The sequence below is a fragment of the Camelina sativa genome, chromosome 18 (assembly GCF_030686135.1).
Source record: "Camelina sativa cultivar CO46 ecotype springtype chromosome 18, ASM3068613v1".
NCBI lineage: Eukaryota > Viridiplantae > Streptophyta > Magnoliopsida > Brassicales > Brassicaceae > Camelina > Camelina sativa.
The window spans coordinates 20,270,530-20,748,701 of NC_141897.1; the positions used below are offsets into that span (position 1 = coordinate 20,270,530).

Below are 478,172 nucleotides of genomic sequence, written 5' to 3' on the forward strand. Positions count from 1 at the left end.
CCCTTTACGCGCAAGAAATCCTCGAACGTGCGGGTATGTCTGATTGCAAGCCCATAGCTACACCCGTTGATCTAAAGTCCAAGTTATCCTCTTCCATCGGTGAACCGGTCAAAGATCCAACCTTCTATCGAAGCCTCGCTGGAGCACTTCAATACCTTACATTCACCCGTCCCGACATCTCTTACGCGGTTCATCAAATTTGTCTGTACATGCATGACCCACGACAGCCTCATCTCCAAGCTCTCCGTCGCATCATTCGCTATATTAAGGGTACATTCACACATGGAATCCAAATGGTTAAAGGAACTGTGGATGCTCTCACGGCCTACACCGACGCCGATTGGGCTGGCTGCCCTGACACACGTCGCTCCACCTCCGGATTCTGTGTCTACCTCGGACCCAATATCGTCTCATGGTCCGCAAAACGTCAACCGACCGTCTCACGCTCCAGCTCAGAGGCGGAATACAAAGGCGTCGCCAATGCCATTGCAGAATTAACGTGGCTTCGCAACCTCATGACCGAGCTTCATCGTCCACTTCACAAGGCCTCCATTGTCTACTGTGACAATATCAGCTCAGTCTACCTCTCCACCAATCCGGTTAAGCACCAGCGGACCAAACACATTGAGCTCGATATCCACTTCGTTCGCGAAAAGGTTGCTATTGGTCAAGTTCGGGTCATTCATGTACCGTCTTCTCTTCAATATGCCGATATATTCACAAAGGGTCTTCCCTCTTCACTTCACAACGAATTCAGGACCAGTCTCACCGTTCGAACACCCCACGCTTCGACTGAGGGAGGGTGATAGAATATTGTCAAATATTCTCCGTTATTCACTTTACATGTCTGTTAATATCCTAATTATAGGATCCCTGATTTTGTGTAATTTATTACCTTATCTCTGTAACGATTCTGGCTATATATCGCCATGTATATTCTTCAATAGAGGGAGGTGAATTGACCAACTTTCAGGCTCTGGTCTCCGTGATTAGAAAATGAAGTTTTTCTCTTTATAACATTTTTTGCCATAAGATTTGATACACCTATTAAAAAAAAAAACAAATACAACAATTTAGTCAATATACTATTAGAAACATATGCAATACGTATTCTTTTTATCTCACTTGATAGATGATATATATAAGCTTACATGATGAAATAAGAATTAGAAGAGTGAAAAACAAGAAAAGTGTTTTCATTTTTTATTTTTGTAAAAACGTTGAGAAAATTCGTTTGAAAGTTTGAAGTTACTGAAGTCAAACTATATTATATTTATATTGTTGTTATTTATGTTACAAACAGAAGTTAATGCTATTACTAACGTATAACGTTTTTCTAAGAAATGATAGTTAGAAACAATTAATTAGTTTAAAACAATTAATTAGTGATCAATTCACAGTTGTTACTAATCAATTCTGTCAAAAATAATCAATTAGTTATAAAAACACGCATGTAGTACGTAATAATAGATTTGGAATACAACATGAATATTGGACTTTTTGATTCCATATTTAAAAGCTTTTGTTTAAGTCCAACAACTTCGGATTGATTTGTGTTGCTCCTCTCCGATCCTCAACGTCCACCGCCAGATTTATTCTATTTTCTTAGGAAATACATAGTATCCATTAAAGAAGAATTACATATCATTGTGTAATCTTATATAAATAAGTTCCACCTCAAAGTCAAAACCATGAGAGATCGAGAGAGAATTACAAATTTGACGAAAATGATAATTCCTAAGTTAAAGTGATCATTATAAAAAGAGTGATTATATACAGTACTAGCCAAATTTTACGAGACCTAACCGGAAGATGAAACTAAAATAAAATAACAATGATAATCTCTAATACTGTATACTGCATTAAGTGATCACAATATCACTGATTCAATGATATTTGTTTGTTCCTGTGTTTTTTTTTTTTCTCTTAATAACCGAGAGAGAAAAACATCTATATATTACATACTTATATTGATAACCAAAAAACGTCTCTCTTGAATACATACAAATGTATAACTCAAAAGACCATATTCCGCGTACCATGATCAGTAGATACATGTAAACAATATGTGTTTAAACTTTAAAGTATAGTTGCTGATGATGCACCAAAATTGAAGCCTCTTTATGAAAGATAGGCTCTTCTTTCATGTAAGAAAAGTGTATATATAAATAATCCTTTTAATTATGCCTAGGAGGATGATGACCAGGGTTGCTATAATCGGCCGTTAAACTCGCCGTTTTGGTGAGAGTCTTCTTGCTTTTTCTTTTCCTCACCGTTTCTTTACTCTCTATCTCTAAACCATTCTTCTCATTTGCCTCTACCTTCACATTTACATGCTTCAACGTTTTTCGGTTTTCAACTTCATCTTCAGCAAGCTAAGAATACAAATGATTGATCGAGTTAATTAAAGTTAATTGATCCAAAAACCAATCTGTCTAATTTCTACTTCTTCGCAAAGAATATATATACTAATATATATACATGAATTAATTGAGAATTGAATACTAAAGTATGTACCTTGTTGGCAATTTGAATACTAGTGCTTTCCGTTTGTAGAGCTATATATAGAGAAATTTTGATAAGCATACGTTTATACACTAACGCCGCCGAAACATACATAGAAATAAAGTAATGTATATAGACGCGTATGTAGATATATACCTTGGCGATTAATGTATGCATTGGAGACCTTAGCGTGTAGTTGCAAAACGAAAAATATTAAAAGATAGCAAAAAAACCTTATGGACACCATTTTTGTCTTCCTTTTTCCTTTCCTTGGCTTGATGTACGTATAAATTTGTGTGTGGGTATGAACTGGAAAAGACTGAACTTGCGTGTTCTTTGAGGGAGAAGAGAATATGGGATGTTATAAAGAGCGACAAAAAGTCCAAGAACAAAGAAAAAGAGCGCAAGGTCAAAGCTAAGCTAGCTAGTATTCCAATAACCTTTATAATCTTTCTTGTTTTCTTTTAAAAACTTACATGATTAGTTTATACTGTAGTAGTAATATTAATGAAATAAATCAAGATGGGAAATGCGATAAACCGTTTTGAAAGTTAATTGTGCTTGGGGATTGTCTAAATAAAGACAAAAATAACAGGTGCCAAGTCCAATGTTGTTCAAAGCCTTGGTTTTGGGAATTCTTCTTGTATTGTGTTTTGAATTATATGGAGTATATTATTCATTAATTTTTCCATGTGATAGTAGTACATTAGTACTTAATTAATTACTTCTATTATGTTTTGATGAATGGTGTCTAAATTTTCATTTAATAATAAGTCAAGATTTATTTTTTTCTGTGTTTAAATTACATGTATTTTTAGAATGCTTCCTCCGTTTTCTGATATTAAAATATATTATGGAAAAAATACGATTTACATGTATCACACATGCAAACATATCGTATCTCTATTCTAACTCTAATTAGAAGAAAAGAACTAAAGAAGGCTGTTACTAAACCCTAGAAGGTGGTCTTACAAGTTGATTAGTCAAAGTGTCGACGTAGTTTTCAACTACAAGTAGACGGCCGGATTGGTTTTTGTACCAAACCGAAGACATAATTAAGAGATGTTTTGGTGTAGAATATTAATCCTACAAACCAAATGTAAAAACATAACTATTGATAAAAAAAATATATGATATAACATATATAAAAGGATTATTGATAAAAAAATAGGTTGGATTGTGAAATAAATAATAGAATTGGAAACTACATAATTGTATTTTATCATGCAATTGCAATATTTGCAATTTCGGTATGGGTTAAAAGACCAAAAAAAAGAAAATTAAACCAGCACCTGCCAAGAAATGTAGAAGACCGACGACCAGAGCCTCTTGTTTTTAACACACTCGTTTTGGGATACTAAAAAAACTCATGTGGATATGAAGAATGAGATTATAATTACTAAAAAAAACTCATGTGGATATGAAGAATGAGATTATAATAATTTACATATAAAGTGATGTAAATTTCAAAATTGGGTTTTACTTTCCGAGGACATAGTCACGTGATTGCTTTTCTACTCAACTTTATAATCAGATAAACTATTCTCACTTTTTTAACCTTAAAAATCTAACCTCGAATTATACATACAAAAATATAAATACACTTGATTAATAATTTACATTTTTATGTACCACATAATAATTCTCAATATTTTGTATGCAATATTAGTATTTTTTTAAATTTGTAATTTGTGTTTCTCTTTAATTAGTTTGATTTTCTGCCTGTGCGATGATACTTGGAAAATGAACAATTTTTCAGAGGCTATGTTCCGGATTAAAGTAATCTTTCCCATCAAAAATATGTTATATATATATATATATATATATTCAATCATTGATAATATTTTGGAATATTGTAGCTCATATTTGCCAAATTAGTTTTTATTTGATTATTGATGAAAGATATTTTATGGTTATTATTTATTAGGACACTGTTATTTTTTATATTCTAAAAAATATTACAGTGATTTCTAAGAAAATACAAGTTTTTTGAGTCTCATAATAGATAGATTAAACTTACACTATTGTAGGATATAAATAAGTCTATATATTATCGTTACATATATATATGTACCATTATCGTCAGTGATGATATTTTCAATCTTCTTAATCAAAAAGCTATCAATTTCAAATTTACATAATCATTAAAACAAACATGTAAAAATCAAACAAAATAGTATCTTCTTTATGAAGCTTGATATATATAGACCATTCTTTTTATGGTTTTGTAAATAAAACATCTGCATTTTAAGTAAATGAAAGTATTAGTTACTTAAATCATATGAGAAAACATGTAATGCAGAAAACAATAAACAATAAAAAAGCTCTCACCATACTATTTTATCCAAAATGACTTGGCCATACCCATTTATTCATGATACATGTTAATTATGGTCGTATGATAACATGTTTTTTTAACCAAATATCACGTTATTTCTTTAGTATAATCACACAATTCCACTAAAACAAAACTAATTTGTTTTTGGCCAACCTGCACAAAAAGTACTCCTCCCCCAATTTTTACCATTTTTACCACAGTCGTTATTCCCCAGTAAAAAAAAAACTCGAATCAGTTCCAAGAAGCCCATTTAATTTTGGCCCAATATCGCATGAATCAGTGGCACTTTTATAAATTTTCGTCCATTAAATATATTTTTAAAAACAATTAAAAGCGAGAGAGAGAGAGATCCAACTCAAGGCCGGAAAATATGGCGGAGATGTCTTACCTTCAGATCCACGATGCTAACGATGCCGTTTTCAACCATTACCACCACCACCACCAACGGAGTCTACATGATCACCTGAGAGATCAATCCCTTTCTCAGATCCTCGATTCGCTTCCTCACTGGGTCCAAGCCGACAACGTCGATCTCTACGTCTCTGAATCCGATTTTTCTTCCGGCGACGTTACGGTGCCTGATTTAGTAGTTTTCACGGCCGCCGAAGCTATTGATCTGCTCGATAGGAGTAGCTTTGTCATGGATCTGTTTCACCAGCGTGTCGAGCAATCTCTTGTAAGTCCCCTTATTGATGACGGAATCGATTGTTTCGAAAACTACGAGATACGTGGGGATAGTTCGGAACTTGATTTTGGATTGGAGTTAGAATCTAGTAGCGGTTTCGTTGATAATAGTGATCTTGTTGTTAACCTTAATGAACACGGTTTCGTTGATGGGATGAGGCTATTAGGGTTTGAGTCAGGCGATGTTATAGTTACGGTGGAATCTGGTTTTGATTCTGATGATGAAGATGAGCCAGAGGATAGTGAGATTTGGGGAATAGATTTGAATGAAGATGATGAGTATGTGAATGATGATGCTAGTGTGACATTACCTCTTTGTTGGGATTCACTTCAATTGGAAGAGTTAGGAATAAACAACGAGGAGTTCGAGTGGGAAGAAGTTGATGGTGATGATGAAGAAAGGGAGGTTTTAAGTGTTTTAGCAGAAGAAGCTGATGATAACAATTCGGTATCAGTCTCTGTTACAGCCACAATCTCTTTAGAAGATCTAGCGATAAGTGAGAGAAGGGGAAGTAGTAGTCTAGGGTGGGAAGTTTTGTTGAATTCTACTAGTCTCGAGTTTAACCTAGATGATGCAGAAAGCAACATGGAGTTATACATTGGGGATATTGATCGTGAGGAAGAAGATGAAGATGAAGATTATGATCTTCATACAACAGAGTATGATATGTTGTTTGAGGCTGAGATTTCATCTGGTCTTGGTAAGCCTCCAGCATCTAAATCATTCGTAAAGAATCTGAAAGTGTCTCCTTTGACGAGTGAGGATGTGATGGAGAACGGTGACGGGATGTGCTGTTGTGCGGTTTGCAAAGAAGAGATGAGTATGGGAGAGGAGGTTGCAGAGTTGCCTTGTAGACATAAGTACCATAGTGAATGTATTGTTCCATGGCTTGGGATTAGGAACACATGTCCTGTTTGTCGTTTTGAGGTTCCTTCAGATTAAAGACTGAGCAGGACCAAGGTTTTTGAAGACCATATGTGTTAACAAGAGAAGAGATGAGGACATACTTGTGTAATTAATATGATAACTTGACTTTGTAGGTCTAAACTCTTAAGAGCCTGTAGATTGTAGAAGATAATCACATGTCTTATATGAAAAAAGTGATGTATTTTTTATTCTCTCTTACAAGATTATTATTCTTACATTCAACAATCCATACTTGAATTGAGATAGTGGCTACATTTACTGAGCTATGCACATTTTGATGATATTGGCTACGTTTCAGCATGTAAAATTAGACTGTGTGATCTTTCAGTAATAACTTTAATGCAAATTTTCAGTAGATCATAATTTTTTAAAAAGAATATTATTTATCTGTGACAATTAACCATCTAGAGATTCTTTTTCTGTAAGTGTAATATGAGTATTGAAGACATGAGCTGGATAGAGGAACCTCTCAGTCGGTTCAAGTTGGCTGAGACGAAACTTGCATAAAAAGAGAGTCATTGTCTGTTTCTGGATACAAGACATTGCCTCTACGCAACGTTAATCACATTTTCAAAGCTGTTAAGCATCATTATCTCTCTTTAATTAATGTGTGAATTTAGCCTTGAAATTCAAAGTTTATTCCTTAATCTCTGTCTGGAAACAACGCATTAATGTTTTTTTTTTCTTTTGACTTTATATGCAGTAGGTTGTATTTTACTATCGGGCAATATTTTCTTCTAATATGATTATGATACAACTACATAAAAAGGAATTAAGACAAACAACCTTACAAAGTTACCATTATCTTTGTACAAGTAGGTAGACTTTGTAAGGTTGTTTGTCTTACTTCGTTTTGGTAAAGGTAATATCAATTTGGAACTGCATTTTCTTTTTCTTTTTGGTAACTTTTAAAAGAAATGATCCTAATCTTAGGATTTTCTAAATTGACGAATAGACTTGGAACAGTAACATTGTGAGTGAAAATAGCTAAAAACGTGCAAGTTAGCATCCACTGACCTCTTTCGTTACGCAGACATGATGATGACACAAACATTATTGTATTTCACACGAATTAGCATACGTTGGATCCGCACATAATGAAAACTTAAAAAGATTATGAAAATGAGGTGAGTCGAATAGATTATATATGTATATCTATCTCTAATATAGTAATATTCATCTCTCTTTTTTTTTACATTTTCAAAAACAATTTTATATGGATTGCGTTGATACTTGATAGATTAAGTTTAATGTGACTAAACGGCTCATCACATATAAAATTGTTGTGAAATAAATAAGAGGACAATGAAAAAAGAGGCTACCTTGAGTTGAGAAACAAAATGTCGAAAAAAAAAAGATACACTAACCTTGACAAAGATGTAAATAAGTGAAATTTTGTCAAAAAGTGTCACTACGATAGTTTTGTTAGTGGAAAGTTTCAAATGCTACGCAACAAATTGTAATTACAGTTGTCTTCATGCAAGTAAATTTATTTGTCATTATATAGCCTCCACCAATCTTATGTTAAGAGCCTACACATATCTTATGTCTCTTCTATAACGCAGCCAATCTCTCTCTCATTCTATCTTCTCCATCTGTCACTTTTGGTGTTTCTGATTCCTGCATCACAGAGTATATTCAGTTTGATGAGTAGACATCTAAAACCCTTCATGGATTCTGGTGTCCATCGTTCTCATTGTTTCGATATTTTTGAAGGAGTCCCATTACAAGACGACCATTTCAACTCGGCATTCCTACCAAACACCGACTTCAATGTCCAATTGCAGTCAGCCTCGACCCGCAGCAACAACAATCAGTCTCAGTCAGACCCAAATGCATTAAACATTTTCCATAACGAAGGGCTTGCTCCAGAAGAAAGAAGGGCGAGAAGAATGGTCTCTAACCGGGAATCTGCCAGAAGGTCACGTATACGCAAGAAGAAGCAGATTGAAGAGCTTCAGCAACAAGTTGAACAGCTCATGATGCTGAATCATCACTTATCTGAGAAAGTCATCAACTTGTTGGAAAGCAACCACCAGGTCCTGCAAGAGAACTCACAGCTGAAAGAGAAAGTCTCTTCCTTTCAATTGCTCATGGCTGATGTGCTAATACCCATGAGAAATGCTGAGAGCAACATCAATGACCGCAATGTGAATCATCATCTAAGAGGAGAAACGTCAAACCGTCCCACCAACAACAGCCCCTTTGGTAAATAAAATAAAAGTTTCATATCCCACTCTTCTCGTTCTTGGTGTGTTTAAGTTTAAGCCAGTAGTACTGTGATTGACCCATATATTTGTGACTTCTATACGACTATTCTGCAACTACTTACTGTCATTTGTGTATAGATTATAGACAACAACACTGCAAATAGCTATTATATACTGGTTTCACAGTTACCTTACCTCAATCGAAATTGTAAATCACATTACTGGTCTATGAAGCAAATCAATTTGAGCAAAAGGTTCATTCAAACAATGTCAACACCGAAAACGAACTAGAAGGTACATTTTTTTGGTTTCTTGCCCTACATCAACAATTGTCCTTCTTCTCTAAGACAGTACCTCCATTGGAGATTTGACCATTGGGTATCTCTGCAGAAGCTGAATCTATGCTCTCTTCTTCTAGCTCTCCTAGTTCTTCTACTTCTCCTACTTCCTCTACCTCTTCTACCTCTTCAACTTCTTCTTCTGCTTCTGCTTCTACTTCTACTTCTGCTTGTACTACTTCTTCTTCATCTTCGATAATGCATTGCACAGGGTCTACAAAGGAAGCAACCGGGTCTGCAAACGAAGCCAAGGAAGGCCACCTGAAAGCATTAACCAAAAAACCAAGATGATAAAAGAGTATTATCCCAAAATGACAACACCTTCTTAAAACTCATATGACAAGATCTCTGTTTCGAAAACACCAATCTAAATTGCTTACTTGCTTGAATAAATGGTTGCACCATCATCAACTGTTGTTATCTCCTCATACATATCATCTGAAACAACAACAAAACCCAAAAAAGATCAAATCTTTATGAACTTTCCAACTCCAAAGAACAATGGAGACAATACAAAAAAACAAACTAACCTCCAGAGAAGTACTTCTCCACAAGAAACTGCTTAAACCCATCTTCGTACTTTCGATACTTGTCAGAATACTCTTCGCTTTCGAGATATCTTAAAAAATACGAAATTTAGGTTCTTTATAGTCCCGACGAAGAACACAATGCACGAAAGAAAAGACAAAAAAAAAAAGTTTGGAATTTTTAGAAATTACTTGTGAAAAGATGGTTCTTCATCAATCAATTGATCTGTTAGTATTCCGTTGCTGTTCACCATATCCTCCGTCTGCAACACAATCGGAGTTATTATACAGATCCTAGTGTAAATTATCACTCTTTAGGGAGAGCAGAGAGAGGAGCAGAGTACCGTGATTTGGGGCGGCGGCGGAGAGGGAGGTGCGATAGAATTCTGCGGCAGTGGCTGATGTTCCGGCGGAGGCGGTATCGCCGGAGATGTGGCACTCTCGTTCGTCATACGTTTCAACTCTGGGGTTTTTTTTGAAAACCTTTTGACTGATGACTTTAAGAAGAATTTGTCTAGTATCCTTTAATTTAGTGAAAAAGCTAGGTTTTTATTGTCTTTCTATAATAATAAAAAAAAAACTTATACTTAAATTTGATTTTGTATTTTTACAAAAATGATTCGAAATTAATACTAAATATTTAGTTCTTTTCCCGCTTAATTAACTAATTTTTATGTTGGATTTTTCTGTACTTGGTAAATTCGATCAATTTTGTAGAATTAAATAAGGAACCATTTTGATGTGTGTTTACGTATATAACAATTTTATATTGAAATGATTATACCAGCATACGCACAGATTTTAAAATACTATAGTATATATTTATATGTATATGAAATATTTCTAACAGTTAAAATTGAATTTTTGTATTGTACTAATTGTAGTTTAGGGTAGAATAGTTAAAATTGAAAATTTAGTATTGCATTTTAGGTTAAAATAGTTTAAATGGAAAGAAATCTTAGGACAATATGTATAGACGAAATAGAAAAACTTGATTTTTTTATTGTGTTGATACCGGATCCCACACTTTCGGCTCAAATCACTAGCTGCCATTCGGTCCACTAAGGGGTGAAGCCCACACTGATGTCTGAGGCCTAGTAGTGAAGTTGTTATTTCGGCGTCGTGAAGTCCGAAAGTGGGAAAATGAGTAAATGCTAGCGAGCTAATCAGAAAGCGTAACGCATGGAATTTCGGTTAAAGATCAAGTAAAAAAGTTCCGAATAAATGATGGACCGAAGATCACGCTAAATTAAATGTAATAGCAAGTAAAAAAAGAAATGAGTTGTAATGCAAAAAGAGAGATAGGCACAAAAAAAAAAAAAATACAATAAACATTAATTTGGCAATATTCACTCTAATTAGCACGCACTACTTAAGACCAATTTGGAGCTCGTTACGGCGAATAAGACATCCACACAAACCTTCAGTAACCTGGAGAGTGCGGATTCCAACTCTCACATATAGTTTAATGAAATAGTTAAAATTGAATTAGTAGTGTATGTTCAGGTTAAATAGTTAAAATGGAAAAGAAATTTTTGTAATATGAATAGATAAAGTAGTTAAACTTGAGATTGACAGATTGTATTGTAGTCTAGGTTGACTAGTTAGAATGGAAATAATTTTTAGTAAATTTAGGTTGAAAAGTCCAAATTCAGTAAAATTAAAAAAGCAAAGGAAGAAGGATCTTTGTTTGCATGGTAAAATAAATCTTAGTTTGTAGAGATCATACGTTTGGGGAGCCAAAATACATCAGGATAGCTTTTTCCCATTCATATAGAATTTTGAGCAATGTCAGTAATCAGTATGATCATGATGCAATCGTCTGTCGAACCAATTGATTCTCCAACACTAAAGTTGTTGTTTAATATAAAGTGATAGATAACATTTTTTTCTTACTGAATTAGGTGAACCAGTAGTGAAATGTATCTTTTTTTTTTTCCTTTTAACCCACTATGTCTTCGAGTGGGTTGGACCTAATTACGAGGCTTTTTAAGTTCAGCCTTTGTAATTTCACGTGAAAACAAAAGTTGTAGCTCTCATCTCATCCATCTCTCATTATCGTCAAAGTAAAATAAACATGGTTCTCTTATAAATAACATAAAACCTACCCAAAATACGGCTCTTTTAAGACCATGATGATGATTGGTGTTTGTTGTTGTTTGCATAGATATTAGGACATTCTGAATGGTTAGGTTTAAAGATCATTGTGTTTCCAAAGCCTTTGAACACGACAAAAGAGAGATTGATATATCAAATAAAAACATTCAATACGGCAAATGATTTGGAACACTCAGAACAGATCTTTTAGATGATGAAATTGATGCTCTCAACTATCCGCAATATGTCAATAAAAATTACATTTCGACATTCACAACAAACAAATTGAAAACAAAAGACATCGACCTTTCATATTGAAAACAATCCTAAAAAATCAATCCAAATCAAAATATATCACAATCTGTTTGTTATCTAGCCGTATGTGTGTGTGTATTTGTACGTATGCGAGTATGTGTATAAATTGGAAGTATGATAGACGAGAGAGCTGTGTGAGATGTGATGGGAGATGGGCCTGATGGGTGGCCCCAATGATCACGTGACAGTTGTGCTGATGGTATAAACGAGCTAGGACCCATGGGCCTGTTGAAGACTTTGCTATCTCAACCGACCACCGACGACTGAACCTTGAGCATTGATGGTGACTTTTCCACTCAACTCACTGACACACCTCACCTCGTCGTTTTAGCAAACACTCTCTCATACGTATTAGGATACACAGTATCTCTGCCCTAAAATAGTATATTATTGATCATACCATTTCTATAATTAATTTATAAATATCTTTTTTTTCATAGCCCTCAATGCTAAACAAATTTCTCAAATATTCTAGATGGTCGTATCAAATTTCGGAATTTATTGTATAGATATTAGATAGGATGAAAAAGCAGGTCTGTGACTGTACCAATGTACTGTATGTATATGTATTTTGTAGGCATAGCCGTATTTGTATGGTCCGTCTGGATTTTGAATTTGATAGTTCTCTTGGCTAGCCAAGGACACCTGTGTGTGTACCACCAATTAGTGTGCAGTTCACCTCCTCTGTCTCAGTGGGGTCAACGTTTCCCCCCCCTTCATTTCCATTTCTTTCTATTTATTATATTTGATGTTTAATTTACTGATTTTTTTTTTCTTGGTATGAATGATACTCTGATTTTTGTTTGATAAACGGATATATACTCTCAATTTTTTTATTTGAGCAATACTATACTACTAGTAGTTTTACAAAAAAAACAAAGCATTACTATAAGTCTATATGGTAAACCCTATTATTTGCAAAAACTGACGAGTCGATTAATTATTATTGCATGTGTTTTTTTAAAATAAAATAAATCTCAACTGTTCATAATTTTAACAGATATCATATTTGATATTTGATTCTGTTATATGATTTTATCTTATTTTAAAAATCACGCAGAAAAATCTCTTACCGCCGCTTTTTGTTTGCCAATATTAGTTCCCTTACTTAATAACAAAATAATATTCGTTGCATATGATTTCTAAGCGAAGCTAAATCTGTCAAGTTGAAGGCCAAACATAGAACGGACTCGTGAAATGTAAAACATAATTTCATTAGATTCTTCAAACAGTCGACATTAGAAAAATTCTTTGATGCGTGCAGTGTGGACACTGGACCGTGCACATGCATGTGAGGCATAGGTGTGTAATTAATGTTTTTGACGTCCACGAACAGGTACAGAAGAATCCGTGTGAATGTTACAAATTACAATAAGATTTTGTGATAAGTATAGCCACGTCGTATCGAAGCGCATGTGTGATGAACAAGGTTCTTCTTGCATGAACACTATAAATAAAGGATATACAAGACGTTTCTATATATTTATGTAAATTCGATCACTTCTTTTTCCAAAATGAAATCATTTTGTTCAGTCGCAGAATTTAGACAATGTTAAAATATGAGTATAGTTCAATTAGACATCTAAGCTAAGCATTTTACGGTAATTAATTGATAGTCATATGCTATTTTCAAACATTTGTATAATTGCATTAACCATATATCTGGTTCAGTTGCTCAAACTAGAACGAAGATTTTACATAGCAAAAATCACTACAACGATCTCTATCTAATAATTCGAGTCAAACAATCGACTTTAAAATTTTAAAAAAGCCTGGAATAAAGAAAAATAATGTAATACAGTATAACAAAAGTTTTTTTTTTGTCTTTATAAAAAAAAACGTTTTTGTGGCGACATTTTCCCGGAAAGCACACAAATATTGACGTTAAATTCATCATCTTTTAGCAATATGTACTGAAAGCTATGAGAGGTTCTTCAATATCGATTGTGTTAGTTCTGAGGACAATGAACGATTTTCATTATGGTGCATTTTTTTGTGGTCATTTCGATCTTAATCAGTACTATCAATTATTTCATTATGGTACGTACAAAATTACGCTTAATAAGTCGTCGTCTTATTAGTAATAAGATGATGAAGAAATGTTTGATCTAAGTGCTTTGAAATTCTCTATGAGTGACGGCACAGTTTCTTCGGGTTGCCTTTGAAAGGCTTCCAATACATTATACATGGACTGAATAATGTGAATATAATATATTCAATATATACATTCTTAACCAAAAACAGAAAGAAAAAAATATATATAGTATTAGTACCCGATTAGTTCAATAAGTTATTGTTTTTTTAGTGTGAAATTAAGTTAGTTAATTAGACACAAGTCACATACAGCCAGCTTAAGGACCAAACTCACCAAACCAAACCCAAGGTTAAAGCCATTAAAAGTTTATAATCTTTGGAGGTCTATCTATATTTCCAGTCTATTATTTTCGTCAGTTGGTATAATTTAAGTGACTTGATATTCTAGTAATTACCATGTCTCTAATTCCAGATCTCATAACCTTCTGTATTAATTAAAAGATTTGTGTGTCTTGTCTTTTTCAGCAAAACAAATTTGTTTTATTTTTTTGGGCAAAAATTTTGTTAAGAAATATTAATATCGTCGTTATCATTGGAGTAGTTACGAAATTATGATTTTGTTATTACCATTGTATAATCTATTACTAAAACAACACGAGCAGTATACATAATACTTCATTGCTTTCAATCATCATACATCACTGTCTTTGATTATAAAAACAGAAACTATAGATATGTCATTCACTGCTAATTGTTATCACTGTCATGCATCTATGAGATATGGAGCGATGAGCATTGTATTACTATATGTTTCCATGTCACTATTGTTGTGTTTGCAGTTTGCACTTTCCACCCGACATTTGCTTACCCACTTTAGTGGTCCTATTTGCTCTTTCCATTAAAATACTGGTCGATTTCATAATTTCTGAAATTATACGGACATCATCCAATATGAAATATGAAAACCATGGATATTTCAAGGGATATATGTACGTTCAAATTAATGCTAACGCTGATCCCTTCACATTTTATACAAAATGTTAAAAATTATCTTTGAGAAATAATTAATCTTACATAGTTTAATTACTGCAGTTCAAAAAATACAGATATGGTAACTGAACACTAAACGTGAGACTATTTGGTTCTACCAAATATGAATTATAACAAGGTACGGCATTTTGGTTTAGACTAAGGGTTTATCTATCATATATAAATATTTTGAAAGGCCTATTAAACATTCCTAAAACCATGGACTATAGATCTAAATTTGGTTAGGATGTACAAAAATAGTTGCGATTACTTAATATGACAACCGGACAAATAATTCCGATTACAAGTACCACATTTGTACACATACGCTACATTCTCATACCAAATAGTTTTATCATTCTTAAGAGATATACGGTGACGTGGTACAAAAGTAACCACTGGAACAGGCCACAGAGCTCCTTGAATCAGCAGATAAAGCGGGGTGGCCGACAAGTCGACAATCCAATTTATGTGGATATGAAACTCTTACGTTTATTCACCCTCCACGTGCCCTCTTATCCATCCATATCAACCGCTTAGATCATTCCTTCCCAATTCAACAAAAATCTTGTCCCACTATTATTATGATTAGGGTTAAATTTGTTATGCGTTCCAAATCCATCTTTTCAAGAAATTTCTTTGTAAAATTGACGTGTTAATTAAAAGATTAGACTATGATGAATCAGTTATAACTCAAACGGAAGATATCTATTTTGGAAAGAAAAAAAGATTAATATAGTAAGGTTTTGAACGAAGGAAAGCATTTTACGAAGGACTGTTGTACCACTATGACAATTGTTAAAATCGCTATTCAAGTTTGATGTAATATTCGTGCATCTGAAAGCGATATACGCTAAAACTAATACTATAATAAATAATTATTGAAAGATTGGCTTTGTAATTAAAATGTGGCAAGTGGCAACTATATTTCACTGTTCAAACCTTAAACTTACAACAAATGTTAGACGATATATACTAGATGTTAGTTTCCTTGTAGTTGAAGCAAGGGATTGGACCTTTTGACATTGCCTCCATTATATTTCCAATACAAAAAGTTTCTGAAAACAATGCGCAATCAAAAGCTCTACGCTTAACTTCAAATTCCAAAAGAAGCCTCTCGCGAAAATACCTATTTATGTTTTTGTTTCAATTTCACACGCAAAGTAAAATTCCATACTTATATATTTAATTACAAAAATATAAGTACATAAGAAATGATTCCTTTTTCAAGCAACGTAGTTCAGTGAGATATTATATTATCTTGTGGACTATGTATGTGATATGTACTCAGTACGAGAATAATATCTACAGATTCAATACAATTTATACAGCATATATACGTAAACACTAGTCAACTCATTTCAATCATTTTTCATATAGTACGGGATTAGAAATTAGTAGGTTATTCAGACTTCTAATTCAGTATTGTTTTGCAGAAAAAAATCATTTTAAAAAGTTTCTTGGAAAATATTGATTTTAAATTCATATTTTATTAATTACGTGATCTCATGTATATTCGTTAGAAGATATTAACCTCTCACAGGAAGTAATTTGCATTACTTGTTTTAAGAAACAATGTACTAATAACATTTTTTTTTTAAATGTTTACTTAAAAAAATCATCGCATTAATATTTTTAAGCTTTTGGGATTCAATATAATTCGATGTGAAACTAAAAGATGTAAAAATCATATAAATATTTTTATCAATCATTGGATATTTTGATGCGACTCTTTGGCATACAAATAAATATATACAACCGAAATATAAAAAATCGTTTAAATGCGAAGATATTAATATTTAATACATACATAATTTGATGGGGCCAAATTTTTGGACTCGAAGCTAACTTCTGAATACAGCCATGCGAAGGGATTGTAAAATACAAAATATCGCATGGGCAGAACCGTCATTTGAAGATAAACTGCCTGTTCGGACATATGAAAGATATGCTTTGTCAGAGAGTTGCAGAAGAAGTCTTTCCCATGCTTACCACTTCACCTCTCTCTCTCTCTCTTCTCTTTCTATTTCTCGTACCTTCTCCACTGTAATAACCTCCCCAATTCGAAAAACCCAAACTTGCTTAGATTGTATATTTTTCTTTATCATCTCTCTACGAAATGCAAGATATTCATGATTACTCGATGACCGGAGGTGGCGGTGGTGGAGGAGGAGGGAGGTTTTTCGGTGGAGGAATCGGCGGCGGAGGAGGTGGAGATCGGAGGATGAGAGCTCATCAGAACAGTATACTTAACCATCACCAATCTCTCAAGTGTCCTCGTTGTAACTCTCTTAACACAAAGTTCTGTTACTATAACAATTACAATCTTTCTCAGCCTAGACACTTTTGCAAGAACTGTCGTCGTTACTGGACTAAAGGTGGTGTTCTACGTAACGTCCCCGTCGGAGGTGGTTGCCGGAAAGCTAAAAGATCGAAAACAAAGCAGCCTACGTCTTCCTCCTCTGCCGACAAATTACCAACCACGACGCAGCAAGAACATAACGTGGAGGACAAATCAAGTACGGGATCTCACTCTAGCAGCGAGAGCTCTTCTCTCACCGCTTCTAACTCTACCACCGTCGCCGCCGTGTCCGTCACCGCGGCGGCGGAGGTTGCTTCGTCGGTTGTTCCCGGTTTTGACATGCCTAATCTTAAACTGTATGGTAACGGGATCGAGTGGTCGACGTTGCTTGGACAAGGCTCATCGGACGGTGGAGTTTTCTCTGAGATCGGAGGCTTTACTGCGGCGTCGGCGATCGAAACGGCTCCGTTTGGATTCGGGGGAAAGTTCGTAAACCAAGATGATCATCTGAAGTTGGAGAGTGAAACTGTACAGCAGCAACAGTTTGGGGATCGAACGGCTCAGGTTGAGTTTCAAGGAAGATCTTCTGATCCAAATATGGGATTTGAACCGTTGGATTGGGGAAGTAGCGGAGGAGATCAAACACTGTTTGATCTAACTAGCACCGTTGATCATGCATACTGGAGTCAAAGTCAATGGACGTCTTCTGACCAAGATCAGAATGGTCTCTACCTGCCTTGAGTCTCTTCATAGCTTCTTCTTCTTCTTCTTAACCCAAAAAAAAAATATAGTATATTCTATACACATAAGGTAAAAAAGTTCGATGAAGTGGTTTTTATTTTATTTTATCATAATGGGTTTAAAACGGGATTTATTATATAATTATATGACTGCTTGTAAAAAATTTTCCCACATATAAAATTTTACCTCTTTTTTTTTTTTGGAATAGTCCAAGAGTGCAAATTTATATGGCTTAGGTTCAGTTTTCGAACTAGCCGTTTTTACTTATCGTTGTATATTTGATAAGGTTTTAATTTTTCTGGGATTTTTTTTTATTTCTTTTGTTTGTTTTCATTGATGTATCTAATAAATTTATATATTTGATTGGGCATACAAAATCTTCGCTTCTGCTTCTTTGTTTATGTGTTTTTCTTTTACGTTTGATTCTTTTGTTTATTGTTCTTCTTAGTATGACTCAGTAATCATTAGTCATTAAGACTGTGCAGGTTCAATGTAGCTAAGTTCCGTCTAATTACTAATTAAGCCGTGTTAGACTTATAACTTACATAAATAATATGCAAAATTCTTATCTTATCTTATAAAATCTTCGGAAACATATGATGGAATTTTATAATCGAATAAACAAACTATATATTCAAAATCACAGCTTCCACTAGGTGATAAAAAAATTAAAAATGATCTTAATTCCATTTCTATCAACTATATATATAAGTATATAACTAATAATTAACTCGAAAGAGTAATCTCTTAGGTTTGTTGTTGACAGAAAAAAAAAAAAAAAAAAAAAAAAAAAAAAAAAAGAGACGATTATTTTTTTTTGTAATATGAATATTTTGAGATTTCTGAGTGGACGAATTATAGAAAAAGTTTTCTGAAGGGAATTGTACGGAAAGAAAAGAAACGAGAGAGCCGTGCCGTCGCGTAGGAATAGCGCAAAGCAACGGACGAGCGACTTTGCGCATGGGACCCACGTGTTAGTGACGAGCCTCATGGGCGGCATTGTGATCCACGTGGCTTTAAACTGGAACCCACTTCACGTGTCGTAACGTCGATGGCTGACGTACTTATATGGAGGTCGGTTCGTCGTTTTCTCTAACACCAATCTATGTCGCTCGCTCGTAGAAGAAGACTTCAAACTTCAAAGATCTAATTAAACCGAGAGAGAGATAAAAGAGTACGGATCGTCCGATTGTGGGCCGTTAGATCAGTGAAAACGCAGAGCTCGTAAATACGTCGTTGGATTGGATTGGATTGGGTGACACACCCTCCGAATCAATGGTGATGATGTTGAGGGGTCCATATTAGGTAGGTGGTGGTCATTGTAGGGAAACACTTGAGAGGAGAGTAGGTCCATTAGGACATGTGCATAAGTTATAAAATCTCATACAAATCACACACGGGAAAGTTTGGTTGGGCGGTTGGGAGAGTTTGGGATTGTCTGTGGGTTGGTCTATGACTCCACCATGTTCGCCTTAATCATCATTTTCGTTTTATTATTGTTTCATGATTTCTACTTATATTTTTCTGTATTTTGTTTCGTCGATGGACTCGATCGTTTGACAAATCAGAGGACATTTCATAGCTATTCTATAAGTCCACTCCTATATATCTATGATGGTTACACTTAACACAAACCACAAGTTTTGGTGGATGGTTATTACTTAACAATACTGTCTAGAAGTTGGTGTCCTTCTTACAGATAATGAATGATAAACATTGCTTGATCACGGCCTAAGTGTATTCGAGCTGAACGCTTTAGTAGATCATATTGGTCCTATTGGCGAGGTTTGCGTATCAACGCTTAGCCATTTTCAGTCATCTCTTTAAAGCCGCAAAATATATTAGAGAGTTGTAGAGATGGTTGAGAAGTGTGGAAGGATTCCCAGATCATAACTAAAGTGTACACAATCACATACACTGATACACATACGTACACACATATCCTTATTAAATTTGGAAAGAAATCAATTAACATGTAAAAAACTCTACAAATTAAAGGCGGATTATGAAGGTAACATTATAATTGATTAGCTCAAACTAATTTAAGTATAGTTATAGGTTGCTGAGCTGGGATCAAAACTGAAACAGCTGGAGTTATATTGGAAAATGTGGTCCATTCTTAGTCTTTGTATCAAAGGCATGGTTCGATGACCGCTCGTCCCTAACGGGATCTTACATGACTGTTTTGTATGTAAGAAGAGTCTAACAGAGTCTAATCACTCGGAACACTTTTTATTTCTTTGCTTTATAACAAACACAAATCACATTAAAATGGATCGCTGTTAGAGTTATATTAAAAAAAAAGGTTTTCGATTAAGGTTATGATTGAACTTACGATTTTAATAATCCATAAAATCGTTTTCAGATAAAATCTAAGAGATAATGATTAAAAGCTCTATGTTATTATTGTGTCTCCAATATCTAAAACTTTTATAAAACATTTTTTAGTTTTTTTCTTTTCGAATTCATGATCAGACTATTCAATTTATTATATGTTATTGTAATTAATAAAATCAAAAATCTAAATGAAGGACAACTCATATATACTTGAATTATTTTTTAAAGAAAGGTCTATACGTTCAACATAAATTAGTAATAACTCCAACCAACAAAATTTAAGCTAATTTTCTTTTTTTTTTCGTAATGAATTAAATACAATAAACAAGCGTGTAATGAAAATTGATTCATAATCTCAACTAACATATCTCAAATATGTATTATCGTTTGTATGTTTTTTTAAAGTTTTGAACTATTATAAAACCAAAACAAAAAAGTCGGTGAAATTTGAATAGAAATAACTAGATTAACATGAAAAACGCAGGACGTTAAAAAATAAGAGAAAAAAAAAATCAATTTCAGGTAAAAAATCAATTTCAGGTAAAACAAATTTACTGGACTCAAATAAAGGGTCTTGACTCTGGATAACGACCCACACCCAGACCCAAGTCAGATCCGGATCTCCGCGATTTATTTTTTTTCCTTCCACATTTTTTTTTTGTAAGTTTCTTGAAAATTTGAAACTCTTTTTTTTTATTTTGTTATTCTTCTTTTCCTTTGGTTCGATACGCGCTAAAATCTCAGATCTCATAAGCTTTTCGAAGGAGATCCATAACCACACAATGGCTTCATATAGAGCCGACGACGACTACGATTACCTCTTCAAGGTTGTGTTAATCGGAGATTCCGGCGTCGGGAAATCTAACCTCCTTTCTCGATTCACGCGCAATGAGTTCAGTCTCGAATCTAAATCCACCATCGGTGTCGAATTCGCCACACGTAGCATCCAGGTCGATGATAAGATCGTCAAAGCCCAGATTTGGGATACCGCCGGCCAAGAAAGGTACATTCATATCATTCATCACGCTTCTTGATCCATGGATCCATTTTGATTTGATTTGATTTTCTTGATTTGGTTTTTGAAGATATCGAGCAATCACAAGTGCATACTACAGAGGAGCTGTAGGAGCGTTGCTTGTGTACGACGTTACAAGACATGTGACCTTTGAGAACGTTGAAAGATGGTTAAAAGAGCTTAGAGATCACACAGATTCAAATATCGTTATCATGTTCGTTGGTAACAAAGCGGATCTTCGTCACCTGCGAGCTGTTTCAACGGAAGACGCCAAGGCTTTTGCGGAGAGGGAGAACACTTTCTTCATGGAGACATCGGCTCTCGAATCGTTGAACGTTGAGAATGCTTTCACCGAAGTGCTTTCTCAGATTTACCGTGTTGTTAGCCGGAAAGCGTTGGATATAGGAGATGATCCTGCTGCTCTTCCCAAAGGACAGACCATCAATGTTGGTTCCAAAGACGATGTCTCTGCGGTTAAAAAGGTTGGTTGCTGCTCCAATTGATGGTTCACCACTACAGTCAAGAATCGAATCGCTCTGTTCGATCTTGTTTCTTTCTTTTTGTTGTTAATATATATGAAGATCTTGTTCATTTATTTGTAAAATCATACACACGTATATTGAAAACCACTGCGTTGCCATTTCAAATGTATATCACAAACAACATTTGAGTCGAGTTGAACCTCAATGTACTCTGTTTCTGTAAGTGAGACGCTTATTGTTGTCTACCGTCTACCAAAGTGTTTATTAATGTGATCTTGAGACTAAACACAGAGCATGTGAAGCACCAATGGAAACTGAGATAACCTTGTGAGGTTGACCCTCATCTTCTTCAGTTAAGAAATTAACTTCAACAGGAGTAGTTTGGATCTCCGGGAGTCCTGGAACGCCTAACTGGAAGTCTTTAGCGTTTCCCCACATCCAGAGTTCGCCTCCATCTGTGAAAAAACCAATCCCATGTTTTAGTTTTTTTTTGAGTTATTTATCATGTCAGATAAGCATAACTATAGCTTTATATATATACCTGTTATCGCTGCAGAAGAGGAACCTCCACAAGCGAGGAAAACAATCTTTTTGTCTGCTAACGCTTCGATTTCTGTAGGAGTTCTCTGGTTTCGCAGCGAGGAATTACCCAATTGGCCGTGTCCACCATGTCCCCACGAGAGTACTTTACCTTCCTCTGTTGTCGCACCAAGCAAATTTCAAATCAACCTTGTAAAAACCAACCAGAGATATTGCTCCGTTTGAAGAAGATTGTTTACCGGTTAAGGCAAGAGAGTGATATCCACCGCATGCAACCTGGGTGATACGAACGCCTTCTAAACTGGGTACCGGCATTGGTTTCCAACCTCCCAAGTTATCACCGCGTCCGAGCTCATAATTGGAATTTGCTGATACAGAAAGATCCAGTGAATTCCTTTTTACACTAACAAGTAACAATGGTAGAAAGTAATGCATTAGATTGGTTTTTACCTCCCCAGTTCCAGAGTTGTCCCTCTTGTGTAAGAGCCATTGTGAAGAAACCACCACAGGAGACAGAGGCTACGGGAACTGTTAAAGCTTTGACCTTTGAAGGAACACTAAGCCCACCAGCTTCGTTTGGTCCTCTGCCTGGCCCGAGTCCTAGTCTGCCGTCTCCTTCTTCTCTTCCCCACATATATAGCTCTCCTAAAACCAAAACATGCTCCATTAAGAGTTATACAGAGATACTACTACTAATATATCAACAAGAACAAGAACAACAACAACAACACTAGGAGGAAAAGAGGATAAATTTCGTGACAGCATAGAGAAGAAGATGAAACCATGTCTATAGTTGCAGAAGATGTAGCAAGAAGAGAAAGCATGTGGAAACCTGATTCGGTAATAGCAGCAGTATGAGTTCCACTGGTTGCAATGGCAGAGATTTTGCAGTCCCAAGAGCCATCAACACGTCGAGGAACGAGTTCTCTAGTGTAAACCTTATGTCCAAGCGCACCAAAGCCACCATAACCCCTAACAACTTCATTTTTAATATATGGAACCCAATCACATTATGCAGAAGCAAAAATATCAAACAACAAACACAAATCTAGCTTGATATATCCATTGGCATTGCATCAACTTGCACAAAACAGTATTGAATCCAAAAAACTCAAATTAAGATCAAAGCTAGAGCTTACCAAGTGAATACATCTCCCTGATGTGTTAAAGCCACTGAATGCAAACCACCAAGTGCGATGGATCGAATCGAGCGTTCCTCGAAAAGCGGGTTCAAATTAGGGACGAACACCGAGTTCTCTTGGCCAAACCCTAGCCTACCTCCGTCACCTTTTCCCCAAATCCATAGATCTCCGTCGATGGTTAAACCCGAGTGGAACAATCCGCAAGAGATTCCAACTCGAAAACTCGATGGATCGGCGGCGTCGATTCTTCCAGGAGTTTGGGCGAGAGAGAAGGATTGATCAGAGCGGAGGAGAAGATTTGCGACGGGAGACGGATACATTCGAATCTCTTCGATTCCGCCGCCGAGCTGACCTGACGCGCCTCGTCCCCATGAGAGGAGCTGGAGGGTGACGGGACTAGAATCGATCTCTGGGCTTGTGTAGAGTATTGGTACCTTGGTGGTGGCTCCTCCGCCGCTTCTTTGAGTGCTCCGAGTGGAGGAGTTGCGGCGCGTGAAGCTACGTAACCGGTGGCTTAACGGTGCCATCGTTTCATCGGGGTTTCATCTCTACCGGTGGGATTTTAAGATGCGACTGTGTATGAGGCTTATTGAAACGACGGCGTTTTCGTGAGTGAGATAGAATAATTAATTGTTCGTAAGGACCTTGTATAATTGTTATTATTGTCAATAAGACCCTATACTTTAGATTTAGAATGTTGAAATTATGATAACTTGTACAGTTGTACTCTCTCTCTTTTTTTTTTTTTACATCAGATTGTAAATATATTTACTCATTGAAATAAGACAAATATTTTCTTCTTTCAGTATCCGCTATTTTTCTAAAAATAGGTCTAGTAAATAGAGAGTATAATTTGGTGAGTTAATGTGTTTGTTAAATTATAATGCCCGTTTTAGTGCTAATAAATGTGTAACTTTTAAAAATAATTTAGCAAATTATTACAAGAATTCATAATCTAACGGAAAGATCAAAATCTAACGGGTAACACTAGAGAAGTGTTTTACATCTTTCTTGACCGTTGAAAGATTGAACAATTTTTAAAACAGATGTACACGAGGAAGAGCTTAGCTATGAACGTTATAAGGAAGTGCTTCAGTTGCAGTTAATTGAAGTTTTGGCACTATCAAAATTAAGAATATTGTAATGTTGTAACCTTCAAGACATATCATGATAATTTCATTTCATCTTTCAGCTTCTTGTCTTATCAAAGATTGTAAATTAGAGTAATTCTGTACTCAGAAACAGAGTAGAAACAAAAAGAATAGCAGAAACTTTTTTGGAATATGTCTTATACTATTTCAGAATCTACAGCATTGGAAACCTAAAGCAACTGGCTTTTGTTTCTTGGGAGACAAGTCATCTGATTCAGGCATCTTAACAGGGCTTCCCATCCACTCTACTCCTAATCTGCATCCATTTTCAATCCCAAATAACAATTAATTAAAACCTTGATCTCCAAACAACGTAAACAAAAATTGTTATAAACCAAGTTCTTGTTGTTTGAAAACTCACATGGGAAACGCAAAAGAACCCCTTCCTTCGTCTGAGTTATTAGACCCGCTCGATTTATCAGATGCATCAATCTCCTCTTCTTCTTCTTCTTCTTCTTCTTCTTTAGTTTTCTGAAACGGCAGCACAAAACAAAACAAATATATACATAAAAATGGTAAATTCTCATGTACTATGAAGTTGAAACATCTTAAGAAAAACATTACATCTGTAACATCACAAGAGACATCTTCAGTCTCTTGACTTGAAGCGTTATCGCGCTGCTCTTGTTCTGTTCCTTTAATCTCCGGAGAGTTATTATTCTTCTCTGTTCCTCCTACTCCTTGATCTTTATAAATTAGCTGTTCTTAAAAAAGCAGTTAAAAGTTAAAAGCTTAGATTCACTTAGTAATTTACTTAGTATTGTATTTGTAGGCTATGTAGGCTATGTTTCGAAACTTTACGGTAAGTTTTTAAACATTATAAAACAATGTTGATTTTTTTTTTGGACAACGAACCTTACGATTCACCGTCCTCGGTGACTTTCCCGGCGTTGATTCGTTCTCTTTCTTCTCTTGTTTACCCTCTTTAACCACATCGAAACCTCCATCTTCACGGTCGAAGCAGAACACAATGAATCCGGATTCGTCAGAAACTGGTTGCTGCGGCCAGCTCAACCGCCGGTGCTGAGACGCCGACGTCGTAGGAGAAACACTGCTGCTTCTTAGATGAAGATGATGATGACGTGTCCCCGGTGGGCTTAGACTGAGTTTCCTCTCTGATCTCTTCTTCTTAGTACTCTTCATCTTCCTCTTTATCCTCTTGAACGTTAGATTACTGTTGTTGCTCGTAGTGTTTCCGTTACTATTAACTCCATCTTCATCTGCATCTATAAATAAAAATTCGATAATATATAACTTTTGAACAATAGTTAAAAATAATGAAATTAGAAACAAGATAATAGAAGAAGAAGAAGAAGAAGAAGACCTAGAGGAATCTTGCAAGCCAAGAAACAGGAAGCCCAATCTTTGACTCTCCAAGTCACAAGTTTTGGTATTGTCCACTGTGATGAAGCCATGTCTAGCTGTTATGGTTCACGAGAAATAGTGTTTTTGTGTGTGTTTGAGGCTTTTTTAAGAAAAAGTTTTCAGAAGGGAGAGAAAGAATTTATTATGAGGGAGAAGAAGAATGATTTGAAATTTGAAAAAAAAAAAATAGAGACAAGACAATGGATTGCCATGAATTGGGGAAGGGGGTTACAATGTGCAACACATGAATGCATTTAATATTATTGGAATAAAAGGAAATAACAATTGTTTTCTGGAATTGTAATAATTGGGCAGTAAATGCTATCATAGTTAAGAAACACTGCTATTAGAAATTTCAATTGAAATTTTTCTTTTTCCATTTTCAGCTGTCAAATTATTTAATTAAAGAAGACGGCATAACCATTTGAATGGTGGCTAGAGAGACATGGATGTCATTTATGGTGGCACATGAGTTTTTATTTAGTTATTTATACAATCTATATAGATAACCTAGGAACATGGGCCTGTATATGTAGCCCATTATCTGATATGTATAATATCTTCGTATCGTCGAGGGTCCAATAATTCTCGCTTCGGTCTTTTTCATGGTGAGATAGATTCGTCGTTAGAAAGGCGAGCCGAATGAGACTCTGCGAAGGGTTGCTGCAGCACAGCTGATCATGAGCGCTACATGTCTATCAGTCTAGTGTCAATGTGGTCTGGTCACCAAAGTAAGTTGCGGGCCGGGCAATTAAGTCAAAAACTGTATAACTACATTGACATGTGAATAAAAGGTTATCCCTGACTTCCATTTGTCTGGTTAAAGATTTATGATTGGGGACATTTTAGAATTCACGCTTACATGTCTGTGTAAAAGATTTTGATTTGTTATCCGCCAGTTTGATGTGCAAAAGATTTTGATTTGTTATCCGCCAGTTTGATGTGTAAAACATACTTCTGATATACTGATATTAGAGACCACCCCTTGAAACTAATGTGAAAGACTTCTATGTGCGGGAGATGGGGATATCTGCATGGTTTGCAATGTTAAAGATGGATCGCAACTGTTATATTTTCTATGTCAAATAAAAGTAGAATAAAAAAAAAAAAAAAAAACGATGGATTGCAAATTATTGGAGTTTCATAAAAAATGGAGGATAAAAAAGAAAATCAACTAGTATTGAATTCGAAGACGGTAAAAGATATAACAACATGTTTTTGTCAAAAGAATAATAGATTTGTTAGTATGTTAGCGTCTTTGTTCAAAAAAAAAAAAAAAAAAAAAAAAAAAAGTTAGTATGTTAGCGTGTAGATCTATACAAACGAAAACAAGTAGCGTCTAATTTCACATTTTTCAATTAATTTATTTTAGCTAAATGTAATTTATATACTATGTAATTCCTAAGTCAAGTCAATAAAGAGAGCTAAGCTTCATAATCATCTGCTAAATTACCATGTTTTTTCTTTATTTTATTTATTTTTATCAACCTTTCTTCTCTCCGTTGTCGATATCCACATGAGATCAACCATCATGTTGAACCAATCTATAACATTGGCCATATACATATATTCCTATATAATCGAAAGTCGCCTTCATGTACTCGCATTATACACACACAAAAACTGAGTGTGTGTGTATATAATAAAGGTTTAATGTTGATTGATTAGTGTACTAATGAACGTATCAATGGGGTTGTCGGCCGGGTTGAGAACGAATTTAGACATTTTTCAAAAACTGAACCAGATTTTGAAAAGTCAATTTAAAGTCGTAGACAGGTGTTTTAAAGTCTTTTTAAGGGTATGAACGAATGTAGTACAGTGTGGTTGTGATTACATAGTCCTTGTAGAAAGAAACAAAATACTTTTTTTTTTTTTTTTTTTTTTACAAATACTAAATTTTTTATTCATTCCTTAATGGGCCGGACTGGAAACAATACATTGAAGATCCAATTACAAAACAAAGAGACCGGAAAACATGCCGGAAAAGTGAAAAAAGCTCGGAACCTGCTGAATTAAACTATGAAGCTCAAAATCTAAAGATGTGACCGGGAAGCAAAGAGCCAGAGCACTAGTTCCGGCGGAATCAAGGTTCACGGTTTTGCGGCGACTTTGAGGGATCAGAAACCAAAGACAGAAGATTCCGGTTTCCGTCAAAAGTCCCTCTCCGACAAGCCCCCAACCCACTACAAACCTCCCGGAATGCCCAACTCTCTGATAGTCCGGCTCTGCGTTGACAGATCCTAACTTAGCAATCTGAAAACATCGGATCTATCCCCTTTCTCTCAGATCTGGCGCCTCCAAACTCCCGTGAGCAGGATCTGTTCAGACCGGTCCGACGGACACAAATCACGGCAGTTACCGAGGCCGACGGCTCACTTCAACCCTCTGCAACCAGAACCCGCAACAGCCATCTAAGATCCAAAAGAACCTACCGTTAACCGTCGAGACTAACAACACTACCACCACCTCTCCTTCACCGACTTCCGCCATAGCCACAGAGTCCTTCTTGACGAGTGAACCACGAGAAACTCTGATGCTACTCTCTGGCGTCTTCAAACCAGATCTCGACTACGGAACTTCTCTTCCGTCAGATCCGGATCCACGACTATGTCCAATGAGGGAGAACCCACCACCGCTGACGGCAAAACAAATTCTGCTCACTCCTGAAACTCCGATGAATCTATCTCGGCCGCTTGACGTGAAGACCAAAGGAACTAAACTGCTTGGGGGGAGGGAGAAGAACAATCACGTCGCCATACGGCAAACGGAGAGTTCAACCCCCTCAGATCTACTCAGGCGGCTAGGGTTTTCTGTTTTAGGAGAGAGGTGAGAGCGTTTTATTTGTTACCATTCCCTTTTCTTTCCCCTACTAATTTGTTACCATTCCCTTTTCTTTTTCGCAATAGCAATAATTATTATCGTAAATTTATGAGCACTTCCAGTTTCCACTACGTCAAATATTTTAGACCAATACTTGGGGTTCGTTCACCCCCTTCTAAAAAAATAAAATTTGTATACGTTATTATAAAATTAAAAACCTAAACCATTTTTTTATAAACTCAAACCGATATATAATTTTATTCTAATTATAAAATCTAAACTCTAACCATCTCATTTGTAAAACAAAACCGACATATAATTTTGTTCTAATTGTAAAATCTAAACTTTAACCATCTTATTTGTAAACCCAAACAGACATATAGTTTTGTTCTAATTGTAAAATCTAAACCCTAACTATCTCCTTTGTAAATTCAAACCGACATATAATTTTGTTTTAATTGTAAAATCTAAACCCTAACCACCTCATTTGTAAACCCAAACCGACATATAATTTTGTTCTAATTGTAAAATCTAAACCCCACCTCATTTGTAAACTCAAACCGACATATAGTTTCGTTTTAATTGTAAAATCTAAACCCTAATTCTCATTTATAAACCCAAACCGATATATAACCTCGTTTAATTGTAAAATATAAACCAGACAAATATTTAAGTTTCCTTAAATAAAAGTATACATAATTTGTTTCCTTAATTTGTTTTGCTTTTTAATTCAATTTTGATTTATTTTTAAATGAAACTAGATTTTAACCCGCGGTATACCGCAGGACAATTTTTTTAAAAATAATAACATTTTAATTTTTATTTGTTTTTTATATTTAGTTTGTTTTGTTTAGTTAAATAATAATTTTGGATTGTCAATTATTAAAACAATAATTGAGGAAATAAATACATAAATATGTAATTTATAAGCTATTGTCGGATTAAGTCACAATTTTACCAATGATTTAATTGTTTTACAAAATTTTAGTTAAATTACCCTGATTTAATATGTCTAATTAATATTCTAATATTAGTGGTATTGACCAAATAATTAAATGAAGATTTAACCCGTGTTTCAAAACCAAATTAATAATATTTTATATTTATACTAATGTTAATTCAAATCGTCATGTTAATAACATGTCCCGCCATATAACAACAAACCATCATATTAGTGGTTTAACCCGTGTTTCAAAACCGTCATATTAGTGGTTTTGGTTGTAGGTGTTGTGTTTCGTTTGTGAAGTTGATATTTATACATGGAAAATGCTTGATGAGCAAGGAGTTTACGATCCGTAGCAATAAAAGAGAGATTTTAATGTTTTCCTATTTGAGTTGATAACATTATGTCATTATCGCAGAATAATATTCAGTTTTTTTAACGCGATATATACTATATTAAATGTATTTCTTGATGCTAAAGTTAAATATTTCCTATTATTGAGTTTTTTTAATTTGGGTTTCCATTTTTATGAACTTTATTAACGTTATAATAATTATTGCGATTGTAATCATTTGTTACTCAAATACGGCTGTGTCATTTAAATTTAAGAGATCATACAGTCTCTAAAGATCTTTTAAAATAGTTTTGAAGATTTTTATGGGATTAAAAATTTAATGCGTAGAGTTGTTTTGGGAAAAAATCGAAATGTATAAATGTTGTCAATCTATTTATGGCAATAAACGTATCAAATTAGGTTGATTTAAATAGTTCCATTAATTGAGTTTCTACAATATGTTATTTTAAGAAAATCGTTAGGGATTAATGTTGTAAATAAAACAAATTAAATAACCATAACTTAAAGGGTATAAACCAAAATGTACTTCAAAAATGTTAATATAGATATTAGATAGAACATTATGATTGGTTGATAGGAGAGGGAGTGAATGAACCTAAGTATTTTTCAATATTCTACTATAATATAATTTCACCTAATTAATTTATTAGTTGTGTGTAATATGAGCACCTATTGGAACTACAGTTTCGTTAGTTTATATTTATACAATTACAATCTATTCAATTTCTTTAAAGAAATTATAATCTTAGCAACTTATTCTTTCAAGCGTACTGTCAAGTATCTAACTTATTAAAACATATTATTATTTGATTCAGAAGTATCAACTTATCAAAAAAGTGACACAGAACCACCAGACAGAGACTCATCAGTACAAGTGAAAGTGCTATAAGGAGACGGATTTGGAGGATCATGAACTTCAGTCACACCTTCAAGCATTTGTGTAACATTTCTCATGTTTGGTCTCATCTGTGAATCTTCTTGTATACACCATATTGCTATTCTCACATATCTCTCCACCGTTCCCATGTCATCCATCGCCTCTAAATCTTCCTCAATCAGATCTTCCAACCTTCCATGCCGAAAGCAATCGTAAGCCCAATGGATGAGAATTATGTTATCTTCAAGATCGACAGCTTTCTTGCAGCACACGATTTCTAAAAGCATCACTCCGTAGCTATAAACATCTACTTTGGATGTAATGGGACCCTTCTTGAACCATTCGGCTGCAACATAACCTTTTGTTCCACGGATGTTCGTAAGCGTATGCGTTTGGTTTAACATCAAAAGCTTCGCTAGACCAAAGTCTGAGATCCGAGGAATGTAATACTCATCTAGAAGTATATTTTGCGGTTTTATGTCGCAGTGTATTATCTGCTCGCTGCACTCTTCGTGTAGATATAAGATTCCACGGGCAATGTCCGCCGCGATTCTCTTTCTAGCTTCCCATCTTGGTCTCGAACGCTTGAAGAGAAAACTGGCTAATGTTCCGTGCGGCAAGAACTCGTAAATGATCATCCGTGTCTGTCCTTCGTTACAGAAGCCAATGAGCCTTACTAGGTTCTTGTGGTGAATCTGACCGATCACTTTAAGCTCATTATTGAACTCTTTCTCGTTATCTTGAGCAAGACGATCTAGTTTCTTGACTGCCACGAGAACTTCAGAATCACCGTTAACTTTTAAAAATCCTTTGTAAACGATCCCAAAGCCTCCTCTTCCAAGCTCTTGTGTGAAATTTCTTGTAACTTCCACGAGCTCTACATATGTAAAAACCCTTAGATTCAACTCATTTGCAGTACTGATATCTCTTGATTCATTCTTCTTCAACGTCTTACTCTTCTTCTTCTTCTTTTTGTACAAAGCAAGAAATATGAAGTTCACAAAAGCTGATGTTCCAAGTAGAACCAAACAAGCAATGATAAACCAGTCATGATTTTCCGCTCTCTTTCTGGTGGCTGGACCATCCGAGATGGCACGGTTTAGAACCTTAATGAATGTATTGCTATCACCACGGGGAGATCTTTCACCGTGAGACAATGGAAACTTCTTCTTCCAACATTTTAGATCCCGAATGTTTCCAAAAACAACCGCAGCACATAGACAGTCGTCAAGACAAGCTTTTTTACATCTTTCTTCATCATAGTTGGCGTAACTCTCGTAACCCCCCCGCAGCCAATCCGTCCTTTCTAAAGTAATAAACCCGTAACGATTCACATCTGAGTTGGCGGTTTGGTTATTTTTTGATCCACAAGGCTGCATCTCGAAATCTGGCACGCAATCACCATACTCATTGCTAGGATCCTTGAACACAAACCTCTCAGGGCATTCACATTTCGGCCTCTTGTTGATACTTAAACTGCATATACTATTATACCCACAAGCCGTATTCCCAAGTGCATTAGGGTGGTTACATATATTCTCTGGCTCAGCCCAATCAAGCACCCATTCACCATTCTCCTGCCCCCCTTTGGGATGATAGTACTCAGCAAAAATCCCGTCGAAATGTAGAACGGCACGACGATAGAAGTCTTTAGAAGATTCCTCATCTTTATCTTTGAGAACGACTTTTGAATTGTCTTTTTGAAGAACATACATGTACCCTGATTGGTTATAGATGAGTTGAACCCCTGGGTTGTTCGGATCATTCGTTTTACTTTCGTAGTACTGATAGTATGCGTCTGATTCTGAGACAGTCTCAGCGTTGAGAATGAGAAGCTCAAGATTTCCATCTTCACCTAGACGTAGCCTGAATTTTCCTTTCTTGAAGCTTGTCTCCGTCCTACGAGATGACAGATTCTTTCCAACTTCTATATTCTGCATCATAATTATTTAATTCCCATCCGTAACATTAATTACGAGTACACAAATTAATTAAGCCGATTCTAAAATCAAACCAAAAAAAAGTCAACTGAAAAGTCTGATTTACAATAGGATTAGGATCATAGAAGTACTAGCCTTAATACTGTATATATATATTTTTTTCAGATTGCGTTTCTAACTTAATAATATTTGCCAAAGAAATAGAAATTTATTTTGATTTATTTTAGTAAATAGAATATATATTATCTTCGTGCGTAGCATGATTATATAAATTGTTAATTAATAAGCTAAAGCCAAAAGGAATCTGTCCATCTTAGGTCGTGTCATTCGGTATAAAAAGAAGTAAAGAACTACGTACCTGATTAGGTAACAAAGTGTCGGTGGGGTTGTCGAAACTCGACCACACAACCTCGTCAGAATCCCTGAACAGAACGAAGTTTCCGTCGTCAGTTATTCGCCCTCGAGAAACAGAGCCATCACTCAACGATCTCCACAGCTGCTGACCTCGAGGGTCAGTGATAACCAGACCCTCATCTGCGGTTAATGTAACCCTCGAACCAACAGGGACGAGACCAGTGGCTGTGTCGACAGCTTGAGCGTGCCACACGATGGTCTTATCAGAAATTTTGTCGAACCAAATGGATAGAGTGAAACCATCGTTTGGTTGGATCTTGCGGAACCCGAAAGCAAAGTCACCCGAAGGGGAACGCCATGAGCTGGAGAATTGTTGGGAATCTGAAGCGGTGAGAGATCCTCCGACAGGAACAGAGCCGTTTATGAAGTTCTGAGACAAAACGACAAGTGTTTCTAGTTTCAGGACAAGAACAAGTTGTAGTATCAAACAAGAGATGAACCGCATTGTTCTTGAGCCAAGATGTACGTCGATCGCTGTTAAATTGTTGTTTGCGAGTGTGTGTATATATAAAAGTTTAATGTTGAATTGTTTACTGAACGTCGAAGAAGGGTTAAGAAGACTTTAAAGTCTGAGTTTTTGTTCTTTCACTAAGTCAACAAAACAATCTTCTTCTCCATACATTAAGTCCTGAACATGTGTTCTAAAGTCTTTAAAGCTAACACATTTCTATTCGTTGCGTTGGGCTTTTTAATGGTAATTAAAATGAAAATTTGACCATTGATTTGTCGTTCGTTTAAGATTTTTAAAATAATTCTTGTAAACATATCGCTTCTATCGATAGTTAAAGTCTTTCTCCAAACCTACTTTTTTTTTAAATAGCGCAAGTATATTTTAAAAGATGACAAATTATGATGTTTAAAAACCATTGTATCTACATATGCAAATATAATTTTTTTGTCGGTAAAAAATATATTTTTTCATATGTAAAATGAAAACCAAAAATAACAATCAATTCAATCACTTTCAGTAATAAAAAAAGGAAAATATAGTTGATTAATCACCCCATTTCGTTTATAACCGTACAAACCATCAAAATTTAAATTTTCAAAAGATACATAGATTTATTTAGGGTTTATTAAGGTTTAAGAATATCTACATGATTTAATTAGGGGCATTGAATTATTTTATTCTAGACCTAGTATTAATTTTTTTTTGTCCCTCAACGTACTAACTATAGCTAGTCTATATAGTCTATAGCATCTGTTGATCAGACGTACCGATGAAAGATTGTAGAGGAAAAAAAGACGTTTTCGTTATGGATTCACAAAAATGAAATTCAGACGTTTCGTCCATCCACACTACACTCACACCATTTAATACGTCAGTACATAATTTTCTAAAAGATGCATGCTATTCAAGTTCAACCAGTTTTCCTCAAAAAAAATATTTTTTGACTAATTGACATGATCAATAACGTAACCTAGGAGTTAGGACTTCACAAATATTTATTTTGTTGTTATATATTTAATAAGTATATTTTTGAACATATATAATATATATACCACCATAGAATCTCTTTCGTTGTCTGCACTTAATAATCGATACATAGAACACATGCATATATGTATGTATATATAATATACTATATAGGATTGTTTTGCAAATTTTGAATAATAACTGTCATATTTGCACAAACTTTTTCTATCTTTTTTTTTTCTCAAAAATCATAATAATCATTTGTGCCATGCGGTACCTTGCTGCTACAACTTTAAAGCGCAACATAATGAGCACATTTACAATAAGAGTAAAATTTTAAAAATCCGAATATGAGATTTTCATAATAGCGTAAAAAACAGAGTACTGAGCAAATGTACAAATGATAGAATATTGATAAATTGGGTTCACCACAGTAAATAAAAAAAGGTTACATCATTCATGAGAAATCATTACCAAGATATACATGAATTTTTTATCTTAAGAAGAGGCAGTGAATCTAATGATCATAGCTTACGTACGTAAGTCTCTTGACATTGGAATTCCATCAAACATATCAGTATTAATAATGAGTAATATAATTAAGTCACCAAAAAAATGCTGATATATGTTATGATAATATTAAACATTAATTATTGTATTATCATGTATATAATTATATAGAGAGATTCTACTCATTCGTGGTGGTAGGGCGCAACATCCAAGCCGGTAGAAGAGAGTTTGGTTCTGTCAACGACGGTGCACTACCGTTCTCTCCCCCAACTCTCTCCACAAAGCCATCTCTGCCCATTTAATAATACATTCATCAGATTTATTCATTGATAAGAAGTTCATACAAATTAACATATATATATTTAAATTATATGTACACTGGGAATCTAGTTTGGGATACTACTGAGAGAGAGAGAGACGAGACAAGACCTGGAGGAGGTTACGCAGTATTGCGGCAGAAGAACTGAAGAAGAGTTGGAGAATTGGTTTAGTTGTCCTTCTTGCTGACCCGTTTTCTTCTCCCTCTCTTTAATCTACATATACTCATCATTTTGCCATAAGTTAGTCATACTACATTACTCCTAAATCTACATTAATGTATGTTTTGTAATAGATTTTACTATAGAAAATAACAACTGATTGAAGATTAAAAACCAAATAATCATTTGTTTATCGTACATCAATTTAAAAATGTCCACTCCGATAATATGTCGTCTATGATTATGTAATAAAAAAGTACTAATATAAATATATATAGACATTGGTTTATTTTATTTATATAATAGTGCTCTAAAATTGTATACAGAAATCTCTTTGTAGTAAAGAAAGACATATATTCTTATACTTTTATGGTATAGTTATAAGATATTGTTGAACATAATCTTTTAATAAAAAAATGGTGAGATGACATACTGAAGTAAGTTATTTTATTTCGCAACTTTTAACTCATCATGTATAACCACCACTTAATTCAAAATTAGAGTTGTACCAACCTTTTTGAGAAGCGAATTGTTGTGATCTTGCAAAGCCTTATCCTGATTAATTTAAATAAAACAAGTAAAGGTAACTAATAAAAAAATGAATTGTTTTTGCGACGATGAACAGTGGAACAATAGTATTTGCAACCATACTAAATACTAGTATAAATAGGCTTCATATATGTGAAAAAATAGTTGACATTACCTTCTTCTGAAGCGCAGATATGGATTCGAACATAGCTTGGTTCTGCAATAAATAAAACAACACAAATTTCAGACTTCAATTGATCATTGCAAAACTCAAAATTTATATCTACAGCTTATGTAGATTATATATATCAACGTTCCCCTTTTACCTTTCTTGACCTAATGCTCTTGATAGCAGCGTCAAGCTGGTGCTCTAAGCTTTGGAGCTCCTTTAAGCTCAATGAATCGAGATCTTCCCCCATGAAATTCCTGCACATTTACATTTTGTGACTACTGATTATACAAGTAAATTGTGCTTGTTTTGCTAAGGACATGCTACCTGTACAACGATATACCTCCCCTACCTTGAGATACCATGCCTTTTTTTTTTGTGCAAACACTTGAGATATCATGCCTTAACTAGTATTTATGATAAAGTTGCCTTACAGGAAATAAACTTTTTGAGGATTCAAGACACAAATCGCAATTTTCTCGATTATCATATACTATCATAACATACGAGAAAATACGCATGCATTTCCTGTTAGTTTTATGTCTTATGTTACTTATGTATTAGAATATTTTAACAGTAAGGACTACGGTAAGCAGTTGAATTACATCAGAAGTTTATGTTCAATCCCAAACTCTAGTTGAACTTGGACAACTATTGTAAATATACGTTTTACTTTCAATTTGATAATTAAGCACACATATATTTGACATTATGCACTAGCTAGAAGTTAATATGGTGCGACACATGTGTCTTAATATATATATATATATATATATATATATATATATATATACATACCTTTTGTTCTTCTCGAGTACCTCAACTCTTGCCTTGAGCTTAGCATGTTCTAGAACCCAGTTTTCCTACAACATTGGTATATGATAGGCACTAGTTACTACAACAAAGATAACATAATTAAGTAGGATTCATGAACATAAACAGCTAAAAGAGACCTATGGTTAAAACTTACACTCTGGGAAACCTCTCGGCCAACAAGTTGTTTGTCTGAGTATAAATAGCGATCATAGCGTTCAAGTATCCTCTCCATGCTATAATTCAGAAAAAGAAAAAAGTCAAACGTTTTATTAGTGTGATCCATATATATATCATTATAATTTCACATGTTACAATGTGTAATATTTGTTGCAAAGTGGCCAGCCAAAATTTACCTTGTTTGGTATACCGACAAAGGATAGCTAAAAATAAGCATATAACACAAAAATGTATATAAAACCTGGTTTTTGGTGAGTCCGCAAACATCATAGAAAACATACGTACAAATTCAATTTAAAGATTCGATTTTCCCTCCTGACTCGGTTATCAAAGCAAATGGTTTGATGATCATTATATATTTTTATCTCTATATATGATATCGTACAAACAAATATGTATACACTTACACAAAACGCATTTATATCAGTACGAACTTACACATATGTGTAAACGTTATGTTATTATCCACTGGATTATAGCACACATCCTCGTAAGTGCTTTATTTCATCGTTTCAAATCAACCTTTCTTTCAAATCTATGCTATACTTAAGTATAATTTATACATATTATATGCATACATCTGCGTACGTGTCTGTGTGCACGTGCTTCCATACATCAAAAGAGGCAATCAAATCGTGAGTCGGTGTACCAAGTTTCATAATTTTATGCTATTTTCAATTGGATAGATAAAAAGGAGAACATAAACAGCTTTTTCATGCGTCCGTACGTAAAATCCCAAACAAACAAAAAAACCCTAATTTCTCGAGCCACTTCTTAGGGAACAACCAAATCCACAGTAGATATGAAAGACCAAGACACAAGATTTGGATTTAGTTCCAAGGCTGACGACGATCGAGATCGAGACGTACGAATAGATAAATAAATAAAATTCTGGCTAAAAATCGTAAAAACAGATATATAGGATATGATCGATGTGATATATAATATTAAAAGAAATATAAAAAATTACCAAGAGTCGGTGGAATATTCGAAGAGTTTGCCTTTGGAAGAGAAGACGATGAGAGCAACCTCAGCATCGCAGAGAACAGAGATCTCATGAGCTTTCTTGAGCAAACCAGACCTTCTCTTCGAGAAAGTAACTTGCCTATTAATCTTGTTCTCTATCCTCTTCAGCTGAACCCTACCCCTTCCCATCTTTCTTTCTTTCTCTCTCTCCTCAAACCCTCAAGAACAAGAGAGAGAAACGACAACCCTGAAATGACCAAAATATCTCTCTCTCTCTTTCTTTCTTATGTCTCTCTGGGTATCTTTTGTGTTGAATGTGATAATAGCTAATTTTCTTTTTTTTTTCTTTCTTTTCTCGTGTGGACTTTTGTTGGGTTTCGCGTGAGTCCACAGTGACGTAAGTGATGTCTCGTGGTATATAAATACGCTATGTGACGTGAATACATTAGACGATGGTATTTGTAGAAAAAAAAAAAGAGAGTAATAGAAAGCCAACATAGAGTGGAAAAGACCAGAGTGGGGAGATAAAGTTTAAGGGCTGTTTGGGAAATAAACCATTAGATGTGTTGTCGACTTCTCATTGGTTATTTTTTTTACTGTGATAATAACTCGTTCGTTAGTTTTGGGCCTCCCTTTAAGCTTACATATATTTTGTGTCCGTACCGTACGGACTTTCCCATTGTTTTTAAGGTTTAAGAAAACAGACCAAAGAACTCAATGTGGTATTTAAGGAGAATAAATATTTAATTCCTACTACTCTATTATGTAGTTTCTACAGAAAAAAACATATAAATATTCAAAATGCAAATTGTATTTGGTAACTGATTCTTTCTTTCTTTTTTTTGCATGCAAGAAAAACAAATTGAATTTTTTTAAAGATGATTTTCTGTTTTCTTAAACGCAATCACGGAGTAACATTGTTAGGACTTTGAAAAATATGTTTGGTAAAATTAAAATATGTTATGAAACTAGAGAGTTTAGGATGAAATCTCTTAGTCTTATTAATGATAATGAATAGAGGTTACATATATATAGAGAGTACAAAGGCCAAAGCCCAAACCGACATAGCCTAAGTCTCATGGACGAATGGGCCTAAATCCTAGAGATACATAACATGGACCGTAAGGCCAAGAACCAATGGACTGTATATGGGCCGTATGGCCATGTCCTAATGGACTGTGAACGGGCCGGTCTATGGAGTCCACTAAGTGTTTTACAACACTCCCCCTTGGACGAGATGACCGTGCCTATGTTGGATGGGATCGCTGCAATATGCTTAGGGGATGCTGCCTCATTAAAACCTTACCAGGAAAACCCAATGGGACAAAACCTTGGTGAAGGAAAAAGAGTACAGCACACATTGCTCCCCCTGATCCAAACATCACTCCAAGTCCTGAAGCCTCCGCATCCCAATCTTGTGCGTGAGCTTCTTGAACGTTGATGTCGGCAATGCTTTGGTGAAGAGATCGGCTGAGTTGTCGCATGATTGAATTTGCACCACTTGAACTTCAGTAAGATGTGCTTCGTCCGATCTCCCTTGATGTAACCTTCCTTGAGTTGTGCGATACAAGCCGAATTGTCCTCATATATGACCGTTGCTTCTTTGTTGTCGTCCATGCCGCTATCCGTCCATATATGTTGAGTCATCGAACAAAACGCACTAAACCTTCTTTGCTATAACCTGCATCAACAATACCAACTAAAACCTTCTTTGTTATAGTTAGTAAAATATAAACCCAAATCTTACCTTCCTTGTAGGTAACATAATAAATACTTAATTTTACTCTAGTGCCTTTGGGTTAGTCAAGAACTAATTCTTGCTAGGAGGTTCACGGCAAAACTTATCTCTGGTCTAGTGTGGCTAGCCAAGATTAATTCTCCTATAGCACTGAGGTATGGCATTTCAGGACCGCGAACTTTCTCATTGTCCTTCTTTGGACCAATGGATCTTTATCCAAATCAATGCTCCTTACAACCATTGGGCTAGTCAATGGGTGAGCTTAGTCCTTATTAAAACTCTTGAGTACTTTTCTGTATATGCCATTTGATGCACAAGGATTCTATCATTTATGTACTCAAGTTGTAACCCCAAACATAATTTTTCTTTTTTGCCTAGGTCTTTCATTTCAAATTCTTTCTTGTTTGGGCGATTTAACCAGGGGTTCCAAGGATGTTTGAATCATCCATATAGACTGCTATTATCACAAATTCTTTGTTTGCAAACTTCTTTATAAATACATGGACTGATGGGATCATTTTATAGCCTTCTTTGGCTAGGTACTTGCTTAATCTATTGTACCATATACACCCACTTTGTTTCAGTCCATAAAGGTATTTGTCTAGCCTTATGCAGTATTTTCTCGAGAACCACTCTTATAATCGAGCTCTATACCCTCTGGTAATCTCATTTCATTTTCCAGTGGACCATGTAAGTATACGGTTTTAACATCCATTAACCGTAAATCCAGTTTTCCTTTTATAGCCAGACTTATTAAAGTCGTTGCATCCATCACAGGGAGTAAGTCTCCTCATAATCTATTCCTGGTCTTTGAGAGAATCCTTGTGCTATAAGCCGTGCTTTATCTCACGCTTTCATTATTCTAATTTCTCTTTCTTACAAAGACCAACTTATGTCCAACTGGTTTATATCAAGTGTTGTCCTTAAGGTCGGACCAAACACATTTCTCTTCTTTAAAGAGTTTAACTCCACGTCAATGGCTTCTTTCTATTTTAGCCAATCTTTACTTTGAGTGCACTCTCATATAGACGTGAGTTTCTGATCCTCATTTACTTCAAGTGCTACCTTGCATGCAATTATTTCATTAATGTCGACATCTTTGCAGTTCCATTTTATTCTAGACATGATATAGTATATCGAGCTCTTATTATTATTAATACCTTAAGGACCTTGAGGTTTAGCGTCCCAAACCTCATTGTTGGTACCTTAGAATTTGCCGCGGCCATGTCTATACTTTTTCCTTAACCTCGGTTTTATTTGCACCTTTATTAGATTTCCGAAGGTTCTTTTCTATGGAACATATTGGTCTATTTAGACTCTGTAGCAACTTGATTATTGTGTTCCTTTTGAACATCAATACGTACTGGTGCATTACAAGCTGGTATGTACGATTTCATAATTCTCTTTTGGGTCATTAAAGGAATCTTGGCAATTGAATAGCTAGCTTTTGCAAATGTACAATCTCGAGGATCTTGCCAATTTAAGGATGTTTGATTCCATAATATTTCTTTGACCAGCTTGTCTTTCTCTCCACCCAATGTAGGGAATTCGGATTCAGCAAACTGACAATCCGTGTATCTGGCCACATATAAATCACCCATAGTTGGCTCAAGATACTTAACAATGGTGGGAGAATCATATCAATATATATTCCCATCCTCCTTTGAGGTCCCATCTTTGTTCTCTGTGATGATGCAATATAGACGGCACACCCGTATATTATTTTAGATGGGATATGTCTGGCTTATGACCCGTTATGCATTTGGGAATATTTATACTCACTAGATGGCCTGATGCGTATAAGTTCTGTTGCATGTAGTACTGTGTGTCCCCAAGCCGACACAAGAAGCTTCGACCTCATGAGTAATGGTCGAGCAATTTATTAAGTGCGTTTAATGAAGGATTCATCTAATCCATTCTCTGTATGTTCATGTGCCACAGGGTGGTCCACACTCCCCCCCATGGACGTACCATTATTATTAAACGCTTGGGATATAAATTCACCAGCACTATCTAGACTTATAGTCTTAAGTGGAAAATTTCTTTAGTTACATTTGCTGGTGATGGCCTTATAAATGAGTTTCCCTTGTGTACATGCTACACACGTGAAATTGTAGGGATAACTCTTCTCTCTCTTAGGAGTGTGCCAATTTTATTTAATATCAACATACGCATCATGTTAGAAACACGGATGGCCAATCCGGTCATGCCATAAAGTGAATTATTGAACATTTCGTTCATTGCCATATTAGCCTCTATTATATTAATCTTAGCATGGTAAAAACCAGTGGCTAGCGCAAGGTATAGACTTCTAGGATTCTCTTTAGATCCTTGGGTGATTTTAGTAATATATATAGGAACTCTTGGTTTCCTTCACCCTTTATTTCAATATGGAAACCATTCAAATGAATGTCCTTAAGGCTCAATAAGCTTCTCTTAGAGCTGGGTGATTATAATGCAACACTTAGTTCAAAATGTGTGCCATAAAATATATGTCTGGCCGTAGCCTTTACTTAGGCTTGCTATACTCGCTTATCTTTGCTAATATTGGTTTTGTGTGGCTTAATCCACTATCCACCACACTTATTTTCTTGTCTTTAACCATTTCCAATAATGGACAAGGATTTATGTTTTAATATATATTAAAGGAAATAAAATAATTGGATTTAAATCAAAATAATAATTCAATCAAATTCAAAAGCATAGAAATTAAAATAATACACCACATGAGTTTAAATATTTTTCTTTAGGCAACCAAAATCTCATAATCCAATTTAGGAGTTCTGCATGTCTTTATCTTATGGTTTTCTATACCATAATTATTATTACAAGTGGACTTGGTCTTATGTTGCGGGTTTAGATAACCCGCGGCCTTTACCCCGACCGCGGCCGAAGCCTAATCGGTTTCTATAGCCTTGACCATCATAATTATGTCTTTGGTAAGTCCCACGACCAGGACCACCATGTCCACTTCTTCCTCGGCCACGGCCATACTTGTCTCTATGGACATAGATAGACTCATTAGTCTCTTTGGCTCTTTAGGCTCTTTAGAATTTTTCTTTGTCATGTCAACCTTGTGAGCTTCATTGCACTTTTCATTTACACATCGGTGACAAACCGATTTAGCCTTGATTTGCGGTTTAAAGGACCCACAGCCCCTACCACCGCGGCCACGGCTTGCCTGGCCCCAACGACCACCACGTCCTCTGCCACCACGGCCATGGCCATAGTGTCTTTTTCTGTGGACGTAGTTGGTCTACGGCCGTAACCATCAAAACGGCTTGCCTGGCCCCAACGACCACCACGTCTTCTGCCACCACGGCCATGGCCATAGTGTCTTTTTCTGTGGACGTAGTTGGTCTCCTTGGGCTCTTTTTCCGGTAATGGGGCTGTACCGGGAGGTCTCATAGCACTATTCATCAACAGCTCATTTTCATGGTACTGTTGCTGAAGTACTATATTGTGAGTACTAAAAGTAGACAAAGTCTTCTCTAGTAACTCTCTCTCCGTGACTTCAGTACCACACAACCTTAGGATTGAGACAATCTTAAAAGCTCTGAGTTATACTCATCCATGGATTGGAATTCCTGGATCCTTAGGTTTTTCGAATTGAGCCTTTGGTAGGAGCACCATCTATTGGTGTCCATATTGTTTTTCAACTCTGTCCAAAGGTCAATAAGATTCTCAATGGTATGGTACTTGGTCCTTGAGACTCTCAGCAAGGTGATGGTGTGTATGCAAAATTGCCTTACATTTATTCTTTTAGTGCAACCATTATCGTCCTTAATACACTCACATAGGTACTTTGATTTTACAAGACATGCACCCGATTATATCATGCGGTTTTTAAGACCGAACCATGTAATTCATTTGGATCATGCCATGCGGTGTTTAAGACCGAACCATGGAATCATTTTAGTCTTAGGTCACGCGGTATTTGAGACCGAAACATGCCTTGCCTTTACTTATAATTTCGAACTTAGGTCATGCGGTATTTGAGACCGAAACATGCCTTTATTCTACTCAATTTCGTGGCTTAATATGCATGAACAACAAATCTAGATAGGAACTAGCATGCATGCAACAATTTCCTTTTTCTAGATAAGATTTCCTTTTCTTAAGTTTTCCTTTTCAATTTTGGATTAAGACAAGTTTTAGGAAATATTTTATTTATATTTTAGGATAATTACCAAATTAAATTTGGAAGTTATCCTGATAGTTCTAGCAACCTAGAACAGTTCTATAATTTTCGAATTTCATAGTTTTAGGATCCGAATTTTTTTTTTCTTAATTTACTAGAACAGTTTTAAGTTTATAATTGATCCTATATTGTTTCTATGGAAATTCCGAATTCAACAGTCCTAAACAAGTCTATCCAATTTGATATTAATGTTCATGCAACTCTAACAATTTATGAAATTATTGGTTCTTTAATACCCTATGCATAATCCGATTTCATTATGATGCATGAACAACCAAGTTTTAAATATCCTAGAACAATTAGATCAATATTTATCTTATGAGTCTAACAATTTAGTTCTAGGTTCTTATGCAACAATCAATCAAGCAAGCATAGACAATTAATCAATCAATCGGATTTTAAGCTTGATATATCTTGGTGCAATTCACAAACAATCTAACAGCCCTATGCATCCGATTTTATAGTTTTACAGGAATAGGACTCTTAAGATTTGTTTGTTGTGTACTTGGATGTTTTAGGGTTCCATAGGTTTTATGTATTGAATTCGATTCATAGGTTCTAAGAGAGTTTTAGATCTTAATTACCTTTCACCAATTAGGGTCTGACTGGTTTTGATCTGGGAGCTAAAGACCTCAGATTTCACTCACGAACCTCGATCAGAACCACTATCAACCCAATCCTCGTACCACTCTCGAACTGCTCTCGGACTGCTCTCGGACAGATCCTCGTACCGCCTACGTACCGCTCTCGGCCGGAACCGCGAACTGCTATCGCCAGGAACCGCGAACTGCGAACATCAGGAACCGCGAACTGCGAACGTCAGGAACCGCGAACTGCGAACGTCAAGAACCGCGAACTGCGAACGTCAGGAACCGCGAACTGCGAACGTCAGGAACCGCGAACTGCGAACGTCAAGAACCGCGAACTGCGAACGTCAGGAACACGCCTTGGTTTCGAACTCGAACATAACTCGGATAAAACTCGATCTTCGAACAGGAACAGGACCGCGGACGATGGTGGATTCCGAACAAGAAGTAATCGCCGAGAGTTTTGGATTATCACCGAGAGATCTCCGGACTTTGCCCTGGAACTTGCCGCGTACTGGATCCAAAACGGACGGAAGCTGATCGCCGAAGCTGATCGCCGGAACTTGCCGCGTACTGGATCTTCGAACATGAACTTACCCCGGACTGGCCGCGTACACGGACGGAAGATGATCGCCGAATTTGGGCGGCGGTTTTTAAGGTTTTAGGGTACGAGATAGAGGCGGCGGCCGATTAGGGTTTTAGGGTTTTAGGGAGGAGAGAAACGGCGGCTGCCTTCAGGGTTTTAGGGTTAGGGTTTTCTCAGCTGGCCTTAGAGGCTATCGTGCTGATAACGTGTTATGAAACTAGAGAGTTTAGGATGAAATCTCTTAGTCTTATTAATGATAATGAATAGAGGTTACATATATATATAGAGTACAAAGGCCAAAGCCCAAACGGACATAGCCTAAGTCTCATGGACAAATGGGCCTAAATCCTAGAGATATATAACATGGGCCGTAAGGCCAAGAACCAATGGACTGTATATGGGCCGTATGGCCATGTCCTAATAGACTGTGAACGGGCCGGTCTATGGAGTCCACTAAGTGTTTTACAACAAAATATCGTTTGTTATAAAGGTAGACAAAGTATTTTTCAAAATATACACGCTAGAAAGACAAAAAAAATATAATTGTAATAAACCGACCCCTTGGAAAAATACAGTAACTTTATATAGGTAAATCTGTACAATTAATTAATCAGGCGGAACTTTTTAAAGTTTGCAATCAAGTGATGAACCTACGAAACTTGAAGAAAGCTAGGCAATTCTGCTGCTGATGAACCAACAAAACTTACAGATAATAAATGGAGCTCAATCAGCTTGCGTTGATCTTTTGGACCAACCAATATGCATACACTGTCGATAAAAGGAAAAACAAAAAGTATATAAAACCAATTCATGATTTCATAAATTATTATAATTTCTCTTTTGACCAATAAAAAGTGGCCTATTTATGGGAAGAGAATCTCAAACGTATGATACTCTCAATGTAGGAAAAGTCTCTTAAGACTATTTACCATTTTCTTATACTCTAAATAACTAGCTAGGTTAGGTCTGATATAAATAAATTAGACCCATTGCAATTGGGTGGATGGATTTTTTAGAATACAATGCAAGGATTTTCTTAAATAAACTTAGAAGATCCTTTAATGCTTAACTGGTACTGTACTAGACTACTATTGTAGTCAATACAGTGTAAGAAAACACAGTACTATTATCTTAAGACAATTAATACGTTTCTGACAGTTAAGAACTCACTGTTGCTACAATTTGTGTAGGATTAACACTTAACACTAAAGCTTTATGACCAAATAATTCCGTCTGAAGGTTCAACTTTTTGAGTGGTTATTGAATATGGAACGTGTTCCCATAAGAAATTAACAAAACAACATTCATGTCGGGTCCCATGACTATTATATGTCTGACCTGAGACCTCTGTGTGATATCGATATACACACATACACAACAAATATTGGTCTGAAAAGTGAAATCTATTTTAATATTTGGTAACTAATCCAATGAATTGATAACTGATGATAGCCACCCAAGATAAACTTCGTTTTGTACATATATCAACAACAACAAAAAAAAAAGAATCTTATGTAAGAATTGGTAACTGATTGAATGAATCACCGCCGTAATTAATTATTGTTACGTTACTTTCAGATGTAATCTTATTTTATGTTGCTCTTACGTTCTCCTGCTTTTGTTGATCACAAACCATCAAAGTTCATGTCGAGCGCCGTTGGAACAAGAACACAAAAATATTCTTAATATGTACTGGAAGATTTGTAATTCCTAATATTATCGAAATTTCGTCTCTTTAAACATCTCCAATTCTGAAAAGAATCGAAGAAGTACTTGGCGATCAACTACTCTTTGCAATCGATTTTTTTTTGTTAGAATAACAACTTCTCCCAACTACAATCACTTTCTTTTTATTGTTGTTACTGTTTTTATCAGAACTGTGTGACTGTGGCTGAAGTCTTGTCTTTCCTCCTCCCAGAGGTTTTCTTCTTCTCTTTCTTTTGTACTTCAATTAGTTTAGTAAAAAAAGTTTCTACTTCAGAAAAAAAAATTACAGAAACTATGACAAGCTTTAATAAAGAAAATTATTGTATTTTCAAAAGTTTGAAAAAATTGTGGTATGCAATCCTGAATCTAGATTTTGTTTATTCAACATCTCTAATGGTTTGCCTTTCCCTTTCTTCTTCCTCTCTAGCTCATTTGTTTGGTTCTCATGCTCAGCTGCTTTCATGTACTTAATATAATTATATAAAGGTTCTGTAAAGAAAGGTCATTGTTTCTAAAGAAAGCATTTTAACAACAAACAAAAAAAATATGTTGTCAATGGGACGTCTTAAGAAGCAAAATTATTGTACTTTTAAAATTCTGAAGTGAAGTCTGTGATAAATTGTAATAAGCAATCCAAAATCTAAAATTCAAATTAATCTAAATTTTGTATTATAAAAAGAAAAGTAATTTTCAATCTAAACTTTTGTTTCTTGAAAATATCTAAAAATAGTGTTGAAAAAATAGTTACGGGACCTCTAGCACTTGGATTATTTTCCAACCTAATTTTTTTTGTTAGGCAGAACTAACTAACCATTCTAAAATGACACGATAAATGTAATAACTCAAAAATATTTATTAATACGAAGATTTATGCATTAGAACTTTGGGTGAGATATTGTATAAATTACTTATACTTTGATGAAAGTTATTCTTTTTTTCATTTTTCTTTTTTGGCTCAAGAACAACTTTTATAAGTAAAGAAAATAAAAAAATATGATATACAGCAATTTTTCAAATAGTATTTATTACTAGTTCATAATTCAATACGATCATATATGTATATATTAGGGTGTTGGGTAAGCAATATTTTGGCATAGACAAATACTCGTCCGAATAAAATGTATTATAGACTATATAGTATATACCAAAATTGGACCACATGAACAAAAAGAAATGGACCACATTTGGGTGTTGATGAGCCCTAAACATCTAAATGGATGGATAGTACCTAAACGTATTTAATTTCTCTGAATCGTTATTAACATAAATTTGGCTCTCTCTTTAGTACGATATATGTTTGCCCTCTTAGATCAAAACTTTGGATCTTTTTTTTCTGCTCATACCTCATGTTAAGTCCACATCTCAAGACCGCATATAATATATCGCACGTTGTCTTGTCAAACTTATATACCAATATATAGTGGACATAAACCTCATTTTTCCTTATTAATATTTATAGCGAATCATCCTTTTGTGAAATTTGAATTTTTAGATATGAATCGTTTAAAGCTTTTCATTTACGAACATATATATATGTCAACTTAGGACCATTTTAACATCACGCCTTGTCTTTTTGTTCTGTGCGTGACCACACTCGTACATGATAATTCGTACGCATATGGTATGGTGAAAAATGAAAAGTGAATATCTCTAGGCCAATATATTGATAAGAAAACAAATATTAAGAGAAGTTTATTTCATCATAAGGGCCAATAAAAAAAGTGAAGGGAGATAGAAAAAGCACATACGTTGGAATTACTGAAGTATCATCATCAGCTAAGAAATACCATGTTAAGACGTAAATCTTCTCTTTGCTTGCAATTATTCGAACCTTGGCATATAAGAATTGACTGTCTTTCACAAAGTATATATTGCTAATCAAGTGAGCTATCAGCGGTTGGTACTTCTGAAAATCTCACCGTATAATAGAGTATATATATTCTGAATAGGTGTGAAAGAAAAAAACCCTCTACCACCACCAAGTAAGTAATGTTTTAGAAAAGCTAAGTAATAGCCATTATTTTCTAATTTTGCCAAAAAGGCCAGTTTCCTTTTATCGAAGTTCATTTGGGAGGAATCAAAACCTGACACGTAGTTGAGAACCCAGTCGAGATTTAAAACCATTCGACAGGGAAGATTATGAATAAATAATCTACAGTGTTACATCTTTTGATAAGAAAACGACAAAAAGTACTTTAATTGGTCACCCTAGAAAATCAAATCAAAGGAGAAATCCGTGTGAAGTTTTAATATGACAACGACATAAATTTGAAGTTGTTAATTTATCTTGGAATCCTTGGCAGAAAAAATGCTATAAACTAGGATTTAATTCGCGGTACACCGCGAAATTATAATTTTAAAATTTTAAATATTTAAAATACGTATATTATATTTGTTTATTATTTTGCGGTTGTTTTATTAATTTTTAAATTATATACCTATAACTATTTATTGAATTTACTGGACAATTTTAATGTTTATATATGATTTTAAATAAAATGGTTAAGTTTTTTTTGTTTCTTAATATAAATGTTACTATGTTATCTAAGTTTTGACCCGCGGTACACCGCTTGATTGTGTTTTTTATGTAGAATAATATAGAGATATGTGAGAAATAATAGGTATTTTATGTGTTTAGTGTATATAAAAATTAATTATTTTCATTTTTAATTTATCAATTACTTGTTTTATTGTTAGCATTTAACCGTTCTCTTTGTTATCCCTGTTTAGGAAATTGGAGATATTGTTTGTTTATATTCTCGATTTTAAGCTAATATTATGTACTCCCTCTGTATCACAATAGATGATTTTTTAGGAGTTTTAAACAAATTAAGAAAAACATTTAGTGTTAAGCTATAAATGCATTTTTTATTTATAAAAATATATTTTCATAACTATCAACCCATAGTAATTCATCAAAATTTAAATTCTCAATTAATGATTCTTGAATATTACAATTTCTTAGCATTAATTAGTAAAAATTTAAAGAAAATTAATCTTTGTGATACAAAAAAAATTTCTAGAAAATCATCTAATATAATATAGAGAATAGAGGGAGTATATTTCTTCCATAAATGTAGAAAATATTAAATGGAAACTATTAAATTAAGCCGAGATAATTTAGGGAAACTAATAGATTTTTTCTCTAAAGATCTATTAAAATATGGTTGAAGATTTTTATGGGATTACAATTTAATGTGTAGAGTTGTTTGTGGAAAAATCAAAATGTAGAAATGTTATCCAGCTGTTTATGGCAATAAACGTATCACATTATTTAAATAGTTCCATTAATTGAGTTTTTACGAAATGTTATTTTAGGAAAATTGTTAGGGGTTAATGTTGTAAATAAAATATATTAAATAAGCAAAATTTGAAAGATATAAAAAAAATGTACTTCAAAAATAATAATATAGATAATAATATAGATGAATATAATCAAGCTTGATATGTGTTTCTTGGCAAAATGGTAATTACATATATAGTGAACTTCTCGAGTGATATGATCAACATTATTTGTTAACCAAGAAAAGAATAAAGTTATACTATAAAATATATATAAACATGATATTGCAAACTATGCAAAGTGAGCTAGGAATAATCAAACTTCACATCACATGCTTTGAGATTTTCTTGCTTTGTTTACTTTTATGGATGGGTTTGTGATTTTAGGGTTTAGATGCAAATATGGAATCGACAACGCACACAAACTTTTCTAAAGCAACTTCTCGCTTTGTCTCATTTTGGATGAGATTCTCTCTGCCACACAACTAATCAAAGTTCCATTTTTCGAGTCCCATTATCTCTTCCTATTTTTTTTTCCTTTCTTTAATGATACTGATACCTACAGATTCCTAATAATTATATTTTGAAAAAGTCACAGCTCATTATTTATTTTATTTTAAAACTGAAATATTTATTTTACAAATATTTATTGCAAAACATTTAATAGAAAGAAGAATAGGTCAAACAGACAAACAAGCTAAGGAAAATATAAAAAATGTAAAAATAATGAGTATTTTCGGTTGTTGTATGCGGATTCTTCTTAAGAGGAAACTGGGCCTAGTTGAAGTCCATCAACTGTTGGTTACATAAGATGTCCCCAAAATGCTCAGCAGCCCTATTCAGTTTTCAACCTTTTTTAGTTTTTACTTTTTAGTAGAAGATTGAACTTTTTTTTTTAACGGTAAAATGTAGTTTAAAAGATTGAAAATTTTCACCCAATGCTTTTCTAAAATAACGAAATCATTCTGGAGTGTTTTTCGATTCACTTTATAAGTTATATCATTCTTTTTTTCTTTCCATTAGTATAGATTTAGATCACACTATCTAACATAAGTCAATAACATAAAGTAAAATATAACATTAGGGAAAAAGAAGTTTACAATATATATGATATTTTCTCCGATATTTCTACAAGGACGAACCGACAATATTACTGAACACAAAAGATATAAAAATGGAAAAAGGAAAAAAAAAAAACGAAGTTGAAAACTATATATATTAAAAAAAAAATGTATCAAAAGATTTATAGTTTGTAGGACAGGAAAGAATCATAAATAACGTTTGTACCACTACACCGTAGAAACCCTAACCGTAATACCCCAGTGGCAAAACCGTAAATCTGAGATTAAGCGGAGAAGAGGAAGAAGACAAGAACAGGGAGAAGCACGGCGGCGAAGAATGAGTATTTTGGCCGGAAACCACCGTTGGGAAGAAAAGGGTAAGAGTCAGGAGGAGGCATGACGCAGTTGTCTCCATTGAAGTAAATCCTGCGTGGAAAAGCCCAACCTTTTTCGAATGTGAAGGTTGATAGATCTTTACGGAACAATATCTCTGATTGAACATTCCCAAGTGGACCTGCTTCTGATAAGAAATCATTGTAGAACTTGACTCCCCATAACATTGCTGTATCGTCTGCAAAAAAATACCAAAACCATCAAAAAGGTCAAGTCTTTGAGAGATAAGCATAGAGGGAGAGAGAACAGAGGAGCTCTTTTTTTTATGTTCCTCTGTACTTACTTAATCCAGCGTAAGGAGTGAGAGATTTGTAATTGAAGCTGAAGATCTGAGTGATGTTGTCCAGATTTGGGTGTTGAGCTACGAGGTTCCATTGTGTGTAGTTCAATCTATAGTTGAAGTTTGTGATTGTGATCTTCACTCGCCAATACTCTTTGTAGTTCTGCTTCACGTGCCAATGCACTCTGATCGGGCACATGTGTCTTGTGCATTGCACTAGTGGCGGTAATATCACTCCTTTCTTTGTCGGCGGTGACACAACTGAGGCCAAGTGTGGTGTATCCGGGCTGCCATTACATTAAAGTATGAGCCTTTATGATTCAAAATTGAACAGAGAACAAAAGAGTGGGAGTTGAAAATTTCATTCAAATAACTTACTCGAGACAGGCACCGGATTCGGTTCTGTTGTTTTGGCATCCGCAAGCACAAGTTGGACATCCAACAATGGTTTCATTATAGAAAGAAGATAAAGAAACGCAGCAAGTTGGAGTTCTTTGAGCAAGGAACTGCGAGTATGTGCACGTAATGTTCCATGTCACTGCAGTAATTTCAAATATGACCAGTCTGTTAGATTAGAAACAATGTTAAACATTAACGTTTTCTAAAAAAGTAGTCTTAGTTCTCTTACTCATAGCTTGAGTGGTTCTGCGTGTGTCCGTTGTGACAAATTTTGTTGGCCTCACAATCTTTGCTGGACCACAAGTGTAACCTGGACCAGGTCCAAGGAGAGTGAAGTTTCTTGGCACCCGAACGGTTTTGTTTGTGGTTCCAGCCGCGCCAACACTGATCTGGAACGAGCTAGCTGCAGTGGCAGGATCTTGAACCCATGAGTTCATGACACCGCCTTTACAGCAATTAGCAATCTGCTGGTTATAAGGAGTCCCCGGGAGCAAATCTACAACCGTTGGATCTTTCTTACAACAATGAGGAATGTTTCCTTTGTACTTTGAACAATCACCTGTTTTAAACATTATATCATTTCCCCAGATAATTCACCACAGTCAAAAGTTAAAGTGACTGGAACCTGAAACATTCAGTTGTTACCTTGTTCGGTTGTTTGTGCTCCAACCATACTCCAAATAACTTCCTTCTTAGCCCATTTCCAACCTAATGTCCATCCTGGAGTTTGAATGTGTCTGTATTTCTGGAAGTTGAACATGGTAACCACAGCCTGGATCGAACACATAAACATTTTAGATGAATCGAAAACGATTAAGTAAGGTTAAATCTTTTTGTTCCAGTTGCTAAACTTACAACATAGCCATCAGGAGTCCAACTCATGACATCCCATTTCATTGTAATGTTACCTTCTGGATCAAGCGCATCATATGCTTCTGCAAGAAAAAAAAAAAAAAAAAAAAAAAGGATTCAACGAAAGTCAGAATCTTGTTCATTCTGATCCAGCTTAGCTCACCGACATTGTAATTGTTTCAATCTCAAGATTATTATTACAAATTGGTTTGTAGAAATAGACCAAAAGATTTCTTCTGCATGATTAAGTTTTAAAATACTTTTCAGAAAGTTTCTATTTTTGGATCAGCAAACTTGAATCTCTGTTTTTTCCTCTTATACAAGCAGAACTGACTGATCTAGTAAAAACATAGGAAAGCACAAATATGGGAATTGAAAGTGTTGATTTTTAGGATCTGAACACAATGCAAATAATTGAGTAAAGATCTATGTTAATCTCAATCAGTTCAAAGTAAAGGATTAATCGGATCTCTTTTATCAATTCAAACAAACAAATCAGTTAAATTTGAAGATACCAAGATGCAACGAATATAGTATCAGTTGAAGAAAGTGATCTTTAATAAACCCAGAAACAGTGAAATCTCAATCAAGAAGCAATATGGGGAAGCTGAAAAAAGCTTTAAGAAGACGAGTAAACAGAACAATTGGTGGTGGTAATGAAGATAAGAAGTAACCTGTAGAAGTAAAAGAAGATGAAGAAATCAAGAAGACGATCCATAACGCCAAGAAACTGAATTTGGCGACGACGGAAGTGGATCTGGAGAGGAAAGACTCCATTTTTTTTTTTTTTTTTTTAATTCTCTCTTGATCAGAGCAGAACCAAGAGACGAAGCTTTTTTTTTTTTAATTCTCTGGCTAAATCTTAAAAACCAATCTCAAAGTAAGAAGAAATAGAGGAAGGTGGCTTTGCTAGGAGGAGGAGTGGACTTATAGAGAGAGAGACAGATAGCAGCAAGATTTTGTTTTTTTTCTTTTTCTTTTCTTTGTGTAGCTTTGGTGAGAATACGAACGAGCGAGAAGCAATGAGAAAAAATTGGGATCTGGCTGGCTAGTGGGCTGTTTTAGTAGAACTTGAGTTTGACCATTATACCCTTATATCATTATGGGGGACTGATTATTTTGATTTCCGATTAAAGAAACATAACCATCGTGTTAATAAGAGCATTAATTCTTGTCTTGCTTATATGATAACCCAACTTTATAATAAACTTATTTCTTTGCTTCTTCGTATTTTATTTTCATCCAAAAAGGTTTTACTTAAATTGGTACTACAGTACTTGATAACATAATTTGAGATAATTCAAAGTTGAATTTTTCAAGAATCAGAGACCCTTGCGATGATACCGAAAATTATTTCAAAAAATAAATTAATGACATCTATTTTTAAAATAGATGTCATTGATTAGAATAGTTTTGTTCTCTCATGATTCCTTAGATTAGAATAGATGTCATTGAGTCGATATACAATGCGAATAAATATTTAATAAATTAGATTTAATATTTTATATATTTAAAATATAAGCAATGTTGTATCTTAGTTTTAAAATATATATGTCATTATTAAATAATTTAAAGATGTAAATATTTATACTTAGTTTTATAAATAAAATTAAGTTATACAATTGTTATAAATAGTTTGTTATTGTTTCCAAAGATTTCTGAAATAATAAATGGTATATATTAAATACTTTCATTAAATAATTTTGATAATATTTTTTTTCTTATTTAATTAATTAATATAAGTTTTTTTGTTATTTACTAAATTAATTAAAATGTAATGGCATTTTTTTGTAACATGCTACATGATAATAGTGTTAAATTTCGAATAACATTTCTTAAATAAGTATATAGAGATTTAATTTAATTTACAATTTAAAATTTAAAATTATATGTTATAAAATTATTTTAAAATTATAGTATAGTTAAGAGTATGTGATACTAATAAAAAAATTTAAAAAGGAGAAAATAATAAGTAGGGTTAAAACTACATAAGTATTAAATAAAAATAGTAGTAAAAACTCAACTATCAAAATATTATTTATGATAAAAAGTATTATGGCAAAGAGACATAAATCTAAAAGAAAAATATAGAGTGAAAAGTCATACTAAATTGAGGCAATCTTGCCAAAATTAGTGTTTAATATATTATAAATATAAGATGTTTTATGAAAAATTATGATAAATGTTTGCAACCATTATAAAAATCAATTATGAAAAAGTGATATTTTTTTTTTTGCTCAATAATGAAAAAGTGATCTTAAGTGAGAATAGCGAACGAATAGTTGTGATGAGTTAATATAATTTTCAAGTAAAATAATTATAATTATATTCTGAGTGAAAATGTATCAAGAAAATTTATAGTAAAAATACACAACTTCTAAAAAATAATATAAATATTAAATATTGAAAATACATATTTTACAAAAAGTTAAGATAAATAGTCGCAACTCTAAATTATATATTTATAATTGTATTAAAATTTCTATATTGCTATAATCATTTCTAAAATCTTTGGTTAGATTCTATAATAATATTGAATATTGGATATTAATATATTAATATTTAAATAGTTTTTATTCAACATAAAACAGAAAATATGTTACAACGAACAATGATTTGTTAGTTATTGAAGAAGAGACAAATATATATAGAGTTCAAAAGACATGAATATTAAATAGACATAAATATTAAAACGAAAAAATAGTAGTAGAAAAATATGAATAAAATGGTGAAAAAATATATTCATTAATCTTGGAAGTAATTGTTAAATCTCCTATATAATAAAACGGAAGTATACAACATTTTTGTGTAGACTATATAATATGGGTTATAAGATTAGTTATTTGATTATTTGATAGGTTATAGGTTATATGGGTTGTAACCATTGGTTAAATCTCGATTTGAGGTCCTTTTTCGATATTCCAAAAAAAAAAAAAAAAATCTCCGCTGAATATTTAAGTAACCATATATAATCAACAAAATAAAATTAATATTATTGACAACAACTTTTTAAAATAATCACTTTTAACTCAAATTCTAAATTTTCACCCAGTTCTTAACTTTTATTCACACCTAGTTCTAAAACAATCACAAAATTTCAACTCAAGCACGAGTCATAATCTATAATCTAGTACATGAATATTAAGGAATCTTATATTTTAATTTATGTTTTATGCATGAGAGAGGGGCATTTATGTAATTGAGGTTAGAAGTTGGTTTAATACCGGAAGATATTACCGAAGACGACAGCTTTAAGAGGAACGTGGGTCATTGACTGTGTTTTCTGCTGTCGGTGGAGAGATATTATGTCAATTATTATTCTTTTTCTTTTTTTTTTGGTTTTTTCTCACTACAAAAAAAAAGGCTTGTGTTTTTATTAAATTATAATGAGTGTTGTGACAATTAAGTTTTTACCACATATGATATAGTTTACTTCGAAACATGGAATCCAAATTTTTGCACAAACGACTTTTTTTTTTTGCATGAATATAAAGTTATAAACATAAGTGATATTATTATTCAATTATTCAATTATTCAACGTCAATTACGAAATATAATGTGTCTGTGGATCTCCCATCTTGTTTAGTTTATACTATTTGACAAATATTAGAATTTGGTATGGTATTGGGATATAGTCGTAACAACCATACTACTACGCATTATAGCAATTTACAAAACAAGTGGTTCTTTCAACATTATAAATAATGAATAACAAAACAATAAAAAATAACATAGATTATTTAACATTTAGTCGGATATAAATTGTATTTATCGTTGTATATAAATTTTTATATTAAGTAAGCACACAAAACTTTGAAAGAAGAATGAACTTAAAAAGAAAAAATTTCAATACATGGTGTTTATATAGTTTTACATGTTTTATTTTAAAGATTTTAATGAATGTAGTAATATGAGAAACCTGCAAGAAAAAACTAGGAAAATAAGTTTGTAAGAATGAATATTTAATTATCTCATCATCATATGATGCTCATAATTTTTTTAATTAAAATTTTAACTCTAATTCATGAAGAAGTGAATTATGGTTTTATGATGAAATAGATAGTTAAATGTGATTACTAAATTAAATGTCTAACGATAAAATTTATTTTAGATTAAAAAAATTTCAAATATTAATAATTTATTATGTATCATTTTTAAAAACTCAACAATGTGCTTAGGTTGCTGATTCACAAGCCCTACACGATACTACTGAGGTGTGTTCTTTTGGCTTTTATAGGATTTAAAGTTTCTTCAAACTGAACCTCCTATTAAGATTTAAAAGTGTGAATCTGTTATGCTTAGATTGCTCGTGATTCACCTAGAGCCCTAGAACATACTACTGAGGTGAGTTTCTTCAAACTGAACCTCCTATTAAGATTCAAAAGTGTGAATCTTTTGAGATTTAACTGTCGTTTTATTAAATTGGGTTAATTTGAACAATGTGCTTAGGTTGCTGGTGATGGTTCACAAGGAACGGTTCCAGATGCTACTCATCAACCAGATCAGGTCTTTCAACAATGTGCTCATGTTGCACAAGCCCTACACGTGTGTTCTTTTGGCTTATATGGGATTTAAAGTTTCTTCAAACTGAACCTCTTATTAAGATTTAAAAGTGTGAATCTTTTGAGATGTAACTGTCGTTTTATTAAATTGGGTTAATTTGAACAATGTGCTTAGGTTGCTGGTGATGGTGGTTCACAAGGAACTGTTCCGGTTGCTACTCATCAACCAGATCAGGTCTTTCAACAATGTGCTCAAGTTGCTCATGATTCACAAGCCCTACACGATACTTCTGAGGTGTGTTCTTTTGGCTTTTATGGGATTTAAAGTTTCTTCAAACTGAACCTCCTATTAAGATTTAAAAGTGTATGTAACTGTCGTTTTATTAAAAAATCAGTGTTGGTTTTGAGCCGTGTTGTTATATTTGTTGGTTGTTTCTTGCATTTGGTTGTTGTTCGTTTATACGTTTTGACATTTTGAATGATTTTAATGGACAACCAAAAAAAAAGAACTCTGCCTTTGTTCGTGTATCTCTGCTGATTAGCATGCATTTTCACAACAGAATCTGAATTCACAACCCTAAAAAAATACGTTTGTTATGTTCTCTTCATCACCCAAAAAACAAAAGAAACAGACAAACCCTTGAAAAGATTTCAAACCCGTCTTTCTTGCACCTCAAGCGACGTCTCTGTTTCCTCTTTAGATCCGACGAGTGTGGTTCTCCTTTTCATCTGAAGTTCTACTTCCACTTGCCCTACCCGAATTGTTCTGCACAAAACCACCATTACCCACTGATTCTCCGCCGTTTTGATCTGCGTTTCTTTCTCTCAGCAAGTTGCTGCCATTAGAACTCATCGCTCTCGGTCGCTTCTGTTTCATTGACTCTCCAGTGCCGCTGTTTTCCGGCTTTGTTGCTGCTTCCATGTCTAAACTCACCGGATTAGCTTGTTCCTGAGATGAAGTTGGTGTTGTTGGTGGTGCTGGTGGACCAACAGGGACAAGCTGAAGCACCGTCTTCTTCCACTTCTTTCTTTGGCCTGGCCTTGGCACATTCGATTTACCCTGAAACCAAATTTTATAAAATCAGAAAGCTGTTGTTTCCAAGCTACATCAAACAGATAAAATGGAATTAATCATCAATATAATTTTTACCGTCGTGTTTCCTATGTCTGATAGAGGTTTTCTTCTTCTTCTTCTTGTTCCTCCATCATCATTTCTCTCCTCCCCTGGCTTGTCAGCAAGAGCGTTCTGTAGCAGCATAGCTCCGCGTGAAGCAAGCACTTGTTGTTGTTGGTCTTTATCCTTCTCATCAGATTCTTGTGAGCTCTCCAAGGCTTCTGATTCCGAGATGGAATTGCCCTGCATCCCATCTGCGTTTCTGTTGGAGCATTTCACTGCAGAACATCCACATGACGGACCACAAGATCCCTTTGTAGCTCGGCACTGACACTTCATAGTCTTGCACGAGGAGCTCCTACTGCAAGTGCAACAACATACGTCAGATGATGATGTGGATTTCACTGCATCATCTGAAGGAGCTTCCAGGTTCTCTTCATATGAACGCCTCATGACCACACTCGAGCGCCGTCTTCCCACTTTGAAGTTTCGTTTCCTATTCAGCTTTATAGCCGATTCCAGCTCTGAATCACGCTCTGATTCAAGTTCAGGTTTCCATTCGTCATCAAGATCTGGATCTTCCCGTTCATCATGGTCTGACGTTTCAGAATCAGATGTATCCATGTCCTCAAGAACTATAGTCGAGTTTCGGGTTTCCGGCTTTTTCAAACTATGCTCATTGTTTTGGTTAATTTCTGCGTACAATTTCTTCAACTCCGAGGCCTGTAATATGGAACGCCGATGGTTTTATATGCTATAGTCAGCTACAAGGATAAGATACAGATCGTTTTTCCAAGATGTTTTCTACTAACCTGTGCTTTCCCTTGATGCACGAGGTCTGCTCTTTGGATCTCCAAGTATCTAACATAACTGCTAAACTTTACTATTTTTTCTTTCAGGTCTCTTATAAGGACATCTTTTTCTCTGCAGTCTGCCTCTTTATCTCGAGCTAGACACCTTCAAAGTTAAATAATGGACAGAAAGAAGAATGTAGGATGAGTTATGCATCATATTTTGAAGATGATCCTCAGCAAGCAACTTATTATCAAAATCATCAGTCACTAATTGAGATTTTACCTCGCAGTTGATGCCAAATTGAACAGATAGTTCATAATACTCTTTGCGTCACCTAGCGTTCTAACTTGGTTCCACCTCCCTCTTCCACCGAACACACGTTCGCGCTCTTCTGCTTCAGATAACTGTGATGCCATGGAGACGAGAGTGTTGGATGAGGTGGCAAGCATATTCTCCAGAGCAAAAATCCTTGAGTTTCTTGCACCAGGAGACATGGTGTCACCATGAACGCTGCTAAGCCAGAGAAGACACATTGTTTACTATATTTCTTTCATCATGAATATATTTTTATGCAAAATCTTTTTCTTGCCCAGATCACTCACCTTATTTGGGCATTCTTGAGCAGATCCCTTTCTTCTCTTAGCCGTGCAGCTTCCTTAGCCATTCTTGCTCTCCTGAATTATAGTCAGTGTTATTTGAGACAGTTTAGTAGGAAATCACAAAAAAAAAAAACTTTTTGTCAGGCGATGAATCATGAAACAAGCATTAATGAAAGACATACTCTTCCATTTGCCTCTCGTATTCAGAACGCACTTCATGAACATGAACTGTGACTTCAATCTCATGCTCAATTGCTTGCATCAATGCCTGCAAATGGAGTAAATTTTAAGTTAACAATTACAAACTAACCAGAACAATCACCGTTGACCAAACTCTCTAATTTTAGTCAGTAACTAGAAAAACAAAGCATCGGTTTCAAAGAATTTGGCAGGTGTTACCTGAGTTCCAGGACCATTAACACTTGCCCCACCTGTATATATAGTAGGATACGCAGTTAGTTGCTTTTATCAGACATACAAACAAAGGTGATCATAGTAATTCAGGTTATACGAAAAATCCTCACTTAAAGCTTCACGTGAAGACCCCTTTCGAGTTTCTAAAAGCTCTTTAAGTCTTTTTGTCGCCTGAGATGCCTCTTCTGTCTTTCTTTGCAAAACCTGATAAAACCAGACTTTGAGCAGCCATGATAATAGAAAAGATCAATATTATTGGTCTGGAAGTTTATAAATGTTCTCACCAACTTCTGTTTTTGATTCAAAGCCATGAGTTTGTGCATCTCATACTCATTTCTCCTTCCCTCTTTTTTGAGCTGGTTAAATTCAAAAAAATGATATAAATGAATGTTCCAATACACAATAAATTTCTGAATAACTAAGTCAAAATTTCCTTTGAACTAGAATCAAGTCCGAGATCTTCAAGTCAAATATTTACAAGCACTGGCACTGGTCATATTTGACTAATGACAGAATGACATTTGACTAGCTAGTTCAGTAGTGGAACAAGAGTCAGACATACTCATCAATCAATCAAATCAACTAAGCCTCGAGTCATCAAGAAAAAAACTCTTAATTAGCTAAACTGTTAGTCAAATATACCTGCATTACTTCCTTCTCTCTCGAAGCCTTCCAAGTCCTGAACTGTTCTGACTCCTGCTTAATCTTTTGCTGTAATTGCACCTGAAAAGTAGAACAAAATCAGATTAGCATACTTAAGACATACAGGCATAAACATATATACAGTGAGGCTCGAATAGAGATCACTACAAAAAATAGAACACCTTACCTTCTGGGACTTAATTCTTTGTATTTCATCCTGCAATTTTCCTGCCACATCATCACTTTTCTGTCTTTGTCTCAAAAGCTGTGACTGTGCTTCTTGTTTCTTTTTCAGAACAGAAAACTAAAGACACAAAAGACAATGCATTATGAAAAAATATATGTGAACACGATATAGCTAATAAATAGAACGGAAGTTACCTGTGTTTCAAGCGTGTGCAGTTTCTGAGAATAATCTTCCTTCTGTTTCTGGGCACCATCTCCTGATGGTATGCTAGCAAGGTTCTGTTTCAAACCTTCAATTTCTCTCTGCATTCATGTGTGATTTAGTCAGTTCTGGTTCATAAATTTCACTACAATACAATATAAACCACATAATACCAACCTGCAGTGCTCTTTTTTCCTGTTCTAGCTCATGAACTTTTTTCTCATAATGTTTGAGAACAGATGTACCACCACTTGAAAACCGCTTCATTTCAGCCTTCATGAAAATCAAAGTTTACACATACTTCCGTAAGGAAACAGATGAAAGACTAAAAAGGAGCACACTCCAAAAATGAGAATAGTACCTCCTTTTCTTCAAGTCTCTTATCTAATTCCTTAAGCTCCATATCCAACTTCTCTTGCAGTGAGCAATGCTCAATCTCCTTTTCTTGAAGTTCAAGTTCAACTGCATACAAGGTAAAGCTACTCAAACGGAGATTATAGAGATGACTTTCTCATATATTAAACCAGGGAAAACAGTTTAGGCTAACAATCTAAAAGTAGATAAACAAGTTGTGGTTTGTAGGGATAAGCTTCTCACACAAGGCACGAAAAAAAAAATGCTAAAACATTAGTTGAGGAACCAACCCGTGACATCAATCACTTTGTCTTCACAATCCGACGACTCATTAGACGAGGGAAACAAGACATTGTTCGAACGAGGCCCATCATCATCACAGGAATCATCTGAATATTGGCAGTTACTCGATTTTTTCAAGCTTTTGATATGCAACAGCTCTCCTTCTAGCTCTTGAATTTTTGAAACGTACTTCTTCACCAAACCAACGTCCTGGAAAATTAGACACTTCAGCGAAAAAATCCACTTGGTCATTCATTTCGACAAAATAATCTTAAAGGACATCTCACCTCATTTTGGCACGATTCAATCTCATCCAAGGATTTACCATTGCGAACAGATTCGATAATCATTATGAGTTTGTCCTTTTCAACCTAAATGGATGAATATAAAATATAAAATGCTAGATGTCATATGTGCTTAGATCCATTAAAAAAACAAAGAATGAGTAGAAGAAAAACCTGAGCATCGTAAGCACGCTTTGAGAAATGCTCAGAAGCGACTCTCCGTTCTTGAAGTTCGTTTTGTAGCTCACGATTGCTTGCCTCAAGGAGTGATATCTTATGCTTGAGAATCTAAGGAAGGTTATTTATATTGTCAAGTATTAGAAAATGTGACAAGCATAAACTGTTACTGTTCGTCTTAGATCAGATGGAATACCTGGAGCTCATCAAAAGCACCGCTATCACCCCGATAGAACAAGAGTTCTGTCTGCAGCTGCTCAATTTGACTCCGCATTCTTTGCATTTGTGCTGTTGCTGGGTCTCGATTGATCTAAGTATCGCAAGAAATTAAAGGTAGGTTAGGCCAGAACTGAAATATATTACTGAGCATTCATAATTAAAAGCAAGAACTAGTATATACGTACCACTGCTTTGTTTTGAATATTGCGAGCACGATTTGCGTATTTGAGCGTATTTAAAGTTTCCTCAGCATTTGTATCAGCTGGACTTACACAAGCTGCAACATTTAGAGATCATAAGTTACGTTATCTAATAGAAGGATGAAAACAGTTTTGTCTAATGCTTGGATCATAAAATGAAATGTTTGAAAAACCCATACCAATCATCACAGTTTTGCTATTGCCACCTAGAGAATCCTGAATAACAGATTATTAGCGTTAGCATTTCTTCTTCAAAACCATATATACACAAGAACATATAGTTCAATTGACAGAAACATAAGAAACCTTGATACCTGAAGCAAACGAGTTAACTTGCTGTCACGGTAAGGAACATGACCTCCTTCCTTTCTCTTTTTCTCATCTCCAAGTGCACTAATAACATTTCCAAGTGCTAGTAGACCTTTGTTAATGTGAATACCTGTGTAAATATACAGAAAATGAATCTTCTAGATTAGCCACAGTCTCTTTTAAGAAACCAGAAAGAATAATATAGAGCTCAAAGATAGACATAAGGTAACCTTCTTTCAAACGCATCCCATCAGCTCCTGTTCGTTTTGCACGTTCTGACCCCGCTAAATCAACCAAATGAAGCTTTGCACATAGGATATCTTCACCTCCGTTTTCAGTTGTTGTGAAAGAACCGCTGGAAATCTTCTTTTGTTCCAAAGTGATTGTGAAGATTGCATGGGACCGACTAAAAAGGCAAGAACCAAACATTACATTAGCATACTTATAGATCTGATCTAACAACGAAATTTTATCTTTATCTGAGTGAATTATAGTGCAATTTCAGATAATAGATTCACCTTGATTGGCTATTCATGTTTGTGCTGCCAGTAGCTCGAGACAAAGAGCCGCGTGCTAGATACGAGCCCATCTCTTCTTTCGTCTTGACTTCTGCCTCGGTAACGCCAGCCAATGTTATTCCTCCACTGGCAGTTTCCCTGATTTGAATTGGAGCTCTCGAGAGGGCAGTGTGCTTTGCTTGAACCCCACTGTCATTTTTTAGGAGGGCCGAAGAATTTGAGTCAAGCAAATCGAAAACTTCTTCCTTAAAAATCTGCGCATTTAGAGGCAAGTGTATCAGAACAGAAAATTTTACAAAATTAGATCTCGGAGAACAACAAAGCTCAGCAGATGTTTTTACCTCAATAAAAGACACACGTATCAATAGTTCAGAGTCATTGGTGGTGGTCTCCACTCTTTTAAATATATCTTCCATAACGTTTGGTATAACTCCACCATTTGTGCCATCTCCACTATAATTAGTACCCATGGTGTAGGTTTTTCCTGAACCAGTCTTCAATAAACAAACAAACAAACAATTTGATAAGTCAAACAATCATTTAGCTTCAAAAAAAAAACGCAGAGTTTAGAGAATTTTTTCAAAACAAACCTGGCCGTAAGCGAGAACAGTTGCATTGTATCCTTTGAACAGCGCATCCACAAGTGGAGCAACGCAATGATCATATATCTTTGAGCAAGGGTAGCCAGCATTTCCATAGACGAAATCATAAGTAAACGTATGTGAGCCAATATGAACCTGTTCAATATCACAAAGACAAAAAAAAAAAAAAAACCCAATAAATATGAGTTCTTTCAACTACAATTATAATAAACTTACAAAGAATCATCAATTCTACATATTCACAGCTCTTTTATAAATTCAAATCTCATCACAACCCTTTAAAGAAAAACCTAATAATTTCTCATTCACGCATAAAATTAGGTTTGTCAAATTGAAACAATAATCAAATCCCAAAGGTTACAACCTATTCTAAATTCGGATCTTATCAGAAACGAAGAAACGCAGAAGAATGAAATGAAATTAAAATTAAAAAAAAAAAAAAAAACAAAAACCCTTCAAATTCAAATTACTTGAGGCTCTTTTGGGGCTACGGTAATGCAATCTGAGCAACCGTTTAAAAGCTCAGGCGTAATTAACGGCCGGATATTTACGGCAACCCTAACGCACTCTGTGCTCTCCATCTCCTTTTCCGCCGCCGGTTCAATCGCAGAAACCCAGATTCCTTGGGTACGGACGTATTCAATCCAGAAACAAATCCCACCTCCGACGAATGCCAATACAGATCCAAATACAGAAACGTAGGAGAGAGCTGGGTTAAAATTCTCAGGAAATGAGAAACATGGATGGAGGAGGCTCTGAGAGATTTCAAATTTTGAAGATGGAGAGAGAAAGAGACGAGAAGGGGGCTTTTTGTTTTTTGTTTTTTTTTTGAGAGAGAGGTTGATAATGATAATTAAAAAGGCAACAAATTAATTACTCTAATTGTAAGCGCCGCTCAGATACGAATTCAAAATTTTTTGCTCTCTTTGCGACCGTTACGCACGTGTCATGCACATGATCGAATTGCTTAAAGGCCCATTATGTTTAGAATTTCAGCCCAGGTTTTATTTTTGAGCCCATTTTGGTTCTTGATCCTTCTTCGAAGACAATGGTTTGGTTATAGAAGCTTCAGAAGAAATGGCGACTCTGGTTTCTAATTGAACTTGTGTTGGGAAGGTTTTATTTGAAGTGATAAAGAAATGGTGAATAGTGGAGATTTGGATCAGGCTCTGCAAGATGGGAATATCTTTAGACAGCTCAATGCTCTCATCGTAGCTCATCTCCGTCTTCACAATCTCTCCCAGGTGTTTCCTTCATCTTACTCTGATTCTAATTTTTATATGTTTACATATACATCAATTTTGTGTTTAAAAAGCTATTCAAATTGGGATTTTCTGAGCATATCTATTTTTGAATTCTTTTTATTTTTTATGTGTTAAAGTGTGAAACTTTGAAATTTCAATCAGATATATTTGTTTTGGAAGAGTAGTAGTTAAGTGCTCAAGTTTGGATTTTTCAGTACTGTCAAAAGGTTTAAAGTTTTGATTTTGGGATCAATTTTTTAGGTGGCAAGTGCGGTTGCATCAGCGACAATGACACCATTGGATATTGAGGTTCCTCCAAACCGTCTTCTAGAGCTTGTTGCAAAGGTTATTGTTTTTTTCTCTTTCTTCCACTTTCTGAAGTATCTCTGAGCCAAAATCAGAAAAAAAGTTTTGGTTCTGAGATGAGAACAGGGTCTTGCAGCGGAGAACAACGGGGCATTGAGAGGTCTTTCTTCATCAGTCTTGTTACCCTGTTCTTATGGATCAACCACTACTCCTAGAACAGCTTCTATCGACTTCAGGTGATAGCTCTTTTTTTGAAATGAGTTATGTTTCTTAATAGATGAAATCAAAACTGCTTATCATCTAAAAGAATGTTTGGAATTTGTCCAACTAGTGTTACTCATGTGAAAGGCTCATCAAAGACTATCCCAAAGCATGAATCCAAGACACTATCAGAGCACAAGGTATACATTTATGTCTCAGTTGACACAACTCACACAACTTTTGGTAATCTTCGAGCTCTTTTAGTTTGGCTGATAAGCTTTTGAATTTTATAGAGTGTTGTTAGGTGTGCAAGATTTAGTCCTGATGGAATGTTTTTTGCAACTGGCGGTGCAGACACATCAATTAAGCTCTTTGAGGTACTTGATTTTTTTTTTCTTTTTCGTTGTACCTACCTTGTATTACTAAGCATCATCAAAGAGTTGATAGTTCTGTGGCTGTTCCATGTTGTTTTCTTTGAGGTGCCAAAAGTAAAACAGATGATTTCAGGAGATACTCAAGCTCGACCGTTAATACGGACTTTTTATGATCATGCTGAAGTAAGCCTTTCCTTTTTCCATTATTCTGCCTCTTTCTTTTTGATTTTTTTTAGTATCTCTTATTCTTATGACTATCATTTGTAGCCATTAAACGATCTTGATTTCCACCCTCGGAGCACGATCCTAATATCCAGTGCCAAAGACAACTGTATAAAGTATCTATATTTCATTTCCGTTTCTGTACCTAAATAGACTCTTGCAGTGATTACAAGAAAATTTAGTGTGCACCTCTTTTTTTGTGTCTTTTGTAATGACTTTGATAGGTTCTTCGACTTCTCGAAAACCTCAGCTAAACGAGCATTCAAAGTTTTTCAGGTAGAGTTCATGGTTGTTGTAGTTTCTGCTTAGCTACATGGTGCAAAAAACACCGCATGTCATCAGATCATTAACTCTTAATTCTGCAGGATACACATAACGTGCGCTCTGTATCTTTTCATCCGTCAGGAGAGTTTCTTCTTGCAGGTGATTGTATACAGTAGATACCATCTTGTGAAACCTTTTTCTCTTTGAAACTCAAACAATGATCCAGATGAGGGTCTATTCAGTATATTGTAAATAAGAAGAAAACTTGGCCTTTACAGGAACCGATCATCCAATTCCACATCTGTACGACGTAAACACATATCAGTGCTTTCTTCCGTCAAATGTCCCAGATAGCGGTGTAAATGGAGCCATTAACCAGGTACTTATCTGATCAATCTTCATTTTGCATTCTATATCCATCTCCTGTGATGAACATGGATTCATGGCTGTGAGATTCTTGGTTTTTTTTTCAGGTGCGATATTCTTCCACGGGATCCATCTATGTTACAGCCTCAAAGGATGGAGCTATTCGACTCTATGACGGGGTCAGCGCAAAGTGTATACGTTCCATTAGTGGTGCACATGGAAAATCAGAGGTCACAAGCGCAGTGTTCACTAAAGATCAAAGGTAGGAAGAAGATTCAATAGATTTTCTGGCAGAACAATGTCAGAACTTGGCAGAACAATTGATTAATCATATGGCTTTTGTTAGGTTTGTTCTCTCATCCGGTAAGGATTTTACGGTTAAGTTATGGGAAATAGGTTCAGGTCGAATGGTAAAGGAATATCTCGGAGCAAAGCGAATAAAACTGCGGTCTCAGGTAACCAATTTTCCAAACCTTTGAGACGAAAATATTCACCTGGTCCGAGTAATTCTAAAGGATCTTCACTGTTGTGTTATGTAGGCAATCTTTAACGAAACTGAAGAGTTTGTAATCTCCATAGATGAAGCAAGCAATGAGGTTGTTACATGGGATGCCAGAACTGCAGAAAAGGTGGCAAGATGGCCTTCAAACCATAACGGTACACCGCGGTGGATCGAGCACTCGCCGGTTGAGTCAGTCTTTGTTACTTGTGGAACAGATAGATCCGTTCGGTTCTGGAAGGAATCCGTGTAGAAGAGAATCCAATGAATCAAAGTAGTGTTTTTATTTTCATAAACATGAATCATACATGATATTACAAAACTTTAGAAACTCTGGAGATAGATTTGCTTATATAAGATATTTAATTTGGAGAGTTCTGTTGTTTCATGTTGCCTTGTGAAAAACGCAAGTAATGTTCCAGGTCACTGCATAAGAACAAAAAACAAAGCAGGTGAGTTTCAAAATCAGAATTACAGATTTGTCGAGGTTTTGTTTCTGGTTGGAAACTTACTCAGGGCTCTAGTGATTCTCCTTTTGTCTGCAGTTATAAACCTGGTTGGTCTAACGTTCTTAGTCGGTCCACAGATGTACTGTTGTTTAGGTGCCGTGAACGTGAAGTTTACAGGCATCCGAGCAGTCTTACTCGAGGTACCAGCATTGCCAACGGCTAGCTGGAATGAACTTTCTAAACCGGGTTTCAAGATACCGTTTTTGCAGCAATTAGCGATCTGCTGATTGTAAGGAGTTCCGGGAAGCAAATCGACGACAATTGGCTTACGAATGCAGGAATGCGGGATGTTGAATTTGAACTTGGAACAGTCTCCTTGCTCTGTGGTTTGTGCACCAACCGTGCTCCAGATCACTTCTTTCTTGGTCCATCTCCAGCTCATTGTCCATCCTGGAACCGAACGTTGTTTCTGGTAATTGTAGGCTGTAACCACTGCCTGATATGGATTCAATCTTGAAGTTAAAAGCAGAATCTAAGATTTTGTGAGACAAGAAGAAGAAGAACTTACTACGTAGCCGTCAGGCGTCCAGTTCATGAGATCCCATTTGACTGTGATGTTTCCGTTGTTGCTGTAGCGAGCTTCTGCAGATCAGAGAACACAAATGACTTTATAAGTTTTTGGAAGAGACAAATGAAGGTGAATGTGTAGATGGAGAAAGATTTTCATCTTCTTCTTCACATTCAGTGATTTACCTGAAGAAGTGAAACAAGAAAGGGAAACCAATAGCAGGACAATCATAGCTGAGAAGAGAGACTCCATTGTTGCGGTTCAGAAGTGAAGAAGAGAGAGAGGGAGAGACTTTGTAAGAAGATAGATCAAGGCGACGACTTTGACTACATCAAGAGGGTACAAAATTACACATCATTACAGTTGTCGTACCATTTAAATATATGCCTTTATCCCCGGGATTTTGTATTAACTTCAATAAATCATAATTAACAATGATTACTTGATCCTAAACTCAACTTGGGTGTACGAGAAAAGCATAAAGTTAACCAAAAACTTAATTTTATCTCCGATTCGTGACCAAGCAAAAAAGACGAATTATCTTGACAAAATCATAAAAAGAGGAAAGAACAAAGACCATAATAATCTTTAGAACAGATGTTGAAAGATCATCAGCATCACATTCTTCGTCTCATCTTGTTGTGCGGTTTTTTAACAAAACTCATATTGATCTGCTTGAGCCGTTTCTTCTTCCTCGCAGTTTTCTCAGGCAAGGTCTCCCTCTTCTTCAAATTGCTATCCACTTCCTTGGTCTTCTTTTTCAAAAACCGCGGATCAACTCTGTACTCCTTAGGGCTGACAGCGATACCTTTCTTAGCAGCTTCTTTGTACAAACCATTAGCTCTAGTTAGCTGGTTATTAGCACACATTTTCCCCATCAACAAATCATAAGTTTTGATCCCAGGTTTGATTCCATTCGCTTTCATGCTCTTAAACACACTCATGGCATGCTCAAGCCTCTCAATCCCACACAATATCTTCAAAAACCCGTAATACTCTTTCTTAGTCAAAGACTCACCGTACCCTGCTGACTTCATCTTATCGATCATTTCATCTCCTTCACCGATCCTAGCTGCTTGATATAAACTCTTGATCAGAACAAGGTACGTCTCAGCATCAGGTTGACAACCCCATTCACCCATCCTACCAAACAATGTCATTGCTTCTTCAGTTCTCCTGATTTTACAAAGATTGTTAATCAACACATTGAACGTCTCAGTATCTCTAGGCACACCACGGAACTCCATTTCTAGTAAAACCTTCTCTACTTCAGGTTGAAGCTTAAACGGATCTTTCTTCCTACAAAGCTTACAAACACAATCAAGCCTCATGTTATAAGCTTTGGTACCTATCTCAAATCCTCCTCTAGACATCTCACCAGCTAACCTAGTTGCTTCATCAAGCTTCTCAGCAGTACACCAACCACTAATCAACAAATCACAAATGTTCTCATCAGGGAATATATCGTTAGCAGTGTTCTTCACCATCTTCTCTGCGATACTCGCGTGCCCTTTCTCACAAAGCTTCTTCACCACCAGAGTAAGTGACTCTTTGTCACGTTTCAAACCGTAATCGTTCTCCATCTTCTCGAAGAAATCAGCCACCTGCTTAGGTCTACCAGCTCGAACCAACCTCTCAATCGCAGATTCTAATGTTTTAGCTCCGGCTACACCTTTGTATTTCGATATGATCTCTAGCATCCCTTTGAAATCTTTCCGACGACCGAAGTAATCGACGAAAAACGAAACTGTTTCATCGGTATGAGAGAAGGCATTGATCGTATCCAACCACTCGTTGAAGCCTAAAGCAGCGCGACCAGCTTCAGGGGAGAGATTGAGTGTTTGAAGAATCGAATCTGGACACGGCGTGACGTGGGAGAAGCTGAGATTGAGTCTCTTTGAAAGGGAGTGAGAATCGGCGTCTGGGTTCCCGGTGAGCTCCTTGGAGAAAGAGAGAGCGATCTGATTCGGATCTGAAGTCTCTGAGTCCGCATTTGTTTCAGATGAGAAGAATCTAGAAGGAAACGTTGAGTATATTGAGGAACGGGAAGGCGGTAGAGGAGGATACGATGGTTTGGAAGAAATGAGACGAGACTGAGATTGAAGAGTATTGGCGGAGGAGGAAGAGGTGCCGATGCTACGGAGGAGTAGTCGCCGGAGTTGCAGAGACGGTAACGACGGCGGCATTTTCTGATTTTTAGTGAGAGAAATTAGTCACCCAGAGAGAGAGTGAGAGAAAAGGAACCCTAATTCAAGATTTAGGAACATCACGAGTTATTGGGCTTCACTTTGGGGCTGGCTTTGAGCCCATTTGCAAGTTTGAATGTTACCAAATTAATAAAGTTAATTATCATCAAGTTATCGATTGGGGGTTCGATTCCCCGCACCTCCATTTTTTTTGCAGTGTCCATATTAAATGAGGGCTGTCGTATGTACAGCGATGACGAAATACATCCAAGTTTTAATTTTAACAGCTAAAGCTAATCCTCATGGAAACGAGACCAGAATAAGTCCGATTCACATTAATTAAAGGTTTGTTAGTTTATGTTGTTCGTTTCACACTTGGGGGGTTTCAACTCTACTAAAACTTATAAATAGCTAATTAAGTACCTAATAAAGAGAATTCAAAGACGTTTTATCAAAGATAGTTAATGCCATAGTTTCGTTTCATTCCATATAAATAAGCAAGGATCTTATTCATGTTGTTCATCAATCAAAACAAAACCGAGCAATAAACATCTCAATTAGGTTTTATTCTTCTAAGGCTTTTTATTCTCATAATGTCTATCAAAAGTGTGATTTCACTCCTAGTGGTTGTATGCATCATAGCCTCCGTAAATGCTCAGCTACCACAGCTTCCGATTCCCTTTCCTTTTCCATTTCAACCAAATCCTGGTATGCCAAGATTACTACCAGACATAACAAAATGTTGGTCATCAATCATGAATATTCCAGGATGTGTCGCAGAAATATCTCAATCTATATTGATTGGACAACTCGGCAATATAGGTCCTGCTTGTTGCAAGGCATTTTTAGTAGCTGAAGCCAACTGCCTGCCAAAGTTTCCATTCAATCCATTTTTTCCTCATATCATTAAGGACCATTGTTCAAGAATTGTTGGAGCAGTTCCTCCTACAACAAAATAGAATTTTATTATGTTAGTCTTTTTAACAAAAGACCTTCTTATTGGTTTTTTAAATTTAGGGTTAATTCAACAATGTTGTACTCACAAATTACCATGATCCAATAAAAGCATACTACAACATTCGTTAAGTCATCTCATCAATATTATATAGTTTATCAATATGATACTTTAGTGAAAGTATCTCACGCGTGAACATAAACATAAAAAAATAAGTAGTTATGTGACAAACCTTTTAACACAAAAATTATGAATTGACAATTTAAGAAAATTAGAAATTCCAATCAACAAATATGGTGAATGAAATATCATATAATATATATCGTAATCTAGAACACACCATTCAATATGAGAGAAAGCAAAAGAAATGTTAATAAAAAATTCTTTCTGAGTCATTTCCTTCAACAGATCACCCGATATTGAAAAGAAAACCACACAAAATGCTATTAGAGCAGTTGTATCCGTAAACAACTACGATTTTGGACAACCATGATCAGATCAGTAATTCCAATCCAAACTCCCATAACAAGAGTACAAATTCTTGTAGCTCTTTTTTGTGACTTCATCGTTTTTTTTCTTTTTGGTTGTGACTTTTACAATGATGAAGTCGCTAGCTAATACGTCTGTAGATGAAGAATCCATCAATTACGGTTTGAAAAAAAAGGGGAGCATATTACTACTAGAGAATAATCACAGATTTCGAAGGTCGTAATGCCTCTGTAGCATAGTGGTATTGCGTTCGCTTCGTAAGCGAAAGGCCGCGAGTTCGATCCTCGCCGGGGGCTTCTATTTGTTTTACCCTTCCCTTTATTTTTTCTGAAGGCCCAATAAGTGCGTTTTGTTTAGCGCTAAGCTGCTTATGGCGTAGTCATCTTCTCTGTCTTTAACAACATTGAATCTTTTGCTCAAAAAAACAAAAAAAACATTGAATTTAAATCAAATATCATGAATTCATTTTACTTTTACAAGATGTAATTTAGTACTATTAAATATCATAAACTAATAAATATCTTTATATGTGAGCTAAGATTGTCGGAGTCACTCGGAGACAGCAATATTTCATATACATATGTGATCTGTATGTACCAATATGATTCTCAGTTTCCTAATCTACAAAATTAGTGTTTTGTTTAATTCCTTTTTTTGGCGGGGGAGGCAAACAGTGTTTTGATTCCTATGAACGTAAAAAACAACACTAACCCAAAAATTCCTATGATCAACATATGATACAATAATATACCATTAAAAACGTCGGTTCTTTACAAATTATACCATAAAGAATGTCGGATCCTTACAAGCTTGAAAATTACCAAACAGCAGACATATATATATATTGTCAGTTGATGATGATAGTAGGACGACGCTCGCTTCCGACCTGTACTTTATTCTATCAAAGATTTGAATTACTTGTGAGTTAGTAAAATAATATATCTGTTTTTTTTAAGGGCTTAAATAATACTCCGTAAATATGTTTATAACCTAACTCAAGAAATGACGGAAGCACTCATGTTTATAGACTATATCGACATCAAACTATGCAACATATATACATGGAGATCACATAAGTTCAGTTATTTTAGCCATAACTAGAAAACACAAATAATTAGAATCGTAAAATTTGAAGTCTAATAAAACTGTTTATTATAAAGTCAATTGAGTAATGAGGTTCACATAGATCTCCATGTCCAGTTGTCATTGCATTTCTTCCGAGGAGACCAAATTAAAAGTAAAAACTACAGATCGGTAAAAGTTTTCTCAGAAAATATATAGTACTACATATTTTAATTTCTTATCGTCGCCTGTCTACAGAAAACAGGATAAGAAAAAATGTACCATAAATAATAACATCTGCGAAAAAAGAAAGAGAAAAAGAATTGATAAAGAAAAAGGAGAAAACAAAAAGAATTGCATGCCTAAGTGAGTGAATTATTTGAAAATGAAATAAAGTGGACCTGTTTTTTTTCTTCCTCTCTTAACTTTGAAGCATGCCGGTGATGAAAAAGAAGTTTATAATCATATGGACCATATATATATATAATTCCATTTAAGATAAATTATCTCTTGCCAATTCAAGATTCTAAAAACGTATATATTCTCTTGAGCAACTACAATTCCCATATCACTACGATATATATAGACACTAATTTTTATGTTAGATAAGATAATCGCCGACCATTATACCTTATTCCATGCCCCTTATTCATAAAATTATAATATCTGGGCATTACATCCACTCGTTACATTTTACGGAAGCTTTCAATTGGTCTCAAGGATATGTCTTCCCCTCGAAATCATCAGTTGTCTTATTCCCTTTAAATTTAACACCCAAAAAAAAAAAGAATTCACTAGTCTCAGTATATCTCTGAGGAAATGTTATTTATATATATGATCATAAGTTTTGATATTTTAATGCGCATCCTCACTTTGACACATATAAATGTTAGTATTTTGTCGTATATACCTCAGAGAACGTCTAAAGGAAGATAGATATATCATATATGGGTCAATGAATTAATACTACACAACAAAGAACAGGTGCAATAATACCCTTTTTTGAAGTATCAGAATATAAATTTCAATCCATATGGGATATGGCCATATGTATAAGCAGAGATGTGGTGTAAGTATTTAGTAGAATCTTGGTTGAAAAGATATATAGATATATAAATGAATAAACTCTGTAATGGAAAATCTTTGAATTTTCTTGACAAGTGTGTGCCCATCTATATATATCGAAACACATGATTTATAAAAGATCAAAAGGACCACCCAAAAGGAAAATAAGTTGTGTTTTCAAAACCAATAATTTAAAAATGGAAGGTTATGATGGCCCCCACAAATTGGAGAAGAGAGAGTACTGAGAGAGAGAGAGAGAGAGAGAGAGAGAGAGAGAGAGAGAGAGAGAGAGAGAGAGAGTTATTGACAAAGAAAGAGAGAGGGATGACTGATAATGGAAGATACGGATCAGTGCTTGACTGAAATTCAGTTGCTGTCTTAACTGCTCCTCTTCTTTCCCTTTCCTTCTCTGACCCTCCAATCCCAATACTCACCATCATCCACTTCTCTTTTTCTTTACGTATTCATTATTATTTATTTCACTTTGGTGGTATTATACATGAACTTAAGGTTGGCTCGACTCATATATATATCATGTGTCAAGATTATCAACCATATATAGATTGTTCAGTAAAATAAAGTCATACAAGAACGTTCGTATAGCTAGTAAGTAGTACCCATTTATGTAAGGAAAGTTTTATTTGGAAAATAATAAAGGTTATAATAGACATTAATTCGTAATAATTTTTTTACTATGAATGAAAACAAATACATAAAACTTAATTCGAAACAAAGTTAGGAGGTATGAATTTATATTAAGTATATAAAGAAAACGTAAAGCACAAATTCTTTTTTACATGCATCTCTGCATTCCTTTGACCTAAATATAATCCATCTCCCTCACAGTACTCTCACACACGTGAAATTTGAATGTACGTATGAAGATGAATCCATCACATTTATTAGCTCTCTTATTGAAATCATTCGTGTGTCGACTAAAGGCTACCAGCGATTAATTTGAATGTTGGTCGTTTAGAACTTGATAAAAAGTCAGCAAATACGGAGATGTGGAAAACGCTAGCTAACTCAACTAATTAATTTGGCATACACAAAAGAAAAAAAAAATTGCCTTATTTATTCTAATCTATATAGACATGCTCACTTCTTTTAGTTTTGGTAACCGTCACTTTCTTATTAAGTAATTCAGTGTACATATGAAGGCATATGATATATGTACATGATTGTAGATTTATAGGTGTGACGACGCATACATACACACGAGGCTAGGGTTTGGCATGCATAATTTATTGCCGTGCATCTAGGCATTGTGAACAGAAACCTATATCTGTACTTCTAATGTTCTATCTATATATAGATGTTATACAATATAGTTCGTATGAATACATTCGTAAAAAGAATTACTGTGGACATAAAATTATTTGAAACTTATTGGCGTTTTTATGACACATTATTACAAGCAACGACCCCTTCTGTTTCTTTCATTTGAATTGTGCACCAAATGGCTTTCTTTAATATATTGATATAAATATATTAATTAAACTTCATAGTTATGATTATATTTAAGTACTGAATATTTATTAGTGATTGCAAACTGATAATGGAGTCATACGATAATACAATTATAGTACTTGAAATATATGTTAAGTAGATCAAATTATAAGATGAGGAAGGCGCCAAATCGATCCTACAACTGTGGCAATAGAGAATTAGCGGATTCCAAAGCAATGGCGCGACAAACATGCTGCATACATTTGCATCAATCATGTCCCATATGACAACTAACGTGTCTCACAGCTGACGGTAGCTAGGGGCGCGGGCTGATATGTTTTGAAACGAATCACATTGTTTGCATTGCATATGGATTAGTAGTGTTTAACTCTAATTTATTGAAACCAATTTAACCGCAAACCTAGGTCCATTGAAATCCATATATATATGATATTCAAGCTATATATATGTACCTAGGTCCATTAATTAAGAAGATTTACTAATCTAAATTTTACACAAGAAGATCGATGAAAGTACTAGACAGCTTTTATGAGATACCTACATATATTGTACAATTCATTAATTTAATCTATTCGAATAACTATATAAAGTACTGTATATCAAATTATCACTATTCATAAATGAATACAAAAATATATTCAAAAATAATTCATCCAATTTCAAAAACAAGCAATCTAAATAAACATATATCAAAACTCAAAAATATATAAATATAACAATCATCCTCGCATTATGAATGTCTTTGTTCCAATCCACATTGGAGATTATTAAAATTTCTATACATACACGAGGAAGATATATAAACCAACCCAACAATACGCATATGTATAAAAATATAGAAGAATGCGTATACATATAAGATATTTATGTATAGTGTAGCTACAATATAGAAAACCTTTCATGAATCGGAATCATTATCGCTACTATGACGATCCGTATCATGATTCGAGCTCATCAAATGATGAAATGGTCTAATCAAACTCGTATTACCCGTCATCATCTGCTGCTGCGTCGCCGTATTTGAATTCGAGCTAAAGAGCTGAAGATGACCAGCTCCATCTACGACTTGATGATGATGATGATTATGATGATGAGAAGCTCCGAGAAACGAAGGGTATGTCGGAAATAGAGAGCTCATAGCCGGAGGAGTAGGACCGAAAAAAAGCTGAGATCCGTCTCTTGGAGCAGAAGAGGAAGGAGGAGGCAAGTTGAGATTATTGTTGTTATTAGCAGCAACATTAGATATTGCGACAGTAACGTTATTACCGGATTGTTCTAACGATTGTTGAAGATGTCCGAGGTTGTAATAAGAAGAAGTGTTGTTGTAAGGATTGGTCAGTGGGAAATGCTGATGATTGAACCCTTGGTGATCTTGATTACTATTCTCGTCGTGTTTGATCCATTTCCCTTTATCTAGATCGAAACTTTCTCTATGGGTCGCAGTAGTATCCGTGATTCTTGATCTTGTTCTTGAAGAACCACCAAGATCCCAGTTTTCCAAGAACCCAAGATTGCTTCCTGGAAACGTTGTTGATGAAGTTGACGATGGCGATTCTCCGAACCCGGAGTTACCAAACATGAGATTTGGATACATTTGGTTAAAACCATGTGGGAATTGTAGAGGAGGGAGCTTGTCGACGTCATCTTTTGCTTCTTCGAGTAACCAATCTATGACTTTGCTTGGCTGACTCAACCCTAATCGATCTTGAAGGTCGTAGAGTTGAATCGCTGTAGGTACTGACAACCTTATCCTCCGGTCTCGAAGACCACGGACTGTACATACTTTGCTGTGTCTGTCTTTGCCACCGAATGTTCTCGATACTCGAACGATTCTTGGATTCCTAAAAGCTGAAGTCCATTGCCTTGAAGATGACACTGTACTCGGCTGTTGCTGTTGCAACATGTGGTTTAAGTTTACTTGGTGATTTTGATTACTATCTCCTTCTTGCTTTGCATGAATCTCCTCTTCGTCGCATTCTCTTGATCTCATCCCTCTTTTTAATTCAACTCAATAAGATCTTCTTCACTCAATTAATTAAGCTGGTGTGAAGAACAGATCTGAAAGAAGAGAAGAGACGAAATTGGCCAATTTAATAGGAAAAAAAATCAAAAAGAGAATAATTAGTTGTTGTTAGCTTCTTATGGAATGGAATTGAAGTGGAGTGATTAAATTGTTGCTTTAAAAAAAATGTTTTGGAGGAAAATTCACATGAATAACAAGTTAAAGCAAAATAGATATGATTGAACTCTCTTTCTTGAGTTAGCATCTAACTAAGAAAAGAAAGCTCGTAAGAATTTGAAATTCAAACATGTTAAAGATTATCTATATGTTCTTACATCGGTATTGAAGACTAGTAAGCTTGAAGTCCTAGTTCAAGATCTAGCTTCACAGAGAAGAAGGGAAGAAGAATGGAGAGAATAAGAAAGAGATAAGGAGGCAGAGGAATGTGAAGTATTTCTTTTTCTTTTTTTGGAAACTCGAATTATATATGTATTATAATGATTGGGGAAGTTAAATAACAAATGAATTAAATCTACTTTTAAATTGTATTCCAATCCCTAGGGCTTTTTTTTTTTTGGTATGAAAGGAATTTGTGCAGAAGGACAAAAAGAGGTGCAATTTATGTAGTGTACTGATACTGTGATGAAATGTGCATGTTTCGTTTACACTCACATAAATCAATCTTTTTTTATAAAATACTTTAAATAGTTGACAAAAGAAAAAACCTTTACAATAAAATTTAATACTTTGTAGTATTCAAGTTTTGGTTCCCTTTAATTTTATGGGCTTTAGACATTTATTTTTCTTAACTTTTATATAATTTATTAAATATAAATTTATCAAATTTGAATACTAAAATATCTTAGCTTGTTAATTAGAGAGAGAAAATATATTAGTGTACTAACAAGTAAAATAAAAATTTATCTATTTTAATTAATTTGTGTGAAAATAATAAAATGACTTGAGTAGTTCTACAACAAGAGCTTTAAACAGAGGTTGTACTGTAAAACATAAAAAGAATTTGAAGCTTTTTATAAATTTTCAAAATAATAAAATAAAAATGGAAGGACCAATTTATATTTTGTGACATTTTCTTGCAATTTATTTGACTGTTAAAGAATCTGTTGAATATTAACGAAGCAACTTGTTGAAACCCTAATTTGAGTGATAATGAAATCTAGACTGGTTAAAATCAAACTGTTGGGGAGTATTGCTTTTATTTCTAATTAATTACTTGTGGGTTATGTTTTATATATGTAGTTTTTTTTTCTTTAATAACAACATATATATGTCTAAATATATATAATAGATTGACAGCTAGAGGAGGTAAGGGTCTGTCTCTGAGATAGAGAATGGACCAACGAGTATAGGTTTTTCTTTAAAGCATCTAATGCTTAAATACTCACAAAGAGATTTGTGGACCACTTTCTCTTGTAAGTGTCTTTGCCACTGAGATTTTTGCTCACAAATCACACCATTTTCTTTCCTCTTCGTATCCAACTTGATCACTAGTATAAAGTCTTCTATAATTGACCGCTCCTTTAAGCCACTGGTTGTTCCGTAGAATATTGTGAATTCATATATATATATATGGTTTCAAATTCAAAACTCCGGTTAATCCAGATTCGTTGCAACAATAAATATATAATATATTAATAATCTTGAGATGATATTCATTGTAACAAAATTTGCGAATGAATTTGAAAATAAAACTTGTATAGTTTAGTAGAAAACAAAACCATTGAAAACGTTCTCCACTAACGTTAACATATCATCTAATTTTTAGCGAACAGATAAGTTTTGGTCATTGTTCATCATATCGTTCATTTGTATGTAAGAATATTCTAAGAAATACTACATTTTAGTTATGTTTTTAAAATTTCACAAATCATTTTAAGAAAGTGCTTAATTTGAATCCTTAATAAGAAAGGCATCTTTTTGGATATGGTGGTATTTTCTAATAAACAAATATATATTTCTGTAGTGATAAGATTATATGTTTATTGTTTTTTGGTAATGTACTTACCAACTTTTGTATAGATTGTCAGCGGAATATTGGTTTAAATTCGGATATGTGGCAAAAAATTCATAAAACTTATGGTGAAATTTGTTGCAACAAAATTTTCGTTTGAACAACGACTTGCTTGCCAAACCCACCCGTCGTCTAAAGCAGCTAGCCCACTACAAAGCCTCCTTTATTAGCCATTGCCGATGGAATTACTTGGTTGTTAACGCCTGTGAAAGCCAAAAATATAATCTTCTTAAATTAGTTAACGTAATTTTTTTTAATGAATTAACGAAAGTTTGTTATAATTAATTATTTTCATAATTCATCTAATTTACTACAAAATTTACTAAACGCCCCTATGTTATGGGGTTCAAGGGATTTTACGATTTATATCAAACAAAACTATATATATTATGATCAATAAAGTAAGGAAATTTATATCATAATGTTTTTCTCTTTGATCACCAAGGAATTTTTTGTCATATTACATCGAATTATGTGTATATGATTTTATAAGTTCCGTAAGAGCATATACAAGGGGAGAACCTCTCAGTCTCTCAAATATATTATTTTAATAAATTTAGTGTAATTTTAATTTTTGTTTTAAATTTATATTATAAATAAAATTCAAAATCAATTAGGGTAGAACATGTGTCAAGTGAGTCTCTCACAAAGTTCTCAAAATCTCTTCCACAGACCCACTTAATTTTCTTTCTTATTTTTTTAATATTATATATTTTTGGTGGGTGAAAGATCTATTGAGAGACTACCGCTGCACATGCTCTAACATAATTTATAATATTTTTATTTTTTATTTTTTTTAGTGAAAGATTTGCAAATTTTAATTTTAATATTTTGTACTTTGTACCATTAATTGTAATAGTTCGTACCAGGCGTCTCCCTACCTCAACTTAGGACCCGATTAGTGAAGACTTTTAAGATTTTAAAATCATTGAAAAGTTTTAAAAGCCTTTTATTTGCCAATCAAGCTTTAACGACTTTTATTTTTAATTTGTTTTTTCTTTATTTTCCTTTCTTTTTAAAAGTTTCAAAATGACGCTCTAAAACCAACAAGTTTAAAATAACTTTTTTTTCTTCCTCCATCATAATTAAAAACTATATAAAATTTTATATATATTTTTACACAAACCTTTTTTTATAAATTAATTATCAGTATTTTTTTTCCTTCTTTTGACATCCACTGCTCTTCACAAATTCATTATTTTTATCGTCACTTTGTATATTTTTACAATTTTGTTATTAATAAAATTATAGTCAGAGCTTTTAAAATTTTCTTTTAACAATCAGATTTTAACAGTTAAATATCTACAACCAAAATCTCTGCAGCCAAATTCTATACGACCAAATCTTTACAGTCAAAGTCTCTACAACCACAAATAACAGTCATTACCAATTGGTCCTAAATCTACTAAGTTGACAAATTTAACAAAGCAACCGGATCATATATAGGTCAGTACTAATATATACGTATGGTTATCAAAAGTCTGTGGACTGCACAAACGAAGAAGAACTAGAGAAATGATGATTGATGATGACGGAACTTGAGCTTCTGGGTTTGATTTCCCCCTACTTTTCGAGCATGCATATAGGATCTTGTGATCCTTATACAGACAATACCATATACGCTACAGTTGCATCTTTGTATATGTATATATTAATGTTGTGTGCCTATATATATTAATATATACATATAGATTTTCGACACTTCTGACTTTAGGCTAGCTGAGTTATGCCAAAGTGCTGCCAAATTTTTTTAAATTTCAGCCTGTTCAATTATTAAATTCTCCATGTGCTTCGTTTTTGAATTACCAGGTTTGTTTTTCATTGCCATATCATATCTCAAACTAAATATAGTTAGGCACTAGAAACCCTAACTCACTCTATATGTATATATATATATATATACGTATATTAATTACACCCTACTTTTAAGAATATTTACATGCCTGCCTATACTTTTCTTTTCTTCAACATATAGGAATTTCTCTTACAGTAAGTATATAAATAAACTCATTGCATGTTTTGTAGATTGGACAGTTTTGTCTTTTGACGTGGGAATACCGATTCTCTTGCATCCAAAATTCACAACATGTTATTGCCTTTAAATTGTGACAAAAAAAAAAAGTTATTGCCTTTAAATCTTTAACCATCAAGACATTTTAGGTCAATAATAGCATAATTATTTTCAAACTTATATAAATTCATTATACTATTACTCAAAAGAATTAGCATACTCCCCTCCTCCTAAACTTTTTTTTTTTTCTTCTTTTTTTCTGTCAAGTTACTGAATTATGATCTAATATGAAATACTGTCAGAGTCTCAAATTTCAACCCAATAATATTGACAGAGTCTTTGTATATATTAATGTTACGAAAATGGAAAATTTTGTAATTTTACACAAAAAGAAGGAAAAAAAAAACAAATGTTGGACAAGTTGGTCTTAAGCTATCGCCATCAGACCGTGTAGAGTCACAAATCGGACTAAAAACCCAGAATTCTAACAAAATTGTGAAAATATCCAAATTTGCATACTTGCGTTATTATGTGATATCAACGAATCATAACATCTCCACATCTCTCTTCTATTACTATACTATACTAGAAGAGAGAATCAAAACAAAATAATGAAAACGGTGTCGTCCTTCATTATCAAACAGTACAGTACACAATAGCCTAAGAACCTCTTCTTCTTTTTGTCTTTTGGTACTGAGCCGTCGTTTTCGGGTCTGAACGTCAGTAAATGCAGAAGGCTCATGCTGAGACAGACACGGACATGTCCTTGCAAGAGACAACACCAAAAGGAGTAAAACCCACCAAAAAGTAAACTTATTTAACCACATATATACATACCCCCATATATATATACATGCTGATGCTGACATTATGACAGACATACATACATAGATAACTGCTTCTCCTTTTTGTATTATTGATGCAGTAAAGGTATCTTCAGAGTTTGCTGCACTCAAACTACTCGTTTCTCTCTGTGTTTTTTTAGAATTTTAATTACTATTATCAATAGCAAACCAACTATCTCTTCATATTTGGAAAAAGAATATATAAAAAATCACGGGTTCGTATAAGACAAAATACACAAGGTCTTATATGCCAAGACAAGTATTGGCTTTTATATGTGGGTAAAAATGGATATGGTACTTATAAGGTGTAGAACGAATTGATTATGTTTGTTGAATTTCGTTTGTAATATATCCGTTTGGATTCCTCTGTTGTCGGTAAGTCAAATAGGCTCGAGGGGTTGAGAGGAGACAAAGCGGAAGATATGAACCTGCCAAAAGGAAGAGATAATGCAGTAAGAAAGTTACTGTGATGGAGTACTGAAGTAGTGCCTTTAATGTCTGGGGGGAGCAATAAGCGTAGGAGACAATTGTAAAATTAATTATTGCAGATAAATGCTTTTCGAGCTTGGATCTAGATAAAGATAATGCAATCCCATGACTCAAAACTGTACCTCCCATGCATTGAACTTTGTATATAACATTTATGCACTAGTATCAGAAAAAAAAAAAAACATTTATACAGAAAATGTGAGTTCATAAAATCCTCTTTAATGGATTAATTCTGAGTTACTCCGGTTTGATGAAAGGCCATCGGTTATATTTCCTCTCCTTAATCAAATCACATATGGCTGATACCCAAAAAAAAAAAAAAAAAAAACGAAACTGCCAATTAAATACGGGAAAAATGTCAAAAAAAATTCCCAACTTTCAAATTTGAGACGAAAAAAGCATGAATTTTCGAAATGTCATTTTAATCACAAAATTTGGTTTGATTTTTTGATAAAATAGTAAAGTTTCGTTGACTCGGCCTTTTCAAGCACGCCGTTAAGTTTTCCTTAACGGATTTAATTTTATGTTAACCATCTCCGTTTAGTCAAAAACAAGATATATAGTTTGTTTACATATATAAATTGAAAGTATTACGTGGTCCAGTGGCATCTGCGGGAGTTTGCTTTCCATCTGCTCCCGGGTTCAACTCTATCTGGGCCAATTTTTTAAAAAATAAAATATAACTCAAGGATTCGAACCCGAGACCACAGAGACGCAAACGACTAAGTATAACCAACTACTCTAGGAACATTCCTTGCAAGTTAATGAAACACACACTATTATATCGTGTTTGATATGTATTTTTTAACTTCTTCCCCGCCCAACCATATCCGCCGCATCAGAACCCTTCTTCGCCGCAAGGATCCGTCAATAACGACCCACAACTTGCTCCTCGAGAGAACATAAGACGTTGCTTCCTCCGTTGGATAAAGCTTCAGTGGGAATTAGATTTTTCGGTGAATATATTCGCTGCCGCAGCTTGATCCGCCGGTTGCGTTTTTGGGTCGTTGTTCTCTTAAATAAACTTGATTTTCAGATCCATAGCTTTATTTTCGCGTATATATTTATATATGTTTCAGTAAATTTTACCAAACTAGTTTGGCGTAGTTGGTTACTTTTTTATCTTTATGTCTCTAGGGTCTCGAGTTCGAATCCCAGGTAATGTGTTTTTCAAAAAAATCAAAATATTTGGGTTTGGTTAATGTCGAACTCGCGTGCAAAAAGTTATTTAACTCCCAGTTTTACATACAGACGACACTAACATATTCGTGTAAACATGGTTAACAGAAAATCAAATTCGTTAACAGAAATGCTTGAAATGACCGAGTCAATAAAACTTTACTATTTTATCAAAAAGTCAAACCAAACTTTGTGATTAAAATAACATTTCGAAAGTTCATGCTTTTTTCGTCTCAAATTTGAACGTCGGGAATTTTGTAAACATTTTCCCAATTAAATACCTAATAAAAGTCTGAAAACGTTTCAAAACGGCAACTAATACCAATGTTCATTTCTTCCCGTATAAATTACTAATTAAGGATGTTAGTATTCTTCACCATTTAGAAACATAATCGAGAAAAGAATCATTTGTACCACTATATTTGAAACTTCCAATTTTTTTCATCATGGCTATTAAAAACGTGATTTTTCTTGTAGCGGTTATATGCATTTTGGTTTCGGTAAATGCTCAAATACTACTACCACACTATCGTTTCCCATTCCCACTTCCATTCTTACCAAACCTGGTATGCCAGGATTACCTGATATAACAAAATGTTGGCCAACATTGAGGGACATTAATTCCTGGATGCATTGCGCTGAGATTTCTCAATCCATAATCATTAGAAAGTTTGGTAACATAGGTCCAGTGAGTTGTAAAGCATTTTTGGAAATCGAAGCCAATTGCATCTCGAAAGTTCCGACTAATCCGTTTTTTCCTCCTATGTTGAAGGAACAATGCTCAAGAATTGCTGGAGCAATTCCTCCTACCACAAATTAGATTTCTTAAGTAGTTATATGTCAAATCATTGTTGTTTTAATTTTAACTAAACAATAAAGTTGATTTTATGATATTGTATGCAATGATATATTTTTTGAGAAGATGCAATGATATATTTAGTCACTTTCAAGACTACAAAATCATATTCTACGATGTAGCAAGTGACACCTCATTAACTAAGTTGCATGAAAGTTTTTTTGAAAGTAAACAAGAAACAAAACCATAAAGCGCAATTTCAAAGAAAAAAAAAGTAAATGAAAATACTCAAGAGTCACAGTGATTCTGGTCTCTTGTCATATAGTCTATAGAACAGAAAACTAGAAAGAAAATTTAAAGTCGATATATTTCCAAGTGTACTTGACCAAGAACCAGATATGGCTTTATGATTGTTTACAGTTCAGCTTCTGATTCTCATGATACTAATGCTAAACTATAGCTAATCCTCACATAATTTTGAGAACATATGGGCACGATTGAAAATCTCACCCCTAAACCAAACTTCATTAAGTGTATGGAACTTTTGAAAACTGAACTTATTATACATTCAAAATAAAAAATAAAAAAAATATAATAACAAAACCAATTTACCGACTAAAATTTTGAAATATACCGATAATTAAAGGGAGTAAAATATTTGCTTTAGTTTTTTCGCTAATGTCGCTCGTTTCACGCTCGACTGGAGACTCTGCTTAAATTTATAAAACGGCTACACAAGATCTAATACCACAGTTTCGTTTCACTCCATATAATAAAGCAAATATCTTATTGTTGTTCATCAATCAATAACAAATCGAGCATTAAACATCTGACTAGCTATGTAGGTTAAACATAAAATGAACGGCTGAATTAAATCTAATATCAACTAATTAAAATCCAAAAACGTTTCTTCAACGTAATTGATAGGTAGCTTTTATTGCTTTCCATATAAATAAACAACAATTGTACTAGTCGTACATCCATCAAAACCAACCTTGATAAAGAAACATATTTGTGAAGGGCTTTCTTTCCCAGTGTGCAATATCCCATTATGTCTATCAAAAATGTGTTTTTTCTTCTGGCAGCCCTATGTGTTGTGGTCTCGGTAAACGCTCAACTACCGCAGTTTCCGGCTCTTCCTTTTCCTTTTCCATTTCAACTAATTTCGGGTGTACCAGGGTTACCTGGTATAACAAAATATTGGTTAGTGGTGATGGATATTCCTGGATGTGTTACAGAGGTTTCTCAATCCATATTTACGAGAAAGTTTGGTAACATAGGTCTTGTTTGTTGCAAAACATTTTTGGATGTCGAAGCCAATTGCATACCAAAAATTTCATTTAATCCATTTTTCCCTCCTATGCTAAAAGAACAATGTTTAAGAATTGTCGGTTCAGCTCCTCCTACCAAAAAATAGAGTTTAAATTATAATATACAGATATGTCTTTTTATTTTTCAAAAAGATTAAATAACTTTAGCTAACTCAACATGTTATATACCCCCCCCCCCCCCCCCCCAAAAAAAATACGATATATAATAATAGTATTTCAGAAGTCTTTTTTTTTTTTTTTCCATTCAGGTGATTGATTAGTCATTCTTCAGTTGACATTAGTAGTACCTCCCATTTCAAGTTATCCATATCTCATCAAACATCGAGTCAGGGGCGGACCGAATATATTTTTGCTGCCTAAAGCAAAAACGCCCATTAACAAATCGAATAAAATTAAAATTGGCAAACTACACATTTCAATACTCGAACCCGACACCCATGAGGTACTAAGCATAGACTTCACCACTGTACTAAAGAATTTTTTTGCCAAATGATGCCCTTAAATTGTTCATATATTTTTGATGCCTAAAGCATCTGCTTGTCTGGCTTTAGCCCCGAGGCGGCCCTGCATCGAGTTATGAATTTAATCTTGCAATGACTCGGAATTTGGAATTGTTTTCATAAATTTTTTAGGATATGTCGTAAGTTACGAAATATGTGAACGGTTTATAAACTTTATCCTGCAACCCAAACACATTCGCAAGATAACACTGCATAAAAATTTTAGCAAGTTTCTAAAAATGAACAAGAAAGACCAAATACTTTTCTAAAAACAGAAACAAGACAGAACTAGAATAAGAAGCCCAAAAGTTTAAAGTCTTCGTGGGCCGAACCGAACCGAACTGAACTGAACTAAACTAAACTAAAACTAAAGTCCGTACTTTTGTTCCTCCTCTCACTCCTTTTTTTACTTTCTCTCTCTTTCTCCGTCTGTCGCTGTCTCGCTCGTCCTCTCCTCTGTTTCGTAGCATCTGCAGCAGATCTCTCTTTGTCCTTCTCCCCCCCCCCTCAGATCACTGTAAGTACACAACTACACTAATTTCCTCATTCGATCTGTTTCTTTTACTCTTTCTTGATTTGCTCCAATCTTAATCTCTTTTTGGGTTTTCTTTCTATATCGAGCTTGATCTGACTCGTTCTTTAAATATATACTTTTTTCTCCTCGATTCACTTTTGTCATAAAACATCATCTGTTTTCATTAGTTACTGCTGCTTCGTCTCTGAATTCGTGTTCTTCTTGTTAATAAGTGTTATGATCTTTATTAATATTAGGGTTTTTGTGTGTGTTTCAGCTTTAATTTCATCTTGAACAGTGAAATCATTAGACTTTCTTATTAGATCGTTGACTTTTAATTCTGAGTTGTACGAAATCGAATCAGCCTTTTAGGTTTATTGATCAAAACGATTTAGTTCAGAGAAGATTGTCTCCAAAAATTACTAAAAAAACGCTTGATTAATCGTTAATGTTCATCTTTTAAGTTATGTAAAATTTGATTCTCACTGTGTGTATATATATATTATTGAGTGTAGATGGCACAGCAGGAAGCTAACCCTTCCCCTGGTGCTGAGGTTGTTGGTCGTGCCTTTGTGGAGCAATACTATCATATTCTTCACCAATCTCCTGGTCTAGTCCATCGGTTTTATCAGGATTCGAGCTTGTTAACCCGACCTGATGTCAATGGTGCTGTGACAACTGTCACAACTATGCAAGTGAGATTATTAATAAGTCAATTACTATATAACATTTGCCATATTGCTCTCTTCTCTAAGGTACATATTAATATTGGTTCCACTTTGGATTTCAGGCGATCAATGATAAGATTCTTTCATTGAAATATGAAGACTACACGGCCGAGATAGAAACTGCGGATGCTCAGGAGTCTCATGAGAGGGGTGTTATCGTCCTGGTTACAGGACGCTTGACTGGAAATGATAATGTGAGGAAGAAGTTTAGTCAAACTTTTTTCTTGGCTCCACAGGACAAGGGATACTTTGTCTTGAATGACGTGTTTCGATTCCTCGAGGAGAAAGAGGTAACCACACAAGCCCGTTCTGTCGCCATCAATGGAACCACCAGGGATGTTCAGGCTCCTGTGGAACCAGGTACGATCAATGTTTTTATGTTTTCTTGACTACATAGCACTCTGTTATTTAGTTCAGGATATTAACATTACCGTACTTCTTGTCAGAACGTCTTAACGTTAGTCACGAGACCGAGGTAGAATCTGAGCCAGTTGCTTCAATTGAGGAGGAAGATCTTGACAATGTCGCAGAGGTGTATGATCCTTCTGATAAAGATGAAGGAGTTGTTGTTGACGTTGAACATATCGAACCTCCAACTCAATTAAGCCATAATGAAGTTTTATCAGTGCCTCAAGGAGATGCTCCTAAGCATTCTTATGCTTCAATCGTGAGTCACAACCGCCTACTAACTAACTGTTTCTTTCTAGTTCTTTTTTGTTGTTTCCTTAAGATTTTTTATCGTTTTTAGTAAACCTTACGAAGTCTTTATGTGTTTCAACAGCTCAAACTGATGAAAAGTGGTCCAGCACCAACACACGTTGCTCGGAACAAGCCAAGAGCAGCTTCAGTCAATACCAACCAGAAGACGACCGCTCGTCCTGCGGAGCATGTAGCAGCACCCGAGGCTTCAGCTCTTGAGAATGTTCAAAATAGTAGCCATGTTGATGTGGATGGTCCGTAAATTCTTTTCATTTGGGCTGTTTGAATATGCGTTATTCCCTTGGTTATTGATTTTTGTTACTTTTATTTTTTTGTCTACTTGTTATTACAGATGATGGTCATTCGATTTATGTCCGAAATTTACCTTTTGACTCCACACCAACACAACTTGAAGAGGTGTTCAAAAACTTTGGTGCAATCAAGGTTGAGGGGATTCAAGTCAGAAGCAATAAGGTTTGATATATAAATTCTACATTCTCTTCCTAAACACCTCGCCTTTTTGGTTCCTTACACGTTTTTGTGACTCTCAGCAGCAAGGTTTCTGTTTTGGTTTTGTGGAATTTGAAACAGCTAGCGGAAAGCAGAGTGCGCTTGATGTAAGCCCATAGCCTTGATTTTTATCTCTTTTTTTTACCACGTTTATTCCTAAGTCTTTCCGAGCTCGTGGTTTATTCAAAAAGTCTTGACTCTTTGGGTTGGTTAATGTAGGCCTCACCGGTTACAATTGGGGATCGTCAAGCTGTTGTAGAGGAGAAGAAAACAAACAGTCGAGGTATGAAACATGAGAGACCTCATTAAGGAAAAAAATTGGTTTTATGAAGATTTTATAGTGTATTTAAAAGATGTGTTATCTTTTTTTATATGCAGGAGGAGGCAACAATGGAGGTAGTAGGGGAAGATACTTTTCCGGGAGAGGAAGCTTCCGAAACGAAAGTTTCAAAGGAGGACGTGGTGGTGGAGGCAGAGGAGGAGGCTATGGACGAGGAGGGGGTGAGTTTTCGGGCAGACCAAAGAGCTCAAACCCACGAAATGGAGGAGAAGGTTATCAAAGGGTTCCCCAAAACGGAGGGGGTGGAAGAGGAGGCCGTGGAGAAGGAGGTCGTGGTGCGCCTCGAGGTGGTGCTTCATCTTGACTTTGCTATTATTGGTTCCCCCAATCTACAAGAGAGTAGTTTTAATTTTTTGTTTTGCATCTTTTCTTGCCTACTACTTGAGTTGAGTTTGATGTGGTAAGTCCTTTTTGGCTTCTTCTTTTTTTTTTTTTTTTTCTTAATCGAGTTTAGTTTTTCATTATTCTTGCATTTTTTTTTCCCTCGTTTTTGTTTTTCATCCTCAAATCTTTCTTTGGGTATTGTACCTCTTCATAAACATTCAATTTCATAAGAAATCCATTATAAAGTTGTGTTCTTAGTTTTTTGTTCTCAAAAGTTAGAGCAGACGAAGTGAACAAGACCGGCTTATCTGATTCATAAATTGCATTAGGCAACTGGAACACGTAAAATCGGGAACCAATTAAACCAGACTTCTGCTGATAATATTTTAAACAAAGTGCTGCAGAGCAACAAGAACAGACACCAGAGCTTTTTAAACCTCTTTTAATATTGATAGCATAAATTCAGTCTTTAAGAAACAAAGCAAAAAAAGAAAAGAAAATACAAATTACGAGTACAAAAATTGATTAAATTACCCAAGTTCATATGCAAAACTTGAATTCAAAACTTAGGTGAGTGGAGTTGCCGGGAAACAATAGAAACAGAGCCATTTTATCGTTTGAACTTCTTAGAAGATTTCTTGTCTTTGCCATCACCTCTGTCCTTGTTACCTCCCAAGAACCTCTCACTCTCTTCATCATCTTCTCCCCTTCTCTTCTTCCTACCTCCTGATTCTTTCATATTCTATAACATAAATTGCCAAACACAAAACAGACATATTTCAATTATTAATTGCAGTTAAAAGCAAAAAACATCTAAACCTTCTTACATGTAGTAGAAAAAGTGAAGAGTAAATATACCATTGCGGATAACTTTTTCGCTTCTTGGACTCTCTCCAACAATGATAAGACTTCGTCTTCCTCAGCAGGATATTCTGGTAGTTTTTTGCCTGAGCGTCCAAGCATAGTCAAATGTCTGTATCCCGTGAGAAACCAAAATAATAAAAAGTTCTCGCAGGTTTATTTACTTACCAATGAGTTTTTCTATTTGTATATACCATTCAAGCTCATACTGGTTTACAAGTGATATCCCGACACCAGAACGTCCAGCACGAGCGGTTCTTCCTACTCTGTGGATGTAATCCTATGAACCAAATTTGCAAGATCAATGTGTGTTCTGAAGATCATGGATTCATGAGAAACAAGAATGAAGATATCCTATTCATCTGAATAAGAAAAGGGCTAACCTTTGAATTTGTGGGAATGTCATAGTTGATTACCACATCAACTGATGGGATATCGAGCCCTCTACTAGCCACATCGGTACAAACCAAGATATTACATTCCGCTGCTTTAAACTTAGTCAAAGCTCCCAGTCTCTTCGACTGTGAATATTTCGAAAAGAATGAGAAAATCTTGAGAGAAAAAGTCCAGAAATGTTTAGAAACAGGAGTGCATCATTTACCTGAGTCATTTGACCACTGATAGGAATGGCTCTAAAACCAAGGCTCCGAAGCACCAAAGCCAGAAAACGAGTACCATCACATGTTCGGGTGAAAATCATTGATGTTGAGTCAGGCATTTCACTCAGAATGTATACAAGATAGCAATCCTGTTACAGTGGATATATACGCTAATTATAGTTAAAGAAAATAAAAACCTCTTATGTGCTAGCTATTATCTATTTACTACGCTTTGTTATGTAGATAAGGTACCTTGTATTTAGCAGCAACAAATCGATACTGCTGCTTCAGAGTATCAACTGTGGAATATTTGGAGGCAGCTTCAATCTGAAAGAAAGCAAATAACATACAACTGTTATACCTCAAACTATGATAGCTGTGACAAAATAAATCAAGTCATTTCGTGTTTCCATACCTTCACAGGATTCCTCAAACATGCCCTTTGAAGTTTTCGAACCTATAAGGACAAAACAAATTCAGAGAGTTTAATAAATTGTTCCTTTAGATCTTCCGCTCCAAAAGGTCATAGAGAGACAGTATGATCGATTAAAACCACAACACTGTCAAGAAAGGTTTCTACCTTTTTAGTCATAGTCGCTGAGAAAAGAAATGTTCTACGTTCACGAGGGATCTCTTCTAAAATCTGGTTAAGAGATTTCTCAAAATCTTCATTTAGCAGCCTATCTGCTTCATCAAGAACCTGTTGAAAAATGTGAAGTAAATAACAAATTGACACGATCCAAGAACAGACTAAACCAAAACGAAAAAGACCAACAAAGATACGCGTTAGTATACCAGATATTTCAATGACTTCAGAGAGAAGCCTTTTGTGTCAGACATATGATCCCAAAGACGACCAGGTGTTGCAACCTATGAAACAAAATACCATTGTTAGCTACTAAATTCACTTATGATAACTGCAGTGACTCAAAGAAATGACCATAAGATTAGAACAAAAAAACGTACAATAACATGAGGCCGTTTCCCAAGAGCAATAGTTTGTTGCATCCTGTCTATACCTCCAACAAGCTGAAAAATCAGGAAACATATCAAGTTTAAAACCTATTCAACTATTGTTATAACAGGAATATCTGAAATATGGTAAACATAGTTAAAAGCACGAGCTTACCACAGCACACCTAAGACTTATATCAGCTCCTAGAGCTTCAAACTGCTCAGCAATTTGGATAGCAAGCTCTCTGGAGAGAAGGATCACAGAAGAATCAAAATCCAATTAAAATAAGCAAACAAAGTAGACACTAGAAGAAACTGGGGAAGCAAATCATACCGAGTTGGAGATAAAACACAAGCGAAGAAGGCAGGATCAGGTCTACGTCCTTTCTTAGGCTCAGAATCATAAACATACTCGAGAAGTGCTTGCAATATAGGAATCGCAAAGGCTCCAGTTTTACCAGAACCAGTTTGCGCAAGTCCAATAACATCTTTCCCTGAACGGAGACATTAAAACATCAGATTCCGATTACAGTAGTTGCAATGATATAAACCCAAAAAGTTTTAAGCTTTTCAATCTCGGAATGATATAAACACAAAACTAGGAGCCTCAAAATCGTACGGAAACATCAATGAGAATCATTCACAAAGTATTAAACAAACAAAGAGAGTGTAACAGCACAAAAGGCGTTACCTTCAAGAGCATAAGGAAGGGCTTCGGCTTGAATTTTGGAAGGGTTGTTCCATCCCAATCTCTCACAAGCTTTCACAAGCTCCTCACGCACACCAAGTTCTGCAAACGTCTTCACCACTTCGTTCTCTTCCTCCATTTTCAATACCCACCAAGAAATTCACTATCTCCTGGATCTCAAAGACTGTAAGTGTATCAAACGGCGTTAAGAAAAATCGCGTCTATAAGATTTCCGGCGAGACTCAGGGCTTTAGATAAATCGAGCTGCGTTTAGGGTACAAAATCAGAAGGGACTCTAGTGAACGTATGAGACAACACAAAAAAAAAAAAAAGAGAGAGCGAGTTTTGTCTATCAAGGGTTTTAGTTATATTGTTATTCTAATAGTCTGATTGGGCCAAGTCTGGGCCTTGTTTATATAACTTTGGTCTTAACAAAAGCCCATCTAATTGGTAAAGAACAAGTTTTAAGTTACGAACTGCAGAATAATTTTTATGTTACAAGCGAAGTTTTGAGACGTTTTTATGGAAAAAATGCGAAAACTTAAAACAAGTAAACAACTACTGAGAAGCTTGGTTGTTGTTTTTGTTGGAGATGTCTTGGAGCAATAATCTTGTTTCAGCAGCAAAATCAACAGGAGCTACTCCTTTCACAGTTACCCTCTGCCTCTTCTCTCCGTTATACTCATTCTGCGTGACACTAACTCGGAAGGCATGACATGACCAGGTTGCTTCTTTCAGTTTTGTTTGATATTCATTCACTTCACCTTCCTGCAAACAAATTAGATTTGAATCAAACATGATGACATGCGGAATGCTTATATAGCTCTAGCTTTTTATATGGTTTAGTTTCCTTACCTCTGATCTTAGTTTGTTGAGCTCATCAGCTGAACATCCAAGAATCTTCTCTGCTTCATCGTTGAATGAGGAAATCCAAGTTTCTCCAGATGAGTCGGTGACTTTCACAGCCATTATGTACCTAGCAACAACCAAAGTTGACAGATTTTTAAGATGTCTAACAAATGAAGTTTAAATTCTACCCAAGTTTTGTTTGTTCTATGAATTGAGTATCGTACCTTAAGCTGCATTCTTCATATTTTTTCTGGCATCCTTCACACCAGTAACCAGAGTCAAGTGCTTCCGTCACTTTCTTGTTACAAGTCTTACAAGCTTGGTACCACATTGTCTGGTCTGGTTTGATGAAGCTTATGTAAGCCCTAGTGCTGAGAAATACAGGCTACAACAGAAATCCAAGTTTCATAATAAGTTCATAACTCTATAATTCAGACCTTTGGTCCAAAACTTGAATTTCAGTGTTTAGTACCTTTTCTTCGCCTAAAGAGGGGTTGCTTGTGATTTGAGAAAGAAGGACTCGGTCAGTATACATAGACCGAGATCCATTCTTGGCTAATGGGCTCATCCCTGATCCAATGGAAGACATGGATACTTCTTTGCCTTCAGAATCGAACCTGAAAATGTCAAAGAGAACGATAATTAAATATAGACAGACAAGTTTCACCTTTTTATTACTTTATCAGCTGACTCAATCCAAAAGGCATACCAAGATTTCAACTTTTTAGCTTCTGGCGATTCTGGGTTTATAACCACATTGCTTCTGCTGATGGTGGACAACGAAACACCTGGGGAGATTGGATTCTATCAGCAACAGGTTCAAACAGAGAGTGAATTCAACATACTGTTCAATGATCAAATCCAACATTACCTTGAAAATCTCCAACTTTGAGAGACTTGATTGCAATCACAGGTGACTTATCAGCCATGTCTAGTAGTTCTTGACCTATGCCAGTTGCAAGGTCGTTCCACAGGGACACCACGACAGTTTTCTTTGACTCATCAGCCAAGGTTATATCCCTCTTAGGGATCATCTCATTGTCAGTTCTCCTTCTAATACTCATGGTAGGAGATACACTTTGAACAACTCCGATAAGATCTAGAAATAGCAAAACATGCAAGTTTTATTATCAGAACCAATGTATAATTTACACCAGAAAGAAAGAAGAATGTTCAATGAAAAAACAGCTCTTACCAATAAGCTCCTTCTGATTGACATACATCCCCAACTCTTCAATGGGAATAAAGTTGAATTTTGTCTCAGGGATGAACATTTCTTCGCTACTAGCTTCCTCAACCTCTGAATTATCATTGAGTGTCATCTCATAATCATTCTGAATAGTCTTGAACTGCTTGTTAGCAAGTTTAAGTGATCCCCTTGATATATAATAGACCTTTCCTAACTGGAATCTGTCATAGAACTTCCTTGCAGCATCATTAAACATTGTTGCTTGAATTTGTGTTCCCTATATATCAACAGTCAAAAATTAGTAAACGGCAGGAAAGGTGTATACCAAGTTTGAGATGTAATAGTAAATTGGGTGGGAGGAGCAGTTCTTACTTCTTCATCTGTAAGTTCCACGTTGAAGACACATCCTTCTCCTCTAGCGTTTTTGTAGTTTCTCATGACTCCCTTGTTTGTAACTCTGACTTTGATGGTCCAATTTCCTTGATAGGGATTCAAGGACACAAGTGGATGAACCCTTCTAGTCATAGACATTCTTGCAGCTGGTGCAGCACTGCAAAAACCCAAACAAGTTTAAGCAAACACTCATACATACAATATAAAAACAAAAACAAAAAAAGAAAGAGAAGTTGCTTACTTTCCCCTTTGTTCACTCATGATCTGAGAAGCTGATTTGGATACAAAGTCCTGCTTAGGTTTCAAAGTGATACCAGTAGAAACATCCATTTTAACATCACTCACAGGAGTGACAGGAGCAGGAGAATGGTCTAGTTTCTGCCTCTTGGGCTCAGTAGTAGCTTCCTCCTCCTCTTGGCTGTTACTCTCCAAGTTAATCTCAGAATCAAGCACAGAACCAACAGCCTCACATTTTGTGACAAGGAAATATCTGACACACAGAAAATAGAGATACACACATATGCATATTAGTAACTGTTGATTTCAAAGAATTCGAAACAACAAAGTGATGCTCTAATCAAGGTAAAGAAGAAGAAGTGCTTACTTAGTTGATTTGCTTGAAATGTCGTTAACAGTGAAATCAATGAGACGAATGAGACACAGATTTTGAATCTTGCCAGATATAATCTCAGGTGTCAGTGAAGCTGTAAAGATTGCTTTGACTTTCGTCTTTCCGTCATTTGCACTAAATCTGTCTCAAACCCAGAATCAAAACGAACACAATCAGACCCAATTCCACCAAAACCCTAATATTATATCAGATCCGTAACTAAAACCCCAAAATTAGTGGTTACAATAAATAAAAAAAAACTAATCTTTACAAAAAAACCAGATCTCTTAACTAAATTTTAGAGCTATAAACACTGATCTAAAGACTCCAGAGCCGGAACAAGCGAGATAAAAGGGAAATTAAATCTAACCCACATAAATGAAACTTACGTATATCTATTGCCGATAGGTTTAAGATCCACAACTTGAACAACGATCTCAGGACGATCAGAGGAAGAATCAAAGGAAGGGTTCGACAAAACGGAGGAAATAGCATCAGGGGTCACTGAAGCTGTCTGCATTTTTTCTCTCTTGATTGAAACGTTAGATTATCTCGACTTAAGTCAAAGTTGGTGGTAAACGAAAAGGCGTGAGTTTTTGTGTGGTGAGTGAGGGACTCAAAGAGAGAGGTGGAAGGGTTTTTGTAAAAGGGGAGAGGGTGTTTTTGAGCGGGAGCTATTCAATTCCAACCCCGCGGCTTCTCTTTGTTTTGGCAAAAACTTCTACCGCTTCTTTTTTCAGTATATGTTTCCATTTTTTATTAATGGGCCGCATTTTTTTGTTTTTAGTGTTTTTCTGTTAATGGGCTTTTCTTAAATAGTTTTAAGAGAAGCGAATGTGTTACAAAGCCTCCCCCTAAATACAGGCAACCCTACGAGAGCAGAACAGTTGCATCCAATCTCTTGTTCTCCAAGATCCTCTCTGCTTTGCTAGCTTTACTGCGAGATTCTTGCTTGATTCGATCAACGTGTCTGAGCGTTGATCCAAGCTTTGGATTTAAGTGGGTTTTGGAGGTATTTGATTGAGCGTCAAATCTTCAAGTTTCAGTTCTGGGTTTAATTAGGTTTCTCTTATAGTGGGTTGAATATAAAATTTATAAATCCAACCACTTTGGTTTTGTTTTCCTACAGATACCGCCATCGCCATGGATAATGACTTGGAATTAGCGATAAAGAATGCGGGTGATCTTAAACGTGTGGATCAAGGAATTAAAGACCCTTTGTTAGCTCAGGACGAGACCAAGCTTGATCTTGATAAAGAATCCTCCTCAACCATAACTCATACCTATCGGTTAAACTCCAAGGGTTTGGTGAGTGAAGAGCTTATTAAGGATGATAATATGATGGTCGTTGGTCTAGGTTTGTCCCTCTGTGCCTCGCACGATGACACGAAACTGGAGACTAATAAAGCTCTAAGAAACCAAAAGCTGGCACACCCGGAAGCTGCGGAACTGGCTGCCATCATTCGCGGTTTTAAATGGGCCTTGGAACTTGGTGTGCGAAGTATCCAATTCTTCTGTGACGACTCCAATATCTTGGCCTACGTAAGTTTTTCTCTCTTCTTTTACCCTGAAATCCCAATATCTTGTACGTATGTGTGTTATTCACGCCTAGCTCTCATGTTTTTTTTTTTACAGGTTACTCGTAAAGCTACACCGAACGAGTCCATTGTAGCAAAACTTTTGGAGCAAGTGTTTCTTCTTCAGACAAGATTCACGTCTTGTCAGGCACTTGCTGCTGAAAGCAGAGACATCAATTCTGTCATTAAGCTAGCAAAAGATGCTATAGCTTCCCAAACTAGATGGTGTGAAGGCGACACCGAGTATGAGAGTTGTCCAGTTTGCTATGCTTACGTTTCACCTAATGATAAGTTTGAGGTGAGCGGCTGCTTCCACCGCATCTGCGTTACGTGCATGAGGAAGCCCTTCTCGTCCGAACAAATTCTACGAGGGAACACAGCAATCTGCCCTTACCCGGATTGCGAGAATGATCTTGTGCCAGAGGATTGTAGAGGTTTTGCTGATGATGATGCCATTACTCTTATGATCCAACGCAAGAAGGAGAAGGCGATCCCGGTTAAAGACAGAGTTTATTGTCCCAACCCTTCTTGTTCCTTTTTGATGTCGGACCTCGATCTCGTACGCAATAATCCTCAGCAGACAGAAGCACGGAAGTGCATGGAGTGCGGCTTGTCTTTCTGCAAAAAATGCCATGTTCCATGGCACTACAAGAAGACCTGCGATGAGTTCAAGAAGTCGGAGTCTTACCTGAAATCTGACGCGGCGCTTTTGGAGTCTTTTGTGAAGACTCAGGGATGGAAAAAGTGTTCCCAATGTCAGAGCATCGTTCAACATGGTGGCGGGTGCAAACAAATACCTTGCAGGTATTATTAGCTGGACAGTTCTTATTGAGCCTGGTTTTATATTATCTGTGTTGAAATTTGACTTTAATATCTGTTTTCTTTGTTCTTGGCAGAAATTGCAAACACGAGTTCTGTTACACATGTGGTGCTGCGTGTAAAAAGAAGAAACTGACATGTAAATGCTCGCGTTCAGGGAAATAAACTTCCAAGGTTTGACTATATAGATCATTCCAAATAGTTTCTTATATATATAGCTTATAAGACAAAGATGACTTATTTTATTAGTGATATGCTACTGTGTGTCTGAGAGCCCACTGTGAGTTTTGTGTGAAACACTTGTTTAGAGGAAATGAAAGATAACAGTGTGAGCTTATGTAGTCTCTAGACGCTAAATGCAAAACCGAACAACTATGTGATGCATATTCATGAACTTTGTGATGAATGCTCGAATATGCATCTCATGGATGTCAGACTCGCTCGAAAGAGGCTCATCAATCTAGCCCTGTTTCTGTTCTGGAGCATATGCAGACTGAAACAAGAACTCTGGAAAAATACTTTTGTTAAGATTTTCTAGTTGTTGTGTTTAATGTTTGTGATGTTTTTATTTAATGGATGTACTGATGAGTTTATGGAGAATTTCGTTAATGTGCTTTTAAGTTTGAATTGAATTAGTTTATGGTTTGCTTACTACTTCTTGATTATTAGTGTCTTCTTAGTTGATTACATTAGTTCGCTGTTGCTAACATCACGAAAGTAATTAGAAGAGAGTAGAGACTCAGAAGCAGTATTCCACTTTACCATCGTTTAAGAACAATATCTATTACGAAAGTTATGAATACGAATTATAGATATAAAATTGAAGATTACCATCACACAGTTCAGTCTAGAAGCCAGGATAAACACATCATTAAAAAGATTGAAAATAAGTTTTAGTTTTTTTATCCATCCTATTAAATTCACACACAGGGCCGATTCAAGTGATTTATAAATCTAGTACAAATTTTATCAAAATGTTATTTTGTTAACATATTCAACCAAGTGGTAACTGCTAATTAATCCGATTGAATTTTAACCATTAAACTAATGTGAAAATACTTTACCACCACCAAAAAAATACTTGACCAACTTAGAGGAGCTTTTTAGCAACGTTGCACTGTAATCTCCGTAGAAAACGAATATATCAAGTATGATTTGTATCGTAAGTATCACCTCATCAGAGTGTCCTCTTGTAATGTTGTGGCAATGGTATATATCTTGGAGATCGTCTACCACGTAAGATTATAAAATATGTATTATATATATGCATTAGTTTAACTTAATTTGAGATTATCAATTTGTAAGCGGGACTGTAAAAGCTCGATGTAACATACAATTTTCTAAGATTTTTATTATTATCCATGTCATCGACATCGAAATCTTTAGATATGGAGTAAATGAAGGTTTTGTCGTTAAACGTACGTACGTGATGCATCCTAATTAATCACAGAACATCACTGTCCCAAAGTGTATTAGTAGCTGTTTCCACGTCTGATGGAGTTTCAAAATTAAGTTCGCATGTTAAATTGATAAACCGCATATCACACGTTACAATGAATAAAATAACTAAGCAACTAGAAAAAGTGTTTCCAACAATTACCATTTACATATGTTATTTCCAACAAATACTATTATTCATAGTTTCTAAATCAACCCAAATCCATATTAAATATTAATATGTTTTAATTTATTGGTATTGCATGCGTGAGCCAAACATTCTAATTTAATTTATACAGTATGAAGAGAAAAAATAAACCAAAAATGTTGTCACCTATGAGCTGTTGTCAACTACTCGTTTTGAGCCGTCCATTAATAATCAGACGGTTCAGATCAATACATGTACCCGCCATTTCTTCCACGTCCACGAGCTAGTCAAACCTCAAGTATTGACTATTTACTAATCAACTTTATTATAGCAATTTCTAGTTCTACCCCCTATTTTCCTAAAACTTATATAAGTTATCCCTAATTGTTTCAATGACTATAATAAACCCAAACGAAACAATTACAAAATTATGGGTAATGAAAATTTATATTTTACGTCTAATGATTAAATTGGCATAATCAAGCCAGTAGAATGAATATTCGTAAAATCAATTCGAAAAAGCCGAAGTTTCAATTAGCTATTGTAGTAATTATGGGTGATATTGTAACTAACGTGAAGTAGTAGGGTTATTTCAAAGTTTTCTTAATTACATATCAACCCCAAATTTCAGTTAAATGTTCGTCCCTCAATATGTGGAAGTCAATGGCAGAATCATCCCACACCTCTCAGTTAGATCCGGGGGAGGCCTCAAAGACTAATAAATAAACAAACTGTGAGATTTATCATATTTTTTTCTTCTTCGACGTTTCGCTATCTAACGAAATTACGGGTTCGTCTTCGTTCGAAATACAAATTCCAACTTACAACTTTGTTTTGTTTTTTATATTTATAGAGTTGCTTCCACCACATATTTTTCTCTTTTCCTTCTTCTTCTTCTTCTTCTTCTTCTTCTTCTTCTTCTTCTTCTTCCCCAAGAATCTCGCCTAAATTCTCTTTCTTTTTCTACAGAAAACATCTTCTTCGCTGATATATATTAATAAAGTTTTCTTTTTCTTTTGCTTCTTCCCGAAAAGGTTGGATCTTTTCGGATCGAGCTCGTTTTACGGTACGTTACTCTGTTCGATCAACAAAGTGTATGCTAATGTTTCTGTGAAATCAAAGTTTCTAAAAATTTGTCCTTTTTTGTTTTGTTTGCAGAAGCAAGCAAGAGAGGTGGTTATCGGAAAGCCGTTGACTTGACTTTTTCTTTGGGGTGTTGTTGTGTGGGTTTCTTATAGTAGTATAGCATGGTCTTGTGAGGAGGAAGAGATGTTGGATTTGAAGAGGGCATCTTCACTCATCTTTTACCACCAAGTATGTCAATTGGATTATTAAGCTTAAGTAGTTATGGTTTTTACCATGTTCATGTGGGGATTCCTCTTCCTCTCTGTTTACTTCATTCCCAGATGACTTAAAAAAGAGCTTTTTCTTTCAAGTCTAGTTATTGGGATTAAGCTTATCTAGTCATTATTTTTATACAAAAACACCCCTTAGTTTAATCAGAACAACATTCTCCAGTTATACGATCTTTGTGGATTGATCAAACAGTTTCCATTAGTATAGATAGATCTTTACTGCCTCCCTCATTTCTGCTTTTCACCTTAGTTTAGGCTCTAGTCTTTGGCTTGGGTATGGCTGAGTTTGTTCCTGTTTCCGGAGTGAAAAATCATGTCTTTGAGGCATGTCACCATGTTGTAAAGGCACTGAGGGCGTCTGATAACAACCTTGATGCCAACTTGAGAAAGCTCCTAAGTGACCTAGAGTCGCACTTGTCAACATTTGGGATTGCTGATACCAAAGTTGAAGATACAGGATTCTCTGAGATCGAGGAGAGATTCAAAGAAGCTGTGAAGACAATCCTCAGTTGGGAGACAACCCACTCAACGATATTGGAAGCTGGACCCTCTGAAGCTGATCACTTCTTTCAAGCCCTGTATGATGTTCAAACCGTTGTTATGGGTTTTAAAGCTCTGCCCATCAAAACTAATCAGAAGGAGAAAGATATTTACAACCAAGCTACGGTTGCTCTTGACATCGCGATGTTGAGGCTTGAGAAAGAGCTCTGTGATGTTCTGCATCAGCACAAACAGTATGTACAGCCTGAATACTTGGCTGTTAGCTCCCGGGGAAAGGATATTGTGTACGACGAGTCCTTTGTCTCCCTAGATGATGAAGTTGTTGTCGAAGCTTCTTCCCACGAAGATGACGAACAGATATCAGAATGCTATAATTCTGATTTGGTTGATCCCAGCGTCCTTCCTCACATCAAAGCTATTACAAACGCCATGTTTGCTTGTGAGTATCATCAAGCATTCTGTGAAGCTTTCATCAGCATTCAAAGAGAAGCTCTGGATGAGTATATGGTCACTCTCGAAATGGAAAGATTCAGCTGTGTCGATGTTCTTAAAATGGGATGGGAGGATTTGAATGGTGCAATGAGAAAATGGACAAGGGTTGTTAAGATCATTTCTCAGGTCTATCTCCGCAGTGAAAAACAGCTCTGTGAACAGATCTTGGGAGACTTTGAGTCAATTTCTTCCGCCTGCTTCATAGAAATCTCAAAAGATACAGTTCTTTCTCTCCTTAACTTTGGTGAAGCTGTAGTGCTGAGATCTTGCCAGCCAGAAATGCTTGAGCGCTTCCTTAGTATGTATGAGGTTTCAGCAGAGATTCTCTTGGATGTTGATAACCTCTTCCCGGATGAGACAGGCTCGTTTCTAAGAATGGCATTCCACGAGCTATCAAAAAAGCTAGCTGACCATACAACCGCAACCTTTTTAAAGTTCAAAGATGCAATAGCCTCAAATGAATCCGCACGCCCCTTTCCTGGAGGAGGTATTCATCACCTGACCAGGTATGTAATGAACTACCTGAAGCTCCTCCCGGAGTACACTGATACCTTAAACACACTTCTTCAGAACATAAATGTTGACGACTCAATCCCTGAGAAAACAGGACAAGACGTCCTCCCTTCGACATTCTCTCCAATGGCCAGACACCTCCGGTCCATCGTCACAACTCTGGAATCCAGCCTCGAGCAAAAAGCTCAGCTTTACGCAGACGAATCACTCAAATCTATTTTTCTGATGAACAACTTCCGTTACATGGTCCAGAAGGTAAAAGGATCAGAGCTGAGACACTTGTTTGGAGACGAATGGATCAGGAAGCACATCGCAAGGTATCAACGTGATGTCACAAACTACGAGAGATCCACATGGAGCTCTGTACTCGCTTTGCTCACAGACAACAACAACTCTGAAAGAAGAACACTGAGAGAAAGATGCAGACTTTTCAGTCTTGCCTTTGATGATGTTTACAAGAATCAAACCCGTTGGTCAGTCCCTGATCCAGAGCTCCGCGATGATCTTCATATCTCGACCTCTGTCAAGGTTGTTCAGTCTTACAGGGGATTTCTTGGAAGAAATGCAACTCGTATTGGCGAAAAACATATCCGATACACTTGTGAAGACATTGAGAATATGCTCCTTGATCTCTTTGAGTGTTTGCCATCTCCGAGATCATTGCGCAGCTCTCGTAGGAAATGATGATGAAGATGACTCAAGCCTAATGGACTCTATCTTTGTTCTTTTGATCTTTTGCTATTTACTTACTTATGCAGTGATGTGATTGATTACATGTAAATAAGGGTGTATAATTGTTATACTCCATTGGGGATGTAATTTGATTTGCATGATTTAATTAATCGGGGGTGATATGGTCCTCTTCGGTAGAAAACTGTTGAAACCACCAGATTTAGGTATGTCCTGCTCCTGCTGCTTTTGCCAGCATTAAAGCTGCACTAGAGCTTTGATAAAATGATAGAATGGAGAACAACAGTTTCTGATGATATTATGTGGTGAGAGAATGGAGAACAACAAATTCTGAATCTCTGATTATGGAACTCTTCAGTCTTCACTGCTTGGCATTCATCGTACTACTCAACTCGATTTTAACACAAGCAACAGCCAAAGTGTTGTTGATACGACATATTCCTTATGGAATGCTTGTGTTTTCGTTGCTGGAAATGTTTAATACTTTTTTGTTTTGCTATTTGCTAGGGAGAACGTGAAGTTAGTGAGCCTGCAGTGGAAGATGACTAATAATGACTCTTCGAAAGTTTTGATGTGAGACCTTGCTAATGTCCATCTTTTCTTCTAGCGAGAAGTGTCTGAATTACAGGAATTTATGTGTGTGTCAAAGTTTGATATATACGACTTTGGACTTGACTAAACTAGTCATTGACCGTTTGATTCCTGCATTCAAATATGACGCATATGCAAAAAGTATCTTTTACTGGTCCTGGCTGAAAGAAATATAGATTGAATAAGAAGATTCAACATCAATCTTTGCACATATCCCCATATATTGGACCATCACTAAAACGATAGAGAGTAATTGAAAGATGATGAATGCTCATACCAAAACTTCATCTACTAAGCCACTACCCTCGCAACTTGGTTCCAACAAAACAAAACAAAAAGTCTTCAAACTCTGGAATGGAAACAAAACTAGGGAAACGCCCTAAATAGCCTAAAACAGCCCACCCAGTTACCCTTTAAAACCAAAGGTTGGTTCAGCAGGCAGTAGCAACAGCATTCTTTTCGACAGCTAACTCGTTCTCTTTCACCACTTCAGTCGCAACTCCTAGTGCTGCTACTTCATCTGAGGCTGTCGTAGACTCTTGGGGTTTCACAAGATTATATTTTGTTACACTGTTTCCCTTCTCTGCATTGGCCACCAAGGCCTGCACAAATACCAAAATCTGTTATATATTCCCTTATTTCTGAACCAATTTCACCAAGACGTTGGTACCAGAGAGGATTGTTACCTGTTTTTTGATCTGCACATGTTTGCTTTTCCTCTCTTGAATGATCTTTTGGCGACTCTCGTAAAACACAAAATCGTCGAGGATACATGTCTTGCTTGCATGGTCCTTAAAAATCTTGATTACTTTAATTCCTTGCTCTAGCTTTACCTGCAAACAAAAAGGCCATTGTGGGTTCAAAATAAATAATAGATCACCAGTTCGAATACAAAAAATGATAGATAACACAGTAATCAAACATACTTCCTGTGTGTCTCTGCTATTTGTAACCGGCTTGTTCTCATTGTTCTCCAGAGTAATATGCCTCAAGGAGCTGTTAGGGATATCTTTAACGAAATGCCACTTAACAGGAAAGCAACCAATCCATTTGTCCTGTTGCCAGTACTCCACAGTCTTATTGAAATCGACTGGGCCTACCATCTCGGCTAAACCAACAAATTGTCCACTCGTGTTTACCTGTCAAACAGATGAAAACATCAGAACTCTACAACTAAAATTGGAATACAATCCAGTGGTTGATGAAATACTAAAAGTTTGACATCCACTCACAGAGAAGAGTAGAAACACAGGGCAGCCATCTGACTTCTGTTTTGCCTCGTTATATGAAGCATCCAGCTTCTTGTTACCATTGGGAGTGCTGGACCAAACATTGTATTTGATACTTTTATGGATATCATCTTCACTATACGATTTGATGACAAAAAACTTCGCTTCTGAATAGGTCTCAGGGAAATCTTTGTTATTGTAGTCCTTGGGCTCTAAAAGAGATCCATCTTCGCTGGGTTTCTCAGTTTCAGTAACAATATGCTCCTTAGAAGAAACAGTCCTCACCTTTGAACCCTCTAGGCTGTTAAAACCCTTCGCTCGTGGCCCTCTATTCAGCTCATTCAATCCCTCAATGTTTTCTTTGCCATATCCTTGAAACCCATTTCTTGTCTTGTAGGAATTGTTGTTAACCGCATACCAATTGGGCATGTGCTTCCATGCATCATAACCATAAGAGCCATATCCATAGCCGTTCGAGTAAGGTCCACACATCCCATAATTTGAGTAAATGTTATCCATGTACCCATAAGATTGACCTGCACCAGCTGATCTTCCATGCTGAGTCTGCAAAATAAGATGATAATAAATCAATGAATAAATAAGTCAAGACTACATACCAAGTTATCATGACTCCAGCTGAATGAATGGAAAAAAGGACATACTAGGTACTGATACTGAAGATTGCTCTTCCCTGAAGCATAGCTCCCACTGTAACCATATCTTGGATACTGATATGCTGGAGAATAGTAGCCATAAGAGTAGGCACCTTTTCCATATGAACCCTTTGCGTTATAAGCTGAGTTTTGGTAACCAAGTTTCTTCGGGTTTGAAACCTTGTCCTTGGTTAAACCTCCATCTTTAGATAACAGACTAGGCTTACCATTCTTGGTAGCCTCCACTAGCTCTTCACTGAGTAAGTAGTCATTACCGTTTCCGCCGTAAGCCACCTGCAACAAAAATGGACACAAGCCTTCATAAGTCCAATCCAAAAATACCTCTTAGTGAACACATTAAGAGGAATGATCTTAAATTAATAGACAGAAACTCAGAGAAACGGGAATCAGAAAGGCCAACAGTCTCAATTACATGGCCAAAATGAAAAAAGAGCTAGGCCAAAAAAATGAGCACATATGAACAAAATACACATAAGATGAGCACAGAAACATACCTTATTATCAGAATCAGGAGCCAAAGCCTTGATTTTTGGATCAAGCGACAAATTGTGAAGCATATCTGAAGCAACTGTATATATATTTAAAGTTAAGGAATAACAATTATGAAAAACAGAACATCAGATCTACCATAAACCCTAAAAGTTAAAGTTTTTATAACAATACACGTGAAACTACCTACAGAAATCTAAATTCATCGTAGAACAAAAAGATGTAACAACAGATCCAGCTAGAAATCAAGAGATCAACTTATATATTAAACCCTTTGAACAAAAAGAAAACTTTTTTTTTTTTTTGAGTTTCAGAGAAGCCTTTAGACGACATAAAAACTGGTAAAGCGAAAACAAAAGAATAGAGAGAATTGAAGGATACGGTCAGAATTTGTCATGGCTGTTGTAGTTTTTGCTTAGCGGCGGAAACTTGGTAAAGAAGAGAGAAAAGAGCAAATGAGAGAGAGAGAGAGTGTGAGTGTAGGCGGACTGACTTAGCGGAGACCACAAAACCCTAAAAAGCTACAACATTTTTTTTTGTGTATTTCATGTTTCGGGTCAACCCATTATTTAGTTTCGGGTCATGTGAGTCGGGTTACGCTTTCAGCCATATATGGGCCTCAAGTAGAAAAGAGAAAACAGGTCTTATGAGGTAGTTAAAGCCCATTTACATAAGGAGATTTATTCGCTATAGCTACTGAGCTGTCACGTAAAACAAATGACGACCTAATAAAATAGCTTTTCCTGAACATCTTTAGATTGAACGGTCACGATTAACTTAGATCTTGCAACTTCGCTACATAAACCCTTTTTACTCGGTCAAGTAGGGTTTTAACAAAATCGAGAAATCTCACAGAGGAAGCGAAGTGTTGAGGTACTTTTTACTCTTCAAGCTCATTTCTTTCTCATAAACCCTAGTTAGTTCTCAGCTTTAGCTGTTGTAAAAGGTTATCTCGTCTCTGATTGTAAAAGGTCATTTCTTCGCTTTTCATTTTCATCGATATTTTAGTTCCGATCTTTGCTACTGACTGACATATCTGCTTTGTGTTTCGATTCTGAATTCACGTTCTGGTTCCTTGTAAAGTCTGATTAGGCAAAACGAAGAGTTCTAATTTAAAAAACCTTTGATTTTAGAAAAGTATGAAACTTGCCTATATATATATGAGTAGAAAAAGAGGAAATGATATGATCCGTACTTTTTAATTTAAGTTTCCGGTGACTAAAAGTATTTGTCTTTTCCATCTTAGATATCTAAAGGAGATGGCTTTTTTGAGTAAATTCGGGAACATATTGAAGCAGACGACGAGCAAGCAACTCAATGCTCAGGTTTCTCTATCAAGCCCCTCGCTTTTTCAGGCTATAAGGTGTATGTCATCTTCTAAGCTCTTCATTGGAGGTGAGTCTAGTCTAGCTTTATAAACTCTTTGGAAAATGAAGAATTGGTTACTTAATTTTTTGTTATTTCGTTACCAACTTTGTGGTTTTGTTTTCTTTTCTGTTGTAAGGTATGGCTTATAGCATGGATGAGGATAGCTTAAGAGAAGCTTTCACTAAATATGGTGAAGTCGTTGAAAGTAAATAACTGATCTGTTTACTGTTCTTGTGAATGTTATTACACTGTGTTAGTGAACAAATTAGGCACTTGTTTGTTTCGTTAGTTGCCTTATGCTAACCCAGCCTCTGTGTTTTTACACAGCTAGGGTTATTTTGGATCGTGAAACTGGTAGGTCGAGGGGATTTGGATTTGTTACATTCACCTCTTCAGAAGCAGCCTCTAGTGCTATCCAGGCTTTGGATGGCCGGGTAAGTTCAATTGCTGATCTATGAATCTTTGAGAGAGTAAATCTGTCTGTGAGCTTTCTGGTGTCTGGTTGGGTAGACCTTTCATTTCTAATATTCATATTCACAGTTTTTAATATTTTCGTATTTGATATTGGAAGTTTTGTTTTGTTGAGTTTAACATTCACTGATAAATTTCCCTGTTTGATCCATTGCCTTAATCTTCCCTCAGGATCTCCATGGCCGGGTTGTTAAAGTAAATTATGCAAATGATAGAACAAGTGGTGGTGGTTTTGGAGGTGGGGGCTATGGAGGCGGTGGCTATGGAGGCGGCGGCTATGGAGGTGGCGGTGCTGGTGGCTATGGAGGCGGTGGTGGCTATGGCAGCGGCAATGCTGGAGGGTATGGCAGCGGCAATGCTGGAGGGTATGGCAGCAATGCTGGAGGCTATGGCGGCAGTGCTGGTGGCTATGGCGGCAGTGCTGGTGGCTATGGCGGCAGTGCTGGTGGCTATGGCGGCAGTGGTGCTGGTGGCTATGGAGGCGATGCTACTGGTCACGGAGCTGGTGGTGGTTATGGTGCAAGCAGTGGATATGGATCTAGCGGCAACACTTATGGTGAGGTTCCAAGTGCAACTGCAGGGGCTGTTGGTGACTATAATGGAAGTAGTGGTTATGGTAGTGCCAATACTTACGGTAGCAATAATGGTGGGTTCGCTGGAGATAGCCAGTTTGGAGGAAACCCTGTTCCCAACAGCTCGCAATTTGGTGGTGACAATTCTCAGTTTGCTGCCGGTAGCCAATTTGGCGGTGAAGATCAATTTGGAAGTATGGAGAAAAGTGAAATTAAGATGGAGAATGGACCAGTGGAAGGAGATTTCGAAGATGACACTGATGTTGCCAAAAGAGCTTGAAGCAAGTAGCAAAAAATGTTTTCAAGACTTGGTGTTTTCATATTAGTTTTTATGATTAGTAATAGTTATCTGAATTTTCCTGAGGAAAACATTTTATCTAGTAACAATCTGCTATTTCTATCTTGAAAATAAGTTGTAGTTTGAGATTGTTTCTGAAGGTATCTATTGAATTTTAAAACAAAAATGTGAGCTTTGTTTCAACTTTTCTTATGGTCTACACATTAATCAGACTTTAAAAATTCCGAACTCTGATGTTGCCTATGTTACAGCTTATGTTCAGTTTCTTCCATGAGAAATAGCATCTTCTGAGCATTCAACACCACAGGAGACCCTTGTTTTGTTTTCTCAACAATCTGCTTTATCAGTTGCTTCTCCATTTCACTCTCAAAGTGGCTACTTTCTTCTTCTTCGTCTTCCATACCAATAAGGTCTAGCAGCTCCTGCTCCTGCACCTTCGAATCATCCTTCTGATGGCTCCAAGGTGAACTTTTGTTTGTTGAAGAGAACTCTTCTTGATGAATCCCGCTCTCTTGCATTTCCAACTGTAAATCATCATCATCATCTTCCGAGTCATCGTTTATTTTCATCAGTTCGTCGTAAGACTCATTGAATGCATCAAGTGCTTCTCCAGTTAAGTTCATAACCAGGGGTTGGATCTCCGCAAGATTAGTCTTGGTGTGCTCTATAGCAACTGGGATTTTCGAGTCACTCTTATATGTCATCACTTCACGGTGTTCCCATAACCTTGACCATGACTTCTTCTTGCTCTCTGATTCCATGACCAGCTGCTCCACCTTCCTTTGGCTCTCCTGGAGTGCAGACTCGAGCTCTTCAATCCGTTTCTCAAGACGTGAATTGATTACTTTATGCAACCGCAAGCTCAATTCACGAGGTGAGACAGCATAGTTTCCTGAGTCAGGCGTGGAGTCACCACTTGGGTCTTGGTTGGACTCAGGTTCATCTAAACGCTTCCCTTTAACCTGATCAGCTCTCAGTTCACCCTGAGCAAATTCTACCTCACAATCCGGCTCCATCTACAAAAAAGTTCAAAGTAGAAATTACAATATTAAACTTTGAAATTTGGTGTTTCAAGCAAGGCAATGCAAATAGCATAGTTGAAAAATGTAGACAAACACACCTCAATCAAATCAGAGAGTCTTGTCTCAGTGTTGGAGGAGTTCATGTTGATTTCTAGCCTTTCAAGTTCAGCTTCAAGCTCTGCTTCAATATTACTTATAGATTCTGAATTCTCAGCTGCCTTTGCAATATCTATCTCCTTTACTATCAACGAGTCTTTCATCTCGAGCTCATCTTCTAAATCATGTACCAAGTTCTCTGTTTGCTTCAGCTCTTGTTTGACTTTGCTCACTTCGGCTTGGTTTGCCATGAACGAGGACATGATGCCAATCGAGATCCCAATTTGTAGCAACATTGTTGCATCACCTAGTCCTGAAAGAAAAAAGAAACTTAAGTGCCATGTACAGTCTTTTCAATTTTCTAGCATAAATAATTACAGTTTAAAGATTGCAATAACTTTACCATGCCTTCTACTCTTGCTCGTCTCATTTCCTACACTTCTCTCAACCGAAGACTCCAATCCGGAGAATTTGCAACTATGTGTAGCCTGATCTTCATCGAGAGTAATATGTTGGCTCAGCCACAACGAATCTGCAGTGCTCTTACTAATCACACGAGTACCATCAGTCACGAGTAATGGCCTTGAGACTGAAGCGTGTGGTGATGGAAACGGACTAGTCATGTAATCTTCCATGGTCATTTGCTCTCTATGAAACCGAGACATTAAGCAACTATCCAGGGAACTCAAAGGTTTGGTTAATCGCCTGTACCGATGGTTTCTCCTAATGGATGTTCTCTGCCTAAATGAAGAGTCACCTGCAAGAGTACCACTGGGATTCCAATTCCCATGTTCAAGCTCAGAGAACTCTGGCATCAAGCTAAACAAAGAATCTGAATGGTTAGTATCGTCATATCCCAAATTACCCCCACTCGTAGATGCATCCGGATTTTCCCAATCTGATATCATGATCTCATCCCCAAGCTTGGTTTCATTAGTCTTCTTGCCTCTTACTAATCTGCTAAGCAGGCACCTAGGAGGAGATTCGGACTTCACATCATCCGAAGAAGATTCAAGAATGCTACTTCTACCTTTGGTCACATTCTGCAATTGCTTAGCTATATACCCCGTAGCAGCAGTCGCAGCGATTAACCATATATCCATTTCTTACTCTCTTGTCTTGAAGAATCAAGAGATCAACACAAAACTGAACATTAGATACTCCACTTCTTCATTCCAATGCAGGAATTCCAAATTCATATCGAAAGCTCAGAGCTTTAACTTGTCAAGTACAGAGACTATATCCTAATCTTATCTAGCAAATTCACAAACGAATTCAACACAAGGAACCTCAAAGTCGAGACCAAGAAACCCGTATTAAGAGAATGTAGGACTCAAGTTGAGAGAGCAACGCCCAAAAAAAAAACCAAACTTTGTATCGAACTATCCCGAAATCGAATTACTGAGCAATACCCATCTTCCAAAACCCAAGAAAGCTTCGATTTTTCCGTCAGAGATAAGGTGAGGGAACAGACAACGTGTACCCTTTAGGCAAAAACTGCAAGGAACGAAGAGAACAAGAAGAAGAAGAAGAAGAAGAAGAAGAGAGAGATCTTGGTTGTGTAGCTTGAAGAATTGATCAATTAACACCAATGGAGAAGCTCAAGGTCTAAGATATCTAACAATCGGAGAAAAAGTGGAATCTTTGTCGGAAGTGGGTACAATCGAATCTGTCAAATTAAGACAAGACGAGCTCACGAACGAACGGCTCTGTGTTTTTATTTATTAGTAATTATCTTTCGATAGGAGCTTCGTTTATACAAGAATAACGGACGATACGGCAAGTAATTTAGTGAGAAAAAAAAAAAAAAACTGTAAGGTTATTATTAAATTCCCAAATATCAGATAATAATGTTTTAAAAAGAAAAAATAAAAAGAAAAAAAAAGGTTAAGTTGTTGAATAACCCAAACAACTACGAAACAACAAAGATATTATTATCATTTTGCCCATTTCCCATATTTAAGACGAGAATTCAAGTGATGCACAATGACAGAACTCAGAAGTTAATACGAAAATAGTCTTGGATTGAAAATTCTTTGATACAATTTTGGAGTTAGACAATTAATATATATATATATATATATATGTTAATTTTAAATGATTTATATATATGTTAATTTAAATGATTTTACGTTAATAATACTAATATAGTGTAAGAACAATAAATATATTTTTCTGGTATATAAAAAATACATATATATTTTTTCCGGTATACAGAAAATACATATATATATTTTTCCAGTATATAAAAACTACATATATATATATATATATATTTTCCGGTATGTTGAGCATTACATAAATAGATATATCACGTTTTAAGTAGTTCTTTTTTTCAATTTTGTTTTCATTTTTATGCCAAATTTTGTAAACACTAAACTGCAACCAATGGAGCTTTTACTTAAACAAAAATTGGAAAAAGAACATGTCCTTAATCATATTTATTATTGATTTGCATTCGGAACCGGCATTTAATACTAACCATACAGATACAGAGGGTTTATGATCCTACTACACAGCCCACATAATACTAGACCGAATACAACTTCACCATATCGAAGCATTTTAGTACATTAATACATTAACACAGCCAAGTGACATACTCAAAAGTCTCGCAATATTTCTTAACCAGTGTGGTTTTTTCGTGAGCAGTTTTTGGGTTAATAATAATACTTCAGAGAGGTTTAGACGCAGCTTCGCCTATGTAAGCCTCAGCTTCTTCTTCAGAGAATCTTCCTCCTTCCACAAGTCCCCTTATTAAAGTATAGGCATAGGCTTTTGCAGGAGGTCTGAGAGGGAACTCACCGGATTTGAACTTCTCAGACACAGAATGCGTGCAACTGCAAACAAAAAAGTCATTGAGAAACCGCAGGAAAAAAAAATGAGGTTAGTCGGCAGTTTAACTCTGTTTTCTCAGCAGCAAAAGAGAAAAAAGAATAATGAAAACTTACGTCATTGTAAGTATAGGAATATCGCATTCTTTCCCCAAGCAGACAACAGATCCATACCAACTATCCTGTAAACAAATGTGTATAAGTGTGTGTATTACATGTTTCTATTAGTGTGTATCAATCAACATTTGTAATCTGACTAACCGAAACAGCTTCAGGTATAACGGCTCCTTTGTTCTCTGTTAACTGCAGAGCAGCTAGATCAAAGACTGGCAAATCACTATCTACACTCAAAGCATTTTCTTGACGCAGAACGTCGTTGAACTGCTCAAGCCTGTTCAAAGAAAAAACCACAGATAGGGAATAAGTAGAAAAGATCACCAAATGAATTGCATACGGAAAGTGGAAACTGAGATGAAAAAGTGGTGGTGGTACACTTAACGTGATTCTGTACAAACACATGTGAATTTCATTATTGGGATTAGCAAGGGGATTGGCGAAAGCAACTCCGCCTGCACCCCACCTAGCTGTATGTTCACGGCCAAAGAACAATCTATGTGCAAATGTTTTCCACACTATTTCCTTTGGTGGACTTTTATCTATTGAACCAACACATGCCCTTTTCAATCCATCGACCTGAAAATAAATACAGACAGCCATATTTGTGTCAGTTAAGACCAAAGCTCAGACCCAACCACAATATAAAGCAAAACAAAACAGGGTCACTTACCTGTCCCCCTTGAATATAGCAAAGAAACCTCGGTTTCCACATGTTGGATCCAAAAGAAGCATACCAAACGTCAACCTTTGCAAGATCAGCTCTCCAAGATGTACGTGCAGTATCTACTTGGTGGTTTTCAATGCTAAGTTTCGACATCTGATCCAGGAGTCCTTGGGCGTCATCTTCAGTTTCAGAGTCGGAGTTTGAAATAAGGATAATCTATAATGAACAAACAAAATAAATTCTGTGATAAGAAGACAAACAGAAACTGTCTCGAAGTGGTTGCTAAGTGATAAACAATGAAAATGGAAATGGTTGACAAAAAAAGAAGGGTGCCCTACTGGAGTAGGACGTTTCTGATTAATCAGCTTCCACGATAATTCATCTGCAAGTGACGGCCAATATGCGCATAGCCTTTTGCGTACCTAAACACACAAGAAACAGATGAGTTTGTCAACTAGTAACATGGGCACTAATATAATATAAATATATATGACCGAAAAAATAGCTGGAAAGAAAAATAAATTGTTTTAGATTATGAAATTAGAATGTAATTAAGAAGATAAGATGATATAGGGCCATACCGCTTGTATCACACGCCATGTAGACTCGAATGGGTATGTTTCAGAAGAAGCTTGAATTTCTTTGTCTTCAAGCAAAACTTGGACACATGCAAGTGAAGACTTTGCAATTAAGTCAAGATTGTACCCTCCCTCTAATGCCATCACAATCTTCCCATCTGCAAACTCCATCAGCTGAGAGAACATTGGTGAAACAGAATGATATCAAATCCAAGTACATAGCTCTGGGATAAACAACCAGCTAAACCAAGTAATGTTATTTTCAGTGCTGGAGACCCGTGAAACGCAAATACAAATAATGAAGAAAGAGGTTCACTTCAACACCAACCTTCTTCAACATAGCTGAATATCCATATGGTGTCACGCGACAACCTCCGAGGGGATCACCAATAGCTGTTAAGAGGAGTTTGAAAAGGTTACACAACTCTGAACGTAACAAGGCCTTGAAAAAAATATGCTTTAAAATTTAAATCATATACCTGCATCAAATCCAGCTGAGAGCAATATAATATCAGGGTTAAATTCCCTCGCCACAGGAACGAATATATGGTCCCATGCGGCAAGATAATCTGCATCTCCACATTGTCCTTGATCCCATGGAACGTTTATGTTAAACCCTTCACCTGGACCTTCCCCAACCATGTTATAATCTCCATCATCCCCTGGTGCATAGAAACTTCCATACTCATGCCTAACCACAAATGCTTTTCCAGTTATTTTCCAAGTATAAATAATGACAAGCGGTTTCAAAAGAAGAGTAGACAAAGGTCACAGTTACGTTACATACCTATGAACAGAGAAAAATAGTACACGAGGATCTTTCCAGAACATCTTCTGTGTACCATTTCCGTGATGGACATCCCAATCAACAATCAGAATTTTGTTGACACCTAAATCCGGCTGCATTCAAGAAAATCCAAAAGAACTTGGTAACAGGCACACCAAAAGAATTTGAATGTAAGTAAGAAAATACAACGACATCTCAAAAGTCAATAGAAGTCTTTTACTCTTTCGTTTAGCAAATAACTAGCAGCAACAGCAACATTGTTGAATAAACAAAAACCCATGGCTTCATCTGTCTCAGCATGGTGCCCTGGGGGCCTGACAATAGCAAAGCCAGAATCTAACTCTCCTTGTGCAACTTTCTCTGCCAGCTGTTAATTTGCAAGAAAATATTGTTACATATCAAAATATCTAGCAAGTTGTTTTCTATCTTCCAATAAGATAGGAACACGTCATCTGTATGCATGTAGAGTTGTTTGTTACCTTAACAACAGATCCAGCTGCAAGATATGCGGCTTCAGATGAACTTCCGTTGAGATAAATCGAACTCAACTCTAAAGCAATCTTGTTTCTCTGATAATCTTTCTGTTTTGTGCTAAGAGTCCTAACTAGATTAACATGGTCCTTTGTGTGAACCAATTGGAGATGCTTATCGTCTGCTTTATTACTACCAAGAACCACACATCTGCAAAAGGAAAAAAAAAAGACAAAAATTGCAAATAGTAGTACTCTTACTAATTAACTAAGAGCTAACTAATGGGCTGCCAATTTACTCTAATGAGTGAAAATTAAACAAAAGTGAAAACATCAAGTCAATAGAGGAAACACACCTTAAACCCCCTATTCAGTAGCATACAAATTAACAAACAAACAAAGAATAAAGTCGGCTGGAGAGAGAGAGAGAGAGAGAGAGAGAGAGAGAGAGAGAGAGAACCTTTGAGAGACCCCGGCGAGCTGAAGCATCTCCCATATAACTCTGATGCGGTTGGGAAACTCAGGGTGATCTTCACCGTCAGGTGTGTCGTGTTTGCACATTGTGTCGTCATAAACAAGACCCACCTTTCGCTGGCTTTTCCCGGCGACTTCATCACCGTCCATTTTATCGTAGTTTTTCCGGGAAGATTCCCCGGCCATGGCCATATCAGAGAGATGAGAATGTGATTTGATAGTCTTATCGTTCGACGAATGTGTGAAGAAGATTTGAGTCCATGCTTTTTATTTTGTTTGGTCAGAAGTATTTTTGTTTTTTATTTCTCTATTTTCCCTTTTTATTTTGGCTCGCTGTAATCGTTTTGTCTCTTGTAAATGGACATTAATTAGAAGGACGAAACGAAAATATCTCCCTATTAATTCACATCTGCAGGAGGAAAAAGTTCTGAGAGCAAATATGTATGTTGGTTCCAATCCAAGAACCATATATATGTGCAGTAATAAGAGTACTCGATAAGAGGTTTAAATCAATAATAAAGATTTGTTTATTTTATTGGACGTCGATCGAGGAGCGTCATCAAATACCCATTTTATCTACCCATGCATTATTATATTTCGCCAAGCATATGAAGGTCTCTTGTGCCCATTTTTGCCTCCATAAAATCCTTAGTGGAAAAACACCTAGCTTTTAGTTTGTACACTCTTGATAATAGAGAACTCGGCACAGAAAGTAGTAACCTTCAGGCTTGTTTAGCGAGTAATGCCTGATTACTAATGTCACGGAAACCTAAACCACCCTCCTTAGATTGACACATCTTTTTCCATGAAACCAAATACATCTTAATTCTTTTTTTTTCCTACTCTTGAGTTCCACCAAAAATTCGTCATTGCACTTGTTATGTTATCTCTTTCTTGAACTCCTGCAACAGGGTTTCAAGATCGGGCTCGAGATCTTCCGAGTCCATGTCTTCATTCTCAAGTCGGCTTCTTGATCTATTTTCTTGGAGTTCTTTATCTAGGCGTTCAGCTGTTGCTACCGCCTCATCTCGCTCCCGCAGCAAACTCTCAATTTTGGCACGAATACCACAAATTTGCATTCTCAACAAAATTATACATCAAATACGTAAGCCGAATTCATAATATTGATTTGCATTCTAAACCTGCATTTAATACAAACCATACAGGGTTTAATGATCTACACAACCCACATAATACCGAAGATAACTAAAATACAGTATACATACAGGAATTTGCTTAGGGAGCAAACTCAAAGCCACGAGAGGAAACAATCTTTCTTTCAGAAGACATACTCATAAAGTCTCAGAATATATATTTCTGAACCTGTGGTTTTAGTCTTAATTGAATGACTCAGAAACCTGAGGCTCCACATCGTCAGCGGTTTCTGGGTATAAATAATACTTCAGAGAGGTGTAGACGCAGCTTTGTCAATGTAAGCCTCAGCTTCTTCTGCAGAGAACCTTCCTCCTTCCACAAGGCCCCTTATGAAAGTGTTGGCATAGGCTTTTGCAGGAGGTCTTAGATGGATCTCACCGGATTTGAACTTCTCAAACACAGAAAGCGTGCAGCTGCAAACAAAAAAGTTATTCAGAAATTAAACCGCAGGAAAAAAATGAGGTTAGTTGAGATTATTCGTCTCGCAGCAAAAGTGAAAAGAATAATGAAAACTTACGTCATTGTAAGTATAGGAATGTCGCATTCTTTCCCCAAGCAGACAACAGATCCATACCAACTATTCTGTAAACAATGTGTATAAGTGTGATTATTACATGTTTCTATTAGTGTATCAATCAACATTTATCCTCTGACTAACCGAAACAGCTTCAGGTATTATGGCGCCTTTGTTCTCTGCTAACTGCAGACCAGCTAGATCAATGACTGGCAAATCAGTATCTACATTCAAACAATTTTCTTGACACAGAACGTCGTTGAACTGCTCAAGCCTGTTCAAGACAAAAAACACAGTGAATAAGTAGAAAAGTTCACCAAATGTATTACATATGGAAAGTGGAAACTGAGATGAAGAGTGGTAAAACTTAACGTGATTCTGTACAAACACATGTGAATTTGATCATTGTGATTAGCAAGGGGATTGGCGAAACCAACTCCGCCTACACCCCAGCTAGGTGAAGATTCACGGCCAAAGAACAATCTATGTGGAAATGTTTTCCACACTATTTCCTTTGGTGGACTTTTATCCATTGAACCAACACATGCCTTTTTCAATCCCTCGACCTGAAAATAAATACAGGCAGCCATATATGTGTCAGTTAAGACCAAAGCTCAGACCCAACCCCAAAATAAAACAAAACAAAACAGGGTCACTTACCAGTCCCCCTTGAATATAGCAAAGAAACCTTGGTTTCCACATGTTGGATCCAAAAGAAGCATACCAAACGTCAACCTTTGCAAGATCAGCTCTCCAAGATGTACGTGCAGTATCTACTTGGTGGTTTTCAATGCTGAGTTTCGACATCTGATCCAGGAGTCCTTGGGCATCGTCTTCAGTTTCAGAGTCGGAGCTTGAGATAAGGATAATCTATAATGAACAAACAAAAGAAATTCTGTGATAAGAAAGAATTACAGAAACTGTCTCTAAAAAAGAAGATTAAGCAGAGGAAATTTAGTAAAGAGGCAAAAAAGTTAAGAAGTGGTTGCTAAGTGATAAAAAAGTGAGGTTTTCGGAAATCCGTTCTGGCAAGGAAACGCTTTCTGATTAACGATGAAAATGGAAATGATTGACAAAAAGAAGGGTGCCCAACTGGAGTAGGAACTTTCTGATTAATCAGCTTCCACGATAATTCATCTGCAAGTGAAGGCCAATATGCGCATAGCCTTTTGCGTACCTAAACCCACAAGAAACAGATCAGTTTTTTCTACTAGAAACATAGGCACTATAGAATATATATATGACCGAAAATATAAATGGAAAGAGAAATAAAGTTGTTTCAGATTGTGAAAGGAGAAAGTAAGAAGACTAAGAAGATAGGATGGTATAGAGGCATACCGCTTGTATCACACGCCATGTAGACTCGAATGGGTATGCTTCAGAAGAAGCTTGAATTTCTTTGTCTTCAAGCAAAACTTCGACACATGCAAGTGAAGACTTTGCAATTGAGTCAAGATTGTACCCTCCCTCTAATGCCATCACAATCTTTCCATGTGCAAACTCCATAAGCTGAGAGAACATTGGTGAAACACAGAATGATATCAAATACAAGTACGTAGCTCAGGAATAAACAACCAGCTAAACCAAGAAGTGTTATTTTCAGTGCTGGAGACCCGTGAAACGCAAATACAAACAATGAGAAAAAGAGGGAGTTCAGTTCAACAGCAACCTTCTTCAACATAACTGAATATCCATATGGTGTCACGCGACAACCTCCGAGGGGATCACCAATAGCTGTTAAGAGGAGTTTGAAAAGGTTACACAACTCGGAACGTAACAAAGTCTTGAATAAGAAACTGCTTAAAACCATATTTACCTGCATCAAATCCAGCTGAGAGCAATATAATATCAGGGTTAAATTCCCTCGCCACAGGAATCAAGATATGGTCCCATGCGGCAAGATAATCTGCATCTCCACATCGACCTTGATCCCATGGAACGTTTATGTTAAACCCTTCACCTAGACCTTCCCCAACCATGTCATAATCTCCATCATCCCCTGCTGGATAGAAACTTCCATACTCATGCCTAACCACAAATGCGTTCCAGTTACTTTCCAAGTACAAAAATCAATAGAAATCAAGTGAAAAGGTAACAGAGTCGAAAATTGGCTCCTTAAATCATGACAAGCGGGTTCAAAAGAAGAGTAGACGAAGGTCACAATTACATACCTATGAACAGAGAAAAATAGTACACGAGGATCTTTCCAGAACATCTTCTGTGTACCATTTCCGTGATGGACATCCCAATCAACAATCAGAATTTTGTTGACGCCTAGATCCGGCTGCATTCAAGAAAATCCAAAAGAACTATGTAACAGGCACACCAAAAGAATTTGAATGTAAGCAAGAGATATATAAGGACATCGCAAAAGCCAATAGTAGTCTTTACTCTCTCGTTTAGTAAATAACTAGCAGCAACAGCAACATTATTGAATAAACAAAAACCCATGGCTTCATCTGTCTCAGCATGGTGTCCAGGGGGCCTGACAATAGCAAAGCCAGAATCTAACTCTCCTTGTGCAACTTTCTCTGCCAGCTGTTAATTTGCAAGAAAATATTGTTACATATCATCAGTCAAATCATTATAGCAGTTTTCTATCTTCCAATAAGAGAGGAACAAGTCATCTGTATGCATGTAGAGTTGTTTGTTACCTTAACAACAGATCCAGCAGCAAGATATGCGGCTTCAGATGAACTTCCGTTGAGATAAATTGAATTCAACTGAGAAGCAATCTTGTTTCTCCGATAATCTTTCTGTTTCGTGCTAAGAGTCTTAACTAAATTAACATGGTCCTTTGTGTGAACCAATTGAAGATGCTTATCTTCTGCTTTGCTACTACCAAGAACCACGCATCTGCAAAAGGAAAAAAAAAACAAAAATTGTGATGGATAGTTGGAATTGGATACACTCCCGAAAGACTAAATCCCACCTTGTTAACTAATGAGCTGCCAGATTACTCTAATGAACAGCCTTATGAAATGAAAACACCGATTCAAGAGAGGATTAGAAATTAATGAGCTATGATGAAACACACCTATATAGAATCAAATTCAGCAGCATATGAACGATTTGACAATATTCAAATTGAGATGCTTAAATTTCATTACCAAACAAGAAAAAACAGATTGGGATCAGAAATTACCCAATTTGACTAAGTTTGAGCATTTTTTTTTTCTAGGGCTTTATTAATCAAACAAACAACAGAGCCGGCACGAGAAGAGAGAGAGAAAAAAGGATGAACCTTTGAGAAACTCCGGCGAGCTGAAGCTTCTCCCATATAACTCTGATGCGATCGGGACACTCAGGGTGATCCTCGCCGTCAGGTGTGTCGTGTTTACACATCGTCTCGTCGTAAATAAGACCCACCGTTCGCTCGACTTTTCCGACGACTTTACCGTCACAATCTCCGTAATTGATGGCCATATCAGGGAGATGTGACAGTCTTATCGTTAGACGACGATCAGAGAGAAGAAGGTGAATGGTCTAAATCTTTTTTTTTTGCTCTCTCACTCTGAAAAGCTTCAAAGTATTTTATTTATATTTATTTTCGTTTTTTAATATATATATATTATTTTTTTTTTTAAAGGTTTGACTATTTTGGAGACTCTTTGGAGGGAATAGGGAAACTTAATATCTAAACCAAACAACATCGGACACGTCACATTTTTCTAGAAGAACCAAACCGGACTTGATTGACCAATTGAACTGCAGAAACCAGTGGACCGGCGATAAAACTAAATTAACTAATCTTCTTATAATTAAAAACATGATTTTCTGCAAAAAATTGAAATTTGTTTTTACTTTCTCCGTTACTGTTGTTGTTCTTCAAGATCTCTCGTTACTTGTCAAGTAAAAACATTGTTTGGTTACAATCACAAAAAACGTCTTGTGGTTACAATGAAACTCCACTGTTATTACTAAATCGAGCTATGTATACCTTTTGATATACGATGTTTAGTGTTTTATTATGAGTCGTTGCACCGGACCCTTTACCGCTTCCTACGTTTAGTGCTTACTGTGACTGTTGGGGAAGAGGCGTCTTCACGAGTCACCACAGGTGGGCGATGGCTAGCAAGAACATCGTTCCACCACTTCTCATACACTTCTACAGAATGGTAATCGTCCTTCTTCCCAAGCTTATCAAGCCACGCGCGAAACTTGTGGTATTCTTCTGCTGCGACCTCAAGCTCCCAACCTAGTAGAGTACCCTGCCTCTCCCATCGACGATACACTTGGTACCGATTGGTGATAGCTGATGCTAAGATGGTAAGATCCCCCGCTTGCTTAAAAATTTTCATCCTTGTTATTAAGTTTTCTCTAATACGTTCCCAGGTTTTCTTCAAGTCCTCATGGCTTTCGAGCTCTTCCGAGTCCATGTCTTCATTGAACTCCTGAGACATGGGTTCAAGCTCGTCCGAATCCATGTCTTCATTGGACTTCTGAGACAATGCAAAAGATCCATTCCCAACTCGGCTTCTTAACCTTTCATCTTGGAGTTCCTTATCTAGGCGTTCAGCTTTCACTACTGCCTCATCTCGCTCCTGCACCAAACTTTCTATTTTAGCACGAAGACCACGAATTTCATCCTCCCGAGCCCGAACCAACATTAGCCGCGCTTTCTCTTTTGTTTCTAGCTCCTTCTTTTTGGCCTTTAACTCTTTTCTACTTGCCTCCAGTTCTCCATCTCGAGCAGCCAATAGAGACAAGATATGGAATCAAGATATGGTCCCATGCCGCAAGATAATCTGCATCTCCACATCGTCCTTGATCCCATGGAACGTTTATGTTAAACCCTTCACCTGGACCTTCCCCAACCATGTTATAACCCCCATCGTCACCCGATGGATAGAAACTTCCATGGTCATACCTAGCCACAAATGCATTTCCACAAGTAAGATCATGTGAAAAAGTAGCTTGGAAAGAAGAAGTAGACAGAGTATGCAGATACATACCTATGAACAGAGAATACTAGTATGTGGGGATCTTTCCAGAACATCTTCTGTGTACCATTTCCGTGATGGATATCCCAATCAACAATCAGAATTTTCTTGATACCTAGATCCGGCTGCATTCAATAAAAGCACGAGAACATAAGAACAAACACACCAAAGGAATGTGACCATATAATATTGAGAGCAAGTAAAAGATACTAAAAGCATCTCAAAAGTCAATAGATGTCGTTACTCTTTGGTTTAGTAAATAACTAGCAGCAACGACCACATTGTTGAATAAAGAAAAACCCCTGGCTTCATCTGCCTCAGCATGGTGCCCTGGGGGCCTGACAATAGCAAAGCCACAATCTAACTCTCCTTCTGCAACTTTCTCCGCCACCTGTTACATATTTCAAGAAAACATCAATCGTCAATCGGACCATCCTAACAATATTGAATCTGCTTTTGTAAAAGAGATAACTCTTATGCATCTCTCGTATTACCTCTACAACAGATCCAGCTGCAAGATATGCGGCTTCAGATAAACCTCCGTGAATCCAACTGTGAAGCAATCTTGTCTCTCCGAGAATCTTTCTGATTTGTGCTAATTTAGTTCACTAAGTTAACATGTTTTATTGTGTGAACCAATTTGAGATGTTTATCTTCCGCTTTGGTACCACCAAGAACCATACATCTGGAAAAGGAGACACCAATATTGTCCGTACAGAGAATGCAAAAATAAGCAAAATCCAAGAACAGATTTTGATGGATACAACACTCCCGAGAGACTAGATTCCACCTTCCGACACTAATTGATAGACTTAATGAGTGAAAACAAAAAAGAAAGGAGTAGAAAGTTTCTTCACATAAGTCAAACCCAAAACCGCCAATAACCTTAAGTAAAAGACAAATATTATTATGAAGAATCTCAAGTAAAAGAGATTAAGAGAATAGAAACACTTATACTATATATAGAACAAAATTCAGATTTAGAAAATCAAATGTCAGGAAAAAAATAAATTTGGCTAAGTTTCTGCATTTACTAGGGCTTAAACTCCAAAAAGACAACAAAATCGCAGGAGAAGAGGAAAGTATGAACCTTTGAGTGACTCCGGCAAGCTGAAGCTTTTCCCAGATAACTCTGATGCGGTCGGGACACTCTACGTGAACCTCACCGTCGGGTGTGTCGTGTTTGCACATCGTGTCGTCGTAAACAAGACCCACCTTACGCTTGGTTTTCCCGGCGGCTTTACTGTCGCAGTCCTTACCGGAAGATTCGCCGGCCATTGTTATCTCAGAGAGATGTGACCGTCTTATCTTTCCAAGAGCAATGAGAGAAACTGGAGGGTCAACCAAGCAGCAAAAACAAAACACACTCTAAACTCTGAAGCTATTAAATTCTAAGTATTTTTGCTTTTAAAAAAAAAAAATCTTCTTTTTTTTTAATCTAAAGAGCTTCTTTGGAGGGAAACTGGGAAACCTAGCAACTCAACCAATCAAAGTCTGACAGCTCATAATCTACTAGAACCGATGACCGGTTGAACCAATTTAAAATTGGTGAACCGGTGTAGAAAACTAAACCCAATTTTCTGCAAACGGCATATAAATTTATTTTTATTTTTGTTTTCGGTTTGGTGAATTGGGTTTCTGTGGAATAAAAAGTATATAGAGGGAGTTCATGTGCAATTGTAGTTAAGACTGCCTAAACTAACGCTGAAGAGAATGAACAACACTGAATCTGGAGTGTGAAAACTCTACACTTATTTTGATTCTTCACTTCACAAAAACGTTTCTGTACTTGAGCTGTCTTTACAATGAAACTCCACTGTACTTACGACTACGATGTCACGTTAACACTCAAAACATCTCTTGATTCTCTTCTTCTTCTAGTATCCTCAAAATGTCAAAATCAAGCTATGTACCTCTAAGCTGTTCACTACGACTGTACCTCAAAGCTGAAGCAGCTTATCTAGCTGCAAGCTGGTCTTTCTCCAGAAGTTCCACAAGGCCTCGAGGAGGGTATTCGAAGAAAACTAATCCTTGAGGCTGTTCTTCTGATCTGCTGGCTAGCCATTCTGCACACGAGTTCTCTTCTTTGGAGATTTGGTAAATGTCACACTCCCATTCCCTCAAGATCATGTCCTTGCACGATCCCAGAATCGTTCTACTTTTAGGAGACAAGTACGATTTTGTTGTTAGAGCATTGATGATCTCAAAGCTTGTTGTCTCCAATTGGATTCTTCGGAAACCGCTGTCCCATAGAAATTTGAGGCCATGGTATATAGCCAAAAGCCCAGCTGCAACTTCAGATATGCTCTTATGGCACCTAATGTATCCAAACAACCACTTCCCTGATTGGTTACGCACTATTCCAGAGGATACGGTTTGATCAGACAGGGTGTTTAAAGTTCCTTGTATATTAAGTTTCACCAAGGGTGGTGCCCATATCTTCTCGAAACCAGGAGGTAAACTTGCTTGTTTGCTCAACTTCCCCGGTGATCTTGAGGGAGTGTTTTTTGATTCTGCAATAAGCTTCAGAGCCACATTCGTGGTAAAGCATTCAGTGTCTATATCCATGTCAACAACATCCCCATCATCAAACTCTTTATCAATTTGTGAAGCAGTTCCGGGAACAAGTGCTAGTGAGTTTTTGATCTGAAGAAAAAAACCCCAAAGGAAGTATTCTTTTTTCTTCTGCGTATTGATGAGAACTGCAAACACAAAATGGAAGTTCTTTGTTTTTTCTTCTGGAAATCTCAAAATGTAAGTTATTCAGGACAAAAAATAAAAAATATCTTTAGTGATACAGTAGCCATACACTGGGAGGTCTTGTCCAATAGCGTCGAGGAGAATATCAACAACTCAGTGCCGTTTATACCAATTTTAATCATGGCATTGGGAGTTGCTATCGCCTCAAACAGATGAGTATATTCCTCTTTAAACCTGAAGAATTAGTGTACATACCCTGATTTAATAAGTTTTCTGATAACAGCGATTCAACAAGAAGAAGAAGTTTGTCCTTCATAGAAAAGGGCTTTTGAGTACCTCTCTGTTTTCTTCTCATCTGGGAAAAGGTACACTTCGACATTCAATAGCGTTGGGACTCTGCCAAACAGATCAATAAGAATGTTGCATGTAGGAAGCAATTCGACCTTGAGTAATGCAGGAATCGCCTTAGAAAGTCTAAGTGCCTTCCTCGTGATAGTGGATGCCGGTTTAGCCAAAAACTTGCAGTCAAACTCAGGCGGTGTGGCAGAATCCATAATGCGTCCGCTGGTACAGTTGTTAAAAGGAAGAGTTCATTTTAACACAAGCAAAGAGGAACTGTTGAGCTAGTAACTTGTAAAGGTCTAAAGAGACTAGTCTACAAAGGAATCAAATTAGGTCACAATACAAGTGCAATATGACATCATGAGTCTTAATATGGTCATGCTCTAGAAAACGTAGCAAGTTTCGGCATTTCCAAATCTTAAGTTTCAACCAAGTAGCATATGCATAATGTGAAAGAGTTTAAGTAGTATGCGTAATGGCAATTATCTAGCAACATAGAGTGGTCTAGTTGACGTTTCTAAAAATAATGTAATGTGTCAAGTAACTCACTTCCAAGTAGGATGCTGAGCTGGTAGAAATAGAAGTAGCTCCGATAGTTCTTCATTAGAGACTGATTGACGTATCTCTTTGAAACCATTATCTTTAGCTTTATCACCAACTTCCACAATTGTCCCTAGAGAAACCAAGAAAAAGCAAGACATGTTTTTTTAGCCATCATGTGCAAACAAGTTTAGGATTCTTTGGCTTTCCGAAAGGAAAGAAAAGCAAAAGATATCACCTTCTACATTTTGTGTAGCATTAGCAGCTTGTTGCTTGATTATTGAACGAATCTGCAAAGCACGTGGACTAGGAGGCTCGATCGTCTTTGATTGAAGGAGCCTTGGAGTGGTTTTTTGTCTCGCTGGTGCAGTAGTCAGACTCAGAGCTCGAAGACCGCAAACAATTTCTTTTCTGAAACCTTCTGCAGGAAAAGCCAAGACTCGCCTTGGTGCTTCAGGAGTTGGACGAGCCTGGACATGTCTTGGTGCTTCAGGAGTTGACCGAGCCTGGACAGGTCTTGGTGCTTCAGAAATTGGACTAGACGGGACATGTATTGGTGCTTTAGGAGTTGGTTGAGCCTGGACAGGTCTTGGTGCTTCAGGAGTTGGACGAGCAGGCACAGGTCTTGGTGCTTCAGAAATTGGACGAGACGGGACATGTCTTGGTGCTTCAGGAGTTGGACGAGCCGAAACAGGTCTTGGTGCTTCAGAAATTGGACGAGCCGGGACATGTCTTGGTGCTTCAGGAGTTGAACGAGCCTGGACAGGTCTTGGTGCTTCAGAAGTTGGACGAGACGGGACATGTATGGGTGTTTTAGGAGTTGATTGAGCCGAAACAGGTCTTGGTGCTTCAGGAGGTGGACGACCCGGTACATGTCTTGGTGCTTCAGAAGTTGGACGAGCCAGGACAGGTCTTGTTGGTGTTTGAGGAGTTCGACGAACTGGGACAGCGTTTGGTACTTGATAAGTTGCACGAGCACGCTTAACAGGAGAAACCGGCATTACATTGCTTCCAGATGAAAGTTTCATAGCTTCCACGGGTGAAATCAACTTAACTTTAGAAGGTCTAGATATTGGATTCCCTCTGGGAACTGGATTTGAAGATTCAACCCTCAGCTTACTCCTACCAGGAACTACTTTGATCGAATCTGATGGCAACTGACCAGGACTCATTCTGAATTGATGATAAATTCTCAACCTTTTAACCTAAAACAAAACAAAAAAAAACGAATCTTTAATAAAAAAATCATCCAACCGAAGATGAGAAGAAATTAATATCAACGAACTGATTCAGGTAACTAACTCTATATACAAATCCAACGACTCTCAAAGAAATCGTATGTACAGTAGAGAGGTTCTATAAATCGAAACCCTAGATTACAAAATCCTAACAAAACCCATTAAGCGGGTGAAAAGTACGGAACGCGTGACAAGGAACAGAGCAGATAAAGCTGAAACACAGAATCAGTTAGCCGAAGAGCGAAGATTTTCAGAGAATCATCAAAGACAACTTTTTTTTTGCTTGCGTAGTACGAAATATAAAGCGAGAAAATAAAAATAAATGATCAGTAAACCCGAGAGAGTACAAGACGAACACAGGGGAGATGAGAAAAAAAAAATCAGAATGTGAGTTTCAGATACCGAAACGATTCAACTTACTTACAGAGAAATCGAAACCGCCGGTGAGTTTTTGTCGTTGAAAAGGGGAAGAAACACATACACACTGTGGAGAGAGAAAGTAAGAGAGAGAGAGAGAGAGAGTGGAGCCGAAGGTGTGGGGAAGAGAGGGGAAACGAAGAAGACGACAATTATCTTTCTCACTCTCTGAGAATTTGATATTTCCGGATATCACCCCTATATCTTTTTTACTTTTAACTAAAAAGACCCCTAATATTCTTTAACTATTAAAGAACATGCCAACTTTTCTTAAATTTACAAAAACATCCCATGTGCTAGTAAAGGAGTCGAGTAGAATCCGACTTCTATGTTTGAGCTTCTATAGTAATGTTTTGGTGCATTTAACTTTTGGGAAATTCATACCTACTTAATATTATGTTTTACAATGGTTAAACATGTTTTTTTTTTGTTTAATGGCGTGTTAAACCACTGAAATTTATGAAACTTGGATTTGGGTATGTGACATTTTATGACATAAACATGTAAATTTGAAATGTATATAGTAATTAACAACAACAAAGAAAAAAAACATAAATGTACGTTTAATAAACGGGTCCTGCCTGGCTAGTCCTGAAAAGCTATAAGAAAGGGTTCCTATATTTGGCAACCTCTCGATTATGAGTCCATATATTGTCATCAAAGCATCTCTTATCATCTTTCCAGGAAACTTCGTGTTCCTGGCCTCTTTTTTCATAAATGGTTATGGGTCCTTCCTTGCAGATACATATGCGTTCGTACGACTTTGTGTGGTAGCATATAGATATAAACGAAATTTTTAATTACAGTACATGGGGTAAAAAGTGATTAATACCTTCTTTGACTCCTAGCTTCATTGAGTAGGAAGAAGAATTTAGTTATGTTCATTCATTAGTCATATAGTATATGACTTTTTTTTTTTTGAACAAAGTCATATAGTATATGACTTGATCCCAAATGACAATGAAATAAGTCCAATCTCTCAGTTAGCTAACAAAATGACTTGTGACTCAAGAAAAAAGAAGAGACCAACGTATTGTGGTGGCTCTTGAATGGAAAATCTTTCCCACATGGGCTTGAACAGTGGAGATATTGATCAATCAAGACACAGAACAATCTTCTTCAATTTTTCATCAAAGGGAGGGAGAGAAACTGAAGATTGGTTTCATCACCTGGTGAGCGTGGAATTGATTCTTCTGTAGTGTGCTGATGAATAACAGGCACTACTTGTTCTACAACTTGATTAGTTCTCGATGATGGAGCAGCTCCCATCCAATCTTTCTTATCCACAACTTGATTAGTTCTTAATGATGATGGAGCAGTTTGACGATCAATAGGAACTTGGTTATCCACAATTAGTTGCTTGGTTCTTGACAATGGAACAGTTTGATCAATAGAAACTTTGTTAACCACAACTTGTTCCACTTGAACAGTTCTTGATAACTGAGCAGCTTCTTTTACTTGATGATTAGCAGATGATGGATCACGGCACTCTTCACATAGCCAAATACGAGGAACACGATGTAACAGCATCCTGGCGCAGTAACTTAAACACACACACACACACACACAAAACAAAGAAAAGTATTTATATCAAGAACATTAACAAAATGAGTAAACAGTAACAAGTATAATAAAGCAAAATGAGTCAATATTACGTATGCTCTCTTGTATCTCTGCACTTGACGCATATCATTATCGAAAGCTCATCAGCAACACTTCCGCATACTTCGCAAGGCTTCTTCTTGGTCTTCTTCTTCTTCTTCTTCTATACATATGTAGAAAGTTAAAGATCGGTGATAAAGCAAGTCGAAATCTTGCTAAATCTTTACAATTTAACACAAAAAAAAAAAGAAAGAAACAAAGACTCAGAAATCAAGAAACCCTAAAAAGATGCAAAAAAATCGATTCTTGATGATAAAAATGCAATTGCTTTCATAAAAAAAATCGAAAACCCAGAAGAAGAAAATCGAAAAACGAAGAAGCAATTTTACCGCGGAATCGGAAAGGTTAATATCTGAAGTAAATGGCGAATCTTTTGATCCAGACTCGTAACCACTTTTGTCCACCACCATTGTTATCAAATCAATCAAGTCACAATTAAAAAAAAAAAAAAAAAGTCTTTTGGAACCCAAAAGTTTCGATCTTTCTTGGTTTTCTTGAAATCGAAGAGTCAGTTTTTTTTTTTTTTATCTCAAGAGCGAGCGACGACGAATTTGGGTTTAACAAACCTTTTCTTGCTTCTCCCCAAACCCAAATCTTGAATTATTGTTATTTTTTTTTCTTTTTTTTTTTCTTAATATGATATATACAAAAAGTATATTTCAAATTGTAGTATTTCTATATTGGGTTATTTATAAAATACGGTTTAGCAAATAATTAATGTTTTAATCTCCGATATCTAAGGAATTGGTATTATCCAATTTATATTATTCACCTTTTGAGTTACAGAGGAAAAAGAAAGAAAAAAAAAAAGTAAGAACAATCTGCCGACGTGGCATTTTCCAAACCACTTATTTTATCCAGCTTTTTCACCAAGTTTTCCTCCTTTATGTGTGTTTATATTTATTTTTACCATAGTTTTCTACATATACTTATGTATCTTCTTACTCTTAATTTGCAATATTGGCTGTCAATAAACAAAAAAAATAATAAAAATAAAGTATTGATAATGAATGTATGTAAAACATTTGTCAAAAAGATGGTTACAAAGAAGATTGAAACTTTTCATATCATTTAAAGAAGAAAAATTAAGAGTTTCCTAAAATGGCCTAGTTGTGAGACAAGTTCAAATAGTAAAAGCATCACATATCCCATTTATTATATAAACTGTCTCCAAATCATATCACATATCATTTTTTTGGTAACAGCAAAAAGGAGTTTGTCATAGCTTCATCAAAGTAGCCAGACAAGACTCAAAGAAGAATGTACACAACAAGAGTCAAAATAATGACCATCAATCATAGACGTAGCCAGCCGGAATCAAAGTGACTTGTGACCCAAGAAGAAAAAGAAAAGCTTTTTAAAAACAACCCTAAATCCATAGATGTCTCTCATGTCATCATCCGTCAAGCTACACAAACCTCTCTGAATAAGCAAGCATTCAGAATTCAGATCCCGAATCAGAGGGAAGATTCAAGTCTGGTATTTTGAATGGAGATGTATCCATGGGCACATGAGAAGAAGACCCTTCATTACTCACTGGACTGGCATGTGCCTGTTGTGGAGCTTGATTACCAGATTCGCATGTTGTCATGTTGTGATCATGAACAACTTCGCTACCAACAACTTGATAACTAGTTCTTGATGACGTAGCAATTTGAGCAATGCGACGAATAGGCACAACTTGATAACTTGTTGAATTTGTAGCAACTAGGCGACCTGAGGTAAAACACTCATCACATATCCACATCCTAGGAACAGAATGTTTCATCACCCTCGAGCAATAACTGAAACATATACATAAAAAACCATAAAATTCATGGAAATTAAGATTCGTGTCCCTTAAAACATTTGAGAAAAAGAAGAATGAAATTGATCTTTACGTATGCTCTCGTGTGTCTTTGCAGATGAAACATGTCATTATCTCATCGTCATCGGCATTACTACCGCAAATCTCACAAGGCTTCTTTCTCTATACGTAGCAAAATTAAAGATTAATTACGAATTAGGAAACGGGTTTCTCTGAATCTTGCTACCGAATCACAGAGAGAGAGAGAGGAAGAGACTATTCTCAGAATCGACAAGGTCTAAAAGATGCACACAATGATTTCTGATTACAAGAAGAGATGTAAACCATAAGTAAGTTTAGCGTTTTACCTCGGTAAGGCTTATCTCTGACCCTGAAGAAGTTTGTGAAGCTTCTGATCCAGCCTCATATCCACTTTCGACGGCGTCCATTGTTATCGATCAAGGGGTTTCTTCAATGGCGTTGACTGAAACCAGGTTTTTATCGTTTTCTTGAGTTAGAAGAAACAGTTTTTGTTTTCCTCTTATGTGCTTGAAATCCAAAACTTGAATCTTGTTTGATTTATATACGAATGCAAAAGTTCAAATTACAAGTTCGCAGTAGAATCTGTAGTAGTATTATTGATTAATCAAATTACAGATATATATGGAAAATGAAAATCCGTATTTATTTATATGCGTACTTTTTTTTATTTAAATAGTAAAATTTCATACTTTGGTTTATAGAATAAGTTTGGGATCAACTATGAACATGAATAAAGTTTACCATTTACCGTCAATGGAAAAATATTAACAAATAAAACCTTCTTTTATTTAGTACCCATGAGTTTAGAGCTGAAATCTTTGCACAATAGACACACAATCAGAGATTAGTAGCATTAATCTATATAACAATTTCTTTGAGCCACTCGACACTCGCATTGAATCAATCCCTCTCCTTGTAACGTCGCTGCAATTGCTTCCCAGAACTCCGGTGGTTGGTATGTCTGAATAAAGGCTGATTCCACCAGAGGCAATGAAAAATATACATAACATCAATCTCACTTGGAGACTTAATATTAAAGCTATGATGATAAAGCTCTCTAACCAAACTGAATCTACTAACTGGAAGGGTCTTAGATTTAGAAAAAGAAGGAAATAACCTACTTCAGAGTCATTGTCAACCACATCTCCATCATCAAAACGTTGAGCAGTTTGACTGGAAGTTCCTGGAAGAAGTGCTAAAGACTTCTTTGTCAGGAGAAAAGTTCCCCAAAGAAAATTATTTGTTTTCTTCTGCATCTTGATGATTACTGCAAACAGAAAACGGGTTATATTCATTATTGAAGCCAGTGACAAATCTGCAAGAATACATTAGGCTTACTCTGGGAGGACTTGTCCAGTAGTTTTGAAGAGAATATCAACAGTGGTGTGCCGTTAGTATTAATTTTGATCATGGCATTGCGAGTCCTCATGGCCTCAAAGAGATAATCACGTTCCTCTGTAAACCTGCAAGAATAGTAAGTTTTGTGATAACTAATGAACATGAAGCTTGTCCTTGTAGAAAAAGAGGCATGTGTACCTTTTTGTGTTCTTGTCATATGGGAAAATGTACATATCGACATCTGAAAGCCCAGGGTTTCTGTTCACAAACAAATCACTCAGAAGATTGCCTATAGGAACCAATTTGACCTTGAGTACGACAGGAATCCCCTTTGACAATCTGTAGGCCTTTGCACGGACTTTAGATGCCGGTTGAGCTAAGAACTCGCCATTGAACTCAGATGGTGTAGCAGAGTCCACAATGCGTCCCCTGGTATAGTGGCAGAAGGAGAAAATTATAAAATATGCACATCTTCAGTTTCGGGCTTTTCAGAAATGTAACACAGCCTCATGCTAAAGAAACTAAGGAGGTCTCCTTTTTAAGAATGTAAATAAGGCTAAGCACAATGAGTGAAAGAAAAAGGTAATCTGCATACATATCACATGGAAATTAGGAAGAGATCTGATTGTAGCATAAAACATATTTAGTAGCACAAGAGGACATATTGTTTGGAGTGATCAGTAACTTACTTCCAAGTGGGCTGCAAAGCTGGACGATATGGAAGTAATTGCAACGATTTCTCTGATAAGATTGATCGGCATATCTCGTTGGAACCGTTATATTTAGCTCCATCACCAACTTTCGATTTTGATCCTTGAAAAGCCAAAAAAGTTTCAAAATCAGCAAGATATGATTTTGGTCTTCCGAGTAAAAGAAGTGTGGGATATTAGGCCTTTGAAAAGGAAATAGATAATTCAGAAAACCCATAAAGAGAAGAAGCAAAAGACACCACCTTCTACTACTGCTTGTGCCTTAGAAGATTGTCTTATGAATCCTGGACGAATCTGCGGTCCCTGCGGAGCACGCGGACTACGAGGCTCAACCTTTTTAGGTGGACGGAGGGTTATATTGGTTTTGTGAGCCGCCACTGAAGAATTAAAACTCCTAGCTCTTGGAAACCAAGCAGTTTCTTTTGTTAAGCCCATTGCAGAACGAGCTGAAACTGGTCTTGGTACTTTAAAAATTGATTTATTGCCTCCACATGAAAGTTTTCTGACTTCGTCTGGTGAAATCAACTTCATCTTCGATGTTTCAGGAATTTTTTTCCATTTGGGAACTGGATTGGAGGACTCTACCCGCACTCTATTCCTAATACTTCTAGGTACTGCTTTGATAGAACCTGAAGCAGGTTTGTTTTGAACAGGTCTCATCGAACAATCAGCACAGACAAAATGTATTGAGGTCTCAAATGAATTTCCCCGCATGCAATAACTGAAAAACAGAGATCAAATCGAAAGAGAATTAGTGAAAGACAATCAAAATATTCATTTGATTACATAAGCAAAACTTATAAGATATGATATTACTTCTCACCGGTGTTCACAAGCCCTACGGCATTTCGAGCAAGTTACAAGTAACTCCTTCCATCCTTGATGTCCACATGTTTCACAATTTGACTTCTACAATAGTTGCAGTAAAAGAGAATCATCAGCAAGCAAACACCAGCTTGGGAAGCAAACGAAAATGTATAGTTACTCAAGGGATCCCAGTAACTCAACACGGAATTTTTGAAAAGCAATAAAAAAGACCAGTGTAGTAAAGCCATAAAAATGATACATACATACAACCTAAAGACAGAGATCAGGAGCCATATAAAGGCATAAACGATATGGGTATGCAGACATTTTTCCAACTCTATTGTTCTTTGTTAACTAATTACCGTTTAGGAATAACTCTTGATCCCTCAACACTTCTAAAGTAGTTGCACTGTTCGTCGTTTAAAGGAGATATAATATAATGCTTCGATCAATAAGAAAATCATTGATAAATAGTGTCATGCAAAGATGATTTTGCAACTCATCAAAGAGAAGCAAGTTGCTCGGATCAGTGGCCAAGTGTAATGTACAGTATAAGCATGTACAGTAAGACTGAATACTGATTAGAGTATTTCAAACAATAGACTCAAAAAGGAAATCTTTTTTATTTAAGAGTAACGCCAATATGATTTTGCAACTCATCAAAGAGAAGCCATACTTACCTTTGATAGATTCGATTCAGCTATAAATCATGTCAAAAAAAACAAAATCTTAACTTATATATACACGCACAGGAAATCAAATCTGATTATTTCAAACAAGAAAGGAAAGCTCACTCAGAACAAAAAAAAAAAAATATCAATACACAGGGGAACCAAAAAAGGAAAAAATCATTGATCAACACAGTACAGTTAACATATTGCAACTCAGGTTATGATCATACTTGACCAAGCCAGAACTCATTTCAAAAGGAACATCTTACAACACAAATCTCCCCTTTCAGGAAAAAATTAGCAACCTTTTAACAAAAGCAAAATCGAAGACAAGTAATCTCCGAAAGCCAAGGATTCTCATATATGTTCCATGTTCAGTAAAAGATTTCCCAAAAAAGGAAACCCTAGATTAAAAACCCTACACATTCCCCAAAACCCATTTTAGTACAGTTGCTAAACGCGTGATACCAAAAATGTAGATACACCAGAAAAATCAGTTGGTCCAGTGAAGAACCAAACTTTCAGAAAATCCCCAGACAAAGATCTGAAACACCCTTGCTTGTGAATTACGGAACCAAAGGAGCAACAACGGTAATGAAAAAAAAAATCAAGAAAAAAAAAACTACGAAGACGGAGCAGACGATGGGAAAGCAGAAAAAAACAGAGACGGTGCTGCTACATACCATACTACGGTATGCTTAGCGTCTTACGAAGCTCTAATGTTAAAAACTCACCGGAAAGTTTCGATTTTTGATGGAAAGAAAATGGGTTTAGAGAGAGAATGGAGAAGAAATGTGGGGAGAGGTGGGAGCTTTGAGGGACCAGCAAGAGAGAGAGTGATAAAGAGTCATTACGCGGAAGACGAAATGTTTTAAAAAACGAAAATTGCAATATCTGTCCATTCTCTAACTTAATTTTTAAAAAGACCCTCAACTTCTTAAAATCTTCATAATTACCCATAACCTATTCTTTTGTTTTCTGTCGTCAACCCATCATAACCTACTCTGCACTCCTATCAACTTAAATCACTATTTTGGCTAGCTCCATAGGTTACAATTTTTGAATTTATTTCCAAAAATGTCTTTTCAACTGTGATGTGATTGACAGCTTCAAAATTTATATATTGGTTGCACAGTAAAAAAATTATAATATATATGTGTTGTAGTATTATCAGTCATAGACACTTGAAAATAATGCATCAGTGAAAATTGTTCTTCTCATATTACCAGACAGCAAAAAAATAAATAAACAAAGATTCTCAGTATATCTCTTAACACCACATCATAAGTCATACCATAGTTTACCAGAAAGTAAAAAAAACTACATCACCACATCACTTTTTAAAAAGAGTTGGGATGGTGACAAAGAACATACTGGTGCATATCCACGGAATATACAGACTGATGCATAACGACGAAACGCAAGCGGAACCAAAGTTACAATAGTGACCATAAGCAGTGCTTTCTGTTAGGTCTAGTGACTACTTTTAAATTTATAACATTTCAAGTTTTACGATTAAGAAGCATCGAATTTATTTTACAGTTGAACATATATCCAACACGTCAAATGTATATTATATTGATTCTCTGATCGAAATTATGGTTTTATTATTGATGTTAAATACGTTTAGTCTATAATAGTACATGGATGGGACCAAAATCTCCAATACCCTTTGATTGTAAACTGTTGTAAACTCTAATAATGTTGTACTAATAATAGTATTAATTAGTACCACTTTTTACAGTTTTACTTGATAGGCTCTAAACAAGTCAGCAAAAACACCAATATTTAATGCCGTTAAATTATTAAGTTATTCTAGTTTAGTGTTATGGTTTTATGATGCTATATTAACTGATGTCTGATACTATATAGCATATACAACTTTTTTTGTTTAGTGTATGGCACACGCATGGATTGAGATCTCTACGTGTTTACTTTCGAATCGTAAGAAAAAAAATGACATTGTAAAGATGTTAAAGCACCATTAGTCGAACCACATAGAATGTTTACATACGTAATTAACAAAATGACGTGGGATTTTAAGTACTATGATGGTTAGTAAGCAAATTGGTGGTTTTCAGACCAAAAATAAATTCATTTCAATGTAATAAAATTATAGTACTATATATGAGCCGGAGATAAGATCATATATATATAAATTTTTTCACTTGCATCAAATCTACCCAGAACCGTCAAGAGGTATGGGTAAAAGCAAGAGCTGAAATCTTCTTACAACAAAAACAATAACATAGACCCATAACACTGAGACAGAGATTACCACTAAACTAGACCCATGTCCTCGAAACGATAACTAAAGTGCACCCACAAAACCAGAGAACATTAACATCCTTAGAGCATCAAAAAAGAACAGCAACACTCGACGCGATGATCAAGAGAAGGCTGATGAACGATTTGCTTGAGTTCATGAGAGAAAACGCGCTGCTTTCTGCCGAGTAATCCGGGTTAATCCCTGTCCCAGTGTTGATTCCTGTGCTATTGCCTCCAAAACCTCCATTGGTTGAGGTCCCTGAATAAGGACTGTTGGTACCACTTCCAGGAAGTGTGGTGGTGGTTGAGCTACTTTTTGGACTGGATGTGCCAGGTGACATGCTGGTGCTGCCACTACTAGAGCCACCAGAGCCGCTGGAAGAAGAACATAATAAGAGTATATCAGACAATAGACAACTACTTATGAAGTTCAAAACATGACCAAAGATATTGCTCTTTAGAGCAAATTCATATTATATACTCAGAAACGCTAACAAAAAGAAAAGTCTCAGTTTCTAACAACTCAAGGGGTCTTTGATGGGTTCTAAAGATTAAAGTTTTAGAGTACCATTGAGTATACGGCCATATCAGTAAACAACATGATCATGCGTTCAAACTGTAATTCCAATAAAGCATTTGATTTGATTATAGATATGATCAAAAGTTTGATTAAAGAAATGAAGGAAATTGTGTACTTTTAGGCTCATGTTGAACACTTGAGAGTTGAAAAGGGTCTTAAACAAAGAAGAAGTAATCCAAACTGTTAACAATAGAGTCAATATTACATTCCTAATTCTATTTCCTTTAGTCTATTTAAGTAATACTAATGATGCTGTTTTCTATATTAAATTGATGTGAATGATGCTATCTCTTTCAAAACAAAAGCAAACAAAAACAAAACAAAAGTTGTAAATTGGGACCCAAATCAAAACTTTAACCTACTTTTTCTCTTTGCCACAAATATAGAATAAAGGTTGATTAAAATTCTTGGTTTTGGTCCCAAAAAAATGCAAAACGTTTTTTTTTTTTTTTCAGTTTCTTGATCAGGCCATTTGAATCAGAAGCATACCTGGCACTAGTAGGGAAGGTACATCCTGTATAACCTGTGAAAACAAAAACGCAGAACAATGTTTAAGATATTTGATTATTATCCACAAACTTGGACTATAAATAGAGTCTTTATTATGTATTTGGCGTATCCATTTTGTCTCAGAATCTTCAATACAAATAGTGACAAAAACAAAAGCCTCCAACTTTCTGTAACTATCAATAATTTGAACACCACATGAATCCTAACAATCACTCCAAAAAAGCAAGTTTCTTTTATCATTGGGCTCCCCCTGGTTCTAATTAAAACACATTGAATAACAAAATGAGGATGGTTGAGAGAGACTAACTGGGATCGGAGGTGGTGGGAGTGGCAGTGCCTTTAAAATCACAAGTGCCAGAAGATTGACCCTTCTTTTGGAAGAAGCTATTGACTGCATAGCTGCAATGGGACCTAACATTGTCAGGGTTGAAGCAAGATTGTTTTGGTTTAATAGGATTACAATCTGCTCCATTTCCACAGGCATAGTCTAGGGTTGACTGTAGCACTGTATCACTCAGTCCTGTTTTACACACACACCATGAGGCACCTACAAAAGCACAAGAAAGCCACCAAACATTAGAAGTGATGAAGAAATATATAGGTAACTGCATCTTCTATGTTCTGTAATGTGAAACCAACAAGATTTGGGGAAATCTTGAAAACACCATTAAAAATCAAGAAAACAAGCTGATTAAATTAACCAGCAAGATTCCTATTAATAGTTTGTGAACTTTTCCCAAGAAAAAACATATTTCAACCCATAAGAAAAAAGCTGCAGAAAGAGAACTTGAAAAAAGGAAAGTAAGATTAAAAATGAGTTGAGCAGAGGACAAATCTTGTTTTTTTTTCTTTCTTTCTTTCTCATTCTTCAAATTAAATTTTAATCAAGGAAATAGCAGGAAGATAAGAGAAATAACAATGATATACTTAACACTTTGTTGGAAATAATGGTAATTTTTTTTAGTCTGTCTAGCAATGGCAGAACACATAGGAACAGTAAAACCCTTAAGTGGTACAAGAACCTCTTTTTTCATACCAGAACCAAAAAGGCTTAAAAGAGTGAAAAAGAGATAAGACTATTAAGCAAAGAAATCTGAAGAAGAGTGGAAAGTTCTTACTAGAATGTCCGGCCATGGCTAGAAGGAGAAGTGAAAGCACCAGAGCAGCCATAGATGCGTTCAGACAAAATGTCACTGTTATCTTTCTAGAGAGAGAGAAAAGGATGGAGATAGAGATCTCTACAGCAAAAAAGAGAAGAAGAGGAGAGAAAAAGAACAGAGAGAGAGAGAGATAGAGCAAGTAGAGAGGGTGTGGTGAGGTGAGAGTGGCTACTTGTTCTGTGTCTTCTTGTCTCTTCTCAAAACCCTTTGAGTGCTTTTTTTTTACATCATTAAAGAACTTAGCTCGTGTAGACTTTTTGTACGTATATTTGATATTTAAATTAAAGAGATATCGTATTATTCGGTATATATTAAATAATTTTATACAGTATATACTTAAAATTGAAAAGGCCATATTTTGTGTTTGTAGGTGGTGAAAAAAAGCTGAATTTCATAAAGTCTTCTTGTTCATGTGAAAATAATTAGTTCACTGTGTATTCTACATGTAATTTTTTATAAAATCGACATAATCAAAATTAGTAAATAGAGAGAAGAGAGAACACAATATGTGCAGTGAGAAATGTTCAGAATTTTTGTCTTTTTATTTTTTTATTTTAAATGTCTTTGTTTTGAAATTCAAAACTCTCTCTTACCAAAAAAAATATTAAATCATGGTCCACAGTGTTGTGTTATTGTGTACTTGTGTTATGTCATAAAATCCTTAAAACGTCATCGTTTTTATGAACCCGTATATTATTAGCGGGTCGGTTCACGGGTCCTAAACTCCTAACAAAAACTGTTCTTCAAGTATCGAAGCGACGACGTTTGTTAAAACGTGAGCGATCGTCTTCTTCCTCGGCGAGCCGACCAGAGGTGAAATAAAAACGCAGAGGAGAAGCAGAAGAAGAAGCCTAAACGACGCAATCACAGGGTTCTTTTTTTTTTTTGTCATGTTGGTTCAGATTCCTCGCTTGACAAGCTCTCTCAGAGAGCCATTCGACGTCGATCAGGCTTACCTTCGCCGCAAAACTATACTCCAAACTCTTAATAAGCCTCGCAGGTCGAGCTTTTCCCCCTAATTCCTGAATTTCACACTTATTTTGAACTGATTCCACTCGTTTAGTAGGGTTTTTAGCTGATTTCCCTAGATTATGTTTGGTTTTGCATTGAATTTGGTAGTTCGTATAGTCTGGTGATCACAATGTATTTGGAAGTTAAATACTTGATTTGAATTGAACCGGTGTGTTTACGATTTCAGTTCTGGGAATCGTCTTGATGAATCTGACCTTGCTAGGAGGATAGTTCATCAATGGGAAGGAGGTGATTTTTCTGATTGTGTATATATATATATAAATATTTTCTGGTTATTTCTGGCGTTTTGTGTATATTAATTGGAATTGGTGTGACAGCTTCTCCAGAAGTGCGACAAGCATACAAACAGTTTACTGGAGCTGTAGTGGAGTTGATTGATTGGGAAGTTCCATCTGATGAGTTTCGTGAGGTTGCTTTTGCTGCTTATCATCTGTTTGGCAAGCCAGTGGAGGAGGACAGTGATGTAGATGATAGTAAAAGCATTGCCGAAAACAAGTAAGTATTGGCGTATTTATCAATTCGATTATTGCTTTATGCAAGTAGCCAAGCTTTTCTAATTCTTTAGGGTGTTCAGAGGTAATTGGGGTTTACTTATACTCAACAGGTTAGAGTTGCAAAATCTTGTCGGTCATGCTGTCTCAGATGCTAATGTTAAAAACGTGGCCTCCTTAGCTCGGGCACTTCACTCAATACAGCCTACGCATCAGTCTGAGGAATACACTAACGAAGTTGATGGGGGAGCTGAGTTTGGTGCCGACCTTGTTTTCAATCTACCAGCTCGTTTTCTGGTGGAAGCTGTTGACGAAAAAGGATTTCAGGATGTGGAAAGCAATGACACTCGTGCGTCATTTTCTGAAGGATGGAGTGATGTCAGCAACATGACAAAGAATCTAAGTGCAGGAAAATTCGATTTAAGTTGGCTAAGAGATGTATGCGGTCAGATGGTTAGAGAAACCAATTCACAACTTTCCCGTGAAGAACTGGCTATGGCTATATGCAGGTTTCTGGATTCCGATAAACCTGGTGAGGAGGTATGTTATTTTCGGACTTACAATACATGTTCCTGGAGCATCATATTTTCCAATGAAAGTAGATGATAAATACTTTTTCTGCAGATAGCTGGGGATCTGCTGGATCTTGTTGGGGATAGCGCATTTGAAACTGTTCAAGACCTTATTATGGTAAGGCCTTAGCTTGGTATATTGCTCGTTCATCTGAAGTCTGTGTATCACACTTTGTGCCTGATTTGCTTTAGATTCTACGCTCTTGCAGTATGGTATGCTTTTCTCGTGGGTTACCGTTATGTTTAAGTGCCACAACTATGTTTATATTTTTTTTGGGTGAAATAATGTTCTTGTAAACCGATTTTTGTGGTGTATTTGTCTGTGTGCGCGGCTATGTATAGCAAAAGGGCTGTTACTTAGGTATATACTAGAGTTATATTCTGCTTTCAAGTGTTTAAGAAATGTGAATGGTGTCTGACTTGTTTATTCCTTTTTCAGCATCGGAAAGAGATTGTTGATGCTATTCATCATGGTCAAATGGTTCTCAAATCTGACAAAACAGCTTCAAACGCCCAATCTCGGATGCCAACATATGGCACACAGGTACGGCTATTTGTGTAAGGCCTTTCCTTGTGATGTTGGGTACAATTCTTTTTCTTTAGCCACAATAATGATTGCACTCAGCCACCTTTCAGGTTACTGTCCAAACAGAGTCTGCAAAGCAAATTGAAAAACTTCGGCGTAAAGAGGAAAAGAAAAACAAACGAAATGCTGAGCTTGGTTTAGAGAGTGAACTATCAGAGGCCAATTTTTCTTCTTTACTTGAGGCAAGTGAAAAGAAGACTGCATTTGAGGATTTGATCGGTTCTGGAGAAGCGAATTCTCTTGCATTGGCCCTTCCTCAAGGTACTGTAAGGAAGCACTTAAAAGGATATGAGGAAGTATTTATCCCGCCAACCCCTACTGCACAAATGAAACCTGGCGAGAAGCTGGTACGTCTCATCCATATCCAGTGGCAGATAAAAATTTCTTAAATTGACATTTTTTTCATGCCGAAAAGTATTTTCTCCACACATTTTACTGATTTTTCTGATATGGATGGCATTGTAATTTTTTCTGCCAGATTGCATGCATCTAACTATACATTCTTACATGTTTCTAGATTGAGATAAAAGAGTTAGATGACTTCGCTCAAGCTGCTTTTCATGGTTACAAGTCCTTAAACCGTATTCAGAGTCGCATATTTCAGACAGTTTACCACACCAATGAGAATATATTGGTGAGTCATATTTATAACTTATGTCCATACCGAACGATAACGCCAGTTACCTACTCAAGCATAACTTTATTCTGCACTATGTAGGTGTGTGCTCCAACAGGAGCTGGTAAAACGAATATAGCTATGATTTCTGTTCTACATGAGGTAAGTTTTCAATTTCCTGGTTGATATATTGTAGAAAGTGTGATTTATGGTGTAGAAAAGGTGATATATTGTTATGATCAAACTAATTTATTTTATATTTTTGAAATGATCTTGCAGATCAAACAACACTTCAGGGATGGCTACTTGCACAAAAACGAGTTTAAGATTGTTTATGTAGCTCCTATGAAGGTAAAAAACAGGTTAATATAATCTTATGGATGTTTTTTGTTAATTTTTTATTTTGAGATTTTGTTCTTTGTAGGCTTTAGCGGCAGAGGTCACGTCAGCATTTAGCCGTCGTCTGGCTCCATTAAATATGGTTGTGAAGGAGCTTACAGGGGATATGCAACTCACGAAGACTGAACTTGAAGAGACTCAGGTTTCATTTTAACTGTGCTTAAGTTTCTTGTGGAGACATGTCGGAACTGATATTTACCTGTTTATTTATCAATTGTGTATCAGATGATAGTGACAACACCAGAGAAATGGGATGTCATTACTCGCAAAAGCAGTGACATGTCATTGTCAATGCTAGTAAAACTATTGATCATTGATGAAGTGCATCTTCTGAATGATGACAGAGGTGCAGTGATAGAGGCCCTAGTTGCTCGGACCCTCCGTCAGGTAATGTCTTGGCCGTGAAAATTAGTTTTCCTAAAGTAATTCTTGATGTTGTAATTGCACACCTTATGTGCAGCAGGTTAACACTTGGCTGACTTTTGCTTTGTTTGACAGGTGGAGTCAACACAGACAATGATAAGAATTGTAGGCCTGTCAGCCACTTTGCCTAGCTACCTACAGGTCTTTTGCAACATGAGATATATCTCTGTCACGATGTTTTACTTCAGATATCCTATTTAGTCTCAGGAAATTAGCGTCGGTTAAAAGTTTTAACCATTTTGTGGGGTGGATTCCAGGTTGCTCAGTTTCTACGAGTGAATCCAGACACGGGCCTCTTCTATTTTGATTCGAGTTATCGCCCAGTTCCCTTAGCCCAACAGTACATAGGCATCACTGAGCATAACTTTGCTGCTAGAAACGTATTGTTAAATGAGATATGCTACAAAAAGGTCTCTATCTCGAGGAATGACTCTTTTTCATTTATGTGAACATGGACAAGTCACTTATCAGCCTGGTAATGCTTTCATGTTAGGTTGTTGATTCAATTAAACAAGGTCATCAAGCGATGATTTTTGTTCATTCCCGAAAAGACACTTCAAAAACAGCTGAGAAACTGGTACATGATATTTTACCTTTATATATTCACCTTCTACTATTCTGTACCTGATGTGTCCAAAACACATGCATTTGTGATTGTGGGTTTCCTGAAATCTTAAATATTGTGTATGAAGATGATCTCGCTGAAAATATGGTTTTTCAAAGGATTTCAGAATCCAGATCTAGAAGTACATGACTTTAATTTTTTTAATTTGGCAGGTTGATCTTGCCCGGCAATATGAAAATCTGGATTTGTTCGTTAATGAGACTCATCCTCAATTTCAACTGATGAAGGTAAAAAAAATGGAGTATACATTATCTTTTTAACGTGATTGTTGGTGTTAATTTCTCAGGATTGTTTTTGATGTATCTCAGAAAGACGTTATGAAGTCCAGAAATAAGGATGTTGTCAAATTATTTGAAGCTGGCTTCGGAATTCATCATGCTGGGATGTTGCGATCTGATAGAACACTTACGGAGAGGCTGTTTTCTGATGGTCTCTTAAAGGTACAAAACATTTTTGTCTGCTTTCTCTTTACTATTTAAATACTTATATTCCTGAACTTTATTTGGTTATACAGGTTCTTGTTTGCACTGCAACTCTTGCGTGGGGTGTTAATCTGCCTGCACACACAGTCGTAATTAAGGTATGCTTATGTGGTGGTTTTTTGTATAGCCGAAATTCACTCTAATCTGTGGAAAGAAAAGTTTCTCTTTTGGGAGATCAACAAGTGGTCTTCTTATATGCAAGTATAGTCTATATCACAGTAATTTATAGCTCAATATGTTTGGTTGATTTCCAGGGAACTCAATTGTATGATGCCAAGGCTGGTGGGTGGAAAGACTTGGGAATGCTTGATGTCATGCAGGTAAAAGAAATACTTGTTAAAGAAAAGGGTATGAGATTGTTATATCTTTGGTATAAATGTGTCATGCTATTATATGCATTTAGATCTTTGGAAGGGCTGGGAGACCACAGTTTGATAAGAGTGGTGAGGGAATTATCATCACATCCCATGACAAGCTAGCATACTATCTCCGGCTTCTGACGAGTCAGCTTCCCATAGAAAGTCAGGTATTTGGACAGAAACCTAAAAGTGGTTCGGTCTGTCATCTTAGCGCAGAAACCTGCATTTGTAGTTTGATCTCTCAATATCTTTGGCCAGAAGGTGAAGCTTCATTGTAATTCTTATTTGCAGTTCATAAGCTCCTTGAAAGATAATTTAAACGCAGAAGTGGTTTTGGGAACTGTGACTAATGTAAAGGAAGCCTGTGCTTGGCTTGGATATACATATTTGTCAATTCGGATGAAGTTAAATCCTTTGGCTTATGGCGTTGGATGGGACGAGGTGAGTATTTTTTTTTTGCATTTTGGTGTTTAATATTTGAAATTTTTGTTTTGTAAGCTCTAGTGGTGTACATGGAGATCTTAGTTCTAGATTTTGTTTTGTGTCATAGTGTGTTTTTGAATCATATCATAGTATGACACTCCTGAGGGGATTGTGCTTCAATTATATATGTGCCTAAAACCATTCTGACAGTTCTACTCTCACAGATAATTGCCGATCCTTCTTTATCGTTGAAGCAACGAGCCCTTGTGGCTGATGCTGCACGTTCACTGGACAAAGCTAAGATGATGAGGTTCGACGAAAAAAGTGGAAATTTTTACTGTACCGAGCTTGGACGTGTTGCAAGTCACTTCTATATTCAATATTCTAGTGTTGAAACATACAACGAAATGTTGAAGCGGCACATGAATGAAAGCGAGGTTTGTTATAATCGTTCTGTTTTTTGTATTTTCCTTGTTCTTTGCTGTGTAACTAAAGGTTTTCCATTTCTTACTGATTTCAAATTCTCTGGTATAGATAATTGATATGGTTGCCCATTCTTCTGAATTTGACAATATTGTGGTAAGAGAGGAAGAACAGCATGAACTTGAGACTCTTGCACGCTCTTGCTGTCCTTTAGAAGTTAAGGGAGGACCTTCTAACAAACATGGAAAAATCTCAATTCTTATTCAGGTGATTGACTGTCACTATCACTGCAAGATTATACCTATGAGATGAAACGGATGGTTAATATTGTGTTCTGATATACTGACCTTGTGATCTACAGTTGTACATATCCCGTGGATCAATTGATGCTTTTTCCCTGGTCTCTGATGCTTCATACATTAGTGCTAGTTTAGCACGTATAATGCGTGCTCTGTTTGAGATATGCTTGCGCAAAGGCTGGTGTGAGATGACTTTATTTATGTTGGAATACTGCAAGGCAGTTGATCGTCAACTATGGCCCCATCAGCATCCACTTCGGCAATTCGATAGGGACCTACCTTTTGATGTAAGCTTCTGAATGCTATTTTTTACTTTTGATATGTAGTAATTTTCTCTAATTCATCTCAAATGATCAGACATTAAGAAAACTTGAAGAGCGAGGGGCTGACTTAGACCGTCTGTATGAGATGGAGGAAAAAGACATTGGAGCGTTGATTCGTTACAATCCTGGGGGAAGGGTATATACATCTTAAAATCACTAAGTTAATGCATGTATATATGGAGGAAAAAAAGAGTACTGACATTTTGTGGCTCTCTCCTTCATTGGAAATTCTAGTTGGTCAAGCAGCATCTAGGATATTTTCCTTCAATTCAGTTGGAAGCTACTGTTAGTCCAATTACACGCACTGTATTGAAGGTAGCTAATGAAGAGACTCTTCAATAATTTGTAATCTTTCAGATGAAAACTTATCTAATATCATCTATTTTGTTGCCATTTTCAGGTGGATTTGCTTATAACTCCAGATTTCATATGGAAGGATCGTTTTCATGGTGCTGCTCTTCGTTGGTGGATTCTCATTGAGGTACTAATATATAACTCCCGTTAAGACATATATATTGTATTGGCAAAGAATGAGCTATTTGTAACGATTTAGTATCTCATCTTATAGCACTACTAACCACTAGGAATAGACAATATTGTATGCTAGATGCCATTTGTAAAAATGTTTGCTAGTTAATTAATGATGTTCTTTCTTCAGTATTGCTTACTCTGTTGGCAGTGTTGATATATTTCCGTAGTAACGCTTTTCTTGTGCTATTTCTTCAACAGGACACAGAGAATGATTATATCTACCACTCAGATCTTTTCACACTAACGAAGCGGATGGCTAGAGGGGAACCGCAGAAGCTTTCTTTTACTGTGCCGATATTTGAACCACATCCACCTCAATACTATGTTCATGCGGTTTCTGATTCTTGGTTGCATGCAGAATCTTTCTTCACAATCTCTTTCCACAATCTTACACTACCAGAGGTATATTTCTTCTAGAGGTGCTGTTTCAGAAATAGTTACAAGATCATTTCTAATCTTAATTTATCTGTAAGGTAATCCTAATATTCTTCTTCATTCAGGCACGAACGTCTCACACAGAGCTTTTAGACTTAAAACCTCTCCCTGTGACTTCTCTTGGGAATAAATTGTATGAATCGCTTTACAAATTTTCCCATTTTAATCCAATACAGACTCAGGTTTGAGCATATTCCCCCCTGTTGCTTTCTTAATTTTTGTCATAAATGTTTTTCTTCATCACTCTTGTAGTTAACCGACAATTTGATCGTTTGGTGTTGCAGATTTTTCATGTGTTATATAACACAGACAACAATGTTCTTGTAGGAGCTCCAACTGGAAGTGGGAAAACTATATCTGCTGAACTTGCAATGTTACGCCTCTTCAGTACCCAGCCTGATATGAAGGTATGAGTTGTCAGTCTCCTAACGCTTGCCAATTATTTAGTTCCAAACGTCCAGTTAACTTGTCTGTTTATTGTACATGATTATGTTTCAGCTGAATTACCGGCCTTTTACTGAATCTACCTATTGAAATGAAGATATGAATCCCTAAATGATACCAAATCATGGATTAGTTGTCAGTCTGATATTATGTTACTGAAGATGCCTAAATTTTTGTGGCATCCAGGTTGTTTACATAGCACCACTGAAGGCTATTGTTCGAGAAAGGATGAATGATTGGAAAAAGCATCTTGTTGCTCCACTTGGAAAAGAAATGGTATGCGGACATTACCTCGGAGCATCAATACATTTTGCAGACGTCCATGATTGCTGTGTATTTTGGCTACCAAATGTTATTCCTAACACTTGCATTTTGACAGGTTGAAATGACTGGAGATTACACTCCAGATTTAGTAGCTCTCTTGTCCGCAGATATCATCATATCTACCCCTGAAAAATGGGATGGCATTAGTCGTAATTGGCATACTCGAAGTTATGTCAAAAAGGTAACATTTTGTCAATAGATTGCTGTATTGGCTTGCCTTTGTTTGTGAACTGTGCTTATGATGTTCTGGTGATATAGGTCGGCCTTGTTATTTTGGATGAGATTCACTTGCTTGGAGCCGACAGAGGACCCATACTTGAGGTAGAAGCTTCGAAACTATTATATATCATGTCTAAGTTCTTATGCTAAGCTCCATCCATTGGTTGGAAGTTTCCAGTTATATCATGACACCTGTAATATATCTATAGAGTTGGTGAAGAACTGAACCTTTTCGGCAACAGGTTTTTTCGTAGTTCTGTGTTCCACACTATTTATTTTCGATCTACATTTTGTTTCCAGGTTATTGTGTCTAGGATGAGATATATATCATCACAGACAGAGCGCTCCGTCCGGTTTGTTGGTCTTTCTACGGCTCTGGCAAATGCAGGGTTTGTATTTTCACTTCCATGTCTCGTTGAATATGCTCTTTTCTATGTATTTTCTTTGAGTATGCTTATTGTGTGATATGTTAGTGAAGGACTTTCAGTTTTAGTCTTATTTATCTCAATTATTTTTGTAGCCGTTTCCCCGAATTACAGTTCCCAGATATGAAAACTGTTAAGTTAACTTATTCTCTCAAGTTCTATGTGCTGAAATCTTCTGGTTGTAGCAATTTATTTCTTGGGCCAGCGTAAGTTTCGATTTGACTTGATGGTCATTTTTCATTCAGTGATTTGGCTGACTGGTTGGGTGTCGGGGAGATCGGACTTTTCAATTTTAAACCAAGTGTCAGGCCTGTACCAATTGAAGTTCATATTCAGGTAAGGTTGCAAACAGTTAATACATTACAAAAACAATATGTACGTCTCCAACACTGTATTTTACTATCAAAAATTTAAGTCTCTTTGTGCTGTTTAATTACCATTTTCGGTGGGTGGATGAAAGCTATGCGAGGAAACCGTACAAGCATGAGATTTCCAGTCTTAACCTTGTTTTTTGCTTGCAGGGTTATCCTGGAAAGTATTACTGCCCAAGGATGAATAGCATGAACAAGCCAGCATATGCAGCCATATGTACCCATTCACCTACAAAACCTGTTCTTATCTTTGTTTCATCTCGTAGACAGACAAGGCTAACCGCACTGGATCTAATTCAGGCATGATTTATCATCAAATTCAGATACCAAATCATCTTTTGACTATATTACTCTAATTTTTATCTTCTTTTCCTATGAAATGAAGTTTGCTGCCTCCGACGAACATCCGCGGCAATTTCTGAGTGTGTCAGAGGAAGACTTGCAGATGGTCCTCTCACAGATAACTGACCAGAACCTTCGACATACATTGCAATTCGGCATCGGATTGCATCATGCAGGTTTAAACGACCACGATAGATCTGCAGTAGAAGAGCTGTTCACGAACAACAAGATTCAGGTAATTTCATCAACATATACTCTCTCCTGCCTTTACCGTACCCATGGTTACATTTCTACATTACGATTGATGATGGATTCCATGCTTCCATTACAGGTTTTGGTCTCAACAAGTACCTTGGCATGGGGAGTGAACCTACCAGCTCACTTAGTTATTATAAAGGTAAAATAAGGTTCTCTGCTATTATAATGTTTGGGATCACCTTCTTAGATTTTCTCCGCTAATGCATTCTATTCTCTTTAATACTGTTGGTTTTGGCAATGAATCTTATCAGGGAACGGAATATTTTGACGGGAAAACCAAAAGATATGTTGACTTCCCTCTTACAGAGATCTTGCAAATGATGGGACGTGCAGGGCGTCCGCAATTTGACCAACATGGGAAAGCGGTCATTCTTGTACATGAACCTAAAAAAAGCTTTTACAAAAAGGTCGAGCTCAATTGGATTATTTGGCAATTTTTAGTATCCTTTGCAACAATATACCTTAACGATATCATATTTTCTCTGCATGCAGTTCTTGTACGAACCATTCCCCGTAGAAAGTAGCTTGAAAGAGAAGCTGCACGATCACTTCAATGCAGAAATAGTATCTGGAACAATAGGCAACAAAGAAGATGCAGTGCATTATCTTACATGGACGTATCTGTTCCGTAGACTGGTAAATATGCTTCAGTTCTATCAAAAAGCGAGATTCAAACTTGAGAAATTGATTCTGGTTCCATGAAATATTGTGCGAAATCCAAAATCAGTTTCAAAGCACGGACTTGGAAACTCTCCACACCTGCAGCCAGATTCTCTTTTTACTTTCAGATTTTTCTGTTACTGCAGAATACCCTGTTCATGACGCAATGTGGTATTGATGTAACAGATGGCTAATCCTGCTTACTATGGGCTAGAAGGTACTCAAGACGAAACAGTCTGTTCCTACTTATCAAGGTAAAAATCAAATTTATTACATGAAGAAGATTTCTCTTATTAGAGCCATTGTAACGGTGGTATATGTGGGCTACTTTTTTGTGTAGATTGGTGCAAAACACATTTGATGATCTTGAAGACAGTGGATGCCTCAAAGTAAATGAAAATAGTGTTGAGCCTATGATGCTGGGTACAATAGCGTCACAGTATTACCTTTGCTACATGACCGTGTCTATGTTTGGCTCTAATATAGGTTCTGACACATCGCTTGAAGTAAGAAGTTGATCCAACATATGATCTTGATTATTCTTTTTTTGTTTTCTTTGACTTCTAACCACTGCCCTTTAGGCATTTTTGCATATCTTGGCTGGTGCTTCTGAGTATGATGAACTTCCTGTGCGGCACAATGAGGTCTGTTTCATGGTCTATACTGTTGTACTTGACGAATGTATGGTTTGTCTTCAAAAGTATTCTCAGTGATATGCTGTCTAAAATTTTCGTTTATCCCCTTTGGTTCCTTAGGAAAATTACAACAAAACACTGTCAGATAAAGTTCGGTATCCCGTGGATAATAACCATCTAGATGATCCTCATGTCAAAGCGAATCTGCTCTTCCAGGTATGTACTTTTTCACATTATTTTGCATTGATGGATGAAACAAAATCCAAACTGAGTGAGTTTATGATTGTTACTGTCTTTTTAATGCATGTCATCCAATGAGCAGGCACATTTTTCTCAGTTGGCACTCCCAATCAGTGATTATAACACGGATTTAAAGTCAGTACTGGATCAAAGCATTCGGATCCTCCAGGCCATGATTGATATCTGCGCAAACAGTGGATGGCTCTCAAGCTCGCTGACGTGTATGCGCCTTTTGCAAATGGTCATGCAGGTAATAAATCCTGAAGATTACTACTCTTAGCTTGTTCCATTTGTTCGGAAGTAGGACCAGTACAAATCGTTTCACTTTTGCAAAGTAAGGAGAACGCTTTTACATAATCCAGTTCTCTGATTAATTATAGGGTATGTGGTCCGATCAAGATTCGTCATTATGGATGATCCCATGCATGAATGATGATCTTCTAGGATCTCTGACCGCAAGAGGAATTCACACGCTGCATCAGCTATTAGAGATTCCAAAGGAAACTCTACAAAGTGTAACCGGAAACTTCCCTGCATCAAGATTATCTCAGGTACCCTCAAATTGGCCGCAACTGTTTCTTTCTGCATCCAATACTTTTCACTCATGGAGTCAAATTATTCTCTACACTCTTTGGTCTTAATTAGGATCTCCAACGATTTCCACGGATCCGAATGAATGTGAGACTCCAGAAGAAGGATTCTGATGGCAAAAAAATGCCTTCAATGCTGGAAATCAGAATTGAGAAGATATCAAAGAGGAATAGCTCAAGGGCGTTGGCCCCTCGATTTCCAAAGGTTTTTCACTAAAGACTTTAACCACAGACTAGTTGCTCGAAACAAAAATGTATTGGAATTCGTCACATTTATATTGGGTTACAGGTGAAAGACGAAGCTTGGTGGTTGGTTCTTGGTGATACTTCAACTTCCGAACTCTTTGCTGTGAAGAGAGTTTCGTTCACTGGTCGCCTGACCACACGTATGGAGTTACCTCCCAATATAACCTCTTTCCAGGTAGCATTTTCTTCTTATTTTCTCTAACTTAAATCATTCTTTTTTACACTTCTGCATATATATTATTGCTGATTTTTTCGTATTTATTTTTGGCCAGAATACGAAACTCATCTTGGTTTCGGATTGTTATTTGGGGTTTGAGCAAGAACACTCCATTGAACAACCAGCACGGCGCTGAAGAGCCATTAGATGATAAATTGTATCATTGTACTAACCCAATATTTTTATGGAATTTCTTTTAATATTGTAGAAATTTTAAGTATTATACTCTTGTTAATGTAAACACCAAATTTTACATAACGTGTTAGATAATTTTTTTGGGCTACATAATAATAAATCAAGAGCTTTATAATATTAGTAAAAGCTAATATGGGTCAAACTCTACGTTTTATTTGGAACTTCCTGTTTGCTTCTGAAACGTCTGTCTGCTTATCAAACATTATCAATTATTTATTACCGTTACAGAACGTTATTATCTTCAAGACTTCAACTATTACATGAATTCAAAAATTTATCAACTCGACGACCCCCATGATTTTATGTCTATGTATCTTTTGATTTAAACGAGTCTAATTCCATCAGACTACATTGTAAACGAAAGAGAAGTGAAAGATTTAAAGAAAATGATTAATCTTCATCACTGTCTTCAATCATGGCCTTACGGCGATGTGTTGGAGCTTTTCTCGGTGGAGACTCCTCCTCGTCAGACTCAATCCCTTTCCTTTTCCGGCCACTTGCACGGTGATCCTTCTCTGCCCTAACTCCCTGCATAAAGCACATTCCACCACCACACATTAACATCACATTACAATCTCAATGAACTTTCCTCCTTGACAACAACAACAAAATAAAAAAAAATGTTCTGATTTGCTTACCGCAGCCTCTTCCTCTTCTTCGTCTTCATCTGAATATCTGTTAGATTTTCCTCCGTCTATTTCCTCCTCATCTTCTTCTGCATCTTCCTCATATTCATTACGGGCCGGTGACTTTTCTTCCTCTTCTTCTTCCGTCTCATATTCAGATTCCTCTCTCTCACTCTCAGAATACTCCATTTGACGTCTGGAAGGTCTGGCCGAATTCATTGAAGACCTCCCCGGAATGCCTTTGTTCTGGTTTAACCGCAGCGAGAAGCAGTTAAGTAGTAGTATAATTTCTAATTGTGTTTTTTTGCATTCTAGAGATATATGTTTTTATTTTGTTTACCTTCTTGGCGTTCAGAATTCGGCGTTCCCGTAGTGCTTCAGCTTCGAGATCCTCCTCATAGCCACGGTTTGAGCGGTGAGAACCATAGTGGTCTGTCTCGTCATCCTGGTTCCAAGAAAAAATCAGTCGTTTACTAGCATCTTTGCTTTAGAAATTGGAAGAACACAATATACACAAACTACTTAAACATACCTCATCAAGAGCATCCTCCAAGTAGCCGGTGGAAAGTTGTCTCCTTTGAACAGGAAGTGGATACTTGCGCTTGACCTTCTCCCTCGCCTGACTCAGCTTTGTACTAGCCTTGAGGTTTTGGCCTTCCGCCTTCATAAATTGAGATATTAAATGAGAAAAGTCTATAAACCCTACAAGAGAAATATCGTTGGATTGTCTGAGCTCATCAATTAAGAGGTTACCCTTTCTCTCTTCTCTTTCTCCCTCTCAGGGTCAATGTCAGTGACACAGTTTTTAACTTTGAAGGCCTTCTTGTGCCTCGAGTCAACAAGGGCAGTTAAAAGCCTATGCGAATTTGACGTTAGAGATGATGGGATAAATCTCATTTTCTTCATAATTCTTCCTTGCGATTGAAGGATACCCTACAACAACATCCAGATAAGACATCACTTTGAGATATTGCAGAGTTGGATTTATTCTCAGAACCAAGACTAATAATTTGGATGGATTGAAGGAGACATTTAGTTTCCTCATGAGAATTTTTGCCATTTAGTATAGAGATTAGTACGGGTCCTCTGAAATTATTTAGTTGATTGTTGATTCCATGGATGCTTTAAATTCCTAGGAGGCTGGAGCAACTACAAATAGATGGCTAACTAAGGCAGAAGGAGTAGTAACACCTTTTCATGTTTGGTAAAGAGGTGATTCTGGTCTTGTTTTGCTTCTTGTTCAGTTATATCAAGAACTTCATTTCCTATCAATAGCTGTAAGCTTCCATCTGACCACCTTACAAACCGAGCATTACTTTCACTCTGCATTCGAACATAGTGTGACTTTAGTATACTACAGAAAAAGTAGAAGAAAATCAGTGCATTTGCAAATAGAGTAAGAAACATTGTTTATGGGGAGGATTCCAAGCCTAAAGAAATAGAAGAACTGAGACATCATGATGAATGGCACTTAGTAAACTAATATGAAATACATGAATTGCATCAATAGTGTGTACCTATATTAACATTACTAACCATAAAACAATTTCTATTTACCAAGAGACATACCAAGAGATGCTAGTTTACGAAATTGGTAGATCATAAGTACTTGCCATACGCAAAATACATAGCTTCATGGCAGCTTTGATGGAAAAATTATAAGCGGAAAGCTTCGAAGAAGTGTTCACTTACATATGTTTTGCCATCTCGACCCTTAACAAACCTATGGCGAACAATATTATTTTCCAGACGAATACGCTTCTTTGCTCCGGGTTCATCTGTCACGAATGTGTCTTCTTCAACAAATGTTTTGGCATCAAATGGCTTTGGATCAATTCCCATGATATTGGAAACTTTTATCATGGTCATCTGAAAAAAGATCACAGAGAAGATGGTAATGGGAGGAAGCGCAGTTTGCTATAGAACATCATGACCACAGATAGACAACTAGAAGATGGGGTTTCAGATATAGGGCTGAATAGGACACTCTCACTCCCCAAACCACAATGACATGACACATTTTGATAACTTGGAAACACCATATAGGTCAATATTGATTTGAAGCCATGTCAGCGAAGAATTTAGCAACATAAAGCAGGTATACCTTAAGTGAATCACCTGGAGGAGGGCGGAAAGGAACCTCCACTTCCAAAGGGGGGCCAACTGGCTTCTCCCTGTATCTAGGTTCAACATGCTCAGCTTCTGACTCGTATTGAGGATCCTCTTCAGGGGCCATATCATCATCAAGCCCCGTATCATCGGGTCTCAGATCCTTTTCAGAGCCCTCTTCATCTTCGATAGGCGATCTCTAAAAAATTACACGTCTCGTCATACATACATGCAAATTCATATGGATTCTAAAAGGAAGCAAACACTGGAAAAGAAACAGATATTCCGTAAACTGAAATGTAATATTAGAAAGAAAGACTCACATGTTCATCCTGATCAACGTCATTCCGTACATATTCTTCTGCATCTTCATCATCCGAAGATCCAAATACGTTACGAATATTTACGTCTGACTGTGCAACTTGAGCCTCTTCCTTCTCCTCACTAGGTGATCTACCCACCATCCCAGTTTTCCATGTACAGGAGACAAAGTGATTCATCAGAAAAATGAAAACCCAAGGTACCTCAAGATGACTAGCAAGTATCATCAAATCCTAAGCACAGCACAAAATCCAAAAGAAACTACAAAACAGCTAGGAAACAAAAAAGGAAAGGGAAAAAGGGGTACCTTGGACTCCTAGTCTGATCAACCTCTTCATCTTCAGACTCATAATGCTTTTCACCAGACCTCTCCGATCCACTCTCAACAACAGCCTGTCTCCTGTTTTTGGCTACTCTACCAAGATGTTCTTCTTCTTTGTTATCACTATCACTATCTCTTGCTTCACTCTCCTCATGTGGATCAGCAACATCAACCTCCTGTGAACTCTGCTCTCTCTCACCCTCACTTTCTCCAGGATCAAGTTCTACATCGCCCTGTTCCCCATCAGAATCAGCTTCAGCCTCACCATGAACTTCTTCAACCTCAGCTTCACCTTCTCCTTCAGGCTCCATCCCGCCCTCGGCCTCATCCTATGGGTGTTTAGATTAAAAAAAGTTCAGCAACCAGAAAATTTATCGTTTAATAGAAAACATCAAGGATTACGAAATGGCATAGAATCAGACAATAAAGAAATGACATTGCAGCTTTCATCCAAAATCCAAGGAGTAGAAAGAAAGCTCATGAACCACTTTGAATTCGCCGATATCATAGTCTATTTGATCTATGAGAAGAGCTGAAGCTGAATTAGGCCTAAAAACTTTACAATGGTTCTTGCCAATTCACCTAAAACCCTAAAAAATTCAAGCGACGAGAATCCGAGAAACCCCAATCGCATACCGAAACATTCCCAAGGTGTAAATTAAAAGAAAACAGTGGCAAAAACTGAAACAATCGAGGTGATTGAACGAAGAAGATAAAGAAGGAGGGAGAGAGAGAGAGAGTTACGGAAGCGTAATTAGGCTGAGGATTGGATTCATGTTCGGAATCGAGCTCTTCTTCTTCCTCGGATTGATCCCCGAACAGATTATGCATCATCTCGGATCTCTTTTCGACTCCTACCATCTTAAGCTTCTCTTCTTCTTCTTTTTTTTTTTTCTCACAGAGTCACTTAGCTGGGTGACGGTGGCTCGTGATCTGAGCTCCGACGGAGGGGTTAACTGTTTCGGCCTTTGTTGTTCCTTAGGTTGAAGCTGTAAGGACCTTTTTTTCCTTTTTTTTTTTAGTTTTTATTATTATTATTAATTATTATTCCATCTCTTTCTCGCGATTAATTTTGAATTGTTTGACAAAATAATAATAATAATAATAATTTTTTTGTTATAAAAAACAAAATAATTGATTTAAATGTGTTTGGTTTGTGAGTAAAAAGGGATGGGATTTGATAGGCTTCTTGAGATTTTCGAATAAAATATTTTTTTTGTTATAGATATTAGTCTTGAGACGGATCCGGATATCCGGTCATTTTCATGCTATCCAGATCCAAATCCGGATTTGTGGACAATGGATATTCGGGTCGGATATCCGCCCAAAATTTTAATATTCGCTGGATATCCGGATCCGAGATTGAACCCAAAAATTTCTTAAAAATTTAACTTTAAAGCTTTTTGGTTATAACTCAAAAGAATTAAACAAGCCTAGTGAAAGCCATTAGCCTACAACTTAGAAGTAGGAGATGGTAGGTATTTTAAAAAGGATTTGATATCCGACCAAAGTCGTTGTTCTTGTATTTAGCGACTATTAGGTGACTAATAGGTATTTTATAAGAGACTTAATATCCGACCACATTCGTTGTTCTCGTAATTTGCGACTATTAGGTGATTAATAGCGGATCCCGACTGTGGTCGTCGTTACATGGCCAAACACAAACTCGCTATTTGGCGACTATTAATTTTAGCGACAAAAGATTTACTACTATAATCTTTAATCGTTATTTGGTCGTTATTTCCTATTTAACGACTATTAGGTGATTAATAGTGCAGTCGTATGTTTTCTGTTCGAAGTTTTTTTTTTTCCATCCAATTCATTGCTTTGCAAGTTACAAGTTGACAAGTTGTACAGCTAGAAATCACCAACCTTCAAGTTCTCGTAAGTCAGCGCCATAAGAATTCGTAAGGTTCGTTATTTGGACGAATTTGGGTATAATTCCATTGCAGTACAAGTCATTACGATCTATAAGTCTTCCAAAACTTTAAGTTAATTAGCCATTATGATCTACACAAATCTTTGTTACTGTGTGTCTAACTTCAAAGCGTTATACTTTCCCGGCAATATGTTTATGTATGTTTTAATATTTAAACACCTTCTAAGTTCATTCCACTTCGAGTACTTTCTTCTACATTCGAAATCGTAGAGACAAAAGAGAATTTAATTGCTTCGTTTGAGATCTTTGGTCTTCTTTTGATTGTAGTCAGAGCCGTGCGAAGGTTAACAAATACCACAAGCGATCAAAAATAAAATGGTTAGGTTTAACCAAAACAAAAATGTCTACTAATTGAACGCCATTATCATTATAATAAAATAAAATAAAGAAACAAACAAACAAATTAAGACAAATAGTTCTTAACCAAACTTTCTATTAAATTACTAATTACGATTATTACTTGGGATTCTAAAAAATATTGGGGTGAAAAACATCTAACCAAAACAAAGTAAATAGAAATAGAAATTAAACCATTAATTAATTTTAATTTGACAATTTGACAAAAACAATTTGATGAAAAAAATGTTGACGTAAAAGTTAACCACTGTATTATTTTACATTAGAATCAAAAGATCAAGATTAACGACAAAAAGAAAGCTAGCAAAAATATATTGTAATTTTTACTGTTTAATAGTTTATCTGATTCTTTTTAATTAATTAATTAACATGGTATAAGCTCATCTTTAAAACTAGATTGTAGATGAGCCCATATTTTGATCCTAAATTCTCTATATATTTGAGTTTTCAACGTTGTAACATAGAAAATAAGCTCATCTTCGTATATAATTTTTTACTAGGAATACACTTTATAAGAGTAATAAATATTATAAATATATGTCCTTAATTTTTTCCCAAAATTGGATGCCACATGCGAAGGTTTATTTTTCTATAACGTGTGCACGACTCTTATTGTAGTGGAATCATGAAATAAAATAAAGTGTGTTCAACTTTATAACAATGTTAGATACTAGTAGCACATATTAATTATAAAAATTACATAAGTTTGGTAGTGTTCCCTGTTTATAAAGAGAATTACATAATTTTGGTAGTGTTCCCTCTTTATAAAGAGAATTTAGTCCAAGTCATGTAACTACACCAGTGTATTCGAGTATCGGTTCCACTATAACATCGAAACAAGGGTGAAGGATTCCACAAATGCACTCCATAAATGTTTGAAGATTAAATGATATAAAGGATAGAGTTGAGAACATATGTAGGCTGGCCGGCCGCCATAAGATACTTATCCCAAGCTTGTGATGAGTATTATTGACAAAGATTTTTAACCTCACTGCATTATTTCCAACATTTATCATCGTATGCATATGAAAACAATTGCTTTGACCGAAGCCAAAAAAGTTAAAGACAAATTTAAGAGAATGACCCAATCGACTTGAACCCAAAAGATACCAAACCGAAATTACTAAAATACATTCGAATAAGACCTAAACCGGTAGTACTAAAATACCTGAATCTCAAATACACTCTGGTCTAGTTACATAACTTGTGCTTCTATGTTCTACTTACTAAGTTCTAAGTTCTAATCTAACCAATGGTTTTAGAGCTTGGTTTTAATTGGTAAATTTGGTCAAACTACAAACCGGTGAATTCGCGTTTATGTAAATTGTAAAACAGAGGAGAAGATTGCAAAATAACAGGCCGAACATATATGTCACACGGCCCAAGACCCAAAACAATAAGGGTAGTTATGTAAATTCCCGTCATAGAAACTCATCAAAATCCCTAATTTCGTTTTATCATAGTTCCTCCTCAATCCCGTCTCGAAGACTCCAAGCAGCCAGCGCCGACGCCGCAGCAACAAGGAGGAGAAGAAGAAGAAAAGGATCTCAGAGGGCGCGACAACAATGGCGACAGGTAAAACTGTGAAGGATGTCTCTCCACACGAGTTCGTCAAGGCTTACGCTGCCCATCTCAAGCGCTCTGGCAAGGTAAATCATCTAACGAATCGTCTTTAGATTGGTGTTTGAGATTACGATTACCCCATGAGAGTGCGTTGATCGCTTCTGCTGGATTGTAACTTGAACTGGCCATTAAAGTATTTGAGTCGTAAACTGTAAAGGTCTGAACATTCATTCGTTTAAGTGTCATTTCAGTGAAAGCTATATAGATTGTATGCTTTGTATCTGATTTAAATGTTGTTCCTTTGATGTAGATTGAGCTGCCTCTGTGGACAGACATCGTCAAGACTGGTAAACTTAAGGAGCTTGCTCCATATGACCCTGACTGGTACTACATCAGAGCCGGTATGTATCTGGTGGTTAAAGGCTTCTAAATATTCGATTTAGGCATTGCCTCTATGTTTGTAATTGTTTTTCTGAGACAAGTTTCTACTCTTTAGCTTCCATGGCTAGGAAAGTCTACCTGAGGGGTGGTCTTGGAGTTGGTGCCTTCCGTAGGATCTATGGAGGAAGCAAGAGGAACGGAAGCCGTCCACCTCATTTCTGCAAGAGCAGTGGTGGTATTGCTCGTCACATTCTTCAGCAACTCCAGACCATGAACATTGTCGACCTTGACACCAAGGGGTGAGTTTATCATCTGTGGTTTAGATCTCTCCCTAGCCTCACTTAGATAGATACTGGTACAAATGAATGGTAGGGAATACAGTTTAGACATTTTGATTCGATTTCAGCATAAGGTTCTAATAACCGTTACTGTGATCTATATAGATGAACTGCATGTATGGATTTATAATGTGCTACTGCTTCATTTATTAATACACCACCTATGGAATAAGTCAATACGATTTGGTAGCTAATGATTTACTTACTCTCATGTAAACAGGGGGAGGAAGATCACATCAAGTGGTCAGAGAGATCTCGATCAAGTCGCGGGAAGGATTGCAGCTGCTGTCTAAATCAAAATCACAGATGATCAACACCAAGTTCAAAGGTTTATGTTTTGGAATTTAGTTATGTGGAATGAGTTGCATTTGAAAACCAGTAGTAGAATTCCCTCTCATTTTTTGTTTTGATGAGTTTTGTTTCTTTTGCCCCTCTATATTCTGAGCGACTTATGGCTATATATTTGATATTTTCTTTGACCTCGTTTCCTATTGATTTCATGAAATTAGTTTTGTTTTTGTTTAGTATCCAATTGTTTTTTTGCAAAATGGTTTTGTTTACTTGAAAAAGAAACCCACTTATTTTGGAGCTGGAAGCTAGGACGTTGGCCTCACAGACTTGCCTTTCCTCAAAGACAACAATCCTATTGTCTCATTCACATTACCTCTTGTCATGTGAGACTTGAGAGGTGCTTAGTTCGAGCAGTGATGGTTGTAAGATGTCACTAATACTGCGACATTAAAAATGTTTGTTATAACAGATGATGAAAATGGTGAAGATATATAATGTACATGAGCATGTTTCTAAAATATTAAAATCCTTTTCAAAGCAAAGTATAAAAGTTAAAGAACGCAAAGTATAAAGTTAATGCTACGACATATCTGAAGAAACGTAGTGGTGGTGGATCCTTTGACATTTCAGCTTTTCTTGATTAGTTAATTGTATAGCTTTACGTGCTGAGAATGTTGAAGTTTAACATTGAAGTTTAAATCGCTCGATAGGAGGAATGTTGTGGTGGATGCTGAGAAATTGAGGAAGATAGGTATGGGGTTACCCAGTCTACTTGGGAGAGAAGCGTCTTGTCATTGTTGAGAATAGAATAGAGAGATGCTGAAGTTATGTTCTACTAACATTTTATTGTATTCATACTTCGTAATTACATAAAATAATTATGTAATAAGAACCTTTCACTTATATTTTCTGGCGTTTATACTTGGTTCTCTTTTTTTCTTTTTCTACCGTATGCTGCATCCTTCAGTAGTCTACTCTATTCTATGATCATATACAGCTGATGAAGCCACGGTTGGAGTCCACCCAAAGAAAAATAAAAGCTAAAAAGCTGGAAAATTATGTTTTCTTTGATTATTTTTTATGGAACGATGATGATATTGTAAGTTTGTATTGACCAGATAGAGAATATAAAACTGTTTTTTTTATAGAAACATTTGGTTGAATAACATACACTCTTTTTTAATCATTCTGTTAAGTAACAACAAAAAAAACCTGAAATAAATTGGATAGTTTTGAACAATATTGGGAGTGGATTGATTTTTTTTTTCCTTTTGCTTAATGTATTTGTGTTTGTGATTGATGATGATGACGATGGTTTCTTTAGAATGAACCATGTGATAGCTTGCTAAACAAAAGATAAAAGTAGATTTATTATTATTAATTCTTTTTTATCTTACCGTTGTGATCTGATCGATTTCCATTTTTTGTTTGCAACAAAAGAAAATTTTAATCCTGAAAAAGGAAAATTTAATCCTAAAAAAAGGAAAAGGAAATATGCAAGACAAAAAAAAAAAAAAAAAAAGCAAGACAAGTTTTCCTATTTCTTTTTGGTGTAAACCCTAAAAATCTTATAAATACCCTCTCATCACTCATCTCTCGTTGAAAAAAAAAAACATCTTTGTTTCTCTCTGAGAGCGATCAAGCTAAGCAGTGGGAGAAGATCCGCCGGTGGTTTCAGGACTATGATGAAGAAGCCGATGGATGAAGATCCCATCATCCATTGTAGACATGTTCGATTCCAAGTAAGTACGCTTCTCTCTCCCTCTCTCTGCCTTTTCCTTCACCTCTGATTAATAGATTCTGAGTTTACTTGTACATACTGTTAGGTCTTGTCTTGGCCGGAGAAGCAAAATCAGTGGAATCCGAGAGAGGATCAAAGCAAAGACGACAAGCCCTTCTTCGCTTCTCTTCTTGTTTGGTACGTACTCTCTGATCTCGCTTTATTCTCTTTCCATCCTTCTTCTTCTTCTTGTTTGCAATTCTCATACTCTCTGTCTTTTTTTTTTTTCTAGGGTTTTTTAGACAAGATTGCAAAACCATCATCGAGACGTGTTTGTATATGTCTGAAGCCAGAATTAAGCGGAGAGATTGTGTCTGCTACATGTTCTTGCTTCCTGAACCACCAATTCATCAACTCCTCCACGGTTTGGCTTCCAATTTTGCTTCTTTCTTTCGTTTTCATCTCTGTTGAATGGTTTTTCTAAGATTTTTTGTTTTTGTTTTGAAGCGAGCGACAAAGTAGATTCAGAACACGGTCGCCGGCGTTCCTACCGTGACAGCATCAATCTGATTTTGAAAGTACCTATGTTACAGTTTTCTTTTCCTTAATGTCAGGAATATAAACAAACAAAAATTGACGAAGCTAAAGTGCTGCTGTGTCTTTACTTTTCAGAACTGAGTTTTGTAATTTGGTAAGCTTCTTCTTACCTAAGTTGCTGTTGTGTTTTTACGTTCCTGTGTTTTGTTTCTTTTTGCAGATATAACCATTCCATACCTTTTAATTTGCTACCCTAGATGCTGACGAGCTATCTGGTGCTCATCCTGCTCAAGTACTACGGAGCTTTGGTGTGTGTATGTAACTTTACTTCTCAGATTGTATTTTGTAATTTGGTAAGCTTCTTACTAAAGTTTCTGTTCTGCTTGGTCTCTGAGCTTTTTTGACTTTCCTGTGTTATGTTTACACTGCAGGTAAAGTGGATTGGATCTTCCAATCGTAACACGCTTTTTGGATTCTCAGATTGGAGAGAACCTTTCAATATTAAAGCGGATACAACAGATACTAGCCTACCAAAACCGTTCTTTGTGCTTTCAATATTTGTATACGTCTCAATCTTTACTTTTATTTTTCCTCTGTTCTATGTTGCAGAATTTATATTTGTGGACAGCTTATCATAGTGGTCTCCATAATCCTTTCAAATTTTCACAGAGGTATCATATGGTTTGCTTGAGGCTTGGTAAATTCTCTATCCATTCCTTCTTGTTGATTTATTAATTCTCATTTTGTTCTGCATATGAAGATACTAAACTTATCTTCATGTTTTTTTTACAGATACCTTTTGTAAGGAGATATCTCGACAAAGACCAGCTCATATACTCGCCTTACCTAAGGTAACATACACAAATTTTATTTAAGTTCTGATTCTGAGTACCAAATTGATGTCTGAATGTGATCCATTTAAAAGAGCGTCTTCATTTGCTACCGTAGATGCTGACGAGCTATCTGGTGCTCATCCTGCTGAAGTACAGAGCTTTGGTGTGTGTGTTTACTTGTAAGATTAAATTTTGTATTTGGTAATCTTCTTACTAAAGTGCAGTTGTGTTTGGTCTCTGAGCTTTTTACTTTCCTCTATTATGTTTGTAGTGCAGGGAAACCAGATTGGATCTTCGAATCATAACACGCTTTTGGATGCTCTCAATGGTGAACTTTTCATTAAAGTCAATGAAACAGGAACTCAGTAACTAGCCTACCAAAACCTTTATTGCTACTGCGAAGATGTATCCGTCTCAAATCTAACTTTTCTGTTCTATGTTGCAGCCATTTATATTTGTGGACAGGTTCTCCCTGTGCCCCCATGCATGGTTCTCCATAACCCCTTCAAATCTCCACAAAGGTATCATATGGTTTGTTCTTGTTGTGTTATTATTTTCTCAGTTTGTTATATATACGAAGATACTAAATTTTATGGTCATGTTTTTTTTTTTTGGTTTTTTACAGATACCTCTTGTATGGAGATATCTCGACAAAGGCAGCTCATATGCTCGCCTTCCCTAAGGTAACACATTCTTCCTAGATGTTTGTATTAGGTGACAACTCTGTTTTGTGCTTTGTTTTGAAATCATAGATTTGTGTTTAATGCAGGTAACGATTGTTACACCATTTAATTTTCTGCTGGAGATTCCACTAACTCAGCTGATGTGGGGCATAATACACATGGGTAACAAACCTCTTCTTAATGTGGACAGCAAGGATATAGTCTTCCTAATCGTATTGGTTCCATCTGTTTGAAATAATACAAAGTTACTTGGCTAGGTAAGCATTGTAATGGAGCAAGTGATGTGACCGCTCCATTATTCTATTTTTTCTTTTGTTCCTTTTTTTTTTGGTCGTGTTGATCTCTGTTGGCTGGTTTTGTAAGATTTGTTTCTGGGTTATTTTGTCTTCTTTGTGATGTTCTGTGTTCAGTAGCGAGACAAGAGCTATGGAGTTGGTTGAAATTGAAGACTGTTGGCAATGGAAGAAGATACACAAGGAGCCAAGTGAAGAACCGAGATGTTTGTTCAGTAGACTGGTGGACTCGAGGCTGCTACAAACTCAAAGGCCAAGGTTCGATTTTTTTTTTTCTCTGTTTTTTTTTAAAAGCATTGAGTTCAATTTAGGATTCTCTTGGCGGTTTTACTAACAGGTGAGTCTCCCAGTTGTTAGAAGGTGTTAGTGTCCAAGCCGTTGTGATGTGAGTCATTCGTGGAGTCAGACCAGATCAGCAGTTGGTCAAGGTATTTTTGGTTTCTGTTTCATTTCATTTGTCCTTTCACATATTTTTACATTAGCATAATGGTTTTATAGCTGTTTCACTCTATCATTTTGGTTCCAATAGTACTAACGTGTGGCTTAGAATTGATTTGTTGCAGATTGTGCATGATGAGCTACTGAAATTGATGGGTGGAGGAGAAAGTATCTGAGCTACACTTCTTGTACTCAGAGCTGCATTCACCGGGCTACCAGCATTTCAGTTTCTCTCTCCTCCACGGTTTGGCTTCCAATTTTGCTTCTTTTTTTTTCGTTTTGATCTCTTTTGAGTGGGTTACTAAGAATTTTTTTTGGTTGTTTTTTTTTTTTTTTTTGTGATGATTAGTGTTGAGTAGCGAGACAAGAGATATGGAGCTGGTTGAAATCGAAGACTGTTGGCCATGGAAGATACATTACAGAAGGAGCCAAGTGAAGGGCCGAGATGTTTGTTCAGTTGACTGGTGGACTCGAAGAGGCTTCTTGCAGAGAAAACCCAAAGGTAAAGGTTCGATTTTTTTCCTCTGTGTTTTTTTTACCCTTGAGCTCAATTTAGGATTCTCTTGGCGGTTTTGCTAATATGTGAGAAGGTCTGTTCAGTCTGTTAGTGACCAAGCCGTTGGGATGGGAGTCATTCGTGGAGGTGGAGTCAGACCAGATCAGCAACTGGTCAAGGTAATTTGTTGTTTCAGTCTGTTGTTTCTGTATTTTGTTGAAATTTTGATAATGACTCTTAGTGTTGTTCTGATGCATGTGGTCTCCATAACCCTTTCAAATCTCCAGAGAGGTATCATATGGCTTTGCTTGGGGCTTGGTGAGTTCTCTATCCATTTCTTCTTGTTGAGTTATTAAGTCTTAGATTGTACTGCATATGAAGATACTAAACTCATATTCATGTTTTCGTACTGATACCTTTGTATGGAGATATCTCGACAAAATACCAGCTCATATGCTCGCCTTACCTTAGGTAACACAAAATTTATTTAAGTTCTGATTCTGATTACCAAATTGATATCTGAATGTGATCCATTTATAAGAGCGTCTTCATTTGACTTAATTTTTGTGTTTTTTGTTTTTGCAGATTGAATCATTTCGTACCTTTTGCTACCGTAGATGCCAAGGAGGGTGCTCATCCTACTGAAGTACAGAGCTTTGGTGTGTGTGTTTACTTCTCAGATTGAATTTTGTATTTGGTACTTGCTTCTTACTTAAGTTGCTGATGTGGAGTCTTTCAGCTTTACTTTCGTGCTATGTTTGTAGTGCAGTTAAAGTGGATTGGATCTTCTAATCACAACACGCTTTTAGATCCTCTAAATGGAGAACCTCTCATTAAAGTTGATGAAACAGTAACTCAGGTGCGAGCCTACCGAAACTGTTGATCATAGAAAGTTGTATCCATCTCAATTCTACTTTCATCTTTCCTCTGTTCTATGTTGCAGCCATACATGCTCCAAATAGCTACCAAGCTGCAGGAGAAGTCTTTGTCACACGGAAATTTTTAGAGAGCTGTTGCGGTGGTCAGGTACATGAATCTTTACCATTTTTACATTGTTTCTAACTTATCAGTTTCAACCATAACGTTTTTATGATTCTGAAAGGATAATCAACCATAACGTTTTTGACTCAGAGGTGCCTATTTATACAGTATATGTCTGTGCCTAGCTTTCCGACATTCCAACTTCAGAGTGTTTGTTCAGTTACCTAGTGGACTCGAGGAAGCTGCTTGTAGATCAAACTCAAAGGCCAAGGTTCGATTTTTTTTCTCTCTTCGTATATTTTCTTGCCCTTGAGCTCAAATTAGGATTCTCTTGGCGGTTTTACTAACATGTGAGTCTCGCAGTTGTTAGAAGGTTTGTTCACTCTCTTAGTGACCAGCTTGGTTGGGGTGGGAGTCATTCGTGGAGTCAGACCAGATCAGCAGTTGGTGTAACGTCAACTGCAATTTAACCTTGGTCTTACATAAACTTGTCTATTTGGAAACTAATATCAGGGTTCCAGTGATTCTTGTCACAGGTAATGTTAACTTGTTTCACTTAATATGTGAAATTTTGATAATGACTCCTAGTGTTGTTCTGGTGCTTTCTTCTCCTCTGCAGCTGTCAGTGACTATAAACAGCCTCTCCTTTTTCAAAACCTGAATGATGAAAAGAGGAACATACATCTAGAGGTACAGATTTGCACCAATGTAATTTTTTTCCCTTAATAATCTTTTTTTTTTCTTGTTCCCTCCTTAAGTTACACTACACCTGTGTTGATTGCTGCAGGTGACAAGAGGTGGAAGACGAGTTTGATCATTTCAATCTATGACATTGTGGTGGGTGATATCATACCTCTCAACATTGGCAATCAGGCTGTTTGCCTGCTTTGATTGTCATGGAGGTTTGTGTTGTTCTTCTTCGATTAATTATGTCATAGAAAGTTACTTAATTAACGTTTTACGTTGATAGTTTACTCTTAATTGGATGTCAATAGGTATATGGGGAAACCGATTAAAACTGTTGGGATGTGGAGAGTGAATGGACACGATCTTGAACCCTTTGATCCTGAAGGAATGGCTGGACGAATTCTTGGAATGGCAACAGAAACTGTAAGTTCTTTCAACTATTACATTTTCGTCTTGCTTGTGTTTTACGTACTCATGTTCTAAAACAAATTTTGGCATAGAAAAGGAGAGCCTATGAACTTTTTAAAAAGGCTACAATACAAGAAAGAACGGCGCGTGATTAGACATCATAATAATTGGAGAGAGTTTCAGATTGCTGCTGCTAGCGTGATAGTATAGAGACCACACATGCAACACCCGTTCGGTTCCCAAGGAAAACTGTGTGGCTTTGCATGAATTGAGAAAGGTAACACTGTAACACCCTGTGATTGCGTATACACATATACAAAACAAGTCATCATTAATAGTCTCAAATCTAATAATTTTAAAACAAAACAGAATTTTCATTTTCTCTTTTATATTGGGGAAAACCAAAACGACATTTCATATTCTAGTTGTTTTTAAGTTGTATCTCGTTAGTTCTTGACTTGTATAACTTGAGGAGTATATATGGCAAATTCTAATAGGTTAAATTTTATTTTTCTGATTTGTTATGTAAATAAATAATAATTTTATATAAAAATAATTAAAATAAAATATATTGATATACCCACTAAAGATTTACGCAGATTTTACGCAGATGCTCTTAGAACCACTCTGATTCCTTTCATCCTTTGTCCCAAGTTAAAATGGAGGCAGCAGCGGCGGAGATCGAAAGGGCTAAAACGTCCGCGTTGCAAGACATAAGGGTTCTCAAGGGTCTTCAAGGCGACACCAATCTCGTGAACGGAGCTGGGCTCAGTCACTTACCCGTAGTAGCGGAGACAGAGTTCACTATGGCAAAAACGTCAGTATGGTGGGATATTGGGAACTGCGAGGTCCCTAAAGGTTGTAACGCCCATGGTATTGCTCAGAACATTAGCTCGGCTCTGTCGAAGATGAGCTATAATGGTTCACTCACTATTTCTGCCTACGGCGACACCAGTCAAATCCCTTCTTCCGTCCAACAAGCTCTTTATTCCACCGGCGTTACACTCAATCACGTCCCGACTGGTTAATCTCTTTCTCTCTCTCTAGACTCAGCTAACTGTTAGATTCTGAATTTGGTCACCTTATTGTTTTCTAACATCTAGACTAAGGAGATTTTTTACGCTTGGATTTTTTTTCCTTGGGAATCTCAAGCCCCTGAGTATGTATGTAGTCTTGTAATGGCAAAGGTGGTTTGAGTGTCTTTATTTTGGTGTTGGTGTGATTACACAGGAGTGAAAGATGCGAGCGACAAGAAGATATTAGTGGATATGTTGTTATGGGCAGTGGACAATCCAGCTCCTGCGAATTTTATGCTCATTTCTGGTGATAGAGACTATTCTCGCCCAACCTGACAAAGCATCAGTTCCACTGTTCTCTGCTGCAAAGACAATATGGCTATGGACAAACATAGCTTTTGGGGATTGTCCTCGTGGCAAACAAGGTGAATCCTCACGACCCATTGATAGTGGACGCCAACATCATCCTTCTGGCACTGAGGTATTAAGCCATCCGGTTCGTAAACAAACTCAGCACATTAAGCAGTTTGACTCAACTTTGATCTCTTGAACTGGAAACAAGAGGGGCGAAAGCTTCTGTCAATTATGCAATGTTGTTTGCTCGAGCCATGACTTAACCTCTCACATCTTTGGTAAAAGGCACAGATCTAAGGTAAAGTTTTCTTTTACTTTCACATCTTCGATAAAAAGGCACAAAACTAAGATACATTATACTTTTTGTTGTGTGTGCTTGTTGTCTCTTCTTGGATCCCAAGTTTCTATTTGAAGAGAGTTTACGGAGAGTAAGGGAAGAGATTAATTGTGTGGCATATATGTTTTTTTTTATGTTGATGATAGATGTGACAGTTGTTGCGGTACTCTTTAGCTGAAACCTTATTGTAAGCTGACTTTTTTTTTTGTTTTGTTATGTAGCTCATGCAAGTAGCCGGTGAACGCCCTCATGTCTGTTTAACCGAAGCAAAGCATGTATGGTGCAGAGTTTGCCAGACGAGTTACAACAGTGAAGGTATGAAAATCACATCTTAGGGACAAGGCCCAGAACAAACTTGAAGATCAAGCCGGGAATTCAAGAAAGCGCGTCCGCAGAATCCGCTAATGGTCCTCCTTTAATATTAGAGCGAAAGAAAATGCAATTAGAGTTTGTAAAATTTTGCTAAACTGGTAGTGTTTTGAGTCTCACCTTTGTTTTTTTTGGATCGGGATGCTAGAAAAAAAGAAGCTGAGCCAAGCTGATAACTTTTGGTATTTGGGAGAAGTTTTCTTGAAAGGTTGTGGGTTCGAGTCCTAGGTGGATCATTTTTTTTGAAAAAATAGAAAATCACTACATTAAACACGTCGTTGCCACATCATTAAACAAGTGTCATCATTAGAGTATAAATATATAGGCTTTGAATGGGAGAATAGAGAAATAGCAGATCATCCCTTAACTGTGTTTGGTTCATATTTTTTTGTCTTTTTGTGGTAAATGCAGGAGAAATCTATGCAGATCTGGTCTACAATTTTTTTGATCTGCACTTGAACAACCAAATATTTGATCTACTTTATTTTGTTTGATCTGCTTGAACCAGTTGATCTGCTCTGCCTAATATGTTTTTTCCACTCAAGGCTATAAATGGGCAATAAACGTTTGTACCTGTACAAATTGACACTTTTAAAATTGTACAGGTCTAAAATGGTTTTCTTTCCTTCCACTAACATATTATTGTATTCATACTTTGTAATTACATAAAATAATTATGTACTAATAAGAACCGATTATTAGTTTTAAAAGGTTACGATACAACTATACAAGAATGGCGCCTGATTAGACATCATAATAATTGGAAAGAGTTTGAAATCGCTGCTGTTAGCGTGATAGAATAAACCACATGCAAGACCGGTTCGGTTCCCAAAGAAAACTGTGTGGCTTTGCATGAATTGAGAACCGAAACGACATATCAAATTCTAGTTGTTTTGGTCTCGTTAGTTCTTGACTTGTAACTTGAGGAAGTTAGAAACTCTTTCAGTCCTACAATTCTATATCTGATTTTCCTGCAAATAAGAGAAAATGAAATTAAGGATGACATTAGCTTCGATTTCACGAGCACTACTACCATTTTCAAGGGGTAAAATGCACAGGGATATGAACGGTGTCGCAAATAACGATCCCGTTCAGCAGCCAATGTCCTTTAACGTTGTTGGGCTACCTACAGCGGCAACAATGGAGGCTGAGCTCGCAATAGCAAAAACGTCAGTGTGGTGGGACTTTGAAAACTGCATGGTACCTAAAGGTTGTGATGGCAGTGCCATTGCTCATAACATTAAGTCAGCTTTGTTGGAAAGGAACTACTGTGGTCCGATCACCATTTATGCCTATGGTGATACCAATAAAATGTCTTCCTCTGTACAACAGTCTCTCTCCGCCACCGCCTTGTCCCTCATTCACGTTCCTCCGGGTCAAAATCTCTAATATCTCTCTCTTTAATTATCTCTAATCAGATGTGCAATTGTTTGATTTATAATAAAACCTATATATAGCCTCTATTTTAATATCTCAAATCTTTAGTTTTGTATACATTTAAAAATGTGTAGTTAAATGAAGTTTGATGATATGATATAACAGGGGTTAAAGATGGGAGCGACAAAAAGATCCTTGTAGACATGTTATTGTGGGCAATGGAAAACAAAGCTCCTGCTAAAATAATGCTCATATCTGGTGATAGAGACTTTGCTTATGCTCTTCACCAGCTAGGGATGAAAAAATACAACATTCTTCTGGCGCAACCTGAGAAAGCATCTCCCTTTCTAATTGCAGCTGCAAAGACGGTTTGGTTTTGGAGAAGCATAGTTGCAGCTGGTTCTGTCTCTGCCTCTAAAGTTCTTAAACAAGCTAAGCACAGCGAAAAGAGCGAGAAGTCCTGCGAAAAATGCAGTGTTACTTTTACATGCGAAAAATGCAGCTTGGCTGATTTCAATTCCCACCTCTCTAGTAATGAGCACAAGAAAAAGGTAAAACTATGTATACTCTTATGTATTTTTTATTGGTGTGTGCAGTGTGCTTGTTTATTGAACGTGAACAGAGTTAGAGATCACATTAGGAATCATTTTCACTCATAGGTAGTTCATGAAGTGAAGGTGATGATCACTTCAAGGAGATTAATTATATGTTGCAAATACTAATGTTTTAACTTAAATGTTGATGATAGTTTTGGGAGTTGTTTGTAGTCTTTAGCTGAAAAACCTTTTTTTTTCTTCTTAACTGATTCTTTTGTTGTCAGTGCGCTAATGTCATTGGTGTAATCAAACCCGAGGCTAAACCAAAAAACCTGTACTGTAAGCTATGCCAGGTCCATAGCCCGAACGAAGCTATGTATCAAAGTCATATCTCAGGGCGGAAACACAAAAACAAACTCAAAAGTCAAGCCACAAATACTCGCTAATCTGTTTCTTTAATTAGATTGTGAAAGTAAATAGTAAGCGTCTGTGAATCTCTTTTTAACTTGGGGTTTGAGGTCTATAGATTTTTGCTCCGGGAGCATTCAGATTTTTATGTAAAAATGATACCAGAAGTTACAAACCTCTTTCATTTTGTTTTGTGTGGTAATTGTAACGTAATATTATTTTCTGAGATTGAAAATTAGTAAACATTACTATTCTGTTCTGACCCATAATAACTTGGGAATGGAAACTAGACCATTATTACTTAAAAGCATAACAGCTTTAGGCATGCATGTACATTGGTATTATTATGAAGAGAGCGTTACTAGTAATATAATTATGACTCTGCTTAAATATTTCGCTAATTACGGATGGAGTAGAGATTATCGCAGGCCTCTCCAAAGTTACAACTTACAACGGCTATTAATAAAGAAGCATTTTATCTTCTCAATGTCTGATTCTTCTGATTTGATTGGCGCGTTTTCAATTTGCTGACGTGGATTTAATAATAAAATATCCAAATAGACAGTATTTAAAAGTTGCTCGTAGTCGTAGAAGTGTACTATCGATAGTAAGAAAAAAACAAAATACATAAAAAAAGAAAAAGAAAAAAAAAGCAGACTTTGCGAAAAGCGAAAGGTTTCTTCGTCAACATGGAAAGAACTTAAGTCTTGTAGCTCTTGTAGCTCAGCCTCCACAGGCCTCTGCACCATTTTTTTTTATAAAGTTGATGATAGATTTGACAGTTGTTGCTGTACTCTTTAGCTGAAACCTTATTGTAAGTTGACTTTTTTTTTTTTTGGTTATGTAGCTCGTGCAAGTAGCCGGTGAACGCTCTCATGTCACTGGTTTAACCGAAGCAAAGCATGTATGGTGCAGAGTTTGCCAGACGAGTTACAACAGTGAAGCTAGGTATGAAAATCACATCTTAGGGACAAGGCACCAGAACAAACTTGAAGATCAAGCCGGGAATTCAAGAAAGCGCGTCCGCAGAATCCGTTAATGGTCCTCCTTTAATGCAATTAGAGTTTGTAAAATTTTGCTAAACTGGTAGTGTTTTGAGTCTCACCTTTGTTTTTTGGATCGGGATGCTGGAAAAAAGAAGCTGATGAGCCAAGTTAACTTTTGGTATTTGAGAGAAGTTTTATTATTATTGTAAAAGTACTTTTATAACTTTTGGTTTTGAGACTCATCTTTGTTTTTTGATGAATGCTGAGAGGAAGCTTTTTGTTGAAAGGTTATATTACTAAAGAGTCGCACGTTTATGTATCAACGTATATTTTGGTAATTATAGCTTATATTATATAGATATAGTCCTTTTGCGGTAATTATAAGTTATAAAAAGTACTTTTACAATAATAATAAAACATTACTATTCTGGAATAGACTTAACAAAACTTAGAAAAAGAAAAATCATTCACTTATAAAAAGCCATTACAGCTTAGGCATACATCTAGGCTACTAAAAATTTATCTTTTAAAAAAAGCGTTACCAGTAACAATTATGAGACTCTGCTTAATATTTCGCTAATTACCGATGGAGGAGAGATTATTGCAGGCCTCCAAAGTTACAACGGCTATCATTAAAGAAGCATTGATCTTCTCAATGTCTGATTTTTCTGATTTGATTGGCGCGTTTTCATATTGCTGACGTGGATTTAACAATTAAAATACCCAAATAGCACAGTATTTAAAAGTTGCTCGTAGAAGTGTACTATCGATCGTTAGGAAAAAAAACAAAATACATAAAAAAAAAAAAAAGAAAAGAAAAAAAAAAAAGCAGACTTTGCGAAAAGCGAAAGGTTTCTTCGTCAACATGGAAAGAACTTAAGTGGTAATAACTTCTTTACTTAAACTCAGAGGTAAGAGATCACCTTACCAACCCTCCGATCTCCGACGACTTGTATCTATACGGGAAAAAGAAAGTAGTGTGATTTTTTTTTTCTTAGTAGAACTACTTTGTCTTCTCCTTCTCCGGCGATGTCTACGGCGGAGGCTGATTACGTGAAGGCCAAAACTTCGGTGTGGTGGGATATAGAGAATTGTGAGGTACCCAAAGGTTGGGATGCTCATAGGATTGCCCAGAATGTGAGTTCCGCTTTGTTGAAGATGAATTACTGTGGACCTGTCTCGATTTCGGCTTATGGTGACACCACTCTCATCCCTCACTCTGTTCAACAAGCTCTTTCTTCTACTGGTGTTGCTCTTAATCATGTCCCCGCAGGTCTCTTTTCTCATCAAGTTTGACTCTTTTCTTGTTTTTTTTTTCTTCTTCTTCCTGGAATTGGGATTTTTGTTTTGTTTGAGTTTGTGACAATTTTGGTTACTATTACCTTATTGATCTGTTCTTGTTAGATGATGATATGTTCACTTTACTATGCAAGCAATTGAATTGGAGAATGGTTATATGGACTTTGGAAACTGTGATCAATTTAGGTAGTTTTTGTTTGGGATATATAAGATTGAGTTTGTGTTGTTTTGGTTGTTTGAACAGGTGCTAAAGATGCGAGCGATAAGAAGATTTTGGTGGATATGTTGTTTTGGGCAGTAGACAACGCCGCACCAGCGAATTTTATGCTTATCTCTGGTGACAGGGACTTCTCCAATGCTCTTCACCAGCTACGGATGAGAAGGTATAACATTCTTTTAGCTCAGCCTCCACAGGCCTCTGCACCTCTTGTTGCTGCTGCTAAAGATGTATGGCTCTGGACAACCCTAGCCTCCGGTGGCCCTCCTCTTACAAGTGCTGAATCCTCTCTACTCGTCCTCAACAATGTACGTCGCAATGTCTCTATTAAGGAAGCTCAGTCCAGCAAACCAACTGATTCAAGCTCGGAGATTGGAGACATGAAGAATAACAAAACCAGAGAAAAGCATGTTCGGAGAGGATTACGTCAGGAGCCGAGAAGAAACATGCTTGAAAATAGCAGTGGAACCACCTGTGACTCCTCTCGATTTGTCAACAATGGACTTTGTTATGTCTCTAATTATCAAGTGTCGAACTATCCTGTTTCTGAACATGCTCAGTCCAGCAAACTAAGTGATTCAAAGTCTGACGCTGGAGATGCTAAGGATCATAAACCCAGAGAAAACCACTTCCCAAGAGGATCACCTCAAGAGACGAGAAGAATTATGCTCCAGAATGGTAAAGGAGCCACCACAGGTGAATCTGTTACTGCCAGCAGACCATGTGATAGCTCTGAAAAGTTCACCGCACTCCTCAACAATGTACCACATTTTCCTTGAAGTTTAGTTCTATATTTTCTGGAAGCTAGAAGGAAAGACAATTAACTTGTTTGCCTATTTTGTGCAGCCTGCCTTCGTAGAAAGTCGCCGAGCGCTGGCCAGTGTTTCAGCCAAACCCACACAAGAAGCGGCGCTTGTGGAACCTGTGGTGTGCAAAGTTTGCCAGATCAGTTGCACCAACAATGATGCATATAAAAAGCACACCTATGGAAAAAGACACCGAAACAACTTGGAACTGCAATCAGGCAAGTCCAAAAACATTTCGGTGGGACCAGTTGAGCCTGCTAAGGAGGTTCCAGCAAAACATAAGAAAAATAAGCAGGCGGTTGAAGGTAGAGCTAAGGTAAACGCTGATTTCGCTTGTCTTATGTGCAATGTGGTGTGCCAGAGTCAAGTTGTCTTTGATTCTCATCTGAGGGGTCAGAAGCATACAACTAACATGCTGAGTCAATCAGAGGCAAGTTTCTAACTCTTGGCTATTCGAAAACTTAAGCATTTATAGGCATAGAAAATTATAAGCTTGTCAAAACATAAGCCTGATTTAAAAGCGCGTTGTTCAAGGCACTCATTGATTCTAAGAAGCTTCAAGAGAAAGATGTTGGAGAAAAGGATCAACCAAGTGTTGCCGAGCCTCTGTTGCAGTCTCAAAAGGATCAAGAGAATACTAAGGGCTTTGAGAAGCATGTTTCAGTGGCGAATCAATCAGAGGTAAGTTTCTAACTTTTTGCTATTCTATAATATGGGATTTTAATTAACATTGATAAGTTGGCAGTCTGGTAAAAGATAGGGCTGATATAATAGCTTTGTATCAGGTACTAATTGATTCTAAGAAGCTTCAAGATAAAGGTGTTGAAGAAAAGGATCAACCAAGAGAAATTAATGTACATCCTAAAGCAAATGCTAATCACTTTTGTCGTTTGTGCAATGTGGGGTGCCAGAGTCAAATTGTCTTTGATTCTCATCTAAGGGGTCAGAAGCACGCTGCCAAGCTGAATCAATCAAAGGCAAGTTTCTTACCTTTGTGTATTCGAGAACTTAGTAATTTAAAAACTGAGAAAAAATTACAGTTTGGTAAAACATATGCTTGATATAATACCGTTGGATCAGGGTATCATTGATTCTAAGAAGCTTGAAGAGAAAGGTGTCGGTGAAAAGGACCAACCAAGAGAAACAATTGCAGAGCCTCAGTTGCAGTCTCAAAACGCTCAAGTGAATAGCAAGTGCTTTGAAAAGCATGTTGTCGTGGTGCAACAATCAGAAGTAAGTTCTAACTATTGGTAATTTTGTGAATTTGGGATTTTAATTAACGTTGAATATTTTCCAGTTTAGTGTAATATTTGCAGAATGTGAGTTCTTAACTATGATAAAATATAGAAATAATGAAACTTATATTGTTTGATCAGGAACTCATCAATGCTAGGGAGATTGAAGAGAAAGATGTCCGAGAAAAAGCTCAACCAATAGAAACAGTTGCAGAACCTCAGTCGCAGTCTGAAAACACTCAAGAGCATACCAAGTTCTTTGAGAAGCAAAACGAAGAGTTGAGAAAGATTTGTGGCACCTCAGAAAGCAGTGTAAAAGAACGTCTTCCAAGTTCTAAAGACCGGGTAGACACTTTAAACAAACAGATTCCAAATGGAGAAGTTTTCTCTGGTGACCTTAAATCTGATTTTGAAGTACTCAAAGAAGCAAGGTAAATTTTTCCAACTTGGGTTTGTTTGCTTAGTATATCAAATATGAAAAATCCTTATAAAAAATACTCTCCAAACTATTATCATAGGGAATGTTCTGATGGCATTGTCAAGCCTATAAATCTGTCCGAAAGAGCAAATGAGCACTCAGTGGAGGTGGAGAAGAAGGGAAAGGAGGTGATGGTAAGCCAAGCAATATTAGCAACATCTAAGCTTTGTCATCTTTGTCAACATGTAGCTCACTGGCCGTATCAAAAGCATACTACCGTACTGGCAGCTCACTTCTTGTTTTATCTATTTACTTTATGTAGGTCGCCTTTGTAGCCAGCGGTGATGCTCAGTTCAGTGTTTCAACCAAACCTATGAAGGAACCAGAGGGTTTGCAGCCTGTGTGGTGCCAAGTCTGCCAGATGAGCTGCAACAGCAAGGTTGCATATGCAAATCACACCTATGGGAAAAAACACAGACAGAACTTGGAACTACAATCAGCCAAGAACGCAGCAAATATGTCCAAGGGACCAGCCAAGGTCTCTAAAGATTATGGAGATCAAACTAAGAAAGTACCATTTAAAAACCAAACCACCTTTGATTCTCATCTGAAGAGTCAGAACCATTCTGCCATGGTCAAGGAGCCAGCAGAGGCAAGTTTATAATTTTAACTATTTGGTTTTCTTTTGTGATGGAGTATATATTATACCTTAACTGAAATACCGCTGTAGCAGGCACTTGTTAATTCAAGGAGAACTCAACAAGAATACAACCAAGAAAAACCGAGAGAACCATTGGAGCAGTTCACTGTTGACTCGGGGACAATCCATGGAGAAACCAATCAAGAAACAGAAAAAATTGAAGAGCACACAATTGTAAAGATCGATGATCTTGCGTTTGGAGGGGCACCTGAAGATAAAGTGGACTTAAAGGAGAGACACGCTGTATCTGAGAACATGGAGCAGCGTGCCTTCACTGAGCATAAACGAGAGTCTAGAATACTTAAAGAACCGAGGTAAGAGCTAACAATCAGCCATATAGTTGTATAAAATGTAAGGTGTCTTGAATCTTGATCAATATCTGTGTTGTCTAATTGATTTACTTGGATCTTGTGTTACAGAGGATGCTTGGATGTGATTCCTGTGGCTGTGAGAGTAGAACTGCCACCACCAAATGTGAATGTGGCCAAGAATTTGGATTATGAGCTGAATCATAAAACCAAACCTACAGCACGGGATTTTGAAAACGTGTGTGCAGGACGCAAGGAACATCCTGGAGAGGCTAGCAAAAGGGAAGAGAGTAAGGGACAAGCAGATAGCTTTTGGACTCGCCTGTGGGGGAAAAAGAACTAGAATAATGTTAAAAAAATCTAAGTATAGTATTTGAATTGTTGAAAATTTATAACTACTTGAAGTTAATTTTCTAGTACAATATTGCTATGTTGTCAACAATGAATGTTTTTTTTTTCTATATAAAAAAGTTTGCAGCTCTATTTATTATTTTCTGTTTTTCTTAAATTTAAAAATCTGATTAATACTGTATTATTTATCTATAAAGTAACCTGTAAAAAATTGAAAGAATATAAATTTAGGCATTGTTGTAAAGTTTATCAATTAAATTGAAAATAACGACAGGGATAATCCAACAGAATTTTCGGTTTGTCTGTAAATAATGTATCATCAAAAAATTGCATTATAAGCTCTCCATTAGAGAGAGAGAGAGAGCACTACTACAGCTAATATGGGCCACCCAGATTTCTTATCCGACCCGACCCGACTCGATTAACCCGGATCTTCTCTTGTTCAAAATAAAGCAGAGAGAAAGCAAAAAATAATACTTTTACTTTCATTTGGTACTGAAAGGGTCGGAGGGAGTTACTTGCTCCGTTGCTCCGGTCAAGTCACGGCGAAGGTGGTAAAGCTTGCCTACGATTTTGCTTTTGTTCTTCCATTTTAATTTAATATATATCTTGCTCTATTTTCCTGTAATTAGTAAAGTGTCCTCCATTGCTGAACTTGGCTAATTCACTCAGAATGTGTGCATCAACTGATTCCGCGTATATATACCATTTGTCCTTGCGTTTGATTTTTGTTTCCATACGTAATATGAAAAGTCTTATGCTTTGAATTACAATCTAATTAGATTTGAGAAAAGACGAAAGTTTTGTTTTTTTGTAAAAACTATTTCTTGTTGCTAATGAATCGTAATCTTTGCTTATTTGCAGTTCCTCTGTGTATATTTAATCTTCTTTTTTTTTACCACAGAGGTTGGAACTGAATGCGAATTCGTTGTCAGAATCTCGTTTAGAAGATAAGAGAAGAATTCAGACAATGGAGAAGGAATTGTTGAATTGCTACCAGGAGATTGGTAATTGAGATTCTGATATATGAAACTGAAGTCTAGACATATGTTTTATGAGCTAAAGACATTTTTCTTTGTCTTGCAGATTACTTGCGGGATCAAGTAAATGTCAGAGGCCTAGAAGTGAACTACCTGAGTGAACGTGTGCTCGATCTTGAAGTCAAAGTAAACGAATCAGGGAATTTGGAAGAAGAAGTTCAATTTTTGAGGGAGGAGTTGTGTACGTCAAAATCTGCAGCATTAGATATGTTCTAACTAGTTTCAAAATGATTTTGATATGCCTAAGGATGAGTTGAAAGAAGAGAAACTAAAGGCCAAGGAAGAAGCAGAGGACTTAACACAAGAAATGGCTGAATTAAGATATAAAATGACCAAGAAGCTTCCTACTGGCAGAGTTCAATAGGGCCGAGTTGATCTGATGGTCCATTCTTATCACTTTTAATATTCTTTTTTTTCTTCTTGTTTTCTTGTAAAAAAAAAAAAAATCTTTAATAAGAGTTGTTCCATGTCATGAATATGCAAAGTCTTGCAATCCTATTTTGATGATTTACATCACAGCCTCACAGGGATAAATGAATGGGTCAAGAGAAAGGAACCTGTTGTCTTTATTGTTAATCAAGACACTTGTGGATTTGTTGTCTAACCTAATCCAACTTGACTTTAAGAAGAAAAAAAAACCTATTCCAACTTAATCTAAAATAGAGGAAACATATTCCAAATTCATCTCATGTAAAAAAATCTTGAATGCAATTTTATTGAAGTTCATTTTTTGTTTGCTGTAATAGGACTGACTTTAAGTATATTATCCAAAAGAAACCTCAAATTATATAGTTCATGGCTTGTGATCAAAACGTAAAAAGAGCTATTTTGAGTTGGATTCATATTTTATCATGGGAAGTATGATGATAAAATGGGCATTATCTATCATATCTATATATACATTATCTATCATATGCATATACATACTGTCAAACAATTTTTTTTAAATGTTCAAGTAGTATATTGTGGGGGGGGGGGGGGGGGGATACAAAATAATATACATGTTCTCATTGACAAATTCAACAAAGAAGGGTCTTATAATTTTGGATTGGCAAAGTTGACAACTTACCCCAAACGTCGAGAAAAGGAAATTGCGAGTGAGATGGCTCATGCAATTATAAACTAAACCATATTGGTACATTTTTTATTGAAAAAAAAAAGAAACAGTAATTGAGAAATATATACGAAAAACTGACTCTTTCTCTCTTTATTAATTATCTACAATTATGTCCTCGATAAGATTGTTTTTTTTTTTAATTCTATTGTTTTTATTGTCCTGATAAAATTAAAAAGATCCAAATTGCTTTATTAGAAAAGTAGTTATAGGATTTCCCATTTCTATAGCAATAACAAAAAAGAAAAAGAAAAAAAAAATATTATATATGACCGTTTGTATTTGAAATACAAATTTTATTTTATTTTATTAATTAATTGATTCATCAAATCAAATCCACAATTTGTTTAATTTTCTTCTGCACTCCAAAATCATAAAAAATTTGTCAAAAAAAAAAAACCCAAAAAAGACTCAAAGGAGAACTCAATTTCTTTGGGTCGTCCCCATAGTCGTTTCCGCGTTAAATCCTTTTTCCCCTTTCTTCTTCGCATTGATTTGGTCCTTTTTTCTTCAATCCATTAAGAGAACCCCCAAATCTTCAATCTTCTTCTCCAACTTCAATTCTCTCTCTCTCTCTCTCTCACCAAAAGGTTAGGCTTCGATCTCCTTTCTTCTCAATTCTAGTTTGTTTATTTTCCTCGCCGCCATCTGTGTAAGTAGATCTTGGGTTTCTTTTGATGAACTTGTCCGCCACTTCATTTGCTCGCGATTATACCCAAAATTAGGTTTAAGAAGTGAAATCAAACTTTGGGATGTTACTGTTTTTTAAAAACTTGTTGCTTTACTCCTTTTTATTTATTTATGTCGTCAACTTGGGGGAATTGGATCGACTTTATCGTATCGTAATATCGTTATCTGAAGTCTTTACTCTCTAGTCTCTTAGCTTACAAGTTAGAATCAAAAAGCATCAAATTCTGATGACTACTTTATTTTTCTGCAGGAAAGGTTTATTAGGTTACCAAAAAGTTCCGTGATTTTTTTTTTTTTTACAATGTTTGGTTTGAGGAAATCACCTGCAAAGCTTCCAAAGCATAACTCTGTTGATCTTGGATATCACAAGACTTCCAAGCCTAACCCTTTCGATTCTGATGACGAGTCAGACAACAAACACACCCTTAACCCTTCAAAGAGGACTACCTCTGAACCTTCTTCTTTGGCTGATATGACTAACCCTTTTGATGGTGGGGAGGTTCAGAGAGGAGGTTCATCAAAACAGTCGTTGGTTTCCAACTCTAGATACCAGTACAAGAACAATTTCCGCGATTCTGGTGGTATCGATAACCAGTCTGTTCAGGAGCTTGAGGGTTATGCTGTGTACAAGGCTGAAGAGACTACGAAATCTGTTCAGGGTTGTTTGAAGGTTGCCGAGGATATTAGGTCAGATGCTACCAGGACTTTGGTTATGTTGCACGACCAGGGCGAGCAAATCACTAGGACTCACCATAAAGCTGTTGAAATTGATCATGATCTCAGTCGAGTGAGTTTTTCTTCTTTCTACTTCTTTGTTGTGAAATGGAAAATTCAATATTAGTTGGTTGGTGTTAGATAAGAAAACCTGGAGACATGAGATGTTGATTTGGATTATTTGGTTTTCAGGGTGAGAAGCTTCTTGGAAGCCTTGGAGGCATGTTTTCAAAGACTTGGAAGCCAAAGAAGACTCGTCCTATTAATGGTCCCATCATAACCAGAGGTTTGCTTCTTTTGTTCATTGATATCTCTCAGTTCTTCTTGCAGCTATTTTGCTTATACCTAAAATTGCTGATTCCCATTCTGTGTTTTGCGCAGATCACTCACCAACTAGAAGAGTGAACCACTTAGAGAAAAGGGAAAAACTGGGACTGAACCCAGCACCCAAGGGACAATCAAGAACCCGAGAACCGCTCCCCGAATCAGCTGATGCCTATCAGAGAGTGGAGGTTCGTATTCTTCTCTTTCCTCTCTTTTATTTTTTCCTTAAAGAAGAACATTACTATTCTCCCGCATCTGAGATGAGTGATGCATGAACTCGCTATTTTGGGGTCATGTAATGCAAATGGGCAAAGATCCAAACATGAGGCGCTGATGAACACTGAAAGCAAGATTCTTATTTATTTATTTGAGTAGAACACTGTCTTTTTTGACACCACTAAATGTATACTCTCGTTTATTACAGATGGAAAAAGCTAAGCAAGACGACGGTCTTTCAGACTTGAGTGATATACTCGGTGAGCTAAAGAACATGGCTGTTGACATGGGAAGTGAGATCGAGAAACAGAACAAAGGACTTGACCATCTTCATGATGATGTTGACGAACTAAACTTCAGAGTGCAACAATCAAATCAACGCGGCCGTCGTTTGCTTGGAAAATAGATGAGCATAGTTATATGTTCATTACACTCATTCCTCTCTTGTTTTTTTTTTTTTGGTAGAACTCATTCCTCTCTTGTTTGATCTGTGACTTTGTTCTTTTAACCTGAAAAGGTTCTTATCATGTTATATACATTACTGCCTGTGTTTGTAATTGATCTTATTGCAGAAAACAAAACAAAAAACTTATTGTTCAAACAGAAGCAATTTTGCTATCCTTTTATCTGACTGTATCATAAAGATTTCTCAAGAAAATAAAATATAATGTGTTTGAATCACAGATTTATACCCTACCAGTATCAGTGCTAAAATATGACATATATAAGAATACAGAAACTCCAGACAAGTTGGAACATTTGTTATGCAACAACTGCACAATCGTGTGAGATGAGATTATTAAGAAGAGCAAAAAAAGCCAGGAACTCATCATCGTTCTCAGTTCCAATCCAAGACATATCTTCAACAATGTTCACTTCTTCACTTGTATAATGTCTGAAGCCATAAAACACAAAGACTAGATGATGAGAAGTAGACAATCTCTCATAGCTGGGAAGGAACTAGGAATAGAGTAATGAATAATCTAATACAAACATCAATAGTTCATCAATCATATTGTAGCCAAAACCTTATCAAGCCAATTAAAGTGAAGTAGTTCCAAGATGACAAATCATAGCAAATAGCTTTGGAGGATACTGAAATGACAAACGTACACATCTACTGAAGCTTGACTTCCATGATGTTCTTGGTCTTGGGAGGATATAAGGAGTGAAACTTAACAGACCTCTCTAAAACCACAAGTTGTGCCTTAGCTTCAGCATAAGCCTCATTCACCTTCGATTGGTCAGTGTTGTTCATGCGGAAGCCATCCAAGGTCCTTCGCTTAGTGTACTCCCTTAAGTTGTAATGAGGGTACTGACGCCCCGCTCGAAGCATGGCACGACAGAGGCTGAGAACTTCACTTCTGGATACCATTGCAAGATTGGAAACTAAACCCTTTATAATACAGAAGCCTGCTTAAACTGCAACCAGTTAACAAGAATACATTAACAGGATTAGCAATGCCGAAAAGGGAAAGAAGGAGTCAATATAAAGGGCTAAAGATACAGACTTTGACATAAAAGATACATAAGACAGTGAAAATGATTTTGGATACATCATCTATAAAAGCAAAAGAACCTAAATTTTTCTCAAACAGTGAGGAGATTCATTAATAATCATACAATTCCAGTAAAATTCATAAGCAGGAATCCGATTTGGGTATGAGATACCAATTCCAACACTTAAGAAACATAAGCTCTATAGTTTTTTTTGGAAAAATCTGCAAATGAACCAATAAACTAAAGCAAACCCTTCAAGAAGAAACTTCGAAAAAGCCATAAAAACCGCACTTGATAATCAATAAACTTCACTAAAATGGGATAAATTTTTGAAGCGACAACCAATATAATACATCTGAAATCGCAAGAGGTTATGACCAAATTCAACAATAGTAAAACCAAAAAGCATAGAATTTGATGATAGCGAGCTCGAAATACATAACACAATACCGAATTGAAATCGCCGGAGAGTATAAATTTCCCGAGCTCGCTCGCCGTTGAGGTTCTCCGTTGGAAGGTTTTTGATTGCAGGACGATTTGGGTATATAGACAACAGACCTAGGTTACCCAAAACTGAACCGGGGAAACTGATTTTAAGAACCGGATCAATTTTAGGTTTGAGTAAAAAAAAAAAGAACCGGTTATAAAATGGGCCAGGCACTAATAGGGCCTAAAATATTGGGCCGATATGTTCGAGAAGCGTTTCTTTATTAAGAGGTGAATGAAGGAATGTGCTGGCATAATTGTTAACAAATAGTAAACAAAACTGATATTTATCTATCATCTCTTCCGACTCTTGTCACGCCTTCGATTCTTTCTTATCTCGACGAAAAAAAACCCTACTGCCAAAAAAAAAAAACAAAAACAAAAAAACTCTGTATTCTCCGATCTCTGGCGAGAAGATAAATCTGTGTTTCTGAGCTTCCTTCACCATATCTCCTCGCTTCGTTACGGTACGCTCCTCTCATGTTTTTGTTTCGATCCCTTCGATTCAGTATGCGTCAAACTGATTTGCTTTCTTTGAAATTTGATTCGTCGTCTCTGTCTCTCTGTTTAGTTTCCGATTTCATTTTTAGGATTCGTATGATTTAGCCTCGTCAGTTTTGTTGGAATAGATATGTTCTGATTTGTGTTGAATTGGGAGGTTCCTTTTTTGAACAAAAAAAAAAGAAAAAAAAGAAAAAGGGAGGTTCCTTTGGAATTGGATGGCTTTGATTGGTGATTGATGTTTCAATTTCTACTTGTTTAGTTTCCCTTGATCCGATTGATTTATCTTGTGAAACTTTTGATACATGAGAAGACTATAGAAGTGCCGTAATTGGATTGAAAACTCTCTGGGGTGTGTTGTTACAGAAAGATTGATCTATAAGTGCTGTGATTTGTTTTTGTTCATGTAAATTTCACTAATTTTGGTTTTCTCTTCTTTCTTTTGTTGGCAGATTTGGTTAAAATCATTGTTCTCTCATCAACTGTTTTCTTGGCTGTAATTTGGAGTTTTCTCTGTCTCATCAATGTGGTCGTGCTCTACTACGGCTTTACACAATCATTAGGCTTTTAAGTTCTTTCTAAGTAATGCTCATTTTCTCTTCCCTGTCTATGGCTTTATCTGCGATCCTTCGAAAGCTTAGTGTCTTCGGCCCTGGTTTGAATCCTTCTTTCCCTTACTGCATCGCCAATCACTCATCTGCCTCCCGTTAAATTGAGTTGCTCTGTTTCAACTGAATTACATTACTAGTCTGCTTTCTTACGGTGTCTTAGTCTGAATAGTGGTGTTGCAAATCATCCTTAGCCTGGCCCTGAAGTAGTACCTTCTTTAGACATTCTTGGATGAGAGAGGTTTACACCAATATCATGTAAATCTGTCCCCTCATAGAATAAGTTTATACTGCTGGCTGAGTTCTTTTGGAATTCCCGTTTTGATTAGTTTCTACCCGAGTCTCTTAGTCCTACATAGATCCGTATCCTACTTTCGAAGCTTGTTCTTGTTTAGCTAGCTGTAGCTCAGACCCAAAAATGCTCGAAGAACAGCCGGCTGCATTCTCTCTCAGGCGTAATTCATTTAGACGCCGATCTCCCAGATCAAATGTCGATGACAGAGGCTGGAATCCGCTCCACATCAAAGCCAGAAAAGGCGATCTGAAATCCGTGAAACAGCTTCTCGACCAAGGGATGGATGTGAACGCTCTAGCATGGGGACCGAAATCAAAAGGTGTGAGTGCGCTTCACCTTGCAGCTGAGGGAGGTCACATAGAAGTCATGGATTTGCTCCTTGAACGTGGGGCCAACATCGATGCCAAAACATGGGGCTCGTGCGGGTGGACCCCTCTCCACGCTGCGGCCAAAGAGCGGAAGAGAGAAGCGGTCAAGTTTCTGGTGGAGAATGGTGCCTTCTTAGCAGATGATATAAGTGATACAAGGTTTAATCCGCCGGTGCATTACTGTCACGGGCTTGAATGGGCGTACGAGGAAATGAAGAAGCTTAACAGCGAGTCTTCTTCATCTGGTGGAGACACATCTTCCAGTTCTGAGAACTGAACTTCTTGTTGTTTCTTGGTGTGTTTTGTTTTTCTCTCTAGTTGAGACACTTGTCAGAAATGTTATGGTTTTGTGTTTGATCTTATAAATGAAACATTGAAACTGCGGAGCCTTGTCTTACAATAATGTAATCTTCTTTTGTGTGTTATCTTCAGTTTGCGAACTTTACTTATCAGACTTTTTTATTTTAAGCTTGGTTGGATCAACCAATTATGAGTTAACCGGAAATTATCTCATCAGTATCACTGAGGCTGAAAATTATCGGTTAGTTTTATTCAGGTAAATTAAAAATTTTGACGATGCGAAGTTGAATCTTAGTTTTATTGGTGAATCATATTAACCTGAGTGTTAAAGATTCAACTTCGAGAGCTTAAAGTGTCATTTGTGTCTTACGACATGTTTAACTAATTGGGGAAACAAATTACTTCTACATTCTTATAATTAAGTTTCTTCTGTAAGTAACAATTGGGGAAACAAAACGAGTGAGCTTATTATAATTTTTTACACAGAAGATTTGACAAGAAAAATCCGGGTCGCCACCAGACCCGTCGGTGAGAAGCGGGTTAGAACACACGTATTCGGTTTACGAATCTGATATTAGGCAGAGAAAAATAAAAATGTCTTTTTTTTTTTAATTTCGCTCTCTTCTTAGATCCGTTTTTCCTCTTTTTCCCACTTTGGGCTGTTTAAGCAAAAAAAAAAAAAAAAAAAACCATGGCTTCTCGCTGTGAGCTACTTCTGATCTGTGTGTTCTCACTCTTGTTTGCTCTTGCTCACTCCAAGACGTTGAAGCGAGATGGTAAGTTCTGCTTTGTATCACCGTCTGGTTTTGTATATCTATGGATCGAGATCTTTCTTTGATTGATTGATTGATATTTTAAATCTTCACGTATTTGGAAGATACCCATTATCAAGATTTGTTCTATCTCTTATCAGTTTCATGATTTAGCACGAAAGTTCGATTCTTTTCTCTGTTTCTAATCCAAGCTGAGCTCAAATTTAGAGAGAATTATGTGTGAACAATGATTGGATCTGATGAGATTTGTGTTAGCTTCATGGTGTAGTTAGATACTACTGTATCTTATATAAGCTCATCCTCAACGTTGATCTGTGTTTCATCCTCTGCACAGTGAAAGCTTTGAATGAAATCAAAGCCTCTTTGGGATGGAGAGTGGTGTATTCATGGGTCGGTGATGATCCTTGTGGAGATGGAGACCTTCCACCTTGGTCTGGTGTCACCTGTTCTACACAAGGAGACTATAGGGTTGTCACTGAATTGTATGTTCTTGTTTCTTCTCACCTCTGTGTTTTCTTCTGTATCATCAACCTGATTTGCTTCTATGAACTAATTTACCTGATCTGTCTGATTTTGCAGAGAAGTTTATGCCGTTTCGATTGTTGGACCTTTCCCCATTGCAGTAACTAATCTTTTGGATTTGACTAGACTGTAAGTTACTTTCTAAAACCTTTGAAATGAGTGATTAGGTAGATCTATGTAACAACTCTTTGAAATAGCTATCTGCGACCTAGTTTTGTGATTGTTGTGCATTGCCTAGGAATTCTTTAGTGCGTTACTGTTTGAGAGGGTAAAATTGAAGATGGTTTTTTTTTTGTTTGGTTTTTCAGGGATCTACATAACAACAAGTTGACTGGTCCAATCCCTCCACAAATTGGAAGACTGAAACGGCTGAAAGTACTGTATGTTCCTTGTGCTCTTACGAATAGATTGTTAATTTACTGTCTTTTTCATTTTATCTCAATACACTGCTCTGGGAAACAGTATCCAATTTTCTTCAGAAACACAGCTTTGAACTGTGAAATTCTGTGACAGGATTGTGTTAGTTGTATCATCATATCATGCTCATGTTCCCAAATACTTCACCTAACCATTCACTCTGTTTCTTACCTTTAGAAACTTGAGGTGGAATAAACTACAAGATGTGATTCCCCCAGAGATTGGAGAGCTGAAGAGACTAACCCATTTGTGAGTACCTTTGTGTTTCTTTCGTAGCTTCTATTGGTTATCCATCTGTATCCATATTAATCATGATTACTTTTGTATCTTAAAGGTACTTGAGCTTCAATAGCTTCAAGGGAGAAATTCCTAAGGAACTGGCTGCTCTTCCCGAGCTTCGGTATCTATATCTTCAAGAAAACCGTCTCATTGGTAGAATCCCTGCAGAACTAGGCACGCTGCAAAATCTCCGCCACCTGTAAACACCAAATGCCATATTCTACGTAAAGTTTGTGTCTTTTATTATTACTTTCCTTTGCCTTTACTGAGACCTGGTTTGGTGTGTGTCCAATTATTTTCCAGAGATGTTGGTAACAACCATCTGGTTGGGACTATACGGGAGCTCATCCGTTTTGATGGAAGTTTCCCATCTCTTCGCAACTTGTAAGCATCCCTTCAGGATCCTCCCTTGGGGTTCTCTCTTTCATTTTGATCTAACATATTATATATACAACGAGTTCTCTTTTTAAAATCTCGATTCTTTAGGTACTTGAATAATAACTATTTGAGTGGAGGGATCCCTGCTCAACTATCAAATCTGACAAACTTAGAGATTGTGTAAGCATTCTACACTGCTCAATAACTGAAAATTTATTCTCCAAGTCATCTGCAGTAAACTGTGTTGGGAGGTCTCTGATCTCCGTTTAATTTGTTTTGCAGGTACCTGTCCTACAACAAATTCATAGGAAACATTCCTTTTGCAATTGCTCATATTCCCAAACTGACTTACTTGTAAGTCATTGTGATAGAATTGCTGATCTTTCTCGTTGTCTCTGATTTGTTTACTATCTAAGAGGAAACATGCATTCTCATGGGATCATGATTGTTGATGAAACTAGGTACCTTGATCACAACCAATTTAGCGGGAGAATCCCAGATGCATTCTACAAGCACCCATTCCTCAAAGAAATGTGAGTTCTCACCCAATTTTCCTATGGTACAACAAAGCTTTACGCAGACAAAACATTATAAGAATTTGAACAATGTAAAACACTTGTGTGAAATGTTGAAGTTTTTCTTACTTAAATATCCACTCTGACAATGATTTGATGTTGCAGGTACATTGAAGGCAACATGTTCAAGGCAGGCGTGAACCCAATTGGTACCCACAAAGTTCTAGAAGTTTCTGATGCCGATTTTGCCGTGTGATCGGATAGAAGAATCTAGAAGGTTCTCGAGAAAACGTGTCAGAGAACTACCTAGAAATGGTTCCAATTTAGTCCTCTCCACTACTATTATCTTTGTATGGTCTTTTGATTTTTGAAAGTGAAAAGAAAGCAAGACTACAAGTTTTTATCTCTATATTGTATAGTTAGACACATTCCACTAATCTATATTTCTCCTTAATCAAATGATTAGATTGGAATAATACAATAGAAGTCATTAGATAATACATACAATTGCTAAGAAATTTACAGTCTCTTCTTTATTTTCCTTTTTCTTTTGGGACGAATAGTGTTCTTCAATGTTTGAATTTTACCAATAAAAATTCTCTTCAAGAACAGGCAAGAGCATCAAAGGTAGGCAACACTATGAATGAGATCGACAACGGGTTGACATAAACCGGAGATTTCACGCCGTGCCGGGCTGGTTTAAGGTCTGGGATATCTCCCGTGGCTGTAGGTACCAACGGGTTACCGTTCAAGAGCATTATCTTGCTGCGCAAAACACCATCTTGTGGACTCAAGTGATACTCTTCTCTGTTCAAATATCCATCAGAAGCTTTGTTTCCGACCCAAGAAACCTTGCTCTTGATTGTTTCCAACAAGGATTTCCTCTTCATCGATTCTGCTTGCAAAACAACCTTCACGCCATTGCTGACTCCGACCGTAAATGTTGTTTGCTTACTCAGATTAATCAGAAGAAGCGTTATACCCGTCTGAAATGATAGATAGATTCAGCAGTTACAAAACCAAACTAGAGGATGATATAAGGACAGAGAGATATACACTCACTCTTCCCTTGGAGCAATGAACGTAGGCTCGTAGATACTCCGAGGCATTTGTCTGAACGTCTAGAACGCCTTTACCCATCAAACGATGCCAAAGAAGTGCGCTGGTCAAATTTTGCGAGATCAAGAAGTTTATGTTATGACTTGCCTATAGTAATTATGTTGGTTTAGGAGTTGTGGTTTATGGTTTATGTACTTGCCTGTAGTAATCTGGATTGGGAACAAACGTTTCCTTTTCGAGCAGACCGTAGAAACCTCCGACCAAAGCTTGTCTGCAGTATACTTTGGTATTATGCTTGGCGGACATACCGAGCTGATCTAAGTACCTTAGGATCAGAGTTCGTTTTGTCAGTTAGAACCGAGAAAACATGGAATGTGAAAATTTTGGTTATCTTACCAGAAGCTGTTAATGAATGTCTCTGAAACCTGACGGCCACCGCTGTTAAAGGCTCCACCGGCTTCTCCAACCCAAGCAGCAGCCCAAGGTCCATGTTCTTGGATTGTTTGGTTAACATTCGCGAATGTTCCTGAGATCCCGCTCAAGTAATTTGGATCTAGTATCCTATTCACTAGCTTAGGATCATTCCCTGCAACACTCTGTTAAATATAAAACTCATCATTGTGTAGTAATGCTACAAAGATTGATTTATTTTCTTATGCAGACCTGGACCAAGATTGTATATATGATGAGTCAGGATATCAAGAACACCGGGTCCAGAGAGCCGAAGAAGCTCTGAGTACCATTTTTCTTCATAGAATCCACCTGGAGCTACAACCAAAGGTTTGGTCTGAGAATCCTTGTAAACGTTATTGATTACATCTTTCAGTACAATCAAGTCTTTCCCATAAAGCTCTACACTCACGCTAGCACCAATCCCTCTTCCACTAAGCTCATTACCTAGTCAAGAAGAAGAAAGAAAGAACACTAACGTGAGGATCCCACATCAGAAGTGTGAAGGGACAAACACTAATTGGTTTTGGAGTTGTTGTAAGCACATAGCCAAGAGACTGAGCAGAGGGAAGAAAAGAGAGATGTAGCAGTTTTATTTACCAAACTCCCACGAGTCTATAGCATAACCCTTTGAGACTGTGTAGTTCATGAAATCCTGAGTGTTAATATGATCCCAATCTCCTCCCCACGCGTTTCCGCCGAGTTTATCTCTCCCATACAGAGCGTTCAAACCGAACGTCACAATAGCTCTGCGGATTTATAGTTAAGAATTAGTTCATTGTGGGATAGGCCACATAGAACCACCATATATAGTAAGGAAGGATGACATGCTTACCCGGTTGCGTTGAAGAAATGGTTAAGTTCGTCCCAGCGATTCATATACAAACATCCTTTAGAGAATCCGAACAAACCGTCGTCAGTCTTCTTGAACTGAGTGCAAGGAGTCTTCAGGTCTCCTACGTCGTAAATCACTTGATCTTGCAAGGAGCCACCTATTCTTATCCTCAACGTCCTAAAAGCTAAAAACAGTCAGAAGATATCAGTGAATAAAAGTCTTAAGAGAATCAAATATCGGTTTGTGTGATAGAGGTCACAAACCTTGAATAGCTTTAGCAAGAAGAGGAGATGATAAGTTCTGTGATCATTCAAAAGATTAAAGAAAGAAGAGTTTACTTTTTTAGCCAAAAGATGAAGTGATTAATTTTTAAGGGGTCAAAAAGCTCAAAGGTGTTTTTATATATATACCACATTGATGAGAGAGGCGTAACCCCAAGGACACTGATCGTAGTTGCATTTTTCAGGTGGCCACCAATCAAGCGTTGCGCAGACAAAATTATCATCGGTCTCAGCGATTCGACGTGCACCGTCTATAACCATGATGGCTCGTTCCATGTTGGCGCTAGCAAAAGTAACGAGAAGTAGAAGAAGCATATAACTCCAGAGCACAACGTTGTAGCCCATTTTATTGGTTTGTTTGAGCCTCAGGCTTTGATTATGTTTTGATCTGTAAGAGAAACCAGTAGGAACCAGTTGAGAAATGGTAACGAAGTACTGTTACAAGAAAATGGAAAAATATAGCCAAGATAAAATACAGAAGAGGAAGATGCCAAAGGAAACCGGAAATTATTATGGAAAGTTCCTTGAGAAGTACTTGGAGGCTAAGGATCTAGAAATCATAATGATCAAAGAAGATATTCTAAATATATTATAGAGATTTGTATATATATATATATTGTATGATTCCATTATATTGTATGATTCTATATGTTAATTCATTCCCTATATAAATGTATCTCTATACTCTATTAATTCTTCCATAACTAAACTCTCATCACATTCTATATCATTAAACTCATTCAAATTTTAGAGTTGAAAAGTAAACATTTGTTAGAGTTTGAAATTTGCATGTTATATGTGATATACTTCACCGTGAATTAGCAAAATTTGATTGTTAATATTGGTATATTTCTTAATGACTACTACAGTAAGATTTAGCCAATACTTAATTAATTACATTAAGATTAGTCAAAATGTTGTTGTCAGGACTCACTCAGAGGCACGCATGGCAAAGAGCATTACTTTAGTTGACCTTTTTTGGTGATATAATCATTACTAATATTTAATTTTTAATAAAGAAATAGTCTCTGAAACTTTATAAGAATTTTTTTATTTCTGGGTTTGGAATAAGACAAAACACAAAACGCAAGTTAGTCTCTCAATGAAGACGATGGCACAAGTCAATATCAAGTCAACCACGTAATTTTCTAACTTTTAATCTATTAGTTAACCTTCATCATCATAATTAAATCAGTTTCATGTAGTCTCTAGATATAATAAAAAAAAAATCTGGAGCTTGAAAGAGAGATACTGTATGGTTAATTTGATTGAGATATACATATAGAGCAAAATCAAACTAAACTCAGAATAGAAACTGACCTTTAGAATCCAGCATCCATGTAGAGAAACAAAAAGCCAAGTCTGAAGTTAAAAAAAAAAAAAAAAAAAAAAAAAAAAAAAAAAATCGAGACTTTGATTAGTGGCTGGGGGAACTCAAAAGCAGAGAGAGAGGGGGAGATGTTTTTTTGTTCTTGGCGTTGGCAACACTTCATTAGAGAGAGTCTCTCTAATTATCGTATCTTCTTCTTTAAAGTTCGTTTAATAATAAAATCGTGATCGGTCTGGTTAAACCGTTTCTACCAAAACCGAAAGTGTACCAGATTTTAATTTAGTGCGAATTAATAGATACCGGTTACAAGTTTATAACAGTGCCAAACAAAAAGAAAACAGAGCAGAAACGAACCACATACAACAAGTCAACAACAAAACGTTACATAGTTTGAAAGTTTGAAACCACCCAAATCAAGATCAAGGAGATAAGTAGGAGCCTGTGGCTGTGGGTGGAAGGTATCTTTGAGCAGCTCTTGAGAGAGGATCCAGTCTACACCGGTCTACATGATCTTTATATCCACCACACATCCAACGCCCAGAGGTGGAGGGATCTAATCGAAGTTCCAAGGACCAATGACTTGGTTACATTACACGCCCCATAATAAAAATAAATAAACTAGCTAATACTTAATTACGATTGATCACCGTAGACGTTTTCTACATGCTCTCCCGGTCCCGGCCCGACCCAAGTTATTGATGTTGAAGACAAAACCTGAAGTTTTAAGACTTGTGGTAAGTTAATCATTCAGTCATTTACAGATTATCACATATTATAAGATATTGGATTATTAATTGAAGACGTAATAAAAACTAATTTTTTGGCCAAATCGCCAAATTATATCTTGTTATGGCATCTTTTTGGCCGCCACATTATGTATTTTTAAAAAATTCTCCTTCTGATCATTTATAGATTGATGTTACAGGATACTCCCTTTGTATCATAAAAAGGTAATCCTGCATTTTATTCTTAAAATCAAACAACTAACTAAGTTTTTTACTTTTATAATAAAAAATTAAATATATGCATGCATTTGAACGACAAGTGTGAGAAAAATATCAGTAAATGAGTATTAAAAGAATATAAAACAAAAGTAATTAATAATAATACAACATTTATTATTTTTCTTAATCTTGGTGCTAATCCTAAAAAATCAACTATTAGGATACAGAGGGAGTATATTTTTGTTCTCCAATTATTGATTTTGTAGATAAACAAGCTAAAATGATTTTTTCTACTCTATGCTTTTTTCCCACATGACATTTATCTAGTGTTTTCTATTTTCTCTATCTAGTAAAAAATAACTATAAAATAATTTATGATTAAAATTTAAATTTTTTCGTAATATGTGTGATAATGTCAAAAATATCAATATATTAGGAACAGAAGGAGTATTATTGTTCCTGGGTCAACAACACCTTGATCTTATATTTTTCAATAAATCATACAATAATCTAAAGATTAAGTTTTTTTTTGTCCACAAAAAGAAAACAAAAGAAAATGAAAAAAAAAAGACCAAGTTAATGTCAAAAGAAAAATACAAAAAAAAAATGAATTAAAGTCAGATACAAGTTTGTAAAAGCACAAAATCATGAACTTATATATATTTGTGCTTTAACTTGAAAATATCCGCCGTTCGTTGTAGGGTTAATCACAGTTATGAGAATTAGCAGTGATTTCTTTTCCTTTCTTTTCTTTAACAAATATTAATTTATATGAAATTGTCAAATATCCTTTGTGCCAAAAAAAAAAAAAATTATATTTACCTTTCACCGAAAACACTTATATGCTAAGAAAGAGATCTACTTTTTTAGAAATATTCATGCATTTTTCCAATTATTTTTATGGGAGAATACTGTGTATATAGAGAGATTAATGATAATTTCAAATAACACTGATTCGTTTTTGGTAGCATCAAATCTAAGTAAATTAGAAACTAGAATTTTTTTTTTTCGTCAAATTAGAAACTAGATAAATATAAGAAAACATTAAATAATAAATCGAGCCAAAAGTAACGTAAATAAAATAAGAGAGACAATATATAAAAAAATCAGACATCTCCCTCTCTCTCTCACAAGACTTTGTGCACAAGAAGAAGATTTCTTCCCTCTCCTCTCTGGTTTTGGTTGTGTTTTATGCGTGTTTCCTTTTTCCTAACAATCAAATCTCTCTACCCTTTTCTCTTCTTTCTTCTTTATTTGTTTCCAACTTAACAAAAACTTCAAGCAAGCTTCTTTCTCTCATATATATACATTACACAAAATTTCTCTCATTATTCCGATTTCTTGGTCTTCTTCTTTCTTCTGCAGTTGTAATTTTCTGAGAATAATAAAGTAAGGAAGGAAGCAAATCTAAAGGTATCAATTTCTCTAGATTTCTTGATTTCTTTTGATATACGTTTTGTTTAGGTTTTGAATTTGAAACTGTTTGGTAGGGTTTTTAATTAAACGTGTGGAGTAGTTATTGCGTTACTACTGTAGAATTAGGTCATTGTCCGATCAGAATTCAAAACTTTTAATTGTTTTGTATACATACACAAGAAGTGATTAATTTTCGTAATGCGTCATGATCAAGTTTCAATTTTGTGGTTTAGGTAATGATGTGATTGATTATGATGATCAAACGATGAAAAAAATCGCATATATTAATTTGATTGAGACTCTTGGAGGTCAACATATGTTCTCCTTCTTTGAATTAGTAGACTGTTGAGTCATCTAAATTGGTAGATTTTTATTTTTCTAGAGATTTGGTTCTTTATGATGTCAAATTCCACAATCTGATCAGAATAGGTAATAGGGCACAAAGTATCCCTTTTGTTCATCTGAATATGTTCTGTGTGATTTTTTGCCTGTTTCTCTTCGTCTGTTCATAATCAATCATTCTTACATTTGATTTGATCTTTTTTTTTTTGGTACTGCTCTCGGTTTCCTGAACAGGTTTTGTTTGACAATGGCTGAGGAGAATACTTCAGAGGTCAAAGAGATTGGGAATTCTTGGGATACAAATACTCCGGATATGTCTGAAGAGGTTTCTGTGGAAACGTTACATGTAACGGATGTGGGGAATGTGGAAGATGTTGCATCTGTAATATCCAAGGATCAAGAAGAAATTATACCAGTGATCAATGAAGTAACTAAGCCACAAGGTGCTACTATGAGACGCTACTCGACTGGAACAATAGGCACACGACCAAGTAAACCGCAGGTTCAGTCTCGTTATCGTGGGAACCATCGTGTGAGTTCGATTCATGATTTATGTAAACATGGGAAGAGGTTTGATCATCAAGATGATGCTGTGAAACCGTGGAAGATGGTTAGGATAAAGAGTGTTGAAGGCTCAGATGATGTGATCAAAGTTGAGACTTCAAGTTTGACAAGGAAGTCGTTGGGAAGTGTGAGTAGGCAGATTCCTGGTACCAAACCTGAGAGTTCTGTGGCTGCAAAAAGAGATACATTGGCTGTGAAAAGAAAACCATGTGCTTCTGGGAATTCAGAATCTAGCTCCAAAGATGGTAGTGACCTTGCGAGATCAGTTGATGGTTCGAGCGTTAAAAGCAGTGATAGAGCTCGGAGAAATAAAGAAACCGAGAGTACTCTGAGTGGTGGTTCATCTTCTGTTGTTAAAAAGGTTCCTGGCTTGAGAAATGAGAAGTCGAATGCTGCTATGGTGAAGGTTTCAAAGGTCAGTGGCGCTGGAAGTTCTAAGGTTTCTGCTCCAAAGAATATGGAGAAGGCAAAGACACAGGCAGTTAACAGTGAAGATGTAAAAGAGAAGACTGTGTGTGTTGTTGAGTCTAGCGTCAAAGGTGTTCAGAGTGAGAAGAAAACCATGGGAAGTGGAAATAAAAGCTTGACTACTCCTAAACGTGGTTCTAGTCCTACTAAACAGATTCCTGGCACGATCAGTACTGGTTTGATTACTAAGAAAAAAGAAACTGGTTCTGCAGACCTTAAAGCAAATCCAAAAACAGAGAAGAAGATTAGGGTTAAGAAGACAGGAGTAAAGGTGACTCTAGCTCAACAGCTGACTTTCAAGAAAGGAAAGGTTCTTGAGCCTAAATCCGAAGATTCTTCTCCTAAATGGACCAAGTTCAAAAAGAGGGTTGTGCAGGAGCTGAAAACACAAACCGAAGGAAAGAAGAAGAGTCTTAAAGATAAAAGATTGGGTGTTGAGACGAAGAACGAATCTTGTGAAAGTAGTAAACGTGAGAAGGTTGTTCTGAGGCATCGGAAAGTAGAAGGGAAGAAGAAAATGGTGACATTGTTTAACAATGTGATTGAAGAGACAGTGAATAAGCTCATAAAGGTGAGGAAGAACAAAGTGAAAGCTCTCATAGGTGCTTTTGAAACTGTTATCTCTCTTCAGGACACTTATAAGACATCTCACAAAAAGTCAAACCAAGGCCACAACATCTGCGTCTAAGGTTAGACCTTTGGTTTCCGAAGAGTGAAAGAAAGAAGACAAATTTTTCTATTTGTGCATAATGATCTATTAACATTCAATACTAAAAAGAGAACAGGTATTTTTATTTTAGAGAGACAGAATAATATTCTTGTTACTGTCCTAAAAATAGCAAAAGAGTTTATTATGCACTTTGACCATTATTGATATTGATATCAGACGATGATGAAGTTGTAAAGCTTTCAAGTTTATATTTTTGCAAGTCTTTTTTTCTGCATACTCAAAACAGTTTTTTACAATCACGATACAACAAATCTTACAAGAAGTATATAGCTAGACTAATCTCTTTTCTCGTGATTCAAAGAACTTGAAGGCATGCCGGTATTTACCTTTGTAGTCTGATCAGACTGTTGTCTATAGATCGCTGCAGCCATTTTATTGTAGAGATCCATATTCATTGTCTGCATCATCATAGCCACAACAACAGTGAGCTCAAGATTTGTATAGCCTTTCTCGGAAACAGTACTTAAAGAAGGTTTTACCTGTGCGAAAAAGGCGCTGTAAGGATCAGTTAAACCGGTTGAAGAACCGTTGGTGCAGTCTCTGTTAGCCATAGTAGGGACCATCAATGGTGGAGGAGGAGGAGGAGGAGGAGGAACTAAACCTCCGTAAGAATTTCCACCGCCTCCCATTCCCATTCGTGCCATTGTTGCAAGCAACGACATCTGGAACTGTTGCTGTTGTTGTTGTTGTTGTTGTTGCTGCTGTTGCTGTTGCTGTTGGATGCTGAGAACTGATTGTGGTGGAGGTAGTTGTGGAATCATCATCTGTTGTGGCAAATTGGCTCTTAGGCTCATAAACTGAACTTGTGCTTGTAGCTGTTTCAGGTGTTCGATTACGTCATCCAAGATTGATACTTTATCCGCCTGAAATATCCATATAACTCATAGAAACTGTTTTAGACATAGAAAAATTCTTAAACTTTAAAAGTAGTTTCTTCTAGGATATAGATTTACCTTACTTGCAGTAGGAAGCAGCTTCTGAAGTGTTCTCATCCTCTGGTTTATCCTATCACGCCGTCTCTGCATCAAACTAAGTGTCAGTATTGCTTTTCTAGAAAAGTTGTGTAATTGTTTTATTACCCTTTCAGATTCGTTGTGAATAGCTGCTGCTCGTCCCCTTCGTCCATTAGATCTCCCTGCGTCTCCTCTTGTCTCTTGTTCATCTCCTTCAGTATCTTGAGTTTCCTGTATATATATAATCCTCTTTTGGTTAATCCTTTAGTCATCTTTCCAAAAAAAACTTTTTGATAGTTCTTACCGATCCAGAGCGGACGTAGTCTCTGTCGCTGGTTCTAGCTGTCTTCAAACTCCGACCAGATTCAAAAGACGCCCAAGATATATTGGTACCACTCGCACTTGCAGTCACGCTGTGACCAACTCTATGGCTTTCTTCTTGAACAGCAAACCAACGGTCCATTTCTTGGGGATAACCGCGTTTTCTTGAACAAGATCCGTCTTTGCTCTCGTGATTGTGGTTTGGACCATTTGGACTCTGCAGCTGCAGCTTGCTTGGCTGCTGTAGAGCCGCTTGATGAACCACAGACTCCAAAGTCTCAAACCCATTGAGACTTTGGGACCATATAGGGTCATTCGAGGTGGTTGGTTCGACTTCTTCGCCTAGACCATGAACGGTTAATTGCCCATTTTCCCATGTGAGCTCTTTCACTCCGTAATTCGACCTGAGTCACCAAAAAAGAAAATTGTTTTTGTGTTAAGAGAGAAAGAGAGAGAGAGAGAGAGAGAGAGTAAGAGACAGAAGTCTCTTTTTGGTAGAAACAAATACAGATGAGAGTTCTTTATCAGAAACAGAGAGGTGTACATGTGTTACTTAGACCGCACGTTTGCAAAGAATAAACTGACAATAAGCTTTTTTTTTTTTTTTATGTTCTTCCCTTTTTGGCTCTTCTTCTTCTCTCCTTCTTCTTTGCTTGAAAATGTTGCAATCTTGTTTCTTCTTTGTTTGCAAACTCTCCACAATCACAGCGACAACTCATGCATTGTATCTGTCTTTGATCCATATTGATGTTATAATAAAGAGCCTCACTCTCTCTCTCTCTTCTTGTCTCCTCCCTCTCTAAAAATGGTCCCTGCAAAACGTCAAATGGTTTTTATGTGGACGGAGCACATATGTGTGGCAAAGGATTGTTTGTGTTTTGCCCCTCAAGTCCAGAATCCTCTCTCTATTGCCAAAAAAACATACTAATAATTAAGGGCATTTACGTCATTTTAGTTTCAACCGACTCACATTGAAATCTCTCCATTGCATGCATTGACTACTCGGAAGAAAGCAAAGCGTGTGATTCACCGATTTAGAAACAGACGCATTTCTAATAATAGATTTTCGTTATTAGTGTAGAAAAAAAATGTCAGTTTCATCGTTATAATATAAACGAAGTTGAAATATATAGGTCTCAAATACATATACATAGAGACGCATTAAAAAATAGAAAACAAGATACATATTTATTGGAGTAAACACGTTAGAATCCGAAACTATAGTATGGTATTCGAATGTCAAAAATGAGAGTGAGATGTGAGGTTGATGCATCCACTAGATATTTGATGCAAGTTGCGAGGAATAAATCAATATGTTCTCACTTCTCGGATTTTGACCACATATATCAATAACAATAGATTCTATTTCCGGTTTCTAAGTCGTATTATATTTTCCAATTTTTGATTTCTTGGCAATTCTTGTTTCTATTGTTATTTAAAATAGTCTTATATACTTTGAAAAATAGAGCTTCACTTATTTAATTTCGAATATAGGACCTCATGTGCATCGGTCTAAAAATTACCTGATAATAATACCTAGCTGTCTAGGTAGTTTTGTAAATAGGTAAAAACAGTGGCGGACGCACGTTGACCGTGGGTGTGGCACGTGCCCCACTCTATTTTTTTATTTTCCTTGAATAAATAGTATAATATTTATTTATATACCCTCTAATTTAATTATTAATCTTATTAGTGCCCCATACTAAATATTTGTCTGTATCCGCCCCTGGGTAAAAATGGATTGATCTGTCTCAACTTTTTTTCAATCATTGGGTTAAGTGTACTTGTGTATCAGACTGGCTACAACCTAGTTGAGACTTGAGAGGCTTATAAGCCTTTGTGGTGGTACAAGTTGATATGAATGAAATATATGATGTTGAGTACAAAAGAAAAAAAGAAAAAGAATATATACATATGAAAATTATAAAGTCTAGTGAAATGGATAAATACGAGATCACCCTTTTGCAATGAGAGATTTCCCAATCATTTGATGTCACATCAGAATCTTAAGTGATTTCACCCACCCGCTCGAGCTATACGGCCGACAGCTTCAAACTGATGTAGAAGTTCTCACACGTGGATATATATTATTGGATGGTTATTTGGGACCCAATATTGTTTATCTGTGAAGTTCATCAGCCAATCAAGTTCTCGCATTAGATTCTTGACAGCGAATCCTAACGCTCCTCAGAGTTTATCTGTTCAATAATAATCTTTTTTTTTCTTTTTCTTTTTGATGTTCAAAGTCTCTAGTACTATATGAATTAGATTCATTGTTCTTTTTATATTTGAATGTGTGGAGATTATGGGTTTTAGCAAAGTTCGTAACCTGTCGTCCTGCAAAAGAGCAAAAGTATCCATGTGTTACGTTTCTTTCATTTCAAGCTTCTATATGTCTTGAGTCTGTCAAGAACACACACAAGTAATCAACAAAGTGAGAGAGAGATAGCTTTTATAAAATCTTTGTCAAATGATGTAATTAATTATGAGATATCTATAATATAATAATGCGTTATATTTATATGCAGTCATTATCTCCATCATGGAACGCGGGATCCATCCTTTTGGATGGGTAAAACTAATGGTGCAAATGGTTGCACAATTAAAAAGGTTAAAGAAGTTGAAAAAAATTATTCAACCAAATTTCACTATTTGAATGGAAGAGGTTGAAGAAGTTTAAAATAATTATTCAACCCATTCAACCTAAAAAGTTGAAAAATAAACTAATCCTACTACAAAAATGTTCAACTTGCTCAACCACTATTTTGGAGATAAATGGGTTGAATATTATTCAGCCCAATTTTGTTTAACTTAAAAGATTCAATTCTTTCAATTTTAAGCAACCATTTGCAGCCTAACTCTTCACGCATCCATATATTATAGTTACTAATAAAAATTAAAATCTTCAAAAATCTATTGATAGAGAAAATTGTACAACGACAAAATATATTTTGCAAGTTTTTTTTAAAAAAAGAAGAGAGAATAGTAAATGCGAGTGGTCCTGGCCACCACATATAGCAGTTGCTGCTACTGACTTACCAATGGAGAAACTTGGCTGGACAGAAGAATGCCTCATTTTCCTTTGTAGAGCACATAGTAAATTTAATTAATAGAGTTTATCAATCTATCAAAATCCTTTTTGGTCCCTTTTTAGTGTTTACTTGTCTTAGTATGATACATTTCATGTGTGAAATAGGGTAGAGAGCGTGTGTAAACATCAACAATCACATCTATATACCAAATGTTAGGAATTAGTTCGAGAGATAAGAAGAAAACAGCAATATTGTGCATGGTATGCTATATACCAAAGACATTCATAATTATGGGTACTTTGTTTTTATTTATGATTTGAGTTACTCAAATTTTATTTCATAAATAGCTACACATATAAATTAATTCATTGACAGAAATCATTTGATTTTAGTAACAACGAAGGCAGAAATAATTTGTAGGAACTTTGCCCGTTCGATGCATTTTCTTGACTTTTTCATGAACTTGAGCTTCTTTGCTCCTCTTCTTCTCCTCAAGCTGTTTCTTGGCACCATCAGCAATTAGTTGAATCCTTGCTAATTTTGACTTATAATGCTGATTGTTTATATATTTTCTCTTCTCCAATTCAATCTTTTTCACCACATGTAAAATAAAATAGTATATTAGTCGTTTGAATAAATACAATAAAAAGTTGATTAATTAGTCATTTGATAGAGAATAACCTTTCTTTTCTCCATTCTCCGATTAGCTGCTAATTTTCTCTCATTTTCCCAACCCACAATTTCAGCTTTCATTTTCTCATACCTTCAAACAAAGTTTATTGTCTAAAAAATTGATAAAATGTACATATACTTTGAATATTAATAACTGAACAAAATTTTACCTTAATCTTATTTTCTTAATTTGAGTGTTTTCCCAAGAATCTACTTTACTTGGCGCTAAAGCAAGTCCTGATGTTTTGGAGGATGAATCCATCTCTTTTGCCCGACGGTTTTCTGGTAGGTACTCTAACAATTTTTTTTTGAAACTCTCTTCTGCAGAAAAAAAAACTATCAATAACTTAATAGTATTGGGTGATATCGTTTCAATGTAATTTGATATCAAAAATAGTAGTAAACCAAATTAGCTAATTAGTTGTATTAATTACCTCCAATTTGCACCTCTTGAGTGTATGATTTGCTTAACCTCTTTTCTTTGGTATTAGTTACAACCGGATTTGTTTTCTTTGTTCGTAATTTCTTGATTTCCTCTCTTTTTCTCTTTGCTTCTTGTTTATCAACTTCTTCCATTGATCTAATGACGAATGCAGCAGCCGCAACAGAAACTGCGAATTCACTTTCTTTCTCGTTGTAGTAGTCATTTTTCTCATACCAGTATGATTGATTTTTCAGCCAGTTTAATGCTGGGTAATCTTCAATTTGATATTGAAGAAAGCAAAAATTTATTTTACATCCAAAATCTTTATATTAGAAGATTGAAACAAATGGTAAACAAGTGAAAATTACCAGTTATGTCCAATTCTGATATTAAAAAATCCGACTGTTTCTTCTCAGAAATTGAGACCCTACAAAAGATTAAAAAGTAAAAATTATTTCACAAAATTTTTAGGGCATATAATGTTTTTTGTTTTTCGGTTAAATTTAATTTTAAAAATAACATAATTAATCCAAAGAAAATAAAAAAGAGAGAGAGATTTTGGACGTGTACCTTCGTCTTCTTTGCTTAACCAAATTATCCATTTGATTTTCCCAATTAAGAGACTCCAATATAGTTGGGCTTCACATGTTTGTTCTTATATTCACCTTGAATACCACGAGGAGGAGGAAATGTGGTAATTTTTTCTTCAAGCAATAATAAATAAATAAGCTCCAAATTCTTATTCCACTGTACAGGAACATGCCAAGTATCAAAACATGTGATTCTTATATGCTAATCTTCATGTACATATTTAGTCACATACTTATAACTATATAAAACCAACGTAACGGTTTCTTTTAGTACTAAAAAATTGTAGTTGTTTTTATCATACATCTTTCAAATAATTATACTAGAACGTTTCTTTTTATTATCACCATACAATATAGTATTATGCACTAATAAAATGGTTTTATTACAATACTGTTTCGTGATAGAATGGTTAATGTTGACTTTCGTTTTAAGGTTTTTGACTTCAGTTTAACTAATTACTCTCTCAATCGTTGTCTGGTTCAGGTTAAATTAAACCGGAGATTGCTAATGAGGTGAAAGCTGGGTTTCTAGCTGGGCTTGCAAGATGCTGAAAGGCCCAAGAAGTATCTTCGTGAAGCTTCTCCTTGGATACTTATTGTAGAACTTATTACCGGATCTTGCCGAGATGTTGTCACAGTTTGCGTTGAACTTGTAAACTGTAAAATATCATTAAGTTTAAACCTCTTGCTAAATATCAGATAAATGCATCCGATTAACAGGTTTCATTTAGATTTGTGCTGCGCAATAGCTTTTTCTTTTCTTTTTTCCTTGAAGAAAGAAAAAAGTTCACACGCCCACGCGCCCCTCTTTTTTACTCTCTCAAATTACGCGACCATTTTCGTTCCTTCTTCACCTTCGCCGATCTCGACGTTGGTTCCCTCCGGCCGCCATGGCCAAAAAGAAACCCAAATCACCTCCTCGCAGTCTCCCCACTGGACCTGCCAATTCTCTCTTACCAAATCCATCTATAGCACCGCCTGATTCGTCGAAATCAGCTGGCTGCTATTCCTCTCTTCCTAGATCTGAGAAGTTACCTGAGTCCAACAAGACATCGGCTAACCCAGTAGAATCTGTACCCAGCGCACCTCCTGCGGCGGCGGCACTGGCTACCGAAAACCTTGTTCTGGTCCCTGCGGCGGCGGCACTGACTACCGAAAACCCTACCTCTACTGCTCCAGTTCCGGCAGTCAACCTGTTGGCGAAAACCACTGGCACCAGTCACGAACTGACTAGCGGAACCCCACCCCTTGGTTTACCGCCGGTTGTAGCGACCACAACGTTTCCTCTTCCACCTGTCAAGCAAAGCATGCAAGGGGCTGACTCTCCTTGGAAGAACCTCGTCAATGGTAACCAAATCAAGCTGGAGAAGAAAGGTACCCCATTCACCCTTGACTCCGGTGAAGCCTGTGTGACAATTCCAAACTCCGTCATTGAAAGGAACAAGAAAGCTTGGGATAGCTTTATCCTAGGTCAGTTCTATGAAGATCCTCCTTCTCGTGGTGCAGTTCAAGCTATTGTTAATGGTATTTGGAGTCGCCAGAGAAAAGATATCTCAGTCTCCAAAATGGAAGGTAACTCGTTCCTCTTTAGAGTCCCATGCCCAAATGCCCGTCGACGAATTCTGAGCCAAAGCCTTTGGCAAATTGACGGTCAATCAATGTTTGTAGCCAAATGGTCTCCGGAAATCCAAACAACAAAACCAGAGCTGTCCATGGTCCCGGTATGGCTTGAATTTGTGGGTGTCCCTTTGCAATTTTTCAATCGTGAGGGCCTTGAGCACATAGCACGACTCGTCGGGCATCCTGTTTGCCTCCACCCGCATACTGAGAATCTGATCAACGTTGAAGTAGCCAAGGTCTATACTGTCATTGACCCGAGAATACTACTCCCTGAGGCAGTAAATGCTTGTTTTGAATCCGGGCTGATAAAACGGATACAAGTTTCTAGTCCCTGGTTGCCCTCTCTCTGTAGCCATTGCAAACAGGTAGGCCATACTGTATCTCGCTGCTCCAAAGCGCCTGCTACATGCACCACTTGTGGCTCAGTCAAACATCTCACTGCAGACTGTCCTAGGGTGAAGAAAGACAAGCGACAGGGGAAACAACCTATTGCTAGCCAACTACCTATCGTTGGTACAAATCCTCCTGCACCTACACAAGGACAACACCAGGCTCTCCCCTCACCACAATCTACTCAACCACTTATTACAGCATCCTCTCCGCTGGACTCTGCTGTACCGACGGGTACAAACTTCCCTGCGGCAACCAATGCTACCTCAAGTACGGGGAACAAACATCATATCACCCTCCCAGCACCCTCAGTGGTAGGACACTCTACCCCGCGTAGTACTTTGCGGCTTGATGAAGGGCAACTTTGCATTGACTTGAGGGATAACCTGTTCTCTCATCTATCACCGAAGGACGATGAAACTGCTAATGATCCCTCTCAAATCAAATCTGACAGCTCTGACAACCTATCCGAGGACGATGACAACCCTGAACCGGACGAGGACCGTTTTCTAAAGGTTGTGTCCAAACGGATGTAGAGGCAAAAGCTGCGTAAGGCAAGGGCCAGAGGTCCCATAAACCTCTAACCCCCATATCCATTTATGGATATTTTTTGTTGGAATGTAAGTGGTCTTAATGACCATGTAAAGCGGAAAAGCATTCGGAAATGGCTGAAACTACACAAGCCGCTTTTTGGTGGGATTCTTGAAACCCATGTAAGTCCCCTGAACGCGCAAGCTATAGTAACTAGCGTACTTCCAGGCTGGTCCTTTGTAAATAACTATGAGTTCTCAGAACTTGGGAGGATATGGATTGTCTGGCACCCTTCTGTTCAAGTTACTGTTATCCGCAAATCTATGCAGATGATCACTTGTCAGATTAAGCTGCCTTTTGTCTCTCACAACATTCTTGTCTCTATAGTCTATGCCTCATCTACTTGTGCCTCTGCCAGGAAGGATCTATGGGAGGAAATCGTTGACACTGCAACTGCTAACCCTGCTATTCCCTGGACTGTTCTAGGGGATTTCAATCAAACGCTGTTTCCACATGAGCACTCCTCGCAAGATGCAAACCTCACTACTCCGGGTATGCGTGCCCTCGAACAATGTCTAAGTATCTCCTCATTAGCGGATCTCCCCTACTGTGGTAACACTCTCACGTGGACAAACAAACATACCGTTGGGCTGATCGCCAAAAAGCTGGATAGGATTCTTGTCAATGATGAATGGATCACTGCATTTCCCTCCTCTTTAGCCGTATTTGGGGAACCTGCATTCTCAGATCACAGCCCCTGCTGCTTATTCCTCGACAGTCATGCACCAAAGCGGAAAAAGCCATTCAAATTCCTGGTTATGTTGAATCAGCACCCTGATTTCGCCCCTCTCATCAAGTTTTGGTGGGATGCATTAGCTTTCGATGGAACCAAAATGTTTGTTATTGCCAAAAAGCTGAAAGCTCTTAAATCTGTGATAAGGGAGTTTAGTAAGACCACCTACTCAGGGATAGAGAAAAGGACTCAAGAGGCGTACCTTCAATTTCTTCACTGCCAAAATGAACTCCTGCGACTACCTTCCACTGAATCGATCATCCAGGAGAAAGAGGCTCATAAAACCTGGTCCCTCCTTGCAAAAGCTGAGGAATCCTACCTGAGACAGAAATCACGCATCTGTTGGTTGGAGGATGGGGATACAAACTCAAGATTCTTCCATCGCTCCATTATTACTAGACAGGGCTTCAATGAAATTATCCTCCTCCTTGATAATAATGATCAGGTAGTAGACTCAAAGCAAGGTATCCAGTCTCTAGTGGTGGATTTCTACGAGAACCTTCTAGGCAACCAGACACAACTCACTACTGCCTCTGTCTCAGAAATTGCTGATTTGCTTCCTCAAAGATGCTCTCCAGCCGCTATACAAACTCTTTCGACCCATGTCACACCTGAGGAAATCCGTAGTGTTGTCTTCTCGTTGCCGAAGAACAAAGCTCCGGGCCCGGATGGCTTTTATGTCGAATTCCTCACGTCACAATGGGACACGGTAGGGAACTCAGTGGTTGAGGCTGTTCTTGAATTCCTCAACACGGGGAAGATGCTTAAACAATGGAATGCAACAATTTTGACTCTTGTCCCTAAGATCCCGAACGCACAAAGGATTACTCAGTTCCGACCTATTGCTTGTTGTAACACCCTCTACAAAATTGCCTCTAAGATACTGGCCAATCACTTGAAGAAGGTTCTACCTGATCTCATCTCAAACTCCCAATCAGCTTTCATTCAGGGCAGACTGCTGGTTGAAAATGTTCTGCTTGCAACTGAGCTGGTTCAGGGGTTCAACCAAAAGAACATATCTCCAAGAGGCATGCTAAAAATAGACCTTATGAAGGCCTTTGATTCAGTCCATTGGGGTTTCCTAATCAACACTCTTACAACAATGGGGTTCCCCGCAAGATTCATCTCCCGAATCGATCAATGTATATCTACAACAAGTTTTTCAGCCTGCATAAATGGTGAATTATGCGGGTACTTTCGAGGAGCAAGAGGACTGCGCCAAGGTGATCCTCTCTCGCCTTACCTATTCGTTCTGGCGATGGAGGTGTTCTCTCAGCTACTAACGCAACACTTCAGCGCAAACAAGATTGGTCCTCATCCTTCTGCTTTGTGTCCCCTTGTATATCATTTGGCATTCGCAGACGACATCATGGTGTTCTTTGATGGCAAGACAAATTCTCTATCCCATATAGTGGCAGTCCTTCAAGAGTTCTCACGCATCTCGGGCCTCACTATGAATTTGTCCAAAACTGAAATGTTCTTAGCAGGAGTGACCCAAATTGAAGTCACACAGATGGCTTCTCTTGGCTTCAATATCGGTTCACTCCCAATAAGATATCTTGGCCTCCCTCTCATGCATCGGAAGCTAAGATTAGCAGAGTACAAACCCCTCCTTTAGAACTTAACCAACCGGTTCTCCTCTTGGTCGTCGCGTGCTTTATCCTATGCAGGTAAACAACAACTCATATCATCTGTGATATATGGCACAATAAATTTCTGGATGTCAGCTTTTATTCTGTCAAAGGGCTGCATCAAGAAAATTGAAACTCTCTGCGCCAATTTCCTCTGGAGTGGTGATGTAACCAAGAAAGGCATAGCAAAAATGGCATGGCGAGATCTTTGTCTCCCCAAAGCTGAAGGTGGTCTAGGTTTCAGATGCCTTTCCCACTGGAACAAAACATTGATACTCAAGCTTACATGGCGGTTGTTGGCTGCAAGGGACTCCCTATGGGCTCTCTGGCTGAAAAACAACAAAATAAAAGATGGATGTTTTTGGAAGCTTAACATCAAAAAGCAGAGTTCCGGGACCCTGAAATCTATGCTTAAGCTTCGACATATCACTTCTCAATTTATGAAAGCACATTTGGGGAATGGCTGTCACCTAAACTTTTGGTACGATCATTGGACTCCTTTTGGTCCTTTAATTGATTTCATGAGAGGCTCTGGACCAGCCCAAACTGGTATTTCTTTACACGGATCAGTCGCTTCTGCAACCACTGAAACAGGGTGGAACCTCAGACCAGCCAGATCACTGCAAGCAGAATCCCTCCATATCTACCTCACATCGATTACTACCCCTCTCCCTGCGGCGATCTCAGACTCATACTCTTGGCGGATTGGGACAGAGGAATTGGTGAACTTCTCCACCTCCAAGACCTGGGAGGTTTTGAGGCCACGTGCAAACGCACCTATTTGGACTGCTCAGGTTTGGTTCAATGGAGCAATCCCTCGTCATGCTTTCCTGTTTTGGCTGATGCATCAAGACAGACTCCCCATAAGGACGCGCCTGATTCGCTGGGGACTACAAGTTGATCCCAGTTGTTGCATATGTGGGCTTCTCCCTGAGACCCGAGAACACTTGTTCCTGCGATGTAAGCTCAGTGAGGATATGTGGTCTGCAGTCACCCATCGCCTAGGATACAGGCCATTCTCTTTCCACACATGGGATGCCTTCTCAGCATGGTTGGATCTGAAAGACAACACTGCACCAAGGAGTCTGCGCCGATTAGCTGCCCAAGCAACTCTTTATGCTATCTGGTCAGAGCGCAACAACCGCTATCCGTGACGCCATCTTCTGCTCAAACGACTTGACCGGCAAATCCGTGACGCCATCTTGACAAAGCAAAAAAGGCGAAACTTCAAAGACCTTCTTTTTATTTGGCTACAATATGACTAGGCTCCTACTCAAATTATGACTTTGTCTGCTCCTTCCTTGTTTTTATTTTTTTGAGCAAAGGACGATGCTTGTATCCCACTTTTGTAACTTCAGCAAACATTATGTTTAATGAAATTCACATATTTAAAAAAAAAAAAAAAAAATCCAGAAGAACTTAAATAATATACATTTGAGGTTGTTACGATTATCCTATTATACGTACTCACAACACTACTATTGCAGTGACCATTCAACCAATAATTTTGCTATTAGTTGTCCGTGTTTAACACATTTTTGTTTGTGTCCAAGTAGTAATTCTAGAGACTAATTAAAGCAAAAACATGCATATTCACGTCAATCATTTTGTCCCATTCTCGACAGATAACCCATCGTATTCGTACAATGTTGTCATTTTTCTTTTCTTTTTTATTAAAAACAAGACATATGTAATTGAGAAGATTTTTTTTTTTTTTTGTTTGAACGAAAATGTAATTGAGAAGATAATGTTCAAAAAGTTGTAAGAACTTGTTAACAACTTCGATATATTATGAAGATAAATATATGATATGATCTGACCTATAAGCAAATTATTCAGCTTGGTGACGTGTCCGTGTCCACTAATTTATATATATATATACAGGGGCGGACGCAAGGCTAAGAGTGGTGTGGCACGTGCCCCACACTCTTTTTTTTTTTTTTTTTTCCTTTGTACAATTATGTATTTATGTATTTAATTATCTGTCTAGTTGAATATTTTTGAAACGTAAAGAAAAAAACGTAAAGAAAATTATTTCAATTCAAAATAATTAACAAAAACGACCCATATAACTTTGTTAATAAAAGTCTGCGATTTTTGTTTTTCCTGGTGCAATATAAGTTTCCTACAATTATTTTAGAAAATTATCATAGGAGAATTATATCATAATTAATCTAGTTTTTTTTCGTCAACTAAAACTTTAATTATGATAACCTTTTTAGTTGTTTCCTAGTTCTAAATACATCAAAATGTTTATAATAAGTCATTGTTTTGTGATTATTTTATAATGTGACTAGTTAGACAAACTAGTTTCTCTAGTTTAATAAAATAATTTGTTATTCATAAAACTTATAAATGGTTATGTTATTTTATCATTATATAGATAATTCGTTCATATATCAATTTCTAATGTAACCTATTATTAGCAATTTTTAAACAACATTTAATGAAGTAGGAAATAAAATAGCCATGAAAATATAATTATTTTATTTATAGTTTTAAAATTTATTACAGAACTTATTTTTATGTTTATATAACTTAAATATTTTTTCGTTTAAATATGCGGTGTGCCCCATACTAAAAAGTGTTCTGGATCCGCCACTGTATATATATATATATGAACAACTACACATAAACTATTTCGTCGGCAACATTTTTATTTATAATAAGAATTTTAAACTGAAAGGTAAACTAATACTGAAGCGACTTTTCATGTTGGTAATCGCGCGCTTAATCGTTAATATTCTCAAATAATCTTTCCTTTAACCTTTTCCAAATACTCCATAAAATTATATATCACATTGTATATGATCCATGACTTTGTCTATTGTACATAAAAGTATATATTTATTTTATAATTTGATAATATTTCCAATTAATGGATTAGGAGTATTTCCTTAAATTCGGTATGTTTTGTTTCAACAAAAAGTTATTTCCAATAATATATTTTAATTACTTCAACTGTAACAAATGATGATTAATAGATAACTGTAAGAAAGATAATTATAATAAGTATAATTTAATTATACCATTTATTGACAACAAAAAAAGGAAGAACAGGAAAATATCATGACCTTTGAATTCATCAATTTGATTATAACATTTTCCTCGTGTTTCTTATCTACCTGGTCCCTTTAAAAATTATTAGTATTCGTTTCACAAAGCAATATGATGATTTTTCCCCCATTAATTTGCATTGATAAATATTTCTACCTTTATGCGAATCACTAAATAACAAAAATAATAATATACAAGCTTTTCATAAAGTGATCATCCACATAGAAAATTGAATATATTAAAAAATTGTCACCTGCAGGTACAGTTTTGTTACCTTACTTTTTCAATGCAATAATAGTCAAAATAAATAACTTATATAAATTGACCAACAAAAAAAAAATCACCTATATAAAGAATAAGCCATGCATGAGCCAAGAAACAAATCAACCTAATAATCAAATCGAAAGCATTTTATCTCCGACCACCACCAAAAATGGTGTTAGCGACATCAGAGCCTGTTAAGAGTCAATCAAAGACGGTATGTGTGATAGGAGCAGGACCATCAGGGTTAGTGTCGGCGAGAGAACTAAAGAAAGAAGGACATAAAGTGGTGGTGATGGAGCAAAACCATGACGTAGGAGGTCAATGGCTATACCAACCAAACGTGGAAGAAGAAGATCCATTAGGAAAAAACAAAACCTTAAAAGTACATAGCAGCGTTTACTCATCCTTGAGGCTGGCTACACCGAGAGAGGTAATGGGTTTCTCTGATTTTCCGTTCATCACCACACAAAAAGGAAGAGACACGAGGAGATTCCCAGGGCATGAGGAACTTTGCTTGTATCTCAAGGATTTTTGTCAAGTGTTTGGGTTAAGAGAGATGATTAGGTTTAATGTTAGGGTTGAGTTTGTGGGGATGGTGAATGAAGATGATACTGACGATGATCGTATGAGGAAATGGATGGTGAAGAGTGTAGAGAAGAAGAGTGGTGAGGTTCTGGAAGAAGTGTTTGATGCTGTTGTTGTTGCATCTGGCCATTACTCTTATCCTAGATTGCCTTCCATCAAAGGTATATGAATTTTTTTGATGCACCTTATCTTTCATAATTAAAATCAAATTAGCTAGTTTTCATATTGGAAAATTATTCTTGTTACTAGCCTTGGTTTTGATGTTTATAGGAATGGATTTGTGGAAGAGGAAGCAACTTCATGGTCATGTTTACAGGGTACCTGATCCTTTTCGTGGTGAGGTAATAAAGTAATTAAAGAGCTTGATTTACTAATTGGAATGATGATGCATGCCCTATGATGCATCTTGCATGCATGGTGATGATGAATTGATGCTGATGATGGTAGGTCGTGGTGGTAGTTGGCTGCTCAGTAAGTGGACAAGACATATCAATTGAGCTCGTGGAAGTAGCAAAGGAAGTTCATCTAAGTGCCAAATCACTTGACATTCCTCTTGGCTTGTCTAAAGTCATTTCAAAACATCAAAATTTCCATCTTCATCTTCAGGTACACTCTCATCATCAAATATTTACACTTTTACCATGAATCCTATTTAAGAGACCACTTTAAACTCACATGGGTAACAACAGGGTCGAACCTTGATGTTCAGGAAGTCAAACATACGACTTAGCACTAGACTATATGACTCTCCGGCACTATCATATATATATATATATATTGAAATTATATACTAAATTAGTGTATATATAGTACTTATTTTAATTGTTTTGATTGCTTAATTTGTTTCAAATGGTCGTAGATTAAATCTCTAGAGGAAGATGGACAGGTCATTTTCGAAGATGGGTCTTGTATTGTAGCCGACACCATTTTGTACTGTACCGGGTAAGTTGATATTTTTTTATAAGGTTTTGTTTGGTAAGTGAATTTATATCAGAAAAAAATTTATATATTATTGAAGACAGAAAGAGTCATGGACTAATTTTATATAAAATGGTTCTATACGTTCCTTGTACTGATGTACCTAAAATGTGGTTATCTAAAAAAGCCTTACAAATAATTTTGATTAATTCCATGTGAGACTAATTTGATATGTAAATACCGGCTTTTGCATGAACCTATAAAGAATCTTTTGTCAACATTCCGAGACTAATTATTGAGTATTGATTAGAGTTAATTATTTGACAAAAAAAAAAAAAAGATTAGAGTTGATTTGGCCAAAGGGGTCATGTCCTCATATGACCTTGAAATGGGTAACAGTTCGTGAAAAACGTGGTCAGGCTAGTTCACAAAAGAATAAAATTTATGATTAATAACGAATTATAATATTTTTATTTTATTTTTCAAAGGTAGAACTCATAGACCCTGAATACGTGTAGGACAGGACACGTAAATAATACCAAATTCTTGATACTATATGTTCATCCGCAGTCAGATTCACCCCGTTTCGCATATCTCCATTCGGAGAAGTGAATGGACTATAAATCTTGTCTAAATCGCTATCCACGACAAGTTCATTTTCATATTCCTAGCTACTTCTTACTGCCGACATATTCCTTCCAGTTTTAGCTCTTGGAATTTTATTTTCTATACAAAGAAAGTCCGAAATTATGGAATATGAAAAACGATTTATATATAAACATACACGTATATACATATATATATATATATATATATATATAAATTTCTTGTCATTGTTAGATTTGGGAAATTTTATTTTTGCAAAAATACGTGTAGGTATGATTACAAGTTTCCATTTCTTGAGAGCAAAGGAAGAGTAGAAGTTGACGATAATAGAGTTGGTCCACTCTTCGAACATACGTTCTCTCCTTCTTTGTCCCCTTCTCTCTCCTTTGTCGGCATCCCTCGGAAGGTATAATTTTGGTTTATACGTTACTACTCATCATTATTCTATTATCATATCTTCTTCGGTTAACACAACACTAGCTGAGGTTTAATATTTTGCAGTTGATAGGGTTCCCATTCTTCGAATCACAAGCGATTTGGATCGCAAAGCTTCTGTCCCGAAAAACATGTCTTCCTTCCTGCGATGAGATGATGCACTCAATCTCCGAATTCTACCGCTCCAAAGAAGCCGCGGGAATCCCTAAACGCTACACTCACGACCTCGCCGATTTTAATGTACAAATTTTATAGTTGTTATATTCTTTAATTTTCTCAAAGATCGATTTTATTCCTTCATATTAGTTTATGTTTATATGTGTTACTTGAATTATTTTTACCAGTATAGCGATAAGTACGCGGATTACATTGGATTTCCGCACTTGGACCAATGGCGAAGGAAGCTATGCAAATCAGCTATATTGAATTCCATAGAAAATTTGGAGACTTATCGCGATTCTTGGGACGACGATGATTTCCTTCAAGAAACTCTTCAAGACCCTTATTTTTCTCAATTCTATACTCCTTAAGAGCTTTTCAATGTGTTCGAAACAAGTTTTTAACTTTTTTTTTTTTTTTTTGTGTGTGTGAAGAAGAAATGTATTCTTAATTATGTGGTGTGAGTGTTCTTTGTAACCAGACTTTGTTACAGAGTAAAAAAAGAAACTCAATTTTATTCTTCTTCAAATTTGAAAGATTATTGATTCCGATACCAATCTATTGTCATATATATTTTTCATTCATAAGCTTCAAATTAGCCTTCCTGTTTTCTTTAGATCCCGAGAGGTATTTGTTGATGTAAGACAGTAAAAGTGCCCGTAGGCTTCGGAGAAACTCGTCGTATTGATCTTTAATTTGTGTTCTTGCACTATTCCTATGTTAAAACACACACACTCAATTGGACCTACACCACAAAAAAAAAAAAGTGAAGTTGTTGTATCTACTATTGACGTTAGGTTGGTCAGCCAAGAGATTTTTTGCTTTTCTTAACATTGATCAGTCAGAGATTATGATTGATCAATTTGGGTCCTATATGTATCAAATCAATTTATGAAATGAAAATGCATTCAACTTTTTTTAATAAATTCATTCAACTATTCTGATTCCTTAAAAGGAATTTAGACAAAGACAATTGAATTTCGATATTCACGCATTTTGATCATCATTTATTCTGGAAAAAAAAGATGAGCAAAAGCCAGCAAAAATGAATACAGTTTTCAACATGTGATCATAGTTAAAAAGTTATCTATAAATTTGAACAATTGTAAAGAAAAAATCTATGATTAATCAATAATGATGTAAGAAAGTACGTTAAATAACTAATAGAAAAGCTTTCTTATAAATAAAAGACCAAACACATTTTATGAACAACCAACAAATTTTTGTCTGTTGACAAAGACAGTTAAAAAAATGACCTTTGTTATATTATTTTGATTGTACATCGTCTCTTTCTTAGAATTATTATTATTTAGATTCATTCATTCATTAATTAGATTCTTTTCAAAGATTTGCCCTTTATCTTGAATGCAATATTTAGGTGTGTATTCAATCTAATATTAGTGATTTGAGTTATTTGGAATTTTAAATGATTTCGATGATTTTAGAAAAGTTAATATGATTTATTACAAAATTCTTTCAAATCCCACATAAAACCATAAGATTTTGATTTCTATATTTTGAATTAAAGAAATCTTTTCAAATCCTCGTGAATCCCTAACAATCATTAAAATCCAAATCTACAAACTGTTTTGAATACTAGTAAATTTCTGAAAAGTTTTTAAAATCTATAATTCAATAAAATAATATTGTAAATTTTACACAAAACACAAAAAATGTCAAGTATCTTACAGTTAATTACTAAAAAAGCAAACAAAAAGGTTGACCCCAAAAAAAAAAAACCAATATACTGTATATATATAAAGCATGACCCGTGACCAATGAGACCGCACAGAACCAAATCAAAATCATTTCATCTTCCATCCACCAACAAAAATGGTGTTAGTGATAACAGAACCAGTTAAGAGTCAATCAAAGAGGGTATGTGTGATAGGAGCAGGACCATCAGGGTTAGTGTCTGCGCGGGAGCTAAAAAAAGAAGGACATGAAGTTGTTGTGATGGAGCAAAATGACGACATCGGAGGTCAGTGGTTATACCAACCAAACGTGGAAGAAGAAGAACCACTGGGGAAAACCAAAACCCTAAAAGTACATAGCAGTGTTTACTCATCCTTGAGGTTGGCCTCTCCGAGAGAGGTGATGGGCTTCTCTGATTTCCCGTTCAACGCGAAGGAAGGAAGAGACGCGAGGAGATTCCCGGGGCATGAGGAGCTTTGGTTGTATCTTAAGGATTTTTGTCAAGTGTTTGGGTTAAAAGAGATGATTAGGTTTAATGTTAGGGTTGATTTTGTGGGGATGGTGAATGATGATACTGATGATGATCGTATGAAGAGATGGATGGTGAAGAGTGTAGAGAAGAAGAGTGGTGAAGTTATGGAAGAAGTGTTTGATGCTGTTGTTGTTGCATCTGGCCATTACTCCTATCCTAGACTGCCCTCCATCAAAGGTAATACTGGTTTATATATAAAACTATTTGGAGACTTATCCTAGAAAATCATAAGCAATTATAAACGGTATTGTGTTTCTCATGATCTTGGTGTTTTATAGGAATGGATTTGTGGAAGAGGAAGCAACTTCATAGCCATATCTATAGAATGCCTGATCCTTTTCGTGATGAGGTGATTAATTATATTATTTGTAGCAATTAGTTAATTATAAACTTGATGATCATTCATGATGTATGCTAGCGTGCATGCATGATAATGGTATATGGTAGGTTGTGGTGGTCGTTGGATGTTCAATAAGTGGACAAGACATATCAATAGAGCTAGTGAAAGTGGCAAAGGAAGTTCATCTAAGTGCCAAATCACTTGACATTCCTCCTGGCTTGTCTAAAGTCATTTCAAAACATCAAAATTTTCATCTTCATCTTCAGGTACACTCTCATTGTCACATCATCACATATATACTAGTATATATATATCATAGACAATAGATTAATTTGATTGCTTTCAAATGGTTGTAAGATTGAATCTTTAGAGGAAGATGGACGGGTCATCTTCGAAGATGGGTCTTGTATTGTAGCCGACACCATTTTATACTGTACCGGGTAAGTTAATGTTTTTATTCAGTAGTATAGAAGATTAATATACCTTACTATAGCCAATTTGGACAAGTGGTCATCTCCTTATATGTCAAGTGACTCGAACTTCCTTTAAAGAGGTGAAAATTAAAACACCAGTGTATGATTAGTTAGCCCTTTAATATAAATCAAGAATGCTTGACTCAAATGTTGAACTTGAGTGGAATACAAATCTTGTCAAAATACTCTCAGCGATAAGATCATTGTTCATATGCCCTACTTCTTGTCTTGGGGGCCGACATAGTCGTTCCAGTTCTTTTCCTTAGAATTTTGAATTTTCTCTAAATACGTGTGAATAGTTACAAACAAAAAAACTGTCAGAATTGTGGAACAGACTCTACATGAATAAATGCACATGGATATAAACATTTCTTGTTATTGTTACAGTCTGGAAATTTTATGTTTTACTAACTAAAGAAGAGAGAGTAAAAACAATGTGGGCACAAAATACGTGTAGGTATGATTACAAGTTTCCGTTTCTTGAGAGCAAAGGAAGAGTAGAAGTTGATGATAATAGAGTTGGTCCTCTCTTCGAACATACGTTCTCTCCTTCTTTGTCCCCTTCTCTCTCCTTTGTCGGCATCCCTCGGAAGGTCTACTTTTGGTTTATACGTTACTAATCATTATTCTAATATCTTCTTCGGTTAACACAACACTAGCTGATTGAAAAAAGGTTTACTATTTTGCAGTTGATAGGGCTCCCATTCTTCGAATCACAAGCGATTTGGATCGCAAAGCTTTTGTCCGGCAAAACATCTCTTCCTTCTTCGGACCAAATGATGCAATCAATCTCCGAATTCTACCGCTCTAAAGAAGCCGCCGGAATCCCTAAACGCCACACTCACGACCTCGCTGAATTCAATGTACAAAGTTTCTCCTTTTTTTTTTTTTTTAGTCTTTAATTTCAAAGTTCCATCTTTTTCATCTCATATGATAAGACTCTGTTATTGATATTTGCAGTATAACGATACATACGCGGATTACATTGGGTTCCCACATCTAGAGGAATGGAGAAAGACGTTGTGTCTAAATGCTATATTGAATTCCATTGAAAATCTGGAAACTTTTCGTGATTCTTGGGACGATGATGATCTTCTTCAAGAAACTCTTCGAGACCCTTATTTTACTCAACTCTCTCCTCCTTAAAAACATTTCCTTTTTTTTTTTTTTTCTGTGCAATGAAAATCTAAACTTTTTTTTAAATTTCATCTGCTTTTTTGATAAAACTTGTAAAAGCTAAACCCAAAAAAGTTTCACTGATTTAGTATATCTCTCCTATGTGGTGTGGTATGATCTCTGTAACTAGACTTTTAATATCTCAAGAACCTGAAAGCAAAAAAGGTATGGAGGTTCTGGTAAAAGCAGCAGGACTTCTGATGCCTCTTCTTCGTTTTCTTATGGTTCCCCAATCGATTACCATGTTTTCCATCAAACTGGAGTGAGCATCATTCGTTTCAGAGGCTTTGTTTCCTGTAAAAGTTCTTAGGTTCTGAAGAAACCCGTCATGTTGTTGTCGCTTTCCTCGACTGCGCAGGGTCCTCTTGTGTTTAGGATGAACATTTGTTCTTTGCTCCTTTGGCTTCATCTCTGTTAGTTGTGCCTCAAAATCGTCTATTTGGTAATCAGAGTGGACTCCGGTCACCGATAGTCCAACTTCACTCTTTGAGTCTTCAACAACCGAAGATGCGATTTTAGCAAACCAATCCAGAGAAGTGATACAATAAGAGGAGGTTTTGATGCTGGACATTTTAGCTAAATCTGATGATGAAATATCAACTATAGCCTCTGCTGCTGCTATGGATAACTCTTGTTCCTCTTCCTCTGTAACAAGAAAGCTCCCTCTGGTCTTTAATTTGGTTCTTGAAATCTTCCCCATAACCTTGCCTGATTCTACGTGTGGTTTACGACAACTTCTTCTCTTAACCTCAGGCACAGACTTTGAACTTTCTTTCTCCAGACGCTCTTGATAATGGTCAGAATCAGGGATGTACGAGGCAGGACTCAGTGAATGGTTATCATCTTCATTGAGACCAAAGTTTGAGCCAAGATTTGAGCGTTTCCTGGATTTGCCGCGAGGAAACTTTTCAACACTTCTGGATTTTGCTTTACGCTTAGCTTTCTTCCTAGGCCGAGGCCGTGAGTAACATTGGTGGAAGAGTGAAATGGTTTTTGAAGATGGGAGCGCTAGAACTATCGCTCGTGAATGTGATGGCTCTGATCCGTGCAATGAAGCTGAAACAAACTCTTGAGGTTGCTGCTCTGACTTGATCGTCCTGATTATAGTTGCTTCTTCTTCAGATGAAAGGGGAGACATATTCAAGTCGATTCCATTCTCTGCACAAAATAATAGACTGATCAACTTCAAAAAGACATTGATAGCTTTCATTACATCAAAGACAATGTTACAAAAAATAATGATCAAGTACCATATAGTAAACATATCTCACCAGCTTTACACTTTGTAGATATTAGCGGCTCTTGCACTTCTGGTTCTGCTCTTTCACTCCTTGTTAGGGCTGGAGTTAGGAACTGATTAAGCTCATAATCTGAATGTTCCCCGATCTTGGCAGGTTCATTCAAGTCAAGTTTACATTTGAACCTTGACAAACCGGTTAAATGCTGCACACTTTCGGGCTGGACAAAGGATTCAAGAGGCATGTAACTTGGGGATTGATCATCTTTAGGAAAGCTGGGAACTTCTACATTCTTTGAACCTTCTTCTTCCATATCAAGATACTCGTAAGACGGTGATTCAAGATCCAAGACCTTCTCTCCAGACTTATCAATCTCATCTCCAGAAACTCCAGCTTCATCAATCTTGGCAGATGCGTCTTCTGGTGGCCAAACGCTAGTTTTGGATGTGGATATGATAGAACCCATCCAGTGTATACTTCTTCCCCCGGCATTAGGAAATAGATGTTGAGGTTGAGTGTATATGTTATTGGTTTCCTCCATTTCCATCATCAGATCCTTCTGCCTTTGATACAGACGATGAAGCTCGTGGATCTGAAATGACAAGTATTATAATAAGAGAGACTAGAAACACTGAAATAAAACATCTATTGCACACACACACACTCATAAAAGAGTGATATTCACAGCGCAATGTAAAGTAATTCAAAGCTTACCTGATTTTCAAAGATAGATTCTTGGCCAAGCATGGTATGTTTCAGTGTTTCCTTGTAGTGTCTGAAATAAAGATCACAGTAGAGTAGTCTATTGGCAAAAACCGTATCAATATCCTGAACAGGACACAAACTCCACAAGCTGTCCTCTTGCTTTTCCATTTGCAGTCTAGGAAGATTCATTCAACACCGGAAAAAGCATAAACCCTGCGGTATCAAGAAAGAGGAGGATTGCATCAAGAAAACCATTACCAGTTTTGATTTAGCATCTGTTAAGAACACAGCCTTCAAAAAAAAAAAACTAATTTTATCATTGGCTAAAACAGTGAATCAACTAATAAATAAATCCATGAAAGTTGACTATATGAAGACAGCCCCTTAAAATCTATCTAAAGAATCTTATTATAAAAAAAAATAAAAAATGGTCAGTTCCAAAAAAAAAAAAAAAAATGGCATCCTTTAAGAACAGAACAGAACTGAGTAGCAACAAACAACATTGTAAACGTAATGTACACCGACAGATCAAACTGATGCATCAGGATTCAAGAGGAGTACTATTACAAACATTAGAAACAAGAAAAAAAAACTGAAATTTCAGCAATGATTCGTCGAAAGGGGGAAAAAGAAAGATGAAACAGCCATTGATGAATCTGCGAGAGAAGAAACCCGGAAACATGATCCGAGAAGGATGAAATCGAAACGAAAGAGAAAAGATTAGTGGAGTAGCTTTCGAACATTGTTGAATCTTACCTTTACAAAAGAGAAGATCTTTTACGAAGAATGAAGCATTCGAGTGGATTTTTCTGAGATGCGAGTTTATCTTCTCTGCTCAAGAAGCTTGGAACAAAAAAAACGCGATGATGTGGTGAAGCGATTAAGAGATCTGGAAGATTTGTCAGAGAGTAGAGAGAGAGAGAGAGAGAGAGAGAGAGAGAGCAGAAAGCTTGAAGAGGAAGCGAAGCAAATGGGAGTTGAGACTTTGCCGTCTTTACTCTGTACTTTCTCCGTCTTTTTGATTCTTCACAAAAAAAAAAAAAAAGAAAAAAAAACACGTTTCTTCTAGAAAGATTACTAAACCAATTTTAGATTAACTAACACTAATGGAGTTAATTTGCTTTTAGATAGTGGCAAAATCAAAAATATTTGGGATCTTGTTTTGGTAAATAAATAGGCGTTGACAAATAATGTTATCAAATCATGGTATGTATGTTAACATTGCAGCCTTTTTAATAGCAAACACTAGAATTTGAGGTAATCGTCATCATCAAATCTCTCTCTATTACTAACTTACTCCTCTGCAACAACAACACCAATCTCTCCTTTCTCAAGCAAATCATAGAAGGCTCTTGTTTTCCTCTGCTCGTCCCAGTGATGCATTTTCCATAGTCCACCAGCCGCTAGCCCCAGTGCGAGACCGATTACTAGCTCCTTCACAACATTTGGACCTTTCAAAGTTGCATGTGCGATCTTGTGCCCAGCCATCTCTTTCCTCACTCTACTCTGCTCACTAAACCAATCAAACATTGCAACAAGGCATCATTAAAATTTAGCACATCATTCTTCGGATATACACACATAATAATAGTTCTTCAAATCAATTCCGCCCGTAAGAGACACTAAAGTATCAACGAACAGAGAGAGTAGTAATACTCAATCAAACAAACACTAAAAGAGATGGAATACTTTCTTCAGCTTTACCATAAAAATTGGCAAATGCTATAACTGCAATACTTCTTCTATAGTCTCACAAGTACATGAATGAGGGAATCATAAACATCAACCAAAAACTATGCCTAGAATAAAAAAAGCTTCAAACATCAACAAAGCAAGACAGAGACCTATTAGATAATATCATGTGGATCAGTCAAAGAGATCTTTGATCAATGCAGGACTTATAAGGGCAACTAACTGATGATAAAGAAGCACAAGGAGACTATATAGGGAGAATTCTAGGTCAGCAATCAATAGTAGAAAGCAACCCCACGCCTTTAAAAATCGACCCATCAGATTTCACACACAGCACGTGGTGAATCTGGTTCATTGTTGGAGAGTTTGCGGAGCCACAGATACCATAGCTCAAGGCATGGACAAGGGCCCTCTCCGTTTTAGGTTTTAAAAAATTTGTCTCCTTGAAACTAAATTAAACACCAAAAAGCCACACACTTTACTCAGAACCTGCTCAGACCTTTTACTTTAACATTCATCATCTCCACCACCACAATGTCATATAAAGAACATCAATTCTAGAGCTAACAGAAGCTTTAAAGCAAGAAACTTTCGAAATCCAAGGCAACAACGGAGAAGAAAGGATTCAACCCATTTGATAAAATTCGCTTCTTTCAGGAGAAACCATTGATACAGATGAAAAAAAAAAACAGAGACACTATGAACAAAACATGCAAGAGAAACCATACACAGGAATCTAAAGGAATGGTTCTATGAAATTGATTAATTGAATATTCCAGTAGGAAGAATCAGAGAGAAACCTGTTCAGATGAGTTTAGCAAATCGGAAATCTAGAACAAACTGGTTGAGCTTTATTGGTCTCACTCAATTCTCTAGGGTTTTAAGAAACGAGAGCCATTAAAACGACAACGTTCGCAATGGCTTTTTCAGCCTTTATTGAAAACGACGACGTCTCAGCAAACAAAAGATTAAAAACTGAAGAAAAAAACAAACTTAAGAGATGATGATGTCTGCTCTGTGTCTCTTATAAGCCATGAGACCAGGACGAAGTGTCTTCTTCACTCTAGGCACAGCACGAGCCTTAAGAGGATACTTCATAACAACAGTGAACTCAAATTTCTCAGACAAGTCAACTTCATCACCTTCCACTTGTTTCCACTCAAACTCCTTCACCATATTCACCACAAAATACTCCAAATGCAACATTGCCAATCCAATCCCTGGACAAATCCTCCTCCCAGCTCCAAATGGAATCATCTTTATCCCTCTGCTTCCTGTAACATCCACCTCAACCGCCTCTTCATCTTCTCGGATGAATCTCTCCGGTTTAAACTCCATTGGTTCATCCCACTCCATTGGATCTCTCCCTATCATTGCCACATTGAAGTTGATCGTACCATTCTTTGGCACTTTGTAACCTCCCAGTTCAGTGTCTTCACTTACTCTGTGCGGTAACAGTAAATGTCCTGGTGGATGTAATCGAAGACCTTCTAACACCACAGCTTTGAGATACGGCATCTTCTTCATCTCTTCTTCCTCAATCTTCTTCTCTTCTTCTCCGATTACGCTTTCGATCTCTTTGTATAATCTCTCTTGTATTTCTTGATTTTTCACAAGATTGGCCATGATCCATTGAAGCGTCGTCGCTGTTGTATCAGTCCCGGCGTTGAGAAACTCAGAGCATAAGCTAACGATCTCGTCTTCGTTTAGTTTCCTCTTCTCTTCAGGAAGCTCAAGATCAAGCAGAGTATCTACATACGACGACTGTACGTAATCTTTAGAACAATCGATCATCTTTCTCCTGGAACGAATCAGCGGAAGCAACACGTCCTTGTGTTCTCTCCTGATCTGATGAAACTCTTCCCATCTCTTCCTCAGAAACAGTTTGGTGATACTAGGGAAGACGTTGAGGATGGTGAATCTTGAAAACGAGAGGAGCTCTCTTCTTTGAACGAACTCGACTCGTTTGATCTGTTCTTCCTCAAGCTTATCACCGAAACACATGAGAACAAGAAGCGAGAACATTGCGTAACGGAGATGATCAACGACGACGATAGGTTTCTCTTCTTCGCCGTGATTACGAATCCGGTCGCAGAGGTTTTCAAGAACAGAGCGACGAGCGTTGGAATAGGATTTGACGCGGGATGGGTTAAGAATCTCAGAGGTTAGGTTACGACGGAGAAGACGCCACGTGGCTCCGTATGTACCTGAGCTGATGGTGTGTTGGTTACTAGTGATGATCTTCCCGGTTGGAAGCGCCGGTGGACGACCGGAGAAGACAGCGCCGTGTAAAACGAGTGCCTTGTGAGTTAAGGAACGATCAGAGACGAAGACTGCAGGGACGGAGAAGATGCGGAGGGAGATGATGGGACCGAGACGGTGGTGGATGGAACGGAGATAGGAGTTTAAACCACCTAAGCCTTTACGGAGCCACTGGAAGGGACCAAGGATTGGGAACAAGTTAGGGTTAGGAGGTAGAGGAAGAGAATTGGTGTCTGTGCGACGGAGGAAGAGATTGAGAAGGAAGCAGAGTGTGAGAGAAAGGAAGATTATGAGAAACCATGTCGCCATTTTCTTGTTTTTTTTTTTTCTTTTTTTTTGTTATGCTTTTAGGGTTCTTGTTGAAACCCTATATATAGCAAAATTTTCAGGTAACAATTTGTTATCGTGATGGTCAAGTATATATTGTTATTTATTTTTATTTTTTTTTGAATTACTTGGGGAGTATATGATCTTATTATTGGAAGACAGAAAATCAATTTAGAAATAAGTTGGATATGTGAAGATAAATATCCGATTTGTTTGGTTCTTGGGTGCTACGTCTAGCTCGTGGAGAAAGCTATACGATCTCTTTAGCTTTACTCCACACAACTACTACACAGTACACACATTAATTTTTTGACATCATCGAGGTTCTTTTATTTATTTATGAGGTTATCTATACCAACCAGTGAAAAGAAAAGAAGATTTCAATTCGTACAAAGTAGATAAAAAAATGTAAAACATTTTCAAGTTCGAACCAGATTAGATTCAGATGCTTTCTTTCAATAAGAAACGATGTATAGTAATACAACACACACCACACAAAAATAAAGTCATATTTTCCTGCGTTTCAAAATTGCGGAGTAATAGTTTATGCTTCAGAGAGACTGTTTCTGGTCTTTAGACCAAACAGATTCTTCAGCAAATCCGCAGTGTTTGGAGGTATCTTTGCTGGTCGTGGTGCCATGAAGTTGACAATCTTCTCATGAACATTATACCTGTTTCGTTTTTTTACACAAAAATGATTCAAAAGAGAGAATTTGGGATTGAAAACAGGCTTGAAAACTATGTGTGTTGGTATTTACCTAATCTTTCTGCTCTTAGAGGCACGACGATCCACAACTTTCCTTTTCTTCGTCTGAAATTTCTTCATCGCGTAGTAAGCCGCTTCTGCCAATGGCAAAATAGATAATTCAGTATATACCAAAGCCTTTACGGGAAACCACAACAACAAATCAAGTTTCAACACAAGCAAAGCCTTTACGGGAAACCAAAACAACAAATCAAGTTTCAACACAAGCAAAGCCTTTACGGGAAACCAAACAACAAATCAAGTTTCAACACGAGCAAAGACTCCAGTAGTTGGACATAACAATCTAATGATTCCAAGATGTATACCCGAGGAAGCTGGATCGATGGTCTCAATGAACTCCTTCAGTAACTGCTGATAGAACTCAGCATCTTCTATAAGTTCAGGGTCTCCTTCAAGTTGTCTTTCCTGAACAAGAAAAGAGTACACATGTTAGACAATTGGCCTAATGAAGATTATCAATAAGACTGAATACAATTGACTTGGTTAGAGAAAATTGTTACTCTACCTCTTGATTTGGTTCCATGGCTTCCCCAGCGACCTGTGGATGGAAATTTCAAGATCAGAACTTACTGAAGAGAAGCTGATCTTGGATGCATTTCTTGTTAAAGTAAAAACTTACAGTTCCAAAAACAGCAACAGTCGATCTTGACTGTTGCATTTGTTTGATCATTCTACTTGGATCCCTCATGTATGAAGCAACTTGTTCACTAACATTCTGTTTTTTTTTTTTTTAATAGAAAAAATGGTCTAGTTAGATTCCTGATTGATTCGCAGATGTATAAGAGCAAAAACGTTTGTGGGGATTGTTATCCATACCTGGTTAAAGGCGTGGAGCTTTCCTTTAATAGCAGCTGCACCGCTTGTGACTTGTGTTCTTCTCTGCCATTTGTCCACAGCTTTGTTTCGGAATACAGACATTCTATATAGCAAAGACCAATTTTTGTGTTAGCGATGAAACATATATTATAATGAGACTGATTTCCGAATGAGTCAATCAAGTTTTACTAAATCGAAATCTTTTGCTTGACAGAACAAGAAGAACTTTTAAGTTGTACAGTTAGGCTTGAATACCTTTTCTGTAACTCAGCTATTTGTTGCCATTCATCGCTATCTTCTGTATCTGATTTATTGGATTCTGCACTAGCTGTTCCTGACCAGATAGGAAAACAGCGATGTTATAATTGACCCTTGCTTATACTGATAATAATTATGTTTTCTGTAAAAAAATAAGGCATACTATTCACTTGTTGTAGATCAACCGAGGGGTTCTTGTCAAGCAAAGCCTGCAAAAATAATTATTTGAAGAAAAAGAGTAACCAAAGGTGGCAGAGAGACAAAACACTAAGTGACAGTATACAATTACTGAATCAAGCCTACGCATACATACCTCTTGCAACTCCACGAGGGAGTCTAATGTCTTCTTACATGAAGTAACTAGATCTGTATATGCTGTCGAGACATTTTCATCTTCCGAACAAAATGACGATCTCACAGGCTCCTGAAGAGGATTACCTTCTGTCATACGCATGATGAAACAAACCATAAATAGAAGAGGAGAAGAGAATAGCGTACCTGTGGCAATCTGTTTGAACTATTAAATGCTTTCTGGAGTAAGAATCTGAACTCCAGAGTTTTATCCCAAAGAGCCTTCACATAGAGCACAAAGAAATGAAAATGAATTGTCTTAAACAGAAATTCGCTCTAGATTAAAATATAAATCTGCAACTGCATGCATTTGGTTTCTAGTAGACTACTTCACAAACTGTAGAAAAATGTCATACCTTCTGGTTCTTCACCGCTTGACCTTTAACAGCATCCTCACCCTTATCACGCTTCAGATTTCTCAATATATCCCTGTACCAGGAACAAGTTATTAAACGAAGAACATTCTTTTTGGCTCTCATTCGCTCATTTTAATATTAAAATGTGCACCACGATTAAGAGAAAGAGTATCTGACATAAACCTTATACAAAAGTCTGTTAAAGAAATCCAATTGCTTGAATGAATTTGAACCTACTTCTAAATGTAGCCAACGCTCTTTGATAAGACTATCTACCATTTCTAGAAACAAATAGAAGAATCCACAATGACAGTCTTGAGAAAATAATAGTTCAAATGGAAATATCTTACTGTTCTTGTGAACGAAGCTCCTTGTACTCTTTCTCAAGCTCTTCCATCTCAGCATCTTTATTGTCATCATCATCTTCATCGCCACTCTCACTTTCTTTATCAATTCCATCTTCAAATTCCTCGCTTTCTCCATCCTCGTCTTCCTTGTTATCTCCTTCATCATCTTCCTCGCTATCTCCTTCATCATCATCCTCACTCTCTCCCTCATTATCTTCCTCGCTATCTACTTCATCATCCTCTATCTCATCAGACAATTCATAATCTTCATTCACGCTTTTGACCTGTAATTAGAATCCCCAAACAATAAATTCACCAACACAGCCATCTAAAATAACATAAACCAGACAAAAGCAACAATAACTATTATACCTTAACGTTTTCTTGGTCGCTTATGTCTTCCGACTCACTGTCATTAAGTCTTGCTCTTTTAGACCTCTTTGATCCCCCAGCCATAATAAACACTCTTAGTGCTGCAATAACGGAAAACTAAATCAATTGAGGGAGGAGAAACTGTTATACAGATGCAAACAAAAATAGCTCATGAAGCAAAAAACGAAAATGAAATAAACAAAGAAGTACAAAAGATAGAGACAATAACCGAGTCTAAGAAAAGTTGGATACTGGGTAACTCAAACCGTAAGGCTTCAAAAAAAATTCATATCATATATCAAGTGGATCAGTCAAGGAGGTCTTTGATCAGTGCAGGGACTTATGAGGGCAACTAATTGATGATAAGAAGCAGGAGGGAAACTAATGTATATAGGGAGGAACTCTAGGTCGGCAATCAATAGTAGAAAGCAACCCCAAGCCTTTAAAAATCGACCCATCAGATATGAACACAACAGAGCACATGGTGCAGTGGTGAAATCCAATCAGGTTCGTTGTTTTTGGAGAGTTTGCGGAGCCACATATTCCATGGCTCAAGGCATGGACAAGGGCCCTCTCCTATAAAAATTTTGTCTCCTCCGAAACTAAATTAAACATCAAAAAGCCACACACTTTACTCATAACCTGCTCAGACCTTTTACTTTATCATTCCATCATCTCCACCACAATGTCACAAACATTTATATCATTCTAGAGCTAACAAACAAACAAAAACGGATATAATTTGAGCAGACTGGATACGCAAGAGAAAGCAGACAACTTTGAAAAGTAAGAGGAATCATACAAGCAGAGGAACTAACCTTAAAACTCTGTAGCAATTGAGACGCAAAGAGGAGAATATATCTTCGACTTGAAATCGTAGAAAGCTCAAAGCTGTATATGAGCAGAGGAGAGGTTGAGAAAGAAGAAACTCAACTGAACGAACAATGAAAAAAAAAAATTAGAAACCCTAGAGGTTTTCTCTTAAACCACGAACCGGTCGGTTCAACCAGAAAATCCGATTTAAGGGTTGTTTCTGGTTTGATAGGACAAGATTAATCCGATTTAAGGGTTGTTTCTGGTTTGATACGACTCGGTTACTTTGAAGGTATGATTTTTATTTTTATTTCTTTGACTTTTGACTTTTGACTTATAATGGTTGGACCTGTGTTTTTTTTGTAGCTAAAGCAAAAATCCAAGCAGAGCAATGTTTCTGAACACTCAGCAGAAGCTCCAAATGAAAAAAAGGGGATGTGTGAGGAGGAGACGAAAGAAACTGGATCAGAAGAAGGTAAATCAAGCGAAGAGAATCACGAGACAATTCTTGCACCAGTTGAGGAAACCACCTTTCCCTCCAGTCATTGATAACAGTAATCCAATAAGATATAGTGAAGTTTCAACCGAGCCACAGCACCCTGATGGAAGTGAAGATGGGTGGCAGCCAATGCAAAGACCAAGTTTTGCTGGATCATATGGTCGCAAGTTGAAGCACATGATTACAGGAGGAGGTAAAAAAATGAAATTTCTGCAGACATGGACTCTACCAAAACGCAAGTCGAAGAAGAGATGAAAGTAGAGTTACAACCATCTGAAGTAATAGTCGAAGGAAACATTTTGAATCAAACTGATGACTCTGGTCGTGGCAATTATGCGGAAAATGGCAGATCATTTAGCATCTGATACCGAAGATCTGAAGGAAAAGCTGTTAATATCTGCTACAGACTCAAGCGACGTCTCGCGAGGATTGTTACCTAACAAGAAGTTATCTGCTTCATTCAACCCATCACCGCCTCCAAGTATTCATCTCCATCAACTCCATACTTGATGCAGCCAATGCCCTTTGTTTACCCTCCGTCTTACACTCAAACAGTCCCCACAAGTACTTACCCTGTAACAAGTGGTCCTTTTCATCCCATGGCAGCTCAATGTGTCGTATTTTGTACCAAGAACGGTTTGGCCTGGATGCCATCCCGTTTGAGTTTCCCCCTTTACCGGACTAATAGTTGCAACTGTGTTAGAGCCAACACTTCAGGAGTAGAAGAATGAACGAAAAAGGAAGAAGTAGAAAAGGAAAAAGTTTCAACCCATTAAGCTTAGTTATGGATTCTGTTAACCTTGTGAACAGTACAGTGGCTCAACCCATTAAGCTTAGTTATAGCAGAGTTATCAGAGACAGCGAGGCTTCTAGGTGTGTAGACTGTAGCCTAAAACTCTTTCCAGAGATTCAGCCAATTCGGTAAAATGCAAAACTCACAGCTCTTTGCTGTTTCTTAGGGACAGTATAAAGGTTAGCTTCTAATCTCTTTAAACTGAATATTCAAAAACATGTACACAGTGATATGTATTGTAACTTGTTGATGTCTAAATTCGCAGGTAGTTCTGTTATCAGTCAGGGGAAGCTGAGGCTTGTGATAGCCTTGAAATGGAGTCGGAATGATAGCCTTATTGGGCTCAATAAAGCCCGTTATACACAAGCTAGGGTTTTGCAATCTCCCTCACGCTCTCACTATATATATAAATCTCAAATTCATCCCCCTCTCCCTCTATCCGCATCGATCATCCCTCTCTCCGTTTGATTGAAACTTGGTTTTACAGATCTGTGCGTTTTTCCGAATGTTTTTTTTGTATGTTTTACGAATAAAGGCTCCATCTTTACCGAGTCAACAGCAGGCGCCGCTTTAATGGCGACCTGACTGCCGCTTGGAGCCCAGATCAAGTTTATGCTTCTCATCACGATTGGAGTCAGTCTTAGATCTGATGTCTTTCCCCATGGCTTCCTCCAAATTTATAGCAGCTACATTTTTTTCCCAAACTTTTTTTTTTTTAATTTAAGTCATACGAATGATATCTGAATTTGAGGTTTTTAGCAAGAGCAGGGATTAGAAAGCGATTGGTTGGTGTTAATGTGCTAACGTGAACTAAAAAGTTGAGCTAATTCATCGTGCTCTTCTATGTCCAACTCCACTTCAAGGGCTGAATATCACACAAGTAATTATAACGATCATTACTTATCAATCAAACAAGTTGAGCCTCTATTTTTCAGTAATAACTTTTTTTTTTGTACTCAAATGCTACGAAAACAATTATTGTCAAATTAGTTTCCTTGTAACCTACGAAATATACGAGGACTTGACAATATAATCTGTTATGTACTTGCGAATTAAGCTTAGCTGCAATCACCATATAATAGAAGGGGTACATAGAATTTTGCTGCTATAAAATAAAGGAAAAATCCCCAAATAAACAGAACATGGTCTAGCTAGGGTAATAATAATAATTTTTTAGAAGAAGCAAAGATTGAACAAGGTATGATTATGCTTGTAACCTACGACGCTTATCTGGTTCATAAATAACTCTCAAGACGTGACGTTGTGTTCCGTGCTCTACTCGAAGCAGAGGATGAAAAAAAAATTAGAAACCCATGAGGTTTTCTCTTAAACCACGAACCCGGCTGGTTCAACCAAAAAATCCTGTTTAAGGGTTGTTTTCTGGTTTGATAGGACAAGATTATACGATTCGGTCGGTCTGACCTGGATTTTATAAAAATAACAGAGTTTATGAACCATGATGATCCTTAATATGTTTGGTAAGCCACAAAATTTGCTTGATATATATTTTGTTTTTTTTTGTTTTTTTGCATGATTGGTTCTTGATCTCTTTTGAAGCAAACATTTATTTTACTGACAAAGGTAAATTAGATTCATTCCATATTTTACTTATATCTCGTAAAATGCTCTAATACCCTTTCCTTCACTCAATTTTCCAGATTCCACTATTTTAACTTACATAGGTAAATCAGATTCATTCCATATTTTTTTCTCCATTAGAAGAAAATTTAGGTAGAACTGAATTATTTGTATTTAAGGGTATATTATTTTGAGAGGTTCAAGTGAAGAGAGATTAGTGATGTAGACCACTCAACTAGCCCCTTCTGTCTTTTTAAGTTTAAATCTTTTATCAATTATTAACACAATTTCAGTGTATTATTAGTATTTTAATTCAAAAGAAAAATAACAAAACAAAAGTGTTCAATTGCTTTCGCATCTTTTGTCGATTTGAAGACAACTATGACACTTCTTCTTCTATCTTTGTAATGAAAGATGTGTGCTTTGGAAACTTATCTTTTTGGCTCACTAACAAAAGACTCTTGTTAATGTGAGAATGTCAACATCTTTCATTAAACTTAAGTAATCAAAATCATTGCTAATAGGATTAACCAAATGTGAAAGATTTTGCATTAACTGAACTAATCAAAATTATGTCGGCAATGAAATTTTACTGTAGGATTAACCAAATGTGAAAGATTTTGCATTAATTGAAATTTCTGGTATATTTGACTTTACAATGTGGAAAAAAATATAAGTAAAAGAATGACCAAAGGACTAAAATAAAGAAAAGCAAAAACAGAGAGTTTTTTTTTCTGCAGATCCTGTGATTGTTCTTTACTGTTTACCTTTGCCCTTCTTTGAAGTGAAAGCTACTTAAGATTATCCTTAAAGAATCAATAATCTCATAAAGTTTTTCACTTTTTTCTTCTTCTTCCTCTTAATCAATCAATAATTACATTCAACCAAAACAAGACAGTCACAAGATTGCCTCTAAATCCTTTGATCCTTTGATGTGTATCTTCGTGTTCTCTGTTTCGCTGATTTGGATCTTGATCGAGTACTCGTCTTCTCTACCGATCTTTTGATCCTCCTCGTTCTTGACACAGCTCTGGTAGAAGAAGAAGTTGACTATGGTGTCAAGAACCAAGAAGAGTGCGTATAAGTAAGCTATGAAAGTTCCTTCAAGAGCTATGGATGTGATATCTCTGTCTCCGTTGTAATAAGATCTCACGACACGGTACTGAAACAAAGCTTCGATTCCTGCTAAGCCGAGATTGGTAGGAAGAGCAAGAGCCAATGCTGGTGAAGTTCTTTTTCGAATCAGAAGACACGCCTTGAGAATGTTTGTGTATCCTCCTGAGGAAGAAGAAGGTGACGAAACCAAGGCCAAATTGGAGATTACAAAGGCGTTTGCGATGATGATTGAGTATATGATAGCTGAGGATAGGGAGAGGAAAGTGTAAAAGTTTCTAGAAGAGAATCCAAAGGCTTCAAGGGTATTGAATGCTAAGAAGAACAGAGCAAAAGCAGAGGCGTTTGCAGAGATAAGGAAGAAGAAGCTACAAATGTAAGTTTTGAGAAGACGAAAGTAATAAACAGAGGAATCATCAGCAGAGTGATTGTTTGATAGAAGTTTGATAACGTAAGCTTTGGAGAAGAGGAGGAAAGTGAGGGAGAAAGGGAGAGTGAATAAAGATGAAGAAAAGGTTTGTGAGAGTTTAAGGCTCAAGATGTTGAAGAAATCAAGAGAAGATGAGAAACCCGCTCCACGAAAGAGCGTGTTAAGCCTCGCGTGAAGGATGGAAGAGGAAGAAGAGAAGAAAGGCTGAGAGAGGAGAAGACCGGCTGAGAAAGGGAGAGCCACGGCGGCTGCGGTGGTGACACGGTGGTAGTTTTTGAGGAAGGTGTGGATTGATCTTCTCATGAGCTTGCTTGGATCCTCCATTGTCTTCTTCATTCTAATTTTTTTGCTATTTTCTTTACTTTGAAGAAAAATTGGAAGATGTGTGTTTCTTGAATGATCCACCAAATCTTGAAAGGGCTTTCTCAACGAAGGTCCTCTTTTATATGTGTATATATAAATATATGTAATGATTTTTCAATATTATATATTTTCTTTTTTTGCTAAAAATTTAATTGTGGGTTGGGTGTTAGAGAAGGGAATGGAGATAGGCCAACCGATTTTGCCTGAAGATGAGGAGTTGTTTAGACAAGTTAATAAAACTAAACCTCTTTTTTTATTAGTAAAGCAAAGTTTTTTTTTTTTTGCGCATGGAATAGAGGATCTTTCTTGTGTGCGTAGAAGATAATTCATTATAAAACAATACACAAACACTTCCTTGTTAGGTTCTTTTGGGTATAATGTAGATTTGTTTCGTAGGTAATGTTGTTAGGAAGAAATAATTTTTTTGGGTTTAATTTTTGATACGTATTTCTTTGAAAAAGTCTTTTGCTTGTGTGATATGCTTAGTGCTTTAATTGGTTTTGGATGCTTACTATACACTCCATTGTATATACATATATACATGTATGTATGTGTGTTTGTAGATACATATTAAATTGTGAGAGAGTGTGTTCTATGAATTAGTATACAATTGAAAGGTTAATAATGATAGGTTTGAGGAAACTGGAGGCTTAGCTTTCAAGAAATTGAATAATGATAAGAGCTAAAAAGAGTAAAATAAAATTTTAAATTGGAAAGAAATGGTGCTCTTTTTTAAATGCTTTACTCATAATGTAAAACAACTTAAAATGATTTTTGAGTGAGAAATCTCCAAACTTTTTGAACTTGTCTTCAGGCGACTTGATCATATATATATGTTATACAACACCTACTAGTGTAGCTTTAGTGAAAAGTCTAGCCTAGATCATTTGATCGATTATATATTAATTACCAATTGTGTTCTTGATAATACAATAATATATAATGGAACCTTTATAACCAAGTTAAGAGTTTTGATTTTTAATCTCCAAGAGCTACAGTATATACAATTCGATTGAAGAGAGAAATTATCAAACTTTTTCCAACCTGTGGCATGCATTTGGTATGAAGTCTTGTTGACTTGGACCTGGTAGTTAGGGAGTTCTCCATTTGCTTGTTTGAAATTAATTATTTTCGTATATATAATTAATATATATTTGACCAAAAAAAATATTATATATATTATTATTAGTATTATATTGTTCCTTATCATCCACTCTCGATAATGTACTTTTTAATTAATGGCATGTTGTAATAATTTAGGGGTGATCCATTATAATTGAGTCTCATTAGAAGAACTAAACGAGAAAATTCGCATGAATTTTTTTTGCAAATTTATTTTCATATGTCTTAGCAAACATTTCGACAAGTAAACGCTTTGATATATTTTTCTTTTTCAACTGAAAATCTCATATGAATATTCGTAGTTTTTTTTTTTTTTTTGACTAGTGCTATATAAATTCTATGGGGGTTAAGAAAAGTATACGTTCATTGATCATTGATTTTGAGAGTTTGAATGATTTACTGATCAATCCGATCAGTTAGTAACATCAGTTGAAGCATAAGTTGTCGGTTTTTACCATGTGTGGTGTTAGCAATTTTGGATTTGTATATCAAGTATCAATTAGTAATTAATATAATGATTATAATGATTCATGATTTTTATATAACAAAGACAGAAAATTCAATCGGATGAACTCTGCCTACTTATATATGGAGAAATTAAACATCGCAATCAAATTTTGATCTTCCAATTAAAAATAGTACAATATTAAATTATTATATTGATAAGTATGGTAGAATCTCAAAGAAAAGGTTGAGCCGTTGAAGTGTTGGCGTTGTTGTAGTTTAGTACAACCGAACATCTGACGACACTATGGTTAGGTGAATTACCAATATAACGTTGGCATGCCTCTTTCTTAAATTACACTACCGATTTATTTAAGTAATTCTATTAACTTTAAAAAAAAATTAAGTAATTCTACTAATTATTATCTTATCATTTGGAAGTATTATGGGTTGTAATTATATTGCTACTTACGAGAGACGAAGAAAAATAAATATCACATGAATATTGATTTCATAAATGAAGAATTATTAACTTAAATTCTCCTCGGTACGAAATTTCAAATAGAATTATTTAACTGGTGGTTTAATTATAATGACTTAACAACAGTAGTTTTTAAAAATGTGTTATTTTTTTTTTTGACAATAAATGTGTTATTATAATCATGATACCGCATAATTCACAACAAAATATACCCATAATTAATTATTTACGTGTATCACAATTTATCTTCTTCTTTTTTTTCTTGCAATCTGAGCACAGTTTACTATCTAATTAATCTCAGTAATTTTTAATACTAACAATATGCATTATATGAATTTGAATGGTTACGCAACAACAAGCATATGAGTACAAACTATATCAAAATCATGGTGCTGTAAAAAAGGAAAAAAGAAAGTCAAATATCATGGTCTTCTATACTTAAGTGTTTAATTGATCAATCCAAACTGATTACATATATTTTTTCATAGCAAGAGAAAACTAAATTTAGACCATATCGGTTTTGTTTTTGTGATAGATGAAATACTTCCAAAAATGGTATGGTGGGACTAGAAGGACCGACCCCCCCCCCCCCCCCCCCCCTCCCCCCCGCCCAATAACTAGAATGGACAACAATGCTACCACCAGATTGTAAGTCAACATTCCCCCCCCCCCCCCCCCCCCCACCCCCATACCTTTGTTTTTAATCTTTTTGTTTTTCTGTATTTAAGTTAGAAGTAACCTGAATTACATGCTACAGTTTTAACTTTATGTAAAAATATTACGATATAAGAAGAAATCTAATGACTATGGTTTATAGTTTTAAATCTACGTTCACAAGTTCACAACCATAATATATAAAACATTTAATGTACCATAAGATTTAGATATCGATTAAGTATAAAATTCTCTTAAATACATTTGATATATTTTTTATACAATCACCATCATCATGACTACGGTGATCCAGAGTACCACATATATCTTGATTACTTGAATAACGAAGAGCCCGTCAATCATTGTTTAAATGTTATTTCGGATAGTGTTGTTTTATCAACCGATCCAGAGTATTGTGACATGTAATCTACCACCTAATCAATTATACAATTGAGTTTGTAATGATACATAAAACCACAAATCGAAGTTTATACATGTCACTCTAGATCGTACTAAATAGTAAAAAAAAAAAACATATGAAGATGCAAAAATACAACCATTACCAAAAAGAGAAACCTTTATTTATGTTCATTGGTTGACGTGGAATATATTTCTTTGAGGTTATCAAAGATACATGTACAATATAGTTAATGTCAAAACAAGAAAGGAAAAAAAAGATACATGTATAGTTAAAATCTAATGATTTATTTAATTAGTCTTTGATTTGTCAACACCAGTATATGATTAACCCGAATGAATGATTATAATTGTAAAAAAAAAACACGTGCAAGGGGGCTGGATTATTTACTTCTGATCTGTAAAGCTTTGGTGGTCAAGAGATAAAAACTCTATATACATATGGTTGATTGTATAAATTAAATTAATCTCAGAGTTTATCCAAACTTAAGTTGACTTCGAAATATTTATAGAGTTTTTAAGTCGTATAGTTAAGTTGAGCTATGTATGAAATAATTATCGAATTATAAGAGACAAACAAACAACAGTAGTTTATGAAAATAGCATTTCATGGTTGGCACTCGGCACATATTACATATATATATACTGTAACATAATTTCTAAAAATTTATAATAGATGATGAATGATATCCGATCGTTTCTAAAAATTTCTAGTAGAGACAAATCTCGTTTGCTTAAATTAGATGTGTAGTCTTAGAAGGTGAGGAACAACGTCCAAGAAATCAGATCTGGTGCTTCAGTTAAAAACGCCATAAAGCGTATACTTCAAAGGACAAGGCCTTACAGAAGATGTCAATCCACTAGAAGCACATTCACACACAGTTACAAGGCCTTTATCTTGGAACATGTATTTTAAGACCTTGTACAAGTTACAAGTTGGTGGGCGCGGGCCGCTTGGCAAACTAGATCAAGCTTCTTGATATGGTTAAACCGCACAAAAAGCCGAAACCAACATACTGTATAAGCATTCACGTTTGCTAGAAAAAAGGAAAAATATATCATTTACAAACATTATTATTATTATTATTTTTATTTTTTTCTTTTTTAAAAATCATTTAGAAAGATTATTATACTATTATAAATTAAAACAGCCTTCTTAGCTCAGTGGTAGAGCGCGTGGCTTTTAACCACGTGGTCGTGGGTTCGATCCCCACAGACGGCGAATGTTATATCGACCTTTTTACTTTTTTTTTTTCTTGAAAACGACACGTAGGCGGCAGGAGTAATCCAAAAAGCCAATGGGCTTTGGAAATTAAATGCAGATAATGATATTGGATTTTGACTTTTCAGGTTTGCACAGCGTGTCGTTTTTTATGTCCACTAAGCGTCGTCTGCACAAGTAAACTTTTAAGCATTTTTTTTTTTGGTTTTTGTTTTTCTTTTTAAATTTGTTCACATTTTGTTTTGCGTTCAATAAAATACAGTAGTTTTTTAAACAAAATTTTACAAAGTATTGAATTTATTGTTAACACTGACAAGAATATAATAGTTAAGATTAAAATAAAATCAAAAATACTCAAGAGTGTTTCCGTATTATCCAATTTAACCCCAAAAATAGAGAGAGAGCTAAACAGGGCTTTCACTAATTAACAAAAACGACCATTATTTTAAACACTGACTAACAAAATTATAGTAATCGGTAAAGGAGGATAATAGTTTGATACATATTGTTTTAGTTATTTTTTTTGCTATAACTGCCTACCAATTTGGTACCTCAAAGTTTAATTAGTTTGTGTGTAATTAGTAAACTCAAAACTCAAAAGTCAGAAACTTATCTGAAGTAAAATTATCCAAAAATTTAATTAAGCTTTTGACTCCATAATGAAATTCTCTTTTTTCCAATAATTAAAAAAATTAACATACACTTTTGCACGTTGCTCCTTACGTGCTCCCAACAAAACACACCAAAATAATATTTTTTTTTAACAAATCAAAGTAATAAAAAACAATAATTAAACAAAAATCCTTATATAATTATAATCGTAATCTCCCCGGCGGCAAGAGTTTTCCATAAATCGTATTTTACGTTCAAAATTTTTAAAACCATTCGTTTTCTTTATGGTAAACCTCTAATTCTCTCTATCTCCATAACCATCCACCACCGTCAAATACTCGCCGGAAATAATGGGAGGAGATTTTCGTAATTTCTCCTCCCACGTTTCCATCCTCTTCCTCCTCATCATCCTCTTCGCCGTCAAATCCAATTCCACGTACTCTCCAGCCGATAACTACCTCATCGACTGCGGCTCCTCCAGCGAAACAAAACTCTCCGACGGCCGTAACTTCAAATCCGATCAACAATCCGTAGCGTTTCTCCAAACAGACGAAGACATTAAAACCTCCGTCGACTCAATCCCAATCACCTCCTCCAACACAACCTCCTCTCTTCCTTTATACCTAACCGCTCGTATCTTCGCCGGCAAGTCAACTTACTCCTTCTACATCTCACGACCTGGTCGTCACTGGATCCGTCTCCATTTCTACCCTCTCATTCATCCTCTCCACAACCTCACAGACTCTGTCTTCTCCGTCACCACCGACACCACCGTCCTCTTACACGACTTCTCAACCAGAGACACTTCTTCCGTCGTCTTCAAAGAGTATCTCATCTACGCAGCCGAGAAGCTCTCTCTATATTTCAAACCTCACAAAGGCTCAACGGCTTTTATAAACGCCGTTGAGATCGTCTCAGTTCCCGACGAGCTTGTCCCTGACTCTGCTTCCTCTGTTCCTCAAGCTCCTGATTTCAGAGGTTTAAGCAGCTTCTCTCTTCAAACCTCTCATCGTTTAAACATCGGCGGCGATTTGATATCTCCCAAGATTGATCCTCTTTCTCGTACTTGGATCTCTGATAAACCTTACAATACGTTCCCTCAAGGTTCGAGAAATGTCACCGTTGATCCTAGTACCATTACTTATCCTGACGGTGGAGCTACCGCGTTGATCGCTCCTCATCCGGTTTACGCCACGGCAGAGGAAATGGCCGATGCGCAAACCTCGCAACCTAACTTTAATCTCTCGTGGAGAATGAGTGTTGATTCGGGTCATGATTACTTCATCAGGTTACATTTTTGTGACATTGTTAGCAAATCGCTTAACGATCTTGTCTTCAATGTTTTCATCAATAAGCTCTCTGCCATTTCCGGACTCGATCTCTCTTCCTTAACCAACGCTTTAGGCACTGCCTATTACGCGGATTTCGTGCTTAATGCGTCTGCTATCACCAATGGCTCGATTCTGATTCAGGTTGGACCGACTACGAATCTTCAGACGGGTAAACCGAATGCGATTCTTAACGGTTTAGAGATCATGAAGCTGAACAATGCAGCTGGGAGTTTAGATGGGCTTTTCGGAGTTGATGGGAAATACAAAGGGCCTATTGGTGGGATGTCGTCTAAGAAGCTTGCGATTGCGGGTATTGGATTCGTGATGGCGCTAACTGCTTTGTTAGGTGTTGTTGTGTTGCTTGTTAGATGGCAGAGGCGGCCTAAAGACTGGCAAAAACAGAATAGTTTCTCGTCGTGGTTGCTTCCTTTGCACGCAAGTCACTCCAGTTACATCTCGAGTAAAGGCGGGTCCACGACGTCGAGGCGGATGAGTATTTTCGGGTCCAAGAAGAGCAAGAGCAATGGATTCTCTAGCTTCTTCTCTAACCAGGGATTAGGACGGTACTTCCCTTTTACTGAACTGCAGATCGCAACGCAGAACTTTGATGAGAAATCAGTGATTGGAGTTGGAGGATTCGGGAAAGTGTATATAGGAGAAATCGACGGTGGGACACAAGTAGCGATCAAAAGAGGGAGTCAGGGTTCAGAGCAAGGAATCACAGAGTTTCAGACAGAGATCCAGATGTTGTCTAAACTTAGACACAGACATTTAGTGTCTTTAATCGGATTCTGCGACGAGAACAAAGAGATGATTCTCGTCTATGAGTACATGTCAAACGGTCCTCTACGTGACCATCTTTACGGCTCAAAAGAAAATGACCCTATCCCTATACCTACCTTGTCCTGGAAGCAACGTTTAGAGATCTGCATCGGATCAGCGCGTGGGCTTCACTATCTCCACACAGGTGCGGCTCAAGGGATCATTCACCGTGACGTCAAGACCACTAACATTCTCTTGGACGAGAACCTAGTCGCTAAAGTTTCTGACTTTGGACTCTCCAAAGACGCCCCTATGGAACAAGGGCATGTAAGTACCGCGGTGAAGGGTAGTTTTGGGTATTTAGACCCTGAGTACTTCCGAAGACAGCAACTCACTGATAAATCCGATGTGTACTCGTTTGGTGTGGTGTTATTCGAGGTTCTATGCGCGAGGCCAGTGATAAACCCACAGTTACCTAGAGAACAAGTTAACTTAGCAGAGTATGCTATGAATTTGCATAGAAAAGGTATGCTGGATAAAATCATCGACCCGAAAATCGTGGGAACGATTAGTAAAGGATCGTTGAGGAAGTTCGTGGAGGCAGCAGAGAAATGTCTAGCTGAGTATGGTGTTGATCGGCCTGGAATGGGAGATGTGTTGTGGAATCTTGAATATGCTTTGCAGCTTCAAGAAGCGTCCGCTCAAGTTGATTTGTCGGATGATAAGACTACAATGAATATTGAAATGGATTATATCCCCGGCGAGGAAATGTCGCGTCCAGTGCCGTGATGATGGTGGTTTCCGATGTGAAACTCTTGTTTGGTTAATTTTTTTTCTCCCCCTCATGTTTAGTTTTGGCTTTCACAAAGATGTAGGATGAACGAAAGCCTTATGGTTTGGTTTTTTACTTTCTTTTCCTAATTGCAGGTTCAGTTTATGTCTTTCCTTTACTTTGAAGGAAATGAGATTTTTCTTCTTTAATTTGTGATCTTTAAAAAAAAAGACATTTGGGTAGATTATGTTGTGTATACATTGATTTTTTTTCAATCTTTTTAATTTTTGTTTGATGATAATGAATTTTCCGAGTACCTATGACATATAGCTTCTATAAAACAAGCAACAAATTAACGAACGTAGTGAGGGCGTTTGCAGAGAATAGCTCAACTCTTGCATCAAATTGCTCAGATGAACGAGTTACTTGTAAAAATAACACATTCGATTGATCAGAGGAATCTCAAGTCCATGCTTCTGCATTATAGATTCATAGAAAGCAAAGAAATCACCTGGTACTGTTACATCGAATGTTCTAAACATGGGTAGAAAAAATCAATCAATACCCCATATTCTTCTTCTTTTTGCTTCTGCGTTTCGGTTTCGGTTTCAGTTTTGGCTTTGTTTTGCTCATTCTAGCATGAATCTTCAAGTTAAGTGCGCGGCGGTCCACCATTGTATCCTCCACTTCTTTCTTCTTCATTGGTTTGAAAACCTCTGTGACAGATGGATCAAGCAAATCAGTAGAGCAACTAAGTGTCACATCAAGTGACATGGCCTCTTCCCAAAGCTCTTTTCCTTTCTCAAAGTTTCCTCCTTTACATAGTTTTGGTATGAGCAGATCATAAACCGCACCATAACCACCCACAGAGCTTCTCTTCATCTTCTCAAACAATTGAAGCGCAAAATTTACCCGCTCGACCCCGCAAAGAACACCGATAAGATCATAATAGAATTTGCGTTCAGGTCTCAGTCCTCTCTCGATCATCTCGTCTACTATTTGGTTGCCTTTACCAAACCTTCCTGTCAAATACAAAACCCTCACAACAAAGTAGTAGCTCGCTGTATCAGGATCACATCCTGATCTCTTCATCTGCTCTAGAATCTGGCACGACTCTTTCACCCTTCTCGTCCTTCCCAAACAGGAGAGCAATATATTGTAACTAATAGATGTAGGTTGGATTTTGTAAGACTTCATCTCCAACATAATGTTCAAAGCTTCAGGAACAAGCCCTGAGGGGTTTCGGTTAACGTTTCTTTCGCAGAGGCATGTAAGCAACGAGTTGAAACAGAACAAATCAGGTGCAATCCCGGCTGATTTCATATCTTGTATAACTCTTCTTGCTTCCTTGACGTTTCTTTGTATAGACCAACCGAATAAAAGACTTCTGTACACAGACAATTCATTCCCAGAGATTGCATCCTTGTGATGATGCATAACTCCCAATGCTCTCTTCACATGTCCTCTTGAACAGAGCGCACTTATAATAGCTGTTACAGTGAAGCTATCTTGTGGACATGAAAACTTGTCCAAGATCTTGAAGATACCTATTGCATCTTCTTCTTTACCAATCTTAACCAGAGTTTCAGCGACAATGCTAAACGTTTGCTTGTCCATTGCCCGGTTCTGCTTCCTGATATCTGATAAGAGTATCTGAATAGCTGTATGATCTTTCTTCTCAGCCAAAACTCTGAGGACATGGTTGAATTCCTTGTCGTGTAAACTAGAAGAACCTAGGCTTTTACACGACCAGGAGAAAAACCTCAACAGTCTTCTCGGTGAAGTCTCGTTCTTGCAAGACTCGATCACTTGGGTAATAAGGTTGGATGATGGAGATATGGAAACCCGGTTCAAGTTTTCTTCAAGGTCATCTAGACCACCAATGGGGGAAGAAACGATCCTAATAACTTCCTGCAACTCCGTCAATGCATGGTTCGATTGATCTACCAAATGACGAGAGAAAAAATAACGTGTCAGCTTTGTAGTGTTTGTTAGCAACGTAAACGCGTTTGATCTGATCGTGGACTTCATCTTCTGTGAGGAATTTCATCAAACACTTGGTGTGCATGTGCTTCTCGAACGTCACGATTTATAATGCATTGAAAGGGCTGAGAAAGTTTCACTGGAGTTACATTGTTCTCAGAGTACACACAGCTCCGGTGAAAAAAATTCTCTAAGGAACACGAAATTCAGATTCCACTGAAAAAGATTTGATTTTGCAGAGATATAGAGACGGCAAAACAATATATACATCTGTTACACGACCCGCGTCAGAAAGGGTATTTTGGTCTTTTACATTCCATCACTCTTGAACGTTGAAAACGTATAAATTCAGAACCGGAATCGGACCGGATAAAACCAAGGATCGGGATACGATGGTTATAAGCCAAATTCTAACTGGAATGATTACCCCGAAACATTTTTTTCTTTAAATGGAAAATCGAATTTCTGATGAAGTAGTAAAGAAATTGCATATAATTGACGAATAATTTTGACATCAAAAAAATAAAGTAATCTGGTCAATGGTCGATGGCCAAAAGTAGTAATAAAAACGTTGAACCGGGACGAGACGTGTCTTGCGGTGAACAAACTTAAATATTTTATGCAGCCGTTGGTCCACCTGTAGAAACAAGATTCGCTGCTGTATAGAAGAACCAATCAGGAATACAAGTTTAGCCTACTAAATTAACTATAACTTTTATGATTATGACAACAATTTTATTTGTCTCCCAACAACTGATGACGAGATTAAGTGATTAACAACATTATGATCTTGGCTTTTTTTTTTTCTTTTTTGGTTTCTTTCTCTGACGTTTCGTGAGAAAATCAATATAGAACCATGAAACTTACATTACATGACACGATGTAAAGGAAAAGACCCTCGTGCTCATGTCTTCTTTTCTTTTTCTTTTTGCAATGCAATTTGCACATACTGTATCTGTATGTACATAATACATTATTACATTTACAAAGTAGAATTTAAAGAACTTGAAAAATCTTGAACATTCGATTTTCGTACACATTCGAAAATGATATCTAGCTGAATATTTTCAACCATTTTCACATGTTAATGAAACACACATGCAATGCTAATTGAACTCATCTATAACCACCAAGATAAGAGTGTTATAACTAAAATTCTAAAACGTGTTACATATTCTTCTTATCCAATGCCTTTTAGTTTTGGAAAGTGTCATAACTGTAAGAGTATAATTGAATTGTGTGATGAGATGCTAATTATAGATAAGATCATGCTTTGTTTTGTTTTTTTTTCCCTTTTTTTTGTATGTGTAACTAATTTAGATAACCAAAACGAAACCTCAAAATCGAATACCTAAAAGTTTGGTTTCTGATGGGTTTTTTTTGGTCAATATATCTTTTAAATGTGTGTCGATCTTTTGATTTTGATATGCAGATGCATCTTCTTATCTGTATCCACCACAATATCAAAAAAATATCATAAGATATTTTTGAAAAAAATGACGTGGCCTTTTCTCTATCTCTACCAAACTATCCACACCACTTTTTTTTTTTTTTTTTGCTGCACTTTTTAATATCCACGCGCCTAAAAATATCTTAAAGACCCCACCATTTTATTAAGCTAAACACTTTCGTGTGGAAACTTTTGATCTCCACCGTCCAACACTATCCTCATTCAACGGTCTCTGATCTCTCTCTAAATTTGGCTCTTTTTCGCGTCTCATAATTTGACAATTGAATTGATTGACAAAAACAAAACAAATGAGTCTTCTCACTTCTCTTGTCGGAAACTATCCTTCTCTCTCTCCTCATCTCACCGCCGGCGTTACGCCGGATCTCCGGTGAATTTTGCTGAGCTTCTTCTTTATCGATTCTTGATTCCTTTTATTAAAATAAAACAAAATCAAGAATTCTCACTTTTTTGTTGTTGTTGTTGGGGTTGTCTTTTCATCACTTTGTTCTTAGATTTAGCTTTTTCTTCTCTTGTTGTTTTGGTTTCCCATGGCTAAAAGATTAGGTTGGGGGATAAAAAGAGTAGTTTTTTGTTTGGTTGTGAGATTAAAGTTTGCTTTGTAAGGATATATAATTTGGCGACTTTTGTAGGGACACTGTACCGGAAACCCTAGTTTCTGATTTGGCCATGGAATTATCATAGCACTTACTATTGTCGGCTGTTTGTACTCTAGTTTTGTAATATCTTTTTTTTTTTTTTTTTGGGGGTTAGGGAAGATAGTTTTGTCTTCTGTCATTAGATATTTTTGTGTGTGTTTAGTTGTAAATCTGATCATGGATTTGAACGGTGAGTGTAAGGGAGGAGATGGGTTCATTGATAGAAGCAGAGTCAGGATTTTGCTTTGTGACAATGATTCCAAGAGCTTGGGAGAGGTTTTTACTCTCCTTTCTCAGTGTTCTTACCAGGGTATGATTTTTTTGAACTAACTGCTTTTTCCTTATTTGTCTTGTCAAAGATCCTTTTTTTATTTGTCATCAAATTGTGGGATTACTACTGTAGTAGATTGGAGATCCATTAAGGGTTTCTTGTGGTCTTTGTCTTGTTCTTGTGACACGCATGCTTTGAAGCCAGTTGTTTCATTGGTCAGTCAGATATAAGACATTTTTAAGTACCATATTTTCGTCTTTGAATGCATCTATATAGTGTCTATTGCTTTCTTCTTTGGACCTTTTGGATGATACATTGGATGAAATGGTTTTTATTTTCATTGGAATGCAGTGACTTCAGTGAAATCAGCAAGGCAGGTGATTGACGCACTTAATGCAGAGGGACCTGATATCGACATTATACTGGCAGAAATTGATCTCCCAATGGCCAAGGGTATGAAGATGCTGAGGTACATCACACGAGACAAAGATCTTCGGAGGATCCCTGTGATAAGTAAGCTGTGTTCTTTGCCCTTCTTCTTCGTTTTATTATTTAGTCATGATCATTAGCCTTATAATATTTTTATTTATTTGAAGTGATGTCGAGGCAAGACGAGGTCCCTGTCGTGGTAAAGTGCTTGAAGCTAGGTGCAGCTGACTACCTTGTGAAGCCTCTTCGGACCAACGAGCTTCTGAACTTGTGGACACACATGTGGAGAAGACGACGCATGGTTTGTTTTGCTTGTCTAAAGTTCTGTATATACGCCTTACTGTTTTTCGAGTATTTCTTGATAGCGATTTCTGTCTTCTTTTAGAAATAGAAGATCTTGATGCATGAAGTTAATGCGGTTGATCTAATATGTTTGTTTTGGCAGCTAGGACTTGCTGAGAAGAATATGTTGAGTTATGATTTTGATCTCGTGGGATCTGATCCAAGTGATCCAAACACAAATAGTACCAACCTGTTCTCTGACGACACAGATGATAGAAGTCACAGGTCCACCAACCCGCAGAGAGGAAATATAAGTCACCAGGAAAATGAGGTGAGAAAGTATTTGACAGTTTAAAGCCCTCTGAAATGGAGAAGAACTGATTTTTTTTAGTTTGCGCTCATGCTTGTACTGGTAGTGGTCTGTTGCTATTGCTCCTGTTCAAGCTGGTGATGGTGGTCTTGGTGCTGATGGAACAGCTACTTCTTCTCTTGCTGTTACTGCTATAGAGCCTTCACTAAGTCATCATGCTGGGTCTCACCATGAACCAATGAAAAGAAATAGTAATCCAGGTGATTACTTCTCTTTGATATAGACTTTCTAATAGCTAGTCTCTAAGCTTTTTTTTTTTTTGGTGAATTCTAATATAGCTGGGGTGTTTTTGCAGTACAATGTTCTTCAGTTCCAAAGAAAAGTAGATTGAAGATCGGAGAGTCCTCTGCTTTCTTCACATATGTCAAATCTACTGTCCTAAGAACTAGTAGTCAGGATCCTCCTCATGTCAATGAAAATGGCTCACTTCATCTTCATCGTGGTTTGGCGGAGAAGTTTCAAGCGGTGGCTAGTGGAGGGATCATCAGCACCAAACAAGCCCGCAAAAGTAAAGAGACCGAGAAAACACACTCTCAAGGAGAGAACTTACATAATGGCACCAGCTATCCACATTCCCTTGAGCGGTCACGCACGCTTCCGACATCAATGGACTTTAATAGTAGGAACTACCAAGAAGTAAATATGAATACTCCCCCGGCCCCGGTTGCTATGAACAGAAGTAAGGATTCATCTCAAATTGATGGCTCAGGTTTCTCTGCACAAAATGCTTATCCTTACTATATGCATGGGGTCATGAACCAAGTTATGATGCAATCAGCAGCCATGATGCCTCAGTATGGTCATCAACTTCCTCATTGCCCACCTAATCATCCGAATGGAATGACAGGATATCCTTACTACCACCACCCACACCCACACCCACACCCACACCCAATGAACACATCATTACAGCACAGTCAGATGTCTTTACAGAATGGTCAGATGTCTATGGTTCATCATTCTTGGTCACCAGCAGGAAATCACTCTTCTAATGAGGTGAGGGTGAATAAACTTGACAGAAGAGAGGAAGCTCTGCTTAAATTTAGAAGAAAAAGGAACCAAAGGTGTTTTGATAAAAAGATTAGGTATGTGAATAGGAAACGCCTTGCTGAGAGGAGACCACGTGTTAAGGGTCAGTTTGTTAGGAAGATGAACGGCGTGAATGTTGATTTGAATGGGCAGCCTGACTCTGCTGACTATGATGATGATGAAGAGGAGGAAGAAGAAGAAGAAGAGGAGAACCGTGATTCATCTCCTCAGGATGATGCTCTGGGAACTTAGACATTTAAAGAACTGAAAACCATGTTGTGTTATACCGATTTGCTTGCATCTTATCAAACAACAACATGATGGTCGACTAACACAGAAAGGATTCTGCTGCTACAGCCAAAAAAACATCGAATTTCAAGTCCTCTCGAAGGAAATGTTGGCTCTTGCGGCTCAACTTTGTCAGAGCATTGAAAGCAGTCTGTGGGTGTAGCTTACTTCGTTGATACATATAATGTGTTTTTGTTATGTTCACTCGTATATTGTGTATTAACCTTTCTTCTCCTTCTAGCATCATCATTTACTTGAATCTTGTTTTTCCATTGTTACTCACCTGTTTTAATATATTTCATTACCTATGAAAAGAGAGACATGTGTTCCCTAAATGAAAGGTTCTTTCATTACTCTGATGGACGTAAGATTGCAAATGCAATTCTGTTACAGTTACAGACAAGAAACCATGTGCATATGACAAATCTAAATCTGGATAGCAAGTAATTTGGAACTAAGAACATAATTTAGCTATCTACTGAACAGCAGTTCTGTATTGGTCTTTCATGAGTACATAAACTAATCCCTAGAGTCCACTAAACTCTAATTTCTTAACTTACTCTCTGTGGTGCTATTGAGTAATGTTTACTGATGTATAACTAGCTTTTTGGCAACTAAACGGATTCCAGCTCTCTGCTGATAATCGTATGGCTCCAGAGACAAGAAAGCGTCCAGAACGGTTCCACGATTCAACAAAGACTCAAGCTCCTCAGCCTTCGGGTTGCAAGAAATGAGTTTCTGAATAGCGGTAGCTCCAGAGAACTCTTTCTGGTGTATCTCAGCTGCATACCGGTCTACATCCCCATTAAACTCTGTGGGTACACTGCACAAACAAAGAAACAATCAGGAAACGCTAAGCAAACATGGTTTCTAAATGAAACCAGTAAAAGGAGATATAGGCGAACTTACTGTATCCTTGCGGTAGGACAGTTCAGAAATTCTTTCATTGGCATGACCGCTGGGTTCCACTCAGAACCACTGCCTGAATCAACAGATATTGTTTGTGCAGCACTGTCACATTCTTGCAGTACACTGCAGAGACTGGGATACAGATCAACTAAAAAGTTCAGCCTCCGTCTCCCAGCTTTGTCCATAAATTTCCCATTAATTCCAAACCGTACTTTCAGACGAGGACAATGGAGCTGAAGGGGTTTGTCCCCAAGGAAGAGCTGTAGCTTCATTGTTTGGCTCCCATCATATAATGGGATATGAGTAGCTCTGATACTTGAAATAGATATTTTATCTAGCTCAAAGAATCCTTCCTGGTCACTGGTACCCTCAGACTCAGAGGCAACAGCCTCAGACTGCTGATTTTTTTCTTCCATGGGAAAATCTGATTGAAGAACCTCTGGCGCTATTTCGTTTTTCAAAGTGCTCATATCAAACGGATCCGTTTGAGCTTCTGCGGATGAAACAAATGATAAAATAGGTATAGTTGTACTGTTTTCTCCTGTCTTCTGATCAGTGGGAGATTGAAGAGGAGATGTTTTGATATTCCTACGCCTTCTTGAACTTGTTTCTGGAGTAGTAGTAACCGAGTTCTCTATAAGTTCATCTGGAAGGCTTGATTCCTGTTGCAACATAGCATACATTTAAATCAAATATATTCCAAAAATCCATAAACAAAGCGATTGGGACACAACACAAGATATTCAATCTCGAGGAGATAAAAGAGAGCATACCAAGAACAAAACAGTAGCACAATACTTGAGAACCTCCAAATTCATCCTGACATCGTCCAGACTCCTACAAAGATTAAAGAAACTTGCAAAGCATTAGAACTCAGCCAGCCTATTGAAACACCGTAATACAAAAAGCTCGCATATATAACTTACCTATGCGTCTGGTTGCCAAGTCCAAAGTATTTAGCCAAAGTCGCCATCTGTCCAAACAATGCAGGGAAACAGAATACGCTTCAAAAAAACTGTCAAATTCGAATTCAAGAGCTAATCTCTATCAAGCAAATAAAAAAAATACACAGATCAAATCATGTCTATTCAAACAAAAAGATAAAGTCTCCAGAGAACATGTCTCTCTCTCTCTAGGATCATTGTTTACCTTCATATCACCAGCTCTCCTCCCAAACCTTTGAGTAAGCAAAGCTAACGAGTCAATGGTGCCTTTTGGCACAGGTGGATCTCGTCCAATCTCAGCAAATGCTTCTCTTATCCTTGGACAATCGAACTTCAATATATTGTGACCAGCCCATATCCTTCCTACAAGATAAACCAAAAAACCAAAACATCAACACACCTAAACAAAAAAAAAAACTCAAGAAAGTTCTCAACTTTGAGCTCAGATTGTGACAGTTTCATCTCCATTGGCACCTAGAAACACACAATTCTTCAAAAAGAACATAAATTTCGTCTCTAGTTCCAATTCAGCTATACCATACCATGGAGAATATCGAAGACAGTGTCAGCTATATCTGCAAAACTAGGAGCTGGCTCGACGTCTTCACGTTTGATACCGTTGCACTTAACCGAGCGAGGCGTGATGAAGTCGAGATTAGCAGGTCGAACCAGGATGGAGTAGTTTCGTAGCTCAACTAGCTTCTTTGGACAAACCAAGATCGATCCAAACTCCAGAATCGCGTACGGCTGACCAGGTCGGAACGGAATTGTCGTCTCGAGGTCGAAGAAAGCAATCTCTGAACGATCCTCAGCTGGAGTTAGACCAACCATTGTTAAAAGAGTCGGATTGAATTGAGCGAAAAATGTAAAAAGTATTGAACTTTTTATCGAAATTGAGGTCGGCGAGAGATTTATACGGAGAAGATTACTTGGTAAGGTGGGTTTTGTTTTACTTCCTTTTGCCCAATTTGCTAGGAAAAGGCCAAAGCTTAACCTGTAAAGATTCGTTTTTTATGTTCTTCTTCAAGTCAAGGTTTTGTTTTTAGTTCATCGCCCCTTTGACTCATTGACCGTGTTAGATCAGATTAAACCAAAACTAACCGGAATAAACCGATGATAGTATTGTACCGCTCTTCTACGAAGAAGGTGTAGTTTTCTCAGAATCAGAGGACTTTGTACCATTCTCTTCTCCAGATGTTGAAGCTTTTGCTTCTTCAACATAGAACTTACATCTACAAGTTTCAATTTTTCACCATCAGATTGTTATCTCAGTCTCCTTCTCTGTCAAATTCAGCATCTTTGTTGGCTTCTTTGTCGTCTTCTTCTTCTTCTTCTTCGAGTCTAGCGGAAGCAATACTGAAATGCAGATCCACGGAAGAAGCGCTCAAGCTGTTCAAAGCGTCTACGAGACTCGAGATCTCGAAGAAAAAGGATCTTCGAAATATTTCGGAAGTGATTCACATTTTGACCGGAGCTCAGAAGTATATGCTCGCCAGGTGTTTGATAAAAAGCCTCATGGAAAGTCTCAGGCGCCACAGTGAGCCGACTGATATATCTTATAGAGTTTTCAATGCTCTCGAAGATATTCAGGGTGAGAATTTTAGTCTTGGGGTGTTTAGTCTATTGATTATGGAGCTTTTAGAGATGGGTTTGTTTGAAGAAGCTCTTTGGGTGAGTCGAGAGATGAGTTGTTCACCGGATTCGAAAGCTTTTCTTGCGATTTTGAATGGATTGGTTAGAAAGGAAAGGTTTGATTCAGTCTGGGCTGATTACCAACTTATGATCTCTCGTGGTTTGGTCCCTGATGTCCACATTTACTCTGTTTTGTTTCAATGCTGTTTCAAACAAGGTTTATCTTCCAAGAAAGAGAAACTCCTTGATGAGATGACTTCGTTAGGGATCAAGCCGAATGTTTATATCTATACCATATATATCCGTGATCTGTGTAGGGAAAATAAGATGGAGGAAGCAGAGAAAATGTTCAGATTGATGAAGAAACATGGCGTTGTTCCAAACTTGTTTACTTACAGTGCAATGATTGATGGTTACTGCAAGATCCATAACCTGAGACAAGCTTACACATTGTATAAGGAGATCAAGGTTGCTGAACTGTTGCCAAATGTTGTTGTTTTTGGCACATTGGTTGATGGTTTTTGCAAAGCGCGTGAATTGGTTGCTGCGAGGAGCCTTTTGGTGCATATGGTGAAGTTTGGAGTTGATCCTAATTTATATGTTTATAACTGTTTAATTCATGGACAGTGCAGATCAGGAGATATGTTGGAAGCAATGGGATTGCTTTCCGAGATGGAAAGTTTAAATCTTGTGCCAATGTATTCTCTTATACTATACTTATCAACGGGCTTTGTAGTGAAGATCGGCTAGCAGAAGCAAATCAGTTATTTCAGAGGATGAAGAATGAGAGAATTTTCCCAACCTCTGTGACTTACAATTCATTGATTCATGGGTTTTGTAAAGAATACAATATGGAGAAAGCTCTGGATTTGTGCTCAGAGATGACAGCAAGTGGCATAGAACCCAACATCCTAACCTTTTCTATTTTGATCGACGGTTACTGCAAAGTGAGAAACATAAAAGCTGCAATTGGCTTGTACTCGGAGATGACCATCAAAGGTATAATTCCTGATGTTGTGACCTACACAGCTTTGATTGATGCACACTTCAAGGAGGCCAAGATGAAAGAAGCACTAAAGCTGTACAGTGACATGCTAGAGGCTGGAATCCACCCTAATGATCACACGCTCGCTTGCTTAGTAGATGGATTCTGGAAAGAAGGGAGAATGTCTGATGCCATTGATTTTTATCTGGAAAACAATCAAGCTGTGACCGGTAAATCCCTTGTTCAGAGGAGCTCCTGGAATCATGTGGGTTTTACATGCTTGATCCAAGGGTTATGTCAGAACGGCTACATTCTTCGAGCTAGCAGGTGCTTCTCAGACATGAGATCTGGTGGGATAACCCCTGACATATGGAGTTACATTTCGATGTTGAAGGGTCATCTCCAAGAAAAACGTATTACCGATACAATGATGTTGCACTGTGATATGATCTAAACTGGGACATTGCCTAACCTTTTGGCGAATCAATTGCTAGCCAGGTTTTACGAAGAGAATGGATATCTAAGATCAGCTTGTTTCTTGACCAATCCAAGCCGTTTGGGAACTATCAGCTAATTAGCAGCAAGTCAATCTTACGAGCTTCATGATTTTTTGGTTCAATCTCAGGCTCTTGGTTGTATATAAGGATAAAGCTTTTGCACAAGATCGAGCAAAGTGATTGTCACTGAATTTCAGGGGGAGAGTCGCTAGAGAAATGAAAATGCTTTATTTTCCAAAGTCAAAAACACATATGTAACAGCATATTTGCAAAATATATAGAATCTGCATCAATTTACAAGACAATGGTACAGAGTAGTATACATTGAAAATATTGAGTTTGATTCTTATGGATTTTATGGTAATTGGAGACAATGACAACATCTGGGTGATCGTCTTTGACCTTAACTGTTCCTGAAATAAAAGTCATTGCAATTCAGGTCAAACCATAGAGAAACCCCGGAAACAAATTTTCTCACCAAGAAATGGAAGAAACAGCAAACAGACAAGGCACAAACTTGCGAATTTTAGTTTTCAAGACTCAAATTTTTGTACTGCGAGCAAAATAGTAAGATACAAACATGGACTATACGGATACGGGGAAATCATTAACCTAAGTTTAATAAAGTCTTTTTTTCGCTTGTTGTTTCTTCGCATTACACAGCTACAGCTTCTGGCCTCTTGCTTGCCTTAATTCCCTTTATAGCTACAGATTTTTCAAACAAACAAACAGAACCAATGTTAGAACATCTTCCTACTGGCTAAACTGAGAAAGTATACATCGGTTTCATCTCTATACCTTCTGCGTAGTCCTTAGCTCCAAATACAGCTGATCCAGCTACTAGAGCATTTGCTCCAGCCTCAATAACCTATCACAGCCCACAAAAGATTCATATTCTAGAGAACTCTAGGACACACAAATATCTACAGCAGGAAAATGTGAGTTAAAGATGAAACTGGGAAGAGTATTCGAGCTTCACCTTGTATGCATTCTTTGGAGTGACACCACCATCAACTTCAATCCATGGGTTTACTCCCTAAAACAACAAGATAATGTTTTGAGAAGAGAAGAGAAGAGAAGAGAAGAGTATTTCACTAGGAGAGAAGTTATCTGATTGATACCTTCTCTGCACACATTTTTCTCAAGTCCGAGATTTTCTTTACTTGGCTTTCGATAAAGCTCTGTCCACCAAACCCGGGGTTGACCGACATTATCAAGACCAGATCCACCACTGATTTCAGAAACAAATAATACTCCAATGAGAATAACCTTATCGTCTCTTGCCAAAGCAAGTGCTATTAGGATAGAAAAACTCACCATCCAAAACATATTCTATTGCACTCAATGGGGTTCCAGGGTTTAGGACAACTCCAGCTTTAGCCCCTAGGCTTTTGATCTAAACACCATTGTAGCATCACATGGTATGATTAGCGTAAGAATACTCCATCAAATTAAAAAGTTTATAGCAGAAGCATGAAAATATCAGTACTTGATTGACGGTACGATGCAAATGGATGGTTGATTGCTGTTCACAATGCACACTGACTATATCAGCACCTGCTTTGATGAAATCCGGAACTCTCTGCTCAGGTTCAACAATCATCTGGTTTCAAAGAATGTTTAATCAGAAATGTGACTTTGAACACCAAGAAACCATATAATGTACTAACAAATAAGAAAAGGAACAAGTGTTTACAAGATGAACATCCAACGGGAGATCTGTCACAGGACGCAAAGCATCAACCACGAGAGGTCCAATTGTAATGTTGGGAACAAAACGACCGTCCATCACATCAACATGAATCCAATCACAGCCTGCCAACTCCACTGCTTTTACCTGAAAGAAACCAGAGAAACAAAAAAGAGTGAAATGGAGATAGAGAGAAACAGGAAGTCATCGAAACAGCAAATCTAAAAGGAGGGCAACAATAAACCTGCTCGCCTAATTTGGCGAAGTTAGCCGAGAGAATTGAGGGAGAAACAATGATATCGCTTTTGGAAAACTTATCAACCCGAGCTGAAGCCTTGACAATTCCATGAGTTCTCCTTCTGCAAAAAGTTTTTACATACCAAAGTTAGTGTCAATTGAGGATAACAGTAAATGCAGAGTAGCTCTCTCGAGATCAAACAGGACATATCCACAAACACAAGAAAGACATAATGATACAAATCAAACAATCTTCAGTTACCACATAAATTCAGCAAATTTCAATTCAACGATACTAAACAAACCAATCTCTGACTCCGAGCAATCGTAGTAACAACAACAAAACTGTATTTAGTGTCACACCGATCAAAAATTCAAGATTTGGATTCCAATCATCAAAATCAAAGCCTCAAAGGAAAAGAAAAAAGGAATGAACTTTCGATTGTAGGGACTCTGAAAGAGCAGCAGAATATATACCTGGAGAAAGAAAAGGAAGTGGGTTGGTAAAGAAGGGACCTTTCAGGCCTAAGACCAAACCCATTGACCTGAGTTGATGAACAACACAAGGAAGCGGCTGAGCTCGACATATCCAAAAAATCAGAGATTTCAAGTTTCTTCTCTCACTTAGAATCCTGAAAAGAGTTGGGTGGGTTATAGGGTAATGAGAATGGATTCAAAACCCCAAAATCTTCTTGCTTTTGTCTCCTCTACAACCAAATTCTCTCCCTCTCAAACCCAACAAACAAACAAACAAACAAACAAACAAAAAAACGAAAACTTTATTTCCCAGGAAAAAAATATAAAAGAGAGAGAAAGAGAATATCTGAGAATCCGCCACGTGTGATTGAGGTCTCGTGGGTAACGTCTTCCTTACCCTCTTCGGATGATCCAATGCTGATGCAGCTTATCTCAAACGGTTGGCTCTGTATCCATGGGGGCATGACTTGTAATATTTGTGGGAATGGTCTTTTTTTGCCAAAAATATAATTATTCTAGATATTTCTTTTAAAATTATGTCAAAAAAGAAAATATATTTTTGTGCACAAAAAAAAAAAAAATATATATATATATATATACTTTTACTACAAACTAAACTTTTTTTAATAATAAAAACAGTGTTTTAGGTCATTACTAATAATTTGAATAAAATATATAACAGTGATAAACTAATAAGAATTCAAGAGTCAATTTGCAATGTATATGACTTTCAAACAATTGACCAAATAACATGTATGAAATTCAATTGTCCAAAATCATATATTTTTTGTCAACAGTATACACAAATCTGAAACTGAACCAGATTTAATAGTTTTGGTAGTTGTGCTGATATTACATTCTAGGACCATATTATATTTGATCCATGATCTTTGTTTGCTCTCTTTATATCTTCACATAGACGCATATTTCTCATGACGAGTCGACGACTAACGAGATTGATTTAAGAAAATAAGAAGAGTGGAAACGAAGCAAGAACACAAATGATCATAAAGATAAAATAATTTTTATTCAATACTTTATTTGAACTTCATTGCATTTTTTATTAAGGAACTAGAGAATATAAGATGAAAGAAGATGGCTCATGCTTGCTTGTAGTCATCGTCACTCACTTCTTGCTCTGTCCACTACCATGCAGATTACTAAAGTAATCTTGAGGGTTACTCTCAAATCCACCTCTTGGGATGTATGCACTTCCCTTTGTCCCTGGTGCTACCATGTTATCTTATTAGTTTAAAATTAAAGAATATTTTTTTAGTCAAAGAAAAAATATATTTAAACTCAGTAATCATTATTTTCTTAAAATGTGTAAAAGATTCTAAACATCAACTTTTATAACAGAGGGAGTACATTCTAGGACCATTTATTTGATCCAAGAAGGCCAATGATCTTTGTTTGCTCTCTTTATATATCTTCCCATAGAAGAATGTTTCATGACGACCACTACCGAGATTGATTTTAGGAAAATAAGAAGAGTGGAAACGAATCAATAACACAAATGATCATAAAGATAAAACTCATTTATTCAAAACTCATTTATTCAATACTTAATTGAAGTTTTGAACTTCATTGCATTTTTATTCAAGGAACTAGAGAATTAGATGAAAAGAAGATGGCTCATGATTGTACTCGAAGTCATCACTCACTTCTTGCTCTGTCCACTACCATGCAGATTACTAAAGTAACCTTGAGGGTTACTCTCAAATCCACCTCTTGAGATGTATGCACCTCCCTTTGTCCCTGGTGCGACCATGTTACCTCCTCCTCCACCGCTTTTACCTCCTCCACCGTTTCCACTACCGCCACCGCTCTTTCCTCCATCTCCACCGCTGCTGCTGCCTTTTCCACTCATTTCTTTCGAATGATATTTTGTTCAAGAATTTGGAGGTTTGAGAATGTGTTAAAAAAGTAGATTGAGAAATGGCTAATTTATAGAGAGAGAAAAGAGCCGACTCAAAACGTTGGTCAACAAGTGTCAAGTGATGCTTCCCAAGATCTCTGCATTACTTGAACTGATTCAAACTACCTCGTAAAAGTGACTAGTTTGCTGTACAATCTTTATATTTACAACGTGATTGATTTAACTACCATTTATTAAGGTGTTGAATACATCACACGGCTCTCCACATCCGTTACAATACTATTTTAGCCTTTTAAGTTAAGCCCATTAGCATTACGCCTAATTATGTTTGTGCAGTTGGTCCTAAATAATATCTCAGTGCTTCATTAATTTTAAGTCGGTTAACAAAAGCATCTTCCTTTTTTTTGGTTAGCACTTATAATTTTGGGTTATATAGATGGTACATAAATCATAAATGTATCGTTCAATTGTTAAACAAAGTTTGTTTGTGACAAAAAGAAAAAAAATTGGATTGGATTGGATTGGGTTTTAAAAGACAGTACACCCCAACTCACATTCTTTAAAATAGTAATGTAAGTGGCTTGGGCTCTTTTACAACCTGTAAAATCAAAAGGGTTAGTATCATCAATAAGTATCACCTTACGTAATTAGATTAGAAATTCCACCACACGCCGACAAAAGAGACATATATAGCAAAAACGTGCTTAAGATTATAAAACCTATTATGTATAAATAATATATCCATATAATCTTTATCAAAGTAAAGTTGTGCATCATGATATGATAACGAACCACTCGTGGACTGTGGAGGATGGTGGAACATATGATTCTGATATAAAAGTGTACTGCGAATAAAATAAAACAAATGTAGAGTTCCTGATGATGATCTATATATGCACAAGACACATAGGATGTATATATGGGGTCGAGAGCAATCACGATGATAACTGGTCTCGTAACTGGTAAGTTGAATTGTTTTTGTGCCTCTTAATAAGATCATAGGGGTATTTTACAATTCTTTTTTTTTTTCTTTACAAAACATGATTGAGGGATGAGTGGGTCTAAAGGCCAATTATGTAAAGTGAGTAAGACTCCTCCGAACTATTTGTCCAATTTTTTTAAAGAAAATACTCTAACTAGTCTTATCAGTCTTTTTCTTTATTTGGAATTAGTGAGTGCATTATGATATGAAATTATGTTTTTGTAAAGATGTTAAGGTCAGAAAATTTTAATATTGAGATGAATAAATAAAAATTATATCACACAAGAAGTGAAATTTATAATTCAAATTCATTGTATAGTCAAAACAATATGCACATAATACTTTATATTATAAAATATTCATTAAAAATATTATCCTCCTTTTTTTACTAATTAGTTGTCGTTTTATGTTTTTAATACATTTTAGATTAAATTTTAAAATTTTACTTTTTAGTTTATTAATTGATGATTGCAAATAAATAAATAAAATACATTAATCAAGAGTACTAAAACATAACAATTAAATATTTTTAATATACGCTAAAAAAAATTAAGACAATTAATTTGAAACAAGATAGAGTAATAAAAATTACATTGTTACTGTATCAAGATTCGACTTTGTTTTCAGACAAAATATGTCGGATCATAAATTATATTAGAGCTCTCTAACTCACCTCGTGATCTTAATTTGGCTTTCATGTATAAATTGTTTATTGACCACACAAATTCACTTCTCTTGCAATGTCTTTTTCGTTTACGCAATTAGAAAAAAAATTATCACTATTTTTAACATTTCTTATTCATTCTACAATAGTTATATTCATCGGAAAGAGGGATGTGTTGTGGTCGGTTCAAATCCAACGAAAGGTACCAGTACCACTATTTTCATGCCATGAAAAGTTAGAGTCAATTAATAAATGAATTAATCATAAAGAAGAGCATTAAAGCCAAAAAGGAGCATAATGATGACTACAAGCCGCACTGATGATTATAATGGACACTACTAATACAAAATTATTTAAGATAAATAAAACAAGCTTTATTATTATAACGATATTATAGTATCAAACATCGTGGCCCATGCGCGCAAATCGATTCTCAGTTGATTCGCGAGGTTACATGAATGGTTCTCAATGTAAGAGAAACCCTAAACTCAAACATCTTTTTTTTTTTTGTCTTGCGGATATCCCTTATTTAGCAACGTATTAATAACTTGGGATTATTAACCATGAGACGACCTTGGACCAACCCAAATACTAGATACATACACAACACCTCCATGGAGCGAGTTATAGTAAGCCTCGGATCGATATAGAACCATTGATATACGTCTTCAGATAGTTTGAAACCTTTTTGCTTGGATAGGAAGAGTCATATGAAATGCTTTTCGAGGGAATCTGAGTCGGTGTCATACATAAAATTGGCATGGTCAAGAAGATAATTTGACCACCCCTCGAAGTTTCCTACCATGTTGTCTTGATCGTCAACGCTAGTTGATGAGACTTCTTGGGAAACATCGGACATAAGGATATCATGGTTGTACTCGACATTCATATTGTTCTCCTCATCGTGGTTACCAACCCCAAGTTTTTCGAGAAAATGTGAGAAATCATAATCCTGGCCCATGTCCAGATCAGAAGTAGCATTGATCTCATGCTCAGGGTACAATGATGATTGGGAGAAGGGATCAAATTCAGCGAGATTTGTCAGGGATGCATTAGAACTATCCTCTTCACTGCGGATCTGTTCAGAGAAGCCATTGAAAAAGCTTGCATGTGATATTGTAGTAGCACTTAAGCTACCTTCCACGGAAGCCGACAAAATATCCTTAATGGAAGTGGCCTTAGCTGCAACTTTGTTCAATAGCCTTGATGTAGAACTCGATTTCTTGAAATTTTTCTTGCAACTCAAGGAACCGCCGCCTTGAATTGGTGTTCCATCATTGCTGCTTAACTCAGTCACCTCGGAAACCATGTTGCAACCGGATAGAGGTGGAGACAGAGAAGGCATTGAGCTCGACCGTGAGTATTGGTTGTCGGGACTAGAGGCATTTAGGGTATTCAAATTCTCATGAACCGTTGGGTTGGAATTAGAAGCTAGTGGCTTGTGAGTCACGGGATCAATACCCTGCTCAACCAAACGTTTTTTGAGATGGGTGTTCCAATAGTTCTTGATCTCGTTGTCCGTTCTTCTAGGTAAATGTCTCGCTATGACCGACCACCTAGAGGAAAGAAGATGAATAGATAAACCGAAGACAGAATTAAGATGATGATCATGTCTTCAATTTAAACTAAATATTATACAAATTTATTTCATGCATTTCACTATACATTCCATCGGATCGATACACGCGCACACATTTTTTTTTTGTTATATATATAAACATAGAAACATACTTGTTGCCTCGAGAAGCATGAAGCATGATGATAATCTGCTCTTCTTCTGAACTAAACTCGCCTCGTTTGATCTCAGGTTTAAGGTAATTGGTCCATCGCAGTCTACAGCTCTTTCCACACCGTTTCAAGCCTAATCAAACACCATCTTCATCATTATTTGTTTTTTAAATTAAAAAAAAACTATTTAATCATGTATAGATGTGTGTGCATGTACAAACCAGCTTTTTGGGGAATGTCGCGCCAGCCTCCTTCACCGTGGTCGTGGATGTAGGATATGAGTTTCTTATCCTCCTCGGTGGTCCACGCCCCTTTCTTGAGCCCTTCTCCGACACAACATGGCTTTCTTGACATTTTTTTCCGATATATATATGACCAATAATGGGTAAATTTCATATAATCTCTCACAAACACTCAATATTTAAAAATAGAGAAATATATAAATATTTTGAAAATTAAAATTTCAGAGGATATTGTTCAACTAGATAAGAAAGAAATAGATCTGTTAATGAGAACTCTGATGCATCGGAATATTAAACAGATCGAGAAACGTTGTTGGATCCTACCCACACAGCTGCTACGTGTTTTCATTTTTTTTACGTACAATCTTCTTTTTTTTTTTTTTAATAGCAAAACACTAATTAGAGCTATCAAGAAGCTTGTGAAGATGAACCAAGAGGCATGACTAAACGACTTGTGTGATAGTGGTGAGCTTACGATCGCGAGCTCCTCTATATATAACGTACATACATACTAAATTATTTTTTAGATATTTTGGTAATTAATAAATTATTTAATTATATAAATAGATAAGTTTATCAAAGCTAAAGTAGTAAATCTTTTTAATAAGATCAATGTTTGAAAAGCGACGTTGTATATTAGATATTAATTTGATTTTATTTTGAAGTTTTTAAATTAGCTAGAGGGGAATGCACTTATACGAGATGACATATTATAAAATTTTCTGCACGTAAATGTACTATATTCTTGCATATTCAATTTCCCTAGGACAAAACAGTTTAAGTTAATTATAAAATTATATTTACTTTAATTATTATTGTAGAACTGAGTCATAGTTCCAATATGGAGGGTCGGAGGGGGAAGAACTAAATGGACTTTTGCAAATATACATTATATATATATATATATATATATTACTTTTAAGGATCCGATTGTATTATGTGCAAATATTTGGGTATTGATTAAATATGTGCCATGTGTGGTTTATAAAACATAAATAACTATCAAATATATAAGTTTTTATAAAGGCAAATGCAGCAAAAAGAAGAAGATGTTATGTATTCTAGGACGTACTAGTCAAGCGAGAAAGTGATGTACATTAATGATTTTTTAAGGAGCAATTCCTTAACATTATTGTTGATCAGTTAGAGTTGACGGGTGAATGTAACATCACGTGTTTTTTCCCCCCAGCGTTGGGTCCTATTTGTTCGCCACTTTTGGTTGTTCTTCTTCTTCTATTATTGTTCGTCTCTTACGAGTTACAACCTCTCTCACATATTCTCATTTCCATTGTCTATAGTTTTCTTTTTCTTTTTCTTGTAACAAAAGTAATTTTCTATTTATTCGATAATTAAATCTTTAATGACTGAAATGGAAACTAACCACAACCTCCTCAATGTGTAAAAAGACTACATGAAGAAGGATCTAAGAGTGTCATATTGAAACAATATGCGTTATCATTTACCAGTTTTGGATTGTTAGTCACTGATGCCTTTTTCTTTTCTATTTGGTAAATTTTAGTCATTGATTCTTTTGGACCAACTTATCTTCCTAAGATCCGCTTGGTCTTGTCAATTATACATGTCGACCATGGTCCCATAAGAAGAGGCTTCACTTAAACGTAGTTCCTTACTTCCTTCCTTTGACCAAAACCATAGCAATCTCTAAATGTCAACCAAATTTGAGTACTTTCGTTTACCTCGAAAACGATAACTCATCTCCAATCCTTAATTTTATTCGAATATTTTAGATTGCTTCAGTTCTTATAACAACTTGCTTTATAATTTTGATTAGGTGCAAACCCTTTTTTTATTTAGTGACTCTAAAAACTTGCTTCATAATTTTTTATACTCTGAAAATGTTGCTTTTGGGGTTCATTTGTCTGTTATCTCTACTCAAAACCACAGTCAAGTGTCTCTAGCATTCTTCGAAAATTTGTTTATGCTTTCCTGCTGTCACTGTTATCTGTTACGGTTATATATATATATATACCTTTTGTTATATTAATCCGAACAGCACACGAAATTGTTTTTTTCTGGTCAAACAACACACACGAAGTTGATCTTCTTTTTGTTTTTTTTTTAATTTTAGTTGATCATCTTTATGTTTTACCTTTTGGATCATGATTAAACACTTTTTTTTTTGGTTAAAGATGATTAAACACTTCTTCACGCCTAATATTTAGTTTCGTTCATAAAGCCACTACTGATTCTGAATCCGGACGTAGAATTAGGACTCGTACGTTACTTAGTAACGTTGTATACTTGCAAATATCGGGAATATTAATTAGAATAAAAGATAATTTGTATTAGTTCATGATTCAGTTGTCATGCATATATGGTTCATGTGCATATAATTAGACTTGAAATAAAACATAATAACAACATGATTGTATCCGTAAGTTGAGATGATAGATAACCTTCAACCATTCTTGATTGGAAACCATGTAGGATGTATAGCTAATAGCTAAAGTAAAGCCCAAACGTAATAAGAAACATCCACACACCCCAAAAAGTAAAAATTTGAAGAGGCTCTTCTGTTGGAATTTCCCCTTTTTACATTTAACATTTTTTTTCCTTCTAAAAACTATTTTCTTTATGTGAATAAGAAAGGAATATTTGTCTACTTTGAAAGGGATCTTTAATGACCTGACAGGAGATCACTATTTTCAGTTGTGCTGTCAGCTATGGTCTCAATTCCTTTTTTTCTTTCAAATAATTGTCATTTCCAACTACGAATAGTTAGAAAAACAATTTTATTAGCAAAGAAAGTGTTATGACAAATAGGGACAAATATGACAACAATACGTTTACAATTACATGTTATATGTTGGGGATACATATATATATATATATAAAGATTGATCTATTAAATCAACCAATTACAACTCGTTACGTAGATTTTGAGGTACAAATATATTCTTGTGGATCATCACTATAAACCAATCAATAATTATGCAAATCGTTATCATTAAGCGGAGGGAAGCTCATACATCTCACTATCATACCTAAAATATAACGAATATGAGACATCAAGACAATTCTATAAATACTATACGCTAAATCGCTGAGTAGTTTTTAATCATACTAAAAATACCTATATTAACTGAAAATACATATTTTTGGTAAAACATCACTTAGCTATTCAAAATCTAAAAATAACTGCATATCATCTCATGCACTTAATTTCTTACCATACTGTTAAATTTACGTTTGATTTAAGCATCGGAAGATCTTTGGAAGACACCAGCCTGGTTAAGCATCGGAAGATCTTTGGAAGACACCAGCCTGATGAATGATGCCCTAAAGGTTCTTGATCGTTTACTCAGTAGTATAAATTTATTTAATCAATGCAACTATTTGTGGCCTGGTGTCGCCTGGTGGTGGTGCGCAAGGATATGATGCGTTAGTGCTTTTTAGCGTATAGTGGTCGAGTAGTTGCGTCCAACAAACATCTATATATTTTTAATCAATATAAATACTATACACCATTGGCACATATTTGTTTGAATTTTAAAATAATACTGCTGTGGTTGGATCTATTATTTGATTTTTTTTTTGAATAAACCTTTTTATTACTGTTGACCTGAAAAGAACAATGTTTTTTTTCTTCTTCTTACTTTTACTGTAGTGGGATCATCAGAAACCCATGCATAAATTAGGTTATTGTCGAGAAAAATAACTGGTCTGATTTGTAACAAAAAATGGTACACAAAGTTTAACAGGTGGAGAAAGGGGTTATATAGTTAATAGTTAAAAACTTAAAATATCATAAAATAGTGGATATATATTAAAAACGATATAATAAAATTGAAAGTATATTTTTAAACATTGTTTTGATAATTTCTCATAATGAAAGCGATATCCTTATATCACACTGGTATATGATTGCCAATCACCACCATCAGTTATTGAAATGAGAATGAACTAATGCATTTAGCCGTAATTACAGGCACAAGTGGGCGTAAGATTCTCCAACACTGATGCAACAGACAAATGCAAGTGTATAGGGGGTGGGGGGGGGGGGGGGGGCTAAAATATTATAAACCTATCTATAATAATTAAGAAAAGATTCATGTCGAAATTTGAACGAATCCACTTGCTCTCATTTTTTTTTTTTTTTTGACAATGCTCTCATTTTTTTGTTGTTAGACAAATAAAAATTTCTATGGTCAAGTTTCTTTTGTGGGTATTTTGAGTTGGCTGCCCTCCTCGGAGATTCCTATTTCCTTCGGAGTTCCGAATACCTAGGAACCATGATAAAATCTTCTTACAGGTTCCAAAGTCCAAACTGTATTCGTTCCAAGAGTTGTCATTTTCGTGGTTATTACGAGTTTGAACAAACTATTTCGCAATTGATACGGAGAAAACAAGAAAAAGCATGGTAAAGAGGGACCCGGCATTTTGACAGGACTCTGTGCTATCAACTACGACAGGTTACGTTGGCACAAAATTGGAGGAATTTGGTATTATTAGATTATCTACCAGTTTTGTCTAATTAACACAATTTTGATTTATGCTGCATTTCTACAATTGTTAATCAGACACAAAAATGAATATCATAATAAATGTTGGTACTTGCAAGGACATTCACGCCTCTTGGTTTATTCAAATGCAGTAATACAAACTTCCCATATATAAATATATTCCGTATGTTTTTAAATTGATCCATGTTTTAGAAGAAAAAAGAGAACTTGTTTCAAAAAATAACATATTTTCATAATTTTAGGAGTAGTTATTGTTCTTTTCTCTCAATTTATTCCTACGATATACATTTTCTTTCAAAGATTATGCAACATTTTCTAAAAGATTATAATTGCCTATCATTTCAGGATTATATTTATATAATAAGTGAATTTGGCGTAGCTAATTAAAAGACCACAACATGAAGAGCTAGCTACTTTTTAGACAAAAACAAAAATTGAAAAGTAAAGAAATGACGGGGAGGTGGGTACTCTTGGGTAAGATTTATGCGGTTCTCTTACTCTTGGCATTTCTTTTTTCTTTATATATATATATATTGTAATATTTTGTTAATTAATATACATATATGTTTACCTTATATCAGTTTTGTTATGTATACATAGCTGATATAGCTCATATAGCTGTTTGTTTTGGTATTTCAGTTTTTATTTTTTAATCTACAGGTTTGTTTATTACATGAGAGATTACAAGATGATGGATATTTTGTCGCCAAACAGAATATCCAAGTACAAAATAAATAAATGAGGATGTCAGATGAATCATCGCTTTAATAAAGTATCTAGTCTATTTGTGGGTTTCCTCTTGCATGCAATTTTTTAATTGTAACACACCTTCTGATAAAATAATATATATATATATATATTATAAAAAAAATTCTTGTCTGATTTTTATAGTACAACTAGATAAATCAAAACTTGATTGGTATATGTGTACGAGTTCATCTGTGATATATGGGGATTATGTTATACGTATTCGACACAACTATAAATTTATGTGTCAACTAAGATTAATTCAAATTTTCTTAATTAGAAAATATCATTTATTTAATATAAGATGAATCTGATGTAGCCTAATTTTCTTACTTGCCTAAAGTCTTTTAGGTTTTCATGTGATTAACACATTGTTTATTTGTTTAGGTATTTTTTTTTGGGTGCATTTGAAGTAGAAGATATCTTATAAGTCTTAATTACGAGTTGAACTGGACCAAACACTTGGAAAATATAATCAGAGCAAGATGATCGAGCAAAACCACGTATCTGCTACTGATCATGTTTATCTAGTGGCCGCAACTGATTTCTAGCGAATCCAACTTTTAATAGCTGACGCGTAATCATCTTGAAACCAAAAACCACGGTTCGATCTAGTTTGCCAACAAATTTGACCTGGTTCGAAGACGTCTGTTCAAAAGCTCCTAGGATTGGTATGTATATATCCGTGTTTCTTTGCGTGAGTTGTGTGCAAGATTGATAAGTGCATCAGTGGCTGGGTCATTTTGGGCTTTTACTGGACCTATTCTCTACGTTAGAGCTTTTTTTTGTTGTTGTATGAATTGTTGTATGCTCACTTATAATTTTGGTTCAATACCGGTTTTACTCAAGTTCAAGATTTCCCATTTTGGTTCCGAAAACAAACAGTTAATACATATGTTTACAAATCACAAAACTATTAAAATCATGAAACCAAAATTCCTAGTTTTGAAAAATTAATGTAATAACCATAGTAGTCATTAAAACACTAAGACCATCTTTACTGGGCAGTACTCTTTGAGTTGCTCTCACTATTGGGCCCCAATTTCCCAATAAAAAAACCTATTTTCGAGTCCAAGAAGAATCGTTGCTTTGGGAAGCAATTGAGCAACCGTCAGAGAACCGCGACGTGGCGTATGGTGGACTATAATTTTTTTTTTTTTTTCCATTTCTTCTCTCTTCTTCCCGACTCTCTCTTTCTTCTCTCTCCTTCTGAACGCGATAGAAGATGCAATTCATCCAAAATTCAGGAAATTCAATCGATTCCCGACATCGATTGAATTAGCCAATTTATCGATTCACCGGAAACATAGTCGGAGACAGCAACGGGGAACAATTGCCGGAGGAAGAGGTCAGTGACGTCGATCAAAATTTCCAATGGAGTCACTGCTTTTATCCGGAAACAGAATCAATCGGACCGAGTCAAGAAAGGTTTGATTCTGCATGATCATGTGAAGAATTGGGTCAAGAGAAGAGTGGATTCTGGAGTTTCTGAGACGAGATGTTTCCTCCCTTTTCTTGTTGGGGCCAAGACAATGGTACTTTTTTTTTTTGTGTTTCTGTTTGTCTAGTTATAAAGTTTGTGTGAAATATTTGATTAGTATTGGATTGTGAATTTACCCTTTTTGGCTTTAGTGAACTCCGTGTAAGATTTCATATGTTTTCTCAAATTCAGATATGGTTTGGCTATCAGATTTTAGAGTTATTGTTTATCAATCTTGAAGTCAACTACTGACTTGTGAAGTTGTTAGATTTATTGATTAGGTAGGGAATTGAAATGGATTAGTTTGATTGGGACATGGGGAGAGCTTAGGATGCTCTAGAATTCACCTTAGGACTCTTTCGTTTGGTTGTCCTGTGTTTGTCACTTGTATTCAGATTTAGAGAGGAATAAAGGAAGATATTGATTCTGGTTCTTATCAGCTTTTCTGATGAGAAAACAGCTGAGTAGCAATAGAAAACCTTGCTAAGTCTGATATTTATGCTTAGACTATGTTTTCACAATGAGTTTTTCATTACGTAGTGATAGCAGGAATGCTAATAGTACAAACAATAACACTTTCCGATTTATGGTGCTTTACAAGACAGTGAACTTTTGTTGTATAGGGTTTAACCGTTTGTTGTCTTGTTTGATTGTTGTTCAGACTGTTGTTCTATGATCAAAAGGTATGAACTTCTCATGTCTGTTTAGTAGTATAGGGTTTAACCGTTTGTTGTCTTGTTTGATTGTGAGAATGTTAGATGTTTTTTTTATTGTGACCCGCGTGTTGTTGTTAGGAGTACAGTTGATTTTTTGCTTGATGTTTTGTTAATGTTATAGTGTGATTAACATTCACTCTTTTGCCATGTTTTGTGCGAGGTTTATACCAACTGGACAATGGGGTTTAATGGTGAAGAGGGGTGTTCATCAGCTTGACATTGGGAGTGGATTCTCGTAGTTGAAAAGGTATGCTCTTCGTCACTTACCCCAAAATCAGCATGACAATGGGGTTTATGTACTCTTCATCACTTACCCCAAAATCTTGGTTTTAATGAATTCTTTTGATCATAAGATAAACAATGTGGGAGCTATTCGGTCAAAGCCGACGGTGGACTATACAGCAGAGGATTTCTCGTTTCATATTTCGACCAACTTAGAATCTGCTTATCATCTGAGCCAGCTTGCGCATCCTCTGCTTAAGACTTCCGGAAGTGGGAACATCGTGTTCATGTCTTCTATTGCTGGAGTTGTATAGCTTTATGTTGGTTCCATCTACTCTGCAACAAAAGGTAATATACTAAATTATGGAAGAACACAAAAAAAAAACCTCTCTGCTTCTTTGTATCTTACAATAGTTTTCACATGTAAATATAACAAAGCCATAAAAAAGAAACCTCTATTTTGAATTTTGTAAAATATGTTTAATATTCCAAAGTTTGTAAAATATGTTTAAGATTCCAAAGTTTTATGTAATATAAAATTTTTAATAATTGTTTTGTCATTTTAGATTATTAAAGTTTGATAATTACTAAACATAAATTAAAAAATTATTATTTAAAAGATTGAGCAACCTTCTTTGAGTTCTCTAGTAAATGAATGATTTTGCAAAAATACTCTTAGGATTGTTTTACTTAAATTAGTATTAATTATATGATTAATTAATTTGTGAGTAACTTAGGAATGGTACTCCACTAATGATGCTCATTCCCCGGCCACTAGACCCATACCTATTTAGGTCCAAGCAAAATCCTTTCTACAATCAATTTACTAAAATCACAAATGGAAGTAGTTCATGTAATATGTAGTCTACTTTTCTGAGAAAAAAACAAAAGTTAGGAAAATTATATGGTTGATCACTCTTTTATACCGTACCGAGCTCTTGATTCTTATTACACTGTTTTATACTTTTGGGAGGTGATCATATTATTAAATTATTAAGAAAGAAGGATAAATTGTTTTTGCAAATGGAAATAAACTGGTGAACAATTAACATCTAATTATGACAAGTGTGGTTAAAATACGTATCCATGTAAAACCCGCAATTAACTTTGAACATAAGATTTCAAAATCATCTTACATATATAAATATAAATATACGCAGTCCAAGTTAGAAAAATACAAATTTTAATCCAACCCTCCTTTCGGTTTGGGAAACTAGCTATAAATATATTTTGTCATTAAGTAAAAATGGATGGTTGTAAGGTATTAGTAATTCTTCTTTTTTTTTTTTTTCATTTATATGTGTGTGTGATTTAAGATATAAGCTCTGAGTGTTTTTTTATATTAAATGTTTTATATCTGTTCCAACAAATTTCTTCTTTTTGCTGCAGATTACATATCATGTTTTTTTCTTATGCTTTGTCTTTTTTTTTCACCACGTATATAGGAGGAAGTCACTTTTACATAGAATCTTGTATTCCATATTTTTCTGGGTTATACTGGCTCATTTGTAAAAAGAACTTAATTCTAGAAAGTAAATAGTATTCTTGATGATATGAACCCAAATCAATTTTTGTAACCATTTCGCATCCACCATTATCTTATCAAAACGATGGAATGGAAGTACGTATTACAAAATTTAACTTAAAATATGACGAGAATATTACATAGTATAAAGAAACTAAAAGGGAAAGAATTATCAATAAGGGCAAAATAAAAAGGACAAAACGGTTAGGGCCTAGGTGAGTGAAATGAGAAAAAAAAAAAAAAAAAATTAGATGTGTTTAAATAAGATGTGTTAAGGAAGATGTCGTGTGGGACTCAATTTATTTCATTTCTAGTTCTGATCATACCCATCACGTGCCTCTATGGCTCTATCCAACCTCTCCTCGCCTATTGTTTGGTAATTCAAAGTGTGTCATAAAACAAAGGATATGTCGATTATAATTTTTCATCCCTGAGTTTTTTAAATCATATTTTATGTATATGGTTGTCTAATAATACCTTTCAATGAACATTAGTCCACCATTATAGCCAGATAGAGCTTCGCAGAGTTAATTAGTTTTCTGTACAAGGATTTGGTGACTGTTGTGATGACATTGTAATGATATACCAAAAAAATAACCTAATAATATACCGCAGCAAATTGTAGCTCTAACAATACTATAGTTTTCTAAAAAAAATTATATATATACCGAGTTTAGATTTAGGATTCTTAAGCGTTTTAGTCAAAACGGTAATGGATTGGACGACTGATTAACATGGGCATGAAGGCATCACTAGGTTTACCTAATGTATATATATGGAGGTTACAAAGAATATATGATGTCGAACGATTAAAAAAGAAGAGAATATAAGACATAAAAAAGATGTGCTACGTAATATAAATATATAGACAATACACACAAATTTCAAGCATCACGCATAACAGCTTTATAACGGAATAGATTCGTCATGGGACGAAGGAAAGATGGATAGAGAAGATGTGCTAAGGATCATTTCATAAAGTTACCTTTTATAGTTTTTTTTATATATAAAAAATTATTCTTACGAGAATTCTATAGCATTGTTATATGATAATTATTTCGTATTCAGTTTTTAATAAATACAAAAATATACTTTTTATTTGTCAAAGGATATATGACTTAATAAATCTATTAGACTTATTTCTCTTCATATCTGTTTACGAGTAGTATTAGAATTGAGATGCTTTTGAAACTCTACTAATTGATACGTTACGTGAATTAAGGTTTTTATATTCATGGAAATAGTGTTTCCCTTTATACATTCCCAAAATTTTAATAAACCACATGAGGGATGCATATATGAATATACCATACCTTATTCTCTATATTTTTTGATGCTTTTTCTTACAATAGAAAATTCAAATTTGAAGTGTCTTTAGTAAAACTTGGAATATTCTACATTTCTACATGTTAAGCCGAAAATGAGACAGGCCAGTTTATAACAAGCAGCAAAAATGAAACGTTGTAAAGAAAAGGAACCTCAAAAGAACAGTTAATTATTCTGAAAATCACTTACCAATATAATCAATTACACCATATGTCGGTTATTACCAATGCTATAATATTGTTTCAAAAGTAAAATATTATTTTTGGAATACTATTGCTGTTTGTTTGAAAAGCCAAATATATTGTGATAATTGGTGTGGAAATCAATTTTACAACGAGTGTAAGCACAATGGAAATCTGAAATCTTGACTAAAAAAGATGGATGTTCTAAGTGTATATATACAATAGGCAAATTGAATATTTCTTTCATTCAAATGCATACTTTATTCAAGAACGTCGTTATTATACATGGTGTCAACGGTTATCACCATTTACCAATACAATATGTAAGATTGTTAGGTACTATATATTTATCATTAGTAAATACCTAGTAGACTCTCCTCCTCCAAACGAGTAATCAAATTATATATATAATTTTTGTTCAAATATCAAATCATATACTTAACGTTTCTTTAAATTGAGTATAGTATAGTGGAAGTTGAGATGATAATAATCTATACGAACTTTTAACACACCACACTAAAAGGTGAAAAAGTTTTCTTACTTTCTTTGACAGTAAATTAATGGACATGAGACCTCTTTTGAATTTTCTTCAGTAATTCCAGAAAGGTTCAAGATCAACCGGTCCAGTGGAGGAAGAAGGATCTTCTTGAGGGTAAAACCGTCTGTTACCGAATTCAAAATCCGATGAAATATCAGTGTTCATGTCAGTCGAAACTCCGGTTTCTTGGGAGACACTCATCGTTTTGTGGCTCTGTCTTCTGTTGTTCTCGATCATAGCGTGTAGAACTGAGTGTTCTTGCGCGAGAATCGGGCTATGTAGTAGATTCGTGGAAACCTGGAGGGATTGAGTTTGATAGAGTGGGATCCTACGGAAAATGTCGGCTTGGATCGAGTTAAGAGCAGGGCTACTGAAGCAATTGAGTGTTGTGGTTCCTTGGTTTTGATCCGTTTGGTTGGAGAAGCAGGGCACGTAGACAGGTTCTGTTTTGGTTTTATCGTTGTAAGGCGAAGAATCGGTTAAAGAGGGCAAAAGCGTAGGGTTAAAGTCAGTTCCAAGGGAACCGATTCGGATTAGACTTGAAATAGGGATCTTCTTCCCTCCTGCACTCTTCTGAAAAACCCTACAAATCACCCATTCATTCTGCAAAGAAAAAGCAAAATTAGTAAACCAAAAGGAAAACAGAGGAGAAACAGAGGATTTTGGATAGGGAAAACAGAGTAATTGTTGGGTGGTTTTTAGGGTTAACCTTTGCGGTTTTAGGCAGGTTATGGGCTGAGAATTTTCCTTCAAGCCTGTACTCATGCATCACCCAGTTGGTTTTCTGACCTTTGGGAGCTCTTCCTCTATAGAAAACAAGTGTCTTCTTCATCCCAACAAGCGATTTGCCTCGGTATATCTCCTTATCCTTCCCGGTCGCCTTCCAATAACCGGCTTCAGTTGCTCGGTTAGTCCTTAAACCGGTCGGATACTTTCTGTCTCTCACACAGAAAAAATACCATTCTTTCTCACCAATTTTAGCCATCCCTGTATACCAAAAAAAAGACCCAAAAATTAATCTTTCCACAACATAAGATCTCAAAAAGAAGACTCGTTTGGATTCAGACAAAGAATGTTAAAAAACTTGGTATGGTGTTGATCTTGAAAACGTACATGGTAACTCCCATGGCTCCGATTTGTTTAAATCAACTTCACCAATAGCTTTAGCTGAGAAGCTGATGTCAAGAACCTTCTTATGGAGGTAGTGAGTTATGAGTTCTTCATCTGTTGGATGAAATCTGAACCCTGGAGGTAAATCCATCTGCTCTTCCTCCTTCTGAAACCCACAAAAAGTCTCCATCGTTTCTTCCCCCCACCCAAGAAACCTTAAACCCTTTGAAATAAAACAACAACAAGTTGATAATTCAAAATCAAAACTTAAAAATACGTTTCTTGATTTTGATCTTGAAACGGTTTTGTTGAAGAGATATATGGATTTAGAGAATACTATGTATGATATATTTTTATAAATAGAGATTGAAAAAAAGATGAACAGAGAAGTTAGGGAGAAAGGTTAGGAAGATGAAGAGGAGGAAACATATAAAGGGAAAAGAGCCAAATGAAACTATAAAGATTGAAACTTTGAAGGAGTGGAGAAAAACAAAATTTTCAATATTTCATTTTCTTAATTATATGAAAATTACGTCAAAACGATAATTTTGTTTTGTTTTTTTAAGAATTTGAAAGAAAAGGAAAAAATATATTTCCCCATTTTTTTGTGTGATGAGAAAGATACGTAGTGTGTAACGCAACTTGGGTAGGTTGTTTTAGCACTTTCCCCTTTTACAAAACTTTTTCTAAGCTTTTTTAAAATATTCGTAGAAAATAATTCAATTTGAAAAAATAAATGATCAGACCTTTTTAAAAAAAAAAAATATTTTAGATGCTATAGGAACTAGAAAATTATACTATATATTTGCAAATTTACAAGAGAACGGATAATTGTTATTCTTTGAATCTAACGCATTAAGCATGGTTACTATAATTGTACTGAAAAATACAAAGAATGATCTACAACCTTATTACGTCAGTTAAGTAATACAATGAATATATAGTGACATGAATGCCTTAGAAAAATCAGTTACAGAGAAATAACTATATGGTTTTGACTTCTTTTTTTTTTGGTTTTAAATATTTATGGTGGAAACAGTTTCTGTTTAGTGACTATCAAAATAGTAAATACTTTGGTGTTCAAGCATGCTTTCGATATATATTTCATAAAGAAAGTGGAAATTGCGTAACTAAATCCCAAAGTTTAATTATGATGCAATGTCATCTTTCTTTATTCGTTTGTGAATATTAACCTATGCTGACGTCAAAATATATATAATAAACGTTTCTCGTATTGACATTTCATTTATAGTTTTTTTTTCATTTATCTATAATAGATATTTTAAATTAGATAAATAAACTATCTTTGTATATTTTTATTTAGTAACCATATCTAACAACTTTTATGAGATCGAACAAATTACAAATTTTAACTAGAAAGTCGTCCGTGCTTGTTAAGCAAATAAGAATACTAAAAAGTTGAAATTTAGATGACTCGGTACCAATTTAATATGTAAGATAGTAATGTTTAGCAATAAATATAATTTAACTTTATAACTCTTTCCAAAAGAAGAATCAAGAAGGCATGATTGACAAATGATGTCTCTGCTAGTACTTTGATTGGTTCTTTATTCGTGAAAGTTTTATTACGATTATAAAAAAAAAGAACACTTCGAAAAGGTCAAAGAAATACATAGAGCTTTGTATTTTAAAGAGTGAAGTGGGTTCGGTGTACTTCTAACACAATTTGATTTTGGTATCAATTAGCATTTATTTAGGACTGGAAAAGCTGTTCAGGGTGGATGTTCGCCTAGATTCCAGTTGTTATATCTTTTTACATGTAGCTGTCTGTTGATGTTCCAAAAAATATGACGGATTCCATAACTTAGTATGAAGATATATTTTTCTATGAAAATTGTATCAACCATTTTATTTTCAATAACTTACTGAAGTCTTTATTCATTTATTATACTATAAAATATCTATTGTAATTTAAATTTAATATTTTAACATTACAACGATTGTAACATGATGCCAAAAATAATTATGATCGATAAAGTGAGTAAAAATACTAATTTTAATGAGTAATTTTATCCGATAAAATTGTAATATACGTTGTTCACGCAGAATTAATATGAACTAACTAGTTTTAGTAAAATATGATAATATGGTAGAATCTGTTTTATGTTGGTTATTAAGCCATTAAATGTTGCATCTGAACTAATATTCAAATTAGTAGACAAATAAATTTATGAGTGGTCCATTTTTCAGGTTCTGATAGAGAATACAAGAAAATGAAACCATGGAAAAAAAATAATTTATGTTTGTAAGGAAATGGAATTGAAAAAAAAAAATCCAAATGCAACACTGTTTTGTCCATGATAGAAAGAAAGGACCAGTCAAATGTATAAAGTTTTTAAAAAAAAAAAAAAAAATAAAATAAAGCATTTCTTTTTATTTTCATTTTAATTGTAATAAAATTGGTTGATAAGAAACTTATATAATTCGAAAAATATAACGCACAAAGTTTTAGGCAGCACCATTTCTTACTTTCCATTTGCTATAATTATACATATATTAAAATTAAGTGGAACATAATAAGCACGAGATATATCTCCATTTATCATCTTTGGCATAGTTGAGTTTTACCAAACAATTAAGATTGTCGTACAGTTTACATTTCAGTATTTCACCATCCCGTGATTTTTTTTTTCTTTTATCTCCAATAACAATTACAAATAGAAAGAAATCTCTATTGGTACGAGTAGTTATTTATATGCTTATATTATCAATCTCGTGATCTAAACCATCTCTTTCACACTTTACGTTTCCTTCAACCGCCTATAAACAGTTTACATAAGACTCAAGAGGAGTTTAGCAAAGTATGTATGATATTGATATGTTAAAAGTTTTAAACAATATTATTTTAGCAACGTAGGTATGAAATGTGAGAATTTTAAATAACATCTTTTAAATTTATTAGATTCACTTAACGATATTTGTGAGTTTTGTAAACTTTAAAAGTAGTATATAAACTTTCTCGAACCAACTATCAAAATTAATTTGGATTAGTCCACTACTAATATCTTTAACAAAAAAAAAAAACTGTCAAAATTTGGATTAGATAAGTCTTATTCAAATATTGCGGGATACTTCTATGATCACAATTCCTAACGATTTGGTGACTCCCACATTTATAGAAATAAGTTTTTATATCAAACGAAGATTGAGGAAAATGGCGGGACATCGCCTATTACATTTTTTTATTGTTCTATAATCTATCCATATACTCAAAAGTAGCACCTTTTCATGCAATGAAAATACATAATGCATAAGTTGGCGCCTCACGTCTATTAATTAAACACTAACTATATATAACTAAAAAATGGATCTCACGTATAATTGACCTAAATCACAAAAAGCGAAAAAAATAAATAAAAAAGTTAGAAGAATATAGCATATTCTCTACAACTTGTTTCATGTTCATTTGTTTGCTCTTTAGTTTAGCCAAATCAGAGTGACACACTGACACTGCATTTATCACAATTACGTATCTAAACATAGTAAAAAGAAAGATTATCTACGCTTCTAAAGAACACGCACTCAAAACTCGTAATTTCACCCTAGCTAGTTACGAGTTTAGAGAATACGCACTCAAAACTCGTATTTTCACCCTAGCTAGTTAGTTATATACTATACTAGTATATTTTATGCAATAGACATTTATTTTCTGTTTTAAAAAAATCCCGCCTAATTAAAGAAATAGACGACTAGAATGCACAAAATGTCAAACAAGTCGATAATATTTTCAATTGATAAAAAATATGTTTATAAAATTAAATATGGTCGGCTAAATAAAAATAAAATTCTGCTTATAGAAGATGTTGCAAATTAGGTGGTAAGAAAGCTACTAATATTTCTATTTAAGGACGTTATCCAGTAAGACAAGACCACGTATTAATATGAACGATTGCAAAGACCTTCTGGTCTCTTCGCTTATCGTAAGCCTTTGATTTTGTATTGTAGTCAACTTAATATTTATAATCTATCACGTCATTTTTATTTCCTAATACCATAAATTTAGGCGAATGGCCAAGTGTCTACATGTTGAAGAGACGATGAAGATTAAAACCAACCAGCTTATGAATAGCTTAATTAAAACACGAGCGGAGTTGACCAGATTATATATATGGTCATGAACGTGCTTCCGACTCAATCGGTATATTTGTGTTTTATGGCATATATATATATATATATATATATTTTTATTCTATAGTTTTGTAAATTATAGAACGAGATACAAATTAAGTTTCGGAGCTAAGTGGTTTATAAATCTATTTTAAGTAATGTATAATTATCAATTGTTTTTCACTGAACGTAGTAGTTTAGCTCATTAAAAAAACGACATTATTCAGTGTTTTTTGTTTTTGGTGAATGAAATTATTCAGTGTTATGATTTAGCTTGTTAGCGTAATAGGCAATTAATATTTCTGAATTTGGTTGATAGAGATAACACAAACATAGACCCCCCGCGTCTCATTTCTTTGAATACTCGGATAAAACAAGCATAATTGTTAATTTATTAGAAGACGATGAGAAAAATGCATAATTGTAACATGTGCTATAGTGCTAGGCCTAAGTAACAAATCAGTGGAGCTAGCTTTTTTGGTGATTACTAATTTGACCCATTTTCATATGTTGGGCTCCAAACTGTGGGGTTCAATAGAAGTGTGATACTTGGGCGCGCAAATGATCAAACAGTCAATCATACATACTACTACTAAATACGTAAAATAGCACAAAGCATTATAAAAATGCTGTTACTTACAATCTTAAAATATAAAATAAATTTAGGATTTGTAACATATGGATTTATGTTCGTGTTGCTAGCATGCATGTTATAAACCCAGATTCAAACTCGACCGATGTGCGTGTGTAAGTTGTAGACGATTTACTATATCATTATATGTTGGGTTTTACGTGTAGTTTGTAAAATTATTGAGTTGCTACTCGGTTCTTGTAAGATTTCAATTCCAACTCCAACACAATCTATTCTTGATAAATCAGTTTCAATCAAAAAGTGCATTATCAGCAGAAAAATCCCAATGATATATATACTCCAAAGTATTTTGATGATAAAGATTTGCTTACAGTGGCAATAGTGCAGCTAAAGCGAAAGACTTAATTTACCCTTTGCTCCTCTATAAATCTTAAAGAAAGGAAACACATGAAAATCTCAAAAAAAGAAAGAAAGAAATTTAAGGTACTCTTAACACTCCTTGAAACAAAACCAAAACTGATTCATTATTTAGATCCCAAAACTGAAAGTTTTGGACCAGAGCCTTCTAGTTGAGTTTCCACGTGCCATTTCCCCGTACCAATTTTTTTAAAGATGCTGGTGCTGGTGACAGAAACTTGGGTACCAATAGGTTGTTCTTGAGACTTTTCCTTGTTGTCTTCTGTTTTAGTGTTGGTGTCTAGTTTCTTAGTGTATTCTTCGATTTTTCTGATCTGGGTCTTCATGGTGTCAACATCTTTAGACTCCATAGCTTTCTTGATGCTGGAAAGGTAAAACCTCAAGTCCATGATCACATGGTTATTCTTCACGATTCGTTTCCCAGCATCTGCTATGACGCAGTGGGCTTGCAAAGTTGCAGTCTCAAGATCAGCTGTAACATTGGTGGTTGAGTAAAAACAGCCTTGGTGGTAAGGCTGAAAGAAGGAGAAAAACAAAATTGGTGAATATCTTGAAAAATATTATAAAAATTAGTATTCCTCCCACCGAGGCAAAGAAGGAATATGATACGCATATCATTCCACAAAATCACATCCCTAATTGTTGACAAAAAAAAAAAAAAATCACATCCCTAAATATAATATATTACCACCCATCACTTCGCTATACACAAACACTAATCAACATGCATGCATGTATAAACGTAGAGAGAGACCAACTAACCTTGTTCAGAGTTCGAAGACCTTGAACCTGAATCCTTCTTAACGCGGCAGCAGCAGCAGCCATCTCGACGACGAGTTTGTTTTGTTTCTTTCTTTGTTCTTAGGGGTTTTAGGGCACAACACTGAATCGAGAGGAAGTTTTTATATGCCGCCTTAATGGGTCCTGTATAAAAAGCCCAAAAACAAAAGTTAGACGAAATATATACTTTTTGAGTATAGTTTAAAAAATTATTGAGTTACGATGAGGAATCCCATTGGAGCTTCTTGTTTAGAAACTCTTAATTGAAATAATTCAAAAATAATAAAAAGTTTAGACTACAAATTCTCCAGCTGAAGATGTTGTTCTTATTAGTGCATGGTTAAACACTAGCAAAGACCAAATTGTGGGTAATGAACAAAAAGCATCCGCTTTTTGGAAAAGAACTGCTACATATTTTTTCAAATAGCTCCTCTGTTGTAGGCTTATCAACACGGAATTGGAACCATTGCAAGCAAAGATGGTAAAAGAAGAAAGAGAAGGTTGCCACTAAAGTCATCAAAGCGAAAGGGGGAGAAGGTTGCCATTTAATTAAGACAACAATTGAAGAAAGAGAGACCAATTCTCGAGAACTTGTGTACGCAAAAAGAGAAAGTCATAGCGGAGCGAAATAAACTATCAAGGGATGGAAGTGCTTAGAAGTCTTCTTGCGAAAACAAAACAACTTTAAGTGAAAGAAGAAACTTTGAAGAATGTTCTAATCTTGAAATGCAATAAAGTTTTCACATTTGTGTCTAAAATTATGTTGTATGACATCTCCCCATCTGTGTTTTTTATTTAAATTGTATCATCTCCCAATATCACTTTACTGTTATGTTTCACGTTCTGCATAATTAATAGTATTATCTTTTAACTCACGTCTTTCAGCTCTTCCTATATTACCAAAGTCTCTTACTATAATTTATAAGTTTTTGTCTACGTTGAACCATTAAATCCAAACTTCCAAAACTGAAGTGAGACCCTTGTTCAGAGGATTGTGTGGACGTTGAAATTTAAGTGTGTGGTTACTTTGTGATTAACTCCATTAAACATCTAAAGAAACTGAGATCAGATTAGGAGAATAACTAGATTTGCAAACTTGGTCGCCATCTTATTAACTAAATTCTCTGCAAAAGTAAAAAACTCTCGGCATAAGCAAAGAGCAAATCAAAATAAGTAAAGAGTCTCTGTAAAAGAAACTTCATATCCATCTGTCAAGAAAACTCGAATACATATTCGAAAGGAATGTTTCAGAGGATTTGATGTTTGCTTTTTTTCATATACAGAGGATACATTCTCTTTTGTCTATATGTTTATAGATCGTAGGGCTAGCTTCACTGTAGTTAATTTCATAAAAACCTTATCTCTTTCTCTACCTTTTTGTTTTATTTAAACCAAAGAGACTTCTTCTTCTTCTTCATTCTTATTAATCTCTGTTCTTTTTTTTAGAACCAAACATAAATCTCTCATCGCTTCACGTCATCTTTAACTTCAATCATAAAAATCTTATCTAAACTTCTTCTTCACGTCGTCTTCATCTTCTTCATGTCGTATCCTATTCCTAATCCACTCAATTCTTCATCAGATAAAGCATTTGATAACATGTTTGATGAATTTTTTGATAACATATTTGATAACATTTTTGATAACGCATTTGATAAAATTTTTGATAACGCATTAGATGCTTATGAAAAAAAACTTCAAAAGGCAAACAATTCAAGAGAACGAACTCGTCGAGCATATATAGAAAGAGGTCGTGAGGTAGGTATACTATCTTTTATCATTATTTTAGTTGTTATTTATATTTTTCTAGCATTTTTAGTTGTATTTATAAGTTTTTCTACTATGTTTATTTCTTTTTGCTTAATGATGTTATATATTATTTCTATTCTAATGAATTAAATTTAACTTGAGATTTTGAGATTACAACAAAAAACAAAATATTCTGTTTTAAACAATTTTAATAATGTAAAAATATAATTATCAAAAAATTACAAAAATTATAAAAATTAAAAGTTTTTTTTAATACTTATAAAGAGATTATATATATTTCATAAATTCGAAATTATAACATTATTTACTTATTTTTAATTTTAAGTTATTAATTCTACAAAAAAAATTGAAATGAGATTAAAGAAAATATACAGTTAATTATTAATTCTAAATTTTGTAAATAGTCACTTCTATGTAAACATAGATTGTTTCATATTTTCATCTAACAATTTTTTTTTTTCAAAAATATTGTTTTCAACTTTGTTCTATAGGTAGAACTTTTTTAATTGAAAGCTAAATTTTTAATAAAAATATATGTGTGTTCCTTTTCTAATACTGTATTTTAAAATTTAATGTAGTATTTTTAGATTTTTTATTTCATTTATCTTTTCACCTTTGAATTATTTGGGATTCATATATTATCATGCTTATAAATTTCTATTATTTCTTTATTTATGTCAAATTTATTTTCTTCTAATTTTTCAACTTTAATTGAGTGTTCATAGACTCTTTTTTGTGCAAACATAATTTTACCATTCATTCAATCCTAAAAGGGAGGAGTAGAAGCTCATCAACCTAATAGTTAGATAAAATAGGTTAATCAAAAAATAAGCTTACAACAAACAAAGATAGATAGATCGGAAAAACATAAATTGTTGTTGATAGATCCGTAGGAGTTCGGAGACTGTGACACGATGGTTTGCGGATAGGTTTAAAAGAATTGATTTGGAAACCTATATCACCAAAGTGCACTTATCTTTTCGATCAAGGGTTAAGAGAACTCCAGAGTTAAGTGTGCTTGAGCTGAAGTAGTTTAAGCATGAGTGACCTTTCGGGAAGTGATTGTCGTAACTGTGTGAGCGAAGACAAAACAAGTATTACGAGGAAGGGTCGGTAATATGGTAATTTGTAAGGTCAGTAAACAAATATTCCTCCCGGACGTAACATACCGGCCGCCGAATATGGGTGAGCCAGGAGTAGACAAGGGGCCCACTGAAGAAGGTGGCTATGAACTGGGAGTGTGATATGTTACGGTTTTGACTCACTTTGACCCTGTTTATTTGATAGTTTTGTAGTTGTTTGAGTCCTTTTCAGGTTATAATAAGAGGCTAGGAAGCTAAAAGCAAGGATTGGAACAGCAGGAGCAATCAGAGCAGAAAGGAGTTGAATTGGAGCAGAAAAGCTGATTTTAGACCCAGGAGCACATGCTCCCGATTTCCGAGCACATGCTCCCAACTCTACGGATTCATGACGACACGTGGCAAGCATCTAGGCGCCGATTCCCTGCCTAATTCCCCTTATTTTAGGCGATCCTTTGTGAGAGAAAGAGGGAGGAGATCGATTTTTAATAGGGAGATTTGATTTGGATTCTTTCCTTATTTTTCTCTACTTGTATGCTATTTAACCTAGGGTTTTTAGGAGAGAAAATATACTTTTCTTTTGGGTTTTTGAGCGACGTTTTGTGGGGGAGGAAAAGCGGCTACCTTCCTCAACATGCTGCTGAGACTCCACCGTCGAGTCAAAAAGAAGCCGAAGCATCCGGCGGGCATGTGCTCCCATCCAGCGAGCACGTGCTCCCGACTCCCGATCAGACTGTTCCTACTGAGGTACCTCCTGCACGCGTGTACACCCCTAGGGTTCCTTACCCTGTTCCTCCTAAGAAATCTCGCAAGGATTTGGAGGATGCAAAGTGGAAGGAGATGTTGAGAGAATTGACGGTAAAACTACCCCTAGCTGATGTTGTTCAGATGATACCTGCTTTGAAGAGATATGTGAAAGGGTTAGTTTCTGGGAGAGTGTCAGAGGAAGAGAACATGATGATGGTTTCAAGAGAGTGCAGTGCTGTGCTGCAAAACAAAGTGCTAAAGAAGAGAGATGATCCAGGGCGATTTGTCTTATCCGTGAGAATCGGTAAAACGATTTTTGCAAACTCCCTCTGTGATCTAGGTTCCAGTGTGAACCTTATGCCATATTCAGTGGCTAAAAGGCTGGGATACACGAAGTTCAAGTCTACACGGATTTCGTTAGTATTCGCGGATAGATCCACCAAGCGCCCCATAGGAGTGTTGGAGGATTTACATGTCCAGATAGGGGACACGCTTGTACCAGCAGACTTTGTGGTTCTGGAACTTGAAGAAGAACCACGTGACCCCCTGATCTTAGGTAGATCATTCTTATGCACAGCTGGTGCGATTATAGATGTGCAAGGGGGAGCGATCGATCTCCAGCTGGGGGATATGATTGCAAGGTTTGAGATGAATAAGCTGCTCAAGAAACCTATGATAGATGGTCAGACTTTTGTGGTTGATGATGGTTCAGAGGTTGCACATGAGGTTACCGATGAAGTTCTCACTCTCGACCCGTTGGAGGTTGCCTTGACAAAGGCAGAAGGAATGTTGGAAGAAGATGCGGAGCACATGCTCGCAGGACGCGAGCAACCCGATGCACATGCTCGGCAAACTGCGAAAAAAAGAAAAAAAGATGTGGAGCACATGCTCGCAGGACGCGAGCAACCCGATGCACATGCTCGGCAAACTAAAAACAAAAGAAGAAAAAGAGAAGAGCGATTGGGCCAGGTAAGTTTAATGAATTTCAGGCGCATGCCCACCAAGCCCAGACCGATTTCAGTGATTTTTGAGACTAAATTGCTTTATTATCCACCACGTCGGAGGCGCCGCCTTGCCCGTTCGGAGAGCGAGAGCCCAGACGATTCCGACGTCTGATCACGGTTACACACACCATCATTGTTCTATCCGCCTTATTTTCTTTTCATTTTTTGTTGTTATCTTTATTTTTCTTCTTGTCTAGGTCTCTCTTTGGCTTATTTTCACACCGGGGACGGTGTGAAGTAAGTCCGGGGGAGGGTCACCTATGACCTTTGTTTTCTTTATTTTTCTTTTTATTGAGTCTGTTTGTCATGTGAGTCGAACCAAAACTTGTGGGAATTAGGACCGAAATCTGTGATGTTTTTAACCATTTGTGAGTTTGACCGTTTCCTAGTGACCATTGTTGCAGAACTAAGAGTACAGAGACGAGCTAATACCTCTTCACATTCGGACCCTTCTCCTGGCCAGAAAAGCTTCATCCCATTAAAGTTTCACCGGAAAGACTTAGACTCTACTTTATTGGAACCTAACCGGATTTAAATTCTTCTCGTTTTGGGCATTAGGATAGGGAACGTGTCACATATTCAGGACTTCTTATTCATTTTGCCAATCTTGCTGATCCTGAATAGCTAGCTCATTTTAAGTTAGTACCCACCCCGAGCCTAAACTCTTTTCAAACCACTTGCACTTGTATTTTTGTTTTCTCATTCTGTGCAGCTATGTGCAAAACGGTCGGGGAGAGCAGGACTGACACAATCTCTAACTCGCTCTTGCTGGAGAACCAAAGAGGAAAAAGCCGGACGGACAGAGCACGTGCTCCAACCCAGCGAGCACCTGCTCCGAAATTATATAAATCCGAGTCTACGAGTTGTTTTGAGCAGAGAGAGAGCCTAGGATACGGTCCGCATGCTCCTGGGGCAATATCAGAAGAAGATCCCCCATCATCCTTCATATGTTTCATGCTAAAAAAAAAAAAAAAAAAAAAAAAAAAAAAAAAAAAAAACGTTTAAGGATGATGGAAAGGGACCAGAGCTAGTGTTACACACCCCCGAGCATGCGTTGTAACCTGAGGAGAAAAGAGAGGCTGAGTTTGAGAAGATAAGAAGAGGAGAGCGATTAGAGGTTGTGGACATCAATGAGTCCACTCTCCCTTACTATTTTGTGTGATATCCTGCATCTCTTTCGAAGTAATGGTAACCCCTAAACACTCTATAGCTCCACCATTAAAACAGCCCTTTATCTACCAAGCCTCGATTTCACTAGCTTAATGCCCTTAATGAGAAGCTCACGCCAATTTTAATTGAATGTAAAGAGTCTTTGTCTGGAAAGTGATCTTTTTCTGGGTTTGATTGCCAATTATGGTTCTGGTTTTGGAGATGTTTGCTGGAGAAGTTTTTGGTATAGCTTTTTCTAACACATGTGGTCTGCAGGTCATGGTCTACTCACGGTTTCTGAGATTTTTGCGAGTTCCCACCTTGGCTCTCTTGGCGCTTGGTTTGAGTTTGTTTGAGGACAAACAAAGATCTAAGTCCGGGGGAGTTGATATGTTACGGTTTTGACTCACTTTGACCTTGTTTATTTGATAGTTTTGTAGTTGTTTGAGTCCTTTTCAGGTTATAATAAGAGGCTAGGAAGCTAAAAGCAAGGATTGGAACAGCAGGAGCAATCAGAGCAGAAAGGAGTTGAATTGGAGCAGAAAAGCTGATTTTAGACCCAGGAGCACATGCTCCCAACTCTACGGATTCATGACGACACGTGGCAAGCATCTAGACGCCGATTCTCTGCCTAATTCCCCTTATTTTAGGCGATCCTTTGTGAGAGAAAGAGGGAGGAGATCGATTTTTAATAGGGAGATTTGATTTGGATTCTTTCCTTATTTTTCTCTACTTGTATGCTATTTAACCTAGGGTTTTTAGGAGAGAAAATATACTTTTCTTTTGGGTTTTTGAGCGACGTTTTGTGGGGGAGGAAAAGCGGCTACCTTGTTTATCATTCTCTTAACCCTTTTTATTTTTATGCTATTGAATTTTTCATCTATGTTGGCTATTCAATTCTCTATGTCTGAGTAGTTCTCTTTGCTAGATTAGGGGGTTTCAAAGGGGTTTCATGGGTTAGCAACAGAACACAAATAGGGCCTTATATAATCGATTGTCTTCACTATTGTTAGACTTAATGCTTAGGTTGATTTGATCACCCAATCTATGATTCTAGGTTTATCTATTCATCAAAAGTGTAATAGGTTGCTAGAAAAGACATTAGTGGGCAAATTATCCTAGACCTGCGAAAGTTGATGTGTAGGTGATTTGTGAACTTATCATTCCTGTTCTTTAATGCTTGTCTGCGATTCTGGGCTCAAACGACAGTTTAGGGTTTATGGACCGCCGAGCATGTGCTCCGGATGTCTGAGCATGTGCTCCGCGTTTCCGCACATAATCGATCAGATAGAGTTATTGATGCCACGACAGTGGATCAGTTTATATTTATGTTTGAGTTCTAGACTGGTACTTAATCTATGCCCTGAATAGTTGTTTGGTTGCTATCTCTGAAATTCCCAAGAATTACCCCTGATCTAGTGTTTTGTTTGTTGCCTTTTTATACCGTTTTAATCGCTTAATTGTTACCAAAAACCAACTTTGAATTGTCTTAGCTTGAAATTGAACCAATAGAACCATAGAGTAAAACTTGGTCTTCGTGGGATTCGACCCCTAAGTACTACTTATTTGCTGTGCACTTGCAGTAGGAAAATAGGGTTTAAAACTCTGTGTTATCAGAGTGGACATGGGGCTCACTAAAAAAGGTGGCATTCAGAGAGTTCTAGAGACAAAGGCTACATCATGGTGTGTCAAAGATACTTGCACAAATACAATGGAAAAATTAACATTAGTTACTATCAAAATATTTTGTGACATTAGAAAAGGGTCTTTAGTTTCATTGGTTGTCGGAACAAGTCATTTTGAGATAATTGAAAGACGTAAATATGTTGTCTCCACACATGAGGAAGGAAAAGCCGAGGTTCTTTCTATGGTGGAGGAGGTTGGACGCAAGGTTATCTTCCCAAAGGGAAAAATGTATAGGAGGTTGGACACAAGGTTATTCCCGAAGCGAGGAAGGTGGGACCATAGTTCTCTCCATGATAGAGGAGGTTGGACGCAAGATTCTCTGCATAAGGGACGAGGGTAGAGCCGAGGTTCTCTCCATGATTGGTCATACACTATTGTGATAATACATTATTGATTAGTATACTATGTAATATATGCTTTTTTTAGCAAAAAATTTTAATAATTAAAAGTATTATGCAAAAGTGAAAGAAAAAAAACATATAATAGTTGACTTAATGTGTTCATACAGATATTTTCTAGGTGGTAGCAAAAAATATATATATAACATACAATATATTTAGGTGTTAAAAAATTACGTTTTTAATGGTAATGGTAATATACATAAAAGATTTGTAAATAGGTATAAATTAGTATATTATAGCCAAAAAAAACTTATAAATAACGTAGAACAAATTTTAATATATTTTTATTAATTTTAATTTTATTTTACAAAAATTTAAACCCGCACATCTAGCGGCTCTTTGTCTAGTTGAATATATTAATACCATGTCGCCCCTTGTTTCTAGGCAATTGATTTGGATTTAAAATTTTAAATCCTGTGGGCCGCTTTTGGACCATATTTTTACTTGCAAATCCAAAATTAAACAAGAAAAAACTATGGGCTGCAAACTACACACACTCTTTATATTTTTATCAAAAAAAATCAGATAATTGATAATACAAACAAACCAAAATTATAATGAAATTACAGAAGAGGAAAACTAGAGTCCGACAATGTAACAAACATTGTATCTTTTAAAACAAGCTATTCATCGCATTTTTTTTTCCAATTAAATTTTTAAAAATCATTATCTTCTTGTTCTTCTTTAAAAAAAAAAAAAAAAAAAACTTGTTTGATCACCTAAAAAAAACTGGTAATTCCTATTTGTAATTATATACAAATAGTATAAAATATATATTCATCATCCAATTAGATAGCTACAAGTTACAACAATTATGGAAAATACCATTGTGATTGTATATAAGGAAAGTGGGAACACTATCCAACGAGGAAAAGACTCATACACAGTCAGCTCCACGTTTTCATGCGACGCCTCTGACAATGATGTTCTTATCTTTCTTTCCTTTTTTTACCCACATAGGAATAAAATAGTACTACTAGTAATTTTGATTTATTATTAGTTGGATAATAATCTTTTGATAAAACTTAATTATCATGAAATCCTAGTAAAAACACCCTAATCCGGATCTTTAGATATTATTGACCAATAATATCATTCAAAAAATATTGGTCAACAGTCGTTAATCATCAATATGTGTGTGAGAGTTAATTATAGCACTACAAATCACGAAATCAACGGTGAAAAAAATGATGGGAAATGGATAAAGTGATAAAAACTAGTTGGAGATAATAAGAAAGGACTTACACAAGTTTCTGCATAAAGTTTACTGTGTGTTGTTGTTCTTCCATTGATATCGAGAGGTCAATAAAGTGTGATGAGCTTTTTGTGATCCTGTTACTCTCATTCAAAAATCTTGTTCTTTTTTGAAACTGTGTTTTGAGTTTTTGTTTGCTTTTTCGTAAACACAAGATTTTGACATGGAAGCAATTTCATCTCTTGGAATCAATCATGGGTTTTCTCTGTTTTCTCAGGAGACTAATACATCAAAAAAAGCGAAACTTTATCCTGTTATGAGCTTTGATTTGAAAGAACAACAACAACACCCCATGGCTTCAACAGATTTCACCAACCATACCCTTAGTACTACTGCCTTCTCTTCTTCTTCTTCTTCCTCTGTAGCTCCTGTAAGCAAACAGCAGAACGAAAAAAACATCTCTTTTTCGATTTTGTGGTTTAATATAGATTTCTGAGTCGGCTTTGTGTTTGAAATGGTTAGTTTCAGGGGAAGACAACATCAACTGGTACGAGTAGAGGAATGAGGTGGTGGGAAAAGTCAACGAAACACAACATGTTAGAGATTCAATCTGCTAATCATCTTGTTGACTCTTTGTTAAACGCTGGTGATAGATTGGTTGTTCTTCATTTCTTCTCTCCTGGTTGTGGTGGCTGCAAATCTCTCCACCCCAAGGTATCATTATCAATACTTGTTTACAACTAGTTTTTGTTGTTGAGATTTTCAGTAGTATATTTGACATGTTTGTTTTGTTGTTTGGTAATATGTATGTATAAACAGATCTGTCAATTGGCTGAATCAAACCCAGATGTGATATTTCTCAAAGTGAATCAAGAAGAGCTTAGGACAATGTGTCATGGCCTTAATGTTCATGTGCTTCCTTTCTTTAAGTTTTATAGAGGAGCAGAGGGTAAAGTCTGTAGCTTTAGCTGCACTATTGCCACCGTAAGCAAAAACCTTTATAATCAAAAACACAATTTGAAGTTTTCATATCATTTTTCGTTTTTTTGCTGATGATGATGCACTTTTTATGATTGGAATGTGCAGATCAATAAGTTCAAGAAAGCTTTGGAAAAGCACGGGAGTGAAAGATGCAGCCTCGGACCAGCAAAGGGATTGGATGAGAAAGAACTGGCGGCTTTAGCATCGGTTGGGGAACTAAAAATGAATCTCAACTCCTTCAAACAGTACCAAAGTAGCAGCAGCCTCGGTTATAAAACAGAGGAACAATATGAAAAAGTGATGCTATGAAGAAGACATGATCGTTTCGTAAGGATTCTTGAGTTGTAGATATTGTTATGATTGGATCTGCATTTTAGGTTTTTGGTTATTTTTAGTTTCACCTCATAAGTCCTTATAACTAGCAATGGTAATTTCTATTAGCCTCCTAAGATTGAACCAATCTGTATTGAAATCTAAATATGTACGACTTCAAAGTTTTCAATTCAATTACTTAATGTAAGGAGGAACATGCTTCTACACTGTTGATCATCTCTGGATCAAGACCTTTACTCTGTTTCAATATTGTTTACTTATGAAAGAAACATGGTATGTGTTCAGATCTAAAACCAAACAGATAAGAAAGATTTGGATATGTCAAAGTTTTTGGCTTTACCTCAGCATCAATGATTGTAATCATATATGAATCAGATCTGATGATTATTTGAAATCCATCATTGGTAAAGCCTTTGCTAAAACTTTGAATCAAACTAAAAAAAAAGGTTTTTTTTTGTGTAGAAGCATCAGAGAGATTCCCATTATAGACTATAGTCAACACAGATTTATTTCTGATGTCCCTGTCTTGTAATCGTCACTTGCAAAACAACACAAACCCCAAACTTAAAGCTTGAGCTTGAAAAAACTATTGAAAAACGCATCTCAAGAACTTTGAACAACAAAATCCTATGTAACTAGTCAATTCATATATGAAAACAAATTAAGCTTGAAAACAAAAGAAGAAGAAGATTATGAAGAAGAGACGGCGTTTAGAATCAGAGACCTAGGAACAGAGAGAAAGATAAGTTTAGGGTGTAGGATGCTCGCTCGGACTACCTTATAAAGAGGATTTTGGGGATAGACCGTTATCTAGTTTATAATACAATATATAGGGGTGTATAGGGTTTAAAATCAAATGGGGATGTAGCTCAGATGGTAGAGCGCTCGCTTAGCATGCGAGAGGTACGGGGATCGATACCCCGCATCTCCATCTTTTTTTTCCTTTCTTACCTGATTTTCAAATTTTACATTATTTATTTGCAAAGTTTACAAATCTAGAATTTTGCATAAGTCATCCATGTTTCCATCCATCTTGTTTTCATTGTTGTGGAACTAATTGTTCAGCCTGAGCCTGAGGAGTGAAGGAAAAGTATCTCTCTTCTATGACTCTTTAGGGAGGAATCGAGGCAGAGCTAGATTCAAGAGCCTCAACCAAATGGAGACAGAGAACCAATGGTCCCATAAAGTTGAAAGATGGGATAATCAAAGCTCAGTGCATGAACTTTACTATAATGTCAAATCCCATATACATAGGGAAAGATCCATGTATTAGTTCATGCAACAAATTTATGTGCAAGAACTTGTCTGACAATGTTTTTATAACGAGTGACAGCGACGCTATAGAACAACACAATACCCGCTATCGAAATGTTTCTAAAATCATTGACATCTCTCTAATCTCAATTGTTTTAACTGTATTACAATTTTCAAACAAGATTACAGTATAGAAGAAGACGACTCTAGCCTCCTCGAGACTTCTTCTGAATGAGTCAAATCTTACTTTGGCGCCTCATTCTCTGATGATCGGATCCCTTCCTCGATACGCTACAACATATGAGGAATACGGTTACAGTTTCTGTTTATAATTTAGAACTTTCAAATATTTTAATTTGCTGACTTCTTTACCTGAAGAAGATAGTTGTGAAGCCAATCTAGTGTCTGCGGGAATGTGGTGGCGGATATATTTACAACAGTCACTCCCTGATTTTCACAAATAAGAAATGTTAGAACCGTAAAAACCTGAAAAGGAATTAATGAGTGATAAAAGGACCCAGCAAACCTGTGAATTGAAGGAACAAAGGTAGTCTTCAATGGTCTTTAGGTTTGTAATTAGTCTATCTTTCACCTGCAACAAGAAAAGCCAAACATGTGTTCATACAACTTTCAAGATCAGTTTAGTGATCTTTTTTAAGCTTCAGGTTTTCTTAATACCTTAGATGTATATTTCTCTCCAGACGTACGAGAAGAGATCCACTCCTCTAACAAAGCCTGAGAAAATGAGATTAAGAAAACAAAGAATAGAGAAAGGCTACTTACAAGTTATATAGCTTGAAATGAACAAACTTTGATTCACCTTATGGTCGAATTCAGACATTTTTAAAACAATAGATATGACTATTGGTTCAGGGCCAGATTTCGTCTTCCCACTTCCATCTGCAGATTTGCTTTTCTTTTCAGCATCTCTCGAACTTTCAGCTGCACACACGAAACAAAATAGAACTATAACAATCATAAAGAAGCAAATGCAAGAATTTTCACAAAAAAAGGAAAAAAAGGATATGCTGTCGATTTTACATTGTGTAACTTTTTCTGACTGGTCCATAGCTTCAGTAGATGCCATGGCTTCATCCTGAGCATGTGGTTTCATAGTACTATTCTCGGTTTCTTTCGTGTCAGAAGAACCTGCCTCGGGATTTTTATCCGATGTTAAATCTCTTGAAGAGTTTGTTTCTGCGCTGCTGCTCTTCTCGGGATCATTTGATGGAGCTTTGTTCTCATCATTCATTAAGTATATGCTTGGATCTAAATGTCTTCCCTGTAATAATTTGGCCAAGATTAGAAAACAAGTGTAACAACCGGAATATTTCACAAACAATTTTACCTCAATTATAATTGGTTTCCCATCTTTCATTGCTTTCTTCAAATCACCACCAAGTCCTAAACAAACCACAAGACATTGAGAATTGTCAAAACACACACATACAAAACAAGAATAAAGAGTGTAACAATCCACAAACACAAAAGCAAAAGAATCATACAGCTTCCAACAGCAAAAGGAAGTACCTTTTCGAACAATTCTGCATTCTCTACAGAATTCAGTAATCAACTCTTCTGATGAGCCAAATTCTCGAGTCCATACAGGAGTTGATGTCAATGGAGCACTGAATTAAACAAGAATAAACATGTTTATGCAATATGCACTAATTTATAGTCACTTGTGTAATCGAAGAACCATAATGCACATAAATTAGAAAGGAGAAAAACGTACTCAGTTGCAGTTCGAAGCAGCTCATATACCATGTCTGTCTGTGAAACAAAAAAGAGCACATAACGATTTTTCAAAAATATCCACAAACAAATGAGAATGAACAGATGAAGAAATGGTTACTGAGAAGTTACCTGTAAGACGTTTGGCAAGTTTAGTCTCTGAGCAAGTTGTGTAGCTATAGTGGACTTGCCAACACAAGCTGTTCCACAAACAAGTATAACAAGAGGCACTCTTTGATGATGAAATCTAAAACCCACAAAAAAAATATAAAGTCAAAAAACATAAAAACTTTGAGAAAAGATGATGGAACAAGAAAAATAACATAAAGCGTATTACTTTGTCATCATATTGTAACGATTAATGTACTCCTCCCCATAACCACGTCGCTCCATTAGCTGCAAAAATTGAAATCATCTATCATCATCAGAATACTTTAAAACATTCACAAGACAATTCTATCAAAAGATGTAAAGTATGGTGACCTTAAACAAATTGGTTTCCAAATCAGACTGAGACCTGCAAAGACAAGTTAATGTCACAAACATGCGAAAGTATGTAAATTTAAGTCGCTAATAAGACGAAATGGGAGCATACACATCAAGAAGACTGTTGTCAATAAGAAGCTTCTTGAGCTCAAGAGAAATCTTTATAGCCTCATGATTTGGGATCTGAATTAAAAAAAAAAATCAGCAAACATTGTAACCAACCAATTCAAGAAAAAGGGTTTGGGGTGTGAAGATTGAACAAACCTTAGTAACAGTTAACATTCTACAGACTAGGAAACGAGACAGAACATAGTAGTGATCTGCGTTGTCTCCAAGCCATACTTTCACCTTAAAAAAAAAAAACAAATTTGTCTCGTCAATAAGAAAAAAAAAACAGAACTTTAAAAGAAAGAGAAGGATTCAAAACCCCAAAAATCGAACCTTGACGAAATCGTATTTAGAAGAAGCGTTACGAGGAGAAGAAGGAACAGAAGAGAATGATCGGATGTTGATTTCTCTAGGTTCGTGTTCGCCGTTGTTGTTGTTTGTTCTTGAAGAACCAGAAGATGATTCCTCTCCTCTGTCCTTCATCTTCAACTTTTCAATAACAAGTTTTTAGAGTCTATTACGAATCACGATGATCTCTCTCCCTCTCTCTCTCTCTGATGATATCTGTTTGATGTTTCCGACATCTGAATGAGAAAGACTTCTTTCGGAGGAGGACGGACATGTAATATTTTACTCTGTTTTTTTTTTTTTTTTTTTTCATAGTGATAAATTATGATAAGCCCATATTGAGAATTGAGTCCACGTTTATTTGGCCCAGCCCATACCAATCCTTATGTCGCAAATAGGCTTGTAAACTTTTAGGGTTTGGGTTTAAAATAAAGAGTTATGACTTATGAGACTTAAACCCAAGATGTTGTTTAAGATCGATGAGTAGCGTCATTGACACATGAATGATGATCTTTTAGAGAATTATGTTAAGAGAAACCATCGATGAAAATATTTAGTCTATGGACCATTCATTATATTGGTAGCCATTCTCTTTAAATAGTATGATTTCTTAATCAGAAGCTTAAAAGTTACTTATTTTGTTTATGGTATTGACCTCACACAACGTGGAAGAATCGAAGTAGCATCTGCAAAATAACAATAGGTTTTTTTTTTTTAATTTCTCTGACGATAGTAATTAATTAGTCAGAGAGCAAAAGCAAAGACTAATTAATTAAACGACTTAGGGTTTGCGCCTCCTCCATTAGGAGAGGTAGACCAAAAAAAAAAAAAAAAAAACTTTCGAGGGATATGATCTGTGATCATTTGCATCTCCTTTTTCTTGTTAAAAGCATTCCTTCTTCTTAATATCACAGATCTTCTTGGTCGGCTTGTTTTGTTCTTTTCTTTTTTAGGCCTTTAAATCGAATCTTGAAAGATTTAATTCGAAAAAGGGTTTTCTTGGGGTTTCTTGATTTTTCAACTTTTGTGTTAGAGCACTGATATAGTCTTACTCTTTGGATCTTCCTCCTGTTATCAAGAAACCATTTCTGTGGTTTGGATTTGGATCCAAATTAAGTGTTTCCTTTCTCAAAGAAAACTGATTTATTTACACACTAACTTAAAAAACTGATCGGTTTTAGGGTTCCATATACGGATTTGCTAATCTTGCTAGGAGGATGGTGAGAAAGAAGATCGAGATCAAAAGAATCGAGAATATCACGAGCAGACAAGTCACCTTCTCCAAGCGTAGGAAAGGTCTTTTGAAGAAAGCTCACGAGCTTTCAGTTCTATGCGATGCTCAAGTCGCCGCCATTGTCTTTTCTCAGAAAGGAAAATTATATGATTTCGCTAGCTCCAAGTAAGCAATTTATCTATAATTTTTGAGAATTTTAATCCAGTTAATTAGTACTTTAGTAATGTTTTTAGTATATCTTCTGTTTGTCCAAAAAAAAAAAAAAGGTTTTAGTATTCTCTAGTCAGTAGTAATATCCTACTAGAGATATATATCGGTCGAAATTATTTTTTTCCCAAAATATGCCTTTTTCAAGGTTTTGTTTTTGTTTTTGGTTATGTAGAGTTTTTCTCTAGTACCACCAAGTGTTATTTAATGGATTAAAAGCATAATCAAAATTAATTTTACAAATATTTATGTTACCTTATAATTGAGTTCTTCTTCAAGCACGAGCAAATGATTTAGGGTTTTCCAGAAAAAGCGTTTTTGAACTTTGAACCTAGTATGCCTTGGAACTCATGCTGAAACCACTTGACACGTTTATAATAATTAAAAATCTCATCAGTGTTCATGCCATACTTTTAAGAGTACAATTGAACCGTTTTAAGAATATATAGGAAGCAAATATATGTATGAGACCAGATCGTGATGCTTTTTTCACAGGGTCTCAAGCAATATCCCTAGATATACTTTACACGATTCTTATACATTATATGAGTTGATCTTTAATATAGGTAAGTAAGTTTCTTCTACTAATAAATCCAAATTAGTCCAAAATCTCATATTGTCATGTGATGCCACAGTGACTAATACATTTGCGTTAGTTAAGATGACCAACCGAAAGTTTTGTTGTAAAAATGTTCGTTTCTTTAATAAACTCGAGAGGTTACTAATTACTGGATATGACCATCTAAAGAAAAATTTCGGGTGGTTATCTTGTACATAATGTAATACTTCTTTTCTTTTGAGTTTGTGACGCACCGTCCTAGCCGGTAGGTCGTACATGTATTTAAGTGTCATTGGTTGCTATATATATATAAGAAACCAAGTCACAGAAATTAAAAGAAATACACATTGGCATATGTTTAGCAGTACCTTCCTGAGAGATAGATGGCCGTGACTACAACGTGTTTTTTTTATATGTCTAAAATATATAAATTTGCATATCCGTGAATATTCTTGTGGATCATGTTAACACATTTGGAAACTAATATATATATCCTAATAAAATAAAAATGAATTTAGCATGCAGAAGATGATGGAACGATATGGAATATACAAAAGGGAGTATTTTTCGGCAGAGATATTCCAAAGAGAGCAATATGTGCAGGATCTCAAGAACGAAATCACAGTAATGGTGAAAAGGATTGGCCTTCTTCAACTTCAATGCCGGTTACTATCAAATCATTTTATATCTACTGCATACATACGTTTTTTTTATATGCAATATGATTAAATATACACTCTTGAACGAGATAATATCTTAGGAAGCTGATGGGGCAAGATTTGGATTCGTGTTCGGTGGATGAGCTCAAAGAGATAACTATCCAGCTTGAGAAAAGCCTTACTGTTGTCAGGTCAAGAAAGGTAAAATCCCATCGAGAATTAACAAAAGTACTTGTAATAGATAACTAAATAAGTAATTAAGAAATATATAACAATTACAAGTATGCCGTCATAATGTGTTTAACAATAATATGTCTTATTTTGTATGTTATGTGAGACTTTTCACGTTTCAATCTAAATGATCAGCTATATATGGAACTAGCGCATCGCAATGTTTCTTTGTGTGCCTGTAATTCATTCCAGATTTACGATTTTGGCAGGCCAAGATAAATGAAGATGAGGTAGAGAAACTAAAAGAAGAGGTATACTAATATGAATATATGATACTAACTAGCTAGTTTAATTGCTTTTTGTATGGATATATTTTTAATTCTCCTTGCGACTTTTTCTTCATTAGATTGAAGGAGAGAGAGAGCTCTTGAACGAGAGACCTAGGCTGCACCTGCACGAAATGGTACACAACTACGTTGTAATACAATCGAATTAGGACAAATACATATTATTCATTAATGCATATACACTTTTAAACATGGACTTTACATGTGTTGACAAAAAAAAACTTACCACATATTACAAATGTTAAGGCTGCATATATAGCTTGAACATTTGCTTCTATATCTAATTACTACAATTATTGATATATATATATATATATATATATATATTATATGTATAGTGAATGTTAATTTCACTAACAAAAACCATCAATTGGCATATTCGTCCCTTTTGTTTTATCTCTTGTTGATGCGGGATTTAGCACCCCCGACATACCGAACTAAACAAGAAAGACAATTTGGTTATTTAATTGGGAATCCGGTTAAGTATTCAGTTAGGTCATTTAAGCACACTTTGGATAGAAAAAGCCCAGCCTCGAGGGTGAAGAACTGACTTCCACTTCGCCCGGCGGCCGAACTAAGAGATAGAGTAACTTTCCTTATTTCAGTTCGTCTGATAAGGAAAGTTAATATATTGTGCAATTTATAACTATGTATAAAGGGGAAAAGACTTCTCCATTGTAAAGCATCCATCATTGAATACAATTATTGAGTTCTCTTCTTGTTCTTAGCGATAGAAACCCTAGTTCTTAAAAGATCAATTCCTTTTCTTCTAACAATCAAAGCTTAGATTAATTTTCTAGAGGGTTTACTTTACCGAATTTGTTATCCCCCATAAACAAATTCATTGTGAAAATCCAGTTTCTACATCTCTGAAGAGCTACTTTTATCTTCCATGAATTAATATAGGAAGTAACATGTTTTATGATTTCAGTTTGAAGAAAAACCCTTGTGGATGCAGTCAAGGAGCCTAGTGAGTGAGAATAGTGCAGCAGCTTCTTGTGTTTGTGTAAACATGAACACATCGGATGTCGAAACTGATTTGTTCATCGGATTGCCGCAAAGCCGAATGTTATGATTTCTTCGTTTTTTAACCATCCGACTCTTCATACTATCCAAGTATATTACTGTTTATATGTAGAATAAACCAAGAATAAATTACTGTTTAAGAATTCTCTACTAAATGTAGAGCTGATCATTATTATTTTTCTAGTTTGTGATGTAAACAACATGGTTTTATATTGTAAAATAGAGTGTTTTTACTTTTAAGATATTTGATGTTTCTAGATAAAAACTGAACCCAAATGGCAAACAAAACTCGTCAAACATTCACTTTACTTTTTATTAACTTATGTATTTTCACTAGGAAAATATTTTTCTCAGCAGTACCAACGCTCTCTATGCTTATGCTTTATTCAATTGATCAAAATTCTGTCGATCAGAAAAATGATGATAAATATAACCCGATGAAAATTAGATTATATTACAAAAGTTTGACAATAAATAATTGTCATAAAAACGAAAAAGTAAAGGGTCTCACTCGGCACCTGCAAAAACAATCAATACACAAAGCTCTTCTCAAACTTCCCGTCAGCTCGTTATCGTCCAGAAAACAAATGTGAAGTGAAGAAATAAGTGTTGTAGTTAGTATTGATTCAAAGCCCAGGATTCCCTGACGAGGCAGAGAAAGAAACACACAAGTGAGAACTGGCAAAAAAATGCACACAAAATATCATATGCTTAAGTGAGTGATGCAAGCATACTGTGTATACATTTAAGCTATACAAGGAGTGGTTATTTTGTTTTCAAGAACGTGGAGCAGCCATTTGCTGCTTCTTTATCCTCTCGTGCGCCTTCACCATGCTGTAACAGAGAGAGAAAGAAAGAGTTTCATCCAAGTATTCACTTCACAAACAGAGAGTTCCATAGTATTGAAATTGATCTGCTACCTGATATCATGAGGGGTGATGAACATCCATTGCGATCCTTGTCCAATTGCAAAATCCACCAGTGCGTCCAAGCTGATTTTTCGGCTGACTGCATCCTATATTTTTAAAAAATCGGAAAGTAAAAAATGTTGTCTCATCCCAATGTTATGCTTCTAAAGAGAGGATTCTTAGAAGGACATAATACCATAAACACATCAAACTCATCCATTGCTCGAAATGGGGCTTCCGTCATCTCGTGAAGCGCAAGCGCAAAACATAAAGTCGAGAAAGAACGTTCTCCGCCTAAGATAATGAGAAGAGCGTTAGACGTTACCAATGGCTGACATAGGAAATTTATTAGATGGCAATGAGTTATATGTTGGATATTTTAGAGCGAGGAAGGATGCAGCACCTGAAAGACCTTTGGTATCTCGAACGGCGTTGCTTGTTGCGTCTTGAGGCATCTTAACCTGTCGAGAAAAAAAGCCATCACATACTGATATGGGCACTTAAATTGCAAAAACCATAGCATGGTAGTGTCCATTACCTCTATGGATAAAGTTTTATCCTCATAACTGACTTTGATTTGTCCACTGATACCTTTCTTTCCCAAGTGAGCGTTGAATCTGCTTTCAACAATAACATCAAAGAAAGCTCCATATGGAAATCATAACTAATCTCATGAGACAACCAACTACAGATTTATCTATGTAGTTGGCAATGGGTAAGCAACTCTTACTGCCATGTTAACTGGCGCCGAAGAAGAGATGCATTTCTTTGAAACTTGCCCCACCGCGAATCTAGAGCATTTTTGCAGGCCTGATCAAACAGTAACGAATACATTAAATGATGCAGCTATAACAACACATACACCTTTAACATAATACATATCTGCAAACTCAACCATGAGTTTTTCTCGATGGTCTTGATAGGATTTGCGCTTCTTTGCAATCTTTCGCTCTAGGCTCTCATACATCATCCTGAGGTCATCAATTGATTCAGAAAACCTGCACCCAAAAAATTGAAGCATGTAAATTACTGTCACTGGTCGGTTCTGAGTGAAAGAATGGTCGGTTCTGAGTGAAAGAAGAGCTGAAAAGGCAATACTAAAAGACGCACTGCTGATTCTCACGATGAAGTCTCTGATTCATTCTATTAATCTGAGCACTGAGCTGCTCAGGAGTACTCCCATCCCAGGGACCCAAAGCTTCGATCTCACTCTCAGGACAAATTTCAGATGCCTTCAGGTCACTTTCCTGAAATTTTAAAGAAATGAAACCTGAGCAATAACTTACAAGAAGATTAAAAACATATATATATCTACAGCCAATACACATTAGTCTGGTAGCTAAGTTCAAGAGACCAGACAAAATGCCATCCCGGGTTTCAACCCAGGATTTAAAAGAGATTAATAGAAATGAAGTTGCTTTTGTCATTTTAAAAAATTCCTATATAATTGCTTTTTATCTGTACCTTCCGTTTATTTTTAAGCTCCTCGTAATTGGCCTCAGCATCCTTAATATCAGGTAGGACCTTGTTTTTCATTATGTTCTCGTAATGAATTTTCTCCTGAAACAGAACCACGCTTACATTATGCATGCAAAAGTAAAAAAAATCAAAATCTTTACGTAGAGGCAAGAAGGGGTACCTCTTCAGCAGACTGAAGGTCTTTCTCAATCTTCTTTAGCTCATTCTCTGCTTCCTCAAAGGCATCAATTTCACCCTTGGCTGATTCTACACACATTCCGACAAAATGTAAGAATAGAGTCGGCCACTCAATCAAGATTATGTATTCATGTACGATCACAAACCAAGAAAAATATACAGGTGTTTCAGAAACAGTGGTTATCACAGACATACCACGTAAGTTTTCAAATGAAGCTGTAAGTTTATTAGCCTTTAACTCAGCTTCTTCCAAACAGTTTTGAAGCTTCTCAAGCAAAGCTTCTTTCTCCTCTATCTCTTCTCGACCTTTCTGATAGATTAAAAGAAGTGCAAAACAAATTCAGGAATGATGCCAAGGCAAAAACAATGACAATTAAATAGTTTCACCTACAAACTTACCATGATTTCAAGTTGAAGCTCGTTAACACTTGAAGAAGGTGATGCTTCAGTCTCAGCAGCGACTGTATTCTTCAAATCTTGCATCTCGAGTTCCTTTGTCGTCAACACGTTCTCTGCTTGGCTGCGGTGCTTCTGTATAAACAAAACAAAACAAAAACCATATGGAAAGCGACTATGATTACAGGCGAACTAAAGCTTATTAAAATCGAGTTAATTATTTCACTTAAGATATATAAAGACTGGAAACTCTAGTTTTGACATGTCTACTGGATTAATCAATGAGACATTACCTTCAGTGTGCGCATTTTCATCTCAAGCTCCACGAGATTCTCCTCTGCCTCCCTCTTACGTCTCATGCATTGATTAATCTCGTTTTGTTCTAGTGAGGCCTCTATTTCAAGATCCTTGATTTGTTCATCAAAAGAAGCACAGAGTCGCGAAGGTCTACGAGATTGAGGAGGAGGAAGAGTAGTCTGGACTGGCCCACGAAAAAACCTGAGGCAAGAGTAGCTAGAAATTAGTTTATGATATCCCCTAGATGAACTCAAGTCAATCCCTTTTCGCTAGAAAGTGCTAACTTATTTTACACGACTGAGAAATGGTAGATAAAAGGCTGTCAGATATCTCATGTTCTGGTCCCTTCAAGATTTAAGGGGTTTTGAAAATGAAAAAATGTCAAACAAAAAGCTTCTTTTGGATCACTTCTCAAGTTTTTCTTATAATGGAAAACTGATGATGGAGAAACCCACAGCCAGGACACAGAAAGAGGGGTGTATGTCAGAGCTCAAAAATCTATTTCAAGAGGAATGGATGATCTCCGGCCAAGCAAAAAAATTGTTTTTGTTTGCAAGATATAGCATCTAACAAGTTACTTACATTCGGTATCCGTCTAAAGTGTATACATCCTTCAGATTGGAGAGCCTTTTCCCAAAGGCAACTGCCTTTCCCACCTCATAATTCTCTGCAAGCACTTGCCTCTCAACCCCACTCTGAAATATCCAGGAAATAGTACTAAGATGTGAATACCGTCATATCAGGGTGTAAGAATAAAGAAATTTAGTAAGTTGAGGGGAAATTTGAAAGTACGAACCACATCCACCAAAACATTAATGACGGTTGGGTTATCAGAGTGTATGACAGAGAGAATAGTTGGGTGTTCGGTCTGAGGAATCATGTGCCTTGGTATATTTAGCCTGCATAAATATAAAGATAGCAAATATCTGAGTCACAAAGCTGCCCCTTCATCAGTGTAGAAGGTTAAACAAAAATATTAAAACTTAATTAGACTTAGAACCTTGGTCTCGAGAAGTCATAGATGATAATCCTAAGGTTTCTATAATTGGCTTCATTCGCACAGCCTCTTAGAGTGAGCGAATCTTTATGATCAGTCACAATGAAGGCGTTTAATAGGTTCCCAAGAGATTGTTCAACTGTAGATGCCCATTTATTGCCATCGACCAAACTCTGCAGAACATGATCCACCATCAGAAGAGATTTTATAACCCACAAAATATTCACATTAAAATATTATTACAACAACAGTTGAACATGTCAGTTTCTTCTTGAACCATGCATTCAATATGAGGCAACATGTGAACTAATTTGTTTGAAGCACAGATTTCCAAATGAAACAAGCAGAAACTCACCACATGGGAGCCAATAGGACCAATTGGTGGTTTTCTGAATCTTCGATGATGTCTCTCAATAGCTAGCAGAAGGTTAATGACTTTGTCCCCTCCAAATGCAGTAACCTAGTGAGCATGCATGTATTTGTATGCCTATTAGATATTACTAAAAAGGCTTAATTATATCCAATTGAAACAATAAATATTGTGATGAAATTTAGGATGCACCTTGTGTGTTTGATGTTTCTTCATATCATTAATGTTAGAGATAACATTTCTTTGCCTCTTTTGATGGTTTTTAATCTAGAAGTCAAAAAGGCCAAAGAAATGAACAAGGTGTTAATTATAATTCTAGACAACCAGCATATGAAACTGATAAAATTCTAAGAAAAGTAGAGTTGTACCATATCCTCAATGAGTTCCATCTCTTTCCTCCCATCTAACGCTTTTTCCAAAAAGCAGTTCTCTTCATCTTTCAATCTGAAGGATCAAAAATTTAAAAAATGTTTGAAGACTAGAGAGAAGTCTACAGACACGAAGGCTAAGCAGACAAAAAAAGGAAACAGAAAATTTGAGATCATAACCTGGAAAGCAATGTTTCAACTTTCTCAACCTCCTGCTCCAAATATTTTAGTTTCTCCTCGATTTCAGATTGCTCAGCCTGCATCACTATCAACCTGTGAGAAACATGCACAGATATATCTGTACATAAACACGTCATAATATCTTGCCCATTATGCCAAGACATTGAGTACAATAGAAAACTGACATAGTTTTTTTTATAGATAATTTAAGTGACCAGTATTTAGGACCTGTGTGCTTCTCATCGTCTGTTCATTGATATCTCCAACCTGCCGTTCAAGCCTCCTAACACGATCCTTAATCTTTTGAACATAATTGCATTTATGTTGGAATTCTTCTTGTAGAGTTATCTTTTCCCGTACTGCCTAAAGTAAAAAAAAAAAAAGATATATTACAATATATCATTTGCCTCTTTTTTTTACGAACATTGAACAAAAAAAAAAATATACTAGGTCCCTCTTAAAACAAAGTTTACAAACCGTCTTGGCTGATTGGTGAAAACTCTCTATCTCCCTCTTCATTGCAGTTGATTCATCCATCAGACATGCAACTTGAGCTTTCTTCTTTGTCAAGCGATCCCTTAACGATTCCACTTTACCCTACAAAAATGGTCCATTATGACCAAACATTCGGAGTTAAAAACATGATAAGCAATTTTCACTCTAAAATAATATTTTATAGCCATCCAAATTTCAGACGATGGAAAGTATATATTGCTTACCAGTTCCCAATCTATTTTAGCTTGGCAAGTCGGTATACGTTCTTTAAGCTTCGCAATCTTCTCGATCTGCTCCTGGAGCTGCCTATCCACATCATATACCCATGACCAAGCCAGTTTCTTCTTCAACTGCTGCAACTTTTGAGCTATTTCTTCAACTTGTTCCATATTCTTTATCTTTCCACGCAACTCACTGATCTCCTTTTCTATAGGTTTAATTGTGTTCTCCAATTCATCAACTATGGCAGTTGCAGTATTCAAGTGTTCGTAGATACTTTGGAGAAGATCATTGACTTGCTGAAGAAGGGTTGCCTTAAAAAAGAACTAAAGAGAGAAGTTTGTTCAGCCAAAATAACACCACACGGTTGACTTTAATATATACCAATTCACATGACATACCTTGAATTTATCTTTGTCATTCCCAGAATGCAAGAACTCCCTGCTCTTGTCTTGACTCATTACCACGCACGGGTTTTCAACATCAATCTACCAATTATTTCAACATAAGAAGAACACAGCAACGAATACGCCAGTTATTTCAGATATCACTTTAAACGTTTCTTTAAAATTGAATATATGACTAAAACTCACATTAAAATGTTCAACAAGTTCTCGTAGCTCATCCCTTCGGTTACTTACTTTCCTTCCTGCAAATTACAGGTCGCCAAAAATAAGTAAACAGGAAAACCTTTTTAAACCAATAAATTCACATAACACACAGAAAGAGTTGGTGAAGAAGAGAATAAGAACGGAGACAGTCATCACAACAAGCACAATGTGCTATGAAACAAATTGTAAGTCAAACCATAATTTTATAAAGAGAGTAGAGTACAGAGAACTAACCAAGAAAATCTTTGAGAACGGTAGAAGTGGTAGCCTCGGTTATCCTGCGTTCGATAATTATAACACCACCATAAGTTTCAGGCTTAAAAGCATCCTCTCCTTGGTTTTTCATTTCTACATGGACAACGGCATAACTGCAAAGCAATCCCAAAAGTTTCAGTTAGTCATGACAAGAAAGAAACAATCTAAAGAACCTGAGAAAGATCTGTACGAACCTGCATCCAGTTTTAATGAAATCCTTCAAAGTGGCAGCGCGTTGTGTCCCTTTCGCTCGACATCCAAATGCAACACATAGAGCAGTCAATATCGCACTCTTACCACCTGACAAATTTTAAAACCAAAAACAAGAAAGTAGCTATTTTATCAATAATTCACAAAAGATCCATCACAGAGCGATTAAACCCTAACACAGACTATCTAACAGCAAAAACACACTCTAATTGCCGTTTCACATTCCATTGAAGCTAACAACTTTCTAAAATTTTCAATCGAAACTAAGATTCTTAATCATGAATAAACCAATCCTAAATAAATAAATCAAACCTGAATTGGTTAGCACAGTGAATCAAATTTAAGAAATCAGATATCAAAATCCGGCGAAACCCAGTTCTCAATTTAGGTACCCGTGATTAAATTGAATCAATTTGAGATATATATATATATAGATATATATCACAAAAAAAAAAAAGAAGAACAACTTACTTCCGTTTTGGCCGGTGATGAAATTGACCCACTCGCCAAACTCAATCTGGAGATTATCATGGCACATGAAATTCTCAACTTTGATCCTAAGAATTGTACCAGACCCAGAACGCTGTTGGATGAAGGAATCACTGGATCGAGTTCGAGCCCCAGATTTCGCCATGGCTTAATCGCTTTATCTAGGGTTTTTTTTCTCTCTCTCACTCGGCTGGATACATAAATTAGAAAAGAACAAGTTCCATTGACGACGGCCGAGGGGACTACTGCTTAGAGCGGGAAAGAGAGAACCCTATTGTACGACGCGTGTATGCTAACTTTGGCCGTTTTGACCGTCCGATCTTCTAGAGATCCTACGACGACTATATATGGTCTTTAAACTACCTGTTATATTGGGCCTTTAGCCACATTCTTCCCCAGCCCAATAGTCCGCTTTTCTTTATTCAAACCTTACTTATTAAAATAAAATCTATGATATACACACAATGCTAACTAAGATTACAACTTTGACATAGATAGAATACATAGAGAATTAGAGATGATCAAAACATAAGTAGTTAAATAGGCTTTAATATCAAGTTTTTGAATAATTGTACACTAATATGTATGTGCAATTGTACATGATTTTAATAAGTAAGGTTTACTAAAGTTAAAGTATAATTTATCCAAGCCGTCATGTACCATCTATGGAAGCAAAGGAACAACGTCCTTCACAACCAAGTGTCACTACCCGTGCAAGCAATCTTTAAACTCATCGATCGAGACGTTAAGAACACCATTACCGGGATACAACGGAGGAGAAAATTCAGGAAACTAATGGCGCTATGGCTGCAATAAACCACCAGTATCTTTTTTTTTTCTTTTTTGGTCAAAAAACCACCAGTATTTTATCCCAGATGTTTTGTATTCTTGTTTTTTTAACTTTTTTTGCCAACGATTCAAGATCTTTAGGTTTCCATTCATATTGTAAAACCTGATTATTCATTTATATGATATTTACAGTTTAGCAAAAAAAAAAATTATCAAGTTGTTAAATTGAATAATTGATGATAAATTTTGTATTAGTTGTATCATGTATGTATCAGAAAACTGTCCCTAAATAACATCATCAGTAAGTTTTTGTTAATAATTACAGGAAAATTCTTGGTTTCCTTTTTTTAGTACCACTAGAACTTTTATGTTTTATGTGGAATAACCGTAATTTGGAGGTTAATGCAAAAAGAACCTTCAAATATCATTTATTGAAAATTATCAAATAACTTACAAAAAAATGCAAATCAAGTCTACAATGTCTAATTTAATACACTATAATCTTTCGTCGCAATTCAATTTTTTAAAAAAATATTATGATAATACATTAAATTAAATCCCTCGCCATGAGAAACTTAAATCTACCATTTGAATGCAAAAGCAGTAATATATGCAATTTTACAAGATCTTATAATATACACATAAGGATTATATTACACATTATATTCGACTTTATAGGTTTTTATATGTATTTATGTAAATTGAGGGTACACTTGCAAAATAATATCGTTTGGAGGGTTTTTTCTTACAAATAAAAATTCATTATTTTGATAAGAAAATAAAGATTAGCTCGTAAATGACTGTTGACCAAAACAAAACAAAAATGCTTGCAAGTAATTGTTGGAACATATTACACCAAACACTTATGTTAAGTGGTTTACTCCTTTTGAATAGATTATGTGTACTTACTCATGTTCCTCACTCTTGCCTCCCTATATATATACATGGGTATCTCATACTTCCAAAATCACATAGTAACAAATACAAACAAAAAGCTTCTCGCATAAAAAACAATCAAAATCTTTGCCTCCACCCCTAGTTTTTCTTTGTCTTTTTTTGTGTGTGTTTTTCATCGCAATGATGAATTCACTTCTCAACCAAAAAAAAACCTGTCAAGTATGCAAGAAATCATTTTCAAACGGGAAAGCTCTAGGTGGTCACATGAAATCTCATCGAAAACTTTCTCCCGAATCATCAACTAGCTCGATCACTTCATCACTACGACCGCGCATCAACCTTGGAGCAAACATCAGAACTCATGAAACAGTTTTGATGAGATCTGTCGTCCACACCAATGAAGTTGTTGGTGGTCAGACACCAGATCTAAACAAAGAAGGTGAACAACAAGTAACTACTCTCAAGAAAAAGCTCGTCCTCGATTTAGATAAGGAAAATTCTACAGAATCTCCAGCTTTATGTCTTTTACAAATGAAAGACATGTGGTCAAAAAGTTGTCAGAATCCAAAGTCGACTGATAGTTTGATATCAACTAGAAAAGGAAAAGATATTGAAATAGATTCTGAAGAAGATATAGAAGATAGTGATGACGAGTACGTTGTTGAAGATGAAGATAATAAAGATGGAGATGCACTTAAGTTTCTTACTTCAGATGTGGGATACCTAACAGCAGACAGCGATGAAAATGATGACAATTATGGTGATGAAAACGCACATTACGGTACAAAAGAAAGAAAAGGTAAGAAACAAAGTAAATATAGGTGTGATATATGCGGAAAAATTTTACGTTCGTATCAGGCATTGGGAGGTCATCGAACGAGTCACAGTAACAAAAAATTGAAGATCTCCGACCAAGATGCGCCAGCGGTTCGACGACATTATGAGTGTCAAATCTGTAATAGAGTGTTTGAATCTGGTCAAGCACTTGGTGGTCACAAAAAGATTCATTATATGTTCCTCCAACCGTTTAACTTCTCGACTTCCGCCAAGTGATCATAGATTCTATGAGGCGTTTGTCATTTTGGGAAAACAAATAATAAAACATGTTCTTTTTTTGTTTCTTTTTTGTTTTTTGAACTAAATAAAACATGCTCTCTATTTTTTATTTATTGGTCTATTTTGCTTTCAAAATTGTTTAAAATCATAGAATATAATAATTTAATTTGAGATATAGTTATAAAAAGTCTTTAAATGCAAAAAAACATTAAAAATTAGGTTTGTATAAAAGATTTATGACCATGATTCGCAAACTTAATTTGTACAAACTGCATCTTTGTGTTACCTTCGGATTTAAACTCATGACAAGCAAATTCTCCTAGATAAAATACTATTAATTATGTGTTTAATCATAAACAAAAAAAACATCCTTTGTAAAATATTTATCTACCTTAAAAATTAATTAAAAATTTTTTTTTTTTTGACCAACTAGAGTCAAAGATATATATATAAAAAGTGTTAATTATTGAATACATATAATAAGTAAGGTAACTACGAACAACTTTCAATGAAAATATGAATAATAACCCAAATGGAAATATTTCTTAATTGATTCTCAGTCAACATTGAGGAAGTGTGTTTAGTCAAATAGTTAATGGTTCATTTTTACAGTATTTTTATATAGAATTTGACTAGGTTATACCGCATTATCCATGTAGTAAAAATTAGATTATGGATATGGTGATGTCGGTTCATAGTCAAAAAAATACATAGTCAACATATTCTAATTCCAAAAACAAACACAATACGTTAATTGTAGTTTCTTTATTTGAATAAAAAGGTTATAACATGATGATAATTTATTAAATGGTATTTGATTCAGGAAAACTAAAAAAATTTGTGTTATCCTTCTGAAGTATAATAATTAAGCATTAAATATTAACATTTAAACGTTAATGTAGAGTTGTAGACGCAAGGACAAACATTTATGATTTATGTTTTTTATAAAAAAACTACTCATCCAAGATCACCAAGTTTTAACATCGTTACCATACCTGATGTATTTCCTACTTTCCTAACAAAGTCAATGAATGTTAGTTTGCTCTAAAGATAGAAAAGCAATGATATTATTGTTGCACCTCAACTGTATTGTCAATGCAAGGAATCCACATGCTCTAAACATTCCATTCATATAACCAAAAAAAAAGACACAAAAACTAAAATACACTCATATATACGTTATAACACCCTTCAAAAAAAAGAAAAAAAAAATCTACAACTACATTGCAAACTCCAAATACAAATATATATATAAACAATCACACTCCAATTTTTTGGGATTTAACATTACCACTACAAACATCTTCGAAATTCACCTCACTAACATCACCAAGAACGATCACATTATCTCCTACTGTCTTCCTCTTCGGCTTTGCCTCTTGAAGAATCAACAACACATCTCTCATCGGTGGTCGGTCTGTCGGATTCCGACTCGTACACAACAACGCTATCCTCAACATTTGCTTCATCTCTTCTCTTATAAGACTACACGACCTACCCATGCTTTTGTCTAGAACTTCTTCTACATCTTCTTTCGTCTTCAACTTTGATCGAACCCAATCCACAATACTGTTACCTTCACCAAATTCGGGTTCCACCGATCTTTTCCCCGTGATTATTTCTAATAAAATCACACCGTAACTGTAGATATCACTCTTTTTATCCACTTGTAGTGTGTAAGCATACTCTGCAAAACCAAACCAAAACAAACAAACAAAACTATAATTTTAGTCATATTGTCAGATGTTGTCACCCCCAACAAAAAGAATGTTTTTAACAAACGGACAAAATTCGAATAATAAAAAACAATGGGACAAAAAAGTACTAAATTTAAAATTTAGGGAAAAGTAAAGAATTAGTCAGAAAAGTGAAGGGTACCTGGTGCAATGTAACCGTACGATCCGGCTACGACGGACATGGACTCGTCGGTTTGAATCAGCTTCGCGACGCCGAAATCCGCCACACGCGCCTCCATATCTCCGTCGAGTAGAATATTGCTAGGTTTCAGGTCACGGTGTACGATCACCGGATCACAATCATGGTGGAGATAACAGATCCCTTGAGCCACACCAATCGCGATCTGATACAACGCCGTCCATTCCGCCGCCGCGTTCATCGTCTTATCACCACCGTGAAGCAGATCATCTAAGCTTCCGTTAGGCATGTATTCGTATAAAAGCATCGTACAATCTCGATTCGAGCAGCATCCAAGGAGACGAACGATGTTCCGGTGCCGTACGTTCCCTAAAACATCGACCTCCGCCAATACACCGCTCTTCCGCCGCCGGATCTTGCCGTTTTCTTTGTTTTTCCCCCAGAGTTTTTTCACGGCGATTATTTCTCCGTTAGGCATCTCTGCTTTGTACACCGTTCCCGTTGATCCCATCCCGAGGATGCTATCGGTCTTTGAGAGACACTCCACCACATCATCCGCCGTGAAATTTAGTCTCTGAAACGCCGTTAGCTTCCACGGTCCTATATCTCCGCCGTTTCTTCCACCACCGTCAACTCTGTTTCCGTAGCTCTTCTGGAAACATCGGGTAGCTGCGACGAGAACGAAGAATCCAACACCAATCGCCGCCGCCAGTATCCAAACAATAGCTCCGGCGGTTTTCTTCGGTCGCTGATCGTTACGATGACCGTCTAGATCTGAATCTCCGCCGTTAAACCTATCAGAATTGCAAGGTTTTCCGACGATAGCTCCACAGAGACCTTCGTTTGAGGAGAAGAAGGATGGATTCAGATGAGCGAACGAACCGCTTGGAATCGGACCGATGAGCTGATTAGACGAAACGTTGAAGGTTGTGATGGTCTTGGAGCTTCCGAAATCGGAAGGGATGGTTCCGGTTAAGAGGTTATGAGAAAGATCCACGTCGGCGATTGACGGAAGAGTTGAAATCTCCCAAGGAATGATACCGGAGAGATGGTTTTGGCTGAGATTCAAACAGAGAAGCTTCTCGCAATGTCCGATGTCCCATGGAATCGTTCCGTTGAGTGAGTTTCCTTGTAGCTCAATCCTGTAGAAGCTTCTGCAACCAACGTAGTTTGGGATTTCGCCGATCAAATCGCTGAAACTAGCTGAGAAGATCTGTAGATTCGGAGCTTTCCATATGTTTTCAGGTAATCTACTGTGGAAGGAATTGGCAGAGAGATTCAAGTATTGAAGTACAGGAGCGGTGGCGAAATCCGCCGGAATTTGATCGGTGAATCTGTTGTTACTCAAATCGACGAATGTGAGGTTAGGGAGAGAGCCGAATCCGATCGGAATCGTACCGGTTAATCGATTGTTCTGAATCCGAAACCGAAATAGAGAGTTGCATCGAGCTAAGCTCTTTGGTAATTCACCTTGGAACATGTTGGAGAAGAGGATGAGTTTGTATAGCTTGTTTCCATGGCAGAGAGAAGAAGGGATTGTGCCGGTGAATGAGTTGTTAGAGACATCCATAATCTCAAGTTTGCCGTTTGATCCAAGCTTCTGTGGCAAAACTCCGGTGAAGTTATTGTTCCATAGGGACAATGTAGTTAGATGAGGGAGTTCACCGATTCCTTCAGGGACTTCACCTGAGAGGTTATTGCTGATTAAGCTTAGCAATGTGAGGTTCTTTAAGCTTGAGAAGCCTGATGGGATACTACCAGAAAGCTGATTAATCGAAACATCAAAAGACTTGAGTGCTTTCAAGTTGCTATAACTCTCCGGAATCTCACCGGTGATACCGTTTGAGAACAGAAGCAAGTTCTCGAGCTTTGTGAGATTTCCAAGTTCTTGAGGCAGAGGACCAGAGAGGCTGCAGTTGGAAACGTCAAAGTACTTAAGATTCGAGAGTAAGGAAAACTCCGAGGGTATGCTTCCGGTGAAGTGATTATAACCGATCTCCATGCGTTGGAGCTCCGGTAAGAGCCCCAAACTTGGAGGTAGTTCACCTCCAAGAACATTTCCAGCTAAATAAATAAACTTTAATCTCTGTAAAGCACCGTAAGCTGCAGGAATCTCTCCTTCGAAGTAACTCCCACCAAAGTTTAGCTCTTCCAAGAAACGAAGACGAGACACATCACTAGGCAGTAGACCTTCGAAGTTGTTGCTGAAGGCATTGAGGACCTTTAAGAACTTGAGCTTGGAGATTCCGGGAGGAAAACTCGAGTCGAAAGAGTTACGGCTGATGTCAAGGGTAGTGAGCTTGGTGAGATCAAAGATAGAAGTTGGAAACGAGCCTTCCAAAGAATTCCCACTGAGATTCAAGTAAAGTAAGCTCGACAAGTAACGAATCTTTGGAGGAAGACGACCCGTGAGGTTCCGGTGAGAGAGGTCAAGAGAAACGACTTGAGCCGTTGCATTATCACAAACTACACCAGACCAAGAACACAGAACGGCGTCGGTTTGACCATCGGTAGGAGTTTTCCAGTCTTGAAAGGCAGAGGGAGGGCCAGAGAGAGATGTTTTAAGGGAAAGGAGAGATAAGAGCTGAGGTGAGGTCTTGAGAGCTAAGGAATTGAAGGCGAAGAAAGGAAGAAGGAGAAAGAAGAGATGAACAAGAGAAGGAGAAGTGTTCTTCTTGTCCATCATGGCTTTAGGAGGAAACTAAAAGTGAAACAGTGTGATGAATTAAATGTGGTGAGATTGTTGGTTGAGAAAGGTGATAGGATAAACAACGGTGGATATAAGGGTTTGAAGAAGAAGAAGAAGAAGGTGGAGGAGGTGAAGAGAAGAAAGAGTCATGATGAAGGTGATGATTATGGAGTGCGTCTAATGGTCTGGCTTTTGTTGGTTAAGGCATTATGGTTTGTGTGGGGGAAGAAAAGAAAGGAGAAAATCAAAAAAAAAAAAAAAAAAAAAACTCAATCCATTTTCCACTCTTTCTTTTACTTTTTCTTACCTTTTTTCAAAATTACTTAACTGTTCTACTCAATATACACTTGTTCTTTTAAAAAAAATAAAAATTGTTCATTATGTTATGTCGTGTAAACCAATGAATGTATTTGTTAATTTGCCCACTTTGGAATTTTATTTATAAAATTTGATTTGATTTTGGGTGGAGTTCTTTGAAAATTAGAAACCAAATACACAATGCCCACTCATATTAAAAACCGATTATTTAGATTGCTTGTATCTTTTTTTTTTCCCCTCCTCACTAGAATTGTTTTTCCACTTTGGAATTTTATTTATAAAACCCTTTTGCAGGCAAACTGAGAATGTTCGGAAATCAAAAATGTATATATACGCAATAAACATTATAATGTAAGCGAAAGTGGAATGTATTTTTTATGTGTCACAACACTCACAGGATCCAATAAAGCTAAAATCCTCTGTCTCTCTCCACTAACTCTCAAGCTAAAGTGGACTGTATTTAACTCTCATGCCCAGTCACTATTATATACTATCTCTTTTTACAATACAAGTATGTATATGGGTGCCTATTTTTATATATGTATATGAATTATGGTTTTTTTCTTCTTTCGAACACCATTCTCGCGCCCAAAAGATTCAAGATTACATAACCAATTCATCGCACCATTCGTTTAGGCTTTTAGCACACCATTCATACGCATATATAGAGAGATATACGCGTGCATCTCTTTATTACTTTTAGTGAAATGATAGATAATTCGGTGAGTATTTGCGAATTCATAACCACATGCCACCATAAATCTACCAAGGCCTGTTCATTTGATGAACTAGACAAAATATCTAGATATAGTATCAAGACGCAGTATTTGGATGCAACATCTAGATGATGTTCGTTTATGTTATTAGTTCATGTATCCATAAATTGTATCTCGATTCAATTATGTTTGTTTTGTAATTTGATATCTGTATCTGGATACAATATATATAAAATACCAAAAAAAACCTTTTATTTTATGTTGAATATGTTTTAGTGGTTTAAATTTACTTACATTTTTTTTGCTTATTTTCATATATATTAAATAAATATTTAAAAATGAGATTTTGTGTTTTTGGTAGAAAAACAAAATTTTGCAGTTTTGGCGGGAAAACAAGATTTTGCAAGTTTGGCGAGAAAATAAAATTTTGCATTTTTTTGCCAAAAAACGTAATTTTGCGATTTTGGCGGAAAAATAGATTTTGTGGTTTTGGCAGAAAAACGAGATTTTGCGATTTTGGCGGGAAAACCTATTTTTGCGGTTTTGGCGGAAAAACAAGATTTTGGCGGGAAAACATAATTTTGCGGTTTTGGCGGAATTTTTTTTGCAGTTTTGGCGGGAAAACGAGATTTTGAGGTTTTGGCGGAAAAACGAGATTTTGCGGTTTTGGCGGAAAAACGAGATTTCGCAAATTTGGCGGGAAACGTAATTTTGCGGTTTTGACGGAAAAACATAATTTTGCGTTTTTGGCGAGAGAACGTAATTTTGCGGTTTTGACGGGAAACGTAACTATGCGGTTTTGACGGGAAAATGAGTTTTTATGTTTTTGTGTTTTTGATAGGAAAACAAGATTTTGCGGTTTGACGGGAAAAACGAAATTTTGCGGTTTTGGCGGGGAAAACGAGATTTTGCGGTTTTAGAGAAAAATGAGATTTTGCAGGTTGGTGGATGAAGAATTGGAATTTTAGAGTTGTATGTATATTAGAATTGAGAAAAAAATATTTTGTAATTATTTAATTAAAATAGGGGTATTTTTGACTTTTACAAATTATGGATAAGTTTTACCTCATCCAAACTCTCTAAAAAATCTCATCCAGAAATTCAGTTTTTTTAGATGAGATTTTAAAATGTATCCAGATATTGTATCTAGATGAGTTCGTAATTGTTATTAAACGAACAATAATAAACATTTGCATCCAGATATTGCATCTGATTCACCAAACGAACATGACCGAAGTTTAAAGAAACTTAATTTAGACTTCTTTAACTACAACAACAAAAACTCGATTTATAGATCAGTCACTACACAAAATTGTTTTCTCAATTAGTCACTATTACGATCATGAATTCTATACGTATTTTTATAGTCACTATTCTAACATTTTGTTTTTTTTTTGTATTTTCTAAATGATCTGAATCACATGGTCGTCCTGTTCCTACTAAAAATAGTTTGTCTCTACTCCTCTTGCATACCTCAAATATTACGTGTTTTCTATCAATACATCATTATGGACATGATCAATCTAGTATTTTCATGTTTTCCTTTGATATAGACTATTTCTATTAGTTTTGTTTCCGTGTATTTCTTAAAAGTATCGCAATCTCATGGTCCTCTTCTACTAAAAAATATTTATCTCATTTAATTATTTAACACTGCTAGGAAATCCAAACTATGCCTTTTTCTTTTATATATCTCTATTTTTCTGGTCACCATGTCTTTTTTTTACGGTATTCTATATTTTTATCTTTAAACAATAAACACACACAAATGGGAAGAAAATATATATAATCTTTTGTCAATGCTCTCTCTGTATATAAAGTTTATTAGCTGTAGAAATTGACTTAAGGGGGCATATGGTTTTGTATCATGATGGTTGCTTGCCATTATAGGTTCACTTTTCATCATTAAGGTTGGGTGACATAAATATCTCACAATTATTCAAAAGTTCCAATAAAAAGATTTCATTATTTCCCAACTAATCACCTAAATTATCGCTTATGCATATAATCTTTAAAGGCTCCGTACGTACGTGAGCATATATATATTGCATTATTGCTATACTATATCTTGAAATCACTTTATGTAAATTCATTTTCTCTTATACGTACTGTTAAACTATTATGGTTCAATTAATTACAATCACTCTCTACGTAGTTCGAAGTTCGGAGGCCAAAATGAACAGCATCTCAATTAGAATGCTATACGTTACAAACTCGTCCTATATAGGATCAATGGTCCTAATTTTTTTGGGATTTTTTCTTTCAGAAAAATTAACAGAATGTAATAATGAAAATAAAAAATGTATAGAGGCATGCGTCGTTACATTTTTCCTTTGTTAGTGTTTTTTGGCCACGCGTGTCTTTTTCGCAACAACAGTATGGTATATATGTTTTGCCTTTTGCCATATGACGGTTTTACCCCCAACTGAACTTGCTCTTTTTTAAGTAAGCATCACAAACATCTTTATTAATTGATCACTCTCAAGTCTTAAGTGATTTACATGGTTAACCATCCTAGACCCTCTTTATCTAGTCCATCTGCACACCTGTTTACTACCATCTCGCTTAGTGAAAGAGAACTGTCTCCGTGTAAGTAATGGTAATGTAAGCGACAATTCCTTGTCTGATCACGTATTGTTGTAACTTCATCTATTAACGAATGACACATCCTTTAGTTTTTTCTTTTTGGTATGAATTGAGTTGTAGTTCAAAGTAGCACTCGTCGGGTACTCAAAATTTGTAACAGAGCAATCGTATTCAAGTTTTTTTTTTTTGGTATATGTTAAAATATACGAGTTTAGAGGAAATCTTTAGATTTGGAAGTACACGAGACAAGCAAACAAAATAAAGTGGGAAAGAAAGGAAATATAATTATAAAAGTTTCAACAAGAGAATGATGAAAGAATTGAACATTCTTCAAAAGTAAAGAAAGAGGATGAAATAAAGAGAGAAAGAAAACGATTGATGGAAGTGAGCCTATTTACATTTATTTATATATAACAATGTTATTTCAAATGTGACTCATTTTTTAAAAAATATTTATTTTTCTTTTTGAAATACCACCGTTTGTAACTTTGTATTTTTATTTTAAAAAGCACACCATGCACCGTTTGTATTGTATTTGGCATTTGTTAACGAGACTTTTGGATTTTTATTATTAGGTTCAGAATGAAATGATTTGTCATCTAAGTGTGAATATCAAGCACATACTGTTTCTTATCTCGTATTCATATCAAATGAGCTAATTATTAAAAATTCATGACTACGGCAAATTCAACAGGCCAACATAACTACACTTATTAAGTACTAGATTAAAAAAAAGGTATTTTATTCGTAACTTTCTAGTCTTAGACCTCAATATAGTCATTTTTGTTGGAATATATAGATATTTGAAAACATTTGCTGAGATAATTGAAAAGAAGTAAATTTAGTCAACCTCATAACAAATAGATAAAAGAAAAATTGATTTGACACTAATTTCCAAATTGCTCAGATGAAGCCAAATTAGATGTCAGTTTTGTTCTATAGTTTAAGTAGTCTAGATCATCCCCACTAACCAAATCTCTCTTTTTGGCTGTATGAAAAAAGGTTTGTTAAATTAGTTTCTGTTATTGGTGTAATTAAAAACACTCAGAATTAGTTTACAAACCAAACACACACAGATTAGAGCAAAATTTTAATTAACATATGGCCCATGCTTTATTTTGTCTTATGTGTTGTGGGCACATAGATGCTTTAACTTGAAGTTATGATCATATTTTAAAGTAGTGACAATAATGCAGTATCATTACCCTATAAAATCTCCATAACATTTTCAAAGTTGTTGTTAAGCAGATTAGATGGTAGAACCAATGAAATAACCAAAACAAAATTATGATATCAAAACGTGTTATCATTTGGTTCATGAAAAAAAATAGATGTTTCACACTTTTTTGAAAATAGATGAGTATTTTCTCCCATGGGATCCTAAATCAACAATCCTAATCATCATATTTTCAATTTCAAAATCTTGTCTTTTCCTTTTCTATTTTTTCCCATAATTAAAAACAATAAAAAATGTTATGATTGCATGTAGGAGAAAATGGGGGGGGGGGGGGGGGGGGGAATTGGAGGACAGCCCATATGCCTATTAATCTCTCTTTTTTTTTTTTTTTTTTTTTTTTTTCTCAATAATCACAGTCGATTTTTAAACTCCATTGCTCGTATGTAAACGTGTATATGTATATTACATTATGTCAAAACTGGTACAAGATGTCAATAAGTTAGTGTTTTGCTTTGTCATAAGTCATAACTTGATTGTTGGATGACTCTGCTGGAATCTATATACATTTCTTGCGTCCTAATATTTTCTTTTTGATAAAATCAATATTCATCAGCCACTTAAACCTTATTATAGCAAAGCAAAGATTTGGCTCCCGGTTTGGCAAAACTCTTGATTCTTGGGTCAGCATGATCAAGTACTTGTGACACAAAAATTTGAAGGAGACTCATGGGGATTTCTAAGAACAAGGACTATTTCTCTCAGTTGATTTATCAGCAAGAGCGGCTAGTGAGCTTTGCAATTTTAAATCGGCTTTAACAGTACAATTCTAAAAGTATTGGGGTTATTGATGTATAATTACATAAGTAAACGGCAAAATGTTGGAACATCGTAGAAGTATGAGGTCTAAAAAAGAAGTTACGTCCCAAATAACAAATACTATTCTATTGACTAAAAATTATCTAAGCACCGTTTCCAGCTTCCAGACCAAGAAACCAAAATGGGAATCAGAATCGACGGCGGAGAGGAGCTGGAGACTTTCGAAGGAGCTGATGCTGAGCTGACCAGTCTCGGCAATCAGAAACCACCCATGTCTCCATCATTTTCTTTGTCCGTTTCATCATCTGAGCCGGTGAAGGCAAGTTATGGATCTAACGGTGAAGAGGATGGAGAGTATGAATGGGTGGCTGTAGATAAAGAGGTTGATTTTATTACGGATAATGCTCCGGAGCTTGACGAAGTTGACGATGCCTTCTCTGCACTTCAATTGTGAGAGTTAGTAAGTAAAAGTTCTTTGCTTTGATATATTGAAAGTACTCATCTTTTGTCTTTTTAGGATGTTCAATGAGGATGATGAGAAATCAGAAGACCAAGTTTCAGAGTCGGAGTCTGTGGATTGGATTGAGCCTCCGTTGCAGCTCTGTAATACTAGACTTCTACAGCCTTATATGCTGGATAGACTCTACGACGCCTTCCATGTGTTTCAGACCGACCCTTCTGTTCAGGTTCTCTGTTTCTCGCTGTCTTTTGAGGTTCATGGTTTTGACTTTTGAGAAACAAAATAACTGAGACAGAGACATTGGTGTCGTGTCTAATGTTGCAGAGAATGGTTATCTCTTTGACTTCAGACAGGGCTGTCTGGGATGCAGTGATGAACAATGAGGTTGTCCGGGAGCTACTAAGCAATGGTAAGAAAATAAGATACAGTGCGCTACAGTGCACTCTGGTTCTAATTGATAATTATGTAAGAGATTTCTCCCTTGATGTATGATGCAGTTGAGAGGTCAGAAGAAGACTCTGGTTCAGCCCCAAATTGTTGTATAAGAAAGTTGTTTGAGAGAAGTGCCATCAAAATCATGGACGCCATGGAGAGAGTCACAAAGTACGTCACTGACCTCTTCAATGTTGTTCCTGGAGATGAGACAGTTATGCTAGCTTCAGGTGCTGCCCCGGTGATGGAGAAACTTCGGATGAGCGTTCTGCTCACCATTGTTGTCCTTCTTATCGTTTTAGTTACCCGAGTGACGAGAGGTAGATAGTATAAATTACCATGTCAAACTATGATCTCATACTTCCGGGTCTGCTCAACAATTGTGAGTGCGCAACTTCTGCGGGTGAAACCGCAGCAGAAGAAAAGTGATACTTATGCTTACTCTTATGTAATAAGAAAAACAGTGATTTCAATCACAATACGTCATTTGAAACATTAAACCCAACTTTTCCAAAACAAGAGTGTACCAAACACACTAAATCACATTCCGTTTTCTAGGCTACACGAAATCGGCTTTGATCATATACCCGTTTTCTGAGTATCGTCACAAACTATTCATCCGCGTAAACTTGAGATAAACGGGTGATTAAACCAGTTTCTTTTGAAGAGAAATGAAAGTGAGGACTCTGTTTTATGTACAGTGCAGAGCCATCCAGCCATCCATGAAACCAGTGATTGCTTCTTGTTTGTTTAAATCTAGCACGACATCAAAAGCAAAAAGTGTGTCCAAGTTTCAGAAAAAAGCTTGTGTAGGAGACTCACCAAGTAATTGTGTATATTAAAGAAATATTCAGCGAGAAAGGGGATCTCACCTGGTATTAGGTACTTGAGCTACCGAGATCGAAGTCCATTGTGTAATCATACTCGATTGTTGGAATAACTGATGCCATGAACTTCAAGAACAGGAAGAGGTACCTGGCAAAAAAAAAGCAATGATGTAACCAGCAAGCCCATTGAACTAGTATAAGAGTTATTTGCAAGAAAAACACATACTTGTCAACTTCAGGTTCTACTCCGCGCGACATTAATACATCAATGATTTTCTTCATAACAGCTCCATGCCGACATGGATGGACTGAAGCATGTTTCCCAGGCAAATGTGGATGATCTTCAATTGTGACCTATGCAATATTTTAAACGAGGATTACAAAAATATTGAACATTGGTTAGATTATGACATAAGTGGGAACACTTTGGTGGCATTACAAAAAGTCATTTGAATCAGTTGAGATCGTCTTCTTTTACCGTTTTACGAGCATGGTCTTGGCTCACATCCTCCATTACAAGTTCAGGTTGTAGCAGCATCCTTGACTACAAGAGACATCATAGTTTTTAAGTAGATAACAGGAAACATAAACAACAAAAATCCAAGAACTTTAGAATTAAACAAAGTATGAACGAGATGCAAACCTCATCATAACCGGTCAGCCAAACACGAGGAGTTTGGTAATACTTATCATACCTGAACCATAGTGAAGAATTGTTAGTTTGCCTCCACTAAGCCAAAAGTATGAGAGCAGTATCTACAAGTCAAAATGCAGGAACACATTCTTTGAATATGAAAGAAACGCGGGATGCTTACGTTATGCTGAGATCATATGTCCGAGTTCGGAGAATGTTATCGTCATCAGGTTCATGAGCCACAAGATAAGTTGACTGAAGAGTTGCCTGACTCGAGGAAGGAATTAAAATATTATAACTATTGGTAGACCAAAATAACTGGAAGATGGAAATATGCTCCTAAGGTAAAAATACAGCTACACACGGCCAGTGTTCAATCGAGTCAAAGTATAACCTTTGAAACTCACTGTAATATCCTAGGAAATTTTGAAAGTTCAAGTGTATAATTTAAAAGCATTTATCAAAGAGCAATAAAAAGCTGAGTGCAAACTGCAAAGAAAAACTCACTGGATCATCTTCTACCACATTGTCAGCCTCATCAAACTCCTCCATGTCTGGAATATCTTCCTCCTCCCCACCTCCAAAATACGTAGGTATTGATTTGATAACATTTTTCTCATTTATGTCCAAGGCATCCATGGATGGCAAGTTTTCATCTTCCTTGCCTTTATCTGTGGAAAAGATACAAGAGATAAATCAGGGAAAAATCGAATTTCGGAGGCTTTAATCTCTCAAAACAAAATCATTATCTTCCTTGCCTTTCGGTTTCCCATGTGTAGCCAGCCAACCATCATTATCTTCATCATCAACCAACACTTCACCTCCAGCAGCTTCATAATCCTCTGCCACAGATGCAGCTCTCCGTAGACAAGGTACTGCCAACCGTAAAAAGTCCATCAAACAATGTGCATTCAGAAACTAAACAGAAACTAAAGATTTCAAATTTACCATTTCTAGTAATCAAAAACTGTTTGTCCGAGGGCAAGTAAGGCTTCCTTTTGCTTGGGTCACCAGATTCCCTAATCAAAAGTAAAAGCCATTATGTCAAAGCTTACCTATTTAAGAAAATACATAGATTTCGCCAATTGGTTTGAACTAGAAGTCATAAAATAAAGCGCAACGAGCAATCTGTTATAGACATATAGTATAGAGCAGTAAGATATAAGAGTTTGATATACATCATTACCCAGCAAAACTAGTTGATCCAATAAAATAATCAAACATCAGAAAACGATATAAAAAAAGTCCCATTCAAGGAAGTTGTAAACTTGCTCCCACCAGAAAAGCCACAATTTGATTGATCCTATCACAATCTCACATAATTTGCATAAAAGTCTATACTTTTGAACAACGAAGAGAGACCCATTCATCCATATTCATCAAGGATTCATCAAGAATCAAAGTTCATAAACCATAGATTACAAAATTCACGAACTCAAAATCACAATTGGCCTCTCTATGTATATTCTCCATATCCTCAATTAAAAAAAGATTCAAAATTTCGAACTAACCAGGACCAGGTGGGACACTTGGAGACGAGATTATCTCCGGCGAGTACAAACTCGCTGACGCTGAGTACTCCCTTCTCCTTGAACGCAGAGATCGTACGTGGACCTGTGATCCTCTCAACTGTACCTTTAAATGCTTCATGAAGCTTTTGCGAAAGCACCATACTTTGAGCTTGCGATGAATTCGGATCTAATCAGTGGTTTATATCGAACAAGAATTTATCGAATCGAAGAAGAAGAATTCGATTGCGAGCCCTAATCCCTAAGCTGGAGAATTATAGATTCCGTCAAATTTGAGTGCCTCTTAGTAATATTTTAATATATTTCTCGAATAGCCCTCGTACTTCCATTTATTTACGTTTTTGCCCCATTAATTTATTTGTTTTATTCAGGTCCAAGAAAGTACAATTGAGAATTTTTCATTACAAAGGAATCACATTGCCCTTATTGAAAGATAGTTTACTAACATCTTTGCGTTAAGTTTGTTTTCAAGGCAAGAGCACAACGGAGCCAGAGGTTAACCTATTCTCAAGATCTGCGTGAGCGTCAGCGACTCGAGACAGCGGGTACTTGTGATTCACACGTGCCTTTAAGATACCGGATTGAACGTTGGCGAAAACCTCTCCCGCACATTCCAAGAGCTCGTCCCGAGTTTCATTGTATTGCATCATGGAAGGTCTTGTCAAGAAGAGCGACTTTGGAGCAAGATCAGATAATGGAATCGGATCTGGAGATCCTGAAGATTGTCCAAAGCTCACCATGTATCCCCTGCTCTTTAAACATGCTAATGATCCCTGGAAATTTATAAAAATTTCACAATGAGAAATCCGAAAAGAAAACCAAATATGGAACAACATAAACAGTCTGGCTCTGTGGCATTACCTTAAAAGTGTCTTTTCCCACAGAGTCATAAACAACATTGACTCCTTTACCAGATGTAATGTCGTTGACCCGGGAAACAAAATCCTCGTTTTTGTACATAATAACATGGTGGCACCCATCTTCTTTGGCTTGAGCAGCTTTTTCATTAGTTGAGACAGTTCCAATGACAGTGGCTCCAAGTGCATTTGCCCATTGACACAACAGAGACCCAACTCCACCAGCAGCAGCATGAACAAGGATTGTGTGCCCACTCTCGACCTTTCCAAATACAAATAGGGACTCGAGTCAACAGGCAAGAATCTATATATAATAAAACTCTACTCTGTTCAACAGGCAAGAATACACAGATCCAGCTTTTGGTCTTCTTCTGCGTATAACTTCACACCAAAATTTCTAACTTTTCACAGAAATAGGCAAGATGAAAGCTAACCTTGAAGCAACGGCGAAGGAGAAACTGCGCAGTCATACCCTTGAGCATGATTGATGCTGCAACGATAGGATCAATAGATGAAGGAACAGGAACCACTTTATCCGCTGGAAGGATTTGTTCCTCAGCATACGCACCCATTGGATTTCCAGCGTAAGCAACGAGATCACCAATCATTCTCCCAGTCAATCCCGAGCCAACAGCTACCACCTCTCCAACAGCCTCCATACCTATGATAAGCAAATGACACATTAGTTCAGAAAAAAGAAAAAAAAATTGCTATTCCTTTCTCTCATTAGGTTCTAGTAATGTACATTACCTGGTGTGAAGGGCATTGAAGCTGGCTTGTAAACACCTTTCCTGAAGTAAACATCAATGAAGTTAAGCCCGATCGCCTTGTTCTTCACACGTATCTCACCCTCCTTTGGTTCCCCTAATTCCACATCTTCCCATTTCAGAACCTTCCATTAAAAGAAACAAAACCTCAATGAAATACTGAGAATAAAGATCAAACAGATTGCTAGAAACAATCTACCAGTTTCAAAATCAAAGATAGCATAATCTACTTTCAAAGCAGAGTCTACATGAACTCAAATACACATCAGTGATACAATAAATGACCATCAAATATCGACTCAAGCTCAAATACCAATTGCTAAAAGCTGAAAGCACTTTGATTGTGTTTCACCAAAAAAAGTCAGGATCTTTCGGATGCGATTATCTTTTTTACTAAGTCCAACTTAGGCTATTAGTGTTATGGAACTAAATGTTATGGTGAATCTCGAATCAATTAAATTCGATTCAGAGAAGCATATAGAGACACACACAATCGCAATCCAATAAGATCTCAGTGACCCAAATCCGACCCGGAACTTCAAAATTGAACATTTACTCACCTCAGGACCGCCATGCTCGTAAACCCTAATACCTTTCACCATCTTCTTCTCCGGTGACTCTTCCACCGCGACTGTACTCAGAGCTCGTACAACAAACGCAGTGCTGCGTTCAGACAACAAAAAACTCGAGAAATCGGCAGGGGTTTGACGAAAGCTGAGATCTTTGAGAAGATATCGTGGAAAGCTCGAGAATTTTGAGTGATATAGACGATGTGACAGGTGTCCAGACGCTTCAAGACAAGAGTGATGAAGAGTCAATGCTGCCATTTTCTTATGGCCCCCTCTTTCTTCTTCTCTGCCCCTAGTAACTTTATTTGCTTTTTCCCATCTGTGTCCTTTAACTTTCAATATATATACATTATTCACCATTAGTTTTACTATGTAACAAAACACACCTTAAATTGGATATGGGAATCCATCTTAATTTACACCTTAAACATGTGTAATGTTTTAGAGTTTTAGTTTAATAGATTTGGATAGTATGCAAAAAAAGATTTGTTATAAAAAAAAATATACAATTTCACCATATGTAATAGAGATTTTAAGCTTAAGAAGACCTAAAGTATGGTGGTTTCTTGAATATCACGTTTCTTCGTCATTCTCCTCCAAAACCAATGCTTGTCCCAGAGTCCAGCCACCTGTTCGATCGGAACATTCTTAGTCTCCGGCAAAAAGAGCTGCACCGCCACCGTCATCACAACCACCCACCCTCCATAAAAGAAGAAAATTCCAGCTCGAAATTTACACAACATTGGTGGTACGCTTTGAGCCACCGCAAAAGTAAACACAAAACTCACGGCCACAGTCACACTCTGTGCAGCAGATCTTATCTCCAACGGGAAGATCTCGCTCGGTACAAGCCACCCTAATGGCCCCCACGACCAACCAAACCCTGATACGTAAACACATACCAAAACCACAACTGTGTAACCGTACCCTTCCCCTATCACCCCGTTGTTGTGACCCTCAGCCACCATAATGATCACACCGATGGTAACTTGTGCCACAAGCATCTGTATCCCACCAATCAAAAACAGAGTCTTTCTACCGATTCTGTCCACAACGAGCATCGACAAGAACGTCGAAGCTGTGCCCACGATTCCAGTCACGAGTGTTGACATCAACGAACCACTCTCTCCGAACCCAACGGTTCTAAACAAAACCGGTGCGTAGAAAGCAACAACGTTGATTCCCGTAACTTGCTGAAAGAAAGGTATTGCTAAAGCCATCACTAACTCAGGCCTATATTTCTTCTGAAGCAATATAACAAATGCGTTTGAATCTGTAGCAGAATCAGAACTAGCTTCGACGAGATCAGTAAGCTCGTCTTGAACATTCTGTGTTCCACGGACACGGCGAAGCATGAACTCAGCCTTTCGCACATCTCCCGTGGTTTGGATGATACTATTCGGAGTCTCAGGGAGATAGAGTGAGCCAAGCGTGAGGATTGAAGCCGGTATTGCAGCTGTGGCTAAAGAGATTCTCCAACCATAGCCATGTTTGATCTTTTGGGTTTCGTAGTTGATTAGATTTGCAGTTAAGAATCCAATTCCGATACAGAGCTGGAAACCATTACTGATTGCTCCTCTGTATTTCGCCGGCGCCATCTCCGAGAGATACAGAGGAACCGACTGTTAAAAAAAAACACAAACAAGATTAGATTGTGAAACATTGACTTGACCCCTGTAACTCTTGTTTCTAAAACTTAGAACCAATATGTCTTTTGTCACCTGGTTTGCGAATCCAACTCCAACACCGAGCAAGAGACGTGCAATAATGAGCATAGCAACATTCTGAGCAGAGCCGCCGAGAGCAGAGCCGGCGAGAAAGGCCAAGCCGCCAAGAAATATAGAGGGCTTGCGGCCCCAAGAACGAGTGACCGACGAAGCTAGTAGAGTGGCGACGAAACCGGAAACGTAGAGAGAAGATGTGAAAGACGTAAGAAGTTGGCTATTGAAAAGACAGTAGTGGTTATTGCTTCTCCTTGTTCTATCTTCTTCTTGGAGCTTATACACTTTTGGGAAGAATTTTTTCAGAAATGGCCCCATTGACATCACTCCACCTATACATGGATATATCGTTACAAAATGTTTAGATTTAGTGTTTGCGTTTGACGTTTTATATTGCAATTTGCATAAATATTTTATTTTGAAGTGAATTGTTTTCTACTTCAAAAATATATATATATATATATATATATATATGTTTTTTCTTGTAAACGCAAACATAAACACAATATTTGAGTTGAAGCAATCGAAATCTATAAGTGTTTTTTTTTTTGTTAAAGGATTTTCTTGAATCTATAAGTGTTTATACGAATACAAACCTGAAACTCCGAGGTCATAGCCGAAGATGACACCTCCCATGGCGGCCATGACACATGAAGCTACCACAAAAAAAGTTATCTTCCCACCAGATTCTGATTTAGCCATGGCTTCTTTTCTTGCTTCTTCTTCTTCATCTTCTCCCATGTTCACATAGAGAGACACTCAAACACAACACAAATAATATTCAAATTGGGTATGTGAATTGTTAGAATTTAGTTTTTAGTATGTCATATTTAGTTTTTAGTATGTCTAACTTGTTGGACCATATAATTGAAGTGTGTTTTAATTGACTTGAGTGTGGAAACTTTTGTTTGTTTTTGTTTTGGCTGATGAGAGATTTCGAAAGTGGACAATAAAAGACATATGCAGAAAGACTTTTACATAGCGTAGATAAGTCAATAGCCACATTTTTCTTCTTTGTCTACCTTCATAATTTTTTTTTTTTTTTGGTTTTATTTGAAGAAACAAAAATAACATAGAAGGAAGAAAGAGATGGTTATGTTTTCTTTTTTCGACGATTGGATGATAAAGCTCTTACGATGAGATTGGACCTACCAAGTACCAAGTTGCAAACTTTGATTGTTTAATTCCTTAATAGTAATTGATATGGTGCTTTGAAATTTGACTATGTAGAAAAGAAAAAAACCATCATTTTCATGGGTATGTGGAATGAAGTTGATACTATCAAATATCAATCATGTAAAATAACTTCAAAAATAAATTTTTATCAAAAACTAATTTATGGCATAAATGGAACTGCTTTATATAAATAAAAAATCTTTAGTCTAATTTGTATTTCACTAGGAATAACATCAAGGGGATAAAGTGTCAAACTAGAAAGGTTAAGTCACAATTGAGATGATAAAAGAAGATAAAGGAGAAGTAAATAATTTCAAGACCTATTATGTAAGAGAAAACTAGATACACGTGGCACCTACAACACATTTGTTACCGTCACCAGCCTGTGACGAAGAAAAATAGAAAAAAAAGGAAACTTGAAAGGAAGACTTTCAAAATTCAAAGACGGTTTTTTTTTTTTTTTTTTTTTTTTTTTCTAATATCTGCTCTCTCCAGGGGGAAATTAAAAAAGGTGGAACCTTCTTTTGTTCTCCTGGAGTGCGAGATCAATTCCCTTTTTTTCTTCATCGTATCGCGGACTCTCTCTCGTCTTCGTCGTCGTTGATCGTATCTAGGAATTGTGGGGTTTTTAGTTCGATTCAATTCATCACATATCTCGATTTTTTTCTGGGGTTTTTCAAAGGTTTGATGATCGGTTTGCTTTTGTTCAGTTTGTTCTTTTGATTGATTGATTGGTTTGATAATATAAATTAGGGTTTGTGTTCCTATAATGTTATCCCCTTTTGCAGTTAAAAGACTTGATTTTTTTTTTAATCGTTGACGTTGAATTCGTTATTAATCTGAGGTTTTAAGGTTTTTTAGTCTTCTGTAGTAGAAAGATGAAATGGAGTCTACGATTTTTAGATGAATTATGAAATTGATTACACCGATGATGATAACGCTTATGAGAGTTGTTTTACTTTTTCAGAACCAAAAGAAGGTTTTGGTATATTGGAAAATGCCTTCTCTAATCTCACAACAATGGCAAGAGAAGACTAGTGGATTCTTTTCTTCATCAGGTTTGATTGTTACTAACCTCTCTCCTTTTGTGTATGTGTGTGTGTGTTTGGGTGGAAAGCTTACTATGTTTTTTACTGAATTAGGAACGAAGCTTAGGGAAGCCAGGCAATCAGCTGGTAGTTTTGTGGGGGAAGTAGCTAAGGATGCGAAAGTGAATGTTACTGATGTTGCAGAAAGAGTTGGCACGATGTTTAAAAGCCGGTGGGCTATTCTTCAGCAGCCTGCAACTAGACATGCTGTGCAAGAACACCTCATAACAGCTGCTGCCACAACCGGGACTTTGGTCAGGAAGGGTATAACTGAGACTAAGGAAAAGGTTTCTGTTGGAAAGATTAAAGTGGAAGAGGTATAGCTTCTCGAATTTACTCTCGACAAGAATGTGTTTTTAGTTTCACTTTCTAAGTTCTGACAGCTTAATACTCTGATCTTTGTTTTCTCTTTAGGCGGCCAAAAAGACTGCGCAAAAGAGCAAGACCATTTTGACGGATATAGAAAGGTGGAAGAAGGTATTTGATTCTGACATGTGATTACTGTATGCCGTTGATCTGAGTTTGGTCTCTAATATATGTTCTTTATAATCTGCAGGGAGTTGCCAGCTCAGATGGTAAGATAATGCTGACCATTGCGATTTATGAGATTAAACGGTTTATGAACCTTGGTTAATCGGAAATTTTATGGTCTATGGTCTCCGATTTATCCTTTTTCTTGAGATGGCTATTAGTGATTAAGATTCCCTCGGCTTGTTGGAAAATAGGGTAACACTATATGATTTTTTTTTTTGGCGCTCAGTGTTTGGTGTTGCGATTGAAAACACTGTCCAGCGGCAGGAGTCAAGCAGGCCTATTCCATTTATACTGACTAAATGCGCAGATTATCTCATACTAACAGGTAATAATGTTTTGACCAATCACGCCTAAGGCTTTTATTATAGCTCATCATACCTTCTCACATCAGTTTATCAATGTGGTATATTTTTCAGGACTTAATTCACCGAGCTTGTTCAAAGCCGAAGGAGACAAAAAGTTGATTCATCAATTGGTTTCTACGTACAATCAAGGTAACCAACATTCCAACAACTTTTCTTTTCGACACTCATGGCTCAGGGAAAAATTTTATTTTAGTTTAATCACTTGTTTGGCAGATCCTAGAGCGTCAATACCTGAGGGTGTGAATCCAGTTGATGTCGCTGCACTCATGAAGTACTATCTTGCTAGCCTTCCGACACCACTAACTACTTTTGAGCTTTATAATGAAATCAAAGATGCAAGGTCAAGCGTACACAGAATGAAAAAGTCCCTCCAAAAGCTTTCCAATGCGAACTATAATACATTGGAGTTCATAACAGCGCTATTGCTTCGTGTAAGCCAGAAATCACTACTTAACAAGGTAAGAATTTCCTTTATCTATAGTCACTCAAAATAGTAAGAAACTAACACTAATATCTGATTCTAGATTCTCATAAACTTCCAATATTCAGGAATCAAATATGTAATCTAAATATTGAGAAATCATTTGTTTGCATTTTGTCAGATGGATTCGCATAGCCTAGCTATGGAGATGGCTCCTGTGATCATGTGGCGGGAAGACAAAAGGCCTGAATCGTACCGGGAATACTGGAGACGCCCGTCGAGGAGTCCTAAGAAAAGTAACGACTTTGAAACTGCTACTCCATGGGACTTGCTCTCAGGTAAACACAAAATTCTTAAACGTTTATCATTTGAATTAAAAAGTTCTATTATGGTCATTAATATCTTTCATGGTTGTTGACAGACGAAGGAGAAGGTCTAGATGCATCTTCATCAATCTCTCTAGATGATATCGTTCAAGTTGATTTTGGAGCTGTCGAGGTTGTGCAGTGCCTAATTGAACATCACAATGCGATTTTCACGGATGCAGACGAGACTATATGGAGGTGAAAACAAAAAAGGGTTTAATAAACCAGTCTTTCTCTCAAGTCGCCAGTTCCTTTCATGATTCCACAATTTCCGAACTGAACCAGAAGAAGATAACCGTTACAAGAACATATGCATTTTGATCTGGATGATGATTGATTTGACTAGTGATTTCAGTAAATAAGCTTTCGTTTCACATTGGTTATTCTGTAACAAGTTTTAGACTTTAGAAACTGATGATTTAAAAAGATAAGTTTTTCTTATAAGAAATCAAGAATTCGGATTGTTTCCTTATCATAGAAAGCAACCACCGGACGTAACCTGACTTGGCTGAAAGTTTGACGCTAAAGCTCCAATTAGATAAACCGCTGGTTAACAAATCGGTTAGTTAAAATCCAAATGAAACCAAAACCGATTAAACCGAACATGTTGACTCATGAGTAGAGACTAGAGACGGCCAATGGACCTCTAGAGTCAAAACGTAGCAGACATTTGTCGTTTCTGTAGCTTCTTGAGCTCACAGAGTCACACCCATGGCGAGAAGCGATCCTTTGACTTTGGTCTGTACTCTTCTTCTGTTACTGCCTCCACTAACGGTAAGCGCTATCTGAAAATCTCAAGCCAATTGGAACTGGGAAAGAAAAATCGGATCTTTGATCTCTTTTAAGACTTGGGTGGATCCCGTATATTGGGTTGTCTACTTCTTGGTGGGGATATATCTCTGATTTTCTAGTTTCGGACGCTAGATTTTGCTAAATTTGAGTGCTTTTTGCTAAATCGAATCACTTGCTGTTTGTTTGTGTGCTGGACTTTGATATACTTATTGAATTAACTTTTGGGTACTACTGAATACTGATCAATGTTTCATTCAATGCCTAAATCATCAGAATCCGTATTAAACTTTTTTTTTTCTAGACTTGGAAATTTCTCGTATAACAAACTGGGTTTATCTATGAATGGTTGGTTTCAGGTAGCTGAAGCGGAATTGGTGAGATCTGACAAGTTTCCTGTAGTGGTGAGTACTTGGCCTTTTCTTGAAGCTGTTAGAGCCGCTTGGAGAGCAGTTGATAATGGGAGCTCTGCAGTAGAAGCTGTTGTGGAAGGTTGTTCTGCTTGTGAGGAACTTCGCTGTGACGGTACAGGTTTGGGGGCTGTCATCTTGGTGCTATCTTTTGAATTTACTTCTCTGTAATGTTTACTCTCTGAAAGTGAAAATTCACTTTGTTGGTATTGATAGTTGGGCCTGGTGGAAGTCCAAATGAGAATGGTGAGACCATGATTGATGCTTTAGTTATGGATGGGGTAATGAATTCATCAGTATCTCGCTATATAAGTCCCATTCGAATCAAGATCTTGAAGAATGGACTCACATTTTTTGGGTTATGCTAAGGACATTCATAGGTGACCATGGAGGTTGGAGCTGTTGCTGCAATGCGGTATGTTAAAGACGGTATTAGAGCTGCAAATCTAGTGATGAAATACTCTCAACACACGTTGCTGGCTGGAGAAGGAGCATCAGCCTTTGCAATCTCCATGGGTCTTCCTGGACCCATGAACCTAAGCTCCCCTGAATCCGTAAAGAAGTGGTCGGACTGGAAAGAGAATCGATGTCAGCCCAATTTCAGGAAGAACGTAGTCCCTGATAATGACTGTGGACCGTACAAGCCAAACAATGGTGCTATGACTGTTTCTGGAGAAAAACGCACTGAATCTTGCGAGATGGGAAAGATTGAGTATAGACCTCCTCTTGTTGGTCCTCACAATCACGATACCATATCGATGGCTGTCATTGACAAAGTAAGATGAGTTCAGTTACATTCTCTATACATTTTTGATTCCATGATGAGAAATTCTGACTTTCTGAGTGTAAGTCTTCCAATAGATGGGACATATAGCTGTTGGGACATCGACCAATGGAGCCACATTCAAGATTCCTGGAAGGTAATGCTGTTTAAACCGACCATTGTCTCTGACCTAAACCAACCCTATCTATCTCATTTGCCTCCTAATTGTTCGAAATGTTTGAAAAATATGCCCAAAATGGATTTCATGTGTTATCAATATAGGTTACTTAATCCTTATATCATGTAAAGATTCGACTGAAAACTTGAAGCCTTGATTGTGAAACACAGGGTTGGTGATGGACCTATTGTCGGTTCATCAGCCTATGCTGATGATGAAGTAGGTGGATGTGGTGCAACTGGAGATGGTGACACCATGATGCGCTTCCTCCCTTGGTAAACTACCCAATCTCCTTTAACAAAAGAACACTTTTGTTTTTTGTTCCTATCTTTAATGCAATCTAATGACCAAGATAGGTTTCTCTCGGTGAAGGTCACTAATGAATCTCGTCTAATTCTTGTGGCTCTAAAATTGAATCTTGAGTGTGTATGACATGTAAAAGTTAAAAGGCTTATTATCTTGCTCATGTGTTAAATCAAACTTATTATAAATTTTCTTCTTCTTGGTTGAGGTTTAGTTACCAAGTCGTGGAGAGTATGAGACAAGGAATGAAACCAGAAGAAGCTGCTAAAGACGCAATCTCGAGAATCACAAGGAAGTTTACAGATTTCGTGGGAGCCGTAGTAGCTGTTGACAAGAACGGGTCTCACGCAGGAGCTTGCCATGGCTGGACGTTTCAGTACTCAGTCCAGAACCCTGACATGGACGATGTTCAAGTCTTCACAGTGCTTCCTTGAAACCGGTAAATTGTATCTACTATACTACTAATCTTTATGAAACTCAGTTTCCTGAAATTTGGTTATGGATCAATAATACTATAATAGGATAGAAAGGTTGATAAAAACTCATTGTAGTTTGTAAATAAAGATACGGCACGACGTTCACGTATGGAAATACCGAATGGCAAGCTTGTTTGGAGTATCCCGAAGTATTCTTTTGCTTTTGCTAAAGAAAAAAAAACATAGGAAACTCTGTTCTGGGATCTGTCTGAATTGATCAGACAGAAACTAAGGAAATATGTTTTTCTCAGTAAACAACAAAACATATGAACAATAGTTGACTTTCTCTGTAATTTCATTGATTACACGAGCGCATAAATAAAATAGGAGAATTCCTAGGTATATCCTTTTCGATTCTATATCGAGTTGTTGCAATTTTTTTTAATTGTATGTTAGTATAATTTTTGTATTATTATTACTATTATTATTATCATAAAGTTAAGAAATTAGTTAAAAAAAAAAAAATAAGACGTGACAAAAACTGAGGAGAATCATGTAGGCAACTAAATCCTAAGATTGACATCTTATCATTTCAAGCTTGATCTCATTATCTAATGATTTTAGTCCATAAACTCAAACTAAATAATAAGTGTATGTTCTAAATTTCAATTATTTTGAGAAACCAATGTTAAAGTCATTTTTCTTTTTGATGGATTCAAAGTTTTTTTTTTTTTTTTTTTCATTTTAACATCTATGTTTTAAAAAAGATTATTGTAGTTCATTTATCCCGATATCTCGACATATTGTTTTCCTTTTATTTTTTTCTAAAGAATTTATGTTTGAATATTTTATATGTTTGACTTTGTTTATTTTACTACATAAACTGCAACCCGAGGTATATACCAACGTAAAAGCGAATATAACGATTTTGATATAGTAAGCTATTTCACTAATCAAATTCCAAAGAAAATTAAAACAGAGAAAATGTCTTGTATTATTGTTTGAATGTATGAAGATAAAATAATTAATTAGTGAGCTGACTATACAAACAGTATAAATGGGGGATTGTGGCGGCAACAACGTGCTTGCTTGTGTCCTAATCCTTCCTTCTCCGTCAATTATTTCTTCTTAAGAAAATGTCCTAAGATCACCAACCTTAGGGTTCTTCCTTCGTCCTCTGCTTGAACAGAACTAGACGGTAAGCTCTGTTCTGCCTGAATCTCCATTGTAACAGCTCTGTTACGTTTACATCTAAAATCTTCTCAACTCTATCGCAAACTCTGAAACACTGTTTTTAAGTTTCAGGATTAAACAATGGAAGAGAAAAAAGTAGCAAGAGCGTTAAGCGAACACTTGTCTCTACCTCCTCCACCATCTCCTGTTGTAGCGGTAGCCATTAATGGAAAGAAGAAGAGCAAATACGTTGCATTTTGGGCTCTTGAGAAGTTCGTACCTGAAGGCTTCTCTGATTTCAAATTGCTCTATGTTCGTCCTCCTGTCACTTACATCCCTACCCCAAGTAAGTATTGACTTAAGAAGACTCAGAGAATTTCTTATAATTTATGAAAAATATCAATGTTTTGGTTACAAGGAATGAGTCGTTCTTATATTGGATATGGTTCGATTTCAGTGGGGAATGCGATATCTGTGTCAGAGCTTAGAGACGATGTAGTATCAGCTTACAGACAAGAAGTGGATTGGCACACAAACGAGATGCTACGTCCATACAAGAAAATGTTCGAAAGGAGAAAGGTATGATTCTGTCTCAAGGATTAAATCTAAAACTCTCTTTATTTTGTTCTGTTTTCCCCAAAATCTGAATTTGTATCATATGGAACAAAAAAAAAAAAAGGTGCATGTAGAGATTTTGGTGCTGGAATCACACGAGCCTGTAGCTGCGATAGCGGAAGAGATCGCTGGAACAGGAGTCACCAAACTCGTCATAGGAATGTCTCTTCGCGGATTCTTCTCAAGAAAGATCGATATGTCATCTATGATAGCAACAGCTGTCCCGAGATTCTGCACAGTCTATGTGGTCTCTAAGGGTAAACTAGCTTCCGTGCGTGCTTCTGAATCAGACGCTAGCGGAAGCATACGATTCGAAAGAACCGAGAGAAGCAGTTCAACGAGTGGCTCCACTGATAGTCCTAGACTCCCTTCTGGTAAGTGGTGACATCAATTAAATTGAAACTTTAAGTCTTTAAAACTGTCAGTTTTCTGATTTGTAAAAACTCGAAAACAGAGTACCAAGACTTTCTCTCGTTTGTTTCGGAAGCTCAATCCCGAGTCTCTCCTTTTTTTCCTGCACCAAAACATTCGATGAGCACCAGCGCGGTGGTTCAAATGGAGACGAGTTCTAGTGAGAATGACCAAGAGGAAGTATCTAGAGGGAGAGGGATGGAGATTGTACAAAGCGGTAATGAAGGGAAGAAGAATAAGGATGAGAGCTTCAGTGCCTCGTTTCCAATGGGAACAGATGCGTATCACGCGATGAGCTGGGCTTCTAAATGGAGAGATCACGAGGATCGGAGAGAGATCATGAGCTCGTCTTCGAGCAACAACCACGAGCTAGCTAATATGGATTGGGGTGCAGTGGTTCCTGAGAACTATTCTTTTGTTTCTCATTGTGCCTCTAACATGTCTGATGGACTCCTCAGTGTCCATTCCGTGACTGATAACCAGGTAAACTGATTTGTCTTCTTTCTTGATTCTGTCTCTGGTGTCAAGAATTGAGAGTCAGAGTCTAGAGTCACCATATTGTTTAGCTGAATCAGAGTCTTGATCTTTGATTGTGTATCTCTAGAGAGGCAGAACATGTTTTGGTTCAAAACTAAAACTGAATCTGATTGTGTAGGTAAATCTGAGCTTTGAGATTGAGAAGCTGAGAGCTGAGCTGAAACATGTTCAGGAGATGTATGCCATGGCTCAAACCGAGACTGTGGATGCTTCGAATAAGGTTTCATTCAAATTCTTGAGCCACATATAGACCTTGGCGTTTTTTTGCTTTTTGTTAAGATTTTTGTGTTCCTGATTTGGTTGCAGCTAACTGAGCTAAACCAGCGGCGGTTCATGGAATCCGAGAAGCTTGTGGAGCTAAAGGAAATGGAAGAAGTAGCGAAAGATACAGCATCAAAGGAGAAGCAAAGGTACGAAGAGGCGATGAAGGAAGCAGAGAAGGTTAAAGAACTCATGATGAAAGAGGCTTTACATAGAAGAGAAGCTGAGATCAAAGCAGAGCGTGACGCTAGAGAGAAAGATAAGCTCCAGGCTTCTCTCGTCTCTCCCGGGATCCAATACCAACATTATACCTGGGAAGAAATCGCAGCAGCGACTTCTGACTTCGCGGAAAATCTCAAGATTGGAATCGGAGCCTATGGAACCGTATACAAATGTAATCTGCATCACACGACAGGCGCTGTTAAGGTCCTTCACGCAGGAGAAACTCAGCTCTCTAAACAGTTTGATCAAGAGGTTAGAAGATCTGTATATATTATTGAGCAAACATCTATAGGATGAAGCCAATGTTGTCTAAATGTTTGGTGTTTCTCTTTTGACAGCTTGAGATCTTGAGCAAAATCCGACATCCTCACCTAGTCCTCCTCCTCGGGGCATGTCCCGAACGAGGCTGTCTCGTCTACGAGTACATGGACAACGGAAGCTTAGATGACCGGTTGATGCTAGTGAACGACACTCCTCCAATCCCTTGGTTCGAGCGTTTTAGGATCTCTTTGGAAGTAGCTTCCGCGCTCGTCTTCCTCCACAAATCCAAGCCTAGACCCATCATTCACCGCGACCTCAAACCAGGAAACATCTTGCTTGACCACAACTTCGTCAGCAAACTCGGAGACGTTGGTCTCTCCACAATGGTTAACCAAGACGACGCAGCTTCTAAACTAACAGTCTTCAAGAAAACAAGTCCCGTGGGAACGCTCTGTTACATCGACCCTGAGTATCAGCGGACCGGGATTATCTCACCTAAATCAGATGTGTACTCTCTAGGGGTTGTGATTTTACAGCTGATAACGGCGAAACCGGCTATAGCGATTACTCATATGGTGGAAGAAGCGATTGGGGACGATGCTGAGTTTATGGCTTTGTTGGATGTAAAAGCTGGGACTTGGCCTATTAGTGAGACTCGTGAGTTAGCTGCTCTGGGACTGTGTTGTACGGAACTGAGACGCAGAGACAGACCGGATCTTAAAGATCAGATCATCCCAGCTTTGGAGCGGCTTAGGAAAGTCGTCGACAAAGCTCAAAACTCTCTCTCGAGGACTCTGTCTGGTCCTCCATCTCACTTCATTTGTCCACTCATCAAGGTAATAATAAACCCTAAAACCGTGACTAATTACTTGTAACACAAGAAATACTCTTTTCTGATTTTAACCTAATTTTGTGGTGTTGAAAACAGGGAGTGATGAACGAGCCGTGCGTGGCTGCGGATGGATACACGTACGATCGAGAAGCTATCGAGGAATGGCTGAGAGAGAAAGATACGTCGCCGGTAACGAACCTTCCATTGCCTAACAAGAACCTTCTTGCTAATTACACACTTTACTCAGCAATCATGGAGTGGAAATCTAATGAACAATAGTGAGAAAGAGACTCAACAAATAAGTACGATGGATTCGTTTAATGTGTTACTACTCTAATCTTGTTTTGTGTGTTTCTCTCTGTTCCGGGGATTTTTCTTTTGTGTGATGAGATTACAAGATTACAACAATATAGAGAGAAAAAAATGTCTTTTGATTTAGTTTTCTTGTGTTCTGGAATCTGTCTCATGTTTCCAAATTCTATATATTTCTAATATTTATGTTAGCTAAAACAAATGTTGAATAAACTGAATTCGAATTATAAACATGATATTGACAGTAATACAAACCATTTATACTACAAATTTCCAGTCAACAAAATAAACTCGTTTTAGTCCAAATAGAACTGATATGTAGGTTTTGGACCATCCGTAGCAGATAGAACAACGCACCTACTACAACTCATGTCAAACACGTCCACTACTGAAGGGTCAAAAAATTCACATCATCAAAATTTAAAGTTAGAACTGTATTAATCAAACGCATAATTTTGTGTTTTCTTCTAATTAACATCCGCATCTCAGATAAGATAACTATCACCGGCTATTTCGTCGAACTTTAAATGCTATTGAATGCACATAATAAATGCTAAAAAGTACCACATGTATTACCTTCGTATTGGAATCGACTATAAAGACATCCACAGGTAATCCAATGAAAAATAATGCGGTTTTATTTATTTATCTCTGTTTCATACTTATGTTTTGAGTTTTTGCATAACTCTCTGAAGAAAGTAACGTATAATGTCTACTAAGATTTTCAATTTTTTTTTTTATCAAGAACTAGCATCATGTTGGTTTTTTTCATATATATTATGATTCATGAGTAGGTCAAGCGTCTTGTTTGACAATGATGACATCCATTCATTACACCACGGCCAATCTCAATGTTAAAACGGTGAATATTCGTACTTGAGATTCAAAAGTTTGATGGTACATATTTGTGCTTAAAATATGAAAAATTTGGAGTGTACGTCCAAGAAATGAGCTCCTTGCAGAGATATGTGGAAAATTTATACCACAAGGTGAGATCGACGATACTTTAAAACACTCGTTGGGACATATTTGTTCTTAAGATTATGAAATTATGGAGTATACAAGAAATGAAACCGAAATTTCCTTAACATCTATATGTGGGAAGTTCATACTACAAGGTGAGTCTTATCTATAGAGCTTTGAGTTGTGTTTTTCGCCGCAAAAAAAAAAAAAAGTTTCCGGGAGGTGCCGATGCAGAGAGGTATAAGACAGAAGCTTTCACAAATTATGTCATTATTCGTTTATTACTTTCTGAAAACTCTTTTTATTACGTAACTTAATATCATTAGTCAAACGTTTAGAAGAAAATAGTCATACGAAAAATTCTCTTTCATGTCACTAAAAAAAGATTCGCAAAAGATGAAACCTTATTGACATATTTGTAGTTGAACGAGAAAAATCAAAAACAAAATTGTATTTTGGCTGAAAATGAAACCTAAATATTCATAAATTGAACAAACAAACAAACAACCCCCATAGATTGAAAAGTCAACAATGTAAAAAAGTTGGCAGTCCGACAAAAGCCAAGTTGTTCTGACTTTGAACGTCATCACGTTTTCTACTCAAAAACCTTAAGTTAGTACTTACCGGAAAAGACATTACATATTCATTCACACACACAAAACTCTTCCTTTGACATTTTCAATTATTCGGTTTTTTTTTTTTTTTCTTTTTCTTTTTAGAATCATTACTTCTTTTGAATTTTGGATTATTATACATATATCCTTTAGAAATTCAACTGGTTTGCGCATAAATTTCCATATAACTCCCATTTATTTAATCAGGAAGATTCATTCATTCTTCACTGACTCAAATTTGATTCGTCGTCTTCTTCTTCTCTCTCTCTTTATCTCCATTTGTCAAGAAGCTGTTGAATCATCATCATCATCCACCCACAAGTTTGGGAAAAGCTTTGAAGTAAAAAAAATCAATAGGTATCTCTTCACACATCTTATCTGGAACTGGAACCATTGCTTAAAACAAACCTTAATTAAACCCTGATGATTGATCTTAACCGTTGAATTGGTTCCATGTTTTTATTATTTTTTCATATATATAAATTATTATATCCATTTAAGGATTCAACTTGTTTTGTTTTTGTCCAGAAAATGTCTCTGTAAATTACATTTTAATTAACATAAAAACCAGACCAATTCATGACTCTCTCTTCTCTCTGTTTTTGTCTCTTTTTAAGCTCTTTAAGCTCATCTGCACGACGAGACGAGGTTAAGGAAACCGAAGCTTGAAGCTTCAAAGTCAAAATTATCATCAGGTATCTTCAAATCTCTCTATGACTCTATATAACCACTTCAACAAACCCTTAAAACCCTGAGGATGAATGATGATGATGGTAATCAGATCTCAGCCGTTGAAAATCAAGAAATGGGAGACGGAGCTTTACTCGTAGCGATTGCGATCAAAGGGAACAATAGCAAAACCAAAGGCGTTGTTCGATGGGCACTTCAACAATTTGCTTCTCAAGAACATGTCGTCTTCAAGCTCTTACATGTCCAACCTAGTAAGTTATATATAGAGACTTTACATAAGTTGCAATCTTTGACTAAGTCAAAATTTCGATCTGATTTGTTTGGTAAAAAATAGGAGATTCGAATACGACAAGAAGACAAGATTCGAGTTCGACCACAACAGTTTACAAGAAAGATGTTGATAGAAAAACCAGAGAGATGCTTCTTCCAAGTAGAGACATGTTTGCTCATAGAGAGGTATGTGAGTCACAGTTGATTCCAGTTGCTGTTTTCGTTTTTCTATTGTTGAGAATCTGAAATCTTGTGAAATGTGACAAATGTATAAAAGGTTCAATTGGATATAATGGTGCTTGAATCAGACGATGTAGCTGATGCAATCTCTAAAGCAGTTCAAGATCATGGAATTAGTGAGCTAGTCATTGGAGCTTCCTCTTCTATCATATTCTCATGGTAACATTTTAACACTCTCTTAACTTTCGATTTCTATGAGTTTTTCGATCGATTCTTTAAGTGTTATGTTCTTTTGCAGGAAGTTGAAGAGAAGCAACTTGTCTTCAAGAATTTCAGATGTTACACCAAGATTTTGTACAGTTCATGTTATCTCTAAAGGAAAGCTTCTCAATGTTCGTAAATCAGATGTAGACATCGAAACAAGCATTGCTGATGATAGAAGTGAAAGCCGGTTCTCTTCAAGTAGCCATTCAGGTATAAACTTAACTCCGTAGGACACAAAATGAAAACTTGTTTTTATACCTGTTTGATTTGATTAGGTTTTGTAAACGTTTTAGGGTCAGTAAGTTCGACATCGAGTCATCAGTTCACATCTACACCTTTACTCTTCCAAAGAATCCAAGCACTTTCAACCGTGAACCAAAAGGTTGGAACAAACATTGTAAAACAAAACAATGATCATCCGCATCATCATCGTCATAACAGAGCCGGGTCTTTAGATGTGGATGAATCGAAGTTACTGAACCAGAAGGGATTTTACCGAACAAACAGCTCGGGGATTGGGTATGGAGGAAGTGATATCCAAAGCTGGAGAAGCTCTCAGATGGAAGAGGCTTCAAGCTCAAGTACCTATAGTGACCCTACTTCATCTAGTAGCCAGGTTTATTTTTTGTCTCTCAAAACCAATTGACAAATGAGTCTTAAAGTTATGCATTAAGTTTTACTAATGTGTGATTCTTAACATGCAGATGAATAAAGACTTTGAGTTAGAGAAGCTAAAGATTGAACTTCGACACATTAAAGGAATGTATGCAGTTGCTCAAAGCGAAGTCATCGATGCTTCTCAAAAGGTTCATTGCTAGTTTTAGAAAGTAGTTTTTTCCGATATATATCGGAATATGATTTGAATCCTTTAATTTGTTTTTTCTTGTCTCTCAGATGAAAGATCTGAACCAGCGGCGGTTAGAGGAAGCTACTAGGTTCAAGAACTTAACGATAAGAGAAGAAGAAGCGGATGAAGTGGTGGAAATGGAGAGGGAGAGACAAGAAGAAGCGGAAAATGAGGCTGAGCTCGTGAGAGAATGCATCGAGAGAGAAACCGAAGAGAAACTTGAGGCGGAAGCAAGAGCGGAAGAGGTTAGAAAAGAGAAGCAGAGGCTAGAGGATGCACTTGAAGGCGGACCTCTTCAACGGCAACAATACATGAAATTTGACTGGGAAGAGATCGTCGATGCCACGTCATCCTTCTCCGATGAACTTAAGATCGGAACAGGTGGTTACGGAAGCGTGTATCGGTGTAACTTGCACCACACGACAGTAGCTGTCAAGGTTCTTCATTCAGACAAAAGTAGCTTAACCAAACAGTTTCACCAAGAGGTAAAAATTAAACAAACCTTTTTCACTTTTTAACCTCCAAGCAAAATTATTTCTTCTGCTAAAAACGATGCCGTTTTCGATGATGTTTCCTTCAGCTTGAGATTCTAAGCAAGATTCGTCACCCACACTTGCTTCTTCTCCTAGGCGCATGTCCTGAACGCGGCAGCTTAATCTACGAGTATATGCACAACGGAAACCTTGAGGAAAGACTCATGAAACGCCGACCAAACGCTGACACACCGCAACCGCCTCCCTTACGGTGGTTCGAGCGGTTCAGAATAGCTTGGGAGATCGCTTCAGCTCTTTATTTTCTCCACACAAACGAACCGAGACCTATCGTCCACCGCGATCTTAAACCGGCCAATATACTCCTTGACCGGAACAATGTGAGCAAAATCGGAGACGTAGGACTCTCCAAGATGGTTAATCTTGATCCGTCCCATGCCTCAACGGTTTTCAACGAAACCGGTCCGGTCGGAACATTCTTCTACATCGATCCCGAATACCAAAGAACCGGAGTGGTTACCCCTGAATCTGATATCTACGCGTTTGGAATCATACTTCTTCAGCTAGTTACAGCTAGATCCGCGATGGGGTTAGCTCATACTATAGAGAAAGCTTTGAGAGATCAAACCGGGAAATTTACAGAGATCTTAGATAAGACTGCTGGAGATTGGCCGGTTAAGGAAGCGAAAGAGATGGTTATGATAGGGCTTAGATGTGCGGAGATGAGAAAGCGTGATCGTCCTGATTTAGGGAAAGAAATTTTACCGGTTCTTGAACGGTTAAAGGAAGTTGCGTCTAACGCAAGAAACATATTTGCCGAAAACCTAATTGACCATCATCATCATAATGCTCCGAGCCATTTCTACTGTCCAATAACAAAGGTAAATGATGATCGAATCTTATATCTTAATGTCAGGTTTTGTTAGTCATGTGTGGGTTTTGATTTGGTTTATGGTTTGATTGTTGAAATTAGGATGTGATGGAGAATCCATGCGTTGCTGCGGATGGATATACATACGAGAAGAGTGCCATTAAGGAGTGGCTTCAGAAGAATCATAAATCTCCGATGACGGATTTGCCTTTCCCTAATCATTCTCTTCTTCCTAATCAATCTCTGCTTTCTGCAATTAACGAGTGGAGATCACAACTAATTAAATAAAAGTAAAGGTTTAAGGTCTTAAGATTTATACGGCTTAATTCTTCAATTAACATTTTTTTTTAAAAAAATGCATCGTGTGTGTTTTTTTTGTCATACCATTCTTCTTGCGCATACACGAGTAGATCAACGTTGATGAAATATGCGAATTTTTTTGTATGTAAAATGTACCTTATTTGTTTTATTGTATTATAGGTTTTGACTGCACATTTGCATGATGAAAATATAAAGAGTGTTGATATATCCATATATTTTACGACTGTATTTTGTATATTGGTTTGTTTCGTTACATCTATATCTGTACCCATAATGGAAAAAAAAAGTCTCAGTTAACAATTGCTATGCTTAAAATAATAGTTTCATATGTTTTTTCAAGCTCGATTTTGTTGGATTTTACTAGGCTAGTAACTTAGTAGTATCCGTGAGATCTGTCACCTAGGCCATTAAATGGTGTGGGTTCTATATAATACAGCTCTGAAAGACATAAATATGAAAATAGAGAATAATAAATAGCCAGACAAATACTGAAAATTAGAGATGATATTTGAGCATTGTCAACAAATTCTCTCAATTATCTACCTGGAATGATTGAGACACTGAGTTTATATAAAATACTCCATGAAGAATCAGAACATAAAACATAAAATTATTTAACAAAACTTGAATGTGATTACAAAATAGATATAGTTTACACACACCCACACACATATACACATATAAATGGAATAAGCTTTATCCAAATATGCAATGATCAAATATCAGAATAGAAATTATGCAATAAAGTAGAAAAAAAAAGGAAAAAGTAGTAAAACATCTAAAAATTGTTCCCAAACCAAAGTTGCATATTGAGTTGTGATTGTTGAAAGCCGAGTGACATGAAGGTCCCCTCGTGGCCTTCTTTGATACGTATGGTGTTTGGTGGGGCTACAAAAGGACCATTCGACGTGGGAGAATAATTTTGCCATACTAATTCAGATTTCCTCTAATTGAACTCTACACTAACCTATCTTAATCCACTTAAATTTGGAGGCAATAGTTATACCTGTTAATAATTCGCTCATTTCCTACACCTATTTAGTACCAAAAAAAATCCAAACAAAATATTTGAATACGTTTTCAAAGTACAACGCCATAATGGCAAAATCTTACTTCTAATAATATGACAAAGTTAAAATAGTCCTTCCAATAAATTGACCTATATAACAAATTTGGATTATACCGGTAGGTCATAAAACTTTACACAATTGGTTGAGAACTTTGGGAGGAGAATAAAAACACATTTTTCAATAATAGCAAACAAAAACAACTCATAAGTCCACATTGATACAACTAAAACATGTTTCAGATCTATATATCATCATTTACTTCATCTACCATCACACAACCTATTCACATCACATATCTATCTGTATCACTACTACTGTGAACAAAAAAAAAGGTTTCAATTATTCATACCTTTTCTATTCTCTCACACCTAAACATTCCAACTTTATATCTCTCTCACTTGATACCCCATATCCAAAAAAAAACTAAAACTTTTCCATGAGATGAGAAAATCACATTTGCTAAAACTGTTACTTGCGATATCTCTACCGATAACATTCTTGATCATAATAGCCATCACCATAATCTTCATCTTCTGCAGAAGAAGAACAGAAACAGAGACCAATGAAGCTCAACACGACGTAGAATCTCCTTACGAAAAACAAGACTTTTCAGACGACGTTAGTTCGGAAACAGAGGAGGAGGAGCTTTCCATCTTCCACGGTGGAGAAGATCTCACTATCTGCGACATCCTCGACGCTCCAGGAGAAGTCATCGGGAAATCAAGCTACGGAACATTATACAAAGCGACGTTGCAGAGAAGTGGGAAAGTTAGGGTTCTTAGGTTCCTTCGACCTTTGTGTGCAGTGAGATCAGACTCTAAGGAGTTTAATGACGTCGTCGAGTTGTTAGGATTCGTCCGACATGATAATTTGGTTCCTACGTTAGGATTCTACGTTGGGGATAGAGGAGAGAAGCTTATGATTCATCCTTTCTTCGGTTCAGGGAATCTTTCAGAGTTCATCAAATGTAAGTCTCTGTTTTCTACTCTCTGTTTTTGTTTCTTGGTTTCTTCTCGTGAAAAGATTGGAAAGGAACCAACAAAAATGGGTTTAACTTGTTGGCTGTCTTGATTCCATTCGTCGCTATTTTCGTTTATAAGTCCATTTTGTCAGATGGAATCATATTGGTAACTGTAGCCAATTCAGAAGAAGTTGTTTTATCTTTTTACATTTTCATAAAATCGTAACATGTAGTATATTGTTTTTTCTTGCTCTAGGATCACCATTATTGATCTATCTTTTGTCGGTAACTACTTTTTTTTTTTTTTGTCACTTCCCACTTCTTTATACACAATATATAAGACAAAAACTTTATAGATCTCTTTCCTTTAAATCTTTAGAATATCAACATGAGGATTAATTTATCTAATCAGTATTCAATAATGTTTTCTAAAAAACAGAGCATAGTTTTGGCAGGTGGAGATATAGACGCACACAGATGGAGCAATATTTTGAGCATAACCATTGGAATAGCTAGAGGACTTGATCTTCTCCACACTGGGATGATTGTTCACGGAAACCTCAAGTCAAAAAACGTTCTTTTGGAACGGGGTTTTAAGCCTAGAGTCTCTGATTTCGGCTTGCATTTGCTCTTGAACTTTTCGGCTGGGCAAGAGATTCTAGAGGCTTCAGCTGCAGAAGGATACAAAGCGCCTGAGTTGATCAAGATGAAGGAAGCAAGCAAGGAGAGTGATGTGTATAGTTTTGGTGTGATCATGCTTGAGTTAGTCTCTGGTAAAGAGCCGATAAACAAGAATCCAACGTGTTCTGTTCTTGATCATAATAGGTTGTTGTCTGATTTGTACCGTCCTGATATTCTTAGGAGATGTGTGAAAGATGGAAATGGTGTGACCGAAGAATGTGTTCATGAGTACTTTCAGCTTGCAGTGTCTTGTTGCTCTCGATCACCTTCTCTTAGGCCGAGCTTTAAACAAGTATTGAGGAAACTTGAAGAGATCAGGAAATGATGCCAAGCCAACTCACTAATTTGTAGAACAGACATAACGAGAGAAAGTTTGAATCTTTCAAGCAGTCAGATACATTTTTGCGTAGATCGGATTATACATGGGAGAGTCTTCACAGGGATGATACAATACATATACACAAGTTCTAGCTTGTGGATGTCTACAGAGAAGTAGTTGTAACTGAAGATGGATCGAAGCTTTGCTTAGGCAGGACTTCATGATTGGAGAATACCTGAGAGAATAGCCAATTAGCCAACAAGAGACTCGAAGACTCTCAAAAGGCCTCTATTAATCATATAGAACATCATCTTCTTGAATGTATATATTGTCCTTCAAGTCGTATATTATAGCCTTCTCGGTTTGTGCAGCAAGATAGATGATACCTGAAATATCCATGACTCTCTCTCGCTCTCTCTGGTTCTTGCTCTTGAAGGAGATCTTTGCGGTTTTAAGCAAAGTATCATGAACTAATCTTGTGTATGTTATAACCACAGATTCAACATTTTTTACCCTGTATTTTCTTCATCAATACATTTAAAATAGAAAAAAAACAGGTTTATAAAAAACGGCATAGTGTGTTATAGCTTTTATTATGAACGACATGGTGTTATGCACCTTCTTCGTATTCTTTCTGTCAATCCCCCTAGCCTTCGTATTGGTTATCTTATCTAACACTTTGGTTTAAGAACTGGTTTTTTGCCCGGTTTGGTTTATATTCAAAAATAAAATTTCGGTTGAGAAACAGATGATTACGGATCGATTTGATTCCGGTTTATATTCGGATTGAACACCTTGACCGTCTCTGTGACGGAATAGTGTGAACTCCTTCGTTTTGGTGATCTCTCTCTGTTGTGAGTTTCAACAGAGCCTCTAAAAAAATCATTTTTTCAATCCCACAACTTCGGATTTGTTCTCCGGACAAAATGGAAGCTTCGATTTCGTTTCTTGGCTCAACAAAACCTAATCTTTCCTCGTTTATTTCTTCAAACGTCCTTCATCGCCGCCGAGATTTCCCGCTTCCTGCTTTGAAACTGAAGAAAGTTTCAGTCTTGCCGCGAATCGTGCACCGGAACAGCTTAATCAGAGCTCAGTGCTCCGATGGATTGAGAGCAGCTGAAGACGATGGGTTTGTGCTAGAAGACGTCCCTCACTTGACCAGATTCCTACCTGATTTACCGGTATATGAAAATCTCTAACTTCATCAAAACTTCTGCAATGGAGATTTACAAATTCAAGTCATGAGCTTTGTCCATTTAAAGGTTACAACTTTTGTGCTTGGTTAATGATAGTTCCCTAATTCATGATTTGTTATTGGTATCACAGTCATACCCAAATCCATTAAAAGAAACCCAAGCATACGCCATTGTTAAGTAAGTGAAGCTTCTACATGACAAAGTTAAGTAGGCTAATAATTCCGTCGAGGGTTGTAATGTGTTCTTCATACTGTTTCTGTAGGCGAACCTTTGTCAGTTCCGAAGATGTGGTTGCACAAAATGTAAGCTGGATGCGTTTTCTCTAAGCTCTTTTTTGTTTTTGTTTTGTCGATTTATCTTCTTTGCTTGCTCAAGTTACTTTACCTTTAGATTGTAGTCCAGAAGGGGAGTAAACGAGGAGTACACTTTAGGCGAGCAGGGCCTAGAGAAAGAGTATGATTTCTTCTTAAAGTCTTTAACTTTGTGAAGATTTGTCGTTAATAAAACCTGTTAAGTTTTGGTTTTCTTAGGTGTATTTCAGATCAGATGAAGTAAAAGCTTGCATAGTGACCTGCGGGGGTTTGTGTCCTGGAATCAATACAGTTATACGGGAAATTGTATGTGGATTGAACAATATGTATGGTGTCAATAACATTCTTGGCATTCAGGGAGGATATAAAGGCTTTTACTCTACGAACACTATGACCCTGACGCCTAAAGTAGTTAACGATATTCATAAACGCGGTGGCGCTTTTCTTCAAACCTCAAGAGGAGGACATGATACAGCGAAGATTGTTGATAATATTCAAGATAGAGGAATAAATCAGGTAGCTTACATAACTGATAATCCATTTTCTCGTTAGTATTTAAATTGAGCCATACTAATATCTTGTCAATGTGTATATCAGGTGTATATTATTGGAGGTGATGGGACACAAAAGGGCGCAGAGAAAATATACCAGGTTGTTCATGGTTTCATATTACTATTTGTTGCGTGGATGTCATTATGTAATTCTTTTGATACTTGCTTCATATTCTGTGAAGGAAGTCGAGCGACGTGGTCTTCAAGTGGCGGTTTCTGGCATTCCCAAGACCATTGATAATGATATCGCTGTAAATATGCATTGATAGTTTTCAGCTTAAGGGTCTCTACTTGTCTCTTATATTGAGTTTCTTATACACTCTTCTTCACCCATTGTTTTAGGTGATTGACAAATCTTTTGGCTTTGATACCGCTGTTGAGGAAGCTCAACGAGCTATTAATGCCGCACATGTAGAGGTTGAGAGTGTGGAAAATGGAGTTGGTATCGTTAAGCTCATGGGAAGATACAGCGGTAAACATTCTGTGGCACATGCGGCCTACTTTCTTATGTGGATATGAAATTTAACTTTTTGTATAACTTTTGTAGGTTTTATTGCCATGATTGCAACTTTAGCAAACCGTGATGTGGTAATAGAGTATTTTCATTGTTAGGTTGTCACTATAAAACTCTTCTCTTATTGTATAACAATGGCAGCTTTGGGATGCGACAGGATTGTTGCTTGATTCCAGAGTCTCCATTTTTTCTTGAAGGAAAGGGTGGGCTCTTTGAGTTTATTGAACAACGACTTAAAGAGAACAGGCACATGGTCATTGTGATAGCCGAAGGAGCTGGACAGGATTATGTGGCTCAAAGCATGCGTGCATCTGAAACTAAAGATGCGTCAGGAAATAGACTTTTGCTTGATGTTGGTCTTTGGTTGACTCAACAGATAAAGGTATTGGTCGAAACATTAAAGCTAAGAAAATGGTTTCTAGTTGTTTTCCTCAAACATTTAAGATGAGTTATGTGATCATGATGTTGCAGGATCACTTTACAAATGTTCGGAAAATGATGATAAATATGAAGTACATAGGTATATCTTTAGATACACCATCTTTACCTTATTAAGGCTCTTCTTGTTCATTTCATGACATATTTACTATTTGAACAGACCCGACGTATATGATAAGAGCAATACCGAGTAATGCATCAGACAATGTCTATTGCACTCTTCTTGCCCAAAATGCAGTTCATGGAGCAATGGCTGGGTACTCAGGTTTCACTGTGGGACCAGTTAACAGCAGACATGCTTACATCCCAATATCTGTAAGCTTTTTTCCTTTCACTTCGCTTATCATCCTTAGACTAAGTTTATCATTGAGGATTCCTAAACCTTTCCGGTTTAAGCGAATCCCATGATTTCTTTTTTAACTGCGTGACATGTTTTACTTCTACAGCGGGTGACTGAAGTGACCAATACGGTGAAGTTAACGGATAGGATGTGGGCTAGACTCCTTGCATCGACAAATCAACCGAGTTTCTTGACTGGTGAAGGAGCATTGCAGAATGTGATGGACATGGAAACTCAAGAAAAGATTGACAACATGAAGACATCTTCTATCTAAGAAACAGGTCAGATGATATTCATCAACTGTTCTTCCAAATGTAAACTAAGACATATATGCATAAAAAAACGCTTTATCAAAACCACGAATTATATCATTGAGTATAAGAATTCTTTGGTTTAGTGATTCATAATAATAATAATACTCAACATACATCTCAGGGATGAGATTGAGATGTTAATACATATTTATCTCTGTTTACTTTCCATTTTGCAACTTGTGCATCTCCCCTGTCTTTAGCTGTTGCGTGTGGTCCATCCAGTTCCTTGTCATAATTAAAAATGAATGCTGACTTGTACCCAACCATGAGACAAAACTCTGGCTGCTACACATTCTTTAAACTTGGTCCCTCTTGCAACTTGTTCATGTACTCAATTCACTGATTCACGCTTTCTGGAGAAGTGAACTACAAATTACCTCAGTGATATTGGATACTGGAGTCACTGTATGATACTGATTGTGTCATTGGATTAAAGTTTCTCTTTTTAGGCTTTTGTTAAGATCTTTTAGGCTGAAGTTGGATTAAGTACCACAGAGCTAGATTAAAAAATAGATGTAGTCGATCTATTTAGGTCCTCTTCCCAGGAAGTTTAATTTCTGATAAAACAGAATTTGGAACAAGAACTTTGCTTCTAGAACCTTAAGCTCTTTAAGACATGAGAAAACAGACAAGGTTCCATTGTTACAGGAACTCTTTAGTACATATTTTGCAAGATTTTTTTTTTCAGTACACTAATCTAACATTTTCTTGGCTCTATACATGATGATTTATATACTTAAGATATTAACCTATATATATACTAATAAAACATCACTACTTCCATTAGTTTGATGACGATGATGAAGTACTCGTTCTTGTTCCTCGAGGCTGCGGTACATCGCTTCTCCTCCTCTTCCGGCATGAATTGACCGGAGCATCATACTTTCCAGCATCCAAAGGAAAGTTGAGCACAGCTTTTCTTCCCCTGAGCTTAAAAGCTGCATAGTCATAAGCCCTTGCAGCATCAATATCACTCTCAAAAGTGCCCAACCAAATCCTGGATCCTTTCTTGGCCGGGTCTCGAATCTCTGCTGCAAATTTCCCCCATGGCCTCCTTCTCACGCCTCTGTAATGCCTCGTCTCTTCAAACCTCTTTGTTTTTTTCCGGTTCGAGACAGTCTCAACCTCAGGGGATGCTATTGATGATGATGATGATGATTCTGCTTCCACTTGCAGAAACTCTTGGACATAGGAATCAGGATCAAGAACAGGGGAACTAGGTTCCAGTTTAGGAACTGGTGGGTTAAAGGGTTCTAGAGACCAGAGTCCTGAGACAAAAGCAGTATCATCAAAGACAAAATCTTCAATGAAATCATCAGGGATCATCAAGTCGTCAAAGAGATGTTTCTGTAGTATACCATCCATATCAGAGCCTTCCTCCAAAGTCGCCATTTTTATTTTACTTTTCTTTTCAAGACAAGACAGGAGAAGAAGAAGAAAAAGTTTGCAAGTGATATGTATGAATAAAATAGTTTTGATCGTTTTGTGGGCTATTATATAAGAAAAGGATCCTAAACAGGTGTTTTCGCAGCCATGGGTGAGGTGTCACACAAGTCTCTCTCTCTCTCTATCTCACTGTTTTAACTCTCTAGGTCCAATTCTTATCCATTAAACATTTATGGAGACAACTTAAGATATTTTGTCAGGACCCTTCAAGTTGTGCCAACTTGATCTTGTCTATTATGCTGGTGACAAATTTCACTAACATCCATATTTGATTCTTCTCGAGTTTGATCCCTTGAGCACGGTTCGAATCCTAAGTTATACCTGTCAATTACAAAATTGGTATTTTTTTTTTACTCTGAATAGACTCTAAATATCAAAAGATATTTTGCATTTTTCACATTGGAGTAAAACAATAAGATGATAGTATTATGCAGTGTCTTCCCTAATAACTACCACCACCCAAAGAGGAGAGACAAATTCATCAAATTGCTTTTTCTTGTAGGGTTGTCTTGCCTATCTACTTGCTAGGATATGATTTGAAGCAACTTGATATTTTCTTTGTTTCTACTTAACTTCGATCGTATAGGGCTCCACTTATATGAACCAAATCTTACCCTCTTGCTCAATTAGCTTGACAAATTTGTTAATTAGTTCATCCTTCTTAATTTTATAATAACAATCTAAGATAATATTAATTATACACTTTTATGGATGCTTTGTAGATAATCGATATTTAGACGGCATTATCTCTCTATTTGATTGGTGTTGTTCTACTATTGAAATTTTGAAAAATCTAGCTTTTCGTTTAGATTTGTGTGTAATTTATTTAATTCATTATAGTGTTTTCCACTTTTGCTTTCACACTACTTACTTGTATAGCTCCGATTTAATTTCTCAATTTTTACAATCTATTGACTTTAGCAGATGAAAGGTACGACTTAAATTAACAAAACAAATGACTAAATATATTTTTTTATACAATCAATAATTTCATAAAAATTTTCAACATCCAAATATTCTTCTAAAAAAAAATAAAAATATTAATGAATAAAATGATTGGTAATAATAATAAGGGAAGTACTAATTTGATAGTTGCACACTACCGCTACCCTTATATTATAGTATTATATACAAACAATAAATGAAATAACGAGAGTGACGCAAGTGAAGACGTCATCGTCCGTTGACGTTTCCCAAGTTCAAGTGACGGAGATAACGGAGAAATTGGGAGACGTCGGAGATAACGGAGGAATACTGAAGATACCATCTCCTGCTCCCACATCCCAAAACCCCATCCAACTTGACGGCGTCAAAGGTACCGTCTCAACCTCATCCTCCATCGTCGTCTCCGACGTATTACTCTCTTCTTCCTCCTCCACTTTAACCCTAGCCGCCTTTTCCTCTTCCGGTGGAGGAGAACTGTTAAACCGCTTTCGTTTCCCTAAACCGACGACTCCTTCCTCGAAACAAGTTTCGGACGTAGCCCTAACATCGAGAGGAAAATTCAAGATTGCTTTTCTTCCACGCAACTTAAACGCTGCTTGGTCATAAGCTCTTGCAGCTTCCACGGCTGTGTCGTAAGTCCCAAGCCAAATCCTAGAACCCTTTTTGTTCGGATCTCTGATCTCCGCAGCGTATTTTCCCCACGGCCTTCGCCTCACTCCCCTGTAGTGCCTCCTCTCTTCCTCCTCTGTTATCTCCGTCTTTGTTGAGACCGTTCTCGGGACGGATAGGTTCGGTAAAGGCGGTTTACGCCGGTTAAGAGTCGAGTTCGGTTTAGGGGCGTGATTGGTAAAAAGGGATGGTTCAGATTCGTGAAACGTAAAGTTGGTAACTTTGGTTTCTATGGGAGCAAAGTCTGTGAGAAGGTGTTGGCTTATGAATTCGATGGCTAATGATTCTTGTTTAGTTGCCATATCTTTACTCTTGCTTGATATAAGCAACTCTCTTGATGTGTATTCGTAAATGAGTTGAAGTGGGAAGATGAGTGACGAGGAATATGGTGATATATAGTACTGCAGGTGAGAGTAGCTTTAAAACTAAAGAGAGGGTTCGAGGGAGTTTCGTGGATCGGACCGAGAAAGATCATACTACCTTGTCTTGGACTACTTGTTAATCATTTTTCTTTTCTTTCTCTAATATATATGTTTCGTCTTTTTTCTTTCTTTTGTTCTTTTGGGTTAAGTGGACTTTTTGTCATTTAAAAGTACTTATCAAGTTATCATGATAACTCCTTTTGAAATTTTAATATGCACAGAGTTTTCAAACTTTAAATATCTACACTGGGATTATTAAGATTTTAATTCTAGCTAGTGTAGTTGTTTAATTGAGATGTATTTAAAATTTGAGTTTAATGTATATAGAAAACCTATCAAGAAGTTTTTTTTTTTTAATAGTACGGCCAGCTTCAAAAGTCTAGTTATGGATATATATGATATATTGAAAATTACTGTATAAATTATGAAAGAAGAAGTAACGAAGTGATTGACTAAAATAGTTTAGTGTTTCTACATCAGTTCTGAGATTTGATTTCTATAAAACGCTTTATTGCAGATTAATAGAGATCTTTAATATAATGCATGTAAACTACTCGTTGTTTCATTGTGAATAAAATAGAGAACATTTCCAAATATTTTAGAAAGTAAGAGGCTTTAAAAAAAATAAAGGACTTAGAGAATATACATATATGATCAAACACACCATATACATATCACCTCTTCATCTCAAGTTCTCAACTACTCAAAGTTGAAACAGTTTCTAAGTTTTCAAATTGCATTTAGCTATTTCGGCCAAAACCGATCACATACGATTTTAGGAAATATCTTAAAATTGATTCAGAACCATTTGATTGTAGCGCGTAGACATGCAATGGTACTAAACATAATTACGGGAAGGTGGGCGCTAGCGGGGAGGTACACGCTTGCAGACAGCCGCACATCCTCGTTTATTAAGATGACAGGTCTTCGGCTGTCCGGCACAGCAAAAACACCATTTTTGATTTTTGTTTTTTGCACACAATACACGAATACACATTGATGGATCTAACCGCTGCAGGCTCGCTTCAGAACCCTGTGCGTTTCCAACTATAACCAAACAGAGAAAAACAAGAATTAGAATTTAGAAATATGATATTACAATCGATGATGATAATGATGAATGATTAGTTATATATATAAACATACATTCAAGTAGAGGAACGAGGGAAATCATGAAGAGGCAAAAAATAGCAAAATGTGATGATGACATTGTTTTGATATTCTTCTTCTCAAAACACACCGAAACGTTGTTGCTATTTGATGGTAGCAATTCTCACAAGCAATATGAATCTATATAGTACTAATTACGTAGTGCATGTCTCTCGTATGGTGATCCACAAAAAACGTTTAGATTTGTTTTACTAGTTTTAGTTCTTTCATATTCCCCTTTTTTTTTTTTGTGCACAAACTTATATCCTTTGTAATAGAATTGTTGATTAACCTTTTTTTTTTCTTTTTCTTTTCCTTTTACAGAGTTGTTCAAAGAAACCATCAATTTCGAGCTTTTTCCATATCTCCCATCATGGATACTAATTTTTTGTTATATCATTAATTCTTTTTTCCTCAAATACATTATTAATAACCAGAAGTATTATCATTAGTTGGATAATCATCCAGTATCAAACAGTTATAATTTATGGTTGCAAAAATTGTAGGAAACTAATAAAATACAATGGAATAACTACAAATTTGAATGTTGAATTTGTTTCATCCAAGAAATGAAGTTGAATTGTCTGACCATTATGACTAAAGAAGCGACCATGGTCAATGCCATATAGGCCATGGCTAAAATATTTATTATTTCGTTGGACCGACGAAGGAGCTCACACATCAACTTGCCAAAATTAATATTTTATTAGTATAATACAGAATCAATTAACACAAAGGTCCTTTTATTATTTCCTGTTAAATGAACGAGGCACATTAAATGTGAACAAAAACAAAAGCAACTTAACTTGGCGTGACGTAGAGCAACTTCACTCACAAAGGTGTCAGTTACATGCATGGACAATACTCTCTTCAGACATATGCGCCGTACACGTAGACTCTTTATGCAGAATCAGAGTCTTAACAAAATTTCTCTATGCCAAATGCATTTCTTCGACACGAAAGACAAACCGCCTCTTTACGCCGGTATAGCCGCCGTATCCCTTATGATCCTCACCGGTTTAACCTTCACCGGCATGGCCGCGGCTCTAGCCGTAATGATGCCGGTTTTTGTGGTTCTTAGTCCGATTCTCGTACCGGCAGTTATCACTTCAAGTGTCTTGGCCACGGGTTTCTTAGCTTCTGGTAGCCTCGGAGCATTCGGAATCGCCCTCCTTGTCTGGCTCTACAAGTAAATTACTTAAGTAATCAAGATTTTTACCTTGAAAAAGTAATCAAATATCTCTTGTTATAATGGTTTAGTCGTACCATTCGGTTTCAAGAAAAGCTCACATAATGCATGATAGATACATATCAGAAATTGTTCATGCAATTTTTATATACGTGACCACATTCATATATACATATCACAATTTGTTGTTGTTTTTTTTTTTTTTTTTTGTTATGTTAAACATTACGTGTATATGAGACAGTGTGATTGACACTTAGGAAAAAAGAGCATTCAACAAGTACTTTGCATGCGCGAGGAGCTAGGCCTGAGGGGGCTAACAAGCTGGCAGGAGGTGACAAGTGGTCAGGAGGAGATAATCCGTTGGAAGATAAGCCGTCGGATGAAGATAAGCCGCCGGGAAGAGATATGCCATTGATGGAAGACAAGCTGTTGGGAGAGGAAGATAAACCGCCGGGAAAAGATAAGCCGCCACAAATAGAGAAATCGAGTGAAGGATATAAGCCGGCAGAAGAAGATAAACCACTCGAAGGAGTTAAACATGCGTCAATCCCTGAGATATCAAAGGTGCTATATATGTGATACTTTTTCCATTTTTTTTTTTTAACATTTAGAAATTGCCGGGAAGAAGAAATGTGTGCATATGAGCATTTCAAAATTAAACTCTGTGCTACTCTAATTCTCCCTTTATAAATTGATGGCAGGTTATGGTGGTGGAGCAAAAACCACTTGTCCCCAAGTGTTACGGCCCAAGTACTTCTACTAAAAGGTCTCATCAATTTCGATTCGCCATGGATGCTAAAAGAGCACGATCTATTTTTATGAAAGAGTACCAAAAAGCTCCTCGTGTAGGAGCTTTTGCATATAAATACTTTACCTCTCGTGACAAAAAGTACTTAAACCATATTCATATATGACATTTGGGATGTTATTGGTACCAACGTTTATATACTGATTGAAAGAGTCGAAACGTAAATTTATCATTTAGAAGGTATTACCGTATTATATTATTTATTCCTGAACTAAGGTGTTTTGTTTTGATAGTCGTAAAATTTCCGTTTTGAAAACACGTCAAGACATGTGGCTTCTCTCGATTTGTCAGATTACTGTGTGTGTTTTTTTTTTTTAATCTTTGTATGAAAATTAAACTAATCCCACCGTATAATTTTGTAAGATCAACACATGCACACTGATCGCAATAAACAAATTATTAATTTTTTTTTTAACAAAGAAGTTTCCCTAATTAAAGAAACGAGGACTTTGTATTCCTACATTGAAACAAATTTCCAAATATACAATTTGATCTCAATGCGTTTAGGGAAACAAAGAAATTATTAATTTGATCCTCAATTTGATCTCGATTTCCAAATATACAAATTATTAATTTTTTTTAACAAAGAAGTTTCCCTAATTAAAGAAACGAGGACTTTGTATTCCTACATTGATACAAATTTCCAAATATACAATTTGATCTCAATGCGTTTAGGCTGGACCATACATGAATTATTACATAAAACAATACTCAAATTCATCGTAAAATTCAATAATTTTGTTAATCAATTTTTTTCCAATATTGTTTGAGATTAAGGAAACCACTGACATGTATATTATTAGATAATATATATAACATATATATATATGTTAATTTTCGGTGAAGAATAAAATATGAGACATTAACTAATATGGATTAAGATAAAAGTAAGTAAATTCCAACTGCATAAGGATTAGGATTGATACTGATAAAAATTTGGGTAACTTTAGGAAACAAAATAAATAAAAGAAATATCGAATATACGATTTAATATCTCACCTAAATACCCGGGGATTAATAATAATATCCAGTACATGTTTAGCTGGAAACACAATCTAACGGCTGAAATCTCCCCGAATCCTATCTTAAGAAAATCTCAACCGTTCATTATTGACTTACTCTGATTTTGCTGGATTTTTCCTTATAAATAATTCTGGTTTTAAAAAAAAACTTCCAAAATAAAAAGAAGATAAATAAGGAAACGCTTTATCTCTTAAGGAAAATAAAAAAAAGTAAAAAATAAAAAAAAGTAAAAAATAAAAAAACACCAAGGACATTCACAAAAAAAAAACAGCTCACGCATATCCGGATATATATCGTATATATTAACTCGGAGAGAGATTAAGATATAAATACAATTAGCGAGAGACCTAAAGATTCCCAATTTCTTGTGATCGATCGTAGATAGAGAAAGAGAGAGATATGGTGAAGGAGACGGTGACGACGGCAAAGACTTGTTCCCACTGTGGTCACAATGGCCATAAGGCACGTACTTGTCTAAGCGGTGTTAGTAAGGGAATAAGCGTTAAACTGTTCGGCGTTAACATATCTTCTGATCCGATTAGGCCGCCTGAGGTTACGGCGTTAAGGAAGAGTCTCAGTTTGGGAAACCTTGATGCTCTTCTCGCTAACGATGATAGTAACGGTAGCGGTGATCCAATCGCCGCCGTTGAAGATACAGGTTACCACTCCGACGGTCAGATTCATTCCAAGAAGTGCAAAACCGCTCATGACAAGAAAAAGGGTATTTTTTTTTCTTTAATTTTTTTAATCGATAGTTTTAATTTCATGAAACTATAATATAATCATAATTAATTGTTAAAAAAATATCAAATTTATAGGGAAGCCATGGACGGAAGAAGAACATCGTAATTTCTTAATCGGTTTGAACAAACTCGGAAAAGGAGATTGGAGAGGAATCGCAAAGAGTTTCGTCACGACAAGAACACCGACACAGGTGGCGAGTCATGCTCAGAAATATTTTATTAGGTTAAACGTTAACGACAAGAGAAAAAGACGTGCTAGTCTCTTTGACATCTCTCTCGAAGATCAGGTTTTTTTATTTATAATTTGCCTTGGTTGTCAAGTAATTCGTTAGACGAAGTCAATTGTTTATTTTTAGGGTTTTAATTTTTGGTTTGATTGAACTGAAGGAGAAAGAGAGAAACTCTCAAGGTGCATCAACATCGTCTTCCCAGACTCTAACTAACCAATTAGTAACCGGATCTCAACAACCGGTGATGCAAGGTCAGACTCAAACCGAGATTTCGAACAGGTTTCAGAATCTGTCGATGGAGTTTATGCCAGTCTACCAAACTGTAACAGGAACACCTTACTACAACTTTGCACCTCTTATGATCCATCCAATGTACTACGCCAATCCTGAGCAGATTAGGTTTGTTCACCCTTCTGGTATACCTGTACCAAGGCATGTACCGATGGGTATGCCTCAATCTCAGCCGAATGAAGCTTCTAATATGATGACAAAGAAAGACGGTTTGGAACTTGGTATCGGTTTGCCTCCACCTCCACAAGCTACCGGAGCAACTGACATGACGGGTAATGGTGTTATTCCTGTAAAATGAAATCACACTTGAACAAAAAAAAACACACAGAAATTGAGCATGATATAGGTATATTTCATTTTTGGTTGCGAGTTTTTATTTGAATAAATATCTATATTCAGTTATGTCATCGGATTATGTACAATTTTTTTTTTTTCAGATTTAGATTAAAGAAAAATTACTTATTGGATTTAATTTAAATTTAGCTGCTCCTTTATTAACCAAAAACAGTAGAAAAAGCAAAAACAAAATCATAGTATTGGTAAAGTTTGCAGATTAAAATAAAAGTTTCATGCCAAAAAAAAAAAAAAATGGTGCAATTGAAATATTATTTAAAAGCCTTTGATCAATTTTCTTGAACCTCGTCTGGTCCGATCATTGAGGTTTGGTTTGTCTGAATCTCCGAGTTCTAAGGTGGCGCCTAAAAAACCAGTTTGAGTTCCATCGCTGTCATTGTCAATGTCTCCTTCGATCGTCAATCCTTCAATCCTAGCCGCTATAGATTCTTCTCTCATCCCAACATCCACCACATCTACAAATATAGTGATTTTATTTATTTTGGGAGTTATGATGACTTATGAAGCTTAAAAATTGACAAATTATACCGTATGCACTTTGTAGTATACGTTCAACAATTGTTTTTTTTTTGCTAAGTATATTAAAGTCATCCTTTCGTTTGGAAGATAATATTTTACTATAACATTTGTAAACGTAAGGGGAAAAAATGGAATTCTGCCATTCCATTTGAGATTTGCATTTATAGTTAACCCAAAATATGTTAAAGATACTAAAATACTTGGAAACAAATATTCTTATAAGATGTAGATGCACTAGAAAAAGAATAAAAACACATTTGAAATCTTAGTCAAATTCTGCGTTTTAAAGATTCATTTTGAATTATACTAAATTGAAGATGATTCCATGGTTAAAGCGTCAACAAAATTCATTTTGTTTCCTTTCACTTTAAATCCTGACATGGTTTGATCAGCACAACTACACAAGCATGCTTTTGGCTCTCAAAATTGTATGTGTGTATTAGTGTGAATACCTGGATTTGAGAAGAGCCAAAGTACGAGGGCGCATGCAAGGAGGACAAAAGGAATGATGTGAATAGCTTTTTCTGCAAACTTTGTACGTGACTTTTCATTCTTAATCATTTCATCTGGCGGATTGTTGTAGGAAGTTAGTTCATTCTCGTCAAGGGGACCAATCACCGAGCCCATCCACAGTTCTTTAGGCGGTGCGGATGAGTAATCTTCTGTTACTCTATTCCAGCTTGTAGATCTATACATTTTGATTTATTTTTCTTTGATTGTGATGAGTGTGTTATGAAACTCTTTAAAAACAAATATATTTTGTAAGATGTTGATTTTGTTTGTGAAGAAATTGATCAATTTTTTTTTTATATATATATTTTTAGTAAATTTGTTAATTACATTTGTGTTTTTTTTTAATGGAAAACGAAAAAAAAAAACAATTTCCGGATTTGATTGCAAATTTAGAGCCTATGGTTTTGGTACATAGATGGATCGATATAATGACTTTGTCAAATCGTTGAATTGAAATTCTTACTCGTCTCGTCGTTTCAGAGTGACAAAACACAATTTCTTTAGATTCTTTTTAATTTTCTTTTATTTCCATGATTACAATACTTTTGAAAACGATACAAATTCACCCATCGAATTTGATTAATTTTGTGCCCGTGTTGCTGACTTCTCATAGCTATCGCTACTGAAAACAAAAAAGACGCAAACGCAAACACAAAAACGCAAACGCAAACGCAAACGCAAATTTTACTACCGTCATGATAAAAAATCAAAATTGTTCCGCAGGATGAGCCGACGTTTCCTCCTCACCACTCTCCTCTGTTTCTCTCTGTCATTGTGTCTACAAGATATCTCCATGAACATACTAAACAAGCTCGGTATAGGATCAAGTAGACAAACCAACATGGATCCTTCTCCGATCGCACAAGGTTCCGACGACGACGCTCCGGCGCCGGGAAACCAGTTTGCTCAATTCGGCGCCGGTTGTTTCTGGAGCGTGGAATTAGCGTACCAGAGAGTTCCAGGAGTGAATCAAACAGAGGTTGGCTATTCTCAAGGGATCTCTCACAACCCTTCTTACGAAGATGCTTGTTCAGGCACCACGAATCATGCTGAGGTGGTTCGTGTTCAGTATGATCCAAAAGAGTGTAGTTATGAGTCGCTGCTTGATTTGTTCTGGTCTAGGCATGATCCCACCACTTTGAATCGCCAGGTAACTAAAGTCTTGATCTTTTTCATGTCTGGATTTTGTTAGTTCTGCAGAAGTTGTGATTTTGGAGACTGATGAAGATTTTTTAGGGTTTTTACTTTTTTTTTGTTCTTCTTAGGCTCTGCTTCTGCTTCTGTTTAATTGTGATGGTTATCTGATAAACTTGTTCTTATCTAGGGCTTTACTGAATATAAGCCCTAATTAGATTGAGATCTAGAGTTTGGATTCGTTTCATCTTTGTTTTAGTAGTATAAATTATGGGTTTGATGTTTGAAGCTATCATCTTGACATGGATTTGAATTTGGCCATCGTTCTTCTCCTCTTAGGTCATCATTCTCATGTGTATTTTGGTAGTTACTTAGAGAGCACTTAACCAGCTCTTAGTCAAGTTATGCAGATCACTATTTTTTTTTTTTTGTAGAATCGAAATAGTGATGTATACACTTATGAGACTTAGTTGGTAGCTACTAGTTCATAGTTCTCTAGACTAAAGAAGCTACCTTGTTATGGACACTGTTAGTTTAATTTGTTATATAAGTGAAATATCTCTATGTTATTAACCTTCTTATGGATGTTCTTATTGGAGACTGTTTCCTGAGTATAAGACGACTTCTTTCTCTGAAACTGAGTCTGACATTGATTGCCATACAATCCATATATACTGAATGAATATGATGCCTAGCTCTATCACTCTTTATATCTACTAAGCTTTCATACTCTTTGTTCGGTTTAGCCATTTCTGTTTTCTGCAAAGCTTAATTCGACATTTTTTAATGATTACATCTTTACCTTATCAGGGAAACGATGTGGGAACCCAATACCGATCAGGGATATATTTCTACAACTCCGAGCAAGAGAAACTAGCACGCGAGTCACTGGAGCGTCACCAGCAACAAGTTGATAGGAAGATTGTGACAGAGATATTACCGGCTAAGAAATTTTACAGAGCCGAAGCACATAACCAGCAATACTTGTCTAAAGGAGGGAGGTTTGGTCTTAAGCAATCCAGTGCGAAAGGCTGCAACGACCCAATCCGCTGCTATGGCTAAAAAAAAGCCTTGCTGCTTCTACACAAACAAAAAAGCAGAGGATGCTTCTACTTATCTATTATAGACTATAGATGTTGTGTTTAGAGATTGCAATTATGTGTCTTGTTCTTGTTCATAAAACATTCTGAGTGTTTCAAATCGCTTAGATTGTTCATCTTGTGTTATACTTGTCCCTTTTATTAAAAAAATAGTTGGTGTAAAAAAGGGTAAAGAGTCATTTGAATTCAAAGGTTGATTCTTTATCGCTGGTGATATTAACACTTTATTTCTGGGATGAACTTATCTTAAACATTGTGTTAAGGGTGGTGGATAAACCTTTTAAGCTATCAGCCATTTTATTGGATGAAAAAAATTATACTTAGTTGTATGTTTTTTTTTGGATTAATTCAATAATGTCTCAAAGTCTCAACTTGAGACATACTCTCAAGTCTCAACTTGAGACATACGCTCAAGTCTCAACTAATACGAACAATTTGATTATAACTAAAAGTAAGCACCGTTCATACGAAATATAAAAGAATAATATAATCGAAGGGGACTCAAGCAAGTGAAAAAGACAGAAGCGGCAGTGATCTTGTGTGATAAACAAAAATCTTTAAAATCTCTGCATAATAACAAAAGAGCAAATAAATAAACAAACATTATTGATGACTACGTGTTGTTCATGATCTCTCTAACGTGAATAGCACGAATTTTTAGTTCAGCCTCGCAACTATCTTACGTGGCTTTCTCTCAATCACATTTTAGTTAGATATGCTCTATGTTGTGATTAAAGAAGTTCATCGGATTCGTCCATTCGTCGAACACCAAGATTATTCTATCAGAAAATACGATAATGCTTTATATATCTTTTTCGAATTTAATAGACTGCATGTTAAGATTTTAAACAAAAGTACTATTATCTTTCTACAAAATAAGTTTGATGATGCACGAATGTCAACTAAAAGAAGCTTCGTGGAAGAAGAAGTTTCATAAAACATCTAAAACAAGTTAATTACCATATATTATCTTAACTACATGTAATTGCAATAGTTTAAAGTAATTTTTATGCTAGACATCTTAACCTTCTAAATCTTGTATCAATTATAGTTCACTAAAATTACATTATACTACTTTCTTTGGCTGGTTAAGAACTTAAGATGATCCAGAAATCTATGTTTATGTATATTACACACTGACCGACCGACATTCTTGTAATTAGTAGAGTTTATAAGAAAAGAAACTAAAAGACGTATGTGATGAAAACGTAGGGGCTAGCTATTTTGGTAGGTAAACCAATTTAAATCCAAGGAAACCAAGTCTTAAGTTATAGTAGATGTTTTCTCAAACACAAGATTTTGAGAAACAATGTTTTCTCAATCATGTCCTCCTAAAACAATGTTTTCTCAATCATGTCCTCCTAATGTCAAAACTCAAGATTAAGAATATTTTCCTTTTTTCTCTTTTAGACACCACGTACACCACCATTTATAAATTTGCTGCAAGCATTGCAAATGAACTACAATCATTTTTGTATGAAAAAATTATACAATTTAGATGGATTGTGTAAACGAGATAAGAAAATAGAATATGTCGATTATTTACGCTAATAAAAAATAACCCTAAAAATCTGCCACTGTTTTCCATTGGATTTCCCCGCTTTTTCTTTTTCATTTTCTAATTTCTATAGTTTTCCTTGTTTTAGAAGCTAAGTTAGTTTAATTATACTTAATTCACCAGAAGTCGGATGAATTAATAATAAGTCTCCTGGCCCATGGTTTAACCATGAGCTAATCATAATTACTAGATTGTAAATTCAAAACTAATCTTAGGGAGCAAAAATTCAATGAATATAGTAATGGAATATTCACAATCTTATTTAAAAATTCCTTCTATATAAACACTCGAAATGACAGGCAAACAAAGACAGATACGAAAAAACCAAACTAAAAAACATGTAATGTGATTGTGATGTAACACACTTATAAACTCATTAGAAACAGAGAGCTCTGTTTTGTCTTTTATTTTTATTTTTTTCCATCAATCGAATGGCTGATCAGGTTCAGATCCAGACAATGAATCTAGATCACGAAGAACCAATGGCTGAGATCATGCCAAGCGTCTTAACGGCAATGTCGTATCTCTTGCAAAGAGTATCGGAGTCTAACGACAAGCTGAGCCAGAAGAAACAGAGGATCTCAGGTTTCCATGGATTAACCAAACCCTCCATATCAATCAGAGGCTATCTCGAGAGGATCTTCGAGTATGCGAATTGTAGCTATTCGTGTTACATCGTCGCGTATATATATTTGGATCGGTTCCTGAAGAAGCAGCCATTTTTGCCTATCAATTCCCATAATGTTCATAGGCTTATAATAACAAGTGTCTTGGTCTCTGCCAAATTCATGGATGACTTGTAAGTAACTAATTCTGAGGCTAATTTAATTTGTTAAAAGTTACTTATAAATTAACAGTAGATTAATTGATTATTTATTATTCGTGACAACTTTAGGAGTTACAACAATGGATATTATGCAAAAGTTGGGGGAATAAGCAGAGAAGAGATGAACATGCTTGAGCTCGACTTCTTGTTCGGAATCGAATTTCAGTTAAACGTCACCGTTTCAACTTTTAATAAATACTGTGGTTTTCTACAAAATGAGATGGTGATGTTGATGAAGATGAAATCTCTGTTTCTAAAACCTTCTCTTTCGTTCAGAGGCTCTGTTAAGACGAAACTTTTGATGAATCCACACGAAGAAGACTCTTTATCTACTCATCACAACAAGAAGCAGCAACTCGCTGCTGCTTGAATTCTTGATTATATATATATATATATATATATATATATATATATGCATTGGGTTTATTATCACGTTATGTAATGTAAACCCTCTTTTATATCCTGAGGATTAATTCTTGATTAGTGATGTTAGCTTAGTTTTTGATTGTATCCAAGGGTTGATATTATCTCTTTCTTTTTCACGTTATATAATTTCAGATTACCATCTACCTTCAAATCTAAGATAAGAATAAGATTAGTCTGACGCATTTTAGCGGACCATATAATTTCTTGAAACCATATATTAACAAAATGAATAAAAACCTAGCATATCTTGGTATTCGAATATAAAATCTTGTAAAACCGATACAATTTTCCTACAAGTTGAACCTAAACGCAAATCTAAGAGATAATATAGATTTTTTTCTTTAAATTATCTAAACACGCGTTTGGAGGCAATACACAAATTACACTATAAGAGATCACACCTTTAGAGACATGCAAAGACGGTATAAGATACGTCGAGCACATAATCTTATATATAAAAGCATACAAGACAAAGGGAGATATATAAGTTACATTTAAGAGGGTACCAAGCCTAATAATCTTAATTAATACTGTATTACAAACACTTATACTCCTCCCAAAACATTTTAGTTGGGAGAACTTACCAAAACATCCTCACGGATGAATCTTACTACTGTGGTTTAAAGAGGCAACTTCACCGTTGGAACCACCACCGCTGCCGCCACCACCAGAACGGCCATTTCCGCTTCCGTAACCATACCCACCACCACGTGCTCCACCACCTCCAGAACCATATCCATATCCGCTACCTGACCCGGATCCGGATCCATACCCGTATCCAGATCCTCTTCCCCACCCTGTTGGTGATCTACCCGAACCCGACCCATAACCCCATCCAGAACCTGGAGCAGAGCCCCAACCCCAGTTGTACTCCCAATTGGGCCCACGACCTGATCCACTTTCGCCTGGGTAGTTTTGGCCTGGCATGTTACCCCTAGACCATGCGAACGGACGAGAAACCGAAGTCTTTGCAATGACTAGAAAGAACAAAACCAACAAGAGCCCTTTGATCATTTTCTAATTTTTCTTCTATGTTTTTAATTCAAAATTTTGTTTTGTGATGAAGCTATTGTAGGAAAGCTTCTGCCACTATTTATAGGCAACAACATGAACCATTATTGAAATGCAACGGTCTATGACAAGTTGGTTTGATAGTGTGAGATGGGCCAGACCCACCCTTTTGTGAAATCCAAACTCGAAACTAAAGAAAATAAAAATAAAAAATCTTGTAAGGGAAAAAAGGTTATAAGAAAACATTATAATTGCATCACCAACACATGTTGTGAGTTAATTTACAAACTTCTTTTTGTTATATAATTGTTTACTAAGACGTAATCATCAACTGTAAATTAGCACCACCGCCCTAACAATAGAATTACAATATCAACAATGAATTCAATAGCTATGAACCATTTTTTTTTTTCAGTAGATACTAATTACCATGATTTAGTGCCAAAAATAAAAAAAATTACTATGATTATATATTGGTATAACAGTAAACGCTAAAAGCGGTATATGTATAGGCACGGATATACAGTGTGTAATAATATTCATGTATAAATTGATCTTCTTATTTTCATTGTCTGTTAAAACCTATCTATAAATGCATGAGACTAATCATTATTGATTGAAGAGTTTATCTTTCTATTCCATATTATAGTCGGTAATCGTATTGCAATATACAAAAAAGTCAAGTGAAATGATTGAATATTTGATATTACTGATCTACTTGAGTTGCTTTAAAGTAGAAAATATTATCCTTCAAGAACCCATTTAAGATGCATCTCAACGTCAATCCCACTTAGAAATTTTCTTAATTACGGCTTGTGATCTGCCAATAATGATAATGATGATCATCAATATATCTAGAAAACACATATAAACATCAACACCATTGACAATGGTAGATCAAATAACTAATTCATCTCTAAGGCTAGTCACGCGACCACTAATTCTTAAATTAGTTCAAAATGGTGAGCAAATCAGATAGATATTTTGTGTTTATTAATAACCATAGAGCACACAACTACCAAAAAAAAACCATAGAGCACATAATATTAACTTGCATCTTTTTCGTCTATCTATTGACCATTCTACCTAATTTAGAAACCATTCAAGCTATCATTTGATATATCAAAATTAAATGGTCAAAACGTTTCAATTGGAAAAAAACAAATTGAGGTTATTTCAATACTGAAAGCCAAATCTAGTGTAGCTTGATCATGTATGATTTTATCATAAAAATAATTCATTTAAATTTAGGGTTTATTACATATGTACGTTGTCATCATATGGCCCGCATCGTATATGTTTATTTTAAAAAGAATATATAGGAATGATCACAAAACTGAATATTCATAGGGTATGAGGTCGGTCAGTGTTTTTGAGAGGGTCTTTTGGTAAGATGATATAATTCACATGAAATAAGCATCTGTCCGTAGACACTAGATGGAGAGTTCGATTAAAATCTTAGATGCAGAGAATAGGACTGGCCAATCTTAGATCAAGTTTTAATTTTTGTAAAAATTTTCTTTCTGAGTTGACTGGCTAATAGAGAAATGCTATTTTGTATCAATTTATTGTTTGCTATATATAAACTTGGACAATTTATATTTACGAGAAAGTCTCAATGCCGTTTGTGAAATGTCTAATGTTTATTTTTGCAGATACTGTCGATTGTCGATTATATATATTGATTCCACAAGTTTTACACTAATGTTGTGTTCCTGTAACGACTGAGATCTATAGTGAAGACACGAATGTTTTTGGCTCTAAGAAATATCTAAAGGATTCTTTTTGGAATGATGGCAACTTTTAAATTATTTTCAACGGTGAAGCGGTCCACACGCACAACTTCCTACGGTGGAGCAACTACCATATGTTATGTCTCTTTTAGGATATGATCGAATATTCATATACATATACTTCTAAAAAGACTTCCCCTAAAAAAAATATGAGAGCTCCCAATCCACTGTCATCGAAGTTTTTTTTAAAAAATTTAAAATTTAAAATGATAATAATGAGCGTCCCTGATTGTTAGTATGCATCACATCGTGTTTCTTACAACATTCCTCTATTTAGCTTCAAAATATCTAGAAAATGGATTTACGTATATGTGATGTTAATGGATCAATGTTTATAGTGGAGTTAAACAGGTTGGCGAATCCGGACCAATCGGGAGCCTAAAGTCCAATCCCCTGTATTGTCTTACAGAAAATGTCTCATGAACATGCATAAGCTATGTGGTGCATAATATACAATATACAATACACCCCTAATTTTTTTTCATCGTATAAACTTACTTCATCTTGTAAATATTACATACCATGTATATAAATAAAAAACTATGTAAGTAATGTAGCGTCCACTGCTCGCACGGATTTGCATGAAGCTAAATTCTTTTTTTGTTAAAGGAATCTTGCCACATTTTTTTCTCTCCTGAATAGTGCTTGTATAAGTATAGGCGGATTTCAAATGAGTGCAGCCAAGCTAGCAGAGGGAGTAACTTGGATGAATTTGAATTAACCAAGCAGCTGAGAGATACACTACAACAAATATGTACATTGTTAGCACGAGAGAAACGCTATAATATGTAATTCATAGCTCTTTTACAAACGCTATGTTAGGCCACTGTTATTGTAGGTACCTCACATATGATAGCGCAGAATTCGTATGCTATGATATATTATTATACCATAGCAGTACAGAAATGCTATGTTATCCCGCTTTTCAAATTTTTAAAGATAATGTTATAAGTCATTATACACGCTATGTTAGGTGATTCTACCATAACACGTTAGTTAAACGGTTTAATTCAGTTTTCGTAAGCAATATCTTTATGCTATAATATATTCTGTTATAGCAGGATTTTAGATGCGATTATAAGTGTTTTGAGAACACTGTTTTCATGTTATTTTGAAATTGATCCGGAACCTGTATTAATATTAAATCCCTAATTCACCATTTCACAATCAAACATAATACATAGTACATAACACAAAGTTTAAAATCCATAAGGAACAAGACAAGTCTGAAGATAAAAAGCAAATCCATAAGATAGATTGTAAGTCTAAAGTAGGAGTCAGTAAACCTCATGGTTAATTTAAGACATGATGATCACTTTGTCCTCTGGCTATGCAATGACTGTGCCAAGGGCATCTTCCATCATCTCGATTTCTTCTGATGGCTTCCAAACTGCTGCATCGCTTACCTTGACAATATCTACCCACACTTTAACTGCATTAGAACCCAAACGAAAGTGAACCTTTTGGTTTGGATCGTTTGTTGCCCATCGTCCTTCAGCAACAACCAGCTTCTTTCCGGTAATATCCATCAGTCTGCACTTCTTGACTTCATTGATACGCTGCAATGCCAAATAATATAAGCCAACCAACAATCATGACTTGACAAAAACAACTTCATAACATATCGAAAACATTTACCTGAGATTCCGGTGAATGCGGTAGAGTTTTCTTAGTTGGAGAGCCTGGACCTGTTGCATCCTCAATAGGACATGTTGCTGCAATGGTGCAACAGCTATCACAGCTTATCCGTACAATGGTGCAATAAGAATGATAATAGATGGGGTAAATGAAAAAAACCTTCACCATTCTGCTGTGTATTGCTTTGGTATAAACTCGGGCTTCTTTTTTTCATCAGTGGTGGCAACACCAAGAGCTTCCTTCCCAATCATGTTGCCATTAACATACCACCGGGGCATTATCATAGGCTCGATAACATCACTTGTTCTACAACATACTTACAAGAAATAGAATTCAAAGATATAAGAGAGAAACATAGAATTCAAAGATGTAAGAGAGAAACATAGAATTCAAAGATATAAGAGAGAAAAAATAGTTAAGTTCTACAAGATACTCACTAAAAGCGGCAGAAACATAGAACAACCTCGCCCAAGCCTCCCTACAAAGGGTAAGCAAAAGAAGTAAGAAGACCAGACTGCTTCTTCAAGCTTATAGAGAAGCTCTAGCAGAGGCGTGCTCCACAAATCTCTGGGATATGTTGTAACAAAATAAACATAAGAGTTTTACGTATCTTCTTACAGCTCTTCCCTTTAAACGGGACAACTACTTCTTCAAGCTTATGTTCTCCAGAATCCATCATCATCCCAAATCCAAGCTCTCAAATACGCAGAATTACAGCAGCAAAACGCTGGAACATGAAACACTTATAGTGAGACCAAATCTGAGGATATAAACCAAATTAGTATAACTTGTAATAGCCAATAAGATTTACAATCAACAGATAACCATATCATTACATATGCAGAACTTCAATTCAGGTTTACTAAACTAAAGTATTACGGAAAAAAGAAAAAAAGCAAACCTTGGGATTTATATATGTTACTTAACATCACTACAAGAGTATATATATAACGTAACATCACTACAAGAGAAAACACAATAGAAAGAAGTCATGATGCATTATGATTTACGAGGGATATGACAAGAGATGTTTTATAAATTTTTTTTTAAAAACTAACCTTCTTCTTAGACCCTTTCTTCACAAAAACCATCCAGCATCGGTGATTCATAGACATAGCTTGAAAACCAAATACTTAAATCAGGAGGTTCTAAGAATCAAACAGATTGAACCAAATTAAGTTTGAAACAAATATGCATCAATAGCTGCAGACCTAAAGGTTTAATAAGAGTATAAGGGAAATAATACTTACCTGAAAGGAGTGAATCATAAAGGGGTTTACTTGTCTCTTCTTTGCTCTTTACATCATGAAAAGGATCTCTAATAAGGAAAAGACAAGTATCAGTATGAATAATAGATGGCACCTGCGACTAAGACAAGCCTTGAACATGAAACTGAACATCAAGAACCAGTAGGAGAACAAACAACTAACAACCCACAAATAGATGCTTTATGGTACCTTCACTATTGCCCATCGCTCAATGGAAAAACCTAAAATGGGGTTAAACGTTTAGAGAAAACAACAACAGCCACAATAATATACTAACTAAACCGTTCAAAATACTAACCTGTCTATTGAGTACAAGAAAAAAGAAGCTTCTCTATGCGACAACAACAAATATAAAGGATCACAAAAGAAGAAACCCAACAAAGTTCAGCACTTTCCCCAAAATACCAAAGCAGTAACACTAGTGATAAATCAATTAACATTCAACACAAATGAACCTAAAGAGAATCACAAAAAACGCATAAACTTTGCAACATAAATGAGAATGTGTTGAGTTGTTTCAACCCAAATGAACCTAAAGAATTACAGAACTCACTCATTTTCCTGTTGTTGAGAACCGAGATAGGCTCAACTGTGGAAGAATCTTGGTTAATATCCCAGAGACGGAGGAAATCGCCGGAAGAAGTGAGTAGATCTCCGGATGAAGGACGACGGAGAGAAGAGGACTGAACATTAGCTTTGTAGGAGGATAAAGACGCTGGAACGAGAGATTCGGGAGAGGCTTCACGGTTATGGAATCAGATCGAAAGAGAGGATGTCGAGTTACGGCGGTTTCCGATCGAGATAACAGATCTGTAGTTGAGTTATCTATGGCGAATTGTGTGATCTGAATTCGATTCAATGATGGTGTCTTCTTTGCGAATATAGTGAGAGAAAGTTTCACTATCAGTATTCGTCGGAATTTTTTTTTTTTATTAACAGACGGAGAAAAACTCGATGGAGACGAGAGGCTATGGAGGAGAAGAGTCGTGGAAGGTTTTCTTTCTTTTATTTATTTTCTTTCTCCGTTCAAAGTTTTTTTTTTCCTTGGCACTCAAAACTATTTTTGATGTAAAATCTGAAAATTTTCCCTATATTTTGGCGGAACAAGTGATTTTGTCTTTCCGCTTACTGATTTTTTGTCATAACATTGTTTTAATGCTATTATAAGTAATCAAAATAAAATATTTATTTTCTATAGCAGTTCAGGAAAATAAGCTATCTTCTACTGCTATCAATGTAGCTTTTTCTTGTAGTGATAGGACTCGCCTATACATGAAGCTACATTCACATTATATATACAGTGAAGCAAAGATTGGAAGAGAAAACCTTTAGTTAAATTTAATCTAATAGATAATGTCATAATGACACATACTCCATCAGTTTTACGTTATTGTATAACCATTTAGTTTGAAGAAGACAAAACAGTACTACATTATATCATCATTCATAAGTTATACTCTAATAGAGCTTAATTAATATTGTTGTATACTGCTTTCATTTGAAAAAGATAAATTTTTATTTAAATTTTCGATTTGGTCCAGAGCCCCCAAAGGTAGTGTGTGTTTTAGTAACAAACAACTAACAACATTCTGTGACGCTTAGGTTGTGCCACGTGCTGGACCCTCAATAGTCACTACTATTTGCTCCCACTTCCTCTATTATTAGACACTTAGCATAAAATTCATCATTTGATTTTTATGTAAAAGCATCACACATGCATTTGTGCTTTGACTATGTACATGTTCATACACGCGTTTGTAACATGATATTGGTAACAAACTACAAATACTATATGTACGTTATAATACGTCAGCAAGAATATTTATAGCGTCGAAAAGTATATAAGAAAACAAAATTATTCGTCGAATGACCTATTAAAATTCGGTAAAAAAACTGTGCCACTCGTCAAAAGATTCATTCATGGTAATTTGTCTATTTTAAGGTAGAGCAGATGAAATTTGTTGAAGAATACGCTCCATTGCCTAAATACTACTTTGGAATGGAATGACAGCATGCATTGCAAAAGCCCAAAAGCCTAAATACTATTAAAATACGCTCCATTGCCTAAATACTCCATAGTTTTACCCAAAAAAATTCGGAAAAATAAAAAAAAGCAAGAGATTTAAAAGCGATCGAGAATTTATTTTTTAATAATCAATAAAAAAGAAAGAAAATGAAATATTTATGTTTTGGAAAGAAGAGATCGCTCAGTTCAGCGGGATTATCGACACGCAAAACTTTCCATGAAATAAGACAAGAAAAAGTCCTGCATTGCGGTCTGTTGAGCTTGAATATTTACGAAGTCATCACCACGATTCTCATCTCTTTTCCAAAAAAAAAAACAAACAAAAAGATGAAGAAGAACTTAAAAAAGAAGAGGATTAGTAACTAACTAATTAATCCAACATTGGAGTGATGCTGCTGGAGAGATTAGTGACTTTGGGAGTTGTATTTATATGTTAATTGGCTAGGGTTTTCTCTCCTGACTCTGTTTTAAACGATTCCGTTTTATTCACACAAGTTTAAATGAATCCGAAATACTATTATTAAGAAAGCCTTCTCTTAGCTACAAGGCCTTCTCTTAACAACAATGATGAATAACTTAATTTGACCCGGCCCATTCATATTAAGATAATGTGATCAAAACTCATGAGTCATGATCAGGTATGTATAATTCTCAAAATAAAAATCATGTACTATATAAATATAAGAAGTTTGGCTAATGTATCAATAATAATTTTTGTTGTTGTTGTTGTAGAAAACATAATGTAATAATTTTTGTGTAGAATGATTAGTAAATTACAAATGAAATTGTATTACATTGATTGGATATTTTCTGCACATGTAATACTTTAGATCCATGGCTTTAGTTTAGATAGAGACCATTTTAATTTTGAGAAAAATTATTATATAATAGCACTGACAAAAAAAAAAAAAAATAGTAGCAAGAAAATATTCATAAATTATCCATTACAATAAATTTTCGTTGGTGAAACGGTGCAGGGTCTTCCTTGAGAGATTCCAGGAACACAAGGGTGACAGGGTATCTGGTCAACATAACACTAGTTATTTGTGTTATGTGGATGGTTCTTCGAAAGCGACTGATCCATTCGCAGGAATCACCGATCATGGGGTTACCAATCTTCGACGTAGCCTTTTTTCTCTACATGCCGAGATTGAAGCACTAGTTTGGACGATAAGGTGTATGATTGGAGCAGATAATCAAAATGTTGTTTTTCTTACAGATTGCTCCGATTTGGTGAAGATGGTGTTTTCGCCTTCCGAGTGGCCAGTTTTCAAGCCTTATTTGGACGAGATTCATCTTAACAAGGAGGAGTTTACTTCTTTTGTTCTCAAATTGGCCCGACGTGTTCGATCCAAACCGTATTTAATTATCTATGTAAACAATGTTGTTAGGTATTGGCTTGTCTGAGCAAAGTTGTTGTTGTAAAAAAAAAATTTGGTTGCAAGAGAAAAAAGAAAAATAAAAAAAATCTTCCACCACAAGTTTTCTCAAAAACAAATTTTTATTTTCTTTATATAAAAACAAGTGTAAAATATAAGAACCAATATAAACCCGCCACGTACAAACATTCCGTCAAACAACAGTTGAGTTGAGCAAAGTGGTCTCTCTCTCTCGGGTCTCGATTTCACAATTCGCTTCCACTAGACTAAAAAAGTAGTAGTACACTATCTTATTGATCTGAGGGTTCTGAAAGATGTCATGTTTGGGTAGGATTTTGTCAGTTACCTACCCACGTGATCCGTACAATCATCGGTGTTCCGAGCATAAACTATCATCACTAGGGCGTAATCGGAGATTCAGATGGCGGCGACTCACTGCGTTAAACCCTGAATCTTCCTCCCTCGACTCTGAATCTGAATCTGAATCTGAATCTGAATCCAGATTCGCTGCCGGGTAACTCTCAACTAGCTTGATCAGTTTATATTTCGATTGCGGTATTGGTCAAAAACTTAAAGTTATGATTTTTATTTTTGGGTTGGTTGGTTTGTTTTGGTTTGGGGGGGGGGGGGGGGGTGAAGGTTTTGTATAATAGAAGGGCCTGAAACAGTACAGGACTTTGCCAAAATGCAATTACAAGAGATTCAAGATAACATTAGAAGCCGTCGAAACAAGATCTTCTTGCATATGGAAGAGGTTACGCTCGTCTTTCAGTAGTTACTTAAAGTGGAAACCTTTTTTTTTAACCTCCTTGAGACTCTCTAACAGTTTATATATTAGGTACGGAGGCTAAGAATACAACAACGGATTAGAAACACAGAACTTGGTATCATAAACGAGGAACAAGAACATGAATTACCTAATTTCCCATCTTTTATCCCATTCTTACCTCCATTGGTTAGTTTTTTTTTTTTTTTTTCCCATTATTACAAGTACTTGTTTGTTTAATTGTATGAATTGATCATATATATATATGCATTTGGTTTTCAGACTGCTGCCAATTTGAAAGTCTACTACGCAACTTGTTTTTCACTCATCGCCGGGATTATCTTATTCGGTGGCCTTCTAGCTCCTACTGTAAGTGCTTGTTGTTGTTTTTCTTTCTCAAGATTGGATTTTTTTCTCTCTAATAATCATTGTTTTTTTTTTTTTTTTTGGTTGTAATCTTTGGTACAGCTAGAGCTGAAGCTAGGTATTGGAGGTACTTCATATGCAGATTTTATTCAAAGTCTTCATCTACCTATGCAATTGAGGTTTTCATACTTGTTTCTTTCAACTGTGTTTTTTTTTTTTTTTTGGGGGAGTATAATATCTCTTTTAAAGATGCTTAATTTTGTGTGTTGATTTGAATGACAGTCAAGTGGATCCAATAGTAGCTTCGTTTTCTGGAGGAGCTGTTGGTGTTATTTCGGCTTTGATGGTAGTTGAAGTCAACAACGTAAAGCAGCAAGAACACAAGAGATGCAAATACTGTCTAGGAACTGGTACTATGATTTTACTTGTTCTTGTTTCCTGCTTTCAAAAGTTGGTTTTAAAAAGAAAAAAAAGTTTTAGAATCTGGTTTTGACCGTGTAATTATTGTATTTTCTTATATAACACAGGGTATCTAGCTTGTGCTCGTTGCTCTAGCACAGGTTCTCTTATTTTAGCTGAACCAGTCTCAACTATTGCTGGCGGGAATCATTCGCAGTCACCGCCCAAGACTGAAAGATGTTCAAACTGTTCAGGTGCCGGAAAGGTAAAAGCACAAAAACAAAAACCTATAAAAAAAACCCAAAACCTAAAGGTGTGGATACTAAGTTGTATGTGTTTAATGCTCAGGTGATGTGCCCGACATGTTTGTGCACAGGCATGGCTATGGCGAGTGAGCATGACCCTCGGATCGATCCCTTCGACTAAATTCTACAACACTATCTACTTCTGTCAGTGTAACTAAAAATGGTATGTATTGATGAATATTTATAACTGCATCTTTTCACCTGTACATACACGCACAAGTGAAGTTTAGATACAATGTTAGTACTGTCTTCCCAGAACAACCTAGCTACACTGTACCAGATAAACCAACAACTCGAAACTGGCATGCTGTGTACGTCTTGTGGAGTTGTGACATCAAACGGCATGTAATGTTTGGTTTCTCCATTAAGCAAAAAAGTTTGTTTCCCGTTAAATGTATTGTTTTCCTTCATGTTACATTATGTTTTGTTTCTGAGCTCTAAATGTTTTCAGTTCCGTTTCAATGAGAAGCAGAAAAAGGATGGAACCATGTGTGTATGTGTGGTTCAAGCTTCCCAGCCACGCAAGGTAGTGGCGCGAGTAGCTTGTTTTAAACACCATGAGTGAAAACTCCCATACGGAGGGTGCAGGAATGAGAATGTTAAAACTTGATGTTGTGTAAGGCACCAGCCATGTACTTGCTGTATCTCTGTTTTGCGTAAATGTCTTGGAAGTAACAGAGTCTGCACATAGACACAAGAGGAAGGGAACTTTAGATACCAAACTGTTTGAGTAACATATCAGAACAGAAAACAGAGTAATAAAATTCCTATCCTGGTCTGCTTCTGGATCTGTTGGATGGTTTGCAGCCTCTATTATGAGCTTGGACTTAACGTCCCTAACAGAAAGATTGGAGTTAAACGGAGTCAGGAAAAAAGAAAAAGAGAAAGGATCTGTATAAATGTTAGGCTGTGTTTGGTGAAGTATTGGTTCAGTTCACGACACCACCCAACTCATGTGCAAGCACTTCACTAGTGTCCACAGAGTCTCTGAGACTACATGTGTTTCCGAAGGGCATGGATACTAATACCATCAGGGTTCTTGATGTCATTGACCGCGATAAACTCTTCCGCCTTTCTCATGGATCAGCCTCACGACCCAATTTAGATACACAAAGCCATGTTAGAAAGGGAAGTGGGAACCCTTAATCTACTACCCGTACTCAGCAAGAAGAGTTTCAGTGGCGCCAACATAGTGTCCTGTGGCAGCTTGAAAGGATCAATTCATGCAGAATTGGATATCTCAAGAACATGGAAACTCTGTTTCGTCAGAACAATGAGCTTACATGCCCCGTTTCTCGAGAGCTAGGGAATATGAGGAAGCCTTAAGATTCTACATTTCTCCAACATATACCACGGCGATATCCCTAATTTTGTATCTCAGACTTCCTGATAGCGCGCAATCCTCAAGCTTTGGGACAATAGTTTCCTAATTCATGCATCAATTAGGCTTTAATTAATCTCATTAATGTAACTCAGTTTCAACAACTGCTTCAAATGGAGACACAACGGTGAGCTTGGATCGAGTCTGATCGCATTGATCCACTGAGTAGAGAGCGTTGTCAATTTAGAGAGTTCAGATTATAAATTAGTATTCATTTTCTGGTAGTTCTGTAGTGTGACACCTTTTAAATTTAGTTTGCTATGTTTATGTGAGAGTTTGAGGATTTTTTTTTTAAACATCAAAACCTAAGTAGAGATTTGTTATAAATCAGTGATTCTCATTCCTCGTAAAAGCGAAACAATACACAATCCTCAGCTCCTCTATACACATGTTTTTTATAAAAAAATCAAAAAAATTAGTTTAGATAGAGAGATGTTGATTAATTTGGTAGTTACATTACAAAGAGGGAGGAGGAAGGAGCCAGCTGGATCCTTGGATGTAGCCAAGCGAGATGAAGTATTTAGCTTTTATGTCGTCAATGTATTGTGTAAACTTAACTCTTTTCTCCTTGCGCGATCCTGGTCCTGTGCACTTATACTCTCCATAGAACACCGTCCTGCTCATCAATAATTTGCATTAATCAATTATGTACTGTATATAAATAAATATATATAGTTTTTGACTGATATACTATACATACTTGTCACGTCCGGTGTCGCGGTTTTCTTGCCATCCAGAGGGGTTCACGACACTTGACATATCGGTGTATGCGTAAACAACCTTCGGGTGGCTCATCCATGCTCGACCCAAGTAGATCCCGGTTCCAGTCCCTGTAACCTTGCAGTGCACGAACGAGTATCCGCTTTTCTCTTGCGCGCTTTTTCCCGCATGAGCTGTGATCACTCTGATTCCATCTCCCACAACGTTTAGTTGTGTACCCTATTTTTAAATTAAATTACCGTTAAAGATTATCGTAATTGTATTTATATAGCATGAATTGGTTGAGCAAGTGGTCTAGTTAGGTATGGTACGAGGTATAGAGAGCGTCCGCTTCCAAAGATGAAATCAAATGTGCCTTCGATGTAGCAGTCTTTGAAGAAATGGTTTCCGGCGTCATCGCAAATCGTGTCTTGATAACCGTAAAATTTACAGTTGTAGAAAGCTGCTTTGTTGCCAGAGATTCTCATAGATAAAGCTTGTGCACCCTTCATCTTACCATCCGGCATAGGCGCATTATTCTGCAAAAAAAAAAAAAAATCTTATTATGTTCCTTCCATTTTTCTAAATTAAGTAGCATCGTTTTGAAACTACTTTTTCTTTCAAGAGTAAAATGTCACATGTAAGAAAAATCATAAACTGTCCTGATTAGCCCACATATTTCGAGACAAACATAAGAACAAATCTTACTATATATATATATATATATATATATATATTACCTTAACGATGATGTTAATAGCCATGAAATAGTCGGACAAGACAATGAGAGTTGCGCTATCGACTGTCCCATATCGTAATGCGGTACCGTCGTATGTCAATACCGGCATTGCATTTGGATGACCGTACAGTGTGATGAAGGGCTTGTTTCTATCTATTGTGACCTTCTCTTTGTATACACCAGGACCTACCTTGATGATCACACGCCCAGTGTTCCCTGCCTGTACACTCTTTATCGCTTCGGTTATTGTCTTGAAATGGCCTCTTCCATTTTGTTCCACCTGCACTCGTAGGTCCAAAATATATCTTATGCTAAATAATATCATTTAAAATATCGCAATAACGACAAAAAATAAATAAATAACATGTTGTTTGTTGAAAACATAAGAAAACGTCTCTATTAATTATAATGCATGTTTACAAATATTATCATGCCTTGATGATACGTGGCTTAGCCTCGGCGGCCAATAGAGCTGGATCTAATGTACTTTTTCTACTAGCCAACGACGGGACGTTGGTGTGGAACCACTGCTCGATTCCGCCTTTGTTCTGCGGAACTGGTGCTGCATCGTTAGCGAAAACCACCGGCGATGTAATCACCACGAGCAGGATTGTTACTATTAGGGACACAGAATTGTATCCCATTGTTCTATTATTACTATTATTGTTATTATGTTTTTTACTACTTTTCTAAAACACTTTCTTATGGTATATGTATACCATTGCTGAAAGCGAAGAATACCCGATGCCATTAAGTTTTGCTAAATTGGTTTCTGGTTCCTCTTCTTTTATTCATTTTTATCCCTTCAAAAATTCTATAAATATATGTTATGTACTGTCATAGTTTATTATTTTATCTACAAAACTATTTTAGTAAGGAGTAAAACCGTTAGTTTTTATTTTTGGAACAAATAATTAGCTAATATATATATAGAAGAATTTTTTTCAATACTACACGTCTAAACCAAACATGCATGATTGGCGTTATGATATCCCATATAGGCATATATAATTCTGAATTAGTTTCTGTTTAAGTCGCTATAGAAATCAACTTCAGATTTGATTTATATATATATTTTTCTTTTCTTTTTGTCATCAAATGCAGTATCACAAACTTTGAGAGAATCAAAACCGGTACATATATGCCTACGTTACATTACATAGGACAATAAAGGAACATGCAATCGTGCTTGACGAGCTAATAAATGTACTTGCAAATTATTGTCTCGTGGAATTAAGGTGATAACAGAGTTAAAGAATCAAATTAACTCTCTCAAAAATCTCGTGTTTGTTTAATTTTCAAAACCTTGCGTTTTTAGTTTGTCAACGAGTGTTGTTGTTTTAAAAGATGAAAAGAACGTAATGGTGCTCATCTTACGTGTATCGTGTTTGACATTGTCAACACGACGAGTTTTTATTTCCGCCACGGCGTCATCTATATATAAACGGTTAATAATATCTCTGAGGCCAGGGGTTTACTGTATCGCTATATATTAACTAGGTACTTGTGAGCACATACATGTAACCAAACTAAATAATTAAACCACTAACTTTTGTCATATTGAACAAACAATAAACTCAATGTAAACTTTTGGTACAACTTTAACCCTCTATACTATATATGTATGAGAACGATCCAATCTTTGTTCACGATTCCAACAACGACAAGTATTTAATTGTTAGATTCATATATCAATCACGATACCACGAACACCTTGTCGTAGCTCTTTAAGTCCTCCTAATGCATTTGGTGATGGTGGACGTGTCACCGGAACATTCTGTGGTACCCGCATCTCTGATGAGTGTCCTGAGATGCACATCGATCCTGACCCGTCTTGTTGCCAGTACACTTCCACCATTACTCCACTTGGATTCTCTGCGTTTTCTGTATCAGGGATCCCAACAAATCTTGCTCCCACAGGTATCTAAGACATTAACCATATATACAGTAATTAATTTAAATGTCTCAACTCTGCATTAATTCGACTAATATGTATATGTGGATTTTAGATTAACCTCTAGTGAGATGCCTGATTTTAACTCCAGAGTAACCATGTTTCCTTCAGCTGTTGCGGTTTCTAGTTCAGCACGTCTTGCGATATTCAGAAACACTTCTTCAAGAGTCGCAAGACCGAGTTGAATGTCCGAGATTCCAAATTCAGATTCTCTGTTTTGTAGCTCCTCAAAAAAACCCTATTGACCATTGAGATCACAGAGAAACAATATTTGATAAACAACATCATAGATTAGATAGATAGATGGAAATCTATAGGACTATTGTAGGAGCTTTAATTGGTACCGTCAAAAGTTTTTCTTTGTCGTGGGGGATAACAAAAGTCATGAAAGCTCTGTTTTCTTCTGTTGGTTCAATTTCCAGATGCTGCCAACCAAAAAAAATAAAAAAAAATCATATAATTTGCTTAGGCACCTAAACGTTATATTTGCACCACAAAAAAAAAAATTGCTTGACGACAAAAAAAAAAAAGAAAAAAGAAAATGGTTGCTAGTATACTTTTTGAGTGAGTGTATGTACCTCTTTGAAGAATTTCTTCAACGGCTCGTGCGAAGCTCCAGTAGCGATGTTATTGTCATTTTTGCTTTCGATGAAGCTAACGGTAGCAACAAATCCCGTGCCAAAGCGGGATTTTAACCTGATTGAGGTCCCAATGCAACGGAGCCTGCCTTTAGCCATGATCCCTATTCGATCACTTAAAATATCAGCTTCCTCCATAGAATGCGTTGTTAGTATAATGGCTCGACCTTTCTTTGACTCTTGTATAATGTCCCACACATGTCTCCTCGTGATAGGGTCCATTCCAGTTGTCTACAATCCATGTAAAATTAAACAACCAATCTTAAAACTGGTTTTATGTGTAACAATATAATTTAACAAGAATGTGTCAACTCGACATGCCGGTTCATCTAAGAAGACCAGCTTGGGATCACCAATGAGTGCTACTGCAACACTGAGTCGACGTTTCATTCCACCACTATAACTTCCTGCTCTAACTTTCGCCGATCCAGTCAGTTTTACGTCCGCCAGTAACTTCTCAGCAGTCTATATAACATAAGTGAAATTTTTAAGCAAAAGAAACCGATAAGTTTGCATATTATATATAAACCAGAAACTTCAATAAAATCATTAATTAAACATCTTCGCAGCCGTAAAAAGAAAAGTAAATCTTATACTATTTTCGGTGATGTACCGATTCGATCGATTCTTGCGGCAACCCTTTGATGCTAGCAAAGAGGTGGAGGTGCTCTTCACTAGACAAAGCATCCCAAAGAATATCAAACTGTTAAAAAACAAAAACAAAAACAAAAAGAGAATAAAAAATTATTGTGTAAGAGATTATTGTGTAAGAGACAACGCTAGAAACTGACTTACCTGGGGACACACTCCTATCATTTTACGAATGTTAGACATACCCACCGAACTTCTTATGGAGTCTCCATAAATAAGAGCTGTTTTAAGTAAAATCAAATGGATTTATTAGAATGGTTAAAAATGCTTCGAGAACTTGCTTAAGTCTAACAGATACTTACCATCACCACCAGTAACTGGGTTAATGCCAGTCAAACAACTAATAGAAGTTGTTTTCCCTGCGCCATTGGGTCCAAGAAGACAAAACAACTGATCTTTGGCAATATTCAACCACAAACCCTAAAGCATATTTCAATGAATTAATGACCCATTGTTGCATGTTGGATATCACGAGGGAAAATGAACACTAGAACTTGTTCAATAACCTTGGCATAGAACACACACGCACTACCATGTTAAATTTTGCAATGGACTGAACAAATTTTTTTATATAGAAAACACCTTTACAGCATGAAAAGGCGAAGTTTTCGTGCATTTGCAGCATCCAAGCTTTGTTGTTCCAGGATATGTTTTCGCAAGACCATGTATCTGGACTGCAATGTTAGGATCAACTATTCCATCCATTGCTTGTTGTTTAACTTCTGTCTCTTCTTCAAGCACATCTTTGTCCTCTGGCGTATGATGCTCCGCAGGTGGAACTGAACCAATACAGCTAAAAATGCTACCTTCTGTAAAGTGTAGAAACATGTTATACTTATGTTTCCCAACACAAAGAATACAATATATTTTTCTTAAGTGCCCGGGGGAGGGAGGAGAAATTACCTTCCACTTTGTTGCCTCCTTTGCCAGTCCAATAACCAGGTGCGAAAAAGTAGAAGATTGGTTTTCTTACACCAGACGCGTTGGGAATTATATTGTCAAAATAGATAGCCAGACCAAACCAGAACAGGAATGTCCCAAGAAGCCACTGGTATACAATGTTCTACCAAAGAAAAAGAAAAAAACAAAGATGTTTGAGAATGTTAATAGACAACGTAAATACTAGTGTAGTGAAATGTATTTTGAGTGACCACATACAATAGAAATTACACAAGTTGCTTGGTTCCCTTCACATACGGCTCTTTTACTCCAACTAATTCCAGAGCTTGTGGGAGTTGAGGTTGCATCAAGAAGAATCTTAAGGCCCGCAGAAAAGGTGTTGGGTGGAAAAAGAGACTACATCACCCGGCGAGAAACTGCATATGCGCTGGAATAAGGGAATCCAGTAGCTGATACAATCTGTAGTCAGAATTGCAACTAAGTAAAAGAATTTTAAGATTTTAATTTGACAAACCAATTTAACTATATATTTTAGCTAGAGAAACCATGCAAACCTGTGTTATAAAACCAATCAGAAACACAAGGAAACCGACAGTTGTTGCTGAAGATGATTTCCTAATGAAAGATGATATCGCGAATGCAAGGCCAATCTAGCAACATGATAAATAAGATAACATAAAAATGCATGATCTATGCAGGAACATCTTAGAAAGATAATTATTAGAATGTCATGAAGGTTAATTCTTACGTACCATATTAAACTGAAAAAGCAAAAAAAGTAGGAAGACAACAAGAAAACTGTTGTTCAAGAAAAAATCAAAACGAAACATCATTCCGAAGAGGACCAAGAAAAGTGAGGAGACAAAGGTAAGGATTCCTTCCCATAAGAGCCATGACAACCAGTATGCAGAATCATAAACACCCATCATTGTCATTGCCTGCCGAAGTTTTAGCTCTTTCTCGGTAACAAGGGAACCGAGTTGGAGAACAAAACCAAACATGGAGAAAGCAAGAAAGAACACTGGTCCCATGACTGAGATTGTAGAGACACTTTCACCTATGATAGCTGGACGCGCAAATTCCTTAAATCCAAAACCCCAACTAAACTTTGGATCTGAAAAAAAAAAAAAAACTAGTGTTGGCCGGTAAAGAATTAATCGGTAGTACTCAGAGATTCAAAAATGGTGTACCTCCAATCAAGGACCTTGCGATTTCACGCTCTGCAGCGACTTGAAGAGGAACAAGGAACTTAAACGTTGGATCTTCAGTCTGACCACGTTTTCTCTCCGCCGACGAATTTGTTTGAATACCATAGCTGATTACTGTAGCATTCCTTTCCACAAAATGTAAAGCTCCTGGAACTTGCAACGGATGTGAAAGAAGCCATGCATCTACCTCGTTTGGCTCCTTGAACGATTGAACCTGAACATATCAAATCCAACACATTATTTACTTGTATAATAGTCACATGCATACTCTTAACAAAAAAAAAAAGTAGGCACCGTAATATGCGTGTTACCTTGTTGGTTGGAATTGGTCTCCCTGGATTGTTAGCCATAATTGCAGAGACTATATCATTCACGCGACGACTTTGGTTCCCACTCCACACGAAGTCATAACAAGGGAGCTCCACAAAGAACTTGTCCTCACAAGGAAGAATCGGCGGGAAAACCATTAGTGTAGGATCAGTGACATTCTTGTACGCTGATGAGGATGCTTCGCTTGCCTTCATGGCTTCCTCTATACAAAATATGAGAAGGATGAAGAAGAACGAAGAGAATATTTGAAGAAACATGGCTCTCTTGTTTCGCCATGAAAGCAATAGATTCTTCCTAAACAACGCCGTGAACTGCTGGTAGAGAAGCGGCAAGCCTTCTTGCAAAATCATTATCAATGTCTTTCTTTCTTTTTGAAATAAATTTGTCTTAGGAATACCAAATTTATTTTCTAATAGGTGCCCCCCCCCCCCCCCCCCCAACATCGCACATACTAATATTAGAAAAAAAAAGAAAGAAAAAGAAAAAGCAATCCATCTTTTGTTTCCACTTTTTTTTATAGGTTGACTAAATTTCATCCGTAGCTTGAAAATTGTGTAAAATTGAGACCACATTAATTTTTTTTCTTGCATTCAATTGGGACCACATTTCTTTCGCACTAAAAATAACCTTATCAAAGTTTAAAGCAGAAACTATTATTCAATTGGCAAGAAAAAAAAAACACGAAGTGAGATTATTTTGTAAATTTCTTCATCAATGGTGAATCCTAGTCCGGCAAGTTTTTGGACGCAAGCCAATGCGTTACTTAGGAAGAACTTAACCTACCAGGTATGTTTTTTTTATATTGCCCAAGTTTCTTAGAAATAAAAGTGTTTTGTGTTGAACAAGGAGCGATCTAACCCTGAAATGGCAGAGGAAACACATATGGACGAATGTTCGGCTCATCCTGGTTCCACTTTTCCTCTGCTTAATTCTGCTGGCAATTCAAAAGGTTCTTGATTCTTTGATGAAGAGTATCTCTGATATGTCTGATTGTGGAAGCAACGCTGGTTTACTTGGTGTCAATTGTGCCATCCCAAACCCTCCATTGTTGCCTCCGATGTTGCAGATTCCACAAGATGAACTCCGTTCTGTTAAGGCCGATTTCTTTTCCTACAGAGACCTCCCTGACAAGTCATGCAGAGTAACAGGATCTTGTCCTGTAACGATACTTGTCACTGGTGATAAATTGTCCCTTGGAAAAGCTTTATCCGCGAATATCTTCACCACTTCTTTTGTGGTTAATTCCTCCAACCTCTTGCCTACTTTAGCCAATAACGTTTTGGTATATATGTCTCTCGCTATCTCTGAGTGCATTAGTTGCATGATTCTCTTTATCTCTCAACGTACGTAACCACTTCTTTTACTCGAGAGATCATCATGGCTTTCAGGGTTCAACAGTTTCAGCAGGCAAAGACAATTATGAAGACCCAGGGATTGGTAATGATATCCCTATTTACAGTATCCAACCTTCGTGCAGTGCAAACTCCACATGGCCACTCTCGATCGGACAATTTCATGCAGGTACTATAATTTTGACAAGGCTCTTGAAGTGAGAAATGCATTTTTCTTCACTTTGATAGATTATATATTATCACAGATGTGAAGTGTGTTCAAGGGTTATGTCTCTGGAGAAATAACTCTATAGAGGTCAATGATGAAATTTACAAGGGTAGTTGGAGGGGAAACCCTGCCGGGATGACAAATGAGGTCGCTGCAGGTTTGTTAAATTATGTCTTTTAATTTCATGACTTTATCTTATATATGGGTTTGAAATTAATTTTATGAGGCACACACAAACATACCTACCATGTTAAACATCCGAGTGTGACTGTGCCTTTTTCGTTGCCTTAGCATACGATCTCATGAGCACGGATAGGAAAAACTTCAATGTGACCATATGGTATAACTCAACCTACACTGATGATATGACAGTAAAGCTGCTCCGAGTTCCTCGCTCTATCAATCTGGTAAAAAATAACACCATATGGTGATCATGCTCAAGACATATTCTCTCATCGTGCTACTACGTATTTCTCTCCTTGCAGATTTCAAATGCTTATCTTAAATTTCTAAAAGGCTTAGGGACGAATATATTATTTGAGTTTGTCAAAGAAGTTCCAAAACAAGAAACTAAAAACAATCAAGACATTGCCTCCATGCTTGGCCCACTTTTCTTCACTTGGGTTGTTCTTCTTTTGTTTCCCGTAAGTTTTCTTACAGTATATATATATATATATATATATATATATGTGTGTGTGTGTGTGACATTAAATCATCCCATAGAATGTAATAGCAAGATGCAAATAAATCTTGCAGGTGATCTTGACATCATTGGTGTATGAGAAACAAGAGCGTCTAAGAATTATAATGAAAATGCACGGGCTAGGCAATGGTCCATATTGGATGATTTCATATGCCTATTTTCTCACCATATCTATGTTGTATCTTATTACTTTGGTGAGCTTCGGGTCTGCTATAGGACTCAGGTTCTTCCGCCTCAATGGCTATAGCATTCAGTTCGTTTTCTATTTTATATACTTAAATCTGCAAATCTCCATTGCCTTTCTATTTTCTTCGATATTCGAAAAGGTTAAGACTGTAACAGGTACTCAACATCACATTTTTTGATGAATATCTCCTCTTAAGACATGCCATTTTTGAAATTTGAATGGATTCTCTCTCTTGTATGGCTTAATTGTAGTCGTTGCTTACATACTGGTCTACGGAACTGGGCTCTTAGGCAGCTTTCTTTTCCAAAAGCTGATTGAAAGTGAATCATTCCCCGGTAAGTCAACAACGTAACCTTAGCTTTAAGAAAGAAAAAAAAAATGCTCATGGTTATTATTACTTACAATGTATTTGCAGAAGAATATATTATTGGCTTGGAGTTGTATCCCGGATTTTCTCTATACCGCAGGTTGTATGAGTTCTCGCAATATGCCTCCCGTGGAACTGGGATGAAGTGGCAAGATATCAGCGATAGCGGAATGAGTGAAATTTTCTATATCATGTCAGTAGAGTGGTTTCTTGCTCTCATTGTAGCCTTCTATATCGACCAGGTTTTCTCATCCGGAAAGTCCCCTTTCTTTTTCTTGGTGAACCCTTTCAAGAAACCTTCTTCCCTACCAAGGAGGCCTACTGTGCAAAGGCTGGATTCTAAAAAAGTCTTCATAGATATGGAAAAACTTGATGTCACTCAAGAGGTATGGAAGAAGTCAAGTCTTTCTTTTTCTTTTGTTTTTTTTTTTCTATCCATGTTTCTCTAATTTCAAAGCCCTTCTGACAAAAAATATATATATACATATATATATATATATATATATATACAAACAAAAATAATCAGAGGGAAAAGGTCCAAAAATTAAGGAATGAAGGTAGCACAGGGCATGCGATCTTGTGTGACGACCTAAAAAAGGTGTATCCAGGTAGAGATGGTAACCCGCCAAAAATGGCAGTAAGAGGGTTGTATCTAAGCGTGCCTTTAGGAGAATGCTTCGGCATGCTTGGACCTAATGGCGCTGGTAAAACTTCGTTCATCAGTATGGTTAGTCTTCATCAGTATTTTCAGTTTTGCAAATTAAACAAACGTTTCCGAGTAACAGATTTTGTAATCTACTACTGTATTTTCTTCTGTTGCACTAGATGACGGGGCTCCTCAGACCTTCATCTGGAACAGCCTTGGTTCAGGGCTTGGACATATGCAAAGATATGAATAAAGTCTACACGAGCATGGGCGTATGCCCACAACATGAGTACATCATCCTCTCGATAAATTTTGAATTTTGTTTTTCATTACCAAGCTTTGCTTTTTATGCACTCATGTTGGTTTCAGCCTGCTTTGGGAGACGCTAACAGGAAGGGAACATCTTCTCTTTTACGGGCGACTTAAAAATATAAAGGGCTGTAGTCTGACACACGTATATATGTTCAACACCTTGCTGATTTTGTCTTATCATATCTTATGTGTTGTTATTCTTGAAGACAATGATAATTCATGGATATATATATGATCATTTCAAGGCTGTGGATGAATCTCTCAAAAGTGTCAGCCTTTTCGATGGAGGAGTTGGCGATAAACCTGCTGGTAATTATAGCGGAGGTATGAAAAGGAGGCTTAGCGTGGCCATATCGCTTATCGGGAACCCTAAGGTACGTAAATTCTTGTTAGTACGTTGTGTGAATTTTTTCAAGCAATGGCTCAAGTTTATTATATACTTACAAACCCTCAGTCGTCTCTCTAAACTAGGTGGTTTATATGGATGAGCCAAGCACAGGACTTGATCCAGCCTCAAGGAAGAACTTATGGAATGTGATCAAGCGTGCAAAACAAAACACAGCAATAATTCTCACAAGTATACATACATTAGTTTCTTAACTTGTGGAATCTGATTGAGTATATGCCTCCTAAAATAAACTTAGTTTTAACATTAAGACAACATTAATTTCTAGCTCACTCGATGGAAGAAGCCGAATTTCTATGCGACAGATTGGGAATTTTCGTAGATGGAGGCTTGCAATGCATAGGAAACTCCAAGGAACTGAAGAGCAGATACGGTGGATCATACGTGTTCACGATGACAACATCTTCAGAACATGAGGACGAGGTAGAGAGATTGGTTAAATCTGTCTCTCCCAACGCAAAGAAGATATATCACCTTGCTGGTACTCAGAAATTCGAGCTCGCAAAGCAAGAGGTTCGAATTGCTGAGGTGTTTCGCTCTGTTGAAAAGGCCAAATCCAACTTCACAGTCTTTGCCTGGGGACTTGCCGATACAACTCTCGAAGATGTTTTCATCAAAGTTGCTAGAACTGCTCAAGCTTTTATTCCCTTGTCTTAAAAGCTATTTTCATTTATAGGGTTCTCTTTTTTTTTTGATCAAAAATTTATGCCTTGAGACACACGCAAACTTATCACCATTTTGTTAATAGTTCTTTAGTGTTGAGGGTAGAGTTGCGGTAGCAAAAAGTTCTGCAAAGGTTGGGTCATATGCTCTAAAGCAACACTTCATGTTAAATTACTGGACATATTTTTATATTCTGTGTGTATATAACTTAAAATTTGAGAAGCACAAAATTTAATATATTTTTTTTCTTTAGAGAAAATAATTATTGTAAATGTTAGAGGAATACACAACGGCTGTAAAAAAGAATATAGAGATAATACTTGGATTCGTTTGGTTATTTTAACACCTTTTCAAAACATATTGTTTGTAGTTTGCAATGAGACATTTTAAAAATGGATCGATGGCAAGTTTGGTGTTTAATATTTACTCACCAAAGTGTCTTTGGTGAAAATAAGATCTTGGGAGAAACTTAAGAAACATAGCTTTAAGTGTGTTAGTTAAACTAAAGATGCTTGTGATTTAGATTTACTTTGGTAGTGCTTAGATGATGAACTTATTTTGACTAACTTATATCACACATGTAATGTTTTTACCTTTCATTAAAACATCACAAGTGGAAGGTTTAAAGTTCTTTGTACAAAAAGAAAGAAAAAGAAAAAACGATGTTTAAACTTTAAATTCTCCGTTGGTTCCTTTTTATTATTGATTTTCTTTTTTTAGTTTACTCTCGCGTACGTGTAGTACTTTGTTCTATTAGTAGACTCTCTTTCTTATTTTGTTTTCATGAATATATTTTTCAATTGTTTTTTGTGTCTTTCTTGTAGTCAAAGACGTATTGTATCTTTTACATGAGAACCTATTAATTGTAAGAAAAAAAAATTATAACAGACCATCTGGGCACCTATTACACTTTATGTAATGATTCCCAACTATTAATATATATATATATATATATATATATATATCCTTTTAAATTACCAATTTATTTATAAAATAAAAATCTTACGAGAATATATATTGCAGATCTTTTGGCAAATAGAAATGGTTGTTTCAGAAATCTCATGGAAACTAATAAACAATGGAATCGATAACTAAATGGACAGTTCTAAAAGCTTTCTTTTGGAATGACTCAAAATTTTATTAAGAAAGTGATACCAAATGATTCACAAACCAGCTTAAACAGTTATGAGTACTTTCTAAAACAAAACTTCCCTGTTCCATATCATTTTTTTATAATAAAATTTTTAAGTCTCTTATTCTTTGGACTAAAACTTGTTTTTGGAAGGGAAAGAAGCATGTGGAGTGTGTTGTCCATTGAGTTCAATCAAAGAAAGCAAACAGGAATGGGTCAAGTGTACGTTGGAAAGCTAATTGGTGTGTTAACTGAGACGATGACAAAAATGAAAAGTAAAATGTAATAAAAGACAGACTTCACAGATTTCATTAGTAAGAAGCCAATTTAGCGAGAAGCCAATTTATCTATTACCCAAGAGTATATCACACTGACTACTAGCTAATGAGTACTACTAGTAGTAGTAAATATGAGCTTTTTTCACACAAGAGTAAGATTAGGGAATGACCAACCGTACATAGTTAATTAACTCCTAATTCTGTACAGGGGATAAACAAATGTAAATCTTAATTTGTTATTTTTTTAAGTCGCAATTGGTGCATGATTGCATGAAGATTAAGATTTACATTTGCACACTTACAGATGTCTTTACATATCAATAAGACAAACAACGCTTTTCTCTGAGATTTACAGATGTCTTTATAAAAGTTGCTAGAACTGCTCAAGCTTTCATTTCCTTGTCTTAAACGCTATTTTCAGTTATAGGGATCTCTTTATTGGGTGAAAGTTTTATATATCTTGAGGCACACGCAAACGTATCACCATTTTGTTAATAGTTCTTTAGTGTTAGAGTTGCATGCGATAGCAGAGAGTTCTGCAAAGGTTGTCTCATATCCACTAAAGCAAAACTCCATTTAAATTACTGGACACTTCATAGCCGCATTTAAATTTGAGTCTATATAACTTAAAACCGCATATATGTATATCTATATATATATTGAATCTGTGTATATATATTTGTATAACTTAAAATTTGAGAAGCACAAAATTTAATATTGTTGTTTTTGTTTTCCTTTTAAAAAAATAATTATTGTAAGTGTTGGAGGAATACACAACGCTTTAAATAACAATATAGATATAATTACTTAGATTAATTTGGTTATTTAACATGTTTTCACAAAATATTGTTTGTAGTTTGTAATGAGACATTTAAAAATAGATAGATGGTAAGTTTGGTGTGTTTAATTTACCACCAAAATGTCTTTGGGGAAACTTAGATCTTGGGAGAAGTTCAAGAAACCTAGCTTTATGTGTGTCAGTTAAACTAAAGATGCTTGTGATTTAGACTTACTTTGGTAGTGCTTAGATGATGAACTTATTTTGCCTAACTTATATCACACGTGTAATGTTTTTACCTTTCATTAAAACATCACAAGAGGAAGGTTCGAAGTTGTTTGTACAAAAAGAAAGAAAAAAAAAAAATGATGTTTAAACTTTAAAATTTTCGTTGGTTCCTTTTTATTATTGATTTTTGTTTTTAGTTTACTCTCGCGTACGTGTAGTACTTGTTCTATTAGTAGACTCTGTTTCTTATTTTGTTTTCATGAATATATTTTTCAATTGTTCCATTTCATTTTTTTATAATAAAATTTTAAGTCTCTTATTCTTTGAACTAAAACTTGTTTTTGGAAGGGAAAGAAGCATGTGGAGTGTGTTGTCCATTGAGTTCAATCAAAGAAAGCAAACAGGAATGGGTCAAGTGTACGTTGGAAAGCTAATTGGTGTGTTAATTGAGACGATGACAAAAATGAAAAGTAAAATGTAATAAAAGACAGACTTCACAGATTTCGTTAGTAAGAAGCCAATTTAGCGAGAAGCCAATTTATCTATTACCCAAGAGTATATCACACTGACTACTAGCTAATGAGTACTACTAGTAGTAGTAAATATGAGCTTTTTTCACACAAGAGTAAGATTAGGGAATGACCAACCGTACATAGTTAATTAACTCCTAATTCTGTACAGGGGATAAACAAATGTAAATCTTAATTTGTTATTTTTTTAAGTCGCAATTGGTGCATGATTGCATGAAGATTAAGAAGCCTAACTTCATTAAGCAATAACATGCCGAAATGTGAACGCCAAGGAACTAGAAAATTAAGAAAAACAAAATGCATAATTAACTTGAAGTTTGGTTGGTACAATTAACACTAGATATATAATACTGTTTCTGTAGTTTCCTCACAAAAAGATTCTTGTAAATGTTGGATGGATATAAATAATATGCTATCTAACACTTTCTCAAATAAAAATGATAATGATGATAATAATATCTTGCTTTAGTTTGGCTGGAAAATGAATTTTTGCATGCTTTGTAATAATATTTGTAATTAGTAATGAGACACTTAAAGATGGATGAATGGTAAGTTTGGTGTTTTACCAACCAAAGTGTCTTTGAGCTTTCCAAAAATTTCTACTATATAAATCAACACTCATATCCTAACATTGCAAACACAAACATCTATTAATAAATAAATTTTGCTTTATTTTTTATTCTGATCTTTCATAATTAAGAAAACAAAATGCTAGGTTTGAACAAAAAGGTTACAACTGTTGTAATGACGATGTTTTGGATTACACTAATCAGTATATCGTGTTTGAATGCAGAAACAGAGTTATTTATAAATCCAATAGATTGCTTCAACACAATCAAGAAGACTCAGGGATGCAGCGATGCCATTGGTGATATACATCACTGGGACTTCAGCAATCTAAAACGTGCTTGCTGCGAAGCACTCGAAGGTTTAAGCGAAGGATATTGGCCCATTGTCTTTCCAGGACAACCCCTTGTTCACACAATGATTAAAGGCATATGTTTTTTTCTATAGAAAACATATGGTCGTTATTTATGATCAAAAGCATGCTAGCAAGTAATCAATAAATAATGTGTGTTGTAATGCGTTTTATCTTCTTTTTTTTTTTTCCTATTGTATTTGGGTTTGGTTTGTTTTTTTTCCTTTGTTATTAAAAATTATGATTTAGGATGATATAAAAAGATCCCTTATATAATGAGAAGATATCCTATTAATAAGCCTCCCTTGTTTCTTGTGTTTCTATCAGCCAATAAAAAATATATTTTGTTGTTGTTTATTATATTTATTTTTTTTCACTCTACCACTATCTCTACGTAGTGTATTTAGTGTTCAATATTACGTCTACAGAAGAATGCATGGACTGTTGCATGACATGTGTGTTTATTTTAGATATAAATAATTCTATGAATTACTCGATTCCATTAGTAATGAAGATTCAGAATATATATATATATATATATCATCCAGATTATGTTGCTGTATTGTTGAAGATGTGAAACCATCAGGGGATTCTCTTAAAATAGACGTGAGGAATCAACACTACTCAAAATCAGCGAAACTGTATAGCGAAAGAAGAGATGATCATTTTTTTTTTCCTTGTCTACATGTACTAATTAACTGGTTCATTATATTGTAAGGTATGGTGGTCAGGTGTATTTAATTTCAATATGCTCTAATTAACGCCCTAACTAAAAATAGTTTGGCAAATTAATAAAGAAAATTTCTCTTTTCTAAAAATATATCCAGAGAAAAGCGAATAGCCAAAGAAATTTCTTGGAGTCTCTTTGACAATTCCTTAATTAATTAACGACCTTCAACCACTTTTTAAGCATCTATATAAATCCCAGTTAGCATAGAAAGCAAAGATCATTAAAAAATCCAAAAGAAAATAATATATTGATAGAAATTTTCTCACTTCACGTGTGTACATCTTTCTCCTAGAAACAAAAAAAAAAGAAAATGGCAAGAATTTCATTAGCGATATGTCTAACGTTACTTGTCACGTTAAGCACCGTTTATGAAACACAAGGGACCTTCTCGTTACCCCATTACTTGGAAAAATTTCCCAAAGTGGGCAAAGACTTTGAGGCTTTCGCAAACAAAGGTATGTCGGACTTTCTTGGGGACCTGGAGGGTATGTGTCCCAAAACCGCAGAGTTCAAGAATTTATTTGCAACGTTGAAGGATTACATGGCCTCCTTCGGTTCCGGGTCGTCAAAAGATATCAAGATGGAGTTGTCAGAAAAATCCGAAAAATTGTTCAGGGCTATGTCTGTTTTCGACACTAGTAAAGGCGGAACATCAGTAAGTAGTTTTAATACAATATTCATATGGTACGTAACGTATGTGATCATGATAGTTTTTGCTTTTGGCGAGATAGGATGATTCGTGGAATCTGGTGAATGGCTTGTTGTCAATGGGGAAGGGTTTGATGGAGATGAAGAAGAGCGGTTCCCAGGAGTTAACTTTTGAACAAAGAAAAGAACTGATCGTGTCTATGGTGGAATGGACCCGAGGGATTGGTCTATTCGTTAAGGCCGCCTCCGAGAGTAAAGGACAATCTATTGATCTGTCATCTTTTGGGATTGACTATGACAACAGTGTAGAATCTCCTATTAAAAGAGCTATGTACGAAACACAAGGAACATTCTCACTACCCCATTACTTGGAGAATCTCCCTAAAAAGGCCCAAGACGTTGAGCCTTTCGCTTACAATGGTATGTCGCACTTCATCGATAGCCTAGAGAGTAAGTGTCCTGCGACAACAGAGTTCAAGGATTTATTTGTAAAGCTGGAGGACTACATGGCATGCTTCAAGTCGGCATCATCCGGATCAAAAGATTTCAAGGTGGACATGTCAAGAAAATCTCAGACGCTCTTCAAGGCTATGTCTGTATTAACTGGTGGCAGCGGGATATCTGTAAGTTCTATAAGTAACTATATCTATATACATATATCTGTCAGAATGTTCGTCGCTCGCTGTTTTAAATGAGATATATATATATATATATATATATATATATATATATATTGTTTTTTGGGCGATAGGTGGATTCGTGGAGGATGCTCGATGGTTTGTTGACAATGGGAAAATTTTTGGTTGACATGAAGAAGCATGGTTCCAATGAGATAACTTTCGAACAAAGGACAGAAATGGTCGGGTCTATGGTGAAATGGGCTAGAGCTATCGGTCTTTTCGCCAGGATGGCCTCTGAGAAGAAAGGAAAAACCATTGATCTAACACCTTTTGGTATTTTTCATGCCCGAAATTATGGAAAAGGTAACTTCAAAACATCCAGCGAGCTCTAATCATCCTATGAAAAAAGTCACCCTCCAAGTAAAGATATAACAAGTGAGTGTAAAAAGTAATAATGTTTTCATTTTATACAGACAGCCCTTGCATTGTAAGACACGAGAGAGCTGTAGATCATTTTTGGCTATTATAACTATATTAATAAAAATATTACTAATTCTTTTTAGCTTGCTATATGATATATATATATATATATATATATATATATATATATATATTTACAGATCTATTAATTATTGAACAATCCACACCACACGAACCTGTGGATTTTTCATTTTCTTGCTATGAATTTGATCTTCATTTTCTTGTCTTATACACGATTTATGCGTCTTGAAACACACACAAGCTTACCAGCCAGCGTTACCTTTCGATCAAGATTAATGTGTCTTGAAACACACGCAAGCTTACCGACCAACGTTTGCATATATCTCAGGGGATCTATATATATAATTATATATATATTGTTCTCAATCTCAATATTTTCGACATAATTAGGAGTCTGTTTTTTACTATTCTTGTAAATCAGTGTTATATATAGACATTTTTGTGTGGGAACTTGCCCATACAACTATCGAAGATGTTGTTAGGGAAAGGGATATGTTCCATATCTTAACGTGTATATCTTTAGTCAATATTCTCTACTTGTGCATTAAGTCTATTGTATCTATATATACTCTTTACATATCAATAAGACAAACAACGCTTTTCACTGAGATTTAAATGGTATTAGAGTCAAGTTACAAAACCCTAAATATCTAAAAAAAATTCTTCTCCGCCATTTCTTGTTTTTCTAGGAAACAGGTTTTCTAATTCTACTATTTGTCTCCTATCTACACGATGGCTACATCATCGGCTCTTTCTACTACTACTACTAAGGAATTGATCACGTCTTCTCCTTACCACCTATCCTCTAATGATCAGCCGCATCATGTTCTTACTCCGTTTCTCCTTAATGGTGAAAACTATGAGAAGTGGGCTAAGATTGCACGCAACAATCTTGCAGCAAAGCATAAACTTGGTCTTGTCGATGGTACTCTTCTTAAACCTGCTACTGATTCTCCCGATTACCAACGGTGGGTTCAAGTCAACTCGATGTTATGCGGCTGGCTCTATGCGAGTTTAGATCCTCAAGTCCAGAAGGTGATCTCGTTTGTTGACAACGCAAAAGTCATATGGGACAATTTGCGTGTTTGTTACTCTATTGGGAATGCTTCTTTGTGTTCATCAAATAAAATCTTCTATTGCTCGATGTGCTCAAGATGGTCAGCCTGTTGCTGATTATTTCGGCCAACTCAAGGTCATGTGGGATGACCTTGATGATTTTGAGCCCTTTATTGATTGTTGTTGCAATTCTCCGTCTTGTCCTCAACGTCTCAAGCAACAAGCACGTCGAGATCTTGAGCATATTCATCAATTTCTCATGGGTCTCGACGCTTCTCGGTTTGGTACTACACATACCAATATTCTTAGCCGTCTCAACCGCGACACCGATGTAACAATTGACCATGTTTACTCTGAAGTTATTGCTGAAGAACGCCATCTTATTGTGGCTCGATCTAAAGAAGAACGTATTGATGCCGTCGGTTTTGCTATGAAAGCTGGTGTCAATGCTATTGCATCCGCTACACATCTAACTCAAGGACCATGTACTCATTGTAGCCGTACCAATCACTCGGTGGATACATGTTTCGAACTTCACGGCTTGCCCGATTGGTGGATCGAGAAACATGGTGATACTAGAGGAGGATCACGATCCAACTCCACTCAAGGTAACGGTCGTGGCTCTTACCGCCGAAGCGGTCGTGGGCGTTCCTCTCCTACTTCCTATCGTGCTAACAATGCTCAAGCTCTTTCTGAAGCTGAACTCCCTGACTTACCTGGTGTAAGTAAGGCCACCTGGTCTGCTATTGTGAACTTGTTAAAACCTGACCAAACCTCTGGTTCCGATAAGCTTTCCGGTAAGCATTCTTGTGTTGAGTTTTTACTTGACTCTGGAGCGTCTCATCATATGATAAGTGATGATGATCTCCTTGTGGATGCGCATGACATTCCTAGAAGTATTGTTGTTCTTCCCAATGGAAAACATACTTTCCCTACTAAAGAAGGGACGATGATCCTTGGAGATCACGTTGAACTGAATCGTGTTCTCTATGATCCTGATCTTTCTTGCACTCTCATCTCTCTCGCTAGAATTTGTCGTGAGCTGTCCTCCTATGCTTTATTTACTGATACATTGTGTGTTATACAGGACCATACTTCGAAGATGCTGATTGGTGCAGGTAAAGAGAGAGATGAGGTTTATCACTTTCGTGGAGCAGTTTCAGCATGCGTCAACAATGTCAAGAAATCCATAAGAACTCTTTGGCATGAACGTTTGGGGCATCCATCGACGAAGATTTTATCTAGTTTTTTTTATCTACTTTACCGGATTCTGCACAACATAGTAGTGATAATAATGAGTTTTGCGAAGTTTGTATTCAAGCTAAACAAACGCGGTTAGTTTTTCCCGAGAGTACTAATAAAGCGGACGCATGTTTTTCTTTGATACATTGTGATATCTGGAGACCTTACAAAATTGCTTCTACGTGTGGAGCACACTATTTTCTTACTATTGTGATAGAGAGCGGAAGCTTAATTAACGGACGAGAACGCTAGATCTCCAGGAGAACTCGAATTCACGAACGGATCTTGCTTAGAATGTCGTAACTTGACGAAGAAGCAATAAGGATAGGACCGAGATCGGGAACGATTTTGACGTGGTTTTGCAAGTCCTCCTTGCAGGGCTTGAACACAACCTCTTAGGATTGAGAGTCCTCCTCTCTACGCTTTAGGCAAAGCTCTCTTAAAACAACGTTTATTCAATAATCAATAATTACATACAAAAGAGTCTCACGGCTCCTTAAATAAGAAGATTACAAAACAAAACCCTAGCATAATTAAGAAGCTAATCTAACATATAAAGTCCAACCGTAGATATAAGGCCCATAAGAATGAAATCCAAAACGGGAAATAGTAAAGAGGCCTGATCACGACGAGACTCACGGGAGGCGTGGTCAAAGCAAAGATGTGCTGCATCATATTGTCAACGACTACTCTCGGGCCGTGTGGACCTATTTGCTTCTTGCCAAAAGCGAAGTTGCCATTCATCTCAAACAGTTTGTGGCCATGACTCATCAACAATTTGGAAAAAAGATCAAAGTCATTCGTAGTGACAATGGGAGTGAGTTTCTTGGTCTTCGTCATTTTTTTTAAAGATCATGGCATTCTACATCAAACTTCTTGCGTTTATACTCCGCAACAAAATGGGAGAGTTGAGCACAAACATCGTCATATTCTCAACATGGCACGTTCTTTGCTCTTTCAAGCTGACTTACCAATTCGTTTTTGGGGCGAGAGTGTCCTCACGGCTGCGTCTTTAATCAATCGCACTCCTACTCCGCTTCTACAAGACAAAACCCCGCATGAGCTTCTTCATTCTACTCCTCCGAATTTTGCACAACTTCGCGTATTCGGTTGCTTGTGTTTTGCCAAACGCCATTCTTCTCGTCGTGATAAGTTCCAAGAACAAGGTCGAAGATGTATCTTTCTCGGGTATCCTCCTAATCAAAAAGGTTGGCGTGTTTATGACATGGAGACTAAAGATATTTTCGTCTCGCGTGATGTTATCTTCAACGAAGATGTTTTCCGTCTGGTTCACCTTCTGTCTCCGAACAGCCTGTTGCGTCTCCGGTCATTCCACTACCGCTTATCTCCATAAATGATTCTGTTTCCGAGACAACACCTCCGACTCTCGAAAACAGGGGGAGTCTTCCCACACCTATCCCTACTACAGTCGTTGATTCTCCGCCTACTACAGCTATTGTCTCTCCTTCAACTCCTAGTAATGATGTTGTTACATCTCCTGAATCCGCTGCTGTCTCTGATGAGAATTCTGATGATTTTGATGTTGGTACTGAACCATTTGGTCGTGGTCATCGCACGAAGTTGCCGTCTACTCGGCTTAAACCTTATGTTGCTTACTCCGCATGTTACCCTGAAACTCTCATCTCTCTCAAACCTTCGTCTACTCCAGCATCTTCATGTACTTGTTTCTATCCTATAGCACACTATGTTTCTTTTGACAAATTTCGCTCTGCCCATCAAAAGTTCCTTGCAGTCGTGACTATGGTTGATGAACCGGTTACTTATAAGCAAGCAGTTCAACTATTAGAATGGCGTGACGCTATGTGCAAGGATATCGATGCACTCAAACTTAACGAGACCTAGACGCTTAAACGTCTTCCACCAGGCGTAAAAGCTCTTGGATCTAAATGGGTGTATCGGCTTAAGTTTAATTCGGATGGTACCCTTGAACGGTATAAGGCGAGGTTAGTAGCTCTTGGTAATCACCAAAAAGAGGGTGTTGATTTTTTGGAGACATTTGCTCCGGTTGCTAAACTTCAAACCGTTTGTACCTTACTTAGTGTTGCTTCGGTTAAAAATTGGCAACTCCATCAAATGGATGTTCACAATGCATTCTTACATGGCGATCTTGACGAGGATATCTACATGAAACCACCTCCCGGTTTTCTTCCAGCTGATCTGTCTCTTGTGTGCAAACTTAAACAGTCCATATATGGTCTTCGGCAAGCTCCTCGCTGCTGGTTTTCCAAGTTATCTACAGCTCTTCTCGACTATGTCTTTGTCCGTCCTCACAAAGACAATTCCCTGTTTACCTATCGGCGTGGTGTTGTTGTTCTTCATGTTCTTGTCTACGTTGATGACTTGATTTTTTGTGGTGCTGATTCGGCAGTTCTCAAATCGTTTAAAGCTTAATTATGCCGCTGTTTCAAGATGAAGGATCTAGGCATGTTGAAATACTTTCTTGGCATTGAAGTTGCTCTTGGACCTGATGACATCTTTCTCCCGCAACGCAAATATTATCTTGATATCGTCGACGAGTGTGGTTTGTCTGGCTCGTGTCCGGTTGATACTCCTATGGAGCAAAATCATACGCTGTTGGATTCTAAAAGTGCACCGCACTCGGATCCAGCACAATATCGACGTATAGTTGGACGTCTTGTTTATCTCACTCATACGTGTCCGGAGTTAAGTTATGCTGTCAACATTCTTGCACAGTTTATGCAGACACCTCTTACGGATCATTGGGATACGGCTCAGCGTTTGGTTCGTTACTTGAAGTCTTCACTCGGCCAGGGTGTTGTTCTATCTTCCACGGCTCCTCTTCAACTGAATGCCTATTGCGATTCTGATTTTAATAAATGTCCTTCTACTAGACGGTCCCTTACAGGTTATATAGTAATGCTTGGTGATTCTCCACTTCAATGGAAGACAAAGAATCAAAGTCGTGTGTCGCTTTCATCGGCTGAAGCAGAGTATCACGCCATGGCTATGACTTGTACGGAGCTATTGTGGCTAAAGGAAGTTTTGCAGTTCCTTGGTGTCGATCATTCTCAGCCAATGTGTTTATCCAGTGATAGTCAAGCAGCTCTTCAAATCACAGCAAACTCTGTTTTTCATGAACGCACAAAGCATATTGAGAGTGCTTGTCACTTCATTCGTGATGAAATTACTTCTGGTACCATTACTAACGCTCATATCCCTACTGAAGAACAGTTGGCTGACATCTTCACTAAAGCCCTCGGATGTGATCAATTCAAGTATCTACGGTCCAAGTTGGGCGTTCTAAACTTACACGCTCCACATTGAGGAGGAGTGTTAGGGAAAAGGATATGTTCCATATCTTAATGTGTATATGTTTAGTCAATATTTTCTACTTGTGCATCAAGTCTATTGTATCTATATATACTCTTTACATATCAATAAGACAAACAACGCTTTTCTCTGAGATTTACAGATGTCTTTATAAAAGTTGCTAGAACTGCTCAAGCTTTCATTTCCTTGTCTTAAACGCTATTTTCAGTTATAGGGATCTCTTTATTGGGTGAAAGTTTTATATATCTTGAGGCACACGCAAACGTATCACCATTTTGTTAATAGTTCTTTAGTGTTAGAGTTGCATGCGATAGCAGAGAGTTCTGCAAAGGTTGTCTCATATCCACTAAAGCAAAACTCCATTTAAATTACTGGACACTTCATAGCCGCATTTAAATTTGAGTCTATATAACTTAAAACCGCATATATGTATATCTATATATATATTGAATCTGTGTATATATATTTGTATAACTTAAAATTTGAGAAGCACAAAATTTAATATTGTTGTTTTTGTTTTCCTTTTAAAAAAATAATTATTGTAAGTGTTGGAGGAATACACAACGCTTTAAATAACAATATAGATATAATTACTTAGATTAATTTGGTTATTTAACATGTTTTCACAAAATATTGTTTGTAGTTTGTAATGAGACATTTAAAAATAGATAGATGGTAAGTTTGGTGTGTTTAATTTACCACCAAAATGTCTTTGGGGAAACTTAGATCTTGGGAGAAGTTCAAGAAACCTAGCTTTATGTGTGTCAGTTAAACTAAAGATGCTTGTGATTTAGACTTACTTTGGTAGTGCTTAGATGATGAACTTATTTTGCCTAACTTATATCACACGTGTAATGTTTTTACCTTTCATTAAAACATCACAAGAGGAAGGTTCGAAGTTGTTTGTACAAAAAGAAAGAAAAAAAAAAAATGATGTTTAAACTTTAAAATTTTCGTTGGTTCCTTTTTATTATTGATTTTTGTTTTTAGTTTACTCTCGCGTACGTGTAGTACTTGTTCTATTAGTAGACTCTGTTTCTTATTTTGTTTTCATGAATATATTTTTCAATTGTTCCATTTCATTTTTTTATAATAAAATTTTAAGTCTCTTATTCTTTGAACTAAAACTTGTTTTTGGAAGGGAAAGAAGCATGTGGAGTGTGTTGTCCATTGAGTTCAATCAAAGAAAGCAAACAGGAATGGGTCAAGTGTACGTTGGAAAGCTAATTGGTGTGTTAATTGAGACGATGACAAAAATGAAAAGTAAAATGTAATAAAAGACAGACTTCACAGATTTCGTTAGTAAGAAGCCAATTTAGCGAGAAGCCAATTTATCTATTACCCAAGAGTATATCACACTGACTACTAGCTAATGAGTACTACTAGTAGTAGTAAATATGAGCTTTTTTCACACAAGAGTAAGATTAGGGAATGACCAACCGTACATAGTTAATTAACTCCTAATTCTGTACAGGGGATAAACAAATGTAAATCTTAATTTGTTATTTTTTTAAGTCGCAATTGGTGCATGATTGCATGAAGATTAAGAAGCCTAACTTCATTAAGCAATAACATGCCGAAATGTGAACGCCAAGGAACTAGAAAATTAAGAAAAACAAAATGCATAATTAACTTGAAGTTTGGTTGGTACAATTAACACTAGATATATAATACTGTTTCTGTAGTTTCCTCACAAAAAGATTCTTGTAAATGTTGGATGGATATAAATAATATGCTATCTAACACTTTCTCAAATAAAAATGATAATGATGATAATAATATCTTGCTTTAGTTTGGCTGGAAAATGAATTTTTGCATGCTTTGTAATAATATTTGTAATTAGTAATGAGACACTTAAAGATGGATGAATGGTAAGTTTGGTGTTTTACCAACCAAAGTGTCTTTGAGCTTTCCAAAAATTTCTACTATATAAATCAACACTCATATCCTAACATTGCAAACACAAACATCTATTAATAAATAAATTTTGCTTTATTTTTTATTCTGATCTTTCATAATTAAGAAAACAAAATGCTAGGTTTGAACAAAAAGGTTACAACTGTTGTAATGACGATGTTTTGGATTACACTAATCAGTATATCGTGTTTGAATGCAGAAACAGAGTTATTTATAAATCCAATAGATTGCTTCAACACAATCAAGAAGACTCAGGGATGCAGCGATGCCATTGGTGATATACATCACTGGGACTTCAGCAATCTAAAACGTGCTTGCTGCGAAGCACTCGAAGGTTTAAGCGAAGGATATTGGCCCATTGTCTTTCCAGGACAACCCCTTGTTCACACAATGATTAAAGGCATATGTTTTTTTCTATAGAAAACATATGGTCGTTATTTATGATCAAAAGCATGCTAGCAAGTAATCAATAAATAATGTGTGTTGTAATGCGTTTTATCTTCTTTCTTTTTTTTTCCTATTGTATTTGGGTTTGGTTTGTTTTTTTTCCTTTGTTATTAAAAATTATGATTTAGGATGATATAAAAAGATCCCTTATATAATGAGAAGATATCCTATTAATAAGCCTCCCTTGTTTCTTGTGTTTCTATCAGCCAATAAAAAATATATTTTGTTGTTGTTTATTATATTTATTTTTTTTCACTCTACCACTATCTCTACGTAGTGTATTTAGTGTTCAATATTACGTCTACAGAAGAATGCATGGACTGTTGCATGACATGTGTGTTTATTTTAGATATAAATAATTCTATGAATTACTCGATTCCATTAGTAATGAAGATTCAGAATATATATATATATATATATCATCCAGATTATGTTGCTGTATTGTTGAAGATGTGAAACCATCAGGGGATTCTCTTAAAATAGACGTGAGGAATCAACACTACTCAAAATCAGCGAAACTGTATAGCGAAAGAAGAGATGATCATTTTTTTTTTCCTTGTCTACATGTACTAATTAACTGGTTCATTATATTGTAAGGTATGGTGGTCAGGTGTATTTAATTTCAATATGCTCTAATTAACGCCCTAACTAAAAATAGTTTGGCAAATTAATAAAGAAAATTTCTCTTTTCTAAAAATATATCCAGAGAAAAGCGAATAGCCAAAGAAATTTCTTGGAGTCTCTTTGACAATTCCTTAATTAATTAACGACCTTCAACCACTTTTTAAGCATCTATATAAATCCCAGTTAGCATAGAAAGCAAAGATCATTAAAAAATCCAAAAGAAAATAATATATTGATAGAAATTTTCTCACTTCACGTGTGTACATCTTTCTCCTAGAAACAAAAAAAAAAGAAAATGGCAAGAATTTCATTAGCGATATGTCTAACGTTACTTGTCACGTTAAGCACCGTTTATGAAACACAAGGGACCTTCTCGTTACCCCATTACTTGGAAAAATTTCCCAAAGTGGGCAAAGACTTTGAGGCTTTCGCAAACAAAGGTATGTCGGACTTCCTTGGGGACCTGGAGGGTATGTGTCCCAAAACCGCAGAGTTCAAGAATTTATTTGCAACGTTGAAGGATTACATGGCCTCCTTCGGTTCCGGGTCGTCAAAAGATATCAAGATGGAGTTGTCAGAAAAATCCGAAAAATTGTTCAGGGCTATGTCTGTTTTCGACACTAGTAAAGGCGGAACATCAGTAAGTAGTTTTAATACAATATTCATATGGTACGTAACGTATGTGATCATGATAGTTTTTGCTTTTGGCGAGATAGGATGATTCGTGGAATCTGGTGAATGGCTTGTTGTCAATGGGGAAGGGTTTGATGGAGATGAAGAAGAGCGGTTCCCAGGAGTTAACTTTTGAACAAAGAAAAGAACTGATCGTGTCTATGGTGGAATGGACCCGAGGGATTGGTCTATTCGTTAAGGCCGCCTCCGAGAGTAAAGGACAATCTATTGATCTGTCATCTTTTGGGATTGACTATGACAACAGTGTAGAATCTCCTATTAAAAGAGCTATGTACGAAACACAAGGAACATTCTCACTACCCCATTACTTGGAGAATCTCCCTAAAAAGGCCCAAGACGTTGAGCCTTTCGCTTACAATGGTATGTCGCACTTCATCGATAGCCTAGAGAGTAAGTGTCCTGCGACAACAGAGTTCAAGGATTTATTTGTAAAGCTGGAGGACTACATGGCATGCTTCAAGTCGGCATCATCCGGATCAAAAGATTTCAAGGTGGACATGTCAAGAAAATCTCAGACGCTCTTCAAGGCTATGTCTGTATTAACTGGTGGCAGCGGGATATCTGTAAGTTCTATAAGTAACTATATCTATATACATATATCTGTCAGAATGTTCGTCGCTCGCTGTTTTAAATGAGATATATATATATATATTGTTTTTTGGGCGATAGGTGGATTCGTGGAGGATGCTCGATGGTTTGTTGACAATGGGAAAATTTTTGGTTGACATGAAGAAGCATGGTTCCAATGAGATAACTTTCGAACAAAGGACAGAAATGGTCGGGTCTATGGTGAAATGGGCTAGAGCTATCGGTCTTTTCGCCAGGATGGCCTCTGAGAAGAAAGGAAAAACCATTGATCTAACACCTTTTGGTATTTTTCATGCCCGAAATTATGGAAAAGGTAACTTCAAAACATCCAGCGAGCTCTAATCATCCTATGAAAAAAGTCACCCTCCAAGTAAAGATATAACAAGTGAGTGTAAAAAGTAATAATGTTTTCATTTTATACAGACAGCCCTTGCATTGTAAGACACGAGAGAGCTGTAGATCATTTTTGGCTATTATAACTATATTAATAAAAATATTACTAATTCTTTTTAGCTTGCTATATGATATATATATATATATATATATATATATATATTTACAGATCTATTAATTATTGAACAATCCACACCACACGAACCTGTGGATTTTTCATTTTCTTGCTATGAATTTGATCTTCATTTTCTTGTCTTATACACGATTTATGCGTCTTGAAACACACACAAGCTTACCAGCCAGCGTTACCTTTCGATCAAGATTAATGTGTCTTGAAACACACGCAAGCTTACCGACCAACGTTTGCATATATCTCAGGGGATCTATATATATAATTATATATATATTGTTCTCAATCTCAATATTTTCGACATAATTAGGAGTCTGTTTTTTACTATTCTTGTAAATCAGTGTTATATATAGACATTTTTGTGTGGGAACTTGCCCATACAACTATCGAAGATGTTGTTAGGGAAAGGGATATGTTCCATATCTTAACGTGTATATCTTTAGTCAATATTCTCTACTTGTGCATTAAGTCTATTGTATCTATATATACTCTTTACATATCAATAAGACAAACAACGCTTTTCACTGAGATTTAAATGGTATTAGAGTCAAGTTACAAAACCCTAAATATCTAAAAAAAATTCTTCTCCGCCATTTCTTGTTTTTCTAGGAAACAGGTTTTCTAATTCTACTATTTGTCTCCTATCTACACGATGGCTACATCATCGGCTCTTTCTACTACTACTACTAAGGAATTGATCACGTCTTCTCCTTACCACCTATCCTCTAATGATCAGCCGCATCATGTTCTTACTCCGTTTCTCCTTAATGGTGAAAACTATGAGAAGTGGGCTAAGATTGCACGCAACAATCTTGCAGCAAAGCATAAACTTGGTCTTGTCGATGGTACTCTTCTTAAACCTGCTACTGATTCTCCCGATTACCAACGGTGGGTTCAAGTCAACTCGATGTTATGCGGCTGGCTCTATGCGAGTTTAGATCCTCAAGTCCAGAAGGTGATCTCGTTTGTTGACAACGCAAAAGTCATATGGGACAATTTGCGTGTTTGTTACTCTATTGGGAATGCTTCTCGTGTTCATCAAATAAAATCTTCTATTGCTCGATGTGCTCAAGATGGTCAGCCTGTTGCTGATTATTTCGGCCAACTCAAGGTCATGTGGGATGACCTTGATGATTTTGAGCCCTTTATTGATTGTTGTTGCAATTCTCCGTCTTGTCCTCAACGTCTCAAGCAACAAGCACGTCGAGATCTTGAGCATATTCATCAATTTCTCATGGGTCTCGACGCTTCTCGGTTTGGTACTACACATACCAATATTCTTAGCCGTCTCAACCGCGACACCGATGTAACAATTGACCATGTTTACTCTGAAGTTATTGCTGAAGAACGCCATCTTATTGTGGCTCGATCTAAAGAAGAACGTATTGATGCCGTCGGTTTTGCTGTGAAAGCTGGTAATTATTGTGGCTCGATAATTAGGACTGTGTGTTTTACTATTCTTGTAAATCAGTGTTATATAGAGTCAAGCTTTACCAACCAATGTTTGCATATATCTCAAGGAATCTATATATATAGAGTCAGTCACTCAATCTCAGGCCTTGAATGGCATCAGATTTTATATCAGATTTTGGCTTTTGATTATGCAAAATCTATTTTTTCAGCCATTCATGAATTTTTTTAAAAAATAGATTTCTTAAATATCAGGAAAACCAGATTTTGCTAGATTTTACCAATTCCTTCATAAAATCCAAAAACCACATTTTGTGGGTTTTTAGGAAAATATTAAGTGACTTTTTTTTCCTAATAAAAAAACTATAATAAATTCAATTAAACCTTTTTAAAAATAATTATATACAAAAACCAAAAACTAATCAAGTTACCATTCAAGTTTTTACAAAAACTAAAATCTACACCAAAAATCAAAAACTCAAAACTAAAAGCCAAAAACAAAAAACTAAAAACTAAAACCATTTAAAAACTACAAAACATTCAAGGCCTCAATGTTGAACCCATTCTTTTAACCTTTATCAATTAGGATTCTGTCCTTTTTTTTTTACTGATGTTGAAAAAGTGTAAATAAATAGGAAACAGAACAATTTTCTCACTGTAATAATAATAAGAAAATAAAAATAGTTATAAGAAACAGTAAGTCACTTGGTTGTTTTTTCCTCACTGACTTTCTGCATGACTGTTTTTAAAACTCCGGCATAAATGTAGATCCGAAACTGCCCAAGAAGGGAATATTATTAATTGATAGATTCATAATCAATCACAATACCCCGAACTCGTCGCTGCCCATGTCCTAACACTTGTGATGATGGTTCATATAACACTGGGACATTCTCTGGAATTCGCATCTCATGCGAGTGTCCAGAGATGCACATCGATCCTGACCCGTCTTGTTGCCAATACACTTCCACCATTATTCCTCGAGGATTCTCTGCATTTTCTGTTCCAGGGATGCCTACAAATCTTGCTCCCACAGGTATCTGTACATTGAGGTTTTGTGTCCATTAACTTGGATGCCTACATGTGATAAGTTAAAAACTTGGATGGACGTTGTCTATTTACCTCGACTGAGATGCCTGATTCTAATTCGAGAGTGACCATGGTTCCTTCAACCGTTGCACTTTCTAGTTCAGCCCGTCTAGCAATGTTCAGAAACACTTCTTCAAGAGTGGCAAGACCGAGTTGAATGTCTGAGATACCAAATTCAGATTCCCTATCTTGTAGCTCCGCGAAAAACCCCTATTGCGTTAGTTATGGAAAAAAAAAATTATAAGTGAAGTCATTCATCAGATGAAGATCTAAGAGATAACTAAAGCTTTGTAGATGGTTACCGTCAAAAGTTTTTCTTTGTCGTGGGGGATAACAAAGGTCATGAAAGCTTTGCTTTCTTCTGTTGGCTCAACTTTCAGATGCTGCAAAATATTAATGTTCCTGGCTTAGAGGCACAAGATTGTATATTTACAAATTAAACAATGCTTTACTAATTAAAAAAAAAAAAATACATACCTCCTTGAAGAATCTTTTCAATGGCTCGGATGAAGTTCCAGCACCATCATTTTTGTTTTCGGGGAAGCTAACGGTAGTAATAAAACCCGTGCCAAAGCGGGATTTTAACCTGATTGAGGTTCCCATGCAGCGGAGCCTGCCTTTAGCCATGATCCCGATTCGGTCACCTAATATATCAGCTTCCTCCATAGAATGCGTCGTTAGTATAATGGCACGACCTTTCTTTGATTCTTGTATAATGTCCCACACATGTCTCCTCGTGATAGGGTCCATTCCAGTTGTCTACAATCCACGAAAAAAGCATGGCTAAGTTAATTAGAAAAACTGACATACGCATGTTCATGTGTGAATATATATACTAAACGCATTTTATAGAGGAACGTTACAGACCGGCTCATCTAGAAAAACCAGCTTGGGATCACCAATGAGTGCTATACCAACGCTGAGTCGACGTTTCATTCCACCACTGTAACTTCCTGCTCTAATTTTGGCTGCTCCTGTTAGCCTTACATCTGCCAGTAACTTCTCTGCAATCTGTATAACGTAAACAAATAAAATTAATTTTGAAAGGAAAAAGGTATGCATAACCCAAATTTTGAGTCAGATTTGTAAAATGATATATAGATGCTGGTGGCAATGAAGTAACTTTTGTGTTATTCCAGTGACTTACCGATTTGATTGATGCTGGTGGCAACCCTTTGATGCTAGCAAAGAGGTGGAGGTGATCTTCACCAGACAAAGCATCCCAAAGAATATCAAACTGTTAAAAAAAAAAAAAAAAAAAAAAAGAGTGAAAACGACATAAACCATTTTAAGCAGAATGATGATTTGATTGTTTTGTCTGAGGACAATTGAGAAGGAAGAATTGAAATTAAATTGAACCTACCTGAGGACAAACTCCTATCATTTTACGAATGTTGGACATACCAACAGAGCTTCTTATGGAATTTCCATAAATAATTGCTGTTTAAGTCAACCAAAATTAGATTAGTTAATTTTTTTCCAAAATCTTGCTTCATCATCAAGATTGAAACAAAAAAAAAAGGTGAACAAGCTTTTCTTACCATCGCCACCAGTAACTGGATTTATGCCAGTCAAACAACTAATAGTAGTTGTTTTCCCCGCGCCATTGGGGCCGAGAAGACAAAACAACTGATCTTTGGCAATGTTCATCCACAAACCCTGTATATTATATTTCCATGAATAATTACTTGAATAATAAATGGAACTGTTGTTGTAACACATATATGTATCTCAGGTACATGAGGTAACAGATTTGGCAAAAACCATACAATACGAGAAATGCTTCAATATTTTCCTTGTTTTCTACTTATTGAAAAAAAAAAGATAACATACCTTTACAGCATGAAAGGGTGCAGTTTTTTTGCGTTTGCAGCATCCAAGCTTTGTTGTTCCAGGATATGTCTTGGCAAGACCATGTATCTGAACTGCAATGTTGGGATCAACTACTCCACCCATTGCTTGTTGTTTAACTAAAATCTCCTCTTTAAGCACATCTTCGTCCTCTGGCGTAACATGCTCTACACGTGGTACTGAACCAATACAGCTACAAATACTCCCTTCTGTAATAAAAAAAAAAAAAAAACATTTTGTTAATATGGTTTTGCGTTTTCCAAACACCGTACGTACCCATAAGTTTTATATCAGCGCAATAGAGACAAGTATATACCTTTCACTTTGTTGCCTTCTTTTCCAGTCCAGTAACTAGGTTTTAGAAAGTAGAAGATGGATTTCCTCACGCCGGATGCATTGGGAATAATATTGTCAAAGTAGAGAGCCAATGCAAACCAGAAAAAGAATGTCCCTACAAGCCATATGTAGATTTCATTCTGCCACAACACAAGGTTCAAATTAAAAAAAAAAACACATTTTGGGTCAGAGATTGATCATAGACAGTTAATTATCAGATATCAAATAATTTATCTCAAAAAAGGATGACATACAATTGAAATAACATCATCCGTTTGGCGTATTACTCTTTCACTCCAACTTATTCCAGAATTTCCAGGAGATGATGTTGATGTTGCCCCAAATAGTATATTCAGACCCTTAGAAAAGGTATTCGGTGGAAAGAATGACCAAACCACACGGCGAGCAATCGATTGTGATTTTGTATAAGGAATATCCAAAGTTGTTACAGTCTTCAATTAGAATTATAATAATTAGTAAGTAAGTCCAAGATATAAAGAAACCAAAAATTTCAGCTACTGTGTTAGCACAAGAGAGGCCAAACCTGTGTTATAAAACTAATCATGAACACAAGGAAACCGACAGTTGTTGCTGAAGATGATTTGCTAATGAAAGATGATAACGCGAATGCTAGGCCAATCTAAAGCAGCACAAAGTAAAATAGTCATGATACAGGAATATCCTCAAGATGAAAAGCAGAGCAGCATAATTAGAAAATGAAAGTTCCTTTTTACCATACTAAACTGGAAAAGCAAGAAGAGCAGGAAGATAACAACAAAACTGTTCTTCAAGAAAAAATCAAACTGGAACATCATTCCAAAGAGGACCAAGAAGAGTGAGGAGACAAAGGTAAGGAGTCCTTCCCATAAGAGCCACGACAACCAATATGCAGAGTCATATACACCCATCGTTGTCATTGCCTGTTGAACACAGCAAAGAGAATAAAATAAATGATCCAATAACCAAGACACAATGGTAACAACAACCTCAGCTATCCAAAAGAAATAGAGAGATTATTAGAAAACCTCGCGAAGTTTTAGCTCTTTCTCGGTAACCAGGGAACCGAGTTGGAGAACAAAACCAAACATGGAGAAAGCAAGAAAGAACACTGGTCCCATAAGAGACAATCCAGACGATTCGTCTACTCTACCACCAATAGCTGGACGCGCAAATTCCTTAAATCCAAAACCCCAACTAAACTTTGGATCTGAAAATGTATAAAAAAAGACTCTAATGATCCATGTTCAAAGAAGCAGCTAGCCACATATTCATATACTAACAATGCTACAAAAATCTTCCTAAACAAAAAGATTCAGGAATGAATATATATATATATATATATGTATATATATATATAGTATATCGTATGGTTTTTATACCTCCAATTAAAGACCTTGCGATTTCACGCTCTGCCGCGATTTGAAGAGGAACAAGGAACGAAAACGTAGGATCTTGAACCCCACCACGTTTATCCTCCAAGCTAGAATTTGTTTGAATACCATAGCTAATCACTGTAGCATTCTTTTCCACAAAATGCAAAGCTCCTGGTACCTGCAACGGATGTGACATAAACCATGCATCTACCTCCTCTGGCTTTCCAAATGATTGAACCTGACAAAAAAAGAGAGAGGCATAACTAAACTATTTTAACATATATATTCTTGTAACCATGAAAAAAATGAAGAGATCTCTTATTTAAACCCTAACCTTATTGTTCGGGATTGGTCGTCCGGGATTGTTAGCCATAATAGCAGAGACAATGTTAGTCACGCGACGGCTCTGGTTCCCACTCCACACGAAGTCAAAGCATGGAAGTATCGCGTAAAACTTATCCTCGCACGGGGGAATCGGAAGAGAGGCTACCGCTTTGGGATCTGTGATGTTTTTGTACTGAGCCGAGGCTAACTTGCTAGCCTTGGTAGATTGCTCGATACTGAAGATGAGAAGGATGAAGAAGAAAGAAGAGAAGAGATGAAGAAACGTAGCTCTCTTGTTCCTCCATGAAAGCAGTAGATTTTTCCTCAACAACGCCGTCAACTGCTGACGAAACAGCGGCAAGCCTTCTCTCAGAGTCATTCTGATCAGAGGAAGAACAAGATTGGAGGGTTTCTCTTTTCTTTTTTTTTTTTTTAACTCTTTGAAAATAGATAACGTTTTTTTTTGTGTGTTTTGATTATATGCTAATGGAAACGCTTTATAAAACTTGATTAAACCATTCCCTATTAAAGGGTTCACATTTATTGCTAGAAAACAAAAACAAAAAGTAAAATTTTTAATTACTCTCTAAAATAGCTGTTGTAGTTCATAAAATTCTTTAAAGTTTTTTTCTTATTTTGTTCATGATTTCAATCAGTTAAGGAAAACGCGTTTTCTATATATGCAAATACACTTTTAATTTTTATTTTGTTTTCCGTTTTTATCTATTAAATTTTGAAATGTTTCCAGTTAGTATTTATTGTTTGTTGATATTTTTTGGGAAAGACGTATCTGTTTCATTCATCGTCATCTGTACTAAGGGGTGATGTATCACTATTATCAGAATCCAGATTTTGTTACACTGTATTCAACTATATATGTTAAAAAAATATACAGTATATGTTAATTAGGTTTTACGGGATTTCCTTTTACGATTTGATCAATTAAAGGGGTGATAGCCAAAAAATAAATAAATAAAAAAAAAGAAGAGAAGTAAAGGTTATGATAAAAAGTGGTGACAAGTGTGAAAAATTCTCATAAGACTTAACGAAGCTTTTATCTTCTTCATCAATGGCGGTTCCTAGTCAAGCCAGTTTCTGTGCGCAGACGAATGCGTTACTTCTGAAAAACTTAACCTTCCAGGTATGTTTGTGTGTGTGTGTGTTGTGAAAAACTTGATGGATCATCTCTCGTTTCTGAAATTGATGATCTTTTTTCTGTGAAATACAAATCTTTTATTTTTTTTTTTTGCACAATGAGATTTTTGATGTTGTTTTAAAAGAAAATATATGTTCTGAATCAATAGCTCAGACTCAATTATTATGTTTTTTTTTTTTTGGGTGCAGAGGAGACACATATGGACTAATGTTAGACTCGTCCTTGTTCCACTCTTGCTTTGCTTACTTCTCCTGGGATTTCAAAAAGTGTCTGATACTATGCAGAAAGCGCAATCGCGCCCGATTGATTGTAAAAATAATGATGACATTAATTGTCCCATCCCAAACCCTCCGTTGTTGCCTCCAATGTTAGAGATTCCAGTGCCTGAATTCCGTGCTGTCAGAGATGGTTTCTTCTCCTACAAAGACCTTCCTGACAAGTCTTGTAGAAAAACAGGAACCTGTCCTGTAACTATACTTCTTACTGGGAGTAACCATTCCCTTGGTCAAGGTATATGCATGCTTGATCTGTCTCTGTGTAACACTTACTTTTGTTTTTTTGTGTTTCTGTGTGTTAACTTATCAGCTCAAGTTGTTTTTCACAGCTATATCTGAGAATATGTTTGGTGGTTCGTTTGCTGTGAATTCCTCCGACCTCTTCGCTAGTTTAGCCAATAATGTCTTGGTATGATTTTGATATTTCTTTCCATCAAAATAAGTGCAGACATCTATCTCTATCCATCTCTCTGTGTCGTCTTAGATTTTTTACCAAAGTTCATGATGACTTCAGGGTTCAACACAACCAGCAGGCACAACCAATTATCAAGATCCAGGGATTATATCGGGTAATCCCATCTACAGCATCCAAACTCAGTGCAGTCCAAACGCTACATGGCCACTCTCCATTGGGAAAACTCGTACAGGTAACAAAGCTTGAGAATGAGAGAATAAAATGTGAGGTTTTCTTCACTTTTGATGATTAATTTAGTAGCTGTGTCTATGTATCTCAGGGGTGAAGTGTGTTCAAGGGTTGTTTTCCTGGAAGAATAACTCTGCAGAGGTCAATGATGAGCTTTTCAAGGGTAGTTGGAGGGGAAATCCTGACCGGATGACTAATGAGATTGCTGCAGGTTGGTTAAATTCTATTCTATATATATGCATATATGTACTAATTATCAAGTTGTGATTCTTGACTGTTGATGTTTTTTTTTTTTTTTTTTTTCTGCCTTAGCATATGATCTCATGAATACGGATAGAAGCAACTTCGATGTGAGCATCTGGTATAACTCAACATACAGTTACGGCGAATCAAGTGGACCTTTGGTTCGTGTTCCTCGCTTGCTCAATCTGGTATGAAATTAAGCCAAGGCTATAGCACTCTCAAGGCACCGTTGAATTTTGTAATATATGCGCTTTTACACGTTTCTTTTGATTGAACCGGTCCAATGTTTCACACTGTGCAAAACTGCAGGTATCAAGTGCTTATCTTACGTTTCTGAAAGGCCCCGGGACGAGGATACTATTCGAGTTTGTCAAAGAAGTTCCTAAACACCAATCTAAAGTCGGTTTTGATTTTGCTGTCTATTTTGAACCGCTTTTTTTCACTTGGGTTCTTCTTCTTCTATTCCCTGTAAGTTCTTCTACAATTGAATACTTTAGGCCATTACAAGTACTAAACTCAACAAAGTATTCAGTCCCAATACGTGTCTCTGTGTATGTATCATTCTGCAGGTGGTCTTGACATCATTGGTGTATGAGAAGCAACAGCGTCTAAGAATTATAATGAAAATGCACGGTCTAGGCGATGGTCCATATTGGATGATTTCTTATGCCTATTTTCTTACTTTATCTCTGTGTTATGTCGCTGCTTTGGTGGTCTTCGGTTCTGTTATAGGACTCAAGTACTTCCGGCTCAATGACTACAGCATTCAGTTCATTTTCTTTTTCATCTTCATAAATCTGCAAATCTCTTTCGCCTTTTTAGTTTCTACAGTATTCTCAAAGGTTAAGACTGCAACAGGTACTCAACAATCACATTTCTTGAATTCATCTCAAGAATATGTTTCAATTTCAAAAAAACGACTTCTTGAATTTACTTGGCTTAATTGTAGTTGTTGCTTACACATTGGTGTTTGGAAGTGGGCTCTTTGCAACCTTTCTCTTCGGAGCACTGCTTGAAAATCGCTCATTCCCTGGTAAGTTAACAAAATCAATACCTTGAATAAAAAATACACATGCAAATTTATATATGACCACTTATTAACTAGTATCTATCTACGTTCACAGAAAAATATATTCTTTCCTTGGAGTTGTATCCCGGTTTTTCCTTATACCGAGGAGTGTATGAGTTCTCGAAATCTGTTAGCCGTGGAAACGGGATGAAGTGGAAAGATCTCAGTGAAAACGGAATGTATAAGCTGTTCTACATCATGTCAGTGGAGTGGATTGTGACTCTCACTGTGGCCTACTGTATAGATGCGGTTTCCTCATCAGGGAAAAGTCCTTTCTCATTCTTCAAGAACCCTTTCAAGAAATCATCTTCGTTACCAAGTCCTAGTGTGCAAAGGCAAAGCTCTGACAACGTCGTCATTGATATGAATAAAACAGATGTCACTCACGAGGTATGGGAAGAACAGAATCTTTAAGTTTTCTTATTCAATTTCCATATGTATTTCTCGTTCTGATAAAAATAAAAAATGAAAATAATCAGAGGGAGAAAGTTGAACAATTAAGGGAAAATTGGAGCACAGGGCATGCGATCGTGTGTGACAACCTGAAGAAGGTGTATCCTGGTAGAGATGGTAACCCGGCAAAGCTAGCTGTAAGAGGTTTATACCTCGACGTGCCTGCAGGGGAATGCTTTGGCATGCTTGGACCCAATGGTGCTGGCAAAACCTCTTTCATCAATATGGTGAGTTTCGCAAATTAAAACCACTATTATTACACTGCATAAACGTTTCATAGTTTCAAAACTTTGTAACATTGTACTGCTGCCTTAGATGACCGGGCTCCTGAAACCGACATCTGGAACTGCGTTTGTTCAAGGTTTGGACATATGCAAGGATATGAACAAAGTGTATACAAGCATAGGCGTATGCCCACAGCACGAGTAAATCCCCTTAATCAACTTTTTTCATTTTATTCCTTTACCAAGCAAGGAACAACGAGAGGAATGTTTATTTATTTTCCTCTCAGCTTGCTTTGGGAGACGCTAACAGGAAGGGAGCATCTGCTCTTTTATGGGAGACTTAAGAATTTCAAGGGATCTGCTCTAACGAAAGTATGTTTATCGCTTTGCAATTATCTTATATATGTGTTATTACTCCACTAGAGAATCTTGATTTATGGATATGTGATCATTTACAAGGCTGTGGAAGAGTCTCTCAAAAGTGTCAGCCTATTCGATGGAGGAGTTGCTGACAAACCTGCTGGAAAATACAGCGGAGGTATGAAAAGGCGACTTAGCGTGGCCATTTCGCTTATTGGGAACCCAAAGGTGCAGCTCCTGGTCTCAATTGCCATGTGATTTTGTAAAACAATGGCTAACATTTTATGACGAAACCATGGTCTGATTTTTTTTAATAGGTGGTTTACATGGATGAGCCTAGCACTGGACTTGATCCAGCCTCAAGAAAGAACTTATGGACAGTGATCCTGCGTGCAAAACAGAACACAGCCATAATCCTCACAAGTAATTTCAGTCTCTTTCTCACTACTCTCCTACATCTGAAACTGAACCTATTTAGACTCATCTTGTCTAAAAGAGCTGTGAAGGCTAATACGTCTCATAAGAAAGTGATGGATATTTTAACCTATTCTCTCACGTTTGCAGCACACTCGATGGAAGAAGCAGAGTTTCTTTGCGACCGATTGGGGATATTTGTAGACGGAGGCTTGCAATGTGTAGGAAATCCGAAAGAGTTAAAGGGAAGGTATGGAGGATTGTTTGTCTTCACGATCACGACCTCAGTTGAACACGAGGAGGAAGTAGAGAGAATGGTTCAACGTATTTCGCCAAACGCCAAGAGAGTATATCATCTAGCGGGAACACAGAAGTTTGAGATCCCTAAGCAAGAAGTGATGATTGCAGATGTGTTTCTGATGGTGGAGAAGGCCAAAAGCAAATTCACAGTTTTTGCTTGGGGACTCGCCGATACAACTCTCGAAGACGTCTTCTTCAAGGTTGCTACATCTGCTCAAGGCTTCAACTCTTAATGATTCATCCTACCTAGGGCATCACTATTGCTATTATTCTTTTCATTGACTAATTTAATGCCTTGAGAGATACGTTAACTGCAATAGACTTCTTTTTCAATGTTTTGAATCACTGCAATCTGATCAATAGTCCGGTACTTTTGGATCTTAAATACATTACTCCTAGTTAATTATAACAGCAATAAGATGAATAAGAGAAACACTCTAAAGCTCATCACCGTCCGTGACTAGAGAGCCAGAGCCAGTAGCTAATGACCTCATCATGTTCTTTATATGCTCTTGATCGATCCCAAAAACTACTCCAATAGTCACGACTCCAGGATTCTGGCTATTGTAAAACGAGAGAGCAGTGGCTCGTTCGAAACCACCGCTTAAGCAGAAATGAAGCAATCCTTTGGGGAAGACAAAAACATCGCCTTTTCGCAGAACAGTCTGAAAAATCTTGTTGTTGGTATCCACAAATCCAGCAAACACGACTCCACTGACCACAAAGAGCAACTCGGATGACCTCGGATGTGAATGGAACGGCACAGTTCCATCCCTTTGGAGGTCCATGCGAGAGACTGAGAGGCCGAGAGTGTTTAGACCTGGAAACTCTAGTGCGGTGAGCAATGTGACGTTGGACTGAAGATAGTTGTTTGTGTCTCCAGCTACTGTAAGTTTACTTGACTTGAAATCTTGAGCGTTGATTATGGTCGGGTTCTTGCAAGGATATCCATTGATGAAGAAGGTGCTTTGCTCTCCCGGAGCCGTCGGACACGTGTCCTGCATATTGTCCGGATCCGGGGATACAGATGAGATGATCGCACAAAACATAATCACCACGAAAGTTTTCATCCTTATGAATTGGTGATGAAGAGTACTTAACTTATAATATCAGATATATATAGATATATCCACAAAATAAAATAAAGTACTCTGTTTCTAGGCGATGAGGCTTAGAGTTGAGTACACTACTTAGTGGCTTTTTGAGTAAGATTATGTTCTAAGATGTAAATCGCTTCTAAGTAAAACTTTTCACTGTTTTCCAACTAATTGATGTTGACATTATTACTTCTTGAAGCTCTAGTTTTGTTTTGTTTAGCCGACAATGCAATCTTGCTTAGCTATAACAGGAAACCAAAGAAGCTTAACTGGTTAAAAGATTAATTCAGATATTTTCCTCTTATGAGAAAGTACAGTGGTTTGATTAACCAATTTATACAATTAAAAGGGACAGACGTTTATGTCCAAAAGTTTGGAGATTATTTGAAATCTGAGCCGGTAAGAAAACCTTTTCTCTAGTTCCCATTTTCAAACGGGGAAGTATCGGTTTCATCGCGCTTGTGTACGCTCTGGAGAATATCTTTGATGAACTTTATGAAAGAGCAGAGTCCACCCAAGAAGTTATGGTCGATGCGCCGTTTCCACCAAGAACATGCGCGAAATCCACCAGCTTTACTCGTGCTCGTGCAGCCTGCACATCATCATCTCCTCCTTTCATCAAGATCGATTCATTCTCATAAATCATCAGAATCGAGCAAGAATTGAAATGGTAAAGCGTTTGGGTTTCGAACCAATCCTGAGCTCCAACAACTGCACTAAAATCCCATTAGGACCACCATAAACCTCTGACGCAAAAGCACAGTTAGGTGTCAAGTTAGAGTCAGCTGGCGAGTTTGATGACACAAACTTCCTCACAGCCAACCTAGCGCCATCTGCATTGTACCCAAGAACAAGCTTCCTCTCAGGTCTCCAAAAACTTGACTCTTGGTGGTCGAAAATCTTAAAACCCGAAACCCTGAAACCCAACGAAACCGTGGTGGTCTCTCTGTCTTTCTTGATACATTTCTTGAAGCAATCTTCAGATACATCAGGGTACCATGTCCTAGATCCAATCTTAACATCCATAACCGAGGGATTTGAGTACCCGGAAACAACATCATCAAGAACAAGATGAGGAAGCTTGCCAGATCCATCAGACGCTTCCACTAACTGAGTGCCGTGATACACTGGGAAGTATCTATGGATGTGATCTGGAACCATCTTGTTCGACGTGAAAGACTCATAGAACTTAGACTCGTGTTCGCCACGAGAATCACCCTGAAGTGGCTTAAAGAACCTGCCTTGGTCATCCACAAGTGGACCGAGCTTACCATCACTAGCAATGTGACCAGCAACTTGGTGTTCAGGGACCTTGAGCATCTCTGTGCAAATTCAGACTTTATATGGTGATACTGAATCTGAAGAACAAGAAATCAAAACTCAACCATAAGAACATTTCTTACACCGAGAATTAAAAAAATAAAAATTGAATCTTTTTTTAAGACATAATAGATCTAAACATTCAACAGATGATTGATCTAAAATCAAAGTTTCATCCTTTCATATCCAGGAAATAACTCATAATCAACCAAACGCAAAATCCAAAAATAATTTCATTCTTATGAATCAAAAAACTAGGGCTCTTCAATTACAACACATAACCAAAACACGTATATCAGAATCCCTCGAGTTCATCGTCGAAGAAGAGAAAACAAAAACAAAAAAAGCGCGAGAAAGTAACAATTAACAAAACCTAGAATCAAAATCTACGAAAAAAAAGATAAACAATTTGAGATCTCTAAAAAGCGAACAGAAAGTGAAAAAAAAAAAAAAAAAGAAGTAAAAAAGTAAAGATTTTTGTGGTAATAAAAAACATACAAATTGAGTTGGAGCAACACTCAGATCAGATGTAAGAGATTAATCAAAGAAAAATTATAAACATTAAGGACCAAATCTCTTACCAAACAAATCTCCACAGAGAGATTTTGATGTTCAAACGATATTCCATAAGCTACAATACCTTGTCGGGAAGACGAATAAAAAAAAAAAAAAAGTAATTAATCCAAAAAATCGAATCACTAAACCGGACTATCATTGACGAACCGGACTTTTATAAATAAACCGGAATATCATTGACGAACCGGATTTTTAGAAATAAACCGGAATTGAATATATAGGGCTTCTCTTAACGTCTGGTATATACGACGAACTAGTGTCTTCTTTACGAATCCAGCCGTCATCGCTCTTTACTCCGGCCGGCGAAATTAGGTTAATAATCTCTCTTCTTCGATTGTACTACTCTCTTCTTTTTTTTTTAGCTCATCTATGGTTTTGGTGTCTCTCTATATCTGTGAATTTAGGAGCTCATTCTCTGTTACGATTCTCTCTTCAAAGGGTTTATAAGAGGTTTTTGCTTTTTTTTTACACATACAAAATGTTTCGTCTTCGTTGTATTCACCATATCGATTTCTTTTTGTTTCTTTCTTCACAGGATCGTATAAGAATAAATGGGTCGTTTCAAAAACGTAAGTTTCTTTACCCTGTGTGAATTCGTGTTATCTCTTTATAGTTTTTTTTTTTTGGTACTGAAGACTTTGTGGAATTTGGATGATATAGAATAAGAAGAGTAGGGTGATTGTGAAGCCTATATCGAAGAAGAATCAAGAGGATGTTAGTCATGTCACTGGTGATAAGATTCCCAAGAGTTTTGTCTTTTCTAGGATGAAACTCCCTCCCTCTGTTAGACAACTTCAGATGGATTTGAGGAAGCTTATGCTTCCCTACACTGCTCTCAGTCTTAAGGTCTGTTTTCCAAAAAAAACTGCTCTTTAGTTTTGGGAAACACTCAAAAACTAACCATTACTGATGCAAGTTTTTATCTTTATTTCTCTTTGCAGGAGAAGAAGCGAAACACTTTAAGAGACTTTTTGAATGTCTCAGGTCCAATGGGTGTTACTCATTTCCTTATGCTTTCGAAAACTGCGTCTGCTCTGAATCTAAGAGTAGCGAGAACACCTCAGGGACCTACACTTACTTTTAAAATTCATCAGTATTCCTTAGCTTCAGATGTAGCTCAGTCCCAGACTCGGCCTAGATGTCCTCAAGATCTTTTCAAGAGTCCCCCTTTGGTATATTTTAGTCTCAACTTCTTCTCTCTTATACCTATTATATTATGGTTTTTTGTAAGCTGTGGGATTTGCTCAGACCTGACAATGTTTAACTTTCTCGTTGGTTTAGATTGTCCTTTCTGGATTCGGTTCTCAGGAGTTGCATCTGAAACTGGCCACGATTATGTTTCAGAACATATTCCCATCTATTGATATTAACACTGTAAGTTTGTTGCCTAGAGCTCTATATATGCTGTGTTATTGATTTGATTGTAATAACTTGTCTCAGCAATTTGATTCTGTTCTTCTGATGGTGAAATATATCACAGGTCAAGCTCTCCACATGCCAGAGACTAGTACTCTTGAACTACAACAAAGACACAAAGCTCATTGATTTCCGCCATTATTCTATAAGACTTCAGCCTGTTGGAGTGTCTCGCAGGATCAGAAAATTTGTGCAAAATCATCAGGTTCCTGATCTTAGGAATCTCCAGGATGTTAGTGATTTTGTTACCAAGTAAGGATCCACATTAATTTAATCTTGTTTGTTATTTACAACACTCTGTATCGATCTTGGATGAATTGATGTGATGTGTTTCATTCTTTTTTTTTTTTTCCGTATTTTCAGGGCTGGTTACGGATCAGAGAGTGAAGGAGATGAAGAAGCAGCAACGGTGACACTATCATCTGATCTAGGTCGAGTTAACAAAGGTGCCACAAAGAGCGCAGTGAAACTGCAAGAAATTGGACCGAGAATGACTATGCAACTCGTTAAAGTTGAAGAAGGGTTGTGTACAGGAGGAATCATTTTCAGCGAATATGGTAGATGTTAAATCTTATCCCTTACAATTTGGTTTTAAATCTCCCATAATACATGACGGAACACATCCGATATCGAGTTTGTTTTTTCAGAAAATGTGGATGGAAAGAAGGAAAACGTGAAGAAGAAAAAGGATGAAGAGGCTGATGATGAAGAAGAAGAAGATAGTGAAGAAGAAGAAGAAGGTGGAGAGGGTAGTGAAGAAGATGGGGAAGGCATGGATGAAGATTTTGAAGATTGAAAAGAGTTTAAGTAGTGTATAACACTGTTTTCACATGAGACTTTGAATGTCATCAAGTTTTGTTCCTTGGATCTCTAAGTAATGATCTATTTGTCTGACTTGAAATATGAAAACTATTATTACAAAACCTTTTGTACTACGAAAACCAAATTTCTTCTGAGATTTAGTATTTTGACCGAATCATCTACGTACTTTGTTTTTGGAGCGTCTCGTTCTTTTTGGAAACCCGAGGAAATATAAATTCTCTCTCAAGCATCTCAGATTCTCAAATACGTTGTCCCATTTTCTTCTCTTCCAATGATTTAACTAAATTTTACTTCCAATGGATTCGTTTTGCATTTTGACGTAGTAGATCAATATGTTGTTTGGCTTTTGCGTGTTACACTACAATCTAGACTAATCAGAACCATAATTGAAATTGCAATAAAATGATTCATACTCTAGTTTCAAAACTTATACATCATCATTCATTCATTAACCACTAGAGTACGAGAGAACATTATTAGTTAAAGAACACAAAGAAAAAAAGAAGAACACAACAAAATTGTGTATTGAAAAGTTGAGAACTGTTGTTTATAGAGATACGTATAAAACTTTGTATATGCAGATAAAAGTACAAAAAAGACGCGAAGTACAACAATCAGTTGAGGAATCTAACGGCTTTCCATCTCGATTCCTGTGGGCTGTGTGGACGATGACATACATGTTTGTTTAATCGTACGTATCTTCTTAAAAAATCTATATCCAACTCTTTTTTTAGTGATGACCCTCCAGTTTCACTTGTTTCCAAAAATACACCCTTTTTGGAAAACTCATATATATACACTATGTGGCTTTTACAAATTTAGTAACGGTCTAAACAATGTGTATATTTTTTAGGGAGATGGGATATATGGAAGTATCCAATAGAATCCGTGAAAAAAACAATAAAGTTTTTTCAAAGATTTATTATTGCATATATGGGAAGAAATCGTTTGGATATGATTTTTGGCAAATAATGAAACTAGTTTCATATTTTGATTTTAAAGACTAAAATTAAGTTTCATCTATGTGATAAGATTACTAGTTTACATGTATACTGTTTGATGTTTAAGTTATAGTATGCGGTATGATTTTTGTAGAAACACTAGACATATAGAGCTAAAAGTGAGAAAATTAATGATCAACGGTGATAGGTGTAAAAGATTTGGTCGGAAGTAGCAGGTTAGATGGATATTTTCAGACTGAAGAGTAGTATATTAAAGACCCAATTCCCCCTCTTGAAGTTTCAAGACGAACGAACTACTAACTAAAACGTCTTTATTATTATTATATTTTTTTTTTACTAATTAAAACGTGTAAGGGAAATAAACATGTTGCTTCTCCTCTCGTGAAATAATTCACAATCTGGTATTTATTATGGGATTTATGACTTATTTATTGCAGATATATTTCTTTCCTCAACCCTATATTTAAGCAAAATGCTATTTATTTCCGAATCAATTAATAAATATGTTTCAAACTTTTTAATTCTACATTCTCAAATTAATATCTCTTATATTGGAATTTTTCATTAAAAATTATATATTACTAGAATTTAGATACCCGCACGCGCGGGATTTTATTTTTTTAATCAATATAAGTATTGAGCTCAAATATAATTATTCAAACTTTTGAGTATAAATCTATATAAACAATAAACTTACTTTACTAAGTGATATATTTTTGAAGATAATATTTATTTGTTATATCTATTTGCGTGAGATTTTATTTAAATTTTTTATCAATAAGAATCATTAAATATAAATCAATTATTTCAAGATTAAAAGATAAATCTGTATAAAGACTATTTATTTTACTAATCTATATATATGTCATATATTGTCTATTGTTGAAATAATGTTTTTCTGACAAATCAACATTATATCACGTGATAACAAAAAATGACTTAAAAACTTCAATGGAAAAATAAACAATATTATCGACAATCTTCTGACCTTTTATCCTTAAAAGAGTGTATTCTATAATCATATCTCATGAAAACATCTTTTTAAAAGTTCTAACGTCGAATGTCGATTGTTGACCTAATTATATAGACCATTTAAACATATTGATATCCCACATTAAATGCAAATATACAAAGTTTGATAAACAATTTTAGTGCTATGTAGCTACAATGTGGTTGTCCAAGTGCATCATATGCCATAAAAGAATTTCGACCAAGTCAAGAATGTCTAAATGGGGAAACGTTTAAACCTTACAATGAATATCCGTTCACTAAAAAACATGTTCACACTAAAATTGATTTTTTTTTAAGATGTTCATTTTTTCTATATTTTCTAACCATTGATTTTGTTTTTTAGATGGATTATCTTTTCCAAATTATTTTTCATAGTTTTTCAAAAAAAAAATGTGACCCTTACAATATCTTTGTTTTAGATTAAAACTTTTATATTGAGTTAAGTAATTAATTTTTTTTTGTCATCATTAAATCGACAAGACCAATCTCTACTACGCAGAGTAACACGACTTAGTGGAGTCAAACTCTGGTGGATTCGGTCGTAGAAGTGGTGCTATAACCACTTGACTAAAGATATTTCCCTAATTTTTTATTTTTTATAAGTGAAATAATAATAAATCTTTGTAGTATATATTTCCTAGAAACTAATGTTCCACTTCAATTTTATTTTTTCTGTTTAGCTTTTTATAAATACAGTTACATAAAAAAAAAAATTTACTCCATCATGCATTAAAATCTTACTTCTATTCTAAAACTCATTAACCCATTATAAATTTTGGAATATGATCATTTTTGGTTATAATTTGAATAATAACACTATTACGGTAACAAATTCATAGTATTACTTTTAATATTTTAAAATTTTCATTTATTTTACTTAATTCAATTTTATATATTTTTATTTTTATTATTTACTAAAAAAAGTTCTGTTATTTTGTATACTATTTTAAAATTTAATTATTTTTATTTAATTCGTTTTATTTATTTTTAAGTATTATTAATTATAAATAATAAATAAGTAATTAATGATTATTTAAAACAGTATTTTTTAATGTAAAAATAAAAAAAATATTGATTAGCTGGATGATGATGTGGAGAAAGGAGAAAAAAGAAAAGTTAATTTTATATATATAAATTTTTTATAAATTTATTTTTTTTACACCAGAAAAAAAACATATCAAAAATATTAATGGCATACAGTGGTAATTAAATGGAAAATAATGGGGTAAAGAATATAAAGTATAAAAAAATCCGGTTTGGTTTAGTCATGATGATGATGATGATGATATATGTATGTATGTACGTATGTCCCTCTTTGTTTTTGTTTATATTTTCCTTCCTTCACCCTCTCCTCTGCACAATCTTCTCTTCTCATCTCTCTCTCTCTCTCTCAATCTTTGAGATCTGTTCCTCTTTTAAGTGTCTCCCTCTTCACAACCTGTCCTTCATTCTCTTCACAACTCTTTTTGTTTTTTTTTTTTCAATTCTCGTCAGATTGACATCATCATCATCATCATAGATAAGATTTGATTTGACGTTTCTTCATCAGATCTAGTTTTTTTTTTTCACCACCACGGGATAAATCCAGGTTTGTTTATCGGAACTATCGATATATTAGTAATTTAATGAATGATCTTAGATCTATCTGTTTAGTTGATTGTGTGGTTTAGAATTTCAATCATGAATCTCATCTCTCTTTTTGTTTTTTGGTCCTATTTTGCGATCGCTCGCTCGCTCGTGCGTTTCTATTGGTGTGTGATTCATTCGTTCAATCATATGCTATAATCGAGATGCATGTGTGTATGATTCAATGATTTTAAATTGTTAATTTTTCACGTACCGATCTGTAAGAGAATTCTGAATTTTGTGTTGTGTTTTAATTCTCAAAGTATAGGGATCGTGTAAGAAGAACCAATGTATCATGTTTGGAAAAAGCGGAAAAAAAAGAAAAAAAACTTTTTTTGAAAACTTTATTATGGTTTTCAGAGTGTTTTTATTAGTCTTTGTCTTTTGATTGTGTGGTTCCAGTAATAAGCGGTTACCAACCTTTTTTTTTTTTTTTTTTTTCCTTGTATCGATTACTTTTTGTCTTTGTGTAGGTCTGAAGCCAATCACCCAAAACATGGCGACTGTGGCAGCAACTGAGAACCAGTGGCTCAAAGGGAGAGTTAAGGCTGTTACCTCCGGAGACTGCTTGGTCATCACTGCTTTGACCCACACCAGATCTGGCCCACCTCCTGAAAAGACCATCACTCTTTCCTCTCTTATGGCTCCTAAGCTGGTTTGCTTCCAATTTTACTCTTTTCTTTTTTTTTTACTGACATTTATGATTTAGAATTAGGCTTTCTCATTTTTTTTGTTTTGGTTTGTCCTTGTTACAGGCTCGCAGGGGAGGTATAGATGAGGCTTTTGCATGGGAAAGCAGAGAGTTTCTGAGGAAGCTTTGTATTGGAAAGGTGCTTACTTGGAACTCTTAAACCACTTATGCTATATAGGTTATTGAATTGAGTATGTTTCTTTATATTATCAGTTTATGTTTTTTTTTTTTTTTTTGAGCAGGAGGTTGCTTTCAAAGTGGATTACAAAGTGGAAGCTATTGCTGGAAGAGAATTTGGCTCGGTTTACCTTGGCAACGAAAATGTTGCTAAGCTTGTTGTTCAAAACGGCTGGGCAAAGGTGATAACAGTTTTATTTCTCACTAGATAGCATTGTCTAAGGTATATATGATGCTTGGATCAGCTTTCTTATTCGATGGGAATGCACAGGTCAGAGCGCCAGGTCAGCAGAATCAGGATAAGGTCAGTCCTTACATTTCAGAGCTGTTACTGCTTGAAGAGCAGGCTCAGCAGGAAGGGCTTGGTCGTTGGAGCAAGGTTGGTCTCTCTTACTCTCTTCCTCTATATTTGTTATTTTTTTCAAAATAGTTTTGACTTGTGTCAGTTTGACATCTGTACTCTTTTCTTGATTTGTTGATCCAGGTTCCTGGTGCTTCTGAGGCATCTATCAGAAATCTTCCTCCTTCTGCCGTTGGGGATTCTGGGAATTTTGATGCCATGGGTCTTTTAGCCGCAAGTAAAGGCAAGCCCATGGAAGGTATCGTTGAGCAAGTCCGTGATGGCAGTACCATCCGGGTTTATCTTCTTCCGGAGTTTCAGTTTGTGCAAGTATTTGTTGCTGGACTCCAGGTATGTAATCTTGTTTCCTTGTTTCTTGCTACACGAGGAGCTGACATTTCACTTTCATGGTGTAATAGTGCTGAAATTTTTCTGTGTAGGCTCCCTCGATGGGAAGGAGACAATCTACACAAGAAGCTGTTGTTGAGCCAGATGTTACAGCAACTCCAAATGGAGATGCTTCTGCTGGTCCTCTAACATCAGCTCAGAGACTCGCTGCCTCAGCAGCATCATCGTCCGTTGAGGTTTCCTCTGACCCTTTTGCAATGGAAGCCAAGTACTTTACTGAGCTCCGTGTGCTTAATAGAGATGTAAGGAGGTTTACATGAAAATTTATTTCACATTTATCTGTATATAAGATTTAGATTATCTAAGTTGTGCTGGATTGTGCAGGTTCGCATTGTTCTTGAAGGCGTGGACAAATTCAACAATCTGATTGGGTCAGTTTACTATTCTGAGGGAGAAACAGTAAAAGACTTGGGTTTGGAGCTTATTGAAAATGTACGTGCCTAAATTAAATGGTTATTTTGGTTTTTTTACATGATTACATATTGAACTAATTGGTAATAAAAGTTTGGGTTTGCCACAACAATGCTGGTATAACTACAGATTTCTGGTACCACTAACGATTTGATCTGCGCTTACTTGAGATTAAGTTGGTTGGTCCGTTGTAATAGTTTTTGCTGTAATGGTGTTTGAGTAAAGTTATGACATTTGTTGCGCTTTTCCTCAGGGCCTTGCCAAGTATGTTGAGTGGAGTGCCAACATGTTGGAGGAAGAAGCTAAAAAGAAGCTGAAAGCTGTTGAACTTCAATGCAAGAAAAACCGGGTTAAAATGTGGGCAAACTATGTCCCTCCAGCTTCCAACTCTAAGGCTATTCATGATCAGAACTTTACCGGAAAGGTAATAATAATTGCTTGCTCAAATATCTTGGTAAATATATTGCCTTCCGCCCATTTCACCAGTTCTAACAAGTTTGTACTCTCTTCAGGTAGTGGAAGTTGTGAGTGGGGATTGCTTGGTAGTTGCTGATGATGCTATCCCATTCGGGAGCCCAATGGCAGAGCGCCGAGTTTGTCTTTCGAGTATTAGGTCTCCTAAAATGGGAAACCCACGCAGAGAGGAGAAACCTGCCCCATATGCACGGGAAGCCAAGGAGTTTCTGAGACAAAAGCTTATTGGAAAGCAGGTTTGCGTATAAGCCTTCATACTTAAATCATCACGTTGTGCCACACATGAGTAAGATCTCTGACTTCCTTTTTTCCCTGGTGCAGGTTATCGTTCAAATGGAATACTCAAGGAAGGTCATCCCAGGTGATGGTGTTGCTACATCTGGAGCTGCTGAGAGGGTCATGGATTTTGGCTCAGTATTCCTTCCATCTCCTACCAAAGCGGATACAGATGTAGCAGCTGCAGCAACTCCTGGAGTGAATATTGCTGAACTCATTATTTCCCGTGGGTTAGGGAATGTTGTTAGACATCGGGACTTTGAAGAGAGGTCAAACCATTACGACGCTCTCCTGGCTGCTGAAGCTCGTGCCATTGCTGGCAAGAAGGGGATCCAATCTGCAAAGGATTCTCCAGCCATGCACATTACAGACCTGACTGTGGCCTCGGCCAAGAAGGCTAAAGATTTCCTGCCATCCCTGCACAGAAGCAGGAGAATATCTGCAGTTGTGGAGTATGTCCTGAGTGGACATCGGTTCAAGCTATACATCCCAAAGGAAACGTGCAGTATTGCCTTTGCATTCTCTGGTGTCAGATGTCCTGGTCGTGGCGAACCTTATTCAGAAGAAGCTATTGCTTTAATGAGACGTAAGATCATGCAGAGAGATGTCGAGGTAAAATCTGAACATTTTACGCCCATGTTACATCTCAATTTTCTCTATTTTCTTTTCTATGAGTCTTACATAGAGTCTCTTATAATTACATAGATCGAAGTTGAAACTGTGGATAGAACCGGTACCTTTTTGGGATCAATGTGGGAAGGAAAGACCAATGCAGGAACATATCTTCTTGAAGCTGGCGTGGCGAAAATGCAGACTGGCTTTGGTGCAGACAGGATTCCCGAAGCTCATATTCTTGAACAGTCAGAGCGATCTGCTAAAAATCAGAAACTGAAGGTAACATTAATACATGATACCTTTTACTAAAGAAATGCATCGTCCAAAAAGCTTAATTTGCTCAACCACATGATGTCACAGATTTGGGAAAACTATGTTGAAGGAGAGGAAGTCGTAAACGGTAACTCTACAGTAGAAACCAGACAGAAGGAAACATTAAAGGTAAAGTTAGCCGTATGTTTCTTTCGACTAATCATAGTTTCAATGCTAAAACAAATACCTTATTTACTCTTCATCACCTCCCACCGCAGGTTGTTGTTACGGAAGTACTTGGAGGCGGTCGATTCTATGTTCAGTCGGTTGGCGATCAAAAAGTAGCTTCGATTCAGAACCAGCTTGCATCTTTGAGTCTTAAAGACGCTCCCATTATTGGATCCTTCAATCCTAGGAAGGGTGACATCGTCCTTGCACAGTTTAGCCTGGATAACTCCTGGAATCGTGCAATGGTAAATTATCAACTTTCTAGATATCCTAACCATTACTTCTTCTTTTTTGTACTATCACCTATGGTTGTTTATTGTATTTCTTCTTTGTGTTAAGATTGTTAACGGACCTCGAGGAGCAGTTCAGTCTCCGGATGAAAAGTTTGAAGTGTTCTACATCAATTATGGGAACCAAGAAACAGTTCCATACAGTGCAATTCGTCCTGTCGACCCTTCAGTATCTTCAGCACCAGGGCTCGCACAGCTCTGCAGACTTGCCTACATGAAAGTTCCAAGCCTGGAAGAGGACTTTGGTCCTGAAGCCGGAGAGTATTTGCATACGGTAACACTGGGTAGTGGTAAAGAGTTCAAGGCAGTGGTAGAGGAAAGAGATACTTCAGGAGGCAAAGTGAAAGGCCAAGGAACTGGAACCGAGCTTGCTGTAACTCTTATTGCTGTCGATGATGAGATATCTGTGAATGCAGCAATGCTTCAGGTCAGTGCCTCCTGGCCTTTGCTCATTTCAACACCTACAAAACCTTTTTGAGTTAAGAGTATTTGTCATAATCCTGAGAGTGAAATGTGTCGTTATGATCACAGGAAGGAATAGCGAGGATAGAGAAACGCAGGAAATGGGAACCGAAAGACAAGAAAGCAGCTCTTGATGCTCTTGAGAAGTACCAAGACGAAGCTCGCAAATCTAGGGCCGGAATCTGGCAGTACGGAGACATCCAGTCTGATGATGAGGACAGTGTTCCGGTCAGGAAACCGGGTCGCGGCTAGGTTTTTCACACCGGTGAAAACATCATGGTCCAAAAAAGGCATCATGAAGAGGAAGGGAGAATCCATTAGTTTCTCTTTAAATGAGTTAAGAAGCGAGATGATGTTTTGCGTGCAAGCATCAAACTTTTTGTAACGTTTAGAATTCTCTTTTTTCTTTTCTTTTCTTTTCCCTCTCTGTCTCTTTTCTTCTTTCTAATTTATCTTCTTCTTTTTTTTTTGGTTTATACTTTATAGACTTCCAAAAGAAATTTTCTATTTAGGAGTACGAGAGTATTTTCTTGTTCTTTACTATTGTTTGACAAAAGAAACATAATAAGGGTGATGTAACTTCAGGTTATCAAAGTTGACAACATAAGAGGACTTTCTCCTTATCGTATAGTGTTTGTTGGAACTGTCGTTTTGAGTTTTTGCACTTCTCTACAGAATCATATTTCCAAGTAAGCATGTGGAATTTAAAAAAGATTTTCACTATATCAATCAATTCTCCCAACAGTAAAAGAAAAGAAAGGTTTGAACAACTTTTTAATTTCTTCATTTTTTCTTCAGTGGAACGAGTTTTCCTCTTTTCCACCAATTGCACAAAAATGTCAATTAGTTGGCGTACATGATCGTTAGCTGAATAGCTGTACTAAACTTTCGCTATAAAACACTTTTGATCTAGATTAGAAACTTCAATGTTTGGAGTAAACTAGTTACTTTTAAAAGGGGAAGTAAGAAGAAACAGAAACTACAATTTGGCCGTCAAGAAACCATCTCACTTACATGTTCCTCCCCACCCCTTTCTTTTCTTCGCTTAAAGACAAAAAAGTTCCCAAACTTGGTGTTATATAAGGCTACAGCAGAAAACAACATCCAACCCAAAACCAAAAAAAAAAAACAGAAGAAAATAAAAAAAAATTTCTGAACTTTTCCTTTCACAATCTTCAAACACTACTTAAAGAAACATGTTCTAATTATCACGTCTCGGTTGCCTTTTGCGTGGCGCTGCGGTTTCTTCCTTCTTCTCTGCCTCATCCTCACTCTTTGAACTCTCTGCTACTTCTGGTTTCTTCTTTTCCACGGGTGCAGCTGCCTATATTTCACCATTTTCATTTTAATTTATAAGAAGGTTCTTCTCACAATCCATGACTATTGTGCACAAAATTTCAGAGAGTTGTTTTTTTTTTTACCTTTTTGCCACCGAAGATAAGCTTGACGAAGAGCGAGAAAATAACAACCACAATGGAGACGAGAACACCAATTGTTAAGTTTGGTTTTTGCTCAGCTTGCTCAATAAGTTCCTACAAAAGACACATTTCACATCTCTCTCAACGTCTGAGTCATCATCATAACAATTCAATATCATTGTAAATGAGGGAGAACTTACTGTGATCTTAGACTTGTAGGCACTTAGGAAAGATAAATCCGCAACCTTGTTCAAGAGGTCAAATACAAACTTCTGCAACATCATGCACATATATATATGATTGTAAGTATACGAGAAGCTTATATGTATATAAGTTTAATTCTGTGGAAAATCAATTTACCTGGTAGCTCTTAAGACCATCCGCAGAGCCAGCAGCTTCTTCTTCTGCCTTTTGTTTCTCTTTCTCAACATCGAATTTGGGTTTCCATGTTGTCTGTCTGTAAGTCTCAGCGACCTTCTCGTCTTTAGCTATCAAGATGTTGTCGAACAAGATACCATCTTGCATTGTCCAGATCTCTATACCGATGGCTGCAATGGGTTCATAATCTGGTCTGTCTAGCTCAAAGTAGTCAGGGTTAGGGATATCTCTGGGTTTCCAGATTCCTTTGTAAGCTGGGTTATCGATAAGAGGCGAACTCCATTTTCCCTTGTAAGCAGGATTCTTCTTCATTGGTCTCTTCCATTCACCACAACCGGGTCCTGCTTCACACTTGGGGTTGTCAATCTTAGGAGCCTCCCACATACCATCTTCCTCATCATCCCAATCTTCAGGCTTGGTTGCTTCGGGGTCATCGACCTCCTCAGGCTCATCATCCAACCATCCTTCGGGTTTCTCAGCTTCCTCATCTTCAATCTCCATGGGTGCATCCTCGTCCCAATCTTCAGGCTTCACAGCATTTGGGTCGGGAATCTTGGCTCTCTCATCCCAGTCTTCTGGCTTCTTGTCTTCAGGGTCAGGGATAGTCTTGGCAGGGATCAATGCAGGCTCAAAGTCTTCACCAGAGAGTAAATTGGCCTTCTTCTTCTCCTCTCCATCAACCAAAATTCTAACCTCATTGTCGGGTTTCAAGATGGCAGTGTAGACATGGGAAAGCTTGTCATAAGGAACAGAGGGAGAGAACTTAAGATGGTGCTCAACGTACTCGCCACTCTTGGGGTTCTTGTGCTTCAAGATGAAATGCACTTTGTTTGTGGCTCCACACTTGTCTGGCCCAAACATAATGGAGTAAGGGGATTCACTATCGAATCCCTGTGGTGTCCATCCAGCTTCCTGAGGGCGGAGGTACTTCAAGTAGGCACCACCACACTCAAGCCCTTCCTGGAAACGAACCTCATACTGAAGAACAACAGTTCCTTCCTTGAGGTTTAGAGGCTCGTCAAGCTCCTTTACAATTCCATATTTCCTAGCCTTCTCGCTAACGAGAAGTCCATAATCTTCATGTCCCTCGCTCTTTGCATGCTTCCATACACCTGAAAAAGATGAATGCTGTCAACAAACAAGCTTCTAAGCCAAATTGGGAGCTCAACAAGAGCAAGACAAATCAGTTTCTTATCCGATTCAAGTGTTGGAAACAAAAGACAACAAGCAGACTTAAATCAATGTATTTGCAAATCTGTTAACAAAATTCCGAGATTACATCCACATAGTCAGATTTGATTCAAATTACACTATAATGTTTGAGTGCAAACACATGACAGTCTGAAGCAAGTAGTATATGAATTCCAAATACAGAAGCTGATCAGAGAAACATATACTAACTACAACACAATGCAGTAGGAGACGAGGCTGTTTACCTTCGTATTCACCATTCTTCGAAACGATCCAGCGACCATCAAACGCCTCATCAAACGATTCATAGAGAACCTGATCCAAACCAAACGAGAGCTCAAGTTAAAACAATGATAGATCTAAATCTCCGAATCAAGCTAAAAAATATTGAAACAAAGAACACTAGGAAGATTGAAATTTACCGTTTGATCGTCACAGTAGCAAAGCTTCTGGAACGAAACGAAAGCTAAGAGAAGCAAAAGGACGGAAGATAGTTGCTGTTCTCTCATTCTCGGAATCCTTAGAAGAAGGCAAGAGAGGTAACCTCAAGATAGAGATCTAAATCGGAGAAGTAGATCGGAGAAGAGAGTGAATTGTGATTTTTCAGATTTTTCAGTTTCCTCTAAATTAAAATTATATATATTCAATCCCGTAGACCCGGTCGACTGTGTCAATTTGTTGTTTCCACCAATCAAATCTCTCGCCACGCGACGCTAACCAATCATAACACGCCACGTCAACCAAAAGTGAGCTCTCCTACGTGCACTGTTTTAATATTGTCATATACGTCCATATTATTGGGCTTGGGTCCCTCTATACTATTAAAGAGTCTCTTGTTGAGCTAGAGTCTCTCAGCTCCTAATGATTGTTACATTAGTACAAAATAATTTTAGATCCAAACTTTTCAAGAAAATCTGGCTAAGACAAAATTTTACTAAATCCAGCATTCTTCTTCACTTTCGTATCTCTTTCAATCACTTCCCTAACCTTAACCACATCCTCCCATCTCTCTGCATTTGCATACATCTCCACCATAACTTTATACACTCCTCCATCCTCAGGACACAACGCCTTGACTCGTTTTGCAGCTTTCTCTGCGACCTGTATGTTCCCGTGGATTCTACATCCCCCCAACAAACCGCTCCATGCTAATAGTTTCTCTCTTTTACCTCCATCATTAGGCATTTGCTCGATCATTTCCGCTGCTTCTTCGATCAGCCCTGCTCTTCCAAGCAAATCCGCCATACAACCGTAATGTTTCAGCTCTCTATTAATATAATGCAAAGATCCCATTTCGTCGAAAAGGTTCCTAGCTTCATCAACTAGACCAGAATGGCTACAACCCACTAAAACGCTTATGAAGCTTACTCCATCCGGTTTGATTCCAGAACTAACCATCTTACGGAAGTAATCAACCGTTAGCTCGCCATAACCATGCATCGCAAGACCAGTGATCATTGCATTCCATGTGAATAAAGTTTTCTCTGAACATAACTCGAAGATCTCCATTGCTATATCGATGAAACCACATTTTGCATAGAAATCAACCAATCCAGTAGCTAAGAACGAATCAACAAAAAGTCTGTTCCTTTTCGTGTAATCATGAATAGCTTTCCCCTTCTCTAAATCCCCTGATTGAGCACAAGCTGAGAGAGTTGAAACAATGGCGACGTTATCAGGTTTTAAACCCAAATCAATCATTTTGTCAAAGAGGTTGATCGCTTCTCTGCATTGATTCATTTGCGCATAGCCAGCAATGAGACTATTCCACGAAACCAAATCACGAAAGGGCATTGAATCAAACAACTCCCTTGCACGAACAATCTCACGGCCCTTCACTAACCCATCGATCAACACATTGTACGTAACAACATCTCTTTGGGGATTTTCGTCGAACAGCTTCAATGCACTATCGATTGAAGCAGTAGAAGAGTAAACACGAATCAGAGTATTCAAAGTGAACAAATCAGACAACAAACCGAATCTCAAAGCTTGACAATGCAGCGTCTTTACGAATGTAAGATCACAGTCCTTCTTTGCTGCACAAGCCTTGAACACGAAAGGGAAAGTGTAGAAATCTGGAGGAACAGAGCGACGTCGCATCTCGACGAAGAAACGTTGAGAAGACAGAGACGGATCATGATTCAGTGTATAAATCCTAATGATGGTATTGAAGCAAAACGTTGACGGGCTTGTGATGAATCTGAAAACCGAAGTCGCGTAGCTCACGACCATATTTGACGACGCCGACGAAGAGTTCGATAAAGTCGGTGCGACGGAGGTGATGGCGAAGAGGACATTGGCGAAAACAGAGTTCTTGTTGAAATCATTTGAGATTCGGCCGCAAGTGATGAATTGGGCGTGAAACTGATGCAGATGTTTTAGGGTTTTACACAGCTTCAAGAGATATAAACAATTACTAGACTTTATCATTCGGGCCATCTTAAGAGCTTCACCAGTTTCACAACGCTTTCTCTTCCAAATTTTTTGCTAAAGAAATGACTCTTTTACAGACTCTCTCACCACCAAACTACTGAAGAAGAATTAAATTATTAATCAGATCAAGTTACATTTGCTACACTCGAATGACCTTTGTAAAGCTCAAAGTGTTTTTTTCGCCATCATCAAGAAGTTTTCAGTGTTATCAAGACTCTGCAAACGCAACAGCACTAGGTTTCTTGCTACTTTTAATCAAGGGCAAGATTTTTCTTCATAGCTTCGTAAACAAGGTACGAAATGCTTGCGGAAGGAATGACTTTGAAAAAGTTGGGAAAGATTCCTCTGTAGAAACCTCTTAGACCTTCGCCTCTTAGCGTTTTGAGGAATTCTTGGCTCATGCTAGTCTTTGAGCTATCAGCTTGCATTCTGATGTTATAAGTGATTAACCTCAGTTTAAAACGGCAGAGAAGAATTTCAAAAGATATGACAAAGCTTAGGTTTAAAGTTTTTACCTTGTTCTTATGACCTGTAACGGGTAAACACACGATGCTCCAAGAGCTCCAGACGTCATTCCACATCCCAGTTGTATGAGAGGACCAGGCTCTGCACAGCATATACGGTTTAGTATCATGTGATAGATTACGAATTTATAGATACTTTTAAGGCACGATTAGTATCTAACCGGCAGTGTCATGAAGAAAATGTTTCCTCGATAAGTCTTTAAAAGTTTCGTAAGCAGCAAGGTCAATTCCTGCGTAAGGGATAATCCCAATAAGAGAAGGACAAAGACCCTTGTAGAAAGCTCGGGGTCCTTCTTGAATCCAAATATCCTTTGTGAGTTTCCACAGCTTAGGTGTCCCAATTTCACTCACAAAAGTCTGTAACCGAGTCTTCACAAGATCCATAGGATATATAGCGGTTTGAGCTACTGCACCAGCCAATCCACCTGCCAAAAGCCTCCCGCTTGTACCAATATCACCATCGGCTCCCCCAATTATGGGTTTCAGCATTTCATAAGCAGCAAACTTTATGGCGCTTTCAGGAGCGACTTTGGTTACATTCAACCCATTACCTCTGAAGAAACCCAACAACTTATCTTCTCTCCATATTTTCTTAATGGTCGGGACAACGCCCAAATTTGTTCGTTGAACTTGCAAAGCAACTTTTAGACGGTCCAGAGGCGCGGTTGCGGTTCTAGAAACAGCTCCAGCTATTCCTCCCGCAAGAAGTAATTTGCTTCTATGCGCATGTGTACTTATACCGTCTGGTATAACAGCTTGCTCCCCAATGTCTATCAAGCATACTCTTTCCCAGTGGTGATAAATGTTCTCAATTGTGGCTTCATGAGGGTTCAGCAAAAGAAAATCCCTCCATTCTTCGAAAGTTATAATTCCGTTGTTGTCCTTATCAACATGATCCATAAAAGAAGCTAGTTCCTCATCTTTAATTTGAATGCCTACAAGAACAGAACCGTGGAGAGTTTATATTATAGGTCGACAACACTGTTACACAATAAAATTAAAGCTTTTGAGAAACGAAAGCATGTAAAAGTAAAAGAGCCCAATTTGCTACTAGACTCACTGAGCCAATATGTGTTAAAACCCAATAAAGCAAACTCACAACCCACGGTTTTGCAAACAAGGACAATGTCAAAGATTATACAGACATTGTTAATATGCTGAATCTCCTAATCAATAAGACAAATAAAATCACAAAAAAGGTCTTTAACACAAGCATTTACTTCCACATTGCATTAAGAACAGTTCAAAACAGAGGCATGTTCAAATTCAATTCACCAACCAATCTATCAGAAACTGGTAAAGTTAAGCAAAATCTACATCCATAACTCTAAAAAGGTTTCATCTTTTGCTTATGGGAAGATAGTTGCAAAGTAACAGTAGCTTCCCCAGTAATGGAACAGTATGAGAGAATAAAAAAAAAAAAAAATTAACATACCAGCTTTATCAAGAGCCTCCCAAAGCTCCTCTGGGCAAATGTCACCATTGTGTTCAATATCAATAGCCTGAAAAATCTTGTAAAGCTCAAGCTCCTTAGCGTCCATGTAACGACGAAACTCCTGGTAATCCACACGCCCATCTCGATTCGCGTCGCAGACTTTGAGAAAATCGCTAGCGTACCTATACTGCGGAGAGATACTAAGCGAAGACATACCTTTCTCGATATGGGTACCGTCTAAGAACCCTAACTTCGAATTGTCGAAGAATTCGAACAGTTTTCGAATCCTCATCTCTCTCTCGTCCTTGGTCTCACGTAATGCCACCAGCACGTGCTCCATTGTTGCTTCCACGGGCCGCGGCTTCTTACCCGGATTTTGGTTTGGTTTCTTCGTCTCCATTGCTGATTTAACGATCAATTCGAGAAACACAGATGAGCAAAATTCGGAAAGCTTTGGGATGATGATTCTAATGTCTCTTCATTCCTCTGGAAGAGTTCTATTGGTCCAGGAATCTCGGAAGAAGAATTCAACAGAATTTCAAAAATGTGACATATTGAGGTCGGTGAGCCAAAAAAAAATATCTAACCCGTCTCAATCTTCCATGGACAGCTGGAGGAGACTCCATTATTTTTACATGGACCCCCTTCAGCTGCTGTTTCCACTCCCAGACATTACTGTATATGATGACACAAACAAACAACAAAACACCGGTCAAATCAAACCCGGTCTAGTTTGAGTGGATCACAACAACGACCCAGTGTTAATTTTAACCGGTTAACATAGCTTTAAACCAGAGCAAAACCATCTTGGATGCTTATTATAGAGATTAAAGTATCTGTAATACAGTGATAGAGCGACTAGTATGAAAGGTTTTGGAACAAAAAGACAACAACGAATATATGAAACGAATACATGTTGTGTGTGGTAGAGACCATTGATATATTGTGTGAATGTGATGTATTTGACAAAGCAAAGTTCTTCTTACACGTAACTGTTACAGAAATATCACATCAGAGGAAGATGACGACAACAAAGTGGTCCTTATTTTCAATTCTTCGTATACAAACAAAATTAACTTTGAAAAACATGTCGTCGACATGGTTTTACTCTTTCTTCATGTACTAAGAGATTGGTAACCATCTTCCCGGTTCTGTCTTCTGTATACAACGGCGGCTATTAGAACCACTACCGCCACCACCACCGTCACAGCCAAAAATGCTAAAACGCTCACACTTCTCGCAGGTTCCTACAAGGAAGTGGCATATACTAATGTCAGTAAACTGATCACATGGCTCCCAACCCAAACAGTATATGTACTGAAACCAGATTGACGTAAACCGAGATTCAGTACCGGGTTACCTGAAAAAGATTAGGCAAGGAGAGCTCTGGTTCAGGCAACTGCTGCGCAACGAGGATGTAAAAGAGTCCCATAACTCCCGTATGACCAACGGCACTACTGTAATTAAACTCCATAGTCAATGTCTCTCCATAGCTCACTTTCACTGGATCAGCAGGATAACAAGACGCCATTCCAACAATGTAACCAGCTTCGTTTCCAGGTTCAACTCCATTTCCATACTTGGCCATCGAAGTACATATTCCTTCACCGCTCTTATCCACAAACACAAAAGTATCAATTCAATACAAAAATGTTTTCTATCTTTTCGTTTTTGCGGTAGCTTAAACTAAATCAGTCTTAGTTACCTCTCGGTACAGAGCAGCACCGATACCGCCCGCGTGTTGGTGAGCTACACCGTAGACAATATACCCATTAAATGGCATCACTAAGCTCTTTTTCTTAACATCAATGCATCCATCGCCATTGGTTTTGCACGGTTCCACATCGTATTCCACCTGAAAAAGCACACAAAGACCCGAAAATTATTAGAGAATGAAGTCAGAAGTAACAGAATTAAGCAAAATATGAAAGTTCTTACTGACTTTGCAATTATGTTCTTGGCTATCTCCTACTGATTTTTTCCAAGAATCTGTAACATCGAAAATATAAATTTTAGCGGGCAAAACCGTGTTGTCCCAATCAACCCATCTCAAGGTATACTTCAAATACAGGTTTCTTGTTTTCTCCCCATTGTCAAATCCGCTTTTCACCAGACATTGAGTTTTATCATAGCAACAGTATAAACCTCCTTTGTATCCGGGTTTCATAGCACGACCATACGCATCAGTGGTTACATTATAGAGATCACAAAGACATTCTATGCATCCTTTCTTGTCTTCCACACCTCTGGTGTCGATTGCGTGAATGTTAAGAAGCCACTTGAATTCATAGCCATCAGGTCTTTCCTCAGGGTTATCTATTTCAATCGCGTAAGGATCAGGAACATACGTAGAGGTATTGCGGGTTTCAGATCCTGACCCAAAGTAATGTCTGAGTACTGCACTCCTGCACAACCCTCCGTTTTTGACAAGAATAATATCGGATGCCGAATCAAGATTGCTTTTAGGGTCTTGCCTTTGAAACCCGTGATTCCGAAACATTTCTTGCTGTGGAAGCTTAGCACCTTTACGCACATAGTAAGGTTCGACAACCCAGTGGTGGAGATATGTCTCGTGTAGAGGGACGGGGTTGCCCGCTTCATCAACCACTTCAGCATCGAAACTTTTGAGGCCGATATGCCCTCTTGGGAAGTCCATATCGAATAAGTAAGAATCTGACACTGATCCAGGACTCATCACCAGTTTTGGTGAGAGAAAGACTGCAGATTTTATCTTATTCTTGGTACCTAGAAAGCCTTTGCTAGGTGATGCAAGCAGAGCAATAACTAAGAACAAGATCAGCGAGCTCATGTGGTAACGAGCCATTTATCTCCTGTTTCAAGATCATAAAGGAATGTGATTTTTAGCAAATAAAAATCATAAACATATGGGATAAATATATCTCAAACTCGAAACCTAATTTCGTTTGATTTTATAGGAACCATAACTAACAAACCCACTTGAACCCTAATTCAACGAGAACAAGATTTTATTTAGCACATGGTTTGTTAATTCTAATTCCAAAATTTAAAAACTTTCAAGCAGCCAATATGTCATATCATCCTGAGGTATAATCAAACTTCGAAAACCCATAACAGAGAGTATAAAAGATCCCAAAATTGCGAAACCAATCACAGAAAAAAAAAAAAAAAAAGGATTTAAAAGCACAAAATTCAATTGCGAAATCAAAAGCACAGAGAAACAAAGATGAGAGATAAAGAGAGGGAGAGGGAGAGGAAGAGAGAGGGATTTACGTGGGTACGAATTCGGATGAACAGAGATGGCTTTCCCGCTTGTAAATGAATGAAGAAGTGTGTGCCCACCCAATGAAGAAGAAACGATTGGAGAGTTATCTCTATTTATTTATCATGTGAATTACGAATTGCCCCATATAAGCGCAGAGACGTAAGTTTCTCTGTTATCTGACACGTGTAACCAACCACTGACGTCCTCACTCTCGTCACAGACCCGGTTTTGTTTTTTCTTTCAGTTCTCTTACAAGAAGATATTACAAATATATATACATATAATGTGGGGATATGGTTGATAGGCGACCGAAGCAAAAAACAAAAAAGATGACCATCTTATATAAAATGATAGGATGGGTGTTGTTGTTACTTAAAAAGATAGGATTGGTGTTGTTGTTACTTAAAAAGATAGGATTGGTGTTGTTGGTTCTCCTTTTAGTATCAATTGTACTTATTCTTATCCATGATATATATTACCGAAAGAGTTTTATTTCTTTTCAGGTGGCCGGACTATTCTAACAATAATCAATCCCATTCACACGACACAAAAAATAAACTTGTAATTTATAAATGAAATGTAGTTGAATAAGGAAGCCACGAAGGGGTATTAAACCAAAGAATGTTAGACGAGGATATCTAATAGAATGTTGAATTCTATTATTTAGTTTGACATTTATAAATTTTTCTTTTTTTATAATTAAGACATGAAATATCGTGTGAATGTGATGTCTTTGACAAAGCCAAGTACAAAAATGTTTCAGAAATAACATCACATAAGAGGAAGATGACAACAAAATAATATTTTATTTTTTTTGTTTTTCGTAGTCGACATGGTTTAATTTACTCTTTTTCATGTACTAAGAGATTGGTAACCATCTTCCCGGTTTTGTCTCCGATATATAACAGCTGCTATTAGAACCACTACCGCCACCAACACCGTCAGAGCCAAAAAGGCTAAAACGCTCACGCTTCTCGCAGGTACCTATAAGGAAGTAACATATACTAACGTCAGTAAAGTAATCACATGGCAATATCTCCCAAACATTATATGTATGTATTGAAACCAGTTTGATTTCAACCAATATTGAGTACCGGGTAGTTACCTGAAAAAGATTAAGCAGGGAGTTCTCTGGTTCAGGCAACTGCTGAGCAACGAGGATGTAAAAGAGTCCCATAACTCCGGTATGACCAACGGCATTACTGTAATTAAACTCCATAGTCAGTGTCTCTCCATAGCTCACTTTCACTGGATCAGCAGGATAACATGACGTCATTCCAACAACGTAACCAGATTCGTTTCCAGGTCCAACTCCATTGCCATACTTGGGCATCGAAGTACATATTCCTTCACCGTTCTGATACAAGAGTCTCAAATCAATGAAAATGTATCCATGTATTAGATATATGTTATTCGCCTAAACTAAATCAGATTTAGTTACCTCTCGGTACAGAGCAGCACGGATACCGCCCGCGTGTTGGTGAGCTACGCCGTAGATAATATACCCATTAAAAGGCATCACTAAGCTCTTTTTTCTTAACGTCAATGCATCCATCGCCATTGGTTTTGCACGGTTCCACATCGTATTCCACCTGAAAAAGCACACAAAGACCCTAATATTCTTAAAGAATAAAGACGAAGTAACAGAACTAAGCAAATAGGAAAGTTCTTACTGACATGGCAATTATGTTCTTGGCTATCTCCTATTGATCTTTTCGAAGAACTGTAACATCGAGAACATAAACTTTAACGGGCAAAACCATGTTGTCCCAATCAACCCATCTCAAGGTATACTTCAAATACAGATTTCTTGTTTTCTCCCCATTGTCAAATCCACTTTTCACCCGACATTGAGTCTTATCGTAGCAGCAGTATAACCCTCCTTTGTATCCGGGCTTTATAGCACGACCGTACTCATCAACGGTTACATTATACAGATCACACAGACATTCTATGCACCCTGTCCTGTCTTCCACACCTCTCGTGTCTATTGCGTGAACGTAAAAAGCCACTTGAATTCATAGCCATCAGGTCTTTCCTCAGGATTATCGATTTCAATCGCGTAAGGATCAGGGATATGCGTGGAGGTATGGCGGGTTTCAGATGCTGATCCAAAGTAGTATTTGAGTGTAGTCATGCATAACCCTCCGTTTGTTAGAAAAATAATATCCGAAGATGTCGAATCACGATTGCTTCCGGGATCTTGACTTGAAAATCCGTGATTCCTAAACATTTCTTGTTGTGGAAGCTTAGAAGAACCTTTACGCACATAGTAAGGTTCAACAACCCAGTGATGGAGATATGTCTCATGTAGAGGGACGGGTTTGCCCGCTTCGTCAACTACTTCAGCATCGAAACTTTTGAGGCCGATATGCCCCCTTGGGAAATCCATATCGAAGAAGTAAGAATTTGAAACTGATCCAGGACTCATCACCAGTTTTGGTGAGAGAAAGACTTCGGATTTTATCTTATTCTTGGTACCTAGAAAGCCTTGGCTCGGTGATATGGTTGTTGCGAGCAGAGCAAGAACTAAGAAGAAGATCAGGGATCTCATGTGGTAACCAGCCATTATCCTCTGTTTCAAGATCATAATTAAGGAATGTGATTTAGATTTAAAAAAAAAAAAAAATCATAACCATGGCCATGGGATAAAGTATATTAAGCTCTAAAACTAACAAACCCACTTGAACCCTAGTTTAACTAGAAGATTTTACTTCCTATGTTCCTAATTGATTATATTTTTAGTATTTTTCACACAAATTAATAAAATATATTAAAATTTGATTATAAATGTCTTGTTTTTTGTAATTTCAAATTTCTATAACTCTAAACCAATAGTATTTAGTTATTTTTCTTAAAATTTACAATTCATCATCAATAACTATTAAAAAGTGCATTGGTAACTTATAAATAACATCTTTTTGAAACAATTTTTTTCTTCTACAAATAGGATTAATAAGTAAAGGATGAAGTATTAATTAGTACATGGTTACTTATCTATATAAATCCAAAATTAAAAAACTTTCCAGCTACCCATGACTCTAAAATACAGATAAATGGGAAGCTATAATATATTTCATATCATCCTGAAGTAAAATCAAAACTCGAACACGAAAAAAACCTAAAACTTAAACCCCTGGTTTCAGATCATCCATAAACAGATACATAGACTAGACATCATATGATTAAGACTTACTTTAAAAAAAAAGTTCGAACGTATCCACCCCCTCGGAACAATCTTCTGGTTTTTAGTTCGATATTCCAAAACCCAAAAATTTGATTGTGAAATCAATCACAGAAAAAACAAAGATGATAGATAAAGAGAGATAGAGAGGTTTACATGGGTATGAATCGAAAAGAGAAGGCTTTCCCACTTGTAATGAATCCAACGAAGAAGAAAACGATTCGAGAGTAATAATCTCTATTTATCATGTGAACGTGCTCCATAACCATAAGCAAGCGCATAGACGTAAAGGACGCGAGCATTGTTGTTACCATACACGTGTACTGGCGTCCTCACTTATTTTCCTCGTTCAGTCCTCGTCGTACCAAAAGATATCCATAAATGTGTGATGGTTAATAGGCGACCGAAAAGAGAGAAAATAATAATAATAATACAGGACCGGAAGACAATGGGACCATAAAATTATTACTTCCACGTTGCCATCGCATTGAAGTTCAAGTTTCCCATTTTATTCAATCAAATTCAAATCTACCAATTCCAACTGATCAACAGAAAACCACAAATTGCTATAGGGTGTTGTTGTTGGTTCTGTTTTTAGTGTCTGCTTTGGTTTCAGTTCTCGGGGTTTACTTTGGCCTTTGACGTTGGTGTGTGTTGACTTGTACTGTAGTTACTTTATTCTTATTTTACCCACTAACCATATAATCCATTTTTTTATGTCACAATTCCAATTATATTTCAATAAATGGGACGTAGTTGTTGAGTAACCTGGTTAGGGTACGATGAACCTACTCAATTTTTTTTTTTTTTTTTGACAGCAATGAACCTATTCAATTTAAAGATTTGAAGCTTACAAATTTTTATTAGATGGATTTAAATAGTTTTACTAAAAGATATTGGGCTAATATGCAATATTGATAAAAGCTGAAGGTCCTCATGTCGAATTTGATTTTCTGCGGGCAGGACTATGAGTATGACAAAACGGTACACCCAAACACCACGGACGAGAGCGAGGGAGAAGACGATGACGAACAAGGAGAAAGCGCGGAACGATCCCTTACTCTGAACCACCATAGCCAGTACGTATGAATTGTTCTTAACCTAATTTTTCCAATTGTTCGGCTGCTTTGTTTGCATTGAGACAACAACAATAATAACATTCTGTTGTATTGTACGTAGTTGTTAAGAAAAGTTTCTGCATTATTTGTGTGAATGTTATGTCTTTGACAAAGCCAAGTACTAACTGTTTCAGTAATAACATCAAGACAACAAACTATTCTTTTATTTGTTTTTTTTTCGTAGTCGACATGGTTTTACTCTTTCTTCATGTACTTAAAGATTGGTAACCATCTTCCCAGTTCTGTCTTCTGTATACAACGGCGGCTATTAGAACCACTACCGCCACCAACACAGTCACAGCCAAAAATGCTAAAACGCTCACGCTTTCCGCATGTGCCTACAAGGAAGTGGCGTATATACTAACGTCAGTATAGTAATCACATGGCACAATATCTCCCAAACAGTATGTGTACTGAAACCGGTTTGACGTAAACCGATATTCAGTAACGAGTCCGGGTGGGTTATATATACCTGAAAAAGATAAGGCAAGGAGCTCTCTGGTTCAGGCAACTGCTGAACAACGAGGATGTAAAAGAGTCCCATAACTCCGGTATGAGCAACAGCACTACTGTAATTAACCTCCAAACTCAATGTCTCTCCATAGCTCACTTTCACTGGATCAGCAGGATAACAAGACGTCATTCCAACAACGTAACCAGCTTCGTTTCCAGGTTCAACTCCATTGCCATACTTAGGCATCGAGGTACATATTCCTTCACCGTTCTGATCCACAAAAACAAGAGTCTCAAAGATGTTTTCAATCTTTTCGATTTTTGAAGTAGCCTTAAACTAAGCCAGATTTAGTTACCTCTCGGTACAGAGCAGCACGGATACCACCCACGTGTTGGTGAGCTACGCCGTAGATAATATACCCACTAAATGGCATCATGAAGCTATTTTTCTTAACATCAATGCATCCATCAGCATTGCTTTTGCACGGTTTCACCTCGTATTCCACCTGAAAATGCACAAAGACCCTAAAATTATTAGAGAGTGAAGTCCAAGTAACAGAATTAAGCAGATAGGAAAGTTCTTACTGACATGGCAATTATGTTCTTGGCTATCTCCTACTGATCTTTTCCAAGAATCTGTAACATCGAAAACATAAACTTTAGCGGGCAAAACAGTGTTGTCCCAATCAACCCATCTCAAGGTATACTTCAAATACAGATTTCTTGTTTTCTCCCCATTGTCAAATCCGCTTTTCACCCGACATTGAGTCTTATCCTAGCAGCAGTCTAAACCTCCTTTGTATCCAGGGTCTTAAAGCACGACCGTACTCATTAACAGTTACATTATACAGATCACACAGACACTCCAAGCATCCTCTCTTGTCTTCCACACCTCTGGTGTCTATTGCGTGAACGTTAAGATGCCATTTGAATTCATAGCCATCAGGTCTTTCCTCAGGACTGTCGATTTCAATTGCGTAAGGATCAGGAATATAGGAGGAGGTATGGCGGGTTTCAGATGCTGACCCAAAGTAATATATGAGTGTACTCATGCACAACCCTCCGTTTTTAACAATAATAATATCCGATGATGTCGAATCAAGATTGCTTTCGGAATCTTTCCTTGAAAACCCGTGATTCTTAAACATTTCTTGACGTGGAAGCTCAGAAGAACCTTTACGCGCATAGAAAGGATAGACATTCCAATGGTGGAGATATGTCTCATGTAGAGGGACGGGTTTGCCCGTTTCGTCAACTAATTCAGCATCGAAACCTTTGAGGCCGATATGCCCTCTTGGGAATTCCATGTCGAAGAAGTAAGAATTTGAAACTGATCCAGGACTCATCACCAGTTTTGGTGAGAGAAAGACTTCAGATTTTATCTTATTCTTGGTACCTAGAAAGCCTTGGCTCGGTGATGTGGTTAATGCGAGCAGAGCAAGAATTAAGAACAAGATCAGGGATCTCCTGTGGTAAGTAAACATTGGATAAACTGATAAAGTATCTCGAACTCTAGACCTAACGTTTTTAGGAATCAAACTATCAAAACCACTAACCCTAAGGTAATTAGAAGATACATGGTTGCTTATATAAAACCCCAAAATTTAAAAACTTCCAGCAACCTATGACTCAAAATACATGTAAATGGGAAGCTAATATTTCAAATCATCCTGAAGTAAAATCAAAACTCGAACACGAAAAATCAAAATTCAAACCCCTGGTTTCAGTCCATCCATAAACAGAGACATAGACATAGACATAATATGACTTTTTAAAGTTCGAACGTATCCAATCGGAACAATCTTTCCAACGAAAACCCAAAAAAACTTGACCGTGAAATCAATCAGAGGAAACAAAGATAGAAACAAAGATGAGAAATAAAGAGAGGTTTACGTGCCTGGGTACGAAACTGATAAAAACAGAGAAGACTTTCCCGCTTGCAATGAATGGAGTGTCTCGCCCAATGAAGAAGTCAAGAAGAACAACGAATTCGAGAGTTATTTCTATTTTTATTATATCATGTGAGTATTACGAATTGTGCTCAATAATCACAAAGCAAGGACGCGAGCATCAGCTGTTACCTAACACGTGTACTAACAAGTAACAAATGATCATGTGCTCACGTCGTCACAGACCCGGGGTTTCATTTTCCTCTTTCAGTTGTTATTGTCGTACCAGAAGATATTTATTTATAATATGTGATGGTTAATAAACGACCGAAATAATAATTAAAAAGACCAAAAGAAAGACAGGAAAATTAAAATATCATATGTCGTCGAATTCTGATTGGTTCTTACTTCCACGTTTTTCTCTTTTTTTTTTTTTTTTTTAGTTTCCACGTTACCATTATAATTAAGGGCCCATATATTTTTATCCAATCAAATCTCCAGTCCAAATCTCCAGTCCAAGTGAGAACAGAAAACCATTAATTGTTGCTGGTTCTCCTTTACCTCTGTTTCAGTTCTCCGGTTTAGTTTGGCTTTTGACGTTGGTTTGTTGGGTTGTACTTATTCTTATTTACGTGTGTTAGCACTTAGCCGTGCTGACCTAGAGAAAAAATAGGTAAAATGCCCAAAGCCAATAAACATAAACCATTTTTAGGCCACAATTCAAAAGTATATTTGTTGGTTAGGTTGGTGTAAGTTGTCTCAAATTAATATGCCTAATTATGTGCTTTTTATTCTTACTGTTTCTTTATATATACTAAAAGTGCAAACGCCTAGATATGTTTGTTCATTTGCCATGTCAAGATAAACTCTGGAGATTGATGTTGAAAAGGATAAGATATGTTTGATCCTTTGTAGGTATCTACATATCCATATATAGGTGACGTATCTTAAAAAGGCGAAGTTCAACAAGGAACAATTAAACTAAATTACAAATAATATCATTGTATTTTAAGAGACATTATATATGCTCCAACTGTTACAGAAATAATATCACATGACATCAAAGGAAGATGACAACAAAATAATAATCTTTTATTTTATTTCTTCGTATACAAACATACTTCACTTTCATATGTAGTCGATCGCGATGGTTTACTCTTTTATTCAAGTAGTAAGAGATTGGTAACCATCTTCCCGGTTTTGTCTCCCGTATATCACGGCGGCTATTAGAACCACTACCGCCACCACCACCGTCACGGCCAAGTATGCTAAAACGCTCACGCTTCTCACAGGTGCCTACAAGGAAGTAACATATCCATTAACGTCAGTATGACAATATCTCCCAAACATTATATGTATTGAAACTGGTTTGATTTAACCCAAGATTGAGTACCGGGTAGTTAGTTACCTGAAAAAGATTAGGCAAGGAGAGCTCTGGTTCAGGCAACTGCTGCGCAACGAGGATGTAAAAGAGTCCCATAACTCCCGTATGACCAACGGCACTACTGTAATTAAACTCCATAGTCAATGTCTCTCCATAGCTCACTTTCACTGGATCAGCAGGATAACAAGACGTCATTCCAACAATGTAACCAGCTTCGTTTCCAGGTTCAACTCCATTTCCATACTTGGCCATCGAAGTACATATTCCTTCACCGCTCTTATCCACAAACACAAAAGTATCAATTCAATACAAAAATGTTTTCTATCTTTTCGTTTAGCTTAAACTAAATCAGTCTTAGTTACCTCTCGGTACAGAGCAGCACCGATACCTCCCGCGTGTTGGTGAGCTACCCCGTAGACAATATACCCATCAAATGGCATCATTAAGCTCTTTTTCTTAACATCAATGCATCCATCGCCACTGGTTGTGCACGGTTTCACCTCGTATTCTACCTGAAAAAGCACAAAAGACCCTAAAATTATTAGACAATGAAATCGAAGTAACAGAACTAAGCAGATATAGGAAAGTTTTTACTGACATGGCAATTATGTTCTTGGATATCTCCTGTTGATCCCTCTGATTTTTTCCAAGAATCTGTAACATCGAGAATATAAAATTTAGCGGGCAAAACCGTGTTGTCCCAATCAACCCATCTCAAGGTATACTTCAAATACAGATTTCTTGTTTTCTTCCCGTTGTCAAATCCGCTCTTCACCAGACATTGAGTCTTATCGTAGCAACAGTATAAACCTCCTTTGTATCCAGGGTTTATAGCACGACCGTACTCATCAACGGTTACATTATAGAGATCACAAACACATTCTATGCATCCTTTCCTGTCTTCCACACCTCTCGTGTCTATCGCGTGAAGGTTGAGAAGCCATTTTAAGTCATAACCATCAGGTCTCTCCTGAGGATTATCGATTTCAACTGCGTAAGGATCAGGAAGATACGTTGAGGTTTTGCGGGTTTCTGATCCTAACCCATAGTAGTGTCTGAGTCTTCTCCTGCACAACCCTCCGTTGTTTACAAAAATAAAATCCGACGATCTTGAATCAAGATTGCTTCCGGGATCTTGACTTGAAACTCCCTGATTCCTAAACATTTCTTGCTGTGGAAGCGTAGAAGAGCCTTTACGCGCATAGTAAGGTTTGACAACCCAGTGGTGGAGATATGTCTCATGTAGAGGGACGGGGTTGCCAGCTTCATCAACTACTTCAGCATCGAAACTTTTGAGGCCGATATGCCCTCTTGGGAAATCGATGTCGTATAAGTAAGCATTTGAAACTGATCCAGGATTCATCACCAGTTTTGGTGATAAAAAGACTGCAGATTTTATCTTATTCTCGGTCCGTAGAAAGCCTTGGCTCGATGATGCGAGCAGAGCAAGAGCTAAGAACAAGATTAACGATCTCTTGTGGTAACGAGCCATATTATCTCCCCTGTTTCAAGATCATATAAAAAGAGAGGTAAGTAGTAACGTGATTTAGCTGATAAAAATCATAAACGTGGGATTAAAGTATCTCAAAACACTCTAAACCTAACTTCGTTTGATTTTGATTGGCATCAAAATATCAAAACCACTTGAACCCTAACTTAACCAGAAGACTAAACGTATCTACTCGTAACTATCATGACACAAAACCAAGCTTCAATTGCGAAATCAAAACACAAAAGAAACAAAGATGACATAGATAAAAGAGAGAGAGAGCGAGAGGTTTACGTGGGTAAGAATTCGGATAAAACAGAGATGATTGACGTTTTCCCGCTTTAGGAATGAATAAAGTGCAATTCGAGGTTATCTCTCTATTTATCATGTCTTGTTGGAATTACGATTAGTTGTGGTGTGCCCCATAAGCGCAGAGACGTAAACGACGCGAGCTTCCTTATATACCTGACGCGTGTAAAACATTGACGTCCTCACTGTCGTCACAAATCCGGTTTTCATTTTTCCTCTTCATCAGTAACCCGGTTAGAGTAATCTCTCTTACATCAAACCCAGTAACCCACAATAAAAATCAACATAATTACTTAACTTAGTCTCAAAATGAAGGAGAGACGGAAATCTAATTTAAGATAGCTAAGAAAATAAAGACGTAACGTTACTCACGTACGTGTATGTCTTTGTTGATGTGAAAGTAAAAAAAACAAAAAAAAAAATAGAATTGTGAAATCTCAAGTTGGCAAAGTTGTTTTTGGATTGCTATACATATGGATCAGTTTAAAAGTCAATTGAAATATTTTCAAGTAATTGAAAAAATTTGTGAAAATCTACAAAACAAGGATAACACTTGATTTAAAACTCTTTTAGTATAGAGTATATATACATTATAAAAATAGAGAAATATCCTAAAATATAACTAAAACAATTTTTATGGACAACTATAAAATATATTTCATAATTTCTAAAAATAACATTATTTAACAAATTACAATATTTAAAATTAATTTTTAGAATTTTGTTTTTAGGTTTGAGTTCTCAATTTCACATTTAAAATATAGTTTTGAGGAGGTAGGGTTTAATATTTTGAATTTAGGATTTAATTTTAAACGATTAATTTTGAAATATAATACTATTTTTAGAATTTTAGAGATGCTATGCTAAGTTTGAAAAAAAAAATATTTTGGTGTTATTTGTGAGAATCTCTTTTTTAAATATGATAACTAATGATTTACAACTCTTTTAATGAAGAGATTATAAATATAAGAACCAATAACACTTTATTTTGAGTAAAGTATTTAAAATCTTTGCCTGTATAACATTGGATTTTGGTTAGAGTTGGACAACCCAAGAGTTTTTGGGCTAATATGGGGTATTGATAAAAGTTGAAGGTCCTTATGACGAAATTTGATTTCCCTACGGGCACGACTAAGAAGGTCACCAGGGACGGACGAGAGCGACGGAGTAAGTAAGACGATGACGAACAAGGAGAAAGCGCGGGAAAGAAGAGAGAAGAGGATGCAGGAGATCTCTCTCCTTCGAACGATACCTTACTCTGACCACACCAGGTAATGAATGAATAATCCAACCTAATTTCTCCAATCCTTCGGCTGCTTTGTATCGTCATTTACTTACTCTGCGATAATCTCAGGCTCACAGCATTGTTTGATGAGTTTAAGTTTCTATTTTTCTTGATTTGGAGATGAGCAGATTGAATTAGGATTCTTGGTATTTGGGTTTAAATTAAACCAGTACTTTGGAGAAACTGAAATTAAAGTCTATGCCTTTGAAGCCCTCTTCTTGATTTTTGACTTGTGAGATTTTTAGGTGGTGGTCTTGTGAAAATGTAGCAGTGGTGACCGGTTCAAACCGTGGAATTGGACTTGAGATTGCAAGGCAGCTTGCAGGTCATGGGTTGACTGTTATTCTTACAGCCAGAAACGTGGATGCTGGCCTTGAAGCAGTTAAATCCTTGAGGGACCAAGAACAAGGTCTCAAGATTGATTTTCATCAGCTTGATGTCACGGACGCTTCGTCCATTAGAGAGTTTGGTTGCTGGATTAAGCAAACATTTGGACGTTTAGATATCCTCGTAAGATCCTCTTTATCGATTCGTTCGTTATATCGTAGAGAGTAATTTGTCTGTTTACCTTTGATTGATTTATACACATTTTTTTGTTTTGTGTTACTGTATGTTTCAGGTGAACAATGCAGGTGTCAACTACAATCTTGGTTCAGATAATTCTGTTGAATTTGCTGAGACAGTTATATCTACTAACTACTTAGGAACCAAAAACATGACGAAAGCTATGATACCATTGATGAGACCATCTCCTCATGGCGCTCGTATTGTTAACGTTAGTTCTCGTCTAGGTAGAGTTAACGGAAGACGTAATGTAAGTAACTCTTTCACTGTTAATCCTTAAAATTTTTGTTAGGGGAAAATCTTGTAAAGCTCATGCCATTAAATGATCCGTACGAATTGCAGAGACTTGCAAATGTAGAGTTGAGAGATCAGCTAAGCAATCCGGATTTGCTGACCGAGGAACTTATAGACAGAACTGTCTCTGACTTCATCAACCAAGTAAAAGAGGGAACTTGGGAATCAGGAGGGTGGCCTCAGACATTCACCGACTACTCCATGTCTAAGCTTGCCGTGAATGCTTACACAAGACTTTTGGCAAAAGAACTTTCAAGAAGAGGAGAGGAAGAGAAGATTTATGTTAACAGCTTTTGTCCTGGTTGGGTGAAGACTGCGATGACTGGCTACGTTGGAAATATGCCACCTGAAGATGCAGCTGATACCGGAGTTTGGCTTAGCCTAGTTCTTTCCGAAGAGGCGGTGACTGGAAAATTCTTTGCTGAGAGACGTGAGATCAACTTCTGAGGTTGTTGAAAGTTGGAAATATATTCTGTTGCTTTCGTTTAGTGTCAAAGGTTTTGGAACATCAATCTAAACAGGTCTAAGTTAATAAGAGTTAAGCGTTTATACGACACTAGTGTGATTTGTCACAACTAATTAAGACATGTTTAGATTAAATGTTTATAGTCTTTAGTTATAATCAGCAACCGACCTTAGCTCAGTTGGTAGAGCGGAAGACTGTAGTGTTAGCAGACAATCTTTAGGTCGCTGGTTCGATTCCGGCAGGTCGGATTTTAAAATTTTATTTTTCCTCATAATGTCAGTAGTTGACCGTTTTACCCCTATGTTCCTATCAGTTCCCACTTCCCACTTTAACTCGAATGGTAAAATTTTAAAACGATATGACAAAAAAAAGGTTCTGAATCTACAAAATACAGACATAAGAAGAAACAAAACCAACCAACCAATAGAAACAAATTCCAACACTGGTCCTTACCAAGGTTTCAGATCAGCGACCGGTCCTGCTGTCCAGTTTAACAGCTTCTCACCTGGTCTCAGATACACACTCCTCTCATGCGGCAGCTTACGAGCCAACCCATTCAACACTTGATGAAACGCATCCCCTGGTTGAGCCGGTTGCGGGAACAACATCGCCTGTTTCATCGATGGGTTTGCCAACAACCTCTGTTTTCTCAGTATAACCTCTGGTGGGATCGATGTGAGTATTGTGTCCAAGTAAGGAACATCCTTCTCATCCACAAACACGCCAATATCTTCCCAAGGTATCGCATCTGCAAAAGGTAACACAATGTCGTCTGCTATTATCACAGGGATGCAACCAAAGATCACGGCTTCCACCAGTCTTGGACTCCATGGGGCCCATCCAAGCGGGCATAAGCAGAAGATTGCTCTCTGCATGTCCTCATAATATGTTGTTGGGTGCTCTGTTGAGATGTCGAACAGCGGATTGTCTTTGAAGTTTTCCCATACAGCTGCTCGTGCGCCCCTGTGCCCATTGAAAACCAAAACATCATTACTGATTATAGGAGCAGTACGTGGGTGTTAAGTTCTATATCCACAATTCCAAATCAGTAAAGCAATTATCAACTGTTTAATGTGATTTATGTAATTCTTTTAAAATATAGCTAAGCATTCTAATAAGAAAATGTTACCTCGCATAGTAGCCACCCTCAGGATCATTTCCCACATCATAAAACAATCCTCTGAAATAAACAAAGATGGATCGAGGAGTTTTCTCAGGAATTAAGTGTGACTGCATCTTCTGTGGTGGAGCATACGGAGGAACAGTGATTGAACCCTCTTTCAAGCAAACATGATTCCTTTGACCAAATGTCTGCACCAGTGTAGCTCGTTGAAGCAAGGTTAGTATTCCTCTTCCTATTGCCTTCTCTTCCTGCCACAGTCAAGCACAAACAAGATATTACTTAAGACAGGTTAGCAACATTGCAGGTACAAATATTTGTATCACTGCTCAGTATAACTATTTCTGCTGCATCAGAAACGCTTTGCAAGTTAATTGTCACTATGACTATGAGTATGAAGGCATTAAGATCTACTGAACACTAGTTATAGACTTTTGGTTCCTAGTTTAGTCCAGGAGGAACTATACGTGAGAACATGATGAAACAAGTGCACAACTTAACCCGAGGACTCAGCATGGATTTCTCAAACACAAACAGAAATGCATCGGAATTTGTTGACATGACTAAGAATTCAGTTAAGATGTTGTATGGAACAGTGATCAACTCACAAGTTGCAGGACTGGAAACAATTCAGAGAGCAAGTTCAACATTGGCACACAACCAATAGTGTAGAGGCATTGATAAAGCAAAAGCCAAATTAAGAATTTAGGATAGGAAGTAAAAGAGAGATATTTTGTTTACTTGATAATGGAAACAGGCTCCAAAGTCATGAGGCACGACAAAGAAGTGGTCAGCTCCTTCAGTGCGATTCCAGTAAGGCCAATTTGAAGCAATGAGCTGAATGGCACTTCTCATCATTCGTGGAGATTTAAAAGGGAGAGGAAGCCCATTAGGAGTGAGATCACAAGTGGTGTAGACAGGAACGTAGAACCAATCAGCTTCCTCGGGATTAAGTGTTCGAACTGGGCTAGACAAAAGAAACCGCTGCATATATATCTCAGCAGCAAACATGTGGTTAAGACATCTCGGGTCTTTCTGAAGTATCTTCTTATTGTATTTACTCGGAAGCTCATAAACAAAGACTTTCAGTCTTCCCACAGGATCATCTTCCAACACATCACCAGCACTACCTATAATTCAAAATTTCACATGATTCTGCTTGAACATCAAAACACTGAATCCACAAGCAATGACTAAACTGTATAATAGCTCTCAACTATACAAAACTGGAAAATAATGCAAAATCAAAGTAAAAGCTCAAAAACAAGATAATGATTCGGCTAATTGAGGCATGAATCTTGCTTTAATTGGCCATAAGAAAATTACAAATCAATAATTCATCTTATTTTACATTGTTCCCCAGATTCAATTAGAATCAACCATAGATAACCTCTACTAAAAGGAAGGAACCCTAGTCTTCATTTCGATTAACAAACTAACTAATGACCACACAAACTCACATACTGAGAATCCCTAGAACTCCAAGTAAAAGAGCTGAATCCAAGTAACAAAAACCAAGAAATCAATCACTAGAATCCATAGATTGAGCTTCTCTGCACGGATAGGAAGCTAGAAATCACCTGAAATTCGCTCAGTTGGTTGACTACGACTCAGACGGAAAGCAGAAATCGTCGAGAAAGTGAGGTTACAAACAATGAAGATCAAAACCAAGCTCGATAGCTTCATTTTTCTATCTCTTGCTTCTCCCCAAGAAGCACCTAAGATCTTTCAAAATCCCAGATTATCGGAAGGAAAACATATAAAGTATATAAAGATCGGCGGAAACAGTTGAAATGTCAGAAAAAAAAAAATTAGTTGCTAAGAAAAGAGTTGACGGCCGAGATTGAGACTTGGAAACTGGAATAGAGATATAAAATTCGCCAACCGATTTTAGCTAGATCACGCCCAGAGTTGACAGCGAGAGAACAACGATTCTCATTTTTGAAGAAGATGCGTAGAAACGAGTAAGAAAAGGGAGAAGAAGAAGAAAGGACGTGAGATTCGTCTACGGCCAATACGACGTCGTTTGGGTGGGATCCCAATTTCGCCAAAGAGAGAGAGAGAGAAGTCGTTGGGGGTGAGATGATCAGTCCACGTCAGTCACTTTAAAAATATTATTATTTATATAATAACGACGTAATGGACTGGCCGAGATAAAAACTGTGTAAAGGTAAGCCCATTAATAAAACGGCCCAAAGGTAAAATTTTACAGTTTGTTTTGTTTTGCTAACAAATTTGTTTATTAATTTTAATAATATCCACTAAAAAAGAAAAATCGTATGAAAGTAGTGATACTGAGAGAATAGGGTGGTAATAGGGGGCGTTAGGAGTATTATTCAATCTTTTCAGGATTCTAAAACTCCAACAGTTAAATAACAGTGGTGAGAACAGTATTTTAAGAGTACCACAAGTCGCAACTCGCAATGATGATGGTGATGATATTATTATAATACAATGTACTTTACTTATTATTATACGTAGTAATAATGTTAAAAGATTTAATAAAAAAAAGGAAATGAGAGAGAGAGAGAAAGGACAAAAAAGAAAAGGTAAGAGAGGAAACTGAGGAGAGTGAGACAGTCAAATACAAAAACTACACAGACTGAGCAGTTTCTCAGAACTCCGATTTGACCTGTCGTTTCCTCATTGGCTAACTTTCCAACACTAAAGTTTTTTTATTCTCGGCTAATTTTCCTATGTTTTTTTTTTAAAACACTATTCTTTGTGTTCACTGTTTATTTCCCAAAGTTACGCAATCAATGTCCAATCCTATTCCCAGTTCCATTTTCCAAATATACATTATTGTAGTATGATATAATTGTTGGCATTAAAAGTTCATTTATCCAGGTTTTCTCACTTTTGTAAATAATTTTCTGCTATAATAAATGTAACCTTTTTCGTTACAATAAATGAATCCTTTTATTTATTTGCGTTATGAGAAACATAAAATATATTAGTAAATGCTAAGTGCAAATTCCAAACGGGAGAGGGGTCAGGTGTGTTTCCAGTCTATCATCTAATCCCACAAACTTTGGGTCTCATCTCTTCTACGATCCTCTACGTGTTGTCATCTCCGTAATTTGTAATTACCCCTATATATGCCCTAAAAGGCTAAAACACATTTTTTGTATATAAGAAAATCAGGTTTTTTAAAATACAATGTAACTGTTATTTACTATAAAAAAAACCCACCATCCAAAAATCAATGTTTGTATTTTTAAAACACATATAAAACTTTTCTTTGTATTAAGAAAATCATATATATTTTTTCAAAATTATAATTTGCAATGATAAACAATTTAAAATAACTATTTTATTTATATAATGTCAATGATAACCCACTATCTAAAAATAACTATTTTATTTATATAATGTCAATTTTTTTTTGTTGCTATAAATTAAAAATCTCAGTGAATAGTCACGAGACAGTGCTGATAGTTCTTATCATGCAAAAATTACTCTTATCGCAAAAAATTGTAACTTGTGGATAAGACGTACTATATGGATAACGGATTCATTCAAAGTATCTGAATGATCCACAAGGGGAATTGTGTGGTATCTTGTCAATATATATAGCTAGACAGTGTTAGTATACGTAATACAAGTTTAATTAAATGTTACGTATTCTACTATATAACTTACACATACACAATATAATATTGCCAAATTTTGGTTTATATATATATCATATTTTTTGAGTAGTTGGAAACTATATGCACAACTACAAACAAAGATGCGGATGATTTGAATATATAAACAAAAAACAGTAGACAGAGGAGAGGATCATCACAGTAGAAACCCTAATCATTTTATATTCTTACGTGTCAAATTACGAATGGTCATAATCAGAGCAGAGAAGAAGAAGAATGTCGATGAAAGGAAAAAGTTTGACTTGTTAAGTCCCAACTGTCAATTTCCCAGCAAGACACATATCTTTACATAAATGCTTTATTGCAAAAACAACGATATAAAAAAGAATATACAAAAACCTAGTATTTATTTTTTAGATTCTTTACTGCTGTATATGTAGAAGTTGCTCGACTGGTCATTTTTACAATAAAGCAATCAGCTCAAACAGAGTAAAGAAAGAGAGAGAAGAAAGAAAAGAAAAAAAAAAGAGAGTGAGTGATAGAGAGAGAGAGAAAGAGACTATGGATCCTGAAGGTTTCACGAGTAGCTTATTCCGGTGGAACCCAACGAGAGCAATGGTTCCAGCACCATCTCCGGTTCCTCCTCCGCTGCAGCAACAGCCGCCAACACCTCAGACGGCGGCTTTTGGGATGCGACTCGGTGGCTTAGAGGGGCTGTTTGGTGCTTACGGTATACGTTTCTACACGGCGGCGAAGATAGCAGAGTTGGGTTTTACGGCGAGCACGCTTGTTGGTATGAAGGACGAGGAGCTTGAGGAGATGATGAATAGTCTCTCTCATATCTTTAGGTGGGAGCTTCTCGTTGGTGAACGGTACGGTATCAAAGCTGCCGTAAGAGCTGAACGGAGACGATTGCAAGAAGAGGAAGAGGAGGAATCTTCTAGACGCCGTCACTTGCTACTCTCCGCCGCAGGTGATTCCGGTACTCATCATGCTCTTGATGCCCTCTCCCAAGAAGGTACAGTGATATTGAATACATATAAAAATATCGCACGTTTGATATATATAATACTGTTCTATATATCTATGTTCACGTGACTAGTAGAAACAGATTTGTGAATCTTCCCAAAAACACATCAGCAACGATATTTTTGGATGATAGTTGTGATCTACATAATTTTATGATTAAGCTTCTGATACAAAATACAGATATTGTTTTGAGGCTCTCGAGTACAACTTCAAATTCTACACATATATCATATATGTATTAATGTATGTCTAACGATAAATAAAAACTGCATAATTGTTAGCACTATTTAGAGCTAGTGTGTATGAAGTGGTAGTCTGGTTATAATTGATTAGACCTAGTGCAAGAAGTACGAGGATTAGTATCGTGTATAGTAGGAAACTCAAAGAGTATACGCATAAACTTGATTAAAATAATGTTATAATGACAAGTTATATATGTAGATGATTGGACAGGGTTATCAGAGGAACCGGTGCAGCAGCAAGACCAGACAGATGCGGCGGGAAATAACGGCGGTTATTGGGAGGCAGGTCAAGGAAAGATGAAGAAACTGCAACCGCAAAGAAGGAGAAAGAAACCAATGGTGGCATCAGTTGAAACCGACGATGACGGCAACGAAGGTGAGGATGACGACGGGATGGATAACGGTAACGGAGTAGGAGGAGGTAGTAGTGGTGGGTTGGGGACGGAGAGACAGAGGGAGCATCCGTTTATCGTGACGGAGCCTGGGGAAGTGGCACGTGGCAAAAAGAACGGTTTAGATTATCTGTTCCACTTGTACGAACAATGCCGTGAGTTCCTTCTTCAGGTTCAGACCATTGCTAAAGACCGTGGCGAGAAATGCCCCACCAAGGTATCTTTCGATTCCTTTTTTTATCTTCCATGATCTAATCCTAACCGTTCATTTACTTTGTGAGAAAAAAACAAAATAAAAATTGTGTCGAAATTAATGGGGTATGGTAGGGAAACTATAGCTATAATCATGGACAGCTGTTCTAAAAGTAAGTTTGACAAGTCACGATTCAGGATTTTTAATTTTTTTTTTTTTTTTTTTTTTTAATTTTGCTATGTCTGGCATAGATTTATAGGTTCTGATATTTTGTTTTTCTTTTTTGTTACATCATGTCTTCAGAATAAATATTAGTTAGATTGCAATTTAAAATTTTGACAGTAAACCGTACGAAGACGTGTCGAGTTAGGGAAAGGACTCTGTTGTTTTTGGCTAAAACGACATGAGATTGTTAGATACGATATCCTCATTCGTTACATACAATTTCTGCACGCATTCACACACATACGTATAGGACTGTTCGACAATTAATAGGGATATTTGTTTCTATATAATATTTATGGAAATTTTCAGATCATTACTCTAATTTCACCAGGGAAGATGTCATATGGATACTGCCCAAAATGGAACACCGTCTGGTGATCTGAACAATCAAATTCTCAGTTCAAAGGTAGTATACATCATGATTTTTATAACATCTGTATGCCTAGTTCTGATATATGTTGAATGTGAACCAATTAATATGATTCTGAATCTGTAATGTGTCTAGTCAAGTTTCATTCTGGTGATGCTTTATATACGTGTGCCTATTTCTTGCTATAGATGGAAATGCTAGTAAAGCAATTTGAGTCTGAAACTGTAACTTGTCTAGACAATCTTCACTTTGTTGATTGTTTATATAGTATGCCTAACTTATTCTGCTAGATATTGAATGCAAACCAATTGATATGCTTTTGAAGACTGTACTGTAATGTGTCTAGTCGAGTTTTGTTCTGAAGATTCCTCATATATGTATGCGTAGTTCTGCTATAGAGAGAACCCTAAGAGAACCAATCAATATGATTATGAAACTGTAATATGTCTAGTCAAGTTTCATTCTGGTGATTCCTTATAACTGTTTGCCTTGTTCTGCTATAAAATTGAATGTGAACAAATCGTTAGAGTTGTGAGATGCAGCTTCTCTAACCCAAGTGGGTTTGTTCCTCAGATGTTCATGTGTGGTATTGTGATTCTGTAGGAAGAAAACTATGCTGCTAAAGTCGAATCAGCGGGAAAAGAGATCTTGCACAAACATAAGGGGCAACTGAGACAGTTAATCCATATGCTGAGGCAAATTGAAACACAAGTGAATTCACATCAGGAAGAGATTCTGCAGATGGTTGACGATCGCAGAACCTTCTTCCAAGATTTCATCCAGAAATCTCTTTATTACCTAAGCTCGGTTCACAGCAAAAACCACGACACTTTCCCTGTCACTGTGAAGCTCCTTCGTGTCCTATTTAATAACATCAATGAGGTGCTTGGTTCTGTAGATACTGGTGTCAATGATCTTATGCAGGCTTTAGCAAAGAATATGTGTCACCCGATGACCAAGTACGTAGGCAATTTGGCAGCTGAATTAAAGCTTGGCCCTTGTGTGGAACTGATGAATGTAGTGAATGAGATGGAGAGAGCAAATGCAGATACAAGGAGAGAGCTGAAAGATGCTAGAGAAAGGATTAGACTTGCAGAAGAGACGAAGATCGAGTCTTTACTAAAGCTGAAAAAAGCTGAAGATCATGTTCAGAGAATGACAACATCTGCCAAATTTCTTCTACCCTCGAGTCAGAATAAGAAACAAGCTGAACATTCTATTACCGGCAAGGTAAATTTTCGAGAATGAGTATTGTTTGTGGAAAGCTCAAATGATTAACAACACTAAAAGGTTTGCTTTTTTCATCCTTTTGTCCATGTAGCGTATTGGCACAGAGGGAGGCAGAGAACACGAAGAGAAACTACTGTGGGAACTACTGAGCAAAAGGAGAAAGCAACAAGAACCAGAGAGTCCAATGGGACCTAAAGAGCTTATCAGACAAGCAGACACAAAGCAGAAGCCATTGGTGTATATTCGCCGAAGTACAAGGTTAAATTCTCAAAAAGCCCGTCCTGATTCTTTGATCCCACTTGGTTTGTCACCTTCTGCTAGAACAGTAACCTGGAGGTAAGTAAAGTAAGCACAAGTCTCACGCATTGCATCAGAATCTATCCACAATATGCTTCTTTATTACTTAGAATCCTTAGAACTACTCTTTTTTTTAATGTCATTAGTTACACTTTGATTAGCTTTGGTATTTCTTGAGAAGATCAAGTTGTTGATAAACCGTGATGTGAATTTCGCAGTGACCAAATTATGTATCAAAGCTTATAAACTTCAAATCATAAAAGTTCGGGACAAAAAAAGAATTTATTGAAAAAGTAGGGGATTGTGCACCCCAATATCCACGTTTTTATTAAAGTGGGCCTAAGTTTTAAATGTAGGCCCAAATTTACCTTCCGACGTCGGTTAGGGTTCTTCATTGATGATACCACCTGAAACACCTAGTTTCTCCCTCCGCCTCCGTCACAGAACGAAGAACTAGGTGGTTTATCGTGGTCGTCATATCCCTAAATTCCTCGATTCCGATACCAAAAAAAAGAAACTTATTACCGTCTCTTGTTCTCCGGGTAAGGTTCTCAAGGTCGATTACGACTTGTCTCTGTTTCGATTTCTACGTTGTGTGTTTTTTCTCCATTCTGTTACGAGAAATATTATACCGTACTTACATTGTCAGGTATTTACATCTGTCGAAGTCTCCAATCATCGGTCTGATTAATCTCTAACGATGGTATGTGTAATCTCCCGACCGATTATTTCTTTTGTTTCAAAGTTTTATTACCGGCAAGGTTAATAGTGAAATCAACACAAATAATAAAATCGTGGCATCGCCGTGACCTTGATTACTTTTGAGAGATCCTATTGAGCTGTGTATGTTTCAACAGTTTTCTTAAATTTGTGTGGAGGCTGCAAGAAACTATATTCTCAATGACTGATTACGTTAAATTGAAATTTTTTATGAATACTTTGTGTGCAGGCTGCAAGAATTTTGGCGAGTGTGATTGTGATGGGCTCTACAATCATAGGTAGGGCTTGTGCTCAGGCATATCGTCAGGCACTTGCAAGTATGTCTTTTAATTACAATGTTCTTCTGCTCTGATTTTTCTTTTGTTTATGGACAAGAATGAATTTATCAAAGATTCGTTCTTTGTGTGAGTGTCTGTGTTTAGAATGGTTGATAAACACTGTTTGGAATGGTTACAGATGCATCAAGATCCGGGGTTGCGCATGAAGCAGCTCAAAATTTGAAGAGAGGGAGCAGAGGGATATTAAGTGAACTAGAAGCTAGAGAGATTCTTGGTGTAACTGAGAAATCATCTTGGGAAGAGGTTCTTAAGGTTTGTCTTTGCGCTTCACCATATACGAATAGGGGGTTTCACAGTTTCTATCTGCTAATTGAAACGATAAACAAAAATAACCCTTTTTCTTATTAAGATTGTGTTATGTTTTTTTTTTGTAGAAATACGACACATTGTTCGAACGCAATGCGCAGAACGGAAGCTTCTATCTCCAATCAAAGGTCCATAGAGCTAAGGAATGCTTAGAGACTGCATACCAGAATACTAAAACAAGCGCATGATCAAGTAATAAAACTTTTGAAGCAAAATCAGGAATATATATATCTTTTGATACAAGTTTTTTTAAGTATTAGATCGAGAAGTTTTGAAATCTAAGTGAGAAGACGGTGGAGAAAGCCGCAAAGTTTGAAATGAGAGGAAGTCGGTGTGGCCGGAGTGCGGACAGTTACCGACTCACCGGCCGTTGTTAAAGTCTTTTTTTTTTTTTTTTTTTTTCAGTTGACTTTATTGTTCTTAGGTATGCTCGTTGAATTATCTGAGATTGAAAAATCTGTCTATTCTAATGCCAAATATAACCAACAGAATCGCACGTAGATAAATCACATTCCTAACCAATTTATCGTTGATTATTTTTCAATTAATTACGCAACTTTATGAATTATGATGAAGTATATAGATCGGTGCGGTATCTTTATGAATTATATTTCAATTAATCACGCAACAAAATACACAATGTATTTTGTTGAATACTTTAGATTTTATGTTGATAGTCAACTAAAATGATAGAGTTGCACTAGGGTAGTAAAACAAAACCAAGTGGTCTGACACAAGACTTTGAAGTCCAAGCCAAAGACTCCAAGTGGCTTTGAGATTGCTTAGCAAAGTTGCGGCGGTGTCTATTGCGCGTCTAAGCCGCTCCGAATGCGAATAGTATAGGTTTTTTTTTTGGGATCATAGTACAAATTACACAACCGAATCAAAGATTAAGATTTAAGAGAGAAAGCCTTCTATTATAATTTGATGTTCGGATGTTACTAGCGAACAAGTCGGCCACCGAATATTGTGATTCACACCCTAAACTAATTACTGATTTTGTAAACACTTATAAAGTCAACTAAAATAATTAAAGTGTTTGATGTGAACATATGAATTGCATCGATGGTATTAGCACTGAGTTGAAGCTTGGTCAAACATTAACGGAACATATAATACTATTGCACATCCAAGTTAAAACAAGAATTACGCCTAATGTAATAAGCATTTTATCTTGCGTTGCGGCTTGGTGAGATAATCTTGTAACTTATGACCAAAAATGTTGCAGCTGATTAAATCAAGAAATAATACTTACTTATACGTTCAAGAAATCTTAAAGAGAGGACAAAAATTAACACTCAAAAACAGTGAAGAAACATATCACCACCTAAACTTTTAAATGAGACTTAATCACAAGTAATTCAAATCTCTTAATTAATATCTCAAAAACCTGAACGAGAAGAGGAAGAAGAATCCCCGAAGTGCCAAAACCTGGCATAATCTTGCTCTTCTTGTTGCCTAGAAGAGCCACCAGAAGACGAAGAAGTAGTTGTAGCTGCAGTAGTAGTACTATGATCATATGACATTGAATATCCGCTACCGCTAGTGCTACCAAATCCCCCTCCCAAATTGAAACTTAGCATATCGTTACTACTCCCATCTTGATAATATTGGTTGTATGGTATATTATTTTGCGGTTGGATTTGTGGAACTTGATTTGAGGAGTAATAAGTAGAGTTACTTCCGAGCTGAACCCTCTCCGGGAAATTGAGTTTGGCTTTGCTTCCTTTGAACTTTAGAGCTGCTTCATCATATGCTAAAGCTGCCGACTCAGCGGTTTCAAATGTCCCGAGCCACACGCGTGCCGCCTTTTGGGGATCTCGAATTTCGGCTGCCCATTTTCCCCATGGCCTTTGCCTTACCCCTCTATAATGCCTTCTCCTCAAGTTTCCTTAATTATATTGAAGTCACAAAAACATTGAAATCATTAAATCTTCGGCATGGTCTACGCATACATATATGCATAGTGCATGTAAACATTTTAGATGTTTCATTGTATGGATTTAAATATATATCATAATATATTAGTGCTAACTTATCTAAACCATATATATATACTACCAACAAGATCTCCATGTTAAAACTTTAAACTCACATTTTGGTAATTCCAGAACCGTTGTTGGTAAAGGAGTACTGAAAAGCATAGTTTAAGTTACAACTGTCTATATTAAGTTTGGGTTTTACACTTTTACTATCTGATATGAAAATTTCACAAAATTTCCAAATTCTTGAACATAGTTTCAAACATTAAAAGAGAAAAAAGACACAACATAGAGATGAACATGTATATGTATGTATACCTTCATCTTGATGAGTAGGAGCCACTTGTTGATTAGGGTCTTGTGGATTATACACAGAAGGATGGTTATCAATAATGTTATCATGAGGATTGCTTTGTTGGTTTCCGATTACTTGAGTCAAGGCCGAGACCATAACACGCATGTCGTGTTGAGATCGGGACGAGAAAGCCGGGAATAAGTTCTCATCTTCCTCTTTTTCCTCAGATTCATTGGAGGGCCAGTTCCCATACATTCTAGGATCCACTTTTGCTAAAAATTAGTTAAAAAAAAACTAACCTTTTCTCTAGAAAATATCAAAATCCGATGTAGGATTTAGAATTTTGGGTTGCTCAGTGTTTTCTTTGTGGTATCTTTCAACATCAAGAACAAGAAAACGATAAGGAGCGGAGACGAAATTAGATTGAAGTCAAATGAAGAAAGAGAGAGAGTAAAGTTTTTTTTGGGGGTTTGCAATCTTTGAGGCTTTTTATATATAGAGGAAGTGTTCTACGTGTGAACATATGAACTACAAAAAAAATATACGTTTTAATTAAGTTTGTTTTTCTTTTAGTTCTTTCTCTTTTTCCTTTTCATATTCTTTCGTCTTTAACAATTAGTTTTTATGTGCATGCTTTGTTATCGTATTTAAAAAATATGTTTGTACGATCAGTACGGATCAATGTACATATAAAAATGAAGACGTATATATATTAACATGAGAATGTTTGTTAAACTTTTCTTAATAAGGAAAGTGGATGTGAACTTAAATTATCAAAGGAGGATGATATTATATAAAGATTACCTCAAGAATACTACACCTACACGAGATGGAAAAACTAAACATGCAAAAGTGAAAAGAATACAATAAAGAAGATAAGAAACTGCGCATGCATGTTCATGTTTTGTTTAATCATTTTTTTTGTATGAAAGGGCTAACGCATTCATGGAACCAAAGGAAAGAGATATAGTAATAGTATTTGTTTTTATTTGAATAATAATTTTAAAATATAAAAGCAGTATCGCGTTCTTAGTTGTAAATGTAATGTAAACCGACACTTATTTGTTTCGTCAAAAATCGACATTCTCTAAAACAAAAAGACCCTATAATAATATTAAGTGATGTAAACCGACACCTTTTGTATGTCGAACGTGAATTAAAAAATGAAATAAGAGTTTGCGTACGTGAGAAGTGAATCTAATTTTTAATGACTGGTTGAGTAAATATTTGCAACAAGACCTCTAAATCCAAGAACCGTGTACACACACTCAAACTGAAAGGGAAACTTTTTTTGAAGTCTTTTCGAATTGTTTCCCAAGACTCCTTTTTGTATACTCTAGAGTCAGAGAATCGCGATAAGGCATCGTAAAGGTGTAGCAGACATTCAATGAAAAGTTATCTAGTAAGCACATTATATTATTGTGTCGTATGGATTTGATTACATGTATATAGATAGAGCTTATATATATTTTGTAGACGTTATATAGTTTCTAGTGTAAGGGTTGAGTTGTGTACACGTTTCTACTTTCGAAAGGAGATAAATTTATTTACTTCATGGAGGAGCACTTGCCTAACTAAATTTTATTGGTTTGAATGTAAAAAGTTTTGATATATGAATAAGTCTTGACCCAAAAAGTCAAGAGCTAACTAAGTTGACAGGTAGAGAGAACTTATGTATACTACAATGTGTCAAGTGGATATAATGTAAGACTTGTAAATGTAATCCACACCCACTTTGACTAACAAAGATCATGTGTGTGTGTGTACTGCATGCGTAGTTGTTAGGTTCAACTACCATTTCCCTAACCGGCGGTTTATTTATGTTTATGATCAAAATTTTCTTTAAACTACAGTATTACCGTAAAAATGTCTTTGGTCTCACTCCCTCTACATTTTAGATCACCATGTGACAGTGACACCTAACTATTTTATTTTACTGAAAATTTATTGTGATGAATAATATACCATTTGTTCACTTTTCTAAACGTGATTCCACCCACAGCATAACCTTTTGACATATGAATTTTTGAACAATTTTTATCATATCAAATCATTAGATGAAAATGGATAACATGCAATTTTCATCTGCAACTTGAATGAAATAGTAAGGTTTATATGGATGTTCACTATTCTCTCTTGTAATAAAAGAAAGATGCAGAAACACTACAAGAAAACACGCCTTTTGCGAGGACATGTTGTGACGGATTTCAGCTCTCGCAAATTTGCGGTTAATTTGCGAGGGATTTACAAAAAATAAAAAAACCCAAGCATATCCCTCGCAAAATTGCGAGGAACAGGGTCGTCGCAAATCCGCTGCTCATTTGCGACGCATTCACGACAAATTCGCTGGGAAGGTCCCATCCCTCGCAAATCCATCACAATATTGCGACGACTTTGCGAAAACAAATTCCATAGCAAATTTGCTATGAAATTGTGAGTGAATTGCGAAAGCCATAGCAAATCCATTGCAAAGTTAGGAAAATAATTTTTTATAAATATTACAAAACTTAATATAATTATTCTGAAATACATTTGAACGTGTTCATAAGGTGAATTTACTAACCTTTAAAATTATTTTGATGGTTTTTACAAATTAGATGTTCAAGGTTTGCGACAAATTAGCGACTGATTTGCTAGACCCATAGCAAATTCGTCGCAAATCCATCGCAAATTACTCAAATAACAACCTTAAACCCTTAACCCTAAATCCTAAACCCTAAAGACTAATTACATTACTATTAATGATTAAAAAGATGAATTCAAGACTTATAATCAAAGATAGCAGTGCAACACAAAATTGTTGGAGAATTGGACAATTTGGCATATATTTGTCTCAATGTAATGAACATATGTGTGATATAGTGTAGAGGATCATCATGTTTAGAGTAAGATACAAAATTGGACAATTTTGGAATGTTTGATGATAGAAAAGAGTATGATGGCACCATTGGACCTTATAATATACTTGAAAGTTTATTTGACTAATTTTTTTAATTTATTTTGATGGTTTTTACAAATTAAATATTCACGGTTTGCGACCAGTTTGCGACTGATTTGCTAGTCCCATAGCAAATTCGTCGCAAATACATCGCAAACTACTCAATACATAGCAATTCTCTCGCAAATAACAACCCTAAACCCTTGAACCTTTACCTTTAAGACTAATTTCATTACTATTAATGATTAAAATGATATCATTCAAGATTTATAATCAAAGAGAGGACACTAATGAAAATTGCAAATCCTAAACCCTAAAGACTTTGCGAGGGATTTGCTACGGTCTCTTGCAATTCTCTCGCAAATTCTGGAAATATTAATTACATATTTTTATATGCTTGCTAGGGATTTGGGAGGGACCATAGCTAATCCCTAGCAATATTTGCTAGGGATTTGCGACATAGTATTTTTATATATAATTAGAAAACCTAGTTTGAGCGAAGCTCAAACCTCGACTAATCCGCAGCCAAAAGAGAAACCCTTCTCGAACCCTTCTTCTCCGATTTCTTCTCTCTTCTCCGTTCCCTAATCCTTCTCTTCTCCGATTTCTTCTCTCTTCTCCGATCTCTTTTGTCTTTTCCGGTGAGTCTGCTCCTCTTCTCTCAGGTCCGATTAACCCTTCTCGAACCCTAACTCCTCCACTTCTCTCTTGTCCTCTGAATCTCTTGTCCGGTTAATCTCCGACTCGATCTCTCCTCTCTTTGCTGGTAAGTCTCCTCCTCTCCCCTTCTAAATTAGGGTTTCGAAATTGGGGATTCAATTTGGGGTTTAGGGTTATGATTCGATTAGGTTTTTAATTCGATTTTAGGGTTTCGAATTTTGGGGATTTAATTTTGGGATTAGGGTTTCGATTTTTGGGATTTAATTTTGGGTTTAGGGTTTCGATTTTGGGAATTTAATTTTGGGTTTAGGGTAACGATTTTGGGGATTTAATTTTGGGATTAGGGTTTCGATTCGATTTTAGGGGTTTTAATTTTTGTTTTTAATTTTGGATAATTTTAGGGTTCTAATGATTTTTACATGTTCTCCTTCTCTTCTCAGATGTCTTCTCGAGACCAAAACGGATCTGTCAACCAAAACCATTACACAAGGTTCATATCTTCACAAGGATTATCTCCTCCCGTCCCTGCTCGAGGGGTACGCTCTACTGGCTCTGCTCAAAGGCTACATTCTACCGCCTCTTCTCAAGGTACCTCACCGGTGCAAAATGATCTTCCTCCTCAGCAAAATGATCCTCCTCCTTAGCAATCAACGTCGCGTGTCAACGGTGCAAGTGCCTCTCAAGTGTTTTTCATTTTGGAAGAGTTACTTGCAAGTCCCGGGCGTGCTGGCTTACCAAAACTGGATCCTAAGCGACCTCCGGGTACTATCTGGTGAGAATGTTATGTATCTAACATATAGTTTATCTTTATGTTTTGTATTTTCAATGATCCTAATTCCTTTTATCTTATGTTTTGTAGGTTTGACCAGGATTCTTTGGCTGTTGCTACTGTCCGGGTCATTTTTGAAAGAGATTTCAAATCAGCTCATGCCAATTGGACCCAAACACCAGGTCCGGTTGTAAACCGGTGGTTTGAAACTTTTGCGGTAAGTTACAAATTGTTGTTGTGTTTAAATTACAGATTTTGTGTGTTTATCATTCGAATTTGGTTCTAATTCATTTTATGTCTTTACAAGCAAACATATAATTGGGATGCGTCCATCAATGGAAGAGTTAGAGCTGAGTTTGAAAAGAAGTTGAAGACCCGGATGAGTGATCAAGTGTCTCGGTGGAAGGGTAAGTGGAGGAAGAAAGGTAATGACGCAATGCCGCGGTGGCTTGATCCTACTGTATGGGATGGCTTGGTCAACTTTTGGTGTGAACCAAAATCAGAAGCAAAGAGTATCAATAGCCGTAATGTTGGTATAGTGATCCTGATGGCACCGAAATACATAAGCACCGTTCTGGTCAGACCTCTTTTAAAGCCCGAGCACGAAAGCTTGTAAGTATCTATGTTTAATACAAGTTCATTAATCATATCATATCTATAATATAGTAATATAGTTGTTTGATTTCTCTGTTTTTAGTCTGAGAGTACTGGTGAGCCACTACCTGATTTCCTGCGAGTACTAGCAGACACTCATAGGAAACATGATGGGTCGTTTGTTGATGGACTGTCTGAGAAGGTGTTCAATGAAGTGTCGTCAAAGATAGCTGAAGCTGAGTCTGAGCTAATATCAGCGGATAACATGGAGAGTAGTGCTTCTGGTGGGTTATCACTAATTGTGAAGAACCAAATTTATGCCGAGGTAAAACATAGTTCCTCGCAAAATAGTTCCTCGCAAAATGCGTGGGATTTGCGAGGGACAACATTTCCTCGCAAAAGTTGCGAGGGAATTGCAACGTTGACCGATTTGCGAGACGCGATTTGCGAGGAACGGATTTTTCTCGCAAATTTCTCGCTTTTGTCGATTTGCGAGGGATTCGCGATATATTTGTCCATCGCAAAAGACGTGTTTTGTTGTAGTGAAAACGGATCTCTTCAAACTCCAAATATTGAAGGAAAGAAAATCAAACACAAAATGTTGTATAATGAGTCTCTTCATTTGAAACCATATACTACATCCTACCAGATTCACACAATTATTAGAAGAAGAAAAAAAAAAAAAGCCAATGTAATGGCGTACGACGATTACCCGCCGTAGTGGTTGATGTAAATGTATAATATGTAGTTATGTACACACTTCATTTACACACGAGATCATTTCATGGAGGAATAGGTTTCATATTACGGATTCTCATATACGTCAAAAACTGTGAAGGCAATTCTGCAAGAAGCGCTTGTACTACTGAGATCTCTCCATCTGCAAGGTAACACAAACACAACACATTAAAAAACCCCACCAAACCAGAAAACTAGCGTTCTCATGGGTCTCCTGCGGTTATAAACTCCATCAATCAAACTACACTTACGTTGGACGTCTCGTAGTGCCACAAACTGAACAATATCTCGTGAAGCCAGTCGCCCGCTAGAGCTCTCCAACCTTTCTCCTCTATCTGCGTCTAGTATCTATAAACAAAAGTACAGTTTATACAAGATCGATCAGATATACTTGTAATAATCTTAAATGTGTTTTGGAAAGCAATAATGTTTTACCTCCATTTCTTTAAAATCAGCTCCTCCAACTCCTACAATGAGGATTGATAATGGCAGATCCGATGCACTGACTAATGCGTCTTTTGTTTCTTGAAGATCTGTTATAACACCATCCTGCAACAAGAGTTTTTGGTTTGTAAACAATCTCTGATTTGTTATTTTATGTGATGTTGGTTTCTTTTTATATATAATATACTCACTGTGATGATCAATAAGACGTAATACTTCCGTGAACCTTGAGCTAGAGACGTGCTGGCGATCATTGCAGCCGAGTTGATCACCGGACCAAAAAGGGTAGGCCCTGCAAGAGAGACATGGAAGAGGGCACTGGTGTATGAATTCATGATACCTTGAATCCCATCCACCTGAGAGAGAGAGAAAAAAGCATAATTGGCGTGTGAATCGAGAAAACATCAAGTTTAATTTCAAAGTCAAGTTTGTGTACCTCAGAGTATGAACTGCTTCCGTTGAGGTTAAAGCAATGAGAAACTGGACTGTCGATCGGACGAGCTCCAAATCCCCAGGCAGGAAAACGTTTGTCTGAGTCATAAAACTGCAACACTTCTCCAACATCCACTATTGCCTGAGATAAAAGAAGAGATCATGATTGTTTAGTCACAGTCACAGTCGCTGCTAATTATAAGAAAATGGAGTAACACTGAGTCCTCACTCTCTGGTAGGCATTTAATCGTCCCGAAGGATCAATGTAGTGCAAAGAATCAGGAAGGCGGGGATTTCCGTTTGAAGCTGAAGGACAGTGGAAAAGTTTGGATTAGAGTATAGGAAGGCGATGGAGATAACATATATTGTTGATAATTTATTTTCGCATGTATAGTTTATAGGCTTTTCCGCAGTGGTGCAATACATACCTGTGAAATCAATTGCTACCATGAAGTTTAATTCAAACCCAGATGCCAAGTATTCTAGGAATGTGTGCTGGACAGTCTCGGTAAACTTGTCCACAAAAAGCTGGCTCTTTAACACCTAAAATAACGATCAATGGTATTAGATAGCTTACATGAAAAGGCATGAAAATGTTAGGAAACCTTTTCGTATTGGTTTATACCTTGTTTTGTCCAGCACCAGTAGGCAAAGATAAATTGATTCCTTGGCCAGCCAAATGAAGTTTTTCCAAGTCCGAAAGTGATTTCTGAACTTTTCTGGCCACCCAAAATAAACAAGTAGTTATGTCAGCTAGGAGCTTAAGTCATTCCAAAAATAAAATGGGTTAAGCTTTAAGATTTAAGTTACCCGATAAGACTGTGTTTGCCATTGGAATTAAAGTCTGAGCATTCTATTATCAGTGGGCTATCCTGCAGGATTATAGAAAGAACTTGAGATATCTTTCTGTGAATTCACATGCATCTCGAACAGAGAAACAGACCTTGTATTCATTCATTACAATTTATTGGAAGCTCAGATATAAGAGATCTCCCGTACCTTACTCCCCACTTGTTGAACACTAAGAAAGAGTGGTTTAAAAATTGGATTAAGATCGTTCTTCCGGACTTCAGTTTTAGACACGGGGATTGGAGTACCATGCTCTACAATCTTTGACACCACCAAAAAGGGGTCCTAAAATCAAGCGGCAAAAAGAAATATATTGTTATATTTATAGTCAGAACCATATTTTTAGTAAAAATGGTAAAAGAGAAAGAAATTACAAACTTACACTTTTTGAGAAAAGATCCTTAGATTCCAAACTGGAACATCTAAATACAACCTCTGTTGTAATCTTAGAAGCAAGGGACTCCTCAGCATGGATGATAAGCTTTCCGTGGTGAGGCTGAGACTGTGGAGCAACGCCTTCTTTACGCTTGAGTTCTAACGTGCTTGTCCTGGTCGATTTTGTGATTATCTGCGTGATTGAAAGATAAAAATTGTAAGGTAGGCAATAAAACGAATTTATACTGTGCATCTCAGAGAACATATATTGCAACGCTAATATATGTCTGTAAAATAAAGAAGGGAAGCAATTAAGCAGTGGATACCTCAGACAATGCACATGTTGCCTCACCAAGAAACTGCTGATCGTCAAGCTTAAGCATCTGAAAAGTAGACCTTCAGTAGTAAGTACACTATGTATTACACTGTTAAGCAAAACAAGGTTGTGCATGACAACTATTCTCAAACGAAACTGAAACAAAGCAAGTTGAGGCACAAGCATGCGGGTGCTCATATCCACATATAAAGAGACAAGAAAAATAGCAAAATTACCTCTGCTCTTGAGTTTTGGAATTTGGTGTCAACGTCAAACACACGAAACCTGGTACATAAAACCTTTCAGTAGGTAAGAAGAACAAGACGGTTGATTTGTTTCCTCATTGACACATTTAAAAAAAAAAAAAAAAAAAAAAAAGAGAAAGATAAAAAGAAGCTTACACCAAAATCTGGACAGTCTCAAAATGATAAGCGAGAGTAAATTTCTTAATCCATTTGGGAGCTAAAGAGTTCAAAACAACTTCACTGCGAAACACTTCAGAAAGAGTTGCATCCTTTTCTTTTTTATAAACAACCACCATTGGATCACTCTACAGGAAACATGTCATTTAAGTAGAGAGGATATCAAAAAAAAACATAGGAGCAGCCAAAAAATTTGAAAAGCAAAAGTAAAACAAACCTTGGAGAGCACGTCCCGATCTCGCAAATTAGAAGCAGAAAACGATAGCTGCATAAAATAAAAAATAAAAAAAACACAAAATCGTCAGATACAGAGAGAGACTCGTAAAATTGTGAGAAAACGTGTATGGCGGAGGGAGAGATTAAATTTAATAAAAACCTCGATCTGAGAGAAGAGACCGTTGAAGCCTTTAGACTTAAGAAAGTAATCAAGAGCGTCGTTAGTGGTGGCGAGAGCGGCGGAGGAAGCACTTCCACCAACGCCGGCAATCGCACCAGAACCGGAAGAGACATCGGAGCAGCAGCAATTCCCCATCCCCTCTCTCTCAATTTCACTTCACTTCACAGATTAAAAAAAAAAAAAACTGAAGAAGCACCTGTATTGAAACAACAACAACAACAACCGTTTTTGAGAATTTGTGTTTGGGCACACCCCAAACGGAAGAAGGACGGAGAGAAAACGCAAACAAAAAAAATTGGGAGAGCAGAGAGTAAATGGGACCCAACTCAACTTGTCCAAGTCAATCTTTTTTTTTTTTTCAATTGACCCGTCTCCCTCCCTTCATCTCCCTTTTTATAGTTTTTTTTTTTGTCATCATTTATTTAATTAATATTGACTTTAGAAAATGATTTATTATTATTATTATTTCTAACACGAAGTATCCCAGAAACGTTCAGCTATTTTCTGAGAAATTAACTTTTGTATTTATCAGCTTCTCTTAGTAAACGTGTCAGTCAATTTGAAACAAATATTATTATGTACAAAATTCAAAACATTATCGTTCTTCTTTTTCTTTAAACATATTTGTTAATACATCATTTAAAACCAATTGAATCAGTGTTAATTATCTGTGATGTATGTTTGTATTATAGGCTGGTCAATAAATATAAATAGATAAATAGACAAAACACTTTCTTTTTTTCTTAATA

At 36.3% G+C, this 478,172-nt stretch overlaps 107 protein-coding genes, 1 long non-coding RNA gene, 6 other non-coding genes and 13 pseudogenes across 241 annotated transcripts; 57 read left to right on the forward strand and 70 right to left on the reverse strand.

Moving 5' to 3' along the window:
* Window positions 1-1,939: 1,939 nt before the first annotated feature.
* LOC104762190 (protein GOLVEN 11-like) lies at window positions 1,940-2,844 on the reverse strand. Its single transcript, XM_087497439.1, has 3 exons — window positions 2,662-2,844; window positions 2,518-2,558; window positions 1,940-2,375 (listed from the first exon to the last, which is right to left on the reverse strand). Exons 1-3 carry the CDS (start codon window positions 2,750-2,752, stop codon window positions 2,178-2,180), a joined length of 330 nt encoding a protein of 109 aa, XP_087353565.1. The 5' UTR covers window positions 2,753-2,844; the 3' UTR covers window positions 1,940-2,177.
* A 2,324-nt stretch (window positions 2,845-5,168) lies between these two features.
* LOC104762191 (uncharacterized) lies at window positions 5,169-6,672 on the forward strand. Its single transcript, XM_010485435.3, has one exon. The coding sequence runs from the start codon at window positions 5,214-5,216 to the stop codon at window positions 6,468-6,470; it is 1,257 nt and encodes a 418-aa protein (XP_010483737.1). The 5' UTR covers window positions 5,169-5,213; the 3' UTR covers window positions 6,471-6,672.
* A 1,307-nt stretch (window positions 6,673-7,979) lies between these two features.
* On the forward strand, window positions 7,980-8,865 carry LOC104762192 (uncharacterized). Its single transcript, XM_010485436.3, has one exon. The coding sequence runs from the start codon at window positions 8,102-8,104 to the stop codon at window positions 8,669-8,671; it is 570 nt and encodes a 189-aa protein (XP_010483738.1). The 5' UTR covers window positions 7,980-8,101; the 3' UTR covers window positions 8,672-8,865.
* Window positions 8,857-10,075, reverse strand: LOC104762193 (uncharacterized). Its single transcript, XM_010485437.3, has 5 exons — window positions 9,875-10,075; window positions 9,723-9,793; window positions 9,534-9,622; window positions 9,384-9,441; window positions 8,857-9,264 (listed from the first exon to the last, which is right to left on the reverse strand). Exons 1-5 carry the CDS (start codon window positions 9,980-9,982, stop codon window positions 8,988-8,990), a joined length of 603 nt encoding a protein of 200 aa, XP_010483739.1. The 5' UTR covers window positions 9,983-10,075; the 3' UTR covers window positions 8,857-8,987.
* A 6,634-nt stretch (window positions 10,076-16,709) lies between these two features.
* Window positions 16,710-18,425, forward strand: LOC104762194 (dof zinc finger protein DOF5.4). Its single transcript, XM_010485438.3, has one exon. The coding sequence runs from the start codon at window positions 17,125-17,127 to the stop codon at window positions 18,046-18,048; it is 924 nt and encodes a 307-aa protein (XP_010483740.1). The 5' UTR covers window positions 16,710-17,124; the 3' UTR covers window positions 18,049-18,425.
* Window positions 18,426-20,941: 2,516 nt separating this feature from the next.
* LOC104762196 (ras-related protein RABA1f) lies at window positions 20,942-22,168 on the forward strand. Its single transcript, XM_010485442.2, has 2 exons — window positions 20,942-21,388; window positions 21,471-22,168. Exons 1-2 carry the CDS (start codon window positions 21,168-21,170, stop codon window positions 21,901-21,903), a joined length of 654 nt encoding a protein of 217 aa, XP_010483744.1. The 5' UTR covers window positions 20,942-21,167; the 3' UTR covers window positions 21,904-22,168.
* LOC104762195 (RCC1 domain-containing protein RUG3, mitochondrial) lies at window positions 21,992-24,211 on the reverse strand. Of its 2 annotated transcripts, none has more exons than XM_010485441.3 (6): window positions 23,562-24,211; window positions 23,255-23,401; window positions 22,873-23,067; window positions 22,662-22,790; window positions 22,424-22,579; window positions 21,992-22,337 (listed from the first exon to the last, which is right to left on the reverse strand). In XM_010485441.3, the coding sequence occupies exons 1-6, from the start codon at window positions 23,572-23,574 to the stop codon at window positions 22,147-22,149; spliced, it is 831 nt and encodes a 276-aa protein (XP_010483743.1). In that variant the 5' UTR covers window positions 23,575-24,211; the 3' UTR covers window positions 21,992-22,146. The 2 variants fall into 2 exon arrangements, with proteins under 2 accessions (XP_010483743.1, XP_010483741.1); XM_010485439.3 differs by having other exon boundaries at window positions 23,255-23,394; window positions 23,562-24,178.
* A 499-nt stretch (window positions 24,212-24,710) lies between these two features.
* Window positions 24,711-26,251, reverse strand: LOC104762197 (protein BREAKING OF ASYMMETRY IN THE STOMATAL LINEAGE-like). Of its 2 annotated transcripts, none has more exons than XM_010485444.3 (5): window positions 26,040-26,251; window positions 25,571-25,935; window positions 25,280-25,414; window positions 25,077-25,186; window positions 24,711-24,971 (listed from the first exon to the last, which is right to left on the reverse strand). In XM_010485444.3, exons 1-5 carry the CDS (start codon window positions 26,128-26,130, stop codon window positions 24,863-24,865), a joined length of 810 nt encoding a protein of 269 aa, XP_010483746.2. In that variant the 5' UTR covers window positions 26,131-26,251; the 3' UTR covers window positions 24,711-24,862. The 2 variants fall into 2 exon arrangements, with proteins under 2 accessions (XP_010483746.2, XP_010483745.2); XM_010485443.3 differs by having other exon boundaries at window positions 25,571-25,941; window positions 26,040-26,242.
* A 4,725-nt stretch (window positions 26,252-30,976) lies between these two features.
* On the reverse strand, window positions 30,977-34,078 carry LOC104762198 (G-type lectin S-receptor-like serine/threonine-protein kinase RLK1). The gene is made up of 2 exons (XM_087497940.1): window positions 33,374-34,078; window positions 30,977-33,009 (listed from the first exon to the last, which is right to left on the reverse strand). Exons 1-2 carry the CDS (start codon window positions 33,872-33,874, stop codon window positions 31,027-31,029), a joined length of 2,484 nt encoding a protein of 827 aa, XP_087354066.1. The 5' UTR covers window positions 33,875-34,078; the 3' UTR covers window positions 30,977-31,026.
* Window positions 34,079-35,406: 1,328 nt separating this feature from the next.
* Window positions 35,407-38,989, reverse strand: LOC104762199 (agamous-like MADS-box protein AGL8). Its single transcript, XM_010485445.3, has 8 exons — window positions 38,496-38,989; window positions 37,503-37,581; window positions 37,331-37,395; window positions 36,690-36,789; window positions 36,539-36,580; window positions 36,349-36,390; window positions 35,786-35,889; window positions 35,407-35,646 (listed from the first exon to the last, which is right to left on the reverse strand). Exons 1-8 carry the CDS (start codon window positions 38,678-38,680, stop codon window positions 35,535-35,537), a joined length of 729 nt encoding a protein of 242 aa, XP_010483747.1. The 5' UTR covers window positions 38,681-38,989; the 3' UTR covers window positions 35,407-35,534.
* A 12,661-nt stretch (window positions 38,990-51,650) lies between these two features.
* On the reverse strand, window positions 51,651-54,731 carry LOC104762200 (protein COBRA). Its single transcript, XM_010485446.3, has 7 exons — window positions 54,252-54,731; window positions 53,581-53,660; window positions 53,371-53,497; window positions 52,955-53,284; window positions 52,705-52,864; window positions 52,330-52,613; window positions 51,651-52,224 (listed from the first exon to the last, which is right to left on the reverse strand). Exons 1-7 carry the CDS (start codon window positions 54,352-54,354, stop codon window positions 51,938-51,940), a joined length of 1,371 nt encoding a protein of 456 aa, XP_010483748.2. The 5' UTR covers window positions 54,355-54,731; the 3' UTR covers window positions 51,651-51,937.
* Window positions 54,732-58,596: 3,865 nt separating this feature from the next.
* LOC104762203 (kinesin-like protein KIN-4C) lies at window positions 58,597-65,874 on the reverse strand. Of its 2 annotated transcripts, none has more exons than XM_087497942.1 (26): window positions 65,448-65,874; window positions 64,966-65,112; window positions 64,717-64,869; window positions 64,376-64,629; window positions 64,088-64,263; window positions 63,863-63,987; window positions 63,728-63,764; window positions 63,534-63,625; window positions 63,326-63,439; window positions 63,127-63,240; window positions 62,956-63,039; window positions 62,677-62,878; window positions 62,394-62,494; window positions 62,210-62,305; window positions 62,026-62,133; window positions 61,832-61,948; window positions 61,645-61,725; window positions 61,287-61,358; window positions 61,113-61,206; window positions 60,988-61,019; window positions 60,771-60,856; window positions 60,592-60,663; window positions 60,272-60,499; window positions 60,007-60,151; window positions 59,231-59,917; window positions 58,597-59,140 (listed from the first exon to the last, which is right to left on the reverse strand). In XM_087497942.1, the coding sequence occupies exons 1-26, from the start codon at window positions 65,556-65,558 to the stop codon at window positions 58,778-58,780; spliced, it is 3,891 nt and encodes a 1,296-aa protein (XP_087354068.1). In that variant the 5' UTR covers window positions 65,559-65,874; the 3' UTR covers window positions 58,597-58,777. The 2 variants fall into 2 exon arrangements, with proteins under 2 accessions (XP_087354068.1, XP_087354067.1); XM_087497941.1 differs by having other exon boundaries at window positions 60,272-60,502.
* A 102-nt stretch (window positions 65,875-65,976) lies between these two features.
* Window positions 65,977-68,827, forward strand: LOC104762205 (cleavage stimulation factor subunit 50). Its single transcript, XM_010485450.3, has 13 exons — window positions 65,977-66,221; window positions 66,483-66,566; window positions 66,654-66,763; window positions 66,859-66,928; window positions 67,022-67,105; window positions 67,208-67,285; window positions 67,370-67,440; window positions 67,549-67,600; window positions 67,690-67,747; window positions 67,867-67,967; window positions 68,062-68,216; window positions 68,301-68,409; window positions 68,494-68,827. The coding sequence occupies exons 1-13, from the start codon at window positions 66,117-66,119 to the stop codon at window positions 68,704-68,706; spliced, it is 1,290 nt and encodes a 429-aa protein (XP_010483752.1). The 5' UTR covers window positions 65,977-66,116; the 3' UTR covers window positions 68,707-68,827.
* On the reverse strand, window positions 68,719-69,813 carry LOC104762204 (COBRA-like protein 5). Its single transcript, XM_010485449.2, has 4 exons — window positions 69,656-69,813; window positions 69,471-69,544; window positions 68,966-69,398; window positions 68,719-68,879 (listed from the first exon to the last, which is right to left on the reverse strand). Exons 1-4 carry the CDS (start codon window positions 69,720-69,722, stop codon window positions 68,839-68,841), a joined length of 615 nt encoding a protein of 204 aa, XP_010483751.1. The 5' UTR covers window positions 69,723-69,813; the 3' UTR covers window positions 68,719-68,838.
* A 138-nt stretch (window positions 69,814-69,951) lies between these two features.
* Window positions 69,952-71,656, reverse strand: LOC104762206 (small ribosomal subunit protein mL104 (rPPR9)). Its single transcript, XM_010485452.3, has one exon. It carries the CDS (start codon window positions 71,654-71,656, stop codon window positions 70,088-70,090), a length of 1,569 nt encoding a protein of 522 aa, XP_010483754.2. The 3' UTR covers window positions 69,952-70,087.
* Window positions 71,657-72,204: 548 nt separating this feature from the next.
* On the forward strand, window positions 72,205-72,711 carry LOC104763615 (uncharacterized). Its single transcript, XM_010486968.2, has one exon. The coding sequence runs from the start codon at window positions 72,250-72,252 to the stop codon at window positions 72,613-72,615; it is 366 nt and encodes a 121-aa protein (XP_010485270.1). The 5' UTR covers window positions 72,205-72,249; the 3' UTR covers window positions 72,616-72,711.
* A 613-nt stretch (window positions 72,712-73,324) lies between these two features.
* On the forward strand, window positions 73,325-73,396 carry TRNAT-CGU (transfer RNA threonine (anticodon CGU)). The gene has a single exon. It is a non-coding gene; the product is annotated as a tRNA-Thr (tRNA).
* A 3,980-nt stretch (window positions 73,397-77,376) lies between these two features.
* On the reverse strand, window positions 77,377-79,256 carry LOC104762207 (transcription factor TCP5). The gene is made up of 2 exons (XM_010485453.3): window positions 79,035-79,256; window positions 77,377-78,755 (listed from the first exon to the last, which is right to left on the reverse strand). The coding sequence occupies exon 2, from the start codon at window positions 78,685-78,687 to the stop codon at window positions 77,596-77,598; it is 1,092 nt and encodes a 363-aa protein (XP_010483755.2). The 5' UTR covers window positions 78,688-78,755; window positions 79,035-79,256; the 3' UTR covers window positions 77,377-77,595.
* Window positions 79,257-85,701: 6,445 nt separating this feature from the next.
* LOC147923097 (uncharacterized) lies at window positions 85,702-86,075 on the forward strand (annotated as a pseudogene).
* Window positions 86,076-87,078: 1,003 nt separating this feature from the next.
* Window positions 87,079-87,468, forward strand: LOC109130520 (uncharacterized). Its single transcript, XM_019240125.2, has one exon. The coding sequence runs from the start codon at window positions 87,103-87,105 to the stop codon at window positions 87,466-87,468; it is 366 nt and encodes a 121-aa protein (XP_019095670.2). The 5' UTR covers window positions 87,079-87,102.
* Window positions 87,469-88,205: 737 nt separating this feature from the next.
* Window positions 88,206-91,254, forward strand: LOC104738399 (nuclear transport factor 2-like). 2 transcript variants are annotated; one of them, XM_010458581.3, is made up of 9 exons: window positions 88,206-88,399; window positions 88,912-89,091; window positions 89,187-89,484; window positions 89,571-89,791; window positions 89,906-90,077; window positions 90,176-90,297; window positions 90,375-90,440; window positions 90,553-90,616; window positions 90,712-91,254. In XM_010458581.3, the coding sequence occupies exons 2-9, from the start codon at window positions 88,912-88,914 to the stop codon at window positions 90,975-90,977; spliced, it is 1,389 nt and encodes a 462-aa protein (XP_010456883.2). In that variant the 5' UTR covers window positions 88,206-88,399; the 3' UTR covers window positions 90,978-91,254. The 2 variants fall into 2 exon arrangements, with proteins under 2 accessions (XP_010456883.2, XP_019093232.2); XM_019237687.2 differs by having other exon boundaries at window positions 90,378-90,440.
* A 171-nt stretch (window positions 91,255-91,425) lies between these two features.
* LOC104762209 (DEAD-box ATP-dependent RNA helicase 10) lies at window positions 91,426-94,450 on the reverse strand. Its single transcript, XM_010485457.3, has 13 exons — window positions 94,103-94,450; window positions 93,746-93,905; window positions 93,587-93,656; window positions 93,424-93,486; window positions 93,253-93,327; window positions 93,038-93,157; window positions 92,873-92,914; window positions 92,710-92,784; window positions 92,460-92,606; window positions 92,242-92,379; window positions 92,027-92,138; window positions 91,856-91,944; window positions 91,426-91,739 (listed from the first exon to the last, which is right to left on the reverse strand). The coding sequence occupies exons 1-13, from the start codon at window positions 94,236-94,238 to the stop codon at window positions 91,608-91,610; spliced, it is 1,359 nt and encodes a 452-aa protein (XP_010483759.1). The 5' UTR covers window positions 94,239-94,450; the 3' UTR covers window positions 91,426-91,607.
* Window positions 94,451-94,546: 96 nt separating this feature from the next.
* LOC104762210 (replication protein A 70 kDa DNA-binding subunit D) lies at window positions 94,547-97,853 on the reverse strand. Its single transcript, XM_010485458.3, has 11 exons — window positions 97,530-97,853; window positions 97,135-97,281; window positions 96,772-97,020; window positions 96,510-96,687; window positions 96,144-96,414; window positions 95,820-96,047; window positions 95,658-95,736; window positions 95,421-95,565; window positions 95,173-95,333; window positions 94,955-95,075; window positions 94,547-94,867 (listed from the first exon to the last, which is right to left on the reverse strand). The coding sequence occupies exons 1-11, from the start codon at window positions 97,658-97,660 to the stop codon at window positions 94,658-94,660; spliced, it is 1,920 nt and encodes a 639-aa protein (XP_010483760.1). The 5' UTR covers window positions 97,661-97,853; the 3' UTR covers window positions 94,547-94,657.
* A 138-nt stretch (window positions 97,854-97,991) lies between these two features.
* LOC104762212 (E3 ubiquitin-protein ligase RSL1-like) lies at window positions 97,992-100,187 on the forward strand. 2 transcript variants are annotated; one of them, XM_010485459.2, is made up of 4 exons: window positions 97,992-98,152; window positions 98,270-98,682; window positions 98,776-99,521; window positions 99,614-100,187. In XM_010485459.2, the coding sequence occupies exons 2-4, from the start codon at window positions 98,284-98,286 to the stop codon at window positions 99,699-99,701; spliced, it is 1,233 nt and encodes a 410-aa protein (XP_010483761.1). In that variant the 5' UTR covers window positions 97,992-98,152; window positions 98,270-98,283; the 3' UTR covers window positions 99,702-100,187. The 2 variants fall into 2 exon arrangements, with proteins under 2 accessions (XP_010483761.1, XP_087356265.1); XM_087500139.1 differs by having other exon boundaries at window positions 97,994-98,152; window positions 98,776-99,570; window positions 100,040-100,187.
* A 1,575-nt stretch (window positions 100,188-101,762) lies between these two features.
* Window positions 101,763-104,856, forward strand: LOC104762214 (exocyst complex component EXO70E2). Its single transcript, XM_010485461.3, has 2 exons — window positions 101,763-102,187; window positions 102,280-104,856. Exon 2 carries the CDS (start codon window positions 102,753-102,755, stop codon window positions 104,664-104,666), a length of 1,914 nt encoding a protein of 637 aa, XP_010483763.1. The 5' UTR covers window positions 101,763-102,187; window positions 102,280-102,752; the 3' UTR covers window positions 104,667-104,856.
* A 416-nt stretch (window positions 104,857-105,272) lies between these two features.
* Window positions 105,273-108,197, reverse strand: LOC147923098 (YTH domain-containing protein ECT3-like). 3 transcript variants are annotated; one of them, XM_087497946.1, is made up of 8 exons: window positions 108,037-108,197; window positions 107,661-107,734; window positions 107,155-107,439; window positions 106,496-107,056; window positions 106,190-106,402; window positions 105,950-106,096; window positions 105,674-105,865; window positions 105,273-105,289 (listed from the first exon to the last, which is right to left on the reverse strand). In XM_087497946.1, exons 1-7 carry the CDS (start codon window positions 108,050-108,052, stop codon window positions 105,695-105,697), a joined length of 1,467 nt encoding a protein of 488 aa, XP_087354072.1. In that variant the 5' UTR covers window positions 108,053-108,197; the 3' UTR covers window positions 105,273-105,289; window positions 105,674-105,694. The 3 variants fall into 3 exon arrangements, with proteins under 3 accessions (XP_087354072.1, XP_087354070.1, XP_087354069.1); XM_087497944.1 differs by lacking the exon at window positions 105,273-105,289 and adding an exon at window positions 105,344-105,374; XM_087497943.1 differs by lacking the exon at window positions 105,273-105,289 and having other exon boundaries at window positions 105,422-105,865.
* A 180-nt stretch (window positions 108,198-108,377) lies between these two features.
* Window positions 108,378-110,530, forward strand: LOC104726693 (glycine-rich RNA-binding protein 3, mitochondrial-like). 3 transcript variants are annotated; one of them, XM_087497947.1, is made up of 5 exons: window positions 108,378-108,528; window positions 108,902-109,050; window positions 109,160-109,228; window positions 109,351-109,457; window positions 109,666-110,530. In XM_087497947.1, the coding sequence occupies exons 2-5, from the start codon at window positions 108,915-108,917 to the stop codon at window positions 110,344-110,346; spliced, it is 993 nt and encodes a 330-aa protein (XP_087354073.1). In that variant the 5' UTR covers window positions 108,378-108,528; window positions 108,902-108,914; the 3' UTR covers window positions 110,347-110,530. The 3 variants fall into 3 exon arrangements, with proteins under 3 accessions (XP_087354073.1, XP_087354074.1, XP_087354075.1); XM_087497948.1 differs by having other exon boundaries at window positions 108,508-108,626; XM_087497949.1 differs by lacking the exon at window positions 108,378-108,528 and adding an exon at window positions 108,530-108,601.
* Window positions 110,493-113,272, reverse strand: LOC104762215 (uncharacterized). Its single transcript, XM_010485463.3, has 3 exons — window positions 111,886-113,272; window positions 111,485-111,795; window positions 110,493-111,380 (listed from the first exon to the last, which is right to left on the reverse strand). The coding sequence occupies exons 1-3, from the start codon at window positions 112,583-112,585 to the stop codon at window positions 110,610-110,612; spliced, it is 1,782 nt and encodes a 593-aa protein (XP_010483765.1). The 5' UTR covers window positions 112,586-113,272; the 3' UTR covers window positions 110,493-110,609.
* Window positions 113,273-113,908: 636 nt separating this feature from the next.
* Window positions 113,909-117,851, reverse strand: LOC104762217 (histone deacetylase 5). Its single transcript, XM_010485468.3, has 13 exons — window positions 117,393-117,851; window positions 116,942-117,143; window positions 116,683-116,829; window positions 116,463-116,575; window positions 116,155-116,366; window positions 116,004-116,068; window positions 115,679-115,849; window positions 115,436-115,519; window positions 115,104-115,313; window positions 114,816-115,009; window positions 114,578-114,707; window positions 114,434-114,498; window positions 113,909-114,322 (listed from the first exon to the last, which is right to left on the reverse strand). Exons 1-13 carry the CDS (start codon window positions 117,596-117,598, stop codon window positions 114,157-114,159), a joined length of 1,965 nt encoding a protein of 654 aa, XP_010483770.2. The 5' UTR covers window positions 117,599-117,851; the 3' UTR covers window positions 113,909-114,156.
* Window positions 117,852-118,508: 657 nt separating this feature from the next.
* On the reverse strand, window positions 118,509-122,627 carry LOC104762218 (histone deacetylase 5). Its single transcript, XM_010485469.2, has 13 exons — window positions 122,320-122,627; window positions 121,730-121,931; window positions 121,467-121,613; window positions 121,247-121,359; window positions 120,892-121,103; window positions 120,745-120,809; window positions 120,414-120,584; window positions 120,169-120,252; window positions 119,736-119,945; window positions 119,448-119,641; window positions 119,220-119,349; window positions 119,079-119,143; window positions 118,509-118,974 (listed from the first exon to the last, which is right to left on the reverse strand). The coding sequence occupies exons 1-13, from the start codon at window positions 122,499-122,501 to the stop codon at window positions 118,809-118,811; spliced, it is 1,941 nt and encodes a 646-aa protein (XP_010483771.2). The 5' UTR covers window positions 122,502-122,627; the 3' UTR covers window positions 118,509-118,808.
* Window positions 122,628-122,896: 269 nt separating this feature from the next.
* Window positions 122,897-125,320, reverse strand: LOC104763617 (histone deacetylase 5-like; annotated as a pseudogene). The gene is made up of 5 exons (XR_002036531.2): window positions 125,109-125,320; window positions 124,513-124,703; window positions 124,263-124,409; window positions 124,031-124,143; window positions 122,897-123,945 (listed from the first exon to the last, which is right to left on the reverse strand). The product of XR_002036531.2 is annotated as a histone deacetylase 5-like (transcript).
* LOC104762219 (uncharacterized) lies at window positions 125,109-129,455 on the reverse strand. 3 transcript variants are annotated; one of them, XM_087497951.1, is made up of 7 exons: window positions 129,263-129,412; window positions 127,839-128,805; window positions 127,610-127,733; window positions 127,055-127,282; window positions 126,828-126,952; window positions 125,958-126,720; window positions 125,109-125,326 (listed from the first exon to the last, which is right to left on the reverse strand). In XM_087497951.1, exons 2-6 carry the CDS (start codon window positions 128,770-128,772, stop codon window positions 125,975-125,977), a joined length of 2,157 nt encoding a protein of 718 aa, XP_087354077.1. In that variant the 5' UTR covers window positions 128,773-128,805; window positions 129,263-129,412; the 3' UTR covers window positions 125,109-125,326; window positions 125,958-125,974. The 3 variants fall into 3 exon arrangements, with proteins under 3 accessions (XP_087354077.1, XP_010483772.3, XP_087354076.1); XM_010485470.3 differs by lacking the exon at window positions 125,109-125,326 and having other exon boundaries at window positions 125,749-126,720; window positions 129,259-129,455; XM_087497950.1 differs by lacking the exon at window positions 125,109-125,326 and having other exon boundaries at window positions 125,749-126,720; window positions 129,263-129,447.
* Window positions 129,456-130,077: 622 nt separating this feature from the next.
* On the reverse strand, window positions 130,078-131,491 carry LOC104762221 (PHD finger-containing protein 5). Its single transcript, XM_010485471.3, has 3 exons — window positions 131,247-131,491; window positions 130,911-131,020; window positions 130,078-130,798 (listed from the first exon to the last, which is right to left on the reverse strand). The coding sequence occupies exons 1-3, from the start codon at window positions 131,325-131,327 to the stop codon at window positions 130,375-130,377; spliced, it is 615 nt and encodes a 204-aa protein (XP_010483773.2). The 5' UTR covers window positions 131,328-131,491; the 3' UTR covers window positions 130,078-130,374.
* An 864-nt stretch (window positions 131,492-132,355) lies between these two features.
* Window positions 132,356-133,152, reverse strand: LOC147923099 (PHD finger-containing protein 4 pseudogene; annotated as a pseudogene).
* A 357-nt stretch (window positions 133,153-133,509) lies between these two features.
* On the reverse strand, window positions 133,510-137,112 carry LOC104762222 (PHD finger-containing protein 6-like). Of its 3 annotated transcripts, none has more exons than XM_087498180.1 (8): window positions 137,006-137,112; window positions 135,617-135,702; window positions 135,036-135,514; window positions 134,773-134,896; window positions 134,282-134,512; window positions 134,084-134,208; window positions 133,867-134,012; window positions 133,510-133,717 (listed from the first exon to the last, which is right to left on the reverse strand). In XM_087498180.1, the coding sequence occupies exons 3-8, from the start codon at window positions 135,505-135,507 to the stop codon at window positions 133,646-133,648; spliced, it is 1,170 nt and encodes a 389-aa protein (XP_087354306.1). In that variant the 5' UTR covers window positions 135,508-135,514; window positions 135,617-135,702; window positions 137,006-137,112; the 3' UTR covers window positions 133,510-133,645. The 3 variants fall into 3 exon arrangements, with proteins under 3 accessions (XP_087354306.1, XP_010483774.2, XP_087354307.1); XM_010485472.3 differs by having other exon boundaries at window positions 136,955-137,112; XM_087498181.1 differs by having other exon boundaries at window positions 135,610-135,702; window positions 137,006-137,106.
* Window positions 137,113-138,399: 1,287 nt separating this feature from the next.
* On the reverse strand, window positions 138,400-141,034 carry LOC104762223 (PLASMODESMATA CALLOSE-BINDING PROTEIN 1). The gene is made up of 4 exons (XM_010485474.2): window positions 140,748-141,034; window positions 139,937-140,176; window positions 139,609-139,642; window positions 138,400-138,914 (listed from the first exon to the last, which is right to left on the reverse strand). Exons 1-4 carry the CDS (start codon window positions 140,797-140,799, stop codon window positions 138,629-138,631), a joined length of 612 nt encoding a protein of 203 aa, XP_010483776.1. The 5' UTR covers window positions 140,800-141,034; the 3' UTR covers window positions 138,400-138,628.
* Window positions 141,035-141,514: 480 nt separating this feature from the next.
* LOC104762224 (DExH-box ATP-dependent RNA helicase DExH14) lies at window positions 141,515-154,091 on the forward strand. 2 transcript variants are annotated; one of them, XR_015588300.1, is made up of 49 exons: window positions 141,515-141,789; window positions 141,988-142,049; window positions 142,139-142,316; window positions 142,426-142,852; window positions 142,937-143,002; window positions 143,324-143,428; window positions 143,521-143,817; window positions 143,988-144,104; window positions 144,189-144,248; window positions 144,366-144,437; window positions 144,511-144,627; window positions 144,711-144,872; window positions 144,984-145,049; window positions 145,166-145,318; window positions 145,402-145,485; window positions 145,686-145,760; window positions 145,842-145,973; window positions 146,048-146,113; window positions 146,270-146,335; window positions 146,419-146,541; window positions 146,666-146,815; window positions 147,022-147,234; window positions 147,332-147,487; window positions 147,582-147,806; window positions 147,877-147,978; window positions 148,077-148,157; window positions 148,243-148,323; window positions 148,572-148,775; window positions 148,874-148,941; window positions 149,136-149,215; window positions 149,439-149,528; window positions 149,632-149,757; window positions 149,835-149,897; window positions 150,096-150,184; window positions 150,466-150,556; window positions 150,742-150,891; window positions 150,977-151,168; window positions 151,265-151,330; window positions 151,443-151,598; window positions 151,684-151,827; window positions 152,038-152,105; window positions 152,192-152,357; window positions 152,433-152,495; window positions 152,607-152,702; window positions 152,809-152,976; window positions 153,107-153,277; window positions 153,372-153,521; window positions 153,606-153,737; window positions 153,835-154,091. XR_015588300.1 is itself a non-coding variant. In XM_087497952.1 (49 exons), exons 1-49 carry the CDS (start codon window positions 141,680-141,682, stop codon window positions 153,913-153,915), a joined length of 6,252 nt encoding a protein of 2,083 aa, XP_087354078.1. In that variant the 5' UTR covers window positions 141,515-141,679; the 3' UTR covers window positions 153,916-154,091. The 2 variants fall into 2 exon arrangements, 1 of the variants encoding a protein (XP_087354078.1); XM_087497952.1 differs by having other exon boundaries at window positions 148,874-148,990; window positions 149,093-149,215.
* Window positions 154,092-154,163: 72 nt separating this feature from the next.
* LOC104762225 (protein LEO1 homolog) lies at window positions 154,164-158,416 on the reverse strand. Its single transcript, XM_010485477.3, has 11 exons — window positions 158,097-158,416; window positions 157,338-157,681; window positions 157,033-157,162; window positions 156,705-156,908; window positions 156,293-156,469; window positions 155,792-155,923; window positions 155,354-155,533; window positions 155,133-155,261; window positions 154,941-155,045; window positions 154,613-154,846; window positions 154,164-154,502 (listed from the first exon to the last, which is right to left on the reverse strand). The coding sequence occupies exons 1-11, from the start codon at window positions 158,211-158,213 to the stop codon at window positions 154,365-154,367; spliced, it is 1,890 nt and encodes a 629-aa protein (XP_010483779.1). The 5' UTR covers window positions 158,214-158,416; the 3' UTR covers window positions 154,164-154,364.
* Window positions 158,417-161,073: 2,657 nt separating this feature from the next.
* On the forward strand, window positions 161,074-162,454 carry LOC104762226 (small ribosomal subunit protein eS19x). Its single transcript, XM_010485478.3, has 4 exons — window positions 161,074-161,297; window positions 161,522-161,612; window positions 161,708-161,891; window positions 162,151-162,454. Exons 1-4 carry the CDS (start codon window positions 161,214-161,216, stop codon window positions 162,221-162,223), a joined length of 432 nt encoding a protein of 143 aa, XP_010483780.1. The 5' UTR covers window positions 161,074-161,213; the 3' UTR covers window positions 162,224-162,454.
* Window positions 162,455-166,184: 3,730 nt separating this feature from the next.
* Window positions 166,185-171,646, forward strand: LOC104762227 (signal recognition particle subunit SRP54, chloroplastic-like). Of its 10 annotated transcripts, none has more exons than XM_087497962.1 (20): window positions 166,222-166,251; window positions 166,405-166,545; window positions 166,625-166,715; window positions 166,851-166,969; window positions 167,075-167,227; window positions 167,326-167,400; window positions 167,509-167,539; window positions 167,650-167,692; window positions 167,807-167,880; window positions 167,961-168,080; window positions 168,165-168,247; window positions 168,371-168,473; window positions 168,566-168,738; window positions 168,822-168,892; window positions 168,990-169,104; window positions 169,198-169,312; window positions 169,390-169,574; window positions 169,908-170,320; window positions 170,528-170,965; window positions 171,226-171,646. In XM_087497962.1, exons 5-10 carry the CDS (start codon window positions 167,171-167,173, stop codon window positions 168,011-168,013), a joined length of 333 nt encoding a protein of 110 aa, XP_087354088.1. In that variant the 5' UTR covers window positions 166,222-166,251; window positions 166,405-166,545; window positions 166,625-166,715; window positions 166,851-166,969; window positions 167,075-167,170; the 3' UTR covers window positions 168,014-168,080; window positions 168,165-168,247; window positions 168,371-168,473; window positions 168,566-168,738; window positions 168,822-168,892; window positions 168,990-169,104; window positions 169,198-169,312; window positions 169,390-169,574; window positions 169,908-170,320; window positions 170,528-170,965; window positions 171,226-171,646. The 10 variants fall into 10 exon arrangements, with proteins under 10 accessions (XP_087354090.1, XP_087354088.1, XP_019095918.1 ...); XM_019240373.2 differs by having other exon boundaries at window positions 169,952-170,320; XM_087497960.1 differs by having other exon boundaries at window positions 167,986-168,080; window positions 169,897-170,320.
* A 3,782-nt stretch (window positions 171,647-175,428) lies between these two features.
* LOC104762229 (uncharacterized) lies at window positions 175,429-180,146 on the forward strand. 3 transcript variants are annotated; one of them, XM_087497954.1, is made up of 12 exons: window positions 175,429-175,591; window positions 175,682-175,953; window positions 176,224-176,957; window positions 177,043-177,432; window positions 177,537-177,683; window positions 177,788-177,979; window positions 178,083-178,235; window positions 178,379-178,668; window positions 178,756-178,849; window positions 178,978-179,307; window positions 179,389-179,669; window positions 179,775-180,146. In XM_087497954.1, exons 2-12 carry the CDS (start codon window positions 175,710-175,712, stop codon window positions 180,004-180,006), a joined length of 3,087 nt encoding a protein of 1,028 aa, XP_087354080.1. In that variant the 5' UTR covers window positions 175,429-175,591; window positions 175,682-175,709; the 3' UTR covers window positions 180,007-180,146. The 3 variants fall into 3 exon arrangements, with proteins under 3 accessions (XP_087354080.1, XP_087354079.1, XP_087354081.1); XM_087497953.1 differs by having other exon boundaries at window positions 175,449-175,591; window positions 179,386-179,669; XM_087497955.1 differs by having other exon boundaries at window positions 175,449-175,563.
* Window positions 180,147-180,439: 293 nt separating this feature from the next.
* On the forward strand, window positions 180,440-181,270 carry LOC147923100 (uncharacterized; the record flags this gene model as incomplete). Its single annotated transcript, XM_087497911.1, has 3 exons — window positions 180,440-180,568; window positions 180,919-181,021; window positions 181,101-181,270. Coding segments are annotated over 3 exons (402 nt in total), but the record flags the coding sequence as incomplete, so codon positions are not given.
* A 933-nt stretch (window positions 181,271-182,203) lies between these two features.
* LOC104762232 (SNAP25 homologous protein SNAP33) lies at window positions 182,204-184,713 on the forward strand. Of its 2 annotated transcripts, none has more exons than XM_010485483.3 (5): window positions 182,204-182,758; window positions 183,109-183,645; window positions 183,765-183,858; window positions 183,954-184,084; window positions 184,321-184,713. In XM_010485483.3, the coding sequence occupies exons 2-5, from the start codon at window positions 183,160-183,162 to the stop codon at window positions 184,516-184,518; spliced, it is 909 nt and encodes a 302-aa protein (XP_010483785.1). In that variant the 5' UTR covers window positions 182,204-182,758; window positions 183,109-183,159; the 3' UTR covers window positions 184,519-184,713. The 2 variants fall into 2 exon arrangements, with proteins under 2 accessions (XP_010483785.1, XP_010483786.1); XM_010485484.3 differs by having other exon boundaries at window positions 182,577-182,820.
* A 20-nt stretch (window positions 184,714-184,733) lies between these two features.
* Window positions 184,734-186,194, reverse strand: LOC104762231 (uncharacterized). The gene is made up of 3 exons (XM_019240532.2): window positions 186,063-186,194; window positions 185,226-185,534; window positions 184,734-185,007 (listed from the first exon to the last, which is right to left on the reverse strand). The coding sequence occupies exon 2, from the start codon at window positions 185,485-185,487 to the stop codon at window positions 185,230-185,232; it is 258 nt and encodes an 85-aa protein (XP_019096077.1). The 5' UTR covers window positions 185,488-185,534; window positions 186,063-186,194; the 3' UTR covers window positions 184,734-185,007; window positions 185,226-185,229.
* A 150-nt stretch (window positions 186,195-186,344) lies between these two features.
* LOC104762234 (phytochrome-interacting ankyrin-repeat protein 2) lies at window positions 186,345-188,295 on the forward strand. Its single transcript, XM_010485486.3, has 2 exons — window positions 186,345-186,565; window positions 187,052-188,295. Exon 2 carries the CDS (start codon window positions 187,626-187,628, stop codon window positions 188,145-188,147), a length of 522 nt encoding a protein of 173 aa, XP_010483788.1. The 5' UTR covers window positions 186,345-186,565; window positions 187,052-187,625; the 3' UTR covers window positions 188,148-188,295.
* Window positions 188,296-188,549: 254 nt separating this feature from the next.
* LOC104762237 (uncharacterized) lies at window positions 188,550-191,572 on the forward strand. Its single transcript, XM_010485488.3, has 11 exons — window positions 188,550-188,946; window positions 189,278-189,425; window positions 189,523-189,594; window positions 189,774-189,845; window positions 190,060-190,131; window positions 190,217-190,360; window positions 190,465-190,545; window positions 190,648-190,719; window positions 190,822-190,893; window positions 191,001-191,072; window positions 191,220-191,572. Exons 1-11 carry the CDS (start codon window positions 188,862-188,864, stop codon window positions 191,308-191,310), a joined length of 981 nt encoding a protein of 326 aa, XP_010483790.1. The 5' UTR covers window positions 188,550-188,861; the 3' UTR covers window positions 191,311-191,572.
* Window positions 191,498-195,216, reverse strand: LOC104762235 (heparanase-like protein 2). Of its 2 annotated transcripts, none has more exons than XR_015588301.1 (10): window positions 195,000-195,192; window positions 193,809-194,067; window positions 193,662-193,698; window positions 193,399-193,582; window positions 193,164-193,312; window positions 192,777-193,010; window positions 192,510-192,709; window positions 192,313-192,438; window positions 192,117-192,216; window positions 191,498-192,040 (listed from the first exon to the last, which is right to left on the reverse strand). XR_015588301.1 is itself a non-coding variant. In XM_010485487.3 (10 exons), exons 2-10 carry the CDS (start codon window positions 194,022-194,024, stop codon window positions 191,657-191,659), a joined length of 1,620 nt encoding a protein of 539 aa, XP_010483789.2. In that variant the 5' UTR covers window positions 194,025-194,067; window positions 195,000-195,216; the 3' UTR covers window positions 191,498-191,656. The 2 variants fall into 2 exon arrangements, 1 of the variants encoding a protein (XP_010483789.2); XM_010485487.3 differs by having other exon boundaries at window positions 192,510-192,699; window positions 195,000-195,216.
* A 2,012-nt stretch (window positions 195,217-197,228) lies between these two features.
* Window positions 197,229-199,689, forward strand: LOC104762239 (uncharacterized; annotated as a pseudogene). Its single transcript, XR_015588302.1, has 2 exons — window positions 197,229-197,366; window positions 197,946-199,689. The product of XR_015588302.1 is annotated as an uncharacterized LOC104762239 (transcript).
* On the reverse strand, window positions 199,664-201,909 carry LOC104762238 (transcription factor PIF7). Of its 2 annotated transcripts, none has more exons than XR_015588303.1 (7): window positions 201,718-201,909; window positions 201,292-201,559; window positions 200,731-201,151; window positions 200,553-200,657; window positions 200,432-200,492; window positions 199,953-200,336; window positions 199,664-199,871 (listed from the first exon to the last, which is right to left on the reverse strand). XR_015588303.1 is itself a non-coding variant. In XM_010485489.3 (7 exons), coding segments are annotated over exons 2-7 (1,101 nt in total). In that variant the 5' UTR covers window positions 201,294-201,559; window positions 201,718-201,909; the 3' UTR covers window positions 199,664-199,748. The 2 variants fall into 2 exon arrangements, 1 of the variants encoding a protein (XP_010483791.2); XM_010485489.3 differs by having other exon boundaries at window positions 200,427-200,492.
* A 2,052-nt stretch (window positions 201,910-203,961) lies between these two features.
* Window positions 203,962-205,550, reverse strand: LOC104762240 (uncharacterized). The gene is made up of 6 exons (XM_010485491.3): window positions 205,446-205,550; window positions 205,244-205,302; window positions 204,886-205,149; window positions 204,622-204,772; window positions 204,461-204,542; window positions 203,962-204,368 (listed from the first exon to the last, which is right to left on the reverse strand). The coding sequence occupies exons 1-6, from the start codon at window positions 205,475-205,477 to the stop codon at window positions 204,168-204,170; spliced, it is 789 nt and encodes a 262-aa protein (XP_010483793.2). The 5' UTR covers window positions 205,478-205,550; the 3' UTR covers window positions 203,962-204,167.
* An 805-nt stretch (window positions 205,551-206,355) lies between these two features.
* On the forward strand, window positions 206,356-208,011 carry LOC147923101 (uncharacterized). The gene has a single exon (XM_087497912.1). It carries the CDS (start codon window positions 206,356-206,358, stop codon window positions 208,009-208,011), a length of 1,656 nt encoding a protein of 551 aa, XP_087354038.1.
* Window positions 208,012-213,815: 5,804 nt separating this feature from the next.
* LOC104762241 (flavin-containing monooxygenase FMO GS-OX-like 8) lies at window positions 213,816-217,011 on the forward strand. The gene is made up of 7 exons (XM_087498145.1): window positions 213,816-214,497; window positions 214,607-214,677; window positions 214,784-214,942; window positions 215,196-215,278; window positions 216,131-216,266; window positions 216,362-216,535; window positions 216,640-217,011. The coding sequence occupies exons 1-7, from the start codon at window positions 213,921-213,923 to the stop codon at window positions 216,823-216,825; spliced, it is 1,386 nt and encodes a 461-aa protein (XP_087354271.1). The 5' UTR covers window positions 213,816-213,920; the 3' UTR covers window positions 216,826-217,011.
* Window positions 217,012-218,246: 1,235 nt separating this feature from the next.
* Window positions 218,247-220,772, forward strand: LOC104762243 (flavin-containing monooxygenase FMO GS-OX-like 8). 2 transcript variants are annotated; one of them, XM_010485493.3, is made up of 7 exons: window positions 218,247-218,858; window positions 218,960-219,030; window positions 219,129-219,287; window positions 219,379-219,461; window positions 219,952-220,087; window positions 220,184-220,357; window positions 220,455-220,772. In XM_010485493.3, exons 1-7 carry the CDS (start codon window positions 218,288-218,290, stop codon window positions 220,638-220,640), a joined length of 1,380 nt encoding a protein of 459 aa, XP_010483795.1. In that variant the 5' UTR covers window positions 218,247-218,287; the 3' UTR covers window positions 220,641-220,772. The 2 variants fall into 2 exon arrangements, with proteins under 2 accessions (XP_010483795.1, XP_087354091.1); XM_087497965.1 differs by lacking the exons at window positions 219,379-219,461; window positions 220,184-220,357; window positions 220,455-220,772 and having other exon boundaries at window positions 219,952-220,019.
* Window positions 220,732-223,727, reverse strand: LOC104762242 (uncharacterized). Its single transcript, XM_010485492.3, has 4 exons — window positions 223,370-223,727; window positions 222,623-222,826; window positions 221,942-222,500; window positions 220,732-221,828 (listed from the first exon to the last, which is right to left on the reverse strand). Exons 2-4 carry the CDS (start codon window positions 222,800-222,802, stop codon window positions 220,813-220,815), a joined length of 1,755 nt encoding a protein of 584 aa, XP_010483794.1. The 5' UTR covers window positions 222,803-222,826; window positions 223,370-223,727; the 3' UTR covers window positions 220,732-220,812.
* Window positions 223,728-223,773: 46 nt separating this feature from the next.
* LOC104762244 (putative cytochrome c oxidase subunit 5C-3) lies at window positions 223,774-224,101 on the reverse strand. The gene has a single exon (XM_010485494.3). It carries the CDS (start codon window positions 224,099-224,101, stop codon window positions 223,907-223,909), a length of 195 nt encoding a protein of 64 aa, XP_010483796.2. The 3' UTR covers window positions 223,774-223,906.
* A 1,033-nt stretch (window positions 224,102-225,134) lies between these two features.
* LOC109124924 (cytochrome P450 89A2 pseudogene) lies at window positions 225,135-227,042 on the reverse strand (annotated as a pseudogene). The gene has a single exon (XR_015588304.1). The product of XR_015588304.1 is annotated as a cytochrome P450 89A2 pseudogene (transcript).
* Window positions 227,043-227,310: 268 nt separating this feature from the next.
* Window positions 227,311-231,247, reverse strand: LOC104762245 (uncharacterized). 3 transcript variants are annotated; one of them, XM_087497966.1, is made up of 15 exons: window positions 230,979-231,116; window positions 230,813-230,874; window positions 230,161-230,261; window positions 229,792-230,072; window positions 229,442-229,514; window positions 229,233-229,307; window positions 229,048-229,158; window positions 228,898-228,943; window positions 228,732-228,810; window positions 228,477-228,579; window positions 228,280-228,375; window positions 228,166-228,198; window positions 227,966-228,065; window positions 227,653-227,737; window positions 227,311-227,565 (listed from the first exon to the last, which is right to left on the reverse strand). In XM_087497966.1, exons 3-15 carry the CDS (start codon window positions 230,242-230,244, stop codon window positions 227,439-227,441), a joined length of 1,293 nt encoding a protein of 430 aa, XP_087354092.1. In that variant the 5' UTR covers window positions 230,245-230,261; window positions 230,813-230,874; window positions 230,979-231,116; the 3' UTR covers window positions 227,311-227,438. The 3 variants fall into 3 exon arrangements, with proteins under 3 accessions (XP_087354092.1, XP_010483799.1, XP_010483797.1); XM_010485497.3 differs by lacking the exon at window positions 230,813-230,874 and having other exon boundaries at window positions 228,732-228,804; window positions 230,979-231,247; XM_010485495.3 differs by lacking the exon at window positions 230,813-230,874 and having other exon boundaries at window positions 230,979-231,155.
* Window positions 231,248-234,443: 3,196 nt separating this feature from the next.
* Window positions 234,444-236,008, reverse strand: LOC104762247 (uncharacterized). Its single transcript, XM_010485498.3, has one exon. The coding sequence runs from the start codon at window positions 235,720-235,722 to the stop codon at window positions 234,742-234,744; it is 981 nt and encodes a 326-aa protein (XP_010483800.2). The 5' UTR covers window positions 235,723-236,008; the 3' UTR covers window positions 234,444-234,741.
* Window positions 236,009-240,017: 4,009 nt separating this feature from the next.
* TRNAK-UUU (transfer RNA lysine (anticodon UUU)) lies at window positions 240,018-240,089 on the forward strand. Its single transcript has one exon. It is a non-coding gene; the product is annotated as a tRNA-Lys (tRNA).
* Window positions 240,090-240,934: 845 nt separating this feature from the next.
* LOC104762248 (putative receptor-like protein kinase At5g61350) lies at window positions 240,935-243,884 on the forward strand. The gene has a single exon (XM_087497410.1). The coding sequence runs from the start codon at window positions 241,052-241,054 to the stop codon at window positions 243,581-243,583; it is 2,532 nt and encodes an 843-aa protein (XP_087353536.1). The 5' UTR covers window positions 240,935-241,051; the 3' UTR covers window positions 243,584-243,884.
* Window positions 243,885-243,992: 108 nt separating this feature from the next.
* On the reverse strand, window positions 243,993-245,597 carry LOC104762249 (pentatricopeptide repeat-containing protein At5g61370, mitochondrial pseudogene; annotated as a pseudogene). The gene has a single exon (XR_015588060.1). The product of XR_015588060.1 is annotated as a pentatricopeptide repeat-containing protein At5g61370, mitochondrial pseudogene (transcript).
* A 1,209-nt stretch (window positions 245,598-246,806) lies between these two features.
* Window positions 246,807-250,638, forward strand: LOC104762251 (two-component response regulator-like APRR1). The gene is made up of 6 exons (XM_010485505.3): window positions 246,807-247,965; window positions 248,278-248,439; window positions 248,523-248,656; window positions 248,801-248,968; window positions 249,054-249,207; window positions 249,303-250,638. The coding sequence occupies exons 1-6, from the start codon at window positions 247,833-247,835 to the stop codon at window positions 250,286-250,288; spliced, it is 1,737 nt and encodes a 578-aa protein (XP_010483807.1). The 5' UTR covers window positions 246,807-247,832; the 3' UTR covers window positions 250,289-250,638.
* Window positions 250,639-250,648: 10 nt separating this feature from the next.
* LOC104762250 (protein NEN2) lies at window positions 250,649-253,261 on the reverse strand. Its single transcript, XM_010485504.3, has 6 exons — window positions 252,720-253,261; window positions 252,383-252,540; window positions 252,160-252,206; window positions 252,007-252,070; window positions 251,234-251,895; window positions 250,649-251,147 (listed from the first exon to the last, which is right to left on the reverse strand). Exons 1-6 carry the CDS (start codon window positions 253,006-253,008, stop codon window positions 250,910-250,912), a joined length of 1,458 nt encoding a protein of 485 aa, XP_010483806.1. The 5' UTR covers window positions 253,009-253,261; the 3' UTR covers window positions 250,649-250,909.
* Window positions 253,262-253,307: 46 nt separating this feature from the next.
* Window positions 253,308-255,596, forward strand: LOC104762253 (uncharacterized; annotated as a pseudogene).
* Window positions 255,501-258,192, reverse strand: LOC104762252 (ribulose-5-phosphate-3-epimerase, chloroplastic). 2 transcript variants are annotated; one of them, XM_010485506.3, is made up of 10 exons: window positions 257,696-258,192; window positions 257,226-257,340; window positions 256,988-257,128; window positions 256,781-256,894; window positions 256,609-256,687; window positions 256,413-256,522; window positions 256,271-256,327; window positions 256,090-256,159; window positions 255,904-255,996; window positions 255,501-255,704 (listed from the first exon to the last, which is right to left on the reverse strand). In XM_010485506.3, the coding sequence occupies exons 1-9, from the start codon at window positions 257,803-257,805 to the stop codon at window positions 255,947-255,949; spliced, it is 846 nt and encodes a 281-aa protein (XP_010483808.1). In that variant the 5' UTR covers window positions 257,806-258,192; the 3' UTR covers window positions 255,501-255,704; window positions 255,904-255,946. The 2 variants fall into 2 exon arrangements, with proteins under 2 accessions (XP_010483808.1, XP_019095884.1); XM_019240339.2 differs by having other exon boundaries at window positions 255,501-255,698; window positions 257,696-258,181.
* A 1,020-nt stretch (window positions 258,193-259,212) lies between these two features.
* On the reverse strand, window positions 259,213-259,703 carry LOC109130590 (uncharacterized). The gene has a single exon (XM_019240293.2). The coding sequence runs from the start codon at window positions 259,563-259,565 to the stop codon at window positions 259,356-259,358; it is 210 nt and encodes a 69-aa protein (XP_019095838.1). The 5' UTR covers window positions 259,566-259,703; the 3' UTR covers window positions 259,213-259,355.
* Window positions 259,704-261,572: 1,869 nt separating this feature from the next.
* LOC104762254 (transcription factor MYB28) lies at window positions 261,573-263,669 on the reverse strand. The gene is made up of 3 exons (XM_010485507.3): window positions 263,170-263,669; window positions 262,952-263,081; window positions 261,573-262,776 (listed from the first exon to the last, which is right to left on the reverse strand). Exons 1-3 carry the CDS (start codon window positions 263,342-263,344, stop codon window positions 261,927-261,929), a joined length of 1,155 nt encoding a protein of 384 aa, XP_010483809.1. The 5' UTR covers window positions 263,345-263,669; the 3' UTR covers window positions 261,573-261,926.
* A 5,835-nt stretch (window positions 263,670-269,504) lies between these two features.
* On the forward strand, window positions 269,505-271,388 carry LOC104762255 (uncharacterized). Of its 2 annotated transcripts, XR_015588306.1 has the most exons (3): window positions 269,505-269,956; window positions 270,778-270,864; window positions 270,971-271,388. It is a non-coding gene; the product is annotated as an uncharacterized LOC104762255 (long non-coding RNA). The 2 variants fall into 2 exon arrangements; XR_763426.3 differs by lacking the exon at window positions 269,505-269,956 and having other exon boundaries at window positions 270,724-270,864.
* Window positions 271,389-274,260: 2,872 nt separating this feature from the next.
* LOC104762257 (NAC domain-containing protein 100-like) lies at window positions 274,261-276,154 on the reverse strand. Its single transcript, XM_010485508.3, has 3 exons — window positions 275,524-276,154; window positions 275,120-275,397; window positions 274,261-275,013 (listed from the first exon to the last, which is right to left on the reverse strand). Exons 1-3 carry the CDS (start codon window positions 275,708-275,710, stop codon window positions 274,462-274,464), a joined length of 1,017 nt encoding a protein of 338 aa, XP_010483810.2. The 5' UTR covers window positions 275,711-276,154; the 3' UTR covers window positions 274,261-274,461.
* A 4,464-nt stretch (window positions 276,155-280,618) lies between these two features.
* On the reverse strand, window positions 280,619-281,711 carry LOC147923102 (uncharacterized). Its single transcript, XM_087498228.1, has 2 exons — window positions 281,420-281,711; window positions 280,619-281,172 (listed from the first exon to the last, which is right to left on the reverse strand). The coding sequence occupies exons 1-2, from the start codon at window positions 281,480-281,482 to the stop codon at window positions 280,765-280,767; spliced, it is 471 nt and encodes a 156-aa protein (XP_087354354.1). The 5' UTR covers window positions 281,483-281,711; the 3' UTR covers window positions 280,619-280,764.
* An 8,441-nt stretch (window positions 281,712-290,152) lies between these two features.
* LOC104762259 (thioredoxin-like 1-2, chloroplastic) lies at window positions 290,153-291,969 on the forward strand. 2 transcript variants are annotated; one of them, XM_010485512.3, is made up of 5 exons: window positions 290,266-290,574; window positions 290,746-290,898; window positions 290,991-291,182; window positions 291,288-291,452; window positions 291,555-291,969. In XM_010485512.3, exons 2-5 carry the CDS (start codon window positions 290,785-290,787, stop codon window positions 291,756-291,758), a joined length of 675 nt encoding a protein of 224 aa, XP_010483814.1. In that variant the 5' UTR covers window positions 290,266-290,574; window positions 290,746-290,784; the 3' UTR covers window positions 291,759-291,969. The 2 variants fall into 2 exon arrangements, with proteins under 2 accessions (XP_010483812.1, XP_010483814.1); XM_010485510.3 differs by having other exon boundaries at window positions 290,153-290,898.
* A 150-nt stretch (window positions 291,970-292,119) lies between these two features.
* On the reverse strand, window positions 292,120-292,189 carry LOC147923103 (small nucleolar RNA snoR124). Its single transcript, XR_015589963.1, has one exon. It is a non-coding gene; the product is annotated as a small nucleolar RNA snoR124 (small nucleolar RNA).
* A 54-nt stretch (window positions 292,190-292,243) lies between these two features.
* On the reverse strand, window positions 292,244-292,328 carry LOC147923104 (small nucleolar RNA R44/J54/Z268 family; annotated as a pseudogene).
* A 312-nt stretch (window positions 292,329-292,640) lies between these two features.
* Window positions 292,641-292,713, forward strand: TRNAA-AGC (transfer RNA alanine (anticodon AGC)). The gene has a single exon. It is a non-coding gene; the product is annotated as a tRNA-Ala (tRNA).
* A 269-nt stretch (window positions 292,714-292,982) lies between these two features.
* LOC104762260 (uncharacterized) lies at window positions 292,983-296,041 on the reverse strand. Its single transcript, XM_010485513.3, has 15 exons — window positions 295,698-296,041; window positions 295,521-295,604; window positions 295,366-295,439; window positions 295,254-295,287; window positions 295,108-295,166; window positions 294,903-295,017; window positions 294,772-294,809; window positions 294,567-294,664; window positions 294,385-294,440; window positions 294,078-294,318; window positions 293,857-293,978; window positions 293,715-293,771; window positions 293,563-293,628; window positions 293,409-293,483; window positions 292,983-293,327 (listed from the first exon to the last, which is right to left on the reverse strand). Exons 1-15 carry the CDS (start codon window positions 295,845-295,847, stop codon window positions 293,280-293,282), a joined length of 1,317 nt encoding a protein of 438 aa, XP_010483815.2. The 5' UTR covers window positions 295,848-296,041; the 3' UTR covers window positions 292,983-293,279.
* Window positions 296,042-296,516: 475 nt separating this feature from the next.
* Window positions 296,517-300,203, forward strand: LOC104763619 (MADS-box protein AGL71-like). Its single transcript, XM_087497969.1, has 6 exons — window positions 296,517-297,111; window positions 298,231-298,377; window positions 298,473-298,572; window positions 298,812-298,853; window positions 298,949-299,005; window positions 299,821-300,203. The coding sequence occupies exons 1-6, from the start codon at window positions 296,930-296,932 to the stop codon at window positions 299,962-299,964; spliced, it is 672 nt and encodes a 223-aa protein (XP_087354095.1). The 5' UTR covers window positions 296,517-296,929; the 3' UTR covers window positions 299,965-300,203.
* A 115-nt stretch (window positions 300,204-300,318) lies between these two features.
* Window positions 300,319-307,708, reverse strand: LOC104762261 (structural maintenance of chromosomes protein 6B). 4 transcript variants are annotated; one of them, XM_019240564.2, is made up of 29 exons: window positions 307,349-307,708; window positions 306,862-306,967; window positions 306,647-306,780; window positions 306,395-306,450; window positions 306,203-306,289; window positions 305,807-306,127; window positions 305,565-305,684; window positions 305,316-305,450; window positions 305,088-305,164; window positions 304,908-304,983; window positions 304,732-304,806; window positions 304,525-304,629; window positions 304,173-304,342; window positions 303,969-304,071; window positions 303,755-303,867; window positions 303,169-303,373; window positions 302,879-303,010; window positions 302,675-302,789; window positions 302,463-302,548; window positions 302,288-302,383; window positions 301,934-302,070; window positions 301,719-301,821; window positions 301,554-301,633; window positions 301,362-301,440; window positions 301,227-301,284; window positions 301,020-301,117; window positions 300,836-300,930; window positions 300,659-300,749; window positions 300,319-300,558 (listed from the first exon to the last, which is right to left on the reverse strand). In XM_019240564.2, the coding sequence occupies exons 1-28, from the start codon at window positions 307,509-307,511 to the stop codon at window positions 300,692-300,694; spliced, it is 3,183 nt and encodes a 1,060-aa protein (XP_019096109.2). In that variant the 5' UTR covers window positions 307,512-307,708; the 3' UTR covers window positions 300,319-300,558; window positions 300,659-300,691. The 4 variants fall into 4 exon arrangements, with proteins under 4 accessions (XP_019096109.2, XP_010483816.2, XP_087354094.1 ...); XM_010485514.2 differs by having other exon boundaries at window positions 300,650-300,749; XM_087497968.1 differs by having other exon boundaries at window positions 300,650-300,749; window positions 305,316-305,446; window positions 307,349-307,690.
* Window positions 307,709-309,149: 1,441 nt separating this feature from the next.
* On the forward strand, window positions 309,150-310,217 carry LOC104762262 (zinc finger protein ZAT1-like). The gene has a single exon (XM_010485515.3). It carries the CDS (start codon window positions 309,233-309,235, stop codon window positions 310,103-310,105), a length of 873 nt encoding a protein of 290 aa, XP_010483817.1. The 5' UTR covers window positions 309,150-309,232; the 3' UTR covers window positions 310,106-310,217.
* Window positions 310,218-311,219: 1,002 nt separating this feature from the next.
* LOC104762263 (leucine-rich repeat receptor-like protein kinase TDR) lies at window positions 311,220-315,126 on the reverse strand. Its single transcript, XM_087497970.1, has 2 exons — window positions 311,987-315,126; window positions 311,220-311,795 (listed from the first exon to the last, which is right to left on the reverse strand). The coding sequence occupies exons 1-2, from the start codon at window positions 314,667-314,669 to the stop codon at window positions 311,368-311,370; spliced, it is 3,111 nt and encodes a 1,036-aa protein (XP_087354096.1). The 5' UTR covers window positions 314,670-315,126; the 3' UTR covers window positions 311,220-311,367.
* A 5,068-nt stretch (window positions 315,127-320,194) lies between these two features.
* On the forward strand, window positions 320,195-321,693 carry LOC104762264 (uncharacterized). The gene is made up of 4 exons (XM_010485518.3): window positions 320,195-320,735; window positions 320,803-320,971; window positions 321,070-321,154; window positions 321,243-321,693. The coding sequence occupies exons 1-4, from the start codon at window positions 320,467-320,469 to the stop codon at window positions 321,503-321,505; spliced, it is 786 nt and encodes a 261-aa protein (XP_010483820.1). The 5' UTR covers window positions 320,195-320,466; the 3' UTR covers window positions 321,506-321,693.
* Window positions 321,645-324,470, reverse strand: LOC104763620 (autophagy-related protein 3). Its single transcript, XM_087497972.1, has 10 exons — window positions 324,150-324,470; window positions 323,587-323,657; window positions 323,397-323,513; window positions 323,146-323,309; window positions 322,820-322,905; window positions 322,648-322,699; window positions 322,483-322,548; window positions 322,231-322,358; window positions 322,050-322,152; window positions 321,645-321,933 (listed from the first exon to the last, which is right to left on the reverse strand). Exons 1-9 carry the CDS (start codon window positions 324,308-324,310, stop codon window positions 322,056-322,058), a joined length of 942 nt encoding a protein of 313 aa, XP_087354098.1. The 5' UTR covers window positions 324,311-324,470; the 3' UTR covers window positions 321,645-321,933; window positions 322,050-322,055.
* Window positions 324,471-324,505: 35 nt separating this feature from the next.
* LOC104762265 (uncharacterized) lies at window positions 324,506-326,672 on the reverse strand. Its single transcript, XM_087497971.1, has 5 exons — window positions 326,352-326,672; window positions 325,775-325,916; window positions 325,459-325,685; window positions 325,029-325,286; window positions 324,506-324,940 (listed from the first exon to the last, which is right to left on the reverse strand). The coding sequence occupies exons 1-5, from the start codon at window positions 326,616-326,618 to the stop codon at window positions 324,635-324,637; spliced, it is 1,200 nt and encodes a 399-aa protein (XP_087354097.1). The 5' UTR covers window positions 326,619-326,672; the 3' UTR covers window positions 324,506-324,634.
* Window positions 326,673-326,752: 80 nt separating this feature from the next.
* LOC104762266 (sugar transport protein 3) lies at window positions 326,753-329,070 on the reverse strand. Its single transcript, XM_010485522.3, has 3 exons — window positions 328,678-329,070; window positions 328,082-328,413; window positions 326,753-327,982 (listed from the first exon to the last, which is right to left on the reverse strand). The coding sequence occupies exons 1-3, from the start codon at window positions 328,820-328,822 to the stop codon at window positions 326,909-326,911; spliced, it is 1,551 nt and encodes a 516-aa protein (XP_010483824.1). The 5' UTR covers window positions 328,823-329,070; the 3' UTR covers window positions 326,753-326,908.
* A 608-nt stretch (window positions 329,071-329,678) lies between these two features.
* On the forward strand, window positions 329,679-332,478 carry LOC104762267 (putative Rho GTPase-activating protein At5g61530). The gene is made up of 10 exons (XM_087497974.1): window positions 329,679-329,939; window positions 330,225-330,315; window positions 330,400-330,662; window positions 330,760-330,822; window positions 330,902-330,920; window positions 331,106-331,204; window positions 331,296-331,373; window positions 331,458-331,702; window positions 331,847-332,003; window positions 332,087-332,478. Exons 2-10 carry the CDS (start codon window positions 330,255-330,257, stop codon window positions 332,230-332,232), a joined length of 1,131 nt encoding a protein of 376 aa, XP_087354100.1. The 5' UTR covers window positions 329,679-329,939; window positions 330,225-330,254; the 3' UTR covers window positions 332,233-332,478.
* A 138-nt stretch (window positions 332,479-332,616) lies between these two features.
* LOC104762269 (putative isoaspartyl peptidase/L-asparaginase 3) lies at window positions 332,617-336,083 on the forward strand. Of its 7 annotated transcripts, none has more exons than XM_010485528.3 (8): window positions 332,617-332,804; window positions 333,179-333,350; window positions 333,446-333,510; window positions 333,610-334,005; window positions 334,091-334,149; window positions 334,341-334,445; window positions 334,688-334,912; window positions 335,942-336,083. In XM_010485528.3, the coding sequence occupies exons 1-7, from the start codon at window positions 332,742-332,744 to the stop codon at window positions 334,905-334,907; spliced, it is 1,080 nt and encodes a 359-aa protein (XP_010483830.1). In that variant the 5' UTR covers window positions 332,617-332,741; the 3' UTR covers window positions 334,908-334,912; window positions 335,942-336,083. The 7 variants fall into 7 exon arrangements, with proteins under 7 accessions (XP_010483830.1, XP_010483829.1, XP_010483828.1 ...); XM_010485527.3 differs by lacking the exon at window positions 335,942-336,083 and adding an exon at window positions 335,025-335,091; XM_087497975.1 differs by lacking the exon at window positions 335,942-336,083 and adding an exon at window positions 335,025-335,091 and having other exon boundaries at window positions 332,636-332,804; window positions 333,179-333,344.
* On the forward strand, window positions 335,942-339,639 carry LOC104762268 (U-box domain-containing protein 52). 2 transcript variants are annotated; one of them, XM_087497973.1, is made up of 9 exons: window positions 335,942-336,087; window positions 336,189-336,408; window positions 336,520-336,641; window positions 336,742-337,051; window positions 337,132-337,571; window positions 337,744-337,845; window positions 337,932-338,360; window positions 338,447-339,205; window positions 339,298-339,639. In XM_087497973.1, the coding sequence occupies exons 2-9, from the start codon at window positions 336,204-336,206 to the stop codon at window positions 339,478-339,480; spliced, it is 2,550 nt and encodes an 849-aa protein (XP_087354099.1). In that variant the 5' UTR covers window positions 335,942-336,087; window positions 336,189-336,203; the 3' UTR covers window positions 339,481-339,639. The 2 variants fall into 2 exon arrangements, with proteins under 2 accessions (XP_087354099.1, XP_010483826.2); XM_010485524.3 differs by having other exon boundaries at window positions 336,195-336,408.
* Window positions 339,640-341,061: 1,422 nt separating this feature from the next.
* On the forward strand, window positions 341,062-345,235 carry LOC104762271 (U-box domain-containing protein 51). 2 transcript variants are annotated; one of them, XM_010485532.2, is made up of 11 exons: window positions 341,062-341,447; window positions 341,708-341,785; window positions 341,872-342,031; window positions 342,115-342,236; window positions 342,328-342,449; window positions 342,529-342,704; window positions 342,788-343,110; window positions 343,199-343,300; window positions 343,389-343,826; window positions 343,922-344,713; window positions 344,806-345,235. In XM_010485532.2, the coding sequence occupies exons 3-11, from the start codon at window positions 341,896-341,898 to the stop codon at window positions 344,989-344,991; spliced, it is 2,397 nt and encodes a 798-aa protein (XP_010483834.2). In that variant the 5' UTR covers window positions 341,062-341,447; window positions 341,708-341,785; window positions 341,872-341,895; the 3' UTR covers window positions 344,992-345,235. The 2 variants fall into 2 exon arrangements, with proteins under 2 accessions (XP_010483834.2, XP_019095467.2); XM_019239922.2 differs by lacking the exon at window positions 341,062-341,447 and having other exon boundaries at window positions 341,646-341,785.
* A 1,131-nt stretch (window positions 345,236-346,366) lies between these two features.
* On the forward strand, window positions 346,367-348,469 carry LOC104762272 (putative kinase-like protein TMKL1). Of its 4 annotated transcripts, none has more exons than XM_010485536.3 (3): window positions 346,388-347,061; window positions 347,502-347,828; window positions 347,917-348,469. In XM_010485536.3, the coding sequence occupies exons 1-3, from the start codon at window positions 346,536-346,538 to the stop codon at window positions 347,925-347,927; spliced, it is 864 nt and encodes a 287-aa protein (XP_010483838.1). In that variant the 5' UTR covers window positions 346,388-346,535; the 3' UTR covers window positions 347,928-348,469. The 4 variants fall into 4 exon arrangements, with proteins under 4 accessions (XP_010483837.1, XP_010483836.1, XP_010483838.1 ...); XM_087497977.1 differs by having other exon boundaries at window positions 347,511-347,828; XM_010485535.3 differs by having other exon boundaries at window positions 346,367-347,061; window positions 347,511-348,469.
* A 369-nt stretch (window positions 348,470-348,838) lies between these two features.
* LOC104762274 (ATP-dependent 6-phosphofructokinase 4, chloroplastic) lies at window positions 348,839-353,184 on the forward strand. Of its 11 annotated transcripts, none has more exons than XR_015588310.1 (15): window positions 348,856-349,236; window positions 349,382-349,428; window positions 349,514-349,553; window positions 349,642-349,704; window positions 349,782-350,078; window positions 350,160-350,213; window positions 350,296-350,364; window positions 350,456-350,585; window positions 350,661-350,701; window positions 350,769-351,009; window positions 351,099-351,147; window positions 351,226-351,380; window positions 351,512-351,686; window positions 352,507-352,787; window positions 352,896-353,184. XR_015588310.1 is itself a non-coding variant. In XM_010485539.3 (14 exons), exons 1-13 carry the CDS (start codon window positions 348,982-348,984, stop codon window positions 351,677-351,679), a joined length of 1,593 nt encoding a protein of 530 aa, XP_010483841.1. In that variant the 5' UTR covers window positions 348,858-348,981; the 3' UTR covers window positions 351,680-351,686; window positions 352,507-353,184. The 11 variants fall into 11 exon arrangements, 3 of the variants coding, with proteins under 3 accessions (XP_010483840.1, XP_010483841.1, XP_087354104.1); XR_015588307.1 differs by having other exon boundaries at window positions 348,858-349,236; window positions 350,785-351,009; XR_015588308.1 differs by having other exon boundaries at window positions 348,861-349,236; window positions 349,793-350,078; window positions 350,785-351,009.
* Window positions 352,305-353,111, reverse strand: LOC104762273 (ethylene-responsive transcription factor ERF107). Its single transcript, XM_010485537.3, has one exon. It carries the CDS (start codon window positions 353,109-353,111, stop codon window positions 352,503-352,505), a length of 609 nt encoding a protein of 202 aa, XP_010483839.1. The 3' UTR covers window positions 352,305-352,502.
* Window positions 353,185-354,121: 937 nt separating the features above from the next.
* LOC104762275 (ethylene-responsive transcription factor ERF104) lies at window positions 354,122-355,480 on the reverse strand. The gene has a single exon (XM_010485540.3). The coding sequence runs from the start codon at window positions 355,079-355,081 to the stop codon at window positions 354,365-354,367; it is 717 nt and encodes a 238-aa protein (XP_010483842.1). The 5' UTR covers window positions 355,082-355,480; the 3' UTR covers window positions 354,122-354,364.
* Window positions 355,481-355,689: 209 nt separating this feature from the next.
* On the reverse strand, window positions 355,690-356,491 carry LOC109130588 (EMBRYO SURROUNDING FACTOR-like protein). Its single transcript, XM_019240289.2, has 2 exons — window positions 356,348-356,491; window positions 355,690-356,248 (listed from the first exon to the last, which is right to left on the reverse strand). Exons 1-2 carry the CDS (start codon window positions 356,409-356,411, stop codon window positions 356,067-356,069), a joined length of 246 nt encoding a protein of 81 aa, XP_019095834.1. The 5' UTR covers window positions 356,412-356,491; the 3' UTR covers window positions 355,690-356,066.
* Window positions 356,492-357,170: 679 nt separating this feature from the next.
* On the forward strand, window positions 357,171-358,519 carry LOC104763621 (uncharacterized). The gene is made up of 3 exons (XM_087497979.1): window positions 357,171-357,539; window positions 357,797-358,103; window positions 358,241-358,519. The coding sequence occupies exons 1-3, from the start codon at window positions 357,205-357,207 to the stop codon at window positions 358,451-358,453; spliced, it is 855 nt and encodes a 284-aa protein (XP_087354105.1). The 5' UTR covers window positions 357,171-357,204; the 3' UTR covers window positions 358,454-358,519.
* Window positions 358,520-359,656: 1,137 nt separating this feature from the next.
* Window positions 359,657-361,112, forward strand: LOC104762276 (putative transcription factor At5g61620). Its single transcript, XM_010485541.3, has 3 exons — window positions 359,657-360,091; window positions 360,189-360,400; window positions 360,501-361,112. Exons 1-3 carry the CDS (start codon window positions 359,770-359,772, stop codon window positions 360,930-360,932), a joined length of 966 nt encoding a protein of 321 aa, XP_010483843.1. The 5' UTR covers window positions 359,657-359,769; the 3' UTR covers window positions 360,933-361,112.
* LOC104762278 (uncharacterized) lies at window positions 361,102-362,305 on the reverse strand. The gene is made up of 2 exons (XM_010485542.2): window positions 361,960-362,305; window positions 361,102-361,443 (listed from the first exon to the last, which is right to left on the reverse strand). Exons 1-2 carry the CDS (start codon window positions 362,201-362,203, stop codon window positions 361,244-361,246), a joined length of 444 nt encoding a protein of 147 aa, XP_010483844.1. The 5' UTR covers window positions 362,204-362,305; the 3' UTR covers window positions 361,102-361,243.
* A 286-nt stretch (window positions 362,306-362,591) lies between these two features.
* LOC104762279 (peptide methionine sulfoxide reductase A1) lies at window positions 362,592-364,458 on the forward strand. The gene is made up of 2 exons (XM_010485543.3): window positions 362,592-363,170; window positions 363,965-364,458. The coding sequence occupies exons 1-2, from the start codon at window positions 362,745-362,747 to the stop codon at window positions 364,214-364,216; spliced, it is 678 nt and encodes a 225-aa protein (XP_010483845.2). The 5' UTR covers window positions 362,592-362,744; the 3' UTR covers window positions 364,217-364,458.
* Window positions 364,459-366,117: 1,659 nt separating this feature from the next.
* LOC104762280 (cyclin-U4-3) lies at window positions 366,118-367,205 on the forward strand. The gene is made up of 2 exons (XM_010485544.2): window positions 366,118-366,611; window positions 366,708-367,205. Exons 1-2 carry the CDS (start codon window positions 366,244-366,246, stop codon window positions 367,006-367,008), a joined length of 669 nt encoding a protein of 222 aa, XP_010483846.1. The 5' UTR covers window positions 366,118-366,243; the 3' UTR covers window positions 367,009-367,205.
* Window positions 367,206-367,466: 261 nt separating this feature from the next.
* Window positions 367,467-368,142, reverse strand: LOC104763622 (uncharacterized). Its single transcript, XM_010486973.3, has one exon. It carries the CDS (start codon window positions 368,076-368,078, stop codon window positions 367,659-367,661), a length of 420 nt encoding a protein of 139 aa, XP_010485275.2. The 5' UTR covers window positions 368,079-368,142; the 3' UTR covers window positions 367,467-367,658.
* A 2,860-nt stretch (window positions 368,143-371,002) lies between these two features.
* LOC104762282 (uncharacterized) lies at window positions 371,003-373,907 on the reverse strand. 50 transcript variants are annotated; one of them, XM_087498859.1, is made up of 10 exons: window positions 373,328-373,844; window positions 372,964-372,995; window positions 372,757-372,824; window positions 372,565-372,623; window positions 372,408-372,467; window positions 372,125-372,233; window positions 371,944-371,984; window positions 371,666-371,812; window positions 371,507-371,583; window positions 371,003-371,427 (listed from the first exon to the last, which is right to left on the reverse strand). In XM_087498859.1, the coding sequence occupies exons 8-10, from the start codon at window positions 371,718-371,720 to the stop codon at window positions 371,197-371,199; spliced, it is 363 nt and encodes a 120-aa protein (XP_087354985.1). In that variant the 5' UTR covers window positions 371,721-371,812; window positions 371,944-371,984; window positions 372,125-372,233; window positions 372,408-372,467; window positions 372,565-372,623; window positions 372,757-372,824; window positions 372,964-372,995; window positions 373,328-373,844; the 3' UTR covers window positions 371,003-371,196. The 50 variants fall into 50 exon arrangements, with proteins under 50 accessions (XP_087354985.1, XP_087354983.1, XP_087355000.1 ...); XM_087498857.1 differs by having other exon boundaries at window positions 372,565-372,654; XM_087498874.1 differs by having other exon boundaries at window positions 371,672-371,822; window positions 372,565-372,654.
* A 1,068-nt stretch (window positions 373,908-374,975) lies between these two features.
* Window positions 374,976-375,091, reverse strand: LOC147923105 (small nucleolar RNA Z107/R87). The gene has a single exon (XR_015589961.1). It is a non-coding gene; the product is annotated as a small nucleolar RNA Z107/R87 (small nucleolar RNA).
* A 1,162-nt stretch (window positions 375,092-376,253) lies between these two features.
* LOC104763623 (protein ORANGE, chloroplastic-like) lies at window positions 376,254-379,723 on the forward strand. Of its 6 annotated transcripts, none has more exons than XR_015588317.1 (10): window positions 376,254-376,693; window positions 376,819-376,933; window positions 377,018-377,134; window positions 377,228-377,314; window positions 377,414-377,490; window positions 377,594-377,721; window positions 377,839-377,975; window positions 378,059-378,178; window positions 378,272-378,360; window positions 378,467-379,723. XR_015588317.1 is itself a non-coding variant. In XM_087497984.1 (9 exons), exons 1-8 carry the CDS (start codon window positions 376,494-376,496, stop codon window positions 378,134-378,136), a joined length of 939 nt encoding a protein of 312 aa, XP_087354110.1. In that variant the 5' UTR covers window positions 376,254-376,493; the 3' UTR covers window positions 378,137-378,178; window positions 378,467-379,723. The 6 variants fall into 6 exon arrangements, 4 of the variants coding, with proteins under 4 accessions (XP_087354110.1, XP_087354109.1, XP_087354108.1 ...); XR_015588316.1 differs by having other exon boundaries at window positions 378,488-379,723; XM_087497984.1 differs by lacking the exon at window positions 378,272-378,360.
* On the reverse strand, window positions 379,713-381,607 carry LOC104762284 (putative pectinesterase 63). Its single transcript, XM_087497980.1, has 5 exons — window positions 381,269-381,607; window positions 380,836-381,114; window positions 380,428-380,634; window positions 380,097-380,335; window positions 379,713-380,012 (listed from the first exon to the last, which is right to left on the reverse strand). Exons 1-5 carry the CDS (start codon window positions 381,476-381,478, stop codon window positions 379,853-379,855), a joined length of 1,095 nt encoding a protein of 364 aa, XP_087354106.1. The 5' UTR covers window positions 381,479-381,607; the 3' UTR covers window positions 379,713-379,852.
* Window positions 381,608-382,357: 750 nt separating this feature from the next.
* Window positions 382,358-386,900, reverse strand: LOC104762290 (ABC transporter A family member 11-like; annotated as a pseudogene). The gene is made up of 15 exons (XR_015588318.1): window positions 386,497-386,900; window positions 386,168-386,399; window positions 385,730-386,091; window positions 385,532-385,627; window positions 385,236-385,436; window positions 384,981-385,140; window positions 384,660-384,886; window positions 384,380-384,497; window positions 384,222-384,298; window positions 384,040-384,129; window positions 383,748-383,891; window positions 383,367-383,657; window positions 383,133-383,213; window positions 382,850-383,026; window positions 382,358-382,758 (listed from the first exon to the last, which is right to left on the reverse strand). The product of XR_015588318.1 is annotated as an ABC transporter A family member 11-like (transcript).
* A 203-nt stretch (window positions 386,901-387,103) lies between these two features.
* On the forward strand, window positions 387,104-391,618 carry LOC104762289 (ABC transporter A family member 12-like). Its single transcript, XM_087497985.1, has 15 exons — window positions 387,104-387,301; window positions 387,387-387,797; window positions 387,904-388,036; window positions 388,113-388,232; window positions 388,367-388,482; window positions 388,561-388,719; window positions 388,832-389,120; window positions 389,217-389,300; window positions 389,381-389,718; window positions 389,859-390,059; window positions 390,158-390,267; window positions 390,348-390,432; window positions 390,536-390,664; window positions 390,762-390,867; window positions 390,965-391,618. The coding sequence occupies exons 1-15, from the start codon at window positions 387,230-387,232 to the stop codon at window positions 391,351-391,353; spliced, it is 2,742 nt and encodes a 913-aa protein (XP_087354111.1). The 5' UTR covers window positions 387,104-387,229; the 3' UTR covers window positions 391,354-391,618.
* A 4,462-nt stretch (window positions 391,619-396,080) lies between these two features.
* Window positions 396,081-397,784, forward strand: LOC104762288 (uncharacterized). The gene is made up of 3 exons (XM_010485550.2): window positions 396,081-396,609; window positions 396,686-397,225; window positions 397,354-397,784. The coding sequence occupies exons 1-3, from the start codon at window positions 396,265-396,267 to the stop codon at window positions 397,612-397,614; spliced, it is 1,146 nt and encodes a 381-aa protein (XP_010483852.2). The 5' UTR covers window positions 396,081-396,264; the 3' UTR covers window positions 397,615-397,784.
* Window positions 397,785-406,512: 8,728 nt separating this feature from the next.
* Window positions 406,513-408,114, forward strand: LOC104762287 (uncharacterized). Its single transcript, XM_010485549.3, has 3 exons — window positions 406,513-406,961; window positions 407,038-407,577; window positions 407,684-408,114. The coding sequence occupies exons 1-3, from the start codon at window positions 406,617-406,619 to the stop codon at window positions 407,942-407,944; spliced, it is 1,146 nt and encodes a 381-aa protein (XP_010483851.2). The 5' UTR covers window positions 406,513-406,616; the 3' UTR covers window positions 407,945-408,114.
* A 592-nt stretch (window positions 408,115-408,706) lies between these two features.
* LOC147923106 (uncharacterized) lies at window positions 408,707-409,783 on the forward strand. Its single transcript, XM_087497914.1, has 2 exons — window positions 408,707-409,662; window positions 409,775-409,783. Exons 1-2 carry the CDS (start codon window positions 408,778-408,780, stop codon window positions 409,781-409,783), a joined length of 894 nt encoding a protein of 297 aa, XP_087354040.1. The 5' UTR covers window positions 408,707-408,777.
* Window positions 409,784-410,087: 304 nt separating this feature from the next.
* LOC104762285 (ABC transporter A family member 9) lies at window positions 410,088-415,110 on the reverse strand. Its single transcript, XM_010485548.2, has 16 exons — window positions 414,519-415,110; window positions 414,191-414,422; window positions 413,837-414,018; window positions 413,546-413,731; window positions 413,356-413,451; window positions 413,066-413,263; window positions 412,792-412,951; window positions 412,458-412,684; window positions 412,166-412,283; window positions 411,988-412,064; window positions 411,772-411,861; window positions 411,492-411,635; window positions 411,102-411,383; window positions 410,927-411,007; window positions 410,658-410,834; window positions 410,088-410,575 (listed from the first exon to the last, which is right to left on the reverse strand). Exons 1-16 carry the CDS (start codon window positions 414,885-414,887, stop codon window positions 410,333-410,335), a joined length of 2,862 nt encoding a protein of 953 aa, XP_010483850.2. The 5' UTR covers window positions 414,888-415,110; the 3' UTR covers window positions 410,088-410,332.
* LOC104762292 (ABC transporter A family member 10-like) lies at window positions 415,039-420,030 on the forward strand. 2 transcript variants are annotated; one of them, XM_087497986.1, is made up of 16 exons: window positions 415,039-415,649; window positions 415,853-416,174; window positions 416,269-416,348; window positions 416,454-416,586; window positions 416,674-416,793; window positions 416,895-417,013; window positions 417,135-417,293; window positions 417,395-417,683; window positions 417,775-417,858; window positions 417,950-418,284; window positions 418,374-418,574; window positions 418,663-418,772; window positions 418,859-418,943; window positions 419,031-419,159; window positions 419,249-419,354; window positions 419,496-420,030. In XM_087497986.1, exons 1-16 carry the CDS (start codon window positions 415,578-415,580, stop codon window positions 419,876-419,878), a joined length of 2,727 nt encoding a protein of 908 aa, XP_087354112.1. In that variant the 5' UTR covers window positions 415,039-415,577; the 3' UTR covers window positions 419,879-420,030. The 2 variants fall into 2 exon arrangements, with proteins under 2 accessions (XP_087354112.1, XP_087354113.1); XM_087497987.1 differs by lacking the exons at window positions 418,859-418,943; window positions 419,031-419,159; window positions 419,249-419,354; window positions 419,496-420,030 and having other exon boundaries at window positions 415,350-415,649; window positions 418,663-418,776.
* On the reverse strand, window positions 419,949-420,715 carry LOC104762291 (germin-like protein subfamily 3 member 4 pseudogene; annotated as a pseudogene). Its single transcript, XR_015588320.1, has one exon. The product of XR_015588320.1 is annotated as a germin-like protein subfamily 3 member 4 pseudogene (transcript).
* A 297-nt stretch (window positions 420,716-421,012) lies between these two features.
* LOC104762293 (inositol polyphosphate multikinase beta pseudogene) lies at window positions 421,013-422,717 on the reverse strand (annotated as a pseudogene). Its single transcript, XR_015588319.1, has 2 exons — window positions 422,644-422,717; window positions 421,013-422,100 (listed from the first exon to the last, which is right to left on the reverse strand). The product of XR_015588319.1 is annotated as an inositol polyphosphate multikinase beta pseudogene (transcript).
* Window positions 422,718-422,869: 152 nt separating this feature from the next.
* LOC104762294 (peter Pan-like protein) lies at window positions 422,870-424,977 on the forward strand. 4 transcript variants are annotated; one of them, XM_010485555.3, is made up of 9 exons: window positions 422,880-422,950; window positions 423,043-423,088; window positions 423,174-423,207; window positions 423,299-423,484; window positions 423,580-423,810; window positions 423,920-424,012; window positions 424,119-424,306; window positions 424,418-424,611; window positions 424,702-424,977. In XM_010485555.3, exons 3-9 carry the CDS (start codon window positions 423,190-423,192, stop codon window positions 424,848-424,850), a joined length of 1,059 nt encoding a protein of 352 aa, XP_010483857.1. In that variant the 5' UTR covers window positions 422,880-422,950; window positions 423,043-423,088; window positions 423,174-423,189; the 3' UTR covers window positions 424,851-424,977. The 4 variants fall into 4 exon arrangements, with proteins under 4 accessions (XP_010483858.1, XP_010483856.1, XP_010483857.1 ...); XM_087497988.1 differs by having other exon boundaries at window positions 422,882-422,950; window positions 424,689-424,977; XM_010485556.2 differs by lacking the exon at window positions 423,043-423,088 and having other exon boundaries at window positions 422,870-422,950; window positions 424,689-424,977.
* A 3,030-nt stretch (window positions 424,978-428,007) lies between these two features.
* LOC104762295 (ribonuclease TUDOR 2) lies at window positions 428,008-433,722 on the forward strand. Its single transcript, XM_087497989.1, has 16 exons — window positions 428,008-428,437; window positions 428,949-429,130; window positions 429,231-429,305; window positions 429,409-429,525; window positions 429,615-429,722; window positions 429,828-430,034; window positions 430,124-430,333; window positions 430,416-430,523; window positions 430,756-430,926; window positions 431,015-431,212; window positions 431,298-431,864; window positions 431,958-432,146; window positions 432,228-432,308; window positions 432,398-432,592; window positions 432,687-433,064; window positions 433,169-433,722. The coding sequence occupies exons 2-16, from the start codon at window positions 428,972-428,974 to the stop codon at window positions 433,349-433,351; spliced, it is 2,946 nt and encodes a 981-aa protein (XP_087354115.1). The 5' UTR covers window positions 428,008-428,437; window positions 428,949-428,971; the 3' UTR covers window positions 433,352-433,722.
* A 306-nt stretch (window positions 433,723-434,028) lies between these two features.
* LOC104762298 (calnexin homolog 1) lies at window positions 434,029-436,842 on the reverse strand. The gene is made up of 6 exons (XM_010485559.3): window positions 436,509-436,842; window positions 436,332-436,401; window positions 434,878-436,007; window positions 434,718-434,789; window positions 434,521-434,631; window positions 434,029-434,423 (listed from the first exon to the last, which is right to left on the reverse strand). The coding sequence occupies exons 1-6, from the start codon at window positions 436,593-436,595 to the stop codon at window positions 434,301-434,303; spliced, it is 1,593 nt and encodes a 530-aa protein (XP_010483861.1). The 5' UTR covers window positions 436,596-436,842; the 3' UTR covers window positions 434,029-434,300.
* Window positions 436,843-436,862: 20 nt separating this feature from the next.
* LOC104762297 (pentatricopeptide repeat-containing protein At5g61800) lies at window positions 436,863-438,528 on the reverse strand. The gene has a single exon (XM_010485558.3). It carries the CDS (start codon window positions 438,526-438,528, stop codon window positions 437,005-437,007), a length of 1,524 nt encoding a protein of 507 aa, XP_010483860.1. The 3' UTR covers window positions 436,863-437,004.
* Window positions 438,496-441,394, reverse strand: LOC104762304 (calcium-dependent mitochondrial ATP-magnesium/phosphate carrier protein 1). Its single transcript, XM_010485566.3, has 4 exons — window positions 440,482-441,394; window positions 439,208-439,981; window positions 439,038-439,128; window positions 438,496-438,951 (listed from the first exon to the last, which is right to left on the reverse strand). Exons 1-4 carry the CDS (start codon window positions 440,879-440,881, stop codon window positions 438,774-438,776), a joined length of 1,443 nt encoding a protein of 480 aa, XP_010483868.1. The 5' UTR covers window positions 440,882-441,394; the 3' UTR covers window positions 438,496-438,773.
* A 28-nt stretch (window positions 441,395-441,422) lies between these two features.
* LOC104726775 (uncharacterized) lies at window positions 441,423-444,070 on the reverse strand. 2 transcript variants are annotated; one of them, XM_087497990.1, is made up of 5 exons: window positions 443,734-444,070; window positions 442,424-443,312; window positions 442,187-442,336; window positions 441,842-442,093; window positions 441,423-441,728 (listed from the first exon to the last, which is right to left on the reverse strand). In XM_087497990.1, exons 2-5 carry the CDS (start codon window positions 443,303-443,305, stop codon window positions 441,597-441,599), a joined length of 1,416 nt encoding a protein of 471 aa, XP_087354116.1. In that variant the 5' UTR covers window positions 443,306-443,312; window positions 443,734-444,070; the 3' UTR covers window positions 441,423-441,596. The 2 variants fall into 2 exon arrangements, with proteins under 2 accessions (XP_087354116.1, XP_087354117.1); XM_087497991.1 differs by having other exon boundaries at window positions 442,424-443,395; window positions 443,480-443,815.
* Window positions 444,071-444,399: 329 nt separating this feature from the next.
* Window positions 444,400-447,062, reverse strand: LOC147923107 (uncharacterized; annotated as a pseudogene). The gene is made up of 5 exons (XR_015588321.1): window positions 446,922-447,062; window positions 445,403-446,300; window positions 445,167-445,317; window positions 444,831-445,082; window positions 444,400-444,709 (listed from the first exon to the last, which is right to left on the reverse strand). The product of XR_015588321.1 is annotated as an uncharacterized LOC147923107 (transcript).
* A 1,026-nt stretch (window positions 447,063-448,088) lies between these two features.
* Window positions 448,089-450,104, reverse strand: LOC104762300 (uncharacterized; annotated as a pseudogene). The gene is made up of 4 exons (XR_015588322.1): window positions 449,070-450,104; window positions 448,837-448,986; window positions 448,500-448,751; window positions 448,089-448,365 (listed from the first exon to the last, which is right to left on the reverse strand). The product of XR_015588322.1 is annotated as an uncharacterized LOC104762300 (transcript).
* A 1,241-nt stretch (window positions 450,105-451,345) lies between these two features.
* LOC147923108 (uncharacterized) lies at window positions 451,346-454,708 on the reverse strand. Its single transcript, XM_087497992.1, has 5 exons — window positions 453,537-454,708; window positions 452,352-453,255; window positions 452,116-452,265; window positions 451,778-452,029; window positions 451,346-451,665 (listed from the first exon to the last, which is right to left on the reverse strand). Exons 2-5 carry the CDS (start codon window positions 453,243-453,245, stop codon window positions 451,534-451,536), a joined length of 1,428 nt encoding a protein of 475 aa, XP_087354118.1. The 5' UTR covers window positions 453,246-453,255; window positions 453,537-454,708; the 3' UTR covers window positions 451,346-451,533.
* On the forward strand, window positions 454,599-456,250 carry LOC104762305 (short-chain dehydrogenase/reductase 2). The gene is made up of 4 exons (XM_010485567.2): window positions 454,599-454,822; window positions 455,082-455,346; window positions 455,456-455,650; window positions 455,743-456,250. The coding sequence occupies exons 1-4, from the start codon at window positions 454,731-454,733 to the stop codon at window positions 456,139-456,141; spliced, it is 951 nt and encodes a 316-aa protein (XP_010483869.1). The 5' UTR covers window positions 454,599-454,730; the 3' UTR covers window positions 456,142-456,250.
* A 73-nt stretch (window positions 456,251-456,323) lies between these two features.
* On the forward strand, window positions 456,324-456,408 carry TRNAY-GUA (transfer RNA tyrosine (anticodon GUA)). The gene is given in 2 exon segments: window positions 456,324-456,360; window positions 456,373-456,408. It is a non-coding gene; the product is annotated as a tRNA-Tyr (tRNA).
* Window positions 456,409-456,487: 79 nt separating this feature from the next.
* Window positions 456,488-459,410, reverse strand: LOC104762307 (putative beta-1,4-xylosyltransferase IRX10L). Its single transcript, XM_010485568.3, has 4 exons — window positions 458,861-459,410; window positions 458,022-458,410; window positions 457,290-457,531; window positions 456,488-457,123 (listed from the first exon to the last, which is right to left on the reverse strand). Exons 1-4 carry the CDS (start codon window positions 458,964-458,966, stop codon window positions 456,610-456,612), a joined length of 1,251 nt encoding a protein of 416 aa, XP_010483870.1. The 5' UTR covers window positions 458,967-459,410; the 3' UTR covers window positions 456,488-456,609.
* Window positions 459,411-461,205: 1,795 nt separating this feature from the next.
* LOC104763626 (protein LEAFY) lies at window positions 461,206-465,365 on the forward strand. 2 transcript variants are annotated; one of them, XM_087500151.1, is made up of 5 exons: window positions 461,206-461,888; window positions 462,341-462,750; window positions 463,283-463,357; window positions 463,925-464,551; window positions 464,643-465,365. In XM_087500151.1, the coding sequence occupies exons 1-5, from the start codon at window positions 461,432-461,434 to the stop codon at window positions 464,889-464,891; spliced, it is 1,818 nt and encodes a 605-aa protein (XP_087356277.1). In that variant the 5' UTR covers window positions 461,206-461,431; the 3' UTR covers window positions 464,892-465,365. The 2 variants fall into 2 exon arrangements, with proteins under 2 accessions (XP_087356277.1, XP_087356278.1); XM_087500152.1 differs by lacking the exon at window positions 463,283-463,357 and having other exon boundaries at window positions 461,208-461,888; window positions 464,643-464,887; window positions 465,205-465,365.
* On the forward strand, window positions 465,305-466,698 carry LOC147923109 (mitochondrial import inner membrane translocase subunit PAM16 like 1-like). The gene is made up of 5 exons (XM_087500153.1): window positions 465,305-465,390; window positions 465,498-465,551; window positions 465,798-465,885; window positions 466,025-466,158; window positions 466,281-466,698. The coding sequence occupies exons 2-5, from the start codon at window positions 465,549-465,551 to the stop codon at window positions 466,398-466,400; spliced, it is 345 nt and encodes a 114-aa protein (XP_087356279.1). The 5' UTR covers window positions 465,305-465,390; window positions 465,498-465,548; the 3' UTR covers window positions 466,401-466,698.
* Window positions 466,699-467,449: 751 nt separating this feature from the next.
* LOC104762309 (ethylene-responsive transcription factor ERF114-like) lies at window positions 467,450-468,872 on the reverse strand. Its single transcript, XM_010485573.3, has 2 exons — window positions 468,513-468,872; window positions 467,450-468,103 (listed from the first exon to the last, which is right to left on the reverse strand). The coding sequence occupies exons 1-2, from the start codon at window positions 468,742-468,744 to the stop codon at window positions 467,595-467,597; spliced, it is 741 nt and encodes a 246-aa protein (XP_010483875.1). The 5' UTR covers window positions 468,745-468,872; the 3' UTR covers window positions 467,450-467,594.
* Window positions 468,873-474,051: 5,179 nt separating this feature from the next.
* On the reverse strand, window positions 474,052-477,558 carry LOC147923110 (protein BONZAI 1-like). The gene is made up of 16 exons (XM_087497996.1): window positions 477,403-477,558; window positions 477,244-477,291; window positions 477,006-477,154; window positions 476,841-476,889; window positions 476,615-476,671; window positions 476,296-476,481; window positions 476,064-476,198; window positions 475,875-475,936; window positions 475,690-475,783; window positions 475,493-475,607; window positions 475,294-475,370; window positions 475,069-475,206; window positions 474,824-474,988; window positions 474,624-474,737; window positions 474,440-474,536; window positions 474,052-474,330 (listed from the first exon to the last, which is right to left on the reverse strand). Exons 1-16 carry the CDS (start codon window positions 477,556-477,558, stop codon window positions 474,233-474,235), a joined length of 1,740 nt encoding a protein of 579 aa, XP_087354122.1. The 3' UTR covers window positions 474,052-474,232.
* Window positions 477,559-478,172: the final 614 nt, after the last annotated feature.

Excerpts from the sequence above, each read along its gene's own strand:
- LOC104762190 (XM_087497439.1), bottom strand. The coding sequence starts at position 2,752 with ATGGTGTCCATAAGGTTTTTTTGCTATCTTTTAATATTTTTCGTTTTG. Across the intron at positions 2,559-2,661 it reads TGCATACATTAATCGCCAAG|CTCTACAAACGGAAAGCACT; the intron begins GTATATATCTAC and ends CTCTATATATAG. Across the intron at positions 2,376-2,517 it reads GTATTCAAATTGCCAACAAG|CTTGCTGAAGATGAAGTTGA; the intron begins GTACATACTTTA and ends TTGTATTCTTAG.
- LOC104762191 (XM_010485435.3), top strand. The coding sequence starts at position 5,214 with ATGGCGGAGATGTCTTACCTTCAGATCCACGATGCTAACGATGCCGTT.
- LOC104762192 (XM_010485436.3), top strand. The coding sequence starts at position 8,102 with ATGAGTAGACATCTAAAACCCTTCATGGATTCTGGTGTCCATCGTTCT.
- LOC104762193 (XM_010485437.3), bottom strand. The coding sequence starts at position 9,982 with ATGACGAACGAGAGTGCCACATCTCCGGCGATACCGCCTCCGCCGGAA. Across the intron at positions 9,623-9,722 it reads GAAGAACCATCTTTTCACAA|ATATCTCGAAAGCGAAGAGT; the intron begins GTAATTTCTAAA and ends GTATTTTTTAAG. Across the intron at positions 9,265-9,383 it reads GCAACCATTTATTCAAGCAA|GTGGCCTTCCTTGGCTTCGT; the intron begins GTAAGCAATTTA and ends TAATGCTTTCAG.
- LOC104762194 (XM_010485438.3), top strand. The coding sequence starts at position 17,125 with ATGCAAGATATTCATGATTACTCGATGACCGGAGGTGGCGGTGGTGGA.
- LOC104762196 (XM_010485442.2), top strand. The coding sequence starts at position 21,168 with ATGGCTTCATATAGAGCCGACGACGACTACGATTACCTCTTCAAGGTT. Across the intron at positions 21,389-21,470 it reads GATACCGCCGGCCAAGAAAG|ATATCGAGCAATCACAAGTG; the intron begins GTACATTCATAT and ends TGGTTTTTGAAG.
- LOC104762195 (XM_010485439.3), bottom strand. The coding sequence starts at position 24,091 with ATGGCACCGTTAAGCCACCGGTTACGTAGCTTCACGCGCCGCAACTCC. Across the intron at positions 23,395-23,561 it reads CAGGGAGATGTATTCACTTG|GGGTTATGGTGGCTTTGGTG; the intron begins GTAAGCTCTAGC and ends TGAAGTTGTTAG. Across the intron at positions 22,580-22,661 it reads TCACTCTCTTGCCTTAACCG|AGGAAGGTAAAGTACTCTCG; the intron begins GTAAACAATCTT and ends GTGCGACAACAG.
- LOC104762197 (XM_010485443.3), bottom strand. The coding sequence starts at position 26,130 with ATGGCTTCATCACAGTGGACAATACCAAAACTTGTGACTTGGAGAGTC. Across the intron at positions 25,187-25,279 it reads TCTCTTGTGATGTTACAGAT|AAAACTAAAGAAGAAGAAGA; the intron begins GTAATGTTTTTC and ends CTGCCGTTTCAG. Across the intron at positions 24,972-25,076 it reads GGTTCTTTTGCGTTTCCCAT|ATTAGGAGTAGAGTGGATGG; the intron begins GTGAGTTTTCAA and ends AAATGGATGCAG.
- LOC104762198 (XM_087497940.1), bottom strand. The coding sequence starts at position 33,874 with ATGCGGTTCATCTCTTGTTTGATACTACAACTTGTTCTTGTCCTGAAA. Across the intron at positions 33,010-33,373 it reads ACACTTTGTTACCTAATCAG|AATATAGAAGTTGGAAAGAA; the intron begins GTACGTAGTTCT and ends ATTATGATGCAG.
- LOC104762199 (XM_010485445.3), bottom strand. The coding sequence starts at position 38,680 with ATGGGAAGGGGTAGGGTTCAGCTGAAGAGGATAGAGAACAAGATTAAT. Across the intron at positions 36,581-36,689 it reads AGAGCATTAGGTCAAGAAAG|AACCAAGCTATGTTCGAATC; the intron begins GTAAAAGGGGAA and ends TATTTATTGCAG. Across the intron at positions 35,647-35,785 it reads TACTGCGTAACCTCCTCCAG|AGATGGCTTTGTGGAGAGAG; the intron begins GTCTTGTCTCGT and ends TTAAATGGGCAG.
- LOC104762200 (XM_010485446.3), bottom strand. The coding sequence starts at position 54,354 with ATGGAGTCTTTCCTCTCCAGATCCACTTCCGTCGTCGCCAAATTCAGT. Across the intron at positions 53,285-53,370 it reads AGCACAAACAACCGAACAAG|GTGATTGTTCAAAGTACAAA; the intron begins GTAACAACTGAA and ends TGTTTAAAACAG. Across the intron at positions 52,614-52,704 it reads GAATCCGGTGCCTGTCTCGA|CCCGGATACACCACACTTGG; the intron begins GTAAGTTATTTG and ends ATGTAATGGCAG.
- LOC104762203 (XM_087497941.1), bottom strand. The coding sequence starts at position 65,558 with ATGGAGAGCACAGAGTGCGTTAGGGTTGCCGTAAATATCCGGCCGTTA. Across the intron at positions 63,440-63,533 it reads ATATTCAAAACAAAGCAGTG|ATCAATCGAGACCCAGCAAC; the intron begins GTACGTATATAC and ends TGCGATACTTAG. Across the intron at positions 60,664-60,770 it reads TACGAGAGGCAAATGGAAGA|GAGAGCAAGAATGGCTAAGG; the intron begins GTATGTCTTTCA and ends ACTATAATTCAG.
- LOC104762205 (XM_010485450.3), top strand. The coding sequence starts at position 66,117 with ATGGTGAATAGTGGAGATTTGGATCAGGCTCTGCAAGATGGGAATATC. Across the intron at positions 67,748-67,866 it reads AGGAGAGTTTCTTCTTGCAG|GAACCGATCATCCAATTCCA; the intron begins GTGATTGTATAC and ends TGGCCTTTACAG. Across the intron at positions 68,217-68,300 it reads GTGTTCACTAAAGATCAAAG|GTTTGTTCTCTCATCCGGTA; the intron begins GTAGGAAGAAGA and ends GGCTTTTGTTAG.
- LOC104762204 (XM_010485449.2), bottom strand. The coding sequence starts at position 69,722 with ATGGAGTCTCTCTTCTCAGCTATGATTGTCCTGCTATTGGTTTCCCTT. Across the intron at positions 69,545-69,655 it reads TTCTTGTTTCACTTCTTCAG|AAGCTCGCTACAGCAACAAC; the intron begins GTAAATCACTGA and ends TCTGATCTGCAG. Across the intron at positions 68,880-68,965 it reads GAGAATCACTAGAGCCCTGA|TGACCTGGAACATTACTTGC; the intron begins GTAAGTTTCCAA and ends GTTCTTATGCAG.
- LOC104762206 (XM_010485452.3), bottom strand. The coding sequence starts at position 71,656 with ATGCCGCCGTCGTTACCGTCTCTGCAACTCCGGCGACTACTCCTCCGT.
- LOC104763615 (XM_010486968.2), top strand. The coding sequence starts at position 72,250 with ATGTCTATCAAAAGTGTGATTTCACTCCTAGTGGTTGTATGCATCATA.
- LOC104762207 (XM_010485453.3), bottom strand. The coding sequence starts at position 78,687 with ATGAGATCAAGAGAATGCGACGAAGAGGAGATTCATGCAAAGCAAGAA.
- LOC109130520 (XM_019240125.2), top strand. The coding sequence starts at position 87,103 with ATGTCTATCAAAAATGTGTTTTTTCTTCTGGCAGCCCTATGTGTTGTG.
- LOC104738399 (XM_010458581.3), top strand. The coding sequence starts at position 88,912 with ATGGCACAGCAGGAAGCTAACCCTTCCCCTGGTGCTGAGGTTGTTGGT. Across the intron at positions 89,792-89,905 it reads AGCATTCTTATGCTTCAATC|CTCAAACTGATGAAAAGTGG; the intron begins GTGAGTCACAAC and ends GTGTTTCAACAG. Across the intron at positions 90,078-90,175 it reads TAGCCATGTTGATGTGGATG|ATGATGGTCATTCGATTTAT; the intron begins GTCCGTAAATTC and ends TTGTTATTACAG.
- LOC104762209 (XM_010485457.3), bottom strand. The coding sequence starts at position 94,238 with ATGGAGGAAGAGAACGAAGTGGTGAAGACGTTTGCAGAACTTGGTGTG. Across the intron at positions 93,487-93,586 it reads TAAGTCTTAGGTGTGCTGTG|CTTGTTGGAGGTATAGACAG; the intron begins GTAAGCTCGTGC and ends CTGATTTTTCAG. Across the intron at positions 91,945-92,026 it reads ACAAATAGAAAAACTCATTG|GCAAAAAACTACCAGAATAT; the intron begins GTAAGTAAATAA and ends TTGGACGCTCAG.
- LOC104762210 (XM_010485458.3), bottom strand. The coding sequence starts at position 97,660 with ATGCAGACAGCTTCAGTGACCCCTGATGCTATTTCCTCCGTTTTGTCG. Across the intron at positions 97,021-97,134 it reads ATTTCAAGCAAATCAACTAA|ATATTTCCTTGTCACAAAAT; the intron begins GTAAGCACTTCT and ends TCTGTGTGTCAG. Across the intron at positions 95,076-95,172 it reads TATGAAGAATGCAGCTTAAG|GTACATAATGGCTGTGAAAG; the intron begins GTACGATACTCA and ends GGTTGTTGCTAG.
- LOC104762212 (XM_010485459.2), top strand. The coding sequence starts at position 98,284 with ATGGATAATGACTTGGAATTAGCGATAAAGAATGCGGGTGATCTTAAA. Across the intron at positions 98,683-98,775 it reads ACTCCAATATCTTGGCCTAC|GTTACTCGTAAAGCTACACC; the intron begins GTAAGTTTTTCT and ends TTTTTTTTACAG. Across the intron at positions 99,522-99,613 it reads TGCAAACAAATACCTTGCAG|AAATTGCAAACACGAGTTCT; the intron begins GTATTATTAGCT and ends TGTTCTTGGCAG.
- LOC104762214 (XM_010485461.3), top strand. The coding sequence starts at position 102,753 with ATGGCTGAGTTTGTTCCTGTTTCCGGAGTGAAAAATCATGTCTTTGAG.
- LOC147923098 (XM_087497946.1), bottom strand. Across the intron at positions 107,440-107,660 it reads CTCCTGATTCTGATAATAAG|GTGGCTTACGGCGGAAACGG; the intron begins GTATGTTTCTGT and ends TTTTTGTTGCAG. Across the intron at positions 107,057-107,154 it reads ATCTTCAGTATCAGTACCTA|ACTCAGCATGGAAGATCAGC; the intron begins GTATGTCCTTTT and ends CTTATTTTGCAG.
- LOC104726693 (XM_087497947.1), top strand. The coding sequence starts at position 108,915 with ATGGCTTTTTTGAGTAAATTCGGGAACATATTGAAGCAGACGACGAGC. Across the intron at positions 109,051-109,159 it reads TTCTAAGCTCTTCATTGGAG|GTATGGCTTATAGCATGGAT; the intron begins GTGAGTCTAGTC and ends TTCTGTTGTAAG. Across the intron at positions 109,458-109,665 it reads TCCAGGCTTTGGATGGCCGG|GATCTCCATGGCCGGGTTGT; the intron begins GTAAGTTCAATT and ends ATCTTCCCTCAG.
- LOC104762215 (XM_010485463.3), bottom strand. The coding sequence starts at position 112,585 with ATGGATATATGGTTAATCGCTGCGACTGCTGCTACGGGGTATATAGCT. Across the intron at positions 111,796-111,885 it reads GAGCAAGAGTAGAAGGCATG|GACTAGGTGATGCAACAATG; the intron begins GTAAAGTTATTG and ends TTTTTCTTTCAG. Across the intron at positions 111,381-111,484 it reads GACTCTCTGATTTGATTGAG|ATGGAGCCGGATTGTGAGGT; the intron begins GTGTGTTTGTCT and ends ACTTTTTTGTAG.
- LOC104762217 (XM_010485468.3), bottom strand. The coding sequence starts at position 117,598 with ATGGCCATGGCCGGGGAATCTTCCCGGAAAAACTACGATAAAATGGAC. Across the intron at positions 116,830-116,941 it reads CAGCTGGATCTGTTGTTAAG|CTGGCAGAGAAAGTTGCACA; the intron begins GTAACAAACAAC and ends GCAAATTAACAG. Across the intron at positions 114,323-114,433 it reads ATTCCTATACTTACAATGAC|TTGCACGCATTCTGTGTCTG; the intron begins GTAAGTTTTCAT and ends TTTTGTTTGCAG.
- LOC104762218 (XM_010485469.2), bottom strand. The coding sequence starts at position 122,501 with ATGGCCATCAATTACGGAGATTGTGACGGTAAAGTCGTCGGAAAAGTC. Across the intron at positions 121,104-121,246 it reads CTATTTTTCTCTGTTCATAG|GCATGAGTATGGAAGTTTCT; the intron begins GTATGTAATTGT and ends ATTTGTGGTTAG. Across the intron at positions 119,946-120,168 it reads ATCAGAAAGTTCCTACTCCA|ATTATCCTTATCTCAAGCTC; the intron begins GTTGGGCACCCT and ends TGTTCATTATAG.
- LOC104762219 (XM_087497951.1), bottom strand. The coding sequence starts at position 128,772 with ATGAGTCCTGGTCAGTTGCCATCAGATTCGATCAAAGTAGTTCCTGGT. Across the intron at positions 127,734-127,838 it reads TGCTACACAAAATGTAGAAG|GGACAATTGTGGAAGTTGGT; the intron begins GTGATATCTTTT and ends TGGTTTCTCTAG. Across the intron at positions 126,953-127,054 it reads GATGAGAAGAAAACAGAGAG|GTTTAAAGAGGAATATACTC; the intron begins GTACTCAAAAGC and ends CTAATTCTTCAG.
- LOC104762221 (XM_010485471.3), bottom strand. The coding sequence starts at position 131,327 with ATGGTGGTGGACAAAAGTGGTTACGAGTCTGGATCAAAAGATTCGCCA. Across the intron at positions 131,021-131,246 it reads TTAACCTTTCCGATTCCGCG|AAGAAGAAGAAGAAGAAGAC; the intron begins GTAAAATTGCTT and ends ACATATGTATAG. Across the intron at positions 130,799-130,910 it reads AGAGATACAAGAGAGCATAC|TTACTGCGCCAGGATGCTGT; the intron begins GTAATATTGACT and ends TGTGTGTTTAAG.
- LOC104762222 (XM_010485472.3), bottom strand. Across the intron at positions 134,209-134,281 it reads TATGACAAGAACACAAAAAG|GTTTACAGAGGAACGTGATT; the intron begins GTACACATGCCT and ends CTATTCTTGCAG. Across the intron at positions 134,013-134,083 it reads ACTGGACAAGTCCTCCCAGA|TAATCATCAAGATGCAGAAG; the intron begins GTAAGCCTAATG and ends TTCTGTTTGCAG.
- LOC104762223 (XM_010485474.2), bottom strand. The coding sequence starts at position 140,799 with ATGGCTGCTCTGGTGCTTTCACTTCTCCTTCTAGCCATGGCCGGACAT. Across the intron at positions 139,643-139,936 it reads TCCCACCACCTCCGATCCCA|GTTATACAGGATGTACCTTC; the intron begins GTTAGTCTCTCT and ends TTGTTTTCACAG. Across the intron at positions 138,915-139,608 it reads ACCTTCCCTACTAGTGCCAG|CGGCTCTGGTGGCTCTAGTA; the intron begins GTATGCTTCTGA and ends TTCTTCTTCCAG.
- LOC104762224 (XM_087497952.1), top strand. The coding sequence starts at position 141,680 with ATGTTGGTTCAGATTCCTCGCTTGACAAGCTCTCTCAGAGAGCCATTC. Across the intron at positions 142,317-142,425 it reads AAAAGCATTGCCGAAAACAA|GTTAGAGTTGCAAAATCTTG; the intron begins GTAAGTATTGGC and ends TATACTCAACAG. Across the intron at positions 146,336-146,418 it reads GAATGCTTGATGTCATGCAG|ATCTTTGGAAGGGCTGGGAG; the intron begins GTAAAAGAAATA and ends ATATGCATTTAG.
- LOC104762225 (XM_010485477.3), bottom strand. The coding sequence starts at position 158,213 with ATGGTAGGAGTCGAAAAGAGATCCGAGATGATGCATAATCTGTTCGGG. Across the intron at positions 155,262-155,353 it reads AGAAAGAGAAGAGAGAAAGG|GCGGAAGGCCAAAACCTCAA; the intron begins GTAACCTCTTAA and ends CAATTTATGAAG. Across the intron at positions 154,503-154,612 it reads AAGAAGAGGAAGAGGCTGCG|GGAGTTAGGGCAGAGAAGGA; the intron begins GTAAGCAAATCA and ends TGCTTTATGCAG.
- LOC104762226 (XM_010485478.3), top strand. The coding sequence starts at position 161,214 with ATGGCGACAGGTAAAACTGTGAAGGATGTCTCTCCACACGAGTTCGTC. Across the intron at positions 161,298-161,521 it reads ATCTCAAGCGCTCTGGCAAG|ATTGAGCTGCCTCTGTGGAC; the intron begins GTAAATCATCTA and ends CCTTTGATGTAG. Across the intron at positions 161,892-162,150 it reads GTCGACCTTGACACCAAGGG|GGGGAGGAAGATCACATCAA; the intron begins GTGAGTTTATCA and ends TCATGTAAACAG.
- LOC104762227 (XM_087497956.1), top strand. The coding sequence starts at position 169,957 with ATGGAGGCAGCAGCGGCGGAGATCGAAAGGGCTAAAACGTCCGCGTTG. Across the intron at positions 170,321-170,527 it reads ACTCAATCACGTCCCGACTG|GAGTGAAAGATGCGAGCGAC; the intron begins GTTAATCTCTTT and ends GTGATTACACAG.
- LOC104762229 (XM_087497953.1), top strand. The coding sequence starts at position 175,710 with ATGTCTACGGCGGAGGCTGATTACGTGAAGGCCAAAACTTCGGTGTGG. Across the intron at positions 178,669-178,755 it reads GAAGTACTCAAAGAAGCAAG|GGAATGTTCTGATGGCATTG; the intron begins GTAAATTTTTCC and ends CTATTATCATAG. Across the intron at positions 178,850-178,977 it reads AGAAGGGAAAGGAGGTGATG|GTCGCCTTTGTAGCCAGCGG; the intron begins GTAAGCCAAGCA and ends TACTTTATGTAG.
- LOC104762232 (XM_010485483.3), top strand. The coding sequence starts at position 183,160 with ATGTTTGGTTTGAGGAAATCACCTGCAAAGCTTCCAAAGCATAACTCT. Across the intron at positions 183,646-183,764 it reads TTGATCATGATCTCAGTCGA|GGTGAGAAGCTTCTTGGAAG; the intron begins GTGAGTTTTTCT and ends TTTGGTTTTCAG. Across the intron at positions 184,085-184,320 it reads ATGCCTATCAGAGAGTGGAG|ATGGAAAAAGCTAAGCAAGA; the intron begins GTTCGTATTCTT and ends CGTTTATTACAG.
- LOC104762231 (XM_019240532.2), bottom strand. The coding sequence starts at position 185,487 with ATGGTATCCAGAAGTGAAGTTCTCAGCCTCTGTCGTGCCATGCTTCGA.
- LOC104762234 (XM_010485486.3), top strand. The coding sequence starts at position 187,626 with ATGCTCGAAGAACAGCCGGCTGCATTCTCTCTCAGGCGTAATTCATTT.
- LOC104762237 (XM_010485488.3), top strand. The coding sequence starts at position 188,862 with ATGGCTTCTCGCTGTGAGCTACTTCTGATCTGTGTGTTCTCACTCTTG. Across the intron at positions 189,846-190,059 it reads CTGAAACGGCTGAAAGTACT|AAACTTGAGGTGGAATAAAC; the intron begins GTATGTTCCTTG and ends TCTTACCTTTAG. Across the intron at positions 191,073-191,219 it reads CACCCATTCCTCAAAGAAAT|GTACATTGAAGGCAACATGT; the intron begins GTGAGTTCTCAC and ends TTGATGTTGCAG.
- LOC104762235 (XM_010485487.3), bottom strand. The coding sequence starts at position 194,024 with ATGGGCTACAACGTTGTGCTCTGGAGTTATATGCTTCTTCTACTTCTC. Across the intron at positions 193,583-193,661 it reads TCTTGCTAAAGCTATTCAAG|CTTTTAGGACGTTGAGGATA; the intron begins GTTTGTGACCTC and ends GACTGTTTTTAG. Across the intron at positions 193,011-193,163 it reads TATAGACTCGTGGGAGTTTG|GTAATGAGCTTAGTGGAAGA; the intron begins GTAAATAAAACT and ends CTTCTTGACTAG.
- LOC104762238 (XM_010485489.3), bottom strand. Across the intron at positions 200,493-200,552 it reads TTCACAACGAATCTGAAAGG|AGACGGCGTGATAGGATAAA; the intron begins GTAATAAAACAA and ends AGTTTGATGCAG. Across the intron at positions 200,337-200,426 it reads TGCTTCCTACTGCAAGTAAG|GCGGATAAAGTATCAATCTT; the intron begins GTAAATCTATAT and ends TGGATATTTCAG.
- LOC104762240 (XM_010485491.3), bottom strand. The coding sequence starts at position 205,477 with ATGGATAATTTGGTTAAGCAAAGAAGACGAAG. Across the intron at positions 205,150-205,243 it reads ATCAGAATTGGACATAACTG|ATTACCCAGCATTAAACTGG; the intron begins GTAATTTTCACT and ends ATCAAATTGAAG. Across the intron at positions 204,543-204,621 it reads ATTAAGAAAATAAGATTAAG|GTATGAGAAAATGAAAGCTG; the intron begins GTAAAATTTTGT and ends CTTTGTTTGAAG.
- LOC147923101 (XM_087497912.1), top strand. The coding sequence starts at position 206,356 with ATGGCCAAAAAGAAACCCAAATCACCTCCTCGCAGTCTCCCCACTGGA.
- LOC104762241 (XM_087498145.1), top strand. The coding sequence starts at position 213,921 with ATGGTGTTAGCGACATCAGAGCCTGTTAAGAGTCAATCAAAGACGGTA. Across the intron at positions 214,943-215,195 it reads ATTTCCATCTTCATCTTCAG|ATTAAATCTCTAGAGGAAGA; the intron begins GTACACTCTCAT and ends AAATGGTCGTAG. Across the intron at positions 215,279-216,130 it reads ACCATTTTGTACTGTACCGG|GTATGATTACAAGTTTCCAT; the intron begins GTAAGTTGATAT and ends AAATACGTGTAG.
- LOC104762243 (XM_010485493.3), top strand. The coding sequence starts at position 218,288 with ATGGTGTTAGTGATAACAGAACCAGTTAAGAGTCAATCAAAGAGGGTA. Across the intron at positions 219,462-219,951 it reads ACCATTTTATACTGTACCGG|GTATGATTACAAGTTTCCGT; the intron begins GTAAGTTAATGT and ends AAATACGTGTAG. Across the intron at positions 220,088-220,183 it reads TTGTCGGCATCCCTCGGAAG|TTGATAGGGCTCCCATTCTT; the intron begins GTCTACTTTTGG and ends ACTATTTTGCAG.
- LOC104762242 (XM_010485492.3), bottom strand. The coding sequence starts at position 222,802 with ATGAATCTTCCTAGACTGCAAATGGAAAAGCAAGAGGACAGCTTGTGG. Across the intron at positions 222,501-222,622 it reads AATCTATCTTTGAAAATCAG|ATCCACGAGCTTCATCGTCT; the intron begins GTAAGCTTTGAA and ends TTGTCATTTCAG. Across the intron at positions 221,829-221,941 it reads ATCTACAAAGTGTAAAGCTG|AGAATGGAATCGACTTGAAT; the intron begins GTGAGATATGTT and ends TATTTTGTGCAG.
- LOC104762244 (XM_010485494.3), bottom strand. The coding sequence starts at position 224,101 with ATGGCTGGGCACAAGATCGCACATGCAACTTTGAAAGGTCCAAATGTT.
- LOC104762245 (XM_010485495.3), bottom strand. The coding sequence starts at position 230,244 with ATGGCTGGGGGATCAAAGAGGTCTAAAAGAGCAAGACTTAATGACAGT. Across the intron at positions 229,308-229,441 it reads AAGCGGTGAAGAACCAGAAG|GCTCTTTGGGATAAAACTCT; the intron begins GTATGACATTTT and ends CTCTATGTGAAG. Across the intron at positions 228,066-228,165 it reads CCATGGAACCAAATCAAGAG|GAAAGACAACTTGAAGGAGA; the intron begins GTAGAGTAACAA and ends TTTCTTGTTCAG.
- LOC104762247 (XM_010485498.3), bottom strand. The coding sequence starts at position 235,722 with ATGAAGAAGACAATGGAGGATCCAAGCAAGCTCATGAGAAGATCAATC.
- LOC104762248 (XM_087497410.1), top strand. The coding sequence starts at position 241,052 with ATGGGAGGAGATTTTCGTAATTTCTCCTCCCACGTTTCCATCCTCTTC.
- LOC104762251 (XM_010485505.3), top strand. The coding sequence starts at position 247,833 with ATGGATTTGAACGGTGAGTGTAAGGGAGGAGATGGGTTCATTGATAGA. Across the intron at positions 247,966-248,277 it reads TTCTCAGTGTTCTTACCAGG|TGACTTCAGTGAAATCAGCA; the intron begins GTATGATTTTTT and ends ATTGGAATGCAG. Across the intron at positions 248,657-248,800 it reads TGTGGAGAAGACGACGCATG|CTAGGACTTGCTGAGAAGAA; the intron begins GTTTGTTTTGCT and ends TTGTTTTGGCAG.
- LOC104762250 (XM_010485504.3), bottom strand. The coding sequence starts at position 253,008 with ATGGTTGGTCTAACTCCAGCTGAGGATCGTTCAGAGATTGCTTTCTTC. Across the intron at positions 252,207-252,382 it reads GGAGAGCTGGTGATATGAAG|ATGGCGACTTTGGCTAAATA; the intron begins GTAAACAATGAT and ends TTGTTTGGACAG. Across the intron at positions 252,071-252,159 it reads CTTGGCAACCAGACGCATAG|GAGTCTGGACGATGTCAGGA; the intron begins GTAAGTTATATA and ends TAATCTTTGTAG.
- LOC104762252 (XM_010485506.3), bottom strand. The coding sequence starts at position 257,805 with ATGTCGAGCTCAGCCGCTTCCTTGTGTTGTTCATCAACTCAGGTCAAT. Across the intron at positions 256,895-256,987 it reads TCCCGTTGGATGTTCATCTT|ATGATTGTTGAACCTGAGCA; the intron begins GTAAACACTTGT and ends CTTTGAAACCAG. Across the intron at positions 256,160-256,270 it reads CTCCAAAGAATGCATACAAG|GTTATTGAGGCTGGAGCAAA; the intron begins GTGAAGCTCGAA and ends GGGCTGTGATAG.
- LOC109130590 (XM_019240293.2), bottom strand. The coding sequence starts at position 259,565 with ATGAGTGGAAAAGGCAGCAGCAGCGGTGGAGATGGAGGAAAGAGCGGT.
- LOC104762254 (XM_010485507.3), bottom strand. The coding sequence starts at position 263,344 with ATGAAATTTACCCATTATTGGTCATATATATATCGGAAAAAAATGTCA. Across the intron at positions 263,082-263,169 it reads CGACATTCCCCAAAAAGCTG|GCTTGAAACGGTGTGGAAAG; the intron begins GTTTGTACATGC and ends GTGTTTGATTAG. Across the intron at positions 262,777-262,951 it reads CATGCTTCTCGAGGCAACAA|GTGGTCGGTCATAGCGAGAC; the intron begins GTATGTTTCTAT and ends TCTTTCCTCTAG.
- LOC104762257 (XM_010485508.3), bottom strand. The coding sequence starts at position 275,710 with ATGGAGACTTTTTGTGGGTTTCAGAAGGAGGAAGAGCAGATGGATTTA. Across the intron at positions 275,398-275,523 it reads GGAGCCATGGGAGTTACCAT|GGATGGCTAAAATTGGTGAG; the intron begins GTACGTTTTCAA and ends TTTGGTATACAG. Across the intron at positions 275,014-275,119 it reads ACCTGCCTAAAACCGCAAAG|AATGAATGGGTGATTTGTAG; the intron begins GTTAACCCTAAA and ends TTTTCTTTGCAG.
- LOC147923102 (XM_087498228.1), bottom strand. The coding sequence starts at position 281,482 with ATGGCTGCTGCTGCTGCCGCGTTAAGAAGGATTCAGGTTCAAGGTCTT. Across the intron at positions 281,173-281,419 it reads GTCTTCGAACTCTGAACAAG|CCTTACCACCAAGGCTGTTT; the intron begins GTTAGTTGGTCT and ends TCCTTCTTTCAG.
- LOC104762259 (XM_010485510.3), top strand. The coding sequence starts at position 290,692 with ATGGAAGCAATTTCATCTCTTGGAATCAATCATGGGTTTTCTCTGTTT. Across the intron at positions 290,899-290,990 it reads CTTCTTCCTCTGTAGCTCCT|TTTCAGGGGAAGACAACATC; the intron begins GTAAGCAAACAG and ends TGAAATGGTTAG. Across the intron at positions 291,183-291,287 it reads GCAAATCTCTCCACCCCAAG|ATCTGTCAATTGGCTGAATC; the intron begins GTATCATTATCA and ends ATGTATAAACAG.
- LOC104762260 (XM_010485513.3), bottom strand. The coding sequence starts at position 295,847 with ATGAAGGACAGAGGAGAGGAATCATCTTCTGGTTCTTCAAGAACAAAC. Across the intron at positions 295,605-295,697 it reads CTAAATACGATTTCGTCAAG|GTGAAAGTATGGCTTGGAGA; the intron begins GTTCGATTTTTG and ends TTTTTTTTTAAG. Across the intron at positions 295,288-295,365 it reads GACAACAGTCTTCTTGATGT|GTCTCAGTCTGATTTGGAAA; the intron begins GTATGCTCCCAT and ends TTGTCTTTGCAG.
- LOC104763619 (XM_087497969.1), top strand. The coding sequence starts at position 296,930 with ATGGTGAGAAAGAAGATCGAGATCAAAAGAATCGAGAATATCACGAGC. Across the intron at positions 297,112-298,230 it reads TATGATTTCGCTAGCTCCAA|CATGCAGAAGATGATGGAAC; the intron begins GTAAGCAATTTA and ends AAATGAATTTAG. Across the intron at positions 298,378-298,472 it reads CTTCTTCAACTTCAATGCCG|GAAGCTGATGGGGCAAGATT; the intron begins GTTACTATCAAA and ends ATAATATCTTAG.
- LOC104762261 (XM_019240564.2), bottom strand. The coding sequence starts at position 307,511 with ATGGCGAAATCTGGGGCTCGAACTCGATCCAGTGATTCCTTCATCCAA. Across the intron at positions 306,128-306,202 it reads ATGACAAAGATAAATTCAAG|TTCTTTTTTAAGGCAACCCT; the intron begins GTATGTCATGTG and ends TTCTCTCTTTAG. Across the intron at positions 304,984-305,087 it reads GTTGAAACATTGCTTTCCAG|ATTGAAAGATGAAGAGAACT; the intron begins GTTATGATCTCA and ends TTGATCCTTCAG.
- LOC104762262 (XM_010485515.3), top strand. The coding sequence starts at position 309,233 with ATGATGAATTCACTTCTCAACCAAAAAAAAACCTGTCAAGTATGCAAG.
- LOC104762263 (XM_087497970.1), bottom strand. The coding sequence starts at position 314,669 with ATGATGGACAAGAAGAACACTTCTCCTTCTCTTGTTCATCTCTTCTTT. Across the intron at positions 311,796-311,986 it reads GTACGGTTACATTGCACCAG|AGTATGCTTACACACTACAA; the intron begins GTACCCTTCACT and ends TTGGTTTTGCAG.
- LOC104762264 (XM_010485518.3), top strand. The coding sequence starts at position 320,467 with ATGGGAATCAGAATCGACGGCGGAGAGGAGCTGGAGACTTTCGAAGGA. Across the intron at positions 320,736-320,802 it reads GCCTTCTCTGCACTTCAATT|GATGTTCAATGAGGATGATG; the intron begins GTGAGAGTTAGT and ends TTGTCTTTTTAG. Across the intron at positions 321,155-321,242 it reads CCGGGAGCTACTAAGCAATG|TTGAGAGGTCAGAAGAAGAC; the intron begins GTAAGAAAATAA and ends TGTATGATGCAG.
- LOC104763620 (XM_087497972.1), bottom strand. The coding sequence starts at position 324,310 with ATGGTGCTTTCGCAAAAGCTTCATGAAGCATTTAAAGGTACAGTTGAG. Across the intron at positions 322,549-322,647 it reads GGCTGACCGGTTATGATGAG|TCAAGGATGCTGCTACAACC; the intron begins GTTTGCATCTCG and ends TGTCTCTTGTAG. Across the intron at positions 322,359-322,482 it reads AAGACCATGCTCGTAAAACG|GTCACAATTGAAGATCATCC; the intron begins GTAAAAGAAGAC and ends AATATTGCATAG.
- LOC104762265 (XM_087497971.1), bottom strand. The coding sequence starts at position 326,618 with ATGGCAGCATTGACTCTTCATCACTCTTGTCTTGAAGCGTCTGGACAC. Across the intron at positions 325,287-325,458 it reads TCCTTCGCCGTTGCTTCAAG|GTCGAGAGTGGGCACACAAT; the intron begins GTTAGCTTTCAT and ends GTATTTGGAAAG. Across the intron at positions 324,941-325,028 it reads TGGGAAAAGACACTTTTAAG|GGATCATTAGCATGTTTAAA; the intron begins GTAATGCCACAG and ends ATAAATTTCCAG.
- LOC104762266 (XM_010485522.3), bottom strand. The coding sequence starts at position 328,822 with ATGGGAGAAGATGAAGAAGAAGAAGCAAGAAAAGAAGCCATGGCTAAA. Across the intron at positions 328,414-328,677 it reads CTATGACCTCGGAGTTTCAG|GTGGAGTGATGTCAATGGGG; the intron begins GTTTGTATTCGT and ends ATCCATGTATAG. Across the intron at positions 327,983-328,081 it reads GAGTTGGATTCGCAAACCAG|TCGGTTCCTCTGTATCTCTC; the intron begins GTGACAAAAGAC and ends TTTTTTTAACAG.
- LOC104762267 (XM_087497974.1), top strand. The coding sequence starts at position 330,255 with ATGCCTTCTCTAATCTCACAACAATGGCAAGAGAAGACTAGTGGATTC. Across the intron at positions 331,374-331,457 it reads GGTTTCTACGTACAATCAAG|ATCCTAGAGCGTCAATACCT; the intron begins GTAACCAACATT and ends CTTGTTTGGCAG. Across the intron at positions 331,703-331,846 it reads AGAAATCACTACTTAACAAG|ATGGATTCGCATAGCCTAGC; the intron begins GTAAGAATTTCC and ends GCATTTTGTCAG.
- LOC104762269 (XM_010485528.3), top strand. The coding sequence starts at position 332,742 with ATGGCGAGAAGCGATCCTTTGACTTTGGTCTGTACTCTTCTTCTGTTA. Across the intron at positions 333,511-333,609 it reads ATGCTTTAGTTATGGATGGG|GTGACCATGGAGGTTGGAGC; the intron begins GTAATGAATTCA and ends GGACATTCATAG. Across the intron at positions 334,446-334,687 it reads ATGATGCGCTTCCTCCCTTG|TTACCAAGTCGTGGAGAGTA; the intron begins GTAAACTACCCA and ends GTTGAGGTTTAG.
- LOC104762268 (XM_087497973.1), top strand. The coding sequence starts at position 336,204 with ATGGAAGAGAAAAAAGTAGCAAGAGCGTTAAGCGAACACTTGTCTCTA. Across the intron at positions 336,642-336,741 it reads AAATGTTCGAAAGGAGAAAG|GTGCATGTAGAGATTTTGGT; the intron begins GTATGATTCTGT and ends AAAAAAAAAAAG. Across the intron at positions 337,846-337,931 it reads CTGTGGATGCTTCGAATAAG|CTAACTGAGCTAAACCAGCG; the intron begins GTTTCATTCAAA and ends ATTTGGTTGCAG.
- LOC104762271 (XM_010485532.2), top strand. The coding sequence starts at position 341,896 with ATGGGAGACGGAGCTTTACTCGTAGCGATTGCGATCAAAGGGAACAAT. Across the intron at positions 342,450-342,528 it reads TCTTCTATCATATTCTCATG|GAAGTTGAAGAGAAGCAACT; the intron begins GTAACATTTTAA and ends GTTCTTTTGCAG. Across the intron at positions 343,111-343,198 it reads CTACTTCATCTAGTAGCCAG|ATGAATAAAGACTTTGAGTT; the intron begins GTTTATTTTTTG and ends CTTAACATGCAG.
- LOC104762272 (XM_010485534.3), top strand. The coding sequence starts at position 346,536 with ATGAGAAAATCACATTTGCTAAAACTGTTACTTGCGATATCTCTACCG. Across the intron at positions 347,062-347,501 it reads TCTTTCAGAGTTCATCAAAT|TTTTGGCAGGTGGAGATATA; the intron begins GTAAGTCTCTGT and ends AACAGAGCATAG.
- LOC104762274 (XM_010485538.3), top strand. The coding sequence starts at position 348,982 with ATGGAAGCTTCGATTTCGTTTCTTGGCTCAACAAAACCTAATCTTTCC. Across the intron at positions 349,554-349,641 it reads AAGATGTGGTTGCACAAAAT|ATTGTAGTCCAGAAGGGGAG; the intron begins GTAAGCTGGATG and ends CTTTACCTTTAG. Across the intron at positions 351,148-351,225 it reads GATAAATATGAAGTACATAG|ACCCGACGTATATGATAAGA; the intron begins GTATATCTTTAG and ends CTATTTGAACAG.
- LOC104762273 (XM_010485537.3), bottom strand. The coding sequence starts at position 353,111 with ATGGCGACTTTGGAGGAAGGCTCTGATATGGATGGTATACTACAGAAA.
- LOC104762275 (XM_010485540.3), bottom strand. The coding sequence starts at position 355,081 with ATGGCAACTAAACAAGAATCATTAGCCATCGAATTCATAAGCCAACAC.
- LOC109130588 (XM_019240289.2), bottom strand. The coding sequence starts at position 356,411 with ATGTCATCATCACATTTTGCTATTTTTTGCCTCTTCATGATTTCCCTC. Across the intron at positions 356,249-356,347 it reads CCTCGTTCCTCTACTTGAAT|TTGGAAACGCACAGGGTTCT; the intron begins GTATGTTTATAT and ends GTTTGGTTATAG.
- LOC104763621 (XM_087497979.1), top strand. The coding sequence starts at position 357,205 with ATGGACAATACTCTCTTCAGACATATGCGCCGTACACGTAGACTCTTT. Across the intron at positions 357,540-357,796 it reads CTCCTTGTCTGGCTCTACAA|GAAAAAAGAGCATTCAACAA; the intron begins GTAAATTACTTA and ends ATTGACACTTAG. Across the intron at positions 358,104-358,240 it reads CAATCCCTGAGATATCAAAG|GTTATGGTGGTGGAGCAAAA; the intron begins GTGCTATATATG and ends AATTGATGGCAG.
- LOC104762276 (XM_010485541.3), top strand. The coding sequence starts at position 359,770 with ATGGTGAAGGAGACGGTGACGACGGCAAAGACTTGTTCCCACTGTGGT. Across the intron at positions 360,092-360,188 it reads CGCTCATGACAAGAAAAAGG|GGAAGCCATGGACGGAAGAA; the intron begins GTATTTTTTTTT and ends TCAAATTTATAG. Across the intron at positions 360,401-360,500 it reads ACATCTCTCTCGAAGATCAG|GAGAAAGAGAGAAACTCTCA; the intron begins GTTTTTTTATTT and ends ATTGAACTGAAG.
- LOC104762278 (XM_010485542.2), bottom strand. The coding sequence starts at position 362,203 with ATGTATAGATCTACAAGCTGGAATAGAGTAACAGAAGATTACTCATCC. Across the intron at positions 361,444-361,959 it reads TTGGCTCTTCTCAAATCCAG|ATGTGGTGGATGTTGGGATG; the intron begins GTATTCACACTA and ends CTATATTTGTAG.
- LOC104762279 (XM_010485543.3), top strand. The coding sequence starts at position 362,745 with ATGAGCCGACGTTTCCTCCTCACCACTCTCCTCTGTTTCTCTCTGTCA. Across the intron at positions 363,171-363,964 it reads CCACCACTTTGAATCGCCAG|GGAAACGATGTGGGAACCCA; the intron begins GTAACTAAAGTC and ends TTACCTTATCAG.
- LOC104762280 (XM_010485544.2), top strand. The coding sequence starts at position 366,244 with ATGGCTGATCAGGTTCAGATCCAGACAATGAATCTAGATCACGAAGAA. Across the intron at positions 366,612-366,707 it reads GCCAAATTCATGGATGACTT|GAGTTACAACAATGGATATT; the intron begins GTAAGTAACTAA and ends TGACAACTTTAG.
- LOC104763622 (XM_010486973.3), bottom strand. The coding sequence starts at position 368,078 with ATGATCAAAGGGCTCTTGTTGGTTTTGTTCTTTCTAGTCATTGCAAAG.
- LOC104762282 (XM_087498829.1), bottom strand. The coding sequence starts at position 371,674 with ATGGTGAAGGTTTTTTTCATTTACCCCATCTATTATCATTCTTATTGC. Across the intron at positions 371,428-371,506 it reads CGCATTCACCGGAATCTCAG|CGTATCAATGAAGTCAAGAA; the intron begins GTAAATGTTTTC and ends TTGGCATTGCAG.
- LOC104763623 (XM_087497984.1), top strand. The coding sequence starts at position 376,494 with ATGTCATGTTTGGGTAGGATTTTGTCAGTTACCTACCCACGTGATCCG. Across the intron at positions 377,315-377,413 it reads GTGGCCTTCTAGCTCCTACT|CTAGAGCTGAAGCTAGGTAT; the intron begins GTAAGTGCTTGT and ends TCTTTGGTACAG. Across the intron at positions 377,976-378,058 it reads ACTGTTCAGGTGCCGGAAAG|GTGATGTGCCCGACATGTTT; the intron begins GTAAAAGCACAA and ends TTTAATGCTCAG.
- LOC104762284 (XM_087497980.1), bottom strand. The coding sequence starts at position 381,478 with ATGGGATACAATTCTGTGTCCCTAATAGTAACAATCCTGCTCGTGGTG. Across the intron at positions 381,115-381,268 it reads CTAAGCCACGTATCATCAAG|GTGGAACAAAATGGAAGAGG; the intron begins GCATGATAATAT and ends CTACGAGTGCAG. Across the intron at positions 380,013-380,096 it reads CGCGACACCGGACGTGACAA|GACGGTGTTCTATGGAGAGT; the intron begins GTATGTATAGTA and ends ATTGATGAGCAG.
- LOC104762289 (XM_087497985.1), top strand. The coding sequence starts at position 387,230 with ATGGTGAATCCTAGTCCGGCAAGTTTTTGGACGCAAGCCAATGCGTTA. Across the intron at positions 389,719-389,858 it reads AACTTGATGTCACTCAAGAG|AGGGAAAAGGTCCAAAAATT; the intron begins GTATGGAAGAAG and ends AAAAATAATCAG. Across the intron at positions 390,868-390,964 it reads CACAGCAATAATTCTCACAA|CTCACTCGATGGAAGAAGCC; the intron begins GTATACATACAT and ends ATTAATTTCTAG.
- LOC104762288 (XM_010485550.2), top strand. The coding sequence starts at position 396,265 with ATGGCAAGAATTTCATTAGCGATATGTCTAACGTTACTTGTCACGTTA. Across the intron at positions 396,610-396,685 it reads CTAGTAAAGGCGGAACATCA|GATGATTCGTGGAATCTGGT; the intron begins GTAAGTAGTTTT and ends TTGGCGAGATAG. Across the intron at positions 397,226-397,353 it reads CTGGTGGCAGCGGGATATCT|GTGGATTCGTGGAGGATGCT; the intron begins GTAAGTTCTATA and ends TTTGGGCGATAG.
- LOC104762287 (XM_010485549.3), top strand. The coding sequence starts at position 406,617 with ATGGCAAGAATTTCATTAGCGATATGTCTAACGTTACTTGTCACGTTA. Across the intron at positions 406,962-407,037 it reads CTAGTAAAGGCGGAACATCA|GATGATTCGTGGAATCTGGT; the intron begins GTAAGTAGTTTT and ends TTGGCGAGATAG. Across the intron at positions 407,578-407,683 it reads CTGGTGGCAGCGGGATATCT|GTGGATTCGTGGAGGATGCT; the intron begins GTAAGTTCTATA and ends TTTGGGCGATAG.
- LOC147923106 (XM_087497914.1), top strand. The coding sequence starts at position 408,778 with ATGGCTACATCATCGGCTCTTTCTACTACTACTACTAAGGAATTGATC.
- LOC104762285 (XM_010485548.2), bottom strand. The coding sequence starts at position 414,887 with ATGACTCTGAGAGAAGGCTTGCCGCTGTTTCGTCAGCAGTTGACGGCG. Across the intron at positions 411,862-411,987 it reads TGATAGGAGTTTGTCCTCAG|TTTGATATTCTTTGGGATGC; the intron begins GTAGGTTCAATT and ends TTTTTTTAACAG. Across the intron at positions 410,576-410,657 it reads AATCAGGCATCTCAGTCGAG|ATACCTGTGGGAGCAAGATT; the intron begins GTAAATAGACAA and ends CTCAATGTACAG.
- LOC104762292 (XM_087497986.1), top strand. The coding sequence starts at position 415,578 with ATGGCGGTTCCTAGTCAAGCCAGTTTCTGTGCGCAGACGAATGCGTTA. Across the intron at positions 416,349-416,453 it reads GTTTAGCCAATAATGTCTTG|GGTTCAACACAACCAGCAGG; the intron begins GTATGATTTTGA and ends TGATGACTTCAG. Across the intron at positions 417,294-417,394 it reads TTCTTCTTCTTCTATTCCCT|GTGGTCTTGACATCATTGGT; the intron begins GTAAGTTCTTCT and ends ATCATTCTGCAG.
- LOC104762294 (XM_010485554.2), top strand. Across the intron at positions 423,485-423,579 it reads ACACTGCTCTCAGTCTTAAG|GAGAAGAAGCGAAACACTTT; the intron begins GTCTGTTTTCCA and ends TTCTCTTTGCAG. Across the intron at positions 424,307-424,417 it reads GTTAGTGATTTTGTTACCAA|GGCTGGTTACGGATCAGAGA; the intron begins GTAAGGATCCAC and ends CCGTATTTTCAG.
- LOC104762295 (XM_087497989.1), top strand. The coding sequence starts at position 428,972 with ATGGCGACTGTGGCAGCAACTGAGAACCAGTGGCTCAAAGGGAGAGTT. Across the intron at positions 432,593-432,686 it reads ACTCCTGGAATCGTGCAATG|ATTGTTAACGGACCTCGAGG; the intron begins GTAAATTATCAA and ends CTTTGTGTTAAG. Across the intron at positions 433,065-433,168 it reads TGAATGCAGCAATGCTTCAG|GAAGGAATAGCGAGGATAGA; the intron begins GTCAGTGCCTCC and ends TTATGATCACAG.
- LOC104762298 (XM_010485559.3), bottom strand. The coding sequence starts at position 436,595 with ATGAGAGAACAGCAACTATCTTCCGTCCTTTTGCTTCTCTTAGCTTTC. Across the intron at positions 434,790-434,877 it reads ATGGTCTTAAGAGCTACCAG|AAGTTTGTATTTGACCTCTT; the intron begins GTAAATTGATTT and ends ATGATGTTGCAG. Across the intron at positions 434,424-434,520 it reads TTATCTTCGGTGGCAAAAAG|GCAGCTGCACCCGTGGAAAA; the intron begins GTAAAAAAAAAA and ends GGTGAAATATAG.
- LOC104762297 (XM_010485558.3), bottom strand. The coding sequence starts at position 438,528 with ATGGCCCGAATGATAAAGTCTAGTAATTGTTTATATCTCTTGAAGCTG.
- LOC104762304 (XM_010485566.3), bottom strand. The coding sequence starts at position 440,881 with ATGGAGACGAAGAAACCAAACCAAAATCCGGGTAAGAAGCCGCGGCCC. Across the intron at positions 439,129-439,207 it reads TTTTCTTCATGACACTGCCG|AGCCTGGTCCTCTCATACAA; the intron begins GTTAGATACTAA and ends TATGCTGTGCAG. Across the intron at positions 438,952-439,037 it reads TTACAGGTCATAAGAACAAG|AATGCAAGCTGATAGCTCAA; the intron begins GTAAAAACTTTA and ends TTATAACATCAG.
- LOC104726775 (XM_087497990.1), bottom strand. The coding sequence starts at position 443,305 with ATGGCTCGTTACCACATGAGCTCGCTGATCTTGTTCTTAGTTATTGCT. Across the intron at positions 442,337-442,423 it reads GCCAAGAACATAATTGCAAA|GTGGAATACGATGTGGAACC; the intron begins GTCAGTAAGAAC and ends GTGCTTTTTCAG. Across the intron at positions 442,094-442,186 it reads GTGCTGCTCTGTACCGAGAG|AGCGGTGAAGGAATATGTAC; the intron begins GTAACTAAGACT and ends TTTGTGGATAAG.
- LOC147923108 (XM_087497992.1), bottom strand. The coding sequence starts at position 453,245 with ATGGCTCGTTACCACAAGAGATCGTTAATCTTGTTCTTAGCTCTTGCT. Across the intron at positions 452,266-452,351 it reads TCCAAGAACATAATTGCCAT|GTAGAATACGAGGTGAAACC; the intron begins GTCAGTAAAAAC and ends GTGCTTTTTCAG. Across the intron at positions 451,666-451,777 it reads CCTTGCCTAATCTTTTTCAG|GCACCTGTGAGAAGCGTGAG; the intron begins GTAACTAACTAC and ends ACTTCCTTGTAG.
- LOC104762305 (XM_010485567.2), top strand. The coding sequence starts at position 454,731 with ATGACGAACAAGGAGAAAGCGCGGGAAAGAAGAGAGAAGAGGATGCAG. Across the intron at positions 454,823-455,081 it reads CCTTACTCTGACCACACCAG|GTGGTGGTCTTGTGAAAATG; the intron begins GTAATGAATGAA and ends TGAGATTTTTAG. Across the intron at positions 455,651-455,742 it reads GAGTTAACGGAAGACGTAAT|AGACTTGCAAATGTAGAGTT; the intron begins GTAAGTAACTCT and ends TACGAATTGCAG.
- LOC104762307 (XM_010485568.3), bottom strand. The coding sequence starts at position 458,966 with ATGAAGCTATCGAGCTTGGTTTTGATCTTCATTGTTTGTAACCTCACT. Across the intron at positions 457,532-458,021 it reads GAGCCTGTTTCCATTATCAA|GAAGAGAAGGCAATAGGAAG; the intron begins GTAAACAAAATA and ends TGACTGTGGCAG. Across the intron at positions 457,124-457,289 it reads GAGGGTGGCTACTATGCGAG|GGGCGCACGAGCAGCTGTAT; the intron begins GTAACATTTTCT and ends CAATGGGCACAG.
- LOC104763626 (XM_087500151.1), top strand. The coding sequence starts at position 461,432 with ATGGATCCTGAAGGTTTCACGAGTAGCTTATTCCGGTGGAACCCAACG. Across the intron at positions 461,889-462,340 it reads TGATGCCCTCTCCCAAGAAG|ATGATTGGACAGGGTTATCA; the intron begins GTACAGTGATAT and ends TTATATATGTAG. Across the intron at positions 462,751-463,282 it reads GCGAGAAATGCCCCACCAAG|GGAAGATGTCATATGGATAC; the intron begins GTATCTTTCGAT and ends TAATTTCACCAG.
- LOC147923109 (XM_087500153.1), top strand. Across the intron at positions 465,886-466,024 it reads ATATCGTCAGGCACTTGCAA|ATGCATCAAGATCCGGGGTT; the intron begins GTATGTCTTTTA and ends GAATGGTTACAG. Across the intron at positions 466,159-466,280 it reads CTTGGGAAGAGGTTCTTAAG|AAATACGACACATTGTTCGA; the intron begins GTTTGTCTTTGC and ends TTTTTTTTGTAG.
- LOC104762309 (XM_010485573.3), bottom strand. The coding sequence starts at position 468,744 with ATGTATGGGAACTGGCCCTCCAATGAATCTGAGGAAAAAGAGGAAGAT. Across the intron at positions 468,104-468,512 it reads TCCTACTCATCAAGATGAAG|GAAACTTGAGGAGAAGGCAT; the intron begins GTATACATACAT and ends AATATAATTAAG.
- LOC147923110 (XM_087497996.1), bottom strand. The coding sequence starts at position 477,558 with ATGGGGAATTGCTGCTGCTCCGATGTCTCTTCCGGTTCTGGTGCGATT. Across the intron at positions 476,890-477,005 it reads GAGACTGTCCAGATTTTGGT|GTTTCGTGTGTTTGACGTTG; the intron begins GTAAGCTTCTTT and ends TTTATGTACCAG. Across the intron at positions 475,371-475,492 it reads GGTAGCAATTGATTTCACAG|CTTCAAACGGAAATCCCCGC; the intron begins GTATGTATTGCA and ends ACTGTCCTTCAG.